Raw genomic sequence first — 573,622 nt, 5'->3', positions numbered from 1 at the left:
ACACAGGCTCGAGTTCAGACACCAGCTCCGCCACTCCCTGTGCCGTGACTCTGCGTGACCATCTGTGAAATGGGCATGCAAGCCTGACTCCACCAGTTTCCTGAGAAGTTCATCAAAAGAAATGTTTTTTTATGAAGTTTTAGGAAAGTAAAACTAAACAACATACCATTTCTAATCCTCATATGGGAAAAACTATGTAATTTTCTTTTTAAATTTTGAACTATTCAGGAGCGCGGTCGCCTGGGAAGGGAGAACAGAGACCCCAGAGGGAAGCAAGTTATCAAAAATGTTCTGGTTCTCGTGTTGAGAGGTGGGTCCTTGGGGTTTATTATTTACATACTTAAAATAAAAACACACTGGGCCAGTCACAAGTATCTGGCATAAACCAAGGACCACAATGATTAGGTCCTGTGTTCCCAAGGTCCTCACAAGGGTTAAAACAAAATGACATGGTGCCGGTAGGAAGCCTGGCTCATAGGAGACACTTAATAAATGCCTCCTCCCCGTCTTCCTTCCTGGAAGATGACATTTCCCTTGCTTTTAAAAAGCAGATTTATGCCATTCCAGCAAATTTTAGAAGAAACAAAGAGCACATCTCCCGCGTGAAAAATCAGTCTGTTTCCTCCTTGAAGCAGCTCCGAGAGCCTCTCAGACATCACACAGGCAGGTGACAGGCATGTGCTGTGACGGCCTGTGCCGGGTCCATCCAGTGCCTTGGCAGTCCGCAGAGAGGCCACCTGTGCCTGGCAGCACAGAGGCATGTGGCACTGTCCACAGGGAGCAGCTGCAGCCCCAGGGGTGATGGTGATGGGAGCTTTGAGCTCACTGCCCCCATAGCTGCACTGCCAGTCAGGGCTCTCCAGGCAGAGCCAATAGGATGTACATATTTATATAAGGCATTGTTTCTCATGATTATGGAGGCAGGCAAGTTGGCTGTCAGCAAGCTGGAGATCCAAGGAGAGCTGACGTTTCAGCTGGAATTCACAGGCAGGAAAAAATTGATGTCCCAGCTCAAGAGCAGTCAGGCAGGAGGAGTTTCCTCTTACACGGGGGAGGATGAGACTTTTGTTCTATTCAGTCCTTCAACTGATTGGGTGAGGCCCACCCACATTGGGAAGGGCAATCTGCTTTACTTTTACTTTTTTTGCAGTGATCTGTCTTTTTTTTAATTTTAATTTTATACTGGACTATAGTTGATTTACAAGGTTGTGTTAGTTTCAGGTGTACAGCAAAGTGATTTAGTTATACATATACATATATCTATTCTTTTTCAAATTCTTTTCCCATTTAGGTCATTACAGAATATTGAGCACAGTTCCCTGTGCTATACAGTAGGTCCTTGTTTGTTATCTATTTTAGATATAGTAGTGTGTATATGTCAATCCCAAATTCCCAATTTCGCCCTCCCCACCCTACCTTTCCCCTTTGGTACCCATAAGCTTGTTTTCTACATCCGTGCTTTTAAATGTTACTCTCACCCTAAAACATCCTCACAGGAATACCCAGAATCATGCTGACCAAATGTCTTGGGCATCCCATGGCCCAGGCAAATTAACACATAAAACCAGCCAGAGGAGGCCTCAGCACCAGAGAACCTGCTAACTTAGACCCTTAGACCAGGCTTTGCTGAACTGCACTTTGGCATTTTCCTCTAATTTAAGACAATATAGGAAGCTGCTGGGAAGGTTCCTGGTGAGTTGGCACCTTGAGGATTCGGGCAGCCCCATCACCCCATCTCCTCAGGGTGTACTTTGCCAGACTTAGTGAATAAAAATGCAGCATGCCCAGTTAAATGTAAATTTCAGAACACTTGGAACAATTGTTTTGGTGTAAGTATGTCCCAGGCGCTACTTACACAACTTCATCTTATTTTCCTACTATTGTTTTTCCTTTATTCTGATTCCCTTGCTTCCTTCAGGTTTGGGAGATGAACAGAGAGACGAGGTTTGGGGCCGGGCGCCCTGCCCTGCCCTGTGTTCTGCACGAATCTCCCTCAGAGTGACCCTGCTGTGTGTGCAGTACCCCTCTGTGGCTTCCCACGTCCCCCATCCTGCCAAAGAACTCTCTCTCTCTCTTTGATCACTTGGTGCCAACTCTTGGATCAGAGCACATTTACTGAGCAATGTCATCTATGTCCACAGCACAGGGCTCGTGGCTCCTGTTTCCCAGAGACCTGAGTTGCTCCAAGTCACTCCTCCCAGGGTGTCTGTGTGGGCCCAGAGGTGCCTGAAGATGCTTAAGCCCAACGTGTGAAGAGCCTGAGACAGAAATGCTCGTACCATGGCCACGCAGCCGGCAAGATGCTTCTGCTTAGGGGACAGACCTACAAACCTCAGACACCTTCAGAGAGGCTTGCCGAGCCTGGGTCTGATCGCCCATAAGAGTGTCCGCCCTGCGAGGTGGGAGAACCGGGCTGTACCCTGTCTTCCACACAAAGTTACTGTGCGATCTCGAACGATCCGCTTCACCCTTCAAGCTTGTTTCCTCATCGCCAGAGTCCTGCTTGTCAATCTAAAGTTTGTTCTTCTACCCAAAATCCTGTGACTCTCTTTATAGGCAGAGCACATAAGCTGGCTGGTGTCAAGGTGAGCGGGGTAGAGAGGCTCACCCAGCCTTCAAGCTGCCCCAGAATAAACACTCATCCATTTGTTCAACAAACAGCGAAGGTTTGCTCATTGATAGAGCTTGGAACTTATTCCCCACATGCTTGAAATGCTCACAAATGCTGACTTCCAGGGATGCCAACTTAGCGGTGAAAATACTGGAAAGAATGGTGTGGTCTTCCAAGATCAGACATTGGCCAAGGCTGTCTGGCTAACACTGAAAGGAGCTAGTTGATCTTGACATTGGCTGGAGCCCACATTTTGCCATTTTATGTGCAGTGTGCTAGAGGGAAAGACAGAAGAATGAGGGATGGAGGCAGAGGTGCAGAGGGTCAAAGGCAGAGAGATGGATGGTGATGGAGAATGGTCTGGTCCTCCCCTGTCTCTGCCTGTACAACACAGGACACGAAGTGAATCCTTGCTGGACGGGCAGTGAATGGGTCAACCACCAACTCCCCCCACCTGCTGTGAAGTTCAACATCATCTTGCTGCTGCCGAGTCTTCCCCCCAAATGACAGATTATTATCAGGTTCCCCATAAGAACAGCTTAGAAGATCTTCAGACCCTCCACCATAGTAATAAAAGACATTCAAGCCATAAAGAACCATTAAACTTCAAACTAATAAGTTATCCTACACCCAGTATATTAGTCCACGTTGTATAGACGGGGAAACTGAGGCTCAGAGAGGGAAAGTGACTTGCCAGTATTGCACAAGCAGGAGGGGTGGCTGACAGAGGATCCCCCCCCCCACTCTGGTCACTGAACCAACTGAAGAGATCTTAAAGGCACTCTGTGGCCCCATCACAGGACCCCTGCCCCCCAAACCACCAAGACGCCAGCTTCAACACTGCAGAAACAATGGCAGCATCTCAGCAGTCGGAAAAGCCCTGTCCATCTGCCCCTGCTTTGGGCCACGTGGGGGCTTTTACATTTGCAGGATGGTGGGAGTCTCCACGCCAGTAATTATCAATCCTATGGCTCCAAAAAACAACATCAGTTTCGAAGGGACTCTGCCTCCAGTTTTTAGACAATTGGGTAATGGAGAGATTCTATGCTGAGACCACACATACATCAAGATGGCTTCGGCGGCGTCTGGAATCCAGGCTGCACGTGGAGCCCAGCTAACCCCCGCCGTCAAGCCCTAACACGCTGCCGGCATTTCCCCAGCTCTCCGTGCTTGATAAAGGGACGGCCCAAGAGACAGAAGAGATGAATTCCAGGAATTTGGTCTTTCAACACCCAAGGAGCTGGAGCCTGGGGCAAGAAATTCCGTCCTGCCTCTTCAAGAGGCTTCAGTGCTTCTGGGACACCACAGCGCTGTGCCTTCTCTTAATCTGTTTTCATTCACTCATCCATCCACTAAGAGGCAGTGAGCACCTACTGTGTGCTGGGCCAGGGGCCACGGGAGCCCCAGAACTGTGTAGCTGTGCTTCCCCACCCCACCCCGTGCTCAAGACCCTGTGCCCACTCTTTCAGGGCACGCATCACCCGATCATGCCCCTGCCTTTGACCTGTCTGAACCCCTCACCAGACCGTGACACTCACGGGCAGAGACTAACACAGAATAAGGTCTTTGCTGATGACCAAGTTAAGATGAGGTCATGAGAGTGGACCCTAATCCAATATAATTGTGTTCTTTAAAAAGGGAAGATTTGGACACACACACACACACGCACACGCACACACACACACAGATGATGCCACGTGAAGATGAAAGCAAAAATTAGAGTGATGGGTCTACAAGCCAAGGAATGCCAAAGACCACCAGAAGCTCCGGGTGTGGCCCGGAACAGATCCTCCCTCCCAGCCTCAGAGGGAACCAGCCCAGCCGACACCTTGATCTTGGACTCTGGCCTCAGGAAATGTGGGACGATACATTTCTGTTATTTAAGCTGCTCAGTGTGTGGTTCTTTGTTACGGCAGCCTTGGCAAATGATTACAGATTCTGATAGGAATTTGCTGGGAATCGGTGTGGACAGCAGTGAGGCAGGCGCTGGCATCCTGCCTCCCAGGAAGAAGCGTGACCCGTCTACACAGCAGACATCCTCTAACACCTGCCGTGTTTCCTCGGCCGCCCCTGCAAGGCAGACGCTGGAAACGCCCTCTACTTTGAGATGAGGATACAGGTCAGAAGCTGGCCTGCTGGGGGCAGGTGGGATCTGAACCCAGGCCCTCTGGCTCCAGAGCCCCCGTTCCTAAACAGCTTGCCCCCTGTTTGCCAGGCAGGTGTGTGTCGGTAGCCACTCTTATCAGCTGTGCTATTTAAGCAAATGACTCACCTCTCTGGGCCTCAGTCTCCCCACGTACGAAATAGAGCCACCAACACCTTCATGGGGAGGTGGTGAGGTAAGGAGCCGGGTGAGGGGTGCGCCCAGGACCGAGCCTGCAGAGGTGACCTCCCTGGGGAGTCGATAGGACAAGGACACCGCACCGAGAGAGTTCTCAGACGAGGCTGAGTGCTCAGGGCCACCTGAGAGGGACAGAGCAGGGAGCAGACAGGGTGGGGCAGGGGCAGAGCAGCCCCCTGCAGAGGTGTGGTCACACCTGGCAGGAGGGCTGCCTTCTTCACAGACACTGCTGTCCACACCCTGAGTCTCGTTTCCAGGAGGCCTCTTTGCAAACCCATGGGAAAGGGTCTTCCATCCCATTGCCAGTGCTTGGCCCTGTGCCCTCTGACCCCGACGTGCTGGGTATTCCTGGTGCCCGGGCCCCTTTGGAGGACCGAAGTGCCCGTTGCCCCTCCCCCCATTCACCCCTGGACTTTGCATCTGATGGCCATCTCCCTGGCCCCCTGGCATGTCCAGAGACAGCTTGGGAGGGTGGAAGGGGGGGCGGACAAGCATAGAGGCCCACCTGGGACCACCTCCCCACCCCGCTGCTTCCCACACTGGGGTCACTACCTCTTCCAGCGCCTTGCCGTCCCAGCCTTAAGCCCCACTGGAGAGGAGCCCACCCCCCACTGCTTCGGGGTGTCCTTCCGAAATACGTGTCTAGTAGGGTGCACACCCACGCCTCCAGTGACTACCCAAGGCCCTCGGGAGAGAGGCCAGAGCCCCGCCTGGTTCTCAGTCTCCGCCACCCGCCACCACCGTTGATGGGGACCCTCCAGTCACGCGTGAGCACCTGATGCCCCCAGCACTCCTAGGACCTCCCCTCCCCCACAGCCTTTGCACCTGCGGTTTCTTCTGCCCAGGACACTCTTCCTGCCCTCCTCCCCCTGCGGAAGCCCTGCGCTTACTTCATTCATTCAACACCCCTGGAGGCTGTGCAGGCTCCCCCAGAGCCCCAGGGGGCCTCCCACCTTCCCACCCACTCTACTCTGCACCCCATGGAGGTCAGATTGAGTTCCCTAAAATGTGTCAAAGAGCAAATGCCTCTCCTGCTCAAGAACCATCGATGGCTCCCACTGCCTTCCCCCTACCTGAGTCTGCTGCCCACCATCCCGCCACTCCCAAGCATGTCCCAAGCTTGTTCTATGCCCTCCTTGGGGCTGGACGCACCTGGGTTTCCATTTCTGTTCCCCTGTGACCTTGGATGTGTCACTTGCTCACTGAACAGCTGTCCCCCGCTGTCAATGGGAAGGTTCAACTATTTGGTCTCTAAGCTCCCTTATGGCTCTGAGGTCGTGATGCCGAAGGAAAAGCACGCTGTGAAATGTCCCTTCACAGGGCACCACGCGCTCGGGAAAGGGTCTCTCCACCTGCCCGCAGCCAGCAAGTGCGGTGCTCATGAGGGGCTCGTGCTCGTGACCCTGCTGTGGGACCTGCGGAAACTGCTAACCTTTGGAGTCTCCGAGAGAATTAAAATAGGAAACCGTCTCTGCCTCCCACATGGGGTAGACAGTTTTCACAGTTCACACACGGCACTTTGGCTCAGAGAACCTCGGCTGCCGTTCCAGCATTTTCAGACGTGCCGACCAAGACTTTAAAATGGATACAAAAAGGAAAGGTGGGGGGTGATGCCGGCAGGGTGTCTGCTCACCAGGGCCCCCACCTGCCCACCAGAACGCGTCCTCTTGGTTCTGAACAGGTCTGAGGTGGGACATGCGCACACACACACACACACGGCTGAACATGCACACACACGTGTTCACAAAGAAACGCATGTAAACACACAAACTCACAAACATCCACAAAGCCCCACACAGCCAAACACACACATACGCCCTCTCCCACCCACAGGCACGTCCACCAACCACACACATGACAGGTGTCCTGGGCGCCTGCACCCATGCGCGTGTACACACCCCCTCCCTCCTCGGGGTGATGTCTGTTCCCCCGGAACTCCGCCTCCTGATTCCGACCTGCCTCTAAGCGAATCTGTGGGATGACACACAAAGACACCCACACCCACGCACCTCCTCTGCTACCTAAGATGCGTGCGCAGCACCCAGATGTGCCCACGTGAGCTTCTCCTCAGGGCGGGTGCCCTGTGCAGGGGACGGAGCTCAGGCTCCAGGGCGCCTCACTTGCGGGGTCCTTCGAGGGTCTGGCACCAGCGGAGGGTGGGTGGGCGTGCGGAGCAGCAGAAGCCAAGGCTGGGCGTTAGGCCAGGGCACGGCTGTTCGGCAGCCACTCCCGAGAGGAGAAGGAGGAATTCAGACGCCCTGCACTCAGGCACAGAGCCGGTCCTGGGGGGACCCTGGAGGGCACTGACCCCCATCATTCTGCCAACAAAGAAACTGAAGCCCAGTGTTGGGAAAGACGCCCCCAGGCTGGCCATCTTTCCACACCCAGTGTCCTCGCCTCTGGGGCCCAGACACGGTGGCCCTTCCTCTTAGCTGCCAGCCTGGTGATAGGAAGGACTTCAGGGCATGACCTCGGTCCCCTCGAAACGCTGTTCTCCTGGAAGTGTCATTTGTTCAGTGGACAAATCTTGGTGGAGCCCTCCTCTGCACCAGGCCCCCAGGGCATGGAAATGAAAGATGTCATCTAGAAGCTGGAGGCCTGGAATCAGCGTGAGCAAGGGAGGCCGCCCTGGCAGAGCAGAGCCGGGAGCCGGGGCAGGAGAGGGAGTCCGGAGGGGGACGCTGGAGGGGACGGGACAGGAGAGCATACAGGAGCTACAAGTGGTTTGGCAGGGCTGGAGCCCTGAAGGGGTGGAGCGGGTGCTGGCACTTGTCGTCAGCTTGCCTGAGCGCAGGGTGGGCTCCTGGCACGCGCAGCAAGTCTTCTGGAGCTCCTGGCTCCAAGAACCCAGAGGAGGAACTTCCCCCGGTTCCTAGCTAACAGTTTGCTTTCTGGGCAACCTTTACCATCTCCGAGTTACGTGCTCGGAGGAGATTTCAGGATGTCACGCTGACATTTCAACTCCTCCAAGCTGCTTGTCACCTCTGTGTTTTATTTCCATGCGGCATAGAAGAGGGTGGTGTCTGGCCAGCCGTGGAGCCCAAGGAGTGGGTCTGGCCTTTTCTTGGGGAACATTTGAAAGGCTCTTGGAAGAACCCCGAATGCATATGGGAGGGGGCTGCCGGGCCCCCTGGAAAAACTCCAGAGCAGGAGAGAAGAGAGTTCCATACACCATGGGGACTTGCTGAGCCTCCAGTCTAAGGAAAGCACCTGCTGGCGGGCTCTCCCTGACCAAGGGGTCGAGGTGGACAGAGCTGTAAGTCTGTGAAAGGTGACTGCCTGTCAGAAGCAGTGGACTTAGGGGCCAGCGGGCAGGACCTGAGTTTTGGTCCTGGCCCCCCTCTTTCTAGCTGTGGGATGCTTGTCTGCTTGACAAGGGCTCTGAGCTTCAGTCTCGATACCTCCAAAACTGGGATAATAATAAATAGCTTCCAGGGGTCCTGTGCTCTGTAAAATGTCCACGTTTTGTAAAGTGGAAAAAACCATCTGTACGTGAAGGATGATCATTTTCCTCAATGACAAACAGGATGGAAGGATGGACCTGAATCCCTGTGTCACCACCAGGAGCAGAGCCGCCCACTAAAGGAGTCTGCTTGCCCAGGGCCGATGGAGGTGGGACCCCTCCCATCTTCATGAAGCCACTGGATTTGGTGGGGGGCACGTTTGTTAGCACAGCTCAACCCTCACCCTGACTCACACATGCTCCTTTGCTGCTCACCCTCACCGGACGGCGCTTCAACCTCTAAGCATAGTTTCGCCTGTAATGTGATTGCCAAGGGACCAGCGCGCTAGGCAGCCTGTAGGTCACCTGGGGAAACTGTGAAAGGAGCAGAAACCAGCCTGGAGGGGGCAGTGGGTGGAGCATGAGAAAACAGAGTGAACATAACAATTCTTGCAAGAAGTCTTCATTGGAGGGTCATGCAGAGTCAAGGGTTTTTTTTTAAAAGATCTTGAACTTATTTAAATATTGATGGGAAGGAACCAGATGTGGGGAGGGGCCAAGGTGAAAGTATAGGAGAAGGGTAATTAATTGATTGCATAAGGTCCCTGAGCAGGGGAGGAGATAAGATTTGATGCACAGGTGGAGGAGTCAGCCTTATGTAGGAGAGCAGACCCATCTCAGGGAGCTGCTATGGATATTTAATAATATAAACCGCCTCAAGTCCTCAGCAAGGTGGACTGCACATAGTAAAAACTATTCTGTGTTAAATCTATTATCTGAGAATGAGGAAAAATGTTCATTTGGGTCAAATGCCTTTCAGACATCTATTGAGATAATCATATATCTTTTCTTATATAACCCATTGATACAACTTCTTATACTAATAGATTTTCCTTAACATTAAACCATTCTTACATTCCCAGAACGAAGTCTACTGGACTTGGATGAATAATTAACATGCTGTTGAATTTGACTTGTGAGGATTTTATTTAGAATTTCACATCTGCTTTCACAAGTGAGACTGGTCGATCATTTTATTTTGAGGTTACCTTTGATAGATTTTTGGTGACAAGATTATTTTAACTTTGCAAGATCATTTGGGTAAATTTTGGTCTCTTTATTGAAATACAGTTTATTTACAGTGTTGTGTTAATTTATGCTCTACAGCAAAATGATCCAGTTATACATATATATATATATCTATATAGATATATATATATATAGATATATAGATAGATAGATAGATTCTTTTTTTTATTCTTTTCCATTATGGTTTACCATAGAATATTGAATATAGTTCCCTGTGCTATATAGTAGGACTTTGTCATTTATCCATGCTATATATAATAGTTTGCATCTGCTAACCCCAAATTCCCACTCCATCACTCTCACACACCCCCCTTGGCAACCACAAGTCTGTTCTCTATGTCTGTGAGTCTGTTTCTGTTTCATAAAAGTTCATTTATGTCATATTTTAGATTCCACATATAAGGGATATCAATTTTGGTCTTTTCTATGCTTTGGAAAAGTTACTCATCTGTTCCTTAAATATCCTAAACAACTTACATATAAAACTACCTAGCCCACAACCTTCTTTTGAAAGTATTTTTATAAAACCGTCAATGTCAACCTATCATTATTAACATTTTTGAAGTTTTTGATATCTTCTCAAAATTTTTGGTAAGTTGCAGTATTCCAGATAATTGCTTATTTTCACTGAGATTTTCAAAGTATTCATATAATTATATATATTATTCTTTTTGTAAACCACCCCTCTGAAGTTCTATCCTCTTTGTCATATTGTTTGTATTTTGTACCTTTTTATTTAAAGTCACCAGATTACTGAAGTTTATTTTTTCAAATTGACTCACATTTATAGGTCAGCTCTGTTTTTTACTGCATTAAGTTTGGATTGACATATATACACTAATATGTATAAAATGGATAACTAATAAGAACCTGCTGTATAAAAAAATAAATAAAATAAAATTCAAAAAAAAAGTTTGGCTTCATCTTTTTTGTTTTATTGGGGTTGCTTTTCCCTCCTTTCCTAATTTATTGAATGCTTAAATCATACATTTTAGCTCTCTTTTTGGATAAATAATTCATGTAATAACTATGACTCTGCCTGGGAGAATAGCTTTATTCTTATTAGGTAGAGAGTTTTTATTTTCATTACTTTCAAAATATTCTGTAAATGCATTTTATCCCTCTATGTTCCCATTGTTATTAAAAATACTTTAAAAAATAGTTATTTATGGTTTAATTTTGTTTTGATCAGAAAATGTGATCTGTGAAAGTTATGTTTTGGGGAACAGGGTAAGATTTTTATGACCTAGCATATGCTCGACCCTGGTCAATGTCCCACAGATGCTGGAAAATAAAGTGATTTCTTTACTTGTGTGTGATTTTACTTGTGTGTGAAAAGGTAGACACTTTATTGACATTATCATTCGGACAGTCTTTGCCTTTTATTAAAATATTTAATGCTTTCGGTTTCTTAGTTCCCTTATTATTCTTTGTTTTCTATTTCTTGCTATCTATATAAGTGATGCTCACTTTTACCTGTCCCTGTGGAGAAGGAGGAGGGAAGGATGATGGAGGAAATGTTCATCTAACATATTTTGGTGCAAATTTTTAGTGCTATTAGTGATCTCCTTTAAGATAATCAAATGCACACTCAGGCTTATATCAAGAACAAATGTAAGAACAATGTAATACGGCTTGACGGATCACTATGTATTTTTAGTAATTCATCCTGCTTTCCTTCCTCCCTGCCCTTCCCCAAGTCTTTGTTGTTTCAACTGGGGGTTACAGATGCAGCTTTTTTAAAAAAACATTTTTTTATTTTATAAATCTTTTTTTCATGAATTTTTTTTTTTTTTGCATTCTATTGTGTTGCCCAGTTTACAGCAGCATTTATACATACACTTGTATGTTTAGTTGGTTCCCACTTTTTTTTTTTTTTTTTTTTTTTTTTTTTGGTTGCACTGGGTCTTAGTTGCGGCATGTGGGATGTAGTTCCCTGACCAGGGATCAAACCCCGGCCCCCTGCATTGGGAGTGCAGAGTCTTAGCCACTGGACCACCAGGGAAGTTCCTGGTTTCCACGTTCTTGCCAGCCCTTTTATACTATTGGTTTCCATTCTTGAGATCTTCAATTGGACTCATCTCTCAGTTGGCTATACACCGTTGAATAATTTTTTAAGGTAACATGAGCTACATCTCTCCCAGTCTCTGCCTATCCAAGAATATTTGCCTGTAGCCTTCGCTCATGAACGACACTTGGCTGGGGACATAACTTTTGGTCCACAAATTTTTCCCCTCAAAATCCTGAAGAGAGCCTTTATTTTCTTCTAGTGTTTAGTATTCAGAGGAGAAATCTGGAATGAGCCTGTTTGTTCTTTCTTTGTAGGTAACCTGTTTTTTTAATACCTCTCTGCTTAGTAAAGAATATTTGGGAAACACAAAGAAAAACTGATTGCCTATAATCACACCAAACATAGGTAAGATTGTTAATACTTCGGTGTTTGTCTTTTTGATCTTTTTTCCCCTATATAAGATACAGGGAGTTCCCTGGTGGCCTAGTGGTTAGGATTCCAGGCTTCCACTGCTGTGGCTCGGGTTTGATCCCTGGTTAGAGAACTGAGCTCCTGCAAGCTGCACAGCACAGCCAAAAAAAAAAAATACAATCATACATACACACCACAACTGAGAACAAGACCTACAAATAAAAAAGTATCAGAAATGTTTGGTTGAAATTTTTCAGCTCTTTGGAAGAGAATTAGTAAGTGAATCTTCTCTGAATGCCATTTTTATTAACAGAAAATCACTTTCTCCTTGAGCTCATACACTTAATTTTAAACAAATATTTAAAGAATACCTATGGGGATGGGGGCACATATTAATTAATAACCTGTATGTGCTAATCACATGCCTCACCATCATTACGTGTGGAGGCACCAGCATCCACTCGGGGCTGAAGGCGGAAACCTGGGGACCCCCCCCATCTCCCGTCCCTCACACCCGTCACGTCTGACCAGTGGGAAGCCCTGTCCTGCCCAGTCGGCCTCTTTGCTGTCTCCGCCTCTCCTTTCCTGCTGCCCCTGCCCTAGTTGAGGTTGCCCCATCTTTCACAGGGACCACTTTGCTCCCCGCATGCTCACTCCAGGTGTATCACACGAATCCCAGCTCCCTGATACTTCACCAGAGCCCCTGGGTCTTTGCATTTCACATGCACTTCCATCTTCCAGAATGTTCTTACATTCCATAACCATCTCCTCCCCATCCCTTCCTCTCCGGAGTCCTAGTTATCCCCAAAGAGTATTCCTCTGCCATCCCAGTTCAGCATTATTTCTATACTTTGACCAAAGACCACCTCCTCCAGAAAGTCTTCCCTGACTTCCTCTGAACTTCCCAGCACTTTCTCCATCCTTCCCAGAAATACTTGTTACTTTGGAAGATGATTTTTAAAGTTGTTTTCAATATACTTTCCAAACCAAAACTCGGTGTGTGTGATCTTTCTGGGACAAATGTTCTTTGATAGGAAAAAAAAAAACATTGAATGAGCTTGGAAATTTTATGGGAAGTCTAGGATAGGTGGTTGCTAGACTGTTCTTCCTCCTCTAAGACAAAATATAACAAAATAGGGCCAGACCTGTTTAACCATTCACAACCCTTTGAGCCTCAAGTTTTCCATCTGGGAAGTGAGGATAGTAATGTTGTCATTGGGAGTACTTGGTAGGAGAAAGAAGAACAGGAGATAATGGGGTTATAATGAATGAAATGGGCTTTGAAAATTACAAACTCTGTCAGTGCTAGATAATAAATCCCTTGTGATCAGCTCCATGAGTGTCTCCTCTTTGTGTCCCCTCCGTCCCCCACGTCCCTGTTATGGAACACTCGGAAAATCCCCTCCACCCGGCCTGAGAATTTCCATCATCACCATGTAACCATTTTCCCCTCTTATGGAAAACAGATGGGATTAACAGATTGTATCTATTGTCTCTTGTTCTTAAGCAAGGTACACAAGGATCTGTGTGTCCCCTTATAGAAGACAGGCTCTATCACTGCCACAGGGAAGGGAACATGTGAGGTCTGCAAATACCCTCAGAGTTCCTCTCTGTTTAGAAATCAAGCTTGCCTGGTGTATCAGTAAGGATTGTGTTCAGCCACGTGTGACTGAAGATCCAAAATAACAGCAACTTGAACACAAGAGAAATTTATTTCTCTTTCACATTAAAGAGATCCAGAAGTAGGAAATACAGAACTGATATGAGGGACACAGGGCCATCAAGAACCTTGGTTCTTTCTAGCATGCTGCTCCACCTTCACTAAAGTGTGACCCTCGTGATCTAAAATGGCTGCTAGAGTTCCAGCTATCACATCTATGTTCCAGACAGCAGGACAAAGGAAGGATCAAAGAAGGGCATGCTCCTAACTTTTTAAGATGAATTCCTGGAAGTCCCACAGGACACTACTGTTCATATTCCGCTTGGCCATAAATTACTCACTTAGTTACAAGGGAAGCTGGGAAACAGTCTTTGGGATGGACAGCTATGTGTGAGGTAAAAATCAAGGCACTGAGATAGCCCCGTGTAAGGTTAGCTAGTAGAAGATTCCAGGGCCTCCTGAAAGGAGAAAGCATGGTAAGGAACAAGAGATCTTACCAGGTGACTTGGGTTTCTTGGGGGAGGGGGAGGGGGTGGGGGGGTTGCAGAGCTTGTTGCTGGAACACGATCTGATCAGCCAGCCTGGCACAAAAAAGAGCATCTAAAAAGCTATACCTGGGAGTCCCAGCCAATCTACATTGGGACCATTGTTCTCTAGTGGCTGTGATGAAGACCCCCAGCCTCAAGGGGGATTGTCTGAGTCAGATTCAGTTGTGACACAAGGACCAAAGCCTTTGCGGAGTCCCTACCTGGAGTATTTGGATCATGACCAAAGGCGACTTTAGGAAGGGAAGCACAACCTTTCACTCCAGGACCCACAGGGATGATGAGCTCTGAGTCTGATTAATTTGAGTAGTAAAAGAGCTGTGTGTTAATTTTGTATCCCAAGTGCTAAATGAGAAAGCATCAGTTGTACTTGGAAATGTGGAACTTGGTCTCAGTGTTCATGGGACCTGAGCTCCTTTTTTGCTGGGGAATCCTCAGGTATAAAAGCAGGAGGGTGTGATGGGGGTAACTGGGACAGATTTCGTGTGTGACTCCAATAGCCTCACACTTTTGTCTTAGACAAACAGAGAGCCGGTGCCGTAAAGTACGGAGCCCAGAAGGGCACTTACAGGTCATGTGCACACACACACACTCACACACACACAGCCTTCCTTCTCAGATAAGGAACAAAGCCAGAGAGGGAAAGACTTGGCCAAGGTGGCCCAGGATGGAATCCGTTGTCAGGAGGTAACCCAAGAGGGAGGTAACCATGAGAAGACTGCCCAAAAGCCACAAATGTGGGGAAATTAACTGACTGCCTTTTGACCTGGAAGGTGGCGGAGGTAATTCTTCCCGAAGACAGATAAGCCAGTCCCCAAGGAAGCAGGGCCCATCGAGGGACTCTCTGGTGACCATCACACCACGGGGCTTGCTCCAAACCCTGGAGCCCAGTTCAGAATTCAGCAGCAAATGGGAAAATCTGCAGAGATGCAAACATGGCCACCCACCTTCCCCAGCAGAGGGGCGTGACCAAGTGGGACCACATGTGACTACGGGGCAAATCAATCAGTGCTGCGAAAGTGCCAAGTCAGGTGCCCCAAAGTCCTCCATGTCTGCCCTGAGGGGCCAGACATGCAGCTAGACATGTGCACTGATGGGAAGGACACTGCCCTGGCATCCAAGGACCTGCCCCTGGACACCTGAGGAATCTTAGGCAGGTCCTACAATGTCCCTGAGACTCTGTGCCCTCATCCACGACACGGGGCCTCTGGACTTACTGATCTCCAAGTCCCATCGCAGCTCTGCGAGTTCTGCTCTCTGCAGGGAGGTCGGTGGAGAGAGACCTAAGCCTACCAGGGGAAGGAAGGATGCGGAGGCGGGAGGGAAGCATCCAGCCATCTGTGTGTCTGAACCTAAATTTCAGTCTCCGAGTAGCCATTACTCCTCTGTGCCTCTCTCCTCCCTGCCCTCTACATCACTGGATAATTGTGAGGATTGAAGCATAATGCTTTGCCAGCTGTCAGACACTAGAGCGCCATGCACAGGTGGGCATTTTTCAATTTTTATTTTTAGTTAATTAGATGGAGAATCAAGAGATGCCTGTCTTGTGATCTTGGGTGAGGCCCTTCTTTCTGGCCTCCGTTCCTCATTGCTCCAGTGAGAGGCTGGTCCACTGGAAGAGCCCAAAGGCTCCTGCGCTCATGTATCATCTCCTCTGTGAACCAGGTATTGTCTCACCTGAGCCTCAAACACCTGGGGAGGTAGATGGGGCTGGCGCTGGACTCCTACGTGCTCGGACTCCAAAGCCTGCACTGAGCATAGTGCTGGGCTGACGTGGCCCACTCCCCATCTCCAGGCCTGCAGGGGCGGGGCGTGCGTGTATTACAGTATTTAGCACTGCCCACTACGTTATTACATTTGTGTTTTATTTGTCTCTAAGTGCCACGCTGATGAGTAAACATCCGTGTTGTGTATCCTGGCTTTAGTTCGTTTAGGTGTCCATCTTGGCTTGCTTGAATTGCAAGTCATTTTAGGTAGATGGAAAAGAGCGAATCCTATGCCGTCTGCCCATCTTGACTCCATCACCCTATTCAGGCAGCGTATTTTTTTCAACCCCTGAGGGCTATCCTCTAGGGGTATAGAGCAAACAAAGACTTTGTAAAATACTGTGGAATTTTGCCAGGGTTTCAAACATTTGGAACTTCCACATGGTATTTGATGGGGTTCTAGGCAATGTTTTGGGTAACGTTTGTGGGGGTGCCAGAAATCCTGATGGAGTTCCAGGAGGGCTGGTGGAGGATCACCGGTCATTTCACAAGTTGGGGGAGAGATCCCACGGGCTGGGAACTGGGTTGGAAAGCCAAGAAGATCAAGTTTAAGCATGTGGTAGATGCAAAGGGCTCGGCATGCCAAGATTCAGAGTTGGCCAAGCCCAGGCCAGATACCCAAGGGAAGAGCAGACTCAGTCCACGCGAAGGATCTAAGGGGAGGCAGGGACCGCATGAGAGCCCGCATGAGAGAAGACGATGAAGAAAGAGGTCCTGCCTTTGGGCTCTAACAGGCCAGGCCAGAGAAGCCAGGTCCCACGGTCCAGGTGGGCACAGTTGGGCAGAAGTCCCCAAAGGTAATCAGAGACCACGACAGGGAGTGACATTTAGAAAATGTACGTGCATCTGGATGGTGAAGTTCATAAAAGGGAAGACATGTTTTAGTATACCCCTGAACCATGAATCTACTAATACTATCCTTTTATTCTTATTCTTTCAACTCCCAGCCCCACTGTGATTCAGGGACCCCCCGCTCCCCTCCTTCTGCCTCTTTCTGCCCCAGGACTCAGCCCTGTGCACTGAGGCCTCACGTATCAGGCTGGCGGGCATCACCAAGACCCCCATGACAGTAATCGTGGGACCAGAACATTAGTCCATATTCCAAAGATATGAATGGAAACTCAGTTGAACCCATGTTTCCAGCCTCACCAACAAACTAAAAGAGCACATGACTTTTCTTTAGGGGACCTCCATCAGTCTGGCTACATCAGCACCCATTAGCAGTTTTATGCATCTTTGGTTAAAAACCCCAAGAGCAAATCAAATATCACCTTAACATTTTATTGTGTTTAGTAGACATTTTTTTCCCAAAACATGGGTTTCCTGGTATGGTTCGGGTAGGTTAAGCCGAAAAGAAACCACGGGCCTTTGCCTGCGGCCTAACCCCTACTGAACCCTGGGGTCAGGAGAGCAGGAGTCCCAGCTTCCTCACCACCACAGATGCCTCGTTCAAGATGGGGAAGCTTGGTGAGAGCTGCACCAACACATTCGTTTAATGAACAAACGTGGGGCCCATGTGCCACTGTTTCCTGTTCCTACCTTCTAATGAAAGCCCACAGCCCCCCCACAAAGTCTCCCCACTACACACACGCATACACACCAGCTCAGGTATTTGGGGGACTCCCTCTGGAGGGTCTTAGGTAGCCTTATGCACAAGAGCGGTAGCTGTGGGACAGTCACGGGGTGAACCCACCTTTCCCCTCTGGTTCCAGCCCTTCCACCACATGTATCCCCCCTGCCTGATATCAGCACCCCAGAAAGACACCCACTGCTCCTGCAGGTCACCCCGCATTTCCTGGGCACCGTTGTCTGCTAACTGCCCCCCACAGTCCCCCCCCCCCGCCCCCCGCTGGGACCCTGAAGGCCAGGAGCATGCAAGATTCTCCAGGCTTCTCGGAGAGTTCTGGATGGAGGCAGAAGAAGGACTCTCTCCTGGGGGGAGGCTCGTGGACCCAGGCCTCATCTGCATTGCCTGTTATTCTGACGACTAAAGTCTGGGTGAAGGAAGTCGATATTTTCACTAGGTTGCTCACCAACAACGCGCCAGCGGAAATTAACAACGGCCATCTGAGCGGCATCCGTTCGTGCACTGAACGGGCATCTTCTGACCAACACCGTGCTAGGTGTTTCAGGTAGGTGAATTAGACTCACAAGGAATCAAACACATCAATAAATAATTCAGAAGAATACATTATTTTAAAGCAGAGGTTGGCAAACTTTTTCTGCAAATGGCCAGAGAGGAACTATCTGGGGCTTTGTGGGTCATGCGGTCTCTGTCACAACTACTCGACTCTGCTGCTGTGCGCAGCGTGACAGCGGCCAAAGCGAATGGGTGTGTGTTTCAATAAAACTTTATTTATAAAAATAGGCAGTGGGCTGGATTCAGCCCTCAGGCTAAGGTTTAGAGTAACGTGAGCTGCTGCCATACATTGATTTCTGGTCCGTGGCAGCTCCCCTCTAAGTTTTGATTCAGACCCTCAGAGTTTGGTGAATACCTGGCCTTCTCCGCAGACAGGTGACAAGGAAATTACCAGACGTATTTATAAGGCACAGAGATGCTGATTAAGTCTGGAAAGGACTGAGGTTTTAAAAGAGTCACCAAAGTCACTCAGCCACCAGAGGGTTAAAAGAGTGTTCGTTCTTCACTAAGAACAGGAGGAAGAGGGGTGAAGCGGGGACGGGGCAGAGGGGAGGGCTGGCCCTGAGCAAGGGGGCTTCGCAGGCAATGCTGAAGAGCCCAGGCTTCATCTTTAAGACAACAGAGAACCAGAAGGGGAGCGAGGTTATTAGGTGTGGATCATAGGTTATCCCTGTGGTCAGCAGAGGACGGCTTAGAGAGAAGCGTGATTGAAGGCCAGGGCATCAAGGAGTTCTCCAGCAGTACCGAGGAGCAGGAAGCAAGAGGGAGCGCCTAGGTCATTTTAGGATGTAACTCCACAAAACTCCTGACTGGGGTTGTAGGTAGGCAGGTTTCCTGGCTGGGTGAGTGGGTGGGTGGTAGGGCCTTCGCAGAGATCAGAAAGCCAAGAGGAGCAGATCTGGGGGGAGGGGGTGAGATTCTTGGACGTGCTGAATTGTCGGTGTCGGGGGATGTCCAGGTGATGAGAATGCTGGGCCCAGCGGGCTGCCGGCCAAGATCCTGGAAATCATTTCACAAACCGAATCAGCAGGGCGTGAGGCCACCAGCCAACACTTGTGCCGAGGAGCTGTCTGGAGAGAGACGGGCTGGGTGCAGTGCGGGGGACGGGTCACGATTTACACCGGAGAATATTGATTTCAAACAGGTGGAAAATGCGAGCCGTCGAGGGTAGACAGGAAAAAGACCTCGACACCCATTCATCAGGGGCTGCGGATCAAGGAGACCAGATGTTGCTGCACAAAAAATGCAAAGAATTTCATAATTTATCCCCCAGACAAGAAGAGCCTGTTAAGGTCAGGGCAGGCAGCCTAGAGCTGCTGGTTGGCCGGGAACTCTCCGGCAGGGGTGGGGTGGTGAGTGTGACCACCCGTCACCAATGGATGCCAGATGGTGTCAGACACACACCTCCATAAACACCTGCACTGAGGGCAAAGATGCCTCCACGGACAAGCTGCAACGTCTGCATCCAAGTGTCCCAAAGCTGGGCTCCTGGAGGGAGCCTGGACGACCCGGGCATTCTGAATACCCCTCCTCTGGCGCACTTGTGACCTGAAAACCCAGGGTCACTATTGTCCCCCTCCGGGGCCAGGCCCATCCGTGTTGTTGAGTCCTCACCACCGCCCAGGCTGTAGGGCTCGCTCCTGCCATTTGTTGGGGGAGGTGGGGGGGTGCCCAAGGGGCGGAGAAGGAAGGAATTTGCCCAGTTCCTACTGCTGGAACCAACACAGCACATTTCCACACAAGTTTTGGAGTTAGGACTGAGGATCAAATGAATTCTTTTTCTAAAATGTTTCAAGAATGAATGTCTGGTCAGTTAAAACCCACTTGAACTCCCAAACCCAAGTTCCTTCTTTTAAGCTGGACTGTTTCCCTAGGTACATGTGACGGTGTATAAGAGGCACCTGGGTGTTTTACACATGCAGCGTTGCTCGTTATTTCCTTCTGAATAAGATACAAACCAGAGTTATGACCTCTAGCATCAGTCACGGCAAAGTCTCATGTCCTGCAAAAACAAGGTCTCTCAGCTTGTGGGGCCTGGATTCAAACTGAGCCTGTGACACGCAGGAGGAGACACCAAGGAGAGTGAGCTGAGAATCCCCAGTGGCCCAAATTCTCAGCAACGCATCCAAAGAATCCTACACCAAGACCAAGTGGGATTTTCCCCGGGACGCATGGATGGTTCAACATACACAAATCAATGTGACATACCACATTAATAGAATGAAAGATAAAACTCATGTGATCATCTCAATAGATGAGGAAAAAGCATTTGACAAAAAGCAATATCCTTTCATGATAAAAATCCTCAACAAACTGGGTAGAGAAGAGACATACATACGCATAATAAAGGCCATCAATGACAAGTGCACAGCTAACATCATACTCAACAGTGAACGTTTGAAAGCTTGTCCCCTAAGATCAGGAATAAGACAAGTGTGCTCACTCGAACCGCTACTATTCAACATGGCACTGGAAGTCCTAGCCAGAGCAATTAGGCAAGAAAAAGAAATAGAATGCATCTAAATCACAAAGGAAGAAGTAAAACTGTCATTATTTGCAGATGATGTGGTCTTAAATATAGAAAATCCTAAAGACTCCTCAACAACTGTTAGGCTCAAAAAAACTGTTAGAACTGATCTACAAATTCAGTAAAGTTGCAGGATGTAAAATCAACATACAGAAATCAGTTGCGTTTCTATACACTAACAACAAAACTTCTGAAAAAGAAATTTTGAAACTATCCCATTCACTACAGCATCAAAAACAATAAAATACTCAGGAGTAAATTTAACCAAAGACATGAAAGATCTGTACAAAGCTACAAGGCTCTGATGAAAGAAAGTGAAGAAGGCACAAACAAGTGGAAAGATATCCCAGGTGCATGGATTGGAAGAATTAATATTGTTAAAATGTCCAATACTGCCCAAAGCCATCTATGGATTCAATGCAATCCCTATCAAAATTCCAACTGGAATTTCATATTGCTCTTTGAAGGGGACCTCATTAAAAGTCATCAGCCCATCACAGCCCCCTCGCCTGTCCTCCAAGTGACACTACTGGTCTACTCAGCCCATCAAGAGCTCTGTGGGGACACGGTCTGAATCACACTGCCCAGGTGAGGAGATGCCAACACCAGTGGGGTCTGCACTCGAGTCCCCAAAAGCAACAATGACGAGAGCCTAAGAGCTTGTCAGGGAAAGGGACCTGGGAATGACCATCTATGGGCCAGAAATTCCCCCGGAGGGAAGGGTCACTTCTCCTCCATGCCCACCTCTGGGTCTGGCAGGCATATGTGGCAGTGGCAGGGGCGAGGGGGGCAGAGGAAGAGGAGGATGGAGGAACTCCGAGGAGGGAGGAAGGAGGCCCCCAGGGGCAAGGCGTTGGTAGGAAGAGCAGATTCCAGGTGGGGAGACGCAGACCTCTGGGCAGCGGAGAGTCTGGGGGCCGCCGACTCGGTGATTTTCAGGGAGGAGAACCCTTGGCCAAGTTCTATGTGGGGCCTGGTCCCCTCCCTTCAGGCTCATCACCTCCTTTCCTGGGTGCCCAAGGCCCTTGGGCATCCTCTCCCATAACCCTGACTTCAGGGTACCACATCATTGTCTGTTTTCTGTCTCCCTCCAGGCTGGGCCCTCCATGTGTTCACACCATTACTGAGAAGGAACAGAGGGGCTTTTCCAGAAGTTGGAGGGGTAGGGGGTCGGAATGGGGCTGGATGGACGAGGAGGCAGAATGAGGTGGGCTTCCTTCTCCTCTGCCCCCCACAGGCCCCCTTAGCCCCAAGCTAGCGGCTGGGCCCCAGTGAGGGAGCAGCAGACAGCGGCGTCCTGACTACCGGAGCAGTGACTCAGTCACCATCTGTTATTTAATGAGAAGATGACAAGCCAATTGGCGTGTTTCCCCCGCTTCTCTTTAATATGGCAAATCGAGAAATGTGACTTTCTTGATCTATATTTTAATGATTCTGACTCGCTCACTCTTACTTCTCTTAATTCAGCAGTAAATAAAGCTGTGATTTGCCCAGGAATCCCTACTGGGGTTTCTTCTGATTTTGCTTCAGGGGTTTGGGTCTTTTGGGGGGAGTAGGAGGGTTTTGCCAGGTTACACCCTTCCTGACTCTGCCACTGGAAGGGGCCAAGTTCAATCCCAGGGTTTGCTCCTTGAATCAGAAGGAAGGATGGGGCCTTCCTTCAGAAAGAAATGGGGCCCAGGAAAGCGCCCCCCCCAACCCAGCCCACTTGAGAGAGGCAAGGCCACCGTAGCGGGCGACAAGCTGGCCTTGCCGTGCGGATGAAGTCTGAGGCTGTACTGTCCCAGGTGGGCTCTGCAGCCAACCCTGCACGACCCTGGGTGGGCCCTTCTCCCCCGCAGGCCTTGGGTTCCCAGGCTGTAGGAGGGAGGCCCGGTTGATCCCAGAGGTCCTGCGATTCGGCGGTGCAGGTCGGGGCCCTCCTGGACAGATGCTCTGGTGGTTTGGACGAACATCATGCTCTTGCTTTCACTGCTCACTCCTTATACGACCTCAGGCAAGTTGCCCACGTGGGGACTGAGCCTTCCACGCTGGGCTGTGCCCGGGGAAGGGTGACAGCGCCCACGCTCCTCTCAGAGCCCAGAGGAACGTGTGCAGCCTCCCCCGGGAGAAGGAAGCACCGGGGGAGGGCAGCTGGGTCCACTAGCAACACGCTCCGCCTGGCTGGCAGGGGCGGCTCAGGTCTGTGATGCGAGAGCCCCTCCTCTCCCCGGGTCCCCGCTCTCTTTGATCCCCTAACCCCTCCGGAGTTTTCTAGTAGCTTCAAGCTCAGGAGGCCACCCAGCTAGTGAGGACATGGGTTCGGGAGGGTGACAAACCAGGGTTTGGATCTGTTTGTCGGCTGTGTGACCCTGGGCCAGAGACCCCTCTGAGACTCAGTTTCCCTATCTGTTCAGCAGGGCTGAAAAGCCCACTCACCACTGGCAGAAATAACGTGAAAAGTCAGGGGGGGCTTCCCTGGTGGCGCAGTGGTTGTGAATCTGCCTGCCAATGCAGGGGACATGGGTTCGAGCCCTGGTCTGGGAAGATCCCACATGCCGCGGAGCAACTGGGCCCGTGAGCCACAACTACTGAGCCTGCGCGTCTGGAGCCTGTGCTCCGCAACAAGAGAGGCCGCGACAGTGAGAGGCCCGCGCACCGCGATGAAGAGCGGCCCCCACTCGCCGCAACTGGAGAAAGCCCTCGCACAGAAATGAAGACCCAACACAGCCAAAAAATTAATGAATTAATTAATTAAGTTATTAAAAAAAAAAAAAGTCAGGGGGGCTAGTGTGTCTAGGGGAGGGACTGCTGGGTTCGCCCCGTTGGTGAAAAGTTCGGCCAGAGTGCCCAGGTGCCGTGCCCCTCTGCTCCCTGCAGAAGCCACCAGACCCCTCCCTGGACGGAGGGCCCTGGGGTGGGGGGGCGGGGGCCTGGGGGTGCTGAGATCTGGCCACGTGCTCTGCCTCAGTCCAAGAGCCACACTCACGTGACCATCGGCAGCGGATTGATGAAATTAAGCACAGATGGCTACTTTGTTGTTGTTCTTTGAACTGACAGCTGCTGGTATAAAAATAAATTAAATTAAATTTCACATAAGTCAGACTTTTTTGTATTTTTTAAAAATGATCTAAGTTTTTTTGTGTGGTTGTCATTAAATTGTTTTCTTTCTTTTTAACATACGGAGGCAGAGAAAACTCCAGGGCGGCAGAAACAAGAATGAGAAGGCGAATGCCCCAGGGCGACCCCCGGATTTGGAGAAAAGTCCCATCCTACCTTCCCACAGCCCCACCACCCTTTCCCCAAGGTTTTTGAAAGACCACAGAGCTGCAGGGTTAAAAAAAAAAAAAAAGAAAGTCTTGGCTCCTTTGTCCCAAGAGGCATGGGCCAGGGAGTCAAACGGTGCGAACCTGAAGCCAGGCTCGGCCGCCAGCCCCTGTGCCCTTGAGAAGTCGTTCGGCTGCTCCACGCCCCTGTTCCCCCCCTGTAAAGGAGAGGGGTGACGATGCCTCCCCAGGAGGTACCTAAGTGCTCAGAATTCTTGGCTTGTCATCACCTGCATGACCTGAGAAAACAGAGAATCCTCACACGGAAGGATTATGATGAAGGTTAAATGCAAGAGGAAATATGGAAAGAAACCCCCAGCAACCCTTGTCCCCCGGCAGGCTCGCAAAACCACCCTTCGTGGCTGGCCTCACCCACCCACTCAACCCCCCTCCTGCCTCCCTTCCCCATACCCCGTGCTCTGGGTCCATGGTGGGCACAGCCGCTCGACACACAGGAGAAGGAGGAGTGGGCAGCCCTCTATCCCCCGCCCCTGGCGTCTCCATCGCCCTCCCTACGGCTATGTTCTTGCACAGCCCACCTACTGGCCACAGCCAAGTGGTCCAGCGGGGAGCACCTGGCCCAGGCAGGCCAATCAGAGCCCTTCCCTGAGGTTTCTGTAACGAGAGAGAGGGGCTGATCTTGTATCCGGTGGTAAGCTGTGAACCTTCGGAGAAGGCGGTCTGGAGAGAGAGGATGAGGCTAGTCCACAAAGACAGGCAGAGGTGAGAGATGGGGAGAAAACCCCAGGGGCCTTTCATTCCCTGGGCTCACTCTTTTCCTGCATCTCTGCTGCATCCTCACCCTTCCCACAATTCAGCTGTTCCCCTCGGCTGTGGACTTCTTTCTGCCTAAGCTGGCTCCGGCTTGGTGGCTGTCGCTGCAACCAAAATGCCCTATTCGTCCCTCCCAGACCAGTAGAGGAGAAAGTACGCACGACTGACAATAAGAGTAGGGAGAACCCGCAAAGGGTCGTAGGAGGGGTGAGATAAAAAGCGGTGGGCACCCTGGAAGAGAGAGACCAATTCTGACAGGGAGTATGAAAGCTTTCTGGAAGGAGGTGGTACTGGAAGTGAGATGGGAGAAACGGGGCAGCTCTGGACATGTGGAGAGGGGGAGGGGGGCTTCCATGCAGTGGGAGCAAGGGCACAGGGGTGGGAAAGACAGGCACGTGTCACATCCGCGGTCAAAGAGCGGGAAGATACGCTAGAGAAGTGCGCAGGGTCAGAACATAAAAGGCCTAAATGCCATTCTAAGGGATAAACGTTTGTCTACAGTCAGGAATCGCGAGAACACACATACCCCACACAGGCTGCTCTTCCCTCTCAGGCCCCTGGCAGACACTTCTCACTGATCCAAGCATTCCTCCTTACTGAGGTGGGACACGGCATCAGAATCCTTCTTTTTTTTGGCTGCGTTGGGTCTTCGTTGCAGTGCACGGGCTTCTCATTGCTGTGGTTTCTCTTTGTTGCACAGCACAGGCTCTAGGCGAACAGGCTTCAGTAGTTGTGGCACGCGGGCTCAGTAGTTGTGGCTCGCGGGCTCTAGAGTGCAGGCTCAGTAGTTGTGGCACACGGGCTTAGTTGCTCCGCGGCATGTGGGATCTTCCCGGACAAGGGCTCGAACCCGTGTCCCCTGCATCGGCAGGCGGATTCTTAACCACTACGCCACCAGGGAAGCCCCAGAATCCTTCTTAAGGATTAATGCTCCGGGCTGATGGGAGGTGGCACGTAGGGTAAAATCTACTTGCCACCTATGTTGCCCTTGATGGGGAGGCTACTACTCTGCCCCCAGGGGGTGACTTGGTCCTGTCTGGTGTTAGCAGGGGCAGTGACAAGCCAGTCACTACTGGCTTTGGACAAGACCCTGTCCTTTCTTAGATCTCCAATGGCTGTCCATCAAACAAGGGAAATGGACAAGACCAGTGGCTTTCAAGTCTGTTTGTTTTAAGCTGTTGAAACCTTTACTCAAATTCCACAACCTCCCCCCGCCACAAGTATACTAAAAATCATGCTCATCTAGGGAGAGGTGACAGAGCCACCTTGGTTATGAACAGCTCCCTGTCCTGAGGGCCGAGGTGCCTGAGCCTTCTCCCCCAAGGGTGAGCAGAAAGGAATAAATCAGGACTCCCGAGTTCCCAGGGCAGGAAAGAGGGAAGGGCAGCTGAGAAAGGGATGTGGTCCCACGAACAGCCCCAGCCAGCCTGATTCTGATGGAGCACCAGGGGCTGTGGGTCCCCTGGACCGTGGCCGCCTGTGGGTTGAAGGGCTGAGCCCCAAATCCTGTGGCCCATGCTTGGCCTGGGAAGCAGGGCTCAGGTCTTCTCCCTTGGGCAGCAGTGGCCCTGCATCCTCAGCAGGTAGACAGGATGGTTCCGGACAGCCCAGCCCAGCCCAGGAAGGAGCGCAGCGCTCAGAGCCAGATGCTGTCCAACTGGGCCGAGAAAGAGGACAGACTGGCACCGCATTCAGGATGCCTGCGTATCAGACTCGGGGGACTCTGGGAGAACTAGAGCGAAGTCCAAGGGCAGGCCCCAGACATCCCATTGATGCCATCTTGTTTCACTAGAAGAACGACACAACACAGCCACGTTTGCCTTGGAGTTGGTGGAGCAGCTCTTACTAGTTTTATGCAAAATAGGAAATAAATTGCTCTTATTAGAGAAAGATGAAAGACCGTTCCTGAATCTCCCTCCTGCCTGCCCGCCCCCATATTGTGGTCCCCTGAGATCCAGAGAACTTTTGAGAGCTCTCCCCACCCCCATCTGCACACTCCCAATTCCATTCTCAGGGGGCCCTGGAAAGAGCCCTGGGCTAGACGTCAGAAAACCGGGGCTCCTGGTCCCCACTCTGCTGAGTAATGACTAAGTAGCCTTGCAATGGTGACATCTGATAGAACCTTCCGCAAGGTCAAAAATACCCCATACTGCAGTGTCCAGTATGCTAGTCCCTGGCCACTCATGCTTACTGAGCACATGGAATGTGGCTAACACAACCGAGGAACAGAACATTTTACACTTTACTGCGTTTTCACTTAAATAGCCACATACGGCTACCACACGGGCAACCCAGCTTCAAATTCTGAGCCTCTGTTTTCCAATCTATAAGATGGGCCTATGATTCCCTACCTCTCAGGGGATGTGAGGGATGAAATGCGATAAATGGATAGGAAGGAACTTCATGAACTAAAAACTGGTGAAGAAATGCAAAGGATGCCACTCGCAACCTGTGGTTCATTTCCTTCTCCCTAACTAATAATCCCGGTGACGTACTGGGCGCTGGGTGTGAGCTTGCAGTGCAGCTTGAAACAGACTCTGAAGTTCAGTCACATGCTATGATTGTGCCAAGTGCAACGAGGGATAAGGACAGTCTGGTCCATAAGTGGCGATGATGTGGGTTCGTGTTCCTTGGAGAACAGCCACTTATGAACAGTCCAGATGTCCTAGGTAGACATCTTGGGCCGGGCCTTTTCCCGCCCCATGACATTAGCCCAACCCCAAAGCTCCCGGATGCGACCACTGGTGCCAACTCCTCAGGCCTCTGCTGCTGCCCAGCATCTGGGTAACTCGATGGGGCACAGGGCTCTCCCATTCTGGTGACAATACATGACTCAGCAGGAATTGTGCCCAAGGGGTCCCCTCCCACGGGGGGTCTGAGAAATCAGTGCGGTTGTTTTTCTTTTTCTGTCTGTGGGGAAGAGGAGGCAGAGGGTAAACCAGAGCTCTGCTAACTCTCTTTTGATCCCACGTTCAGCATGGCATTTCCCTTCTCTTGACTTGGTTTCCCAATTTGTAAAAAAACAGAAGTTGGACCCGGCGACCTTTTTGGTATGTAACAGGTGGGACTTTTTCCAATTCATTAAAAAAACCTGTATAACAACAACAACAAGGAAGAGGATGATAAACAGCTGTAGCAACTACCGTTCGGGGAACGTTTGCTTGTTGCCAGACGCTAGGCTAATAGCTTTGCACTGATGCTTGCATTCCCACCAGTGAGGCAGCGATTATTACCCTGCTTTTGTAGGCAATGAAGCCAAGGCTCAGAGAGGTGAAGCGGCTTGCCCAAACTCACAAAGCCCACCAGTGGCAGGGCCAGCAAGGCAAGTCCAAGCCACTCTACTGCACAACCCTCCTTTGATTCTCCCTCTCACGTCGGGTCAAAGTCCCCATCTTCCCCGCCTCACGGGGACCAGGAGACCCGAGAGCATATCGTGCCTGGAGCCCAAATATCAGACCTACAGGCATCATCTGATCCCATCCCCTCAGTCAGAAGGTGGGGGCCCAGACCCTGAGGAGGGAAGGGATTGACCTAGGTCCCATGACCAGTGAGTAGCGGTTCATCAGTTTGAGAGCCAGCTCAGGGAGGATGGGAAAAAGGGTGTCACTTGCGACCAGCTCCTTGCCGATCTGGACAGGCCAGCCATGTGGAAGGAACCCCTGGAATTCAGACAGACCGTCCTAGGAGAAATTTCCACTGTTCTGCTGCTCTAAGCTCCTCGGTCCTCTGAGTCTGTCTCCCCATCTGACAGTGGGGGACCCCTGCTCCCTCCTGATGAGGGACAGTGGATGCACTCAGGCACAGGGGAGCAGCTCCAGGCACAGCACTGGTACTCAGGGGGTGCTGTAGCCCAAGGACCGGATCCAAGGACTCAGAGGTCCTGGCCAGGAGAGGCCACCCTGATGCCAAAAAGTCAGGCCCTCGGGAAAGGACTGGACCTGGACCAGCCCCTCCCTCTGTGGGAGGGAGTTAGTCCTCAAGGCTGAGTCCCCAGCCACACAGCCAGGAGAGCCTGGCAGCTGCCTGTCCCAGTAGCACCAAGAGAAGAGGATTTCAAGTAAATTAAAAACAAGCATGTGTGTTTCTCCTTTGCCCATCTGTGGCAGTTTCTCAAAGCACTCTTGGAGGGGGGAAGGAACAAGGCGGAAGTAGAATGGCTCTTGGAGAAGCTGGAAAAATTAGCAATTAGGAGGGAAAATTGTAATGAGAAAATGAGCCTTAATAAGGCAAACACAATACTGCAACGGCTTTTTTCTTGCTCTCTCGTGAAAACAAGCGGTGACTTCATGTCTGGGTTTCTCTGCTTTCCTGAGGCAGAGCCAACTGGGAAAGAGCTGGAGAAAAAAATGTCTCCATTGTCCCTAGACAGTGTCCCTGGCATCCAGGAAAGAGACGGCCTGCTTAACTATGATGAGCAGGAGAATCTCACCTGCACCTTTTGTGGAACTCCTACTCTGCTCTTGGCATCACACACTGTATACACATACTCCATTAGTCAGGATAGGCTAGGTCCTGCTGCAGTAACAACCCAACTCTCAATGACTTAACACACAAAATTTACATCTCAGCCACAATATATATATCTGGAGGGTCCACTTTGCTACACGCTTGCAAGGTCGTTCTGGAGGTGGGGGATACAGTGAATCTTTCCATCTCTCACTGGCTCTTACAGTCTTCACCTGGAAGTGACGTTCATCACACTCATATTTCATTAGCCAAAGTAAGTCACCCGACTTCAAAGAGGCAGGGACCTGCATTCCTAATGCCTACCCCATGGAGGATCTGGAAAATCTGTGACCAGCCCTAATGACTACCACACATTGTGACTTACCCTCTCCAAGGTCGGTAGATAGTAGGTATTAATGCTACCACCCTCACTTCACAGGTGAGAAGACTGAGCCTCAGAGAGCAGACATGACTAGTTCTTTCATTCATTTGAGCATTCATCCAACCTTGATCACTTGCAATTTCATTCGACAACTAAATAAGTCTCGACTTCTTGATATAATTTCCTACAATGCTTTCAACATTCAGCCAACATTTCTTGAGAACTAGCGCTGTGCCTGGCACTGAGGATACTGGAGTGAATAAAATACACACATGCCCTGCCTTCGTGGAGCTCACGTTCTACGGGGAGACACAGACAAACAAGAAAGCAAGTGAATAAACAAGAAAATGGCATTATAGAGCCTAAGAAGGACAACACTAGAACTGTGAAATGAGCATGCTGAATGAATGAATACACTCGTGAGTAAACGAATGTTTCCCACCCTTATCCCTCAAGACCCAACCCAAGGGACAGACAGGCAGCAGAGAGCAGGGCTTTGGAATCAGAAGCTGAGTTGCAGATTTCAGCCTCACCATTTTCTAGAGATATGATCTTGGGTAAATTACTTAATCCTGCGGTCTTCAGTTTCCCCATCTTTATAAAGACAAGAAAGCTTACCATTGAGGGCTTAGGAAGAGTTTATATAAGGTGTCCAGCACAGTAAATGTGCTCTAATTCGTTTCACCCACAGCACATAGATCAGGCAAACGGAAAGAGACCCTAGAAGTCATTCCGATGCAAAGAAAACTGTGAGCCCGAGACTGGGCTAGGGCTGGGCTCTGCCCCTGCCTGGGCCGGCTTTCCAGCCTGCAAAGGGACACTCATCACTTGGGTTGCTTGGGTTTTCCAGGCCCTCAGCTCCGATATCCCTGGGCCTAAGAATTAATACCTTTAAGGGCCAGCAGACAGGCACCCTTAATCCAGAAACAGCTGCCTCTTTTATAAATATTGATGCGGATCAATATCGCTGGGGCTTGCCATAAATAACTTCAACAGTCTGTCTGTGGACACTGGAATTCACTAGTGGTGACATGACTGAAACCTGTACCCGGCCGGCTGCCACCGCACGGGCCTCTCGTCACCTCCGAAGGCCTGGTCTGGGAACCTCCTAGTTCTCACCTGGGGGCGTTGGCACCACCTAGGAGTTCAGTTCCAGGGCACTGGCAGGGCTCGCAAGCTGCGAGGGAAGGCGGGGAGCAGCGCCCACCCACCGCCCGGCGCGAACACGCAAACAGAGGGCAGAAACCAGGCGCGGGCCAGCCCTGAGCATTTATAGCGCCCCCGTGAGAGGCTCTGATTGGCTCCAGTTGCCACGCTCCTGTATGGGGAGTTCCTATTGGGCAGAGTTCACGCCTGCCACCACCCACCTGAGTTTGTCTTTGGCTCCTCCCCCAAGCCCTGGTCCAATCAGCTACGCAGACGGGTATCTGGCACTGTCCTCCAGAGCGCAGGGGGTGTCTGCTGCAAGAACCCGCAGCCAGGAGAACTCGGTCACTTCGGCAGTTGCCGCCCCGAATAACACGGTCATCTTGGACGAGTCACTTCCTCTCTCATCTGCAGATTGGGTCCAGTGAAGTCCTCTAGTGGCCCTGCTCGTATTACCTTACACAGGAACTGGCTCCTGGCCAGTTCCTGCCACATCCGGGAGAGGTCAGTCCAGCTGCCACATGCAGGGGACCTCGAGGACACGAGTGGAGGGGAGAGAAGGGGAAGGCGACCCCTGGAAGGCGGCCTGAAGCCCCCTGCCCCTTATATACACAGCACGCAGACAGCACCTGCGACACGTATTCTGGCCCCTCCACGACCATTTCCTCTCCATCTAATTTTTCAAGCATCGGGCCAGCTAGCGAGGCACCGGCACCATTCCTGCTGTGGACGGAAGGCCCCTCTCTGCCAAGGAGTTACAGGCGCAGCGCATTAACGCTCGGAGTAGCTGAGCGTTTCCGGCCCTCCCACGGCCAAGCGCGTCCCTTCCAGCCCAGGAGGACCAGAGCCGGAGAAACAGCTGGACTCCCTGTGCAGTGTGAGTTAATGGGAGTTGTAATTTCTCCAGTGCCTCTGTCTAGAAATGGGAGTGATGTGCATAATTTATGGGGGTCTGGGCCTGAGCATCCGGGCTGGGCGCCGCTTGCTCACAATTGGACAGATGTGGGAGAAGGGAAAAGTTTCCGGAGGGGGCCTGCCCAGAGCTGCTGCCCTGGCCTGGCTCCTCAGCCCTGTATAGGAATGTGAGTACCTGGGGGCTGGAGAGAAGACCTAGAACTAGCATTTATCTGAGCCCCAGTTTCCTGGGGCAGGGGGTGAAGGGGGAACCCACCCATTTCATTATTGATGGTGGCTTTTATAGCTCTGAGTCACAGCCCAGCTGAGGAGGGGGCGTTTGAGCAGCCTTGGGAGTCCTCTCATTTGCCTTCCAGCCTGATTCCAAGCTGGGTATTTGTTTATTTTCCAACCTCCCCCCGCCCTGCAACCCCTCTAGAATATCAGCTCTGTGAGGGCAGGAGTCTTTGTTTTGTTGACTGCTGTTGACTCAGCATCTAGAATAGGGCCTGGTCTGTGGTATGTACTCAAAAAATATTTGTTGAATGACTGAGTGAGCTCAGGATCTCAGCAGGAATCAGGGAGACGGTGTGGTAGATTTGAAAGAGACAGATATGAGTTTGAATCCTAATTCTGCTGCTGATTTGCTGTGTGACCTTGAACAGTGTAAACCTCTTTTTAAAACTGTACCACTGTTTCCTCCTCTGAAAAATGGGGATAATGGGATTATTCTCTTGGGGCATCTATTGGGGGCATCTCTTGCCCCTAATGGGGCATCTCAGGTTGGGAAGAAGGGCCAGTCAAGCAACAGGCAGGGTTGGCAGGACAGTTATGAGGCCCACCTCAGAATCAACACAGGGCTCAGGAATCCATTCCATAGACCAAAGCTTCCCAATTGGAGGAGATTTCTTTTTTACCCCAGAAGACATTTGGCAATGTCTGGAGACATTTTTGGTTGTCACACTGGAGGAATGCTGGCATCTAATGGATTGAGGCCAGGGATGCCGCTCAATGCCCTCCAGTGCACAGGACAGACCCCCCCAAAAAAGGATTATCCGACCCAAAATGTCGACGGTGCTGAGGTTGAGAAACCCAGGTCTAGACCAATGAGAACGTTCAGAGCCTCAGAGTCTGCATCTGTAAAATGGGAGGACAAGGTGATCACAACATGGGCAGACTTCCACCGAGTCAGAGCCTGCCAAGCCCCCAAACCCACAATGTGCCCAGAGGGAGCCATGAACAACAGGGGCCCCCCTGGGGGAAGTGTGGTTCCCTGAGTACCTGAGGGAGCAGGGGGCTCCAGGGTCTCTCTCCACCCACGTAAATCTGCCCAGGAAGGTGAGAACAGTGGCAGCCCTAATTGAGGCCAAGAAGCTGTGTCAAAAGTTCAAAGAACTTTCCAGGATTTCTTCCTTAATTGTATCTTTAAGGGCACCTGCCTTCACTCCTGCCAGGTGCTCCATAAACCATGTTTTCAGAGACGGGGTCGGACCCCGAAGGCTCAACTCAGGAAGGGGCTGGTGAGCTCTGCACGGTGCGACTGGGAGCTCAGATTGCAAAACCACCCCCCAGGGTTCAGGAAACCACCCCCAAGGTTCCAGAACTGCCAGCCAGGACTCTAGGATTCTGGAACTGGATGCTGTGGCATTTTGACACTAGATCTACAATCAAGGACTCAAGAGGGCAAAGGCTTAGGAAGACGTGTGCCCTGATTCTGGAAGCATGGGTTCTAGTATTCGACCTCTTGCTTAGGGACCCCATTCACACTGACCTCATGGGAGCCCAGCCATCACAGAGAACCAGGGTGTTGGGCTGCACCCCACAGACCTGCAAGGCCTGTACTTGCCCAGCCTCAAGACCAAAGAAAAAGCCCGTCAGCAACAGGGACATGAGTGGTTTCATGCATGGGGGATCTTACACATCGGAATCAAGGTCCTGGGGCGACACCCCACCATGTGTGGCAGACCGCAGGTGGGACGTGGTGGCAGTCTTGGCTCCTGGGGGGAGGAGAAGGTTACCAGTTGTAGGGGAAGCTGATGTCAGGTTGCTCGTTGGTTATCAGGGAAACTGTCAGAGTGGCACGCCCCTCACCACCCCTTTGATAAGCTATCCTGGTGGAGATGTTCTGATCTAAAGATTAGAACAGTCACTAGCTGGGGCGGAGGCAAGGACATAGGAAGGTCAGCCATGTGAGTAGGGTGTAGGGGAAGCAGGCACTGGCCAAGCAGGGGATGTACAGCGAGCAAGAGCACAGCCATCTTGGGCAGCCTGAACATACACAGGGTTTTCAACCTGGTGCTTTGGCATGTTTGCAGTCGCGAGGCTGACACGGTGCTGAAACCACAGGGCGTCCTGAGTTCCAGGTTTTCCTGCTGGAGGTCAGCTCCCTTCAGGGACTGAGGGAAGAGTGTCCACGACCCTGAAAGGTCTGCACAGCCCCGGCACACTGGGCCAGCTCCCCCGGGAGTGGATTCTGTGGGGCTCCCACCAGCGGGGACGCAGCTGAGCCGGTTCGTCCAGGAGTCTGGTTGGAAAGAGCCCAGGTGTTCAGTAATACGTTCGCCCCAAGTGGGGACACCCGTCAGGTGACAGAGGCAGCCCACGCCTCCACCTGGGTCAGGCTGGGACGACAGCCACATCTGTCCCCGCAACAAGGCACAGGGTACCTCCCAGAGCCTGGCAGCTTCCCCAGCCCACAGGGGCCTTTTGAGAGACAGCCGCTCAGCCAGCCCCGACAGGCTCAGTGCCTCTGTCCGACAGCCTGAATATTCCACGCACTTGAATAATGCAGGCCGCCACACCACAGCAAATTAACTGGGGCTGCTAGAAAACTGCAGAGAGAAAGGGTGGTGGGATGGGTCCCGATTTTTTATTCCAGCCCGTGGCTGTTTTGAACTACAAGAGGTCCTTGCGCAGCCAGGGATGAGGCCTGACACATGGGGCGGGGGCGGGGACAGAGGCACGGAGGGGCACCGTACCACTCCCAACCTCTGTGGTGTTTGAGGCGTCAGTGAGTTGGAAGGAGAAGGGGGGTGGAGCTGGGTTAATCCAGTCTCAGATCCCGGCTCCACGACTTACTAGCTGTGGGTCCCCACCCAAGTCACGTGACCTTGCTAGCCTCAGTTTCCAAATCTGTGAATGGGAGATATTGCCTTGGAGCATTAAATAAGGCTCCATGGGGAAGAGGAAAGTGCAAACTGGAGATTTCAACGTGCATTAATCCTCCCCACCCTGTACCTCCTCCATCACCACCATCATCACCGTCATCCTCACCCTCATCCTATGACAGTCTTCACCCACAAGCCAGGACAGCAGGAGCTGCATTCCTGCCTTGCTTTGCCCATACCCAGTGTGCTGCGGAATTTTCCTGACCGCTTCGGAGAATGTGTTTGGCCAAGAAATTTGGGGGCTGGAAAGGAGGACCCTACAGAAGACAGGTAAAATGTCTAACCCCGGAAGGTGACAGAAAAAATGAAGCGGGGCTTCCCTGGTGGCGCAGTGGTTGAGAATCCGCCTGCCAACGCAGGGGACACGGGTTCGAGCCCCGGTCTGGGAAGATCCCACATGCCGCGGAGCAACTAAGCCCGTGCGCCACAACTACTGAGCCTGCGCTCTAGAGCCCGCGAGCCACAACTGCTGAAGCCCGTGCACCTAGAGCCCGTGCTCCGCAACAAGAGAAGCCACGGCAATGAGAAGCCCGCGCACCGCAACGAAGAGTAGCCCCCGCTCACCGCAACTAGAGAGAGCCCGCGCGCAGCAACGAAGACCCAACGCAACCAAGATAAGTTAATTAATTAATTAATTTTTTTAAAAAATGAAGACAGCCTCCAAACCCTGAAGCCCAGCTCTCTTGTAAAAAGAAAAAAAAAAAAATTGTTTTTAAAATGCAAAAAAAAAAGAGTATGTGTCCCTTATAACAATTCAAACAATAAAAGCATATTTAAAAGCCTAATAGCCTCTCCTACTCCAGTCCAATCCCATAAGATAACCAACGTTAACAGAATGAATTAATACAAATTAACCTCTGTTTCCATTGTTACTCTATGTATCGGTTCCCTAGGGCTGCCATAACAAAGTACCACAAACTGAGTGGCTTAAACAGCAGAAAATTATTATCTCACAACAATCTCATGTCACTAGAAATTTGAAATCGAGGTATCTGCAGGGCCACGCCCCCTCTCAAGGTGCCAGGGAAGGATTCGTTCCAGGCCTCTCTCTTATCCTCTGGTAATTCCTTGGCTTGTGACAGTGTAACCCCAATCTTCACTTGGTATTCTCCCTGTCTGTGCATGTCTGTGTCCAAATTTCCCCTTTTTATTTTTTTTTAATTTCATTAGACTTTATTTTTTTAGAGCAGTTTTAGGTTCACACCAAAACTGGGCAGAAGGTACAGAGATTTCCCATCTACTCTGTAAATACACATCCTCCTCCACATTACCCTCCCCCAGCAGAATGGGACATTTGTTACCAATTGAACTTACATCGACACATCATTTTTACTCAAAGTCCACGACTTACATTGAAGTTCACTTTTGGTGTTGTTCCCCTTTTTATTTTATAAGGATTCTAGTCATATTGGATTAGGGGCCCACCCTACTCCAGTATGACATCTTAACTGATTACATCTGCAACAACCTTATTTCCAAACAGGGTCTCATTCTGAGGTACTCCGAGTTAAGACTTAAATGTATGAATGGCGGGTGGAGGGGGGTGGGAGGGGGGACGGGGCAGCAGGCAGGGTCACAGTTCAATTCATAACACTCTGCAACTTTCTTTTTTCACTTAAGCACTAATAAAAATCTTTCCAGGTCATTGTTCCAACTTACTCTTTTTTTTTTTTAATTTTAAACTATTTTTTTAAGTCTTTATTGAATTTGTTACAATATTGCTTCTGTTTTATGTTTTAGTCTTTTGGCTGCGAGGCATGTGGGATCTTAGCTCCCCGGCCAGGGATCGAACCTGTACCCCCTGCATTGGAAGGGTGAAGTCTTAACCACTGGACCACCAGGGAAGTCCCCATTCCAACTTATTCTTTAAAAAACACACACACAAAAACACAGCTTTATTGAGACATACAATTGAGACATACCATACAATTGACCCATTTAAGGCATATAATTCAACAGGTTTTAGTATATTCACAGATATGCATAATCATCATCACAGTTAATTTTAGAACATTTTCATCGCCTCAAAAGGAAACCCCATACCATTTAGCTATGGTTTCACCCCCTTACAATTCACCCCTTTATTCCCCCATCCTTCCCAGCCCTAAGCAGCCTACTTTTTGTCTCTACAGATTTTCCTATTCTGGGCAGTTTATATAAATGGAATCATATACTATATGATCTTTTGTAACTGGCTTCTTTTACTTAGCATAATATATTCAAGGTTCATCCATGTCATAGCAATTGTCAGTACTTCATTCCTTTTTGTGGCCAAGTAATATTCCATTGTGTGGACATACCATTTTTTTTTATCCATTCAACAGTTGATAGGCATTTGGGTTGTTTCCACCTTTTGGCTATTATGAATAAGGATGCGATAAACATCATGTAGGTAAACATCTTTGTGCAAGTTTTTGTATGGACATACGTTTTCATTCTTCTTGGGCATATATCTAGGAGTAGCATCACTGGATCATATGGTAACTCTATGTTTAATCATTTAAAGAACTGCCAGACTGTTTTCAAACATGGCTACACCATTTTACATTCCCAACAGCTATGTATGATGGTTTCAATTTCTCTATATCTTCATCACTTGCTATTATCTGACTTTTTGATCTAGCCATCCTAGTGGGTATGAAATGGTATCTCATTGTAGTTTGATTTGCATTTCCCCAATGATGAATGATGTTGAGCATCTTCTCAGCTGCTTCTTGGCTATTTGCATATTTTCTTTGGAGAAATGTCTATTCAAGTGATTGGCCCATTTGTAAATTGGATTATTTGTCTTTTATTTTTGGGTTATATGAGATCTTTTTCTTTTAATTTATTTATTATTTATTTATTATTTTTTTTTAAATTTTTTTATTTATTATTTATTTATTATTTTTATTTTTGGCTGTGTTGGGTCTTCGTTTCTGTGCAAGGGCTTTCTCTAGTTGCGGCAAGCGGGGGCCACTCTTCATCGCGATGCGCGGGCCTCTCACTATCGCGGCCTCTCTTGTTGCGGAGCACAGGCTCCAGATGCACAGGCTCAGTAGTTGTGGCTCACAGGCCTAGTTGCTCCGCGGCATGTGGGATCTTCCCAGACCAGGGCTCGAACCCGTGTCCCCTGCATTGGCGGGCAGATTCTCAACCACTGCGCCACCAGGGAAGCCCTGAGATCTTTATATATTCTAGATATAGATCCTTTTCAGGTAAATGATTTGAAGATATTTTCTCCCATTCTGTAGTGGGTTGTCTTTTCACTTTATTGATAATGTTCTTTGAAGCACAAAAATTTTCAATTTTGAGGAAGTCCAGTTGAACTATTGTTTCCTTTGTTGGTCATGCTTTTGTTGTCATATCTAAGAATCCACTGATAAAGCTGAGATCATTAAGATTTACCCTTGTATTTTCTTCTAAGAGTTTTATAAGCTTTGGTTTGGGTTAGTTTAGTTCATTGAGACATTTTGAGTTAATTTTTTGGTATGGTGTAAGGTCAACCTTATGCTTTTGCATGTGACTGTCTAGTTGTCCCAGCACCACTTGTTGAAAAGACTGTTCTTTCCCCCATTGAATGGTCTTGGCACCATTTTTGGTCTTTTACCATTTCTATAAAAAAAAAATCAGTTCATCATGGATAAAGAAGATGTAGTATATATATGTACAATGGAATACTACTCAGCCATAAAAAAGAATGAAATTTTGCCATTTGCAGCAACATGGATGGACCTGGAGGGCATTATGCTAAGTGAAATAAGTCAGACAGAGTAAGACAAATACTGTATGATATCACTTATATGTGGAATCTAAAAAATACAACTAGTGAATATAACAAAAATGAAGCAGACTCACAACATAGAGAACAAACTAGTGAGTACCAGTGGGGAGAGGGAAGGAGAGGGGGGCAATATAGGGGTGGGGGAGTGCGAGGTACAAATAAGCTACAAGGATATATTGTACAACATGGGGAATATAGCCAATATTTTATAATAACTATAAATGGAGTGTAACCTTTAAAAATTGTGAATCACTGTATTGTACACCTGTATATTACATAATATTGTACATCAACTGTACTTTAATAAAAAAATTTTAATCAATTTACCATAGACACAGGGGTTTATTTCTAGATTCTCAATTCTATTCCACTGATCTATATGTCTATCCTTATGCCCATACCACACAGTCTTCATTGCACTTGCTTTGTACTAAGTTTTGAAATCAGAACTGTGAGTCCTCCAACTTTGTTTCTCTTTTTGCACAATTGTTTTAGCCATTCTGGGTCCCTTGCAATTTAATATGAATTTTAGAATCATTTTGGTAATTTCTACAAAGAAGTCAACTGGGATTCTGATAAGGATTGCATTTAATCTATAGATAATTTAGAGAGTATAGCCATCTTAACAATACTAAGTCTTACAATCTATGAATATGGGATGTTTTTCCAGTTATTTAGACCTTCTTTAAATTCTTTCAACAATGTTTTGTAGTTTCAGGGTGTAAGTTTTGTGCTACTTTTGTTAAGTTTATTCCTAGGTATTTTATTCTTTTGATGCCATCATAAATAGACTATTCCTAATGTTTTTCAGATATTTCAAAAAATAGTTTTGTTCCCGTTGTGAATGTGATGGTTTTTCCATTTCCATTTTTGTTTATTGCTAGTGTAAAGAAAAGCTACTTTGTTGTTGCTTATTTATCTAGTATCCAGCCACCTTAGCCTTTTTTTGTTGTTGTCGAATTGCTTGAATTTTATATATACATAATTTATAACCTGAAAATAAAGACAAGTGTATCACTTCTTTTTACATATTTAGATCATCTTTGTTCATTTTCTAGAACAGTGCATTAGCTAGGACAGTGTCGAATAATAGTGGTGGTAACAGGCATCCTCTCTTAGTCCTAATTTTAATGACAGTGACTTTAGAATTTCTGTTTGCTTGTCAGTTTGGGTAAAAGGCCTTTACGTGTTTAAGTAGTTTTCTTATATTGCATCTTACTTAGTAGAGTGTAGTAGTTAAAAGTATGTATTCTGGAGTCAGAGAGTGTAGGTCTGAATCATAAGTTACTTACTAGATTTGTAACCTTAAAGAACTCACCCAACCTCTCTGTGTCCTCAGCTATAAAGTGGGGATAATAACAGTTCTGACTTTTATGTGCTTGTTGTAATGATTCATTATTCTTCTGTCTTCTGATTTCCAGGACGGGAAATGAGTACTCTGGTTTTGGTCTAGATTCTCTTAGTAACTTAACTGTTTTCCTCTGCCTGGAATTTTGAAAGCTTTAAAAAAGTTTCCCCTAGAATTTAGGCATTTCAGCAGACTAATCCTGCCTGAAACTTGGTGTGCCCTTTTGATCTGAAAATGTTTGAGAGTCTATTGAGGGGGAAAAAAAAGGCAGTGACCTCAGACTTCTATACCTGGTCGTGATCATTCATATTGCTATACGAGTGCCAAATTTTTTAAGATTTTACATTCTAGCCAATGACAGTGTCAATTATTGACCACTATTTGGAACATTAGGAACTTTGCTGGAGGGAGTCAAAATTACCAAAGCCACTTTTACATTATGCAATAAAGTTGAAGAAAAGAACACCCCATGACCCAGCAGTTCTACCCCAGGGTATATACCTCAGAGAATTCTGGCCCATGAGCACCATGAGACTGGCCTTGTAAAAGCAGCACTGTCATGAGAGCAAAACAAAGCAAAAACAAAAACAAAAATCTGGAAACCACCCAAATTTCATCAGAAGAATGAATCCATAAATTGTGGTCTATTCATAGGACAGAATGCTACACAGTAGCGAAAAAGAATAAACTGCTGTGTGCACAGTGTATATAATCTCAGTACTGTCATGTGGCGGAAAAAAAGCAGAGGGTAGAAAGATACACACAAAATGACTCAATTACATGAAGATCAAAAACATGCAAAACTAAACAGTGTCATGTTTAGGGCCACATACACATAAAACAATAAAGCACAACAGGAGAATGATAAATGGATAGAAATTAAGGCACATGATTGCTCTGAGGGAAGGTGGGCAGGGTGTGGGACCTGGGAGAGTGCACAGAGGACCTCAGAGTCGATGTACAGTCTTGTTTCTTAAACTGGGTGCTGGGCACCCCAGGGTTCCTGTGTAGTTACTCTTTATACCTCATGCATTTTCACAAGTGCTCTTTTGTGAGTCCCGCTATTGAACTATGCAAACATTTCACAGAGAATGTGGTTTATGAGGAGCCAGGGGTTTGCTGTGAAAGGGAATAGACAGGAGGAGGTGGCTGGAGGGACACGTGGGGTCAGGGTGGCAGGGTCCCCGGGGTGGGGTTGGTAGGAATGGTCCGCCAGGTACATTGTTTGTATAGAATTTAAAACATAATAAAACTGACTGAAAGTCAGTCTGCTTTTTATTATCACCATGTGCCTGCAATTCTATACAACGTCAGTGACAAATAACCGTCCCTGAAAATTAAACCTTCTCCTGGTCTGACTCATAAACAATGGCTGCAGTTACTGTTGAGTTTTAATGATTTTTAAAGTATTTTTATTACTTACTTTTAATAAACATTGAGAGCTACATGGAAATAAATTCCATCGGCCCTTGAAACATGCAAACTCAGCTACGCCCAGGCTGGCCAAATGGTCTCCTCCTGGCCCCCATCCCCATGGACAGGATACACCCCCAGGCCTCCTACCCGCAGCCCCAGTCTTCCACCTGGCACTTGCCCTGGGCACCCCTCTGTATGGCACACAGTACACCCAAGCAGACCTTGACACGACCTCATGCTGAGCGGCCTCATCGCCAGCTGCCCTTCCCCTCAACTCAGGCCACTCCATTCCCCCAATTGCTGTCCACACTACTATCATCTCCCTGCTCTGCCCCATTCCCAGTGCTGCGGAAAAACTGACCCATCCTGCAAAGCTGGCCTTAGAGGCTGTCCTCTCCAGACAGCAGCCAGTGGCTCCTTCCTCTGGATCCCACACCCTACTCCACAGGCAGGAGTTGGTTGCCTGGCCCCCAGGTCACCCTCACCCCTGACACCTGGACACCCCCGGCAGGTGTTCAGTGAGCATTTGATGATGGTGAGTGATGTTGGGATCAGTCCTTCTGGGCCAGAATTCTGTATCCCAGGGAGGTCCCCACAGACCCTCTGGAGGGGGCCCTGGTGGCCCTGCATGACCCAAGCCACACACTAGGCACTGGGACCCCAGGGCCAGAGCTAGCCTCGGTGGGCCAGAGAGGCCGTTCATGAGTGCGCACATTCTCTGGGCCATATCACAATGCTAAGAATTAATATTTTTGCTCCATTTTAATCCCCCCAATAAATCCATAAATTCAACACAATTCCAATCAAAACCTGATCAAGATTTTAATGGGATTTGACAAGCTGATTCTAATATTCAGATGGAAGGGTAAGTGTTCAAGAATAGCCAAGATAAAAAAAAAAAAAAAAAAAGAATAGCCAAGATAGCTTGAAAAAAGAAAAAACAAAGAGGGGAATTTTGCCTGACAAGATGTCAAAGTATATTATAAAGTAATTTTAATAAATATAATATGATATTAGCACATGAATAGATAAATAGATCCTTGGAACAAAAATAGAAGATCAAAAAAACAGACCCATGTGTATACTGGAATTTAGTATATGAAGAAAAGTGGCATTTCAAATCAGTGGGGAAAAGGTGGATTAGTCAATAAATATTGAAACAATTTAAATTTCCTCTTCATGCCATTAACCAAAATTAATGGAATAAAGATATAATTTTTTAAACCCTGCAAGAATAATAGAGGAAAAAAAACATAAAATGTATTTATGACCTTGAGGAACCTTAAACAAGATTTAAAGAAAAGCAAGATTCATAAATTTCACTAAGAATTTAAAAGTCTGTATGAAGAAAGATAATGTAAAGTTAAAAGAGGAGTGGCAGATAAGGAGAAAATATTTACAACATATATAACAAACTAAGGATTAGTATTCAAAATAGACAAAGAATTCCTTTAACAAGAAAATAGGAAAAGGATATGAATGGATAAGATGCAGAACAGAAATTATAAAGGGTTAAGACACATGTTAAAAGATGCTCGACTTATTAGTAAAAAAAGGAAATGCAAATTAATTTGACATGTTTTTCCCATTAGTTTGGCAAACATTTAAATGTGTCAACATCAAGTGTAGGGAGATAGGTCCTTGCACACACTGCTGGTGATATTACAAGTGGATAAAGTCACTTTGGAGACTAATATGGCAATATCTATTAAAATTTCATATGCAGCCTGCCTGCCTTCTTTTCTTCTTGAATATTCAGACCAAAAGCCGTTAGACAAAGCTGGGCAGGGTGAGTGTCCACACCAGAGGGACGAAGGGTGTAGCAGCCCAGCATGGGTGTCGAGACTGAATGGGTCCAAGGGGGCAAGATTTGCCATGTTGAGGGCCAGTGATGTGGGGCATCAAAGGCCCCACAGGGATGAGAGGGTGTCGGGGCAGGCGAGCACAGGGTATCAGAGCCAAAGCAGGGAGAAAGGTAAGGAGGGTCCCTGTACACAAGGGTGATGGTGGTGGGGTGTGGGAGCCCGGGCAGAGTAAGGGGGCATCCAAGGGAGATGGTGGTGGCAATGGGAGATTGATCACCTACTGGAGGATTGATCCCATAAGCAATTATTTTGAGGATAATGGGAGCCTGGAGTCTCACTGTTAGGGAAGGGAGCTACAAACATGGAAGGTAGAAAACTAGGATGAACTCTGCGGTGTTGGAATGGAATTGGAGGTATGAATTATATAAAGAGACAGAGGAATGTAGAGGTAAATGAATGTGTAAACATGTGTGTGTTTAGCTCTGTCCACTGAGAGAGCCTGGAAACCGACACCCCCAATATAATGAGCACACCTCCTGTCCAGATTTTGGATGCTAACACCACACTCCACTCAACAGAAACAGGACATGATCCATCATCGATCCTGGGCTGGGGCAGAGAAAGAACAAGATACGTCTGGCATATCTTGTGACAGAAGGTAAGGAAGTGCTCAAAGAATGTTGAGGACCAGGGCCAGCTTGAAAGGCTAACCCACTGGCCAAATCAGGACCAAGTTCAATATCAAAATAAATAATGGTAAAAAATATAAATGATAATAATGACAGTAATAGAAGACCAAAGGGCTATTTACATATCACACACATACAAATGTAATACCCCCCCACACACACACACGAGATAATTAATTACTGAGAAAGTAACTCCACAGTTGGTAAATATGGCAGAAACGACCACAATCAAATGAACAAAGTCACCCTAGTTGGCTCTGGGACAAACAGAAATCTTGTCCCACATCCTAGGATGCAGGGAGCAGAACACGGCATCACTTCCGTAGGGTTCCTGAGAAGGTGTGGAACCTGGATCTACACATGACAAACCCCAGCTGAGGGGCATTCTAGGAAAGAGCAGGCCTGGGGTCCTCGGAAGAGTCAAGGTTGGGAAAGTCAAGGAACTCTCCAGATGAAGACAATTAAAGGGGTGAGACAACTAAACGTGAGGCGTGATCTGGGATCCTTTCACTATAAAAGACGTTCTGGCACCTCTGGTGAAACTTAGATGGGGTCTGAGCATCAGATGGTTGTAATGCATCAGCGTCAATTTCCTCCTGCCTTGGTGGTTGTAATGTGATTAGGTGGAGAATGTCCTTGTTTGTAGGAAATACACGCTAAGGTTTTTTGCTTTGATTTGTTGCTTTTTTTGCAGGAAGTGGGGCTGGTGTTGATAGTGCATTGTGTGGGCACCTTCAAATAGTGTTCAGGAAAAGAAAGTTCTCTACGCTACCCTTGCTCTACCTGAGCCTTTGTGGGTGTAGCTGAGGGAAGAGCCTTCACTGCACTGTGAGCTCCAGAAGGGGTGACTGGGTCTGTCTCAATCACCAGTGAGGTGCTGGCACGTAGTAGGCACTTTATAGGTGGTCTTTAAAGGGGGAGTTTTGGAATCACAAAGCCAACCTGCTTATCGGAGAAGGGCTGCTCCTAGGACTGTGTTCATCTCTTGATTCCTTAAAGAATAGGTCGGCTTTGTGATTTGGGCCAGAATCCTGTAACTCAGCTTCAATTTTCTTGTTGGCAAAATGGAAATAGTAATAAAGGAATTGGACTGGACAGTCTGTTGCAGGTATGTGGAGAGAATCTGAGGTCCCAGTGACTGTCAGGCAATCCGGCACCCCAAACTGGACCCCTGGACCACACCCTTCCTGCCCTTCAGAGCCCTGGTCCATGTTGGCTCTTGTTTCCCAGGGCCCTGTGATCAGCCAGCCCTGGAGCTGGATGCCTGTGGACCAGGATAAATTGGACATGGGCCTGCCTTCAGTCTGGTGGGTGTGGCAGGCACATAAACAACCATGACACAATGGGGCACATGCCTTGGGGACCCCTGGGGAAGAATGAGAGACCGACAGCCACCCTGGATTTGAAGAGCAAAACCACCAGACTGGGCCCATCCATCCAGGTCATCCTGGCGCCTAGCACAGCACCAGGTGCGTGGGGATGGGCATAAGTGACAAATCACTCCAGCCTCAGTCACAGAGTCTCTGCTGTGTGCTAAGCAGCCCACATACAGTATTTGATGTAATCCATAAAACAGCCATATGAAATAGGTGCCACTACTGCCCCATTTTATAGATGGAGAAGTTGAGGCAGGGGGTTAGCTCACTTGCCCAGGCAGCTATGAAGTGAACAGACCATCCAGTTCTTCCATATCATTTCCCAGCGAACGGACGCGTAGAGCAGCACACGTGCCAGGGAAGTCCTCGCCGGGCTGATGCTGTCCTCCTCGAGGGAGACGGTCCTCGCCGGGCCACTGGCGGCGCCAGCATCCGTGCAACCAAGAAGGCTCTGATGAACACCTCGGTTATCCCAGGAGGACTTACATTTTTTTTTATTAAAAATGTCACAGGAAGTCCACTCAAACGTTTGAAGCCACTGCTAAGCGTGCACACGTTTCATATTAATTAAAGCGAAAGATGACAGCCTCCAGGAAAAGGAGTAATTTTCTTCTCTCGGAGAAACGACCTTTCAGGAGAGCTTGTTCTTCAGTTCCGGCTGGTCATTACCAGAAATTACTGAGTATTTTCAATAAAGCTGAGATGACCAGCTCTGTTTGCAGCGTTCCGCCTCCTGATAAGAGAAGGGGCTTCCTTCCCGGGGGTCCCTCACCCTCGGCCAAGCCACGAATGATGTCCTTGGCGAACAAAGAATGAACCCTGCTTGGAATGCAGCTCTCTGCCCCCATCCGCTCCCCGGGGGGCCCTGCAGCCACCAGGGGACAAGTTCTCAGCTGCCCAGCGATGTGACCTCCTGCTTCCTGTGGTCTCGCCGTCCACCTCATCTCAGTCCCCCAGCCACGGCCACAACCTGACCTTCGTCACCCCTCCAAACAGCAGCCCCAGCTTGCCCCCTCTGGCCACCCCCTCCTGCCCTCCAGCGCCCCCCTCTGCACCCTCACTCTGCAGCTCTGGGGCTCAGGAGACCCCGTCCCTTCATCAGCCTCACCTCTCAGGTGCCCACCTGTCTTCTCACCCAACCGTGCACCTCACTGCCTTGTCCCTTTGCCTCCGAACCCCAAACCGCAGCAGGGGTTTTGCCAAATGGATTAGACTTCATGCTTCATGCCCGCACCAAAGCAGCCAGCGATGGCCCGAGAAAAGCATGCCTCTGTGCCGGAGGGTCCTCTTGGAAGCCGTGCCTGGTGGGCCGGCTCTGCCCCCCGCAGAACTACCTTTCCTCACCTTCTCATCCTCCCCCAGATGCTCACTCCTGCTCCCCGCACCCCTAGAGAGAGTCTGTCTGCCTGGGTAATCACTGCCTTCGTCTCCCCTCCCCCTCCTCCCCCAGGTGTGCCCACACTCTGCCTCCCGCGTCCACCACGGAGCCTCCCCATGGGCAGATCCAGTGGTCGCTCACCTGGCAGAGGGGCTGCCGGTGTTCCCCATGGCTGCCGGCTCTTCCCGGGACGCCCCTCTTTCCTGCCTGTGAGCACTGCAGCGTAGACCGGGCCCAAGGCGCCAGCTTCTGGGCCCCAGGATCCCTCACCAGGACTGTACACGGGTGCAGATGATACTTTCTGAGAGAGTGAAGGTCCCAGTGGACATTCAGGAAGCTCAAGAGCCCTGTCCCCGCGAAGCCAACCTGGCTGGAACCCCGGGGACGCAGGAGCCTAGGCTCCCCTGCGTGCAGCCCGCCCAGCCCTCTGGGGCCTGCAGGCTTCCCCACCCACACGAGACCGCAGCCCAGGGCCAGGCTGCTCAGCCACGAGCCCGCCCCGTCCGCCACCCCACCTCTCCAGGCGGATGCAGCCTGGACCAAGCACCGTTTTGGACCTAGGTCTGCAAAACCCGGACAAGGGCAGTCACCCAGCGGTCTCAGGCCTTTCCCACGCTTCCACACGTCTCCCTGCAGCCCCACCCCCGGGTGCTCTCGTCCATCTCCCTCCAGCTGGCTGGGTCGCCAGCAGGCACCTCGAATGCACTTTGGCAAAAATCAGACTCCTGACCCCCGGCCCCTCCGCTCTGTGCCCTTCTCATCCCAGTAAATGGCTTCCACCCACCCGCCCAGTGGCTTGGCTGGTGCCAACCCCCCTTCCCTGCTTTCCCTCCCAGCCAATTCCTCATCTCGTCACCCCACTCGACTCGCTCCCCTTGCCCCAGCCATGATGGCCTCTCTGTGCCTTAAACCACACACACACACCCCAGGGAACTTGCTGCAGCTCCTTGTGGGTCACACCTCCCGAGAGGCCTTCCCCGACCGCCCAGTAAAGAGCCTTCCCTCCTCAGCCACCTGCCCACCTACCAACCTGCTTTCCTTTCTTGTAGGTACTTGTCAGCCTCTGGAATCATCTTAGCTATGTCCTGGAGTGTTGTAGGATTCTCCCTCCAGAACGGGAGCCCCCCGAGGGCCCAGGCCCTCTCTTCCCTCCCCTGATGTGGGACCCACATGGTCCAGGAGCCCCGAAAGCTGGGAGCTTAACTTGGCCGGAGACTTAAGTCCTGTATTCCTGTCCCAGTTCATCTCTCTGACCTGGTTTCCTCATCCACAAGATGGACAAACCCCTGCACCCGCCTCTCTCGGGGCCACGGTGAAGGTCAGATGGGATTGCAAGTCACCCCTGGATGAGAGGGTGTGAAGTTTCCCCACTGGGAACAGGCCCCCCCGCTTGCCCCCGGCTGAGCGGTTCATTGAAAGCCGAGAAGTGCCCAGTGGACACCCACATCGTGCTCTATAGGCCTGTTTATTTCTTGAAACATTCGTGCGTCTGTCCCATTGTTGGAGGGGCTTCGCTGGTCCCCAAGCTACCTGTGTACACGATTCATTTCAGTCCTGTGGACTCAGACTGATAAATGCTGGGCCTTTTTACTGTGATGGAGAGTAAGCTGCTTTTGAATTGCGGATTTCTTTTTGCAAGATAAATAGCTGGTGGAAAAGTAATACCACATAACAGAATATAGTCAAGGAAGGGAGTGTTTTAATATAGCTAGGTACAGCGTGTGGGTGGTAAAAAATAGCTTAGTTTTTAAAAAATATTTATTTATTTAATCTATCTTTGGCTGCGTCAGGCCTTAGTTGCAGCACGCGGACTTCTCTGTAGTTGTGGCACACTCGGGCTCAGTTGCCCCACAGAATGTGGGATCCTAATTCCCCAACCAGAGATCAAACCCGCATCCGCTGCATTGCAAGGTGGATTCTTAACCACTGGACCACCAGGGAAGTCCTGCTTGGTTTGTTTTTAAATAAGAGAAAAGAGAGGTGAGAAGTTTCATCCTTGCAGTAGAACCTCCGGGACCCACACAGGAAATGCACAGCCCTGGAAGGAATTCTGCAGGCTGGTGACAGCGTGGTCGGAAGAGGCTGGGACCAGAGTCAAAAGGCGGAGTTCAAGTCACATCTTCCTCTCCCATCAAGTGGGAGGGAATGGGTTTGGCCTCTGAGGCCTCAGTTTTCCTCGTCCAGAAAATGGGGGTAAAAAAATCCACCTTCTTCCTGGGCGTGGAGATTTAGTAACATCCTTCAAGGGCTCGGGGGTGGAGGGATCCTGGCAATTTGGTGGAGAAATAAGAAGTGCTTTCAAGTCTCAAGGATTCAGGGAGGCAATGGGAGCACCATTATATCTTTACACCTCACTGGGTAAAGAAATGAGCGTCCTCAGGGCTGGCACTGGAGTATGTGTGACCCAGGGTTTAGAAATAGGGACGTCTCAAAGCTGAATTTGAAGAGCCTTTGACCTTGAGGCGCTCACAGTTTAGTGGTGGAGGTGGACATAGAAACAAATCATTAAAGTCCCGCTGAGAAGGCCAAGGGGAGAGGCAGCAGGAAGGACCTCCCGATTTTGCGAGGTGCCATCCAAGCTATGTCCTGCAGGAAAAGGGTCTCCCTTGCTTCTTGGATATTTCTATTTGAGGTCGGAAGGGCCTCTCCTAAGCTTCCAGAGGCTTTGAGCCGAGGGCAGGCTGCTCAGTGGGCAGCCCCACTTGGCCTCTCCCTGGCTGTGCCCTTGGTGGGTCACAGTTCTCTCTGCGCCCAGTTCCTTGTCTGGAAAAAGGCGGTAATCACAGTCTGTAGTGTCGATGTGGGTGCAAGGGCACAGGCTCTGCAGCCAGGCTGCCCGGGTCCCAGTCACACGTGCATGCACACACACTCACACACATGCACACACACACACTCTCACATGCAGGCACACGCGTGCACTAACCTCGCTGGGCCTCAGCTTCCTAGGCTGTCAAGCGAGGTGGCCCTGGAACCTCGGCGGCGGGGGGGTCGTTTGGCACATGGGAAGCACACAGTGCATGGGCAGCCCTTGGTGATCCATCCCATTATTTCTTCCTCTTGTCTCTGCCAGTTACCCGTGGCGGGGGTGGGGGGTGTGGTACTCAGGCGGCCTCAGAGGGAGACCATAATCCAGCACCCGTGCAACACCCAGGTCCTGGTGATAGTGGGGGGCAGGCTTGGCGCCCCAGGCGAGTGCTCAGGTCCACAAGGGGGGGGAGGGCACAGGTGGGCAGCGGGCATGCAGAGCCAGAAAAGGAGGGGTTTGTCAGGCAGATGGTGACAGGAAGGGCATTCCAGGTTGCTCCAGGCCGGGGGGAGGCAGGGCCAGGGCCTCGGAGGAAGCCGTCGGTGAGGTGGCGAGGTGACACTCCCTCCCTGGCTGGCTGGGAACAGTGGGCTAGCACCTGGAAAGCCCAGCAGACAGATCAGTGCTCTGTGCATGTGGTCCCCTTCCCCTGGAGATGACCACAAGTGTGGGCTGCTATTGGCTGAGCTTAATTGCCTGAAAAACCCTGTCCTTTTTCCTCTGTGTGGGCTACCAGTCTCTCAGCATTTCATTTCAAAAACAAAACAGCACCACTTGGACCCTTACGTGCTGCTACAGATTTGTCTGCAGGTCTTGCTGTACTTTCAAAAAAGAAATTAAAAAAAATTTTTTACGCTCTCTGTGCAGGCTCGCAGCTGATTTTTCCTGCAGCCCCGAGAATGCAGCGGCCGGCCCTGGGCACAGTCCTTAGAGCTTCCCTTGGGCTCTCTCATTGAGATCCTGTCCGTGTGGGCGGGACTGGGACCCTGAGGAGTGGCAGGGCGGGGTTCAGGCCCAGGCAGTCGCAACCAGGACACTGGGCTTTGTTCTGTATTTCTGAACTAATTTTAGACTTACAGAAAACCTATAAAAACAGTGCAGAGTTTCCATATATCCCTCACACAGCTTCCCCTCAAGTTCATGTCCTGCATGACCAGAGAGCAGTGAGCCAACCCAGGCAATGAACATCATACACAGCTACTAACTAAACCTCAGACCTTACTCGGATGTCACCAGGTTTCCCACGAGTGTCCTTTCCCGTTCCAGTGTCCCGTCTAAGATCCCACATCACTTAATTGTCCTGGCGCCCTCATCCCCTCCAGTCTGTAACAGTTCCTCAGTCTTTCCTTGTCTTTCATGATCCTGGCACTTTTGAAGTGCACCGATCAGTTATTTTGTAGAATGACCCTCAACTTGGGTTTGTGTGATGTTTTGTCAGGATTGGACCGAGGTTGTGCATTTTCGGCGAGAATCCCACAGAGGTGATTCTGTGTCCTGCTCGGTACCTCATATCAGGGGTTCATGGTGTCCGTGTCTCTTCATTGGTGATGTTGACCTTGATCACTTGTTTAAGGTGGTGTCTGCCAGGCTTCTCCACAGTCAAGTTCCTATCTTTCCTTTCTAATTAATACATGTCTTGAGGGAGGTACTTTGAGACCATGCAAATTCTGTTTCTTCTCAAACGTTCACCCATTAATTTTAACATCCATCGGTGGATCTTGTCCACAATAATTATTAGTGTGATGTTTGCCAAAAGGTCACTTTCTATTTTCTTCTTTTCTTTATATTAATAAATATGAATTTGACTGTAAGGAAGAACTGTCCCTTCTCTCCATTTATTTATTGAATTGATTGTTTATATCAGTATGGACTCATGGGCATTTGTTGTAATCTATGTATTATAATCCAATACTACCATTATTTATTTTATTGCACAAATTGTTCCAATTTAGCCATTGGGAGCCTCTTCATTTTGACTCCTGTGTTCTCTCAACAAGACCCCATCATTTTTTATCACCTCCTAACTTCTTGACACCACAAGATGCCCAATACGAGCTCATTTTGTATTTTCCCTGCTCCAGTCCTGAGACCATTTCTCCCAGGAGTCTTTCTTGGAGGATGGTGCTTAGAAACCAAGATGAGGCACTAAGGGCGCTCACTGTTACTGGGGTATCATTGCTTCCAGGCTCGCTCAGTGGACACAGCTGGGAAACACATGTGCTGTACATGCGCTAAACCACACCCACACACCTCCATGATTCTGGGTCTCCCTATCTTATACACAGTAAAGACTGTGAGTTTATACTGATCACAGGGATTATTTTAGCTTTCCTCTTTTCCTTCTTTGTAACTTCTTTCTCCAACAGGGAGAAACCCAGCTCTTATTATCTACAATATAATGATTATTTGTCCAATTCTCATGGCTGTAGAGGGTAGTTTCAGAATTGCTGACCCGTTCCCCTTCAAGAAATGCATTTACTGACTAGATTTGTGTGCAGCTCTTTCCCCTGTGCCCTTATAGTAACCAGTCAAGACACTGATTTCCGAAGTTGCTTATATTAGTTCCTTCCCCACGCCCTTCAGTGTGGTTGTGCTATTCATTTGTAATATGGCTTGGTTCATTTTGGGGGGCTTATTTCATTTGGGGTTACCCTCATATCCAGGTTTGTTTGGTTTATTCTGGGGGGAATGTGAAGGACAAATGAAGGTCTGGGAAACATTGCAAAGGTCCTGAGTCAGAGCTGAACCAAAGGAAAGACTCAGAGCCTGGCCACCCGAGCCCCCTCCCTGCCATCTGGTCCCATTCACCACTCCTTTTCACCCACTCCATGTAACCCATCTCTTTAGTACCCGTTTTTCTTCCTGTATTTATTTTACACAAATGAGTGTATTTCCCTAGACCTCCTTCTTTTCCACATGAAGGATAACATGCCTCAGAAACTCTCTCGCACTTTGCTTTCTTCACTTCACCGCATGTCCTGGAAATCACTCCACGTCAGTTCACGGAGATCTTCCTCCTCCACTGTGTGGAGGTCCCAGAGTTGATTCAACCCCTCTCCTGTTTATGAACTTTTGAGCAGTTTCCAGTATTTTGCGATAACAACCAACATTGCAGTGCACAACCTTGTGTGTGTCTATTTTTGTTATGTTGCAGGTGTGTCTTCAAGATAGATTCCTAGAAGTGGGATTGCTGCTCTGACAGGTAAGTGCGTATGTAGCTCTGCTTGGTTTTGCCAAGTTTCCCTTCAAAGGTGTTGTACTAATTTGCAGGAGTGCAAACGCAAAAGTGCATGAGAGGACCTGTTTTCCCACAGGCTCACCAACAGAATATGTGGCCATATTTTAATTTTTGTTAGTCCAATAGGGGGAAAATGGTATGTCAGTGTTGCTTTAAATTGCATTTCTCCATGATGAATGAATTTGGACACTTTTTGTGTGTTTGAGGACTTTGTGTGTGAATTGTCTGTTCATGTCTTTTTTCCCATTTTCCTCTCAATTTTTAAAAGTTCTTTATATAATAGAAATATTAGTCCTTTGGTAAATGTTGTAAATATTTTCTTCCAGTTTACTGGGAGAGAACATCTTTTGACTTTGTTTATGGTGGGCTTTTTAATGCAGTTTTTAAAAATTGTGGGAAATTTCCTACACTGTTGGTGGGAATGTAAATTGATACAGCCACTATGGAGAACGGTATGGAGGTTCCTTAAAAAACTAAAAATAGAACTACCATAGGATCCAGCAATCCCACTCCTGGGCATAATTCGAAAAGATACATGCACCCCCATGTTCACTGCAGCACTATTTACAATAGCCAGGACATGGAAACAACCTAAATGTCCATCAACAGAGGAATGGATAAAGAAGATGTGGTACCTATATACAATAGAATACTACTCAGCCATAAAAAAGAACGAAATAATGCCATTTGCAGCAACATGGATGGACCTAGAGATTATCACACTAAATGAAGTAAGTCAGGCAGAGAAAGACAAATATCATATGACATCACTCATATGTGGAATCTAATTTTTTTTTAAATGATACAAATGAACTTATTTACAAAACAGAAACAGACTTACAGGTATCGAAAACAAATTTATGGGGACCAAAGGAAACACGTTGTGGGGAGGGATAAATCAGGAGCTTGGGATTAACATACACACACTACCATATATAAGGTAGATAACCAACAAGGACCTACTGTACAGCACAGGGAACTCTACTCAATATTCTGCGATAACTTACATGAGAAAACAATCTGAAAAAGAATGAATATATGTATCTATATATAACAATCACTTTGCTGTATACCTGAAACTAACACAACTTTGTAACTCAACTATAATCCAATAAAATTTTTTAAAACAATTATGTAGTCAAATCTATCCATCTTGTGTTGCCACTGGGTTTTGAGGGAAAGCTAGAGAGTCTTTACCTGCCCCTGAGTGCAGTCCTTTAAAGTGAGGAGGGGGGGGTTGATGGTGGGGGACAGGGGCAGGAGCAGGCAGGGGAAGGTGGAAGGGTCTGCTGGAAATAGAAGACAGGCCAGTTTACTGTGGAGCTTGAAAGGATTACAAAGGGACTCACTTACACAGGTGGCTCCCCAAACACTTCAGATTCTGGTAGATCTGCCAAAATTGAGCTGACCACCCATGCTTCATGAAGACATAGATTTATTCCACAGTGAGGTACAAGATCAGGGTCCCGTGCCCCTCCGAGCATACATGGAGGGCGGGTGGGTAAGGGGACCATCTGAGCTTGTAGATTCAGTGCTGTCATTTTACCACGCTCTTTCACTGCTGACCCATTGTCCAGGTGGAGAAACTGGAGTTCAGTTAAATAACCCCGTCAAGTGGTGGAAGGGCTGGCCTGAGTCCACCTTTCTCCAGGGCTAACACTTGTCACTGCAGCCTGCTGGCTTTGCAGAGGTGGGGAGGGGGCTTTTTGCTCCCCATCCCCAGAGCAGTTTTTGGTTAATGGCACCTCCAGCCCACAGGCTATGGCCCAAGCAGTGCTGGGCTCGCCTCTCCCCAGCAGGCACCTCCCTCAGATCTGCTTTCCTCCTGCACCTCCTGGCTGGACCCCTTCACCTTCCCTGGGGTTCACGGCTGCAGACACTTGAGCGGCTCCTACTCCAGCCTGGTCCCCCCAGTGCACTGTGTAGGGCCCCACAGGGATCTCCCCAAAACTCAGAGAGCCCCTCCCTAGAGGAGAAAAGCCCCGTTTCTTTTGCCTGGCATGGGGGTGCAGATGCTCTGGGACCAGCCTTCAGCCTTCCAAGGGGCCTCCTCCTCCACGTCAGCCCCATCCCTGGCCCCAGCCCCCCAGCGTCAGACCAGCCAGGCATCAGCTGCCTCCCTGTGCACTGGGGAAAGCGCTGCTGTCTGCTGGGGCCAGGCTCCCACACCACCTCCCCAGAGGCCGCCCCTGTGTCGCTCTGATGTACCCAGCCCAGCCCTGATTCCTTCCAGTCTGGGGGTCTGCCCCCCTCCCCCCGTAGGTATTGGGCAAACCGTAGATACAGTAAAATCTCTGGAAAGGTCTATTGTGGAAAAGGGAGGAGACATGGGGTAGCAAGAGTGCATTGGAGACGGGAGGGAGGAAGGGCAGGGAGGAAGGGCAGGACATGAGGGGGCAGGATGTGGGGCGGAGAGGTGGGCAAGAGGATGAGGCCCGAGGCGGGCATCCTACAGCCTGTGGGGCAGGTGACTCGTGAGTGGAGGAGGTCAACAGGGAAAAAATGCAGGCCAGAGCCACCTTCCCTACAGTTTCCTGGCAAGGACACGACGGCCTATTTTAACCAAGTCCCACGAAGGGCCCAGAGCATCAGGTGCGCTCGGATTTAACGCAGGTTTGCAGCCTGCAGGGCTATTTCGGGATTGGCAGATGCTGCTCCGTTCGCCTGCTTTTCCTTTCCGTCGGTGTCCCCGGGCAGGTGGCACTTCCCGTGCAGCACGCGTCCCCAAGGACAGGCTGCTACCAGTTCTGTAAAGCGAGCCTCGTCTTTGCCTCCTGACCACAATTCTTTGGGAAAGTGATCTGTCCTTCTTAAGAGTATGCGATCACCCTGTGAGTTCCTATCCATCCATCTGTCCACTCTGCCCGCAGGCATAACGTTGTGGAATTGTTGGGAATAAAGCATTATAGTGAAAGTCACCATTCTAACAATTTTCCAAATTATATTTTGTCCAAGACTAGTTTTTGCTGTTTACAGTTTCCAGCCCTCTTGCTGAGCCAACTGCCTTGGACTTCCTTTCTCTTGGGCCTCTTCTGGGCACCTACACTGTGCAAGGAACCGCGGGCACAAAGAGCTGTGAACGGGGCCTCGCGTATCAATTGCGAAGTGAAATCTCGTGGCGAGGGCGCCACAGTGTGCCGGACGCGCAGGGCCTCAGCCACAGTTTAAGGATGGAGAAGCTGGACGGCGGGGAGACGTCCAGGGCCAGAGGGCACCCGCAGACAAGGCAGGGTCCTGGCTCCGTGCACATCGTTGGTATTTGCTGGATAAACAGATGTAATTGTGGGGCTTATATATTCCTTAACGTTGAGCACATCTGTACTGAGAAGCGTTTATTTATACAACACAACAGGAGCACCAACAAACCCCAAACACACATAATGCGAAAAAATAATCCACCTCTCGGATCAAGTTCTTAGCTCGGTCTGGGAAGGTACCTGCTAGAACTTGGCTTGGTTTTCCCCAGCGGCTTCCCGGAGGGCGGTCCATCCCAGTTGGCACTGTCACCAGGGGGCGCAAACGGAGCAGGGGAAAGGAGACTGCCCAGGTAGGAGCTCCTATAAAGCCTGCGGGGAGGAGGGACCCAGGGCCAGAGGAAGGGGCGTGGGTTTGGTTTGGATGAGGGTGAAAAGGGAGGTTTGGCTTGTCTTGTTTTGGTGGCAGAGGAGGTCTTCGTGGACTTTCTCTGCTGTTTCCCATGCCATGAAGAGATGACAGAATTCCCTTCTTCGTGGACACCGATCTGGGAGGGCTGCCAGCGGCGGTGGTGCGGGGAATGGGCCGGCAGGCTCCCCATTACTCAGCTTCGCCCTTGGCCTCTGGTCGCTGGCGGCTGAGCTGCCTTGATTGCTCTGTCTGCCCGTCTGCCTGTGGGTCATTTCAGGGATGCAACCTGGAGGGTGACACTTTCGTTCTTAACTCACGTTGCACTTCGTTGCGAGTTTGCAGAAAGCACTTATTTTAAAATGTGCAGATTCAATAGTTGAAGCCTGAAGTCTACATAATTGAATGACTAGAATCCTGAGATGATTTAACAAGCGCATATACTCATATTATCTTACTAACTGCACACATTATTGGGGCTTAATTTTTCTATTTCCTCGGCTTGTAATCTACTTTCCTCCCCATCACATACACAGCAATTCTATTCTTCCAGTAACAGCTGTTTTATAATCATCACCCTGACAGCAGAACTACATCCTTGTATTCATTTAATAACTGTTTATCCTCTATCTTCCCATTTTCAAAAAGGAATAAGTTGAGTGCTCCAGAAATTGGAAAAAAAAATTGAAATTTGACCTTTATTAACTGGGTTAATTGTCAAAATCTCTGCTTGTAAAAAAAAAATTAATGACCAAAAAGTGTAACTTTCAGAGTTTCAAAGATTAGGTTAATGTCCAAGGAAATATAAACTCTGACCTTTTTGACACATGTCATAAGTAACATCTATCCTAATAAATTGCTACCTGTGAGCAATTATAGCATTTTTCCTGTATCCAGTCATGCAATTTAATTGCTGCTGGAAATTCTGGCTTCCTTAGAGAGAGCCTGCAGAATTATTTGATGCCTACGGGCGTCATTTTATATTTGTTTCAGGGGAGAGTATTTGTTCGTTTGGATTTCTAGACACTGAAATGTCGTGGACAGAGAGCCTAGCCGCTTTGGCCAAAGGCAGCTTGGGCGGTAAACAACAAAACTTATCACAGGAATGACAGGGAAACAGGTGACAAGCTTCTATGCCCAGATGTGGTGTGTCACTGAGGCTGGATCCTCTCATTTCCTTGTTAATTGTCTGTTTGAGATAGACTGAAGTAGGTGTGGCCTAGTCAAACCCCACAGGATTAACAGGTGGTTTTTTAAATGTCATCATTCTGGGATGGGTTTGGGGACTAGTTTGGGGAAATGGGGCTAATCCCCACCATTCACGCTCTCATGTACCAGTCTCATAACAGGTTTCTGTTTCAGCAAAGGAAACAGGGATTTCACTGCCATTTATCTGGAGTCACCCCAAAGCTATGATGCTGGGGTCCCCTCTTATCATTCCACCCTCATTCGGAAGATCCCAGAATGTTAGGAAATCTGGAAATGTAATATCTGTAAACATGAAGAAGATTCTAGTTCCCTGAGGCATGTGTTCAAAGCACTTAAGTTGTGAAAAGAAATCAGAGACTTAAATTCTGTACTATTTGGTAATAGAAATGAACCTTTTGGGGAGGGGGGGATAAGGAGTAAAAATTAGTCTAAGAGAGAATTACAGGTAATCTACCATTCTGTAGACTGTGGAATTAAAAGCCCTGGACAGTCTCTTTTCTGTTAGGGGTAGAAAAAAAGGAATGTGCCTCAAGACCTAGTTTGGGTGTAACTTCCCCGGGAGGCCCCCTGCAGCCCCCAGACATGGGCTGGGTGCCAGGCCTGCTGGTCCTGGAGCTCCTTGTGGCCGAGTGGCTGGGGCCACACTGTTTGCACCCCCAGCACTGATCAGATACTCCAACAACTGTTGGGTGAATCTACGGGTGTCACTGAATCAAAGCTTATTAAGGAAGAGGAACTGGGATGAGACCCTGTGGCCACCCGTGTCTCACTTTCCCGGCAGCTCAACACGGCACCTGGACCTGTGTTTTGTCATCTGGAAAACAGGGCTTCTGCCACCTGCCCCTGCCACTGGGGTGCAGTGCGAGATAGCAGCAGACCAAGGCTGTTCGGGTCCCTGTGGGGAAGAACCCACACCTTGGAGGTCTGAAGTCTTTGCTGTCTGAGCCTCCAAGAAGTCTGACCTGGAAAACTGCTGGGTCCCGTGGGGGCCCTTGCTCACCCTTGCTAGACCGCTGGTCCACTCACGTCGCAGGGCTGAGGACCTGGGGGAGGAGACAGCCGCTCCTGTCACCGCAAAGGATGAGCGGAAGGCCAAGTGCTACCTGAGGGCTCTACCCAGTTAACTTACGCGGAATGGCCCGGCCCGTTCCCTGGAACGCTCGGTAGCTTTTGTTAATGTCGTCAGTGCATGAGTCACCAGCTCCCAGAGCATCTCAACAGGCAGCAAACACGCACACAACCAGCCTGCTCTCTACCTCAGCACCCTCAGCACCCAAGTCTGGCAAAAATAACCCTGTAAAGGCTTTTCTGTACACCACCACCTTTGTACAGCTGCTGGTAGAGCTGATGGTGTCCGTGTGTCTGTTATAGCACCTGCTTCCTAAGGGGGGAGGACGGATGTGAGGGGGGAGGGGGGTTATTCCTGTGCCCCTGATTTGATCCAGCCGGGGCAGAGGAGCGGGATTTTGAGGTCAGCCTGGAGCTTCTCCGGAGGAGGGTATAAGTCACAGCCGCCGAGGTGGAGGTCTCCCACTGCTAGAGGTGCCCCACCAATGAGGAAACCTTTTCAGAGCACGCACGAGGCGCCAGGTCCTGCACGAGGCACCAGGAAATGAAAGATGAGCCACAAGGGCACCAGCACTCACATCGCACCAGCTGGGTGAAGCCTGCCCTCAGCCATGCCGAGCGCCTTCTCTGTTGCCTGAAACTGAAGAATATGAGTTTTGAGAAAATCTTATGTGCACGCGTATACATATACACACACACATTTGTGTAAATGTATACATATAAAATACATGTATGGACACACACACAGGTATGCCTGAGTCGTAAGAGGCCGGTAGGAGAATGAATAAACCTAGGAGTTGGCACTGAAATGAGTGTGACAATCTGGGCTAACTTTCCTAACCCCACAGTCAGGCTAAGGCGTCCACGAACACAGGTTTCTCTGCCGTTTTATCTCGTTTCTACGGGAAATACCAATGGTCGTTTTCAAGCAGCTGGCCATTGCCACATTTTTCCATCTAAAAAAGTTCATTCATTACAAGGTAGGTGAAACTCTGCAGGAGCTCTCCTTGGGGTCCCTGGGCACCGGCCAGTTCAGGAGCCTCCTGCGGGATTCCTCAGGGGGACCTCAACTTCCTACCCCCCACCTCCAGCCTGGCACTGCCCCGTCCCCCACCCCACTGCTCACAGACGAACCCCTGAGAGCCGAGGTGCCACTTCCTCCAGCGCTTCTTTTCCCAAGTTCCAGAGTGCGCAGAGCACTCCGTCTCCAGAAGCGTGGCATGCTCTGCCCGGGGTTACGGTTATTTGTTCAGATGGTGGCCTCACCACCTGCGGGGGCAGCAAGGGCTTCTTAGGAATCTGAATTACACAGAACCTGGCATTACACCAGGAACACAACTGGTGCTCAGTCCAGGTCTGTCTCAGTGGACAGATGCCAGCAGCCTGCCTGCAGAGCAGGGATGATTTTGCTGCCCCCCAGCCCCCCCATCCAGTCCCACTAACACTTCCTGCCTCCCAGGAGTGGCTCAGACTTAGAAGAGTAATGACTCACATTTACTGAACGCTTAGCACGCGGCAGACACGGTGCCAGAAGCTTTTATACCCGTTACCTCATCTGGTCCTCCCGGACCCTCTAGAGGTAGGAAGCACAAGACGCACTAAAAGTGGGTACAAACACATCCAAGGACTGTCCCCAGGTCCCAGGAGAGAAGCGGGGCTGGGTCAGGAACCCAGAGCCATGTAGCCCGGAACTTGCACTCTCAGCCACCGTGGAGAGCCTCCCCATCCTCTGCATAAAGATAAATAACATCAAAGTGCCCCAGACACTTAGAATACCCTCTTCCCATGGCCCGCAGTCTGTTCATGTCCATGTCCACGTCCAGAGCAGCCTGCATTGTTAGGAAGCGCCCCTCCCTCGGCGGGGATCTGCCTCCCGGCCCACTGGCCCTGGCTGTGCCTTCTGCAGAGACAGAGTGAGCCCCATCCCACCTTCCCGTGACAGTTCTTCAAATACCCAGGGCCAGCACTGCAGCTTCATTTAAATAACAAATTCGCCAGTGCATCTAAATACAATTTGAGTTACTCAAATTCAATTTACACACAGAATTTTAGGAATACACTATATAAGGTGCTGCTGATTAAAATAGTAGGGTGACCCCTAATGAGGTTATTGGATTCTACTGTATACTTACCTGAAATTGACATTTAAATAAAAGTGAGCCAGATTCTTGGGTCAGGTTATCACTACATCCTATTAATAAACATGTTCATTTTGCCAGATCGGTAATAATGTGAACATGGCATGGTATATCACATAAAAAGCTTCTCACCGTAGCCATGGTTACAGCCAACACTTCAAGATCTGGGCTTCCTGAAACTCACCCCCAAAACCAACCACTACTAACCATGATTCCCTATTTTCTTTACAGCCAGTGCTATTTTAGTTCTGAACTCAAGTTGTAGGTACTTTCTTTGGGTTTTGTTTTGTTTTTTTTTTAATTCTTTCACTCCAACATGTATGCTTTAACGATCAAAAACATAGTAAGTGATGATTTACAGAAAACGAATTCCCTCATTTTTAAGTGAAAGTTTAATTTAGTATAACCCTGCATATTGGGAACCTGGGTATATTATGGTTTTAATGTCTCACTCCACCTCTCAAAGAAATTAAATACATCTTCTAGTGAGCCTATTCTAGAAACTATTGGGGGAAATCACCCATCAATTGCCAGCCTGGGTGGAAAAACGGGGTGATTTTTCTAGGCTGGTGATATCTAATTGCTAACTGTTTACACAAATAACACACAGAGCTAACGAAACAGCAGCAGAAGCTGGCATTTTCCCAACGGCTAGCCTGAACAGCCTCTTATCCAAAAGCATCAGAAGAAAGTAAACTTTAAAATCATTTGAGAGAAAGGTCTGTTTTCATGACAGATGGCAGTGAGGGTTCTTCAATGCCGATTTAATCACTTTTCCTCAGTTTTCAAATGCTTCAGTTGTGAATCCAAGTGTCTGTGCAGCAGCGGTGCATCGCTCGTGGGCGCAGAGGGCTGATGACATGCGCTGTGGCCTCGCTGACCCGCCGGAGTCCTGCAAGGGTGATTCTATGCGACCTAGGAAATCACGTTGTCCAACACGCTCTGTCTTCCGACATCGAAAGCGCTCTATGAGCACCGTCTTTGTCACAGACGGTCTCCTTGATGGGAGCATAACCTATATAATCGTTTTTTGGTCCAATAACCTTAACAAAGAGACCCTGTGGATGGGCAATTCATGGACAGAACAGTGTCCGAATTTTTAAGCAGGGACCCCTGATAATTAGGTACCACTCCCTCACCTCCCAAGTAAATGAGGGAACTGAGGCCCGAGCGTGGGGTCCCCGCACCCTCCAGTGGTGCCGTGAGGACCAGGGCTTGTCCTGACCCCCGTCCAGCTCCACCTGAACTCGAATCTTCTCCAGGGAGTATTTTGATAACTATTTTATCTCATGAAGCTACTTTACGTCTGAAGTGTGTGTGTGTGTGTGTGTGTGTATATATATATTTCAAAGGACATATATTTAACATTAGACTTGAAAGCTGTCATCCAATGAGAAACTCATCTACAGACAAATCAGTCATGAGCATTCTTCATCTCTTCTGGGGCTCCTGTTCCAGAGAGAAAACTCCTTGAGTACCACCGTGCTTCTGCCTTTTGGAAGTTAGTACGTAGGTTTCCCAGACTACTTCATATCTTTGGTAAAGTATCTCAGGTACAGGGCTGATAGGAGAGCTGATGTCACCGGCATCCTCTTCTGAGGCAGTTCAGATTGTGTTCACATTAACAACATAGGAAGTTACAGGCGCCGACCTCACGTAAAGATGAAAGCTGCCTCTAGCATCCAAGGGCAGCAGGTACACGTGACATGCGGAGCCCTGGGAGGTGGGCTGTCCTTGGTAGAGAATAAAGCAAGTTATCGGCAGAGCTGTGTCTTCTCCAAGGAGGAACGCCGAGAGCACCGTGAAGACTTCCTGTGTGCAGCCGAGACGGTCGGGGGAATAATTCACACAGCCTTTTCCAAAATAAGCGATGTGCTTAACAGTTAGGACATCAGAGACGATGTGAACATTTGCAGTTAAGGAAGACTGGCAATCCGTAACCTGAAGACTGGTGGCTTTCTGGCGATGGATCCCACCTCACCCCCAGGACACCACCCCAAGCCTCTACTTCCTAAGAACTCCTCTTCCTGTGTTCCTGGTGCCACCGCCCCCCCCCCCGAGCACTCCCTGCAGGCTAGGGAGGGGGCTGAGCTCACGCCTCTCACCCATCTCTGAGTCCCCAGCGGGGAGCAACACGCAGCACGGGTCAGGTTCGAAACCTGCCCCGTGGATAAGCAGGAGGGTCTGCATAAAAGCTCGATTCAAGGGGCCTGTCGCACTCCAAAGAAAAGGAATAGACAAAAATATTAATTACGTTTTCCTTTTAATAAGGCTTTTTACTCAAAAGTGTAGCTTTGAAAATCTCTAGCTTGTTGTGACAACCAGAGAAGCCAGGAGCGGCCTTGCCTTGAACATGGTGCCCTCGCAAGCTCTCCGGCGCCAGGGCTGGAGGGCAAATGCACCACTTTACAACCAGAGCCAACGTTTAAAATTAGGAGGAGGATGCATGTCCTACTTGGATTCAAGGAGAAAGGACAAGTTCTCAATACAGTAAAACAAAACACAAAAAGTAAACAAATCTTTAGAAATCACTAGATGTGTGTGTGTGTGTGTGTGTGTGTGTGTGTGTGTGTGTTTACATAATTAGGATTATCATCAACATTTAAAACTATTAAAAATAAGGTTGCCACCTTACCTTTTCTTTTGGTACTGGGGTCTTATATTTTTTTAGGAAAAAATTTTTTTTTTTTTTTGCCCAGCCTCTCAAGTTTCCTCACCTCCAGCCTGTTTTCCGCTGTGCAGCCAAATGCCCCACCTTCGCACTGCACCCCCAGAGCGCCACTGTCAAGCCCCGTTGGCAGGAGGCAGGGCAGGCTTTGATTCTGGCTGTCAAGATGACAGGCCCACAAAAGCACAGCTGACAGAGGAACTGAATTCTTCCCCAGGAAGAAAATACATTTGCCCGCAATGGGTCTGCAAAATCTTCCGAGGCACCTCTTCCCCCTCTGTGCTCTGCTTGATAACTTGTTTGTTTGGCCAAGAAGCAAGATGGCAATCTTAATCAGAAAGGGAAGCTAGATTTTTTAAATAACTTAAAAAAATCATTTTTATATAAAGCAGCAAAAACATATTTTCCTCTCTGCAGAAAGAAAACCGTGAACAAGGAAACACAGCGATGTAAACGGGGCCATTCATACACTTCTGCTAAACTGGGTCCCCCGACAGACTCAGAGCTACTTTCCAACTTCCTCGGCGCTGTCGGAAGAAGATTCTTTGGCGTCTCCAGTCGCTCTTTTACTTTCCTCTTGATTTAAACTTTCCTTTTCCGACCTGGTCCCGTTGGGTATAGAGTTTTCGCCGTTGACCAGCCCGTGCTCTGCAGCCTTTGCCCTGCGGACAGCCTCAGTGAGGGTCAAGGCCTCCTGTGCGCCGGCCTCCCCCTCCGGGTCCCTGAGGACCAGGGGCAGCCGCGAGTCCGCCACGCCCTCCAGCAGCCCCGGGTTACTCTCCTCGTACTTGGGGAGTGGGGCGTGCCCCTCCACCTGCCTGCGGCAGTGCTCTCGGTTCGCGGCCGCGCTCTTGACCGCTTTTTCCAAAATCTCTTTCTCACCTAAGCGCAACTTGACGGCCATCGTGGCACGAACGGAAAGGGCATGGTTTTTCAAGAAGGACTTATCTTCCTGGAAAAGGAAACAGAGCAAAATTAACTACAGCAAGTCTAAACCAGCAAAACGATAGTGCCAGAAGGCAGATCAGTTGCTGCCGGGGACGAAGGCGTGAGAGAAACTGGGGGGGGCGCGGGGTTGGGGGGTGACAGAAGGTTCTGGAACTTGACTGTGGAGGTGGCTGCATGACTGCACACTTAAACCCAAGCGTACACTTCAGAAGTGTGAATTTTACTCTATGTAAATTATACCTAAGTATATGATTATAAAACAAAAAAGAAGAGCCTAAATCAAATGGTGCGTGGGACTGACAGAACTTCACTTATTTCTAAAACCCTTCTGTCTTGTGCCCTGACGGAGCCCAGGGCTCGGCACTTGGCTGAACGATGGCTGAATGACAGGTATTTGAAGTCAGTGACCCAAGAGTAAACTTTGAAAGCATGGATGAAAACTTGTGTTTGTCTGTATCATATGAATTAGAAATTATGGAAAAATGTTAAATAATGTAAAAAATTTATATTCTAATCAACAATGCCTCAGTGTGACTCTTTTGGTAGGGGTAAACATGTAAAATAGAAAAATATTAATAAGTTGAATGAAAAATGTCAAATACACAATAATTTTGCTAAAGCATGATAGTAATTTACATTTAAGAAAGAATCTCTTATTAAACGTCTTTTAAAACATGACAATGCACAAGTCCTCCCTTAATCAAAAGAATTACCTCAATGGTTGTTTTATATGTTTTTAAAAGAAGTGAGGCTCGATCTTCAAGAAATGTCCACAGTTTGACCTCATTGTCCCAGCTAACAGGATACTCAGAGTTCCCCAAGGTGAAGATTCTGTCAATGGCATTATCTCCCAGCAAATGTTCTTTCAATTCTTCTACAAGAACACAAACAGCAATCTGTTAGGGGAAACAGCACTGCTTCTCATTTTAACCAGCAACCCACCTCACAAAACATCTTTCCCAACAATGTCATCTTCCTGTGGTGAACAGTTCTCCCTGATCAATCAGCCAGGCCATGGCTAGACTCTCCAGAGCAGAGCCAGAGCTGTTTCAGGGAAAAAAGAGAGGAGGTCTTCCTGATTTGGAATCCAGATCAAGCCTTGCTGGGCCAGCCCTCCGCATTTTTCATTGTTTTTAAGAGGGATCCCGAGAGCCTTTAGATGGTTTCAGAAGATACTTCTTAAAGACCATCTGTAGCGACACACCCCTTATTTTGACAACACCCTTCTTGCAAACGCTGAGCCCAGTCACAGCAACTGGGTCAAAAAGACATGTAGGTGAGCAATGTAAACAGTGAAAACAAACGACAGCACAACAACCCAGTGATCCTTCTAGACTGAAATCTGATGGATGCTAATTCCAGTAGTTGGCCTGACAAAGCTATTTGTCTCGTCTTACAACAAGTAAACCACAAACTGAAACCCAAAAATGGACTAGAAAAATCTTAGTTAATGAAATATGTGTCTGTATCCCTCACTTGTCAGGAATTTAAAAAGGAATTACAAATAAACACAAGTGCACATCTTAACTACCTTCAAATATATGTAAGAAGAGGAAAGAATTCAGCAACTGCTCTGAGCATTTTATCTCCTGGCACATTATCTTCAAAAGACCAAAACATGCCGATCCTATTCATGCTCAAGAAATACAACCGTGCTTCTTATGTAATTATGAGACAGTATCTCTTTCAGAGCAAAATGCCCTACAGCTGTCACTATTTACAATTCAAATGGAAGAACTTCTGCTGCCAGCAAACCAAACTTTTATTAGTATTAGTGAGAGTGATTCAAAGAATGCATCAATTGTCTTGACAAGACAAATTGTCTATGACTAAAGAGAAACTAAAGAGAATCAACGGACCTAAAATGATTCAAAAGCAGGTTACTGGTTTTTTTTTTTTATTTTAAGAAAATAGAAGTTAATCTAATATTCAGAAAAGAAATTTCTTAAGTTGCATTTGTTAGCAAAAGGTCATGATGAAATTCAGGATTTTTAGATTTTTGATCCTTCAGTTTATATTCTTTGCATAAAGTAATGAAGATTTTTAAAATGCTTTTTAAGTGGAAGAAGTTTCTTTTTAGAAGCCCCCAATACTAAGGTTACTATTTTCGCTTTCTTCCTCAACCTACCCAAGTTTCACCCTTTAATTAACACTGGGAAGCTGAGGGGCTGAAGCAGAGTTTTCTCTCTGTTGCTCTTAGCAGTGATACTGGACTGGCTTCACATGCCTGGAGAAATAAAACCTACGAAAGGCCACCAACCTGCCTGGAACACTCAGGAAATGAACCACAGGCTCCGGGAGCAGGTTTCTTTCCCCTCTTCCCTCTCGCTGACAAACCCTTCCTGGATTTCCTGGATTCCCTGCCCACTGCAAGAGTGTGGTTTGGTGGCCCGCAGTCTGGCCCCTGCAGACCCTGCAGCGCTAGAATCTCTTCCGTGGGCTATGGGACTTGCAAACCCGCAGGAGCCACGTGGGGGCCTGGGGTACAGGCTCTGAGGCGGCAGAGCTGGGTCCCAAGTCAGGGTCATCGCCTGCCAGCTGAGTGGCCAAGTTACTCTCCTCTTTGCATGGGAGCTTCTACGTCAGTCAAGTGGGAAGCCCCAGCACCCTCCAGCAAGGCTGATGAGGATGAACAAAGCCTGCACCACATTCAGCATCGTGCCCGGCACAGAGAGGGGGCTCCCAAATTACAGGGATTATCATCGTCGTCATCTCTCATCAGGATATGAACTGTGACATTCAACTTTGTAACCCTATATTACACGCAAGAAAAGCCCACGGTTAACCCTTAACTCGTGTTCACTAAATTGAATTGAGGAACCAGTGCCAAAGCACAAAATCACCAAAAGCTCTCGCTTGAGTGACAGGGAGTCTAGAGCAGTACGGCTGCGAGCGAGGGGCAAGGACCACCTCACACCTCTCTGGGCTCTGCAGGTGGTTGTCTGTGTTTCAGGACTCAGTTTCTTCTACTTCCAATGTCAAGCCAGGACCTGGGCGGCACTTCTCTGGCTGCAGACATGAAGGGAGGGAGCCAGACGGCAGAGTCCAGCAGACTCCCTCCACGGGCCGTCATTTCTGCTCCGGCCCCGGCTGCCCTTGCTCTAGCGCTCGGACGGCTTCCTTCAGAAGAACACTTGTCTGTCTGTTCAATTAGGTGGCATGCACTCACTCAGTCACTCATTCCCACCCAATCTGCTGTGCACAGGATCCAGGGTAGTTTACAACAACAGCAAACTCACACACAATTAAAAATGGAACCTCACAACCAGGGGATTTGGAGGAGTATATTTTCAGATGAACAGTGAAAACACAACCGCAATAGATCACATCTCAGTGCCAGAGATCCCAAATGGCTTGTCTTCAGGAAACATAAAAGTAATGCTCAATGCATATATTTAACTCTTTTCGTGCCTGAAATAAGAGGCTGTAGACAGGAATATTTTGCAGTTTAAACAGGTTCTGTTTGCAGTGTTATTTACTCCAACTGGATGCCTGGCACTGAAAGGCCTGCTGGCAATTTCGGATTCACACTACAGAGCTGGTTAACAAATGAAGTCCTCTGGCCCACATGGGTCATGGCCGACCACCCGACTTCAGTGTCGAATGACCATTCGCCGTGAGAACATTTAGGCTCTGTCGTCCTGGGTAATAGGCACATCAAAAACTCCCATCTACAAATGTCGAATTTTGATATAGGTAGACAATCCAAGATGTATTAAGTTTTCTTCCAATGCAGTAGAGAATTACTTGTTTATTACAAGCGTATACTGACAACACACTGAGGATTTAATAAAATACTTCCAGGATAAAACAGATCAATTTCCTCTTTCTCCAATATTACCGCCTTACCTCTTCCCCCCGAAGTGCTTTAATTTTAAGCAATTTTATCTTTAATCTGAATCCCTCTGCCTCACACTTCATGAATTAAAAAAAGAAAAAACTCAACATTTTTTTCTTCCTGAAATGATTTACCTTCGGTCATGCAGAAGACTCGGAGAAAAGCCAGAAGTTGGGCAGAGATGGGTGGCTCCGTAAAATGCAACGCAAAGACACTGGAGCTGACGAGAGGAAGAAGAGAGATCAGTCCCTACTGCAGTGACCTACTCGCCCCACAGTGAAATCTCTGAATCTGCACTCCGTGTGGTCACCCTCAGGGAGCCTGGGCCAGCATGAGGGACCCCACCTCTTCACCAGAACTCTAAAAACAGAATGTTCAGCCCTGGCGAAATGCAGAAGGCCTGGGCTGGCCGAGGAGGATGGCGGTAACCATCACTGCCAGCAGTTCTTAGTCTGATAGCCTTCATCCCGGGTGCATACAACACATTAGGAGAATTAAGCATACCCATGGTTCCTAAAAAAGGTTAACAATAATTTATGTTGAGTTCACATTTTAATCATTAATCAAATATTGACAAGTTCAATAAAAAAAGGTCTAGATAATCCATTTTCATTAAGAATGGTTCTCTCCATTCCCTGGAGAACCAATAAATCATAATTCTTGTCTTTATCATTTTGCACCTCAAATGCAAGGAAATCTTACGATTTGATTTAACCAGAAATTCTTGAAATCACTGAGTAGCATGACTTCATTACAGAAACTAATGGTGGCAAAGAATTAAATGAAACAAACTGATCCAGGTCATTAACCTTTTCAAGGTGAAAGGCATTAATGACATGGAGGCACTTATTAACTGAACGAGGATTTCAGGCCACATCCCCTAGAACTGGCTGTGGACGCTTCCAACGACACAATTATGTTGATCTGAAAACGCTGGTAAATCACCATGCATCTCAACGGTTTAAATTTGCAGTATAATAGGGATAAAGGGATTAAGACAAACTATAGTAGAGAAGTTTTATTAACACACCAGTTAAACACTATGCGACTGGAAATATTTCAAGTACCACAGTAAAGAGCTGACAGATTTTTTTCTACGTACGTTGGGATGCCAGCGCGAGCCAGGACCTCGGCCTTCATGGCGTACAGCCTGTCACTTTTACTCACTCCAAGCTTTATTTTCACTCTGTCGTGTGAATTATTGTCAAAGAAAAAACCACTGTGGATCACAAACTCTGCATTTGACCGAGTGCCATAAAAAATGTAAATCTGAGATGCAGTAAAGAAAAAATAAAGGGATATAAAAGAAACTTAACATCCATTCTCAGTACAGAGCAGGGCAAAGGATCAGTTCTCATATATTTAATGCAACTTCACACTAAGGAGACAAACAGCTCTGAGGTGACCATGTCCCCGTTCTGAACATCATGTGCCGCCGGGCGGGGACGGGCGGGCTGAGTAGAGCACACGCCGACCTCTAGCACCCAGAGGAGCCGGACCCCGCCGTCCCAGCCTTTCTCATCCCCCCTCACACTCCCAGGAACAGTGAGACTGCTGCTTCACGACTGCACTTCAAAATTCACCAGGTTCTTTTCTCCCTCTCCTTTAACTACAAGAGCGTCTCCTGGAACCAGGGTTTAAGGCAGTGTCTGTCAGAAATCCACTTCTAGATGCTGCGGCAAGTCTGCACGTAGCAGGAGGGTTTATGAACTGTCTCCAGGCACTTTGTTAGGCTAATGGTTTTCACTCTGTCCCAGCTCGGACGTCGGTGGTCTGCGTCAGCTCTGTCTTTTTCTGTTCCCTGCCTGGTCGCAGGACTGCCAGGCAGAGTGTAGGTGTCCATTCGTGCACATGTTCAAACTTACTGAAAGGCTCAACCCCACCCCAAATATTACTTCAAACTTCACAGATTAAAGTGAAAGTACAAGAAGACAGCTCTTGTGGTTCCTTTTTCCCTTATGGTTTTGCCGCTTAAATAAACTGCCTCCTTTTAAAGAAGGTTCTAATCAACAGGAAAAGATACGAAAACAATGCAGTTTGTACAGTCGAAAAATCTGTTCTACTGTCGTAACACAGAATTTATTTTCAGTTGACGGTGTTACACACAGTAGGGTCGGTTGTGCAAATAACTGCGCTCACATCTTTCTCCCTGGTGGACCCAAAGGCCCCATTCAAAGCACGGCATGTTTATTACGGCTTTGGGTCTCAATATGTATTCCAGAAAACAAGCCTTAAATACAAATCTCAAAATTTTCTGCCCAAGTTAAGTACTTTTTAAAAATGATCAACACAGTGTGAGGTGAGGGTCTTGGCGCGGAACCCACCTGCTCTCCGGCCCGGAAGTCCCGCAGGGCTACGCACTCACAGCGGTCGTCCTCCAGGTTGTAGCCGGTGGTGATCTGCACACGGGAGGAAGGGTGACAGGACAGCGTCTAAGTGCTCTCGCTCAGGAGGGCCTTTTTTCGGCAATTAGAGGATAAAAGACACGCAAAGCTACTGAAAGGGGTGCACTCTGCTTGCTTCATCAAGCTGAGCAAAGCACTGCCTTGGTTATTTTAATTAATTCCACTCACACCCGAAATCCTTATGGAAGACCCCGTACCTGCAGTGAAGGACATACTCTTTGGAAAATGTATTGTAGAGGTTATCCCTTGCTGGTCTCAACCAAACAGAATCATTCATTACAAAGTTACAGGCTTTGAGCTCATCTCCCCCACCCCCATCTCCAACCACCCACCCACCCACAGGACCTGCACTCCCGCAAGGAGGGAAGCGGGATCTCTGGAGAACTCCAACTGACTCGCAAACAGCATCTTTAGTATTTGGCCATTAAGAACACAAGGCGGGTTTCCCACTGGATAAAGAATCAGGGAGAAAGAAAAGCTCTGTTTCCGAACTATGTGCTTATTTTACTCTGGAACTAGAGAAATTAAAACTCTCAGATAAGCAAAGGAAAAATAAAACAACTTAGTTGTATCCTATTCATTCTCTTTATGCTGAAAGCTGTACTGTGAGAGTTTCTAAACCCCCAAATCCACTAACTACACTGAAAATCCGGATCTCTTCCTAATCTCTCCTGTCAAGGGGTGTGGGAGGGGGGCAGGCGATGTCGTGGTCTCGGCACTGAAGTCACTACAAAATTCTCTGGGCCTCAACTGGTCAGCATTTTACCTTCCGAGTCACCCTTTGCATTTTGTTTGTCCTGCCGTCCCCTGGCTCTTCTCACCCAGCTCACCACGTGCAAAACCCTTCCAACTGGTCTCAAATTCCAGGACTGTCCCTCCCCCGTCCCGTGTGGCACACATGCTTGACCTCCTGTTTCAAACTTTTCAGTGGTGCTCCACTTTGCCTTGCGGAAAAAATCCAAATTTTTGAGCAAGGCCAATTTACAAGGAGGCCCACACTTCCCTACGGTCTCTGGACACGCCACTCGCCTGCCGCTCCGGGCGCTGTCCCCGCTCCCTCGTGCCTGCAACCACCTTCAGCTCCTGCTCTGCCTGAGCCCTGGCTTCTCTGGAGCTGCCTCCCCTCATCCCACCCTCCCTCTCTGTCCCCCAAAGCCTCTCCAACCCAATAATAGGGTATTTATATCTGTGTACCCCCCCACCAGCCAGACCTGCAGCCTAGCCCTTTCCACCTCGGCGCCTGGAGCTTAGCTCACCGGGCCCAACACCTGACACTGCCCGTGCCCTTGAGAACATCTGCTTGATGCAGGGAAAAGAATAGGCTCTCCAATTTATATTAAAAGCTCCTTCTCAGAAGTCTGTCCCTCAGAGCAGCCCCCCAATCTCTTAGATTGTCTGTAAACGCTCATTAATTACTTCGATCTCCTCATTTTATCCTGGAGAATCAAAATTCAAGACGGCTACTAGTGCTACTTTGCTATTCAAGGTATCAACAGCTCAAAAGATTACTTTTGAGTCCAGGGAATGGCATTTGGGGATGGAAGGCCAGATAACACTCCTCTTTAAACCCAGTGTCCCCAGAACCAAGACCAATGAGAAATATGAAAGCAACGAGGACTAAATGAAGGCAGGTGTTCTGGCTCATTTTCACTCAGAGAACAGCTTAAACACTTGATAAAAAAATCAGCTCCATGAAGTTCCTGCCCAACATCAAAATCACTTTTCTGACCCCCAAACATGACCTTGATGATAAGGTACAGAGTGGGGATTGCCCATGACCTCCCAGCCCTAGAAGGCTGGCATTCCATGGTGCAGGCAGTACCCAGGGGGCCTGACAGGAGCACGAACAGGCAGAAGGAAGTCAGGGGAAGCAGGAGGGAAGGGGGAGGGCCAACGATCTATAAGAGGAGCAGGCGGAAGCACAGGAGACAGACGGTGGAGGACAGGAAGGGAGGCCTGTGGGCGGGGAGGTGTGGCCATCCTATGCACGGGGCTCAGGATGGCCCCGCCTGGGGAAGCAGCGGGAACAGTCAGCGCAGAGGCCCTCGGTGGGCGTGTAGGGCCCAGACAGACCGGGGTTTCGCGGGGACAGGCTGAGCAGGGGGCCCTGTCTGCTACTGTAAACACCTGGGCTTTCACCTTGAGACTGGAAGCCTCATGCACATCTAAATGTTTCAGATCGTCAACACTCAAACAGAAAAGCCTTGAAAAAGAGCCCCCTGCAATTCTGCTTGAATCTTCCAAAGCCCTTTCATCCTGGTTGGTAGAGTCACGTATCCAAATACAAGGGCTGATCATTCCAACACGCTTTACCTGTTGGAACTAATACAGCGGCCGAAGCCCACTTAGAAGTATCCTTCTCTGTATGAACTGAACAACCTCAAAAAAGGGAAAGCAGACCTGCTCCCGTTAGTTCCGAACAAGTCACGCAGAATTTAGATATGTTATGCCTCACAGTTCAACACGCCGCCTTGTAAACTTGTCTACGTTTGTTTCTCGGAGTGGCTACGAAATAGATCACGTTCACCAGAGTCTCCAGCCCGGCCTAGGTATTCCTCCAGCCTCTTAATTTCTCGTGCTTTTCCTTGCTGCTGCTGGTTTGGAATCACTGTCACAGACTTGATTCCTCCATTTCTACCCCCATAACCAGGTTTGGGGACACTGTTAGAAGCACGCAGCGTTGCTGGGTTACAAATTTCTATCAACTCCCTCAGTGGTAGTCAGATCAGACAGACAACGACTGTCAGCACAGACACACACAAAAAAGAAATCTACTGTCTGAAAAGCTGAGCCTCCCTTTCAAGTACCTTATTTTAAAAGAGATTAACTGTTAATATGTATGACATACAACTTCATAGTGCTAAAAGAGATTCTGAAATCCTACCAGACAAAATTTCCCATCAAGTGTTATTTTTACGATGGGAAACTGTCCAACAAAGGTGTAGTAGAGTTAAGCGTGCAGAGAAGATAACCACTGTAGAAAAAGCACTAACATCTTGTATAAACCTTCTCAAGGTTAGCAATGTTTCTGCCAGGACTGTCGTGGCTGAGACTTGATGAACAGTATGAGAAAAAAGACAGAATTAGCAGTTGTCATCAAGTCGTTATTTTTATTTTGAGATAAACTAACTTTTTTTTTTTTTTACTTTTAGGGGGGAAAAGAGTGAGTAGTTTACATGAAAGCCACACAAAACCAGTGTGTATGTGAGTATGTGAAGGTGCAAATGCACAGCAAAAGAATGGGAGAGATGTGCAGAAAGCCAGTAACCAGCTAACCAGGAGGCGTCGAGTGGACCAGCCACGGGGCCGCCGGGGCCCGGGACTGGTAGGGGACCTCTGAGTTTCACTACAGAGGCTTCTGTTTTCTTTAACTGGTTTTCTTTGTTTACAGTAAAGTATGTACTTGTTAAATTTTAGAAAGAAAAAAATAAACCCCGATGATCAATCAAGTTTGGGAACCAATGACCTAATCCAAAAGAAGAAAAAGAAAAATGTTGTTGTCAAATATTAAAAGCTATTTGAAAAATTTTAAAACTTCAATGTTATAATCATTTAAAATAGCCCTGAAAGAAAACAAAAAGAACAAAACATAAAATTGTATTCATTAATGAAAATAAATGATAAAATATGCTAATACTCCTCAAAATGGCTAGTTAAATTAAGCATATCTAAATTAAGGCAAAAATATAATTATAAAAGTATAGTTATTCTTTCTCTCCAATTTAAGAGTGTGCTTGTGGCTAGACCTTCCCAGGTTAGCACTAGGGTTTCTCTCTTAAGTGTCTGGCACACGTGGCAGGTGTTCTGGCCATTTTGTGGAATTAGATGTGAAATACTCATTTATAGCACCAGTCTATTTATAATACTGCTAATAATAACAAAGAAAGCTGACACTGAAAAAAGATGAACAAAAAACTAACCAAACCAGTATACGATTATAATATTTAAAGATTCAAAACGTCCTGAAGTTGATCATATTTCCAACTAGCAATATCAGGAAATCTTTCTCAGCACAGAGAGCACAGCAACCTGCTCTGAGGCTCAGAATCTGAAGAATGCTGAGAAACAGAGGCAGCCTCCTCTGTGCGTCCTGATTAACAATCCTCGCAGCACCTCCCTATTTTCCCAACGCCTGATGATGCCAACTGACTCCTGCATTCAAGGCCAAGAGCCAAACGCCTAAGCGCACCTCCTCCCGCCCCACTGCCAGGGACACCAGGACTCGCTCCTGAGCAAAAGCAGCTTAATCAACGGGGCCAAGGATGTGTCCGCACAGCAGGTGAAGGGAGAGGGGGCAGGAAAGAATCAGAGAAACTTAAGTAACTGATAACACAGTCAGCAAAGAGAGAAAACAAGCAACACAAAAGGAAAAACCAGAAGGAGAAAGGATTTTTTTTTCAATGAATTGGTATTTTAAAAAGAATAAGAAAAAAGAAACTTTGGTTTAAGTCTGTCGTCCAATAAGATAAGAAAATGTAAAAAAAAAAAAAAACAAAAAACAGGAAATGTATGTCTAGGCTGGAATCGTGGCTTAGCAAAGAAATGCAGTTCACTGTGGCTTCTGAAAGTGATATAAGACTCACGTTTTCAGGATTAAGTAAACACAGCGAGAAAAAAACCCCAGCCTCTACTCATGGTGGGCGAGGTTTGGCGTTGCTTGCTCCTCTTGGAGGGGGCAGGAGGGGGCAGTGACTTGTAGGCAGAACTTCGCCGATTAATGAACACGACCCGAGGAGGTCCTTACCAGGCCGTTGGTGTGATTGCACATGTCCCACAGAGGAATCAGTGCCAGGGTCACCCGGGAACCATCCTCCGTGGGGATCTGGTTTTGTCGAGTCATAACGGAAGAGACCGCCCACCTGTAACAATCAGAAAAGAGGCGAATTATGGCCGGCACATCTGAAAGCCCATGGCAGTCACAACTCAACCAAAACCGAGGTGGGCCTGACCTCTCACGAATTTTCAAAACCCTTTCCGAAGTCACAAAGGTGATGTTCATCATCATTTAAAATTAAGTCTAGGGTAAAGAGAGGAGGAGGGGGGATATGGAAGGAAAAGGGAGCCAGGGGAAATCTAGGAGTGAGAGATGAAGGGAGGACGCTCCCGGGAGAAAGCGGCCTGGAAGGAGGGCCTAGAACGGAGCCAGCCAGGTCTCAGCGGGTCCCGGTCCGCGTTGCTGCGGAGAGACCCCACCCCTCTTTTACCCAAACGCTGACTCTGTACCTATTTTGAGCCTCAGTGAAAAGCAAACACTGTAACTCCTTTCTGATTGGAAATCCTCTAAGAACTCTACAAAATGTGGAATGCTTTTTTTTTTTTTTACTATGTTGTGCACTGCATTAAATCTTTTTGTTAAAAAAAAGTCCCTACTTTAAAGCGCTAAAATAGTCTGTTTGAAAGAAAAAAAATCCTCACTCCGCACTAATGTTAATCTTGAGCATCACTTGGCTAAGCCCCACCAATACAGGTTAATGGCAATTTCCACGTGGCTATTAAAACGCTGCTCCCTGCCCTGGGGTCCAGTGTAACTTCCGGAAAGACAATCTCTTCTTTAAGGCTTTAAATGGTCATGCAGGTCACTTCTTACCCAAGCCCTTCGCACTCCTGAGATCCCAGTTTCACTCAGAAACCACCCTCCAACACGTGCCTCGCACACACGTACACCACACCCCCCACACACCCCAACACACACACACACACACACCCCTCACACCAACCTGTAGTCCTCATAAGTGAAAGAATCCTTCAAGGGCAGTTTGTGGGCATGAGGATGGGTCTGGGAATTAGAAGTTTTAGAAAGCAGAGGTGAAAAGAGAAAAAGGGAAAACAGAAATCAGTCAGCAAAATTTCATTATTTAGCTGCCTAACAGATCCTAACAAGAGCCAAATGAAGCAGGAGGCATCCAGCCGCGCTACTGAGGGATCATCGTGCTATTATGCTCTCATACATCACTGTCAACTTAATTTGTTGTGCCCAGCAGCCGCCATAAATCTGCTGCTTCATATTTCGATACCAGGACCCACAGACACGGCACAGAAATAAAATTTAAGGTGGACTGAGTTTACAAAAGGTAGGCACACGCACACCATGAGTGTCTCGTCTACACGGAAACCCGGAGCCTCCAAGTCAGGTGTCTGTCCCGGCCTCCCTTTGCATCTCTTGCCATAATGTGCTGTACAGCCCTCACGAATAGTCCAAATCTCTTCTTATATCAATAAAAGGAACAATTAAAAGCACTCTAATAAATTGAAACTTCTTTCATTTATCTCTGACTTAAAATCATTTGGAAGGAAATCAACTTGTTATGTGCAAATGAATCATACAACATGGCAGATGCAGCTCAAATACAGAAAATCAAGAAAAACACAGTTTTGTGAAATTATGAATTAAATTTTACGAACAAATGTAATAAAGATAAAATCGAGATCGGCATATGTAAATTTCACTCCTTTTTTTTTTTTTTTTTGGTCTCTGGACAAAAGAACATTTGATAAAAATATCCAAAACTTCACACTTTAGAGAAAATTGTACACATCTCACATCCTCTCTCTCCACAATACTCCCCCCACCTTGGGCCTTTCGAGCACTTAAAAAACTGTGTATCAACTAAGAAATTCAAAGCTGTAACAGTATAATTTTAATCTTCGGTTTCCATTACAGGCTGACAGACAGACTGCAGTAAGTGATCAAATGAACAAATGGTGATTTCTGAAATACCAGTGCGATTCGGCTGCGCTGTCTCTGCAGCACTGTAAATGCACGGAGCCCCGTGTAGTATGCAGTTTTTACTTTTGACGCGTTACCATCACAAGTGCATGGTAATTTATCATCGCTCACTACACTGTACTCGCTGGCACCGTATGCAGGACAGTAGGGGATGAGGTAAAAGTGGCTCGAACCGTAAATCAATTAGAAAACAAAAGCTTGTGCTCGGCGCGCAATTTTAGGCAAATTATATCTTACAAAAGGCTGCCAATTGGGTGCTAGCTCCCAAGTGCCTGCTTATCCCCTCTGATCCTAAACCCAGTTTTAACCCTTTGGGAGAAAAGTCAACATATGGAAATACAGTCACACAATATGTAAATGTTCTGATAATAAAAATGAAATTAAAGAAGATATAATTTAGGTCAAAATATAAAACAACCTATCGCTCAGGGGCATTCTCTAGCTGCATTATTCTAGCTAGGAAGATTAGAAAAAACTATCTCTGGTTTAAAAAACAACCCCAATACCATGGTCAAGCATAGCAAAGATTCGAGGAGAAGCTTCTTATTGCCTCTTCTTTGTAATGAATGAAATGCAAGCCTGTGTTCTAAGAGTCCTAAAGAAGCTTTCCATTTAATTATGGAACTTGACCAAAAGGGTGCTCAGGTTTTTCCTCATAACAGTACAAATTCCGCAGATAAGAACTGCCCCTCCACCCAAAACTAATTTGATGATAAGTACCATAGAAATTTTTCAGAACTTTAAAGAAAAGAAATTCCATTGCTAAAATTTCCTTTCACTTATAAAATGAAGCTTCACATAGTCTGACCTACTGGGAATGTTGCACATCCCAGTTCTTCTCAAACTCTAGGAGGTGGGAAAGCATTGTTGCTTTTGTTATTTTAAAATGTTTTAAATTCACTTAAACTGTGGAATGCCCTGTGGTATTTTGAAAGCTGGTAAATTCCAATGCTAAACCCCCTGAGTATTAAAAATTCGACCCCTCCCCCTCGAAAAGTTTGACTTAACTGAATAGGAGAAGAGATGACAATTTTCAAAATTAGAATGCTGAATGTCAAAACGACTTGTGGAAGAATGTTCCAAACACTCAAAAGATCTTTAAATATCTTTGGACTCTACGAAGAAAACTCTTCAAACAAGGGCAGCCTCCCCAAGGACCAAAAAGATGGAAAATTAACTCTCCAAAATGTCTTCCTTCCTACTATTTATATACATTTCTAACCAAAAACACAAGTTTATGTTCACAGGCCTGACGAAGTCGTAAAGAAAACACAAGGGAAAAAAATGTGCAAATGCTTTCTTCAGGTTAATTTTGAAGATTATTTTGGCTACAGAGTTACGTAATATTTGCAGAATGTTAGAAATAGTTGTTCTTATCTGCTTAAAAAATAAGGTGTGCCCACTGTACGTAATTCTGGTTTTAAAAAAAAGCTATTCTACCACAGACACATGCACTTAACAGTTATACTGAAGTGGAATCTGAGGCTATAGAGAAAGGCAAGTATCTTCCATTTCAACGGGGCCCTCACTGCTGTGACACCACCGCCACCTACTGGCCTCATGGTGGAATCGGTTACAGCTGCAGAGTTCTTGAATTACTTCCCAGGCCAAGGCCCCCAGAGCAACTTATCCTAAACCAAAACTGGGTTTATCAAGAATGGCTACTGGCTCAGCTTTACTCAAGAGAAATTTCGTTTCTTAAAAAAAAAAACAAAAAAAAAAACAAAAACCACCCTACCTCTTTAAATTATTATATAATAGTTTTACAAGGATCTTGAAACATTCAAATATTGAAGTGATTTGCACGTGAAAAGCATTTAACTTTAAAAATAAGTATTTTCACATACCCTGAAAAAATAAACAAGAATAAGAAATATGTCTATTCCAAACACTATTTAAGATCTGGACAGAATTTTTTTTTTTTTTTAACACATCAAGGCTTAAGGTTTAAAAATACATTTCCCAAAAATTATAATATTAACCTGAAGTTACTTGAAAGCTCCTAAAAATGTTCTTAGATGAAAGTCATTAAGTTCATACTTTATGGGGAGGACAACTGAACACTCCTCACTTTATGGAGCAAAATCCTATAAGGATTTTGTTTATCTCCAATAGAAGACATTCCTAACCTGTACTTTAAAAATAAAACTGCAAATGAAAGCAGAAAACTTACTCATTGTGGCTGATTAGTTTTAGTTGAGATAGCTGTTTCCAAGATCTAGCTACACATGGGATGAGTGAGGGTCTGTCTGGCAGTAGAGAAAGACGACAGTGATGGCGTCTCTCAGGTACCAGGGCCCAAACGGAGCAGGCCATAGGGTCCACCAAGCATTAACTCCCTCCCCACTCCCCACCCACCCCATAAATACAGGTTTGGAAACAAGCCCAGATTTTTTAAGTGATCGATATTTTCACTTTCTTGTGCATTATAAATATTTGAAGTTGGAGACATGAACAGTTCCTGTAGCTCATAATCAGACTTGAAGCCCTACAGAGCTTACTTTTTAAAGAGGATTCTTGTTTCCTTAGGTCAAGCCTGGCAACCCAGGGAAGCTCTCTCCCATTCCCTCTTCTACCATAGGAGGTGTTCCAGATGAGACACAGTAATATTGTACCTAGTACAAAATAATCACTATGTTTGGGGAAGATTAATATCTAAAATCGTTTGTTTGGCTTCAATAAAAAGAAGTAATATTGCTAAATATGTAAGTATGACATTTTGAAGAATTTACCATATTGCATGGGTCTGGTAGCTATGCTTAAGGAAATTAAAAACCACTACAGTCAGCATATTTGATCCTTATTAAAGTTCTGTCTTGAACCATCACTCACATAGAACAAAAATAAACCGAGAAGAAATTTAAATAAAACCTATGGATTACAAGAGTTTGAAGATGAAAAAATGAACAATATTCTGGCTTTTAAAAATTGATTTAGCATGCAGCTTCTCTTTATAGTCCCTTGATAAAAATGAAATCTCCCTAACAAACACTTAATAAAACCTGTCAATATCTCGGGAAAGAAAAATGACACAAATGCATTAAGTATTAAATACCCTTGGAAAAAGTCACATATTCCATGAATTTTTGATGTACTATCTTGACATTAATGTAAAACCTTGATATTTATAATTGACAGATATTTAATAAAGTATAAAGAAGATGACTGCTGTGTAGCATGCAAATTTTTCGGGTTGATCAGAAATGAAAGATACAGACATGTACTTAAACTAAATAAACAGTTAATATGTGCTACACGAATCAGCTGCAGTCTTATTTTAAGCTCACACAACAAATCTTTGTGGAGAAGCAAAATAAGCAGAATTCATTATTATGTGAATTCCTAATTCAGAAACATCTAGTATGTGAAACAGCTTTGAAACAGCTCTGCACAGAAACAAAATACATTTGAGTTAAAGTTGTTTCTTGTTTTTAACATTTAACAGCAAACATTTCAAAAAATAAAATAAAAAGACAAGCACTTTCATAAATACATGGAGAGGTATTTCCTAAAACAATTCTTTAAAAAAACACATTTAACCTAAAGAAAGATTCAAAACCCTCTAAGGAAATTAAACAAAAAAAGATTAAAACACACAAACGGCCTCTAGGACACAAACACTTCTCAAAATCAGATCTTTACTTTTCTAAAGAACACTCAGCTCTAACCTTGACCAGTTTTTATATGGAAACTGAGTTGAATACATTTAATAATCACCTTCAATGAGGCATTTAAATATATTAAAAGGAAAGTAGCTCAGTTCATAAAAATGACTCCTAAATACTGTATTTTAAAGAATTTATAACCTGCTGTAATATATAATCAATTGTTAACTTGAAAAATATATATGGTAGTTCAGTGACCTATTAATGGCTCTATAGTATCAGGAATGACAAAACATAATTTAGAAGTTGTACCTATTTTGTTCCGATAAAAAACCATAGTAGCATGCAATTTGAACTTCCTAACTAAAACATGTCAAAGATTGTATTTGGCATATGTATTAAAAGGCAGCGGGCAGGGGAGGGGCAGAAGGAAAATTTACACTTAGAACACTGAGGTTCCCCCTCCTGCTCCAAAAATAGGCTAATTAGAAGCAGCATGTCAGTCAGCAATTTCTAGTAGGTCCTCAACCCTCCTGCTCATATTTCATTTTCTAAGTGGATATAACACAGTTTAACTGAATGACAAATTGCAAAATATCTTTTGAATCTAGAACTTAGTTTTGATGACCATAAATCAGAATCAAAGCACGGTTCACGCGTTTGGCTCTTGAGGGAAAAAAATCAATTTTTAAGACTTTTATTTTTAAACACAGATTACACCCAACTCTTCAGGGAATTTTTCATCATAAAGTCCTTTGAATTCACTCAATACGATCAAATAAATACATCAATACACATTAAATTTAAACTGTCTGCTTTTCCCTTATACTTATATTTAATTTTTATAGCAAATGGGTATTACCTTATAATACAGAAATTTTAATTAAGAAAATGAGATTAGTGGAGAAATATCAACGCTGTTCAATAAATTTATAAAATTACTTTAAGACGGAAGAATTGGTTTTTTCATTGGAACACTGAAATCTATAACCTACATCCAGTTTAGATTAAATTGAAATCTACTGAAACACTGAAAAAGATATGCCTGTTTAAAAACTTTATTGGTTACCATTTGTATTCCCTGAAGAGGGGCAATCAGCCACGAATCAAATTTAGTCATAATCAATCTACATTTTTGACTGTCAATCATTTGTTCACTCAACAAATATTCATTGACTCAGAAAAAAAGGTTAGGACTAGAATAGGTTAGGACTAGAAATTCAACAAATACTGCATTTACTGACTGTCTTGAATGCTCTGCGAGGTGCTGTGTGACAGGAGGACACAGTCACCATCCTCAGGGGGGGGGGGGGGGGTCCTGCCTGGCAGCAGTCAGATAAGTGACTTTAAAAAGAAAGGTGGGGCTTCCCTGGTGGCGCAGTGGTTGAGAATCCGCCTGCCAATGCAGGGGACACGGGTTCGAGCCCTGGTCTGGGAGGATCCCACATGCCGCGGAGCAACTAGGCCCGTGAGCCACAACTACTGAGCCTGCGCGTCTGCAGCCTGTGCTCCGCAGCAAGAGAGGCCGCGACAGTGAGAGGCCCGCGCACCGCGATGAAGAGTGGCCCCCGCTCGCCACAACTAGAGAAAGCCCTCGCACAGAAACGAAGACCCAACAGAGCCATAAATAAATAAATAAATGTATTAAAAAGAAAAAAGCAAGGTGACGCCAGAGGTTACAGCCCAGACCCTCCTTCTCCGACCACCAGGTTCCTCTGCTCTGTGTCCTCCCAGCCCCGGGCCCTTCTTTCCCACCGTGTGCGCGCGTGTGCGTGTACACGCACACAGGCACATTCGGTTCACGTTTCTCTGCCCGAGGAGGTGAGCGGGGCAGGGACCACGTCCTTTTTGACCACCAGGGAATCCCCAGTGCCTCGCACGATGCCTCATTCAGAGAAACGCTCCCCCTGCCCTCTGCCCTGGGCAGCAGCGAAGGGAGAGCCGCGACCTGGGGGCTAGATTTCCTCTCGGTGGACCCGTCATGGCCAAAGTGACAGGTGGGACGGAGGAGTGGCGACTCCGAAGGTGGCGAGAGGCAACGCCAGGGCACGCAGGCGATCTGGCGGTGACCAGACCGCACCCCACGGTCACGTGCTTGCCACGCTCCTCCCCTGCCGCACCGCACACAGGCACTGCCCACGGGCTCCCGGAGAAACAGATCTGGGCTTCCTTTTCTTTTGTCTGCCATCTCTCATGAATAGGGTATTTTCCCACCATCTAGGGTCAAAGAATCTTCTTTTTTCCCCCCAAATCTATCTTCAAGCATATCTGAGAAAGCTCTACTCTACTCTAAGAATCCAATAAGGAGCAAAATGGACCAAGCCCAGCAGTTCCCTGTCCCAAATGTCCCTCCACCGTGACACTCCAACTCACCCCAGCAGCCGTGCACCTTAACAGAGACAGCCCCATACTCCCTGGTCACCTCAGATCACCTGACCCCGAGCCTCCGTCTCCTCATCTGAAAAGGGGGTCAGAGAGCAGCCTCTATCTTTTTTCTAAGCTCTTACATCTTTTGTTTCTTTGCCTTTGACACTCCCCCACCCCAAATATCTCAATCTGCTGATTAACTTGAGGACTCCAAACAATGATCGAATCTCTCCTCTGGTCTGCAAAAAGATAATAACTCCAGCAAGCGAGTAATACTTGCAACTCCTCAACTTATCACCAAAGAAACTAGAAATAAACAGAATGGTAAAAAGCAGTTTTCATTTTTAGAAGGATGCATTTGCATCAGAAAAGCAGGCTAGAATTATTTATCATCAGCTTCATAGAATTTTATTTTTCATTTCGGCTACTTTAGATTTCAACAATTCAGGATAGAGACTTTGGACTCTGGTTAAATTAATCAAGCTAGCATGATCAGGGGCACCAGTCATTCATGAGAGGAGAGGATTCTGACCACCGTTATGAAGCCCATCTCCTTGACAGGGAGACTGACATTCAGAGGTGCATACAAACCTTGTCCCAGAAAAGGGATTACCGTGGCTTGGTACACAGGAAAGCTCTCTGCATCTCTAGGAGACAGAGACACAGAGACAGAGACAGAGAGACAGAGAGAGACTGAGAAACTGAGAGGGAAGGAGGAAGGGAGGGATTAACAGTCACCATTTACTAAGCAGTCTGCAAGGAACTCTTGCGAACTTTACGTGTATTACATAATTTAATCATCCTGCTTCCTGTGAAATAGGCACTATTAGTAGACCCATTCTGTTGCTGCAAAAACTGAGGGACAGAGAAATTAACAGCATGTCCAAGGTTATTACCCAGTTAATAAATGATGGGGCTGGGATAATAACCAGGCAAAAGTTTTCTGGAGCTTACTGAAAGGCAAAGGATAATTAGTTGTCCCGCTTTTATAAATTAAGGTTAAGTTCTGATATGGTAAACACGTTTTTTTCCTGTTGAAATTCTAGGAAAATGCTTGGTAAATATTGCTCTCATTTAAAATTCAGCACAGAGATATTTTAAAGGACATTACAAAGCTTAGAGGCAGGCAATATTACCAAAACTAAGAATGTATATGTCTGTTATTTCCAAACCACCAGAAAGGATGCCATATTTAGTTAAAGTCGCTATCTATAGTCATAAAATCTCAGACCCAGGTGGTAACTTAGAGATCATCTAGCCCAATTTCCCTGTTAGTCTGGACATGAAGAACCCTGGTCCCAGAAAACACATATGTACCAAATACATGTAGATAGGTACACTCTTTTCCTTTAATACATTTTAAAACATAGAGGTCATGTTTGGAATTCACTTTCTGGTATTTTCTTCATTAGAATTATGCCACATTGGTGTCCCAACAACTTCCAATATTACATTATCTGGAACGCCTATCATTTTCATGATAACTCTGAACAGCCTCTAAGACACCCCACAGCTTTATCAATCATTAAACCAGTATTACCTCCAAGTGCTTACACGGGTACCATCTCTTTGGCTACTTGCAACTCTCCTAGTTGTCAAGTTGTTAGAGAAATGAACTTTGGCGCCTTAAATGTCCTGCCTTTAAGCCTAAAGGAAGTTGAAGTCACGAGTAGCTAGTAAGCGATGAACCCAGGGGTGCACCACGGAACCTGAGAACCCGCATATTTCAGACTTGGGATTCTGATGAAGACGGGCCACATTCTGACGTAATACATCAATCCTAAGGATTCAGGAGGGTTCCCACAACTGAGCAAGCCTCTGAAACCCTCACATGCTCAGGCACGTCATATGGATCCACACATCACATATGCTTCTTTGTCACCAGCTGCTATGAGTTTACTTTGGTAAATCCCAAGGATAACAAAATCCAGGGTAAAGGTCCCTGCTGCACACAGCCAGCTGCTGGTCACAAGGGAGGTGGGTAAGGGTGGGTGGCTGAGATCACAGCACCAAGGTTCAGTGCGTCTTCGCGACCCCTGCAGGTGCTGGGGTCCACAGGGAGCATGGACACGACCAGTGGTGAGGGCGCTGGTGCCCCCACCATCGCAGACTACTCATATCCCTTCCTTTTCTGTATTCCTGATGCTCAAACTGTGCTAAAAGGTACCAAAGAGAAAATCCCCAACACTACTTCTCTGGGTCCCCGTCAGGAGAACAAAATTACAAATGTTCCAACCAAGGAGGAGAGGTACAGAGGCCACTGAACAAGAGGTAACCACACTTCTCTTCCTCCATGGCTGGGTACACAGGAAAGCTCTCTGTATCTCCAGGAGAGAGACAGACAGAAAGACTGAGAGAGACAGAGGGAGGGAGGGAGGTATGAACAATATAAAGTCACTGATAAAGAGCTATTGCTCAGAAAAGTGTAGAAAACCTTTTTTGTACCCCCTGAAAAGGAAACTTTCAAACCTATCACCCTGAGATTTGATAAATAAAAAAATTTTTTAACATTTTTGGTAAAAATGCCCCCATTAAAACTACAATGAACTGAATTACAGGGCTGTAATTCATTAGAGGCACAACAGAATGTTACTACAGTAAGTCAAGACAACTCACTTGACTAACCAAATGTAATTTAAAATGTCCGTGCCTTCTGAGAGCTTTCTTTTTGATTAAGCAAAATTATTTTATATTCAGCTTCAGTTGATAAAAAAATTTCCCTCTCTCCTTTTGAGTCCAGAAAAGGTACCATAACTCTTTCAAGCATTGTTCTACCAAAAGATAAAAATTTTAAAAGCAGGCTATTTCCCTACTGGCATCAAAATTTCTTAGGGAAAAGAAGTCATTAAAAAAATTCTTCTGTAAAGTTAGAGTCTACCTTGAAACAGGACCAGGTATAAAATCAAGAAGAGGAAAAGGGCCGATCAAATCGTGCAGGACTGTACCAGGCTCTGCCCAGCTTCCATCTCTGCAGACAAGCCCAAGTGAGAGCCCAGCAGGACAAGTGAGACAATGCAACTCTACTTCTTTTTCCACAAAAAATATGCTTTGCCTTATATTTCCTTAATTAGATGCTTTACTGATCAATAGTTATGAGATGGATTTCACTCTCGTTTTTATCAGAGAAAATACTGTCTCACTTTCTAAGAATAATACCATTTTGTTGGAGCAGTCAATATCTGCATACAAATTTTCAGTGAAAGAACAGTTTAGTCAGTGCATAGCTTTTAAGCGCTACCTATAAAACAGGCAATTATCAAATTGTTCACTTGGAACCGAAAGCAAGAAATCCAATATATTAACTTAAGTCACCTTTTGATATAAGATGACTTTTGATTACAGTCATAGATGAGAGAAGATTTTAGAACTGGGTTTTGAAAACCAGGTCTAACTCTTAACCCGAAAGTTGGGGAGCACTTCTATTCAGAGGGGCAGGAATGGCAGGGAGAGAAGCCCGGGGAAGAGCGAGCTTGAAGGGTCAGCAGGAACGTCAGGGAGGTCGAGGAGACAGGGCAGTGAGACGGCCACGGGATCGGAGAACTGGTGGCCCAGGGACCCATCAGGGGGCATGTCACTGGTGGGGCAGTGGGAGGGCCTAGACCACAGGGGCTCGAAGAACTCTCAAGCATGGAGTATTCTTGGTAAATGCTGCGGTTAAAGACAGAAGGGGACAGGACGTTATCTCAAAGGCACAGGGACGTTCTGTAAACCCAAGGGCTAAAGCCGGGCAGGAAGGAAAGGATGAGAAAGATGGGGATGGAGAGACGGCGCCCAGAGCAATGTCACAGAGCTCTGGGCACGGGCCACCGGGCTCACCTTAGCTGCTGGCCAGGACTCCTTCTCAGAGGGACCGAGTGAGGCAAAGACACAAAGAAACTGAGATGGAGACAACAAGAAATAGAAGAAATTCCTGTCATCTGGTCTGAGTTTTCTCTTAGTAAATTGGGAATGGGTGAGCCTGGGGGCAGCTCAGGGCTGCAGAGACTCTGAAACAACACCCGGGGGATGAGACGGTCAGCGAGGTGTGATAAGGCATCTCTCTGGCCAGGCTAGGGTCTGACCCCGCTCGGAGTTCACTGTCACCTGGACACTTCGGCCGATGCTCCGGGGCCTGGGAGCAGAGGCTGAGAGAGAATGGTGCGGAGGCTGCAGCTCTGCTATAAAGGGCAGCACAGACACCTGCTTCATGACAGACACGAGAGAAGAGAGTTTAGATTTAGTCTCAAGCTACTCAGGCTGGGGAAGGCGGTACAGAGAGAACCTCCTTCTAAACACTTAATGAATCTGCTGCAAAAAGAAAAAAAACCTGTTTTCCCATCTGCACTTCCAGACACATATAATAAAGTGACATTTTCCAACATAGGTTTTTCTAGATCATTAGCTTTGTCAATTAAGACTCTATCCTCGGCAAAATGGCCATTGTTTTTTCTAGTCATCTTCTAATTTCTAAAAAAAAAAGTTGCAAAACCTGGAAGTAATCTTATATATCCCCGAAAAAAACGTGATGTGGAAAACAGTTTCCCCCAGTTTTCATAACTATAATTTGATATTACTTTCCAGATCAGAAAGATTTACCTCCCTTCCACTGATTCACTCTGCCAACCCTAAGATGGTTTGATATCCCTCTTCCTTCAAACCTTCAGATGACCTCCAGTGACCTCTGCGTTTCTAACACAGAAGTCTGCAAAATACCAGCTGGTGCGTGACTTTACACCATATTAAACTGCTCTTGAGTTGATCCATTCATTCATTCACTCATTTACCCACTCCCTTATTCAACAAATATTACAGAGTGCCCGCTCTCGAGTGAAATGCTGTGCCAGGGAATGGGGAACAAGTAAGCAAGATGGCTCAGGCCCCTGCCCTCCTCCCGGAGCTCCCTGTCTGCTGGGTGGCGGGTACTAGACACAGTCATGGTCGGGACGAGGGCGGCTGAGGGGAAGAGTGCAGAGCAGGGGAAGTGATCCAGCCCGGCAGGGGGCAGGTGGCAGGTGGATCCGGGGAGGGAGAAGGGACGGGCAGAGGGAGCCCTGGGCTCTCCCGCTGAACTTGTCAAATGCAAGGAGCTGATAAACACAGACGGACTCCGGTTCACTGTTCCTGCTATGGGTCAGGCCCCGTGGGGGACAATGAGTAAGACGGGTTCCCTATGCACAAGAGTAATGACACCATCGCAGGGCATCCAGGTGGGCAAAACATGACGTGTCACACCAGAACACATGCCGTGTGCTGGAATCACAGAGAAGGGGCTGCAGACGTTGTTGGCAACAGAGAGATCAGGCAGTGACTCAGGGAGGAGGGGGCACGTGAGTCAGGTCTCCAGGTGGGAAGGTAGAAAGTGTCCCAGACCGTACCAGGAACATTGGTGCAGGAGGAGGAGGGGCTGAGGTGTGCTGGGTGGAAAAGCTCGTGTAGGGAAGCAGCAGGGAAAGGCTGGTGGGCACGTGAGGGCCCTGCAGAAGAGGGTGCAGTGCACAGGGCAGCAGCTCTGAAGGGGCCCTGACTATTGGTCAGCTGCCTCACGTGTAAAGGGAAGACAGTGCCCACCCCCTAGGTTTGCTGGCACTTGAGAGGCATCAATTAGTTAGTATCCTTCCAGAGGAAGGGACTTAAATTCAGTAGACATTGGTAAATTAATGGAAATGATGAAGAAGGTCTTCTTTAAGGAAAGTAATGTACCAAAGCATGGATCAAAACAGAGAGCAGAGGAAGTGGAGAGTGTGGGGAGGGGGCTGGTGAACCTGATAAAAACATTGGGTCTAAGGTGGCAAGATCACCTCAGCCAACCACCAGTGAGAACTGAGTCCCCAAGGAGCAGAATCCTGCCACCAGTCAGGAGATGGAGTGCAGATGCTGGTCCTGCCCCAGTCGAGCCCTCAGATGAGAGCACACACTGACTGCAGCCTGAGAAACACCCTGGAACACAGGACCCGGCGAGGCTGTGCCTGGATTCCCGGATTCCCATACCACCCATGAGAGAATAAGGGTGCATCGTTTTAAGCCTCTAAAAAATAGACAACTATGGGCCTGGGAGTACTTCTCAAGAAAGTTCACACAAGCACATACATACCTTATCGGTCAGGATGGGCTAGGAGCTGCTGTAGTACCAAGTGTCTTCAGTAGATGTTAGCACCTTTCTGCCTTTTAGGAAAGGGGAAATGAACATATTTACTGGAAAAAAAGGAAGAAGATGGACAGGATGGGGAGTAAGTGACAGAACAAAGACACGTGGGCACTATGTTACCAAGAGCACAGGTAAAAGGGTTGGCCTGGACAAGGAGAGAAAGGTGAAGAAACAAGAGGATGGTGACGGTAAGGGGAAATTCTGAGAAGGACAGAGAAAAGCCACGGAAACTAAAGGTGGACAAAACACCTCAATTCTCTTCCTATTGGAGGCAGGAGATTGTGCTTAGAATGAGGGGCATTTGGTCTGCTTTACGATCATCATTAGTGTGGTGATACAGTTTCTTGTCCCCTTTGCCCCACTTGTGCTCAGCATTCACTCAGTCACCTGAAAACTAATACTTTATTTCAATCCTAAATTTACAGCTTTTGGAGACACCCAAGTTCTTTGAAACATATGCTATGTACTCTGAACAAAGACACTGGCTAGTTAAGATGTGATAAACAGTTGCTTCTACACTGGCAGTCTCAAAGAGGATCAAATCCAATATAGAAACCCATCTGAGTCTCTTTAATTTCCGAAGTTACTTATGAAAATCAGGCAATCTGAAGGCCTCCATAAGGCCCACCTCATACGCTTATGGATTTATTTTGGTCTCTTCAATTCCATACACCTGTTTTTGTTCTGTAAAACAGATGAAAACTGTGATGCATAAAGGGAATTGTAAGATATTCTGGACAGGCTCCAACAGCAAGCTCTTTGCTCTTCCAAAGTCCTACAGTCCAGGACGCTGCTGTCTGGGTGCACTGCATCCAGCCCTCAGTCCAGACCTACGGACCCCAAGAGTGGAGCTCAGGAAGCGCCATTTTTAACAAGTTTGCAGGTGACTTATCCTCACTTGAGTTGAATCTAGGAACTGGGTATATTGCCAGCTGCCACTAAGGAGGAGGTAGTGAAGATCTTTGCTATCTGATTAAACCCCTCCCCATGCCTTGCAGGTACATATGCACACACAGATGAATGGTGGCAAAATGCAGTCTGGGAGAAGCTAAATTTCACACTAGGGTTTCTGGCCCCATCTTTGTCCAGATCTGCCCACTTGAGCACTTGAGGTTCCGGGTCATTGAAACTCTGCCAAATAGAATATATAAAACTTCAATTTTCCTCCTTAAGCTATTGTATTTTCTAATATTTTCTATTGTACATATGTATGGTTTCTAATTTTAAAATAATTTCACTTAAAAAAAAAAGAAAAAAGTCAAAAAGGCCGCTGATAGCAAGGCCAAGGACTCAGCCACGTGACTTTTTCCTCTAAAGTAATCTAAAGGTCTCCAACTCCAGCCATATTACTTAGTTTCTCAGGATCTCTAACACAGTTTTGGACCTGACCTGCAAATAACTGATAATTAAAATTTATTCAACATGTATTTATCATGTGCCAAACATCAGGCTCGGAGCTGTGGAAACAAAATTGAAGAAAGTCTGTTCTCAGCCCTTCAGGGGCTCAAAATGGCCCCATTAAATAGAAATTAGTGAAATTAAGCAGGTGACTCATTAATGAACAATTAAACTTCTCAATCTGCTGAGCAGTGAAGATGCAGGTAAATGCGGTGCCGCTGGCTCACGTATCACTTTCCTCCCCACGACAGAACCTCCGTGCCCATCACCCCTACCTAACTTCCTAGTGCTGAGGACCACAATCTCTATGTCAGGAACTCATCAGCCCTGTTTTCAGAGGACTGGTCACTGTGTGCAGAAAAGGGTCTGACTGAGGCAGGTGCTGAATGTCATTATCATCCAAAGCAACTCTACAGTAACAATAAAATAATAATTAACATTTATTGGGTACCTACTGTGTGCCACGCACCTAAAATGTCCTAGACATTTTATAGTATTAACCAATTTAAACCTCGCAGGAACCCTGTGAGATAGGTACCTCCATCACCCCCATTTTACAGATAAAGAAACTAAGCCCCAGAAGAAACATGCCCCAGGTCACCCAGCTAGGAAGTGGAGGAGTTTCCAAATCCATCCACCTAACTTCAAGTGCTGCCTCTATATAAATATAACACATATCATGGTAAGAAATTTTAAAAAAAAGATTGGGTGGGCCCACAAAGAGGGCACCCCACATTTCTGTGAAGATTTGTACTTCACAAAATGCCCTTACACTTCTCATTCAATCCTCCAGGACCAACATGAGGCAGTGACTGGCGCCTCCAATGCCAGATGTGGAAACTGAGGGTAGGTGACTTGCCGTGTCATCTCTAGGTTATTTGGAGGCAGGGCTGTGACTCAAACCCAGCTGTTGATTCCAAATTAGCACCTTTCTGGCACACACCATTCACACAAATGCAGAAAAAGGGGAACTATTGTTGCCCTAAAATAGCAACATGTATTTTTACGGATTTTAAAGCAAGACCTAAGCATCTAACCCTAGAACCACTGATCCCCTTGCCAGGGTCAGTTTCAACAGCAGAACAATTACCATCCCACAACGTATGCTGAACAAGGTGATATTTTCCCCATCTGACCACTCAACAGCCATAAATTCTTACATAAAATTAGATTTTAATATAAGAATACTATGAATGTACCGGACATGACCATTAAACACAGGGGAAATTTCTCATAACAACGCTTCTGTCCTTGCCATCCTCTTGAAGAACAGCTGTCCACATGGTTTAATGGCGCCACTTCTGAAGGTATTTTCTCCTTCTCCTACCGATCCTAAAACATCACAACCTATTTTAGTAGGATTTGAATATTTAAGTGGTCAGTTTTGTGGAAGACCTGACAAGTAGAAATACAACTGAACTACAATGGAAAAACTAACAAATTCCCTTCTCTCTGGCAAATGTCTAATCATGACGCTTATATGCAAAGAACCAGATTACAGTCTAATTAAAAACAGCACACTTCAGAGTCAATTTGTTTTATGAATTGCATCTTTTGTGTGGGCATTTTCATTATGGTTGTAACCTGAAAGTTTAAAAACCACAAGAACAAAAACTCTAAATCAAGTCCTTAATAATCAAGTTGGAAGGGGAAAAAAATCTTCAGTTTCTGCACATGCCAGGCCATTTACTTCATGCTTCAAACATTGCCTTTAGACCACCAAACACTGAAACTTTAGCTCTAGATGTTAAAATGCTCCATATAAAGCTCCTGATAATTAATGTACTGAGTTTTGTTTTAAATAAAAGGCTAAGGGCACAGATGTGGAAGAATCAAGATTTTTCTCAATTTCTTCTCATTCCATACACATGAGTTAAAGAGAGACGGCTCAGAGACTTAAATGTGAAAGGTGAAGTGGCAGAACTTCCAGAAGCAAACGCCAAGAACATCTTCACGATCCTGTGCCAGACCAAGCTTTCCCCACCTCAGCACTCCTGACATTTCGGGCCAGATGATTCTTTGTTGTGGGGAATGGCCTGGGCGTTGCAGGCTTGGCGGCATCCCTGGCCCAGCTGTGAGAGCCAAAAATGTCTCTGTCCTCCGAGGGGCAGACAGCTCTTGGTTGAGAGCCCCTGGGTTAGGCAAAGAATTCATTAAAAGGACACAAAAAAAACCATCTTTAAAAAATAAGACTGATAGATCAGACTTCATTAAAATTAAGAACTTCTGTTCATCAAATGATACATTAAGAAAGCGACTAGGCAAGCCACAGACTGGGAGGAGACAGTCAAAACATGTCTTATAAAGGGCACATAATCAGAAGAAAATGCCAAATCGCAAACAGGCAACGGGGCGGTGGGGGGGGGGGGGAAGCTACTGCTTAACATTTACAGAGTTTCTGTTTAAGGTGATGAAAAAGTTTTGATAGAGGTGATGGTTGCATAACATGATGAATGTAATTAATGCCACTGAATTGTACGCTTAAAAATGGTCAAAATGGCAAATTTTATGTTACCTATATCTTGCCTCAATTTAAAAACTTAATAACATACTACTCTCCCCAAAAATACACACTGGACTTCAAAGATTCACTACAAAAAAAGTGAAATATATCATAAATCACTTTATACTGACTATATTTTTAAAGGATAATCTTTCGGCTATATTGGGTTAAATAAAGTATATTATTATAATTTTGTTTTAAGTGAGTAAAAGATTCCAACGGGCACTGCCCTGAAGGAGATACGCAAGTAATTAATAAGCAGGTGAAAACACACCCAGCACCATCAGTCGCTGGGGAATGGAGGTCGCGACTACACGCATGCCCACAGGACGGCCCTGCAGCCCAGGCTGGGAGGGAGCTGAGCAACCAGAATGTTCGAGCACTTCTCCCGCCACCAAACGGGCTTAGTCGCTCAGAAAATGGTTCATCGATGTCTACTGAGGTTGGGTGGTCACATATATGACCACCCAATACCCCAGTAAGTCTTCTTCCAAGAACACCCAGAAGAAAGGAATGCATAGGTCCACAAGAAGACGTATACAGGATTACTTACAGCAGCTTCGTTTACAACAGCCAGAAAGTGGGAACAACCAAAATGTCCATCCATAAGAGAATGGATAAATGGGGTATATTCAAACACTGGAAAACTATGCAGCAACAATAAGGGAGTAAACTACCGCTACACCCAGCAACCTGGATGGATCTCACACTGAGCAAAGGAAGGCGGATGCAAGCGAGTGCACGCTGTACAACCCTAATGACAGGAAGCTCGTGAGCAGGCAAGCCTGACCCATGGTGACAGAATCGGAATAGTGGTCACCTCTGGAAAAGGGTGGGTGGACACAGCCTGGGAAAGGAGACTGGGGAGCTTCCTGGGATGGTAAAAATGTTCCCATATCTTGACTTTGATTTAGTTACTTAGTATAAAGACTAATCTATACTTAATGCATGTGTGCTTTAGTGTATAAATTAAATCTCCATTTACAAAGTCAACAGAACATTTCCCAAACTGTTCATCTTTGCCACAGAAGGTACTACTACAGAGAGCTACCAGATGGCCCTACCTTTTTTTTCTATCATATATTTATTCCATTAATATTGACCATTTTAAATAACTGACGTAGCAAAGGCCTATTTGCTATATATGATATAATCCATCAATAGATACATACTATTTTTACCTTTTTCCATTACTTGCCATGTATAATGTGTGGAGAGACTGAAGATAAATCTTATTAAAAAAAGTTTAAAATGTTTGATGTTTGGAAGCGATTATTGACCTTTACTGCCTTTAAAGTGTAGCTCTATTTTAATGTGATAAACTCAAATCACTTGTATCTTTCCTACCTCTAAAGTTCTCTTAGCAGCTTTTCCCTAGAATTTTGGTAACTGACCCTATACCAACAAGCAAGAGCCTTCTATTGCCATAAACTGTTACTTGCATGCTTTATTGCCATTTAGCTTTCCCCCACTAGACTGAGCAGAGAGCAGGGCTGAGTTTTGCACCCACAGGGCCGTGACTGTAGCAGCCACACCGTGGTTCTCTGAACCGGGAGGAACCACGGCTGGCCAGCCAGCTCCCTTCACACCTCATCCACGATTTGCCTCTTCAGGACCCCCGAAGGGCAGTGACAGGTAGCTTCTTTTTCAAAAACATGCATTTGTAAAATGCTCTATTACCTAAAAACAGCTTCCCTTCATTTCTCACCTGCCCCACCCTCCTGTAGGGGACACAGGGCAGGTTTGTTTCCCTTTTTTAGTAAGTGAGGCTGAGACAGTGTGAGTGACTGGTCCACGGTCACAAAATGAACTACTGCCAGAGGACAGGGCCCCAGGGCTCTGAGGTCCAGTCACCAGTCCTCCTGCTGTGCCCACGGCCTTCCCAGTGATTCCTGCTCGGTCGCATCCTTCCAGCGCGGCCAAGAGCTTCGTGAATCAAGACAGGCTTAGCCTACGGAGGGAGTCTCCATGGTTTTTCACCACCCAGAAATTTGACCAGCATGCCTCCTAGGTCTTTTCACTATCCCGACAAAAGTGTTCGGCAGGACAGGCCCAGGAAGAGAGCCTGACGCCACCTGTCATCTCTCCAACCACACTGAGAGTCACTCTCTGTTCCTCTACTAAGGCACCAGGATGAGTGTCTTGCTGAAATTAAGCAGCTCCTTTAAATTAAAAAGAAAAACAGTAGGTGAAGCTGGCTTGGAAAGATTTTTCCTTAATGCAGGCTTGATCTGGTCCACAGCTATGTTCTTATGTGCTCTTCATTCCTAGAGCAGCCTGTCCAGGAAGCTAGTGCTACCCACACACTCGAAAGAAAATCCAGAATGCGTCCAAAAGTGTTGACACTGTGGGTCGGTCACCACCTACTCTCGGCCTCACCCAGGAGTTGTATTTCTTACCCAGTAACTGGTTACCAAGCTCTCGCTGCGTGCCAGCACTCACTGGGCTGGGTGCCCGATCCACGCAGGCCAACCCAGCCTCTGTGGTGCTTCCGCTTTAGCAGGACTCGTGAGTACATGTCCACCGCTTAAAGCACTGTAACTGCTTACGCTGAAATACAAACCAGATTAGTTACTGAGCCGTGGGCACCCCGTAAATGCCTACAGAGTGAGCGACCAATTCCCTTGGTTACAGGGTGAAGTCAGCATGATGCTGGAGATCCGGAAGGTACATCAGACTCAGGTAGGAATCTAAGTTCTTGGGTACCAGTAACTGGGTATGAGTTTAAGTCCTGGAACAGACAGACCAGCAAACAGGCCTCCGTTTTGTCAAATGGGAATCACAGCCAGACCCAGGAGCGTGGTTGTGAGGATTCAATGTGCTTAATGAGTATCTGGGCACCAAATGCAGTGCTACTGCCGTGCTGGTCCTGCTCCCCCGCCCCCTTGCAGCCTGTTTCTCCACCTCACTTCCTCTGCCCCGTGCGAACCACGCTCCAGCTGCACTGAGTGGCCAGCATGCGCCCTTTGCCCACGCCCACCAGTGAACCCCGGACCCTCCTCAGGGTCAGTTACCTCACCCACCTCTGAGAAGCCTCTCCTCACTCCCCAGTCTCTCTGCTCTCCCCTCGCCTCTGGGCTAGTGCCCCCTACCCCTTGTTCTTCTCTCACGGGACGAGATTTGGTTTTCCGCTAGACGGAGAGCTCCTTGAGGCCAGAAGCCACATCTGCAGCCCCAGCACCTACCAGCGCTCCTCCCACATCAGTGGTGCTGGGTAACAGGGGCCGACCGCCAGAGAGAAAAGGCCTAGGCGCAGCGGGACTTCTGCGTGATTCTGCGACGTGCGGGTCTGTGTGTGACACGGACAGAAACTGATCCTTCCCAACAGACCTTTCTCGGTTTGGGAATAATACTGCTAAGCCCTCCACACACCCTGGTCCAACACTTCACTCCCTCGAGGAAGCTCCATTTCACATCTACATTAGCAGTAACTGAAACACTGCCCTTGTCACTACGCCGCCCACGTTCAGGTGACGAAGTGCCAGCACTGAGACCCAGCAGCTGTATCTAGGAGGTCCCTCTGGTTAGCGTACTGACCTGTTAACAGGAAGCTGCTGGCCTTCTGGTTCTAGAAACCACAGCCACTAACTCGCATTAGACTGATGAGAAGACCACACAAGAGCAAGGACCTCCAAGCTGATGGTAGCAGTTCTGATGTAAACGCCACCAAATAAAAACTGGCTTACTAATTTTAAATGATTTCACAGCACTTAAGGAAAAAACATGAGACTGACACAAAGATTTCAGAACTCATTAGAGACAGTCTTGAAATCACTGATATATTTAAATTGAACGCTGCTCGTCTGACAGCTTTTCGTTCAGACGTGCTATTGTGCGCGTGTCACTACGGTTAAGGTTGGGTGAGCACTTCCATTAAAACCTTCACCTTCACGAGCTTATAATTTCACAATAAAGATTTGCTCCAGGCTTGACTTTTGCATACAAAAGATTTCTGCTTGAAATATATATTCCAAAGTACAAAATAAACCTGTCTGAAAACTCAAATACAAAGATTACTTTCGGTGTCTTGCATTCACACAAGTTAGAATAAGCTAGAAATTTAGGATCAAAAGTTTCCTTTCTAAACCATAAAGGTTAGAAATAGAGAAAGGCTGGTAAAGTCAGCTTAGGAATAACGGGGGAATAGTAAACTTAAAACCAGTTTATTCCAGAAACCTCAAGGTCATCCTGAACTAACTCTCCCCCAAACTCCTCTCATCCAGTTTGTCACCAGATACGGTCAATCCAACCTTCAGATACTTCTCAAATTCCTCAGGCTAACTGGTCTTCTGGCCTCCCTGCCACGAGGTTATCTTTAAGCAAGCAAACAAACCCAGGCCAACCTGATCACTCTGCTGCCCAGGGCTCCCTATGACATGCAGGGCAGAAACCCCAAAGCCTGCTGAAGGCCCTCGTGCCCTCCCACCCTCCCTCCTTCCTGCACCCTCCATCCTAGCTCCTGGGAACGGGCCTCTTTCTGTTTCATCCTCCTGCCTTTCACATCCAGTACTGGAACTTTCCTTTTTGACATCACAGACGTGTGCTCAAATCCAGCTTCTGGTTATTTACATTAACAGAATGTTATGTTTTAAAACCACATTTTATTCCCTGATAGCTCAGCTGTGTGACAGGGTGGGAGGTAATTGTGGCAACTGAGGATCAGAGAGTTTGAGCCACTTGGGCAGGTGTCATAAAATACAACTACTGAGGCCACAGCCATTTCACCCCACACTGGCCTGAGCCACAGAAGCTACAGGCATCCCAGGGAGATGCAGGGACCCAACTTTCTGGGAGCTGGTCCCTGCTGCCAACCGCTAAATGACCTCCCTCAAATCCAGCGGCTGCGGCCTCTGCTGGGCCTCGGCTGTCTCCCCTCCTCGGAATGTGTCCTGCCGCCCCCCAACTCCACACCTTTGCTGACAGTAGTTCCCTCCCTCTACCAGACAATTTTGCCTTTCGAGCCCCAACTCAGGTACCACCTGACTGCCCCCCAGGAGCTCAGACGGCAGTCACTGCCTCGGTTTCCCATTTTTGCTCTTCAACGTCTCCTGCCAATTGTTTTCCTCCCATCTCTACTATAAATTTCTACAAGGCAAGGACTCGGATTACTTCTCTATCTCCTTATAGCACCTACCACTGACCTGGAGGAGAAGCCAGCATTCAGCAAAACACCATTATTATTAGAAGATATTTTAAATAGGTAGTTATTTGACTTAAAATTTTTAATGAATACTATTATAATTTTTTCCTGATGAGGCTGAATGTAAATAAAAATGAACACAGTATCCATGATATGTTTTCAATAACTAATATTTAGAACTCACTTTCTCTTGTATGCCAAAAGAATATAATTGATTTGTGAAATGAAAAAATTACCCAAATTGTAACACATGACAAAGCTCGAGGACTAAAGAACACAGGTGGGCCTAAAAGTAACAGCTCTCCAAAAATATAATTCAGGCTTCAACTGTCAATAACTGTAGGGCATTTTGCTACAGTCATATGTGAGGTGGAGACACCCAGTAATTTCCAGGAGGAAACAGTCGGGGAGAGGGTCACAAGGAACGCACAGGGCCTCGGATGGCCACACAGCAACACGCAGAGGAGGAGCAGTTCACTGGAGCGACGTAAGGAGCGGACATCAGGCCCAGCACAGCCCGGAAGCCCTGGCTAGAGCAGAGTCAGTGGAGGGAACGCGGCAGTGGAGGACATCTGGTGGGAAGTGAAGAAAAATGGCCCAGAGCACATCTGCAGAAGACTCTGAACCTGAGCGCAAGAGCCTGGTCGTGAACACCGGCTAGGAAGGAAAGAACAACAGAAGCCGACAGTGTTGTGAAGTACATTTCACGTCACCTAATCTTTCGGAAAATATAGACAGTATTTTATTTTTTACAGAGAAAAATACAGTAGCCCAAGAGAGTATAAACCAGTTTTATGGACAGCTACTAGGTTAAGTCTGCTAAAAGCAGAGGATCTGATAAATCCTCCCCTCACTGTAAGTTTCACGTCTGGGAAGGCAGAGTAAGAAAGGCTAGGACACGGGTGTCCAGGGCCACCGAGCATTCGGTAGAGTGACGGCATGCTCTGTTAGACTTGTGACAGTCCTCATTTACATGGCTCCTCTGATGTCCCATCAGGTTTAGGGACATCAGAGGACCTTTGTACAAACTGGAAGAAGCTGCCTGCCTGTAAGGATGCAGCTTTGAGGGGACGCAGCTTAGGGAGCGGAGGATAGGTTGGACTTGGGCCATTCACCTCCCACGAGGCCCTGGCCACGCGAGACTCACTTGGAGAGCTGGCAGGCAACCGGCTCCCCACTGAACGAGCTCTGCCCGAGCTCTGTGTGCCAGGCACTGTGCCGGCAACAGTGCCACGGTGGCGCCTGGAGAGCAGGGTCACTCCAGAGGAGGTCACAGATAATAAGTCAACACATAAATTTTAAAAAAGCACGCTAACCGTGATGGTGAATTTTATCTGTCAACTTGGCTGGGCCACATGCCCAAATATTTGGTGAAACATTATTCTGGATGTGTCTGTGAAGCTGTTCTTGGATGAGCTTAACATTTAAATCGGTGGGCTCTGAGTAAAGCAGATTGCCCTCCCTAATTGCTCTCCTCCTCATCCAGTCAACTGAAGGCCTGAACAGAACAAAGGCCTGACCTCCCCCAAGCAAGAGGGAAGTCTGCAGCAGAAGGCCTTCGGACTTGAACTACAACATCAGCTCTTTCCTGGGTCTCCAGCCTGCTGGCCTGGCCTGTAAATTTTGGATTTGCCAGCCTCCATAATCATGTGAGCCAATTCCTTAAAATAAATCTCCTTCTATATACGTAAACACATCCTGTTGGTTCTGTTTCTCAGAAGAGTCCTGACTAACACACTAACATAGTGGATAAGGCAGATCTACTTTAGGGTAAGGGAAAGCCTCACTCAAACTGCAACATTTTAGCTGAAACCAGAAGACTGAGAAGGAGGCAGCCATGCACAGAACTGGGGGAAGCCCCTGCAGAAAGGGAGCAGATGGGGCCAGAGAGGCTGGGCAAGACCAGCGGACTGATCACAGCCAGGGGGCGCGGACTGCAGTGACGGGGAGGGAGGGGTACCCGAGGGTTCACCCGAAGTGCGAGGAGGGGCCATCTCAGCAGCCCTGCCCTCTGAGTTTTTCCAAGTGTGATGGTAAACCAGCAGCATGATATAATTTATGTTACAAGAAGATCTCTCCAGTTCTGCACACAGACCCAGACGGGAGGGTTAAGAGTGGAGAGACCCTCTGGAAGGCAGGACAGCGGCCTGGACTGGGTGTCCATCATCACTGGAAGGAAAACGAATTCCAAAGTAGGAGAAACGACAGTAAGAAAGCCACTAGCGGGCTTCCCTGGTGGCACAGTGGTTGAGAGTCCGCCTGCCAGTGCAGGGGACACAGGTTCGAGCCCTGGTCTGGGAAGATCCCACATGCCGTGGAGCAACTAGGCCCGTGCGCCACAACTACTGAGCCTGCGCGTCTGGAGCCCGTGCTCCGCAATGAGAGAGGCCGCGATAGTGAGAGGCCCGCGCATCGCGATGAAGAGTGGCCCCCGCTTGCCCCAACTAGAGAAAGCCCTCGCACAGAAACGAAGACCCAACACAGCCAGGAAGGAAAGAAAGAAAGGAAGGAAGGAAGGAAGGAAGGAAGGAAGGAAGGAAGGAAGGAAGGAAACAAGCAAGCAAGCAAGCCACTAGCCATTTTAAACAAGTCAGAATTGCTCCAGACCAAAAATAAAACAAACAAACAAAAATAACTGACTTGAATATTGAGAAAACTTGTACATGTGACCATAGTCATTGCTGGTGATCTCTTACAAACCACGAAAAATTAGAGAGCTATCTGAACACAGCAAACAGGCAAACATCCCCAGAAGAGAATTAAGCTAGGGAACACAGAAGAGAAGTCTGCTCCTGACCCCCTGCAGGTTCCAGAAGAGCCACAGAACAGATGATTGAGTGACAGGTGGCCTGAGTTCTGGGACTCTCAGGGGGGCAGGGAGGATTGCAGCCTGCAGAGAGCACAGGCTCTGGGGTCTGAGCCAAACCTGGGACCCAGCCTGGCTACTGCCCCCCCGTGAGGCCCGGCAGGTCTGCTCTTCAGGAGGGAAGGGGAATCGCACCTCTCACTGGATGCTGACAGGAGGAAACGAACTAAGGCACAGTGTCTGGCCAGTTTTATTAAATGCTGTTTGCTGCTGTTTCGGCTACTGGCTGGTGGCTTTATTCACCCAACAAACCGCGACTGGGCCCTCGCTATGTGTTAGGCCCCTTCCAGCTGAGGATAAGACACAGCCCCTGCCCGCAGTGTGCTGACATTCTGGTTGGGAAGACAGACAAATGAATGAAGAAATACACATATGCTGTCAGGTACTAATGTGCTTTGAGGAAAAAATAGGCCAAAGGCGAGGTCGGAGAGCAGCGGGGGCCCGTCTCTGAGATCACCTTCTCCAACCACCACTGCTCCCATTTAAAAATGACAAAAAACAAAAAAAGTCCTCCTCAACTTCTCAGCTGAAAGGACTCTTCCTTCTCTTTCAATCTATGCCCTCAAATATCACTTTTTACTGAATTAATTTTACAGGCCCAGCAAGCAAGCTTCTGACTAACTTTGTAAGCCGCCGATTCCAAGCAGGTGCACCTTGCAGAGAGGTGTTTGCTGAACGAATGCCTCAGCCGGTGGGGGGAGACGGGGAGGGAAGGAGTCGTGGCAGAAGACGAAATCTACTCTTTTGCTCTCAAGTCAGGAAACGACTCAGATGAACGTTCCAGGGAGGCATGTTTTGCCTCCATACAAGGACCGGTCCTCTAAGTAGTCCTCACGCTGGGAAGGGCTGCCTTGTCAGATCGGGCCCTGAGCAGGGACCGCGCTCTAGCAGAGGCCAGAGGACGGCCCTGGAGAGGGTGTGGCCGACCCGCTGAGTCTGCAGGGCTGGCACCTGTATGCTGAGCCCCGCAGAGATGTCTCTTCTTCACTCCCACACAGCCTGGCTGGCGGGCACCCATGTGTCCTTTCTACAGATGAGGGAACTCAGACTCCAACTTAACCTGACCAGGTTTACCTAGCGGGTGACAAGCTCAGACTCGGAGGGACTATTCTTTCTTCTACAGGACACCGACTCCTCCGAAAACTGACAAGCTGGGTGCAGAATGGATGGCCAGGCAGAGTCGGAAGAAGCTGCTATTAACAAGACTATTTAAAAATTATTATATTGCATGGGCAATTTTTTGGATAATCTGCCCAGCAGAAACACGCTGCTAAAATGAGTTTCCATAACGGTAAAAGATGTGGTCCACCTGATCTAACCCACCAGGGCTAGAATGAAGCACTAAATACTCAAATCAGAGCGCCTGCCCGCATCAATCCTACGTAGAGTTAGTATGCAATGCAAATGCAGGAAGCACACAGCCCGATGAATACCAACAGCAAAGCCCCACCTACGCTAGGGCTCTCAAATCCAAGGAAGCCAGGCGGAGTGGACTGCGGTTGTGTCTAATCCACAGCACCTTATGGAATAAGGGCAACAGAACACAGGCGCCTTTGTTCCCTGTCTGTGAACGCTCACTAACCTACCGATTCTGTTAAAGCGATCGTCCTCACCACCTCACTCCATGCAGGTCTACACATTCCCTCAAGCTCACCGGAGGGTGAGCTCAATCCACTCTTCCGCTTGGTACTAAAATGCAGAGGGGGTGGACAGTCCCAGCTGTGCCTCCACATCCAGCTGCCGAGAGGTCCCGGCCCAACTCGAGTAAAAAAGATGTATTAATAATATAATCCCTGATGTTACGGAGGTTCCTCTACTGCCTCTAATTCCTTTTCATGCTTCTACTGTAAATGCTTTTCTCCCTGAGAGAAGGCGAGAAGGATACGCAGGGTGGCCATGGGATGGTTGCAGCCTAAGCCAGAATTTCTTAGGTCATAAGCAATTATGAAAGCAGTACAGCTCTGCAGGGAAGGAACAGAATTTGCATGTCAACGTCAACCAGCATGAGTGGTTGCCAATGTGTCTGCTCACTCGGGAGAGTGTTCTCGTAAGGGCGCTTGTCAGAGGTCTCAAAAAATAGAAGCAGGCTCTCGTCTTATCACACACACTCAAACCAAAACAAAACAAAAATAAAACCAAAATTCCTATCCCAGAGAACAGGGAATGTAATCACCAGATACAGACCTTAGGGGGCTGGAAAAAAAAAAGCGGGTTTCAAGAAAAAACAATTTTGAAGCTTTTGTTTTTAAACTTGTATTTTCAAAAAAGTTCTACTGATCAGACTTGTGGGAAAGACCCGGGACTGGTAAAGCGGGGGCTAGAAAGGGAGAGAAGGAATTGTAAAGAGGATGGGTCTGTGGAGACGAGGGAAGTGGGAAAAACAGCCTCTAGGGTCGGGACGATCTGGGCTTCAATCCTGACTCGCCACTCGGCCCATCTCCTCACCTGTAAAACGGGGTGATGCCCCCAAAGACTTGGGCCCTAGGACTGGAGGTTTCCGCTGAATCTAATTTGGTTAATTCTGTCCCAGATTCTCATGGGAAGGCAGTAGTTCCTGGAATAAAAGGCAAGAAAGCTCTCACAGTGTTGGACACACAGCCGGCATTGCCATGAATGATTACCCTTGTAATGGCTTCGTTGGACTTCCGTTCCCAACTCTCATCAGCAAAGTTGGAAGTTTTTCTCAAGGGGCCCAGGTGACAAGCCGAGTAAGGGGAGGAAGGCTGTCGTTCACAGGAGGACTGCCAGACAGAAGAGCCAGCGGGCCAGCCAAGCGCAGGAGACAGGAGTGCCCCAGCAACCACGGCAGCCTGGAGATCTGGGAATCTTACCTGGAAAACTTCTACAGGAGGACACAGAGCGTGGGGCTGCCCAGCCTCCCCGCTTGTACAGACACCACAAAACGGGGACCTTCCTTAATAACTGCCAAGAAGGAATATGCGCCACCGACTGGACGCAGGTATGGCTTCCCCCATTTAGAACCAGGAATACAGAGAAAGAGCATTTCGTTTCTTGAGTCCCTCAAAGGCTGCTGAAACAAAAACTGGAAAAACCAAAGAACACTAGATTCCCAGCAGGTGAAGTCTATATCTATTTGAATTGCTATAACATTATACAAAACAAGCAAACAGTTAAAAACACAAATTAGATGTTTTTAAATGTCATATCTGCAGCCTGTATTTATAAAAATGGTGAAAATTAGATACACGTTTAGAATGAATCATCTACAAAGTCAGAAACCTTAAATAAGGACATGATAAGGACAACACTCATACACATTTAACACAAATTAGTAATGCTCAAGGTCAGTTATCGGGAAAAAGCAAGGACACAGGTCCGTGCATCTCCGCAAGACAGCCAGAGGCTCTACAAAGATCACAAAGTCGCTGGAAACTCTCCAGAGAACATGCAAGCCTGGAGTGATTTTCCTAAGTTCCAGTGTTTCCACTTTTTTATAACATTAAAAGTCAAGTTGGTAAGGATACAAAAAAAGAAAGAAAGAAAGAGAGAGAGAGAGAGAGAGAGAGAGAGAGAGAGAGAGGACCACCAGCTTCATCCCAGCGTGGGGGAAAGCCAGCAGCCTACGGCTTCCTCTGCAGGTGAGGCTTCCTCTGCGTGTGACCCTCTCCCACCTCTGCATAGAGTGAGACTGAGGCTGGACGGGGGTCCCTCCAGGAGCTGGAAGGAACCCCAACAGGTGCCCTGTGCAGGCCCAGGGGACGGCACAGCTTTCTGCAAAATAAGAGCCCAAGAGGGATTTTGAACAAGACTGCTCTGCCCTTAAAACTAGACCACTTCTGGGCTTCCCTGGTGGCGCAGTGGTTAGGAATCTGCCTGTCAATTCAGGGGACACAGGTTCGAACCCTGGTCCTGGAAGATCCCACGTGCCACAGAGCAACTAAGTCCGTGTGCCACAACTACTGAGCCTGCGCTCTAGAGCCCGCAAGCCACAACTACTGAGCCCGTGCGCCACAACTACTGGAGCCCATGTGCCTAGAGCCCCTGCTCCGCAACAAGAGGAGCCGCCACAATGAGAAGGCCGCGCACCGCAACGAAGACCCAACGCAGCCAAAGATAAAATAAATAAAAATAAATAAATTTATTTTTTAAAAAAAACTAGACCACTTCTTTGTCCCAAAAGTAAGACCAGAAAGAGCCGTGGAAAAAGACTGTGAGCCGCCGACCCCGGTTTGGGAGGGCTGGGGTCCGGCCGGCCTGCTCTGACCCAGGCCTGGGAACCCCACATCTCCCACTGCTCCTTTGCAAAGGGAGGATGGACACTGCCTCCCTCACAGGGTGACTGTCAGGACTAAAGCCCTGAGGAGAGAGCCCAGGGAGGGTCACCCCGATGGGGCAGCTCTGTCCCCACGAAGCATCTTCTGTTAGTGACCACGGGTCCATATAACAAGCTCAGGAGCCACTCCCACCTCCCGGTCCGGCCAGTGCTCCAGGGCACCCGGCACAGAACACGACTCACAGGATGGGAAGAGGCCCCTCGGACTCCGGGCACAGCTTGGAATCAGAGGGCATCATTCTCTCCCCATCACATCCTGCATCTCCAACCAGTGCCCTCACCACAGAAGCCACGTTTACCTCGATACCCCCAGCCACTGAAGCGCTTTCTCTCATCCCCACCATCGCCTCTGACTCACCTCCTCGGTGTCCCATACCCCCCACCCTGCGTCAGGAGTCGCGACATTGTCAGGAATTTGGCTGAAAACGAGAGCGTCACATACGGAACACATGTGCCTCTGGGAGGGAACTTACGTGGGAACAAGGGCAGGAGCAGGGTATCCAGGAGGTGGTGCCCACGGGCAGGCTTTCAACTCTGTACAATGTTTACAACTTTTTCCTAAGTCGAAAAAATTATTTCAAAATAAAAAGTTCAAAAACACCTCTTTGTACCCCCAGGGACATTAGTCCCGGTCCCCAGGTGTGGTGCCTCACGCTTGAGATCTTCAATAAACAGTAGTTGAATGAACAATCAGGAGGATACAATGGGCTAAAAACAAAAAGAAGGGGAGCGAATCCAAGGTCAGGAGGAGAAGGTGGGTTGGTTTACCTGGAAGGAAGACCCTTACACAGGTTTCTAGGCAGAGGGGAAGGGCCAACGGAGGGAGAAGCCGGCTACGGAGAGCCCCCCAAGCTCCCCACGGCCTCAGGGATGACGTGGAGGAAACCTGCACGTAAACCGGGGGTGCCCGCCACCACCTCAGCCACCAGCGGAAGTCAAGTTCCATGAACGGAAGTGCATACCCTCCCTTGCGGGGCTCTCGGGTACGCGCACCCACACGTGTCTAGGACAGCATTTGACACCCACGTACATCGCCTGCACGTGTCAAGGCGCTGGATCTTTAAAGTATGCTGAGGCCCAGGGGCTCTACTCAAATCTGATGTTCATTCCTGCAGGCCTCATGCATGATCAGATTTCTCTATGTACATGCATGATCAGATTTTTCTCTATGAGCTTCAGGAAAACAGAGGTAAACCTATCTCCAGCAAAAATTCACGTCTGTGCTCATCTCCTGTGGCTCCGTCAGGGACAAGGAGAACAGCGAGAAATGGGACAGCAACTGACGTTCAGCCACAACTGCCACGGGATGCCGAGAACCAGAAGTGGCACCTTGCTTGGCCTCTGGGCAGGCCCTGTTCGCAGCAAGCTGTGAGTCTGGCTGCGCGGGTCTCCTGCCACCACCGGCCTGGCCAGGTGGGAGAAGCTGCCGGTCCGGGAGGACGGCCAACTTAACACAGCCTCCCCCTGTCCTGCAGCATTAGGCAGGAAAGGTGGAAGCCTTGAAATAAAATTCACAACACTTAACACACACAGGAGTCTCTCCATCAGCCCTTCCCCTGCACCTCTCAGATTCGATCAGCATAAAAAGAGGAGACCCAAGTAAGGTGCGATAAATCACTTAAACAATGAGATCAATGGGAAAATAGTAATTTTATAGATATGCCTCTATGCTGTTAAACCCCGTACACTTGAATTTACTTAAAAGAGCATCACATTCAAGCTCAACAGCACAGGAAAATGTGCGCATCCCAAGAGAGCTCTTAACCTTGGGAGCTCTTAACTCCACATCGCAGTGCCCAGCCCACTACATGGGATTATCAACTAGACAAACAGCTCATTCACAGGATCTGTTCATTTCTTTTTCATTGACATGGGTGAGAAATATTTGGACTATCATTCATCTACGTTAAGTCAAGATATGATTTTCTTCATTTTCTCACAATCACACCACTTCAAAGTTGGGTTTAAGCCAAATCCTACTTTTTTCCCCACTGATTTCTATCACAAAACTAGTCATATATTTCCATGCAAAAGTCCCACCTTGGAGCGGAACTTTGGAATGTCCTGGTCTGTCAGGTGTACTTTTATAGGGTAAAGCTCTGCAGCAGTTTTAAAGGCCAAGTTCTGCCTCTACTATTAATCCTCTCTTCTTCCCTGGCGCCCCCCTTCACAAACTGACAGGAAGAAATTCTACCACCACTCAGGTTCTCAATCCCCACAAGCCTTTTCCAGCATTTGGCTGAGCCACAATTTCTAAATTCAGCTTCCTGAGTTTGGGGGTTGACATTTCTCAACCATGAAGCTGCAGTAGAATGTTTCACCAGCAGGTGTGAGATCTTAACTGCAGGTATGCACAAAAAATTCCCTGAGTTTGAAGCTTCTGGTTACATACTATCATCTGTTAGATACCTAAAGGACACACTGTATACTGCACATCTCAAGAAGAATACAATGCAGATACAATGTAAAAACCTTAAAGAACCGTGAAGCCCAAGCGCTACTGCACAGATGAGGACGAGCAGAGGCCTGGAAAGACTTTTAAACCAACTCTGTGAAGCAAACTAAAGACAGAAAGTAACCTGAGAAATTTACCTAAAGGCATTTATAATTCCTAGAAGTTAGTATTAGTGCCAGTTTTCTTTTAGAATAAACATCCTAAAGGCTGAAGCAAGATGACTATGAACACGTCTCTGTGCTCCTCTCCCAGGGACTTGGGATCGCCACCACAGAGCGACCAGCCGTGCTTGCGTCACACTGCTGGTGCCCCCAGGAGACAGTGGCCGGGCCGGGGCTGGCAGACCTTCAGGCCAGCGGCCAGCTCAGGAGAAAAAGAATGAGTTTCGGCTCAGACTAGAGTCTGGTCTGCATCCCCAGAAAAATGACTTTAAATTGGAAGTCGTAACAAAAAACTGCAAATCAGGTTCTGGAATTTGAGCCCCCAAATGGTATGCCAGGGTTTGTGATTATAGCACACATACACATGTCTCTGGGAAGAGGGTTCCCAAGACCCTGAAAAAGGTTAAGCACTACAATGCCAAAAAAAAAAAAAAATCAAACTGAGGGCAGGTCGCTGTACTGAAAATGTTAAACATGAACTGCTGTAATCCTACTCACTCTCCCCTGAGCGATAATGCATTGCTGAAGCGATCTGTCTACTAAAAGGGAGAAAAAGCCCAACACCCAAGCCTGGAAAAGCATAAGATGTATGGTTTGGTACTGAAGTGAGAAAACATGACACATAAAATAACAGCAGTACCGTGTTAACACTAATGTTTACTCTCAATTGTTATTGAAGACTTCTATAAGCATTGGGAACATCCTGAAACTGGAAGAACAGCTAGACTCAAAATATGATTTTTAAAAAGATAACTCGTGCCTAAATCTGTTTTTCTTTGTCATGAATTCTCATGCAAAAACCTTCTCCTCCACGGCTTAGACCCCCTGGTTGTCTCAGCAGTACGTCTCATCCTGGGCTGCCTTGCGTTCCTATTCCAACAGGCACAGAAATCAAATCATCGATTAAGAAATTTTCTGCCAAAGCTCATTCTGATGTATTTTCAATTTGCAATCATCTCTTCTGCTGCCTATTTTTACTAACGTTAAGTGACTGTCACATTTTCTTTTACTGAAAAAGAACCACCCTTAGACTGACCACACCGTGGGGCTCACGGCATTTACTCCACATAAAGCCAGGCTTCTCCCGCTGGAATGTGGGTTCCAGGGATGCACAGTGGCAGGTAGGGTCATGGGAGAAATTGGGCTGTTTTCCTACAGCACCAGGCTGACCTGATAGTAAGTCATTCCACGTGATTGTTAAACCACAGCAAACATAAACAATTGCACGAATTTTTAATATTTAAAAACATGAGATATAAAACCAATGATAGTAACAACAAAAGCATGAGATATCGAAGCAATATGAGTTTGTGAAGAGTCACTTGGGTCTAGGCCCTAGTCTTGCAGGAATACTCTTCATTATCCATGGCCAATAGGAGTTTTTAGTAGGAAAGTTAAGAAATACTACCATAAGGTACTGCAGGGACAGGGGAGATGCAACTTAAAACAATAAAACACAAAACAACCAAACGGCATGGCCTGAAGGATCAAAACACAAAACAGTAACAGAAATGGAGCATTTCTATGACAAGTACTGCTGTACTGAGGGCCTCACGTAGATCAACTCATTTCGTCCACTCAGCAACCCTGGGAGACAGGTGCTGTATTATCTCATTTTGCAGAAAAGGAAAGAGAAGCACAGAGACCTGGCAAAAATGATGCTGTGGGGATTTGAACCCTGGCAGGCCAGCTCCAGAGCCCACCCTCTCCACTACCATGCCGCCCTGGCTGGGGGGGCTTCAACCGCGACCTCCGTGGTGTTTCCTCATGCCACAGGCATTGCAGCCCGGCACTGTGCTGGGGGCTTTGATGAACAGCCCAACTTGGGCTGACAACAGTTACACTGAAAAATGGGTCTTCTACTTCTACCTAACAGATCATGAGACAAACACAGAGGGGTAGGGTAAAGCAACAAATGCCAAATTATATTTAATTTAATAATAAATATATTTATTAGGATTTCAACTCAGGCTTGTCTGACTACAAAGCTCAGGCTCCTTCTGTGCAGCCTCTCTCTCTTGGGCAGATTATCCCACTGCTGCTTCGACCCTTCCTGAAACCACCCTCAGTCAGGGCTGCCCTGTTCGGGGCACATGGTCCTTCCCCTCCCATCAGTTAAATGCCCCCTTCCTGACTGAACTCTCACCAGCTTATGTGGAGAACTGATGATAGCCCACCACACAAAGTTCATTTTCAAAACGCAATTTCAAGGATCTCGACTCGACTCCTTGGTCCAAGTCTGTGTTTGTAAAGAGTAATCTGAATTTTACACGTAGATTTTTCAATCTCTGTTCCCCTGTACTTATATCCTTAACAAGTCAAACATCTCCAAACCTAGTCTTATATTTGTAAGTTTTTAAAAAGAAGTGATGTTTGTTAAATGACAGCCAGCAGAAAAGCACTTTAAAATATATTCTCCTAGCTACAGCAGGCAGCTAAAGCCGGGGGGATCTGGAACTGGCCCATGAAGACTTTCTGACATATGGGGGCAGTGACCGGCAACCAATGTCAGTCAGGCCCCAGGCATCCAATCACTAGAAGGGACTGATGGTGATTTCTGGAATCACATAGGTATTTGAGGTGCTCCGTCCTCTATATGTAAATACAAAGCAGGGTTTCTCAGCCTTAGCACTATTGACATTTTGGGCTGGACAATTCCTTGTTTGGGGGCTGCCCTGCACATCATGAGAAGTTCAGCAGCAACCCCAGCCCAGATGCCAGTGGCATTCCCCCCCTCCCCCAACCTAACAATCAAAACTGTCTCCAACTGTTACCAAATACTCTCTCAAGGGCAAATACCCTCTCAACCGCCCAGCTGAGATGCACTGATGTAAAACAGAAGAAGCTATTACGTGGTCACAGACACACCTTGCTTTCTCTTCGGTTTGATGCTTTTGACAGTCAAGAAAAGTACAGTTTGACTGCATCTTTAAATCATTTTTAAAATTTATGATTCTGCATATATTTTTTTTTCTTCTTACCTTTTGACCCCCTTCACCCATTTTTAAAATCACGACCATTATTTTCAAATACTCAAGATTGGCTTAATTATGCAAAAAAGCCAACACTTGATTGTCTGATAATTCCACATTTGGATATACCTTGTTTCACATTTATTAATTAAAGTTTTCAATAAAAAGGAAGAATAAATAAATAAAGGAATACTAAAAAGGAATAATGAATAGATTCATTAAGACTTTAAGACTGTGGTTGTTTTTTTAAAAAGGATATTTGGATTCATTATAAGTTATCCAAATTGTTCTTGTTAGTCATGTGAGAATTTTATTACTCTTAGAAAAACTTCTGAATTAAAGTTTATTTTTAGAATGTTCTCTAGTTCCTGAGATGTTCACAATAATACTATTTACTACACAGACTGTGGTATAATTCGGTCACCTAAACATCATCTAAAGGGGTTTATTTCAGAGGGTTATTAAGAGACCTGGCATGAGGTGGTTCCATCAAAATGAACAGAGTATTTTAGTGACTCACGGTCATTTCAAATCTCATTGAACCTTGAAGCAAAACTGCACTACTTTGTCAATACTGAAATAAACAGACTGGTGAGTGTAATGAAAATCCAAAGATCACGCCAAGCCAGCTGTCAGGAGACTCAGCATCGTTCCAGAACCCTCGACCTGACCACAGAGGCAGTTCCTCTCGGGGTAGGCCGCCGGCCTTCGCCATCTCACAACCCCGATTTGAGAAACACATTCGTGAAAAGAGCTGGTTTCCAGTTTGTTGCCTAACAAGAGGAAATGACAAAGGCTTAGACCTGCTAGGGTCAGCTTCGCTTTTATTAGTCATTGAAGAAACACAGTTAAGAACTAGGAATAAAAGCACAACCCTTTCAGGTCACGAAGAGCCACGTCACACTTTAGACTGCAGGATTGTAGGTGCAAACTAACCAAATAATCAGAGTTTTGGTCTGGCTCCATCAATATTTTTCAAACCAAGCACACTCAAAATAAATGCTATATACATATTATATGATAATTCTTAAAGGCTTCCTGAAGTTTAAAGTTTAGAAAAACAGCGATTTCTACTTGAAGACAAGAGTTATAGTTTTTTATGTATTTGAAGTATTTGATACAGGGGAGGATATAATTTTGAGTGTAACATTCTTGTGCAGTAAGCATGCTGTAAGGTTAAATGATGAACACAAAAACATTATTTCCTGTAGCAATGAAAACATAGCAGAGACAGACCAGCTAAGGAACAACCAAATCAAGCCTAATCCAGGTTATCGAATTACCCAAAGAAAAGGGAAAGGGAGCAGCTCACTTTCCCACTTGCCACCTATTAGGTACAGCAGTCCAGGAGCTGATTCGTGGGCATATGAGAAAGGGGCCAGTCAGGAGGCAGAGACACTCGCCCTTTCTTAGCTCCCAAGGGAACCCTGACACTGGCCCTCAGCCGTCTGAATGCTGTTCAAATGGAAAGGAAAAAGAACGCTGGCTGAACTGCCAAAACACAGCAAGGAGCAATCAGGTGTAATCCAAATGTTCATGACCTTATAGAGATTTCCATGTGACACTTCTACTTAGAACTAATTAAAATTAATATAATACACAGTACACTTTGCAAAACATAAAGAAATCAATTGTCAATATTTTACTACTAATATAAGTATGAAGAACCCACAAATGGACTTTCATTTTCTTGGAGAATTTAGACATGGGGCATATCTTTTTGTACTAGATAGATTGTAGAGCTTCTAAAAGTCCATGGTTGTCTTTCGTTTTCTGAAAAATGGAGTGACTTTCATAACTTAGGAGCAACCGCTGCTTGTTTTAACACTGGGCACTGAGGAAGTCAGATGTATTCCAATCACATTTCAGTGACATTTCTGTAAAAACAGAAACAATGCACTCGATGCCTTTTACCTTAAAAAGCAAAATGTTTAGGTGGAACATTTAAGCAATCAATTTCCCTCCTTCCCCACCCTGTGACACATCCTCTAAACAGCTCCCAGCCGCTCACCTGGATGACCTTATAGAAGTAGGCGTACTGCCGCGCTGTGTTCTTATACTGGCTGAAGACGTCATGTATGGCCTGTGTGGACTGAAGGTAGCGAACCTCATCCTCTTCGAAGTAGAGAGGGGTGTCGTATTCGCTGGGGAGGGTCTGAATGTAGGGTTGCCAGAAAGAGTTAGGGTCGGCTCGCTCACACAGCAGATGAAAGGCTAGTGTGATGTTTCCCATGGCTTGAAGAATTCGGTCTTGAGAATACAAGGGCCCTGAATTAACCCAGAAGGTAAAAGCATCAGTTCCACACACTGCTTTAAAAAGTGCTCATTCAAAACATATATTACAGTTATAGGAATATCTTGATAGTCATGTAACATTTAAGGTAAGGTGCCCTCTTCTTTTGACATTCTTCTACTACGTCAGATTACAAGTGTGGAAAACACTTCATGTGGATTTGGGGAAATATTTCACTAGTCGAGAAAACGACCAAATATGGTCCCTAGCGCCACAAAATGAAATTTTATATATTTTTATCATTTTTGCTCTGCTTTGAACAAACTGAAATTATTCTCACCCAGCACTGAATTTTTAGCAGATTCAACAGTCATTAGTAATTTTCGTGGAACCCATAAAAATAATTCTTCTGCCTAGGAGGAAAAAAATAATAGTAGAATCACCAAGACATGTTACAATCGTCAATCCAGCTACATCTATGGTCAGAAATCCAATCACAAGGAAATACAACTTAAGGTTGCCTATAAGCATTTCATTTCTAATTATCAAATACACCCTTAAATGTAAACATTTATGTTACAGTTAAATGAGTACAAGCTCGTTTCGAATGCTGTTTCCAAAGAAAAACTATATACACTGGGGAAAAAAAAATCAAAAAAGCGACTTCCAACTATAATTCGAAGCAAATATAACAATTTGGGAATACAGCACAAGGGTGTTTACTTATTCTTCGCTGTACTTAAGTTCTAAAAACAAAACAAAAAAAATTCTACCTCCAACAAAAACCCTAACCTGCCAGTGAATTGCTATTGAGTTTCTGAAGCTAGAGTAACATTCCTTCCTCCACGTGCTTGACCTTAAAGCACACAGATACCAGCGAAAGCACAAGCCCGTAAGACATATTTTGGTTACTAATTTTTTCCCAAGGCATTATCTCACTACTTTGGCAACATGAGACGCTGCTTTTCAGGAAGTCCTGTACGTGTGTCTATACTGCCTGAAGCATGCACATCAACGTAGTACCTTGAGTGTGGTGATGGTGTCACGGGTATATGCATATGTCCCAGCTCATCAAAACATATATGTTAAATATGTGTGATTCTGTATATCAATTATGCCTCAATAAAGCTTAAAAAAACATGCACATAGTGAAGACGGACCACCGCTAAGATATTCTGGGCGGCATCCACACTAATGATGCTTCTCATCAGAGATGAGAAAAACGTGTGACAGCTGGTTTACTCTTGCCTTTTACCAAGGTCTACTATTTATTTTTATGTGTGTCTCGTCCCTTACTATATATTATAAGCCTCATGAAGGAAGAGACGCTGGTGTTTTTGGAAGCACGGTATAATAACAAGCAAGGTACTATTCACACACTAGATATTTAACAGGTATCTAATAAACCAGTGCATGGCTTATCAAGGTATCACTGAAAAGTAAACTACGACTTGACCAGAGATGTTGCTGGAAGTTTGAAGGGACCCAAATAAATAACATCCATTTCCTCCACCCAAGTTCTGAACCAACTGAGAGAGACACAAGAATACAACAGATGGTGACACAAAATATCACCTACGGAATCCCAGAATTAGACTCCCCACCTAGTTACAGGCAGGACTGGAGCCCCGACAGGCCTCCCCACGTGTGGCCCGCCCTGTAAAACTCCCAGGGTGGAGAGAGCAGGGGAGAGAACACATATGGCAACCAGCTCCCACGGAGAAAAAGGCCAAGCCCAGATCCTTCTTCCAAATCAGATCGTTACACCTCCTCTCTAGGAGCGGCATGAGTGAGGGCCAGGGAGGGCCGAGAGCCCCGCCGGGGGCTGCTGCTCCCTTCATCTGGAAGGAAGGACCGAGCGTGGAGAAGAGCATTTGTCCCTTAGCGCATGGATGTTTCTCTTCTTCTTTCCCCTCCCCTCTGCTGCTGCTGTCTCCGTAAGTGGCACCGCCAGCCACTCAGTTACCCACTCCAGGAAACCGGTCCGCATCCTCGACACTGCCCATCCTCCACACCCCCCCCACATCCAATCCATCACAGGGCCCTGTGTGCTCTCCCTCCCAACCACCCAAGCCCACATCCTCCTCTTCACTCAAATCTCAAAAGCCTGCGAGGCATGTTCTCTGGTCTCCTAACAGAGGTTCAGAGATGTGACCCGACTTGCCCCACTCACTGGTTAATAGCACAGTTCCAAGGAGGACGACCTGGGAGGGGCTGTCTAGAGCCCTGGGCTGCGGCTCCTCAGGACCACGAGGCCAGCTGGGAGACTGCGGGTCAGGGAGCGAGGGCTGCACGCTGCCGACACGCCCACGGTGTGCTCAGGACAAGCCCGAGACGCCTGTCTCCAGGTCCTGGGCCCTCCACGCCACACCACCCAGACGCTCTCAGAGCCGCTCCCGGACCAGCAGCTCACCTACAAACTCACCTTGATATCCCTTGTTGCTCTCAGACCGAAGCCCTCTTCTTTGAAGTTCACCATTTCAAAACCCTCAACAGAGGCTCCATTTTCAGAGGCCCATTTCATTAGATCAGGAAAGTAATCTTCTCTTCTTCCATCAAAAGTAACAGACAGACCTATATCAATCCATGTTTTAGAAAACAAGAGCTACTTTTAGAACACATATCAGTCATGCTGCTCTCAGAAAATAAAAAACAGACCACTGGAACTAACTACCTAGAAATAGTAATAAGACTCCGATCTTGGAAAAAAAAAAATCAAAACTGACCACCAGATGTCACAGTACATACCTCAACTAGTGACAGGAAAGGTGAGTTAAAATCCTGAACGCCCTGCTGGTTACAGAGCAGTAGCTGCTGGTCCCAGGTGATGTGAATACTGGCGGTCAGGTGCTATTAGGTGAAATAACAGGGATGGCGAAAGCCTTCATGACTGCTGCAGGTTTCTAGAGCAACCTGCCATCTCTCATGTGCACACTTTCTTTAACAAAACTCCCACGAAAACAAAAATCAGTAGCTCACATACATGCACAAGGAGATGTGTGTAAGGAGGAGCCCTAGACCCTGATTCTAAGAGCACAAAACTGGAGAGCTCTGATTTTCGTCCAGCAACTTAAATGAGCAGGACCTATATGTATCACTGTAAGTGAAACACAAAACTTAACGCTATTTTTCTGAAAGTCCAGTAGTATGATACCATTTACGTAAATACCAATTACTACCATCTATTTGTATGGGGTTATACGTGAAGCAGAAACACATTCACTGTAAAGACAACCCCCCCCCGAGGGGGAGGGGAGGGGAGGGAGTGGGACGGAAGTGTGGGGCTTCAGCTGTGCCTGAAATGCCTAATTTCTTAAAAACAAATATAAGAACCAATCAAAGCACGGAGGGAGGGGAAGAGATCGGACCAGTAGGTGAGAAGGAAGGAAAGAAGAACTTGAACCGACAAGACTCTGGCATGTATCCAATTGAGATAGTAGCTGCTTAGGTGTTATTTTCGGCACTTTTCAGCACGTTTGAAATATCAAAAAGGATGAAAATCCATGCATAGGAAAAATCATTATTTTTTTGAGGAATAAAGAGAGAGGAACAGGAACTTCGACCACATGAGGTGCTGGGCACAGAACCCAGCCCAGGGCCTGTGGCCATGTCCCCAAGATACAATTCATGGTTAACTGGATCTGTGAAGCGGGACTGCCTGGCCTGGGGCCGTGCCAGGCTAGGTCTGCAAAGGTACCTGCTAAATGGAGAAAACTGATTTTGTTAGGGACACTCTAAAACAGAATTTACTCTTCCCTTATTGAGAACTAGTGAATGCTCTAACTTCAGTGCCAGTTATAGTAAACGGTCTCTACTCAGCAGAGAAACTCAGGATATAAAAAAACTTTTCAGCAACCAATTTGGTGAGCCAGGATTAGCACAGTTTACCATTTAATGCAAATTAACACATTATAAAAGAACCCGTCCCCATTGAGGGTTTGAGACTATCTAACCTAAAGACTGCATGTTTGCAGATGTGCATGGGAGAGCAGTAAAACTACTCCCAAAGACTCCCTAAGACGGCAAATACAAAACAAACCGTCTTCCCACTAACTTTCATGGCAATAAATAAAAGGGGAGTCAAAGAAGTTCTCTCATCCTTCTAAACGAAGGCTCCTTATTATGTTTTCTCCTTCTACCTTCCGTGTGGCCTGCATACAAATCTACTTTTTGTGCTTTACAGCACAAAAACAATAGGTATATTGAATACGCTTTTCTGAACTGACACTTGGCCCCACTGCCAGCCTGACTGAGAATCATTAAGATGCCTATTGAATACACCCTGGAAAAACACAGCTTGAGAAATGTAACTACATCTCTTATTAAATCAAGACATATCTGAGTTCATCGTACATCTTGACAAGACATTAACCAATCCGTATATATTTGTGTGTTGACCACACAACACCATGTACTGACCTCAAACCCTAAAGGAAACACAGGATGCAAGAACAAATTTAAATATGTATTTCATAAAATAAAAATAAATGAAAGTTATACCATCTTAGTCCCCAGATAGAAAAACTGTCCCCGCTGAAGCTCAACATTTTTACCCCTTCCAAAGCAGCAACGGCACCTCAGAAATGGGGAAAATGCTGATGGTTTCCCAACGCAGTTTCCCTCCTAATATCTAGGAGCCCTTCTACAACCACCAGCCAGACAGGCACGGAGGCCTGAGGGTTGATGCCGAGACCTTCATTCTCAAAGCCTCTCTGCTTATGCCAGGTTTCCACAGGATATTATTAAAATGTGATGATCATTTGAGGAAATTTACCTTTCTGTTTTTTTCGTATTTTCTCAACTAGAGACCGGATCTGCACATACTCTTCCCATTCTTTTCCTGGGCCAGGGGCAGGACTACTGCATTCTGTAACACAAAAACCATGGCACGCAAACATTTCTTTCAGCTTCACCTGTTAGTCTTCAGAAGAAAGAGGATCTGAGTTTTGTTGCTGCTGTTGGTTTATTTTTAAAGGACAAAGATACTATAGCCGTGATGACAGAGGTGAAAAGTATAAACCAGGTATACTTTTTTTAAAATTAGTTAATTAATTAATTTATATTTATTTTTTGGCTGCGTTGGGTCTTCGTTGCTGCGTGCGGGCTTTCTCTAGTCGCAGCGAGTGGGGGCTACTCTTCGTTGCGGTGCGCGGGCTTCTCATTGCGGTGGCTTCTCTTGTTGCGGAACACGGGCTCTAGGCACACAGGCTTCAGTAGTTCCAGCACACAGGCTCAGTAGTTGTGGCTCACGGGCTTAGTTGCTCCGTGGCATGTGGGATCTTCCCGGACCAGTTCTCGAACCCGTGTCCCCTGCATCGGCAGGCGGATTCTTCACCACTGTGCCACCCGGGAAGCCCATAAACCAGGTATACTTTTTAAAGCACGTAAACCCTCTGAAACCACCCAGGCCACATATTACACTGTGACCACAGGACACAGGTGTGAGCACCTAACTTGCATCTACCTCATTCTTGCTGCTCTGATCAATTTTCCTCAGAATACTCGTAACAGGAAAATCTAAAAAGCTAAGCTAAAATGCAAAACGTTTCCCTGAAAACTCTTGTGGATGGTGAAAAGAAGGTATATTAAGAGTCAACATTTTTTTCTAGTTAAACTCCCTAACAATGGCTCCCTAAGGGAACCAGTTAAGTTGGACATAAGGACAATTAGTCAACAAACATTTCACATCCATGTGTAAGGCTCTATAATAAGCACTCTGGGGGAGTTACAAAAAGAGATGGCACAGTTGCCGCTAAAAAAGAAGCTAAGATTCTGTCGGGCCAGAACCGAAAGACCTACCGCCGAGACCGGAGCCATGGCAGTGGAAGGCTGCACCCCGGGCACCCGGTCTGTCAGCGGCCCTTACCTTTTAAAACAGTAGTATCAGTTTAAAGAGAGAGACCCCGACCCACATTCCTGATAAACCTCCTGGCCCCCTTTGTTCCCCAAAGAGAAGACTAGATGTGGTAAATAATCAACAGGGGTTGGGGGGGTAGGAACTGGGAGATGGGGATTGACACATATCCACCATTGATACTATGTATCAAATAGACCACTAATGAGAACCTACTGTAGAGCACAGGGAACTCTACTCAGTGCTCTGTGGTGACCAAAATGGGAAGGAAATCCAAAAAGAGGGGATATATGTATACGTATAGCTGATTCATTTTGCTGTACAGTAGAAACTAACACAACACTGTAAAGCAACTCTACTCCAATAAAAATTAATTAAAAAATTAATAATAATTAACAATAACTAGTTATGCATTGACTCATAACTTAGGTTAACCAGTCTTGCTTCACTCTTCCATCAACAAACACTGACTGAGGCCCCAGAATACAGGAGCCTGTCCTGAGGCCGCCTGTAGTCTAGCAGGAGAGACAGGGGGGGAGGGGCAGGCACAGCCGTGCTCTGTGGGAGCCCACACTGACCTTCTGGGGGGCACCCCACAGGGGAGGATGGGAGCCCTCGGGGCGGGGGACCTGACCCTGACTTGGCTGCTGCCTGCCTCTGTCAGGGACAGAAAGCTAAGTTTTTATTTGGGGGTTAGCCTGTCACATAATCTAAACATAAGGGGCCAAGAAAATGAGACAAACGTAGTGAGTTAATCGAGTGACCACGGCTAAATCTGAAACATACAGAGCACTAACTTAAATTCACAATTTAAAAAAAGAAGTTACCAGTTTACACTAACTTGCTAAAGCAAGTATCGGCACTTAACAGATATTTAATTTCCTAGAACCAAGAACGGATAACCTCCACATGTGAAATTGGAAAACTATTACGAATCACTGAAAGCAAAGGGGAGGGAACCCAGTTCCTACGGTTTGCTCTCTGAGCGGCACGCCGCGCTCACCTCTGGCTTCACGGCCCAATGACCTTCAACCTTCACGTGCCATAGCTCACGTGGGGCTCGAGACACTCTATTTACTGACGCAAACACTGCGACTCAGCGGGGTTAAGGAACTGGTCCGAGGCCGCACTGTTAAAAAGCAGTGGCGTTTGGCCTGGCCCACCGGTGCAGGCGGGCGGTGGTTATGCTAGAGCAGCTCTACATTCACGCGTTCTGTCGTCCAAGCCTCCTTAACCATAGTTACAGTTGGTACCGTACCTGTTAGGTAAAAGTTACCTGTTGGTACCTGTTGGTACTGTACCTCCATTTTTACAGGCGGGGAAGCTGCAGGTTGGGGAAGATCTGTAACGTGCCAGGCCCCATGGCTAAACAAGCTGGGATCTGAACACAAGCCTGTTTCACCTCTTGCTCCCCAGACCAGGGACCCCCACGCGGTGCAGGGGTGTGAGGAGAGAGACACACGTGTCCCACACAGAGGCGGGAAGGCCGAGCCGAGACTTACTCTGCAACAGCTCACTAGTTAGGTTCAAGGTTTCCTTCGGGGACACGCTTGCTGTAGCACCAGTGCCTGATTTCTGCGTTTTTACTCGACTCTTCTTACCCATTTTCTGACTACGGAGAAGAAAAAGAAAAAACAAAGAGAAAAGCATTACGTTTCCAAAGAACAAAACTGAGTAATGAAACGTGGCACAGCAGTGGCTCAGCCTTGAGACATTAAGATCTTACCTCACAGGTGCCATATCCTGAAGTTTCCTTCCAGAAAAAGCAACGTGTAACAAATACTAGTATTTGGAGGCACTCAAATGTGAAAAAAAAAATCTGCTTTGTAGTCTCTGGAAGAAAAGTTCGTTCCTTTTCACCTACAAAAACTACAGTAGAAGCAAGTTTTACTCCAGAATTTTTTTCAAATTATGTAGACTTCATTGTATATCCTAGTATTCTGTGATACTACAGAGATAAAAGTTACATCTACATTCATGTATCACAAACTATCACATGGCCACAAAAACCTATATATTCTCTCCTCCCTCTGCTTTCAAAGAATAATTTCCCATAAAGAGTAACTATATCGGACATCCCTGGTGGCGCAGTGGTTAAAAATCCGCCTGCCAATGCAGGGGACAGGGGTTCAAGCCCTGGTCCAGGAAGATCCCACGTGCTGTGGAGCAGCTAAGACCGTGAGCCGCAACTACTGAGCCCACGTGCTGCAACTACTGAAGCCCGCACTCCTAGAGCCTGTGCTCTGCAAGAAGAGAAGCCACTGCAATGAGAGGCCTGTGCACCACAACAAAGAATAGCCCCCGCTCTCAGCAACTAGAGAAAACCCACGTGCAGCAGCGAAGACCCAATGCAGCCAAAAAATTAAATAAATGAATAAATAAATTAAAAAAAAAGAGTAACTATATCATAAGCAACAGATTAGACTCTCTAGACAAATGCTGAAGACATTTTAGAGATCAAAGAAACTTCAGAGAGCTAATTCAATTCCTTAATCTTGTTTCAAGGAAAATCCAAAGTACCTTGCCCAGGGTTTCACAGGAAGTCGATGGCAGACCCTACCCTCGAAAGAGGTCTCCACTACCTCCCGGTCTGGCACTTCAACCACCCTGGAGCCCTCAATGGTCTAACAAATAAGAAATGGCCAGGATATGCCACAAGCAGACGAGACAGTGCGACAGGGGATGCACCAATGGACACTGGGCAGAGATGTTACAACATCTGTCTGAAAACATTTTATAGCAGTGAGTCAGGAGATGTGTCTTGAAGAAAGAAAGGGACTGGGATGTATGAAGAAAGGGTGGGCAACTCAAAGGCAGGGCAGGAATGAGGGAAGCACATGGCAGGGCAGGGGGCACAGCACCCCAGCTGGAGAGGTCTCTGTGGGGAGCGGTGGGAAAGAGGACCGACCCCCAGCTGCAGGAGGGCTGCAACTGTTGCCCGAGGACTTTGATCTGAGCATTCCTCCTAAGACAGAAGCGCTTGAGGATGACAAGCCAGGAAGATGGAGAGAGATCCCCCCGGAGAAGCGACTGGAGCCATCCACACACTGATGAATACCACACACCACAGTGACGCTCCACGGAGCCCTCGCCAACAAGCTACACTTAATCTCAAGGCAGAACCAAAAGGCGAACTCTGACCTACTTGTTTTTTACAAAGAGAAATGACTATTGCAGTGTGGAGAGCTGTAATGGGACAAAAGGTTGAAAATGCGTATTCTCCCACAGTCTAGCTGATCACTGATTCCACGGCAATGACTCCACGCAAATACAGGCCATGCTAAAACAACAGAAAATAGCATTCTATTAAAGGGCTATCTTATGTAGCTTCTCTGACGCGTCTGATGCATGAAGTGTACTCTGTAACTTACGTATCTAAAAAGCCTTCTAAAACACAAGAGTGGAACATATAGTGCCAGGCACCCTGGAACAAAAGCGAACAGGTAACAATACCTAAAACTTCGGCAGCAAAGAGAATTAGTTATTTTGAGATCAAAAGAAGAAGGAAAAAAAAAAAGTGTGGGGTGGGGGGAGCAGGCGGAGGAGTGGTTTAAGCACCTTTCCTTAAACTCAAGGACTAAACGAGAAGGAAGCCCCCGTGTTTACTCGCTCACGGCTGAGAGCCCTGGACAGAGCACCTGCCGCTCTTCTCTGCACCAGGCCCTCTCCACATCTTCCAACGGCATCTCTGCGGAGGACCACTGAACTTGACCTGAAAACAACTAAGACTACCAGTAAGCCTGGAAAGTAGGGCTTTAATCACACTTCCAAATATAGCTTGGCAGGAAGAACTGTGAAGCCCGTCAGAGATGGGCTTGCCGGCCTCTCCCTGCCAGCGTGACCTTCTGTGTGTTAGGCGCCAAACAACTCAAAAACATCACTCCGATAGGAACTCCAAGACCCTTCCCACCTCTTAGCAGCCTGGGGCACAGTGAACCCAAGGCAGCCGCACCGCCCCCCGCCCGTCAGTCCCCCCAGCGCGAGGACCTGAGGGCTACGAAACAGGCTTCTTCACTCTGCCTGCAGCCCCTTTCCCCTCCCCACCCCAAGTCTTCCCTCAGGAATCCCTCCAACTCCCATCACTCTCTGGCATCTAGATACCTGTCCTGAGGTAACAATCGTTAATTAAAACAGCAGCAGTAGTGACCCTGTGTGCAGTCCTTAACCTCTGCCAAGCACTGGGCTAAGATCATCTCTTCATTTGATCTTCCCGGACACTCTAATCAGTAGGTATTAGCCTCATCTTTTAGATGACAGTCTCAAAAAAGGTGAAGCCCTCCATCTCTGTCCAAGGTTAGAGGTGCAGTTAGAACTCAGGTCTGCCTGCCTCTAAAGCCTGTGCTCGGCCACTGCCGCACTGCTTCTGTGACACGGAGAGCAAAAGCACAGGGCTCTGCAGGGAGCAGGAGGGCGGACAGGTCTTCCAGACCCGACACCAACAACATCCGGCCAAGCGGGAACACCCCTGAGGATCTCAGGCCACCTGCTCGTCTTGAATTCACCTCTTGCTTAGACCGTAAGTGTCCCGCGTTCTCACTGCCCAAGCCCACCCTTGCCACTTAAATCTGCCCCCACTGAGTAACAGGTACAGATATACCACACAGGTGAAACTTCAAAACACATCAGGAAATTAGCACCTGGGAGAGCAGCTGTTCTTGAACTTCATACATATGAAATTATACAACATGCAGGCTTCTTTTGCTCAACACGAGGTCTTTCCACGGCTCTAAGGTGACACCCAACCTCCCCAGCACAGTCCTCAGGGCCCTTTACTGCTTCACCCCATTTTACTTGCCCGGCTTTATTCTTCCCATCACCCCTTACACAACACAGCTCTAGGATCTGCTCTTGTTCTCCCCTTTTTCTGAAATAAAGCTACCCTCTGCTACCCCTGTCTCCTCCTTGCAAAATTTTTCACATACACCGTCAAAAAGTCCCCCATGGCCTTGAGGAAATTCTGGGCTCCTCCATGCAGCCCTCACTTCCATGCAAATCAGTAAGAACGGGTCAAGTTCAAGGTGATTAACAGATGCTAAAGGCTGGCTTACCTTGAGATCAGTCTTTTGGAATTCTCTTTGGACTGTTTCCCTCCCACAGGGATATAAGCCCTAAAGAGAGAAAGCAGCTTGCCCAGGTTAGACAGTAAGAATCTTCCAGTAGGCATTAACTCGCTTCTCAATTGAGGGGTAGGGAGATGGCTGTCCTTGTCCCCAGGGGATGTACCTCCCTGGGGTACAGGATCCTAGGTCCAGACCAGCTCTTAATCTGTTCTACCCAGAAACCGGGTTGACAGTGACCTCACCCAGGAAAGCCTCCAGTCACCTGGACCCACTCTGTCCCAGAGCTCCTAATTACTCAGCCCCCAGCGCACTGAATCAGAGGCATGTCCTCAAGCCTTAAGTGTGTACTTGAAGAACTAACGTTTCTGGAGGGCGGGGGTTCTCTGTACCCAGTTCTATGGCCCAGCAGCCGTTCTTCTGAACTTTACAGCCATCAATGTCTATAAGATTCATTTGCCTCTGGATTCGATATGGTTTGGCACCAATTCTTCTCGTATTTGTGTGACACCCTACCTCAAAGGCGGTAGCCCCGCATTTACTTCTTTTCACCCCACAAAGCATCAGGCCCTCCTGCCACCCTCTGCCAGCTCCCTCAGCCCCTCGGCCCCATGCCATCCCCTGATCCCACGCTCCCTCTTCTCTGCGGCCTACGTGCCTTCAGCCCTTGGTGAAGGTGTCTGAGTCTTGACTCAAACCCCAGCTCACCGACGGCCCCCTCCCCACTCCACACCCTGCAGAGCTCAGCCCTGGAGCTTCCACGGCCTCACGCGCTGTAGGTGACATCATTTACGTGTCTACCTCACCCACTGGTGTGGGTTTCTGTCTTGTGGCAGAAAAAACCCAAAGCTTCCATTTCTAAATTATCTGTAGGATCTAGTATGGTGCCACGGACACAGCTGAGGGTCAAGTATTTGTTGAATGAAGGAAAATCTTATTTGAATTTACTAGTGTTACTTACGGGTAAGATTTATTTCCCATCACGACAGTAAGATTATACAGCAAGGAACCATTTTGATATATTCTCCCACCAGTGACAGAACAGTAGCCAAAAGGAGACATTTACTTAATACTTAACTACTACTTCTAAGAACTAGGATGACTCTTAAAAGTCAAAACATAAATTTATACATATAAAATTCACATTTAAAAAATAGTTTCCTTTGGGAAACCGTAGTTTGTTGTTAGAAAAGCTTTAAGATATTAAATTTCATAAAAGAATCTCTCCAATAAACAAACCGAATTTTTAAAGTGTTTTTGGTCTCTTAGGAAACAACCAAGCAGGAATAAGTCCGTTTCCAATAGAAATGGAAGAGTGCGACTCAAGCACGACTTCAAGCTCCGGGGGCACGTGTGACTGGGGGCACGAGCATCCGTACGGCTCTCTGCGCTGGCCAGACACGTTCCCGCCACAGCCTGCAGAGGCCAGTGGTGACCACTGGCATGGCAGGGGGCTCAGGCATGGCTATGACTTGGCCAAGAGCCCACAGCCAACAAGCAGCAGACCTACGGCTTCAACCTGAAACCCTGTGTTACGTCCAGCACATTCGCAACTAAACAAGGTCTCCTGCATCCACGTGCCAGGACCACACCAGCCGCTGCAGAAGACGACCACAGCCAGATGAGGGACAGCCAGCCCTGCGGGCCTCAAGGATGAGGAGGTGAGGACCCAGGACTCAGCCTGGATAACTCCTAAAATGTGCGGGCAAAGTAACCAGACAGAGAGGGGTAAGGAATAAAGTACAGGTAAAGAAGAAGGACTAGATGTTAAGATCCAGTCCGAGAAAGTGTTAGAATCCAGGCTGAGTGGTTTCCTAAACTCAACCTCCTTCTGCCTTTTTTAGCTAACAAAGATTTCCCCAACTTCATGGATTTAAAATAACTACCTACCCTGTTCATTTATGATTCAAAAACTTGTTACATACAATGAATAAATTTCATTGTGAGTTCAGCTGAATCCGGGGCTAGATTCCAAGTTTCAACAAATGAAAGAGCCAAATAGGTTTCCTGAACATTCTTAGTGCTCTCAGTGGAAAAACACTACCTATTAGTTTAATTCATCAACTTCCTACAAAGACCAAATATTTATCTTCAATATTTATTTCAAATATGTATATTAGAAAAATACAAAGATGTGCTAAATTAGATATGTGCATGCACACACAAAGTTAAATTCCAAATTTTAGCCAAAGGTACAATGCTAAATGAAAGATTTTTTTCCCCCAAAGTTTAGATCGAAAGCAGGTATAATTTCCAAATTCTTAATGAATTATCTGGGGGAAACAAATATACAGTAAAAAAGGACTTAAACAATACTTAAGACAAAAGAAAATAATACGTAGAAAAGCAATAGGATTGACAGGCAAAAGGATTCTACAGTAAACAATTACAGTGACAGTCCTTCAAAGGAAGGGGCATCTATAAAAAGAAACAGCAAGCTAAGAGTTCCACACATATCTACATTGCTTCACCAAGATATTTTAAAAATCTACAAAATCCTCAAAATCTGGCTCTTTATAACACCATAAACTTTTTAGCAAGTCCATCAACAATCTCTCCACCTAAGAGATACAACAAACTTTAGAAAACAGTAAAATAGATAGCATATTCAATTATTATTTAAATTGCTGACTAATATGCAAGTGTCATCTGTAATCAACAACCACTTCTGACCAGTGAAGTGATTCTTTCACACATAATCTGCCTAGGTGAGGAGAAATAAGAACACAGTGCATTTAAGGAACTTGGTTGATGGGGTGGTGGGCGTGGTGAGGGGGATACTTAACCCATTTTTACAAAGTATACTTCACACCTACTGAACAGACTGAGATGGAATTCAGCTGTGTGGGTTTTTTTTTCTTTCCCCCAAAAACTCTAAACGGAAAGAATGTATATTTGCGATATTCTTGAGTTGCTTTCAACTAAATACAACTAGAATAAACATTTTTGATTACTTATTTGGTAATTTACCCAGAAAACCTTAGCTCAAATCCAGCATCTGTTTTTCAATGTATGCTGCATCTTCCCAACCTTACAGCTGGTTTGACTAAGGGAGAGAATGGTCCTAGGGCTTCCTCCCACCTCAGGCTCCCAGCTGTAAATGGACTTGAAGGGAGTGTGAAGCCTGCCTAATCTTTCGGAGGAAGAAAAGAATCTCACTAAAATACTTCGCAGACCATTAGGATCAGATCACTACATTATGAATTAAATACACAAACTACAGGATGATGGCCTAGGAAAATGAAAGCACTCCCAAATTGAAAAGCATTTAACTAAGTTCTCTCTCCTACAAAAACTGATGAAGCATACATGGTCCTTGCGTTGGTACCATGTTAACTGAAATACTGGAAACACCTCTCTTTGCACAGTAGCAGGATCTAGTAACAGGGTCAAGCCTTACTAACTTATACAGGTTCAAGTGGCTAACTAGCACCCATCATTCCAATCTCTATCAAAGGAGATGCTGATGTGTTCACAGCTCAAAAGTACCAAGAAGTCAGGGCAAGCAGACAGGCAAGATGGTGGAATTAATTTCAACTCAGTAGCTACATACATACCAAGATGAATGTAGACCTATAAGCTGCATGTAATTAAAATTTCAATCTTTATACAGAACAATCTGGGCTGTCATATATACATATATAGATAGGTAAGTAGATAGATATAGATATACACAAACTTGAGATTTAAACTTGCTTTCTACAATGTTTTTGCTATATTTCCACTAATACACATGATAATTTTAGAGACGCTTAAACCATCTTTCATTGACTTTTCAATACGTAATAGTCTTAGTTTTAAACTGCTATTGAATTAAGTTGTAAATACACTTAAAATGAGGCTCCTATTTAAAGGAAGTTGCAAAAAAATCTCTTCATAAAGCAAAGAATCATTCAGTATCATGAATAACCATTTCCTATTATAGCTTTCTAAAAGAAAAAAGAAAAATGTTAAGGGTGAAGGAACAGCTAGCTATAATCTGTCAAGAAATTACTTTCAAACCACCCACATTCCTCCCATAAGGATTCTAGATTCTAGAATTGTGGAACATCAGGTTTGGAAGAGACCTCTGGGGCTATCTGTGTTAATCCTCAAGCCTGAACATCTTTAAAATAAAGGTATCTAATGTTATGTAGCAGGTATGGTTATCAAAGTGCTTTGCTCTCCACTGCCAAATTCAACCCAAGGAGACGAGTCCCCAACTTACCGTGGTTCACGTTAGGATATTTCAACTTAAATACAGATGGTGCAAGCGCATACACATTCAGTAGAAACCTTGAATTTTTATCTTTTCCCAGGCTAGTGATATGCAGTGCGATACCCTCTGGTGATGCTGGGCAGTGGCGGCAAGCCTCAGCTCCCCGCAGGTTACACGGAGCATGAGGGTAAACAACGAACACACTTACAACCCTTCTGAACAGACAGCCATTCTGTTTTTCACTTTCAGTACAGTGTTCAAAAAATAACAGGAGATATTCAACACTTTATTATAAAACAGGCTTTGTGTTAGATGATTTTGCGCAACTGTAGGCAAATTAAGTGTTCTGGGCGCTTTTAAGGTCGGCTAGGCTAAGCTGTGATGTTTGGTACATTAGGTATGTTAAATGCATTTTTGACAATGATATTTTCAACATGCTGTCAGGATGTAACCCCATCATAACTCGAGGAAGATCAGTATAGCTAACACTGCCTTACTCTTCTACCAGCCAAGTGAATGAGTGAATTCATGCTTGCATTCAGTGAACATTTCTTGAGTATCTAATGTGAAATGCACCGATAAGTGAGACGTGGTCCCAAAGTCTTGAGGATAAGGTGGTAACCAACTACACCCTTTGTTACGTAAACTGACCTTCAGCCAGATACATGTGCTACATTAAACAACTGAGTTTTGGAACCTAAATGCAATTATTCATGCTGTCACGTTGTTTGTTTCTGGGCTGTTGAACCTGTGTGTGCCCTGGGGCAGGCCCCCAACATGACCGTCTTCATCATAACTGCATCACCAGGCATTTCCTATATCAGGAACTGAGGTAAGCATTTTACACACTAGACAAAGAAAGATATTATGCCCACTTTACAGATGAAAAAGCCGAAGTTTAGTGAGGTTAATAAATTTATGCAGCATGACAGACAGTTGGTAGCAGAGTCTCATCAGCACAGCTCGATGTCAAATGTCACTGATGCCCAACAGTATTTCATGGATTCAGTGCAAAACCAACCCCCTTAGAGAGGCTCTGAAGGTTCATTATCTCTGAAATTCAAAATAACAGTATTCCTTTGCAGTTGGAAAACATACCATGTAAAGCTTTTACCCCTCTGGCCTTTTAAAACTATAGAGTCATTACGCTGGCCTTGTCCAAAAACAAAGGAGTGGCCTCAGCTTAAATTTGGGACATGAACAAAACTTCCAAATTTTATGATAAAGGCAACTTTCATGAGTATTTTTCAACACTAACCCTTACTTTCTCCTAACTGTGCTTAACAGAAAACTATTGATACTGAAGAGTCAGGCCTATTTTCTGAGACTGAAACCTTTAAACCACTTGGTCATAGAATTTTTAGACCTTGTTATGTTCTAATGAACTGTATCGTAAACAAAGTGGAAAGTGAAATTCAGGATGGTAGATAGGTAATAAGACTAAAATACTGCATACTTATTAAGAGCTCTATGTAGACACCTGCTTATCTAATTCTCTAGACAATTTTTTAGTCCTTCTAAAAAATAGTGAAAGCACTTTTTCCTGCCCTGTCCCTCTGCCCGCCCCCATCCCTCTGTACCCCTATTATTCAGCCTACGCATGTAAGAGGTTAAAATTTTACTCTGGCTTGGTAATCAGTATCACTCAGCTCCCTTTCAAAATCTTAACTTCAGAGCTGGACTTGTCTTCCACTGCCAGTCAAGAGTGTTTGGACTTATCTTGATTATTAATTAACTTCTACTTGGAAAGGACCTGAATAAGAAAAAAATTTTCAAAGTCTTAACTTTGGTATTTGAATTTTATAATCATTTGGAATCATTTTTCTTCCATTCAAATATACTTCAGTTGAAAATTGTCAATAGCTGTGTTTCTACCTCTGGTTTTACGATCTGTTTACTTCTACACCTAGAAGAAACTCCCAAATGGAAATGGAGTCTACACAGCTAATCTCTGGCTTGAGTTACTGAATGAACTTAACAACAAAAAGGATTCTGTTAATCAACTTTTTTCCCATAAGACTATTAAAGTGACTTAAAAAAAAAAAAAAAGTCTCAACTCCTTTGTAATAAAATAAATATAATATGTGTATTAATATTTTGTTAGAAATTTATTTTTACTTTGAGAATATTATGTAAATTATATTTGCAGATCAAAATATTTAACAATCTCCAATTTTATGAGTAGGAAAATGAGATGACATAAGGAAATCCAACGTACAGAAGTCAATTTTGCCAAGTAAGGTACACTTGTATATGCAACAAAAGTGAAAACCAGAAAAATTTTAAAGCAAGGAATCCTTAATCTGACAACCTTAAGTGCTTAAATATGACTCAGAATGAACTGATACCCAAGATAATCACTTCTTCAACTGTAGCAAGAAAAAAAGGATGCAGAGCAAATCAAAATATTCTTTCTGATAACTTAATGGGCCCAAATATAATTCTTGTTCATTGAGAAAACAAATTAACTGGCCACAAGCAACTTCCAAAGTACCATAAGAATAAAGATATATTCACTCTTCAGTATTCTGTTAAAAATGTTTAATGCCATAGTAATAAATGACTCCATTTCCTTTGTGTGGGAACAAAATCTAGGTTCCACTCCGAGGACTGACGTACACGAAGAGAAAACACACTTGAAACTCTTCCTCCCTACTCCTCATAGAAGCCAGAGAAGACAAACCAGTTTCTAAAGATAAAAAAAAACCTCCCAGTGATAGATATTCATCAAACTACACCAAAAAAGATACAGTATTATTAGTTACATTTCTAAAAGCTACTGCAGATTAGTGATAAGAAAAAAGGAGACTATGTAATTCAAACATTTTGAGAGATTTGGAAAGCTTCAAACTAAACTGACATCTAGTAAAAAGAAAGAGAAACCCTGAGCCAGGAGGTAAGGTTTTCACTCATATTTTTACTAAAATTCCACACGCCACAAAGTAGGTACCTGGTTTCCATTGAATTCAGTGATTATCTGCTAAATATTTACTGCGAGCAGACTCCAGCATACTGTAGATACTCTCCTCCAGCTGTCGTCTCCTTTGCCATTCTCTTCTGGATCAGGAGAGCGGCAAGTTTTAAGGAAACGGTTGTGACCAGTTATCAGAGCTCTCAGAACAAAACAGTTTTCCAGGGGCTGAACTTTAGAATGGAAAACTATTTCAGTACAACCTTCACAGCTCTCTCAGTTTCCAGTGGCTTCTAAAGCAAAGGTTTAGTCGTCACTGAAAACGTGGCCAAAGTGTTCAGCAAGTGTTACTTTCTTCCTGACAATCTTATTGCACTCCTATCGACAGAACTGAACAGAAACTTTCATTTCTACAGCACACGTAGACATAAATGTTTTAATCTGCGAGTCCAACACCATTCCTATTCCAGGGATCATTGGAGAAGAGATGAGAAGCAGCAACCATTTTACTCGTTCAGATTAGAGTTTCATTTCAGACATTAAGTTACAATTTTGAATATATATAAAAGAGGGCAGACAGGAAGGGGTAGCAGAAGGAAAACCCAGGCCGTTGGGGCCCAATAACAAGCTGTTCTGCGGCTCTCTGAGAACTCGGCTTTTCAAATTACTTTCCTAGGCCGGAGAAAAACTCCTTTAAATGCTGGAACTTTTCCAAACTATCAATCACAGCAGCCCCAGCACCTAATTTGCTAAGATGAGACTGCATACATAGTAGACTGTATGGACACAATATATCGTGGTTCAAATAAATTTTGCCAAATTTTAAGGGTACAGAGGAAAGCTGCTTTTATTTTGCTACATTCTTAAGTTAAATTCATTCACTTAAAATGGTAAGAAAAACCTTTCCAAAATTATTTCTGGTTCCTTCAGTTTTGAAATAGCAGTGGGGTCATTTTGGAGAAGAAAATCGGGGAGGAAGAGGTTATCATCTACGCATGGTAAAATTCAAACTTTTCAGTGTCCAGTTCTGCCGAACGCATACAGCTGTTGTAACCACACCACAACCAAGCTCTGTGCAGATCCGTCACTAAAGGGTTAACTCTTCGGAGGCTCTTAAAAGCAAAAGTCACCTGTCAACATACTTTCAAAAGGATTTTTTCTTTCGAAACATCACCTCCTTCGTTTGGAAATGCAAAACATCACCTCCTTCATTTAGGATCCCAAGTGATCCTACACCAGTCAACACACGGCAGGGGTAAGCCCCCCCCCTCCCCCGCAGCAAGTGGCGCCCAACGCTAATCGGCTCCTCCCCCGCCCACCCCCACCCCCACCCCCACCCCGAGTAGAAACTGGGGATAGAGGATACACAGTTGCATCGCCAGGCTGGAGCCACGAGGAGGAAGAGTTTGATGCTGGAATGACAAACTCCAAAGCACTGAATTCTTCTCCCTAGTAGGGCACGGAGCGTGGGGAAGATGGCCAGGGCGCGTGGGAAGAAACATGACCTATTTTCAACGACTGTTTTTGTAACTGGAAAGTGAGGGAGAGAAGCAGGGGCTAGTCCCCGAGCACCCCCGAGGGCACCTGAGGTTTGGAGAGAGGAACATGAAAGCCACACCATCCTCGCCTAAGCAGCAGAGTGACGACGGGAGGGAGGGAGGGAGGGAGGGAGGAAGGAAACGGGTGCGCGAGCCGGCCCCACGCAGAGCCGAGCCGACGAGAGCGAGAGGGATCGACCCCGGCCCCACCCGGTGGGTGCCGAGGGGCCGGGCGCTCCCTGCACCTGCTGCCACCTCTGGGCGGGCAGAGCGGGGAACGGAGCTTCGGCCGCCGGGAAGGGACGCTGGGCAGCGGTGAGCGCGCCCCCGCCCCAGGAGGGCCGGAGGGCAGAGGCCGTGCGGCGCCCTCCGACCTCGCCTGGCTCCCGGCACCCAGCCCTGCCCGCCGGCCCCAGGGCGCACACCGATCCCTGCACCCTGGGCCCAGAGCGGCCGGCGGGGCGCGGGCCGGACCACGGCCGAGGGGCGCCGGCCGGGATTGGGGGCAGCCTCGCAGCACTCCGGGCGGGGCAGGGGGGAGGTGCGACACGAGTCTGCCCGGCGGGCCGCGCGCGCGCGCGCGCGCGCGCGGAGGGGCCGCCGCCGGCACTCACCTGCCCGCTTGCCCCTTCGCGCAGCGGCGGCGGCGCCACACTCCGCCGGGACTCGCAGTCCACCTCAACCAAGCCCCAGGCGGCGGCGGCGGCGGCGGCGGCTGCGGCCGGACAGGAGGGGGCGGGACAGCTGCCTGGGACGGCCCCGCCGCCGCGGCCCAACCCGGTTCCGCCCGCCCCAGGCCCTGCCCCCGAGCCGCCGCCGCCGCCGCCCATTGGCCCGCGGTTCAGTCGCATGGGCGCGGCCCCGCCCCACCGCTCCCCGGCCATTCCGCTCGGGTTCCTGCCCAGCCATTGGGCCGGCGGGCTCCGGGGCCAGTGCGGCGTGCTCGGCCCCCGCCAGCTTCCGGGCCATAATTGCTGGGCTGAGCCCATGCCCGGGCGTTAATTGGAGGACCGGCACCGCCGGCCCCGCCTCTCGCGCCCAAGTTCCGTTAGCAGGTTCGGTTGCTTCCGAATTCCCTCTCTCCGACGGGATGGGCCTTCTGGTGGGCTCCTCCTCCCTCACGCAGCGACCGCTGACCCGCGGGGAGGGGCCGGGAGAAGACTGGCGGCTCGTTCCACGTTTGAGAGCTCTACTTTCTTCTCATTGGTTGACAGGCGTCCCTCCGGTCGCTTATTTCCAGTCCCGGACGCAGCGCGATGACGTAGCTTCCCCGACATTCCACGTCAAAGATGGCCGCAGTCAACAAGGAGAGACGTTGCTAAGGGGCTTGCCTGAGGCGAGGGGTGAGTAACCGACGGACCGCGGGCAGCGCCACTCAAGTCCCGCGTACCTGGAGGTCGGATTAGGGTATGGCCACCTGCCTCCATCCGCTGGCGGAGTCTCTCCGGATTCCGCCTCCCTCCGCTATCCCCCGGGTGCAGATCGAAGTTAGCGGGCGACGGCGGGACTGCGAGACGCGCTCCGGGAGAGGGTCTGAGGTGCAGGAGCGGGTCCGGGAGGCCGGCGTGGACCGTAGAGCAGGTAGCGACGCTCGAAGTGAGGGACGGTTAGAGTTTGGGGACTTTCTAGAAGGTGGGGAGAAAGGGCAGGGGTCTTATGCGCGCACACGCTCAGCGGTACAACCGAAGACTACCCACGTCTTTCCGGTTATCTCGCAGTGTGTCGGTCCCAACCTTGGTAACGCCTGAGACTTTGGGTATCGTTCCACATCTGGGGTACTCTGACTTCGGAATCTGAAGACCCGTGTAAGAAGGGTGGGACTAGAAATGAGGAAAAGGCACTTCCGCGGTTAGTTTCGTTCTTGCCGACACATCGCGCTTACCGACCCTCTCTTGGGTTGTTTGGTTTGTTACCAGAGGAATTGTTCTTTAGAAGGTTGAGGCGTAAGGCAAGAGGATATCTAAAAGCTCTCAGACTATTCCCCGCACGAAGCATGGTCGGTAGCGCTCCCGAAATTTGGCTTGCCAGTCAAACGGAGCTTTCGCTAAATCTTCTGACGTTAGGAACGGCTTCTCACAGCATTTAGTTGAAGGTGGCCTTTTTTATGTTTTTAAGGTAAACTTGATAATGCTTGTGTATCTCTTGTGTATCGTTAAAGATACCTAGCACACTGCCTTGCAATTCTGGCGCTGGTTAAGGTTTGTATGAATGATGTTGCTAGAATGAAAGCTCCACGAAGGAGCTTTATATCCTCAGCACCTAGAGCACTGCCTGACAGATAGTAAACTGTCTTCATTGCTGAATGAATGGATGGATGATGGTAATAGTTGAGTTGTTGTAGACATTTGGTTAAGATTCTTAGTGTTCTTAGATGCCTGCCTGTTAAATAATCTTGACTATGAATGTAATAGTTATCCAGGATTGCTTTGTTTTTTCAGAATGACTACCGTTGGTGTCTAATTTTAGTTTGTTTTTTTTTTACTTTTGTCTCATTTTGATTATCTTGTGATGCTTTGTTGAGAAATATTAGTTGATACTTGCATAAAGCATGTTAAACATTTGTTCCATTTTGAAAACGTAGTTTACACCAACAAGCAATAAAGAAACATTTTAATTGCTAATGAGATCGTTAAATCTTAAATGCCATTTCTAAAATTGAACGTCATAAAGAAAAACAATGGTCATAGTTTTGGCCTACAAAATAAATTGTTCGTTTCCTGAGATTATATTTGAAAGCAATGAGAGTTTGCTAAGTATCTAGAAGGAAAAATGTTTTGTTGTCTCTAAAACTAGGTCAAGACAAAATCAAGAAGGATTAAGTTCAAAGTAATTGAGGAGATTATAAAGAATATCTAATTGGATTACATCTAATTCTATTTTCAGGGTCAAATAAATGATATACCAAAATACTTGCAGATAAGATTGTGGAATTTATTGTTCATAGGTTTTGAGGAATCTTAAAAGTGCAGTTAATCATAGAAGACTGGAGTCTGATAAATGTGTCAGTTTTTGCAGAGAGCAATTAGGTGGCTTTGGATGCTAGAGCTTATTAGTAATCTGTTTTAGAGTCTTGTTGGGACAGCAAAAAGAGAGCTTCTAAGTACTTGGGAAAGAAGGCTCATACCCTCAAACCAGCAGAGCTTCAATTTAAAAAAACCAGGTGACACAAATCATGTTTTCTTTTGTTATAAGTTTACTAGACTGGTGGTGGATGGGGGATTGCTAGACATGAGTCCATTTAGATTTCCTTAGGACACTGAACATAATCCCTCTTCCTATCCTGAAAGACACAAGAGAGAAATACACTGAGTAAGGTCTGGTTAGATGGATATATGTCCATTCAAATTACCAAACCCCAAATGTTGATTAATGGGTTGATGTCAACCTGAAGAGAGGTCTTTAGAGATAAGTTGCAGGGCTCTGGCCTTGCCCTTACTCTGGTTAGCTCTTTTTTTTTTTATTACCAACTTTAAATATATGAGGTATGCTTCTCAAATTAATAAATGCACTCAAAACCTGTAGTGATAGTTAGCCAGTATGTTAGACGACACTCAGGATTCAAGAGTTCTTAAAGGCTGAAATTATAGACCAAAACTAACAAGATGTAAATTTACCAGGAATTATTAAATTTATCAAAACTCAGTTGTGTGTGTTTGAGATGAGGAAGACCTGACTTGGAAAAAAAAAAAATGGGTCTAGGATGTAATGTTCTATTTATAGAAGCGAAGTATAGCATTTTCCCCAGATTGGGGGAAGGCAGTATTTCACTCTAATGACAAATTGTGTTTCTGCCATTTACTGGCTGTGTGAATTAGACAAGTTGCTTCATGCCTCTTTGGCTCCATTTTCTCAGTGATAAATTGTGAGGGTAAGAAAACAACTTGCAGTCATGCTGCAACTCAGTGGACAAAAAATGGGCATGTTGTTGAATATTAATAATCTCCCTTCACCGACGTACTATGTAGATCATATGCAGAGTATTATTTTCCATGCTGATTGCTGATGTTTAGAGAGGATCTTGTGACACTAAAAGCCACATTGAGATAATGGGGATATTTGTTTACCCAGAAGAGAAGGGAAAGGAAAAATTGTCTTCACATGTTTGAAAGTCAATTAATGGAAAAGGGAAAGGTATTTTCAAGGCTTAGGGAGCTAAGTGGGAGCTACAGAGAGTTGTTGAAAGGTAGATTTCGTTCCTTCATTATTCTGTGCCATCCATGTACCAGATACAGGGAGATTTTTTATCTATAGAATAGATAAAAATCAATATAAGACTAATACAAGAATTAATGTGAACACCAATTATTGATACCCAGCAATGCCATAGGCTGCTTTGTCAACTACTAAGGTCACGTTAATGAAAGTGGCCAATTGAAAGCGAATGAGCAAATATTACTGTTTATAGGCAGTCTCTGTACTGGATGAGGAAGTTGAGTAGTGACCTTTACTATTGTTTCCAATTTGTAAGTATCCATAATTCTAAATGTTGAAAATGCATTTAATCTTTCATCAGGTAAACTGGTATATCTAAAGCACATTCCCAAAAGATGTTGCTAAAATGCCTTGACATGCTGCTTGTTTATGGAGAGATTTTTACTTTGTGGAGCTCATAAATCTCTCAGTCATTTTCACAGTAATTATAAGCTGCTAATGAGAAAATTTGTAACTTTAGGGTCTTGTGAAAAAATAAAGAGTAATAGGGAACAGGGTTCTAGAACTGAGGCAAGAACTTGCAGGGGATGAATGATTTAGAGGACTGTTTCTGTTCTATTTATGTAACTTATTTTCATTATGTTGAATGTATTGTTTATTCTGCCCTGGTATGTTGCATGTATTGTTTATTCTGCCCCAGAGTCTAATGGCATATAGGGTAGATTATTAGCATGCGGTTTGGCAGTGACAGCAAGGTAAAACAGCTTTGAATATATTTATGATTTATCCACTTGTGGACTGAGATACTTTTCCATCCCTATTTCATCCCTACTGGATTATTCCTAACCCTTTTTCCCACTCTGCCCTTCTCCTCTCAGCAGATGTCTTGGCACTTCCCAGAGAAAATGGAGATACTCTTTTATGATTTATTTCCTCCCCCTTAAATGATTTTTTAAATATCTTCCTCACACTTTTCCCTTCCCTTCTGTCTCAGAGAAAGAGTTTCCTTCCTAAGAAAGCTCTTTTTTATTATCCCTATGCTTTTTATTATCTCTTGGCCCATTAACCCCTCAGTGGCTTGTTCAGCCTCCTCTAGTGGCTCCTTTCCTTCTGGCTTCAGACATCCTTCATTCTCCTTTATGCTGAAGAAACACTAACCTGTTTTACTGCCTGTTCATTCTTTAACACCCTGTGCAGTCTTCCTTTTGCCCTACTGCACCTCCGAAAGTTTCCTCTATTTACACATGTGTATATATCTGCTTTATTGAGACAATTCACATATCATACAAATCACCCATTTAAAGTGTACAAGTCAATGAGTTGTGCAACCACCACTACAGTGAATTTTCAATGTTTCATGGCTAATCACCGATCCAATAACCTTTCCTTAATTCCTGTCCTTTAATTTTTCTTTAGCATTTGTCACTGTTGACTACCGCCTCTGACTTAAAGCTGGTATCCCTTGGTTTCTTATGCAATTAAGGGTGCAAATTTCCCTACCTTTTCACCATTCCTTCCCATTCTCTCCTTCTTGCTTCCTCGAGTTCTTCAGAGTTGTGTCCCCATCTTCACTCTCCATCCTTCTGTCCATCACCATGACTTTAGCTGTCAGTTTTATATAGATGAATCCCAAGTAGATGTGTTCGTTCCAGATTTCAGCAGGCCTGTTTATGTGTCTGGTGGATATCTCCACACAAGTATCTTAGAAGTTCTTCAAACCTAGTATTTATAGAACCAAATTCTTTTCCTCCCCCATCAAAACCAACTCTTTTTTCACACCTGAAACATAATAAATCAACTATACTTCAATTTTAAAAAACCCTCTTTTTCTTCCCCATTTTTCTTTTTAGTATCACCCTTCTCTGTCAGTAAAGCAAACTTGAAATCATCTCTTTCCATTCTTTGCCTCACAGCCAGTTGTGATGCCCCTCTTTCTCCCACTGCTATTTGTGGGGACAAGACCTCATTAGGCATTATTTAAACAGCTGCTATAGTCTTCTAACTGGTCTTCTTCTGCAAATCTCTAAACAGCCCTAACTCATTACTCTCGCTCCCCTTACCGTGTGCTTTATTATTTTTCATAGCACTTACCAGTCCCTGACAGATATTGACATATTTGTTTCTCTTTGTCTCTGCCACTAGAATGTAAGCTTCTGGTGGGACGGAGACCTTGCCTCTCTTGTTTCCCATTATGTCGTTGAGGCCTGGCTCATAGTAAATGCTCAGCGAATATTTGAATGAATAAGTACATGGAGAACCATTAGTTTAATATATCTTAGAGAGTCCCAACAAGTGTACTGTGAATAAATTACAGATATGCTGAGATATTGATTCCCTCAGCCAACTGGCCAGTTGCCTTCTGCTCTACAAGAATGTACGTGAATGTTTATTACTATTATTAATAATCAAAAACCAGAGACATCTCAAATATTCATCCACAGTAGCATGGATAAATTGTTATCTTCACAGAGTAGAATACCATGCAGCAGAGCTTCTCAACTTCAGCACAAAGTTAATTCCTTGCTGTGAGGGATTGTTCTGTGCATTAAAAAATGTTCACCAACATTCCTGGCCTCTACCCACTGGATGCCAGCAGCAACACCCCCCCCACCACCAATTATGACAACCAAAACATTGCCAAATGTCCCCTGGGGGGGCAGATTCACCCCCGGCTTGCAAACCCCTGCTGTGCAGTAATGAGAATGCAACAAGGATGAACTCCACAAACATAATACTGAGCAAAAGAAGCCAGTTGTAAAAGAGTGATACTATCTCATTCCACATCCTTTAGAAACAGGAAAGACTAATTGGTGGAAATAGAGGTCAAGATATTGGTTATCTTTAGGGGGATAGTGATTAGGAGAGGAATGAGAACCCCTGGGATTTTGGTAATATTCTGCTTATCAACTGGATGGTGCTACACAAGTGTATTCATGTTGTGAATATTAATAAGCTATACACTTAAAATTAGTGTACTTTCTTTTTGTATGCTACAGTGCACTTAAAGATTATTTTAATATAAAACCACTACCCACACATTAACACCTGTTCCTTGACTACTGAGAGAGTCTCTCTGTCAGATCAGAGGAGATAAGAGTCCTGGTCTCCTAAGCAGTCTCATCTGATTTTTTTCCCCAGCTTTTTAGTAAGTGAGAAAAGAGTACAGTGGCTGATTGTTTACCTATGGCCTGGACTGGGCACATGTTAACATTTTTGCCACCTTTGCTATTTGAGTGTGTGTTTTAGTAAAACCATTTGAAAGTAATTGCAGACATCATGACACTTCACCCCGAAATACTTCAGCCTAAAAAATAAAGTCATTCTCCTTTCTAATCACCATATCACTATTACCCCTAAGAAAATTAACAGTAATTCCCTAATAGCCTCTAATATATAGTCTGTATTAAAATTTCTCTAATTGTTCAAATTTTCATCTAGTCAAGGGTCACACATTTCTTTGATTGTTAAGCCTCTATAGTCTTTTTAAACCTGGCACAGTTCCTCCTGTCTTTTTGTTTTTACATGGTCAGTTGTCTTATAGAGTGTCACACTTTCTGGATGTGACCAATAGCATCATCATTGTGCCATTTAACGTCGTCTTCTACCCCCAGTATTTACTGTAAACTGGAATTTAGTTCTAAGGGTTTGGTTGGATTTAGGTTAGGCTTTTGGGGGTTAAGAATACTTTATAGGTGGTTGATATTTATTTTATTTTCTTGTTGCGTCACGTTAGGCACGTACTAGCAGGTTTTCACCCTGTTAGTGATGCCAAGTTTGATTGTTTTCATTAAGGTAAAGGACTTTTTTCACAATAATTATTACCAGTGCTGGCAAAGCAGATTTATTTTATACACACACACACACACACACACACACACACACACACACATTTTTTAATGTTACTATGGACTCATGCATTGTTTAGTCACTCTTTTACAGTCAATCATTTTTCCTTATAATATTTAAATTCCTTGAATTTGTCCAGTGGGAGCCCATGATGGCTCTTCTGTCTTCTGATAATCTTCCATTATTCTGAGCACATCCCAGGCAGGCCCCTACCCCAGACTGGAAAGGAAACCTGGTTCCTTTTAGAGGGTAATGGTGTTGAAAACTAAGATTTGAGCACTAGATGTGTTCCTGATTCTGGGAGTGTCGTTGCTTCTAGGTACTGGAAATGAACAGAACTGAGATATATATATATATATATATATATATATATTTTTTTTTTTTTTTTTTTAACCATGACTTATTTTGATTTTTTTCCGTTAAAATGTAACATTACAGGTTTTTTCTTAACCTTCTATCTCATTTATATATATGTGTATGTGTATATATCACATATATATGTTTCCTTCGCACTGAAAATTTCAGTTGTTCCATTTATATATTTGATTTATCCTACAGTATACCAGAAAAAATGGTTTGACAGTTACAATATTAATGCTACTACTAGCAATGCATTAGCGAAGTTTAAGATTCCTTTGCAGTTCTTTTTGTCTTTAGAATACAGAACTAGATCAGAAATTACTTATGATGATTTTCTGTGTGGTTATGTTGCCTGTTTGCTGTACATGGGGTTTATTTTGAGTTCTAGAGTTTGCTTTTTTAGTTAAGGTCATGAATATGTTAAATATTTACATGATTCAAAAGTCAAAGTTATAAAAGGACTCAGGAGCCAACCCGAAAAAGCTATTTCCAATGGCTATAAACTGGACCAGTATGAGCAACAAAATAATGGTAGTGTGAGATTATAACTCAAAGAATAAGATAAGTATTGATGAGCCCATCCTTGTGTAAATAGATGATTGAATAAATAAATGAGGGAGAAGGAACAAATCTTTCTTACAAAAGAATTCCAAATAATGTTGAAGGAAGGAAGGAAATAGAAAATCACCACTAGAACACCACAATAATAATGGTTGCAGACAAGATCCTCAGATGAATGCTAAAATTAATGGGTGAAATTTTAAGGAGAAACAGGTACTTTGCATAGTATTTTGCATTACAAAATATTTCCCCCCAAATGTTTACAAATTATTGTGGTAGTTTTAACATAGGTCCACACATTCTTTGATACATCTCCTTCCAGGAGGTGGCGCTTAATTCCCTTACCCTAGAGTGTGGACTGGACCTCGTGACTCACTTTTAAGGAATAGAAAATCGAAAGGGAAAAATAGTAACTTACAGTGAGAAACTGGCAGACCCCATCTTAACCAAATGTTCACAGTTACAGTAAGAAGTCATTCTGATATCACCTGCCCCCCTAATGTGGTGTGATGGGAAGGGCACTTTACCACTATGCCATTTTTCCTCAAAACTCCAGTCTGTTAATGGGAAAATATCAGGCAAACCTAAATCAGTCATTTTAATCTGCCTAGTACTCTTCAGAACTGGTAAGGTCATGATAAACAAGGAGAAACTGGGGAACTCTTACGTATTAGAAGATACTAAGGAAATGTGACCCCTGAGTGCAGTGTAGCGTCCTGGATTAGATCCCTGAATGACTTTTGGAAAAACCCAAAATCCGAGTCAAGACTATAGTTTAATTAATAATGTACCGAAATTGGGCTTCCCTGGTGGAGCAGCGGTTAAGAATCCGCCTGCCAGTGCAGGGGACACGGGGTCAAGCCCTGGTCCAGGAAGACCCCACAGGCCGCGGAGCAACTAAGCCCGTGTGCCACAACTACTGAGCCTGCGCTCTAGAGCCCACATGCCACAACTGCTGAGCCCATGTGTCACAACTACTGAAGCTCGCATGCCTAGATCCCGTGCTCCACAACAAGAGAAGACACTGCAATGAGAAGCCCACGCACAGCAACGAAGAGTAGCCCCCGCTCAGCGCAACTAGAGAAAGCCTGCGCACAGCAACGAAGACCCAGCGCAGCCAAAAATAAAATAAATAAAATAAATAAATTTATTAAAAAAAATAATGAACCGAAATTAATATTTTAGTTTTGGTAAATGTACCATGGTAATATAAGATGTTAACTTTAGGGGAAGCTGGCTGTAGGGTATACAGAAATTCTCTGTACCATCTTTACAACTCTTCTCTAAATCTAAAATCATTTTAAAATGAAAGGTTGTTGTTGTTGTTTTTAAGTAAAAGTTATATAAAAAGATGTACTCAGAGAAATCTTGTTCCCATCCCAGTTCATCCTGTTCTTCCCCATTCCCTATTGATAACCAATTTTTAAATTAGTTTTTTAAGAATAGATATTTCTACTTTGTATTTCCTCTCTTTTCTTACTTAGATACTAACATAGTTATGTATGCTCTCCTGCACCTTGCTGATCCTGGAAATTTCTCTATACAAGTACTTAAAGATCTTTCTCAGTCTTTTTTAATAGCTACATGGTACGCATTTGTGTTAATGTACCGTATTATTCAGCCGGTACCCTAATGGACTTTCACGTTGTTTACAGTTTTTGCTGTTATAAACAATACTTTGAATGATCTTGTGCACCTGTTGTTTCATATTTGTGATCTTATTGTCAGAGTAAATACTTAGAAGTGGAATTGCTAAATCAAGGAGCAAATGTGTATGTAATTTTGTTAGATATTGCCAAATTCCCCTCTGTGAGAGTGGTTCCACTTTGTACTCCCACCAGCGACATAGGAGATTACCTGCTTCTCCCTGGCCTTGCCAACAGAGTATATTGTCAAACTTATGGACTTTTTGCCAATCTGATAGGTGAGAAAATATATCTAGTATGACATCTAACTCCCAGCTCTTCATATTTACTGAGCATCTGATTGGGAACTCTTCATACACACTGAGGCTTTAGTTAACCGGTCTCCCCCAGCCCCCACCCGTTGCCTAGTTCAGTCACACAGAGTGTAAATTAGTTCAAGAAGATTACTTTTCTCCAGGTAGTACTTAATTCTTCCTGTTGGAGGGAACGTTTCTCTTTAGAGCTCCCAGGTGCAAGGAGGAGAGCAGTCAGCCCTCCATGTCACCTTTCCCACCAGAAATGAGGCAGCACACAGGAGAAGTTAGGCTTCCAGATTAACTGGTGGCCCTGGCCCAGAGCCTGGCTGCCCAACTGCTATTTTCTTGCTGAACCAGACCAACCTGGTTCTAGCTACCTCTTTTAGAACCCTTTTGCTGCCCTGTATGAAAATGTCTATTCTCTGATCCAGTTTACAAACAATTTCCATATTATAACGGCCTCTAGGTGAGAGTCCTTATTTTTTATTTTCTTTTCTCAGCATACAGCTTTTAGAGAATCTCTTCATTCTGAATGAAAGAGAAGAGAATGAGAAAGCAAGAAAAATTTAAAGGAACTCCTTCCTTCCCTTGTGGACCACCTCCCTCTACCCTTTCTCCCCAGATCACTACACCCACACCCGATCTACATTGCTCAGTTCAGTGGCTTGTGCAGATATGAATTCATCCAGTCTGGTGGCTTTTCTAAGTGAAAGTACCTAAATGAAATCAAGTAAACTAAAAAAGGGAAAAATCTGACTGGATGCTGGATGGAAGAAATGGATAATTTTGGAGCATAAATCTTTTGGGGGGTTAGGACTGACCTGGGTTTTACTGAAGAACAGAATCTAGACCAGCATGAGGGAGCTGGGCCTAGTGAAAAAAGGCAGAAGGAAATGAGACAGAAAAGCTCCTCCTTTTAAGCTATGAAATTTGGGATTTATCATACTATGGGTCACTTAAGTGTTAAATTTGTGTTTGGAGGTGAGCCTGGGCTTCTAACTACCAATCAGTAGTGCTTCTTCTATTGACAAATTTTTATCAAGTACAAATCTGTGATCGTAGACTGTTTATAATGATTGGGATTATTTAACGTGAGGTATCCCTTTCCAACATTACTGCTTCTTCTCTTTCTTTTAGGATTCTAACATTTTCAGAAAGTCTGTTGGAAAGAACAAGTCTACTTCAATAAATGAAGGAGAATAAAGAAAATTCAAGCCCTTCAGTAACCTCAGCAAACCTGGACCACACAAAACCATGTTGGTACTGGGATAAAAAAGACTTGGCTCATACACCCTCTCAACTAGAAGGACTCGATCCGGCCACTGAGGCCCGCTACCGCCGAGAAGGGGCTCGGTTCATCTTTGATGTGGGCACACGTTTGGGACTGTATCCTGATTCTGGAATCTATGATAGGCAGGCTCCCCACCAGCAGCACAAATTAAATTAAATGCTACAGACAAAAGTCGAGTAACATCCCTGACTAAAGCAACTCTTAATTAGCTTTCTTATTTAAATGTTACTTCAGATTTGCTTGGCTCTTCAGGGATTTTCTGTTACCTTTTTATCATTTAAATGTGTAGAATTAGCCTTTGAGCAGGTGACCACCAGGATGGAAAATAGCACCCAGTGACCTCAGTTGAAGTATTTCTAAAGGATAGTGAAGCCCTGCCTTATTAAAGCATAGACTTCAGCTTGTACCAGAATTCCGACACCCGGAGATTCCCATTCACCTGCTTTGCCACTGATAGTGTTTGCTTTCCCACTGCTGTTGTTGTTATTGTTTGCCTTTATTGTTTTTTCCACATTTAACTAAGACGTAACCTGTAAAACTTCTTGGCCAAAGCCCTTAACCAGAACAACAGACACTATGATACCCTGGCAACTGGAATAATTTATTTTCATCGCTTCTATATGTTTCATTCCTTCAAGCAATTCCCAAGATATGTAAGTGTTTGAATTTTATTATAATTTTCTATCACATGTTATTATTTCCACACAGTTTAGTGGACAGATTGTAGTCTCTCTTTTTATTTTATTTTCCAGAAAGTATTTATTTTTGTATGGTACATATTATATATAAACAAAATCATATATAAACAAAAAAAGTTTAAACTTTGTTTTTTCCTAATTAACTGTATTAAAGTATTTTTAAGTTTTTTATTTAGTCCAATATGAACCATAATCATATTGTACTTAGTGTGAAAATTTGCTTCCTTGTTACTTTTCCCAAGATAAAATTGGCCTTACAGTTGAGACCCAACAAAGGCCAAGACGGCATAGTAGTTCTTTATGCCATATCCGTTATTCTTCAGTTACTCCTTAAGACATGCACTGTCTTAAGCTCTGTGGGAGATTCTGCCTCAAGTAGCCTTCAGTCCAGGGTAGATGGAATGACAGGTACAAAACACACTGTAGAGAGTGAGGCCATAGGAGAGGTACAGAAGGAAGGCTGTAGCATTCAAGGGAGAGATTAACTACATCATAGAGGGATCGAGGAAAATGCTGGGGAGGAGGTGCCAGCACTGGGTTAAGCCTTGACTGTAAGTAGGACTTATCCGTGCTGAGATGGGACAGAGCAGCAGTCCTACAGAAAGCAGCGTGAGCCAAGGCCTGGCGGAGGCGTGCACAGCAGCCAGGAGGCCTGTCAGCAGGAAGGGCATGGTGGGACCCTGGGTGGTAAGGTAGACTGAACCAGACCATAGTGGGCCTTGAATGCCAGATTAGGGAACTGTGGTTTCAGTAGGTAAACTGAAGTGATGGAAGGGTTTCATGAAGAAGAAGAATTAGATGTAACAGGAAGTTAGTCTGCTGGGGGGTCTTCCTTTTGCTAAGATTTTACTTAGTTTTGTACACATCTTCCTCATTAATTTTTGACATTCTAGGGGAAGGAGACCGTGTCAGGATGCGCTTTGTACCCCGGCACAGGATCTCACTGATGTCTAACGTGGTCAGGATTCTGTGAAGGGAGGGGCATGTAGGAGAGACTGGAGCAAGCGGACAAAGAAAAGCTGAAGATAGAGCAGTGAGAAGATCGCAGTGACGTAGGAACTGGGCCAGGAGCCAGGCAGCGAGAGGAAGGAAAAAGAAAGCGTGGGCAGTGGTACAGAGGTGAATTCCAGAGGACATGCATTTGGGTGTACCAGTCAGGGAATCAGTATCTTTAAGATTGCAATGTGAAAAGAAAATTTGTTTCTGTGACTTTTTTCCCTTTCTGGTGGCTACTTTGTTTACATGACATTCTATTCAGAAAACTAAATTTAAAATAATTTACGAAGTCAAATGGCAGGGCAGGTGGAGTATTTGTATGTGACATTTCCTTCAAGATTTTAGAGCGTCCGAGTGTTTGCAAATGAGAAAGAAGCCGGTAGGAGAGTGAGGGAGCCCAGTTTGTTGTGAAGGCCCAAAATGCTTTTTCTGTTTCTGTGTGAGCTTTGATAACAGGATCTCAGGAGCTTTTGTCTTCCTTTTAGGTGACAGGAGCTTGTTGTCTCTTTCTGGCTGGGAAAGTAGAAGAAACACCAAAAAAATGTAAAGATATCATCAAAACAGCTCGTAGTTTATTAAATGATGTACAGTTTGGCCAGTTTGGAGATGACCCAAAGGTAAGAGTCATAACTTCCTGCCTTCAGGCCTTGATTCCTCACAACAGCATTATGACAGAGTTCCTTGTGTTGACAATGGCTGTGGCCCTGTATCGGCCAGTCCCCTGAGTCTCTAAGAGGACTCATGCAGAAGGTATTCTTCCTTGCTTCCGTGGGAAAGGAGGGAAGATAACGTAGCCTACACTTAGGTAGCATCTGCTAATGTGCCGTGCGGGGTTGTGAGCCCGTTAGGGGCAGTAGCACATAGAACGTGTGTGAGCAAAGCCCTCTCATGGCCCTTAGCAGTCTTAGGCCCAGAAGCAGTCTGGCTTCTTCGGTTCATCTCCAGCTGGCTTCTGGGAAGACAGAATGTACAGATGCTGGATGTACAAGTGTGTCTACGTGTGCTGTGTGTCTTTTGCCTCCCACGAATGGTGGAAGGTATTACCATTTGCAGACACCCAGATTGATATACTATCCATCCTGCCCCTTCCCCACAGCCCCTGCTCATGTCAGGAAATGGCGGTAAAATAATTGTATACGTGATTTTAGTATGTTCTAAAAAGACCACTTTCAGGGGTTGGTGGCAGCTTTCCTCCTCCCCTGTTCTTGTCAAGGTCCCCCCATTGTAACCCTTATAGCACTTGCGGATTATCCTTCATAACGTTTGTCACAGCTCATAATTGGCTAGATTTTAACCAGATAATCACGCAAAGAACATTCCTCTTCTCAATTGTAGATCTGTGAGGGCTAAGACCCTGTCTGTTTTGCCTGGTACCTAGTGCAGTGGGTGGACAGAGTAGGCATTCAACAGGTACTTGTTGAATAAATGACAAACTAAGGATGTGGGGAGAAACACAGAATCACAGGTAAAGCAAAACAGCCAGACGATGACGTTCATCAGGTCCGCGGCCCTGTTCCTCCCAGTCAGCTGGCATTGCCTCCCGCAATAGTCGGCCTCCCCCTGCCCAGCAGGATCTGTGTGTGTGTGTCTGCAGCGTGTGTGCCTTCCAGGAGGTAACAGGCCCAGAATGCTTTTGCACGTACTGTGGTTGCGATTTGTAAGTACTGTCAGTGTGGATAACTCTGTCCCTTGAACTTATTTATAAATCCATTCACCTGTTTATAAAAATGTGAACCTATGAGGAATTAACAGTGGTCAAAAATGTACTTTTATAAAAGTAACATAGCATCAGATAATGTTTCCAGCGCCTGTAGGTTTTTGATTTTCACACAGCAGGGAGACACGTGTAGGAATGTGTCGTGCTTTAGTCGGGTCTTGGTCACAGGGGCAGGGGGACCCTGTGGCTGATGAGCTGCGGTTACCCAGAAGGAGTCGCAAAGATCCGGAAGCACTGCGGGGCAAGGGCGCCTGGCAGCAGCTGCGTGTTCTGTCCAGGGCGCCTTTGGAGGCGTCCCCTTCCACTTCCAGACTTTACCCACTGTACCAACACATCAGGAAACCGAGATCCCGGCCAGGCACAGTGAGGCAGAAGTTCTGCAGCTCCAGGGCCCAGAAGTCAGGAAGAGGGCAACAGCCGTGCTAATCAGGCTTTCAAGCCAGGCCAGCCTGACTCGGGTGGGCAGAGGGGCTTTGCAGCCTGCCCTCCTCTCTCTCATGTGCAGTCTCCCCAGGCATGACTGGGTGTCGGGGCCAAAGGAAGGAACCCTGGATCTGGGAGCGGTGAGGACATTGTGGAAGACATTTTCCTCCCGGAGAGGAGAGGAGGGAAGTTTGGGGTAAGGCAGCAATATAAGCAATTAGAAAAAATACGGTCCTGAATCATGTGCAACTTTTTTGTCTTACTTAGCTTTGCCCTAACTCTGTGGTTTCTTCCTGTTACGTGAATTTCTCGTGTGTTCAACATATATTTGTTCCAGGCTCTGCATTAGGCATTAGACATTAACAGGTGGCAAAGCAGGCCTGGCTTTTGCTCTCATGGATTTTACAGTCGAGTGGTGGGACAGATTTTAATCAAATATTCAGATAGCCAGCTATCTGATTATGAGTTGTGATAAATGCTATAAAAGTTATTGAAAGGTGCGGTGAGGGCATTCGATCTGGGAACCTAGACAGGTGCTCCAGACAGGAAGTATGGGGCTGAGGGAAAGTTCCCTGAGGAATCATGTTGGCCCACAGACCTATAATTATTCCATTAATTGAGTATTTGAAACACAAAGGGAGGCCAGGCCTTGGGCTGTCTCATAATACTATATGGGCTACAGTCTGGACACTTGGTAAAAGATTGTTTCTAAATTTAAGGGATGTGTTGAAACTTCTGGGAAACAGGTAGTGACAAAAGGGGGGTGGGGGGACAGTGTTAGTGGGATTTTATTTGATACTGTGTGAAAGCCTTAAGATTTTAAAGAGCTTTCCTGAGAGAACACTTGGGAAACAAGGGTGGAAAGACATTCACCTTGCCCTGCCGTTTGGAATAACACTCATGATAGAATCATCTCTACATTCTGTGAAGTGATGCCATACTTTAACCTGAAAGCCAGTTATCTACATGGCCTCTCTTCCCAGAGTTAATGGGTTTATGCAGCTGTTAATGATGAGATTGTCAGTCTCTCCAAGGCCCTTTCTCCTTCGACTCAAACAAGTGATTGTAATTGTTCTTGCCACACAGAGCATCTTAATTGTATCTTACAATCAAGTAAAATTGTAAGTGCTCAGACAGTCAGGCTCTACAGAGGTTGAATTCAAGAAGTTGTTTATGGACATTAGTTAGAAAGTATAATAAAAGAAGAGATTCCATTTACAGTAGCAGCAATAAAATAATATATTCAGGAATAAACCTTATAATAAATTTGTGGAAACCATGTTGGGGCGGGGAGGCTTTAAAACTACTGAAAAGAAGATTTTCATAAATAAATTTTTGATAGGAAGATTCAGTGTAGTTTAAAATGCCCATTTCCCTAAATTATTCTGTAAATTCAGTGAATTCCCAATCAGAACATCAGTAGCTTTCATTTTTCCTAGAATGATACTAAATAAAATGATATTAAAATGCAGGCGGTGGGGGGAACATGGCTAAAACAAGAAAGGTTTTTAAAAGAGGAATAATCATTGAACTGTCCCTTCCAAATGTTAAATCTCTGATCCGGGTACAGAAGTAGACAAACAGAGCAGTGAATAGAAAAGATTGTGTGTGTGTGCGCACGTGTGTGTGTGTGTATAGACAGTTCAGGATGTGGCGTAATAAAAGAGAAAATGATAATTTACTCAGTAAATGACATTGGGATACCTTGTTTCAGGTAGATGAAAGATTAAAACACAAAAATGATGTTCCCCCATTCCCCCCCCCCCCGCCCACACACACACACACACACACACACTTCACTGTCCAGGTTTGCATGAAGCTGCCACTGTCATAATCTTTCTTGCTTAAAATTTTCAATGTAAATGCCTGGAAGATTGCATTTTTTTAATGGAGGTCTGGAAGGAAACTAAAGTATCTGTAAAGTAAAGGTCTATTTTGTAAAGGGGGCTCATCTGTATGGAAAGTAATAACATTTCTAAGAATGTTTACTTTGTTTCAAGTAGGTTTTAAAAATTAACTCTGATTGTTTTGTCTTCCTACTTCTAGTTCTTTTCAGAATTGATCATTGTCTCTGAGCATGTTAAAGGCCTGAGTGGGAGAGAGGAGAAAAGGAATGAAAAATAGTTGCTAAAATATAACTTGAAGAGAGAATAAAAGGAAAGCTCACTTTTTTAATGCTGTTTCAGACCTGTGATTGAAATTACTATCTCAACATTCGTTATTTCATTTTTAGGAAGAAGTAATGGTGCTGGAGAGAATCTTACTACAGACCATAAAGTTTGATTTACAGGTGGAGCATCCATACCAGTTCCTACTCAAGTATGCGAAGCAGCTCAAAGGTGAGAAGAAAGCGTTAAGAGAATGTCTTCACTCTGAAATCAGACCTTTATAATAATTTGATGACGCTCAGATTACGCTTCTCAAAAGAGGACAGCAGAAAGTTCAGTGTGAGAAGTACCTAGGGCATAGCTTGGCAGACAACTCAATGTTATAGCTGTTAACGCTGTTTCCTTTTATGTATAAACAGATTCTGTCATCTAGTTGCCAAGTGATATGAGGCAGGAAAATGAGTCAGGATTTTTTAAATAGCCTAATAAAATCAGCCTTGGAGCCAGGTTTCCCATAAATGGTGGTTCAGTGTAGGTCATGCAGAAAGAGAACAGAGGTGGGACTTGGGCCCGCTCATTTGTCCTTGTTTCCCAGGCAGAAGCTCTTTGCTGTGTATTGGGGGTGGTGCTAAGCACACAGTAGGCTTTAAATAAGTACTTGTTGCTTCTCATGCATTCTTTTTTTTTCTTTCTTTCTATTACTAATTTGCCTTTTCTTCCCCGTTTCTAGGTGATAAAAACAAAATTCAAAAGTTGGTTCAAATGGCTTGGACATTCGTAAATGACAGGTACATGGGTTCAAATGTTGGTTTAATTATGGAGTTTTAAAATAGGTAGGGACTTTATGTGTCATCTAATCCAAACCCCTTATTTTGTAGTGAGGAAACTGACTTGCCCCAGCTTAAGGAGCCAGTTAACGGCAGACTTGGGGTTAAAGTCCAGGTCATCTGCTTCCCAGCAAAGGGGATACCCTGCCACATCACGGTGGTATAGGATGCTGAAATCTTATCACCAGTTTGAAACATAAGTCCAAAACAATACACCAGAGAATTTTGACAAGTATATACATAAATCCGTTTCGTTTTGCAAAATTGCAAACTATATATTTGCAACTTTATACTTCCTTTTAATGGTTTTAGAGCCTTGATGTTCTTGGAGCTTAAAGATCTAAGGAGGTGCTGCATGGGGAACAGAATGCCCACAAGTGGAGTTGCCATCATGTAAGGAGATGGTTCAGTGGTAGGGTTCCAGCCGTTTGAAGAACTTAAGCATTTTCATTTGTATTTCATGACATAGCAGTTTTTGAATGTGCTGGAATTCTGATTTTTTAAGGAACAAATCAGTAGCTATAGTTAAAGTAACTTATCTCGGTACGTTTAGAAGATTAAAAACTTGCTTCTTTATAATACTTTATTTGATCATGTATAGGGAAAAATAAGCAAACTGACATTTAGATATGGCATCTAATCTCCATGCATTGGGTTAATCATAAATGTTTGCTCATCCAAGTCAAGTCACCTCTTTTTCTTGTTGAACTAGTCTCTGCACGACCTTGTCACTACAGTGGGAACCAGAGATCATAGCAGTGGCAGTGATGTATCTTGCGGGACGTTTGTGCAAATTTGAAATACAGGAATGGACCTCCAAACCCATGTACCGGAGATGGTGGGAGCAGTTTGTGCAAGACGTCCCTGTGGATGTTTTGGAAGGTACGGGGCGTGCTGAGCTTTCTGCACGGTGTTCCATATTTAGATCATTCTTCCCTGTGAGCCTTGAGTCCTGAGAATGGATTCTCCCAAACAGGTACATGCAAACTGTTCTTTAATTAAATTCTCTAATATAATGTTCATTCTGTCCAAACACATAGTTTTGGTGAACTAAAAATGCACACCAGTGCTGTGCGCACCAGGGATTGTTGAATTACAAATATGACAGCCACATATTGGTCCTTGTAGGGGAATCGCACCTGCAAGGGAAACGGGAGTATGTTCTTTTCTAGGTAGAATTTTATTTAGAATATCAATTTGTGGCAAATGTAATTGTTTCCTATCATTTAGACATCTGCCACCAAATCCTGGATCTTTACTCACAAGGGAAACAACAGATGCCTCATCACACGCCCCATCAGCTGCAGCAGCCCCCATCTCTCCAGCCCACACCGCAAGTGCCGCAGGTGCCACAGTCACAGCCGTCTCAAGGCCCCGAACCGCCCCAGCCCCCGCAGAAGGACTCGCAGCAGCCAGCCCAGCCGCAGCCGCCGCCACCGGCCCAGCAGCCCAAGAAACCATCCCCGCAGCCTAGTCCTCCCCGGCAGGTGAAGCGTGCTGTGGTGAGTGCGCCAGGTTGCCGCTGGGTGCGGCCGGCTTCCCGCGGCAACACCGCACCTGTGTGTGTTCCCCTTTCTGAGGCATCACACGGAACAGCAAAAGCGGGGAGTGACACGATCCGCCTCCCCGTCTGCCTGCATGGCCACGGGCAGCCTGACAGCTGGCGAGGTCAGAGGAGAGGCACCTTTTGGAGCCAGGACAGCTCTGTCCTCCTCCAGCCGCTGCCGCCTGTGTCAGGGCCCCAAACGTGCCCGGGTGTAGTTTCCACATCTGCACACTGACTGCCGGAATAGGTGTCTCCCATGTCTTTAAACGACACGGGAGTATTTGTAAAAGTTTCTCCCCGTGGTAGCAGCCCCGCCAGTGGAGGAAGCCGTACGTTGTGACACAGACCCCAAGGAAGCCCCACGGGATAGGGGCAGTCAGCAAGCCCCCTCACCCCATGGTTAAGACAGCTCGATGGAGGGTGTGAAACTTGGTGCTCGGAACTCACTAGTCAGAAAAGTTAGGAATTCTGCCTGCTGTCTGATTTGAAAGGGGAGAGGAAGGAGGCGGAAATGATCTGTCAGGCGCCATGGTCTGCTCGGCAAGCTCAAGCCGGAATTAGTTTTTCTCTGAGTCCACATTGCGGCTGTGATTCTGTGCAGCGCCTGAATAATCAGTTTTTCCTCACTGCGTCTAGGGTCTTGGTTAACAGTTGTGTGTTTTCTTTTGTAACAGGTGGTTTCTCCCAAAGAAGAGAACAAAGCAGCAGGTAATTTTATGTTCTCGTGTTTCGTTTTTTAGTTTTATATGTTGTTTATCAAGACTTTAAATTCTTAGTCAAAAATTGTTTCCTTTCAGATTTAGATTGGCCTTAAAATTTAACGTTAGAGCCCATCAAAAACTTTATGCTAGCTGCGTTGTCTTCTCTGTGTATTCCCTGACTGTATGTTTTTGGATTGTACTTTAACAGTATCAATACCAAAAAAAAAAAAAAAAATTAGTGGCATTGAAAATGTGCTTGGTAACATAAGTCATCCCTTGGTATCCATCGGGGATTGGCTCTAGGACCCGCCTTGGATGCCAGAACTCGCAGATGCTTGGGTTTCATAGTCCGCCCTCCCCGTCCGTGGATGCGAAGGGCCGACTGTATATCAAAATATAATTAGGAAAATAGGCGAACTGCTGCAGCAACATTTATTTTTGGAGGTTAGTTAAGCCCACCACAGTCGACAGAGTGGAGGGCCCCGGGCACCCCCAGACTGAGCAGCAAGCAGCAGAGCGATGGGTAGAAAGGATGGGGCCCCGGGCACCCCCAGACTGAGCAGCAAGCAGCAGAGCGATGGGTAGAAAGGATGGGAGCCGCAGGAGGCGTGCTGCCCTGCTGCTTACGGGGGACAGACTTCTTTTAAACACGTACTTTTCCCCATATTTGTGGAGCCCAGAGTCGATTAACTTGTTTCTGTATTGGAAACTAACAAAGTGTGAGCAAAACCTGAACGATCACAGAGGAGAAAACCAGAAGTGTTTTGTCTCCAGGTCAGCCAGCCCTGTAGTACTGAACCCTGTGCTGGCACAGACCATGTTTACTCATTTCTGTTTCTCTGTCACTTAGTTCCAGGGTAGGAACCCGGTGAATTATTTATTGAACTATCGTGAGATCTTCAAGTTAACAGTAAAGCTCCTTTTTCTCAGGATCTTTGGGGGAATGATGAGTTCATTACAGGGGAGATTTTTTTAGCTCCAGATGGGCAAACAGTAAGTGCGAGACACAGAAGAGGGGGCTGCACTCCGTGCTGCGTGGATGTTGGGTCAGCTGAGCTGGCGCTGTGTCTGCAAGAGGCAGAAATGAGCCCGGGTGGCCTTGGAGGGGGACTTGCCTTGAGCGACTAGGGCTGACAGGGTGGAGCCTTCAGGCAGAGGAACCGAGTGAACAGTGGGGTGGAGAATTCGGGAGACAACAGAGAGGGGAGTCTTACTGGACTGTGAAGGGTTAAAAAGGAGTAGCTTTTGCTAGGACTGAAAATGTGCTAGAAGCAGGTGATAGCGCCCACCTGGTGGAGGGTGGATTCTGCATAGGCAGGGGAGCCACTGGAGGCGTTTGAGCAGGAGAATGGCCCGGTCTGAGTTCATTTTAGAGAGTTCCCTGGCAGCAGTAATGGCACGGAGGGCGGGGAATGGGAAGGAGCCTGCGAGCCTGGGAGTGAGATCTGGTGTCGGGGGTGCCTCGGGGCCTGGAAGCAGGACCCCACTGTGCTCTGGATTGCAGAGGACTGGTGAGCGCTTGACATGTGGCCTACTCCAAAAACACCACATGCCCTCAGCGCAGAAGACACACCGATCTCTAAGAGTTAGAGAAAAGAACATTAAAAATCTCATTAATAAAATTCTACATTGATTCCACATTAAGATGATAACATTTTTGATAATACCAGGTTGAATCAAAGACCGTATTAAAATTAATTTCACCTCTTTGTACTTTTCAGCGTGGCTACTAGAAGATGTAAAATTGCCTGTGTGGCTCTCCTTATATTTCTGTTGGACAGCACTGACCTAGACGACCTCAGCTCAGCCGGCTGTGGGAGGGGCTGGCAGGGGGCGCCTGCGTGAGAGGCGTGGGCTGCTCGGTCTCGGGGCGGGGCCCAGGAGCCTGCTCCGCGGTTTGGGAGGAGAGGTGGAAGGCAGAGGCGTAGATCTGCAGCTCCTCTGCCTAGAGAGGGGGGATTTGGTCTCTGAGGAAGAGAATAGAGAGGGATGTCCCTGGACCTTGAATTCAGCCTGTGTCTGGGACACAGGAAGCCAAGAACGCTGGGCAGTGCCAGAGCAGAAGCAGAGCAGAGCGTCGCACAAGCCAGAATGAAGTGAGTTTCAGGAAGAAAGAACCAAACCATACGAGCGGAAAGGTGGCGTTCTTTTTTGATTGTGTGCACACAACGCTCTGCCGTCACAAACAGAAGATGCTGGATGTGGCGTAGCCTGTCTTGGCGACTTAGGATTGTCATTGAGGATGCTGGTTACATGCAGCCGCTCAACCCTGAAGGGTGGGCTGTGTCCTCTGCCCCAAGCGGTCCCAGCTACCTTGCTTTTCTGTCCATTTGCCAGCCTCCAGGTCTCTACCGACGCCAGTTCAGGTGTGCCGCTATAACTAGGAGTAAACATTTGTGAGAGAGTAAACAAACTTAAGTGTGCCTAGACAAGAGTTAAAAGGTGCCGGCTTCTCCTGGGAGCACTTGGGGCCTTTCTCGGTGCTCTGTGTGTTAGTGAGGGCCCCGGCGGGTACCACTGGGTGACTGAGATGCGCTCTGCTGCTCTCGTGTCATCGGAGGGCTCGCCTCAAGTGGTCAGGAGGAAGTTGGGCAGAGGTGGAAAATGGGCTGGCAGACTGTAAGAAGCGAGAGGGTTTTTACTTTCAGAAGGAGGCGAGAGGCGCGGGGTGGCGGGGAGCTGGAGGGGGGATGTATTTGTTTCATTTGTTTTGTTCTTTTAAAAGGATGGTTTAGGTGGTGCCTTCCTCAGCTTCCCTTAAAGCCTTGGTCATATCTGCCTTTTCCCCCAGAAGATTCCTTAACAGTACATTTTTCTTTTTCTCCTCTCTCACTCTCTCTGACATACTTATTCTATATGAAGAGTAGCTTTTTAATCTACTTTTTCTTTTCAGAACCACCACCACCTAAAATTCCCAAAATTGAGCCCACTCACCCTCCATTGCCTCCAGCCCATCCACCTCCGGGTAAGTGCTGCCTGCAGGCAGCTGGGAGGGCCAGCTTTTCTCTCTGCCTTTTTGAAGGGCACACTTGGGAAATCCTGGGGAGGATTTATAGAAGAATTTCAGAAATTTAGAGAGACGTTAATGACCTAGGATTTTTCCAAAAATTGTTTTTTTACAACCAGATAGTTTGAGGATGTGAATTTTAAGTATATCTGAATATTCTCTGGCCTCTCGCATCCAGAAATGGTGGAGGATAAATGACTTTAGAATCAGTTTTAGGAAAACAAAGCCCTGCCAACTTAGGAACATCGTCGAGATCCGGGCAGATCGCTGTCAACCTTAGACGCCAGGCTCTCGCATCTGCTTCCCATTGGCAGGGCGTCTTCTCAGTACCCTTTGGAGAGTAAGCAGTTGTTCATGGAGTCATGTGGAGAATAAAGAGTGAAAAGGCCTTCACAGGCACACAGTGAACTGGGACGCTTCCTCAGCGTCATTAAAAATAGAGGAGAAAAGTTGTAAAGAACTTTCATTCTTCAGCTGTGGCAACACTTTGGAAGGTGAAGTGTCCAACTAGAGAAGGTGGGAGTTAGGGTGTGTGTGCCAGAAGGTGGGAGATACTCCAGCGACTTCGGAGCCTCTGGGGGCATCAGCTCTTCCGGTCAGCTGCTGGCCGCCAGGGAGCCTGGGTGGGGAGCGGTGCCCCTGCCTCGCAGGGCACGGGCCAGAATGCCGCTCGTGTAGGGCTGTTGGGATGTCAGAGCTGGCCCGGCATGTTTTTAATGCCACGTCACTTGTGTGACCACCTCTCAGGCGTCCTGCCAAACGCCAGTGCCGCCCGCAGACGGTGCTGCGTCCTGGCCCTGGCCCTGGGCTCGCAGCCTCGGGAGGCAAGACGGGCAGAAGAAGGGGCCCCGCACACGTTTGTACTAGAAAGAGGGCTGGGGGCCTGGGCGGGAGGGGCTCCGTGCGCCGCCGGGACCGCCGGTGCCTGGTGCACTGGGGAGCAGGGAGGGAACACCCAGAGTGGCTGGAGGCAAGGTGCAGGGCCTGCGTGACAGCACATGAGCCGCTGGCTTCGGGACACGGGCGCAGCCGTGCTGTCTGGCTGCAAAGGTGACAGTTGCTTGTCGCTCCTCTGGAAGATGGCCCGCGTTGCTGTGACAGGGCCAGGAACCCCCGGGGTGGCCGTGAGCTGTGGGGGGGGGGGGCGCTTCCCTGCCCCGAGGGAGGCGGTGGATCTCCCCCTACACGCGCAGCCCCGGGGGCGCCCTGCCTGGAGCCGTCCCAGAGCTGGCAGTGACCTGTCTCCCCTCTGCAGACCGGAAGCCACCCCTCGCAGCCGCCTTGGGCGAGGCTGAGCCGCCAGGCCCTGTGGAAGCCGGCGATCTCCCCAAAGTCCAGATCCCGCCTCCGGCCCACCCGGCCCCCGTGCACCAGCCTCCGCCGCTGCCGCACCGGCCCCCACCCCCGCCGCCCTCCAGCTACATCACCGGCATGTCTACCAGCAGCTCCTACATGTCCGGAGAGGGCTACCAGAGCCTCCAGTCCATGATGAAGACCGAGGGCCCCTCCTACGGGGCTCTGCCCCCCGCCTACGGCCCGCCGGCCCACCTGCCCTATCACCCCCACGTCTACCCACCGAACCCGCCCCCACCACCCGTGCCACCGCCACCGGCCTCCTTCCCGCCGCCCGCCATCCCTCCCCCCGCCCCTGGCTACCCGCCCCCCCCGCCCACCTACAACCCCAATTTTCCGCCACCGCCCCCCCGCCTGCCACCCACCCACGCAGTCCCCCCTCACCCTCCTCCAGGCCTGGGCCTGCCGCCGGCTAGCTACCCGCCTCCAGCTGTGCCCCCTGGAGGGCAGCCGCCTGTGCCCCCGCCCATCCCGCCACCTGGCATGCCTCCAGTCGGGGGGCTGGGGCGGGCAGCCTGGATGAGGTAACCTGGCGCCCTTCTTTCTTCCTTTGTTTTTTAAAGAAAAGTTTTTCTAATTAACTTGAAAAGTAGTTTAAGTGGGTAAGCGGCAGGGTACCTTGTATAATGCTAGACAGTTGCCATATGGGAAGAAATGGACCGGGCCCCCAAGATGAAATTGGGGTGGGTGGCCCTCCACACCTGGGGAGTGGGGACAGCAGCTCTCAGTGGAGCCCAGGCAGCGCCGGTTGTGACCCGACCTTGTGACCCGACCGTGCGTTTGGTTTCAGCCGGCGGCGTCCACGAGTCCTGCGCTGGGTTACTTTACACTAGTGAGAATGTTAACCAGCCATATTGGCTCAATCGCTTCAGTAAGGAGTGACTTTCCTTCTAGAAATCAGTGCCTATTTTCCTGGAAACTCCATTTTAAATAGTCCGGTTCCATCTGAAGTCAAGCTGTTGTCATTGCCGTCATTCCATGATGTTCTCTCCCGTGACACCTGTAGGTCAGTTGAACCACTTTTTTGATTTAGAGATACTTACATCCTTTGCGTTAAAGTTATTTTGAAGGGGTTGACTTGCTGGATGGCTCTATTCTTTTTCCTCCAGGAAGAAGGGGAGAAATGTACTTGGAAGTAATGTATGTTTACATCAATTTGCAGATTCCTGTACATAGAGATATATTTTTTAAGTGTGAATGTAACAACATACTGTGAATTCCATCTTGGTTACAAATGAGACTCCTTCACTCAGTTACCCAAATAAAATCAGTTCTGAAATGACGCCTTTGTTTGTTACGGGCACGAGGTGGGGCTCCAAGCCTTAGCAGCCCCTGGGTTTGCAGCCCAGAAGCAGATCTTCTCCTTCTGGACCCTGGGGGCCAAGGAGCAGGCAGTGGAGGAACGCTGCCCAGGAGAGGCCTGGCCACCGGCCAGACCCAACCCCCTCCCCAGGCAGGACCCTCATGGGGCAGCCTCCCACATCCAGCGCCTGAAGGGGCTTTCTTGGGAGGAAGCAGTGGAGTTTCAGGCTGGTTTGGAACTGTCAGTGTCCCTCCGTAGACAGGTCCCTGGGTTAGACCAGGGTTTGGATTTGAAATGCTTCGCATTTCGGGCCTATGACTAGATAGAGGCCATGGAGCAGCGCCATCCACCCTGAGGAGCCCCATCACCCAAACCAAATGAGCACTGCGTACCCACCACGGAGGCTTGCAAAGAGCCTTTATTTATCTAGCGCAAAGTATACACTATCACAATCTTCTCTGTTACTCCTTTTACTAAAATAGTTCAAATCAATGTTTTTACCACACTATCAAAAAGTTCTAATTTTTTTTCTCTCCCCAAATCAAAGTGGTTCAATAGAAGGTAGAAACGGGCACAGGGGTCCAGGGCTCCCAGCTCTGCCCAGAGCCAGGGAGGGGGCGGCCCCAGTACTCAGGTGGTCACATCCGACAGAAGATAGATAGATAGATAGAGCGCGGCTGCCGGCCTGGGGATAGGGGCCAGGCGGTCCGCCCATTCCCAGAGAGCAGCACAAATACTTCCCCCACGTTATGAAAAATATACACCTCTACCGCTCTGCAGTCATGCATTTCCTTTGTTTCTAAAAAAAAAAAAAAAAGTCAGTAGTATGTATTGTTTCCTCTCAAGTTTTCAAGGAAAAAAAAAAAATGAAAGGTCACTTTTTTCTCTTTAAACAAACACTGATGTGTGGCTAATAACTTCTGGATAAAAATGTGCTCAGTGGATTCCGATTCCAGGATGGGCTTGGCCACCTGGGATGAGGCTGGAAGGGTGACGTCCATCACAGTGGGAAAGGAAGCCAACAGCTCAGGTGTCACACGGGGCTTCGGGCACTAGAATCAGAGTGTTTATGAAAGGACACCAGGTTCAGCAACACCCCACCACGAGCTCTCAGGGCTGAGGCTCCAGATGGGAGGAGGGTCGCCGGTGTCACCCTCTGCACACTCCCTGCTAGTGGCAGAGCGGGGACTCGCCCCGAGCTGGCCCCCAGGACCTCCTCCCAGCCGTGGGCTCCTGCGTGCGGCGCAGAGGCGCTGCAGGCGTTTCAACAGCTTACGTTAAAAGAGATGCTGTCACAGGTATGGGTCTGCCCTAGAAAGCCATTCCCATGCAGTGCTGGCTCCGGGACACAGGCAGGGGCAGGAAGGGGACGTCGGCACCAGCTGGTGCTGCCTCCATGGCGGGCGGGAGGCTGCTTCTGGAGGGAATGCCTGACCCACTCCCTGGACGCCACCGCGGCACTAGGGGACAGGGTCACCTCCCTCCGGCAGGGAAAGGTCCCTTGGAGGCTGTTCTTCCCTGGGTCAGTTTGCAGGAGACCTGCAGTCACCAGGGTACCTGACTTATTGCTTATTTTCAGTGGTGGCCAAGCCAGCCTGACCCAGACGTGACACACGGGTTCTCAGATGTGGCTCCCACCCAAGAGACCCAGACCCCCTCGAGCTGCTCCGTGGTTCTTTGGACTCCAAGACCCGGGAGGGGGCCTCTGCCCTCCAGCTGACTGCCCACCCGGGCAGGAGTCACCCAGAACATGACCAAGGATGTTCACCCAGCTCCAAGTGCACACCCCTAGTGACAGGGAACTCACCACGTGACCTAGGGACCAGCTCCTCCCAGAGAGCCCACAGCTTCCTATAACACCCAGGGCAATAGGACTGTGCCCGACGCTGTCGCCGGCACCCGTTCCGCACTCCTCGGGCACAGTGAGGGCCGCGGGCCTTTCCCCTGAGTGTCGACCCAAGGGTGCCGATGGAAGACAGGCGGTGGGGACGGCTCAGAGTCCCCGCCGGGGAGAGGGACGGGGCAGCCTCGTCCGTCCCCTCACCTGGTCCCCATCCCTCGCGTGAGCCTTGGACGAGGCCTGCCTGATGCCAAGCCAGCCTCTCGGGCTCTTCGCTCGCCCGCGCGCAGAGCTCTAATTACTGCTGGAGTCCAGCGATGGGGAAGGAACTGCAGATGGCGGGTGGACCGGGGCTGGTTACAACAGTGGCCTGTCCCCGCCCTCCAGGCTCTGGGATCTCGTTTGTGATACGCCACTGATCGCTTACCCCCTCTGGGCCTCACTGCCCTCGCACACAAACTTTAAAATTTACATGTCTCGCTTTACAGTTTATACACGATCCTTTTACACTGAAGGTCTTATTGGATCCCCAGAGCCCTGCAAGGAGGGCCTTAGGCTGCCCACTCTGCAGGGGAGGACGCTGAGCTCAGGAAGGGAGGTGACCGCCCACCGAGAGGAGGCAGCAAGGCAGCGGAACTCAGCTGGGGCCTCCGCCCCACCCAGCCCACCCACCAGCCGCCTCTCCAGCAGGAGGACCCCGTTGGCTCGCGTGCTGTGAGTGAGGACACAGGCTGACTAGAGCAGATGGCCTCGAACCTCTGAGCCCTCCTTTCCCAACCAGGGGCCCAGAGAGGCTGAGTGACTTGCTGAGGGTCACACAGGAAAATGAAAACCAGAGCCAAGCAGGGCTCCTCCCAAGGAGGGCAGAACTCCTTCACCTGCGACCACGCGACTCCGTCCACAGTGATCCAAGAGGGGGCCAAGCTCCGGGGGCAACCGTTCCTGAGCAGAGGCCCAGCCACGGCCCAGTGCCACCCATGCGGAGAGAGAGGCCCAGCCCAGAGACTACACAGCCCATGATGCGAAGCACAGAAATGGAGGCGCCTCGGGCCCTGGGCAGGAGGGACCCAAAAAGATAGGGCACAGCCTAGGACAGGGTGAGGGGACACTGCAGAGTGTGTGGCCAGGGGTGGGGGCGTGAACTCTAAAAACAAGCAGAGCCAGCAGCAAGGAGGCTGGGCCCTGGGGCCAGAGGAAGGGCCGCGGGTGAGTTTCCTCGTCCACGACTCTGGGGACCCAGTGCTTATGGAGCCAGTGTTCAGGCCACAGCAGGCGGGTCAGAAGCGGTGCCCCGTGCATCAGTCCAGCTGCCAGCGGCCTCTGTCCAGCACAGGTGGCAGCCGGGGATGGAGGGCTTGATGAGGCGCCCCTCCACCAAGGCTGGGCACAGCCTGGCACGGTTCCTGGGCTGGACATTTCTGAGCAGCCTCAGCCTCTCGCCAATGGAGCCCAGAGCCCGGGCCCCAGAGCAGGAACGAGGCTGTCCAGGCCGCTCTGCCGCGGGGAGCAGTCTTCCCGGTTTGCTGGTGTGTGAGAGGTGGGAAGTGGAGTCGCACCCCGGCAGCCAGGCCACAGCAGGCAGCGTCCTATGTACAATTCACCACGGAAAAAGAAGACAGTGGCTCGGCGCGAGGGCCTGCCCACATCTGGGGACCCCAGGCAGGGCCAGTCCACGTCCACGGAGGAACGGCCCTACAAAGGCCCTTTGAACTGGTTTCCAGACAGGTGCTGCCGGATGGAGGGCTTGGAGCTGGCGGCATCTCCCAGTTTTCTCCAGACCACCTGTGGGGAGGGGCGAGCTGTGAGTGGAGGGCCCATCCCAAGCCTGCCCAGGGGCCTGTGCGCACAGACTGCCCCATCGCTCTTCAGAATCACCTGCGTCCCGACAGCCATGGGGCCGGGAGGGGACACGGAGGCCGCGTGAGGCCCAGAGACCCTCAGAGTACGTCTTTGCACGTCCACCCTCACAACCATACCTCCCACCCCGAGCAGGTCACGTCTGGGGGCAGACTTGGCCTCGCGGCTGTCCAGTGGGGCCTACAGACCCAGGAGGCGGCAGAGGAGGGGGATTCGGGACACCCCACCCCAAGCAAGGCCCAGGTGCAGCCCCGTGATCCACCTTCCCTGCCGGCTCCCTCACGAGTCCAAAGAGACCATGCGTATTGGCCAGGCGGGTCGGGGGATGACGCTCTGCCTCCCCAAAGACCCAGAGAAGCCCAGCTTCCAAAAGCCAAGGCAGCCAGCTCCAGGGTGGAGGGTCCCGCAGAATGCAGCGTCCCGCCTGCACCCCCGGGAGCACCACCTGTGCGCTGGCAGCCAGCAGGGGCACCAGCACGCTGGGAGGCTGGGAGCCAGACAGACATCAGGGGACAGGGGACAGGGGCCAAGGGTCAGGATAAATGGGGCGAGCAAGACCAGAGATCAGGGACCCTGTTCTTGGGGAGGGAAGGGGGGAAGGAAAGAAGGAGGGGCACGGAGAGAGAGGGAGGGGAGGAAAAGGAAAGGGGGAGGGGAGGAGGGGAGGGGAAGGGGGAAGGGAGGGGGGAGGGGGGAGGAAGTCAAGGGGACAAAGAGAGGCCGGGGCTCCCGAAGCCCCAGCACCTGCTCCCCGCCCCCCAGGTCACCGGCCCCTCCTGCGGGAAGGGCGGCACAGGGACCGCCCCCCAGGTCACCCCCGGCCCGGGCCCAGGAGGCTCACGTTGCACATCTCGCGGACGATGGCCTTCTCCTTCTCACTCAGGTCCTCCTCACAGCTGTCCTGGAGCTGTCGCTCCAGGTTCTCATGTACCTCTAGCACCTGCAGGGGACAGGTCCCAGGGTCAGGGGCAGACGCCACCGGGCAGGCCTCAGGCAGGTCGCCCTGAGCCCCGGCTGCAAACGGGAGCCGTGGGGTCCAGGGACGGAGGGGTGGTGTGCAGGGAACAGGGGCGTGGAGAGGCCTAAGGGCCAGGTCGTCCTTCCCCCCTTCGCGTCCTCTCCCCGCAGTACAGCGACACCGAGGACGCCGCACGAGGGAAGCAGCACCCCGCGTCAGCACCGGGGGCAGAGCTGAAGACCGGTCACGCGGGAGCAGAGAGGACAGGTGGGGTGGGGGCCACTGTCACACAAGGGGACTCACTCCGACCCCGGGCCCCCACTTGGGCCTCAGGACGGACAGCCCAGCTCACGCAGGTCAGGGGTGTGTCCCGGTCACCGCCCGCACGGGCGCCAGTGTGCCGTGTCTGTGCGGCCGTGCCGGGCCTCACACCCGAGGGACCGGGCGCTGCGTCCGCGGCGCGCATACACGTGAAGGGACAGGGATGCCATGGTGGGAGATGCACCCCAGGGCGCACCTGGAGGCCCTGAGCAGGGCGCAGGAGGAGAGTGGGCCTGGGAGACCTGAGCCTCGCCCCCCAACCCCCATCCCCGACCCTGGGGAGTGCCAGCCCTCCCCCTACCTCCCCCAGGCCTCAGCTTCCCTGGCCGCTACCCAGCACCTCCGAATCCCCCCACCACGGTGCTCCAGGCAGCCACGGCCACCCAGAGACCAAAGTCCCTGCCCTGCGGCTCAGCTGCCCCCAGGCTCAGAGAGGGCAAACGTGGGGTCCAAGGTCACAGGCTCCTGAAGTGCAGCAGGGATCTGGGGGCCCCCGAGGGAGCGGGAGCCGGCAGGGCCTGGTCCTCACCTTCATGGCGTGTACGACAGCCTCAGGCTTCTGTCCCGCAGAGCTGTAGCCGCCCGAGGACAGCTCAGGAACCGTGCAGGCCGGGCCCTGTGGGAAGGAAGTGCGTCTCAGCTCGCCCTGGCTGGCTCCCAGGTGGCAGCCGCAGGTGTGACCGGCAGCTGGGAGAGGGCACCGCGTCTGCGGGGCCAGGGCCCAGGCTGGAGGAAATGGGGGTGGAGGTGACGGGGGAGAGGAGGCGGGGCGTGGGGACTGGGCCAGGGCAGGGAGCCAGCATCGGGACTCCCCACGCACATCCCGCAGGCTCCTCTAAATAGCCCACAGGGAAGGTCCTGCTGTCTGTTTTGCAGGTCACCCGGGAAGATGCGAAGGACCTGGGCTCCAACCCCAGGTGGCCTGCCTCCTAAGGCCCCTCTCCCTCCCCGGCCTCCACCCCCCAGGGCATTCCCGGGGCTTCCAGCCCTGACCCTCCCAGTTCTGTCTGGCCACCCAGGAACAGTGCCACCTCATTCTGCCAACACCCTAACTGGCAACCATGTGCCCACCTCCCACATCAGCCTGGGGGGCCGGGACACAGGCCGGGAGAGGAAGGGATCCACTCCCTGGCCCTCTGCCCGCCCGTGTCGGAAGCCGAGTGTCTGCCCGGCTTCTCCCCGGCTGGCCAGCTCCTTCTGGCCAGGTGTCCATGGGGCAGAAGACAGGGCTTTTGGCTGGGGCTGCAGTGGGGACCCCGGCCCCAGAGCAAGGTCAAGAAGGGATCAGGGCCGCACAGAAGGAGCCCACACACAAGGAGACCGATGGAACTGCGGGGCGGCAGGAGCCGGGAGGTCAGAAGACGCTGGGAGGGGACCTGAGGGGAACCGGCAGATGCCGGAAGGCAGAGATTAAACACCAAGAACACCCCAGGGAGTGCGTGATGGGGAGGAGACCCTGGCATCCTTGGGCATCCTTCGTGTCTCTGAGTCTTGGTTTCCTTCTCCGTCGGTGGCCCCCGATGACCCCTCCAGAGACCAGGCCAACACAGTGAGCTCGGCTGATGAGGCCATCACCCTGGGACCCTGCCCAGGGGTCCTGGGATGCTGTGCGGGGACCCTTGGGGCCTGGAATCTTCCACCACCAGCAGCCACCCTCTGCCTTCTCCCCACCTGCCCACGTGGCCCGGACTTGCTCCCAGGGCCTCGCAGGCTTGCCCTGCTCTTGGCTCCAAGCAGAGGCCAGACCCCACAGCCTTGATGTCCGGGAGAGCTGGGCTCGGGCAAGGTTCTCCAGGCAGGCCCGACCCACTCTGCACCTCGGTTTCCTTGTCTGGACCACAGCTAGGGCCCCTGTGTCCCAGGGTGTATGGAGAGCCCTGGGATGCTGTTTCCCTAACTCTGGCCCAGGCTGCCCGGTCTCTGGTTCCCAGCCGGGTGCGTCATGCGGGGGAACCAAAGCGGCTTCTGGGAGACAGGTTGGGGGCGGGTCACACACACACAGGTGCGCACCCTGAGGCAGAAGGCTGCCCTCCCCGCTAAAGGCCAGCAGGGGGCGACAGCACACAAGTACAGCCCAGGAAGGCGCCCGGCCCTCGGCTCCTCTGGCCTCAGGTCCTGTCTGCGCCTGGGGCTCCCTGACCGCCTGCACTGCAAGGGGGCCGATTCTGAAGCAAAGGCCAGGAGTGGCCCGGTTAGGTCGTGCAATCCAGCCCTTTCCTGGGCCACCCCACTGAGCGGACGGCAGGTGCTAATGAGAGCGTAGCCGCGGCATCCTGCGACTGAAGCCACCACCAGACAGCGGTCAGGACTGCGACCTTTAGAGCATTTCCCAAACCCAGCTCACCGCTGCAGGCCTGCCATGGCGGGAGGACCACAGCCTGGAGAGCCCGGTGATGCCTCCCCCCGACTTCCTAAGAGCCCACTCGGAGCAGAGCAGCCCACAGAGTGCCGATTGCAACCCTCGGCGCAGACGCTGTCTTTCTATGCTCCCACTTTACAGATGAGGAAGGGGAGGCTGCACGACTTGCCAAGGCCACAGAGCTAGTAAACCAGGGGGCCGAGCCTCCAACCCGGGTCTGTGGGACTCCAGCGCTGGAGCCAAAAGCGGGGAGATGCGTGTACACCCAAGAGCACTGAACACAAGGCGTCCACACAAGTGCCTGTGCAGGGGTGTTCAGAGAAGCACGAGTCACAATAGGCAAAAAATGGAAACAAACTCATGCACAGCAACTGATGAACGACCCACAAAATGTGGGGTACCCACACAATTTTTGGACATAAAATTTTGTCCAAATTTATGTGGACAATAAAATTTGACAGTAAAAAGCAATGAAGGTCTGACACATGCTACAATGTGGATGAATCTCAGAAACATGGTGCTAAGTGAAAGAAGCCAGTCACAGAGAATGACATATTTTATGATTCCGGTTTATATGAAATATCCAGAAAAGGCAAATGTGGAGAGGCAGAAAGTAGATTAGCGGTTGCCAAGGGGCTGGGGGCGGGGGGTTGCGGGGAGGGATTGCTAAGGAGCACGGGGTTTCTTTCCAGGGTGATGAAAATGTTCTGCTGTAATGACTGCACAGATCTGTGAAGATTCTAAAATCCACTGAAATGGACACTTAAAAATAGTCAACTGACCAAAAAAAAGTAGGGAAACCAGTTTCCCCAAGGGACCTGTCGAAAGCCTCGTCCTCTCAGACGCTGATGGGTACAAGCTCCGTTGCTCGCTCCACTGACAGGCAGTGGGTGGGAGAAGTGGGGAGGGTGGGGACATCCAGCTGGGCAGGGAGGAGGTGTCCCCACCCCACAGGGTCACCTGCTTCACCTCGGGATTCTCTGACATGTGGACATGCAGGTAGCCTTACAGAAAAGACGAGGCTACCTGTGGAAGAGACGAGGCCCCCGGCAGTGTCAGAGCACAGGGCCCCCCACAACAAACCTCCTCTCCCTGTGGACCCACGCGCCCTCCAGGGCCCAGCAAGGGCTCAGCGCCCTATAAACACCACAAGAGGCCTGGCCTCTGAGCTTCCACCTCAGCTCCGGCCCCTCTACTGCCTCCTCAGCAGCCTTTGTGGTTGCCCCTCCCACAAGACACCATCACCCTCTCCGTCTGCCCCGGGAACCTGCCCCCAGCCTCGTGCTGCACGCTGGCCCCTGGCCTCCAAGCCCCGCTTGGCCTGGTGCTGGCACGCACTAGCCACGCGACCCTGGCAAACCGTCCCATCCCATCCCACCCCACCCCGGTGGGCCTCAGCTTCCTTCCCTCCAAAGCGGGGGTGACAACCCATGGCATGCAGGCAGCCTTAAGGAGGCACAGGGAGCCCCTCCCAAGGCCTCCTCCAGGAAGCCTTCCGGAAGACTCATGCCCTCCGCTAGCACTGAGCAGCACTGCCAAGGCCTCAGGGGCTCAGCCTGGGGGAGTGAGCTCCCTCTGCTCACATCTGCACATCCCAGGAGCCAGCCAGGTTTGCACGGCACTTTACAGTTTGCAGCTCACCAAGAAGACTTCAGTGCCCAGTACCGTCAGCTGTTAGGATTCCCACAGTCAATCAGAATGAACAGAGGGCAGAGGGTGTGAAGGGCTGGGGGAGCCACTCCTGTGGGGGCAATGCTGGGCTCTTCAGAGCCCTTCATCATGGGGCCTCTTTCAGCCACGGGGCTCCTGGATAAATATTTGGATTATCTGTCATCAGCAGGCTTTGCTGCCTGCACAGCGTCAGCAGCTACATTCCTGGCGAAGGTGCGAGGGCCTCAGAAGAGAAACAGCAGAGCGCTCGGCCAGCAGCCAGTGGCAACATCAGCCTGCTCCTGCCAGCGCAGAGGCCCCGGGAGGAACCCTGGGGCTGCCCTTACTGGCCGGGATGGAAGGGAGACAGCAGGGCTGGGACCCTGGGGGAGAGTCCAGGCCCACCTTGCAGTGACCTCAGGCCAGCTCGGTTTCTCACCTGTTCCGTGGGGACTTCTCATCAAGTCCCTGCCTTGTTGCAGGGCTTCTGTGTGTGGAGAGCGCCCAGCACGGCCCTGCATGTAGCAGATGCTCAATGAACATCTACAGAGCTCACGCGAACACGTGCTTCTTGGGAGGTAGTTTTTGCACATTCACAGATTTGTGCAGTCATCCAACAGAACATTTTCATCACCACCTCCCGCCGCCTGCCAGCCCCTGGCAACCACTAGTGTACTTTCTGCTTCTGTAGCTCTGTGTATTCTGAATACAAGAATACATCCCTCGGTCACAGAGGGATGACGGGCACATTCACCTGCAGGGAGCAGTCCTGAGCCGGGCATGCACATCCCAGGGAGCTGGCCCCACGCTGCCCTCCCTGTCCCACCCAGGGCAGGTCAGAGCCCAGGCGAGAAGCCAGGATCACCTTGGAGGCGCCCTGGTGATAACGGAAGCCCACAGTCATAAACTTGAGCTCCTCCCCCACCTCCGTTACAAAGTCTGGGGTAGTCGCCCTCACGTGCACACAGGGCAGCCCCACCCCAAGCTCCAGCGCTAGCAGGGCAGCAACTCCCTGCTGTGTCCGAGGAGTGACACAGGCGGACGAGTTGCACAGAGAGACGGCGGCTGGGCCTCGTGGCCTCTGCCCCAGCCCGCGCTGCCGGCAACGGGATCCCAAGTTGGGCCTCCACCTCTCACCACCACGCCGGGCCCTTACAAGGTTCTAAGGGTCGAGGGTGGAGCGTCGCGGGTCGGGAGCCCAGGCGCCGTCCTGGGAGGGCGGAGGAATGACGAAGGCCACTCTGGACCCGAGCCCAAGCCTTGCCCTGGAAGCAGCTCGGGCAGAAGCTGAGAATCCCAATCCCAGCTCAGCCGTGGACCATCCTCGTGCCCTGGGCAGGTCACCAGCCGGCCCGAGCCTCACCCCTCCACTTCCGGAGGTGGGCGGTCCACGTGGGAACAGTGGGGCTCGTGGGGGAGGGACACTTACATTCTGCCGGGCATCCTGGTAGGAGGGCGGCAGGCTGGAGAGCTGGGACTCCGAGTGGTACGGGGAGAAGCCTTTCCGCAGCGTCCGGAACTCTCCGGAGCCTGCCTGCTGCGTGAGAGAGAAGGGGAGAGGGTTAGACGGCAGGGGCGAGGGGCTGGGCTGGGCTGAGCGGGCCGAGGATGCTCCCGTCAGGCCCTCGGACTGGACTGCTGGACGAGACATGTCTTCCCGGTCCAGGTGGGGCTCCCTCCGCGGGCCCCCGCTGCTCTGTTCCTCACACCTGCCTGGAGGCCCGGCCTGTGCACCCTCCCTGCCCCCCCCCATTTTATCTGTCCTCACGGCCACTGTCATCCGTAGCCGTTGACATCCATCTCCCCGTTCAGGTGTCAGAGCCACGAGGCCAGGGGCTTCATTTCGCTCCCTGCTGTGTGTTTTATAAACGTTTGTTGAATGGCTGAATAAACAGGTGAGTGAATGAGGGCGTGGCTCGCCCCGCCCCGCCCCCCTCGTTCCTCTGCTCCAGCATCCAGCACTCGGGTCCCCGAATGGCCTGGGGAATGGCCTCTGCAGCCCCTGGGGCCCACGTCCTCGGGGAAGTCCTCCCACCCCCACGGGGCTGGGGCTGCCCAAGGAGTGAGCCTGCACAGTGGCCTGACACGCTGCCCGTGACCTCCGCCGTGAGTGTGAGCCCCGGGCCTCAGCCTCTGTATCCACAGGTACCAGCGCAGCCGGGGTCACGACCAATGAACGCCCAGGGCACGCTTAGGAGGGGGGGAAGCAGGAGTGAATGAATGAATGAATGAGTGAATGAATGAATGAACAAGCACATATTTGGCCTTAGGTGGTTCCCCTCGGGGCAAAGCAGAGCCCCCCAGAAGCTGGGGCTGGACCCAGAGAGGGGGAGGACCCAGGGGTCACGCTCAATCCAGTGGAGGTCCCCTGGTCCCGCTGAGCAGAAACCTTGGCCTCTGGACCCTCTGCATCACTACAACCCTGGGGTGGTGCTTCTGACCTCAACACCCTCTTCTACTTCAAAGGGACTGCGGAAACACTTCTGGGCAGATAAAATGCAGCGGAACGTCCCATAAATCAGCAGGCCGTTGAGTTGCCCAAACAAACCCTTGGAGGGGAAGAGGCCAGGGCTGGGGGGAGCAAGACGGGGCAGCAGCCGCGCCTGGGGGCCCCTCCTCCTGCTCCTCAGCACTCCCCTGCTCTGCCCGGAGGCCCCTGCACACACCCAGCTTCCCCCCGCCGGCCGCTGGACCCAGGCCCCCATCTCTCACGGGACCTCCAGCCTCACCAGCTCCCTGGGTTCTGCCTTCCCACCCCCATCAGACCCAGGTCAGACCCCCCAGGTCTCAAGGGCTTGGGCACACACAGCAATGCCCTGTAAGTATCTGTAGGACAGGAGTGGAGGCGGCCAGGGGGAACGTGAGAAAGGCAGTCACTCCCCTCATTACCCCACTCCCATCCCATCCCCACCCCAGGCTCCCACCCACGGAAAGCAGAGACCAGCCACCTAGCTAAGAACTGTTCCCGTGGCCTAGGGAGGACCGGAGTGTGGCCAAGGTCACCAAGGGACCCAGAGGGGAGAGAAGTGGGGTCCCCTGAGTTGCAGCAGGGTCTTACAGGGGGACCTCGGTCACAGTCCTCTATCTTAAAATGGGACTGTCACGCATTGACCAAGGCCTGTCTGGGTTAACCTGAGGCGTTAGAGCCCAAGGCATACTGACCCTCCCTGGCCCAGCCAGGGGTCTATCTGAGCCAAGCCTCTGCCACCGGGCACCAACAAGAAAGAGACGCTGCCCCTCGCCCAGCACTCATTCACCCTCCCATGGGGATCCCCCCTTCAGGGCACCCCTGCCTCCCTGGGGGTCTCACCCCCAGCTCCATTTATAGGCAAAAATCCCAAAACCAATTATTTTCCTGGCCAGATCTCTGTGACAGTTACACAATCTTCTCCAATGGAAAGCGCGTTCTAAACTCAACACGCTGAATGTCCGCCCCTGGGGCCGCAGGCCTCTCACTGGGGCCCCGACACAATTCTGCAGGCACATCCCCACCTGCCTGGCGAGAGAAAGCCAAGGGACCAGGTGCAAGGCCCGGCTGGCCCAACACACACACACACACACACACACACGCACACTGGCATGGATCTGACCACAGGGCCAGGCGTTGGAGCCACTGCTCTCTCCCGTCGGCCCCTGGGGCCAGGACGGCGGGTGCTGCCCTGTCCTTACCCGCACCCCGTCTAGATTCTGCTCTGGGCTGAGTCTCCCCTCCTCCACAGCTCCTCTGATCCCGGACCAAATGGGTTCAGAAGCAGCCCACGTGCCGCTACTGAAAACACAGGTTTGTGCGTCTCCTCCCTCCCCGCAGATAATTCCCTGGGGAGGAGGTGTGGGTGCAAGAGGGTGGGGAGTTCTTAATTAGCAGCGTGCAATTCCCACCCCTGCCTCCGGTGATGTCCGTAACTATTTGCGAGCCCACAGCACTTATGAGCAAGCGACAAAGCTGGCGGGGAGAATGTTGGGGCAACGTCGCTAATGACGCATCGAAATGAAGAAACATAATTGCACTTAAATCCAAATTAAAAATCCTGCTATTCTCCTCGTGGTGCCCTGGAAGACGAAATCCCTAGGGTTTCACCACTGAGGTGGAGCGAAGCTGAAGTGGCCTTCTGGGGCAGCAGGGCGGGCAGGACACGGGCGCACCACCGCTCCCTAGGAGAGGACTGCCCTGCCCCACCAGGCCCCCTAACGGGGTCCCTCGGGACACAGGGAAGCGGATCTGACACACAGAGCAGGAGCTGGAACAGGGTTGCCCGGATCCTTAAAAGGGAAGGAAATGACCCAGCGCGGCATCTACAGCAACGGCCGCTTCCACCCCGCCCTGGCCCCCACGGAAAAGCAGCACAGGAGTTCTGGACCGCGAGGGAAGGACCCAGGAGGCTGCAGAGCCTCCCATCCCACTGTCAAGGGCACCGGGACCTCCGTCCAGGGCCATCACTGCAACGCTACCCAGCTCAGAGCGGGTCGCGGCGGGTGGTGTGAACTCAGGCTACTCCAGCCTCTCCGGGCCTCTGTGGGGCTGCAAGGAGGCTCCCAGCAGGAGCACCTAGTGATCGCCTGCCCAGGGACTCCTGCTTGCAACGCTGGGGGCTCCCTCGAGGCCACCTGCAGATCCTCCTGGGGAGCACTGTCAAAGGAGGTGCTGAACAGAAACGGGCCAAGGGCAGAACTCAGAGAAAACAAGGCCAGGCGCCCACCTCCCCGCCCCTCCACTCAGGGCTCCTCCCTGGGGGGCCGCTTTCCAGGCTCCCTCAGAGGCAGCTACTTGCCCTGCCTTCCTGGTCCCAAAGGGCTCTCAGCCCCTCGGGTGGGCCGCAGGCTACCACAGGACATGGTCCTACTGTGTGCACCCAGGCAGGGAGGCAGTGCCTGACAGGTGAAGCGAGGCTTGCCACTGCGGAGATGGAAGGTGAGCGCCGACACGGGGGCGCCCAGGTGTCCCCATGTGGCAATCTGCTCGCAGGTGGCCGCTCAGATCCCCAGACCCAGGGCCCACGGGCCGATGTGTAGGCAGTGACCAGGGGCAGGACCCCATCAGTGGGAGCCATCCCTCAGCCTGCCAGCCCTCGTGGCACAGGGAGGTGTCGGTGTCTCCATCATGGGGACAGGGCTCCGATCCCAAGTGACACCAGCCCCGCCTTCCGAAACCCTAACACAGGGCAGTCACGCCTACCTCCCAGGGGTGGCAAGGCTGTAGCGCTCGGAGAGGGTGGGAGCCCAGCACTGGGCGCTGGTGGGTTCTTCCTACCTCCAGGCATCCCTGGAGACCTCGCCAGCTGGGAGCCAGCACTAACTCCTGCGGCCTTGGCAAGCCCTCACCCTACCAGGCACTGCAGGTTCTCCTGCAAAGTGGGGATCTCGACCTGCCCCCTGACCTCACAAGCTGGGCAGATCCGATGAGAGGTGGGAAAGGAGGGGCCTGGGTGGAGCATCGCAAGAGGCTACTGTCTCATAACTTTGCTGTTGTTTTGTAAAGCTGGGCAGTAACGCCAGCTCAGAGAGAGGGCGGATCCCACGATGAATCTAAAGGCAGGACCAGGGCACCCAGGTGGTGGTCAGCTCCCAGGGAGAGACGGGAGGGCGCTGCGGGGGACACCCAGAGCAGACAGGGCATCACACAGCACTCCAAGCAGCCCCCACCCCACACAGCACTGCAAACAAGCCCTGCCGGGCAGCTCTACCTGAAGCCAGCTTCTCGGGCGGCCATAGGGGCGGGGCAGCTGCAAGGGAAGAGAGCAAGTGTCACCCAGCAATGCCAACCACGACCCTCACCTCTGCCCTCCCTCCCCTGGACACCCATTAGCCCAAAGCCGCCAGGACCTCGGCTGGGCTGGAGCAGGGACGCCAAGGGCCAAGGTCGGGGTCCCCAAGGCGCCTCACAGGAGCCCCATGTTTTTAGAAACTCCAGATTGCACGAGGACTGACAGCGCGCCTGCCACACACCAGGCACTGGGGCCCCAACCCCTTCACAGCCCTCCCCGAGGCTCACACCGGAACACAGCTGCCCTTCTGAGAGGCACCCCGAGATCCCAGCCAGCTGGGCGAGGCCAGATATCTGCCTGTCCTCGGGGCGAAGGTGGCCTGCAAGGTCTCTCATGAGAACATACGGGTCCTACCAACCAGATTTACCTTCCTTTTTTCCCCTTTAATTTTACGAGAACTCATTAGCAGGCCGTGAATCAAAGGGGCTGAGGCGTGGCCGGGGATCCAGTGGGTTCTTCCGATTAGTGTTCAGATGAGGCAGCGTGGCGTCCACGTGTGGTTAACGCGTGGCTGATATTCTCACCCGCAGCTGGCACTGCCCCCTACTCCCATGCAACTTCAGGTCCTAAACCATTTTTCAAACTCGGATGTGTGTACCACCCAGAACCACGTGGCCTGTAACCGATGGGTACCGCGCTGACCAGGTCTCAACCACAATGACCGTCATCCCCTCACGGGTCCCCTGGCAGGACCATTACTTGCTCCGATGAGGTGAGTGAGGGGCAGGCCATGTAACCTCCGTGGAGGCAGGTGGGGGACTCTGGAGGGTACAAGTGTTGCAAAATCCAAATCCCATCACAACTGACTGGATCTGAGCAACTCGCCAACTTCCAGGTCTCTGTTTGCCTGCATGTCAGTTGGGGTCCAGAAGGACACTCAGCTGCTGGATGGCCCACAGGCGAGGTCACAGTGGCTGACCCATGACCCTTATCGCCAGCCAGCCCTGGCCCTCAGTGCTTTCCGTGATTTGCCCTTTAATCCTGGGGCAGACACCATTAGTGTCCCCATTTTACAGTTGGGAAACCTGAGGCACAGAGAGGTTAACCCACTGGCCCAATGCCACCCAGCTGGTAAGTGGCACTTTGGGGATTGGAACCAGGCCCTCTGGCTCTGGGGTTGGCCTCTTACCATGCTGACCACCCAGTGTCTGGCTCACGGTGGACACTGGTTAAGCCTCGGGCATAGGGGACAGAGGCAGAATTCCTAGTCTCTCTTCCTGCCCACGTTGCTAGACTGACCATCTGCTTGGATGATGGAAAGAGGGGGTTCCCTCCGTGGCTGAGGAAGAGGCTGGACTGTTCTAAGGTTCTGCTAATGAAGCAGATGAAGCCCTCCGGAGACCACATCACTCATGACAGAAGGGGCGGGGACATGACAGCCAACCCCGGACACCAAACAGGCGAAGCAGGGATGGCCCAGAGCCTGTCAACAAAGGCAGCACATCACAGAAGATGCCAGCGAGCAGAACTGCCACCACAGACATACCGTGAGGCCAGCATCTCTGCAGGGCTTGGGCAAGGGGACCAACCAACCAAAACAACCCTCCTTGGGGATGCGGGAAACAGTACTGAGGTGTCAGCAACGGGCTCAGATAGTAGCAGACTGTTCCTCAGTCCCAAGGCCTGGATGGTTCAAAACTCAGACAAAAGGCAAAAAGGAGCAGTCCATCAGGGACCAAGCCCAGCTGAATGGGCGTGGTCCGCCAGACCTTGAAAAATCCCAGGCTCCCAAGACCAGGAAAAGGAGAGAAGGGCAAGCACCGCCCGGGCGCCCCCAGCTTCCAGTCAGTGCTGTAGCAGGCGCCACCACCATCCCTGTCTTACAGGTGAGGAAACCAGGCACCGGGGCATAAGGTATCTTACCTAAAGCCACACAGCCGGTGAGCGGTGGAGCAGGGATTATCTGAATCCAGACTCCTCCGGGGCTCAAACCCACTTTCTTATACCGTCAGGCCAACAACACCATTGCTACAGGTTGAATTGTGTCCCAGTCAGATTCATATGCTGACCTGTTGACCCCATGCTCCCCAGAACTGTGAGACAACACATTCAATACATTTCAGTTGCTTAAGCCCCTTCTCCACGCACCCCCCTCCGCCAAAGTGCGTGGTTCTTTGTTACGGCAGCTCTAGCAAACTAATACAATCACCTGTCCCAGGAAATCCGCCCCCACCCACGCCTCAGTTTCCCCATCCATGCTTGGTGTAAATCCTGGGGTCACTTCCAACCTGAGTGTACCGCGACCCTGTGTGGCATGGCAGGATGGGATGAGCGGGCACAGGGGCCAGGAGGAGGGGGGCCGGCTGGGGCCGGTCACAGCCGCGGGCCTGGACCACTGCCTCCTCTCCCCCAGATGGCCGCCCACTCTTGCCCAACCTGCTTCTTGCTCTTTTGTGAAGCTGGCTTCTGGGCACATGTGGAGCCTTCATTGATCAGCCCAGCAGGGAAGTGAATGGAGGGAACCACAGAGCGGAGGCCCCCGTGTCAATTACAGCCCGGCTAGGCACAGAATCCACGGGAAAAATCATATCACATACTGGGCTCCAGATGAATCATTGCAGAGGAAGCAGCTGTGTTGATGAAATTTTAAAGCCGACATGAGAAAGAAAATATGAACTGCAATACAGTAATTTAGCCTGTGAACACTGGCACATTTTTAATTAAAGCTGTTTTGGAGTTAAATAGAGGCCGTGGAGGGAGAGGGTGGGCAGTGGGGAACGGGAATCCACAGAGGCTCTCTGCCCTCCCACCCAAACCCCAAAGCCACGTCACCCGAAGATAGTTAAAAGAATAACATTGCTCTCCCCTGCTTTTTGCCAAAGGCAGATTTTCCACTTTGCACAGAGCTGGAGGTTTCTGTGCAATTTGATTTCACTGAAAAGATATAGGTGCCAGAATCATAAAATCTCACAAGCTAGAGCCCATGAGACCGTGGCCAGAATCCCACCCATGGCAGCGATCTCCTTCTTCAATATGCCCAAACATGGTCATCCATCCCCCCATCCATCCATCCACACTTGATTACCTCCAAAGATGGTACACTCACTACCTTATGAAGCTGTTCTCCCTGGGTTAAGCAGACCTTCCTTATTCTGGGCAAGAACCAGTCTCCCCTCCCGGCCTGGGAGACCAGGTGGGTGCAGCCAGGGTTCCCCAAGATGCATCCACCAAGTCCAGCTGGGCATTGAGACACAGGTGTGACCACTGAGACCCAGCAGCCCAGTCCTTGAATACCTGACAGTCCAGCAGGGGTCGGGGCCAGGCTTCACAAGGAGGACCCCAATACCCCATCAGCAAGAGAGGGCAGCCTATGGGGCTGAGAGAGCCCAGAGCAAGTGCCGGGCCACCTGGGGGTGGCTGGGGAAGGCTATTGGCAGGAGGCCAGGAGGAAGGAGGCTAAGGAAACCCCATCTTCCCTGGACCCCATCAAAATAAGACCAGTACTCTACTTGTGGGCTGAGCCCTGCCCACGGAGTTCTCCCCACCTCCACTGTCCTCCACAGCCCTCCTGTATACATGAGCCTGCTGGCCAGGACAAGGAGGCAGCACAAGAGTGCCCCCTGGGGGTAGGCCTCTGCCTGGACACCACTGTACCCCCGGGCCATGCACACAGCAGGTGATCAGTTACACATGGAGTGAGTGAGTGAGTGCCCATTTTACAGGTAAGCAAACAGAGGCCAGGGGAGAGGAAGTGGCTCAAGGGTCCTCATAAAGCTGATGCCACCTGAGCCACCCTAGGAACCCAAAGGCAGGCAAGGTATCAACTGCTGCCAGGAAGCCCTGAGCAGGCCAGAAGCGGCCCTTCTCTCACTGTTTCTCACATCTCCTGCGTGGCTCAGAACAGCAAAGCCCTCCTCCAGGGCACCCACCCACCCTCAAGGCCAAGCCCTGGTGGCAGCAGGTGGCAGGGGCAACAGGAGCCCCGCCCATGACCCTGGAGATGCCCTGCCCACACCCTGGCCCCTGGGTGCTTTTGCATACTGTAGGTTGAGGGTCGGCCCTCGGCTGAAGCAAGGGGACCCGGGCAGGTGGGTATGCAGTGCCCTGGGGGGCCAAGGCCCCAGCACCACACGGCTGCCCCCTTCTCGGGATGCTGGGTATGGCCCTGACACCACTCGCTGGAAGACCCTGGGCAAGACCCCCACCTGCCAGCAGCGTCCTCGTGAGGAAGAGACGAGGACAGGACCCAGGTGCCCCCCCCATGACACACACAAGCACCCACGGCTATCACCAGAGCAGCTCAGCCTCACAAGGCTTCATCTGGGGAGAAAGAAAAGTCTCCTAAAGAAACAAGAAACTTGGAACACAGGCACACTGGATGGTCTCTGAGTTCCCAGCACTTCTCTTGTACTAGCGAGGAGCTGGGCGAAAGCATGCTCTTGTCCCTAAAGCCCAATCTGCCTGAAGCCAGCAAGCCTGGGCCCAGGCGAGAGGTCGCGCCCCCATGTGATGGATGTGTGTTTCCGGAGAGCCTGGCGTGGGTACAGGTCGGGGACAGAACCCCGCTGCTGCTGCCTCCGGGACAAGGACAAGGTCCCCAGTCCGACCCCTGGGAGCGGGTCAGAGCAGGCCTGGCGGGCAGGGACCAGGCAGAGAAACCCCCTGCCCAGGTGGTGGCCGCACCCCTGATGCTCCAGACAGAGGGCCCCATCAACCTCCACCTCTGCACATGTGGGCACGGGGCAAGTGGGCACAGCGATGGGGGACTCCCTTATGAGCCCAGGGGCCTCCCAGAGGGAGGAGGAAGAGGAAGGACTGCCACTCTGCGGCCTGAGCGTGTGCAGGTTTTGCACAAGTCCACGGTCAAGTCTACCACGTGGAACTGGGTGCATATTCACAGTGGGACAATGTGGCCTAGGAGAGCAGGGGCCACAGGGACACTTCTGTCCTTGTCCTTGGAAACAGGACCACAAGCCATGCCCTGGCTGCACCGCAGAACAGCACTGCAAATGGCATCCCAAATTTGGGGTCCAAGCTCTCAACCTGCTTCTCCCCAGAAGCAGTGACACAAAGAACAGCTGGACTGGAGCAGACTCACAAGGCTGCTGACCCCCCTGGTCGGAGGCTCCCACTGCCAGAGCGAGGTGCTGGCCTTCATCCTGCTGTACAGTGGCTGAAGTGAGTGACTTGCTCCCCTACTTGCTGGACGGGAACCAGCTCCAGAGCAAAGGCTCTGATGCTGCCCCCCCCATCACCTCTGCCTACAGCTCCTGCAGCCCGCCCCACACACCCTCCTTAGCAACCAGGACAAGCCCACATGGAGTGTTCAGGTCTAAGGAGCCCTAGCCCACAGCCAGGCGAGGCCCCAGCCCCTCCCTGCCCTTGCCAGCCCTGAGGAGCCAGCATATCTTGTAGCCAGGCCCCTCCAGCACCTTACAAATGACACATCTTGTTTGAAAACAAGCCTTGCAGTTCAGTGCCCGGCTATGCGCCTGACACAGTGCGGTGGCCATGGGATGTGGGGGAGCAAAGACCCAAATGTGAACCACATACTCTGCAGAGTCCTGCCGAGCTAGGGGGAATTTCCAGCAGCCCATGCGAGGCGAGAGGTGGGATGGCAGTCGTCGGGCTGCACTTGGGGCTGTGAGCACCCCAGCCGCCGCCCAGTGCGCAGAGAGGGTGTCTGAGCGGGGCAGTGGCGCCAAGCCCACTGGTCGCCTAGCAACGAGGCCAGGCAGCTGAGCCCTCCCTGGGGCTGGTTCCCAGAGAAACGCTCTGGGCATCCTGGCCGGCCACTTATGGGCCAGCAGATGTGGCAGGGGAGAGGGATACTGAGACGAAGTCAGGGATGAGTACAAGGGAGAAAGAGGCTGGAGGGTCAGCCGAGAAAGCTGACCCCAGACACCCCGACCTACCGGGCTGATCACAGCCCCCCATCACCACCCTGCCAACAGCAGGAAAGGCCCCTCGTCCCGGCAGCCATGCCCCCTCCACGCTCCAGCCGCACTCGGCAAGGGCACAGACGCCTACCCCCCATCTCTCATCCTGCACCACCTCCTCCCCGCACTGACCCCATCACCCATCTCTAACCTGCCGTCCCTGTGCTGGGGACAGGCCAGGGACGGGCCGAGGACGAGGCCTGGCCTCATCTGTCTGTGGACTCAGGCCAGGCAGGAGGGAGGAGGGCAGACCCCAGCCCACAGGGAAACTGGCACGGCAGGGGCAGGGAAGTTTCCATATGGGTCTGAGCGGGGACGGGCCAGCCCGCCTCTTGGAAACAGGGTCTTGATGCGCCCATCCAAAGGGCAAAGCAGTCCATTTCTTCAGCACTTGTGTGTGTGTTCTGCGCCATCTCTGGGACGGGCCCAGCACCAGCCCCCAAGGAGCTCGCAGACCACTGGGGGGACAGACAGGGAAAGGCTGTGATGGAGGGAAGGCAGGTGGCCGTCCTCAGCCAGGTGTCCCAGGAGGTGACTCCGGGCAGGAGTCGGGGGCAGGTGGAAGGTTAGGGGTGGGAAGGGGGAAGGGAACCCCAGGCGTGCTGGGGCGAGGGTTAGGCCCTGGAGTGGTGGGTGGCAGCAGGGCCTGCGCTGGCCCTCAGGGTGGGGTTGGCCCACAGCCGGCCTACCTGTGCCAGGAGCTTGTCACCCTCCAGCAGCTTCACCTTGGTCTCCAGCTGCCTGATGTAGGTGGACGAGGGATCTGTAACGACACAAAGGGGGCATGTCACCCGTCAGCAGACTGTATCCAACAGGAGGGCCCACCCTCCCCTGGGCCCCCTCCGGTGGGCCTCTGAGCCCAGGTTTCCCTGACCTGCAGAAAGGGGATGAGGGGTTCCCTCACCAGCTTGTCCTGGGCTGATTCCTTCGGCTTCCACAATGCTTCAGGTCCAAAAAGAGTCCTCACAAACGCTCCCCTGATGGGACCCTCATCCAGGGGCAGCCCACCCCATGGCCCAGGGTCCAGGGAGGCCCTCCCCTGCTCAGGGGGGGAACTGAGGCCCCCAGCATGCCAAGTCAGCATCTGGGCTTCCTCCGCTCCATCCTGCCTGACGCACAGAACTTCTACAAGCGACTTGTTCGGGGGGCCGCATAATGCAGATAACCCACCACCCCTCCTGCAGTCAGGGGCCAGTGAGACACGCCCAACCACACGCCCCCAGCTCCTGAACGCGGAGGGGGTGAAACCCACCTTCCCTCGCCACGCTGACCCCGCTGCACAATCACATCAGAAGCGGGAGAGGGACTTCCCCGGTGGTGCGGCGGTTAAGAATCCGCCTGCCAATGCAGGGGACACGGGTTCGAGCCCTGGTCCAGGAAGATCCCACATGCCGCGGAGCAACTAAGCCCCTGTGCCATAAATACTGAGCCTGCGCTCTAGAGCCCACGAGCCACAACTACTGAGCCTGAGTGCCACAACTACTGAAGCCCACACGCCTAGAGCCCATGCTCCGCAACAAGAGAAGCCTCTGCTCGCTGCAACTAGAGAAAGCCCACGCGCAGCAACGAAGACCCAACGCAGCCAAAATATAAGCTAACTAATTAATTACTTAATTTAAAAAAAACAACCTTAAAGCCTCCTGGCTCTATTGAAAAAAAAAGAAGCGGGAGAAATTCCGCCACCCTAGCTACCCACAGCCCTGGTCCTACCTCCCCATTGGGCTGGAAATCAGCTCAGAGGAGAAAACTAAGGACTAACTCACTCCAGGCCAGGACAAGGGAGCCTGCCTGGGTGGAGGCCAAGGGTGACATGGGGCAGAGAGGGCAAGGGGAGGGAGGCAGAACACGGGACAGGGAAGGTTAACACAGGGTAGGGTAGGCAAGGGGACCAAAGAGTCACAGCAGGTGCCCGTGCTGAGGGAGGAAAGGTGGGTCTGAGCACCTCTGTGACAGCATGGGGTACCTCCCCCAGGAGGTCTGCTGCCACCTGCTAAGGGATGGCTATGCGCCTCTCACCCACACGAGCTCCCGGCCAGAGGCCACACAGCCCGGACGCCAGCCTGGACCGTGCCCACCCCTGGGCCGGTCTGCTGCTCCTGCTGTACCCACCGGCCCCGACCCCCAACAGGACTCAGGGTCTTCGCAGATCACACCACCGGCCCTTCATCGCAGAAGGCACCAGACCTTCGACCAAAGCCAGCTCCCTAATGCCCCACACCACTGCCCCCCTGGGGGGACCTTTAACCTTCCCAGGTGGGCAAAGGGGGCTGAGGCGCATCCAGAGGAGAAGCTGGAACCGCCATGCAACCGTGCCAACACGGTCAGCATGACCGCGGACGAGCCCTGGGCCCTCAGGGTCCTGGTGCATGACGCAGACGCCGTGCCCCTCCCCGACAGAGCCTGCTGGCAGAGGAGGAGCCCACGGGCGCCCTGTGAGGATGGGGCGGCCAGTGGCCCCCTCCCCAGGGCCCCGACCCCCCCGCGCTGGAGCCTGGCCCAGGCTTCACGAGCTTCCGCCCACCAGCAGTGCTCAGCTGTTGCCTCTGACGCGCCCCCAGTTACAGGAGGTGCCCGTGTGCCCCTTGACCTGCCCGCTGTGGGCCACTCTGTTCCCCAAGCATCCCCTCAGAAGCCTTGTCTCCTCAGCCCTGGACCAGGCCCAGGAGCCCTCAGCCCCGCCCTGGGCAGGAATGGGGGGCGGCCCACCCCGCCCCAATTACATAACCAACTCCTCCCCGCTGCTCTCTGCCAATCACCCCTCGGGAATGCGGAGCCTTCTGGAGAGGAAGAAGGTCACTGGCCAGCCCACTCCCCCTCACTCCCAGGGAGACCCTGGTAACCACAGGGCAGCTCTGCGAGGAGCCCCGCTGTGTGACCTGGAGAGGGGCAATGGCTTCTTTATACACACACGGGGCAGTGGAGGGGCAGGGTGGGGGGACTGGACCCCGGGCGGTGACTCCAAAGGCTTCCCTGTGCCCAGGGCCCGGGCAGGGGACCCTCAGCAGTCACTACGGTTCACGCCCCATGCTGGTCCCCGGCCTCGGTTTACCCGTCAATCAGCCCAAACTGACCAGCAGTTCCCACATCGCATCTGCACCCACCCTCACGAACAGGCCTGACGGGAAGGGCCTCAGTGTTCCAGGGGTGCTGGGCCCTCTGAGCAGGGGGACGGAGATGGGGTGCAGCCTGGGCTCCCCAATCCTCTGTGCCCTCCACCTGCTGCCGGCAGGAGGGTTCCCTGGAACACCACCCGGGAAACAGCGGATAAGGGAAACTCCAAAGGCCCCCCAGCTCCCTCAACCTTACGTTAAAACAACCACTGACCCCTATGTGGTCCCCCTCTGGGTGGGGTCGGTGGGGGAGGGAAGGTCCCCCCCATCCACCCCGTGTGATGCATGGCAGCCCCTGCACCTGGCGCCTCCTCGAAGGCTCGCAGGGGCCAAAAGGCATCGTCCCTGTTTTCCAGACGAGGAGGCCACAGGGAACAGTGTCCCTACTTGCTGGCAGGTGAGCAGGGGGGCCCAGGGCCCAGACTTGCAGACCCTCTCCCCACCACCCAGGGCCACCCCCATAGGTCAGTGCTCAGGACCCCAAGCGTCCAGCCGCTCTGAGAGGAGCTGACAGCACCGCGCCATTGTGAGACGCCGGCAGAGGTCCCCAGTGAGACGTGGCTCTTGGTCAAGCATCTCCCCCGGACGCCCCACTACTGCCCAACCCTCGGGCACGGCCGCAAGCCAGGTCCCCTGCTCACCGCCGCCCCACCAGGGGATGTGCTGCCAGGCACAGCCCTGAAGTCAGGGGAAGGACCAGCCACTTGTGTGTGACCAACGACCTGAGTCAGGTCACTAACTCTCACGCTGCCCTGTACGGTCACAGAGCCATCCTGAAGGCGGGCACACCGCCCGCCCGTGGTCTCCTGGCTATGGGGGCGATTTTGTGTCCCTCTGCCATTCCGATGGGCTGAGCCAGGAGCTCCCAGCCCTTCCCTTCTCTGTCAGACTGCCGCTGGAGTCATGGCCTGGGTGGGAGTCAGCAGACGTGCCGACCAGCTCAGCGCCCGCCCTGGGCAGCAGGCGGGCCGGGCACACCGCTGTGCCACAGCCCCACGCCCACCTCCCAGGATGGCAGTCAGGAAGAAGGGGAGGCGACAGAGTCAGCGCCACGAGAAGGGACACAGGCCATCGTTCATCCCACAAACCACAGGCCGCGTCCATGGCCCCAGACCAAGGAACCGCTCCGCTCAGCCCATCTGTCTGGGTTCGCCCCAAACCCCAAGAGGCTGCAGAGGATGAGCTACACTTCAGACATCAAGGTTTGTCGGGTTTTTCTTTTGAATTTCAAAAGAACAATGTGAGAAACTTAAAATATCCTTAAATCACCCAGTGCTCCCAATGGAACGTATCCTAAGGAATTAATTCCAATCGTGAAGAATGCAGACGGTGTTACAGTGATCAAAACTGGAAACAAGGGACTTCCCTGGTGGCGCAGTGCTTGGGAGTCCGCCTGCCGATGCGGGGGACGCGGGTTCGAGCCCTGGTCCGGGAGGATCCCACATGCCGCGGAGCAACTGGGCCCGTGCACCACAACTACTGGGCCGTCCTCTAGAGCCCGCAAGCCACAATTACCGAGCCCACGTGCCACAACTACTGAAGCCCACGCGCCTGGAGCCCGTGCTCCGCGGCGAAGGGTAGCCCCAGCTTGCCGCAGCTGGGGAGGGCCTGCGCGCAGCAGCGGGGACCCAACGGAGCCAAAAATAAATAAATAAATAAAATTTAAAAAAAAAAAAAAAACTGGAAACAACTATTTGTCCAACAACAGCAGAGAGTTTATACCCTTGTCGTCACTCAGATGACGTTTAGGAGAGTTTCTCTCCTCAATGATACAGAAAAACACTTAAACGCCAGTGAAAAGAACTGGACACAAAACTACACATAGAATTGCTGTTATGTTTAAAAATATCCATGTATTGAAATAGAAATCCAGGAACGAGGCAGCACACAGAAATACCGACCGTGGTGTTGCTCACGAGGAGAAGGGTGACTATTCACACTGTTTCTTGTTAATTTTCAAATAATCTCCTTTTAGAATAGAGAGAAATCTTTCTTCATAAAAAAGAAGGGACTAAACAATTGTACTTGCACATCACAGAGTCCCCTGTCAAGGGAAACAGAAGCGTGGGCCAGAGGACAGCGTGGAAAGTGGGCCCCATCGGCCACCCTCTGCCCACTGCCCCCAGCTCTGCTCTGGGGGCCTTTTCCGAGGCCCAGGCTCAGCCCCGAGCCTGCCCAATCCTGCAGAGTTTAACAGGCTATGAGGCCGCCTCCGCAAAGTCCCAGATAAGCCTCCCCTGCCACACGGGACCCCGTCCCCACTGCCCCTACCCTCAGCTCCCCAAGCCAGGCCCTGCATGCTGCCAGGAGCCAGGGAGCCGGACATCTGGTCACCTGGGGGTCAGAGCAGGTGCCCTGCAGTGGGGAAGAGTGAGAGCTAGGTGGACCCTCACGTCGGGGTTGGTGGGAGGGGGGAGAGCAGGCGGGCAGGGGACGCCAGGAAGGGCCTGGCTCCCTGGGAGGACGATCCTTCCCAGCAGCCTCGGGCAACTCACAATCCCACGGGGCGCCTCCATGCCCCGGCCTCTTGGAGACAAGCGTGTAATTAAATTAATTCCAGGTTTGCAGTAACAAGGAGTAGAGCCAGCAGGGAGGGAAGCGCCATTTCCTGGCTTGACTGCCGGCGGGGGGGAAATGAGGGAGGTGACTACGAAAGGGACCCCGAGCTAGGCTGGCCAAGGTGTCCCCTGGACATTCCCTGACCCTCCCAGGGCCCACTGGTCCAATCCTGGGGGACTCACGAGCCACCTTCCATCTGGAGGGACAGGGGGAGCTCCCCGCAACACTCTCGCTCTCAGGAGCCTGAACAGCAGCCCCCCCTACGCCCCTCCTCGCAGGTCCTTGTTCGCAGGTGCGTGGAGGACCAGTGCAGCCCGTGGGTGGGTGGGAGTCATGGAGCTGAGGGTCTGCAAGCCCCTCCCCGCTGGCGCTGACTGGCTCCACCGAGGGGTCCTGTGCCAGGTGCTGGCGTTGACCATCAGGCCACTCTGCCCTCCCGGAAGCTGCCAGGTCACATCTCCCCCACCCCCCAGCCTGGCCCCCTGCCTGCCTAGGCAATGTCACCCCAGGCTCACCATCGGTCCAAACTGCAAGAATTTGGGGGCCAGAGGCCATGTCCAATCACCCCTGTCACCCCCTCCCCACCTAGCTCACCGCTAAGCACATAGTATAGGCCCTTGAAAAAACCTGAAGACCTAACAGGAATCCGTCCTACCGGCTGGGTCGAACAGGTTTCCCCAAAGGAGTTGACTCTTAATCCTATGAGCTCCCACCAGCATCAGCTGCAATGACAGTAAGAAGCGCTCAGCCTGTGACAGTGACCTGGCACCCCCAAGGCCACAGAAGGCACAGCATGCCAGCGGCCAAGGGCAACTGTCCCTCAGACCTCAGCCCACAGCATTTACACTGTTGTCTCGTGCCAACCTCACCAGGAACTTTCATCTTAATTTGGGTGAGACAAGGATTCGCATACAAGCGGGTTACATGGGCAGTGACCCCAGGAAGCCCAGGTGAGGGTGTGGAGAGGTGAGGCGGGGAATGGGAGCTGACGAGAAGGGTGTGAACCCGCTGGGGGCCTCACAGTTACTTGCCTGCCCAAGGGCTCCCTGGTGGGAGCCGCTTTTGGCAGGAGAGTGGTGTTCATGCCCCAGGAGTGCCCACCTGGAGAGGGGACAGGGCAAGCTCCCAGGCAGAGCTGCAGGTGCCCACAGGTGAAGCGGGCGGTGGGCACGGAAGCGGTAAGTGCCACGGGGATCTGGGCAGGGCGTCAACAGTGTCTGCCACAGCTTGGGAAAAAGTACGACTTTCCCTCTCTGCAAAGGAGGAAGTGGATGGAGGCTGGGGGCAGGGGGCTGGGGGGTGGCACCGTGACACACAGCCACACGCGGGGCCTGATTCTCCAGCTTCTGCCTCTTCCAGGGTCCCCACCAGCCCTGCCTCCCTTGCAGCACCCTCTCCCTGAGCGGGGTCCCTATAAGGTCTCGGGGACAGACAGGCTTTGCGGCAGGTCATCAGCAGGAGACTGAGCGACGCCACACCTTGGGCCCCTGCGTGAGGGCTCACACCCAGCAGCTCTGCCGTGAGATGGCTGGCATTTCCACGACGCAGCCCGGCTGATTCAATTCCCTTCTCCTTCCACTTCATTAAGAGGGGTCAGCTGTGGCATCGGGGCCCGTGGCTCCACCGAGGTGGAAGGGCCTCGTTCCTGGGCTTCTCTCCTTTCTCTCCCGCCCCGGGACTGGCCCCCAAGGGGGCAGGTGAGTGCCACACATACCTGCAGGCCGTGGAAAGCAAAACCAAGTAGGGCAGGCCCACTCTGCACCTCAGTCTCCACCCGTGCCTCCCACCTGCCCAGGACGTGGCGGAGCTGTCGCCTCTCACAGGTAACCTCAGACACTTCACCCCCATGGGGAGGTATCCCCATCTCCCCACAGGCACAGAAACAAGGATGCAGCGATGCACCAAGTCACACAGGCAGGGCCACCAGAAGAACCACCCCCAGGGAACTCTGACCAGCTCCGGGCACCAGGGACAGTGCTATGGTCTGGATGTCGGTGTCCCCCAAAATCCATATGTTGAAACCTAACGCCCAATGTGATGGTGTTAGGAGGCAGGGCCTTTGGGAGGTGATTAGGTCACGAGGGTGGAGCCCTTGTGAGTGAGATTAGTGTCCTAACCAAAGAGACCCCCACAGAGCTCTCTTGCCTCTTCCGCCAAACGAAGACACAGCAGGGAGACAACCGTTTATGAACCAGGAAGTGGCCCTCTCCAGACACTCAGTCTGCCAGCACCTTGACCTTGGGCTTCCAGCCTCTAGACAGAGAGGGAAATTCCTGTTGTTTATACGCCACCCAGTCTGTGATATTCTGTTATAGCAGCTCGAACAGAGTAAGACAGACAGAGAGCAAGGCGAGGTCATTCCAGCAAGCAGTAGCAGCAACCACGCACACTTAATGACCACCAACGGTGTGCCTCACTTACAGGCAATCGTCCTCATCGCCTCTCACTGTGAGCAGGTGACCGACCCCTGTGTACCGGTGAAGAAACTGAGGCTCCGGGAAGTGAAGTGACAGCCGCAGACCAGGCAGTGACGGAGCAACCTGCTGTCCCCAGGCAGCCTTCCCTACCTCGGGCTCAGTGCAGCCCTGGGCTCAAGGCAAAGGCCACACTTTCTGCAGTACGCAGTCCTGCTGGGAAACAGGCCGGTACTCAGTCCCAGGGCGGCCGCTGCCCTCCCACCCGGCCCACAGACCAGGCTCGGCAGGTCTTGGGCTGACGTTCCTGCTGCCCTCACCGCTGATGAATGAGCATCTCCATCAAGGCCCGGGACACTGATCCAGCAGAGCCTGGGAACGGTCCTGTCTTCTTAAAGGACTTGGAGGATGTTCCAACCCCAGGCCCACCTATTCCCCAGACCCTGGACAATCCCAAAGGTCACCAAAGGACTGAATTCTTGCAGAGCAGTGGGTCCCCAAATCCAGGACTGGAAAGGCAAGTTACCTGTTTCACGACAGTCCAGGCTACCAGGGGGCTGTGAGCTCCCCATCACTAGCGGAAAGCAAGCAGAAGCTGAATGCGGGATGGAAGCCCCTGGAACCTGAAGTTTCCCCACGTAGCTGGGAGGAGGGCATGGGAAGCTGTTCACCGACCCCAGTGCCAATGTACTCACTCTACTACCCTCTAGATCCCCCAGGGACCCTGCCAGGTGGGCGGCAGAAAGCCTATCCTATAGAGGACAAAAAGCACGCTCAGCGAGTGAATGGGTCCGCCCAACGTCGCAGAGCCAGGCGCCTGCAGGACCAGCAACCACACATGCTTGTGGAAGGGCATGGTCCCCTACTGCGAGGGTCTCTCAGCCTAATGCAGGAGCTGCAGGAATAACCACGTTTGCTGAAGGGCAAAGGGTGGAGTGAAGAGGCTCAGCCAAGGGATAAGGGGGGCCGAGAGCAAGGATGCGCTGATGGGGAGAAATCAGGGACTCCTTCCTGAAGGAGGCGGCATCTGAGCTGAGCACTTAAGAGCAAGCAGGACTCTGACAGGCAGACAAGCCAGGGTGGGGATGGGGAGGATGGAAGGCAAGTCCCAGCTGAGGGCGCAGGGCGAGCAAAGGCAAGGAGGTGGGGCCGTGACAGGCAGGTTCAGGAGCACCTGAGCCAGCACCCAGTAGCATCTGCCTCCTGGCATACAGCCCCCAGGAGGTGCGGGCTGAATGTGAGACAGATATTATTTATGGATGAAGGCGAAAAGGCTGAGGAGGCGTATCAGAGGAACATCAGGTTCCTGCGAGGATACCTCCTGGGAGTGGCAGCGCTGAGCGGGGAGGGCTGCCGCTGCCCCCCCCTCCTCCAGGCGGGCCTGCCCACCTGAGCTGCCCACCAGTAGGTCTGCGTGGTGGGCAGGCCAAGGCAGCCGGCTGCAAACTCTGAGATGACTACCAGAGCCTCGGGCGTGAATAAGTGTTCCCTTGTCCACACAGGACACTGAGAAGGGACCCTTCTTTCCCATTCGCACACGCAAATATTTCTGAGCACCTATTATGTGCCAGCAGACGCCAAGCAAAACCCCAGCCCTCCCAGCACGCCCCCGTAATCCTCACACCGAGCTATCCCTGTTTACTGCAGAGGAGCCTGAGACTCAGAGAGGTTAAGTAGCAAGTCCAAAGTCACACAGTGAAAACACTGCAGGGCTGGGATTTGAACCCAGGTTTGCCCAGAGCCAAGGTTCTTTCCACGCTGCCTCAAAGCTTCCCCAGCGGCCCTGGGGGTCCCATACGACCACCCTGGGCCTCGCAGAACACCAACACCATGGTGGCTAGTGCTGCTCATTCCAAGCCTTGACTCCGCCAGGGAGACACAGCAACTTTCATCCATTCTCCAGACATAGAAACCAAGGTTCAGAGGGGCCCAGTAACTGGTCCAGTCACAGAGTCATAAAAGCAGGGCTGAAAGTCAAGACGTGCGCGTGCGTGTGCGTGTGTGCGTGCGTGCGTGTGCGTGTGTCTGTGTGTGTCCCCATCCCCAACCCAGTGCCCCTCCAGGCCACCCACCGAGGCAGAGGAGGGCAGGGCTTGGGAAGACTCATGGCTCCCCTCCCCTCCCTGAGCAAAAGTTCTCTTCGTGGGGCAGTTCTGGAGACTCTCAGCTTCTAAGGCTGGGCCCAGGCTCCAGGGAGCTCCACCCTGGACGCTGTTCTTCTGGCCCCCCCCCGTCCCTAGGACCCCCACCCCAGGGCATCCGCAAGCCCCAAGACTCTGGGCCTCACGGGGTCACGAATGTCCGAAAGGCTGGCCCCCAGCCCCTCCCAAGCTCCCCACTCCATGCCCTGATACGTGGGATCCTGGAAACCTCAAATCCCACATCCCCAACTCAAGTGGACAGCCGTGACCCCACCTTCTCCATCCCGAGCCTGCAGAGGCAAGCAAATTAATGGGCACAGAGAGAAACGAACAACTGCACTGATGCGAACTGGGATCTCCCCACGCTGGCCTCCCGGCCTCTCCTGACGAGGCGCACGGCTGTCTCCTGGCTGCCACCTGCCCCTCCGTGTGCCACACACACAGATCCAGGACCCCAAGGATCGGTGCTCTGTCCACCCGGGGCCGCCTGGCATTTAATTCAACCTGCGCTGAAATCTCGAGGGGGCGGCCAAGCAGGAGGCCGAGTCCAAGCCGGCTCATTTAGAATACACCCCGGTCTGGATCCGCCTGCAAGCCGCTGGTGCTCTCAAGCTGAAAACTCAAACTTATTTCTCCATCCACCGTTTGGGAAGCCTGACAAACCCAAATTGAAACTGTGTCATTGTTTCAAAACCAGGGGAAAACAGGAAAAAAAGAATTCCTTTCCTTTGCCTTCAATTTTCAGGCCCAGAAATTAACCTGTGTGCTTAGGTGACACAGTTCAGGGGTCAGCACTGTTCATGTCCCCTCCCCCCCCAACCTGATTTCACTCTGAATGATTGGGAATTATCGATAGAGGCTGAACAAACCACCTAGAGGCCCCAGCACGGCCACCTAGCCACACAGAAGGCGAGTCACACCTGGCCTGGGTCTCCCTGGGGACATTTTAACATTTGATCTCTTCTCCCCTGGAACCAACTAAACTGGACTCCAGCGAAGGGGCCTGGATGTCCATATACATTTTAAACGTCCTCCAGGTGACTCTAACGTGCACACAGGGCTGGGGACCCCTGCTCTATGCTGAGCAGTGACTGTTCAAATTGTCCCCCTCTTGGGCTCCTTTCCCGAGGGACCCCATGCCTCCTGGCCCTGACTACTCACTGGGCCTCAACCCCTGCAAACACAGCTGTACCACACGGACTCCAAGGAGGCCAGGACATGCGGGACGGATGTCTGAAGGTGGTGAGGGAAGCGTGTAGGTGGGTAAACATTCACGGAGCCCCTGAATGTATGTGCCAAGCCCCTTGGTAGCCAGAAGTGGAGACCTTGCTGGTTTCAGGGGGAAAGGGAGTTTGCTTTCATTGTTAGACATCATGCATGTCTCTACCAAGCATGAAAAGCTGGTGGCGCCAGAATGGGGCCAACTGTCCAGCAGAGGGGGCAGGAGGGAGGGGGCAGGACACCAGGGCACACTCCAGCCGCCTGCAGAGGCCGTGAGGTGCGGGGAGCTGTGGCAGGCGGAGCAGGCTCAGGAAACAGAAAATCTAGGTGCGGCTGCGTCATCGGACACAGGGGAGTGGCTGGAAGCACAGCCCGAGATCTGACACCTCAGCAGGAACCCCGCCCTGTGAGTGAGCAGGAGAGCTGGGGCTCAAAGCATAGGAGGCAAGAGAAAGAGGGGGCTCCAAGCAGTTAGCTCTGGCGGCAGCACCATGTCTGGACAGTGTTTTGCTGATTCAGTAAAAACTAGAATAAGTCATCACAAGAAAGGCGGAGGGATTCCTGGGGTGGTGGGGGCCCACAGAAGCTCTGCACGCCTGGCACACATCCCCAGCAGCATTCTGTGCCGGTGGGGGAAGGCTGAAGTGTTTCATGAAAGGGACTGCAGCTGGTGCGGAGAGTAAAAATTCAATCCCAACCTCACACCACACACAGAAAGCAGTTCCAAGAAGGAGAGAGAGTTCTATGTGAAAAAACAACTCTAAAAACTTGGGCTTGTTTGATACAAAGGGGGTGACAACTTATGCTACAGGCAAGAAGCCAGTCATAAAACACCACATATTGTATGATTCCATTTATATGAAATGTCCAGAGTAGGTGAATTCACAGAGACAGAAAACAGATTAGTGGCTGCCAAGGGCCGAGGGGGAGGAAGAACAGGGAGTAACTGCGGATGAGTACAGACTCTCTTTCTGGGGTGATAAAAATGACCTAGAATTAGATAGTGATGGTTGGGTAACTCTGTGAATGTAGTAAAAAGCACTGAATTGTATACTTTCATATATATATTAACTGTGTGAATTTTGTCTCAGTACAGCTGTTGTTAAAAAAGAACAACTCCGGGACTTCCCTGGCGGTCCAGTGGTTAAGACTTTGCCTTCCAATGCAGGGGGTGCAGGTTCAATCCCTGGTCAGGGAACTAAGATCCCACATGCCTCGCGGCCAAAAAACCAAAACATAAAACAAAGGCAATATTGTAACAAATTCAATAAGAGCAACTCCAAAAAGGGAGGGAGGGAGGGAGGAAAAACAAGAAAAAGAAGAAGAAAAACAAAAAAAAATTAAAAAATAAAAAGAGCAATTCCAGCTTTCAAGTAGGAAAGGATTTCTTAATCAAGAAGCAAAAAGAACAAACCATAAAGGGAAGGCCTGTTATACTCAACTGTGTGAACGTTAAAAACCCTGCCCAACAGCAGACCACAGATCTGTGAGCACAGTCAGAAGACCAGCCTCCTGCAAACAAAGACAATGAGACAATTTCAGCCATTTGACCGACAGAAAGTGAATAGTGGTCACTCATGTGATGGCAAGAGCCTAAGAACCAGGAACCAGGACATGGGGCGCCCTGGCACAGCAGATCAGACAGCCACCCGGCACGGCTTCCCACCACTGAAGATGCACCTGCCTTCAAGGACCCCCGGCGGTCCAGGTGTGCAGAAACAGGTACAAGAAGGTGTCCCAGCGCTGGCTAAAGTAGTGAAAAAAATGGAAACCACCTCAAAGTCCTCCCTGGGAGACCAGATAAATTGTGGTTTAACCAAACAATGAAATACTATGCAGAACTGGAAACGAATGAATTGGGATTACAGGTACCATCAACAAGGATACATCTCAAAAGCACGATGCGGGGAGGGGCGAGGAGGTGGAACTGAGGGACACATATAAATGTGACATCATTTTTAAAGTCTGAAAACCTGCAAAGCATCATCGTACCTTGCTTATGGACGTACAACCTGTAAGAGAAATAACATCTGTGCAGGAGAATGATAAGCACCGAATTTCTGGCGAGGCTCTCTCTGGGGAGGCGGGGGTGGGGAGGTGACACACAAGATGCCTCAACTCTACCTGTAACACTTTATTTCTTAAAAGGATCTGATGCTAAAATGCTTTATTGTTGGCAATCTGATAAAGTGGGCAGTGGACTAAATAGTCTCATTATTCTCCAAGCTTGTTTCTTTTTATATATTTCTTAACAATAATAGTAATAATAACATTTTTTAAGTAAAAGGAAGAAAGTTGGGGCAGCGCAACAGACGCTCCAGAAAAGATACTGGAAGCTTTTGATGTTGGAACACCCCCTCCCTCGGTCCCAATTCCTGGGCTGCCTTTGGAAAACCTCACAACATCCCTGGTAACGAGCCTCCTTTGGTGTCGCCCCCCACCCCTTGGGAGCAGTCAAATGGCAGCAGGTCAAGAGCCTATGGGGAGGAAGGGCCACAGGGGTGGGAGGCTGACAGCAGTGGGAAACCACCCTCCCGCAGACAGTTAGGGGACAAGAGCAGGTTCCCTCTCTGCCCCAACTGCTCTGTGACCTTGAACAAGCCCTTTCCCTAACCCAGGCCCAGAGAGATGCGGGCAGGAGGCCCAGGTGACCCAGAGGGTCAGAGGGCAGGACAGAGATGCGACTCAGAGCCCCTACAAGGCAGCATCCCTGCAAATAGGCTGGGCAGCAAGGACCCGCCCGTTAAAATGACACAGACTCGGCATGAGGACAGCAAACTGCCCTTCCCACTTCACAGAAAACCCACAGCAGGTGATTGCTGACCAAAAGATCATGGACAAGGCTGGGCTTCAGGGTGCATCCCCCGAGGTCCTGGGGAGGGCGCGTCCCTCCAGCCGGTGAAGGACCAACTCCTTTTGTGGCCAGGGCATGTCGCAAGAGGAGAAAACTGGTGAAAGGTTGCAGCTCCGGCAGCACCCTCGGGCCTCAGTCTCCCCAGATGACATCGCAATAAAGATATCAGCCTGCACTTATGAACTGTACTTGGCAGACTACTGTCCACCCAAAGATGCCCATGCTCAACCCCTGGAATCTGTGAATATGTGACCTCACGCGGCCAAAGAGACTTCGCAGATGCGATTAAGGTTGTGGCGGTCAAGAGGGGGGATTAGCCTGGATGACCCAGGTGGACCCAATTTAACCTCATGACCGTGTAAAAACGGAGAGCCTTTCCTGGCTGTGGCCAGAGGGAGAGGTGACTGAGGAAGGGTCAGAGAAACGTCCTGTTGCTGGCTCTGAAGACAGGAATGGGGCCACGAGCCAAGGAATGCGGGTGGCGTCTAGAAGCTGGAAAAGGCAGGAGAAGGATTCCCCCTAAGGTCTCCAGAAAGAGCGCAGCCCTGCTGACACCTTGATTTTAGCACTTCTGACCTCCAGAGCTCCAAGATAATACATTTGCGTTGTTCAAGCCACCAAGGTTGTAATTTGTGACAGCAGCCATAGGAATCTAACAGAGGAACTAAAAGCTGTGGCTGTGTGACTTTAGGTGACTTGCCTAGCCACTCTGAACCTCAGTTTCATTTAAAAATGAGATTTAAAACACCAACCTTGGAAGGCTGCTGTGAGGACTAAGAAAGGTAGCAGCTCTAAAAGCCCCTGGCACTTCCTTAGTAGATGCTCAATAAAAACCAGCCCCAACCTCTCCACTGCCCACATGCCAGTGGCATGACCTTGATGGGAAAGAACGGCGAGCTGAGGCTTCCACGCTGCCAGCTGAGGGCACACAGCACCAGGTCACCATGGAGCCGGCGGAATCAGGCCACACTCACCTCCGCTGCATGACTGCCCACCTGGGGCCTGGCCCACCCGAGCCCCCTGCATTTGCCTCCCTTTCAAATCTAGCAAAGGCTGGTGCATCACCACAAACTTTTAAAAGTGGGGTATGAATCCAATTTAGGAATGTCACACTCGGAGGTTATCTGAAGCAAAGGTGGTATTGTTTGTTCATAAAGCAAATGCCCCCTTCTCTATTTTAAGTTGAGATTTTTGTAGAGCATGGAGTACAGGGACCGCTGAGCTGGCTGTGATGGGGGAACAAACCGAGGCTGGTTCCATACACCGCAGGGAAGACCTCCCCACCGTAAACAGAGTCCTGGGGCAGGTGAGGGTCTGTGTGCCTGGACCACTGGGTCTGGACAGACCCTAGTGACTGACAGCCAGCGCCCAGCCCTGTGTTCCTGGATGCACAGCAGGCGGCCGGGAGGGAGGGCGGGAATGAGCGAGCAGGTGAGTCCAGGTTCGGCCTCCCGCCTCCCAGCAAATTGTCCCCCACCCCAGTTCAAAGTCCCCTGGGAAACAGGTCTCAAGAGACAGTCCGAGCCAAATCCAGGCAGAAAGGTGGGTCCAGCAAAGAGGAAAGGAACGTGGCAAGAGGAGAAATGGCCCAAGCCGGCACTAACTGGGCCCCAGGCCCACGTGGCAATGAGAAGCCCAGGCTGAGGGAGACCAGGGAGGACATCTGTGGTCACAGGTCGCCTGGAGGTCTGATTCGAACGCTGCAATGATGGGGCAAACCCCGAAGCTGGGGGTCCAGGTGTCAGACTCGGAGACGAAGGACAAAGCTCTCCCAGGCCAGAGAAGCCTGTGCCCAGATGGCTCCCATGCCGGGAGAATGGAGGGGTCTCCTCCGGGATCCAGGGCGGGTGGCCAGGACCCGGGCTGCTGCCTGGGGGTGCCGTGAGCTTGCTGTGTGACCCAACCGCTCTGGGAGAGCTCACAGACCTGCGCGTCCACCCCAGGTCATCGTGGGGGCCTCTCGAGGCTGGCTCCAGGGAGGCGTGGACCGGCCCAGCTGGCAGCGAGGAGGTGGGCACCGCCCCAATCCCCGCCACACAGCAGAGAGGGCCTGGGCGTGGGGTCGGCAGGTCCGGGCCGGCTGCATTTGCTGGACAGGGGCGCCCCCGCCCAAGCCTCAGTGTGCCCTGGGAACCAAGAAAACAGGGCAGGTTCCCTGAGCCTCCCAAAAGCAAGGGCCTGCTCCCTGCACAACACCCTTCCAGAGAAGGGCCACGGCGTTGCCGGTGTTGGTGCTGATGGGGGGCTCTGGGTGTCTGGGATTCACGCGTCACCCCAGGTGCACTCCCGTCCTGCCAGCGCTCATCGGCTCGGCTCCCTAAATGACCCTCCGGCCCGGGCTGCCTTTCACCCAGTAAACGGAGTTGAAATTGCCCTTTGGACCCACAGCTTTTCTGCACAAGGGAGAGGGTGCACAAGCTTCCAGGACTCAAAGGTCACCTGCTCACCTTGGGCAGGGCTTGGACAACCCTCCACTTCCCACCGTGACCTCAGTCGGTGGCTCACGACAGGACTGGCAAGCCTGGAGCTCAACATCCTACTCGCCGCGCACTCGGTCACCGCAGGCCACTCAGGATGTGCCGGGGGTGTGATCCTCCACGGGAGAGGGGCCTGCCCTGCGACCTCCCGTTAGCGACTACACACCTCTGAGCCTCTGCATCCTCATAACGGGAGGAACGATGCTCCTCCCCACTGGGCTGCGGGGAGGACTCTGCAGGCCAGGCCCCTGCAGCCTGGAATTGGGGTGGGGGGTGTGTGTGGCGGGGAGGGTGGAGGCAATCTTCTCACAGACCCTTCCAGAGCCTGCACAAGCATAAGTTCAGAGTTCGCATCTCCATGTGGCACTGGAGCAAGGGACTTCCCTGGGGCCTCGGCCTCGCCACCTGCAGAGGCAGGCCTGCTTCCCAGGGTGGCCCGCTGGGCTGTTCTGTGACTGCGCGCAGAGCCCCTGCGGACAGACCCTCCTCCCCACCACCCGTGACTGCTGGAGTCATCCTGCTCCGCTCGCCGCACGGATCTGCCCCCCTGCTTTCCCGCCTGAACTCCCCCTCCCCCCATGCCCTCACTCCCTCACCCTCAGCCGAAGGTGACTGTGATTGTCCCCACACAGCAGCTCTTCCACGGCGCCTCTGGCCAAGCCTCGGCTGCGGGGGGAGACCCCCAGTCCCTGCCCGAGCTGGCAGGTGAGGCTCTTCCCCGGGGTGTGCTGGGTCCTGGGCTGCAGGGTGCTTCTTACTGGAGTGTGCCCGCCCCTCACGCCCCTTCGCAAGTTCTTGCAGGGCTGTGTCACACACCAAGACAGCAGCCGGAGAAGGCTGGCGACCCTCACATTCCTGTACGCTACACAGAGCAGGAACCATCAGCCCTCTCCCTGGCATCAAACACCCAGCCCAGGCTCTGAGAGGGGATGGTGAGGCTTGGCATTGTAAAGGGCGGGTGGGCACCAGCAGTGAGGGGAGTAGATTCTATGCACCAGGGGCCGGGCCCCGCCATCACTTGCTGTGTGACCCTGGGCAGGTCCCCTCCCTTCTCTGGGCCCCAGAACACCTCTCTGCACAATGAGGGAGTTGGAAGCCTCCAAGGGCCCTTCTGGCCTGGTGAGCACAGGTGGGCACAGGTGGGCGTGGTGGGCACAGTGGGTACAGGTGGGCGTGGTAGGCACAGTGGGTACACGTGGGCGTGGTGGGCACATCACGGCAGCACTACGCCTGCCCACGCAGCTGTGTTTCTTTAAGAAAGATATGAACGCTAACAGACCCAAAGGTCAGGAGAGCTGGTGCCAGGATTAGGTCAGTGTTTGGTTACTAACGAGAATAAACAGACCTTGGTCCTGCAGAGGAAGGGCCCTGCTGGAGAAGCGCCACGGGGGAGGGAGGTGGGCGGGGCCAAGGAGCCTCCCTCTGCGTCATCACGCCCACAGACGACAGGTGACAGCTGGCCACCAGGAACTGCCCCACAGCCAACTCCCAGTCTCAGCAGGGGGACAGCACAAGGCCTGGAACGGGACCCCCAGGGGAGCAAAAGGGCCTTCAAGGTCAGCCCAACCTCTCTTGCTAACATCAGGGTAACTAGGGACCCCGAGGTACTCACCAACTTGCCTGAGGTCACAGGCCATCCTGGCCCCCAGGCCCTACAGGGGACCCATGTCAAATCCCAACTCCCTTCTCCTCCCCGGCATCTAGCCAGCTGTTTGTCCCGGGCAAGGTGACAATGACAATGAGAGCCAGTGATTACAATCATGTTGGATAAAATAAGAATCCACAGTGATAAAAAACACGTCCACACACACAGCCCGATGAGGGAGAAGGGGAAGGCCCCTCACAGCAGAATTCCAGCTGCTGAGTGCAGACGGACAGAGAAGTTAGAAAGTCATCATTACCACCGCCAGAGCGGTGCCGATGGACGCAAGCCTTGTGAGCGTCCGGTGAGGATCAAGACGCCTGTGTGACCTCAAAGCACCTCCCACAGGTTATTTATTAATTACAAAGTTATATGTACTAACCTCACAGTGGGGAGACCTCCTGACCCAACGGATGGAAGTTTGCTCCCAAGACGGCCACACCAGGTGCCTCCTGGCAGGACAGGCCGACAGCATGGCATCCCCTCGGGGCCGTCCCTGCCCCAAACACACAGCCTGCATCCAACCGTGAGCCAAACGCGGGGCTGGTCTGTGGTCTTCAAAACGTAGATGACATGTCAAAGGCGGATGGAGGAGACTTTCCGAATGAAGGAAAGCTAAAGGGAGTGTGTGATCCTGCGCTGGCTCCCCGATCAGAAAGCAACTGCTCTAAAGCACCGTACTGGGACGCGCAGCGTGCCAGCTTCAATCTCCCGACACTGTCACCGTACTGTCACCACCTAAGTGAAAGTCCTTGATCCTAGGAAACGCACACCGGAGTGTTGAGGCTGAAGGGGTGTGTTAACCCCAACTTCTCTCAAATGGTTCAGGGGAAGAACAGCCCACCTACAGAGGAGGAATGACCAAGGGATGAGACAGCCCTAGGAAGCTAACACACTCTCTCTGAGGGATGTTTAAGGGCAAGAACGGGACATGCCAAGCAAATCGCAGCCACACACATCACCTCCAGCATGAGCCATGAGCCATCCTGGGCGCCACCCTGCCGTGCCCCCCAGACTGTCGTCCACGGAGGGGACTTGGAGTCCCTGTCACAGCCCCCAAACCGACAGCCCCCCTCCCAGGCAAGAGGCCGACCGCTGACCTAAAGCACTGCGTGCAGGAAACGTAGCTGCCAACACGTCGGGAAACAACCTATGCGTTCCAACAACAGAGCGCCAGTCACGTAAATTCTGGTTAACTCACTTGAAGGGGTGTTGTATAGACACTAACAAGGTTTACAAAGACCAAGAGGAAGAGCGCATCTGATGCAATGTTGAGTGAAAAAAGCCAGATTCCACACTAAATACACAGTGACATAACCAGCAGCCAAAACACGCCTGCACTGGGTGGGGAGAATAAAACACCGCCATCGCAGTGGGAGAGCTTCAGAGCAGGGTCCCGGGGGGGACTGGGCTAAACGTGTTTCGATTTTCTTTCTACTTTTCCAAATCTTCCTGTTTCGCTAATGAATAGGTAGGTATCCCCCTAGAAATAAAATCGATCAAATCTGCGCCTGGGCCTCATCCCCCGCCCTGCGCAGCCATGGAATTCCTCTCCTTGTCGGAGCCGGCTCATACCAGCTGCCTCCCCGGGGCAGACGTGCCCTGGACACAAGGGATGAGACCCAGGAGCTCTCGGGCCAGAGCTGCCTCTGAGTGGTTGCCACCCAAGGCTGCCCACTTGTCCCGGCCAACAGAGGGGTCTTCAGACCAGCACAGGGGCAGGCGGGAAGGTCTGGACTGGGAGACCCTGGGATGGACCCTCTGAGTCTCAGTTTCCCATCCAGGAAACGGTGATGATCACACACGTGGTGCGATCACCGGAAGGCAGCAGTGCTGGCAAAATCGCCTTGAATAAAAAGCACAGGGGCAGGCAGGGGAATGACAAAGCCCTCATGGAGCAATTCTAGAGCCCTCCACTGCAGCAGGCCAGGCGCCGGACAGGCCCTCAGCACGCCCCATCTTGACTCTCAGAGCAGCCCCACGAGGCCACGGCACCAGGCTCACTTTGGAGAGGCAGGGAGGGGGCTCGGTAATGCCCAGTGGGTCCTGCCCTTTTCCCGCGGACATTCCCATGCCACTGAGTAAGGGTGCAAAGGAGACACTCCCTCTCAGAGGGCCCTGGAGGGGGTCAGCTATTCAAAGTATGCTCCTCCGCCCAGGTGGGTCCACGGCCTGGAAAGAGGTCACACATGCAAGCAAACTCCCAGCTGAGAGCCCCTGTGCTGGTCACACACCCCCAGGGGCGCAGTTTGGTTAATTAACAGCCACTGCCCAGCTCTGCCCCGACGCCGGAGCCCACGGGAGCCTGAGAAATCCCTTCTGCCGGGAACCAAGATCCAGACAGGGGTCCAGCCTCTCGGGGAGTCGCAGAGCCAGGATGAGAAGCCAGGGCCCGCCCACTGCCCACCGCAGCGTTGGGGGGATTCCAGCGGCACCGGGGGACTGGCTGCAGCCACAGGCCAGCGCCCTCCGTCCAGCCAGGACAATTCCCTCACGTGCAGGCACCATCAGCTGGCACTGCCCCTGGAGGGCACCATGTGGGGGCATCAGTGGCCTCTCTGCGCCGGGCCAGGTGAAGCCCTGGCCTGCCACCCCTCACTGTGTGGTCCAGCCTGGGCTGGACCAGAACATCTCTGACGCGGTTCTCTGCTTCTCGAGAGTTCCTCCTACCCCGAGGCCCAAACACAGCCTGGGCCGGAGCCCATTCCACCACAGGAGAGAAGCCTCAGGCGGCACCGGCCCTTCTCCCAGGCTCCGAGGGGAGCGAGGGGAGGAAGCAAGGCTTATTTCACACGCCCTGCCTGGTGCCGGGCAAGCTCCTGGATCTTCAGGACCATCTTCAGGCCCCAGGCTCCAAAATTCAGGGATCACACAGGCGGCAGGGCGGTGGAGGGGAGGGGACAGGCGCAGACAGGCCCTGCCCGAGTCCACCCCACGCCACGCTCTCCCTCCCGGGCCTACAGGTGCCTCACCTCTGCCCACGAGACGCAGGACCCCAGCCTGCGGCCCTGTGGGGACGGGTGCTCACGGGGCAGCCTCAGGAGACTGTGCCCGTCCGGAGCGATGTCCCCCACAGCTCCAGGGTCCCTCAGGAAGCAAGAGCACCCGAGGGTGGCCTTCCCATGGCTGCCCCTGCTGCGACAGGCAACGCTAAGCCTAGGCGTGTCTGGATGTGAGCGCTGGGACCGCCTGAGCCTGGGCGAGCTCCTCTGGCAACCAAACCTCACTGGCATCACTCCATTTACCCGGCTTGAACAGACACTCGCGCCCTGGGGAAGACGTGCTGGGGGGCCGCTGGGGCCTCCCAGAGCGGCAGGGTCGGAGGGCCAGAGGAAGAGGGGCTTCGAACCACAGAGCTGTGCCCCGATGGGCAGACCCAGGCCCAGATGACGCTCGTTGGGTGCCCCCCACCGTGCCAGGCCCTGGAGGCAGACTCTGAGGACAAGGGTTTGCCCTGGGAGCTCGCAGCAGCACAGGGGAGGGGGCCAGAGTGAGGCACCCGCAGACAGGGCAGCACACGCCCTCCGAGGGCCAGGCCGCGCCAGGGCCGCCTCTGCCTGCGGGCCCGGCTCGGCCCAGGCACATTCCACCCGTGAGCTCCCAGCACCGTGCCTGCACGCACTGCGGCCTAGGACACTTCGGTGGGAGGACGGACCGAGGATGGGGGACCAGGAGGGAGGGCAGGAGGAAGGGGACTTCACGCCCTGCCCCGCCTTGTGACTTGGGCCCCTGAGTTGCCACTCTCCCAGCCGTGAAAGAAGCACCTTTGCTACAGAGCTGGTAAGATTCAATTAAACTCAATTCCACAGGACACAGTACGTGGGGAGCCTAGTACCGGGCCTGACCCCCAGCGATGTGTACGTCTCCTCCTTCCCCTCCCCGGCCACGCACGTGATGACCTCGGTGCAGAGCTGCCCACTGGGCCTCTTGCTTCCTTCAATGCCATCCTCCCTCAGAAATGCCCAGCGGGCAGCCAGCCAAGGGTCAGCCCCACGGAGGTGCCTATGTGTTTCGCCATGGCCCACGTCTTTGGGGGAAGGCCACCCTCCCACAAAACAAAAGCACAGTCTGGGGCAGAAGACAATGACATCCCCCAGCAGGCTGGCTTGTGCAGCCCCCGGCAGGCAGCAGATGTTCGGAGGGACAGACGATCCAGCCAGCCAGGGCCGAGGTCCCTCCCCGGCCGGAAGTCCTGCTCCCCGTTTTGTCTCTGCTGCCCACGACCTTGCACCCCCCTGGCAAGCCTACTACTCACTCAGGTCTCAAGGGCGGTGGCCAACCCCACCCAGTGCCACACAGAGCTGGAGCTCACTGCCTCTCAATCCGCACAGGAGAGCTAACATGCCCCTGGGTGCCCGGCACCCGGTACAGAGATGGGGACTGTCACGGCATCGTACGGGAACTGACACTGAGCCTCTAAGGGCGGCAGCCTGACCACAGCCAGAGGGCACCAGAGCTGGGGTCTGAATCGGGGCTGCCTCACAGGGGTGGGGTGAGGTCCAGCGCCCACCCCGGGTCAGCCTGGCCTCGCAAGCGGAAGAAAGGTTTATCCAGGACAGCGCACCGCCTGGCCTGAGTGACACGTGCTCCCCGAGGGCTGTGCTGGAAACCAGACATTGCGAAGAAGCTGCCTCCTCCTCCTCCCCCTGCACACCTCACACTCACACACGTGAGCTCGCACGTGTGCACGTACGCACACACACCCACGCACCCACATTCACACGGGCATGCACCCACACACGTGCCCCGCCTCTCTCCAGGGTCTCGGCACTGAGGAAAAAGTATTGAGCTGGGAAGCAGGCAAGGGGTCATTTATTTTAATTATTAAAACAGCAGCCACTTACTCTCGAGCCATCTATAATGCCACTTAATTACCTAGTACATAAAACTGCCTTTGCATCTTAGCAGAGCAATAAATCAGCTCAGAACCGGAGTTGTTTAAAGCATTCTAGCCGAAGACTGGCGGTGGGGGGGGGGGGGGGGACGGTGAGAAATCACCCCTCGGCGCCCCAGGAAGTGATAAACCAGGTCTCTGCTCTGAAGCCGCGGCCACGGCAGGAACAAACGGGCCGGCTCCCGCCGGCGGGGTGTGAACTGGGAGGCTGGCGTCCTCCCTCCCGCTCCTCTGTCCACTGCTCGGCTGGCCCCTGCCCTGCCATGCTCCATCCTTTGTGTGGTCCACAATAGCCCTGCCAGATGGCATGGCGTGGCCAGCAGCCCCTTCAAGCCAATCGCTCATCTTGTCGGGACCCAGCAGGGGCTGTGGGCAGGACACTTGGGAACTGGCCCAAGCCACGCCTCGCTCGCCCCTGCCCTAACCGCCTCCTGGTCCCTGGCCCTCAGGCACAGGCGGCTTAGGGCACACCTGGGCCATCAAGAGGACCTCAGGCAGGTGTATTGCCGCCAGGGGAGTAGGCAGAACCACGGGGTGATTAAGTGGTCACTCTGTATCTGCAAGACAGCGGGACGAAATGGGGAGGGCGACAGAGCAGGCAGGGAGACGCCAGGCACCACACTCCCCCAGCGCTGGTAGAAGGCACAGAGCAGTGCTTCCCAGCAGGCAGGCATAAATCATCCCCTCCCATGGGCTGCCCTGGCCTCCATGTGCCAGCAGCCCCGGCGTGCTTCTCCAAGGGAAAGGGGTCCTGTGAATGGCACACGAGGGAGCAGGTGGGCTGTGCAACTCCTGGGCACACGCCAGACTGGGCTGACCACGTCCTGCCTTCCCTCTGAGGATGGCTCCCAGGGCGCACGGGGCAGGGGGTGGGGGCATGGCAGGCACCAGCCCTAGGCAGTGGACCCCTGGGCTGTTTCCAGTCTCAACCATCACAAGCACCGCTGCCATGAGGGCCTGGGCGTGTCCCATCTGCACGCGTGCTGTCCGCTGTAGGATAAATTCCCGGCAGCGGGATTGCTGGGCCAAAGGGGACATGCCTCTGCAATTTTCTAAGTCATCAAACTGCCCTGCATAGGGGCTGGCCCCATTCACACTCCCATTAGCGTGCATGACAGCCTCTGTCTCCCATTAGCACGTATGAGAAAAGTTTTCTGTCTTGTCCTTTGTTCTTTGAAGAAAAGGAGTTAGCCGGCTGGAAGCCTTTTAAGCTCCGCATGCCGCCTGCTCGCTGCTTTCTGGTCCTCTCACCCGGGAAGTGCCTCCTCTGGCCGGTGTTGGCCCCCCCTGCCCCCCCGCACCCCTGGCTGGCACGGCTGGAAAAGGGGAGCAGGACCAGGTTCACCCCGGGACACACACCCCTGCAGCTGGGCAGATGTGTGTATCCCAGCGTCGAGTTCAGCAGGAACAAGTCACCACTTTTCTGAGGCCTCCCCTCCTCCACAGAGCCTTCTAGAATTGCCCCGCTGGGGCCACGTGCTCTCCAGCTACCTGCACCAGAGCTTCAAGCTCTTTCTGATTCTTGTCTCATTGTGTCACCTTTCCCCGAATCAGCCTCCACCATCTGACTGTGAGCTCCCTGAGGGCAGGGACTCGGCCAACGTGTGTGTGCATCTCTCAGGTCATGTGTGTGCGTCTCCCTGGACGGTGCCTGGCACGGATCCTGATGGTGGGAAGTGTCCGGTGAAAGCTGTCAGGAAGCTGAGGCAGGGGGAGCTGGCTGATGGCTCATCCAGGCTCATCTCCCGATACCAGGAACAATGTCTAGCCTGTCAAGCCCCCTCGGGGACACTCCAAATTAAACTCTTTTTACAGAAAGATGGGCATCCGGCCAATCTGAGACCTTCTGGACAGACTGCATTGGTTTACAGGGCGACTGGATGGAGGGCGGGGAGTAGGTGGGGGCAGACGCAGGAGAAAACAGTCTGTGAGGAACGTGTGCTTGTCCATGGAATGCTCTGGAACTGCCAGGAATATGGGCGGGAACAGCGGCCACCGCGGACAACCAGCCCCAAAGAAGAAGGGAAACGGACCCTCCCCAGGTGGCCTCGGGCCTCTGAGCACGCAGTCAAGCGGCTGCTCTCCGAGCTTAGTCACGGGCCACTGATCGCACTGTCCCCCAGCTGGGTTTACCAGTGACAGCCAGCTCAGGCTAAAGCACAGCCGCTTGGGGACCCTGGTCCCCATGCACTGCGTTAACTCCTGCCACCCCTCCCCTCCTCCCAGCCAGTCCACAGTCCTCTCACAGCTACTGGGCTGAGAGGTTGTGTAGTCACAGGACCTGACAGGTCAGATACAACGTCACCAAGGGAGAGCTGACCCATGACACTCAGCTGATGGGGGCCTCCCTGCATCCCGCACCCAAGCTATGGGGGTGGGCCTGGGTGGGCAGGGATAAGGGGGGCTGCAGAGGGGGACGGGGGTCCTAAGACAGAGGTGCACCACTCCCCACCCTGGGCCTCACTCGGGGATGCAGCACCTGTAGTTCCTGCCCTTGGCAGCTCACCGTCTCAGGGCAGGCGGCAGACGTGCCCACTGATTACGTGAAGCTGGGATGTCCGTCCTGTGAAGGTTTATTTACAGACACAAAACTCATTTGCCCCATCACTTCGTTTGAGCCTCACAATAGCCTCATGGACCAGCTTACATTAAGTTCTCCCATCTAACCAACAAAGAAACTGGGGTTCAGAGAGAGTCCACCACTGACCAAGTGTACTCCACAAATGAGGGCGCAGGATGTGTGCCCAGATCGTCTGCCTGCAGGCCCAGACACAGCTCCATGCCCCACCGAGAGCATCTCACATGGTACAGACACCTGCCTGCCAGTCGAGGCAAGCAAGACTGCAAAAGGGGGAGGGGGCCACACCACAAGCCTGCACAACACAGCAGAGCACGGCTTCAGCACACCGCTCCGTCCCACTGAAAGCCCGGGAGTTAAAGCCCAGCGGCGGTCACGAGAAAACCCCAGCCCCAGAGGTCAGCTACCGGGCCAAGGTCCCTGAACATGGAGACAGAGGGGCCTGGAGGGGAGAAGGAAACTGAAGGAGGGAGGGTGGCGGAGTCCCACTACAGGACTGGGCCGGGGCTCCCTCGGCGTTCCCCAGACCTGCGGGGAGGCGGGCAGTGAGTGGATGGTTTTGCAAAGTCAGCCGGGAAGGGCCACGCCAGGCGCCATGGGCCTCCGGGAGCCCCGGGAAGAGGCACGAGCAGCAATGAGTCCCTCCCACACCTGCCAACAGCGCAATGCCTCTGCTCCTGCCCAGGACACTTGGACGCGCTGTTCCCTTCCTTGCAGTGGTCCTCTCCTCCACTGCGGCCACAGCCCGGGACTCAGGCTCTCAGAGGATCTCCCAGGACGTGGAGCACGCACGTGGGGGGAGGAGAGCTGACCCCCGGTGTGGGGCGCCGGGCCGGGCACCCCTCTGGCACACAATGCCCTGCACTGCGCTGAGAGGGAGGAACTTCAGTCCCCCTCGTAGAAGCCGGGCCTCCTAGGACCCTCTACCAGACATGATCCAAAACCTGAGTGGCACTAACCTGGGACCAGCACAAGGAGGCCTAAAAATCAGACAGGTAACGAGCTCCACGTGCACTGACCCAGGGGCAGTGTGTCCCCATGATTTATGTGGCCCTGGGAGAGAGGGCGGTACGTGCCCAGGTTGGGAGTGGGCAGGCTGCCACCTCCTCCTGCCGTGTGACGGACGTGGGAGCCCAGCAGGACGCCAGCGGCACCCCCATGCCCCCCTCCACTCGCCAGCCCCTGCTGCTTCATAACCACTGTCTGCTCTTCTATTAACAGAACCGGACCTGAGCAGAAGAGACACTGGAACAGCCACAAACATAAACAGGCCTCCAGCAAAGCAGGGGGACCCCAAAGAAAAGGCATCATGATGCAGGAGGGGCACGCTGGCAGCCCCCCACCCCAAGGCAAGGGAAGGCAGCTGTGGGCCGCAACGGGGCAACTTTATAGAGGGTCCCGGGAGATCGGAGGGGGCGCAGCAAGGGACCCCGCATCCTCCCAGCTTAAACTGGGTGCTACTGCAAAAGGAAGCTGGTCTTTCCCGAGCACCGACTGCGGGGAAGGCTCACTCACAGCCGTCACGGCCCCTGCCAAAGTCTGCTCGGCACTTGCTACGTGCCAGGCACTCTGCCAAACACATCACATGAATTACTCAGGCCTACGAGGGACGCGCCACCATCGCCCTATTTTCCAGACGGGGAAACTGAGGCTCCGGGGGGGTGGTGTCAAGGGCCCACATCACCCAGAATGGTAGCTGGTGGATCTAAGACCTTGAGTCCAGGGCTGACCCCCTCAGAGCTGGGCTATTCATCCCTAACCTCCGGTCTCCTGCCTCCCTGCTCCCCGCCCGCCCCCGCCCGTCGCCAGCCATCCAGGGAGGGGAGGCGTCCTGTTCACCCCCTCCTGGAGAGTGAGCAAGGTGCCCAGGCCCTACAGCTTCCCGCCTGACCCTGTGGACCCTGCACCCGTTTACAGCAGGGGAGATTCTCAGTATCAGGGTCTGGGCAGGCGCCCGCCTCCTGCCAGGTTGTCTGCTGCCCTGAAAAGGCCTCAAGCACGTCTGCCGCTCGCCCCACGCCCAGCGACCCCCTTAGACCGGAGTCCAGCACGGCCCACCGCCCCACGTGTCCCTCCCGGCTGGGCACCTGCCTTCTGCAAGTGGCAGTGGGCTCTCGGCCGCTTCACTGTCCCTCACCCTCCGCTGAAAGGAAGGGGTTCAGCGGCTCTGATCCCCAAAACGGCGGCGGCTGAGGAGGAGGCTGGAACTTCTGCGCAACCCGCCACGGCCACGGCCGGCCACGGTCAGGGTGCTGCTGTGCTGCCACGCCTGCCACATCCAGACGCCACGAGGCAGGGCGAGGCCCGCAGACCCCAAACCTCTCTGCCCTCCCCAAGTCACGCGGAGAGCTGCCCCAAGTCCCCGAGCTGCCAGCTCGGCCCGTGTCTGGGCCTCCACTGGAGCCCCTCATCTGAGGAACAGGGAAGGCAGGCCCCCATCCCCGGTCTGGTTGACACGAGGATGAAATGGCAGGAGCGGTCCCAGGAGCCCCTGGAAAAGCCGCCCTGACCCAGGCACCAGGACACACGGCGTGTTGACCGATGAGACAGGACAGCACACGGACCCACGGGAATGCAGCAGAGGGTCTCGGTTCACCCCGGGGAGGCACGGCAGGGACAGAAATTCTCCAGGTGGAGGAGGAGGGTGCAGTGACCGGCAGACGACCCCCTGTGCTAAGGCCCCATCAGGGCCCCTGGACTTTTTTTTTTTTTTTTGGCCATGCCGCAGGGCTTGCGGGATCTCGGTTCCCCAACCAGGGATTGAACCCAGGCCATAGCAGTGAAAGCATGGAGTCCTAGCCACTGGGCCACCAGGGAACTCCTGCCCCTGGACTTTTTGTAAAGAGCTCCACGAGAGCCTTGGTCTCACGGCAGAAGGGACCCCCGGCCCGGGACACCCTCGTTCATGATGGTGTGGGCGGCCTCAGGGGCCAGTGTCTGTGACCTTTCCCTGCTACCCATGAATTTGCTCCCTGACTCTGGCCTCACTGACCCAGGGCTAGCCCTCAAGGGGCCACTGGCCCAGACCGGCCGGAGTCAGGACACTGGGCCAGCCTCTGTGCCCTCCGGCCTCTGCCTAGGGAAGGCCAGGGTCCCAGAGTTCCAGCATTTAGTCCTGCCCCTGCCACTCTGGTGCCCGTTTTCTGCTGGGACTGGAGGGCCAGCCTCGTGTATTTGGGGGCATCCACAGCCGTTCAACAGAGAGGCAGTGGGAAAGGCCTCTTTGCTGTGTAAGCCAGGCCTCCAGACCCAAGGTGGGGGGCTGCTAGCCGGGTGTGTGCATTTCCGAGGGCCTGGGGAGGAGGATAATCCCAGGGCCCCTGGGCCCCCTCCAACCTTCTCCAACCTCCTCTGCCCCTCCTCGCCCTGGAACCTCTGTCCCAGGCCTCTCGAGGCACATCCCACCTCCCCAGCTGCCTTGCAGGGTGCAGGCGAGCCCCAGGGGCCTCCTCTGTGGACCCCTGGACACACGCCAACACTCAGAAGACAGCGCCCTCCTGATGGGCTGGCAGGTGAGCAGACTTGAGGACACCGCTCAAGGAGAGAAGTCGCCGCCGAACCCCGTGCCAACACGGAGGGGGACGCAGACCAGCCGACGGGGGTGCAGGGTCCTCGGAGAGGAGGAAGCTGGGCCTTTCTGGGGCTGGAGGGCAGGGCCGGGCCACACATCCCTCAACTGTAAGGATTACTGCGAGTTGTGTGATTACTAGTGGTTTGGCCAAAAGCCAGACACAGGCTCAGAGAGAAGGGCAGATAAAACGCGACTTCAGTCAGGCTGTCAACAAAGGAGAGGATTACCTCGTCAGAGACAGAACTGGAAACGACGTGAGGGTGGGAGCATTCCCATCCGGCTTCTCCAGGGCCCCCAGCCCTGCTCCACCTTGAACATGGTCCTGAAAGGCAGGCAGGGCGCTCTCTCCTGGGGAGGCCGGTGCCTGGTACAGCGGCAGGAACGTGGACCTCAGAAACAGCCCCCTCGGTGGGCTGACCGAGGGTCCCAGGGATCGCGAGGGGGCGGCTGCTACAGGGAGAAAGGGGGCAGAGGGGGAAGGTCAGATCCCAAGCCTCGGCCCGACAGTCCAGCCCCTGCCCCCAAACCCGGCCGCGCAACAGCCAACTTTGACAAAAGACCCCTGTGACCTCACGCCTTATCCACAAAGGAAGATCCAAATTCTAACTCCCAAGTGCGGTCGCACGGCAAGGAAGCTAAGCTCGGGAACCAGGAAGCTGGAAACCACACGACACAGGGCTCCGGTTTCTGAAGCGCTGATGCCCCCCAGCAAACAGGCCACTGGCCAGCGGGGTGTTTGCTCAGCTGCACCAGGCGGGATTCCGAAACAGTGCGTGAGGCTGGGGGCAGTACACCGCCACTGCCCGGGGCTCTTGGCAGTTACAGGGGGGCCCCTGGTGCCAAGGCAAAACCCGCGGCCGCAAAAGTCAACGTCTCCTATCCAGAGAGGCCCTAAGAAGACAAGAGACAGGGACCCAGCTGCCTGAGGCTACAAAGCCAGGACACTCCAGAACCAACACGTGAAAACCAGGAGCATCTGACCTCACACTGGGATCCCACACCACCCCAGGCGTCCTCGTTAGAGCCTGAGACCTGCCTTCCGACCTCACACCTCTGAGGTACCACACGGGGGGGTGCTGAGCATGGCGCCTGCGCACAGAGGTGCGGACCGTCACTATTAAATTTACTGTCCCAGACGCAGGCTCATGTAGGACATTTGCTGACGCTGAGCTGGCTGGAAAGATCCTGAGCTAAGGGCCAGCCTCAACCGGGCAGCTTACAGTGAGAGCAGGACGGGGCCTGTGCAAGTGAGAATGGCTCCAGAGAAGGAACCCTTGATGTGGGGCTGGAAATATGCTTTCCTGAAACCTAATCACCCTCCGCAGGGAGTGACGTCCACGTGCAGACATCACGGCCTCGCTCCTTACACACCTGAGCACCTTACACACCTCATCCCATCCAGCGCTCGCCACATCCTGCAGTAAGGAAGGTTCTAACAGTCCCCCACAAGATCCATGAGGAAAGAGGCACAGAGAGGTTAACTGGCCAGCCCAGAGCCACACAGCAGCCAACACTGGGGTTTTCTGTGAACCCTCATAGGGGCCCTGGACAGAGAGCTTCCTCCCACCGGGCTCAGGATGGTCAAGAATGCGGGGGTGGCCTGCACGCCTGGCCTCTTACTGTACACAGACCCTGTGATGTGGGTCCCTTATCAACCCCACTCTATAGATGAGGAACCACAACAGGGACCAGAAGTGGCCCAGGCAGAGGCTTCTAAGGTGGTGACAGTCCAGCAAGGGGACGGTCAGAGGGGAGCATGGGGCTACAACCTGTCAGGCCAGACAAGAGAAATGAAAACGCGTTCCTGGACCTCAAGATATGCCCTGCGGGCCCCTGGGAACGAGGGGTCCTCCTGGAGCAAAGTACACCTTATCCAGGTGTTGACCTCCTTGGCCACTGACCTCAGAAAACACAAACCTTAAGGGTATATGTGGCTTCGGAGAGAAGCAGAAAGACTCAGGCCCTGATACAAATTGAAGGGCAAAAGCAAAAATGGAGAGGGTGGCACATGCTGGGGCTGGCGCCGGGGCTGGCAGCAGTCTGGGCGGGGGCGGGGGTGGGGGGGTCCCAGGAGACGGAAAGAGGACTCCTTCCCTCCCACCTCCCCAGCTCCAAGTGGCAAGGCCAGCCCTTAGGGTCCCCACCACCACCCACTCACTGTCCCCCCAGCCCCGCCATCCCCACCTTTGCCAGGGGCTCACTCTCTCCAACGAACCACCCCAGCGAGAGAGCAACGCACAGGAAGGAGGACTGAGTCAAAGGAAGCCCAGCCACGGGGCCACCAGGCCTTCTCACCTCGCCGAGGTCTGCCAGCCGGGGCTACCACAGCAGCAATAATAACAGCCAACAATTCATTAAAAACACCCAGCTCTGACTGCTATGATGACCAAGTGCCCGTCGTACATGCGTGGTGCTAAGCTGCTCCCCAGCCCCATGTGACAGGTGAGCCGCAGTTCAGAGAAGCAAAGGGCGGGCCCAAGGCCAAGGTAACAGGGCGTCCCCGGGCGGGACGCTAGGGATGTGAGCCGGCCGGGTCCTGCACCACCAGGAAGGTCAAACTCGGTCCGTGGATGCGAGAGTGCTCCGTACCACCTGGGACTCCTTTCTTCCCCTGTTTGCAGCAAGATTTACGATGCCAGGAACTCCTTGGAGAGAAGGTGGGTGGGAACCTGAATCACAGGCACAGGGTGATTTGCGGCCTGTCCGGGGGCTGGCGGATGTACGTATTTTGGGCAGGCAGATGCCAGGTTCCAGGCCCCTGGTTTCATGAGCCAGGCTCCGCCAGGCTGATTAGAACAACAACTCCCTCTCACCCCTTCCCTCCTGCCTCCTGACCCATGGGAAGCAGGGACCATCACACCTGCCCGGCCTCCTCGCCCTTTATCTTGGCCCTGAGCCACAGGGAGAGGGGCTGAAGGGACGGGGTGAGGGGTTTGGGCAAAGGAGCTAGAAACTGCTCAGTGTGGGCCTCCTACCCCCAGCAGGGCGTCTTCATGAGGCCCAGAGGCTCCCCACACGGGGTCCTATAACCCGAACCCTACCCCAGGCTCTGGAAGTCTCTGGAAGTCACGGGCGGGGTGAGATTCTCTACACGCTCTCCCAAGTCCATGGGCTCACCTTCACAGGGCAGTAGGTCCTGGAGGAACCAAGAAGGTGGGCTTCCTGTGACCCTCGCCCACACAGCCCGCCTTGGTGGGGAGGGGGTGGGGAGCAATGTATGTGAAAGGCCAAGCTGCGGCCCTCCCTGGGAGGTCCTCCATCCCCGGGGGACAGCCACGCCCCCTTCAAAAATGAATTGGTTTTTTGGGTTTTTTTTAAAGAATATGTGCCATGTGTTAGATTTACTTCTCTTCATTATTTAATTTATTTATTTTTATAAATTTATTTTATTTATTTATTTTTGGCTGCTTTGGGTCTTCGTTGCTGCGCGCGGGCTTTCTCTAGTTGTGGCAAGCGGGGGCTACTCTTCGTTGCGGTGCACGGGTTTCTCATTGCGGTGGCTTCTCTTGTTGCAGAGCACAGGCTCTAGGTACGTATGGGCTTCAGTAGTTGTGGCGCGCGGGTTCAGTAGTTGTGGCTCGTGGGGTCTAGAGCGCAGGCTCAGTAGTTGTGGCGCACGGGCTTAGTTGCTCCGCAGCATGTGGGATCTTCCCGGACCAGGGCTCAAACCCGAGTCCCCTGCATCGGCAGGTGGATTCTAAACCACTGCGCCACCAGGGAAGTCCCCCAAAATGAATTGTTTTTAAAAAATGAATTATTTTTCTCTAAGAAATAATACATAAGTTCCGACGCCAGAATGTTGGGGTGTCATCTCCTCCCCCTAGTCTGAAAGCTGTGCACGGGGCCTTTGTCACCAGGACACCGCAGGGGTCCTCCAATGCAGGCACCCACCCCCCACTCCGAGCCCATCCTCCACCGGGAAACCAGAACACCTCAAGAAGTGTAAGTGGGATGAGATGGTGTCATCTCTGCCCAACTTAGATAAAATCCCAACTCCAACAGTTCCGCCCACTCTGCCCCCTCGGTTACCAGACTCCAGCCACAGTGGCCTCCGTCCTGTCCTGAACAGCACCGGGCTCATCCCCACCCACCTCCACGTCCTCCCTGGGCTGGAAGACCTCCAGGGACAGCCCCTGCTCATCCAAGCCCCAGCCCAGGCGGCCCTCCTCCCAGACGCCACCCCTGCCACCGTCTCTGGTCCATGCCCAGCACTCACCAGTACACAAATCCCTCTTGTCCATTGATCTGTTTGCTAGTTTGTCTCCCCAGTGAGACCTCTGACTATTTTTCTCCTGGGAATATCCCAAGAGCGTGGAAACGGGGCCCCGACGTGAAACAGGCGCTCGATAAACAGACGACAGCACACGCCCTGAGCACCGCAGAGGGTGACGGGCATCGGGACCACTCTGACCGGGCTCCTGGGCCTCTGAGCTCCACCTTGCCTGTGTACAAGATGGGATGATGAAAACCTCAGAGCGCCACGGTGACCACGGGAGACGACGCCACGTGCCTGGTGCCGAAGGGGACAAGTAAGGCTGCCACCGTTTCTGGGGGCGCTCAGAAACCAGGCAGAGATGGCCACCGCGCACACACCACTTAATGTCTCCTGGAGCCCCCAGCACCCCTGCCGGCCCCGCTGCTGCCACTACTCACCACGCCCGCAGCTGGGCTGACCACCCAGAGTGAGCGCCAGGCCCTGGGTGCTCCCGGCAGAGCAAGGAGCCGCGGGTGGCCACGACTCTAATGGGAGCCCCCGGGGAGCTGGCTCTGCCTGGCGCGGGGGTTGTTACGGTCTGAATGTCTGTGCGCCTCCAAAATTCATACTGAAACCCTAACCCCCAAAGGTGATGCTGCTGGAGGCGGGGCCTTTGGGCGGGGCTTAAGCCATGAAGGTGGCCCCCCATGAATGGGATGAGTGCCTTACCATGGGCTCCAGTCCAGAGAGCTCCCTTGCCCCTGCCACCCTGTGAGGGCACAGCGAGAAGGTGCCAGCTGTGAACCAGGAACCTGACCAGGCTGGCGCCTCGATCTTGGACGTCCAACCTCCAGAAGTGTAAGCAATAACTTCTGTTTCCATAACCCCCCAGGCAGTGGTATTCTGTTACAGCAGCCCTCACAGACTAGGAAGGGGTGTTGTCCCCCGCCACAGCCTGCACTGCCTGACTGCTCAGGGGAGGTTTGTTTTAACATCACTGAAGGTCATTTGCTCTCACTTAGAAGCACAGGACCCTCTGCTGTCACCAAACTGCAGGCACCGGCTGAGGCCACAGGCTTCAGTCACCCCCACCACCCTCCCCCACTCTGGGCCTTGATGTCCCCTTAGAGGAGCGGGCTGAACAGGGCCTTCCTTGGTCAGTGATGAGGTCCCTGCAGCCCAGCTGCTCTGGCTCGAACAGCAGTGCGTACCCAGGAGGCTGTACTCCCGCCCGGGTCGGGGCCCTGGGCAGCAGCATTCGGCCCTGGCTCCAACCTCCTGTCCCCAAAGAGCCCCAGGCAGCACCATGCCCCCATTACACACGGTCCCCTGTCCTCCACAATCGCTGGCAGGTGTGTGCTGCTGGGGTTGGTGGGGGAGGAGGGGTGTCAGCCTTCCAGAAGGACTTGGTTTTTACAATCGCTGTCACCAAATGCACCCCTCACCACGACCCCACCTAGACCCTCGATGCCCTCTGCACCTTCCCCGTGGAAGGGGGGCGGGTGGCGAAGACAGACGAGCCTGGGTCAGGCCCAGGCAGCTGCTGGGTGACCCTGAGCAAGTCCCTCCACATCTCTGAGCCTCAGATTTCTGGGCGTGTTCACACTTGCCCCCCAACCTGCAGAAAGCCTCTGGTCTCCACAACCCATACACAAGTGAGGGGCTGTCCAAGGAAGCCTCCAGATCCTGCCTTGCTGGAATCCTGCTGCTTGTTATCCTGGGATGAGAAGGACAGACGGGGACGGCTGCATTCAGGAGCTGCCACCTGGAACCCGGGATCCCTGCCGGACATCTTCACTCATGGAGGGCACGCTCACCTGCCAGCTTTGGGCAGGGGTTAAATTCTGCGACACCTGCTCTCTCCTCTCTGACCTCCCACCACCTCGCAGCCGAGGACCCGGGGTGGGGGGGGGGGGGGCGGGGCAGGCAGCTCAATGCAGAAACGAAAATTGCTCTGGGAGTTTTCTGTGTGTTCACAGTAGAAGCAGTTAGATCTCAGCATAAATCTTTCCTGGATCAGGGAGGCAGAGATGCTGGCTGTGCAGTACCCCAACCGCAGCTGGCTCTCCCCGCAGCCAGGGCCTGGCACACGCCTAGCATACTACCCCCCGCCCCCCCCAGGCTGCGGCACAGCGAACCCAACAAGTTCAATCCAGATCCGGGGGAGTGCGGGCGGGGGAGGGGATAAAGATGAAGGGGACCTGGGAGGCAGGAGGGCCTGGAATTTAGGGAATGTAGGGAGATAAGGGTAGAAAAGAAGAGAGGCAATCAGGGCTAAAGGCACATCTGCTGGGGTTCCGAGCCCTGACCAGGGGCTTCGTCAAAGTGAAACGATTCTGGGACTTCCCCGGCGGTCCAGCGGTTAAGACTCCGCACTTCCAGTGCAGGGGGTGTGAGTGTGATCCCTGGGAGCTAAGATCCCGCATGCCACGCAGCGCAGCCAAAAAACAAAAAGTGAAATGATTCTGTTGGTCCTCACACTTGCCCTGAGTGGTACACCAGCCGGGCAGGCTGGGGTCTGCCTGCGGCCCCGCCACTCACAGCTCCGTGACCTGGGCACATTCCTAAACGTGTTGCCACATGTGCAAGGAGGGACCAAAGAAGGACCCGCCACAGGGCATTCTGGAGGTTAACGAAGCCATGGGTCAGGTCCTCACCCAGGGAGGGGCTGTGGAAGCTGCTCAGGGGGATGCTGGCCATCCCGCGGGGCACCCCACTTTTATGCCCGGAGTCCCTGAGAAGCAAGGGACTGCCAAGGTCACCAAGCAAATGGCTTCGACCAGCGACAGGGAAGAAAGGCTTCCTGGAGGTGGGGACTGCAGCCAGAGGGCAGCCTTCAGGATCTCATCCGGAATGGGGCTCAGTCCCGGCCTCCGCGGGGACGGCCTGTGCTTCCTCCTTCCTGTTTTACTGGCACCACCTCCAGGATCCGGCCGAGTTCCCTGACATAAGAGCCACGGGGTGGGGCCCGCTTCCTAACCCCGGGCCAGCGCGGGAGACTAGGACACTCAGCAGGCATTAATGTGACCGAACCAGGGGACTGGCAAGGACCTCGGGAGACGCAGAGGCCCCGTGGCTCACACACGCGGTGCTGGGCCCCCTCTGCTACCTGGGCCCATGGCACACCACTCACCCTGCAGGGCTCGGAGGACACCAGCACCCAGTAATCGCTCCGTGAGCCTGGTCCCCTTCTGTCGGTAATGGGCCTTGCAGGGCTGCCATGAGGACCCAGCAAGAAACGGAGGAAACTCTCTGGAGCTCAAAGCTCTACAAAAACCCACGCTGACCACACTGGAGGAAATCATTCACAAACGTTTACACAAAGCGGCAGACCTCCACACCCTTACGTGCTTCAGACCATCTCCGAGCCGTGCTCCGTGCAGGGAACATTCGTGCTCCGGGCCTTACAGCAGAGGTTAACCTACTCCAGGCTTCCCAGCCCTGCCCTGAGTCACAGCGACAGTCACAGGACATCAGAGAGAAAACAAAACCAATGGGAAGGCAGCTTCCCACCCCGGGACGCCTAGGACAGAAGGTCGGCGTGCTCCCCACAGGCTGACCCTCACAGATGGCCTGTGTTTCACGGCTGCTGGCCGGAGGCACGGGGTGGAAGTCAGGAATCCAAATCACCTCCCAGGCCAGATCAGATACCTGTGGGCCGGCGATCCCCTCCATTCCCGTCCAGAACTCAAGTCGTGACAGGAAACCCTAGGGAAAACCAGGGTGTGTGTCCTCTGCCCACCCCACAAATCTCCCCTGTCCACGCAGTTCTAACGGGCATGGCTAGACTGACAGTCACATCTCCCCCCATCCCCAAAGAGAAACCACAATCCCACAAAGGGGGCCAAGGGCACATCCAAGGGGTCGACAGATCACCAATCAAGCGGTGACACGTGGCGGGGATCTCTAGATGCCTTAGTAAAAGAAAAGCTTGAGAGTGGCTGCGAACCTTCCCCGCTGACCCCACCTAGAACCCAGGGCCGGAGGCCTTGAGACAGCGAGCGCGGTCCTGAGGGTCCCTGCAATGCGGTGAGCCGGCCACACAGTGCATGGCGTCTGGTCCGGTTCCGACACGCGGGACCCGGCTGGCCTGGGAGAAGGGGCTCCGGGAGGCTCACCCCCACCTCCGCCTGGTCACGCACCGTCCCCAGGACAGAACGGTGCCGTCCACTCACACGCCACGAACCTCTCCTGCAGCACCTACCTCTCCGGCACGGCAGCCTCACCCCCAAGAACCTGTGAGATCCAGGGAGTAATCAGCAAGGGGCCGAGGCCCACATCCACACAGGGGTGCCGGGAGCATGCAGGGTGCACACGGCTACAAAGCTCGCCTGCAGCTCCCCCAGGGCCCACGCTCACCCCGAGCCCTTTCCCACCAGACCTGCTGAGAACAGGCTTCCTGAGGAGGGACGCTTGGGTAGCAGCAAACATTCGCAAGGCCTCTTTCAGGTTTACAGCCCTCTTACCCCACAACACCCTGGGGACTCGGGGGGCGGAGGGGAGAGGGACAGACTCTCAGTCACTCAGCAGGAAATCAGGGCTCAGAGAGGGTAAGAACACATGCCCAAGGTAACACAGCAAGTCAGCAACTCTTTCCACACCCCCCTGCCCACCCCAGCACCCTGGATGCCTCTGTCAGAGCCCCTGCCCACGCCCACGGACGAGCTGTCCCACCCGGGCCAGGCTGCCTGGGCTCACAGGGGGGCCACCATACGCCCCAGGGGCTCCCACTCCTGATCAGCCCTGCAGCCGGCCGGAGGCCTCAGCGTCGCAGCAGACAGACACCGGCAGGGGATGCGGCTGCACCTGTGCCGAGCTGGACCGGTTCCAACCCCAGAAACAATACTCCTGGCCGGTCTCCTCTCTGGTTTCCAGTCTGCATCTTGCTCGTCTCTGGTGCTCAGGGTGCTTAATAAACATATATTGGATGAACAAAGGCATCTCTACCACTGAGAGCCTGCTCTGTGCTGGGTGTGGGCCCCCGATCTGCACAGAACCACCTGAGTGTCCCTGAGCCCACTTAACAGCCAAGGAGACTAAGTCCAGGTGAGGTGGGCAACTTGCCCAGCGAGTGGGTGGCAAGTCACACCGGACCCCCCAGCCCGGCACGCCCCCAGGGCGGCTCCTCCTCCACTGGCCTGCAGGTTCCGGGGTGTGCCACTGGGACGCCATGGGGACACCACGGCGAGGACGCTGCCTATGGTGGGCGGCCAGCCCCTCCACTTCTCCGTCCCATTGGTCCAGTGTCTCCCGGGCACCATCTCCAGGGGCACCTCAGGGCTCAGGGCCACCTGGGTCTGCCAGGTGTCTGCTGCATGAGCAGGCAGCTCCCTCTGAGCTCTGGGCCTCGGTTTCCTCACCTGCACTGAGGCTTCAGATGCAGCGAAGAGGAAGGGCCAGTGTTCCCATGGGGGCATGGCTCAGCAACCGCCCACCCTCCCACGCATTCAACAGGAGTTGTGGATGGAGGGAGGGTGCCGTGAGTGTGTAAACACCAACATGGATACAGACAGCACCCACCTGTCACCTAGAACCTTCCGTGGGTGCAGTCATACCACCTGGCAGATCATTAAATCCTCACCCCAGGAAAGGCTTGCAGAAGTCAGCTCTATTCTGGGGAGGAGCTGGGGGAGGGCAGCATGGGTGCTGAAAGCAATGAAATTGCCCTCTCTCCCAGTTACACATGGTAAACTCAGCACCGCACCGAAGCCCAGCAGTCATAAGCATTTAAATAAAGGTTGAAAGCAAGAAATAGAAGCCGTGGGGAGGGATGCTTTCAGGCTATTGAACGTGACCGAGGGCAGCAGGGACAGGCTGTGTGGGCAGGCTGGAGGCTCACACGCTCACACACACTCATACAGACACACACTCAGGTAGACACACACAGACACACACACACAGTCTCACTCACACTCAGACACTCACATAGACGCACACTCTCTCACATGCACACACACACTCACACCCCTTCCATCCCGGCCGCCCCGCGTCTTCCCCAAGCCAATCCCCTCGGCTCCCCTTCAAATCCAGGGCCCCTCTCCTGGCTCCTGCCCGACGCCAGGCACTGGGCCCAGGGCAGCTCAGGGGGGCCCCGTTCTCGGAAGCCTGGTCAAGGGGACCCTAAGAGAGGCCACAGTTCCTCGGCTTCCTGGGTCATCGCTGCAGCTGAGTTTAATCCAAGAAGCTGGTGGCTGACTCCACAGTCAGGAGACTCGGGGCTCAGGGGCAGGCAGGGGGCCCCCCCAACCCCAGCTTCCTGCCAGCTCGCCCCACAGGACCCCTCAGGACCCCCAGGCACTCATGATGGGCCCCGGGCACTCCAGATGCCCCTGGCAGCCGGGGGGCCAGTGACTGACTCAGCCCACCCTCCTCCGAGCCTTGCAGAAACCCAGCCCCAAAGAGTCCAGGAAAGAAACACAGATGGACGGGGCAGAGCCCAGAAGGCGAGGAGCAGGTTCAGGGTTGCTGAGGGCAGGCGGGGTGCCCTCGTGACCCAGGAGGACATGGGACGGCGGCCGGCTGCCTGATGACTCTCAGGGCCCTGCCCACCCCCACCTGCTGAGAGGCCGCGAGGGCAGGGCCGCTGGGGGAGGGGCTCCCACACCACCTCCTGCCCGCCACCACCTCTCCTGACCCTCACTGTCCTCATCTTACCAACAAGGACACCAAGGCACAGAGGGTGTCAGGCTGTCCGTCCGCAGGTGGCCTGAGACACCCCTGCCCACCCCCATCTGGCTGCGTCCCCCAGCTCTGGGCGTCGGCCTGGGGGTGGGACATGGAGTAACCCCAGCAGCGGCCACTGTGGCAAACCACACACACCCCGGAGCGAGTCACCAGGGCGAGGCTGGCCGCTTCACCCAAGCCTCATATTCCCGGGCCGCTGCTGGAGAGCAGACGCCTTCCAGGAACTCGGTCACCGAGGTGGATGGAGCCACTGGGACGGGAAGCAGGAGGCCTGGCCACCGGGGCCCCTGATGAAGCAGGGGACGGGCAGCTCGGTGTGGCACTCGGCGTCGGGCAGGGGAGGCACCAGGCGGCCACAGGGCGCTCCCCACGCGGGCAGTGGGGGCCAGACGAACGACGGTTCAGACGTGGGGCCGTTGTGGGAATTCACAGCAGAGGCTGATGCGGAAACAGCTGCGTGCAGCCCCGGCAGAGCGAGACATGACTCAGAGAGACCCACGCTAAGCAATGGGGGGAAAGGGTGGCTGGAACTGTGAAAAGAGGGGGTGGCATTTCAGCCACAGCTTGCAGACCAGCAGGATTTTCCAAATGAAAATGGAGGGGAGGGGAGGGGAGGGGAGGGGAAAGGAAGGGGGTTGGAGGTGGAGGAGACAGGGCAAAGGCAAGGGGGTATGGAAATGCCTGGATAGCATTCGGGAACTGCTACTGGCCTGGAGTCACAGAAGCTTCTGGAAGAGATGGGAGGGGGCATGGAAAAGGAGTCAGGGTCAGATCACAGAGAGCCTCCAACTTTGTTCTCAGGAGCCTGGGCTTGATGTTGAGGCTGAGGGTCCCTGTGGGTGAGGCGCAAGGTGGGGGCTGTATTTCCGGAAGAACATTCTGTACGGGCAGAGTGAGGGCTGGAGGTGGAGACCCTGGAGGCAGGGAGGCCACCTGAGAGGCTGGCTCCAGGAAACTGGAGCAGAGGTGGGCCTGGGGGGTGAAGTCCCAGCACCAGCAGCGACGGAGCGGGGCAGGAGCGCCCCACACCTGGACATCACAGACCCACACTCACGGTGGCACCGGTTCACCATAAACCACATGCTCGGCGGGGCAGCAAAGACCTGGGCAAGGCGGGAGTAGGCCACGGACCGCGCCACACCAAGCCGGGCAGACCCACTGTGTGTCTGGACCTCCTGCAAAGCACACGGGCCCCAAAGTTAAACTCCAAGCTCTACAGCACGCAGTGTGGTGCCTCAGGCCTGGGGCCTGACTCCCCTCCTTCGGGGCCAGCCCCGTCATGGGCAGAAATCCAATGACCCGCCTGATGGTAGGCCTGCCCTGGCCTGGGGCATCCACTGACCCTGCCCAACAACTGCCTTTTGTTTTGAGGTCCCATTGTCCTCAATTCTCTCGCCTGCCTGCACCAGGGCCAAAGGAGGATTTCCAGAGGGATCTCTCAATGGGCTTGTGGAGAAACATCCTGTCAGCGGGATCTGCCGCGCCTGGCCTTGCCTGGCAAGGTCACAAAGCGGGTGGAGGCCAAAGACCCTTTGGAACCGGCCCCGGATGTGAGTGGTTACTCTAACCCAAGCGATCGTTGGGCTGCAAGGTCGTACGCAGGTGGTGGGACTCACCCAGGATCATGGGACCGTGGCGGGCAGAGCCAGCCCTCCTCCTCCACCGCATCCACCCCGCTGCCACGCTCTGCCCTCCTGCGTGACCTCATCCAGTCTGGGGATCCAGTGGGGCCCTGAGAGAGGCCTGTGTTCCCCCAAAGCTGCCCCACCTCACAAGGAAGGGGTGCCAGGCCTGCCCCTCGGACCACCCTGGCGTGGGGGGGAGGGGCAGGCGGGGTGCTGACATGACCAAAGAAGCCAAGAGGGAGCACGGTACCCCTTCTGAAGGTCCCAGCGGGGACGCCCACAAGATGGGACGAGCAGAGGGCCACTCAAACTGACATGTAAGAACTGCCAGTGATGCTTTGATAACGTACTCTCAACACAACCTGTAAATCAACTACACTTCAATAAAATTAAAAAAAAAAAAAAAGATATTCTCAAGATGCTCCCGGGGGAAAAAAAAAGGGATTACAAACTGTAATACAACATGGCAAAAGTTGCTTCTTAAAATGCATGTCTTAGATTAGATCCTGAACAGAAGAAGGACGTTAGGGAAAAGCTAAGGAAATGTGGCGTGTGGACCCCACTCAGTGTATCAGTATCAGCTCGTGAATTGTAACAGATGCACCAATACCAGTGGAGGAAGTGAGCAAGAAGGGAACCGGGCGCAGGGTTTATGGGAACTCTGCTATCTTCTCAATGATTCTGCAAATCTAAAAACAGTTCTAAACAGCAACATTTATTTTAAAAAGTGTGTGTAACAACTCTACACGTGTGGCAAGAGCTCATAAAACTCTCCACACACGTAGGAGTGAGAGCACAGAAAGACAGGCGCTGTCGGAGGGAGGGTCTGAGGTCTGGTCACTGTGTGGTGCCGACGTCACTGTCCTGGTTTCAATAATGCCCCGTTCTCCAAACGTACGGACACCGAGCGGGGGAAAGTTGCGGGCGGGGGGTGGGGGGGGGGTGCGTGTGATGAACTGGGGGATGGGGATTGACATATATACACTAATATGTATAAAACGGATAACTAATAAGAACCTGCTATATAAAAAATAAATAAAATAAAATTCAAAAAAAAATAGTGATAATGCCCCGTTCTCACGAGGATGTCACCGCCAGGGGGAAGGGCACACGAGAGCCCTCTATGCTACAACTGCAACTTCTTATGAGTCTATAATTATTTCAAAATAAAAAGTTAACAGAGTTTGTTTTCTAGGTTTGTGAGTTTACTTCTGTTTTGTATATAAGTTCATTTGTATCATTCTTTTTAGGTTCCACATATAAGTGATATCATATGCTATTTGTCTTTCTCTAACTTACTTCACTTAGTACGATCATCTCTAGGTCCATCCATGTTGCTGCAAATGGCATTATTTGCAGACTCAAAGACACAGAAAACAAACTCATGGTTACCAAAGGGGAAAGGGGGTGGAGGGGATAAATTAGGAATTTGGGATTAACAGATACACACTACTATATATAAAATAGATAAACAACAAGGACCTACTGTATAGCACAGGGAACTATATTCAATACCTTGTTAAAAAAAAAAAAATTAACAGAAGGTGTATACAGACTTCCCTTTTCCACCCAGCATTTCCTCCTTTAGGAAAGGAGGAAAATGTTAATATCTGTTCTCTGCAGAGGGCAGGATTATAAGTGATTTTCAAATTTCCATGTTGAACCTTCCAGTACCTCCCAAGCCTCCCATTATGAGCACACAATAAGCAAAGGATTATTTAGGGGTGGGCAATACTCTGCATCTCCACCAGGATAAACCACGGGGGGTTGGAGTCTGCAGCCTGAAAGGACCAGGTGAGACAGGACCAGGTGAGACAACAACTGTAGGGGTGTCCCCACCCCCAGCCGGACACGACATTTGTCTGGAACGAAGTCCGGAGGTCCTCACACACTCTCACCCCCAGAGTCCAGACAAAGAAGAGGCTGCCTCGCTCTGCATCACCAGTGGGGTTCACACATCAGCAGACATTCTAGCCCCCTGGGAACTCCTGTCAGGGGACCCCAGGATAAATTAGGAAGGCTGAGCTCAGGCTTGCAAGAGGGGGCTGTGTGTCCCCAGACTGGGGCGTGTGATGCACTGGGAGATATCTATAACGTGTATCATGCTGCAAAAGGGGCTTTGGAGCCAAGAGGTTCCAGAAAAAGCGTTCTACCGATGCGCAAGTTTCAAGTCCACTAACTGCCCCACTGCCCACAGAGAGGAGAAAAATTGCACTCAGAACTAGAATGTTCCTGATTGTCTCCTTAACTCACCCATTACAATGGCCAGTCCTCCCACGGGAAGTGAGAAAATGTACCGATTACCGACAATACCACCGCTGGCCACATTGCACTGGTACACAGAGGCCATCTGGGTGCTGGGGCCCAAGGTGATTATTTTTCTAAATTGTCTATAATAAACAGGCAGTTGTCTTAGGAGAAGAAAATGCACCCATGGGAACGACGCGGCTTGTGCACGGACAGGCAGCGCAAGGCCGTGGTTAGGGATGCGGGCCCCAGAGCCGGGCACCGCTCTGCCCCTTTCTCCCCGGACCTGGGCTGCTTAACCTCTCTGGGCCTCCGCTTCCTCTTCCTGTCCAACAGGGAAAACAGAGGTGCCTGCGCTTTGTGAGGGTTAAAGGAGTGGATACGTAGACAGCACCGAACACCCATGAGGTATTACTGTTCCTACTACTGTTGCTATTGCTGTTACTCTACGAGCATCTTGGTCCATCCTCAGGAGCCCTAAGATGAACTGGATGGGGTCACTCCATCTAACAGAGGCGGAAAGGCGAGGCACACAGGTTTGTGTGACTTGCCTGGGTTTACACAGGTGGACCCACGACCAGAGCTCAGGACCCTCCATCTGGACCCTATCAGGTGGCACCTGGTGCCAGCCAGGTAACAGAATCACAGCCTCAGCTGGGACCCGCTGGGTGAGTTGGCCTTGGCCAAGCACAGCAGTGGGGCGTGTGAGATGCCAGAGCCCCTCTTCCCTGGACCTCAGGCGGGAGGCTGAGAGGTGGCCACGCTCAGGGCACAGGGACAGGGGCCAGGCCAGCCGCCCGGGGAACTCCTTCCTCCTCCCTGCAGGGAGGACCGTCCCATTCTGGGCAGGTCTTTCTTTCCTGATGGCCCCTGCCTGCCTTGGGCGGTGCTCAGACCAAACGGTAATGATGACCCAACGTGACTCTAAGGTCCAGACACGGGCAGGGCTGGGGGACTTCAGGGGCCCCTTACAGATGAGGCCCACAGAGGGGGTCCAGGACAGGCTGAGGCCAGAACCAGGCCCCTGACCCTCCTCCAGGGCTCCTACAGAAAACTGCCCACCACACACACACAGACACAGACACACACACACACACACACACACACACACACACACACACACACACACACACACACACACACAAGCAACTCAGAGACACACCAGACCCTAAGTGTCTCCTGAGCAGGGGCCAGCAGCCTGCGGGGAGGGACGCAGTGGTCAGCAGGCACCAGGGGCCAGGCCCCATCCACCATTACCACCCCTCACAGCTGGAGGCACTCTGCTTAAGACAGCACAGCACGGAGCTGAGAAGACCACCAAAAGCCCCACTCTGCCCCCGGGAGACAGGCAGGAAACTAAGGCACAAGGATGGGGCGGTGGTATCTGTGAAATCCCACAGGCCCGCGGAGTGCGTGTCCTCATCTGTGCCATGGGGCCGCGCCAGCTCCCCCTCCCCGCATCCGGGCCCCAGCAGCCCCGAGGACTACTCCTGAAGGCCCTTCACGATAAATGCACGCATTTTTAGGAAGCAAGCTCTGTAATGAGGCATCATTTCCAGATGCCAACTCACAACTCTCTGGCTCACAAGCATCTCCTTGTCTGAGCCTCTCGGACGTGGAGAGGAAAAGTGCTGTGCCAGCGAAGCAGCCCCCGTCCCCGGCCCCTCTGGCCCTTCCACCACCCCTGCCGCTGCTGGCCGGTCCAGGTCCCCAAATCCTACCAGGCGGCCTCAGGGCTGGCGTGCCACAGCTAAGCCCTGCAGCCACACGCAAACCTCCAGAGCTGGCGAGGGTGGGTCCCTGCCTTCCTGACCCAGGGCTCTGCTTGCTCCTGTGGGCGAGGGGAGGGGGTGTGGTAGGAGGGATGGTCCCAGCAGGACAGGTACAGGCAGAGCAGGGGCCCAGATCCCGGCCCCCCAGCAGGGCAGCCTCCCACTGGGACCTCCCCTTCCCCACAAATTCCCCTCCCGGGCCTGCTGGACACCTCACGCACCCAGAGTATTAAAAGGATAAACCCTAAGGACGGCAGTAAGGACGTGAGGGCACGTTATCCGAGGCGGCCACCTGCTTCGGGGGAGGCCCAGTGCCCAGTGGCTCAGAGCAGGACTCCCTGGGCTCTGACAGCCCCACTGCCATGGGTCACTCTCCCTTCCAGGACCTTCTCCCCCCGCGTCCTCTATGAATCGTGACCAAAAACGCCTCGGTGCCTGAAGGTAATGGTCAGAACTAAGTCTCGTTCAAGACCCCTGAGGGAGGCTGTGTATGTTGGTTTTCTGATGTGCTAGAAAGAAAAAAAATTGAGAATGGCGTATGTGGATTTATTCCAACCCCCTATGAAGGGGCCCTTCAAGATCCCTAACCCAAGGGTCTGCTTCACTGGTGGCAAAGTGGAGCCGTAGGATTGGGAGGGGGAGGGGAGGATGGGGGAGGGGCCTCAACAAGGTCAGACTGTCACTCACTGCTCCCCTGCCTGAGGGGCTCCCCGGCCAAACTGGACCAGCAGAGGGCCCGGTGTGGTCGACACCCGAGTGCACCGCGCGTGGGGAGGTGGTCACGGCAGAGCAGGTGCACCTGAGAATTCCCTGCCCCTCCCCACCTCCCTGTCCCCGCGGTGGGCTGACCCCTCCTCCCGCAGGCTCATTCCCGGGTGCAGAAATAGGACACAGCAGCAGGCAGGCAGTCATTCACACCCGGAGGCCCACACCACGGGCAGCCTCAGAAACGTCTGCCACGCGAGGATCAAAGCCACGTCGCCCTCCCCGTCCTCGTGGGGAACCCAGAGAACCCAGCCCAGCGTCCCTTCCATCTCCCCTTGGCCACCCCTTACCTGAAGCCCCCCGCATACCCCCTGAGGCCTCCTAGACCCCATTCTCCCCTTGTGACCGTCCTTTCCGCTTCTTCCAGGCACTAATCAGCGAACCACGGAAGGGCCAGTGGGGATGACACCGGGAGACGTGGCCTCTCGGCTGGATGCAGGACTCCCCCCTCCCCCCAAAGCTGCCCTGCCCCATTGGCATCCAGGAGGCTGAAAACACCAGCTTGCACATGAGTGAATGAGCACCTTTCAGAGTCAAAGTCATAGGCTGGGCGCTGGCCCAGCAGTCCAATCTCCAAACCACCTTATCCTCGCCCCCAGGCCTCCCCCTCCCCCCAGGGCCCTAAGCCTGCCATTTTCATTAAGGCAAATGAGGCACTACTGCCTATATTTTCAGCCGGAGAAAAGGGAGCCCACAGACCTATTCAAAAGTCACCAGAGGCGTGGTCTGTAGGAGAGAGAAAGGATCAAGGTTGCAATTCAAAAGAAGGAAATTAGAAGACTCCCATTTTCATTCTGCTCCTGCTGGCAATGGCTGCTGTGCCCACAGCCGCAGGGAGTTGGCATGTGTGCCTTTTGGGGGGGGTGGGGCGGAGCTTGGAAAGCAAAGCCTCGGTGGGTGCGGTGGAGGAGGGCAGCAAGCGATCCCTCCTGGCCACTGCTTTCTGATTTTGGGTCAGATCAGTCCCCCACCTGGGCAAGCACTTGGAAGGTGAGGGCCTGAGATTAGAAACTGGGCCACCGTGGATGCTGAAAGCCCCAGCATGGCAGGAATATCACACAGGAAAAAAGGCCCAATGGCACTGGTTCGGCTGCATGGGGAGAAGGGGACAGCCACCAGGGCAAGGCTGATACCCAGGGAGGACCTTGCATCTAGAGCTTTCTCAAGTTCCTCCAGGGTCTCTGAGCCCCCATGGACCTGGTCCAACTATCTCATCTCCCAGCTGGGTAAACTGAGGCCCAGGGAAAATGAGGCAGAAAGGAAGCAACACGCAGAGAAAAGTCCAGGAAGCAAAGATGTACGTGGAAACATCTACCCAACTCTAAACCCTCACATGAATACAGACAACTTCAGGAAAGAGGAACAAGAGGTGTGACTTCTGAGAACAGAGGATGGGGTGGGCGTGAGCCAGAGCTCAACATCCACACCCGCCAGACCACAGGCTCAACCCAAGACGGCCTTTAGACCTCACTCTCTGACTCCTGCACGGAGCCTCCTGGCGAGGCGCGTGCATTAAGCTCATTCATTTTTACTTCTTAAAGGCTTCAAGGGGAAGCAACCTAAATGCCCACTGACAGAGGAGTGGATAAAGACGACGTGGTACCTATAAACAACGGAATATTGCTCGGCCATAAAAAAGAATGAAATCATGCCCTTTGCAGCAACATGGATGGACCTAGAGATCGTCATACGAAGTGAAGTAAGCCAGACGGAGAAAGAAAATTATCATATGATATCACTTATATGTGGAATCTAAAAAAAAATGATACAAATGAACTTATTTACACAACAGAAATAGACTCACAGACTTAGAGAACAAACTTACGGTTACCAAAGAGGAAGGGGGAGGAGGGATAAACTAGGAGTTTGGGATTGCAATATACACACTACTGTATATAAAATAGATTACCAACAAGGACCTACAGTTTAGCACAGGGAACTATACTCAGTATCTTGTAATAACCTACGATGGAAGAGAATGTAGAAAAAAGTATATTGTTATATATATGTACAACTGAATCACTTTGCTGTACACCTGAAACTAACACAACACAAACCAACTAAATCAACTACATTTCAGTAAAAACTTTAAAAAAGAAACTGAACAAAAATTTTTAAATGTATATATATAAATAAGTTTTAAAAAAATTTTTTTTAAAGGCTTCAGGGAGGGATTTCACTACCCCTCCCACTGTGGTTCTGGATCTTTCCTGGGCCACAGACCACTCTCCACCTCTGAGAACCTGCATAAGTGCACAGTCATGTTGGGGGCCCAGAGCTCCCCGAAGCCTGTCATGCCCGGATTAAGGAAACCACTGAGCGTGTGTCCACTGAAGGTCAGCACAGAGCAGGACACAGCTGACCTTGAAGCAGCAGGGACTGTGGAGGGACCAGAGGAGGCTGAGCTGACCCGGGTGTCTCCCTCCCGTCACAACCCCCCAAATAAAGCCCCAGGCCAGGAGGTTCCAGTGACCCCCACCTGTGCTGCATTTTTGGAGGGCAAGGCGGCAGACTCGGGGGACCGGCCACCACCCCGACCTCCCCCCCTGCCACTTTCCCGCTCATGAGTTTGGGTTGCACCACAAACAAGGGGTCTTTTCATCCAGCATTACCCACAATGTTTCAGTCCCACACGCTTGGGAGCGGATCACATTGCCCACAACCAGGCCAGCTCACGGGAACGAGGCCTTAACTCGGGGGACAGGGATTAAGGACTCTGCAGGGAGAGAGGCAAGATGGAAACAGCACCGTGCTGGGGACCACCCTCCAGGGTGGGGACCTCGCATCCCTGGGGCCTCCTGACCACACTCAGGAGCTGCTCCGGGTCAGCAGGAGTTCCCACAGGCGGGGCAGGGGGCTGAAGGGGCTGCAGGGGGGCGTGGAGCAAGGCTCACAGGAAACCCTCGGCCCCAGGCCAGGAAATGCCCTCAGGAGAGGAGGGGACACAGTAGGAGGAACGGGGGCCCAGCGGCTGTACGGGGGGCTGGGGACCTCCAGGGAGCTGACACCAAGGATCGCCCCCTCCCGCCAGCCCACCACCGTCAACTGCATTTCCAGAGTAAGATGCCTTAGAATGGGGCTCTCCTCAGACCCTCCTGGCCCCCAAGGTCAGGGAAGCCCGAATATTAGCCCCTCTTCCCGGGGCCCAGCCAGTGCCTCATCAGGCCTTCAAAGGGGGGAGGGGGCCTGGGGGAGCCATCCTGCTATTATCTCACCAGTTGCCCTGATGCTACCCCCCGCCACACACACACCCAACAGTGGGCTCAAGGGCACAGGAAGGGCAGTAACCAGTGGGGTCAAGGCCGGGGCCAGAGCACCAGGTGTGGTGCGTAATGGCTTCACCCGCCAGGGACCGGCTGGCGTAACGACCCGCAGCTGGACCCAGGCAGCTCATTTAACCCCGAGATGGTGAGAATGCCTGCTGCCCATCACAGCCACGCATGGAGGGTCGGAGGGGGACCATGCTCAGAGCTGGTGACCGGCCGGAGCAGGTCTGCAACCTCCTCTGCACACGGAGGGGAGGGAGGAGAGGGAGGGGAGGGCCTGTGTCCATTCCCCTGCAACCTACCCCACCTCACCCCACCGTCTGAAAAGCCAATTTCTTTGTTTTCGGATCCCGCAGGCCTCTTGGCCTCATTTCAAGGATAAGGAGCTGGTGGCTGGGAGCGGGGGGCTGGGCTCTACGGGGGAGACCTCTGCAGCCTCCTGGAGCCCTGTGGCCTCTTGGGCTTGGGTGTCCTACACATACATGTGAACCCACACACAAGGCCACCAGCGGGAGGGGAATCCATGGCTGCAGGGCAAACGGCAAGAGCCTGGCTTGAGGTTCCTGCAGACGCCGAGTGGACGAGGGTTGCCGGTCACACATCCTGTGACTGCCCGTCTCTAAGGGCAGACCTAAGCCTCAAGGGAAGGGCGGGATCTCAGTGGGTGCAGGAGGGAGGAAAGGGCAATTCCTGCCAGCAGAAGCCCTAAGGGCCTGCTGTGCACCGGCAAGGCAAGCAGACCCTGGGGCCATGCGTGGAGCGTGGCAGGAAGGGACAGAGTCCCTGACACCACGCTCACACACGGAGCTCCCTTCTGTGCACAAGTGCAGTGCACGGCGCAGCAAGGAGTTGTCCAGATCAGCGCTGCCAACAGAACTCTCTGCAAGGACGGAGATGTTCCTTTTCTGCAATGACAAGGTGCAAAGCACTGGCAAGGGGGCTAAGCGCAGCTCAGAAACTGAAACGCTCCTGTTACTCAGTCCTAATTCAATTGAATTGAAACAGCCTCATGTGACTAGTGGGCAGCTCAGGGCTAGAGCCAGGAGACCCTGAAGTGGGGTCGCCACCCGTTAGGCAGAGGGGACGGGAGTGTAGGTGAGACGAAGGGGCCCAAACTCAGAGGGCACAGAGTCAACAGGATGGTGACCAGGATGACACTGGACCGCTGGGTCTCCAGGTCAGGAGCGAACGGTAGAGAAGGACTGGGGGCTTAGCCCGGGAGCGATGCTTCCCATTACGGGCAAGAGACAGCTAGAGAAAGCCAGAAGCTGCTGCCAGGGAGGTCGGCGGTGACCAGCCACACTGCCCTGTTCTAGAAGACAAGCCCAGAGTGGGCATCAAACACCACCAAGAGGTCAGGATGAGAACAGGCCACTGGACCAAGCCGGAGCTGCCTTTCCCGGGGGTCCAGGACTGCCAGCGGCCAAGCAGCTGCGGGTGGGAAGGTGGGCTGGGCCTCTGGTGCTCCTCGGAGGATTGGGTGGGGAAGGAAGGGAGCCGGGGGCAGGAAAACAGAAAGGAGCAGATTTTGTTTATTGCTTTGGACTAGGAAACATGAGCCTGTTTTCAGGGGAAGGAGCCCGGAGAGACCCGGGAACAAGAGGAGGGAGACCATGGTGGGGGGGAGGTCCCACGGGAGGGGCTGGGAAAGGCGAGGAGAGCCGGGAGCCCTCCCCCCCAGGGCAGAGGGTGCTGAGAGAGGGAGAAACCTGCTGCTTAATTTTCTGTCCCGTATAAGAGTGGTGTGTGCACGTTCCAGAAAACACAGAAAAAAAGGAGAAAGGGCACGGCGGGAGCCTCCCATTGTCCCATCAGCTCCGAGAGATGTGAAGCGGCCGGGAAATCGAGCCTTCCGAGAGCCCTGGCACAGGCAGCGTGGCCGGAACCCGCCACAAAGGGCCACTCCCAGCGCGGGCTCATTAGGGAGAAGAGCCGGTGCCGCGCGCTCCGTGACAGGCGGGCGCGTTCAGGGCCGCAGGACAATCGGGCCCTTGTGGGGGGCGGTGGGAGGGCGGCTCCCGGAGCCTCTGATTCCAAGACAAGAGCGTGCCTCCTTCTAGCCTTACAACCCGGGAGCCGACGGAAAGACAGATTTGGGAAGACAAAGAGATGCTTCCCCTGACAGTGGATGGGCTATTTTTGGAAATGGGTCGGCTCTTCTCCCAAGCTGCCGTCTGGGTGCCACTGGCCCAGCCTGCCTCTGCCCCCTTGACCGCAGCCTTAAAAGGCCCCCACCCTGTCTGGGGCGGCCCAGCACCCCACAACAGGGGTGGCAAAAGGCGGCGCCTCCGTGCCGATGCCTGGCAGTCTATTCTAGCTCCCAGGGCGGGGAGCTGGGGGAGCAAACCGGGCTGTGTCCAGAGCTGGGGTAGGTGCTCAGGAAATGCAAGGATAGGTTCAAACCCAGCTTTCCACTGCTGCCTGGCAGCCCCGCCGGGCGAACCAAAGCCAGCTCCCGGGGCATCCACACGGCAAATGTCAGCAAGGCACAGTACAAATGGGCCTGTTTCACCCTCACGGCTAACGTGAGCTGACACCAGCCTCCCCACCCTGCGGGCCAGGCTCCGTGATGCCCCAGTGTGGGGCAGCGTCCTTGCCTCCGGCTCACCTGCTGATGGGCCATCTCCAGCTTGGGCAGCCCCGTGGGCCCAGCAGCTTCTCTCCCAGAGCTTCCCACAGTGGCTCTGCAGTCAGCAGAACCCCCGGGAGCTTCTACAACCACGGGAGCCTCCAGGACCAACTGGGGCCCATCTCTGGGGGCTGGTCCAGGCACTAGCATTTTTTAAAGTTCCCCAAGGTGATATCTAATATGCAGCCGAGGTTGGGAACCACTGATAAAAGCAAATGTGTACATAGCAAAGGAAACCATAAATAAAACGAAAAGACAACCCTCAGAATGGGAGAAAATATTTGCAAACAAATCAACAGACAAAGGATTAATCTCCAAAATACACAAACAGCTCATGCAGCTCAATCTTAAAAAAACAAACAACCCAATCAAAAAATGGGCAGAAGACCTAAATAGACATTTCTCCAAAGAAGATATACAGATGACCAACAAACACATGAAAGGATGCTCAACATCACTAACCATTAGAGAAATGCAAATCAAAACTACAATGAGGTATCACCTCACACCGGTTCGAATGGGCATCATCAGAAAACCTACAAACAACAAATGCTGGAGAGGGTGTGGAGAAAAGAGAACCCTCGTGCACTGTTGGTGGGAATGTAAATTGATACAGCCACTATGGAGAACAGTATGGAGGTTCCTTAAAAAACTAAACATAGAGCTACCATATGACCCAGCAATCCCACTACTGGGCATATACCCAGAGAAAACCATAATTCAAAAAGACACATGCACCCCAATGTTCACCGCAGCACTATTTACAATAGCCAGGTCATGGAAGCAACCTAAATGCCCATCGACAGACGAACGGATAAAGAAGGTGTAGTACATATATACAATGGAATATTACTCAGCCATAAAAAGGAATGAAATTGGGTCATTTGTAGAGGCGTGGATGGACCTAGAGACTGTCATACAGAGTGAAGTAAGTCAGAAAGAGAAAAACAACTATCGTATATTAATGCATATTATGTGGAATCTAGAAAAATGGTACAGATGAACCCGTTTGCAAAGCAGAAATAGAGATGCAGACGTAGAGAACAAACGTATGGACACCAAGGGCGGGGGAAAGCCAGGGTGGGTGGGGATGAATTGGGAGATTGGGATTGACATATATACACTAATATGTATTAAATAGATAACTAATTAAACAAATAACAATAAAAATAAACCAAAAACAACAAACAAAAAAAAGCAAACGTGTATTTTTTAGCAACTGTTAAAAGGAAACAGGGAAGTTGGGGAGAGGAGGGGCAGCGGGGTGTACAAGTTATCATCCTGGGAGCGGGGGGCAGCTTGGTTGGTTTGTTTGTTTTGAAGTAGCTGAAGACCATTTGGTGCCAAATGGAACAAATGAAGAAAAGAAAGGCAAGTGGCCCAAGTGGCTTGATCACTGTCGGGTTTAAAACAAGAGGGAGACCTCGTCCAGTGCCTCCGGGCTGCCCATTCCTCACCCCGACATTTACTGAGCACCCACCATGTGCCAGGAAGACTGGACCCCGCCCTGGGGAAGGTTATGGACTTGGGGAGAGACAGGACAGCAAATGGCAAAAGTCCAGAACAGGCGGCCTCGTCCCAGCAACCCCACACCAGGGAACCACAGCCAGGCATTCTCCTCTAGCACCAAACCTGCTACCCAGTCCTGCAGGAGGCGATCGGATGGCAGAGGCAGGTAATTCCACCGGGGCACTCACCGCAGCCCCTCACGAGGACAGGCTGGCCAGCCAGGGGTCTCGGTCTAAGCCAGTGCTGGACAGAGCAGTGCCTGCGTGTCATGGCAACCACAGCACCGCCACGACCCAGACCTGCCCCAAGCTCAGGACCAGCCACCAGGCAAGAGACCTAACCACAAAGGTAACGACAAGAGGCAGGATGGGCAGGGCAGGTGGCCCTTTCCTTGTGGCTCTGCCAGTTGTAGAGGATGCTAGGGTCTCTGGGACCCTTGGGCGGGGCCCATCCAAGCTTCCCATTTTACAGATGGCCAAACAAGGGGCTTGCATTAGGTCAGGTCACGAGTGGGCTCAAGTTGCTGGTTCTGTGTCATCTAACCCACACAGAACAGCCCTGGAGGGCACAGCCGTGTCCCCAAAGCCCCAGATGTGGTGACCATATCAGCCGATGAGGCCACCCGTGTATGTAGTAAGTGGGGCACAGGGGAAAGGGAGGGGATGGTCTATGTAAAAGTACCAGTTTCTGAGTGCACCCCTCACACGTAACTGTGGAAAAACTCTCAGAGAAGGTCACAGCTGGAACCACTCACAGCTAGAAAAGCCCAGCCCAGGGACTTCGGGGGGACGGGGGGAATGCAGGTACAGTGGGAGGAGTGCCACAGACCCCACCTGCCCAGCATCGCCCAGTCACCCGTCAGCCCTCAGAGCCAGATGTGCCTGCTGCCCAGCTGTTCCTCCCGCCACACCTGGCCTCTCCCCTGCTCTCCTCTGCTTGTACTGACCTGCTCCACCTCCCACGTCCATCTCAGCTCCCAACTTCAGCCACCCCCTCGGCTGCGCTCCCGGCACACCTGAAGGGGTTGAGAGCCAAACTAGGGCACTTCTGAGAGTGAAAGGGGCTTGATGAATAGTCATACGGGGAGGAGGGGGGCACATGTGGGCGCAGGCTCCAGCCTCACGCTGGACTGCCCCCTCCCCACCCCACGTGACCTGATGTGACTTGCCTCACTGCCCTGAGCCTTTTCCTCAGCAGAAACGGGGACCCCAGTGCATCTCAGCACCGTTGTGGCCAAGCCTGGGGCGGTTCCCCCTTCCCTTCCAAGTCTCCTCTGAGTGCCTTTAGGGCTCCGGGCAGTTTGCTCCAGGGTTTCCGGCTTTCCCAGGCATGGCATTTCCTCCACTCTAAGATACCATCAGTCACAGATGCCCAATTTTCCAGAGTAAGGGAGGGGAAGACCGTGCAGTAAACACACACACTGATTCTAAGATGCACCCTGCACTGCCACAGAGGAGGGGAAAGCCCATCTTTGAATGCAGGAAATAACAAATGACGAAGGCCTCTGGCCAACGGGGAAGCAGGAAGGAGGAAAGAGAAACAGACCCTCACCTACGTCCCAGGGCTCCCGGCTTCTGCTCTGGTTAAACGATGCTCCGCACCTCTGTTTAAACATCATACACAGGGTGACCCCAAGAACACTTACAAACAAATCGATAAAACTCCTGATCTTTCTGCCCTGCTCCCCAGAGAGCAGAGACCAACAGTGACCCGTTCAAGGGCAGGCAGGCACTCATCGCCAGGGGACTGACCCAGCTCCAGACCTGCCCTATAACACTCCAGCCACCTGCCCCCGCCGGCCTGTGGCAGCAGAGGACAGCAAGAGGGGAACGTGTGACAACGCCCAGCTCTGGGTGCCTGGGAAGAGGGGCACCATTCCTCCCTGTTCATGATCAAAGGAGCATCAAGTCCCTTTAGCAGACAAGTTTGTTCCTCTGTCGTCAGGCTTTGGGGGAGCCACTGGGGTCCCTTCGTCGTCTCGCTCCAGAGAGATGGGAGCCACCTCCTCCCCAGCTCTGATGAAATCCCAGAGCACTCCCTGCCTGGATCCCGGGCACCCAGGTTGCAGGTGTGGGCAGAGCAACCGTGGGTGTAACTCTTCTGTGGGCAGGTACAGTGAGGCTGCAAAGAGAGAGAGTTTGTCGCCCACAGGTGCCGCTCTACCCGAGCCCCCCAGCAACTCAGGACTGACCCCTGACCCCACAGGTCAGGAGTCACAAGGAGGCAGACGGGGGCTGGGGGCAGGGCTTCGGGGCAGACCCGCCTGATCTGAGAACCTCAGAGAAGGTTCTCTCCCGTGACCACGGTCACAGCTATCGCCACCCTGGAGGCCCCAAGCTTCCTGCCCCTCTGTCCCCAGCCCGGCCGCCACCACGACGGACCCCAGGTTAATGCTCCAGAACCGCCGCTCCCCAAGGCCGGCTACATGAATCACCGCGAGTGGCACTCAGAACTCACACTGAGTAACCACTCAATAAACGTCTGCTCTTGTCCTCCTTCCTGCTTGAAGGGTGAATTCTCTCAGCCACCCAGCCCTGCCCGCCCACCTCCCCGACTATTCTCTACTCGCTGTTCTGTACTCACACAGCCAGATGCCCAGCTCTCTGGGTGTCCCATCACAGTGGGTTCAGGAATGCCCTGTGCTTGCATGCCTCTCCTGACAGGGAGCTCCCCACCTCCAGATGCAACCTACTCCCCCTGGACCGCTCTTGTCTGCGAGGGCTGAAATCCGAATCGCTGGAACTTTGGGGGTCCACCCTGGGGGGCTACACACAGCACTGACCCCGCTGGGCTGACAGCTCTCCCCGCCCAGCAGCAGCTCTCCAGCCCCAAAGCTTTTCTTCCCCCGGCTCAATGTTCTGGTTCTTTCTGTTCCCATGAGGAGGCTTCCAGGCCCCGGGCCTCCCCCACACGTCATGAGAACACCTCACAGGCCCTGGGCTCTCGGCACCCACGGTCCAGATCCACCTGCAGACCTGCTGCTGCTGCAGGAATGCCACCATTTGGTGTCTCACCGCTCAACTAGACGAGGACTCCTTTGGCTCTGACACGGGGTGGGCACAAGGGCCCCCCTCACGAGCATGTGCCAGGGGGTCCCCCATCCCCACCCCGAGGAGGCAAGTCTGCAGGGTCCAGGTGACAGTGGAGGGTCACTGAACCCATCCTTTAAGGCTCAGTTCTAGGACCAGCGTAGTATCATCCTCGAGACACAGATGAGGCTTCGAGGTGCAGTAAGCTGCCACCTCACACACGCTGCACAGTTTACACACACACCACACTCCCTCCTCCCTCAACCCAAAGGCGGGCAACAGCTTCCCACTCTGCAGATGAGAAAACAGAGGTCCACAGGGGTCCTGGCACTCGAGCAGGGTCATAGGCTTCCAATTCCTTGTGCTGATGACAAGGACAAACACGGCACGGAAAATCCCCATGGGTGCAAAACACAGATTATGAGCAGCAGAGGATTTCCTTGCTAATCGCGCTGCTCCGGGAACGATACGAAACCAAGTTTATGTCCTAAGAACTCAGAGGCCAGGCCATGGGTAAGGGGTCTGCTGGGGCCACAACAGCAGAGGGAAACCAGCCTGGCAGGGAAGCGAGGGAATGAAAAATATAAGTGAGGAGGGACTCCGTGCGGGGAAGCCTGCGCTTTCCCCATCCCACTGATCTCCGGAGCCGTGAACGTCATGCAAGGAAGCAGGACAGCACGACTGAGCCTCTGGGTCTGGACTGAGAACAGGTGCCACACCTTTGCTACACAGGTCCAGCCTCTGGAGCTCCCGCCCCATCCTGCCTGGGTCCATCTACAGGGGGCCCGGCCCAGGACCAAGCTCCGGGCAGCTTTCCACTGTTGGTGGGGGTCTCCCATGGGAGTCTCAGGCTGTCCCGGTCCAGAAGGGCAGCAGGCACAGGGCGGCAGGCCCAGACTGACACCGGAGGCCAAGACTGATTCCCCAGAATGATCCCAGGCCCCCCAACAAGCCCACGGGACTGGGAGAAAGTCACCATACCGCCCCATGCCTCAGTTTCCCCACCTGCGATATGGGACCATTTGGGAGCTCTGAACAGAATGGAGCTGGGACTGGGACACCCTCTGTGGTAAACTGTGAAGTGCTGGGCACACCCTGGTCCTGCCCTGGGTTACAGGCCAGTGAGCTCCTCACCACCAGCCCCCCTTTGGTATGTGGCCCTGGGGGCTCGGTACCCCAAGGCCAGTGATGGATGATCAGGGTCAGGATGCGGAGGAAGGGGGAAAAGCTTATTCAACCTGCCCCATTGTCTTCACTGACCTTTGCCCCCAGGCCTGGCAGGGTTTAGGAAAAGCTGCCTTATTAGCATCCTGCCCAGGAGCTGCTGAGCTGGGAGGCCCCTCATAAAAGACCTATTCAGGGCCAGAAGCTCTGTCTTTTTTTAAAGGCCCAGACCACCCTTGCTCCATCCTCCCTTTAAACCAACAAAAACACAAGCAGGAGGACAAACCCATCTTATTTTGAGAAGCTCAAATTTTTCATCCAAACTTTTAAAAGTAAACAGGGCCCACACAAAGGCTGCTGGAGGCCCCGGGTTCTGTGGGTTAGCTAAAGGGGAGTGGACCCCGTGGTGTGCTGGGGGGACTGGGACGGCTGTGAATGGGGACGTGGGGGGAAGGGAGAAAGAAGGTGGGACACCCAGGATGGGGAGGGGGAGGGGAGGATTGTTGAAAATACTTTTGTTTGAAAATTGCATCAGTTCAAAGTGGCAAACCTGACCTTCTGATGTTTGGGGTTCGCCTGCCTCAGTTTGCCCCACCGGATTAGAGTAAAGAGCGCCCCAGTCCAGACTTCAGTCAGCCCAGCCCAGACCTCTATCAAAACAAAACAAAACAAAACAACCAAGAGAAAGGCCTATTTGCATCCCCATTCACAGGGCCACCAGGCCCAGCCCCAGCCAGGGGCGGCCTGGAATACCGATGGGCCACCACCCACCACAGCTGCTTAGGGCCCTTACGGCATCCGGAAGGGCTGCAGGTACCCCGCAGCTTCCGAGAGAGGACTACAGGACCACTGCTCCCCAGCACATCCGCAGGTGCCACCAGACACCAGCTCAGTCGCAAACATTCAAGCGAGCTGTCTGTCTAAACAGCAAACAGAGTTTCAAAGAGAACACCGATGTCTATCTGGAAAACCCCCAACAGGTCCCTCTTTTTCATGAGGAGCCTTGGAAGAAGTATGCACGGCAAGGATTCTGACAGCTGTCGAGGCCCACTGTGTGTAGGGCTAAAGGGGGCACTTTGGGTCTTGCCCCACTCTACAGAAGAAGAGCAGAAAGGGGCTCCGGGCAGTTAAGTAAGTGGCCAAAGAGAAGAGGGAAGAGTGGAGATTTGAACACGAGACAGTCTGAGCCCTCTGGGTAATGGGGTTATCAGACATCTGCTCAGTGGTCACCGATAAGGAAGTGACACTTCCCAGGATGGGAGATGGAGGGCAAACGTGGGTCAGGAACCAAGAATAGGGAGTCAGCAGTGTCTGCTGATGAATATTATCGGCCACAATGACAGCGGGCTGCCGGAGACGCAAGCCAGCCCACAGCCTGGGCAGTAGAGGACCCCCAGGGCACCACCCAGGCAACTGAGACTGAGACATTTGAATCTCAGTTGCTTTCCCAGGAAACGCTCAGAACCTCTCTGAGCCTCCACTTGCTTGGCTGTAAAATGGGGATAAGGGCCCGAGGCACAAGCCTGGTATCTGACGCCTTTCGCCATCACCCAGACTGAGGCCTGTTACCTGCCTCATCTCTGGCTCGCTCTCCGCTCAAAACTACAGGTCCAAGTACAGAAAAGTGGTTTCTAAGAGATGGGCCTTTCCTTGTTTCCAGGCATCCTACTCATATCGTTGGGAGAACATCTCAAGGCCACGCGTGACTTTATGAGACAAAACTAAACGACAGCGATCCCACCTATAACTGAAATTCACGATAATAATGCTGAATGTTTATGTCACCCCAACACAAAGCTTTGCCACCACAAAATCTGTGGCAGCCCTGTTCCAAGTGCGCGTGGGGCTGGTGGGAGCATGGATTCTGCAGGAAACCCTACAGCTCCACCCTTCCCCCCTCCCCCAGTGGGGTGGGAACCTCAGGGAGAGTCCCATCCTCCACTCCTGCTCCGTTCACTGAGGCAGCAAAACCCTGAGCCAGACAGGGTCCGCGTCTCCTCGTCCAAAACATGACAGAACTTCTCAGCAAATATGCTCTGACACTCCGGCGCTTCAGTGCCCGGCTGAGAATCGCCCTCGCCAAGTGTCATTGATGACGCAGCTGAAAACCAGAAACATTTCATTTCCTAGGCACAGACAGGACTGCAGCAATCCCCCACCTCGTACTGCACTCGGGGAAACCGAGGCCCAGAAATCTGACCCTCCCAAGGCCCCCAAGAAGCCGAGGCTGGAGAGGCTGGGCCTGGGACTCCTCACTTCCCAGATAGTGCAACCGTAACATATTAAACCGCCTAACGCTGAGCTACTCCCACTGGCCTTAAGGAGACTGCTGGTGGGAGGTGGAGTGGATACAGAGTTACCGAGAGAAACCCAAGTTGTAGCCTTAGATTGCTAATCAGTAACAAAATATCCCTCTAAACCTAGTCCTGCCCTGAACTCACAGGCTGGGAAGGTAAATGAAGGAAAAACGGTGCTGGGCTATCACCCCACCTCCCCGGGTCCAGTTCCCACCCCAGGCCCCACCCCCCACCCCGGGCACCTGCAGAGGCCACTTGGCCACCAAACCAAAGAGAGAGCGCCCTGTCCCCACCCCACCCCCAGGCTGTCACTCTGGGGAAGAACAGTCACTTAAAGCCTAGATACACTTTCTCTGAACTAGGAAAGCCTTTAAAGAGAACCAGAAAGGGCTGTTTAATCTCCACCTTCAGGCAAATAGTTCAGGCAGCAGCAACTGCCACCAGAAGTAGCAGCCAAGCCACTAAAAATGTGGAAGGACAGGGAGGTGGGAGAGGAGACAGGCAGCAGGAAGAACCACTGATCAGAGGGCTGGGGATGGGGGCCGGCTGCTCCGCTCCTACAGAGCCCTCTGCCTTGGGCCCAACAGTCACACAGGCGTGGAAGACGACAGTAGTTGAGCTTTCCTGAGGCCAAAGGTCCTCCCACCCACACCCTGGCCAACGCAGATGACTGTGGCACTTCCTGTAAGGTGACCAACAGTTTACAAGCCCTTCAGAGGCTTTTATCTCCACCTCAAATCCAGGAGGTAGGGATTATCGGCTCCATTCTACAGATAAGGAAACCGAGGCCTGCAGAGACAAAAAGCCAGGATTCATTCCAAGCCCGTATTCCTCTGGAAAGTTTTAGAACCTCGGTTGAGAAAGCTCCCTGAGCCCTGAGAAAGGCAGGACTAACAGCAAACGAGGAAGGCTCTTAGCCCCGGGTACTCTGGCCCACCTGCCTCTGATCCTTCCCAGCGGGCAGGCAGCAGGGAGAAGGTCAGGTGGAATTCCAGCCCCAGTACACAGGTGAACACTGCTTAGGTTTGGGGCTGCCTGTTGCTCCAGATAAGAGAGGGAATTTCACTTTCCCTCAAAGGGCTTTTCTTTCTTTCTTTTCCATTAAAAACTTCCCGCTCCCGGACAACGGTTTCCAGGCAGGGATGCGGTGCCTCCAGCCAGCCCTACAGCGCCAGACTCTGATACTGATAAACTCCGCAGGAGAGAAACTTTTCCGGGGTCTGGCGGTCCCCGGCCCGCTGCGTATTCAGAGGGGCAGGGACACGCCTCCACCACGTAACCAGAAAATCACCACCCAAAGCCCCACTGCGGGTGGGCTCGGGATCTCTCTGGATGCCAGCTGGAGGAGGGGTCTAGAGTGGCGGCTGCCCGCGGGGGAAGGGACTCTGGGCCCGAGACCCGCGCCGCCCGGCAGGTGCCGTCCTTACCGTGCAGGCCGTTGGGGATGCTTCGGTGGTGCGGTGGCGCCGACAGGTCGTCCAGGGACCTGCGCGTTGCGACAGCCTTGCTGTCCGGAGCCTTGTGCGGCCCGGGGGGCAGCAGCGGGGGCGGGACGTGGTGGTGGTGGTCGGGGCTGCCACCGCTGCCGGCGCTCGACGTGCTGCTGCCGTCGCCCACGTCGCGGGTCCCCGCTCCGGCCGCGCCGCCCGCCAGCGGCCCGCTCAGGCTGGCCTGGCTGTCGATGGAGCTACGGGAGCCGGCGACACCGCCGCCGCCGCCGCCGCCGCCGCCCGCGCCCCCCGCCAGCGCCGCGCGCTCCTCGTCCAGCAGCAGCACCAGCTCCTTGAGCTCCAGGTTCTCACGCAGCAGGGCCTCCTGGCGCGCCTCGAGCTCGCGCAGCTTCTGCTGCGAGCGGGCCACCTCGTGCCACACGGCGCCGGCCGCGTGGCGCCCGAAGCGCTGCCACTCGCGCGCCAGCTTGCGCCCCTTCTGCCGGTCGTCGTCGAGGAAGCAGCAGAGCTCGCGCAGCTCCTGGTTGTCGTCCTGCAGCCGCTGGTTCACGTCCTTGAGGCCGCGGATCTCCAGCAGGTGCTGCTGCAGCCGCCGGTTCACGTCGCGCATCAGGCCGCCGTGCTCCAGCATGAGGCCCACCTTCTCGCCCTCGGCGCGCCGCAGCCGCCGCGCCAGCTCCTCCTTGCTCCAGCGCAGCAGCTCCTCGTCCGGCACCTGGCTCAGCTCCTCCGACGACGCCGCCGCCGCCGCCGCTGCCGCCGGGGGCTTCGCCATGGCGGGGCCGTCACCGCGGCATCGCCCGCGCCCTCGCCCGGCCGGCGCTCCCCGTGCCGGGGCTGCGCTGGGCCGGTCCGCCCGCGGGCGGGGGGCGACCAGGGGCGCGTGAGGCCTGCCCCGCGCCGCCTCGCGCGCCCTCACGCAGCGCCCTCCTGGGCCGCCCGGGAACCCGCGTGTCTCGAGGCTCGGCGAGCTGGTACCGCTGCTGCGTCGGCGGCTGCAGTGCCGGGCGCTCTCCGGGCTTAGGCGAAGCAGGCGGAGGCCCGCCCCCGGCCCAGCTCCGGAGCCCCAGCCGCCCCGCCCACTCCGGGCGGGGAGGGGCGGGGCGCCGCGGCCCGGCCCCGCCTCCGGGGAAGGGAGCGGGCGAGGCACGGCCGGCCCCCACGTCCCCCCGCGCCGTGCGCCCGCCCGGGGCCCTGCCACAGGCGCGCTCGAGCCGTGGTCCCGCCCCCACTCCCGTCCGATTGGGCCTCTCCGGGGGTGTGCGGGAGGGGCGGGGCGCAAGCGGGGGACGCCGCGGAGATGGTACAGTCCACCGGCGGTTCAAGTTTCTGCGCCGGGAGGACGCGGCCTCGGCCAATCCCAGGGCTACAGGGCGCTTTTAAAATGCAGGTACGGCTGCGAGGAGGGGGAAGGTGGGAAAGGTAGGGCAGGGCTTCCCTTAAAGGAGACGCGCGGAAATGGGCGCCCAGCCCCTTCCTGGGCCCGCGTGCCCCGCCCGGCCTCCCCCGCCCCAAATAAACAAATACCCAAGATCCGAAGGACAGCTCCCCTTCTCCCTCCCGGGGGCACCAGAGTCCAGCTTAGTCTGAGATACGACGGACAATAGGACTCTGACACGGGGGTCGCTCTCCCCGGCGGCAGAGCGGCTCTTTGTCCCCTTCCCTGCCGCCGGCTCCTCCGCCCCCATTTCCACCCCCGTCCCCTGCCGGAGCGCGCAGAGGTTGCGGCGTTTCCACTCCAGCCCCGGGCTGCGCACCGGGAAGGCCATGGCCTCGCCAACCGTCCCGGAGCACGGTCCGTACCCTCTTCCTTGCCAGGAGGGGGCGAGGGCGCCGGGGACACGCACCGTTCCCCCGCCAACCCGACCGCTCGTCCCGTAATTCGGGAGAGAATCTGTGATTCACGACGTGGAGACCACGGGGGAAGGTGGAGGATGGTCTCCCACTGGGGTCTTAACTCTGGGGGCGCCGAGTCGGCGGCGAAAAGCCTTCCCCACCGCAGCCTGGCCCGGCACCCGGGTCTTCCCACTGGCTGTGTGAGTCCGTCTCGTTTATCCTCGCGTCCCTGAAGTGCATTTACTGCGCGTCTGCTGCCAGCCGGCCAGAGGTGGGCGTCCCTCCCCCGGGACCCGCAACGAGATAAAATCCGCGCACTCGACCGTGAGCGCCACGGCCTGGCGCGCGCGCCCGCGCAACAGCTGATGTCCCCATTTACAGCTGCTCAACCATTCATTGGGCAACTGTGTACAGCCCCTACTGTAAGCCAGGCCTCTTCTAGACCACTGGGGGATTCTGTAGGGGACAACGGCGGAGGCCACTGCCCTCTAGGGGGACTTTGCACCCTGCGGGGAGGAGGGGAGAGAAGATAATAAACAAACTAGATAGCTATGAGTCTGTAATAAGTGCTGTGCAGGGGATTAAGACAAGCTGCTGTCACAGAAAGTGATTATCAGTTACTTTAGATCCCTGGTCAGGGAGGACCTCTGAGGAGGTGCGTCTAAGCTGATATCTGAGTGACAAGAAGGACAAAGATGAGGGGGAAGGGCACTCCAGGTGAAGGGAACAGCTAGTGCAGAGGCCCTAGGGTTGGCCTGTTAGTGGCCTATTCAAAGAAGGCCAGTGGGGCTGGGAGGGGACTCAGGAAGAAGAGTGAGAGATGAGGTCAGAGGGGCCAGATCATCCATGATTCTAAGGCAGCTGGGAAAGCAGTGGGGGGTTAGCGGAATGCAATATGATCTGATTTGCCTTTTAAGAGACTCACTCTGGCCCATGTGTGGAGAAGGGATGGGGGTGAGGGGTTTGCAGAGAGGTCCAGGTTCAGGACCTCATTCCCCACCCTTCTCCCCCTCTCTCCATATAGATGTTCAGGGAGAGGATGTGCCAGGCAGAGCATAGCTTTGAGGGTCAAGCCCCAGGGTAGCCGAGGTTCCCCCAGGCAGGTGAGCCTGCGGTGGGTCACCCTCCCCACTGGGGCACTGTGCTTCGAGGACCCAGCCCACTGTGCATCTGAGTTTGAGTTTGAAGAGGGAAAGGGTTCCAGCTCCCGCTTGGGAAGGGTACAGGTCTTTCTTACCCCCAAAAGGCCAACCAGATTAAATAGCTCACTGGAGGCTCTCCCCAGAACAAAGCCTGAGCTGGGAGAGTGAGGGGTGAGCGTAGGACACGTGGGCTCACTAGGGAAGTTGCTGAGATGGTTAACACTGCTTGTGGGAACCGCCACCCCAACTTGGTGTGTGGCCCCAGGTGGTTCCCGTGGCCTGCATCTCTGTCCTCTCATCCTGCAGAGCTGGCAGCTTCAGCTGAACTTTCCAAGAGAAAAAAAAAGCCTCCATCTGGACGGGGCTTGCTTGCATCATCTACAGACTGTGGGCATGGGTCCCCCTCACCAAGAATCAGGAGAGCATCCCTAACATCCCCCTGGTGCAGCCAAGACAAGGTGCTAGAGATGAGGCTACTGGGTGGGTGGTCCCAGGGACAGTCTTTGCTCTCCGCAGCATGGCTGGACAGGCAGGGACAGAGCAGGATAGATGGCAGCAGGCTGAGAGGGTCCAGAGCTAAAAAAGGGTCCTGAAGCAAGGGGAACCATCCAAGCCAGAGCCCCCTCCCTAAGGGTCCAGCAAGAGGTGCCAAGCCCCCTAGAACACTCACCATCCAACAGACCCTGTACCCCGAGCCAGGATCTGAAATGTCAAGTGTCTTGGCTTTTTTAGCTCTGCTTTGTCATGAAATCAGTAAAACCAAATCATGGATCTCTAATACAGTAATTCTCTAGATGCCCAGTAAAAGTAGCTGTGGGTCTTTTAAAAAATAAAGATGTACCACCGCTCCCCAATTTTTTTTCTTCTGAATCTCCAGGGCTGTATGTGTCCATTTAAAGCCACACAAATGTTTTTGAGAGCCAGTACACTAATACACAGTAGACAAAATAATTCCCAATCGCAGTGTCTGTGAACCTGGGAAATGGTGAGAGCACACTGGCGGTAAGCAGACTGTCTCCTCACTGGGAGGGGAAGAGGCTTTCTTATCTCCTCTGTGGCTGGGGCCCGGAACAGAGACCTCAGAGCAGCCATTATTTGCTGTTTGCTGAGTGAATGTGTGACCCTTCAGTACGTGACCAATTGAGTCTGAGCCCCTGATTTTGCAAATGAGGAAACTGAGCCCCAGAAGGGAAATGACTTGCCCAAGGTCACTTTCATTCACTGATTTCCTGAACACACAAACATAATTGGTTAAGTATTTATGCATAAATGCGTATGTATATGTGCAATCACATATGCATTGTACACGCGTTGTCGTAAGTAGCACAGAAGAGCGGGGCAGAACACATCATTGTGGGAGCATCCGAAGGCACTGGGAGCAGCTTCCTGGAGGAGGTGACCCCCCAGTGAATCTTGCAGAGTGAGTAGGAGTTTATCAGATTGTAGATGGGGAAGGTGAGGGTTGGGATAATCCAGGTGGAGGGAACAGCAAAGCCAAGGCCTAGAGGTGGGCAATGGTTAGGGGTGTGTGTGGACACAGCCATGCCTTATTGCCGGAACATACAGGAGAGGCAGAGAACAGCGGGGAATAGTCACAGGGGATGTGTGGCCCCCTCCCTGGGGCTCTGATAGTTAACAGCAGCAACAACAGCAAAAATGATAACTACCACCTCCTACCACTTACCCAGCACCCAGTGGGTGCCAGGGATTCTAAACCAGCTCTCACATGATGATCAGAATGATGGTGTCATTAGCGCTTCAGGATTTAACGTGGATTCCTGTTGGCTGGGTTGTTTGTTTCCACGAACATACTCAGATCATACTCAGATCACTGTGTATGAACTTACGGGCAGTGTTCAGAGGCTGGTGGATGCTCAAGGCCTCTGGTGTGGCCAGCGGAGGTTTGTGTGGTGGCTGAATATTTCTGCAGGTCAGCAAGGCAGTGGCAGCTGACCAGGTCCGGGGCTGGGCTCTGGGGTTTCTTCCCTGCACCCCACCTCAGGGAGGATCCTGAACAGGGGAAGGCCCCTTGCACTATGATGAAAAATCAGGGCTCATGGAAAAGCAACTGTAATTATTATTAATAAAGGATAGTGTCGGTTGAGCACTTTTTTTTTTTTTGCCACGTGACTTGCGGGATCTCAGTTGCCCGACCAGGGATTGAACCCCAGGGCCACAGCAGTGAAAGCCCAGAATCCTAACCACTAGGCCACCAGGGAACTCGCAGTTGAGCACTTTTTATGTATCTACCCAGCACTGTGCTAAGGCTTTACAGGGATTGTCTCACTGAGCCCTCGCTGCAGTCCTGTGACTTAGGAACCTCTATCCCCATTTTACAAAGGGGCAAACTGAGGCTCATAGGTTAAGTCACTTGTCCGAAGTCACACAGCAAGCAAGTGAACGAGCTGGGATTCAAACCCACAACCATCTCGGCCCGAGAGTGCACCTTACCCCATAGACTACAGCCTCCTGTACTGCAATTTCTCTGTGACATCCCTTTCACCGTGACTCTGGTTCTACAATGTGGAGGCCTGCGCTGTGCCCAGACCATGTCCATCACCCAGCTTCCAACTACTTCAGCCTTCCACATTGCTACCAAGCCAGAGAGACTCCCCGAGCCTCTGGATGGACCACTGGGAAGAGCTTTCCAGCTCTTCCTGCTGACAGATCAATCACTGCATGTTGTTAGCTCCATCTCACAGCTCCTCTCTCACCAACTTGCTGGGTGACCCTAGGCCAGTTTCTTAACCTCACTGAGCCACAGTTTTCTCATATGAGCCTTCCTCCACAGGGGCCAGTGTCAAGCAACTAGCAGGGCTCTTGCCCAGCTCTGGAGAGATGCGCGCGCCTCCCTTCCCTGTGCGTTCTCCCCACCCTCTGGATCAGGACAGTCTTCCCATAATGTACATTGAAATTGCACCCATTTTCCAGACGCAAACCCTGAGGTACATTGAAACAAGGACTGTCCAGGAAGCCTAGTGCTTGCCCCTGGCAAACGGGGCTACAAAGGATGCCGGCTATGGCCCTGGGCTGCCACCAACTTCCTTTTGGGATGGGTGCAGCATGGAATATGGGGTTTAGTGATGAAGTGTCTCAACTCCCACATTTTTAGGTGGGGAAACTGCACTGATGCTGGGCCCACCAGTAGGCAAGTTTGCGGGGATGTCGACCCCCTGGAGGGCAGCACTGGGCGGTCTGGGGGGAGGGTGGGCTCATTCACTCACACCATTACCCAATGGTCAACCCGTGTTCTGGGGATCAGGAAGTCAGTGACGCACAAGATGGTTGCCTGGAACCGCTGATGTCACAGGCAAAAGCCTCAAGGTTAACCTGAGGGCAGTGGGAACCACAGAAGAGTATAGAGCAAAGAGAAAACTGGCAGACTTTTGTTTGATAGCAGGTGACAGGAGGTGTGAGGGGAAGAATGGATCAGAGAGGGTCCACTGAGGCCGGGAGACAGGCAGGAGGCTGCAAAGCCAGGCTGGCCAGAGGCCTGGGCAGAGGTGGGAGAAAGGTGCCTTTAGGGACCAATGGGGGGGGTGGTGTGGGGCAGGTATCAGCATCTGCATCCCTCCTCCCTGTCTCTCCCTTCCCAGCTGGAGCCACTGAAATAACCTCCTCCCCTTTCAACAGCTGACATCCACTCAGACCATTGCCCCGAGGAGCAGGGCAGGGAGGGATGCTCGATCACAGGGAAACTGAGTCAGGGGAGCTCTTTGCAGGACCAGTTCCCACCTCAGTGCGCTTAAAAACACTGTTCTTATTATGAACGATTTCCTATCACAACAAACTGCAGAGCAGCAGGTGCCTGGAACCCGACTGCCCGGCTTAAGGAATCACCACTTTCGCCGGCCCCTGGAGCCCCTCCTGGTCACCTGGCCAGCCCACCTGACCCCAGGGTAAGCACGATTCTGAATGCTGCATTGCTTATTCCTGTGCTTTCACAATACTGTATTTCTCCCTTCTAATATACTGCTTAATTTTGCATGCTTTTGGACTTTATTTGAATGGTATTATACTTCATGTGTTCTTTGGCAACAAGCTTTTAAGTCATGTATTATTACGTTGATCTATGTAACTGTGGTTCATTTATTTGTGCGGCTGGCTGTATAAAGAGGTTTCTCAGCCTCAGCATGTTGACAATTTGGACTGGAGAAGTCTTTATTGTCGGGGCGGACGGGGGCCATCCCTCGGCACTGCGGAATGTTTACCAGCATCTCCAGCCTCCACCAGTTAGATGGAAGTGGCACCCCTGCCCCTATTGTTGTAAAAACCAAAAATGTCTCCAATCTTAAAAAATGATACAAATGAACTTATTTACAAAATAGAAACAGACTCACAGACTTAGAAAACAAATCTACCGTTACCAAAGAGGAAAGGTGGGAGTAGGGGGAGGGATAAATTAGGAATTTGGGATTAACAGATACATACTGCTATATATAAAATAGATAATCAACAAGGACCTACCATATAGCACAGGGAACTATACTCAATATTCTGTAATGATCTAAATGGGAAAAGAATCTGAAAAAGAATAGATATATGTATATGTATAACTGAATCTCTTTGGTGTACACCTGAAACTAACACAACATTGTAAATCAACTATACCCCAATATAAAATAAAAATTAATAAACAAAACCAAAAATGTCTCCAGACCTTGCCAAATGGCCCCTGGGGGCAAAATCTCCCCAGCTGAGAACTCTGCCATCTAATTTCCATTGCATGAATACATTACCTTTACTTTTCTCCTGTTGAAGGACATTTGTTTCAAGTTTTTTTGCTGTAACCAGCAATGCTGCCATGGACATCCCTGTACATGGGTCCTGATACTCACGAGCACAAGCTTCCCTTGGGTCTGTACCCTCATGGCTCTGAGAGCACAGGAGAAACCCAGGTCAAATTTTATATTCAAGGCACCCAGTATATTAAGGGAGAAAAAGAAGAAGAAACAGTATAGCAGGCTTGCCTACCATGACTTCTTTGAAATGTTTGTTTTATCAAATTGACGCTTTCACGCATGCACAAATACAACGCTACAAGACTATGCTGCTTGTCAGATGTGCAGGGTTTACTCCAGGTGATAAGCTCCAGGCCCCAGACACATGGTCTTTGAGGCCAGCTGTGTATCTCTGTGACTGCCGGCATCACTGTGCTGCGAAGCGTGAAGCCCAGGCGGGCGGCCCACCTGTGATGGGTGGTTTTCATCTGCCTCCCCGCAGCTGCACTGTCCTTGAGGACAAAGCCCCCTCTTCTCCGGGGCCCTCAGGGGCCTGGTCCCCGTGGTGTTCCATGGGTGTCTGCAGCTGCGCCATCTGCATGAGACACCCCCGGGCCACGCCCGTCCGGCCCCTACAGCCTCCAGATGCCTTGCACCCCAGGCCTTGGAGGCTGCCCTTGGCCCAGTATCTTCAGCCAGCAACGCTGCCCCTCCCGGCCCTGCCCTCTGCAGACACCGGAGACCAGCCTCCTCCAGTGCCTGAATATTTCATGCCCTGATGGTGGAGCAAAGTCGGTGAAGACCTTAATTGTTAATGCGGCTGCTGCCGACCGACCAACCGCAGGGCCAGCCTTCCCTGCCCTCTCTGTCTGCCCCTCCTGTTTGATACAGCAACAGCAGTAACAGTAATTCCTCCTGTGAGCTGGTCTGGGCGAGGCTGGGCTGAAGTCAGGTTGTCCCCCCAGCCCCCAGTTGAGCCCACAGCTGGGCAGAGAAGTTGTGACATGAGTAACTTTAACAACTGGACCATCAGGTTCACTGTTTTGTTCATCGCTGCTCCCGGGTGCCCTCCCAGCAGAGAGCCTGGGCACTCAGTGAGTGCTTGTGGAATAAGTGAATGCTACAGGAGGAAGCTGGGTTAAGTAGAAAGGCCCTGGAGTTAGAATCTGTGTCTCTGACTTGGTATTTCCCAGCAGGATAGCCCTGGGGAGTCCTGCCCCTCTCTGAGCCTCTGGATCTTACGTGGAAATGGAATCATTCCAAGCCTCCTCCTGGGGTAGAAAGATGCTCAAATGCACAAGAAAAGGTAGGCCCAAACCACAAGCCACACAATGAGGCAGGTGGGGTGCTGGTCTGCTGGGGGAAGGCCTGGGAATGCCCCAGAGCCCAGCCTGAGGCTCTGAGACCCTCAGAGAAGATCTGAGCCTTCTTTCCAGAACAGCCTCAGCACCCCCAAGACCCAATACCAGGACACAGCTCTGCAACGAAGAATCACATCTTAGCATCCCAGGCGCTCAGAGCCCCCGTAGACAAGTCAGTGTCCCAAGGAGGCAGCTAGTCAGGCTGACTCTGAACAAGGCCAGTGGGTCAGCACAGTGGTTCTCAGCTCTGGGCACTGGTTAGAATCGCCTAAAAGCTGGTAAAATGCAGACGCTCAGACCCCACCCCAGATCCATTCCATCAGAATATCTGGAGGATGGGAGTCCATCAGGCGGGGCTGAGAAGCACTGGGTTAGATGAAGCTCTTGTTCATTGGCAGCAGGCTGCCCTAGGAGCCACCCCCTTTTCTGGGGGACACACCTCTCCCCAGGTATCTGGATTTAGAGATGTTTCTCTAGGTTCTCCAAATTCCCCAAATGATCCTCAGATGGGCTGCCTAGGTTAAGGAAGGGGGCTAGGGATTCTGGAGTTCACTGTACTGTTCACGTAATGCCCCTGTTTTTTGCCCCATGTCTAATGGGACAAAATGAAGGGAAGGAAAGTATCAGCGATATAATACAAAAAAATTATCTGGGGCTGATGGACACAAAGGGCCAGCATAGAAGTGGAGAAATGATCATACTGGGCACATCATTGTAAAATTTGAGAACACCAGGGTTGAGGCGATCCTAAAAGCATCCAGAAGGAGAGAGAGAATCAGAGAGAAAGGGAGAGATCACATACAAAGGATCAAGAATCAGAAAAACACTGACATTCTCTACAGTATCTCCAAAAACTAGAAGACTATGGAACAATGCATTCGAGATTCTGAAGGAAAATTATTTCAGTATCCGGTGAATTAAGTATGAGGGTAGAGTATGACATGTTCAGATTAAAAAAAAAAATTATCTCTCAGACATTCTTTCTCTAAACTTAGGAATTAAACAAAGAAACGAGATGACCCAAAATTCAGGAAATGGGGAATCCCAAAGTGATGGTATAGGGAAGTGGGACAGGGAGGGCTTCAGGGCTAGAAGCAGTCAGTGCAGATTGGAACAGGGAGGGAGGGCACCAGGAGGAGCTGGCCAAGAAAGAGAACACAACGCATGGAGTCGCTGAGGCCTTGGCTGTCTTGAGAGGAATAATAGAGCTCTGTCAGAGAGTCTGGTGGTGAATTAGTGACAAGCACAAAGAACACCAAGCAAGTCAAAACAAGGAGGCAACTAATAATCGCCAGAGAAACCCAGAAGTCCTACAAGGAAGGAAATACAGTTATAGGACATATCGTGGCTCTGTAGGCCATAGTGTTTAAATAGTATAATATGTAAACAACGTTGATTTAACCAAAAAATTGCGATAGAGTTGTACTAGGAGGGTGGGGGAAGGGGTGGCATGTGTTAGTGTGGGCGCATGAGTAGACTAACCTTCCTAGTCCCTAAGAGAAAGGCAGTGGTACTACCTAAACTGGAGAGTCAAGAGCAGTCTAAGTGTGTTGTTTTCAAATGTGGAGAAAAGTCACAGAAGAATCGAACGTAGTTGCTTCTGGGAAGCAGGAATCAGGGGCGGAGACATGAGGCAAGGGATTGTTTTTTGTTTTTTGTTTTTTGTTTCTTTTAAGTTTTATAACTGCATTTGATTTTTGAAACTCTGTGCATGTGTTTTTTTTGTTTTTATTTTTGGCTGTGTTGGGTCTTCGTTGCTGCGTGTGGGCTTTCTTTAGTTGCGGCGAACGGGGGCTACTCTTTGTTGCGGTGCGTGCGCTTCTGATTGTGGTGGCTTCTCTCATTGTGGAGCATGGGCTCTAGGCGCGCGGGCTTCAGTAGTTGTGGCACATGGGCTCAGTAGTTGTGGCACACGGGCTCAGCTGCTCCACGTCATGTGGGATCTTCCCGGACCAGGGCTTGAACCCGTGTCCCCTGCATTGGCAGGCGGATTCTTAACCACTGCGCCACCAGGGAAGCCCCTGTGCACGTGTTTTTAAATTAATACATTTTTAAAAAGCTTGGCATTGGACTTCTCATTAGAAACCCTGGAAGCTAGAAGATCACAGAGCAATCAGTTGCCTTAAAAGTCTGAGGGAAAAGGATTTCCTGCCTGGATTCTATGCCCACAGAGAGCATCAGCCAAGAATGAGACTGGAATATAAACATTTTCAGAAATGCAAGGTCGCCAAAAAAAGGAAAAAAATGAACTGCTGTGCACCTCTCAGGAAGCTTTTGAAGCACATGCTCCTCTAGATGCTGAGAGTAGACCAGGGCACAGGAGGGCTCCCCAGGAGGGCAGGTCCTTCCCTGGGGGGAGAAGGGGGAGGGGCAGGCCCAGGCCCCAGAGCAGGGGGTGGACGGCTCAGCCTGGAAGAGCCCAGGCCCAGAGGGGCTAGATAAGATAACCAAATGCCTGGGCATTTGACCATCCTACCACTAGGTTAGAGTGGAGCAGATAGAAAAAGTAAGAAGAGACACATAAAGACCTTACAAGTTTTTTTGTTGTTTGTTTTGGCTGCACCACATGGCTTGTGGGATCTTAGTTCCCCAACCAGGGATTGAACCCCTGCCCCCCTGCTGTGGAAGCGAGGAGTCCTAAACACTGGACTGCCAGGGAATTCCCAAGTTTGTGTTTTTTTTTAAAGTGCATTAACGCCAGGACATAAACAAACAAAGCTTCACCATAAAAGGAACCACTAGGTACTTTCTTTTTTTTTTTTTTTTAATAAATTTATTTATTTTTGGCTGTGTTGGGTCTTCGTTGCTGCGCGTGGGCTTTCTCTAGTTGTGGTGAGCAGGGGCTACTCTTCGTTGCAGTGCGTGAGCTTCTCGTTGCAGTGGCTTCTCTTGTTGCGGAGCACGGGCTCTAGGTGCACGGGCTTCAGTAGTTGTGGCATGTGGGCTCAGTAGCTGTGGCTCGCGGGCTCTAGAGCGCAGGCTCAGTAGTCGTGGCGCACGGGCTTAGTTGCTCCGCAGCATGTGGGATCTTCCCAGACCAGGGCTCGAACCCCTGTCCCCCGCATTGGCAGGAGGATTCTTAACCACTATGCCACCAGGGAAACCCTACTAGGTACTTTCATAGGTAACATTTACAGACTAATAATAAAACCCTGGACCACTGGTCAACTAAGAATTGGGTAGAGCCTTTGAGGGGATGCTGAGGGAGTGGGAGCTGAAGCCTCATCTGTCACGACCGGAATGAATTCTAGAAAAGTCTAGAATTGAAAAATCAAGAAATAGCCACGGGAGCATCTTACTGACAAACGTGGAGACCAAAACCAGAAGGAACAACTAAATGTGGAAACAGGTTGTTCTGGGGAGTGGGGAAGGGGAGGAAGGGCCAGGGAAATATTTCATTTCCTTCTGAACCTTTTCATGTTATTTGATTTTTTTTAACCTAAGTTCATACATTATTTTGTTTGCAATATAAATATAATTAATCTAATAATAGTAAAACCTACATCCGGGCCGGGGTGTGTTAAACAAGAGAGGAGGACCAGCAAGGACCTACTGTCTAGTGCACAGGGAACTCTGCTCAATATTATGCAACAACCTAAATGGGAAAAGAATTTGAAAAAGAATAGATACATGTATACGTATAACTGAATCACTTTGCTGTACACCTGAAACTAACACAACATTGTTAATCAGCTATACTCCAGTATAAAGTGAAAAGTTAAAGAAAGAAAAAAAAACGAGAGGAGGACCAGCGATGCTCCCTGACAGAAGCCCCCGGACCTGACCCTCATCAGCTGCAGCCTAGGCCCCGCAGCCTCGCCCCTTGGCGGCCCGCCCAGCCTAATCCGCCCCCATTCTTCACGGCCATTTCCAGTTTACAAAGCATTCTCTGGGCAGCTTCCTCCTCCCATCCTCCCAAAAAGCCTGCGAGGTGAGCAGGAATTATTACGCCCGTTCGTGCCCACAGAAGCTGAGGTTCGGTGTGTATCTGGGGGTCCGTAACAGGTCCCTGCCATGGCAGGTGCACCTGCTACAAAGGCCGGCGGAAGACCCATATTGAAGAGCCAGGGAGAGGCAGCCTCGCTGGAATTTCAGGGCCGGAGTCACCCCTCCTGGCCTGGAGGCGCTCAGCAGGGAGACTGCAAACCCTTCACTCGACTGTACAGTTTATCTTCCCTAATATGTAGTCACACACGAACACCCCCAGTGTTCGCCCAGCAGGTGGGGGGGTGTCCTGTCGAGGGGGTACCACCAGCTGCCAAAGAGGAAGGGCTGGCATCAGCTGGGACTGCACTTAGATGCGGCATCCTGGGGGCTGTGAGAGAGCCGGGCAGGGCAGTGGACAGGCACCTCCACGCGGAAGGTGCAGCCGACGGGGGCGGGGGTGGCTCCAGGGGTCTCTGTGCTCCTGAGATGGGCTCCGAGTCATGCTTATTGCTGACGAGTTTGCTGTTGTCCAATCTATCTAGGTTTGCAGCCCCAAACTCTTAAGATTCAGAAAGGCCCCTCGGGGGACTTCCCCGGTGGTCCAGTGGTTAAGACTCCACACTTCCATTGCAGGGGGCATGGGTTCCATCCCTGGTCGGGGAACTAAGATCCCGCATGGCGCATGGCACGGCCAAAAAGAAAAACCAAAACAAAACAAAAATGCCCCTTGAGCATACGCAGTGGCTCAGGACCACCGACCTGGTCCAGTCCCTCCAGTGAACACACAGAGATACCGAGAGTTATTCGGAAGAAAGAGACTCATCCATCCAAGGAGTGGGACACCCTCAACCTCCCTGGACTTTGCACCTAGATCTTCCTGGTTGCCTGGAGAGGCACACCCAGCCCGGCTTTATAATTGCTTCTATAGCCTCATGCCTTTTAAACCCACTTGGGGGACTTCCCTGGCGGCCCAGTGGTTAAGACTCCATCTTCCATGCAGGGGGCACTGGTTCAATCCCTGGTTGGGGAACTAATATCCTGCATGCTGCACAGTGTGGCCAAAAATTTTTTTTAATTAAAAAAAATATAAAATAAACCTACTAGGACCCGAAGCTCCAGACCTGCATGTACAACCACCTCCCTAATGTCCCCTTAGCCTTGTTCCCTCAGCTGAAAAGCTAACAGCCCCAGGCCTTTGCCTGGCCTTTCCTTCTCTCTGGAAGATTCTTGGGAACTCAGCCCAGCTGCTTCCCTCAGGAGCCTCCTCTCCACGGGGACCCTCCCAATACTTGGACCAGCGTGGGTACAGAGCAGGGGCTCAGAAACCCCCAGGAACACCCCTGGCTCTTGGGGACCCAGGTAGGAAAGGAACGGGAAAGGTGGCGGCATTCCGCCTTCTGGAGCCTGACACACCCTGGTGCGCAGGGCTGGCCGTGCTCTCACGAGAGCCTCCCTCCTCCCCTCCGCTGACTGGAACTGAGCCCGGCCGGGCAGTGGGGAGCAGGGAGAAGACCCCCGCAGAAACATCACACCAGGCTTCCCACACCCCTTGGCACTGGATGTCCTCAAACCAGCCTGTGTGGCCTGGGTGCAATGCACAGCTGTAAATTCCCCTGATGGTGATAGGACGGGGTTGGGGAGAGGAAGAGGGACACATAGCCTGTATAAGTGGTGACAGCAGCTCACAGAGCCCCGTATCCCAATGGGGCCATCGTGTCCATAATCTCACTAACCCTCCCAGCATCCCACGGGCAGGCCCGGTGCTAGGCCCATTTCACAGATGCAAAAACTAAGACTTAGCAAGGTTTAAATAAATGCATTGCTGAAGTTGCAATTTTAGCTGTGAGCAGGGTTTCCCACACCTGCCTGGTGATAAGAATCACGTGGGGCCTTCCCTGGTGGCGCAGTGGTTACGAATCCGCCTGCCAATGCAGGGGACACGGGTTCGAGCCCTGGTCCAGGAAGATCCCACATGCCGCGGAGCAACTAAGCCCGTGCGCCACAACTACTGAGACTGCGCTCTAGAGCCCGCGAGCCACAACTACTGAGCCCGCGTGCCACAACTACTGAAGCCCGCGCACCCTAGAGCCCGTGCTCCACAATAAGAGAAGCCACCACAATGAGAGGCCTGCGCACTGTAACAAAGAGTAGCCCCCGCTCACCGCAACTAGAGAAAGCCAGTGCGCAGCAATGAAGACCCAACACAGCCAAAAATAAAATAAAATAAAAAATAAAATAAAATAAATTAAAAAAAAAAAAAAAAAGAATCACGTGAGACACTTGCCACCCAGACCCCTTCCCTGGAGATTCTGACCCACCATCTCCGGGTAAAGCCTGGAGTTGGTCTGTTTGATGGGGCCAGGCTGGGGATGGGGCCATCAGGAATCGCAGGGTGACTGATCCAGGACCTCCAAGCACCACCCCCCAATTCACCCAGTTTCACAGTTGGGTGTGGTATTTAAGCAGCAGAGGTGCTCGGCTGCTCCCCCACTGCTGGACACGAGGTTTACTTCCGGGGCTGAACTATTACAAACAACTCCCGTGGGGGCGTGTTTGTGCACAGCCTGGTTTTCCTGTCGGATTGTTTCCCTGGGGTGAGTTCCCAGAAGTGGGGTTCCTGAGCGGAAGGATGGACGTTTTCCCGCTCTAGTCCACACCCCTAATCTAGTCTAGCGCCGCGATGGGGATCCGGCCTTTCTCTGGCTTCGGGGAGGGGCAGCCGGCAAGGCCCCCTTGGCACTTCCGGAGGAAAATGACAGATCTGGCCCTTTCCTGTAAGAGCTAATTACCGCCTTGACGCGTTCACAGCTGTCAGAGCAACGAGGGCCCAGGTGACTCAATGCCATCTTTCTGGGGCCCGCCCGGATTGCTCCGCCAGCAGGTGATGGATTTTCTCCGTGGAGGTCACAGGAAGCGAGAAAACCATCCCTCACCTCCCTGGGGAGGCAGATCTGTCAGCAGCTTTGGGAGAGGCCAGAAAGAAGGCCTGGAAACCCAGTGGGCTGCTCATTCCTTGTCTTTTCAGACAACGAAGGGCTTCTGGCCCCTGGACCCTCTGACCTGCCTGAGGTGGGGGCCACGCCTCCAGGGCCCATCTATGGGACACTCTGGCCCACCCCTACTGGGAACGCCTCTAATAGGAGCAAGGGGAGTCAGCCCTATGAGGCCAGCCTCTCAGTGTCCATGGTCCTACAGAGCCTGGCACTACTGTGCTCTCTTCTACCACCCCCCCCCACTATGAATTCTTTGAAGGTAGGCTGGTGTCTGTTCTGTTTCAGACTCCAGGAAGTGAGCTCTCTGTCCCTGGAGGTGGACAAGCTAAGGCAGCATGACCATCTCTCAGAGGCTTAGAGGTTGTACTGGCTGGGCAGAAGGGTCTTCCTGGGCTGAGTGCCCAGCCTATGCCACTGCTTGCCCAATACTTACTCTGCTCTGGATGTTATACCCACTTTACAGCTGCACAAACTGAGGCACAGGGACTAAATTGGCTTGCCTGGTGATCTGAAGATGGCTGACTCATTCACGACTCATCACTGTTTACTGAGCACCTGCTGTGTGCCAGACTGCCTTGCTTCCTGAGTCTCCCCTTGACCAGTTTTCCCAGCCATCGTCCGTATTTCATCACAGGCACAGGTAGCCATCATCCATCCACTCCCACAGGAAGGGAGTTACTCCTGTCGCCTTGCCCCAGAGCTTCCATTCACCCGGCCGTGGCCCTCTTTGGTCTCAGGGCAGCGGGGATGGCTGTTCCTGGGTGGGACTGGGGGTTTATGTGGGTTAGGCCAACCCCAGCTGTTGTGAGGGGGTAGGGGAGCCTTACAGGCATCGCTGGGGATGCCTTTCCTGGAGCCAGGCCTCTGGCTGTCTCCTCTGAAGGACTCTCCCAGGGCCAGGACACCTGATGGTACAGGACATCCTTCCGGGGCCCACAGACCACAGAAAGTTTATAAAGAACCTTCTGTGGGCAGGCCCAGGAAACAGGTCTCCCCATCTCAGCCACAGGAGATGCCCATTTTAAAGACAATTTGGGGGAAAAAAAGCCTCACCAATACCTTGTCAGTCTGTGCATTCAACCTTTTGTGCTTCAAGGCAGGTTATTCTGGCTCTCCTCGTTCAATGCCATTCTGTTCGTTTCAGTCCCTTGTTTCACCTGCTGAGGTTCCTGGAAATGCTGTGTTCTCATGGGGCGTTGTCATTTACACATCTGATAAGCAAGCCTCCCGTGGCTCCATGCAGATGCTGGATGGAAGTGAACAGAGCTGAAGGCAGAGACCTATGGCCCATCTTTAGAGACCCTCTTATTTTAGATTGCACTGATTTACAAGGTGAACTTTGTCCCTGGGTCACTCTGTCCAGGGAGTTATGACTTCCCCCCTAACTGCTCTGCTCTCCAGCCTACATTTTCCATTCCACCAAAAGGACAGCATAAAGAGCTTGTCCCCTAGACACACTCTTATCTGTCACACCTCCGTGCCTTGGGCCACAGTGTTCCCTTTGATGCCCTGTCCCTCTTCCTCACCTGGCTGACTCCCATGCCAGGACACAGGTTTGTAAAGTCCGTCTCCACACCCTCCTCCCAACCCATCAGGCTCCCACAGGCCCCTGGCTTCCCTGGTCGTGGCCCCCATGCACAGTGCTGGCCCTGTCTGCCCAGACCCCCTCTTACACCCTGGGGTTCCCGGGGTTCCCAAAGCCCAGGCAGGACCCGGCCCCTGAAGAGGAAGCTCTGTACTGTTGAAAGAGCCCAGGCTCGGGGCCAGCTGGGCTTAGGCAAATGGTTGAACCTCTCTGAGCCTCAGTTTCCTCGTTTGTCCAATGAGGATGCTCTCCAGGTCAAGGGTTAGTAAGGGTCACAGATCATGTGGGCAAAATGCTCAGCGTGGGGTGGGCTCTCCGTGTTCACCGGCTGAATGAGCCAGGTGCCACGTCCCTGTCATCAAGTTCACAGTCTGGCTGGGGCTAGAGAAGGGGACAGAGAGTCACGCCTTAAATGAGACTAATGTGCTATGGGAACTGCCGGGAGGAGCAGTGATTCCACTGAGAAGCTAGGAAGGCTTCATGGTAGAGGAGATGCCTGTGCTGGGCCTGAAAGGGGGCTCCCCATTTCTGTAGGCAGCAGAGTTGGGGAAGAACATTCTAGCCTTCCTGGGTGTGCTGTATCCTACAGAGCTGCCAGCACTGGCTTTTGTCATTTTAATGATGTATGTCTGTGTGTGTGTGTGTGTGTGTGTGTGATTTAATAGGGATGAATGGTGTTGCAGCAGCCTTATTCTGTATTTCTTTGAATGCCTGTTTCCCTTTGAGGCTGGCTCTGAGAACCATGATTCCCAAAGGTATGTATGAGCCCAGGGAAATCCTTCTCTATTATCTCAAGATTGTGAAATGAGCTCAGCTCAGGAGAATTTGGGGGATTTTTAGAAGTGGTGCTTTTGAGATGATGATAACCCCGCCTGGCAGGGGAGGAGGGCAGGACCCTGGCAGCACCAGCCTCCCTGGGGCCGCTCACGAAGAGCCTTTCCTAGCCGCCTCCTGGCCAGACACAGCATGCCGCTGCCTCGAATTCCACCATCCCTCACGTTCCTTCTTAAGACAAGGGCTTCTACTAAAATGTAAATATTCTGTCTGGGAGGGGGAACACTTTGCTTTGTTACCGAGGGAAAGGAAGTTGGAAACTAACTTTTATTGAGCACCTACTAAGTGCTTTATCATCAAGGGAAAGGAAGATGGAAACTTACTGTTAACGAGCATCCACTACGTGAGCTGGGCACCCCTGCACTGCCTTCAAGTCTACGAGGCAGCCTGGCGGGGCGGGGGAGTTACCCATGCCTGCGCGCGAGGGGATGGGATCTCGGAAGGACAAGGGCTTAGCAGAGCCGGAATTCGAGCCTAGAGCTAACTCTCCACCTCGCTCTGTTCTCAACACCCAGCTGTTCCTTTCTTCTTGGCAGGGGGGCTCCCTGGAGCGTAAGATGAGACAGTGCAAGGGTCCTGGGGGATCCCCGACCCGGGTTCCAGGGCAGCCCTGCCCTCCACCAGCTGTGTGGCCTAAACAGTCGCTTCACCTCTTGGATTTCACCTCACCTGTGGATAGGGTAGCAACAGTGCCTACCCCGAGGGGCTGTTGTGGCGACCGGAGACATGCAAAGCCGGTGACACAGTGTCTGGGCAAAAGGGCTCAGTAAAGGACAACTCTAGTCTCCTTATCAACTTACACAGGATGAGGCATTTATAGCCCCAGCTCCCGACCTGGGGACACCCTGGCCCTTCTCTGACCCGGGTAGTGGCAGAAGTGGGACCTGGCTTCTCCTCCCCCGTGTCCCCATCCTGGGATCTGAGGAGAGAAGGCTGGTGGCAGCTGGAACAGCTGGCCTGTAAATGTGAGTTTTTTCACGGCACTGGTGGCCTCTGTAAGCCACCCGACTCCCTTCTCGCCCCCATGTTCATGCAACTGTGATCTGTGTCCCTTTTTCTTTCCCCCAGGAACCTAGTTCACTACACAGAGGAGGCCAAATTCGGAATCCCTGCTTGAACTACTGGCCTTGGGCCCCTCTCTAAGATCCGAAGCAAGCCCTCGGCCTCCCGTGTGCCTCAGTCACCGTATCTCTAAAATGGGCAGCCCAGGGACTTCCCTGGCTGTCCAGTGGTTAAGACTCCACGCTTCCACTGCAGGGGGCACAGGTTCAATGCCTGGTCGGGGAAGTAAGATCCCGCACGCCTCGCGGCACAGCCAAAAAAATAAAAATAAAAATAAATAAATAAAATGGGCAGCCCATCCATTTCAAATCTGCTTAACAGAGAGGAGTCTGGAGAAAAAACTAGTCCCTGACCTAGTGAAAACTGCCTCGAGGGTGAAGTGCAGAAGCCACCAGCCGAGGGCGTCTGCTGATGACAGGCAGGTGCTGCAGCCCACGGAACTTGGAATTGTAGGTTCCCTGGGCTGCTGGTGGGCTCAGGCTCCACCACGTGGCAGCATCTTGAGGCCTCCTTTCCTGTGGCTGCAACTCGGTCCCCACCAGGCTGGCCGGGACTCTGCCCTGGGCAGCCCCACCCCCGGGCAGCCCGTGGGAACTGACGCCTCTCCACAACCTCATCCCACTTTGCAGAGGAGGAAACTGAAGCCAGGGAGGTCACGTCACTGGCAGAAAGTCTTGCGGCCAAGGTGTGCCAGTCTGCCTGACACAGAGTCTGGTCTCCTGGCCACCACGCCAAAACTGCTTTCAAGGTTATTACCATCATCACAATAGAACACTCATAATAGTTGTAATTATTATTATTGAGGGCAGTGCCCTCGGCAGGCAGGTCTGGGTGGCTGCATCATTGGGACCAGGTGCCTGCTTGGTGTCCAGGGCTCGGCAGAGTCCTGTCGCATCTGGCCCCAGGACTACACTGAAGATGTGAGGCCCCATCATGCGGCCTGAGTCTGCAGGCTGGGTCAACGAAACGGGGTCTCTCCCACCCTCTGGCAGATCCTGGACTCAGTGCCCATCTGCTCGTGGAAGCATTTGATGATGGATATAGCAGAGACTCATGGATGGGAACACTGAAAATTCAACCAGAGGCACTCACTGTTTTGATAAAGCAGAGTCCCCCCTAGACCTACCCCCCGGGCAAGCTAAGTATCCCTGCTCCAAAAGGCAGTGCGTCCTGCTGGGTAAGCACATGGTCCCTGGACTCAAATCCTGGCGCTTCTGCTTGTTCCCTGTGTGACCCTGGACAAGTGACTTCAGCTGCTGCTCTGTCTCCCCATCTGCACAACAGGGCAAAGCTCAAGGTCACTGTGAGGACCGCGGGCTGGAAGTGTGCTTGGCCCGTGCTGGTGTCCAATAAACCTTTGCACCATTATCCCTCCAGGTGGGGTCAGCTGAAGAAGGGGCTGTCTGCCCTGATGCTGGAGAAGAGGTGGGCTCACCGAGACGGGACTTGATGGTGATAGACCCTGTGGCGTGGTGGTCTCCATGTGTGGCTGGGACAGCCCTGTGGCCCCAGGGGGAATCGGCTCTGGGCTGGTGAAGCCAGAGGGCTTGCTGCCCCTGGGGGTCCGGGCCCGTGTGTTTGAGCCCCTCAGGCCCCCTGGTTCCCATGGAGCTGAGAGGCCCCGGTGAATCCTGCCTAACAGGTTCCCTGCTTCCCGGCTCCAGCCAGGTTTCCAGTTCCATCTTGTTCTGGTCCGTCCTGCATCTGGGACCAAGAGAAAGGGGCAGAAACTGCTGAAGACCCATTTCCAGTCTCTGGGACACAGGCCGCCCAGCTGCCCCAGCTCTGGGCTTAGAGACCAAGTCTGCGGCCTCCGAATGGGCAACCCAGCGCCCGTGTCAGCCCAGAGCTGGCCTGCAGGCTCCCAGCAGGACGGGTGCCTGGCCTGCAGGCTGCCCAGAAGGCTAGCTCACAGACACAGGGCTGAGAAACCCTGGGGCGCCCAGAGGAGAGGCACCAGCACGAGCAAAGAGGAGGAGAGGGTGGATTTGCAAGGTTCCTTCAGCAAATGGACAGCATGCAGGTGATGAGTTCCCACAGGGGCCAAGGTCCCCAGGGAGTGTTGCTAAGGCAGGCTGGGGTCCCAGCGTCCAGGAGCAGCCGAGGGCCCAGGTGCTAAGGGGTTAGGACGGGACAGGGCAGGTGGGCTGTGGCTGTGCATGGGACAACCTCTTCCTCTCTGTCTTTGAATGAAAAAACCCAAAAAGATGGCTTAAAAACTGTTGCTCTTTTCAGGAGAGGTAAGTGGGGTCACAGGTGACCTCTGCTTCTTGCCCTTGCATTCCTGGACAAGGAGGACAGTGGCAGGATGGAGGGAGAGGCAGTGCTCTTGGAAATTCAAGATGCTGAGTCCCAGCCCAGGTGCCTCCCTCCTGCCAAGGAGCCTCCGGTGTTGTGTTGGTCACCTCGGGACATGGTGTGGCCACCAGCAGGACCGGGCCGCTCCATGGGGCCCCCTGGTGGCCTGAGGAGTTCCTGCAGCCACGCAGGCCAGGGCTGGCTCACTCCCGGGTACCCCCTGACATAGGACCTTTCTCAGGAAGCTGAACGCGTGCCAGGTGCTTTGCTGGGTGTCACCAGGGAAAGGTCATCTCCCAACAGCCCCATGAGGTGGGGGTTTCCCCGACTTTATACATGTGGACACCTAGAGGGGACTGTCCTGAATCATCCGGCTGCCGCCAAAAATCCATCGTCAGAGAAACAAGCAAGAGACAGAACACAAGTAAAAATAACATGAATATGTATTTATTTGAAAAATTAAGAGCGAGTGTGCTGGCACACACAGACTCCGGAGGATGGCACAGAACCTGGTATCACCCATGGCTTCCAGAAGGGGACCTGAGGCCTGGGCGTAGGTGGGAAGGAGCCCTTTTCACCGGTTTAGTTTTGTGCTTTCTGGTTTTTGAACTCTATAGAAATATTGCCTATACTTAAAGTACATGAAAAGGGGCTTCCCTGGTGGTGCAGTGGTTAAGAATCCGCCTGCCAATGCAGGGGACATGGGTTTGAGCCCTGGTCTGGGAAGATCCCACATGCCGCAGAGCAACTAAGCCTGTGCGCCACAACTACTGAGCCTGTGCTCTAGAGCCCGCAAGCCACAACTACTGAAGCCTGCGCACCTAGAGCCCGTGCTCCGCAACAAGAGAAGTCACCACAATAGGAAGCCCTCGCACCGCAACGAAGAGTAGCCCCCGCTCACCGCAACTAGAGAAAGCCTGTGCACAGCAACGAAAACCCAACCCAGCCAAAAAATAAATAAATAAACAAATAAATATATAAAGTACATGAAAGATCTAAACATTCATAGACTCACAGATTCAGGGACAGAAAGGAACTTGGAAGTGACCAGATTTTCCCCCTGTTATAGTAGCACTGACTTGCATGCCTCCAGCAATGGGACGCTTACTCCTTAACGGGTCAACTCCCAGTCTGGAAAGACCCTCTCTCTATGGACAGAAACATATCTCCCTGGTTTAAACTCCCTCTCCTGGGATGACCTTTTGGGTATCAGTAGGATGTTTAGTACTGGCTGAGCACCCCCTGGAGCCATGGGTCCTGGTTTTAGCCTCGAACAAACTCAGAGTCCAGTTTCTGGAATCCCAGCAACAGGTGGGATTCTGAGGCCATTGGGTACAAGCCCCCAGCCAATACAGGACTCACCCACCACACACAGGGCAGGCAGCTGTTTGTAACAACGGGGAGAAGGCCCTGCTGCCCAGCTCCCCCATCCACGCACGGTACCCATAAATTCCTCTTGTTGCATCCTCTTGCCCCACTTCCTCCTGTGCAGTGTCTACAGAAATGCCCTTGCATTGCCATGTTCTGAGCCGGTGCCTCTGATCGGTCTTCAGTATCAACATCCCGGAGCCTCAGTTTCCTCATCTGTAAAATGGGTTAATAATAATGCTCGCCCTAGAAGGTTGCTGTGAGTATCAAGTAAGATGATGGTTGATGCACACTGTGGGGTGAGAGGAGCCAGAGGTGGTGATGGAGGAGACGGGTCTGCCCCACCCAGGCCGCTGCCAGTGAGTGGATAGGATGGAGCCACGGGATTTACATTATTCCAAATCCACACTATGAATATATATATATATATATTTATGTATGAATATATATACATATACACATATTTGAATGTACCTACTGATGAGGGGGAGAGGGGTGGAGAGAGGTTTCCATCTGGGGTCTCAGCTCTATCCATGGCTGGGACTTGGACCCACCTGGGCAAGTCTGGCCATGTCCAGCCAAGTGATGGGTGGGCCTGACCGGATGGATGAGGAGCCTTCTAGGGGCAGGAGGGCCTCACATGAGGGGCTAGGAGCACACTGGGGAAGGCAGCCGCTCCAGGGAAGCCCTATAAGATGCTGCAGCCCACGACCCTGGAGGGGGAGGGTGGGTGCCCCAAGCCCAGCACACCTGCACCTATCAAGCCCTCTGTTGCTTCAGCTGAAGCCTCAGGGGAGCATCAGCTGCCAGGCATTGTGGGGACACCTAAGGGAGAATCTATGCTGTCAGGCAGACCCCCCAAAGTAATTAAGCAGAACTATTTGCAACACATCCCACCCCGGGGGACCCCAGAGCCATGTCACAACCAATGGAGTGTGGGCTCCTGTGGCTTGAGACCTGCAGGATTGGGAGAGATGAGTCAGATCTGGGTCCAGCCAGGGGCTCCCTGAGGCCAGCATTAGGGTGCAGACTGTTCTGCCATACGGGCGCTGTGGATGGGTTCTGGGCAGAGGAGGGGCAGACTTAGAAGAGACACCTGGCAAAAGTTCTAAGACAGCTTTAACTATCCCACTTACCAAGTCCAGGGTCATCAGGTGAAGGAGGCTGTCTTCACGGACTCTTTCTAGGGGTCACTGTCCTTCCAGGAAGCAGAGGGAAGGCAGAGGAGAGCAGGTAGCCTCAGCCTTCCTGTCTATAAAACGACAGCCCGGTTTCCAGCTGACATCCTCATGCTAGGATTTTCCCCAGACCTTTGATTTTGAAACAAGTGCTCTGATGTCTTTTGGTTGCCGTTCCTTCCTTCCTTGCACTTCCAGGACAGGATTGAACAGCCCACAGTGGGCCAGAGGAGTTAAGGTCTGTCCTAGAGCAAGGCTGCAGCTCCCACTGCTGGGAGCCTGGCAGGACAGGAGCAAAGCTGGCATTTATTCCTCATGGAACCTCGGGGTGAGGAAAGGAGGCTTCCCAGGAGGCAGAAGCTCTCACAGTCCACTCCAGAAAAATCTCCCAGCCCCAGACCCCTAGGGGAAGTGCGCTCAGCATGTGGGAACATCTTCCCCAGGGCGTCTGAGCAGGAGCGTGGGTGAGCCTCTATCTAGGGCTGGGAGAGGAGGTGCCCGTGCGCTAGAGATGCTGGGGGGCAGGGGCAGCATCTGTCAGCCCCCCTCTGGGGGCCCTTCCATTGCATTTCCCATCTAAGTCTTCTCCACTCTGGCTAGGGCGAGAATGCGATTTGTTTTTACAGATGAGGAAGTGGAGATGTGAGGGTTCTGAGTTAGAGATGTATCAAGGCAACAGACTAGAAGAGTGTTAACATGTGTGCTGGGAAAAATAAGAAGCCTTACTTCTGGGTCCCGGTTTTAGCCTCCCTGGCAGTCCAGTGGTTAAGACTGGCAATCCCAATGCAGGGGGCATGGGTTCGATCCCTGCTCGGGGAACTAAGATCCCACATGCCGCAGAGTGTGGCCAAAAAAAAAGCCTTACTTTTTTTTTTTCTTTTTTTGTGTGGGCTGAGTTGCACGGCATGTGGAATCTTAGTTCCTCACCCAGGGATAGAACCTATGCCCCCTGCAGTGGAAGCGTAGAGTCCTAACCACTGGACCACTGGGGAAATCCCTATGAAGTCTTTTTTTTTTTTTTATATTTATTTTTGGCTGTGTTGGGTCTTCGTTTCTGTGCGAGGGCTTTCTCTAGTTGTGGTGAGCGGGGGCCACTCTTCATCGCGGTGCGCAGGCCTCTCACTATCGCAGCCTCTCTTGTTGTGGAGCACAGGCTCCAGACGCGCAGGCTCAGTAGTTGTGGCTCACGGGCCTAGTTGCTCCGTGGCATGTGGGATCTTCCCAGACCAGGGCTTGAACCCGTGTCCCCTGCATTGGCAGGCAGATTCTCAACCACTGTGCCACCAGGGAAGCCCTGAAGTCTTATTTGAGCAAATGAATAAACCAGGCTTTGGCTGCAGGACTTCTCAGAGCCTTTAGCATGCAGAGGTGCATCCTGAATCTCTAGGAGAGGCTTGGAATGTGGTGTTTCCCAAACTCACCTGACCGTGGCACCCTACACAGCCCAGCCTCTGATAAGAGCGCCCAGGACCCTTACTCTACAGAACAGAGCATGGGAAATGTCAGAAGAGAACATTTAAAATCTGAATCCCCCAGAACAGCTGGGCCATCTTCCTTTGGTGCAAATGAGAAAACTGAGGCTCAGGGAGGGATTTCTCCAAGGTCACCTTAGAAACAGAATGCAGATTTGAGCCCAGGACTGTATGGTGTCCAGGCGACTTTCCTCTCGGCCTCCCACCCCTCGGCCTTCAGGTTGGTCCTTGGGCCCCTCCGATTAAAGAAAGGGTTATTTATTCCTTGACGCAGGGAGCCTGCTATCCAAGGGCTGAGCCCGATCCTGTCGGCACGGCCACCCTCTCCACATCCCCTTTCTGGCACCGGCTCCTGGGGCCACCTCTGCGTCGGGGCTCCGAGTTCAGCCTGGAGTTAATATCCCGCCCCAGCCGCCGGCCTCTCTGCACCCAGGCCACAGGCTGGAGGTGCTGCCCGAGGGGGCCAGGGCCCTGAGAATCAGCCAAGAGCACCCTTTCCTAGGAGAGGGCTGGAGTGGGGCTGGGGCCAGTTCATTAAACTGGCGGCTTCACCAAAGCCACAGGGGTGATAAGCAAGCAGTTGTTGCCTCTCCGCCTGATGTATCAGCAGGATAACAAGACAGGGCTGGAGCAATGAGGCCACATAGCTGGTAGCCAGTCAGAGGGAAGAAGCAGGCTGAGGTGACAGAGTCTGCTGCCTTCACCCTCAGGGCCTCCGGGAAGCATCCTGACACTGAGCCCTGGGTTCAAATCCCGGCCCCGCCGTTTCCTGACCCCATCGTGATTCCTTGTCATCAGCACCCCGTGCCTCAGTGTCTCCATCTGCATGTGACAGGGACCTCAGTGGCAACACGGGCTGGTGCAGGCAGGAGGGGAGGGAGGTCTCCGAGGGCTGCAAGACATCAACAAACTTGCCCCTGAGTTCATGCCACACCCCCAGAGACTCGGAGCAACTGGGGAGACCCGGGGATCCTGCAGGCACAGGGGTGGGATGGAGGCGGCACGTGGGTCCGTGTGGCCCCCGCTGGCACCTGAGACCTGGTGGCACACAGCTCATGTGTGCAGTCGTGCTGGTGTGAGGCCTGCACGAGGTGGCACGGACAAAGCCCCATCACCCACCCCTGCAGGTCTTCAATAAATGCTATTTCTGTCTTCTGGTTTTTTCTTCTTCCAAGTTTAAAATTAAAAATAGATCTTTTGAAAAGAGACCAGCAGACTGGCAGGCGAGCAGGTCTTCAGGGACGGCCTGAGCTGCCTTTTGGTGACTAGCGAGAAGGGAGCCCTGACGGTCCGATGCGGTCCTAGGCGGCAGCTCGATGAGCAATCACCGTGATCCACGCGGACATATCTCCAACGCCGGGGTGAGGGGAAAGAAGCAAGTCACAGGAGGAAAAGTACACAGCACAAGCTCAGTTGTACCAAGCTTAAGAAGATGTTAGACGATGTTCTATATTCTTTGTGGTGCCTGTACGCACCCACCTTCAGGAGAACCTTCCCTCAGGAGCAGAGGAAAAGGCCATGAGGCTGATGTGAGGCGCAGGGGGCGGGAGCCGACTAGGTCTGCGTTGAGTACATACTACGTGCCAGGTACTCTTCTAACAGGCTCACATACCAGCCCATTTAACAGATGAGTAGACTGAGGCACAGAGGGGTTAAGCGGCCTGTCCAAAGTCACACAGTTAGTAAGTGGCAGAGGCCACGCTCTGGATTACTAACCCACATCGCCTCTCACACTGTGGTTCAGCGTTCCTCGTGTTTTGAGAAAAGACATAAGACATCTACAGCAGTTGTGGTCAAACATTAACATGGGTAAAGTCTGGTGGTGTGTCCTTGGGTGTTCTTTCTTCTGTGCTGTATAATTTCCTGTAGGTGTGAAATGTTTACAAAAGCCTCTTCTGGCCCTAGGCCCTTTGCCCGGCCGTGATCCAATCACACAGGCAGTCCAGCTGCCCCGGATGGCTGAGCAATGACCAGCTCACCTCTCCCTCCCCCCACAGTGCTCATGAGATGACGCCTAGCATAGTCTCCTGCTGCGGCTGGGTGGCCTGGGCCCTGGGGAGAAAGGATTAGCCAATACCTGGGCTGCCCATCGAGACAGGGAGGGCAAGTGGCCCCACTGGGCAGACAGGTTGGCCCATGGCGTTTCCCATCACTCTGGGGAAGAAACTAATGGCTGTGTAATTAGCAAGCGTCTGGTCAGCAGGAGCTGATGCATGGCCTGCTGCCCACACTGACCCAGTCTGGCCAGAATAGGCTTTGGGTGTTCCTCTGGCCTGTGTGTCGTGGTTCTGGCAGCCGACAGTGCCCTCTGGGCTCCTGGAAATGTGGGCAATGCTCCTGGACCCTCAGGCAATCCTCAGGACCAATGGGCTGGGACCCAGAGTGGCCAGCAGTGGCCTGGTCTCACCTCCTCCCTACCCCCACTCAAGAGGTGGGGAAATTGGGGCTGAGTTTGGGGCAGGGTCCTGCCTAGGGTCACAAGGGGAGTCGACAGCAGGATTGGGTGTCCCTCTTGTGCCAGGAGGGGCCTGGATGGGCAAGAAGGCAGCCTTTGGGCCCTGAAGCATCTGCTGACAGCACACACGAAGCCAATGTTCGGGGAAGAAAATCCGGAGGTTTCCTTAGCCACAGGCCTGGCTTCCGCCACTGTTTCCATCACACGAGGCTTGAGGGGACATCGGCTCAAAGAACCAGCTTTGTTCCTGCTGCTTAGGTAGTGTCCCCCTCCCCCCTACAAATGTCCCTGGCTCCAGATGGCATTTGGTGAAATCGTCCGGGCCTTCTAGCCCATGGCCCCCAGCTCTGGCAGGAGCCCAGGCATCAGGGGCTATGACATTCACTTGTGCTTCTTAGCTTGTCCCCCACTTAGGTAAGTAAGACAGGCAGGTTAGGCGTGGCTGGAGTTGGGGGACTGCCTTGGCGGGGTGGCGGACAGGCTCTGGGAAAGCCTTTAATCCTGGAGAGTAGGCCTTTGTTATGGAGACCACTGTTGGAGTATTTCACGAGGGCCACTTTCCCCTCCCCCTGCAAGAGCTGTGAGGGGGGCTTGAGGGCTTCCTAGAGGTAAAATCCCCAAACCATGGCCCCTCCTTTAGACTGTGAAATCCCACCCCCACCCCAGGAGTTCCTCAGCCTCACGTTCTTCTGCACTGAGCGCCCAGCAATTCGTCAACATGACCTTGGAAGCTTGCCGACAGGCTCTGGTTCCAGCAACTTCTGCCCCAGGTGAGCAGATCACCGCTGGGACTCTGGACTTACTTGTCTCTCCAGATTTGGGGGTGGCGGTTGACCCTCGGACCTCAGTCCTCGAATGGATCTACGAAAAGTCACCAATTTTCAGTCTGTTCAGCCTCTTTCTTATTGGCAAGACAGGAGTAACAACTTCCGAGCTCCTACACACCAGAGAGGAACCAGAGACTCTCAAGCACCAGCTTGCTGTGTGATGCAGCCTGTGTTTCCTCGTCTGTCTAGTGGGTCTCAACACAAAGACTCTGTGCCCACATGCTGCCGAGACCTGTCACAACAGGCATGTTGGGGACCCTGGCAAATGTGAGTCGGTGGTGGAGGCACCAGTCAGAGCCCGAGCCCTCCAGCCTCCCTCCCCGTGACCTCAGGCGGCAGGTCGTCTCCAGCCCAGCACACCAGAAAACAGCCAGGTGGGCACAGGGGCCTCGAGCCTCGTGCCCCATAGCTGCTTGATAAATATTTGTTAAATGAACTAATGAACAAATCTCTAGGTTTTCCACCCGGATGAGGATGGGGGCTCAGCATGACACCATGTTCTGGTCTCAGACTCTGCCTCGGTACCTGGCCATGCCAGGTGTGTATGTTGGTGGGGAGGGTGTCTGCCTGGCCATCTCCTGTGGGAATGACATTGGGCATTGATGAGGCTGTCCCCAAAGTTCATGGCTATGGCCCAGGCTCCGTGTCCCCCCCTTCTCTCCCATCGCAATACACCCTTTCCAGGGCCCTGTGTTGATGTTATTATTATGGTCTGAATGTTTGTGTCCCTCCAAAATTCATATGTCGAAATTCTAACCCCCAAGACAATGGTATTAGGAAGTGGGGCCTTTGGGAGGTGATTAGGTCACGAGGGTGGAGCCCCCATGAGTGGGATTAGTGCCCTTGTAAAAAGACACGAGCTTGCTTCCTATCACTCTTTCTGCCATATGAGGATACAATAAGAAAGTCATCTGCAATGCAGAAGGGAACCATCACCAGAACCCAACTGTGCTGGCATCCTGATCTTAAACTTCCAGCCTCTAGAACTGCGAGAAATAAATTTCTGTTGCTTGCAAGCCACCCAGTCTGTGGTATTTTGTTAGAGCAGCCTGAACAGACTGAGACAGGTATCATCACCCTGTCTGACTCCAGGCTGGGAGGAAGGGGCCATTGCAGAAGCCCTTTTCAGCTCCTGTCTTGGCTCTGCCCTTGCCCAGATCGTGTGCAGGAGGTCCCCTGAGGGCTGCGTTTCCCAGGCTGCAGCTCCAGCCTCTGCCTGCTAGGTAGGCCAGTGAAGGGAGCTGGAAGACCAGAGGAAGGGAGAAGCCAGGGAATTTCTCTCCCTCTGTCTCAGGCAGTATCTCTGAAGGGATTGTCTCCTTCGGCTCCACCAGACAGACCCACTGGGTGTCTGGCTTTGACCAGGTGACCCTCGCCCCTTGGCTTTAGTAACATTTCCTGCTGTTCCTCCATTCAGGGACTTGTGGAATCTTTTTTTTTTTTTTTTTTTTAAAGAATTTCACTTATTTATTTATTTATTTTTTGGCTATGTTGGGTCTTCGTTTCTGTGCGAGGGCTTTCTCCAGTTGCGGCAAGTGGGGGCCACTCTTCATCGCGGTGCGCGGGCCTCTCACCATCGTGGCCTCTCTTGTTGTGGAGCACAGGCTCCAGACGCGCAGGCTCAGCAGCTGTGGCACACGGGCTTAGTTGCTCCGCAGCATGTGGGATCCTCCCAGACCAGGGCTCGAACCTGTGTCCCCCGCATTGGCAGGCAGATTTCCAACCACTGCGCCACCAGGGAAGCCCCCAGGGACTTGTGGAATCTTATTGCTGTTGCTAGTCTCAAGGTTGCCTCACTGTCCCCTGTATGGCTTCTTGGTCATCAGTTCTCTGCATTAAATTCCCCTTGTTTTAAATACTTAGAGATGTCTGATCTTCTGTGTACTCTCTGGCTCATACATGGCACCTGTTCGGGCCTAAGCCATGGACCTCAGGGAGCTCACAGTCCTGCAGAATCGAAGCCACCCCCAGTCCTGCCGTGAGGGGTGGCACAAAGACACAGATTGGCTTCCCCAGGGCAGCCCAAAGAGACCTGCCCAGGCTGGGTTTGTGAGCTGGGGACATGAAGGCTAAGTAGGAGTTTGCCAGACAGAGAAGGTGGAGAAAGGCATTCCTGGGAGGAGCAAGTGCCAAGGTCCACCTGGGAAAGTGCCCAGGGGTGGGGGGCGGTTTGGTGCTATGAGATTCTGGGCGGCGGGGGGGAGGGGCCCGTGCACGTGCGCGTGCATATAGGGGGTCCTGTCTGAGCAGCAGGAGCCGAGGCTGAGTCCCGGCCTGCTCAGTGTGTTGTACACCAGGGTTGCTCAAAGACTGATCCCAGAATTTCTTGAATTAGAGTTTTGTAGGGCGCCGTAACAACCTCTGGGCCTCAGAAGGTCCATTTTTAGGGGGCTGGCTTGCTCCAAAGAGTGTGCAGGTTGAGAGTCTGCCTGCCAATGCAGGGGACACGGGTTCGAGCCCTGGTCTGGGAAGATCCCACATGCCGCGGAGCGACTGGGCCCGTGAGCCACAACTGCTGAGCCTGCGCGTCCGGAGCCTGTGCTCCGCAACAAGAGAGGCCGTGACAGTGAGAGGCCCGCGCACCGCGATGAAGAGAGGCCCCTGCTTGCCGCAACTGGACAAAGCCCTCGCACAGAAACGAAGACTCAACACAGCCGTAAGTAAATAAATAAATAAAATTAAAAAAAAAAAAAAAAGAGTGTGCAAACCACTGCCCTGGCCTCCGAGAGGCCTCAGACCTGGTTCAGCATGGGAAAGACCCCATGGTATTTGCTTTTCAGAAAAACCTCTCTGGTTCTGCGGAGTGGTGGTGATGGGGAGGGAGGAGAGGCCTGGGGCTGCTGGGGAAGCTGGTTGCATAACCCAGGTGCGTGATACAGGGCAGAAGCTGGGGCAGGAGCTGGAGGACGGACTGGATGCCCACCCAGGAGGTATACAGCAGTGGGCGGGGGGCGGGGCATGGCCTGCAGTCCCAGGCTGTCAGGGAATCTGCTGACCCAGGAGGGCAGAAAGGGAAGAAGCCTGGGGTGGGGGCCAAGGTTGGATTCTAGAGTCTGCCCCATCCTCCCTCCCCACCCTGGGCCTAGGTTTCACTTCTTGTGAGTCCCAGGGCAACACCACCAGCCCTTTACACAGCTGCACTCCCATTTTTAAGTGATTCTGTGAGCATTCCCAACCACTGGCTCCATCGTGGTCCTCCCCTGGCCCAGTCAGAGGTAGGACTGGAATCCAGGGGTCCAGGCCTCTGGCCGGGGGCTCCTGCACGTCCTGTGCTAAAAAGCGCCGGGGGTGGGGGCCAGCTGCGTCCCAGACGGCAACGGGAAACACAGTCGGCACCCAGGCCCCAGGAGGCCGGCTCACTGCCATTGTAATTGGAAAGACTCCAGGTCCAGGAGGAAGGGGCTGCCCGAACGGCGGGAACAGAGGTTGCGCCGAGTTCCGAGTTTTGCACCGCGACCCTCTTCCTTCAGTCCCGCCGGGACATCCCCGACCAGAGGTTACCTCCTAGCAGGGGAGGTCCCCAAACCCCAGGCCCTGCGGGGCAGGCGCCCCGGGAGGGTGCTGGCGGGGCGAGGGGCGGGCGCTCAGGGCGCGGCCGGCGGCTACTTGTGGGCCGCACTGGGCCGGGGGTGCCCTCCCTCCGCCTCTTCCTCCGCGGGCCGGGCCGGGGCGGAGCGGGGCGGCGGCATGGCGGGGCGGCGGGCCGGCGCCGGGACCGGGGTCCGGACGATGCTGGCGCTGCTGGCGCTGCGGGCGCTCGGGGCCGCGGCGCACCCGCAGTGCCTGGACTTCAGGCCGCCCTTCCGGCCGCCGCAGCCGCTGCGCTTCTGCGCGCAGTACTCGGCATTCGGCTGCTGCGCTCCCGAGCACGACGCGGCGCTGGCCCGGCGCTTCGGGGCCCTGGCGGCGCGCGTGGACGCCGCGATTTGGGCCGAGTGCGCCGGCTACGCGCTTGACCTGCTGTGCCAGGTGAGCGGGCGCGCGGGGCGCGCGCCAGGGGCCTAGTTCCCAGATGGGAGGTCGGCTCTGGCAACCCCACTGGGCGAAGATCAAGAGTGGGCGGCGGGCTTTGGAACCCGAGGCCCCCCCACCCGCCCCCGGCAGGAGTAATTGGGCACGGGGCAGGGATTCGGGCATCCTGGGATGGCTCTGGGCTTTGCCATCATTAGCTTTGTGACTTGGGCTTTCTCTGGGCCTCGGTTTCCCCTCCTGATGAGGTCATCACTCCCTCAGAGTTTGGGGGCTCTTCTGCCCGGGCACCGCCTAAAGACCCCCAGTGCCTCGGCCCTGGAGAGCCTTGCCCTTGTCGGAGTACCAGGGTGGGAAGCCTTTGTCCCGCTCGGGACTCCCCTGCGCTGCCCCCCGGGGAGATGGGAGCCGCAGACCCCTGCAGAGGGCATGGTCAAAGCGCTGGACTTGGGTTTGTCAAGGGGTTTGGGGGGACACTGCTCCCAATGAGGGCCCTTCCCCCAACCTGAAGGAGCTGTCTGACAGACCCTCATTACTCCGGGATCCTGACGTGCACTGGTGCTTGATCCTGGGTGACCCCTGGTGCTGAGATGTCCCAGGTGATTCCAGACCATACCTTGGTCTGTGCTGTGCCCTTTCCCTGGGATGGTGCTCCCACCCGGTATAGGCATAGGCGCTCTCATCCTCCAGGACCACCCCAGTGACATCCCTTTGGTGAAACCCCTCTGCCCCCTGTGAGGGCTGAGGCCCTGCTTCTGCTCACACCAGATTGTGCCTCAGCTGTTCGCTTTCCTGATTCCGGAGTGCCTGACCAGAACCCCTGGCCGGCAATGGGTCAAGGCTGAGAAGTCCTAAGGCTGGCCCTGGCCCAGCACCTGGGCAGTGAGAGGACCCATGGGTGGAGGGGTCCTGCCCACACAGCACAGAGTCGTAGCCTTCAGCCAGCAGGGGCAGGTGCTGATGGGAAGAGCGAGAGGGCTGGCTTAGATTCAGACATACTAGGTTTCGAGCCTGGCTCTGCCACTTCCTGGCTTTGCAACCCTGGGCAGGTCATCACTGCACTTCAGTTGCATCATGTTTACAACAGGGGCGATCCTAGCTTCCCCCCCAGGGTTGCCATGAAGACTAAATGACACATACTCAGGGCTCAGTGGACGATTCTGCCTGGGTTTCTCTAGTGCCTCCTTGGTCCCCACTGGCTGCCCAGCCCTGAGCAGGGACTGAGTGGGGCCTACAGGCTGATTCAGGGAACGCCCAGAGTGGCAGGGGCTTGCTTGGTGGTCACACAACTCAGTGGTGGCCATGGTGGCACTTGGGCCACAATCACTGCCATGTGAATGGGCCATCTGGGTAAGAAATAAGGGGGGGCTGGGAGCAGACAAGGAGACAGACCCTGGGGAGCTCCAGAATGCAAGGGGGTGGCAGCTGTCCTTTGGTGTAGTCTGCTGAGCACCCACGGTGCATCTCAGGGGAGCCGGAATGGTCTGGCCAAGTGTCCACCTAGCTCGCCTGCCTGGGGACTCCTGGGGACCAGATCTGGTGGTCTTCCCACCCTGGTCACATAGCAGAATACATGCATCCACTCCACTCTTTTAAACTGAGCATTTACTATGTGCCAGGCTCAGCAGGGCCCAAAGGTGTGCAGGTCTGAGGAGGGAGAAGGGAAGGTTCAGTCCTGCTACCCCTCCCCTGGCAGGAGGCTCCCCTCTCTCCTTGGGAGCCTTCCCAGCACGGCCTGGCCTTGCGCAAGCAGTGGTAGAATGGCCACTAGCATCTCACCCCAGGCATCTCTGGGAGTGACCTCATGTCTGGAGCAAGCTTGGAGAGTGCACCCGAGGCTGGATCACAGTTCCCCTGGCAGGCCCTCGTGGGAGGGAGGGAAGGAGAGTGCTAGATGGGGGATGGTATTCTCTGCAAGCCAAGGCTGCGTCTGGATTGAGCACCTCCAGATTTCCACGAGGGGAGGTGGCCAAGGTACCTTATTTACAAGTTTCAGTCAATGACGGCATTCAGGGATCCACATCTGCTTGGACTCCAGATGGAGAGAGAGACCATGAAACCATGCCTACGCCCAAAGTCCCCCCCGAACCTGCCCCTATCTGGCACCCACAACTCCTCTAGATGCCCAGGATGGCAGTAGTCCCTCCTGGCCCCTTTAGACCCTTTCTTGGGGCTTTGCCCTCGTCCATCTGATGCCTGTGTCATTGGGAGGAGTAGAGACAACTTGTGACACATGGCGGCTCAGGTCCCAGGTTGATGGGAGCCAGTCCACATAACGAACTTCCCATGTAACTGAGGTGGCCTCTTTAAGTACCTAAAATCATCAAAGCATGGTTTCTGATAGAAGTCTGTGCAAAACATGCTCTGCAGGCTTGGGTACTGGGCAGACATTTCCTCGGAGCCTGTTAGGAGTTGGCCCTATGCTGGGTGCTGGGCCCAGAGGCAGTTGGTCAGTAGCAAGCTCAGTCTCAAAAGTCCCCTTGTTCAATTCAGGAGACAGACACACAGACACTTACCAGAACGGCCAAAAGGCTTCCCAAGGGTGACTGTGGAGCCATAGTGAGAAAGGCCACACTTACCCTGAAAAAGTCAGGGAAGCCTTCCTGGAGGAGGGAACACTGAGTTGCCTCTTGATAGTCCATATTGTCTGAGCATTATTTCAACAAACACATGCATCATTTCAGTTTATTCCTCCCAATAGCTCTATGAGGTTGGAATTTTTTCCCCTTTTATAGATGAAGACATAGGCACAGAGAGGGTAAGGAAGTTGCCCAAGGTCACTCAGGGAATGGTAGACTCAGTCTCCAGTGTGCTCTGACTCCAAAGCCCCTGCCTTCTTGAAGCCCCACCATGTGCTGGGCCCTGGGATCCCTGCCCTGGATGGTCTCACAGCCTATGGGGTGGGCACACAAAGAGATAATTAAGTCCTAGTCAAACAGACCAGCTGAGCAGTGGGGAGGTGACAGCAGAAGTGGAGAGCTCACACTGCAAGCTACAGAATTACAGTTTGGTGAATGTTGTGTCTGAGATATGGACAGAGAACTGTAGGAGCATCCACAAGGGCTGGGGGAATCAGGGCCCTGAGAGAATAGAGGTGTAAGGGAAGACTGTTGAGTTGGGCTTTGAGTCATGAATAGGAGTTTGCCAGATGCAGAAGTGGGCGAGGAGGGAATGTCCTATAAGAGAATACTGTGTACAAAGACTCAGTCTTCCTGGGGAATTCCCTGGTGGTCCAGTGATAGGACTCAGCATTTTCACTGCTGAGGGCCCGGGTTCAATCCCTGGTCGGGGAACTCAGATCCCGCAAGCTGCATAGCGCAGCCAAAAAAGAAAAGACTTGGTCTTCCTAAAGAGTAGACGGTGGACGTAAGAAGCCTTCGGGACTCAGGACCATGGCTCTTGAGTGTCAGCGACGGCACATTGGCAACCTCGGGGCGATAATGTGGGCAGGCTGTTTGCCCCTGTGCTGAAAGGCCCAGACAGCTAAGCAATGTGATACTGGGTTGGTTTTCCATGGGTTTTCTGCTGCCTCCCCCTCACCGACCACTGTGAGGCTAGTTGCCGATTGAACTCCTTGCGAGCAGCGACCGCTGCACCCTCTTGTCATTTTCTGCTCTGGACTACTCAGGCCTGGGCACCAGGTTTGTATTGTGTGTAAGTAAGAGTGCATGGGTCATGAGTAAGGGTTGGCCGGACCCAGTGGTTTGATGCATGGATGCTGAAATTCCAGCCTGGCTCCCTGGAGGCCCTCCCTGCTCCATCTCTAGTTCTGGGTGGGGTTTTGATGAGTGGAGGGCATTCAGATTGGCTTCCAGAAGTCTGTTTTGCTCCCCACTGTGTCTCTGGAGCCGAGGACAGTGCCTGGCACAGAGTCGGTACCCAGTAAACACTTGTTGAATGAAACTCTGCTGAGTAATCTGAGAAAAGCCCTGGTCTGGGCATCATGAGGCCTGGGTCTGAGCCTTGGCTTGGCCACTTCTTGGCGCCTGGCCTCCTTTAAGCCTCAGGTTCTCATCTATACAGTAGAAATCACAATGACCCTACCTCGCAATGACTAAATGAGGCATGTGTGCACACAGACCCTCCCTGGTCCACCCACGGCTGCTGGCTGGGTCACAGGAGGCTCCAGGGGAACCGTGGGAGAGGTGGCACTGCACAGAGGCCAGGGCCTGGCCGTCTGGAACATGTGAAAACGCTCTCCCTGTCTGGGCCTGGGCAGTACTGACCCACAAGCACGTCACCAAGTGGCCCTCAGGCCCACAGTAGCAGTAGTTGGGCCAGGAGGACAGGCCGTGGTGTGACCAAAAGCCACAATCGTGTAAAGGGAGGGTACGGGCCCCTGGCCAGGAGCCTGAGAACACAGTCAGGAGGGCAGCCTGCCACCCTCTGCCCCTGAGGGCCTCCTGTTGGAACCCAGCCTGGCCCTGCCTGTGAGGGGGGAGCGTGTGCCTGTCTGCACCTCCCCTGCTGCGGGAAGAGCATCCCCTGACGCCTCGGGGGCCCAAGGCTGAGTCAGACCAGGCCTTGGCCTGGTGAGCTCACACAGGGGGTGAGCGGGGGGTATCAGGCACATAAACAGTTACATATGCTCAGGTCAGAGGCTCTAACCGAGGGAGTCCCTTAGAGAGCCTGGGGTGCTAAGGCCTCTGCTCTGGGGGGCTCTCAGCTCTCAGCTCTCAGGTGGTGGGCGCTGGAGCCTGAAGCTGGGAGAGGCCTGGTCACATTTGTTGCCACTGTCTGGTTTCCCAGAAAGCAGAACCTGGGGCAAAGCTCATGGCTCTTTCCGTTATTAGGGTGAGAGGACGCTGTAAGCGGAAGTGACAAGGGGCAGAGGGAGAGCCCAGTCAAGGATGCAGTTGAGAATCGGCTGCTGCCAAACGTGACTGATGCTTGAACTGGCAAGACTGTGGTTCCAAGAAACCACACAAACTGTGAATCAGGACTGTCCTGGGGAGGCAGGGGGAGGAGGAAGGCAGAGCAAGTTATCCGTCAGTTCCCTTCTCCCAGGGGTCAAAGGTCTGCCACATCAGGCATTAACTCCCCCACATTCCGGATGGGGCCCACGTGGGAGATGAGTGGGGTCCCAAGCGTCTCATCAATGGGGATGCCCTCGGTGGGAGGTGAGGGGTGAGCCACGGCTGTTGGTTTTTACCCTGTGAAGTTAGATCCCAGGACCAGTGAGGTCAAGAAGGTCTGAAGAGGTGCCCGGGGGCCAGGGGGTTCCTGATTGATTTATCTCACAGAATAGCAGCTCTGGCAACAGAGGACAGCCCCAGGGCCCTGCCTGGGAGGGGCTGAGCCCAAGGTGACTAAGGGATGGAGGAAGGGGGTCCCGGTGGTCAGGGGGACATGTGGTCATGAACGTAATCAACGCACTCACACGTGTACATGCACCAGCCTCCCCGGTGCTGGGAGGATGGGGTCGGCCTGAGACCAAACCCAGATCGTCCATGCTGACCGATGGCGCTGGGTGACACTGGGGGGCCCGCACCTGGGTCTCCCCGTCTGTAGCACTCTCACCCTCATGGGCTTTTTTTTTTTTTAAGTTAATTAATTAATTAATTATTTTTGGCTGCATTGGGTCTTTGTTGCTGCGCGTGGCTTTCTCTAGTTGTGGCGAGCAGGGGCTACTCTTCGTTGCGGTGCGTGGGCTTCTCATTGCGGTGGCTTCTCTTGTTGCGGAGCACGGGCTCTAGGCGCGCGGGCCTCAGTAGTTGTGGCTCATGGGATCTATAGCGCAGGCTCAGTAGTTGTGGCGCATGGGCTTAGTTGCTCCGCGGCATGTGGGATCTTCCCGGACCAGGGCTCGAACCCATGTCCCCTGCATTGGCAGGCGGATTCTTAACCACTGCGCCACCAGGGAAGCCCCCCTTCATGGGCCCTTGTGATGATTAAATGAATAACGGAGGGAGGAGCCCTTATTCCCCGTTAAGGGCTGGTCAGGGTGGGTCAGTGCTCGGCACAATCCCTAGTATTCACTGTGGGCCTCGTATGTGCTAGACATGGTCTCAGGCTCTGGGGTACGGCAGTGCCCAAGACAGGCAAAATTCCTGCCCTCGTGGAATTTAGGTTCTGAGGAAGACAGACAATAAACATGTAAACACGCTGATTTTATAATAATATCAGGGAATGTTAAGATTTTGTTTTTTTGTTTTTTAAGCCGAGTCAGAGGCCAGGAGGGGATGGGGGTGATGGATGGGTGGTCAGGGAAGACTTCCTGGAGGTGCCCCTTGAGTAGGGATCTAAAAAAAGTGGAGTGAGGGAATTCCCTGGTGGGCCAGTGGTTAAGACTCCGTGCTTCCAATGCAAGAGATGCAGGTTCGATCCCTGGTCGGGGAGCTAACATCCCGCGTGCCATGTGGGGTGGCCAAAAAAGTTAATTAATTTAAAAAATTTAAAAAGTGGAGTGAATCATGGAGGTATAGGGCAGAGGCAGCATATTAAAAGAGAAAGTGTATAAAAATGCCTCAGATCCTTTCTGGCACACAGTAGGTGCTTAAGAGTAGCTCCTGATGCTGATGTTAGTAGTATTAGTAATAGTGTGGTTATTCTAACAGAAGCATCAAGGTGAGAGAGAAGGAATGAAGGCGAGGAGATACAGGCCCCGTGTAGCTGCTGCTGTAGCTGAGACAGTTGGTGGTAATGGACGGATGGCGTCCTCCCATTTTACAGATCAGCAGACTGAGGTTCTAGGAGGTGGAGTGAGCTGCCCGAGGTCACACAGCTGGTAAGACCACCCCAGAGCATCCCTGAGCCATCCCTGTCTGTGCAGGAATGCTCGCCGTATGCGGCCCACCTCTACGACGCGGAGGATCCGTCCACGCCCCTGAGGACCGTGCCCGGGCTCTGCGAGGACTACTGCCTGGACCTGTGGCGGTCGTGCCGGGGCCTCTTCCGCCACCTGTCGCCCGACCGCGAGCTCTGGACGCTGGAGGGCAACCGCGCCAAGTTCTGCCGCTACCTGTCGCTGGACGACACGGACTACTGCTTCCCACGCCTGCTGGTCAACGAGAACCTCAACTCCAACCTGGGCCGTGTGGTGGCCGACGCCATGGGCTGCCTGCAGCTATGCCTGGAGGAGGTGGCCAATGGGCTGCGCAACCCCGTGGCCATGGTCCACGCCCGGGACGGCTCCCACCGCTTCTTCGTGGCCGAGCAGCTGGGGCTGGTGTGGGTCTACCTGCCCGACCGCTCACGGCTGGAGAAGCCCTTCCTGAACATCAGCCGGGCCGTGCTCACGTCGCCCTGGGAGGGCGACGAGCGGGGCTTCCTGGGCCTCGCCTTCCACCCCGGCTTCCGGCACAATGGCAAGCTCTACGTCTACTACTCAGTGGGTGTGGGCTTCCACGAGTGGATACGCATCAGCGAGTTCAGGGTCTCAGAGGATGACGTGAACGCTGTGGACCACGACTCGGAGAGGTGGTTCCCCGGGAGCCCAGGCGGGAGGGGCGGGGCCGCGAGCACGGATGAGCACTGGCGTGACCACATACGGCCAGCTGGAGTTGTGCCCCCCGAGAGTTGTGAAATATTTTGAATGTCACGCTTGGTGAGGGGGCCGTACCCCCTGTTCTGGGGTCAGGGGAGGGGCAGGTGCCAAACAGACATCACCGGGTCATGCCCAACTCCTCCATCAGGTACTTTAGATGGTGCATTTCATTTGGTTCTCATACAGCCCCATTTTACAGATGAGGAAGTGGAGGCTCAGAGAGGTGACGGGACTGTTAGGTCACACAGCTAGGAAGTGTCAGAGCTGGAACCCTGGTCTGTCTGCCTCCCTCCCAGGCCCAACCCACTGCTCCTACCAGGGCACTATGGCCCCAAGGCCCCAGTCTCACCTGGCCCCACCTCCTATTTCTCACCTGGACCCTCTGCCCCCCAGGCAGATTGCTCTCCTCCCCACCCTCCCCCAACAGGTTTATCCGTTCCTTGCCTCCAGGCCTCTGCTCCTCTCAACACCCAGCCTGCTCTCTGGGTATTAGTTATGCCCCAGCTGTTTTCAAAACAGGTTTGACCTAGCCTGGCAAGAAGGGCATACATAATCTGTCTCCAATGGGAAAATAAATCCTGTACCAGGTCACTCAAATAGGCAGAATTTGATACTGGGAATTAGTTCCTCAGGTGTTGGAAATGATGAAAGAGCAACCTGGGGAAGAAGGGAGGTAACTCTGAGTTTAACAACCGGAGGGAGCTGCCTCTGTCTCTTGGGCTGTGAGAAGTGGGGTTACTGGAGCCCCTGAGCTGGGGCCACTTGGTGGAAGCTGGAACCATGGTGGACCTGGGTGGGGGGAGCTGGAGCCAGGTAGGAGGTGCAGGGACTGCCAAGACACTGCCTGAAACAGACAGAGAGAGAGAGGGAGAAATACCGCTGCCTCTCCACCCACTACTCCCCACTCCCCGCCCTCCAGTCTCTGGCCAATGCCTTCCACTGGCTGAACCTAGCTGGAGGCCACGTAGCCGAGGAGCATGGGAAATGTAGTTTTCAGGAGCTGGCCCCCTGAAGTAGAGGTGCATGTAAGGGGAGGACCAGGACTGATCTGAGGGCAAATAGACAAATAATAGCACATCATGCATTCAATAAAATTGTAAACTCTTGACATTGAACGTATAAAAAGAAGGAGTTAAATATGCTGGCTAATGTGAGGTCTAAAGTAGATTTTGCCTGTGAGCTTCCTGGCAGCCAGGGCAAAAGGAGAAAACAATTCTCATTACCTTATATGAGGCTGTACAACCAGTTCTCCAAGAGAGGCCAGGTTTATCACATGGATCTCACACAGGGGAGAGAGAGGGACAGAGTGGATGTGTCTTCAATGGTGACTTTTAAAAAATTGATTCCTGATGAAGACTGAAGGTGGAACACAAAATAAACAGATGAATATATTGCAGAGTTAGGGTTCAGCAAAGGCTCTACGGGGACCTCACAAGTACAAGCCTAGAAATTGACTCTTGCAGGGGCAGAAGTAGTCACAGCTGGCTCAGGGCAGAGCCAGGAATGAGTGATCATCCTTGCCTGAGTCAGCTGTCAGTCTCTGTTCTCAGGGCTGAGACCCCAGTGGGAGATGGATGACCGACAGTCGGAGCTGCCTCTCCATGGAGGACCTGGAGTTTGGGGTTGTGTATGACTTACCAAGTCGTGTGTGTTGGCCTCACAATAGAAAGGCTTCTGGTCTTGGCTCTGAAGGTCCAAAGTCCTGGGTTCAAGTTGCTTGACATTTCTGTATCTCAGGTTTCTCATCTGTATTAATAAGGGCTTGGCAAGTCAGTCACCAATCCTGGAAAACCTAAACCAGCCTAAGCATTTCGATCAGAGGGAATTTAGTACAGGGAGTTGGCTACAAAGGGATTGGGAGGGATGGAGAAGGAAAAGGGGACGGTCAGGTTACCTAAAGATGAGTTCCTGTGAGAAGCTAGAGGGACAAAAGGCAAAAGCGTCTTTGTGCTGCTGAGTTTTGCCCCTCCTGGTATCCAGATGTCTGGGTGGAAACCCAGGAGTCCATATTTGCCAGCCACTGTTGCCCTTCCTGCAACCACCGCTTCTGGAGGCAGCACCAGAAACCAGGGAAATGTGGCCCCTCCCTTCTCCTTGCCTTCCCTCCTCCATTGGCAAGCCCCTAACCGGAAGCCAGCTGGCTGGCAGTATGGTGGAAGGTTCCCGCCCTGGCAGTAAAGGAGGTTGCTGAGGAGTGAGTGTGACTGAGCACAACCCACACCATCCAGCCCACCTCCTTAGAAGCTGCAGCACATAATCAATGAGAGAGTGTGTCAGAAGTGCTCGGCTTAAGTGGCTGGCGTGTGGGTAGCTATGATGAAGAACCAGTTGTGCCAGTGACTGGGTCAACAGTCTCACTCGATCCTAACAGGGCAGGTGCTAGCTGTGGGGAGAGTGGAAAAAGCGCTAGACCAGAACTGGAAGTCCTGAGTTCTAGTCCCAGCTCTGCTATCTATGGGCTGTGTGACCTTGGGCAAGTTGCTCAACCTCTCTGAGCCTCTCGGTTCTCATTGGCACAATGGTGTGAATTATTCCTGCCCAGCCTGCCAGATCCTTATAAAAATCACCTGCTATAAAGGATCTGAAAAGTCTTTCCAACTATGAAATGGCATCCAGGAGAGAGGAGGTTTTATTGCTGTGATCTTGTTTTGTGTTTTGGCTGAGGTTTTTTTTTGGGGGGGTGGGGTGTTTGTCTTCTTTTAGGATAATCCTGGAGATCGAAGAACCAGCCTCGAACCATAATGGGGGCCAGCTGCTCTTTGGGGATGATGGGTACCTCTACATCTTTACTGGAGATGGCGGGATGGCTGGAGACCCCTTTGGAAAGTTTGGAAATGCCCAAAACAAGTACGTTCTGATTTGGTTGGCTGGTGGATTGTTTTACATACTCCTAGTTTACATACTATCCTGGAGCGGGGGTTACTTCCTCGGCCACGAAGTGTAGGGTAGTAGAAAGGGCTTTGGACCCCAGCTCAGTCTGCAGCTAGCCAGCTGGGGAACCCAGTCACTTCCTCTCATCAGTTAGAGAAGAAGAAGAAGAATCCCCATGGGGAGAATAATAATAATAATCTAGTCATGAAGAATAAAGGTGATCACGTTGTCATGGGTACCTGAGAGGTGACATCACAGAGCCTCTGGGAAGATCAGATTTTCTCTGAAGTCTGCCCAGCCCACCTGGAGCCAGAGGAAGGAAAAGAGTGTTTTCCAGACCTAATGGGGAGTGTGGGCTGGTTGGAGCAGGGCTGTATGGGTGGGCATGTGGGTTTTCTGCCCCAAGGGTCACCCAAGATGGCCCAGAAATTGAGGCATAGTCTTGCTCTCAGTTCCTCACTTCTGGACTTGAGTGGATGGCCTGCCACCATTCCCCTCCTTACACACAAACACACGCACACACCACACACATACACACACACACACACACACACGAGTCTCGTGCATATAGATGAGGATATCCAGGAGTCTCAGGGCAGCCTCTTCCATTCTCTTAGTCAAAATCACAAAACCTTCCTCAGCCCAGAAAGTAAAAATAGCGAGTATGATGTTGATTACAGTAATTAAAGTGCTCCCAATTTGTGACTTGTGCTTTCATACGTGACAGTGTAAGAATCATTGCAGCTTTCTCATGTTTGGGATGTATTTAGAGATGAAGTTGAGAAAATAGAAATTAAGGATTTGTGGATAATTGGACAGGACTTAAAACATTATTTTGCTGTTATGAGTTTTGCCCACTTATATATCAAAGCTTGGTGCGTGGTGTATGGGCTCCAGGGAGTAACTGTAGCTTGGTGCTGAGCAGACTGGAGCGTATGAGAGGAACTCACTGGGGCAAAACCTGGAAGTCCACAATAGGGGATTAACTGTGGGGCATCTACTGGGGGAGACCATTTTATCATCATGAAAGAGAATACTTGTGAGGTATCTTTAATGATGAGGGAAATGCTTGGGTGCTGATGCTATGTGAGAATGATGGGGTACACAGTTGCATCAAATGGGTGGACCGGCCAGTCCTGCCTTGAAAAGCAAGCCAAAGGGAGTGCACCAAAATGCTAACAGCTAGGGGAAAACCACGCAGTAAGTAAGCGCATCAAAAAATCACAGATGAAGAGGGCGTACATCTTTAAGCACGTTGCAGGTTCCATCATGTGTCACTTTTGTTATGCAATGAATGAGACCCAAAAGCTGCTCACCCCCAGTGGCTGCATGGAGGTTAGGGCTGCACCCTGTTCTGCGTGGCTCTGGAGGGCACATCCTGAGGTCTCCTCACTCCAAGGGCTCCGGAAGCTGATGTTGCATGGTGCCGAGGAGTGACCTCACTTCCAGTCCAGAGCTGCCTGAGGGATCTGTCAAGTTGTCTCCCTCTCAGAACGTGGGTTGCCTCATCTTTGAGATCAGGGTGGTGTGTGTGGAGTGTGGGGTGAATTAAACCGCTTCTGAGGCCTGTTTGGCTCTCTGACATGCTGCGATGGCACTGGGGGTGTATGAGAGAGATGGCAAGTACCCCAGCCTCCCGTTTCCTGCTAAGATCTGAGGTGCTCTCTCTCCCCTCTCCCTGCCCTGACCTGTACTCTTGTGTGGGGCACTTGACTTTGATTGCAGGTATTCATTCATTCACTCGGCAAACACTTCATGAGCACCTGCTACATGCCACTCACTGTGCTAGGTGCTGGAAGAAAGCTGTAAATAGGAGTAATTTTTCTGGTATTTTCACCCTGCAGCACAACCCTGTGAGTAGGCAGGAAAGAGAGGGACCACCTAATATCACAGTGGAGGACACCAAGGTCCGGGGAGATTAGAAAGTGTGGTAAAGAGCTTGGATTTCTGCAACCAGGCTGCCTAGGCTGGATCCCACTCCTATCATTTACTGGGGATGTGGCAACTGGGAATGTTATGACCTTTCTGAGCTCAGCTGCCCCATCTGTAAAACGGGGATCACAATAGCACCCACCTACCTAAAAGATTCGTTGTGAGGATGAAACAAAGCAATAGATGGTATGTATGTCCAATACTTAGGACAGGGCCTGGCACTTGGTAAGGTGCCCGATAAATGTCGAATGAATGAATGAGGTTACCCAGCTGGTAAGTGGCTGAGGAGGACGTGAACCCGGGGTCTCTGGCCGCACAGCCGAGGCTATCCTTGCACCTGGGTTGGCCGTGGGCCCCGGGCCCCGGCACCCCTATCCCCGCACCTGCCCCGCGGTGCCCGAGCCGCTGGCGCGGGGAGACCCCGAGCCGGCTCCTTCTCTCACCCGGCCCGCAGGTCGGCGCTGCTGGGCAAGGTGCTGCGCATCGACGTGGACCGCAACGAGCGCGGCCCGCTCTACCGCATCCCGTCCGACAACCCATTCGTGGGCGACCCCGCCGCGCGGCCGGAGGTCTACGCCCTCGGGGTGCGCAACATGTGGCGCTGCTCCTTCGACCGCGGCGACCCGGCGTCGGGCGCGGGCCGCGGGCGCCTCTTCTGCGGCGACGTGGGTCAGAACAAGTTCGAGGAGGTGGACCTGGTGGAGCGCGGCCGCAACTATGGCTGGCGCGCCCGCGAGGGCTTCGAGTGCTACGACCGCAAGCTGTGTGCCAACACCTCCCTCGGTGACCGCCCCCCGCCCCCCCGCGCCCTCGAGGACCTGTCTCCCCGGATCTGCCCCCCACTCCACGGCTGTGCGCCCGCGCCTCCCTCCGTGGCCAACCGCGCCCCCATCCGGGACTTCCTTGCCCGCGCAAACCCATGCCCTCGCCCCCCCCCACGCCCCCCCCACCCCGCTTTACAAACTTGAAACACCACCCTTTCTGGTTGACTGGGGCCCCATCTCGGGCCCTCTTGGGAACCTCCCCCCCCTTGCCCCCCCCTCCCCCGCAAGACTCAGGACCACCCAAGAAGCCTTGTTGGGAACCGGCTGCAGGCTCACCCCAGCTTCTCCCGCCTCTGCAGATGATGTGCTGCCGATTTTCGCCTACCCGCACAAACTGGGCAAGTCGGTCACTGGGGGCTACGTCTACCGGGGCTGCGAGTACCCGAACCTGAACGGCCTCTACATTTTCGGAGACTTCATGAGCGGGTAAGTGGCCTGACACCAGTTCTGAGGGGGCAGGGACTGCAGAGGTGAAAGGTGGGGGAGTGTACAACACCCTTGATAGCCCCGGGGCCATCTGGCTCCTGGGAGCCAGGACCTGCCGTTGCACCAACTGGCCAGAGAGGTCACCCTGCTGGAGAGAGGGGAGCTGGGGCTCCAGCTGAGGTCTGCCTGTGGGGCCCGCGGAGCCTGGCTGCCGGATTCCCATGCTTTATGGCAGTGTTGCCTCCACCCACTGAGCCCCTAGAGGGTGTGTGTGTGTGTGTGTGTGTGTGGGAGAGGGGTTGGGATGAGTCACACCCCAAACAGGTTTCGGAGGGGGTAGAACATACCTCCTAAGCCTGCTGTGGGTCAGCCTCTCTCCCCAGGGGAGCTTATGGAAACTCATGACCATCTCGTTCTCCTGTTGTATAGAGGGGAAAACTGAGGACCAGAGAGGCCCAGGGAAGCTATACACCTGGCATGATGTTTAAAAGTACAGCTGAGATGGCCTATGTTCAAAGCCTGGCACGCTTATTAGCCATGTGACCTTGAGCCGGTTACTTCACCACTCTGTGCTTCAGTTTCCTCATCTGCAAAATGATAATAGTACCTGCTTACTAGGGTTGTTTGAGACCTGTTCATACATATACAGCACTTAGAATCTAGAATGTGCTCGACTTCTGTGTTTTGTTTGTTTGTTTGTTTGCTTGTTTAATAAGGTGGAAGGATCTGTTGGACCCTTCCAGCCTCATGTGAAATGAATTTTTTGTTTGTTTGTTTGTTTTTTTGCCACAAGGTGCAGCTTGTAGGATCTTAGTTCCCTGACCAGGGATTGAACCTGGGCCCCCTGCAGTGGAAGCGTGGAATTCTAACCACTGGACCACCAGTTCTTAATTATTCCCACCCTAGCCTCTCCATGTAAGGGCAGCTGAACTGGGTCCCTCGGGAGAGGAAATAAGGAAGCCCGAGGCTGGCAGAATTCTTACCTCCTCCAGGCTGCTGACCTAGGGTGGCTTTGTGGCCAGTGCATCTACAGCTGGAGCTGACAGAGAACCCTGACCTGGGCCTCTGGTTGCTGGGTCCTTCTCCCAGCTTAGGGTCTCCCTCTGGGACTCAGTTATCCCATCTGGAAAATGGGTCTAGATGAAGCCCCTTTTTTTTACCCCGATTCTCCTTTTTCCCTTCTGCCGTCCCCCAGGAGTGCCCAAGCCACCTGAACACAGAAATTCAATGAATTTTGCCAACACTTCCCAAACTCTTCTGCTGGGTCAGGCTTCGTGCCAGGGCCAAAGCAACAGAGTTGAAGAGTACCTCGTACCCAAGTCAGGGAGACAGACCCACACTCGGTCCACTCGAGTCCGGCCTCAGAGAGCCTGTGAGCAGTGCTGGGGAAGCCCAGCACAGGGGCAGTCAGGAGGGCTTCCCAGAGGAGGGGATGACCGAGCAGGGCCTGAAAGTATCAATAGGTGATTGACAGGCATAGAAGGGAGTAAGGGACAAGATCAACATTTTCTGAAGATGTCAAATTCTCCATTTCATGCTCCGAAGTGGAGGCAGCTCCAAAGTATGTGGAAACTCCTGGGCACCAGCCTTGGAGGCTTCTGAACTGGAAGTCAGCTCCTGACTGCCTCCTGCTGGTCAGCAGGTGGGGTTGAGCTGAGGGGGCAGGAACCAAGCTGGTCTTGTTCACCCCTGTGCTTCTCCTGGTACGTAGCAGGTGTTCAGTAAAGACTGCACGTGAGTCCGGCTTCATGGCTGTGCAGCCTGTGCGCTTACACGGGGCTCCGTCTCAGAAGCGCCCATGCTTGGTTTAATGCTCTGCTGTTACTGTCTTGAAATTTTTAGTACTTTTTGAACAAGGGGCCCTGAGTGCTCACTTTGCACTGGACCCTGCAAGTTATGTATGGTCCTGGTTGCATGGATAATAGATGATTGGATGGATGGACTGGAGGGTGGTGTTCCCTCGGGCACCCGGCCAGGCATGACCCCACAGCCCATCCTCCTTTGCAGGCGTCTGATGTCCCTCCGAGAGAACCTGGGGACAGGCCAGTGGCGGTACAATGAGATCTGCATGGGCCGTGGCCAGACCTGTGCGTTCCCGGGCCTCATCAACAACTACTATCCGCACATCATCTCCTTCGCAGAGGACGAGGCCGGTGAGCGCTCCTGAGGCCTCTCCATCCAGGCTGCCCATGCCTGGGACTGTGCCCCACCCCATGGGTCCTTCTGGCCTGGGATTCGAGGGCTGGCATCTCAGGCCTGAAATCACCTTCTGGCTGGAGAGTGACGTGTTCAGAGGCCTTGAGCCTTGCTTCGGTGTCAGTTCCCACTCATCTGACCTTCCATTTCCTTATCTGGAAGATGGGAGCAGTGGTCCCCGTCCTTCCCTTTCCCCAGCTCTCACCCTGGGCAGGGTTGCTAGGAGGGATAGCGTGACCCCACAGGTAAGAGTCCAGGGCAGTTATGGGACCAGGAAAGGATCTGCGATGGTGGAAATGCAGGCAGGTGGCGGGAGAGTGCCTCCCTGGGGACCTCCAGCTCCCTGGGTTCCTGATGGCAAATGTATCGGGGCCTATAAATGAAGCCGCATTGTCTTCAGAAAGTGGTGGGCACCGCTTTCTTGCCTGTTAGTGGGTCCCCCATTCAGGCACTCGTGTTTTCAATGCAAGGAACAGAGGGGGAGGGGAGAGGAAGAAGGACCATGGAGGCTGGATCCCGCCTTTGTCCTTGGCCCCGGATTGTCTCTGGACAAAAGCTGAGGGGCCCCCAGTGGGGCCTGGTGGATGCTTGGCCAGGTTACTAGGCAACGCCTTCCCAGGGGCCTCTCGAGAGGTGTCCCCTGCAGGGCCCAGTGCCCAGAGCCCCCAGGCCTGAGTCTGGGAAACCTTTGTTGAACCGATACCCGTCAGAGTCTAAATTTTCAAAAGGGCAGCCTCAGACCCCACCACCCTCCCTGAGCCCACTGGGCCCTTGAAAGCCATTTCTTTTGGTCGTTAGGGGGTTAACATGTTTTGGAAGGGGGGGATGCCCTCCCCCCACCCTCCTCCCCCTCCAGAGCCCAGACCCAGAGGAGGGCCTGGAAAGCGCAGTTCCCAGGGGGCCCTTCCTCAGCCCTCTGAGTGACACCAAGGGATGGACAGCCAGGAGGAGGCCCCTCAAAGACAGACAGCCCAGGGATAGCATGTTGGTGAGTTGGGCAGGTGGCCCCGGAAGGCACAGAGACCTGGGGGGCTGATGCCAGCAAACCTCTCCCAGCTCCCTCTGGCCTCTGCCTCTCTGCTTGATCTTCTGACACGTGCAAATTGCAAAACAAGGACCTCTGCTGGCCCAGTGTCCTCCAGGGACAGTCCATACCGCAGACACCAGGAGGGTAGTGTGGCCCTGGGCAGGGCTTAGCAGTGCCATGGGGGCTCCCTGCCCGTGCACGGGGTTGGGAGCTTCCCCCAGATTAAGGCTGGATGGGGCCTTGGGGTGCGCCCGGTCCAATGCTGTCACTTTACAGATGGGGAAACTGAGGCTGACTTTTCCTGCCTGGTTGTGGGGTGGGGGGCACTGGACATGGCCTGGCCCCTGGAGGCCTCCCAGAGCAGGACCTCAAGCTCAAGCTTGGTCAGGCAAAGGCAGACAATGGAGAAGGGCATCCAGGTCAAGGGAGCAGCATGTGCGGGGAGCTCCGAGGTGCTCCAGCGCCTGGCGCATAGGGTCAAGGAGGGCTGCACAGCCAGGGAGGAGACAGTGGCCGCTCCCAAGGGCTTCTCTCCAGAAAGAAGCCCAGAAAGGGAATTAAGGCTCAAAGCCACATGCAAATTCATAGCTGTGCCTATGGACTCTCCAGCAGGGACCTGCTTGCCAGGGGCCCTGCTCCCTCCCACGGGGTGCATCACACCTTGTGGACCTATTCCTCCCCCCACCAACTTGCCCCCCGACCCCGCTCCCACCGCCCGCCAAGGCAGGGCTGGTGCTCCTGGAGGGAGGTCAGGGGCCATTGACCACTCAGCATCCTGCCCTCCCCAGCCCCCAGCTCCCCACCACAGCTGGTCTACCCCAGTTGCACAGGTCACCTGTCAAGTGTCTTCCCCTTCCAGAATTCCCCAGGTTTCCTGGGCCTTGATTCTCAAACACCTCCCTCATGCAGCCCTCCCTGACTGCACCAGTCACCAGGGACATGCTTTCCTTCAAGCTCCCTTCTCACTGTCTGTATTGGCCTCTCCTTGGGGAAACCACCCCCGCCCCCATCCTTGGGAGAGCTCTCCGCTGCCTCTTACAAGGACGGAAGGTATTAGCATGGCTGAACCATCACACTGAGCCACATGTGGCCTGTGTCTGGGCCTCCCAGCTACCACGTCTCCTACATTAGTGTGGGCTTGGGGACAGCAGATGTTTCTGAGTTCCAGGTCTGCTTAACCATTCACCAGTTGCGTGACTTTGGGCAAGTCACTTGACCTCTCTGAGTCTCTGTTTTCTCATCTGGAAGCTGAGAATAATGAAGCTTAATTCCTGGGCATGGGTACCTGTGGCAACAAGGGCCAGGGGGCAGGATGGGGGTGGGGAGAGAGCAGAGAACTCAGTTTCCCTGAGAGCATCCGTGGCGCCAGGTGCTCATGATTCCATTTCTACAAACAGAGGCTCTGAGTGGGGCTGTCCCGGAGCTGCTGGAGCTCACATGGGGCCAAGTGCAGGGGCTGGGATTCACACTAGAGGCTCCCCAAGCACGAACTCTTCTGCCCCTGCTACTTGCCTGGGAGGTGCCTGCTGGTCAGTGGAGAGAGACCGTGTCCCCAAGGACTTGGCAGGACCTGGACCCTGGGCAACGATGACAATAACAACAGCAATAATAGTTAACACTGATGGAGCATCTCCTATATGCTCTTTTCATCCTCACAACAGCCCTGTGAGGCAGGCCCATTTTAGGGATGAGGAAGCTGAGTCATCAGTAAGCAGTCAGTGGGCTGTGGACCTCCATTGGTGCTCAGAGGTGTGTGGTCCTGGGCATGAAACCCAGGCAGGGACCAGGGGTGGGGCTGGGTCACCAGGGAGGAGACGAGAGTCCAGAGGTCAGAGCCTGGGAGGGTCCGGGCAGAGCAGCCGGCAGCCCGGGAGGCTGTGCTGCAGAGGCCCCTGGGCACATCTGGACGCCTTTCTCAGCCTCGGTTTCCAGTTCTGGGGACTGGAGAGTTACACTGACCTGCAGCATCTCCCCTCCTGGCTCACTGAGGTTGGGGTGCACCTCAGAACTGAGGTGGGGCCGTGGGGCTGGCCGGGATGGTATTCCAGGCAGTGTTCTCATTTCTTGCCTCGTTTCTTGTCCAAGGGGAGCTGTACTTCATGTCAACGGGCGTGCCGAGTGCCACAGTGGCACGTGGGGTTGTCTACAAAATGATCGACCCCTCCAGGTGAGTCCCCCCCCACCCCACCCCCATCATGGCCTCAGCTCCTACTGTCTGCCAGGAGCCCTCCCCTCCATTACCTCATTTCCCCTTTCTACCACTCCTTACGGTGGTTGTGGTTAATATGCCCATTTTTCAGATGAGAAAACTGAGGCCCAGAGAGTGGAAGTGACTAGCTAAGTTCATACTGCTGGTAAGGGGCAGATCTAGGATTCAAAACCGATCTGCCAGCCTCAAAGTCCAGTTCTATTCATGCTAGGAGGGCACCAAAGATACCAGTGGGGGCCCATAAATATGGGCCCCACCATCACATTTTTTTAAATTCTTTTTTTAAAGTTTAGAACAGTTTTAGATTTACAGACAAGTTGCAGAGATAGTACACAGTTTCCCATATACCCCTCACCCAGTTTTCCCTATTATTAACGTCTTACATTATCATGGTACATTTGTCACAATTAATGAACCAATATTGGTACATTACTATTCATTAAATGCCACACTTTTTTTTTTTTTTAAATTGAGGTAACTCCACACTTTAAAAACAAAAGAATGTCTCTTGTTTTTCCCTAGTGTCCTTTTCTCCGGGATCCCATACAGAATTCCACATTGCATTTAGTCATCATGTCCTGTTAGCCTCCTCTAGTCTGTGACAGCTTCTCAGACATTCCTTGTTTACCACTTTTTTGTTGAAAGCACAAAGCTATTAATTACTGACATAACTATTTATCAAGAAAAACATAAGCGCTTGCTCCTTTCCTCTCCCCGAGGTCTCGGCCCTCTTTGGATTTATGTCGTTGTGGAGCAACACAGGCAAACTTTGCATTTTTCTTTGTAGGTCTATCCTTACTTTGTATAAACATTTCCACGTTGCAACATTACCCTCAGAAGGCTCCTTTTTGATGGCGGCGTAATTTTCTGTTGAGTCACTGCACCATGATTGCCTGATCCATCCCTTGGACATTTAGGTTATTTCCAGTTTTTGAAAAAAGAGTGCTTCTCTAAGGAAATATCACCTAATTCATGCCAGATGCTGCCTGAGACCCACTGTTTCCTTTAGTCTGTGCAGTAGCCTTCTGGGCTCATGGCCCCCGTGCAACAGAGGGAACCCGAGGCTTAGGGATTTCTGCTCAAGGTCTCGTGGGTGGGAGGAGCCAGCAACGGGCTAGACCCCCATTCCCTCCCTCCCTCCGTGACCCTTCTCATCCCTTTTTTCATTTTTCTCTTTTGGAATCCATGTAATTTTGTGCATCCACAACATATTGCAGAGGGGCGCCATTCCAGAACATTTGGAAAATGAAGAAATGGGAAGCAGAGGGGGTAGGGTGGGGTCATCCGTTGCCACCCAAACATAACCACTGTGGCATTTTTTTGGTGTATCTCCTACCCTTTGGCAAGACAAAAATTTTTATGTAATTTCCTTAAGGAACAAAACCCGGCTGGGTCGGTCTGAAGCGTGTGGCTATTATGTGGAGTTCAAAGCAGCCAGAAAACCCACGCTTTCTGCAGCTTGGAGAAGGGTGTGAGCTGGGCTGTGTTTCAGCCTCTGGGGGGAATGGCCCACGTCCCTCCTCGGTTTCCCTCTTTTGCCAGGGCTGTCTGAAAGCCACCCCAGGTCACGTGGCTGCTTCAGCCCTTGGGCTTTCCCCTCATGCTCTTGGGACCCATTGAAGTCTTGGACCCACGTGGGTTGGTCCCAGAATAGGGTCGGTCCCATTCAAAGACTCACAGATCAACGGCCAGAAGCTCATTAAAATGGGATTCCATTCCTTACTTGTGCCCCTCAAAGATGTCCAAGGAGACCCAATTCATAGCCCTGGCAACCCTTCTCAGGCTCTGTTCTCTCCCAGCCCTCTCCAGCCTCGCACTCCAAGGCCCCCAGAGCCCTCAGCTCTGCTGCCAGCCCCGAGGCTTTCTCTCTCTCCCCACTTTATCCTTTAGATCGACTTAACCTTTCCCTTTGATTCTGTATCACCAGAAATCCCAGAACCACAGGGGCAGAGAGAAACTCTCCTCAGAGGCTGTGGGGAATGGGGACCAGGGTAAAGTGCAGGAATGGGGCTGTGGTGACAGTTACAGGAGTTGGACCGGCAGGCTGGGGAGAAGGACTGTGACATTTGATCACATCCCAAGGACGCTTCATGCTGTGAATTAGAAGCGGCCACCGGCCCTCCTGCTCTTCAGGCAGAGGCTGAGCGGGCACTTGGCAGTCCGTTATGGGGGGTTCCTGTCCCGGGGTTGGACTCTTGGGGTCTGGGAGGCGTAGAGCAGCAGGGACACTGCTCCAGAAGCGGCCACTGTTGTTACCACCCACACGTGGCCAGGCCTGAACGCACACCGGCCCTTTCCCTTCCTGCCTGGCTTCAGGGGGCAGGTGATGTCGGAGGGACATAGTCAGGGCGGGCTCCCAGGGTGGGACTCATGACCTCTTGTGTGTCGGCAGACGGGCACCACCCGGCAAGTGTCAGATCCAACCCTCCCAGGTGAAGGTCCGGAGCCGCCTCATCCACTTCGTGCCCAAAGAAGGTAAGTGTCCACCAAGCTGGGGACACAGTGGGAGTTCCTGCAGCCCACACCCGCTGCCCCTCTTCCAGATGTGGATGCTCCCAGCTGGGCCTGGATGCCCTTCCTTGGCCCCCATGCCCAGCCCTGGGCCCCGTACACAGGAGATACTAGGAGTGGGTGGAACTGCTTAAACCCCCTTCCACTCATGCAGTGTCTGCCAGACCCAGGCCACGGTGGGTGGCTCCCAGGGGCTGCAGGCCTCACAACGAGCATGGCAAAGGGAGAAATAGCTGGTCCCAGGCAAGGTTCACTCAGAGTTCTCGGGAGGAACAGAGCAAGAGGGTATATCTATATGTGAGCAAGATTGGAATGAGTTGTTCTAGGTGCAAGGGCACCTAGGGGAGCGTTTGGGCTGTGTCTGCTCTACGATGGTTCTGTTTTGACGAGCTTGGTGGGGAGAGAGGGGTACAAATCCTCATGAGCCGAGGGCCAGGCAAAGCCACAATGACCACCCATGGGATCTGGGGCCATCTGAAGAGGGTATGGCCCGATGAGAGGGCTGTTCCACTGGGTCCAAGCTAGGTGGGAACAGAGAGAGAGCCAGTGTTGTCAGATCTTCCAGTTCTCAAGACAAGCAGACCATCCACCCATCCATCCATCCATCCATCCATCCATCCATCCATCCACCACATATATGTGCTTCATACTGGGGCTGTAATGCTGAGCAAGCAGATATGGTCCCTGCCTTCTTGGGTTGTTATTGTATACTCTCCCGATTTGAAAATACTGGCAACTAGTTCACAATTTTCAAAACCGCCCCGTGGGCCAAAGGAAATACTTCAGTGGGCTGAGTGTGCCCAGCAGGGCTCCAGCTGGCAGACTGGGGTGGGGGGCAGGAAGAGGGGGAGGTTGGGTGGGGGGGGTACCCGGCCCTGAGGAAGGGGTGCCCCGCCAGGAAGAGGAAGGCTGGGGAAGCTGGGTGTTTGGGGAATTTGCTTCCAGCTGCAGTTGGTTTGGGGCCTTGGCAGAGTTTTCCATTCACTCATTCAGCAGTTTCTGCATTTCTGTTAGTTACCCGCTCTGTGCTGGATGCTGGGGCCACAGAAGAAGTCAGACCAGGCCCGGTCCTGGCTGGGGCAGACAGAGGGGTCATTTAGTGTCCCAGGCCCCGTGACAGAAGTTGTGCTGGGCGCCATGGGGACCCAGAGCAGTGCAGAGCTGGGGGTGGAGGGGGCGGGTTGGGAAGGTCCTGGAGGCTGAGGGTTGAGCCTGGATGGAGAGGAAAGTGCATTGCAGAGGTCGGGGAAGGGCAGCCTAGGCAGTGAAGGCAGCCGGAGAAGCAAGAGCCCTGGGAGCTGGAAGTCCTTCCCTGCGGGTGGAGTGGGGGCCAGGGTGCAGGTTGGGGGAGCGTCTGGCCCATGTTCGGCCCCAGCCTGCACCTGGTCTTGTATCCAGGCCCTTTCTCAGCCCGCATCTCAGTGGTTTTCCAAGTGAGACTGGCCGGTGGCCCCGGGATCCCTGCCCATAGTAACCGAGCAGTTTGGGGTTTCCACCTCCCCTGAGGGAGGCAGTGCCTGGCAGAGTGTCTGATGTGGAGTGACGTTTAGCCCTATGGCTGACCTGGGCCAAGCGTGAGGGCCACGTCCTACAGGGACAGAGGGAATCACCCACCGCAGCTCCCCGACACCTAATGAGTCCAGGTCCCCGTGGAGGGGTCAATGGGCGGGGGTCAGTGTGGACCACAGCCCCGCACCTAGAGAGCTCCTAACCAGCCCCCCTGTGATGGGCAGGGGGACCAGCAGCCTTGGGAGCCTGGAGGGGAGGGCTTCACCTGAGCAGAGGGGCCCCGGGCAGGCTGGTTCCCATCCTGCGGGCCTGCCCTCCACCCACTGCAGTTTCCACCCCCCCGTCCCCCCCACCATCAGCTGTCCTCAGCTTCCTCACCCTTAAACCAGAGATTGCAGCCAGAAAGCGTCATTTGCTCAGAGAAGCTCTCCCAGACACTCCTTCCCGGCCACTGCGCTCAGGAATTCAGTGTGAGGGTCCTTCCGCTGCCAGACAGGGGACTCCCAGAAGGGGAGGAGGGATGGGGGTGGGGAGAGGCCCAGCAGCAGAGGCACGAAGCAGCTGCCAGCAAGGGTGTGCAGAAGGGCTGCAGAAGCACCTGGCATTCAGCTCCAGGTGGGCATCTTGTGGGGCCAGGGTGACCCAAGAAGCACGCTTGGGGCACCTCACCCTCAGGGTCTGAGTAGAGGGCAGAACGAGGACGTCTTTCCCTGGGGTCTGCATTCTGGGGTGAAGAGCCGGGGTGGGGTGGGGTCGCGTGGGCTGGGCTGGGGCGGCCGGGGTCCTTCCGAACACAGCCTCTTCCTCTGCGCAGAGTTCATCCGGACGACGGAGAGCACCCCGCGCCCCACGGCCGCTCCGCTCGCGCCCACCCTGCGGCCGTCACGACCCACCCCGCGGCCCGGGCGCCGTCGGGGCGGCGGGCGGCGGCGGGGACGGCTGGGCACCAAGGTCCCCGAGCCCTCGAACGGCGCCGTGCGCCTGGTGCGGCCCGCGGGCCTGAGTCCAGGCCGCGGGCGCGTGGAGGTGTTCGCGGGCGGACGCTGGGGCACCGTGTGCGATGACGCCTGGGACACCAAGGGCGCTGCCGTCGTGTGCCGCCAGCTGGGCTTCGCGTACGCCGTGCGGGCCGCCAAGCGTGCCGAGTTCGGCGAGGGTCACACGCTGCCCATCCTGCTGGACGACGTGCGCTGCACAGGCAGTGAACGCAACCTGCTGGAGTGCGCGCACGCCGGCCTGGGTTCCCACAACTGCGACCACCAGGAGGACGCCGGCGTCGTGTGCAGCCGCGAGGACCCCCATCTGTAGGCGAGCATCGTCTGTCTGTCTGGCCGGCCTGGCTGTCCATCGTGCGTCCGGAGCCCGTCCACCGTGTGCGCGCCTGGTGCGTGCGCCCGAGTCCGAGGGTGGAGGGGAACGTGGCGGGTGGCCTAGGGGTGGCCCGTCTGTAATGCTGTCCTGTGGATGCGTATGCGGTGCGAGCAGTGCACGCGTGTTCTTTGTGTGTTCCTGCCCACGTGTCTTTGAAACACGCAGCCGCAGTACGTGTTGGGATCCGTGTGGCCCCCGTGGGTGTGTCGTTGCAGCCTGAGGTGTTCTTTGCTTACCTCCAAGCATCTCAAGCAGCAGCAGGAACACAGCCTGGTAGAACCCTGAGCACTGAGGGCAGCTGCCCTTTAAGGGCGGACATGACCTCGCTGCACTAACAGAGGCACAGCCGGTGGGTGGAGGGCGGGGACCGGGCCTGCCCTGCCCACGGTGGGGAGTGGAAGGCCCCAGACCAGCTGGAGCATGGCTGGAGGAACGTGGCCCAGAGGGCGTGGACCCGTGGCCTGGCAGTCAGAGTTGCTGAAGAGAACACGAAGGCACCTAGTAGGGCCAAGGGAAGTCATCAGACTGATGGGTCCAGGGTGACCCCTGGGCTGCGGCTGCCCCAGCGAGGGTCAGGCTGCCTAGGAGGAAGCGAGTGCCGGGGTGGGCTGGCAGGGGGCACTCGATGGCTTCCGGGAGGAGCCTTCCGGGCCCCAACATCACGCCGGACCCAGCCACGCCAAGCACCGCGGTCGCTGGTGAGGCTTCAGACTTCTCCACTTTCAAGCCTGTGCCAGGGCCACCTCTGCCATCTCCATTCCCCACCCACCCTGCTCAGTGAAATCCCAGGGAACCCTCTGCCTCCTCAGCCCAACCCCGGGGGCCGACTGGGCTATGGACCCAGTGAGACCAGTGATGCTCTGTCACCCAGTGCCGTGCCAACAGCGTGACTGTTTACAAACCCCCTTCCTGCCTCTTTTCTCTGACTCACACCTGCCTGGAAGCTGAGGGAGGGGGTGGGAGAAGGGGGCTGGGCCTGCAGCCTCTGTCCTGCTCACAGGTGGAAGTTCCTTTGCCCACTAAGGGCCTCAGCCTTGGCTCATGCCAGGCCGGTCAAGGGGCATCAAGTATGGCTGGGCTCAGCCTCTGATGGGGGCCAGGGAGGGGAAGCAGATAGATGGTCACCGGGCAGTGAGGACCGGATATGGCCCGTGTCGGGGGAGTGGGGGAGGGCTCTGGGTGGGGCATCCCATCCCAACCTGGGTGTTGTCCTGGGAGCTGAGCTGGCACTAGGGGTGGTGTGCCTGGCAGAGGAAATGGTGCAGGCAGAAGCCTGTCGGGGTCTCCCAGCTGCTCGCTGAAGCTGAGTGTGGAGTATGAGGCTGCAGAAAAAAGCTTTAGGGTCGCCCTCTCGAACTCCCCCCTACCTCTGCCCTAAGTGGGGTGGGCGAGGGACCCAGACCCTTGTGGCTCCTCTAACCCTGCCGAGCCCCACGTGGAAACCACAATTAACCCTGCCACTGAGTGTGGCCTGTGTGCTGGGCACCGTCTTTAAGAACGGTGCAGCATACCTGAAGTCATTCAATCCCCACAACAGCCCTCTTCCTCCCCTTTTACAGATGAGGAAACTGAGGTGCACAGAGCTTAAATATCTTAGTTGAGATCACCCAGCCAGGGAGGGGGAAGCCAAATTTGAACACGAGCTGGCTAGCCCTAGCACCCGCCAGGTATATAACCACTGAAACCCCTGGCTATATCCGCAGAAAGTCTCAGCATGGCTCAGGGCCCCTGCCTGCTGTAGGCTGCCAGCCTTGCTGGGAAATAGCTGATGGAGACCCCCGTGGGCCCCTTCTGCCAAGCAGGTGGCTGTGCCGCCTCCCACTGCCCAGGGGTGGTTGGCCGGGCATCTTCGCAGGTCGCTGGGACATCCTGAAGTGTTAGGAGCTGGGAGGGCCCGCGGTGACCATCCAGGCCAAACTCCTCACTGTGCTGATGGGGAAATGAACCCGGGAGGCTGAGTGTCCCAGGCCTTTGGTCAGATGGGGCCGAGCTAAGACTAGAGCCCAGGGAAGGCGGGGTGGCCCTCGGGGCCCTCAGAGCAGGGCAGCACCATGGCCCTGCTCAGCGGAAGGACTAGGGCTGTTGGCCCCTCTGGCTTGGAGGTGGGGTATGGCTTTCAGCAGCCTCTGCCTCCTCTTCCTAGGTCTCCTCTGTGCTCTTCCCTGCCCCTCCCCACCCTGTGGAGCCCCCTTCCTCAGTTCAAGGCCTGGAGGACATGACGCCACAAGGCGGGGCCTGGGAGGTGGGCACCTCCCACTGCACCTCAGCACCCACAGCCTGGGGCCACCATGTGGGGCCCGTGGCACTTTCCCCAAGTGTCAAGGGGGAGTGGCCCAGCCCTCCGCTGGGCCCTGAGTGTCACTTGTTTGTTGGGGCAAGTGGGGGAGGCCCCAGGCCCCATCACCCCTCTGGGCAGTGCTGGCCTTGGCCCGTCAGTGTTGCAGGAAGGTGCTCCCCGTCCCGTCACCCCTCAGGCTCCAGATAAGGCTGAGGCTGCAGCCTGACTCCTGACGAGGAGGCTCACAGAGACACACTGCTCTTTTACTAGTAATAATAAGGGCAGGTGGCTGACATTGGCTGAGCACTTACTGTGCCAGGCACCGTTCTAAAGGCTTTACATATTAGTCACTCTTTAATCCTTGTATTAACTCTACGAGGTAGGTGCTAGGGTCACCATCCCACCCATTTTACAGATGTGGAAGCTGAGGCCCAGAGGGCCTTAGTTACTTGTCAAATGTCACACAGCCAACATTAGAAACCAGGCAGCCTGGCTCTGGAGCCTCAGCTGTGGGCTGTCACGCTGTGCTACCTCGAGAGCACTGAATTCAGCGTCCCCCTCGTTGGGCCCCGTCATTGTGCAGATGGGGACACAGGCCCGGGGGGGGGGGGCAGGGTTAGGCGCAGACTCCCTGTGCAGTGCTCCTTTCACTCCACCACCAGCCTCGGCAAGCCAAGGGAGCAGTCACAAGTGACTCTGTCCCCAGGGACTTTGATCCTGCCTCTGAGTCCTCTAAAGTCTCCGGGGATGGAGGCTAGTCTGGGCCAAGGCTCCCCCTGCTCTCTATAGGCCTCTGCCCTCACTGCCTCTAATCTGGCCTCCAGTCAGCAGCTAGAGTGATCTCTCAGAACCTGCCCAGAGAGGGACTGCCTCTGCCCAGCGCCACACAGCTTAGTTCTGGAGCCCGTGGAGCCACCGCTGCAGGGATGTCCCAGGTGTGGCCCAGCATCCAGAACTGCATCCGTGGTGTCAGCCTCAGGTAACAACACTCCAGGTCTCTGGCTGGGCCTCACTTGTTCCCTGTTCACCTGCATCCCTCTGGCAAGCCTCAGCTGGACTGGGCCCTAGGTGGCCACCTTTCTCCTCTGATGACAGGAAAGGCCCACTGTCCCTGGCAGCCCTGACAGCTTCAGTCAGTGACTGAAGGCAACCAAGCTAGGGAGCAACCTTCAGCTCCCCAAGGCATTCCTGTGTTTACACTTTGCAAATGCTTGGCTGGGAGACAACGCCTGGGATGTTAGGGTTCCAGCCTTGACTGTGTGACCTTGGCAAGTTCACTTAACCTCTCTGAGCCTCATTGGAAAACAGAAGTAACCAGCAGGATTATTGGAAGAAAAATGAGGTAACAAACATGCCCAGGACGTTCCGTATCGTTCCTGGACAGAAAGCTCAGTAGCAGGCTGTTGGCACCCACATTGGCAGCTGCCAACTGCGCAAGACAGGGTGGGAGGGGCATGTCAGGTAGAGGGACCAGCATGAGAATGACCCAGGGACAAATCCTCAAAATCCTCAAAATGGGAGGAAGATGAGCCCCTTCAGCTAACATGTAGAACCCACATTTTCTTGTGGGAGCATCTGTCCTCTGGTCCCGCTGCTAAAAACTAGCCTTTATTGATCACTTACTATATGCCAGATGCCTCAGGTATGCAGAATCATTTAATCCTCACAACTACCCCATAAGGCACCCCTGACACTACGGACAAAAAAATGTTGCCTGCCATCCTGGTAAACGATGAATGTTGCCCGCCATCAAGCCATCAGCCACTGTAGCCACCCCCTACGATGTGCCCTGAGGGGAATTCAAGATGGAGAAAAACTGGATACTGGCCCTGATAGTTAAGAAGCATGTCTAAGGAATAATTTCAATGAGCCCAGACTCTTACATCTTCAGCACTAAAATCATTAACTTGAGATGTCTGGTTTTTGTGATTAGCAGTAATCAATCTTTTGATGTTTGACTACATGTTTTTTATTTTCAGCAAAAACTCCTATAAATGTATCCTGGCTCCACCCTGACCTCTTTGGAACAGTTCCCGAGCTATCTGAGAGGCTGTCTCCCAGGCTATAGTCCTCAGCAATGTCCCCAAATAAAACATAACTCCCAGCTTTTAGGTTGTACATTTTTCTTCAGTCAACAACTCCTTTCCAAATGATCTCCAAGTTGGCTACGTGACTGGGTCCCTTATTCAGAGGGGGAGTTAGCTCTGAAGCAAGGAGCCTGATCTTTCTCTTTCCTTGGGTTACTGTGCCCGTGCCCTGCCAGGCCACTCAAGTGAGGGCAGCCACTTCAGAGCCATCTCTTGTGCCTGCATCTCCCTCAATGATTCCTCCTAGGAAACCACTTCCTGTATGGAAGCCATGTGGCCAATAGCTACCACAGTGGCTAGCATTTGTCCACACCTTCCCAGTGAAGGGCCAGGTGGTTGGCCACATGCTTCCAGGCAGCTCCCTCTGCTGGGGGCTTGCAATGCTGCCTGTTCAGGCAGAGGGCTTCCCCTGGGAGCATCAGTGTACAGTCTTCATCGTTCCCTGATGCTCACACGAGAGCCGGGAGGCTCAGATGAGGTGGCGATGGGACAGAGCCAGAGGTCACTGCTATTGACCCATGCACCAGAGAATATTAATGCCCACTTCTCTCCCTAGCTTAGTTGGACAGGTTCACACTGACAAATGTACCCTGAGGTTGTCCCATGCCTGCCCCAGACTGTGGCCAGAGCAGTTTAAGATCTGGTCCTGCCCTCAAGGAACAATTGTTTGGTGTCCTCCCTTCAAATTGCCCCCAACCCCTGGAGGTTTCACAACCTAGGAGGGTCTGTCCTGGTCTCCCCGCCTCCCTCTCCCCTGCCCCTCAGGGCCAGCCAGTGCGTGCCTGTGGCCGCTTCTCACCACCACATGGGGGCAACGTGGCAAGCCACCATCTCCCAGCCCTAGGGGGAGGCTGGTGCTCCCCCTAGGATGGGGCCCCATCCCCCGAGCTGGAATGGATGTCCAGCTTGCTGTGCTGGGGGCAGAAATCCTGTCTCCTCTGTGCTGGACCCCACTCTTAAAGCTTGGCCCTCTCTGACACCCCATAGCCCACACGCCCCGAACACTCATGCCCCTGGTGGGGACTGTCCCTGGCTGTACCTGGGAAGGAGGTATACAGGCCTTCTCTGTTTTTCCCAAACCTCTCGGGATTCTGGGACTCTGGCCCAGGGGCATGTCCTTTTCTCAGAAACCCAGCAGCATCTAAACTCTTTGGGCGCCTCCTCCCCGGCTGTAAGGATCTTTATCTGGATTAGGAGGGGGCACACCTGGCCCTTCCCATCCACTGCTTTCCTTCTGGGCTGCTCCTGAGTCTAAGAATTGGGAAGTAAGAAGCCCAGAGCTGGCCTCTCTGTCATACCCGGATTGGTAAGAAGAAGCAGGTTATAGAAGGGAGGAAAGTCTTCGTTAGTAGTTCGAAAATACCCTTTGGCCACCCCGGGCACATTTCTCGCTTTCGCGCTTGAAGGGGACTTTCCGTAACCAGATTTTCACCCACTCCAACCCTTCGGTCTTGGGTCAACGCCTTGGACGTTGCGGCCGCGGTCCCCCAATGGGGCTTCCCCTTGGTCTGGGTGGCAGCCGTGTGCTCTTCATTCGCAGGCATAGGCCTCCCTGTGTCCCCGGGGTCCTCTTCACCTGCCCCGTGTGGACAGGCCGGGCAGGGGAAACCAGCTTTGGAGGTTGGGGTTCCAGGGAGAGGTTTGGGAATAGTCGGCGTGATACAGAAACTTGGAGGCTGGGATGGGGTTTCCAGGAAGGTTTAGGGAGAAAGGAAGGGGCCTAGGAACGCGCGCGGAGAAACGCCGTTATCTGGGGGCGCCAAACCGAGCTGAGCAGCCAGCAGGATTAGCGCCGCCGCCAGGTCAGCAAGCGCGGAGGAATTAGGGTTGCCAGGGACAACGCGTTCTGGGCGGAGCTGCTGTTGAGGTGGAGCTTGAGGGGATGTGGGCGGAGCCTTGGGAGGCGGAGAGAAGGCGGAGCTGGGGGGGGCTGAACCAGAAGTGGAGTTGTGATTGGTGGAGATCACATGCTCTGGGCGGGGACTGGGAGCTGGGAGGAGACAGTGTTGATGTTAGGGCGGAGCTTCAGGATGGGCGGGGCGAATCCGGGGCCGGCCCCGAGAGCTGGAGCCGGAGGCGGAGACGTGGTTGGCGGGGACCGAGCTCCTGGGAGGGGTCGGAGCCGGAGGGGGCGGAGCCGAACGGGCGGGGGCGGTGCTGGGTCGCGCCAGGCCTGGGGCCGAGGCGGCGCGCGGCGCTGACAGCTGAGTCGGCTCGCGGCCTCCCGCCCCCTCCGTGCCCGGCCCCGACCCCGGCCTGGCCTGCCCCGGAGCCATGAGCCCCGGGCTGCTGATGCTGCTCGGCAGCGCCGTCCTGGTCGTCTTCGGCCTCTGCTGCACCTTCGTGCACCGCGCTCGCAGCCGCTACGAGCACATCCCCGGGCCGCCGCGGCCCAGGTGAGCGGGTGGTGGGGGCGGGGGCCTGGATGGGGCTCTCGCATGGGGGGCCGGGGGACCGCGTCCAAGCCGGCATCGGGTCCAGCCTTGCCATTGCGCGCGGCCGCCTGGAAACGGCGGCAGGGAGAGGGGCGCTAACTATTCTTAGTAACAAATTACTCACAGCCGCAGCAGCTGCTCGGCGCCCACCGCGCTCTGCTGGGCCCCGAAAACGTGATGGCAGCGACAACCCTGTTAGGTAGGCGCTATTGTTACCCCATCGTTCAGACGAGGAGACTGAGGCGCGCAGAGGCAAAGTCACCTGCCCAAGGTCACACAGTTGGTAAGCCTAGATTTAAACCCAGGTCAGCCTGGTTCTAAAGTGGGTGCTCGTAACTCTGGGACTTGGATGGGGTCGCTCAACCTGGGCTGTCATACACTGTACTTTGGTCACATCCCCCCTCTTTTTTTTAAAATTTCTGTCCTGGTATCTCCTTTTTGTCTTCTCCTTAGTACTTCCATTCCATCCTCGGCCCTCACCCCACTCACCTTACCTCCCCCCAACTCCACCAGAAGCTCACCTTTCTGAAGCTTAAACCAGACGCGTCATTTCTGTGCTCCAAAGGCTTCCCATCACTTAGAACTAACTCTTAATTCTAAATTAAATCTACTCTGGGGCCAGCAAGGCCCCTGCTGAGCTCTCAGAACCCACTCTGTACTGTTCTAACCCCTTGCTTGCTCACTGCTGCCTCCAGTTCTTTCTGCATGCACCCACCCCGGCTGAATCCCTCCTCCCGGGTCTTCCTGTTCCCCATCCACCCTGTATAAAGCCCACCTCCTAGCTCCAAACTCCTTATGGGGCCATCATCCCTGAAGTTACCTTCTTTTCACCTGTTGACTGTCTGTTCACCTGTTGACTGTCTGTCTCCCCCTTTAGAATGTGAGCCCTGGGAGGGCAGGGATACTGTGTGTTCACTTGTGTATCCCCAGAGCCTGGGACATTGCAGATGCTCAATAAATATTTGTTGACTGAATGAATAAACAAGGGTATTAGACACACTTTTTAAAACCTCAGGACACCAACATTCTGGAAGGCACCCACCTCCAGCACAAGCCGGATGCCCTGGCGTTTGAAGCCTGAATCCCTGCTTGGTGGGTTCGGGAAAGATCTCTGTAGCTGGGGACACAGGGAGGCAACTGTTCTCCCTGCCAGCTCTCTCTCCTCCCAGGTGCCCTCTCCCACCCTTTTCCCTTACTTCGCAGCTGTGTCTTCCCCTCCATCTAGATGGTTCTTCCCCCAGCCTTCTAGGCTTGTCTTAAATGCCAACTCCTCAGGGAGGCCCTACCTTCTCCCACACGCAAATATATTTTGTTCATTTTATAAACTCTAAGTCACCTGAATGGTAATTGGGTAACTATTTGTGCTACCTCTTGTTAAGTGTCTGTCTCTCCCATAGGCCTGTGTCTGTCTTGTTCACTGCTGTGCCCCTGACATCTAGCTCAGCGGCACCTGGTCCATGCACAGTAGACCCTGGATAAACTCTGATCCAAGGTGGATGGTGGAAGTCTCCTGCCAATTCTGTTAGGTACACTCTCACCCTTTCAGGTTTTCAAATCAGCCGTCAAGAGCTTGGAACTGAATGAGTTTTGTGCTCATTCTGATAGACCTCCTTATGACTTGACCTTCTCATAAACCCAAGTGCTTCAAACACTGCAGACCTGAGCCAATCTCTGTGTCCTAAGAAGAGAGAACTTAAATCAAGCTCCTCTTGGCTACTCTCCCCACATCAATTTTTTAAATTGCATTAAAAAAAATAAAATTATGTATGCCATAACATTTACCCCTTTAAAATGTACAATACAGTGCTTTTTAGTATAGTGACAGAGTTATGCAACCATCACTGCTAGTTCCAGCACATTTTCATCACTGCAAAAAGAAACCCCATAACCATTAGCTGTCACTCCTCATTGCCCCCGGAACTCCCATAGCCCCTGACAACCACTAATCTGCCTTCTGTGTGTATAGGTTTGCCTGTTTTGGACATTTCATATAAATGGACTCATACAATATGTGACCTTTTGTGTCTGGCTTCTTTCACTTAGCAGAATGTTTCCAAGGGTCATCCATGTGGTAGCATGTGTCCATATATCTTTCCTTTTTATGCCTGAATTCTCCCTCAAGTCTTACACCACAAAATCTACATGTGACCTGCAGGTGGGTGGGTGGGTGGCTGGGTGGAGGAGTGGGAGGAGGCTGAATATAATTGGGGTCGGGATCTTTATTCTAAGGAGGTCAACTGAACAATGCATATACAAAAAGATTTTGGATTAAAAATTGGTTGGTGGTCAAATACAAAACTGCACTAAGTGAAAGTTCTGGAACCTCTTTTTAGCATAAATCAGATGCTTTGGCATTCAAAGCCTGGATCCCCAAACCATGACTGGCAACACCATGGTTGACAAGAAATCTATGCGTATTGAGTCTCCAGTAGTGTGCTTTAGGGCTTTGCCAGCTTGCAGGCAAGGAACCCTCTGCCCTGCAAGAGGCAGCTGCTGTGCTCTCACAACCCCACTCTTCATCCTCTTTATTCTGCAAGAGTCACCAGCAAGATGCCCTCCCTGAGTGCCCTGCTTCTGTGTGCTTATTACAAACAATATCCTACTGCAACGATCCGTGTAACAGCTGAAAACTCAGGCGCCATGTTCAGATCCCACACAAACACTTGTAGCTTCTGTATTTCTCTGTCACTGCTCTGAGCTTCCTCATCGCCCCCCACTCTCCTGGTAGTGTGGGATGAATGTAAACTTGACAATGAAAAGTCTCTCTCTCAGTTTTTGTTTCTTTTGTAATAAGTTTTGCAAAACTCCTGGGCCGTGTTGGTTCTCTCCACCCTCTCCTGCTTGCCGAGTTGCCAGGCCTGGGGGCTGTTTGGCAGTTGCTGGGTGGTTCTCGGTGATGGTGGAGACCCACGGCTGGCTCTGCTGGGCGGCACATCCAGTGGACTTGGGGTGCCCAGCTGAGCCCTCAACCACCCCATCCCTCTGGCACGAGGCACTTTCATGGCCCCTCACCCTCACCCTCACTCCTAGTGGGTGGCCCACCTCTCAGCCATCTCGTGGGCTCCCGCCATCCCTCTGTGTGGGCTCTCCAGATGACTTCTGCTCCAGTACTGTCCCAGACTTTCTCTGCCCACAGGAAACCTCGGATTCCCACTGTGCCAGTCGCAGGGTTATAGGAAACTATGCGTGCTGCGGACCAGGCAGGGGAGGGGGATTTTTGCCCTCTCCTCTCTCCCTGGGCTGCTCTGCCATATCCTGTCTACCACCAGGGGCACACCAGGTGGGCTTCGGTCCGCCCCTCCCCATCCCAGGAGTCTACCATCCCCTCCTTCCATCATCCCTCATCTGTTGGTTTCTAACCCCTGGTCTTCGGGCCCTGCCTTCGCCTCCCCCAGCGCCCCCTGCAGGAACAGGAAGGAACAGGTAGTAGGCTCCTTTCTTGCCTGGCAGTGAGGACCCCACGCCACTCCATGCCCTTGACCTTCTTGAGGTGTCACTCACCTGCCTCCCCAGGTGGCTCTGGACTCCGGTGCTTAGGGTGGAGACTCTCAGGCCTGTGAAGGTGAGAAGGGTCCAGACTCTGTTCTCACTCAGGTGACCCAAAACTGAGAATATTCTCTCCACACCTGCAGCTTCGGGGAGTGACCATGGGTACTAGATTATTCTGGAAATACAGCCAGTCATGTGTGATGTCCACGGTCCATCTTGCCGCAGGCGGGGCGGTGTAAGTTCAAATCCACTCACCTCGAGTGGGCGTGGCTGCCCGGCGCCCCGCCGAGCTTCCTAGCGCGGGCCCCGCTCGCCCGCTCTCCCCTCAGTCCCTCACCTCCGCGCCAGCCAGCGCATGCTCAGCCTTTATTCTCGCCTCCTACTTCCCTGAGCAAATGAACAGCCTGAGACAACTTCCCTCCAGGGCTCTGCCGCCACATCAGGCCCCTTGCCTGCCCTGAGCCACGTGCCCTGCCCCCTGGGACCTCGGTGCTCCTGGCCAAGGATGCCCACCCACCCCCCCCCCACTGCTCCGAGACTCCAGCAATGCCCCCTCTCCTCCGTCATCACTTTTCCTTCTCTTCTGCATCATTCCTATTTTTATGTAATAGGCTGTAAAACAAACCTCTTCCCCCTCATTCGCTCTAGCTGCCGCCCCACTATCCCAGCTTTGCACGCCCACAGCAACACCCCCGTCCGAAGCCTGCCTGTCTCTGGCCCCTGTTCCTCCCTCCCCTTCTCTCTTGAATCCACCGCCCGTCAGGCTCTGGCCCCCACCTCTCCACCCAACAGGGCTTGATCAAGGCCCCAGTGACCTCCGTGGAGCTAGACGCATGGTCAGCACTTGGTCCCCATCTTGCCCAGCCCCTCCGCTGCTCGGGGCAGGGCGGATGCCTACCTCCTCCTTGAAGCCTTTCTTCTCAGGTTTCCCCCTCTCTCTCCCCTGCATCTCCTGCTCAGTCTTCCTGGCTGGTTGTCCCTTTACTGCCTGTACCCCCAACAGTGGCTCACTCTTGGGGCCTCTTCCCTGTCTACACCCACCCCTTGTGGTCTAACCCGGTCTGTCAACACCACTTCTCTGCTGAGGAGTCTCTCATTGACATCTCTAGCTGGGAGCTCTTCCCTGAACTGCAGCCTCAGGTGCCTACCTGCCTGCTTCCCTTCCGTGTTAGATGGGCAGCGCACACCTAACAGCTCCAAGGCTGGCTCCCAGTTTCATCCACTTGTCTCAGGTTGGTTCCCAGCAGCCGATCCTGAGACAAGAATTGAAGTGTAAGTAGTTTGGGAGGGGTGATCCTGGTGGGAGTTGGGGATTGGATGGAGAGAGAAGGTCAGAAGGTCAATAAAGCAAATTACCTCTGGGGGCAACTGAGATGCAACCCCCTGGGGAACTCTGGGACCCGGTGGAACACAGGCTCCCCCCACCCCACCATGAGGTGGAGGGAGAGGGGGTCACTGATGGAGGGCTGCTCTGGGGGGTGTTGAGCTGGAATTTCCAGGCTACTCCCCCTGCAGGCAGAGCCAAGAGAGCACAGGGCAGAGACTCGGGTTCTGGCATTTGGAAGCCTCTCCACCTGCAAGGATAAGGGTAGGGGGCGGGTGCAACAGTGTCTGCTGCCCCCACCAGGCCCCCTCTCAGTCCTCCTCACCTTAGTGAGTGGCAGCTCCATCCAACCTTCCAGCGGCCCAGGCCAAAAGCCCCAGGGTCATCCTTGACCCCTGTCTCACACCCCATATCCAGTCCATCAGCAGGTCCCCTTGGTGCCGTCCACCTTCACGTACATTCAGAGTCTGACTTCTCATCTCCACTCACAGCCCCCTCACTGGTGCCCCTGCTTCTACCCCTGCCCCCCACCTGCCCTGTTTACTCTCAGCTCTGCAGCAGCAAGGACAATTCATTTAAAACCCAATTCAGAGCCCATCTCTGTTCTGCTCAAAACCCTCCAGTAGCCCCCACTTCACCAAGCTCAAAGCAAAAGTTTGGATAACAGCCCACAAGGCCGTACACGATCTTCCCCCCATCTTGGTGACCTCATCGTGTACCAGGTTCCCCTCAAGCACTCTGCTCCAGCCACACCGCCTCCCTGCTGTTCCTTGAACTTACCAAGCACTCTCCTACCTCAGGACCTTTGCACCTACGATTCCCTTTGCCTGGAATGTTCATCCTCCGGATACCTACGTGGCCAAGTTCCTCACTTCTTGCAACTCACATGTCACCTTCTTAAAGGGATGTTCCCTGACCTGCCTATTTACAATAATCCTCCTACCCCCTTCCCCAGCTCTCCTTACCTCCCCCAAGTCTGATTTTTCTCCCATCACTGTCTGACTCCCTATTTACTTATTTATATATTCACTCTGTCTCCTCCCAGGAGAATGTGAGTGCCATGACCCAGAAAACCCCAATTGCAGTTTTGTTGTCGCCCATTCTGGAAGCTGTAGTAAGTGAGCTTGATGGGAATAAAGTTAAACAGGAGACAGGAAGTCACCAGTACCTTGGAATGTGCCTAAGGTGACACCACACAGGATTGTTTACAATCTGGTAATCGCACTGCTGAGTTAACATGACCAAACTATGTCCTGGTGAGAAGGACTGTGGGGCACCCTGGTACCATCCACGCACCTGGGGCCAGGTGACTTCCTCTTCCCAGCCTTGGTTGCCCTACCTATTAACTACGTTAATAATAGACCTACTTCAGGAGGTGTGGGGAGTTCAGATGGGGTCAAGCTTAGCATGGTGCCCAGCATTTAGTAAGTGTTCCATGAATGTCTCAGGTTATTCCTCATGCCAGCCCCCAATCTCTGCACCAGGGAGATGGTTTTATCCCTCTCCATATTTCTAAGAAAACTTCCGGAGCCAGTCAGACCCGGATTTGCATCTTGCCTGGTGACCCTGAGCCAGGACTGTACCTCTCCGTGCCTCAGTCCTCCCATCTGTGAAGTGGGCCTGATAATGCCAACGTCACAAGGTCCTGTGGGGAAGGGAGCACTGTTTGATGGTGACTTCCGGTCATCTTAATGTTTCCCATTTCTTCTAGTTTCCTTCTAGGACACCTCCCCTACTTTTGGAAAAAGGATGAGGTTTGTGGCCGCGTGCTCCAAGATATGTTTTTGGATTGGTGGGTCCTAACTTGTCATTTGTTGCCCCTACTCCAGTCTCTGCCCCTCATGAGCCAGCTTCCCCCAATCCCCTAACCCCCAGTCCAGCACACACCCACCTCCCCAGCCCAGGTCACTCCCACCCCCAGCAGTTCCTCCTCTGAGGCACGCAACGGTGGTTCAGAAGGCAAGCTCTGCCTTTTGCCAACTGCGTGGCCTTAGACCAGGCATCAGAAGCTCTCTGAGCCTCAGTTTCTTCATCTGTAAACTGGGTGGGGGTGTGACTAGGTAACAGTCATTGTTTAGGGTGGTGCTTTACACTTTTCAGAGACATGATATTGCTTGATTCCCAGCACAACCTTTTGGAGCAGAGGAGAAGGGTAGCAACCCTATTTCATGGATTTGGAAACTGAGGGCAGTGGGGGATGTGACTCAGCAGTGAGTCAGCAGCAAGGCAGAGCCTTGGCCCCAGACCCCTGCTGAGGCCCGCCCCCCCCCCGTCCCCACCCCCAGGGATGGGACGCCCTGTTTCTCCAGCTGAACCTGGGCTGATCTAATGATATTCACATCTCTGGTAGTTGACAGCCTCCTTCGCATCACTTTGGTTTCCAGGGCTAAGAAGTACGGACCTGTCGTGCGGGTCAACGTCTTCCACAAAACCTCGGTCATCGTCACGAGCCCCGAGTCGGTCAAGGTAGGAAACAGAGTGGTTTCCAAGGGGAGCCCTCCCCTTCCCTGGGATGGGTGCATGAAACTCTACCCCATGGACTGTGGGAGAAACGTTCCAGAGTCACATGCATTTGGGCTGGTTTCCCAAGGATCCTGACGGGAGCAGCATCTTTCCCTCTAACCACCCACTTTTCGGCAGTGGGGGTGGGGGGCTCCTAAAAGCAGGGCTGTTTGATGTGGGCAGTGGGTTATTGTTAGAATCTTCTGGGTTGGGAGTTTTGCCCAGCTGGTGCACATGTGTCTGGTTGGTTCACCTCTCTTAGAAGTTCCTTCATCTGCAAGGTGGGATTATAACCCCTTTCTTTTAAGACTATGATGGGAACTAAATATTGATCCATTTATTTAACAAATAAAGGGTCAAAAGATGCTTCAACATGCACTTTTCTATGTACGTCACTATTATTAACCCATTGAATCCACAGAGGGGTAGGGACTCTTATTAGTCCCCATTTGAGAGGTGAGGAAACAGAGACAGGCAGCATCAGTTGGCCTGTAATATGTGCAGGATGGTGTCTGCCATATAAGTACTAAGAATAGCCAGTTGGCAGAACTGGGCTTAAATCTGGGCTCTGCCACCAACTGGCTGTGGAACCTTGGACAAATTACTGTTTCACTCTGAGCCATACTTTCCTCGTCTGTAAAATAGGGATGATGCCTCTCTTACAGGTGGTTATAAGAATGGAACTGATGAACTGGGAGATTGGGATTGACATATAGATACACTAACATGTGTAAAATAGATAACTAATGAGAACCTGCTGTGTAGCACAGGGAACTCCACTTTGCTGTACAGTAGAAACTAATACAACATTGTAAAACAACTATACCCCAATAAAATAAAATTAAAAAAAGAATGGAACTGAAATAATGTGTGTGAACCATCTAGCCCGTGCATGGCACACAGCAAGTGCTCAATAAATGATGGTGCTGTTATTCTCACGGTGGGTACTGAGCTGATGTGCAGGGGTGATGGTCTGCTTAGACAGTGGCTGTGGTGACACTAAGAGGGATAAAATACAACTTGGGGTCTAGATCACAAGACAAGTTGAATGACCATGGTGTCTCTAACAGGATGTTAAAAGTCATTTTATTTTTAAGAAGTTTCATCGTGAATACAGACACATGCCTTAAGACTTTTTAAAGCATGCTACCAAAAACCATACACAAGACCTTCATGATGCTCAATGAGATAAGAACTTGAAAGATATATATTAATATGATGAATTACATTGCTTAGCATTTAAGTGTTAAATCAGCACTTTCTGGTCATGATACAATTTGTTCCTGGATACACGGATACAATTTGCTCATCTTTTGTTGAGAATTTTTGTTTCTATATTTTTTCTTCTCTTGATCCCTGGCTTTGGGATCAGGTTAATAGGCCTCATAAGATGAGTTGGGAAATGTTCCCTCTCCTCTGTTTTCTGAAAGAGTTTGTATAGGAGTAGTGTTATTTCTTCCTTTAATGTTTGATAGAATTTACCAGTGAAGCCATCTGGGCTTGGCATTTTCTTTGAGAGAAGTGTTTTTGTTTTCTTTAAATGATGCAATCAATTTTTAAAATTGATATATGGCTATTAAGATTTTCTATTTTTTCTCGAGTTTTGTATCTTTCAAGGAATTTCTCCTAAATTGTTGAAATTACTGATATAAAGTTGTCCACAATATTTATTTATTATCTTTATCATGTCTACTGGATCTCTGGAAATGTCCCCTCTTTCATTCCTGAGAATAGTAATTTGGGTTTTCTTTTATCTTATTGAACAAGCTGGCAAGAGGTTTTTCGATCATATTCATCTTTTCAAAGACCCACCTTTGGTTTTATTGGTTTTCTCCATTGTTTGTTTCCTATTTTATTGATTTCTGCTCTTTTTTATTTCCTTCCTCTACTCACTTTCAGTTTGTTCTTGTTCTAGTTTTTTAAGGTGGTAGCTTAGATAATTGATTTTAGATTTTGTTTCCTTTCTAATATAGGCATTTAAAGCTTTACATTTCCCTGTAGGCCCTACTTTAGCACAAATATACCACACATTTCAACATGTTGTGCTTTTATTTTCATTCAGTTTAAAATAATTTCTTAATTCCCTTGTGATTACTTCTTTGAACCATGGATTATTTAAATGTGTGTTATTCAATTTCTAAGTATTATAAGATTTTCCAGATATTTTTCTTTTATTGATTTCTAATTTAATTCTGTAAGGTCAGAGAAAATGTTCTTCATGATTTCAATCCTTTAAAATTAATTGAAGCTTGTTGTATGGCCTAGTATATGGTCTATATTTGTGAACATTTGTGAGCACTTAAAAAAAAACATATGTTCTGTAATTGTTGGAGTGTTTTAGAAATGTCAATTAGGTGAAGTTGGTTGATAGTGTTGTTTGAATCTTCTAAATCATTACTAATTTACTTTCTATATGTTCTAGCATGCAGAAAGTAAATTACTCTCTACTGAGAGAGGAGTATTAAACTCTCTAACCCCATCATGGAATTGTCTATTTTTACTCTCAGTTCTATCAATTTTGATTCATGTACTTTGAAGTTTAGTTACCAGGTGTGTACACATTAAGCAAAGTTATAATCTTTGTGATGAATTGATCCCTTTATCTTTAGAAATTTCCCCTTTTTCCTTGGTAGTATTCCACTTCTTGAAGTATATTTTGTTTGGTATTAATATAGCCACTTCAGCTGTCTTATGTTTAGTGTTTCATAGCATATCTTTTTCTATCCTTTTCCTTTCTTTTTGGCCGTGCCGTGTGGCATGCAGGATGTTAGTTCCCCGACCAGGAATCGAACCCATGCCCCCTGCAGTGGAAGCGCAGAGTCCTAACCACTGGACTGCCAGGGAATTCCCTCTATCCTTTTACTTTTTATTATTATTATTATTTATTTTTTTAAATTTATTTCATTTATTTATTTTTGGCTGTGCTGGATCTTTGTTGCTGCATGTGGATTTTCTCTAGTTGTGGCGAGTTGGGGCTACTCTTCACTGAGGTGTGTGTGCTTCTCATTGCGGTGGCTTCTCTTGTTGTGGAGCACAGGCTCTAGGCATGCGGGCTTCAGTAGTTGTGTCATGCAGGCTCAGTAGTTGTGGCTCGTGGGCTCTAGAGCGCAGGCTCAGTAGTCGTGGCATACAACTACTTAGTTGCTTAGTTGCTCCGTGGCATGTGGGATCCTCCCAGACCAGGGCTCGAACCTGCATCCCCTGAATTGGCAGGTGGACTCTTAACCACTACACCACTAGGGAAGCCCTATCCTTTTAGTTTTAACCTATCTGGAATTTTATATTTCAAGTGGGTTTCTTATAGATAGCATATAGTGGAGTTTTGCTGTTTCACTCAATCTGAAGATCTCTGCCTTTTAATTGGAGTGCTTAGGTCATTTACATTTAATGTAATTATTGATATGTTAAGTTTAAATATACCATGCTGTTATTTGTTTTCTATTTGATCCACCTGTTTTTTGTTCCCTTTTCCTCCTTTCCCGCCTTTTAGATTATGTTTTAGTATTCCATTTTATATCCACTATTGTCTTATTAGCCTCTTTCGCTCTCTTTGTGGTTGTCCTAGGATTCATAGGATAATCTTTAACTTATATCAATCTATCTTCAAATAATATTATATCACTTCATCTCTGTTTACCTTTAAGATTTTCTCTTTATCACTGGTCTCAGAAATTTGATTATGATCCACCTTGGTGTGCTTTTCTTTGTGTTAATTCTATGTAGGATTCTTTGAACTTCTTGGATATGTGGGTTCCTTGAGCATATTTGTAAAATTGTAATAAATGTGTTAAAGTTCTTGTCTGTGAATTCCGTCATCTCCATTATTTCTAGGCTTGGTTATAGGTCAGATTTTCCTGCTCTTTGGCATGCCTAGTGATTTTATGTTGCACAATGGACATTGTGACTTGTACATTGCTGAGTGCTCAGTTTTGTTTTATTCCTTTAAAGAGTGCTGGACTTCATTCTGGCAGATCACTTTGATCCTCTCCAGGTTGCTTTAAGGCTTTTGAGGGTTGAGCAAGTGTAGGCTTTTACTCTAGAGCTAATTTAGCCCCACTACTAAGGAGTGACCCTTCTGAGGACTCTAATAAAGGCCTTGTGTCTGACGTTTAACTGTGGCCAATGGGAACTTGGACAATTCTTAGCTTGTTTGAGCTCTGAGAATTGTTTAGCCTATAGTTACCCAGTAACTCTCCTTTTCCCAGAAGTTTTTTACCTGGTCTTGTGGAGTTTCACTCTACACATGCCCAGACTGGTAGTTATACAAAGATACAGGGGATCCCTGTGCAGATTTCTGCACAGGACCTCCTTCTATGCATAGCTCCTTCCTCTTGAGTCCTCTGCCCTACAAATTCTAGGCTTTTCTGGCTTGCCTGGACTCTGACCTCTGTCTTATCAATTTGGAAAGCCTGCTGGGCTGTATTTGAGTTTATTCTTTAAGTACCTTTGTCCTAAAATTGCCTCTGGGCAGAAAGCTGGAGTGATCCTATATTGTAGGGCTCTTGTCTTTTTTTTTTTCCCCCCCTTTTCCTTCTGTCATGGTTCACTGCCCATTGTCCAGTGTCCAAAAGCAGACACTGCATACTTTTTGCTTATCTTTCTAGCTGTTTATGGCCGGAGGGAAAGTGCCTAGCAGTTACTCCTCCATGGGCAGAAGTGCACTGTCAGAATGGGCAACAGGAGAAGGCAGCAAGGTGCTGGGGGTTCCCTGTGCATCCCTCATGTCCCAGAGCCCAGCTCACTGGGCCAAACAAAGGATCTGTAGTTCCAGGGACAGCAGGCTGTGGGGACCCTGGTCAGAGACTGTGCTGAGGCTCTTCTGCCTCAGGGGGGCTCCTCAGTTCAGGTTGGGAAGGGCTGGCACAGACCTTGGACTACTCAGAGGTATTTGAGTAGGGCCCGGGAGGTGGGCCTTTACTGCCAAGGTCTTTTTGCAGAAGAGGAAACCAGCAGGAGTAGGATAGTGACAGAACTTGGTTTACAAATGGCAGTTTTTGGGTAGGGGTGGGGTCCCTGGGATGTGGCTTGTGACCTGAAGTCAACATTTCTGGGGTTTCCTTTGAGCTGAAAATTTGGCTTAGATTCCCAGGAGCTAAGTCCACAGTCACCAGCAGCCCCTGGGTTTAACGGATAGCAGAGATGTTACCTTACTGCATCCCAGTGCCCACAGGGTAAAGCCAAGCATCTCACAGGGCAAGCTTCTGGGGTCTGGCCCGGCAGCCCCTCCAGCCCCCCTGCTGCTGCCCCTCCCCCGCCTCCACACCTCCACTCCTCTGCCTGAATGCACCATGTGACTGACCGGGGTTCCCCTGCCTGGATCACAGCCTTCTCTCCCCCCGCCCCCACAGCAAATTGCCTGGATTCAAATCCTATGTCCACCGTTTACGATGTGGTGACCCTGGGCCAGTTTTAAACTTCCGTTTTTCATCTAGATGTACGATGAGCATAAAAATACCACCCACGTCTTAGGGTTGATTGGGCATTAAATGAGCTCTAGGATGCTGGTGTGCATTTGGCACTCATGGAGCACCTGCTGTGTGCCAGGTGCCATTCTCTGCACTTTTCACGTAGAAACAATTTTCTCTTCACAGCAACCCTACCAGGCAGGTACTCTCCCGAATCCCATCTTGTAAAATAAGGAAACAGGGGCAGAGGAGGTGAGTAACTCACCCAGGGTCATAGAGTTGGCAAGTGGTGGAGTGAAATATTTGAGCCAGATTCAGATTTAAGCCAGTGGAACCCACAGCCTGAGCTGTCAACCCCTGGGCTGTGCTTCCTCAAAAGCTGCTAGCTAATGTTACTGTTGCTACCCTCCTGCTCTTGGTGAGGAAGTGGACCCTTCCTCCAGGAAGCCTTCCTTGACTTCCACGGCTGGGTTGGCACTAACAACACTGAATCTGTGCTGAGTGTCTCTCCTGTGTCCTAGAAGCCCTCCCACCAGGCTTCTCCCCTTCCCCACTCTGGTTTCAGAGCAGCCCAGGCCTTTTCTTGTTGTCGCCACTTTGGAAGGTGGCGTGGTGTGGGCTCCTGAGTGTGGGCATTGGAGTGAGGAAGCCACCCTGCATCAGTCCCCAGCTGTGTGACCGCAGGAAAAAAATCACTTCAGCCCTCTGTGCCCCGCTTTCCTCATCCCCGAAAGACAGGACTTCCGGAGGGAGTAGGTGAGATCACTCATATGAGCGTTCACACCGTAGCTGGCACTCAGCTCAGGGCGATTATTTGGAGGTGTGTTTCCTAAGAGACAAGAAAACTGCTGACTCCTCTGCAGCCTCTCGTGGGTGCACAAGCTCATGTTGTTTTTTTGGGGATGTTTAGAAGTTCCTGATGTCAACCAAGTACAACAAGGACTCCAAGATGTACCACGCGATCCAGACTGTGTTTGGTGAGAGGTAAGACGCGAGGAGGGGTCTGCGGCGAGGCCAGGAGAGCCTCTGGCTGCAAGTGGAGGGTCCACAGGGTCCAGAGTGTTGGATGTAGCATTAAGTCCCAGTACCCTGGCTGCCGAGCGCACAACAGGGGCCATCCGTGGTGGTCACCGCTCTTGTCACCAGCACCTTCCTTCTCGTCCTTTCCCCTCCAGATGGCAGGTGGGAATGCAGGGGTCACTGAGGTTGGGGCCCACAATCACCCTTATGTATGTATGTATGTATTAAGGTAAAATTCACATCACATAAAATTCACCGTTTTAACCGCATTGGAATTACAATTCAGTGGCATTGTTACATTCACCATGTGGTGCAACCATCACCATTGTCTGGTTCTAGAACATTTTCATCACCCCAAAAGGTGACCCGACCCCGTCAGGCAGTCAGTTCTCATTCCTTCACCCCGTTTCTCACATCAAGCGTTTGTCTCTTCCGCAGGCTGTTTGGCCAAGGCTTGGTGTCCGAATGTGACTATGAACGCTGGCACAAACAGCGGAGGGTCATGGACCTGGCCTTCAGCCGGAGGTGAGTGTGGCCGCAGACAGGCCCTGGGGTCATGGCTGGTTGCTCAGAGGTGGTGCTGGGCTGCCAGCCTGGGTGGGCTTGGCAAGGGCGAGTCTTCACTGGAAGGGGCTTCACCTTCACCCAGGCTGAAGGGAGAGAGGAAGGACACGACATTACTGGTCAAAGAGAGAGCAAGACAGCCAGCGGGGTGGGAGTCTGAGAGGCCCCGGGTAGTTTGTGAACGTCAGGAGCTGAATGACCACAATGCCTGGAGGTGTGGGGTCCCTGTCCCCCAGCAACTCCCTTGGCTCAGACCTCATCACTCCTTGTCTGGGCTTTTTCATTTATTATAGTTTTCATTTTTTGGTGACATTTTATTTTTAAAATAGCTGTTTTCATGAGATATAATTCAAATACAATACAATTCACCCATTTACAGATACAATGCAATGGTTTTCAGTATATTCACAAACGTGTACAACTATCACCACGGTTGATATTAAAACATTTTCATCGCCCCCCAAATCAGTCACTCCTTATTTCCTGTCAATGCCTGCAGCTTCTGACAACCACTAATTTAATTTCTGTCTCTATGGATTTTCATATTCTATACATTTCTTATAAATGGAATCATACATTTCTTTCATGCCTGGTTTATTTCACTTAGCATAATATTTTCAAGGCTCATCCACATTATAGCATGTATCAGAACTTCATTCCTGTTTATTACCAAATAAGATTCCATTGTATGAACATACCACATTTTATTTGTCCATTCATCAGTTGATGGACATTTAAGTTGTATTTACTTTTTGGCTATTGCGAATAATGCTGCTATGAACATTTTTGGGTGGATATATTTCTCTTGGGTATATAGTAATGGGATTGCTGGGTCATATGGTAATTCTATGTTTAACATTTTGAGGAAGATAATCTTTTATTTTGATATAATTTCAAATTTACAGAAAAATTGTCAGAATAGCCTAAGGGACTTCTGTATATCTTTTACCCAGATCCACTTATTGTTTATCGTTTAAATCACCATATGTTTTGTCATTTCTTCTTTATGTGTATATATAAATATATTTATAATTTTCTCTCTGTGTGTGTATGTATATACATTTTTGTATAGTGTATGTTTTTTAAATTATTTGAGAGTAAATTGGAGACATTGTAATCTCTTCCCTTAAATGCTTCTGTGTGTATTTCCTATGAACATGGACATTCTTTTACATGACTGCAGTTCAGTTATCAAAATGAGGACATTTAACATTCATCCAATACTGTTATCTAATCCATAATCCATATTCAAATTTTGTCACTTGTGTAATGACAGCTCTTTTTTTTCTTGTCTAGGATCCAATCCAGGTCCATGTGTCACGTTTAGTTACCGTATCTCTTTATTTTATTTTATTTTTTAAAATTTTAAGTAATTTAATTAAATTAATTCATTTATTTTTGGCTGCATTGGGTCTTCGTTGCTGCGCGCTGGCTTTCTCTAGTTGCGGCGAGCGGGGGCTAATCTTCGCTGCGGTGCGCGGGCTTCTCATTGCGGTGGCTTCTCTTTCTGCAGAGCATGGGCTCTAAGCACATGGGCTTCAGTAGTTGTGGCACACGGGCTCAGTAGTTGTGGCCTGTGGGCTCTAGAGCTCAGGCTCAGTAGTTGTGGTGCGTGGGCTCAGTAGTTGTGGTTCATGGGCTCTAGAGCACAGGCTCAGTAGTTGTGGCCCACGGGCTTAGTTGCTCCGTGACACGTGGGATCTTCCCAGACCAGGGCTCGAGCCCATGTCCCCTGCATTGGCAGGCAGATTCTTAACCACTGCGCTACCAGGGAAGTCCCAGTTACTGTATCTCTTTAGCCTCCTTCATTCTAGAACAATTTTTAGTCTTTCCTTAAATTTCTTGACCTTAAGATTACAGGCCAATTTCATAGAACATCCTTCAGCATGGCACCAGGCACTTCACAAGCCCTCCAGGAATGTCCATAGAATGAATGCATGGAATGGTCTTGGTCTTACTGGAAAGTTGCCAGGAATGATAAAAGGAATAGACTAGAAGGAGGCATTTATTTAATGAATGCTTGTGCCAAGTGCCCGGGTTATGAAGGCCAACCAAGGTGACGTGGTCCCACCCTCAGGAAGCTTTGAGGTTATCGGAAGACATAGATTCTAGCCAGATGGCCGCCCACAGTGCTCATGATATAAATACCAGCAGCACTGTTTTGGTTGACCCTCTCCATTACACTGAACCTCACGTTTGAACTGCACTTTACATTTTATTAAGTGCTTTCACATTTTTATTTAAAAAATTTTAAATTGTGGTAAGATACACATAACATAAAATGTACCATCTTTCCCATTTTTAGGTGTACAGTTCAGTGGTATTAAGTACATTCACATTGTTGTGCAACCATCACCACATATTTTTATTTTTTAGTTTCACAATAAGGTAGCCAGCTAAGAGATGACAATTTTACTGGAAATGCAAAATTCACAAAGGTGCATGAAAGAAGCTTTGGGAGATTCCTGTGTTTATGAAAGTGTCAGTGATCCTTGGTTAATCCGAATTCACTATTGAGGAAAAAAATAGGAACCACTGGTGAGTTTCATCTCCAGCCATTATCCACAGAGAATATCATTATATACTTTTAATAAAATCGTGAGAATGAACTGCCAGTTTCTGCTTTTCTAGATATTAATTTTACTGAAAAACCTTGGTCCCAATCATTCCATAAAAGACAAGGAAATGTAAAATAGATAGCTAGTGGGAAGCAGCCGCACTGCACGGGGAGATCAGCTCGGTGCTTTGTGACCACCTAGAGGGGTGGGATAGAGAGGGTGGGAGGGAGACGCAAGAGGGAGGAGATATGGGGATATATGCATATGTATAGCTGATTCACTTTGTTATACAGCAGAAACTAACACACCATTGTAAAGCAATTGTACTCCAATAAAGACGTTTAAAAAATGCAAAAAAAAAACAGACAAGGGGTTGGGATTTTACTGTACCGCTAACATTCCAGTCCGATATTTTGTATCTGCAGTAGCTTCAAGGGATTCAGTACTGGTGTGGTAACCAGTGCATGGGATCCAAATAGTCAATTTGAATGTGTTTTTTTTTAAAAAAAGACAACTACAAAGAATTTTGCAAATAAATATATACTTGCAAACCATGTAAGTGTTATGAAAAAAAGTCAAGGGTACTATGGGAGCATATATTGGGACTACTTAGGCTTAAGAGACATTTCCCTGAGGATGTGGCATTTGGGTGTCCACCTGGAGAGAGGGCAGATGTTAAGGTGTTATGAGGCATAGGGATGGAGGGTGGGAGGGGAGACAGCTCAGGTAGAGGGGACAACACGTGCAAAGGCCCTGAGAAGGGAAGGAGCATTGGGCTTTGGAGAAGATAACAGGTCATTGTAACAGGAAGGCAATGCTGCAGGCGGGAACAAACAAGAGCAGACAGCCTCCTGGGCCCAGGTGAGGATTTCCCCTCCCTCACAACAGGGTGCTTCAAAGCATTTTAGGTGAGCAAGGGACCAGATTCGAGTGGTGCTTTCATTATATGCCTGGGCCACAGAGAACAAGACATGCAGCCAGCATGGGGTGGGAGCAGCAGTGACCAGACAGATGCCGGGGCCTGTGCTAGAGCTGGGAGACAGAGCAGTGCTGGCTGATTGGCAATAAAGAGTGGATAGTCTTTCCTAATTAAAAAAGTTATTCTTTTTTTTTTCTCTTCCCCAATTTTCTCTTTTTACTGTTTTTTAAAACCTCTTATTTGGAAATAATTTCAAATTTCTAGATAAGTTTCAAGAATAAGAATAGGAGAAAAAAACACCCTTATACCCTTTACCCAGATTGCTAACATTAAAAATGACTTTTAATTTCAAAAGCAGCACTTTCTCTTTGTAAAAATTCAGAAATATGTAATGTACAAAGGGACAATTTCCCCCCTTTCCACTCCCTCAGGGATACCATTTTTGTGAGTTTGGAGTACATCCTTCCACACCTCTTTCTAAGCTGTATGCCAGGCAGACAAGCCAGGTAGCTGTCCCGGGGCAGGGGCGCTGTGGGTTGGGAGCTCTGGGTCAGAGGACTCATTTCTGTGTAGGGTTGGGCACTATGATTGCTCAAGGACAGAGAGTGAAATGGGATAACAAAAGGCTGCAGATGGTGGCCCCAGGCAGGGCAGGTAAGGAGAGTGGGCAGTGCGACCAAGAGGTTGGAGGGGAAACTTCATGGACTCTAAGAGGCCCCAGAGGCCTTTCTTCCCTTCCTCCCCACTGTCTTCTGGAGTTTCTACATTGCCGTGTCTCCTTGGGGTCAGAGTTGAAGGGTCAAGTGGCAAACAGAGGACCCGTGAAACCATTAAAACAAGGGTAAAGGGACAGTGGCCATCCTGAGTGGAGGGGGCTGGTGAACTCCAAGGCTTAGTTTGATTACTGCAGCCCCAACCTGTGAGCTGGGTCTTAAGGGGAGACCAGAAAGGCTGGGAGGGGCCCCCACCTCCAATCTGCACACTGGTCTCCCTTCAGAAAGGGAGGCACAGGATGTCCGCAGCTCTGGGCTGTTCCCAGTGGCCGCTGACGTCTGTGCTGTTTCCTCAGCTCCTTGGTTAGCTTGATGGAAACATTCAATGAGAAAGCGGAGCAGCTGGTGGAGATTCTGGAAGCCAAGGCGGATGGGCAGACTCCGGTGTCCATGCAGGATATGCTGACCTGCACCACCATGGACATCCTGGCCAAGGTGATGGGAGGATGGCGGAGTGGGGCATGGGGCGGGCCACACGGGCAGGGGGCACTTCTTCCCTCCCTCTTCCCCTGCTTGCTTCCCTCCCCTCCCCCCGCATCTCCACATATAAGCCGCCCCTTCTCTGGGCTGGGAGGGTCATCTGTTTTATCTCCTCGAACTTTTAAAACAGCAGTGTGAGGTTGGAGCTACCTAACTCAGTCTCTAGAAATGGACACAAAGAGATGCGGAGACAGGCCTTTGGCTGGTCGGTGGCAGGACTAGGACTGGATCTCAGGTCTGCCTGACTCCCAGCCCAAGCCTCCCTCCCCCTCAGCACCCCCCATGGGGTACTGCTTGACTTTTCACCCTGGCTGTCTCAGCAGTGGCCCAGATAACCCCCAACCCAGGTTAAGGATGGAGTTCAGGCACAGTGAGTGAAGAGTCGTCACCATTGAACAATTCACTGGAAAGCTGGGTGTGAAATAGACACAAAAGGAAGGCTGCATTTCAGGGGAAATGCATCTTGTCAAGGAAGGAAGCCAAGGTTTGTTGAGTGGCTACTATGTGCCACTTAATCCTACCACATCCCACAGGTTCGGGATCATCATGGGTTGTTGTAAGGAGTCGATGACATGATGCACACAGCCCTTAGCCCAGGCTCTGCCCTGGCTCTTCAATCCTCCCATCACCCACGCATGACCTTGACCTTCTCTCTCCCCCAGGCAGCTTTTGGGATGGAGACCAGCATGCTGCTGGGTGCCCAGAAGCCTCTGTCCCGGAAAGTGAAACTGATCCTGGAGGGCATCAGTGCATCCCGAAACACTCTGGCAAAGGTACCTGCCATCGTAGCTTGTCTTGTCCTCATTTGCTGGAGAACTTCCTCCTGTGATTTTTTTCAGAATGGGTTTTGAGTTCTGATATGTCTGAAGTGACTTCCAAATCAGTTAGGATTTGCATACATCCCCTAAAGTAGAGGCTGAAAATCGAAGTGGTTTAAGTAAATTAGGAGTAAATCTTTCTCTCATGTGAAATGATCCTGAAGCAGGATGGCAATGATGACCCCACAATGTCAGATGTTCCTGGATTTTTCTGTCTTTCTGTTCCACTGTCTCTAGCACATCACCTCATTGTTATAAGATGGCTGCTGCAGATCCAGCTATCGCCTCCTTGTTCCAGGCATGAAGGAAGAAGAAGGGGGAAAGGTGGCACTGTTACCAAACCGAACTTGGGTCTGCTTGCCCACGTGCAGTAAAGCCAATATATTGATACTGGGTTGTGGTGAGGGAAAGTGAAACATTTATTGCAGGGCCCCAAGCAAGGAGTCCAGGCAGCTAGTGCTTAAAAGGCCCAAACTCCCTGCAGACTTTCAGGGAAAGGTTTTTAAAGACGGGTGTGTGGGGGGTGGGGCGTGGGGAGGGTGTGGGTATGTGATTAGTTTGTGGACAATCTTCTGATTAATTGGTGGTGAGGTAATCAGGAGTCAACATCATCAACCTTCTGGTTCCAACCAGTCTGGGGTCTACATGCTGGTGCGCAGCATACAGTTAATTTCTCCCACCTGGTGGGGGCTTCAGTATCTGGAAAACAGCTCAAAGGACATGGCTCAGAATATTATCTGTAGCCCTTGAGGAGGAACTAAAGATCCTTGACTTTGTTTAATAGTTAAACTATTATTTTGTCTTGCTGGACTGTTTTCCTTTCTCTCTGCATTTTATCCCTTCTCTGATTAAATTCACTCTTTGGAACTTGGGGAAGGCCTAGGAGGCTAAGGTTTTTCTATAGACAAGAGGCAGGTGGAGGACATGGGGGTTGGGGGGGGACTGTTCTGGGAAGACCCCATAGAGTCCTGCTCGGCTACAGTAGTTGAGTTGATTCCCAGACAGATTGTCAGGGCCCCCTCCTATTCCCTGGGACTTCAGACTCTGAGCTTAGAGTCCCCTGATGCCACCCCACCTTTTCAGCAGTTAATTTCACTCTACTTCCCTCTGGCTGAAGTTTCTTCCTTCGATGTGATCCTAATTGCCTCCGTCCTTCAGGAATCTCTTCTTATTTTCCAGTGCTCTGTGGTTATTTTAAGGCATCTTTCCCATCATTTCTAGGGATTTGGGGCAGGAAGGGGAAGCCAGTGCTTGGGCTTAGGCCACGTGGCTTGCGGCATCTTAGTTGCCAGACCAGGGATCGAACCCGGGGCCCCGGCAGTGAAAGTGCCCTAACCACTGGACTGCCAGAGAATTCCCCATAGCCCACCATTCTGATAAAGTCTCCTGGCTACTTGATCTTTTCTAGAATGTTCTCACATTCTTCCACCCTCCCAGCTTGCCGGTGCCGCTGTGGATTTCTGACGTCATTTTGGAGTTGGGGGGACAGGGGAGAGGAAAAGTGTGTGTTCTGTCCACCACGCTGAGCTGGAACTCTCATTCAGTTTATGCCGGGGAAGTGGAAGCAGCTTCGCGAGGTCCGGGAGAGCGTGCGTTTCCTGCGTCAGGTTGGCAAGGACTGGGTCCAGCGCCGCCGGGAGGCCCTGCAGAGGGGGGAGGACGTGCCTGCTGACATCCTCACACAGATTCTCAAAGGTGCCAGGGCTCCCTCGAGGGCCTTGGGAGGGCCAGGCAGCGGGGGTGCCCCCTATCAGTTGACTCCAGCTGGTTCTGTCTGGCTCTAGGGGAGCGGGGAGTGGGGAGGAGACCAGGATTCTTAGTGTCCCAGGTGGCATCTACTCCTGGGGCTCTGAGACTCGCCTTGTCTTTCAGCTGAAGAGGGGGCCCAGGACGACGAGATTCTGCTGGACAACTTCGTCACCTTCTTCATTGCTGGTTCGTAGCTTCAGCAGCTACCAAAGGTTCAGAGCTTTGCAGGAGTGAAGGGGGCCGCGGATGGCTTAAACCCTGGCTCAGAGATCTTCTTAGACAGTCTGAGCAGAGTTCTGCTGTGGAACTGGGGGGCTGGGGTGAGGGGAGCAGATGCCCTCTCTCTTAGCTTGGCGAGCCCCAGGAGGCTCTCTTGGTGGCGTCCCACCTGGTTCTGGAGCTGGCGATTGTGAGGATTTGTGAAGCTGCCTTTCTGGGCTCAGGAGAGGTTGGCCACTTGAATTCAAGGCTCTGCCTCACTCAAAATTTATGCAGAGGCCTTCCGTAGACCAGCACCAGAAGATGTGCTGAGCAACTTTATTCATTTGCTCATCAAATATTTCTTGAGCGTTGTCCTTCACGTGGAAGACTTCTCCTCACCCTTCAACAATCCCTTAGGTGTCTCTTCCTCGCGGAAGCCCTCAGGGATTGCCCAGACTCATCAGGCCCCAGTTAGAAGCTTTCCATGGCGCCCAGAACTCCTCTCTGCCCACACATCTCACAGTGTTAAGTCGTATGTTTATTGGTGTAATTCGATAAGGTCTGTCTCCCCCAGCAGATTGCATGCTCGGTGAGCCAGGGGTTATGTTGTTTTGCTCGCCTGTGTATTCCCAGGGCCCAGTGCCATAGGTACCATAAAGATCGGATGAAATGAACGAAGACCAGGCACAGGGAACACAGAGATGAACAAGATGAGGGATACTTCATAGTCTGATGGTGGAGGTGGACAGACAGACAGAATTGCCTTGCTGGGCAGTGGATTTTCAGAGGAGGAAGCCTGCCTCCCCTGCGAGAGGGTCACGAAGGGGGAGGGGGTTTGCCATGTGGACGGCGTGGAAGAGGGCCCTCCAGGTGGGGGTCACATTCACAGATAGCCCGGGAGACCTGGAGCAGTAGGACCGGAGCAGGACTTCAGGGCACCATCCCCCGCGCATGATAAAGTGCTTTCTGAATGAAGGCTGGCTGGTCTTCATGCTGTGAGCCAGGGGCCCGAGTCCTGGATGTGGTTCTTCCATAGGCCGGCTCTGTAGCCTGGGCCTCAGTTTCCTCATCTGTAAAATGGGGATGTCCGTCCAGCCTTCCAGTGGGGGTTTAATAACTCCCCTCATGTCCTCCTCGCAGCCCACCACGAGCCCTGTGCCCCTACCGCAAGGGGCCGGGCAGAGGACAGCTGTGTCTCTCCTCCCGTTGTCCTTTGAGGAAACTGAGTTACTGCTGGCAATGCAGAGCCAGGGCCAGGCTGGGACTTCCGGCCACTTCTGATTCCCCTCCCCGGCCTCCCCTGTGGGGTCCCCTGACCGTGACTTGCCCACATTCCAGCCCTGGGAGCAGCTGGACCTCCTTCCCAGCACCTACTTGCTGGAAGGTGTAGGCCCTTCTCGTGCATTCGAGCAGCCCCTGGGGCCCTCTGGCTGGCAGTGGTTGCCACCTGTTAAGCGCCCTACCCCTTTAGAGGAAAGTGGTGCAACTCGGTTCCCTCCCTGGCCAACTGGGGCGGGGGTGGGGTTGATGCTATCAACTTGACCAGATCCTGCCAGAACCCAGAATCCGCCCTCTCCGCCTGGGAAGTCGGTCCCCGTGATAGGAGATGCACCCTCTCCAGACCTCAGGGGCTGGTGCCCGCAGCTTCATGGGCTTTGGGCTTGAAAGCTTTGCTTGACTTGGGTCCTAGCTCTGTTCCTCCCGCTGTGTGACCTAAGAGGGACACATTCCTCTCAGCCTCAGCTTGCTCTTCTGCAAAATGGGGACGAATATCCCTCCAGGCCAGGCAAGGCACAAGGATGGTTGGAGCAAGGGGCTTTTAGGGTGTGAGACACGGATGCATGGGGCGAAGGCCATTTCTTTGACAACATAGGCGGCACCAGGAATGCGGAGGTGGACAGATGTCTCCCTCGTATCTGTACATCTGGCTCAGCCAAGGGAGAGAAGTGAGGGCTTGAACTACCACCAGGGGCTTGGGGTCTCAGAGGCCAGGCAGGCTGGGCCAGCGGCAGCCCCGTAGGCCTCGTGGAGCCTCCGCTCTCCTCCTTTCCCGCAGGTCACGAGACCTCTGCCAATCACCTGGCATTCACAGTGATGGAGCTGTCGCGCCAGCCGGAGATCTTGGCGAGGTACGAAGAGGGGAGATGGGGGGCTCCCCTTGACGTTGGTGAAGGGGTTTATCTGATGTCTTGTTCCTAGAGGACCACCTGCTCCCATCTCCCATGGCTGAGCCCCCTCCAGTGTGTCCTGCTTCCCTTCACCCCAGGGTCTTTGCACGTGCTGTTCCTACTTCTAGAAGCTCCTCTTCCTGCTTTTCTCCTGGAGAATTCCCACTCCTCCTCCTCCCCCTTCTTCTTCCCCTTCCCCTCCCCCTCCTCCTTCCCCTCCCTCTCCACTTCCCACTTTCTCCTCCCCCTCCTCCTCCTCCCCCTTCCTCTTCCCACTCCTCAAAAGCCTTCTTAGACCCCTGAAGCATCCACTCTGTTTCCCCTCCTAGCCTCCTCCCAGCTCACAGATGCGTTTTCTCCTGGGACTGTTTGCTTTGAGTCTATTTCAGTCATGAAACCAGAAGCTCCAAGAGGGCAGGGACGTGGCTCTTTCCCTCCCAAGATGTACTCAGGGCCTGGCCAGGGGCTGGCACTGAGGACTGAACAGAATTCCAAGCAAAGTGCTGAGGGAGCGCTTGTCTGCACCTGGCAAGACAAAGGAGGGCATCGCTGGGGAGATGGCATTTGAGCTGGGCCATTGGTTTCCTTAAATACAAACAGTGTCCCTCAAGGACAGTTGCACAGACGGGCTGAGCTAAATGTAAGAGCGCTCTGCAAATGCCGCCGACAGGCTTGGGGGTGGGACCTCCGTGGACATGGGGAAGGGTCCACGAGAGCAACGGTTGTCATCACCAGCAGGAAAGGGCAGACTGAACGATTGCCTGAGAATATAACACCGTTGACCCTTGAACGACAAGGGTTTGAACCGTGCGGGTCCACTTACACATGGATTTTTTCCACTAAATACCTGCTACAGAACCACACGATCCGCAGTTGGTTGAATCCGTGGATGTGGAGCCACGGACACGGAGGGCCAACTGTAAAGTTATACTCAGATTTTTGACTGTGCGGAGGGTCGGTGCCCCTAACTCCTGTGTTGTGCAAGGGTCAACTGTAGCTTATTGGTGTTTAAAAATACATAATAGTATTTATTAAAAATTTGGAAAAAAGCAGAAAAGTTAAAATAATGATTATAATTATAATAATAAATCTACCTGTGGTGCCCCCATCCACTCAGTGACAGTTCATGATTAATTACTGAATTTTGCCATGTATATTATCACAGCATTGCCCCACATTTTTGCAACCTCTTCCCAAGTTCTTTTTTTTTTAATATTGTGTCTATGTGTATATATGTATATCATATATATATCATATATAATATCATATATATAATAAAATTTACCATTTAAACCATTTTCAAGTGTACGGTTCAGTGGCATTAAGTACATTCACACTGTTGTGGATCCGTCACCACCATCCTTCACCATCATCCATCCCCAGAACACTTCAGCATCCCAAACGGAAACTGTCCCCGTTAAACACTAAAACTCCTCACTCCCTGCCTGCCTTCCTCCAGCCCCTGGCAACCACCATTCGACGTCCTGTCTCCAGAAATCCGACTCCTCTCGGGACCTCATATGAGTGGAATCATAGTGTATTTGTCCTTTTTGTTTGGCTTGTTTCGCTCAGCATAATGCCCTCAAGGTTCATCCGTGTGGCAGCAAGTGGCAGGATGCCCTTCCCGTTTGAGTCTGAGTGATACTCCCTTGTATGTATGGACCACATCTTGTTTATCCATTCATCCATCAGTGGACACTTGGGTTGCTTCCACCTTTTGGCTATTGCGAATAGTGCTGCTGTGAACGTCGGTGTGTAAATATCTATTTGAGACCCATCTACCCAGAAGTGGGATTGCTGCATCACAAGGTAGTTCTGTGTTTAACTTTTCGAGGAGCCTCCGTGCCGTTTTCCACAGCAGCTGCACCACTTCACATCCCCACCAGCAGTGCACAAGGGCTCCGATTTCTCCACATCCTCACCAGCACTTGTTATTTTCTGTCTTTTGACAAAAGCCCCCGTCATGGGCGGAAAGTGGTCCAGGTCCACCTTTACGGCTGCACATTATTCTAACGGTGCACGTCCTAAGGCTTGTACCTGCATCCCTGCATCGCTCCTTCTGCTGTTTCCAGCTGCTGTGAACCGGGCTGAAATAGGCATCTTTGTGCAAAGACCTTGTTCTGTGGTGGTTTGTTTCCTACAGCCGATTCCGAGCAGCACACACAGCGGGTGAATGTTTTAAGGGCCTGGAGCGTAGTTCCCAGCTGCCTGGGCGTCTGCGTTTGGACATGGAGGTTCCTTCAAGAACGGGGGCTGGGGGGCAATGTGTGCAGCGGGGAAGCCCCAGGCCTCTCTCTTCACGCTTCCTCCCATCCCGCCCTTATTAAAACTAACGTGGGGCATCTCTCCTTGGAGACGAACTTGTCTTTGTCTGACTGACAGGCTGCAGGCCGAGGTGGACGAGGTCATCGGTTCCAAGAGGCACCTTGACTGCGAGGACCTGGGGAGACTGCAGTACCTGTCCCAGGTGTGGGGATGGGGGAGAAGCTTCTGGGCAGAGGTGGGCAATTCATCGACCAGGCCTGCTGCCTCCTTGAACCCTCTAGCACAGGGGTTCTCGAACGTCGCTGCACCTGAGAATCCCCTGGGAGGTTAAAAAAATGCCCATGTCTAGGCTGCTCCAGACCAATGATACTGAGTCGCTGGGGGCGGGACCCAGCATGGCTAAGGCTTCCCAGGGGATTCCAGTATGCAAACCAGCCCAGTTAGTAAAGCCCAGTTAGGCCTGGGTTCCACAAGCATTAGGCTTCCCAGCTGGGGGCCAGGCTCAGCAGAACCCACCTCCAGCCCCCAGCACAGCAGAGGAGGAGGCCTTCCTCGAGCTGCCGGAGTCCTCGGATGGTGGGAGCCCTGGTTTACAGGGAGGCCTGGCTCTGGTCTCTGGTCTGGTCTGGTCTCTGGCACTGTGCCTTTGCACAACCCCTCCTCTGGGCCTTAGTTTCTCCTTCTGTCACATGAGGGGTTGGACACGCAGATGAGGCTGACCTTGCAGGGTTCAGGGACCCAGTTCAGCCATGGGTGCACATTCAGCACCGTGAATGGGAGCAGAGATGTGTCCGGGACATGCTTCTGGCACTTTCCATGGGGTCTCCTGACATCTCTCGTTATCTCCCCGTGTGGTGTCTGCAGGTCCTCAAAGAGTCGCTGAGGCTGTACCCGCCAGCGTGGGGCACCTTTCGTCTGCTGGAGGAGGAGACCTTGATCGATGGGGTCCGAGTCCCCGGCAACACCCCGCTCCTGGTGCGTGGGGGCCCTGCCTGCCTGCCCCCAGCTGGCCAATTCGGGGCTGTCCGCTGAGGTCAGGGACTCCTCCAAAGTCCCTGACCCCGTTATCCTCCCTGGCCGCCCCGTGCATTCTTGTTTGAGTCTTACCATAACCCTGTGATGAATTTTCTCTCCCCACCCCACTGTCCAGTGTAAGATTACAGCGGATGATTCTAAAAGGGAGGTGCCTCATTTACAGCTGAGGCTGCCTGAGGCTCAGAGAAGTTAAGTTACTTTCCTGAGGTCACACAGCCAGCAAGGGGCAGAATGGGATGTGCCCAGTTTCAGAGCTGGCCCAAATTTGCCCCAGTTCCTTCTTTCTCCATGGCCCCTCCTCCCACTGAGGTTGACTTTCTCCCCCCTGTTCTCCTTTACATTTTGTTCCTCTGGCTGTTTCCTCATTCATTCATTCATTCAGGTTCCATTCATGCACAATGACCTCCCCAAACCCACCACCTGCCCCCCAAAACTAGAACGTAACCACCTACATAAGCATCATTCTCCTGATTCCCTCCAAAAGCTGTCACTCTCCTGAATTTTGTGCTTGCCATTCCCTCGCCTTCGTGTGTGTGCACGCCCACACAATAATATGTCCTAGGACTTGCTTTGTGACTCAGTACAATGTCTATCAAGATAGTGTAGATTTCCACATGTGGCTGTAGGCCATCCATTTTCACTGCTGTGTAATATTCTGCCGTGTGAGTTGCGCTATTGCACATCGATTCCGGGGTCAACAGGCATTTGAGAGGCTCCCACTTTGTTGCCATCATGAGCACAGCTGCTGCTGTCAGCTTTCCTGTCCTTGTGTCCTGATGCAATGTGCAAATGTGTTTTTTGGGTGTGTGCCCAGGAGTGGGAGGGCTGGGTTGTAGGACAGATGACTGATCAACTTTATAAACTGGGGCCAAATTATTTTCCAAAGTGGCTTTGCCAGTTCAGACGCTCCCTTGTGGTGTTAAGAGAGAGTCTGTTCCTTATCTGCCTCACCACTTAGTAGGGGCCAATTTCTTATTTTTTGCCAGTCCAGTAAGTGTAAGGAAAGTATTTTGCTGTGGTCTTGATGTGCACTTTCCCGATTACTGGTGAGGTTGGGCAGCCCTACACTGTTTTTCCTCTTCTGTGAGGTGTTTGTTCATTTCCCTCTCTTGGGTCGTTTGTCTTTTCTTATTATTATGTAGAGTTGTCTTTAGAAATTCACGTGTTAATGTTTTATCAGGTAGATGTGTTGCAAATGTCATCTCTAGATACGTGGTTTGTCTTTGTTTTTAATGATCTGACGTTCTTAAATTTTTTAGTGGTTAGTTATCTTGTTTTGTCTTGTTTAAGAAATTCTTCCCTGCTTTGAAGTCAGAAGAGTATTCACTTACATTGTCTTCTACCATTTTACACTTTTGAAAGTTAAGCTCTTATCTAACTGAAATTGATTTTGCCTATGGTGTGAGGTAAGGGTCTGTGCTTGCTGAGGCTACTATTGCAAAGCATCACGGACACAGTAGCTTAAAGAGCAGAAATTTACTTTCCCATGGTCCTGGAGGCCAGAAGTTCAAGATTTAGGTGTCAGCAGTTTGGTTTCTTCTGAGGCCTCCCTCCTTGGCTTGCAGACAGCCATCTTCTCCCTCCATCTTCACATGGCTTCTTCTCTGTGTGTGTCTGTGTCCTAATCTCCTCTTCTTATAAGAACACCAGTCATACTGGATTAGGGGCCCCAGTGACCTCATTTTAACTTAATTACCTCTTTAAAGAGCCTATCTCCAAATACAGTCACATTCTGAAGTTAGGACTTCAACTTATGAATTTTAGGGGGATTCAGTTCAGCCCCAGATAGAACCTATGTTTATTTTTACAAAGGAGAAAGACGTGCTCCAGTCCCACCTGTTGAGTCTCCCTTCCCCAGGGCTCTGCCAAGCCCTCTCCAGCACGTATCAAAGCTTCATCCACGTGTGCTTTTTTTTTTTTCTTCTTTTTTTGGCCACAGCATGCAGGTTGTGGGATTTTAGTTCCGAGACCAGGGATCGAACCTGGGTCCTCAGCAGTGAGAGCGTGGAGTCCTAACCACTGGACCGCCAGGGAATTCCGTATCTGTACTTTTTTTTTTTTTAAACATTCTGCACCAATACCACCTGCCTTAATGACCATCTCTTCAGAATGCCCTTACATCTGGCAGGGTGAGGCCCTGGGGCGACTCTCCACCCATGTGTGCAACCCCATGGACCTTGAGTGGGCAGACCCAGGCTCTAATCCCGGCCCTGCTCCCTGCTGGCTGGGTTAACTCAGGGAAGACCCTGAACCTCCAGGCCTCAGTACCATCCTTGTAAGATGGGGATAATGGTACCTGAGTCAACAGGATAATACAGGATAATGTACATCACGTGTCTGGCAAAAACCCCTGGCACATATTAGGCGCCCTTTGCTGACCTTAGACCCCTCCTGGTCTTATGCTCCCACTCAGCTCCAGGTCCCCCCTCCAGCCCTGGATGCCCTGGGCTCTTACACAGAGAACCAGGGGCAGCAAGGGCTTGGGGAGACACTTTGTGCAAAGGTCAGCACCCAGGGCCCAAGTTATGGGGCATGAATGGCCCCTGGGGGCCGGGGCATGGAGCATCAACTTCAATCAGGAGGCGCCAGGTGTGCAGGTGAAAGGCTAGTGGGGGCTCTGCGGCTCCCCCACCCCCGCCCCGCTGAAGCAAGCCTTGTGCTGAAGAGAAACTTTGAATAATAACAGCTCTCAGGAATCTAGAGAAAGATGGCCTCGCAGCAGACCTGAGTTTGCATCTCATTTTGGCCGCTTACTTGCCAGGTGACTTCAGGCTAAGTCATGAACCTCTGAGCCTCAGTTTCCTCATCTGTAAAATGGGGATAATTGTAGCTCCCCCATAGGGTGAGGTCAAGCATGGGATGATGTAGCATGCCCAGCTGGTTGGCAGCATATTGGGCTGCCCCCTTTCTTCCTCTTAGAGACTTTTCAGGGGCCAGTGGAATTCCGCACTGGTCCAGATGGCCAGGTGGAGAGATGGCCAGGTGGAGAGATGGGTGGGGAGATGTGTGGGTGGGGAGATGGGCAGGTGGAGTAGAGCAGGGGTGGGGAGTGCGGGAGGGGGTACTCTGCTCCGAGTCTCCCCACTGGGTGACTGCAGCAGGTGGGGGAGGTGCGAGGGGACCCATCCTCGGAGCCAGAGACAAGCAGATCCTCTGCCCGGCAGTTCAGCACCTATGTCATGGGGCGGATGGACACATACTTTGAGGACCCGCTGACTTTCAACCCAGATCGCTTCAGCCCCAAAGCACCCAAGTAAGTCTCTCTTCAAACTGTCCACAAGTGGAGACCTGGTGGGAGGATGGTCCCCGTGGCCTCTGGTCTGAGCTGCCTGTGCTCACTGAGCCTACATAGCCTTCCAGATCACTGCGAGGGAGTTGTGAACCCCACTCTGCCCCCATTTACAGGGAGGAAATCACGGCTCAGAGAGGTTAGGTAACTTGCACAAAGATGAACAACCAGGAAGGGGCAGAACCAAGGTTTGAGCCCAGCTCAGACTGGTTTTAAAGTCTGTGCTCATAACCAGTCCCTTATACTGGGAAGGCCTGTGACTTGGGCAAGTGACTGCATCCCCGCCCCCCCACACCTTGATGCTCTTATCTGAGAAATGGGAACACCGACGGCTCCCTCTAGAGGTGGCTGTGGGAGTGAATGGTTTCAAGTACTGAAGCAGTGGTGGGGAGGAGAGCCAGGCTCAGGGGACAGACCCTGAGTCCAGACCCAGACTGCCCAGAGCTGGGCATGCGACCGGCTGAATAAGTGGAGTAAGTGACGTAGGACCTTGGGGGTGTTGCTTTGCCTCTCTGAGCCTCAGTTCCTCCATCTGTGAAATGGGAATAATAACAGCTCCTTCCGGAAGGCTCAAAGGAGGATAAAATGAGACAATGCTGACCCAGAGCTTAGCCGAGTCAGCTGTTGATGTCTTTAGCGTGTTCGAAAACCAGCCCTGGCCCAAAGCCGGTCATCACAAGGATGGCTTTGTCACGACTGTCGCGGGGCTGCCTCCTGACGCCTCTCTCCCCGCACGCAGGCCGAAGTTCACCTACTTCCCATTCTCCCTGGGACCCCGCTCCTGCATTGGGCAGCAGTTTGCTCAGGTAGGGGGCCAGCGCTGGGGTTTCTGCCCAGAAGTGACTGTGGGGTGACGTCTTGTCCGGGAAGCATTTCAGAGCCCTGCTGGGGGCTGGGGACCCAGGCAGCTGTGGCATTTGCTGCTCATTCCCTCATTCATGCCACTGACCCCCCCACCCCGCCCCCCCGCGCACAGATGGAGGTGAAGGTGGTCATGGCCAAGCTGCTGCAGAGGCTGGAGTTCCGGCTGGTGCCCGGGCAGCGATTCAGGCTGCTGGAGCAGGCCACGCTCAAGCCGCTGGACCCCGTGCTGTGCACCCTGCAGCCTCGGGGCTGGCAGCCCGCGCCCCCGCCCCCGCCCTGCTGAGGGCCCTCGGGCAGGACTGGACTCCTCCGCCAGGGCCGCGCCCACGCTGTTCCCCTGCCCTCTTCCCCGGGAGCGCCCTCCACACTGGCTCCCAGCGGGTCCTCTGCCCACCGCCCCCTGCTTCACAGCCCTGAGAGCTCCCCGTCCCCTGCTAACTCCGCTGCCCTTCCTGGACCAGCGCCTGCCATCTCCCAGCTGCCGCCCAGATGTGCTGTTGTCTCCCCCCACCCCTTTACACAGGCCACGCCCTCTGCCAGACACCCTAACTCTTGCTCACTCCCTAAAGCCCTCTTCAGGTGTCACCTCCTCCAGGAAGCCCCCCTTGCCACCCCCCGGCTGGGCCAGGGCCCCCTCCTCTGTGCTCCCTTGGCCACCTGTGCTACCTCTAGCACCACACTGACCACACTGTATCATGAGTGTCCTTCGATGTGACCAACTGCCCTGCCAGGCTGTGAGTGCCTCAGGGGCAGGGTCTGCGTGTGATTCACCTCTGAGCCCCCTGTGCCCACCCAGGGCCTGGCACAGAGTCGATGCTCAATAAATAAATGTGTTGACTGCATGAATGAATGGCCAGACCAGGCCAGGGCGCTCTGGCCTCCGTTTTCTCATCTGCAAAATGGGTGCCTTGTTGAGGCTGATCTCCCTAAGGGCTGATGCAGCTCTGGAAGCTGCCCCTGGAGATGCCCAGACAATGCCACGTCGGGAGAAGACGGCCCAGGTTCCCACGAGGGCCCCGTGTTATGTGCAAGGCCATGCTCCTGGGGGGTGAGGCTGGGACAGTGGGCAGTTTTGAGAGCTTGATTTGAGAGGGTCGGGGGCCCTGGGGCCTGTGTGGTCTAGTCTACTCCCAACAAGGCCACTGACACTCCAGAGGGCCTCACATAGGCTGGAGCCCCCAGGATCTCTCTTGGGGGCAGCTTGGTGGAGCTGAGTGTGGACGCCTGGCCTCACACCCACTGCACCTGTGCACCTGCTGGCACAGGGCTGTCCCTCCTGACCTGGGCGGAGGAGGCTGCTGGGGCCCAGGTGCTGAGACTGTAACCCTCGCGGCGGTGGGCGGGTGAGGAAGCCGTCCCTTCCTCCTCGGGGCTGAGGGGTGGCCGAGGGGCAGGAAATACGGGACCCGCCGTGTCCTCTGGGCCTGTCCAAGGGGAAGGGCCTGTTTCTCCTTCAGCACTCGGGAGTTTGTCTTCATGCAGGAACAACTGGCCCGCTGCCTGGGGTACGTGGGCCGGACAGGCCCCCCCACCATACCCGAGAGGGCACAGATGTGGCCTGGCCCCTGCTGTACGGCGGCTCCTCAGCCCTTGCTGCAGTCTTGAACGACAGCCCCGAGGGGTCTTCCCAGTTAGCAGACGAGGAAACTGGGGCTCAGGGGAGGAAGTGGCATGCTCAGCACAGGTGGGTGTTCCGCCCTAGGATGGGGCTGCGTTCCCAGCCCAGGCTGGACATGGGGTCCCACGAGGGTGGTCGCATCTGAGCCTCTGGGCGAGGCGTCTGGCCTCTGGGGCGCCTCTGTAGCTGCAGATTCCTTGCTGAGTGAGGGCCCTCCTGCTCCCCCAACCCCCGGACTGACCTGAGCACTCGGCTGGGCCCTTATCCAGCTACGCCCCACCCTCTCTGTTTCCATCTCCCTGCCTTGGGGTGGTGGTGGGGAGGCCAGAACCTCCTGTGGCTCTGAGAAGGGTGTGTCTGGGCCAGCTGGATCGGGTCAGCTGGGGTGGGGCCTGGAAACCTTTCCTTTTAAGCCCCCCGCCAGGAGACCTCAGTGTGCACAGGGCTGGTACAAACCCCCGGGGCCCAGGCAAGCTGGATGGGATTAAAACCAAGGTCCTGCAGCCAGACCTCCTGGGGTCAAATCCTACCCCATCTGTCACTGGTTACGGCGCTTCGCCCCCCAGTTTCCCCATTTGTAAGGGAGGACAAATAACAGGACCCACATCCGAAGCTTTGTGGGAGAATTAAGAACGTTCCACGTGGATGGGGCTTAGCACAGAGCCTTTCAGCGTCAGTGCTGCAGGCTCAGCGGCTGTAACTGTAACTGGCGGTGGCATCTTTACTGTTGTTATGTCCAGAGGAGGAGGCCGGGCGGTGCAGTTCCCAGAAGAGCCACACGGTGGCGCCCCGGCGCAGCTCTCAGAACTGCGGGTCCGCCGCAGGCAGGGTGGGCGGTGCCTCCCCAACCCTCGGAGGGCCCGGAGGTCCGGAGGGGGAGGGACTCGAGGCGACGCAAGCCCAGCCTCCTGGAGGAGGGGTCAGGGCGAGAGGCGCGGGTGGTCTGGGGCATCCAATGACCGCTGGGATGGGGGTAGGGAGGCGGGCATAACGGTCCCTATTTCACAGATGGGGCATTGAGGCCTGGCGAGGGTCAGGCAGCTGGTGGGGCGGCAGGGGCACTGCCACGCGGGTGGGGGGCAGCGATCACTCGGTGGTTCCCCCTCACGTATCCGGGCGGTGGGCCTGCGTCTGGTGGTGGGATGCCGGCAGACCCTCAGTGGGACGAGCCAGGAGGTCTGGACTCACCTGGAAGGGAAGGTTTTGGCAAGAAAAGTCCCGTGGTGGAGAAATGCCCAAAGATGAGTATGGCGTCAGGCTGTTTCCTGCTGCCTCCCTAGGTCTCTCTGGTCCCCTCTGCCCTGCCGTTCCCTCCCTCAGGACCTCGGGCATTGATGACCCTTTCCTAGCCCGCCCCCTCATCTGTAAACCTGGACAAGGTGAGGTGGGTCTACAATCTCACTCCAGGCAGGAAACTTCCAGCCTGCACACTCACCCAAGTCCCCCCTGATCCCTCAGGGTTGAGCTGCTCTAACACCTCAAATGCATTTTATGCTCCCCGGAAGTCACTTCCGGTGCCCTCAGCTCCAGGGGTCTGGAGGTTAGTGATGGGGGACCCTCAGGGTGTCTTCTGGCCAGGCTGGGTTGGGGAGGGGCCTCAGGAGCCTTGTCTGCTGGTGTGGGGTTGAGAAGCTTGGCCCAGCGGTGGTCAGATGGGAGGATATCTTCCTCTGTGCTCTGGGTGCTGGGACTGGAGGCTGGCTCTGGGGTTGCCTGGTGGCCCTGCTGGGCCTCAGTGGCAGCCAGCATGGGTGGGCAGAGGACCACAACTAGTTGCCCTGCTGGGAAGGTTCTGGATGGGGCTCAGCCCCTCCTGGTTGTCTTGGCCGAGTAGGTATGGTGTCCGCTACCCTAGTAGGTCCAGCCAGGCAGACCCCACAAACACAGTGTGTGTGGGGTTTCCTGGGTGATCACGAGAGGGGATGACCACCTGGAGGTGACCTCAGGGGAGGGGCGAGAGGGGACTCAAGCCAGGGGTTCGTTCTGCGTTGCACCCCCCCTGCATGGACGCTTACTCTCCTCTGAGGCGAGAATCCTGCATCTGCAGGCGGCTTCCTGATAAGTATGTGACCCAAAGGAGGGTCTCGATCCCCTAAATGCACGTCTGCCCAGACTTCACCCTGGGCTCCTCCAGACAGCCTTGGGCATCTCTGCCTGGATGTCCAAAAATAACCCCAGCCGGGGGAGGAGGCAGACACTGGGGTATTTCTGGCGGGTGGCAGGAGACTTGCAGAGGAGGGTCATTTCTCTGAATCAGGGTTGGGATGGGGACAGATGGTCTAGGGCTATAAAAACACTCATTTCTCCCAGAACATGGCTCTCCCGCACTTTCTTCCCACTGGAGGAAACCATGGTCACCCTCCTGGTGTTGCCAACCTTAGGCAGCCTCTGCTGGTGGGCCAGCCCTGGCCAGCCAGGCCGAGTGGTCACGCCCAGGGTGGGGGGCCTGAGGGTCACGGCAGAGGATGGGGCCAGAGGAGGCCCGGAGCCTCCCACTCTCGGCTGTGCCCCAGGCAGCTCCACCTGGCCGTGCCCAGGCCCCAGGCCTGCCCTGGAGGAGGGTCCGTGGACCTCAAGGCGGCGCGGTCGGGCAGGAGGTGGGGAGTCCTGGAGCCCTTCATGCAGGAGCCCGGCCTCCCAGGTGGGGTGTGGAGGGTCCCAGGGTCAATGCCAGGTGGGCAGGGGCAAAGGGCTTGTCTCCCCTCCGCACTCCCTGTCCTCGGGCCCAGCTCCACTGGTTCAGCTTTTGGGGGGCAGAGGGGGGTGATGCGGCCGTGGCAGAGCTCCTGCATCCCCAGCCTGGGGGCAGAGCCCTTCGGGCGGCCCTGGGATCCTGGCTGGGGAAGAGTCCGTGATGGCGGCATTGGCCAGCCCCGGGCCCAGCTGTACTGTGACCCCGGGCCCCTTTCTACAGACAGGGCCCCGAGAGGTGGGGCTTCACTGTCCCTGGGGGCCTCACCCCTGCTGTGAGCCCAGGAGCCTGAGGAGGAGGCCAGAGCCTCCCCAGCAGCTCCGCGTGCCCTGGGCCACCCGCCCCTCGCACACACCAAATGACGGCGGCTCCTTGGCCTGCACCCAGAGGTGAGGGGTTGCCCCATGGAACCCAGGAGCTGCCCACACCCTCACACCCCAGGGATACCCAGTGCAGCTGACGGGCCTCTCAGTCTTCTTTCCTGGCCAGGAGCCTGGAGACCAGGAGGCGCACCCAAGGCCACCCAGGCAGCCATCAGCTTAGGGTGCCTGGGCTGGATGGGGGTGCCCCGGATGTGGGAAACCAGCTCCCAGAGCTGCACTGGAGTGTGTGTGTGTGTGTGTAAGCCTATGTATATGGGAGCCCATGGGCGCGTGTGTGAGCCCCACAAGTGTGTGTCCATTCGTGTCTCTCCATATATCTCTGTGTGTCCGCGGTCTCCCTGTCTCTGTGTATCTCTGTCTCTCACGTGTGAGGCTGTGCAGACGGGTCTCAGCGTCCGTGTCTGCGTGTCTCAGGCTGCGTGCCTCTGGGTGTGTGTCTGCCGTGACCCGAGCTGTTACGGGGGTGTCTGTTTTAAGCTAAGGAGGTGGACAGAGCAGGTGTTCGGCCCTGGCTGTGCATCGCACGCCCCACCTAACCCCGACAGGCTAGGTGGCCCGCCCAAGGCCACACACCCAGGGGACGCAGGTCCATCCAACGGGGACATCCTCTGTCCTTCTTCAAGTCATGTTCACCAAGGCCCCAGGTGAGGCTCCTTGTTTGAAATTTTCCTGCCTCTATTTACCGGGGTGGGGGCGGCCAGGAAGACGGGGTGTCCAGCAGGGAGGAGGTGCCGGGACCCCTGAGACCCAGCTAGGGTCTGTGTGAATGTGGGGAGAGCAGGTGCCCGCAGGAAGCAGGGCGTCCACCTTGACCCCGCCAGGCTCCCATGCCCTCCCACCTCTGATCGGGCCAGCCCGGACCCTCCCTCCCTCCTGGGTCACTTTGCTCCCAGCATCGGTGCCGGTTGGCTGAGCGGGGGAACTCAGCGGCTGGTGCGGGAGCGAGTGGGGTGTGGGAGGTCGCTGAGCGCACGGTCCCCAGGCAAGCGGTCACTGCGAGGGTCGTGCTCATCCTCCCCTGTGAAGTGGGACACGGCTCCCCCTGAGACCGCACGATGTTGGGGAGGGCCCGGGAGGGACCCCAGCTCAGAGCAAACCCGGCGAATGTGCACCTCCTACCCCCTGTTCCCTTCCACGCACCCCGACTCTGGCCGACTGCCAAGTTCACAGGAGCAGCCCGCCCGCCCCCTCACCCTACCTCCCGCCACATCCATCCCCGCGACACCCCGAGCTCTTCGCCGGAGCTTCTCCTCCACCTTGAACCTGACCCTGGGCGTCCAGGTGTCCGGCTCCCCCTCCAGGTGTCAGCCTGCTCCTCCCTGACCACGCCCCCTCGCCCTGCCCCCTGCCCTGCCCTTCCTCCGCCACCCCCCACGTGCCCGTGAGCCCCCCAGGAGGCTGCGCCCACGTCCGTCTCAGGCCCCGGCAGCCACTGCCCATCATGGATGCCCACCGGGCGGTTGAAATGACGTCACACGCTCCTTGTGAGCTAAGACCATGCCAGGTCTCGGTGCCCGTGACAGGGACACGACAGGTGCCCTCAGCTGGGCAGAGTCAGGGCTGCAGGATGGGCTGGGAGGAGCCAGAGGGCACAGGTGCATGTGTACCCGCCCCCCGAGTACACACACATATACATGCTCATGCAGGAATGTGCACACACACACACATTCCCCTACACACGTGTACACACTCCCATGCACACAGGTGCACACCCCCACACTGCCACACACATGCTCATGAACACACACGCAGTGGGCTCAGGAGCAGAGGAATCGAGTTGTTTTTTCCCCAGTACATGTTGCCACACTAAAGAAAACAGGAAGGGACTTGGGGCCAGGGGCAGGAAGAGGAAGTGGCCTGCACACAGGGAGCCGGCTCCCGCCGGGTGGGACTCAGGGGCAGACAGACAGACGGCTGCAGGGTGGGGAGGTGGATTGTACCCACAGGGTGTCTAAGCCCTGGTGCTAGGCCTCTCTGAAGACCCCACAGGCGTCACCCCTCACTTATCCAGTTGAGAAACCAAGGCAGGGGTGGCTCGTCCCAGTCCCCAAGGAGGGCAGGTGGAGCTGGCACTGGACCCAGGCTCATCTGACATCACGCTCCCCCAGCCCTGGTCCTGCAGCCCCACCTGGAAGTGGCCAAGGTGGAGTCCTCTGCCTGGGAGTCCAGGTGCCTTGGTGGGGCTCTTTCTGCAGCCCCGCTGTTAGTCCAGCACTGGGCACACCCGTGGTACCTGGCCTGGCCTCTGGTGGTCTCGGGGGCCACCCTGAGGTGGGTTCCCCAGTGTGCTCCTCTGGGGGCCCAGCCCAGGGAGCCCCAAGCACACGCTGCCGGAGATGACACACACATGATGGGGCCATCGGCCCAGCCTGCGAGGCCCCGCGGGACCATGTGTGCCTTATGGCAAGGGCTCTGTGGGGTTCTCCCTGCCCCCAAGCCTGACCCAGGCCTGGGTGCACGAGATTCTCATAAATGCTCCACCCATGTGGAGATGGAGGCACAGAGAGGGGCCATGACCTGCCCAAGGACACACAGCGAGGCAGGTCTGAACCCTCTCATGCCCTCCCGCTGCAGCTCCGGGGGAAAAGAAAGGTGGAGGCCTGGGCACGTGGGTCCCACCTGGTTCCAGCCCCTCCCTAGAGATACAGCTGCCACCCGTGCTGTTCCTGCTGCTGCGTTATCTCATTAGTCCTCCAGACCCAGCGGGAGAGACTCCTCCCCACTCTGCAGGTCGGGGGCGCCCAGAAGAGCTGCTTCTCTCCTTGCTGACCTGCCTCCTTTCTTTCCTGCGCGCCCTCCCAAGGCACAGGGCAGCTAGGTTTCCACTCACGCCTAGAATCCCAGTCCTGGAATCACATCTAGGTGGTGCAGAAGGAGGGGGAGGATTTCTGGGGTTGAGGGACTGGGGGTTTAGGGCTCCAGAGACAGAGCCAGTCTTTCTTTGTCTTTTTCTCACTTAAAATAAAAATCTCAGTTAGGAGGGACCCAGGATGACCAGCAGTCCTTGTTTGCCTGAGACTGAGGGTTCCCAGGATGCATGAGGACTTTCAGGGCTAAAACAGGTAAATGTCCAGGGAAACCAGGACAAGTCACTCTACAGGGACTCCAAAGCCATTTAATCTAATTCCACCTGATGCTTGAACTCTCCACTGTGTCCTCACCCAGTGGCTGTCCAGCCCTGCTTACATACCTCCAGTGACAGTGAGCTCATTACTGTTCATAACAGCAAGAGCCAACCAAGAGGTAGACACAGCCAGGACCAGGCACTGACCACAGTGAGGTCAGAATTTGCAGAGAAGAGTGCAGGGTCCTCTGACCTGCCTTTAGGGACAGTCAGAAAAGGCTTCCCAGAGGAGGAGCCTGGGGAGGAGGACGGGGAATTCCTGACCAAGGGAACACCACAGTCAAAGGCCAAGAGGCCTGGAACCATCTCACATGGATTGAATTCCTTTGCTGTTCTCTCTGACAGCTGCTGTGACTCTACAGCCCTCCCCCGACCCCGTCTCTGGAAGGGAGCCCCTCCTGCCTCTACTCCCCAGGTCTCCGGGCTAGGAAAGGTCTCATTGCCAATGGAAGAGCTGCTAGATGCCTTGGAATACCATTCCACCCCCCTCTCATTTTTCTGAGGCTCGTGGACCCTTCGCCACCAGCATCTGCCCCCTCCTCCAGGAATCCTGCCCTGGCTTCCCCAGCCCTGTATGCCTCCCCTTTCACAAGCATCAACCTTCTTCTCTCTTTGGGGTCACTACTATCTCCAGCCCCTGCCAGGGTCCCTTGTCACTCTCCAGTTGAGCTTTTCCACTTCTTACCTTTGCACCTGCTGGTCTCTCTTCCTAGAGTGTCCTTTCTTCCCCTGAAAAAACTTTCTTATTCCTCAAAGATGTAACTCAAATGCCAACTCTTCCAGGAAGCCCTCCAGTATTTCTCTGACTGGGGTTGATACCAGCCTTCTCTTTCAGTCACCGTACTCCTTCTGTGCTCTGCATGCAGAACAAGGTAGACCTCGAGCCTGGGCGGGGGGTGGGGTGGGGTTGGAGTCACCGGCACCGAACTCAGCCCAGAGCCCTCCACTTGCCTCACTGCCCTGGTCTCTGGCGTGGGTCCCTGTGGGGACTCAGGAGCAGGACTGGGTTGGCTCTTAGGCAAGCACACAGCAAGTGCATACTAAGTGCTTGCTGAGGTGTGTTCTCTCAACTGATATTTCCTGACCACCCACTCTGTGCCAGACACAGGGTCACATGGCTGCCCTTGGGGTGGGGTCCATCTCCATTCCCCGCCCCCCCAGCACACATGGAGCAGTTAGAACTCAGGAGGCGGAGGTGCCCCTGAGAGTGGACGGCTCCCATCTGCCAAACAAAGGCGAGGGACACACCTTACAGTCTCCTTGGAGACAGACAGCCGGGCTCCAGAGCCCAGCTCCGGTCACACCCCAACCGGCTTTGGGTAGGTCACTTAACCCCTTCTGTGACATGGAGAACATAGGGGAGGCCGCCCCAGGGACCTGAGAGCAAGGACAAGTGTGGCAGCTCTCAGCACGACCCCGGCACCAGGCACATGCTCCAGGGTGGCATCACTCATTGTCTTCCTTCTCTAACGCCCCTAAGTGCCCCTCACTGCGTGGGTGGGACCAGTCCGAGGGAGAGAGCTTGCAGGCATTCTGGGGTCCCAGGCTGGGGCGGGGGTCTCGCAGCCTGACCAAGCACCCAGGGGTGCAGTGGTTTCTTGGGCAACATTCTGAGGCTGCCGGAGAGGCCCGGGCAGGGGAGGGCAGTGCCCAGATTTATCCACCAATCCCGCCGGCTCCTGGCCCTGGAGCGCGTTCTTATCTGCCTGACCCAGCATGGGGGGCGGGTAGCCAGGGCTGCCGGGGCAGGACACTGCCTGGGGACTGGACGCTGAGCGGGGCCGGCAGCAGCGAGCCCCACCAGGTGGGTGACAGCCGCCGAGGGCCCTGAGCGTCCCCGCGGGCCGTGGCGGGCTGCCCGCCCATCTCCTGCACCATGTCGGACGGCGAGGGCCCCTCGGCTGGTGAGTGGCAGCGCTATATTTACCCACTGCTGCTCTGGTTGCAGAGCCAAGGCCACTGGTCACCGAGGGCGCTGGGCCCCCCGCAGGCTGCAGGCAGCTGTGGGGCTGGACCCCCTTCCTCTGGGCCTGATGCCTGGGGGGGCTGGCTCCTGGAGGGGGGCGAGTGACTTTCAAAGCTCACTGTGCCTCACACGCCCCCCCCCCACCCCCGCCCGGCTTCCTGACGGGGGTAGAGCAGGAAGCTGTTTCTGCTGCAGACCCTCCCGGCTTTCAGCGGGGCGTCTGGAGCGACCCACCAGGTGCAGCAGGGGCCCTGGCTGCGGCTGGACCCTGGGTGGGCTCAGGGTGCCGGCCTCTGGAATCACGTGCAAACGAGTGTGCGTGAACGTTTACCTGTCATCAGGGGGAAGGGGGAGCCCACAGCATCTATCAGACTCCCCGGAGGTCTGAGACCTCCAGGAAGTTCTGAGCTTCTGGTCTGACAGCGCAAAGCAGGGCCCCCATGGGCCCCCAAATCCTCTAGGCTGGAAATGGCCAGGGACCCAGGCAGGCGGAGGGGTGGTCTGACACTGGAGTCTGCCCACATGTCCTCTGCTCTGCCCGGGGTGAGGGGCTATGGCGGGGACTCCCTGGCTGGCGGCCCCTGGCTCCGTCCAGCTGAAGACAAGCTCTGACGTGGACGTCACCCTGAACCTGCCTCGGGTGGGGCGGGGGCTGGAGACAGCTTAATCCAGGGAATGTACTGGGGACTCTAGAGTCAGGCTGCCCAGGTTCAAGTTCCAGTTCCTTCACTTCCAAGTTGGGTGACCTTGGGCAAGTGGCTTGACTGCTCTGAGCCTCAGCGTCCCCAGGTGAGAAAGGAGGCAGTGGTAACAGTACGTAACCCACAGGGGGTCGTGAATATTGAATGTGATGATGCATGAAAGCGTCTGCAGGTGTGTAGTGAGCGCTTAGCAGTGTCTTCGTGGAAACAGCAAGTGGGGGTCCCGGGCTGGTGCACAGAAGCCCATGGGCCTGTGCATCCCTGCCCGGTCCCCTCCAGCCAAATCTCGGCGCCTAAGCCGCTGCGTGCCTGTAGGCCACGGATTCCTTCTCCGTCAAACGTCGCCGTGGGGAATCTTGGGCAGGTCAGGCTGTCCCGGAGGGCCTCAGGGTGCCTTGTGGGCGCCTTGTGGGCAACAGCGGTGTGTGCCCACTCTGCATGGTGTCGGATGGACAGTTCCAGCGCCTGGGCCTGGCTGAGTCAGATGTGGAACAGAGGGTGTGTGTATGTGTGTTGGGGAGGGGGACATCGACAAAACTGGCCTGACCTCGCCCTCTTCTGTTGGGCGCTAGTGGCGCTGGCTGCCAGGAACTGTCCGCTGAACCAGCGTGGTGGGGGGAGTGCAGACAGGCCCTTTCTGGCTGGCTCTGCCCACACCTGACGCAAACCCGGAATAGCTCTCTCCCTCCACCAGGGACACAGCCCTGCTTTTAGCAGCTTGTAAAACCACCCTGCTGTGGGGATGGGTATTTCAGGAAGCCCAGGACAATATTAGCCCTTCGGGCGATGGAATGGGTACCGAGTGTGTGTGTGTGTGTGTGTGTGTGTGTGTGTGTCTGTGTGTGGCTGGAGGCTGGGAGGAGACAGCCTTCTCTGTCGGGTCTGGGAGGAGGTCAGCTGGGTCGGAAGCTGGTGGGCAGCATTCTTGCTCTGCCCATCCTGGCTGGGTGGGCTTCTCTGGGTGAGGTTGGTGCCCGGCTTCCCGCCTACAAAATACCGTGTGATGGTCTTTGGTCTCTGATGTGCTGGGCTTGGGATCACACCTGGTTGGCAGGAGTAAAGACAGAGCCTGTGTGCAGGGATGTATGTTTGTTTATGGTGAGGGGGGAGCGCTCCTAGAGTCTGTTGTCTGAAATTCAAGTCTTTATTGGATTCCTACTGTGCAGCAGTGATTGGGCCCAGGAGGCTGCTGTGAAATATTTCCACCTATTCTCAGTATTCAATCTCTGTGTCCGTGTAGACAGTGGTAAATTTCTCAGCTCTCTGCCCACGACCTGTGTGACCTTGGGCAGATTACTCAAGGGTGCTGTGCCTCAGTTTCCTCATCCGTTAAATGGGGACAATAATAGACATTAGCGGGGCTTCCCTGGTGACGCAGTGGTTGAGAATCTGCCTGCCAATGCAGGGGACACGGGTTCGAGCCCTGGTCTGGGAAGATCCCACATGCCGCGGAGCAACTAGGCCCGTGAGCCACAATTACTGAGCCTGCGCGTCTGGAGCCTGTGCTCCGCAACAAGAGAGACCGCGATAGTGAGAGGCCCGCGCACAGCAATGAAGAGTGGCCCCCGCTTGCCACAACTAGAGAAAGCCCTCGCACAGAAACGAAGACCCAACACAGCCATAAATAAATAAATAAATAAATAATAAAAAATAATAGACATTAGCTCTTCAAGTTCCAGGGAGGATTAAGTGACCGAAAGCATGTAACACACTGAACATAATGCCAGGGTTGTTGTTAGCAGTCATAGCTGTTGTTTTTATTATTCAACCAGTAAATGAGCTGCAACCCAAAAAGGAAAATGAAGGGACCAAACTGTCTGCTGTGTCCTGGCCATTGTGGACACACCGTTTAATCCCTGGAGGGGGGTGGCATGAACTCCACTGTATAACTAAGGAAACTGAAACACAGAGAAGCAGACAGACTTGTGCAAGTTCACCCAGCTGGTCAATAGTAGAGCTGGGCTTTGAACCCAGCTTCCCGGACCCTGTTTGTGCAGAACCCAGATCAGATGCCCCTTCCAGGAAGTCCTACCCTGCTTACCTGGGGGATGGGGAAGCTGGCCATCTTGCAGGTATTTCTGGCTCTCCTGTGAGCAATGGCCCTTCTCATTTTGGAGACAGCTAGCTCAACATTTCTCCTGTGAGCAATGGCCTGTGAGCAATGGCCCTTCTCATTTGGAGACAGCTAGCTCAACATTTCTCCAATGTTACAGGCTCCAATTATTTCCAGTAATTTGGAGCCTGTTAAAAAAAAAGGTGGTACCTTGTTAGAGTGTCAGGAAAATTCCACAGCACGGAGCGCAGTGGCAGGTAGTCCGCTCTGGGATTTATGGCCCTGTGCCTGGGCAGGGGAGCCTGGAGGCTAAGGTTACCAGGAGTCAGCATCATATTTATAGCAGGAACTCGCCTGCACCGAGAACTGCCAGCCTGTAACCATGTCCAGTGAAGGTGCTTCCCTTACAGTCGCCTGGCTTCCAGACCTGGCTCTGCCCCTCAGCAAGGTGGAGGGCTGGACAGCTCACTTCCTCACTGAGGCTCGGCTTCCTCATCTGTAAAGTGGGGCCTTGCCACGTCCCTCACTGGCCCTGAGACTTACACAGTGTCTGTAAGTGCTGGCACATGCCTGGGTAGAGGGGCTCCTTATATCCTGGGTCTGTTGACTGTCTTTTCCTGCTTTGACCTTGTGGTGACTTTGATCTCTTGGCAGAACTCCACAGGAAGAGAATCCAGCCTCTGTGCTGTCAGTTCCTCCCATGTTTGGGAAAGTTTCCAGCAAAGCAATTTCATGATTCCAAGCACCAAGGAATAGGCCGTTGTATTCTCAGCAGAGCACCTGAATGCAGGTCCATCAGAGCCTGGGGTTTGAATCCCCGCTCTGCCATTCCCTGGCTCTGTGGTCTTAGGCAAGTCACTTAACCTCTCCGGGGCTCAGTGACAGGCGGACATTTGCCCTTCCCTGAGGGCGTGGTGAGGATGGACACCGCTAACCTGAGTGAGGGCTCAGCCAGCAGAGTGACCTCCTTTCTCCTCCTGTAAAACCTTCTTCCACCAGCACCACTGCCCGCTCCATGCCCCCAACCCCGCGGACTGCAGTCACATTGTTTGTACAGTTGTAAGTGGTTTTTCTGGGGGGAGGGGGGCTGGGGGCTGACATCGGGGTGGTCCACCCCTTTCTCACTCAGCTCCTGGCATCCCAGAGCCCAGAGTCAGCCTGCCCCAACCTCCTGTCCCCAGACCTCGAGGTGGGCCCCCCGCCAGGGTGCAGCATAGCCTCCACCTCCGTCCGGCTGGGTCCTGCTCTCCTTTACGGTTACTGACCGACCTCTGGGCCTGGGTCTGGGGCGAGCATCTCCGTGAGGAGATAAAAGCAAAACGCTTTAATTATTAGTTATTTAATGATTGTTAATTATTTAGGCCCCACTCTTGGAGAGGAAGCGTCTTCTCCCAGGAGAGGCAGGCTTGGCCCCTGGGTCTCAGCATCTCTCTACGTGGCTCCCTTCCTGGCGGTGAGGGCTGTCCCCGACCCCAGGCAGCAACTGGGTTCCATTGTCACCTCTTGGCTGGGAGCCGGGGAAGCCTCGAGCCGGGGAGGTGCCTGGATCACTTCCACGTGGGGGGAGGGGCTGAAAGGTCAGGAGAGAGACTCTGGGGGCCAGGAGGCCGGGGAGGAGGCTGGCGAAATGGTCCTGAGCAGAGAGGGCGAGGCCCACTGCGGGGTGGGGGGAGAACGGGAGGACCTGGCAGCTGCTGGGGCCGGGGAGGCCGAGGCCCGATGCTGCCCCCCTGCCAGGACGGTCCAGAGGACAGACGGCTCATCTGTCAGGGACTCGGGGTGCACGGGGGTGACCTGGCAAAGCCCCAGGGGTTGGTCCGCACAGCACGTTGGAGGTGACAGAGAATGACTTCCCGGGTCAGGCAGACCTGTCCCCGCCCCGGGACACAGGCGGGTCTTCCTCCTCTCTCAACCTCCGCTGGCGCATCTGTAAGTGCAGGTGACACCAAGGCCTCGGGGGTGTCATGGGGGTTAGATGAGATGTCGCCCTCAGACTCCATTGAACCGCGGGCCGGGGGAGGTATGGGTGGCAGCCAGTGGTCCTCAGGAATGAACCTTAAAACCGTGGCCATAGGTGGTCCAGGTACCTGTGCTAGTGACGGCAAGAAGGGCTTAACCTGAGGAGCGTCAGACCTGGCACAGGAGGCTGGGGTCAGGGGCGGCTCGGGACCCTCCGGACAGCGCCCCGTTTCCGCCCCTCTCGGTTCCCACGCGTCACAGCTCACGCCACACTCCAAGTCCACACTCCCTACCCGTGGATCCCCATGTATGGAGGGGGAAACTGAGGCCCAAGAGAAAGAGAGATTGGCTCAGGGTCACCGGCTAGAGAGTGATGAGCCGGGACTTGATTCCCTAACACAGGCCCCTCGGCACCTGTGCGCGGGCTTCACCCCTTTGCTCCTCCCGCTCAAAGCCGGCCCGTCCTCCAGGCTGGTGGGGCCCTACCTCCTCCAGGGACCCTTCCCCGGAATCTGCAGCCCCAGGGACCCTGCACTCCTGGAGGGCCCCCCTCACCCCACCATCTGCTTCTCTTGCTCAGAAACAGCTTGACTGGTGCCAACCTGGACACCCCTGTACCGCTCACAGGATACCGGGTGTTGGGAGATGTGTTGGGGGCTCGTTGCTGTGTGACCCAGAACAAGCCTCCTTCCCTTTCTGTTCCCAGAGGGGGTTTTTTAATTTGCACCCACCCCGGTAGAATCCTACAGGTGAGCACACAGCTCTGCACATGTGTCCTGTGTTCAGACATCAGGCAGGGCTCAGGGACCCCGGCTCTACCCGTGAACCTCTGAGCAGCAAATGAAGAAATCTACACGGCTCCAGTCCCAGCTCCAGCGTCTGAAGCACCCTCGGGGGCTTTTACACTTAGGACAAGAAATACAGCTTAGAAGCTGTTAGGAATTCAACCAGGAAATAAAAGTTACCCTCTTCTGTTTTTTGTTTTGTTTTTGTTTTTTCTTGGCCACGCCGCACAGCATGCTGGATCTTAGTTCCCCAACCAGGGATGGAACCCATGCCCCCTGCAGTGGAAGTGCTGAGCCCTAACCACTGGACCGCCAGGGAATTCCCCCCCCCCCCCACTTCTGTTCTTTTAAAGTATTGGGTCCATTCTAACTGACCTTTCTTGAGATAACGGATACATTTTAAATATTTTAAATTATATGTTTAAAATGACACAAAGCTGTTGGTATCTGCAACCATTTATCAGCTTTTTTCTTGAAACTATGCAGGCAAAATAAAATACAGAAACTGGTGGCTGAGATGGGCCAAAGGTATCTGTTATCATCCATATTTATTGATTTCCAGTTTTTGCGTTGATCAAAACAGCCCCTTTTGGTTTGTACTATTACTCAGGATGGGCTCGGTATACTGTGAAAAAAACAAATCTCAGTGGCTTAAAGCAACAGAGGTGTATTCCTCGCTCATGCAAAGTCTGTTGCAGGTCTGGGTAACTGTCCAGGGCAGGTCGCCTACATGGTGAATCAGTGGGTGTGATGCCTCCATAGGGACCGAGCTCCCCCTCTCATGAGGCAGGTGAAGGGATGGGCGGAGACATCACACAGGCAATTAAATGCTTCTTCCCAGAAGTGATTAGTATCATCACTACCAGCATTTCATCAGCTAAAACAAGTCCTATAGCCGCACCTAATGGCATGAGGGCAGGGTACAGGTTCCCATTAGGGAACAGATTAGTAATATCTGCCCCCCATTAACTTTTTTTCCCAATTGACTCTTTAAAAAGTAATCCATTTTAATTATGAAATGTTTGGAGCATATTGTATGTGCTGTGGTCAGCAAGCCTCTGAAATGTAAATCATGAGTCCTTCTGATATGCAAATCCCAAAACCAGGGGCAAGATTTCTCAAAACGTGTTCTCTCCCACATATTTGAACCTGCGTTGAAAAGCCCAAAAATTAATTTCTGAAAGATGTGGTCACAACACCAGCGAGGAAAACATAAACAAGAGAAAAGTTTGCTGCTTATTGCCAAAAAGCTCTCTTGATTTATTATTTGCTAAGGCACAAAGGAGGGAGCTGGGATGAATAGTTCATGAGCCAGTTTAATCACTGAGATCAACAGATTAAAAAAATAGGACGTGAGTTTAGAAGGAAATGGTTATGCAAATATATTGGAAAATAAAAACTGTGAGTCTGTACCTCATTCTTCTCATAAAGACACTGTTTCCTCGATTGTACGACATCACCAAATAAATGCTGCAGCATCAGTTTTGTTACAGGCTTTCCTACCTGACTTTTAATAGTATATAACTAAACAAATTTAAATAAAAATGCACAGCCTAACAGAGGGCTGTGGCAATGGACGACACACGTTGTTTTGTATAACGAGATCAGACCTGGTTTAAAAATAATGTTTGCAGGGACTGGAGGTGGTCTCCGAGCCCTGCCCCAAGAGTCGATGATGTCACCCAAATTGCAAGACTTAAAACTGGAATTTGGGGATGTTGGGCTTCGTGTTGGGGCACAGATGTTCCTGCAGTTCTGGGCCCCGTATTTCAACATCTAAGTCAAACTGTTTAAAGAACTCTCTACCAGGTTTAAACACATTTCTAGGAATCCCGCCTCATTTATTTTGGGTGGAAAAACACGTCAAAGCACTGGTGCCGAAAACACCCCTCCTGCCGCTTCTTGCTGGAGGGATGAGCTGGCAGTCCGAGTGGACACCCTCATTCAGTGTGTTTGTCGTCAGCTCGTCCTCTGTGCACATGTCCTGCTGGACCCTGCAGTGTGAGGGGAGAGCTGGGTCTCCTCCTGCAGACTTACCTTCACCAACCCACGTCAGTTTCCTCCTCCACAGTGTTTATAGACTTAAGTTACGAGAGCACTAAGTGAGACTGTATACAGTAGGCACTAAATAAATGCTGTCTCCCCTTTTCCTAGGTCCTTTCACATACCTAATTCAGCATAACTCTCCTTATACTGTAACCCTATGTGGTAAACACTGTTTTTCCATTTTACAGATGGGCAAACTGAGGTTTAGAGACATTGAGTGACTTACCCCAGAGCACACAGTGGGGGAGGTGGGACCAGGAGGCAGGTGTGCTGGTCCCAGCCTGGGTCTCCTCTTTTGCACCAAGCAGCCTTGCAGCCTGAGGAGGGCCGGGAGAGATTCAGTCCTTCCCAAAGAAGGCCAGTGGATCAGGGAGCAGGCTTGGGAGAGGGCTTTTATGAGAGCCAAGACAGCAGATGAGATTCGCTCTGAATTCCTTTGGAAGGCACGGGTATGCCAGCGGGAGCACCGGGGTTGAAGCCTGGACACTTGGCCCTGAGCTCAGTCCTGACACGAAAGTACTCAGTGACCTCCAGCAAGTTCTTTGCCCTTTCTGAAGAGGTTTCCATCAGAATCTGGGCTCAGGAATGTTACATAAGATAATCAGTTCTCTTTCCTGTAGCAGAATCTTAGGACTCCGGAGGGGCCTGCAAAGCCCAGCATCTCTCTGGAGCAGTTCTCTGCTTGCTCGGTGCCTGTCAGCCAAGCGCTGGCCCCCGGCTCTGCCCCAGGACCACAGTGGGCGCAGCCACGCCTGTGACGGTGGGGCCCCTCCACGCAGCCGGGGGCTAAAGTCCAGCCCTGAACTGCTGCTGGTGGGTGCTCCTGGCACCTTCATACCCAAGAAGTGTGGCTGAGGCTGGAACAGAGCCTGGGCTGTGGCTCCACCCATCAGGCAGGCCCCACCCCAGGCCTCCCCAGTTCCTCCCAGAGAGAGAAGCACCAACGGCCACGAGCTCCGGTTCACTGAGCAGCGGCTGCGTGGCCTGCTCTGGGCAGCTCCCTCCCATCTGCGTTTGCTACCCCGTGCCGTCACAGCTCTGTGAGGGGGCACTGTCCCCGTCTCACAGGCCTGGACACTTGTGGGTGATGAATTACCACTGAGTTCCAGCCTGGATCTTGGGAGCCCGCCCCAGCAGGTACTCCTTCCTGACATCTGGGGGCGTGACCAGGAGGAAATCCAGCCTTCAGCGCTGTCAGAGGTGGACACGGGGAGGCCCTGCAAAAACTCCATCTCTCAGCCCGCATGGAATGCCTTCCCTTTTCTTTCCATCTTGAAATTTGTTGAGAGAGGAGGAGCCTCAGCCATGAACCCAACCCAGGAGGCAAGGTGCTATAAATAAATAGGTGCCACCAGGACCGGCAGCTGTGCCATCGTGAGACCGTCCAATTCCTGGGAGAAACCCCACTCCAGTCAGCAGCCACGCAGGCGCATCTGCAGGAGGACAGGCCACAGCTGGGGTCTCCCTGGTCCTGTGGGGTCTGGGGGGTGGCCTTAGCTCAGAGCATGCGGGGGTCCCAGGCTCCCAAGCCTGTCCTGAAGCTGTGGGATCAGCTGGGGGGTCAGCCGGTCAGGGGAGTTGTGCTCAGGCCCCTCTGAGTCCCACAGGGCGGCAGGAGGGTATAGCCAGTGACCTTCAGGGCTGCAGGCTCTGTGGAGAGTCCTGGGCCATCACTTTTTTTGTTTTTTGGTAACTGCCTTATTGAGATGTAATTTACATACCATACAACTTACCCATTGAAAGTGAGTTATGCAACCATCACCAAAATCAATTTTAGAACATTTTTAACACCCCCCACCAAAGAAACCCCTAACCCATTAGCAGTCAACCCCCAGCCCCTGGCAACCAGTACTCTACTTTCTGGTTCTATAGGTTTGCCTGTTCTGGACATTTCATGTAAGTGGAATCATACGATACGTGGCCTTTTGTGATCAGCTGCTTTCACTCAGCATAACATTTTTAGGTTCGTTCGTGTTTGGGTATGTCTCAGTGCTTCGTTCCTTTTGTGGATAAATAGTATTCCATTGTACGGATCTAGATCACATTTTATTTATCCATTCATCAAGTGATGAACATTTAGCTTGTGTCTACTTTTGGGCTCTTACGAGTAATGCCACTGTGAATGCCAGTGCACAAGTTTCTGTGTGAACATAGGTTTTCATCTCTCTTGGGTTGTTATACACCTAGAAGTGGAATTCCTGGATCCATGTTTACCTTTTTGAAAAGCGGTCGGACTGTTTTCCACAGAGGCTGCACCACTTTACATTCCCACCAGCAGTGTGTGAGGGTCTTGATTTCCCCGCATCCTCACCAGCACTTGTTATGATCTTTTTGATTCTAGCCATCCCAGTGGGTGTGAAGTGGTGTCTCATTGTGGTTTTTATTTGCTTTCCCCTAGTGACTAACGGTGTTGAGCATCTTTTCATGTGCTTGTTGGCCATCACCTCTCGGCTCTGAGACCTTATGCCTCAGTTTCCTCATCTGTAAAATGGGGATAATGACAGCAGCAGCTGCCTCACAGGCTGTGGTGAGGATTCAGTGAGATAATTCTAGGGTCCTGGTGCAGAGAGGCTGCCAGCAAACATTTGCTGCTTGAAGCTGCAGGCTGGGGTCAGAGCCTCTCCTCTGAGGGCTGGTGTGAAGGAGGAACATGGAGAAAGCTGGAAATCTGGAGGCTTCTGCAAGTTCCAAAGAAAGGGACAAACATCATCAGAGAAGGTGCTGACTGGCAGTGGCCCAGCCCTGGCTGACTTCTTCCCCAGCTTTGAAGCTCTGCTCGGCTGGGCAGTCCAAGTGACTGGGCTGTGTCTATGCAGCCTGGTGAAATGCAGATGAGGCAGGTGTCCAGACCACGTGCGCAGTGAAGACAAGCCCGGCCTGTCATCTGGGTTTCTGGGGGGGGGGGGGCACCTGTGGGTTTTCTTATCATGAGTTATTTGGCCTCCTCCCCGTGGCTGCTCCCAAGGGGGGTGACATTGCCCTTCCTGGATTTGTACCCTTGCGTCTGTCAAAAGAGAGCTCTGGAACTAGGCCGGGAGCATCCTCCCATGAGGTTGGGCAAGAGCCTGGGACCTGGCGGAGATGCCAATGGTCAGGCCGATTGTGCAGCAGAAACGTGAGCCAGGAGCCAGGCGGGAGGTGAGAGAACACAGTCAGCGGGTGGAAAACAAATCCACTGCTGGACTGCGAGCTCATTAGGCTGCCCCGAGGGAACAATTATGTTCTCTTCTGGATCCCACCCTGATGGCCCTGGAATGCTCAGTTGAGTCTATAACCTGGGAAGGGCGGGTCATATCCTAAGAGGGCTCCAGGCCCTGGGGCTGGGTGCGGGTGCTGCAGCCAGCAGGAGTCCCAGGTTCTTTCCTCATCCTGCCACTATGTCCACAGTCACGCGGCACACAGGTGGGAAGCAGGGACGGGGAATCAGACAGGCTGGCCCTGGCGTGCCAGCTCTGCACCTGGTGCTGTGTGGTCTTTGCAAGTCATATAATCTCCCTGGACCTTTGTCTCCTCATGTGCAAAACGAGGCTGATGATACCTTATAGGATGGCTGCTAAGTGTGAATGAAATAGCACACGCGGTCAAGGGCAGAAGTGGGGGGGGGATTCTGTTAGAGCAGAGCTTCTATCCTATGCACGTGGCTTATTAGGAGAGGCTTTAGGAGAGGAGGGAGGGAAAAAGGGTAGGGTTTCAGGTGACATCTGGCCTTCTTTTTTTTTTTTTTTTTAATGCTTTCCTTTTTTTTTCTTTTAATTTTTATATATTTATTTATTTATTTATTTTTAATTTATGGCTATGTTGGGTCTTCGTTTCTGTGTGAGGGCTTTCTCTAGTTGTGGCAAGCGGGGGCCACTCTTCATTGCTGTGCGCAGGCCTCTCACTATTGCGGCCTCTCTTGTTGCGGAGCACAGGCTCCAGACGCGCAGGCTCAGTAATTGTGGCTCACGGGCCCAGCTGCTCCGTGGCATGTGGGATCCTCCCAGACCAGGGCTCGAATCCGTGTCCCCTGCATTGGCAGGCAGACTCTCAACCACTGCGCCACCAGGGAAGCCCCCCCTTTTTTTAAAAAAATAATAGTTTAATAAAATAAGTAGTGGTTTAATAAAACTGTCAATTCCATGGGAAGACTTTGGAGAGAAACACGTCTAGCTTTCTTTTGTTCATTGTCTGTACACTCCAGTGCGGGCAGGGACCACGCCTTCCTCGTCTGCAGCTGATCAGTAAATGTTTGTTGAATGATTAATGACCAAATGTTGCTGCCGCCTCTGCTTCTCTGCCGGGTCACCCAGGACCTTGCAGTAGCCTGGCCCTGCGTGCGGAAGCTCTGGGGTACAGACTGCACCGTGGAGTCTGAGACAAGGAGGCCCAGCTTTTGCACCCCAGCCCCAGTGAGTCAGGTGGCTTCAACCCCAAGGGTCCCGCTTTCTTCTCCCCTCCTCGCCCACTCCCCCAGCTCCTGCACAGTTTGGCTGAGGCGCTGTATTAATTTCCTGTGGGGTCAGCAGGGCTCGGCTCCCACTGGAGGAGACTCTGTCCCCGGCCTCTCCCAGCTTCTGGTGGTTCTGGGCATCCTGGACTTGTGGTCACATCACTCCCATCTCTGGCTCCAAGGCCACACTGCCCTCTCCTCCTCTGTGTGTCAAATCTCTGTCTGCTTCCCTCTTATAAGTACGCTTGTGGTGGCATTTAGGCCCACCTAGATAATCCAGGATAATCTCCCCATCTTGACATCCTTAATTTAATCACACCTGCAAAGACCCTTTTTCCACATATGGTAACATTCAAAGGGTCCAGGGATTAGGGCCTGATAGCTTTGGGGACCACCCTTCAGCCCACTGCAGGCACAAGTACAGGATTCTTCAGAGAAGCTTATAGTTTCCCGGGGCTCTTGCTGGGGACCAAAGGAAATGGCCCAAGGGTCTCAGATGTCTCTAGGTGGCTTTGCCCCAAGGGTTAGCCAGCAAGCACCCACCTTACCTGTGGCCCCTGCCCTTCTCTCTCCCTCCTGGGCCCCTCCTCTCCCTGCCCTACCCTCTCTGTGCTCTTTAGGCTTTTCTCTTGCTGTGGAAAGGGAAGTTTGGGGGCTTAGAAACCCTTTTCATCTTTCTATGAAAAATCCAAGTCTATTCTCTCCAGAAGGACCCAGTCTGGGCTGAGCATCCCAGTAAGCCACGGCCTCGGTGCAGGCTGTGACCTCCGCCCCCCAAGGAATGGCCACGGAGAGTCCCACAGCAGCTGGGGGTGGCCAGGGGAGGAGTCACCCTGCTCAGACACTGGTGCTGGGCTCAGAGAACATGCTGGAAAGGAATTAGTTCCCACGCGTTTCATCTTCCAGGTCTCAGTTTCCCTGCCTGTGAAATGAACCAGTCTGGAGCCAGTGCCTCTAAAGATCTTCCAGTGAAGCACCAGGATCTATGAAGGAGAATCTTAAAAGAAAATAAAAAGAAACTATGCAAGCCATTGTTTACTTAGCTGCCAATCATGCCCTGAGCACCTGTTGTCGGTCGGGCCACCGTAGGGTCCTGGGGACACAGAGGGCTCTCTGTCACAGCTGGGAAGGGAGACAACTGAGAAGAAGGACAATGAGAGCCCAGTAACCCGTGTGCTGTGACTCAAATTATGAGGGATAGACAGGGAAGGCTTCCTGGAGGAGGTGACCCTGAGTTGGGTCTTGAGGGACAATTGGGAGGTGACGAGGGAGGGAAGAGTCTTCCAGATCAGAGGGCAGCACGACTGGCTCAGAGGCACACGAAAGCACAGCCATCCAGGGCCCAGGAGGAGCTGAGCCTCCAGGGTGCTGAAGACAGCCTCACACACGGGTCTTCCTATTACAAAGCGAGTCCTTGAAGCGAGGCCTGCTGCATGGAAGGTCCTGGGTGACCTGGCACAGAAGCAGAGGCAGCAGCAGCATTTGGTCAATCAGTCAGTCAACAAACATTTGTTGATCAGCTGTAAAGAGTGTGTGGTCCCTGCCCTCACAGGGTTGACACTTCAGTGTACAGACAATGAACAAAATAAATAGCCAAAGGATGTACAATGGTGATGAGGGTGAAAAGGATGGAGGGCAGTGAATCAGGGAAGAGAGGGAGCAGCGCTTTGGAGAGAGCCCGGGAAGGTCTTCCGAAGAGGGTGACAGTTGAACGGTGAGCCCTGGGAATGGCTGAGGGAAGGGAGTTCCCAGCAGAAGAAACAGCAGGGGCAAAGGCCCTGAGGTGGAGGTGCCTGATCTCTTCAAAAAACACCAGTGAGGTCAGTTTGGGCAGAGTGAATAGGGGTGTGGGAAGAGATGAGCCCAGAGAGGAGGGGGCAGGAAGGTTGTGAAGGGCCTTTTTGCAGTCCAAGAGGGGCCCTTGGCTTTGACCCTCTGTGAGGTGGGAGCTGTGGAAGGGTTTAGAGCAGAGGAGTGGAGAGACCTCACTTGGGTTTTACAAGCAAGCAGCAGGAAGGAAGTGGAGATGCTAATTTCCAGTGATTCTGAGCGTCAGAAGATAAGAGGTGTCAAAGCCAAGGCCTTTTGCCAGCCCAGGCTGGAGCTGTTAATCACCGCGTCCCAGACGGAGCTGCTCCAGAGGCCCTCTTGATGGACCCGGCAAGTGACTGGTGTTTAAAATGCCATCAGCCGGCTCTCAGTGCAAGCGTGCTGGGAGCTCCAAGCCCTCTGCCTGGAGACAGTGCAGCCAGCACAGCCCCCAGGAGAGGCGTTTTTTATTTCAAGTCCTTGTCCCTGGATTCCGCCACGACACACACACATGGGTAGGCACTCACTGTAACTCCTGTGAGCGATACCGGGGCTGCCGGGTAGAATGCACATGTCTGCTTCAGTGTGAATTGCAGATCAACAACAGGTAATTTTTTAAGTGCAAGTAAAACCCCCAAATTTCTCCTTATTGGCAACCAGAGCATCCCCCCAAGAATGTCTCCCGTGTTGACGGTTCTGCACCTTCCAGGCTCACAGGACTGAGGACCTAGCTGGTCTGGACCTTCACCCCCAGCACATCCCTGAGCCCTGTGTGTGCAGCCAAAGAGGGTGAAGATCAGGGTCTCGGAGCTCAGGCCTGCAGCGGCAGAAAGCATTCTGGGCCCGCTGGTCTGAGGAGCAGACACGAGGGGCTGGGGCGTTTTCCCAGGGGAGCAGTGCCTGCCTCAGGGCCTGGCGACTCCCGGCTGCCCCTCTGGGCCTCAGGAGCCCAAACCTCTTTGGCTGGTGAACCGCAGCTTGTCTCCCGGCCCCCTTTAAGAAAGTGATTTATGGCCCTGAGAAAATGGGGCTGGAGGGAGAGGATGCATGGGGGGCTGACTCCAGAAGAATCAGCTGCTACCTTTTAAAAATATGCATTAAAAAATGCACATTTTGAAATAGAAGTTTTTTAAAATAGTGAAGGCTGAATTAGGAAACAAGCCCTGAAATGTGTGGATAACGGAAGAAATACTCCAGGAAGCTGAAAGGCAGCATAGTCAAAGGAAGGAGCAAGGGCTTTGGTGGGAGGTGGCCCCGCTTCGACTCCCTGCTGAGCGCCTGCCCCTGGCTGAGCCTTGGTTTCCCCGTCTGTAACTTGGGGCCCACCTCGAGATGGCCGTGAGAAGGAGGCAGGGGAGGTGGCACAGCGAGCGCAGCCCGTGCTGGGGGGTCCTGCCTATTGATGACTTGTCCCCCACGGAAGCTCCCCAGCCCCCCACCTGCCCTTTCCGTGGGGCAACCTCTTGTCTCAGCCCAGCGGCCTGGGGTCCCTGACACTTCAGCTAGTGAGACCCTTCAGGGAGAATTCCCCGTTAGAGTTGAGTCTGAGCCCTTTGGCCTGGCACCCACTGGCCCTCGCTGGGTGGCCTGACACCGCTGGCCACCCCGGGCTCCCTGCCCAGCCCTGCCAGCACCCCACCCCCTCACATCCCGCGTGCAGCCAAGCAGATGGAACTCCACATATTTCACGCCGTTTCTCGCCCTTTGGTCCTGACCAGTGCTGGTCCCTCTTCCTGGAATGCCTTATCTTTCCCAGGGATGCCCTCCTGCCTTTCCCCCGTCTCCTTCCCCGGCAGGGAAGGGACTCCTCTGTGTGCCTCCGTCACTCCACTCCGTGCATCTTCTCATTAGATGTTGACCATCTTGAGGGCAGCAGTTATGTCTGAGTCATCTTTACGTCTGGAAGCTGGCACATAGCAGGTGTTCAACAAACTGTCTTGTTATTTCTCTGATGCTGCTAGTCATGGTTCCTCCAACATCCCTTACGCAGACTTAGGGTTGAGAGCTGTCTGCAAAGCCTTTAAGTCGTAGTGTCTGTTATCTTTTCCCTGCAACCCTGGTAGCTGGGTGTTATTAACCCTCTCGTTTTATGGACAAGAAAACCGAGGGTCAGAGGGTGTGGGTCATCACATGGCTGGTCCGTGGAGGCATAAGGGTTCAACTGCAGGGCTGCTGGGATGCAAAGCCAGAGAGCTTTCCAACCAACGCCCCATCCACCCCATGTGACGCCCCCCTTGGCCCTGGGGGTTCATGGATAAATCCCTTCTCCTCTCTGGTCCTCAGTTCCCTGATGTGTAAAATGGGTGGAGCTGCAGAAGGTGATATTAGAGTGTCTCATCACTGGGGGTGGGGAGACACAAGACATTGCCACGTTTTGCTCATGCCCAGGTGTCACTGGAGTGCCTGCCAACATTCTGAAGACGTTAATTTGTCCCAGCACTAGGCTGCTTCCTGTTACATCATCTTAATCCTGTGTGGGCAGCGGCGTCACCAGCGTGGCAGGGTCTGCCAGGGCAGGGAGGGACCCATCTCCTAGCCTGGAAGGCTGCCTCCCTGCCCTGCTTCCCCCATGGTGGCACCCATGACACTTGGAGAACAAAGGCATCCTTTGATCCAGGGACTCCATCGAACCTCTGACTGGAGCCGTGACTCTTTCCCAGATCAGCCGCCCAGCTCCCTGTGCTGAAGGAAGAGGATCAGCCGCCCAGCTCCCTGTGCTGAAGGAAGAGGAGGAAGGGGTGAGGGGGGCTTCAGGCTGACCTTCCATGGCTCCCTTTTGCGGCCTCGCATTTCTGTTCTCTCTTTACGATTTCTGCTTGAGGCAAGCATCACGTTAGATGTGGAGGTGTGGACGGGCAGGGTGTGCTTATACACGAGTTCACTTCTTCTGAGTCTTGTTTTGAGGACAAATGAGTCAGCTTGCCACCCGGCATGGGGCAGGGATCGCTGGCAAAGTCATCCACCGGCTGTGTGGTCTGAGTGAGCCTCAGTTTCCTCACCTCTGACATGGGACTAGTAGCACCGACGTTGAAAAGAGTTGTGTGGGCTCCACGATGTAGGTGAAGCCAGGCTTGTGGGAGCTGATGCCGCCCCTGCCCGAGACCCCGCAGTGGGCAGGCACCCGCCCCTCATGCCCATGCAGTGGTACAGGAGGGAACAGGTGGCCACAAGGAAAAGCTGTAACTCTAACCCTGTAATCCTGCTGATGGCTTGTCTTGCTTTCGTGAGAGGGAGGTCCAGCCTCCTGCACTGGGCCAGGAACAACAGGCCTTCGGGTTCTTTGGGGAAATTGAGATGGAGCGCAGAGGAGGATGAGTCAGGTGTTGGCGTGTTATCTTTCCTGGCAAAGCTGGGGCCTCTGGGCCAGCTCCCCACTGGCAGACAAAGAGAGGCATGAATAATAGGAGGGCTGGCCTTGTGCTCCCAGCCACCTGGGCTGTGTCAGGGAGCCAAGGGAGGACCATGGGAGCTACACAGCCTCGGATGGCGTGGGGACCCTAGAGGCCCAGAGGAGCTCGGGGCTAGGCTGATGCTGCTCAGAGAGGCAAGGCCCCAGCTTCAGTCCCAGGTCTCATAAGCTGTGTGTCCTTGGGCAAGATGCCTAACCTCTCTGAGCCCTCATCTCCTCATCTATGACAGCCCTGCCTACCACTTATGATCATTTCAGGGGCTCCAGAATCCAGCCTGCAGAGTGCCTGGTACACAGTAGGTGTTTGGCAGTGGCAGCTATGGAAGAAAGCATTCAATGGCAGGGAGGGAGTAGCAGAAAATGTCTGTCCCATTACAGCTTCAGGCTGGCAGTGTGGTGCTGGACCAGTCTTTTTTCTGTCCTGGGGCCACTTTCCTCTTGGGAGACAGGGAGCTCCTCCTGGTCCACCCAAAGCTTGCAGAACTCTAAGTCTTTTTTTTGGTTTTGTTTTCAGATTGTGACTATATTTCAAACATACATTAGTTTTTTATAATACATTTTTAAAATAAATTTATTTATTTATTTATTTATGGCTGTGTTGGGTCTTCGTTTCTGTGCGAGGATTTTCTCCAGTTGCGGCGAGCGGGGGCCACTCTTCATTGCGGTGCGCGGGCCTCTCACTATCGCGGCCTCTCCCGTTGCGGAGCACAGGCTCCAGATGCGCAGGCTCAGTACTTGTGGCGCACAGGCTTAGTTGCTCCGCAGCATGTGGGATCTTCCCAGACCATGGTTCGAACCCGTGTCCCCTGCATTGGCAGGCAGATTCTTAACCACTGCGCCACCAGGGAAGCCCTATAATACATTTTTTAAAATTTTTATTGGAGTATATTGATTTACTTTTTTTAAAAATTTTTATTGGAGTATAGTTGCTTTACAGTGTTGTGTTAGTTTCTGCTGTACAGCAAAATGAATCAGCTATACGTATACATATATCCACTCCTTTTTAGCTTTCCTTCCCATTTAGGTCACCACAGAGCACTGAGTAGAGTTCCCTGTGCTATACAGTAGGTTCTCATTTGTTTTCTATTTTATACATAGTAGTGTATATATGTCAGTCCCAGTCTCCCAGTTCATCCCACTCCCCCCTTCTCTTCCTTGGTAACCATAGGTTTCAGAACTCTAAGTCTAATTTACACTGATGCTGATGAGTGTCTCCATTCCTGAACCCCACAGGGCAGGGATGGAACCGAGATGAGCTTCTGGTGGCCAAGAGGGGCTGCTGGGAGGAGGTGTGGCCAGAGGGAGGCCGGAGGCAGGAGCCAGGCCCCACGCCAAGGGCCGGCACAGGAAAGGGCTGTTTCACAGATGAGAAAACTGAGGCTCAGAGAGCTCAAGGGATTGCCCAGTGGCAGCGGCAGCCTGCTGCCCTGCAGCCCCTCACCCAGCCGTGACGTGCTCAGCGAGGGGGCACCACCTTGACCCTGGAATGGCTTTTCAGTGAGATGGAGCCTGGGAACAGAGTTATTCTGGGTGGGGTCAGGTGCCAGCAATCTGAGGGCCAGTGCCAGCTAGGCCCCAGGAGGGTACAATTAGGACCTCCCCTGGGCTTCTGGAGGTGGCATCCCCTGATGGCATCGGGGGTGCTGGCCAATGCCAATCACTTCTGATTTAGGGTGGGTCTCAGTGTGGGTGAGGGTCAGGCCAGGAACACGGACGAGGGCAGGAACATGGGAGCAGGGCCCACTGTACGACCCATGCTGATAAATCGGAGAAGCCGCAGCAGTGGCAGCCCTGGCCCTGTCCCACTGATGCAGGGACGTGGGCTGGGAGGGCTGGCCGTCAAGGCCACTCTGTCCTGCTCTGCCGTGAGTCACCTCCTGGCTCAGGGCCCGGGAAGCTGAGGGAGGCCTCTGGTTGGGTTTCCCCTGGCTAGCAGCCTCAAGGTTCACTGGTTCCTTGGCGCTCCTGGTGGGCGGCTGGTCCTTTGAGAACCTGAACTCAGATAATAGCGTGGGCGGTGAGATGGTTTTGAGCTGCATGAGTTTCTAACGCACCCTTAAAGAATGCCGCTGTGTCATGGCCTTGATTTTCAGTACCTAAGACCTATGGTCAGTGGTTCCCAAACTGTAGTCACTTTGAGGGAGGGGTTCGCGAAAATCCTGCATTCCTGAGCTGCACCCAGGCCCGTGGAATCTGCATCTTGGGGCTTCCTTTGTGGGCTGTGGGTCCCTCTCTCAGGCACCCTCTGGCACTCAATGTCCCCTCATGTCCACTTCCTCAGTCCCCACCCACACATGTCCTCACACACTCCTGCACCCCATCTGTATGGACTCACGCCCACACAGACGTGCAGACATGCACAAGTACACCCAGGCTGGCTACACAATTTGCAGGGCCTGGTGCAAAAGAATTTCAAGCAGAACATTAAGCCGAGTGCAGGGCCCTATTGTGACAGCACAGGTCACGTGTCAACAAAGCCAGCACTGCAGACCCTCACATCATACATCCCGGGACACTCCTGGATAAACTCACCCCAGGGTGCAGGTGCACGCACCTGTGCGTGTGTGCACACACACACACAAATATACAGTCATGGGCGCACAAGCTCAGGTGCAGCAAGGCTTCCAAAATGACTTTTTTGGGGATGAGGAAGTGTGCTCGTTAATGTTTAATAAGCAAAATCAAAGTTGAGTCACATGTGAGTTGCTTGTAAGCAAGAAATGCCAGCTGGAATATTAAATGAATCACCGCCTTGGGGTTCATGAGTAACATTCTAATTGGGTTGTGACTAGTTTGGGAAAACTTTTCAGTCCTCCCACCCCACCCCAAATCCAAATTAAACCTGCGCCACAAAAAAAAAAAAAAAAACCTGCACCACTTAATTAATGCTTCAAACACCATGAAGCTCCCTGAATAAAATGCGGACATAAGGAGTTTCGTGAACAGACTTCTCTCCCAGGCAAATTGCCATGAGCAGGACTGCCCTTTCTTCCTAGGACTGAGAAGGGGAGGAAACGCACATTTATTGAGCACCTACTATGCGCCAGCCCCTGTGCTTAGTGGTGTGCATGGTGCCTGGCATACAGTAGGTGCTTATTAAATGGTAGCTTACTGCTGTATTTCATCAGAGCTTAGGATGCACTGATTGTAACACACACTTTATCTTCTGGACCGCTTAGAAAGAGGAAACACTGCCATTCAAACCCTGACCCCAGTCAAGGCATTGATGGCAGGGCACACTTCTGTCTTGAAGGTGCTTAAATGTGAAAAGTATGTTTCAGAGTCAATGGAAGGAGGGATCAGCCTCCCCAGTCAACAGATGGAAAGACTGAGGCCCAGAAAGGATGATAACTGACCAGAGGGCCTTTTAGGCTCTTGCTAGTCTGTGATCAGAGGCTTAGGAGGCTTAGTCTTGAGTCACACCTGCTAGGTATGCAGGGTTGCTCTGGGGAACGGAGACCTGCCTCAGTTTCCCTGAAATGTTGCTGGTCCACCCTGATCTATGCAGCCTGGGGGCTCAGGGGTTCCCCACGGTGGAGACTTCATTCTCTGCAACCCCCCTCATTTGACCAAAGGCAGGCACATTGGGAGCATTTTCTTCAAAGCAAGCTTTAGAGATTGTAGTCATTTTGAGGACTGGAGGCCTGCCCTCGGCTTCCGTAGCTCCTTCACGCAATAATTCATTGCGGGAGGATTTTTCACAGACAGCGACTGGCCTCGGAAGGCTGCAAGCTCATGAATATGCATAGGCTCATCCACATTAATTATGCATTTTTAAACCGAGGCTTCCTGGGGAGGCCAAGGAGGGCTGAGAATGGTTCAGTCCTGTGTCAGAAGTCTTGCTCCCAAAAACTTCTTATAAAGCACATATTCCTGCCTTCCTTCCTCCCTCCCCATCACAGTGAACTTGCAGGACGCCTCTCTAGCTCTGTTAAAACATGGCACCTTGGTTTTCACAGAATCTGGAGTTTACTTGGCTGTTGCTTCTCCAATGACAATGCTGGCAGGTCTGGAGGGGCCACTGGGGTCAGAGCAGGCCTGCGCTCGTCTGGGAGACTTGCTTCAGGCCCGTACATCTTGAAAGAAGTTTGACTTTACCGAGGCCCCAGCAGCTGAGAAGCTGACGCCCAGTTGTGTAATTTACCTGTCGTTTAAAGAGCTTATGCTCCTCCAGATCAGACGCGTTCAGGTGCAGGTGGCCCCAGCATCACACAATGAGCACTGGGCCAGGAGTCAGCGTAGGGCCCAGGTTCTAGCAGGGAGGGGAGGAAGGGGCTCTGCTTCCCCCAGCGCAGGGCCCCCTGCCTCGCGGGAGCCAGCCTTGGCCTCCCACTGGTGATGTGGTGCACGCGGTGGGCACACGGGCCGTCAGGGCTGGGGTTCGAGGTGAGCTCTGCACGGCCTCCTTGGCTGAAGGTTGCTTCTCCCTGGGGGGCCCTCGCTCCTCCTCCCCAGCTGCTGCCATACGTGCCCACTTCCTGATCTCACTGACCTCGTGGCTTTCCGACAGTTTGGCTGTTCCTTGCCAGCTACGCCTCTGCCGGCCTCGTGTGCATTCCTGGGCAGCGAGTTTTCTCTTGTTAGCGAATGTCCTGTGACTGCCAGCACCTTCCCTGCACCCATGGCCACCACGTGTGGCCACTTCAGCCTTCCTTTCATTTCAGCCTCCCAGCAGCCTGGGCAGGAATCCGGTGCATATCGCATGGTCCAGGCCTCGGCCAGAGAGGGAAGGGCTTGTCCTAGTCAGCAGCTGGGATGTGGCACTGTGGGTCTGGAGGATGCCCGTCTACACTCAGGCACTGCTTCCAGCCCAGCCCAGCCTCAACCATCTTCATGGGCAACAGGGCCAGGGCTATGCCCTCAAAAACACCATGATTGTTCATGGATCAGGAGCTAAAGGGCTAGGCTTAAACCATTCAATTCTTTTAAAAAGTCAACTTCCAGGACTTCCCTGTGGCACAGTGGTTAAGAATCCACCTGCCAATGCAGGGGACACGGGTTTGAGCCCTGATCGCGGAAGATCCCACATGCCGTGGAGCAACTAAGCCTGTGCGCCACAACTACTGAGCCTGCGCTCTAGAGCCGGCGAGCCACAACCACTGAGCCTGCATGCTACAACTACTGAAGCCCGTGCACCTAGAGCCTGTGCTCCACAACAAGAGAAGCCACCACAATGAGAAACCCGCACACCACAACGAAGAGTAGCCCCCGCTCAGCGCAACTAGAGAAGCCCGCGCGCAGCAACGAAGACCCAACGCAGCCAAAAATAAAATAAATACAGAAATAAATGTATTTTTTAAAAAAAAGTCGACTTCCAAATGTGTATAAGAAACAAAACCTCTGCATTAAACAGAGAAAAAGAAAACAAAATCCACTGTAGTGCCTTCATTTGGAAACCCAGCATTGCCAGCCATGTGGGCCTCCTTTCTCTCCCCACCTGTTCTGAGCAGGGTTGCCAATCAAGCCACCCATCAAATTGTATCTCCTGTTCCTTCCTCTCAACATTGTGGTAAGTTTCCCACATCGGTGCGTCATGTCCACAGTTACCGCTTTTAACGATGGCAGAGCATTATGCATGGAATCAGCCCTTGATGTTGGGCGTTACCGTGCAGGATTTTAAAAGTAACTGGTCACGGGAAATGACTTTCAGCCTTTTGTTGATTTAATCCCTGTGTTGCATTGCTAAAGGAGGACCATCTATCGACCGTCCCTCCTTCACGTCGATAGTCTCCTGCAGCCTGAAACACGTTTCTCTCCCCAGCCGCTGGTATTAATCTTGGCCTCACCAAGCAAGCACCTACCCTGGGCTGACGGTCCCCGCGTGCAGCAGCCCTGCTTTCATCTTAGGCTGTGCAAACAGCGTCTTGCTCAGCCAGTAAGTACAGAGATGGGTTTCAAACACGGGTGCATCTCACCCAAGTGCCTCCGGTGCATGTTTCGCTCTCTGCTGTCCGAGGGCCACAGAAACGACCAAGGTTTGACCCTGGGGGAACCACAGGCAAGCAGGGAAAAAGAGAAACGAGGAATCACAGATGGATCCAGAAGTAATGCCATCCAAAGCTTGTAAAGCGCTTTCTCTTTTGCAAGAGCTTTATAATTGTTAACTCACTTAATCCTCACCACACCCCTAGGGACATTATTATTAACAGATGAGGAAACTGAGACTCAGAGAGGCTGAGTAACTTGGGCAGAGTCACACAGCTTTCAAGTGACAGAGTCAGGATTTGAGCTCTGGCTGTCTGGCTCCAGAGTCACCTTTCTCCTCTCAGCTCTGTAGGAGCCAAGTTCAATCCAGCTCTGTACCCATACCATCGCCTGCACAGGGCCTTCCCAAAGGAGGTGCTGAATCTGTATTTGTCCAGTGGAGGACTGTTTGCCAGATAGCACGCTTGTGGGTAATTTGGGAGGAAGCAGGCTGGCAGAGCCATGTGGTGGGTGTCAAACACAGACCAGAACGGATCGCTGAGCCCACGGCAATCTAGCTAGGGCTCTCGTTGGGTGTCATGGGACCTGGCCGCCCCTTCCCAGGCAGAGGAAAGTTGCTCAGCGTTTGTGTGGGTGTCTGGATGGACACATGGACGGTACGCTTATCAAATTCATGGATGATACCGAGCCTGGGGCCAAGAGGTGGCCTGGGAGATCACAGAATGAGTATTCAAAATGATCACACCTGGGCTAGAATTGAGGGCAAAGTTAACATGAAATTTGAGGGTGACAAAATCCAGCCTGAGGAGTAACACGAACGGAAACGGGTGACCAGTTAGAGAAACACCGTGGAGGTAGAAACGACTCAGTGACCGAACAGACGTGGGGATGGGTCAGGAAAGGGACTTCACGTAAATTGACTCTGACAGTGAACCCAGCACCAGGTCGTGACCTTGACCTTCAGCATCTTCATATGAACCAGAAGGACAATAATGGCCCCTGTGCCCCTGGATTGTTTCTAAGTTTACTTTTTTTCATAAACTTTTTAATTGAATTTGACCACTGAATACGGAAAAGTGCACAGATTGTGAGAACACAGCTTGAGTTTTCACAGAGTGAACACACACACATGTAACTAGCACCCTGATCAAGAGACAGAGCACTACAGCACCTGAATACCCCTCGCACCCCTTCCAAGGTGAACACTACCGGACTTCTCACTCTAGATTAGCTTTGCTTGTTTTAGACATTATGCCAGTGGAAATGCAAATGCTGGTAAAGATTTGGAGCCACTAGAACTCATGCCTGGTGCTGGTAGAGTGTAACTTGTAAGAAGCATTTTGGAAGACTGAGATTATCTGCTAAAGCTGAATGACATTCCTAGGTATGTATGCATGATGTGTGTACATGTATGTAAGTGTGTGTGTGTGTGTGTGTAAAGACAGACATAAATACATGTATTCACTACAAGACAAGAATGTTCACAGCAGCACTTTTATGACAGCTTCAAGTTCGTCCACAATAAACTCGATCAACCATCAGTACATTCATGCACCACACTGCGATTCAGCAATAAGAAGGAAAGAAGGATGGACAACAGGAAGGATCGCAGAGGCAGACCCCCAGGCGCACCCACAGCGAGGTTCCCTGGGTCATTCTGAGGAAGCCCCAAGGCCACCCCTGGGAAGTGCTTAGAGCAGCGCCTGGCAGCCGCCGCGCACCTGGGACGCGGAGCTGGTGTCCTGGTCATGACTCTCGGGCCTGGGATTTCCCTCTGGATCCTCCACTAAGCTGTACAGATGTTTCCATTGATTTTAGCTTTTACCATTCACATTCCTTAGCCTCTCGGAGCCTCAGCACAGCTGCACAACACACACGAGCATGGATAGTGGCACGGGGGGCCGCTCAGGGCACTGGGGGACACCAGAGGGCCCGAGACGTCACTGCCTGCCCTTCACACAAATCTGCCAAGTGGGAGAGGCCGGGCCGAGGGAGGCTTTGGCTCCAGGAGGTTGCTAACCGTGGAGACCCTCCTGGAAGGCAGGGTTTGGGTGTCGGGGCTGCGCTTCACACGGTGCTCACATCACAGGTCAGCTGAGGGCCTCAGATGCCTCCTCCAGGTGGGGACGGCCTACGGCAGGGCGAGGAGAGCCCAGGGCATTAGTCAGGGTTCTCTGGAGAAACAGAAACAACAGGACAGAGAGAGAGAGAAATAAGAGGAGATTGGCTGAGCCAATTCCTATCATAAATCTTGCAGATGGCAGATCACGGGAGACCAAGAAGTCTCGTGACTTCTTGCAAGCTTCAGAACCAGGAGAGCTGGGGGTGTCATTCAGTCCCAGCCCAGAGGCCTGAGAAAGGGTGGCCAAGAAGTCCCATTAGGTGTCAGTCCCAGGCTGAATCAGGAACTCCGATGTCCACCGGCAGAGAAGATGGCTGTCCCAGCTCAAGAGGAGAGAATGAGCTGGCCCTTCCTCCACTTTTTGTTCTGTTCAGGCCCTCCGTGGCTTGGGTGGTATCCACCTGCACTGGGGAAGGCCAACTTCTTTTTTTTTTATTGGAGTATAGTTGATTTACAATGTTGGGTTAGTTTCGGGTGTACAGCAAAGTGATTCAGTTATACATATATATTCTTTTTCAGATTATTTTCCATTATAGGCTATTACAAGATATTGAATATAGTTCCCTGTGCTATACAGTAGGTCCTTGTTGTTTATCTGTTTTATATATAGTAGTGTGTATATGTAAATCCTGAACTCCTAACTTATCCCTCCCAAGGCCAACTTCTTTTTTATTTATTTTTGGCTGCGTTGTGTCTTCGCTGCTGCATGTAGGCTTTCTCTAGTTGTGGTGAGCCGGGGCTACTCTTCATTGCGGTGCACATGCTTCTCATTGCGGTGGTTTCTCTTGTTGTGGAGCATGAGCTCTAGGGCGCGTTGGCTTCAGTAGTTGTGGCGCACAGGCTTAGTTGCTCCAAGGCATGTGGGATCTTCCCAGACCAGGGCTCGAATCCGTGTCCCCTGCATTGGCAGGCAGATTCTCAACCACTGCGCCACCAGGGAAGTCCCAAGTCCAACTTCTTTACTCAAATGCTCTTCCAGAAACACCCTCACAGATACACTCAGAGATAATGTTTCACCAGCGATCTGGGCACCCTTATCCCAGTCAAGCTGACACAGAAATTGAACCATCACACTCATTAAGGTGTGGAAGAATGAGGGTAGAGAGTGACACTGTAAATGGTCCCCTTAGTGTGTCACTCCCTTGGTTGAAAGAAATGACATCTTTAGCGAAAATAAAAAAACACATTAAAAAATGCACTGACAGATGTTAGGCAATAGAGTTTAACACAAACAATGACTGACACCCACTGCATGTCCAGCCCCACAGTGCAAAAATCAATGAGCCATTGCTGTGTATGTAAGGTGGGTTCCCCAGAGCCGTGCTCCCAGGAAAAACCATTATAGGAGAGGGAGAAGCAGGGCAGGGAAGGGGAAAAGGCCAAACTAGGTGGGATTGCATCCTGCGGGGCTCTGCAGGGTGCATGGCCCCTCAGAGTCTGCCCCTACCTGAGGTCAGGGGCTGGCCTATCCTGCTGGCTCACCGGGCAGTTGTTGGCTAAGAGCCATGGTCAGGGGGCAGGGTGGAAGATGGGTGACAAACCCCTCTTCACCTGGAGGACTTGGTAAAATCCAGATTCCTGAGCCCACCCCCCAAGAGTCTGATTTGCTGGGTGGATCGTTTGCATTTCTAGCCGGCTCCCAGGTGCTGTTGATGCCACTGGTCTGAAGTTCATGCTTTGAGTCCCGAGGCACTGCATCCTGCTTTCAAGGGCTGCAGACTAAGGGGGCACAGGGGCCTGTAAACAGATGGAGGATAATGAGGGCCCTAGAAGGGCAGGGCAGGCTTTCTGCAGGAGACACCTGAGGTGCAGTGGGAAGGAAAGAAGGAGGTGGCCGACCAAGTCAGGAGTGAGAGAGGCAGTTCAGGAATAGAACAGAGGAAGCAGGGTGGACCACACACGACCGCAGCACCATCTATGCTTGGTGAGACATGGACTAGAGTGCCAGCAGTAGATCCAAATCAGAGCTCAGGGACACCAACCGCTGCCTTGCCCATTCCTCGACTGGTTTTTTTTTAAATTGTGATAAAACACATATAACAGAAAATATACCATCTTAACCATTTTTAAGTGTACATTTCAGTGGTATTAAGCACATTCACATCGTTGTACAACCATCACCACCATCCATCCCCAGAACTCCCCATTGTGCAACACACCAACTCTATACCCTTGAAACATTAACTCTGAATTCCACACCCCTCGGCAGTCCCTGGCAACCACCATTCTACTTTTTTGTCTCTATGAATTTGATTCCTCTAGGAACCTCATATAGGTGGAATCTATATAGTGTTTGTCTTTTTGTGACTGTCACTTAGCATAATGTCCTCAAGATTCATCCACATTGTAGAACATGTCAGAATGTCCTTCCTTTTTAAGGCTGAATAATATTCCATTTCATGGTGTACCATATATATATTTTTTTATCCATTCATCTGTCAATGGACACTTGGGTGGTTTCCATCCTTTGGCTATTGTGAATAATGCTGCTATAAACATGGGTGTACAAATACCTGTTCAAGCCCTTGCTTTCAGTTGTTTTGAATGTATAGCCAGTAGTGGAATTGCTGGATCATATGGTAATTCTATTTTGACTTTTTTTTTTTTAAATAAATTTATTTATTTATTTGTTTTTTATTTTTGGCTGTGTTGGGTCTTTGTTCTGTGCGCGGGCTTTCTCTAGTTGCAGCGAGTGGTGCGCGGGCTTCTCATTGTCGTGGCTTCTCTTGTTGCGGAGCGCAGGCTCAGTAACTGTGGCGCACAGGCTTAGTTGCTCCGCGGCATGTGGGAATCTTCCCGGACCAGGGCTCGAACCCGTGTCCCCTGCATTGGCAGGCAGATTCCCACCCACTGCGCCACCAGGGAAGCCCCTATTTTGACTTTTTTGAGGAACTCAGATGGTATTTTTTATCACACATAGATTTACTATGAATTTTAGGGAGGCTTACCAAGAACAGGATAAGCCAGTCATTACATTCAGACAATATTTAATGTTTGGTCATCATTCTAGACTTAAAAACCAGGCTTGACCTCTTCACCATTGAAATTCTATTGGACCATGTTAAATATCCACCCAAATCAACATCAATAATTTGTTCCACCTGGCAAGGAAAAATGTTTAAAATTTAACGAAGCCAGCAGATAATCACAATCCCATGTTGCCAAGCAGCAATCATACTAATAAACGGCCAGTGCTTTTCTTACCAAAAGGAGAGGAGACCAGTATTCACCCGGAGAAGTGGTGCTGTCGCTAATGGAGTGAGGCCGGCCTTCCAGTTTCTGTAGGAAGCAAAGTGCAATCCATCATTCTGGAGTGTTTGCTTTGAAAATACGGCATGTCCACTGGGAGTCACGGTTTTCCAAAGGCCCTTTCGCTGGTTCTGCTGATTCATATTCCCATAATATTTTCCCATCACCATGGTGACTGTGTGAGAACAAGGCATAGAGAGAAACTTCAGGATTTACTTCTTATTCACAGAACTGAGATTAGACTTCTGCTGAAGAGTGGGCTACATGTTTTACATTTTAAAGAGGAGAGTTAGGTCCCACGAAGCAGAGTTTACTCTAGCCAAGAGAGCGCGGAGGTCAGGGAATGAGACCAGCCGGGCCACGGGTCCTGGTTCTGGCACTTTCTAGCTGTTGACCTTGGGCAATTCTCTTTACTTGGTTCCTCTCTCTGCAAAATGAAAATGGCAAATGGGAATTTAGGATTCTCTATAGGATTGATTGAAAAAATTCAAGACACTGACAAATTGTAAAAATTTATTCCAAAAAAAAAAAAAAATCACGAACAAAAAACAAATACAAAACCTCTACTTAGTGCAGGCCAAGGTGCTGTTGCAGGTGGTTTTATCTTGCGTTACAGTCGACGGCATTCCTTATGGTCTCTCCAGCCCCCCATTCACACACACACACACACACACACACACACACACACACATCTGGGACCCCTAGAGGCAGGAACTTTGCTTTACCTTTACCCAGAACCCTCCACTTTGCAGAGCAGGTGATTTGACTTAGTGCAGCCTCAAGAAATGCTTGAACTGAATTCCGCTTTGTATCCAGCAAATGCTTGCCAAGTTCTGTCTGCGCCAGGCTGTGGGGCATAGAGATAATTCGAGGGAGGGGGCTGAGTCCCCCTGATTCTAAGACCTGCCTGTGATTTCACAGCAGCTTCTCCCTGGTGTGGGGAACAGGGGAGAAGCCCTCCTACGCAAAAGGTATGCACTGAACATTAAGAGTCAGCCTTATTTTGGAAACCTTCAAAAGCAAAAGGGTTTGTCTTAGAGTTGAGAAAATAGGGTCATTACGATGGCACGTGTTAAGTGGACTTCTCAGAAGGATGTCCTGTCGGCAGAAGTGACCCAGAGGAGGGAAGGATTTGTTCTGCCTGGCGAGTTGAGGGCTAAGAGAGTCTCCCGGGGCAGCCGTGTGAGCCGGAGGGTTAAGTCTGAGCTGGGAGGGTGAAGGCGGTGGAGCTCCCTGAGCTGCCACAGAGGAAGAGATTTCGGAAGAAATCTGGAAGAAGGCGGGCAAAAGCACAGAACAGCCTGATGCAACTCAAGGAACCATCAGTAATTCCACGGGGCTGGAGCATAGCAAAGGGAGGAGGTGGAGAGAAGGCGGACGGGGCGCCACGCCGAGAATGACCACGTGCACTGTAGCATTCGATTCATGGGAACAAAGAGAATCCCTGCTCAGATGCACCAAAACAGCTGGTCAAGGGCGAAGACTTAGAAATTCAATGGCCAGAACCCCCAGAGCAGGTATGTCTTTTTGTCATGAGTTTGGGGCTTCAGAGCGACCCAAACTGGCATTGGTTGGTTGTTTTGATCTGGACTCAAGGTAGGCAGGAACCACAGACCCCTCCAGCGACAAGGGGAAGCCACTGGCGGATCCCTTTCTGGTCCTCCTTTCTCAGCCAGCCCCCGGAGCCTCCATTTGCCAGCTACTTGCCTGAGAAGCAGAAAAGGGAACAGCCTTAATCATCTCTTTTGGCAAGTGAGGCTGGCAGGGGTTTTGCAGCATTGCTGGACACTTGGGGAGCTGGAGGGTGTCAGCGTGCAGGCAGCAAGGCCTGCTCTGCAGATGGCATCCTGGTCACCTGTGGGGACACTTGACCCAGCTTGAGGTCTTCCTGTGGGCAGAACTCATCCCAGAGATGCCAAGAAAAGTACCGACCCAAAAGGCATGGCCCTGGCTCCAGGGCCCCTGTGGTGGGCACCAGCAGGAGAAGGCCCTCTGGAGCATGTGCAGGAGGCAACCCCCGTGGAAGTCAGAGCCAGAAGTTCCACAGAGTCACCTTCAGTAGGCAATGCTGGCCTTGATCCTCAGTAACCTTGGCCTCCCTGGCAGTGGGCAGGGAAACAAGTGCCTTCTCATTTGTGGGCATCCCTTTCTTCCCCTAGACATGCATCTAATGCAGACAGTCCGAGGTTCCTTAGTTTATGTGGTCCATCTTATTTCACTCCTTTTGGGGCCTCCCGGATAGTGAAGGGAATGCTCATTGTTTACATGTCTCCACACGACCCATCCCCATCCTTTAAGCCGTCAGTCTGGACTGGGGGCAGGGAATATGCGTGTTCAGCACTTGGACAAGCGTCACGATGTCCTCTAGACGTCCCTGCTGTTAATGCTCAGGTTTTCTCAGGACATTACATTGGGGACCCTCAATTTAAGTGTAGGGAAAATTCCTCCCAGGCTGCGTCTCCCACATGCAGCCATCCAAGGAGGGGGAGACGTGCTCTTTATTTTGTTGCTGCCTCTCTTTCTCCCTTTGTCTGGGAATGGAAATGGGGCTCAGCTTGATCTAGTGCCTGTAGACCCCTCCAGCCACATTTGCCACCAGCCCCTCCTATTCCCTCCAAGTTCCAGCCACCTGACATCCATAAATACCACACACAAACTTTCCCCGCTCCTCAACCTTTGCTCACACTCTTCCATTTCTCTCTTGCCCACGCTGTTCTGATGGCACCTCAACTTCGCTATACCATTATTCTCCACTTTCCTCAAAAGTAAAGGAACTACCTTCTCTGTCCTCCTATGGTCATTTTGTAAGAGTCAGAGCTGATTCAAATCCCAGTTCTGGCACGAACCCAGTAATTTTACCTCCCTGGACCTCAGTTTCCCCATCTGTAAAATGGGGATGATAATACACCTGGACAAGTAACAAGAATTATATAACTATGTAATGTGTTGAGCACAGGGCCTGGCACATAGTGGATACTCGGTAAACATTAGTCCCTTCCCTCTCCTAGTCTTTCTTATAGCAATTTCCAATTATATTACCATGATCTGTGTCTGCCTCCCCGACTAGATATTGAATTTTAAGGGTGTATGGTTCAGTCCTCTGTGTTTGCCTTGGCAGAGTGATTTTCAAACATTTTTTTTAAAGAAATGATTCATAGTAAGAAATATATTTTATAGCATAACCTGTACATATAAATATCAATTAGGTCAGGGTGTGTTGGAATCCTCTTTGTCATTACTGATTTTGTTGTTGTTGTTGTTCCAACTGTTCTATCAGTTGCTGAGAGAAGGGTGATACAATCTCTTAGCATGATTGTGGAATTGTCTATTTCTCCCCTTTAAAGCTGTCAATTTTTGCTTCATGTATTTTTTGAGGCTCTGCTATTTGGCACATAAACATTTATTACTGTTATGTCTTCCTGATGAAGACATGCTGAACTTTAAATCATTATGAAATGTTTCTCTTTAGCTTTAGTAATATTCTTTGTCCTGAAGTCTGTTTTCCATGATATTAATAAAACCACTCCAACCTTTTCATACTTACTGCTTACATGTTACATCTTTTTCTACCCATTTACTTTCAGTCTACACATGTCTTTATATTTAAAGTGAGTCTCTTGTAGACAGCATATAGTTGTGTCTTACTCGTTTTTCCATTCTGGTCATTGCTGCCTTCTAGCTAGAATGTTTAGCCCACGATTTAATGTAATTATTGGCTTAGTGGGATATTTTTTCACAGACTGGGGGGCGATAGTTCAGGAGGTAATGCGAGCGATGGGGGGGCGGCAGATGAAGCTTTGCTCACTCACCTGCTGCTGACCTCCTGCTGTGCGGCCCAGTTCCTAACAGGCTGCACACTGATACCGGTCCACGGCCCAGGGGTTGGGGACCCCCACGTTACACTACAGTTGCAAAATGTATTATATCTATATCTATTATAAATCCCACAAGACAGTGTTATAATTGTTGCTTCAGAAAGTTACATGTAATTTTTTTAATTAAGAAGAAAAATCGCTTTTTATATTTACCCAAATATTTACTATTTCTGATGCCACTTATTCATTCATGAATATCCGATTTTCCCACGTGCATCATTTCTCTTCAACTGAAGAACTTCCTTTAGCATTTTTTGTAATGCAGGTCTGGTGGTGATGAATTGCCAAAGTTTCCTTTATTTTAAAATGTCTTCATTTCATCTCCATTCTTGAAAGATATTTTTGCTGAATATAGAATTCTGGGTTGATGATATTTTTTTCTTTCGACACTTTATTATTATTATTATTATTTTTTTTTAATAAATTTATTTATTTTTGTCTGCATTGGGTCTTCATTGCTGCACGTGGGCTTTCTCTAGTTGTGGCGAGTGGGGGCTATTCTTCATTGCGGTGTGTGGGCTTCTCATTCGGTGGCTTGTTGCGGAGCACGGGCTCTAGAGGCACGCAGGCTTCAGTAGTTGTGGCACATGGGCTCAGTGGTTGTGACTTGCAGGCTCTAGAGCGCAGGTTCAGTAGTTGTGGTGCACAGGCTTAGCTGCTCTGCGACATGTGGGATCTTCCCGGACCAGGGCTCGAACCCATGTCCCCTGAATTGGCAGGCGGATTCTTAACCACTGCGCCACCAGGGAAGTCCTCGACACTTTAAAGATGTTATTCCACTACATTCTGACTCCGTGGTTTCCGATGAGATGTCTGCAGCCATTCAAATCATTGATCCCCTGTATGAAATGCATGGTTTTTCTCTCTCTGATTTCAAAGTTTTGACTTTATGTTTGGTTTTCAGCAGTTTGATTATGATGTACCTAAGACATAGTTTTCTTCATTTAGTCTATTCAGATTTTGCTGAGCTTCTTAAAACTATAATGTACATTTTTGTCCAACGGTGGGAAGTTTTTGGCTATTATTTCTTCAAATACTTTTCCTGCCCCATTCTCTCTTTCCTGTCCTCTGGGACTTTTAGACTTCGATATTGTTTTACATGTCCTTGAGGCTCTGTTAATTTTATTCTATTATGTTTTTTCTCTCTCTCTTTTTCAGATTGGAAATTTTTTATTCATCTCCCTTCAAGTTTACTGATTTTTTCAGTCTGTCATTCCATTCTCATTCTGAGCCCATCCCATGACTTTTTTCATTTTAAATTCTGTAGTTCTCAGTTCTGAAATTTTCATTTGGTTCATTTTTAAGTATATAATTCAGCGGGGTTTTTTTTTTTGTACATTCACAAAGTTGTGCAATCATCACCACTATATATTCCAAAACACTGCATTACACCCAAAAGAAATCTAGTACCCATTAGCAATCAATCCCCATATTCCCTTCTTCTCAGCTGCTGGCAATATCTAATCTAATTTCTGTCTTCATAGATTTTCCTCTTCTGGAAGTTTCCTGTTAATGGAATCATACAGTATGTGGTCAATATGACTGACTTCTTTCACTTACTGTTTTCAAGGTTCATCCATGTTGCAGCATGTATGAGTAACTCATTCCTTTTTATGGCTGAAAAATATTCCTTTGTGTGGTTGAACCACATTTTGTTTCCTCATTCATTAGTTGATAGACATTTGGATATTTTCTACTTTTTGGCTGTTATGAATAATGCTGCCAAGTGGTTCATTTTTATGTATTATATCTCTTGACTGAGATGTCGTATATTTTTATTAGGACATATTTTTCTTTACTTCACTGAGTATTATAATAGCTGCTTAAATTTCTTGCCTAATAATTCCAATATCTGGGTTGCCTTAGGATCAGTATCTATTGATTGACTTTATTCTTGAAAATGGTTCTTCATGTGTAGAGTAATTTTGGATTGTATCCTGGACATTGTGAATGTTGTGTTGTGGAAACTGATTCAGTGATATTGTTTTGTAGAACGTTGATGTTTTTGTTTCATTAGGCAATTAACTTGGCTAGACTCAAACTTTACACTCTATGACACTTGTGGTAGGTGGGAGCTCAGACTGCTTTGATCTGCCAGGCACATGTTTGGGGCTCAGCCAGAGACCTGGGCAGGGTTTACACACAAAATCTGGATTTTTCTTCTCCAGCTGTCTCCATCGTGGGGTTCCTTCCCACTCTCCAGTGACCCTGGTTGTCTGAGTCTCCTTCTCTTGGTTCCTCTGCCCACAGGGACAACAGGCATCCTACTAGAATTTAGCTACCTCATGCCCCCATCACAAATGTGACTGCCCTCAGGGCAAAGCCACAAAAATAGGAAACTTGCCCCTTGTGGGTTGATCCTTCTAGGTTTTGATGCTGCTCCAAAATGTTTCTACTTATGTTTACCCTCTAGGGCCCTGTTGTTTTTGGTTATATTGTCCATAGTTTGTAGATTTGTATATGTTGTCTGCAGGAGGGTTGGTCTGTGAGCAATTTACTCCTCCATACAGAAGCAGAATATATACACATATATACATATTTTAAAATATTTGAATATTTGAATTTATATATACTTGAAACAAAAGGTTCATGAATCAATACTTACCTACTACATGTCTGCATATGATATACTCTGATCATTTCTGTTCTATTCCACAATCTTTCAGTTAAAAAAGGCTGGTCTAAATGTAAAATAGATAGCTAGTGGGAAGCAGCCGCATAGCACAGGGAGATCAGCTCGGTGCTTTGTGTCCATCTAGAGGCGTGGGATAGGGAGGGTGGGAAGGAGATGCAAGATGGAGGAGATATGGGGATATATGTATATGTATAGCTGATTCACTTTGTTATACAGCAGAAACTAACACACCATTGTAAAGCAGTTATACTTAAAGATGTTAATAAATAAATAAATAAATATTTTTAAAAACGCTAAAAAAAAAAAAAGGCTGGTCTCAGTCCTCTGCTAAATTGATTTGACCCACTGTACTTTAATGCCTGGCAGACAAGGAGCAGGTGCTTTTACCGTAAGAGCTCACTGAATGAATAAAACACAAGAGCATCTCAATCCCCTGCACAAGGTTTAGAAGCTTTGCATCCTGAACATACTATGAGCATGGTGGTCATGATGCTGTCCCCACAGGTGGGGTGCACATCTGTGTCCCCTCCCTCTCCACACCCCTCTGGGGCTACCGTGACCAAAGCCCGCAGTAAGAGTCCTTCAGGACCCAGGACTCCCTGCTAAATGGGATTCACAGACTTCATACATCTCTGGCCATTCAGGACAGAAACATAAGGCTGCCAACTTTTTATTTTGTTAAATAAGGATATTTAAAAATAATGACCATCTGGGAGTTCCCTGGTGGCCTGGTGGTTAGGATTCTGGGCTTTCACTGCCATGGCCCGGGTTCAATCCCTGGTTGGGGAACTGAGATCCAGCAGGCCGTGTGGCATGGCCAAAATAAATAAATAAATAATGACCATCTACTCTGGCCATCATTTCATAAACCAAAGGTTACAAAAATGCCAGATGGACAATCGCAGAATAAGGCCAAGTCCTGAAATTAAATTCACTTCCTGCCATGGAAACCTCACTCCCTACCTTTGTCACCATTCCATGGATAGGTGTTTGGAAGCCTTCGATACAGCCGGGACGACAGGAGACCTGGGCTGGGAGGACACCAGGAGGTCTTGGAACCCACCTCCCTCCTGTGTCGGCCAGAGAGGGGTGGGCATTCGCCCAGGGTCCCACACCTGGGAGAGAACAAACGTTTTCCAGTTTTTGCACAGGTAATTCTCCACTGAAATTCCAAGTGACTCTGACTGCGGAGACGCAGGCGCTTGTTCCCAGATTCCCTCTCTGCTGCATAGACTCCCCAGGCCACAGAGCTCATTTCATTAACCGCAGCTGGTCCCCCGGGGTGGCCTCCTCCGCCCTACTTGCCATCACCCAGATATGCAGAAAACAGAGGTGGCTGGGAAGAGGAACAGCCGGACCGAGGTGGGCACTGCTCCCTGTCACACTCCGCCCTTCTTCCCGGAGCAGCACAGAGACCCAGAGATGCATTGGTGCCCACATAATGGAGGCCTCCTCCTGTCTTCTTGGAAATCACCAGCCCGTCCTGCTAAACAACCACGAGGGAAGTCGGCTGCGAGCCTCTGCTCATAAGGCTGCTCTGTGACTCCCCGTCTCCCTTGGAGGACGGTCAGCAGGCTGCTCACACAGGGGGAACTGGCCTGGGGTCTCTCTTCTGCCCGACGGAGGCTGCGTGAGCATCTCCCCCACTTCCACTCTCAGGCTGTCCTACTGAGGGGCTGGGGAACTGGGCCTCTGAAGTGCACTTGGGGGTGGGCCGTGGAAGAGTCCTCTGCAGGATTCATGGGGAGACGGGGTGGGGGGGTGGGGAGGGAGGGAAGCAGAGCTCCAGGCAAAGAGCAGAGGGCTTGGAAGTGAGAGGGTGGGATTCTAGGGGTGGGGGGCTTTTCCTGGCTCTCAGGGATAGCCGTGCAGGGGTGGCCTTGTGACTTCTGCATGAACTCATCCACGCTCCTCACCGTGACCTTCTCAGGTGTCTTTGGGGCCAGGCAGGGCCCAGCGTCAGCAGGCACACCTGGGATTGGCCATGGCAATTGTTGGAAGATTCAAATACTTCCGTAGAGCTCAGTATTTCTGCAATGTTTTCCCACCCCTCCTCCTCCACCGAATGCGCCCTTTCCTCCTGCCACCCAGCCTCCTCTTCTGGGACCCCCTCAGACCTCCTGCGTCCAGCAGTGGAAGGGCCCCTGCCTTGCATATCGGGGCACCTCCAGGCTCCTGCTCCTGGTCATATAGTTTGTTGCATATTTTAAATAACTCCTTTGGGATCTGAGGCACGATAGGTGTTCAGCTGCACGACTGAGGCTGATTTGCAGCCATGGGCACATGCCCTGCCTGCTTGTGGGTGTGACCCAGGGATGTCAGCCTTGCTCACGGCTGGCCAGCAAGCAGAGGGGTAGGGAGCTGTCCAGTTGCAGCCATGAGAAGCCCTGGGTTGGGGAGAAGCTGAAGGGAGGAAGACTGGGAAGAGGGGGTACATTGCCAACCTCGCCCCTGAATGGGAAAGAAAGTTGAGAGTGAAAATTTTAATTGCAGATCCCACTGACAGCTTGACTTGAAGGGAAAAGATGAGCTAAATTTAACCTAGCCAGTTAAAGAGCCAAAAATGCAATTTACTAATTAGCTTAAAATGGAAACTAGTCCAATGATCATAAAGAGCTTTTCTGGTTACAAAATACCAAAAAATAAAAAAATTAAAAAGGCTGTTCCACTCTTCATACTGACACACTTTACATTTAATACTGCTAGATAATTAGGAATGCAGCTTCCTGGCACAGTGCCCGAGACACAGAGGCAGGGCGCCACAGCCTTCTTGAAAAGTTACAGGAACCCATATTTCCATGTCAAATCTATTTTCTACATCCAGAGCATCGGAGGGAGTGAGTCTGTTCTCGGGGCGTGCAGAGCCCTCAGGGTGGGCTAGGCAAGGTCTCACGGGGCTAGGGCCTCCCTGGACAGTACCAGGTTCAGAGGAGGGAGGAGGGGTCCCCAAAGCAGGTGCCATTTGAGTAGATGGCATTTGATGAACCTTGAGAGATGAAGACTTGGAGAATAGGGAGTATATTAATCATCTCGGGCTGCCATAACAACATACTGCAGACTGGGTGGCTTAAACGTCAGACATTTCTTTTCTCGCAGTTCTGGAGGCTGGAAGTCCAAGATCAAGCTGCCGGCAAGTTAGGTTTCTGGGGGGGGGGACTCTCTCCTGGCTCGGGGATGGCCACCCTCTCACTGTGTCCTTACGTGGAGGGTAGGGAGAGTTCTGAGGCTCCTTTTCCTAGGAGGACACCAGTCCTATCAGAGTAGGGCCTTATGACCTCCTTTAACCTTCATTACTCCTTCATAGGCTCTGTCTCCAAATACAGTCACATTGGGGGTTAGGGCTGCAACACAGAAATGTCAGGGGGACACAGTTCAGTCTATAACACGGAGCAACGGGAAGGGACCGCACAAAGTCTGAGATGGGACAGAGTAGGGGTGTATCCAGAGAACAGCAAACGGTCCATTTCACAGGCTAGTAAGCCAAGGCCTGAACACGTGTGATAGATCCCACACTGGGAAGGATGGCTTGGCCCCTGGCTCTTCATTTAGCAGGCAGCGGGGAGCCACGGGGGACCTTTGAGCCGAGCAGTGATAGGATTAGAGCTGCACTTGAGCAGGCTAATCTGGCCACCAGGTGGAAAAGATGTTTTCGTTACTCTGGGATGTATTTTGCCTGATATGATTTTTGTACCAACTTGAAAGGCATGCCTAATACACGAGTGTAACTTATTACCCTCTACTGTTTCCTCATAATGGCAGTCTTGGGAGAGCAACAAGGACTTTGAATAAAACATTTCGTAGACTCATCCAGGACATTATAAATAGTCATAGCACAAAAGTAACATTTGGGAGAAAGAGCACTTTCACAGCAAATTTTCATGATACAGTTCATGTGTACACTCTTCCAACTAAAACAGATGGTTTTTCCAAATGATGGCTATCTTTTAAGAATATTTTCCTGCTTCTCTAATTTGGTGCAATAAAATGTCCTACAGGCAAAAATGAAATCTTAGCAGGTAACATATCCGTTCGTATATTAAATATATAGAAGAGGTTCTCCTCTGTACTCTTATCAATGAAGCTGAAAGGAAGCAAGTATATCTGTTATAAAGGAAGGAATTAAGAACCTGTGAATTTAATTCATGCAGAATCTCAATGATGTACAGCTGAACACATTACCATCCCGTTTATTGGCTATGGTTTGTTTTTAATCACTAAATGACATCATTAAGAATGCACATAATAATGCAATTAAGGACCACAGCTCAGTGAATGGAATATAGGTGAATTCTCATTTGTTGTCATTAGTAATATTGGTCATAAATGAATTCCCCTCTTGCCAAATGGCAATAATGTCACCCATAAATTTGTTCTCAAATTACCTTTCCTGCTGCCACATCTATTTCTCACCAGAGTGGCCAATATATGAAAATATGAGTTTACACATATATTATGCAGGGGTTTTTTTTCCCAAAAGATTTAAATAGCAAGCTCCAGCCATACATCTTCCCAAGACTTCAACTGATTTACAAATGTAGAATGTAGAGTTCTTCAGAAACCCATCTTATATGCAAAACAAAGTGAAAAGGCACATAAATCTTTAACCTCCTTTAAGTTTTTCTTATAAAAAGGGAAGGTCCTTTAGCAGCAGGAATTGAGCCTTTATCTTTATCTGGCATGGCAACTGACCTTCAGAAGAAGGCTCACATAAAAAAAAAAACAAAAAAAAACAAAAAAAAAGAAGGCTCACAACAAATGTCTGTAGAATGAAGGAACCAACAAACGAATGAACTAAAGAACAAATAAACATAAGACACTTTTACCCTATTGGGTTAATGCCAAAATGTTCCAAGGCCAAGGAATAAATTGTGTATTTGAATAGCAAAAAAACAAAAAACAAAACTCCAAAACACATTTGTTTGATTGAATGAATAAATGAAGGCCTTGATAAAAAATAAATAAAAATAAGAAGATGATTTTGTGAGAAAAAAGAGCAAATAAACAAATTGAAGTTCAAGAAGTTAGATTAAAATGTACATATGATTTTAAACTTAAATTTATTAAAGTCATATGGCACATATTTTTAAAAATCAAGCAGTTCTACAAGGCTTAATGCAAAAAAAAAAAAAAAAAAAAGAGAGAGAGAGAGAGCAGCTACCTTCCCTCATTCCCTATGCCATCCCCACATTTCCACTTCCCAGAAGCAACTTCCTTCCAAATATTTTATCTATTCCTTTTGGAATGCATTTATCTTTCTTGAAATAACGTGGGTATAGTGATGCTTTCTGATTTTTCCAGGTTCAGGAATTTGTTATCTGTTAAATTCCTACCATGGAAGATGAAGACCTAGTTCTCTTTCCCATCACTCACTCTACACCCACACATGCACGCACACTTCTCCTGTCTTTCCAATATAGTTATATCATAATTTTTTAATTTGATCATTACATGCTTATATTATTAGGACTATGGAACGCTATTCATGGTTAAGTCATATAGTATTTGATTGCATTTTCTTTCTTGTACAATTTTTTTGTTTTCCTGGAGTGAGTAACTGTCTTCTGTTTTCCCTGTACCTATTACTAAGTCATCCCCAAATACTCTGGCTTATGTGTAAATCTTGCAATAGTTTTCAGTTTCGTCTTCTTGGCAGCCTTTGTCCAGAGACTTTGTCCTCTGGCTGCAACCTGACTGGCTGCCCACTAACACAGTTATTACTGCCCATTGCACAACTGATGTCTTGGGAGCTCTCAACCCGTTTTCATGGGGATTCCTTTCACCTCTGTCCTGGGTTCCTTGTTTCTTGGATCTCACATCTTCTTCCCTGGTGACTCCCTCATTTTGGTAGAGCACAACCTGCAGTAGCTTCCTGAGAAAGGGGAGCCCGTGGGAGCTACATTTTTGAGAACTTGCGTGACCGAAAATATCTTTATTCTACTCACACACTTGATTGGATGGTTTGTCTGTAATTATAGGTTGAAATTAAGTTTCCCGCCAAAATTTACTTTTTTGAATTTCCTTATTGTTTTCTAGCTCCTTTCATCACTGTTGAGAAATCCAGTTTCATTGTAATTCTTAATCCTTTGTCTGAGACCTGTTGTTTTCTCTCTGCAAGCTTTTTGAACGTTTCCCTTATCTCCAGTGTTGTAATATGTCACAGGGATATAAATTTCCGTGTTTGGTTGTCTCGCCATTGTACTGAGAGCTTAGCAGGCTCTTTCAATGCAGGAATTCATGTCCCTTTGTCCTGGAAATTTTTCTTGAATTATTTATTTGCTGATTTCCCTCCATTTTCTTCACTTTCTCTTTCTGAAACTCCTTTTATTCAGACATTGAACTTCCCAATATGATTATTGAATTTTTTCTCCTATATTCTATATTGCTTTGTCTTTTTATTCTATTTTTCAGGGAGATTTCCTTAACTCTATTTTATTTTATTTTTCAATTTTTTAAATTGACGTATAGGTGATTTACAATGTCATGTTAGTTTCAGGTGTACAGCACAGTGATTAAGTTATATATATATATGTATATATATATATGTGTATATATATATATATATATATTCTTTTTCAGATTCTTTTCCCTTATAGGTTATTACAAAATATCGAGTATAGTTCCTTGTGCTATACAGTAGGTCCTTATTGGTTATCTACTTTATATACAGTAGTGTGTCTATCTTAACTCTATTTTAGACTCTTCTGTGGAGATTTTATTTCTACCATCATATTTTTAATTTCCAAATACTCTTTTTTTTATTTAATTAATTTTTATTGGAGTATAGTTGATTTACAAAGTTGTGTTAGTTTCTGCTGTACAGCAAAGTGACTCAGTTATACATATGCAAATATCCACTCTTTTTTAGATTCTATTCTCATATAGGTCATTACAGAGTACTGAGTAGAGTTGCCTGTGCTATACAGTCAGTTCTTATTAGTTATCTGTTTTATCTGCTTCAGGGTGTATGTGTCAATCCCAATCTCCCAATTTATCCCCCCCAACTTTTTCCCCCTTGGTAAACATAAGTTTGTTTTCTACATTTGTCAAATACTCATTTTTATCATCTAACTTTAGTATCTTGTCCTTGTTTTGTGGCTACAATAACGTCAGCCTCTGAGGATGTTGATGATCTTTTTATATCCTTCTGTTCTCTGTGTTGTCTGTTTCCTTATATTCCCCTGCCCTTTTTTCCTTTTATATTTTTTCAACTGTTTAGAGATCCTTGGCTCTCCATTCAAATTTTAAAGACGAACATTCAAAAACTACACGGAGCTCTGAGTCCACAGATGAGATTTGTCCACAGGAGGACTTGTCAACAACTGTGATTCCTGACCTTCCTGACCTCCAGGTCTTTTCCCAAGAGTTTGTCATGGTCCCTAAAGAAGGGTCTTCCACACTCTGCCCTGGACGGCAGACACTGGGCTGCCAGGATGCAGGAACTGAGGATGGGAAGGGGCTGGGGTGAGGTTTCACCATTCAGCATTAGGCCATCACTTCTTTCTCATCTTCACAGTCTTCCTCCCTGATTATCCCCCCTGGTATCCATTTGTGTTGAGAACACCTTAGTTCACCTGTTTCAGAGATTAAACCTCCAATCTTCTGCAGGGAGAGGAAGGAGATTGGGAAGGGGTTTAACTGCTTCTGTATTAGTCACCTCGGGCTGCCATAACAAAATATCACAAACTGAGGGTCTTAAACATCAGACATTTATTTCTTGAAGTTCTGGAGGCAGTTTTCCTCTCAGGGTGAGGGAGAGAGATCTCTTCCTCTTCTTATAAAGTCACCAATCCTATCAGATTAGGGCCCCACCCTTATGACTTCATTTAATCTTAATTACCTCCTAAAAGCCCTAACTCCAAATACAGTTGTCTTGCAGGTTTGAGCTTTAACATAGGAATTTTGGGAGTACACAATTCAGTCCATAGCAGCTTCTTAAGCAGACTGTTGGCTGATCCTCCTGTTTTTTTGTTGTTGTTGTTGTTGTTGTTTTTGGCTGCATTGGGTCTTCACTGCTGCGCAAGGGCTTTCTCTAGTTGTGGCGAGCAGGGGCTACTCTTTGTCGTGGTGCATGAGCTTCTCATTGCAGTGGTTTCTCTTGTTGCGGAGCATGGGCTCTAGGTGCGCAGGCTTTAGTAGCTGTGGCATGCGGGCTCAGTAGTTGTGGCGCACGGGTTTAGTTGCTCTGCGGCATGTGGGATCTTCCCAGACCAGGAATCAAACCTGTGTCCCCTGCATTGGCAGGCGGATTCTTAACCACTGTACCACCAGGGAAGTCCAATCCTCCTGTTTTCAGCCTCTCCTGTGTCCCCACATGCATAGTGGTGCTGTCAGTTCCTGAATCTTTGCTGGTTCTCTTGTGGGAAGTGTGGTGCTCCTTGGTTGCCCCCAGCTTGCTGGCTTCAGTTTCAGCTTGTTTGGGACAGATGAGACCACACCTCTCCTTTACCTGTTTACCACTGTGAAGCTGTACTGAAGTTGTCCCCTCTTCCATCCTCTTTGTCCCGTGGGTATGATGAGTGTCCCCAGAATGTGGAGACAAACACGTATGATCTGTGTACTGTCTTTCCCTAGAAAGTCACTGTTAGAACTTCCTTACAAGGACGATCATGTTGCCAACAAAGATTTGTTGAACAAATGAATGAAACCTCACATTTTCTGCAGCATCTCACCCATCTCATCCTTTTTTTTTTTTTTTTTTTTTTTTTTAACATCTTTATTGAAGTATAATTGCCTTACAATGGTGTGTTAGCTTCTGCTTTATAACAAAGTGAATCAGTTATACATATACAATATGTTCCCATTTCTCTTCCCTCTTGCATCTCCCTCCCTCCCACCCTCCCCATCCCATCCCTCTAGATGGTCACAAAGCACCGAGCTGATCTCCCTGTGCTATGCGGCTGCTTCCCACTAGTTATCTATTTTACATTTGGTAGTGTATATATGTCCATGACACTCTCTTACCCTGTCACATCTCACCCCACCCCCTCCCCATATCCTCAAGTCCATTCTCTAGTAGGTCTGTGTCTTTATTCCCGTCTTGCCACTAGGTTCTTCATGGCCTTTTTTTTTTTTTTTTTTTTTTTTTCCCCTTAGATTCCGTATATATGTGTTAGCATACTGTATTTGTTTTTCTCTTTCTGACTTACTTCACTCTGTATGACAGACTCTAACTCCATCCACCTCATTACAAATACCTCCATTTCATTTCTTTTTATGGCTGAGTAATATTCCATTGTATATATGTGCCACATCTTCTTTATCCATTCATCTGTCGATGGACATTTAGATTGCTTCCATGTCCTGGCTATTGTAAATAGAGCTGCAATGAACATTTTGGTACATGACTCTTTTTGACCTATGGTTTTCTCAGGGTATATGCCCAGTAGTGGGATTGCTGGGTCGTATGGTAGTTCTATTTGTAGTTTTTTAAGGAACCTCCATACTGTTCTCCATAGTGGCTGTATCAATTTACATTCCCACCAACAGTGCAAGAGTGTTCCCTTTCCTCCACACCCTCTCCAGCATTTATTGTTTCTAGATTTTTTGATGATGGCCATTCTGACCGGTGTGCATCTCATCCTTCTGACCCTCCTCTCCCGGAAGACGTGCCATTCCTCCTTCTTTCCCAAGTGACCCCCACCACACACACACACACGCACACACACAGTGTTCTCTGGAAGTCTGTTCCAGCCACCACCTCCCTTCTCCTTGAATTGTAACCAGTTCTCCTTCCTCTGACCCTTTCCTCCTGACAAAGCCCCTTCTGACCATGCTGCCCCACAAGGCGGGTTTTCCAGCTCTTTTCTCCTTTCCCAGCCTGACTGCCTGTTTCCTGGCCACCGCTGGCCCTCAGGCCTTGCTACAGCTCATCTGTCCAGCCTCTGTGTCCCCAAATGCATCCTCATTGCCAAGGCCTCGGCCTTCTCCCTGCACTCACCTCTCTTCCCGACATCCCACTCCATCCCTCTCAGAGTGAGACCCTCCCCTGGTGTCTTCTGTATCAATAACCTGGTCCGACTGGCCAATTCTCCACCCGCCTGGGAGGATGGTCACACCCAGGCTCTCACCGCCTCACCTGGAACTATGCCTGTGGCCCACTAGTTTGCCCTGTGATTCCTGGTCCCGTTTACATGCACTTCCCCATCAAACTTCCTGAAGCACAGCCTAATTGTGAGGCTTCCAAGGGACTCCTCTTTGTCCATGGGCCAAGTCCAACCCCCTAGTAAGGGGTCCTAGGCCCTCTGCAATGCAGCCTGATACCTCCTGTCCGGCCTCCTTGTCCCATCCTTGACTTGAACAGAGCTGGATGGCTCCTCGTTTCCCAGACACACTGGGTGTGCATTTCTAGCCTCTTACTTGGATGACTTTATCTCCTCCTCTCCACTTACTTCATCTCTCAGATCCATCAAAGCCAGAACTCTGGTCCCATCCAACACCCCCAACCTGGATTCCTTCCCTGCCTGCCCTAGTCCCTGGGGGTTCAGTAATCCTCATGCCTTCATTTGTCTCAAGCCCAAGCAGCAAATACTTTCTTCACACGTACTGTTGGTAAGTTGGACCTGGGGCCTGCACCCCACAGGACGAGGTCCATGGCCGTACCCTATCTTGGGGTGTTCTTCTTTCTTGTCCCCAACCAAGCTGTCAGTTTTTATTCTTGGGTAAATCTTCCATCCTTCCCCCAGGCTCTCTTATCCCATCCTCAGCTGCTGAGGTGGTAGTTCAGGGCAGAAAAGCAAGGTTTGGGGCCTGACAGGATCAGATCTAAATCCTGGTTCTACGTCTCACCAGCAAGGTGACCTTAGGCCAGGCACCTGCCCCTCTGCTCACAAGGGAGTTTCCCTACACATAAAATTGAGGCAGTACTACCTTCCCCACAGGCCTGTGGCACGGATGGTGACTGATGCATGGACAGCAATGGCACTCTCCCCCAGTGAGCTCCTGGGTGCCTTGGTCCCCTCCTGTGTGTTCAGTGTGTTCCTGTGGTGTTTACTCCCCTCCTGGACGATGAGACCCTCAGGGGACAGGTGTTGTTCTAGTCCCATTTGTGTCCCTTGTTCCCAGCACAGAGTGGGCACTGAGTGTGTGCAAACAAGTGAGCCAATAGTCAGCACCCAGCAACCATCTGTGATGAAGAACACACAGGGAACTATAGTCAATATCTTGTAATAAACTATAATGGAAAAGAATCTGAAAAAGAATATATATATATATATATATACACATATATGTGTGTGTGTGTGTATATATATATATGAAACTGAATCACTTTGCTGTACACCAGAAACTAACACAACATTGTAAATCAACTATACTTCAATTAAAAAAAAAAAACAAAACAGGGCTTCCCTGGTGGCGCAGTGGTTGAGAGTCTGCCTGCCAATGCAGGGGACACGGGTTCGAGCCCTGGTCTGGGAAGATCCCACATGCCGCGGAGCGACTAAGCCTGTGAGCCACAATTGCTGAGCCTGCACTCTAGAGCCTGTGCTCCGCAACGGGAGAGGCCACGATAGTGAGAGGCCCGTGCACCGCGATGAAGAGTGGCCCCCGCTTGCCGCAACTAGAGAAAGCCCTCACACAGAAACGAAGACCCAACACAGCCATAAATAAATAAATAAATAAATAAATAATTAAAAAAAAAAAAAAAACAAAACACAGTGAACAAGCCCATGACTGGGGGAGATGGAACAGCATCTTACCAGTGATCTTTGCTCAGAAGACCCTTGAAACCTTTGCCTTAATCAATGCAATAACTAGAGTCTGCAGACCATAGGCAAATATATTAGCAAGGGTTCCAGGACCCTTTGTTAATTACAAATAAGCATTATGTATCTCAGCCACTGGGATGAAAAGGGCTCTGATGGGGGTTGTAGGAAGCGACCAGGCAAACCTCAGAAGCAGGCCTTTTACTTGACTTTCCTGATGGATAATTCAGATTTCCGGCAACGTGTTTTTATAAATCCACTTCTTTTTTTAATTAATTAATTAATTTATTTATTTATTTATGGCTGTGTTGGGTCTTCGATTCTGTGCGAGGGCTTTCTCCAGTTGTGGCAAGCGGGGGCCACTCTTCATCGCGGTGCGCGGGCCTCTCACTTTCGTGGCCTCTCCCGCTACGGAGCACAGGCTCCAGACGCGCAGGCTCAGTAATTGTGGCTCACGGGTCTAGCTGCTCTGCGGCATGTGGGATCTTCCCGGACCAGGGCTTGAACCCGTGTCCCCTGCATTAGCAGGCAGACTCTCAACCACTGCACCACCAGGGAAGCCCCGGCAACTTGTTTTTATTTCTTGCAGTTTTGCTGCTGTGAGGAAGCTGAGGATGGCATTGTAAATATAACTGTATGAACCTCAATAATTTTTTTCAGTGCATGATATGGGTATAGTCTACATCTTTCCATATTAGCTAGGATGACTATATAATCTGTCATCCAAACTAGAATACTTCAGGGTCAAAGGGGGATTATTATGCCAGGACACAAGCCTAAACACGGCTGCCCCAGCACACTGAGATGAGTAGTTGACCTAATATTAGAATATTTACTCTGTGATTAGTTGGTGGTATGCCAAGAACTGCCATAAAACCTCACAGGTGACACAATGGAGCAAATGAACAAAAATTCCTGAAAATGACATTTTTCGGTGGAGATGCCACAACGGAAATTTCTTTTGCCATCCACTGCAGTACTTGCATTACTGTACGGATAAGGGACGATTTTAACACTGAGTTTCCTCAGTGGAATGCCATTCTGAAAAGAGAAAACCAGGAATTCCCTGGTGGTCCAGTGGTTAGGATTCTGAGCTCTCACGGCCTGCGGCCTGGGTTCAGTCCCTGGTCGGGGAACTAAGATCCCACAAGCTGTGCGGCACGGCCAAAAAAAAGAATAAATTAAAAAAAACAAATAAATAAAAGGATTAAAAAGAGAGAGAAAACCAACCAATATTGCTTTTAATTTTCCACTTCACTTCAGACACTTCAAAATAGGTAAATTCTTTTGATCAACGCAAATCATTAAGAATGCTTTTGAGTGGCTAACCTACTGAGGGAAAAAACCCCATGGGTTTCTTAGATAACAAGGAGTTTTCATACCCATTTGGACTATTAGCAGATTATCTGTGGGAGGCTCAGAAGTTCATGGTTCTGCAGTGTCGACTTTTTTGTAATAGGATAATGAAGTTGATAAGGCTGTGTTTATTACACAGAGCGCTGTTTCTCGTCCGGTGCCTCTCACCCACCCCAGCCCATCCGGGACCAGCACTGCACAGGTAGTCAGAGAGCTGGGTTCACCTTTGTGAGATGAGTTGCAAGATCCGCCTGCATATGCGCGGGGATGCGGCTCCCAGCCAGGGGCGAGGCCAGGGAGCGCGCCAGGAAGACACGTGCTGGCTGCTGCCGGAGGGTGAATGAATACAGAGTGAAGAGCCGCAGCCCCGCCCCCACGGAGTCCCCAGCTTCTACAGAAATTCAAAAAGCAGGATGGTTTAGCACAGAGGAACGGTACGGACAGCCATCAGCAGTGGAGGGGGCAGGGACTCCGGCTGGACAAAGAGGGAGCAGCTTAAGAGCTGAGCCCACAGATGAGCGGAAGGATATTTCCTGGAAATCATGCACGTAAAGCCCCAGGGGCAGATAACTGCAGGGTGTTTGGGGAATGAAAAGCAGAATGAGGGACTTCCTTGACAGCCTAGTGGTTAGGACTCTGCGCTCTCACTGCAGACGGCCCAGGTTCCATCCCTGGTCAGGGAATTAAGATCCCACAAGCCATGCGGTGCAGCCAAAAAAAAAAAAAGAAAAAAGCAGAATGGATTGACTGAGGCAGAGAATGGGAGCCTTGAAGGACTCTGAAAGCCAGTCTGCGTATCTCGGACTTTGCGGGTTTCTTTTTCTCCAATAAGGAGAATAATCTTAAAAGTGGGAAGAGTTGAAGAAATGTCCCTTAGCAGAAATTGTCAAGAGCCCAAGATAGGTGAGAGATGGGGGCAGGCGGGTGGCGCTTAGTGACTGTCAATCCAGTCTCTAGGCCTCCACAAACTTTCTCGGATTTGGCCAGATGGGAGTCGCAGAAAACTGGGAAGGGAAAAATGTCATAATTTTCCAAAAAGCAGAATAAGTTGGGTTCTGGAAAATACAGATAATAAATTTGATATTAATACTGGTTCTGAGCAAAAATTTTAACAGATTTTTGAAGAGCTGGTGTGAACTCACTTGGAAGGAAATGTTGTTACGAAGAGGCAAACCAAACTCATTCCCTCTTTTCACGGGGTTACCAGGCTGGATGCACAAAACGTTGGTAAAGAGCCTTCCCAAAACCCTGTGGAAAGTACAGAGAAAAATAGGCTGGGCCGACAAACAATTGGGTGACTTGACATTTAGTTGGACAGACACATCCAGAGTATTTATAAAAAGATCAGTGGCGATGCAGCTGGTGAGGTGCGGCCGATGTGAGAGCTCCACGCCTCCGCTAGCCCCACCCTGCGCTTCTAATGTGTTTATCAACTACAAGGGTGAAGAAGACATTAAAGGGTTTATTACAGCACATTCGCCGCTGTCACAATGCTGATGTGTTAGATACCAGAGTCAAGAGTTTAAAAGATTTTGGTTCTTTAAAAGGATAGATTGAAACAAATCATATGACATTTTACAGGGGTAAAGATAAATCTTATCTTTAGATTAAAAATTTTTTAAAAAATCAATTAGCTCAGTACAGGTTGGAGACGACCCAAAAGTAGTTCATTTGAAAAAGACTGATAGGTTTATAATTGACCAGAAGTTCAATATGAACCAACAGCATATAGCCTGGCTGCTCAAAAAAAAAAAAAAAAAAAAATCAATACAAACTTCCGTTGTATCAATAGAATCATAATCTCCAAGTTATTTAAGGGAAATGCCACTCAGGTCACACACACACACACACACACGTTCCTACAAGACAAGGCTGATTGATGTAAAGGATGCAATCAGGTACCAGTAGATGTGAGGGGGGTGTGGGGGGCTCACCAAGCCCTCCCAGATGAGGCAGCTTCTCTGCTGGCAGGCAGGGAGGTGGGCACTCAGCCCTGGGAAACGGTGTGGGCAGAGGTCCAGAGCACTCACGTGCATGGCACGTTTGAGAGTCGTGGATAGGGGTTGCCGTGTACGTGGTGTGGCAGGAGCGTGTCGGATGCCAAAGACAGCATTTGTGGCAGGAACACAGACAGACTGGAAGTCCACGCCAAGATGTGTGCACTTATTGTGGCAGGCATCAGAGAAGGAAATGATGTCGTTAACCCCTCTTTGGGCAAGTTAACCCTGGAGTAACAAAGCAGAGGTGGGGAAACCGGGACACAGGCTGTTAGAGCACCCTTTCAGAACAGACAGCAGCCTGCATCACGACAGAGGGAGATTAAATTGACCAGACAAAAGTGGGATCAATGAAGGACGCTTTGGGAAGGGCGGTTTGGGATAAAAATAACCAACAATCTTTTTAATAATTCAAGCTCTTCAACTTTGAAATGAGCCAAGTGACCATTTGTCAGGGATGTTGCAGAAAAATACTGCTGCGTCAGCAGGCAAGTTGGGGACAATGGAGTTTAATATTCTTTATTGATGTCAAGAATCTGTGATTAGCTCTCATTTTATGGAGTAACAGTCTTACCATGAGAAAGTGTATTTTATATTTTATAATTTAGTATCAGTGATGAATGGTGTCCTGAATCTCTGGAATATCCAATTCTTGACTTTGAGATTCTATACTAACTGTATTAGTTCGTCAGGGCTGCTGTAATGAATTACCACACACCAGGAGGCTTAAACAACAGAAACTTATTGTTTCACAGTTCTGGAGGCTAGAAGCCCAAAATCAAGGTGTGGGCAAGGGCTGGGAGGGAAGGATGGATTTCAAGCCTCTCTCCTTCGCTTGGAGACACCCAGCTGTCTGCTCCCTGTGTCTTCACATGGTCTTTCCTTTGTGTGTGTCTATGTCCTAATTTCCTCTTCTTATAAGGACACCAGTCATATTGGATTAGGGCCCACCCTAATGACCTCATTTTAACTTGATTACCTCTGTAAAGACCCCATCTCCAAATAAGGTCACACTTTGAAGTACCAGGAGTTAGTACTTCAACATATGAAGTTGGCGGGAGGGGGCACAATTTAACCCAAAACACTAACTGAGAGGCAACTTCTCTGCTCTCAGAATAAAATCAGAACCCCCCTGTGAACAGAGCACCCCGTCTCCCACCTCGGTAATCTCAGCTCCCCAGATGAGCCTTCTTTGCCTGAAGCAACGTCCACTGGTTCTTTGCCCACTGCTGCTTTGTGCCCTCCTTTCACGCCTCAGTCCAGTTCAGACCCTCCACAATAATCTGAAACCCTTCCTTCCAGTTTTGTTTCATAACACTTATCACAATTTGTAGTGACATATTTATTTGTACGATTGTTATATGTCACCTACAGGGAGAAATACATTTTACATCCCAATTCAGCACACCTACAGACATTTCAAGTAAACACTTCAGGTAAAAATGCTTGTTCTTACTATGTTCAGTGCACCTTGATATTTCCTATTTCATCTATTTTTTCTTGTAGTAAAATACATACAACATAAAATTTGCCGTTTTTACCACTTTGCAGTGTACCGTCCAGTGGCATTAAGTACATTCACACTGTTGGGCAGCCATCACCGCCATCCATCTCCTGACCATTTTCATCATCCTAACTGGAAACTCAGTCTCCATTAAACACTAACTCCCCCTCCCTCAGCCCCTGGCAGCCACCATTCTACTGTCTGTCTGTATGAATTTGACTCCTCTAGGGACCTCATATAAGTGGAATCATGCAGCAGTTGTCTTCCTGTGACTGGCTTATATCACTCAGCATAATATCCTCAAGGCTCATCCATGTGGTAGCAAGTGTCAGAATTTCCTTTCTTTTAAGACTGAATAGTATTCCGTTGTATGGATAGACCGCATTTTGTCTCTCCATTCATCCATCAGTGGAAAATGGGTTGTTTCCACATTTTGGCTATTGTGAATAATGCTTCTATAAACATGGGTGTACAAACATCTCTTCGAGACCCTGCTTTCAGTTTCTTTGGGTATATACCCAGAATGGAGTTTTCTGTTTCTTTTTTACAAAAATTAAAGTATAGTTGATTCTGTTTCATTTTTTAAAGTGCTGAATGACTCTTTTTTAAAAAATTTATTTTATTATTTTTATTTTTGGCTGCGTTGGGTCTTCGTTGTTGCGCGTGGGCTTTCTCTACTTGTGGCAAGCAGTGGCTCCTCTTGTTGCAGAGCACAGGCTCTAGGCGCGTGGGCTTCAGTAGTTGTGGCACACAGGCTCAGTAGTTGTGGCTCACGGGCTCTAGGGCGCAGGCTCAGTAGTTGTGGCGCAAGGCTTAGTTGCTCTGCGGCATGTGGGATCTTCCCGGACCGGGGCTTGAACCTGTGTCCCCTGCATTGGCAGGAGGATTCTTAACCACTGTGCCACCAGGGAAGTCCCTGATGTGACTCTTTAACTTCATGACACCTGCAGTTTGGAAGGCACTGTGTTTTGTGTGATGTATCCCCAGCCCCTGCATGGTGCCTAGTCCTGCAGAACTATTTTTGGAGGAATGTTGAATTAAACTATAGATGCACAAGGCTTTACATTTCCGGGTATTTTTTTATTACTTCTCCATGAATAATGGCTACAGAGCTCCCATTTTCCTTTCTTTTTCACATGTTGTACAAATGCTGCTATTAATGCCACTGAATGCTATGGTTATATTGTCCTAGAGAGCATACATCATTTATGACAACAACATGTTTTGGACTCAGGCCATAAATTTTCTCAAAATGACGTGGAATAACAGCCTGTTAAAATGTTTGGGCACAAAATCTCACATTATTAATTAGGTTTTCAGAGATTTTTCTTGAACTTTCTCCATAGATCTTTTAAAAATGCTGTGTAGATTATACCTAATTGACTTAACATGCATATCCTTGTAATTACACTAAAATTTGCCCCTTTTAGAGTAAGGCTTTTATCATTGTGGGGAAAAACAGAGCTGTTTAATACTCTAGGTTAAGAGTGTAATAATGATCTTTATCATCTCAAAAGCAGTGGACTGCGTTCTTAATTGTGATTTGTAATTTTGCTCTGGTGGAAGTAAAATCCTCTAAGAAAATCTTCAGCTCAATTCTTCTTTGCCCCACTTCTGAATTTTCTTTATTCTCCAACCTTCCTTTGTTGGGGCCACCAAATATCATACCTTTAACATTATAAATCAGGAATGCTAACATTCTTAAAGAGAATCATCTTTTGATCATTTATTCATGATTATCACTTCATTTCCAAGTTTGAGAATGCCACATATCAATTTTTAAATACCAATTATCCAAAATATCCTAACATATAAAACCACAAAGTAGAGTAGCAATAGCATAAAGATTGGACTAGAAGGGAAGAAAGATGGGAAATGAGAAAAGAGAGAAGGGCCAAGTTCAAATGTGTACGTGTGCTCAAAACCCCTCCTCCACAGTACCTGCCTCTTGCTTTCGGGATGCAGAGGGTCAACCTGTACTGGGCGGGGGTAGAGGCTTCATGTGACGTTTCTGCCCTCTATATTTGGCCCCTATTTCCTTTCCCTGCCAAAGTTTTGAAATGTGCATCTACATGTGCTCTCCTTTTTTTTTTTTGGCCACGCCGTGCGGCATTCAGGACCTTAGTGCCCCAATCAGGGATCGAACCCATGCCACCTGCAGTGGAAGTGCAGAGTCTTAACCACTGGACCACCAGGGAAGTCCCCACGTGCTCTCCTTTTGAGGTCCAGCAGCCCGGCTCCGGTCCCCACCGCTTCACCAAGATGCTCCAAGTCACCTGGGAGCCCTCTGCCACCAGACCGAAGCCCTTTCCCCAGGCTCATCCTCTTTGACCTGTCCTCTAGAGAAACCTGTGAAAAGGCCCACCTCCTTGCAAATTTCTGGGCTCTTCGCTTAATGAGACAACCCGCTAGGCTGATCGTCCTGCCTCTTTGACAGCTCCTTCGGAATGTCCTTCTCCCTTTCCAAGGATCTTCCCAGCTCCTTTCTGACCTTCCATTCTTTCCTTTACAGTTTACGTACAGCCTCTTTGCTGACAATTCCCACATCTCCATTCTTTCACTGGCCAGCTGGTCTGCATCCCCCGTTGCTATGGGGCATTTCTAACAGGAGGTTTGCTGTCCTCTCTTGCTTGGCCTCTCTGTCTCTCCAGCTGTATCGTCCTGGAGCAGCTTCCCTCTGGCCCGTCCCTCGGCCTCTCTCTTCCCTCTGACTGTCTGGGCCCTGAGTGTCTGGTTTCTGGAGCACTGCAGACACCCTGGGCTGCTCCAGCTCCAGGACACGGTCCCTGTGGTCCAGTTCACACTCAGACTCACCTCTAACACTGCTCGTGCCAGCCTCCCTCCGCCTGCTGCCAGGTCTGGCTCAGGCTCCTCTGCCGGCTCTCGAGACCTCTCTTACCGTGCCCCTCTCTCTCTGCGCACTCTTATTTCCCACTATCTATATACAGGCTGTCTGCTCTTGTCCGGCCAGCCCTTGGCCTGTCAGCAGGCCCTGCTCCTTCTCTCCTCCACAATCACTAACGCTGTCCTTCAAACACCAGATCACAGTCAAACCCACAGCACCTGCAGCCCTTGAGCGAGCCCCCCACCTCCCCATGTACTTTTCCCGTTAACAATCCCTCTTGTTTCCTCTGCTTGGTCTCCCTGACCGGGACCTGGATAAGGGCTTCAACCTCTCCCTTCTGCCCACAGCATCTAATGCCAGTCATGCTACCCCGTGTGCCAAACACACCAGGCACACCACCAGAGCCCCATCCCTGACAGTATCTTCTGCTTTTGCAAAGACAGGCCTCTATCCGCCTCTGAACCCCAGTGAGGCCCCCAGGTTTTCCTAATAGTAACTTTTTACTCGGTTCTCATTTCGCCTACTTGTGTTCAACCTACAGGAATTAACACCTACAACTCGGACCCACTCAGAATTTTACATGTAAGTGAATTATAACTGTTGTGTAACCGGGAGCATAAATGCTATGCGGTCTGTTCTGGACAAAGCCAGAGGATCACCAAACTCACATTCTTCTCTCTTGCATCCTGACTTGTTATTTGCCAGCATCTTTACTTCAGGCCATGGGCACTGAAACTCAGACCATTAACCTGGCATGTGTACACAGGGAATGGAAAAGTTACAGACCCGTGGATTTGTGCATTTATCTCCTACTATGATATTTTGTCTCAACTCTTCGTCTCTCTGAGATAGAGTAAATACAGATTTCCGTGGGTCCTGTAACAAGCTAACAAGTGTGTAATGTGACAGCACCCCAGGGGCTGATCAGAGGGGGAGAGAACAGAGCAGATGTTTTAGCTCCTTTAAAGGCCGCAGCCTTTCCAGCCTGACATTACCAGGGCCTCTTTTTGAAGTGGGAAGCCGCATCTTTTATCGGCCCAAGAGCAAAGGTTCAAGCGGAGTTACAAGCCCTGCGCTAATTCTCACTCGAGGCAGGGCCGTGCTGCGGCGGAAGACGTGCGGAAAGAGGGGCGCGCCTTGCAGGACGTGGTCAAAAGCAGAGTTGCTGCGACGTGGAAAGACAGCCGAAATGAGCTCGCGAGTTGTCCATGTTTGGTCCTGGAGCCGCCCGCGGGCGCGGGGATAGCGCCCCCGGGGAGCGTGGTCTCCGGCGTCCGCAGGAGGGGTTGCCCGGGCCGGGGCGACGCCCCCGCTCCCCGCGCGCCCGCTCCCGCGTTTCCGCCTCTCCTTTGTCCCCGCGCCCCCCGCGTCCCGCCCGCCTGGGGGGCGCCAGCGACCGCGCGGGGAGGCGGGGCCTGGCCGCGGCGCTCCCGCAGCATCCCGACCCCGGTCGCGCGCCGCCCTGGGCTCCTGGGACCCTGCAGCCCCGCCCGCCCGACCGCGGCCCCGCCCCGTCCCGTCCCGTCCCCGCCCGGCCACGTCCCTCGCGGAGGCCGCCCCCTGGCGGGCAGAGCGGGCTCCGGGCTCGCGCTGCGGTGGCGGCGGCGGGCCCGGGGTTGCCATGGTAACCGGCAGCTGCCGCCGCCACAGCAGGGCCGGCCCCAGCGCCAGCGCCGGCCGCGGCTCGGCGCGGCTCAGTGTGGGGGTGAGCTGCGGCGGCGCGGCCGGGCCGGGGAAGCGGGCGCTGCCCGGCGGCCTCAGCATGGAGGACGGCTTCTCGAGCTACAGCAGCCTGTACGACACGTCCTCGCTGCTCCAGTTCTGCAACGGTGAGGGGCGGCGGCCGGCTGGGCGGGGGCCGCGGCCGGGAGCGGGCCGAGGGGCGAGGCCGGGCGGCCGGGGAGGCCGTGCAAAGTTGCTGCGGAGGGGCGCGCGGTTCCCGCCGCCGCGGGCGCATTGTGCTGGGCCGCGGGCCCCGGGCCGCGCCTCGCTGCGCCCCCGCCCCGCCCGGCTCCCGTTCCGGCTTCGGCCAGTGCGCGCGGGGCGGCCGATACCCGGGAGACCGGCGCGAGCGCACCGGCCGGGCAGCGCGGGGGGAGGCCTGGCCGCCCCGGGGCTCCGGGGACGTGTTGCTTTCTGCTTCCAAACTCACATCTGTTTGGAAATGTCTGGATGAAGAACTCGGAAAACAAATCACTTAATAACGAAACACTCCTTTGAGGATGTGCGCAGTGTTTGTCGCGGATGGACCCTCAGGACCCATTCAGTTCTACTTTGATGAAATCATCACAGTTTCATGCAATCTAGAGCTTTTTAAATGGACAGGCAAAGTGAACCTGGCTTAAAAGTGTTTCGACTGTTTTGTTTACGGGGTGATAGATTTATTTATTTATTTTTACAGGAAGGAAATATTAATAGCTACCAATATGGCATCGTTAAAAAAATATAAAATCCTACATGCTTGAAAGATTTTAATCTCACTAGCAGGGTTGAAAAAGATTTTCACAGCAGACTGCATAGTATATCAGAACATGATGTGTGATAATTCATGCACAAAAGTTAACCATACAGTTTTTTATATGTCGGATTTACTGCTTTATTAGAGGATCCCAGAAGTTTGTTAAAGAAAAAAAAAAATGTGTGTTTTATGGAATTTGCTTATAGTGCAGTCGGAATAATTTGGAATTCTAGATGCTTTGACAACTCGAGCAATTTATTTTGCAATTGTAATTGTGATTTAGGGGAATTTTTCTAGTTATTCAACACCTGTTTGCAAATTGGAGTTATTAGCCTTGGCAATAAAGATCACTGGGTTGATTCATCCTCTGTAACGACATTTTAATCTCTGGTGAAATTTATCATCTTTTTCATGGAAGAGTATATATTATGATAGTTTTGGCAGCTTATAATTGTCATATTAATCACATGTGAGCCTTCATTAACTTGTAACGCCCTCTTCAGTGGAAAGGAAGAGAGTTTTGGCTCTCTCTCCACATTTAACAACATTTCAGAGTTGAAAGCAGACAGAATGTATTTGGTACTCTGCTGGCCACTGGAATCCTTTATACAATACATAGTTTAGAGTCATGGGAACGGTTTTACTCTCCACATATTGGAGCAGTTGTTTGGGGCTGGTCATATTGTTTCTAAACAGCCGCTCAGTCATGAAGTTGACCTACACATCTATTCATGAATGTTTTGGTCTTCTGCCTTTTCTTGTTAATTTGCTAGGTTAGCGATATCGGTAAGGAATTTTACTGGTAACGGTGTCTAGAAGAAAGTAAAAACCAGCTCTTATATTGTATGGCTAACAGTTTAAAGAAAAATGACTTTATTATTTATTTATTTATTTTTTTATTGAAGCATAGTTGATTTATAAATACAATGTTGTGTTAAATTCTGCTCTACAGCAAAGTGACTCAGTTATACAGTATATACATTCTTTTTCATATTCCTTTCCATTATGGGTTATCTCAGGATACTTAATATAGTTCCGTGTGCTATACAGTAGGACCTTGTTATTTATCCCTTCTATATGTAATAGTTTGCATCTGCTGATCCCGAAGTCCTAATCCATCCTTCCCCCAACCACCCTTGAAAAAAATGACTTTAAAATAGCTAGAATAAAGCAATAAGATCAGTTCAAAATACAATCGAATCACAACTGTTGAATTGCTTTTCTTAAAAAACTCAGCTCTGTGTTTATTTTTTGGTTACCTTATGAATAAAGTTTAAAGCAAGAGTAGCCTATCAGGCAGAAATGAGTGTTCACTGGTGATGTCTTAGGCAGCAGATGTTTTGATGTGAAATTATTCATTTTTAAGAGGCTTCCATTAAGTGAAAATATAAACGAATACAATCCAGTTAATGATTATGATGATTCAATTAAAGCAGTGGATCACAGAAACACCATTTCACCAAGAACTAAATTAAACATTTGGATGTTTTATTAGCTACATTGAAAAACATTTTTTTCTTTTTAAATTAGAGATTTACATGACAGTGGCAGGACTACAGCAGTGTAATAGATGAACTCATAAATTTTCATATGTGGGTACACGCCATGCTTTTGATAGTGACAGGAACTAAAAAGTCATAGTTGTATATTAGCTTCAGAAAATGCAACCCATACTTCCTATTTGTATGACTGTCACAGTTAATGTCCTCCTGGTGAGATAAAGATAGAAGTTAGTAATAAAAATGAGAAGGAAGGAAGAAAAAACGTTGTTGTAATGAGTGAAATCTCTTTTATCCTTCTACTTTTTTCCCTTACTATCTCTCCTACTTAATTTGTAATGGATATTAAATGTGAATGTAGGCAGTATCTAGCCTCCTGAAAAGACTATCCATTCTCATCTTTTAGATACTGGCCTTCTCATTTAAGTAGAAAATGTGTGCCATGTTTTTTCTTCAAACTGTTTAGAACTCTGTAAAGTGAGCTAGAAATCACAAACTTCTTTTATTGCCCTAAGAAAAACTACAGTAGTTGGAAAGTGAACTCAAGCTGGCATTTATAAGACAGTTTGTCGTTTGGGAAATACTGACCATCCTTTATTCCATTTTTTTTTCCAGAGCCTTCCCTTGACATAGGTAGAATTACCATCCTCTTTTACGTAGGAAGAAACTGACGCTCAAAGAGATTTTTCTGACTTTATAAGGCCACACAACTAGTAAAGCTTGGATACCAGTATGATTTCTTTGTTTTAATAACAGCTATAGAGACATATAATTCACATTCTATAAAAATTCACCCTTTTAAAGTGTACAATTAAGTGGCTTTTCCTATATTCACAGAATTGAGCAAGCATCAACATTATCTAATTTTAGAACATTTTCATCACCTCCCCAGAAACCCCAGGACCCACAAGGTTGTATTCCCTGTTGCCCTAGCCCCTGACAACTACTAACCTACTTTCTGTTTCTATAGATTCTGCACGTTTAATATAAATGGAATCATATACTATTTGGCCTTTTGTGTCTGGCTTCTTTCACTTAGCATAATGTTTCAGGGTTCATCCATGTTGTAGCATGTGTCAGTACTTTATTCCTTTATATGGACAAGTAATATTCCACTGTATGGATAGATCACATTTTATTTATCCATTCACCAGTTGATAGGCATTTAGGTTGTTCCTACTTTTTGACTATCATGAATAATACTACTTGGAACATTCATGTCCAAGTTTTTGTGTGAACATGTGTTTTCATTTCTCATTGGTCAATACCTAGGAGTGGAATTGCTGGGGCATATGGTAACTCTGGGTTTAACATTTTTGAGGAACCAATCTGAATTTTTTGAAATCTAAATGTCAAGCTCTTTTTATTATACCTTGCTGATATAAGAATAGGGAGTCAAGGAGCTGGATGAAAGAGGGAAGGAGGTGGGTGGGAAGAACATAGTGTTGCTGTTTCATTTCTGTGAGTCACTTTTGATTCTCTCATCAGTCACAGATCATCAAAACAAGTCAATGCACACTCTTGCTTAGTTGCCATAGGTTGTAAGAGTCTTAGCGTTCGAGGGGACCAAAAAGGTGATCTCATCTCATGGTTTACTTTCTTAAGCCTTTGAATGTTTCTTCAAAGTACAGCTCACCCAGGAATCCAAATGTTAAGCAGATAAACAGGGAGCAGCTCCAGCTAAAGTGGGGAGAGGGCAGCGCTCTCTGGTCCTCCTTGCCTGTCTTGCCCTCCACTGATTCAATCCACCCATCCCTCCAGGGCTTGAAATCTCTGTTCCATGGGGGGATGCTCCAAAGGTTATCCAACCCACGTTCGAGCAGTTCCAAGGGACTGGAAACTCACTGTCCCTCCGTGCAATCCATTCCTTCTTTGTATAATTCAGACTGTCAGTTCCTAAATGCAGTCAAAGTTTGGCCCCAGTTCTGTCCCTTGGGTCCAGAGAAAATAGGTTTAATCTGTTTTCCATGTGCTAGGTTGTCCCACGTTTGAAGACAGTCATGATAGCTCTTTCTCAAGTCTTCTTCCAGCTAAACGTTACCATTAAAAAAGAAAAATATTCCTCACAAGACACAATTTTAGACCCTTAATCATCCTGGCTTTCCTGGTCTACGTTTGTTTTCTTTATTCTATACGCCTTTTTAAATTTGACACAGCTGGATGTTGTATTCCAAGCATGGTTTTTAAATAGAGCAGAGTAGAGCCGGATACTTCACCTCCCTTGTTCTACAGCCTATACTTCTAATAATGCAGCCCAAGATCGTATTAGCTCTTTTGCTTGTCACTTCACATTGTTACCTCTTACTGGTTTTCACCTAAAATTCTTGTCTGTTTTACATGTACTGTGGCTAAGCCCCTTTTTTTTTTTTGAACATCTTTATTGGAGTATAGTTGCTTTACAATGGTGTGTTAGTTTCTGCTGTATAACAGTGAATCAGCTATACGTATACATATATCCCCATATCTCCTCCCTCTTGTGTCTCCCGCCCACCCTCCCTATCCCACCCCTCTAGGTGGTCACAAAACACTGAGCTGATCTCCCTGTGCTATGCGGCTGCTTCCCACTAGCTATCTATTTTACATTTGGTAGTGTATATATGTCCATGCCACTCTCTCACTTAGTCCCAGCTTACCCTTCCCCCTCCCCGTGTCCTCAAGTCCATTCTCTACGTCTGCGTCTTTATTCCTGTCCTGCCCCTAGGTTCTTCAGAACCTTTTTTTTTTTTTTTAGATTCCATATATATGTGCTAGCATACGGTATTTGTTTTTCTCTTTCTGACTTACTTCACTCTGTATGACAGACTCTAGGTCCATCCACCTCACTACAAATAACTCAATTTTGTTTCTTTTTATGGCTGAGTAATATTCCTTTGTGTATATGTGCCACATCTTCTTTATCCATGCATCTGTCGATGGACACTTAGGTTGCTTCCATGTCCTGGCTATTGTAGATAGAGCTGCAATGAACATTGTGGTACATGACTTCTTTTTTTTTTAATTTTTTAAAAAATTTATTGATTTATTTATTTTTGGCTGTGTTGGGTCTTCGTTTCTGTGCGAGGGCTTTCTGTAGTTGCTTCAAGCGGGGACCACTCTTCATCGTGGTGCGCGGGCCTCTCGCTACCACCGCCTCTCTTGTTGCGGAGCACAGGCTCCAGACGCGCAGGCTCAGTAGTTGTGGCTCACGGGCCTAGTTGCTCCGCAACATGTGGGATCTTCCCAGACCAGGGCTCGAATCCGTGTCCCCTGCACTGGCAGGCAGATTCTCAACCACTGCTCCACCAGGGAAGCCCCATGACTTTTTAAAAATTAATTAATTAATTAATTAATGTTTGGCTGTGTTGGGTCTTCATTGCGGTGCGCAGGCTTCTCATTGCGGTGGCTTCTCTTGTTGTGGAGCACGGACTCTAGGAGCGTGGGCTTCAGTAGTTGTGGCACATGGGCTCAGTAGTTGTGGCTCGCAGGCTCTAGATCACAGGCTCAGTAGTCGTGGTGCATGGGCTTAGTTGCTCCACGGCCTGTGGGATCTTCCCAGACCAGGGATCGAACCCGTGTCCCCTGCATTGGCAGGTGGATTCTTAACCACTGCGCCACCAGGGAAGTCCCATGACTCTTTTTGAATTATGGTTTTCTTAAGGTATATGACAAGTAGTGGGATTGCTGGGTCGTATGGTAGTTCTCTTTTTAGTTTTTTAAGGAACCTCCATACTGTTCTCCATAGTGGCTGTATCAATTTACATTCCCACCAACAGTGCAAGAGGATTCCCTTTTCTCCACACCCTCTCCAGCATTTATTGTTTGTAGATTTTTTGATGATGGCCATTCTTGACTGGTCTGAGGTGATACCTCATTGTAGTTTTGATTTGCATTTCTCTAATGATTAGTGATGTTGAGCATCCTTTCATGTGTTTGTGGGCAATCTGTATATCTTCTTTGGAGAAATGTCTATTTAGGTCTTCTGCCCATTTTTGGATTGGGTTGATTGTATTTTTGATATTGAGCTGCATGAGCTGCTTGTATATTTTGGAGATTAATCCTTTGTCGGTTGCTTCGTTTGCTAATATTTCCTCCCATTCTGAGGGTTGTCTTTTCGTCTTGTTTATGGTTTCCTTTGCTGTGCAAAAGCTTTTAAGTTTCATTAGGTCCCATTTGTTTACTTTTGTTTTTATTTCCATTTCTCTAGGAGGTGGGTCAAAAAGGATCTTGCTGTGATTTATGTCATAGAGTGTTCTGCCTATGTTTTCCTCTAAGAGTTTGATAGTGTCTGGCCTTACATTTAGGTCCTTATTCCATTTTGAGTTTATTTTTGTATATGGTGTTAGGGAGTGTTGTAATTTCATTCTTTTACATGTAGCTGTCCAGTTTTCCCAGCACCACTTATTGAAGAGGCTGTCTTTTCTCCATTATATATTCTTGCCTCCTTTATCAAAAATACGGTGACCATATGTGCCTGGGTTTATCTCTGGGCTTTCTATCCTGTTCCATTGCTCTATATTTCTGTTTTTGTGCCAGTACCATACTGTCTTGATTACTGTGGCTTTGTAGTATAGTCTGAAGTCAGCAAGCCTGATTCCTCCAGCTCTGTTTTTCTTTCTCAAGATTGCTTTGGCTATTGGGGGTCTTTTGTGTTTCCATACAAATTGTGTGATTTTTTGTTCTAGTTCTGTGAAAAATGCCATTGGTAGTTTGATAGGGATTGCATTGAATCTGTAGATTGCTTTGGGTAGTATAGTCATTTTTGCAATGTTGATTCTTCCAATCCAAGCACATGGTATATCTCTCCGTCTGTTTGTATCACCTTTAATTTCTTTCATCAGTGTTTTATAGTTTTCTGCATACAGGTCTTTTGTCTCCTTAGGTAGGTTTATTCCTAGGTGTTTATGTTTGGCTAGGTATTTTATCCTTTTTGTTGCAGTGGTAAATGGGAGTGTTTCCTTAATATCTCCTTCAGATTTTTCATCATTAGTGTATAGGAATGCAAGAGAGTTCTGTGCATTAATTTTGTATCCTGCTACTTTACCAAATCTATTGATTAGCTCTAGTAGTTTTCTGGTAGCATCTTTAGGATTCTTTATGTGTAGTATCATGTCATCTGCAAACAGTGACAGCTTTTCTTCTTCTTTTCCAATTTGGATTCCTTTTATTTCTTTTTCTTCTCTGATTGCTGTGGCTAAAACTTCCAAAACTATGTTGAATAATAGTGGTGAGAGGGGACAACCTTGTCTTGTTCCTGATCTTAGTGGAAATGGTTTCATTTTTTCACCATTGAGGACGATGTTGGCTGTGGGTTTGTCATATATGGCCTTTATTATGTTGAGGCTAAGCCCTTTTTTTTGCTTACTTTTACATTTTCTTTTTGAGGAGGAATTTCCTCCAGCCCAAGATGATTGTAATCTGTATCGTAATGCTGTAAATAATCCCAACACTTAAGTAAAATATTTCAGTGTTATAATAACATGGAAGTTAGTCATTGCCTTAAAGGTTATGATTCTGGCTGATAGCATTTTTTCCATCTTGCCTGGAAAGGTGTTGTGAGAGACCTTATCAGCTTCCTTCTAAAGGGTATGCATGGCGTATCTACCACTTCCTGGTGCAGCTGGGCTTCTTCCCTTGCAGGTGCTACCTGTTAATAACCATGGCCGGTCAAGTCCACACTCACAACCTGCTGCTTCCCATGACATTCTGAAGTCAGTATAATAATCTTTTGAGCTACTGCCATTTATTTTTTTCTAGTTGTGAAATGAAAACTTGTTTTCATTTCTAAGCATTTATATTGGGGGAGTTAAGAATACTTTATTTAAAATCTTAGAAATAGTTTGGCATCTGTAATTCTGACCACTTTCTCTTTACTATGATTAGGATAGGATTTTCAAGTTGGCAAATAGTTGGGTTTGAAACAGCATCAAGGACCTCGTGTGAGGAAATCACTCTGAACTCAACAACGTGAAGTATTTTCAGACCTCTTACGTATTCTTATGTGGTGGCAGAGGACTGATTTACGCTTTCTCTGATAGCAAAATCTATAGAAAATGCTTTCACGGGAGAGTGCATAGCAAGTACCCATGCTAAGCGAGAACTTCTAATTGGTACACTTGGTATTCCGGCAGGGAATTTATTTTATAGCCAGACCACGAGCATTTATGACATTATGAACAGACCCAAGCATTTTGGTGGAGAATTCACAAAACTATGCTTAAAAGTAATCATTGGTCGGTTATTAATTTTTGAGATGATGTAAGCCTTTTCATATAGTCTTTTAAAAAAATTAACATTTTAGTTGAGTGGAGGATGGGTAAAAGAAAAATAACATCTTTGTTTCTACTGTTACAGTCTGTTCGAGCTGTAAAACTAGAAGCGTAAAAAACTTAATCATGGATAGCATTGAAAATTGAACATTAAAGCATTGCTTTTATTAGCAAAGCAGCTTCTCCAAGGACTTAAAATCAATGGTAATTTGTACTACTTACAAAAATTCTTTCAGGAAAACTGTGGTTATTCATCTTAAAAATCCTAGCTTATTAATAGAGGATTTCTAGGATTTGTAAAGTGTTTCAAATGCCACCAGAAACATGGATAATAAAAAAGTGTGCTGTAAACCTTAAATGCTATATAATTATTATCAATATACCCTCCCCCCAAAGCTTCATGTTTTTCTCGCTAGATATTGGGCACGTACATTTAATATTCTGCTGAAAGCAGCACGTTTGTTTTAATATCATGTAGGACTGGGTCTGTCCTTATGTGCCAGCAGGAGCCAGCACACATCCTCCTTGGTTTACCTTAAAGAAATAGCTCTTCAGAAGTTTATCTTTCTTTAAAGTATTTATTTTTCCATTAAGAGTTAGGTAGACATACTTCCAATTTTGTTTCCTCTCAAGCTGTATCTTTACTGGAAAATACTATTTGTGTGGAAAACCACATTTTAACAGAGTACTTAGTCGTGTCTTAAAATGCAATAGCACATTTTTTCTGCCAGTTTTCTGGAAAAGATTTAAACTCTCTGACTTTAATAAACTACCCCCTCTGTGAAGGGGCACATTTGACCGTTACCCTTGGATGATGCAAGAGGGCAGGGACGCCAAGCCCAGAGCCTGCCCACAGTGGGGAGTTCCACAGGAGACCTTGGCTACCTGCAGAGGGGAAGAGAACGGGAGGTGGCAGCCCTCCGAGGGGTGGGGGCCAGATCGTTGTGCAGCACTGCGGTGTGGTCCAGGACTGGCTGTGTCCTTCACGCTGTGCCCTCTGGAGGGGAAGACATTATTGTCCTGGACTGCAAATTATTCCCACAAAAAACCTTTCGAGGACAATGGGCAGCTCACATTAAAGATAATGAGGATAGAGACGGTTAGGCAAGCATTCATGGAGAGACAGGCCTTTAAGTTCACTTGGCAAATGGAGCCAATTTCGAGCGAATCCCTACAATGTGCACAGGACAATGAAAAATGTTTAAAACATGGTTTTCCCTAGAAACACTAGATTTCCCTAGTCATTGTCGACACTCCTCTTTCTCCCAGCCTCCCATCTCCGTGGGCCTGGGAGGTTCTGCTCCCCAAGTATCTCATCGTTTCTCCCTGCGCTTTAGCTCAGACCTTGGTCAGTTCTCATCTGGGGTTCGTTGTAAGGACTGCAGCCCCACACTAGCCTTTCTGCCTCCAGTCTCAGCTCCTTTTCTTATTGAACAAGTGGTTGAGTGTCCACCGTGCTCATCATTACATGGATCTGAGGGTTCCAGCAACACACCAGGTCCACGTGGTCCTTGCTTTCAGGAAGCCGGAGTTGCTCTTGGGGAACTGGACGCCCGTCATCATGTTCACAAGGAGTTGGTTAATGACCCCGGGAATAGATGGTGCTGAGAAGAAGCGTAGGAGTGTGGCCAGGCATCGGACTGAGGAAGGCCTGTGTGAGCTCTTTCGGGGATGAGTGGAAACCACTCACTGACAGGGGTTGGGGAGAGGGCGGGGAAGAGCATTCCAGACCGGGTGGGAAGCCCGGAGGGGTTGGGGGGAAGGACCTTTTGGAAACTGAAAGAAAGTCTCCTGTGGTGAAAGAAAAAGGAGCAGAGCTTGAAATGAGGCTCGGTGTGTCCTGTGGGGCCTTTCGGCCACATTGAGGAGTTTGGTCTTATTTCCAAGGAGCAGAGAGAATGTGCTGGAGAATTTTGAGGCAGGAGAGTGACGTGGTCAGATATGCAGGGACTTTTGGAGGATGGCTCTCCCTGGAGCATGGAGGGGTGGCCGGAAGAGCAGGGGAGGGTGGAGGAGGGAGGCTGCTGTGTGAACCCAGGGAGAGGCGATGCTGATTTCCACCAGGGGGGGCACTTAGGGGCTGACCTCACCTGGACTTTAGTCATTACAAGCGAGAGGAGGAGGAATCAAGGATACCACCTGGGCTCCTGACTCACCCACCCAAGTGAGTGCCATGGGCCAAGATAGAAGGACCTAGAAGGACCGGCATGTGGACGATGGTTCATTTGGGGCTTGTAGGACATGCAAGCCGACGGGCTGAGTAGGCTGTAGGACGTGGGGACTGGAGCCTGGGAGACGTCCAGACTGGAGATAAAACGTTTGAGAGCCATCAGTGTACAGATGGTGACAGAATCCATGTTGAAGGTGAGCTCACCTAAGGTGAAATTAGCTGCTTGGAATGCTCCTCCTGGAAGACAGGTCTGATCTGGAAAACCACCTCCTGTTGCAGAGTCTTCAGGGCCCCCCTCCTTCCCCTTTGGCACCCAAAGCCCCCAGAGGGCAGCTGCCTGTCTCCGCCGAGTCCCAGCTCCTTCGCCTGCCACCACCCCAGCTCCCAAGTGTTGTGAGGTGTCCTTTCTTTGTGGCCACATAAACCTCTGTCATCATGATGATCCCAGAGGCCTGTCGTGGTGATTTATTTTCAGATCTCCCGTTAGACTGTCACCACCTTCCAGGCAGAGGCTCCCGGTGATCACATTTGTGTTTTTTTGCTCCTCAGCTGAGCCTGCACCTGGTGGGTTTCCTGATGGGTATTGTGTGTGTGTGAAATACACACACACTAGTCAAAATGCTTCCCGTGTAACATGTGCACTAAACTGAGGTTAAACAGGGGAAAGCACTCATGCCACTTTTCTGTATGCTTGAAATAATGTGTATATATATTTTATATTATATATCACATGTGTATATAAGTACACATGCATACATATTGGTACCCACGTCACAGGAATGTAGATACACATGCACACACGTGTGACATTTAACTCTCTTCCTCATCAAAGAACCAGTAGACTTAGGCATTGCAGGCAAGGAAACATTACGGGTAAAACCCAGAAACATACGGATGTGGGACAGTGCGGAGACTGGCCAGATGGAGTCAGACTCCCGTGCACAAACAGTACAGAAAGCCCCAGCTGGACACGGGTCCACTTGAATCAATAAGTAGAAACATTTGCAAAAAGCCTGGGGTGGTTTAACAGACTTAACACAAATTATATTCAGCCAAAGGAACTGACACAAGGAAGTAGTTCTTGGCAAACCCGGCATTTTTAGCAGTAAAAAAAAAAGTTTGGACTGTTCAATTAACCCCCCAAAGTTATTTTGTGTAACAAGAATTTTACCATTTCTAGAAAAATATGCTCCAGACGAGAAGCAGTTGGGCATAGTTAGGACTGTCTTATGCTGTAGCATCTCTGTACATATTAACCCAATTACAGTTGTCAGCAACAGTTGAAAATCCTTAGGAATGGAACCTAGCGGTGATACTTCGTGTAATATCAAGTTTCTTGTAATGCTTCCCTATCCCGTGTGTAAAACATGCAGACTGCTCCCCTGGGAATGTATGGGCACTATAATAAAGATAATGATCTGTGAGCGTGGCTTCACCAAATTAGTCCTTTAGAAAGTAATTACGCAGCCTTGCCCACACTCCGCTGCTCTCAAAGACTAAACTCTGCTCTGTGTGTCATTTCTTTGCCTTCCTAGAAAACGGCCTCGTATTGAGTTGATATAATTTAATTATATAAAATTATGTGTTCAGACTGCATCTTGTACTTAATTATAGCTCTGACACTACAGAGTTGTTATTTCCCAGCCAGAGCTTGTGCTTCTTCAAAGCGGGGGCCACGTCCCATTCATCTTTCTCTGCCCACTGCCGGGCACCGTGCGTGTGCGTGTGTGTGGCGTGGCAGGGGAGGAGCGGGAGACACAGGCAGTGCTGGCGGTCTCACCAGGCAACCTCAGGTGTCCCAGAGTCTGAGCACTTACAGGTGTCCCCTCTTTAACCCTCACTCCACTCCTTTGAGATGGCTGCTGTGATCATCTGCATTGTGACTGGTGAGGAAACGGAGCCCTAAAAGTTTAAGTAACTTGCTCAAGGTCTCCTGGCTGGTCCTTTTCAGAGCTGGGATTTGAACCCAGCCATCTGGCTCCACAGTCCACAGGCTACGAAGTGCTCAGTTGTGTTTGATGAATGAGCAACGGATCAAAAGATGGGACCGGTCCCAGACACGAAGGGGTGTGGGAGATGGTTTTCATTGGCCCCTTACTTCTGGGAGAGGCCACACTCTAATTACTAGTTCAGATCTGAGTTCCTTCCACTGGATTGCTGAGAGGGTCTCCGAACAAGTCCCTTGTCTTCACCCACGTTTCCCTTCACATCACACCACTTCCGCACTTTCTAAAGCAGGAGTCTCATTTATCTCTGAGTTACCCAAAGTCCCATGGAAGCTACCCATGGCTCTGAGGGTGCAGGGCTGAGTCCGTGAACAGCCTCCCGCCTGCTTCCCTGACCCAGGGCGGCCTCTCCTCCCAGGTGCCTTGGAGGCCGCCCACTGGGCTCCGGGTAGTGTCTGGAGGTGCAGGGCTGGTTGACGTGTGTCCTCACATGCTGTGCCCCGCCCTCCCCGCAGGGACCCTTCCCCAATCCTCCTTTACCTTTAGAGCCTGGCTCCAGGCCCTGGAGGCCTCCCTGGTGCATATTGAATTTAGGCGAGGTTCTCTTGGTGCCCCGAGCCCGCTGCTGTGTCTCGGTGCGCTGCAAACCTTGATTTCCCTCCAGACCAGCAGTTCCCAGAGGAACGCATCGTGGACCCTCAGCCCCTGTGTGCTGAACCAAAGAGTGAGTCATTTCAGAGTGGAAATATGAAGCGGTCATTTGGTCTGGTAATTGCCCACTTAGAAAGTTTTAACACGCTCTGTACGTAGCCCCCTCCCCTGCGGTGACCAAGCATTAAGGAAACTGTTCAGTCTTTCTGTCGGTAGTTCTGGTTCTTTCCATTTTTCTCCAGCAGCCTCATCCCATTTATTACTCTCTTGCTCTTCTTAGAACCCTTTTTTAGTTTTTAATTGTGGTAAAATACACATAACATGAAATTGACCCTGTTAACCATTTTCGAGCGTACAGTTCAGCGGCATGAAGTACATTCACATGGTTGTGCAACCATCACGAGCATCCGTCCACAGAACTCTTTTCGTTTTGCAAAACTGAAACTTTGTCCCCATTAAACAATAAATCCCATTCTTCCCTCCTCTGGCCCTGGCACCCTCCATTCACTTTCTGTCTCTAAGAATTTGATTACTCTAGGGACCTCATATAAGTGGAATCCTACAGTATTTGTCCTTTTGTAACTGGCTTATTTCCCTTGCACAACCTTTTGTGAAACTCTAGTTTCACGAGTTACAGAATCCCAAACCGAACAATGTCTGACTAAGGGTTCAAAGCTGGGTGCCAGGGAAGGGGGGTAATTGCCTCAAAGTTCGAGGCTGTCAGAGTCCCTGCTGGGGTGTCACCAGATCACACCCACGTGCGTTACCAGCAGCTCTGCTCAGCCTGTGTAAAGTCTAAGCATCTTATCTCTGGAATCCCTGCAGTGAAAAGTGTGTTCTTCCCCCAGAGCTAACGTCAGGGCAAAGCCAGACTCGAGAAGGGTGGTGCAGAGTCCTGGAAACAGGGCTCAGACTCCAAACTGCCGTGTACACCGTCAAACAGCAACAGAAGCCACTTTGACAAGCAGAGAATGGTAACAAGTGTCTAAGCTCTCTTAGGAATGGTGGGGTGAGGGGGGGGGGAATTTTAGGGCAGTTTAGAAAGATGATGAGGGGCATATGTTTGCTAAAGAAATTCCAGGACATATGCCTTCTGATCACCAATAGCGTACATTCTCTCTCAACTAGCTAAGAATCTAAGAAAGGAAACAGCAGATGTGAGGCCCATGCTCTAGGAAGGATCTGGACTGGAGTCTTGGAATATCTCTGATTTTTTGTTCTTTTTTTTTTAAAAGATTGCTGTTGCACATTTGGCACGATCTACTGACGTGAGCGTCTGATTGGAGCATCACACAGGACTGTTTAAAAAGATGAACAGGCGTAGGCTACACATGTCCAGAATGAGTCATTAACTCTTGAGAATTAGCACAAAAGATTGTGTGCATTTCTTTCAAGACCTTCTATAATCTATCACCAGATTACATTCCCGAAGTTCAAAGCATGGGCTTTGGAGACAGATAGGTCTGGGTTCAAATCATGACTCTGCCAATTATGAAGAAGAAGCACCCTGACCCCACTCTCCTCCCTCCCGCCCATCTGCTGCTCTGTGTCCCATTGGGCAAACGGAGAGGGGAGCCAGGGAACAAGGGGCTGTGTTGCAATCCCCTACCCCTGCCAGAGTTAGCCTCCCAGCACAGAGGACAGGGAAGGGTCTGAGGGCAATCGCAAGAGGTCCAGTGGTGGTGTCTTGAATCAAGATGTAAAGATTTATTAACGTGTTACCTTTGTAACACGTTAATAAATATTTGATGGTTGCAACTACATTGATCTAGCCTAGTTCCTGATGTCACGTAGGCATCCCATAAATGTTGGATTCATCCCTCTGTCAACTGTGCATTGCTTTTCCAGTATGCCAAGAATTTCTGTGGTTCTGTAGTCATGCTTTATCAATCCTTACCCCCTCCTGTTTCCATATTGAAACACGGTTTATCCTAAGGACCCAGCCTACACATTGTCTCCTGGGTGAAATCTTCCCTGATCTATCCAGGGTCACTTGGTCTTTCCTCTGCATTTCCAAATTTTGGTACATACCCCTGTAATTGGCACTTGGTTCATTCCATCCTGCCTTATGGTTATCTGTTCAACCTTTGTTTCCACGATCAGCTAGCACACTCCTTCAGGGTGGGGACCCTGTATTGTCTTTTTTATTTTGCTTCCTTCCGTTGCTCTGCACGGGGCGTGGTTATGGTGTGTGTCTAATAAATGCTTGTTGAATGAAAAATCAAATACTACTCAGGATTAGAGAGTTGCATTACAGAAAAATACCTGGTGATGCTGTAATTAACTTGCTTAAAAAAAAAAAAAAAGAAAAATCAAATACTAAAATTAGACAAAGGGCCATGCTATCTTTAAATCATCATGAAAGGCAAAGGGAGAACTTCCTGATCCTGCAAAGCTTTCCAGTATTACCAGAAACACTTCTTCATTGTTTACAGTGGTGAAATAACTCACAATCACATGTAGCAAAGCCTCTTAGTTATTGTAGAGTGGAGTCAGTGTAGGAGCTTTCAGCGTTCATGGATTATGCATATTTGTGTACATACTTGGTAAAAAAACAATATATATATACAGACACACACACAATTTTATTCTGTTCATTTACCTTTTGTTGTTGTTGACGTGGCCTCTAAACACAGGCCAACCACTGTAATTTGCTCGAACATTGGAGGGATTTATTGAGAGACGCTATCTCCACTCTAGTATTTTATAGTTTTCAAAGCACCTTCAGATCTGTTTCTCACTTAATTCTCACAACCAAACTCTAACATAAGTTAGATAAATACTCTTTTATCACGTTCATGTTACGGACGATGAGATCCATCAGGTGACTGATGGATGTTAAGTAACTTCACCAAGGTCACTCAGTTCAGGAAGTGACAGACCCCCAGACGCAGGTCTCCTGACAAAACCCAGCGTCCTTTGAACGGTGCCATGTTGCCTTCTATACGTTAGTATCTTCAATGATCGGGTAATCGACCTTGAAAAGAGCACTTGATTTAACAAGAAAATATGATATAGATACTTGCACCTTCTATGCTGAAAATTTTGTTGTGGTGGTGGTGGTTTTCCTGGACCTTGAAAAAAGTGATTTATAGATACGCTTTGCTTTTGGAAAAACCTGACATTCAAAAATCTGGATGCAGCGTAAGCTGTTACAAGATTATTTACAGGATTCCATAGCATCTTCTTAAAACCATAAATTTCCTTATCTACTTAAACATCATATTTGACAGATGTTGACCTTGTTCTTCGGGGCCACATCTTGGGTAAAGTGCCTTGCTTTTTTTTTTTTTTTAATTCCTGTTCTCTCTCAAATCATCCTAAAGAGTGGGGAAACTGCTGGCTTTGCAGCAGTACCTCTTACTTGTGCAGTTTTCCACTGTGGCTGAAGTGTGGGTGGAAACATGCCCAGAAGTCGTATCCAGTGTTCCAACAGGTGCCCTGTAACCTAGGCTGGGCTCTGCCTGTTTGCTTGGTTTCTCTCTCACATATTTATCTCAGATGCCTTAAGATCCAATGGCCTGAGGGAGAACTAGCTTCTAAATCAGCCCATAATCCCTTATCTGTGATTTCAAAATCCAGAAGGCTCTGAACACCAAATGTTTTTTGGTAAGTCAATTATTATTTAGACTCAGCCTGATTGGACATCATTTGGTGGGGATTGGGGGGATGGAAGGGTGGAAAAACCTCCCCTGAATTGAAACATGTGGCTTTTAATGGTTTCTGTTTCTCCCTTTTCATGTGAAAGTTCTTCTGCTATTCTGTAGAGCTTTTTTTTTTTTTAACATCTTTATTGGAGTATAATTGCTTTACAATGCTGTGTTAGTTTCTGCTGTATAACAAAGTGAATCAGCTACACATATGCATATATCCCCATATCTCCTCCCTCTTGTGTCTCCCGCCCACCCTCCCTATCCCACCCCTCTAGGTGGTCACAAAACACTGAGCTGATCTCCCTGTGCTATGCGGCTGCTTCCCACTAGCTATCTATTTTACATTTGGTAGTGTATATATGTCCATGCCACTCTCTCACTTCGTCCCAGCTTACCCTTCCCCCTCCCCGTGTCCTCAAGTCCATTCTCTACGTCCACATCTTTATTCCTGTCCTGCCCCTAGATTCTTCAGAACCTTTTTTTTTTTTTAAATTCCATATATATGTGCTAGCATATGGTATTTGTTTTTCTCTTTCTGACTTACTTCACTCTGTATGACAAACTCTAGGTCCATCCACCTCACTACAAATAACTCAGTTTCGTTTCTTTTTATGGCTGAGTAATATTCCATTGTATATATGTGCCACATCTTCTTTATCCATTCATCTGTTGATGGACACTTAGGTTGCTTCCATGTCCTGGTTATTGTAAATAGAACTGCAATGAACATTGTGGTACATGACTCTTTTTTTTTTAATTTTTTTTTTAAATACAGCAGGTTATTATTAGTTATCTACTTTATACATATTAGTGAATACATGTCAATCCCAATCTCCCAATTCATCACACCCCCCCCCCACCGTTTTCCCCCCTTGGTGTCCATATGTTTGTTCTCTACGTCTGCATCTCTATTTCTGCCTTGCAAACCGTTCATCTGTACCATTTTTCTGGATTCCACATGTATGCGTTAATATACGATATTTGCTTTTCTCTTTCTGACTTCCTTCACTCTGTATGACAGTCTCTAGATGCATCCACATCTCTACAAATGACCCTATTTCGTTCCTTTTTATGGCTGAGTAATATTCCATTGTATATACGTGCCACATCTTCTTTATCTATTCATCTTTCGATGGACACTTAGGTTGCTTCCATGTCCTGGCTATTGTAAATAGAACTGCAATGAACATTGTGGTACATGACTCTTTTTGAACTATGGTTTTCTCAGGGTATATGACAAGTAGTGGGATTGCTGGGTCATATGGTAGTTCTATTTTTAGTTTTTTAAGGAACCTTCATACTGTTCTCCATAGTGGCTGTATCAATTTACATTCCCACCAACAGTGCAAGAGGGTTTACTTTTCTCCACACCCTCTCCAGCATTTATTGTTTGTAGATTTTTTGATGATGGCCATTCTGACTGGTCTGAGGTGATACCTCATTGTAGTTTTGATTTGCATTTCTCTAATGATTAGAGATGTTGAGCATCCTTTCATGTATTTGTGGGCAATCTGTATATCTTCTTTGGAGAAATGTCTATTTAGGTCTTCTGCCCATTTTTGGATTGGGTTTTTTGTTTTTTTGATATTGAGCTGCATGAGCTGCTTGTAAATTTTGGAGATTAATCCTTTGTCAGTTGCTTCATTTGCTAATATTTCCTCCCATTCTGAGGGTTGTCTTTTCATCTTGTTTATGGTTTCCTTTGCTGTGCAAAAGATTTTTTAAGTTTCATTAGGTCTCATTTGTTTATTTTTGTTTTTATTTCCATTTCTCTAGGAGGTGGGTCAAAAAGGATCTTGCTGTGATTTATGTCATAGAGTGTTCTGCCTATGTTTTCCTCTAAGAGTTTGATAGTGTCTGGCCTTACATTTAGGTCCTTAATCCGTTTTGAGTTTAGTTTTGTATATGGTGTTAGAGTGTTCTAATTTCATTCTTTTACATGTAGCTGTCCAGTTTTCCCAGCACCACTTATTGAAGAGGCTGTCTTTTCTCCATTATATATTCTTGCCTCCTTTATCAAAAATACGGTGACCATATGTGCCTGGATTTATCTCTGGGCTTTCTATCTTGTTCCATTGCTCTATATTTCTGTTTTTGTGCCAGTACCATATCGTCTTGATTACTGTGGCTTTGTAGTATAGTCTGAAGTCAGTAAGCCTGATTCCTCCAGTTCCGTTTTTCTTTCTCAAGATTGCTTTGGCTATTGGGGGTCTTTTGTGTTTCCATACAAATTGTGCAATTTTTTGTTCTAGTTCTGTGAAAAATGCCAGTGGTAGTTTGATAGGTATTGCATTGAATCTGTAGATTGGGTAATCATATAGGAATGCAGGAGATTTCTGTGCATTAATCTTGTATCCTGCTACTTTACCACATTCATTGATTAGCTCTATTAGTTTTCTGGTAGCATCTTTAGGATTCTCTATGTATAGTATCATGTCACCTACAAACAGTGACAGCTTTGCTTTTTTTTTTCCGATTTGGATTCCTTTGGATGTGGCTAAAACGTCCAAAACTATGTTGAATAATAGAGGTGAGAGTGGACAGCCTTGTCTTGTTCCTGATCTTAGAGGAAATGGTTTCAGTTTTTCACCATTGAGAACGATGTTGGCTGTGGGTTTGTCATATATGGCCTTTATTATGTTGAGGTAAGTTCCCTCTATGCCTACTTTCTGGAGGGTTTTTATCATAAATGGGTGTTGATTTTTGTCAAAAGTTTTTTCTGCATCTATTGAGATAATTATATGGTTTTTCTCCTTCAATTTGTTAGTATGGTTTATCACATTGATTGACTTGCATATATTGAAGAATCCTTGCATTCCTGGGATAAACCCCACTTGATCATGGTGGATGATCCTTTTAATGTGCTGTTGGATTCTGTTTGCTAGTATTTTGTTGAGGATTTTTGCATCTATGTTCATCAGTGATATTGGTCTGTAGTTTTCTTTCTTTGTGACATCTTTGTCTGGTTTTGGTATAAGGGTGATGGTGGCCTCGTAGAATGAGCTTGGGAGTGTTCCTCCCTCTGCTATATTTTGGAAGAATTTGAGAAGGATAGGTGTTAGCTCTTCTCTAAATGTTTCATAGAATTCGCCTGTGAAGCCATCTGGTCCTGGTCTTTCGTCTGTTGGAAGATTTTTAATCACAGTTTCAATTTCAGTGCTTGTGACTGGTCTGTTCATACTTTCTATTTCTTCCTGTTTCAGTCTCAGAAGGTTGTGCATTTCTAAGAATTTGTCCATTTCTTCCAGGTTGTCCATTTTATTGGCATAGAGTTGCTTGTAGTAATCTCTCATGATCCTTTGTATTTCTGCAGTGTCAGTTGTTACTTCTCCTTTTTCATTTCTAATTCTATTGATTTGAGTCTTATCCCTTGTTTTCTTGTTGAGTCTGGCTAATGGTTTATCAATTTTGTTTATCTTCTCAAAGAACCAACTCTTAGTTTTATTGATCTTTGCTATTGTTTCCTTCATTTCTTTTTCATTTATTTCTGATCTGATCTTTATGATTTCTTTCCTTCTGCTAACTTTGGGGTTTTTTTGTTCTTCTTTCTCTAATTGCTTTAGGTGTAAAATTAGGTTGTTTATTTGAGGTGTTTCTTGTTTCTTGAGGTAGGATTGTATTGCTATAAACTTCCCTCTTTGAACTGCTTTTGCTGCATCCCATAGGATTTGGGTCGTCATGTTTTCATTGTCATTTGTTTCTAGGTATTTTTTTATTTCCTCTTTGATTTCTTCAGTGATCTCTTGGTTATTTAGTAGTGTATTGTTTAGCCTCCATGTGTTTGTATTTTTTACAGATTTTTTCCTGTAATTGATATCTAGTCTCATAGCGTTGTGGTTGGAAAAGATACTTGATACGATTTCAATTTTCTTAAATTTACCAAGGCTTGATTTGTGACCCAAGATATGATCTATCCTGGAGGATGTTCCATGAGCACTTGAGAAGAAAGTGTATTCTGTTGTTTTTGGATGAACTGTCCTGTAAATATCAATTAAGTCCATGTTGTTTAATGTATCATTTAAAGCTTGTGTTTCCTTATTTTTTTCCTTTTGGATGATCTGTCCATTGGTGAAAGTGGGGTGTTAAAGTCCCCTACTTTGATTGTGTTACTTTTGATTTCCCCTTTTATGACTGTTAGCATTTGCCTTATGTATTGAGGTGCTCCTATGTTGGGTGCATAAATATTTACAATTGTTATATCTTCTTCTTGGATTGATCCCTTGATCATTATGTAGTGTCCTTCTTTGTCTCTTGTAATAGTCTTTATTTTACAGTCTATTTTGTCTGATATGAGAATTGCTACTCCAGCTTTCTTTTGATTTCCATTTGCATGGAATATCTTTTTCCATCCCCTCACTTTCAGTCTGTATGTGTCCCTAGGTCTGAAGTGGGTCTCTTGTAGGCAGCATATATACAGGTCTTGTTTTTGTATCCATCCAGCTAGTCTGTGTCTTTTGGTTGGAACATTTAATCCATTTACATTTAAGATAGTTATCGATATGTATGTTCCTATTACCATTTTCTTAATTGTTTTGGGTTTGTTATTGTAGGTCTTTTCCTTCTCTTGTGTTTCCTGCCTAGAGAAGTTCCTTTAGCATTTGTTGTAAAGCTGGTTTGGTGGTGCTGAATTCTCTTAGCTTTTGCTTGCCTGTAAAGGTTTTAATTTCTCCATTGAATCTGAATGAGATCCTTGCTGGGTAGAGAAATCTTGCTTGTAGGTTTTTCCTTTTCATCACTTTAAGTATGTCCTGCCACTCCCTTCTGGCTTGCAGAGTTTCTGCTGAAAGATCAGCTGCTAACCTTATGGGGATTCCCTTGTATGTTATTTGTTGCTTTTCCCTTATTGCTTTTAATATTTTTTTTAATTTAATTTTTGATAGTTTGATTAATATGTGTCTTGGTGTGTTTCTCCTTGGATTTATCCTGTATGGGACTCTCTGCACTTCCTGGACTTGATTGACTATTTCCTTTCCCGTATTAAGGAAGTTTTCAACTTTAATCTCTTCAAATATTTTCTCAGTCCATTTCTTTTTCTCTTCTTCTTATGGGACCCCTATAAGTGGTGTGTTGGTGCATTTAATGTTGTCCCAGAGGTCTCTGAGACTGTCCTCAATTGTTTTCATTCTTTTTTCTTTATTCTGCTCTGTGGTAGTTATTTCCACTCTTTCATCTTCTAGGTCACTTATCTGTTCTTCTGCCTCAGTTATTCTGCTATTGATTCCTTATAGAGAATTTTTAATTTCATTTATTGTGCTGTTCATCATTGTTTGTTTGCTCTTTAGTTCTTCTAGGTCCTTTCTTGTATTTCCTCCATTCTATTTCCAAGATTTTGGATCATCTTTACTATCACTACTCTGAATTTTTTTTCAGGTAAACTGCCTATTTCCTCTTCATTTTTTGGTCTGGTGGGTTTTTACCATGCTCCTTCATCTGCTGTGTGTTTCTCTGTCTTCTCATTTTGCTTAAGTTACTGTGTTTGGGGTCTCCTTTTCGCAGGCTGCAGGTTCGTAGTTCCCATTGTATTTGGTGTCTGCCCCCAGTGGGTAAGGTTGGTTCAGTGGGTTTTGTAGGCTTCCTGGTGGAGGGGACTGGTGCCTGTGTTCTGGTGGATGAGGCTGGATCTTGTCTTTCTGGTGAGCAGGACCACGTCCAGTGGTGTGTTTTGGGGTGTCTATGACCTTTTTATGATTTTAGGCAGCCTCTCTGCTAATGGGTGGGGTTGTGTTCCTGGCTTGCTAGTTGTTTGGCATAGTGTGTCCAGCACTGTAGCTTTCTGGTCGTTGAGTGGAGCCGGGTCTTAGCGTTGAGACGGAGATCTCTGGGAGAGCTTTCGCCATTTGATATTACATGGAGCCAGGAGGTCTCTGGTGGACCAACGTCCTGAACTCGGCTCTCCCACCTCAGAGGCACAGGCCTGACACTCGGCTGGAGCACCAAGACCCTATCAGTCACATGGTTCAGAAGAAAAGGGAGAAAAAAAGAAATGAAGGAAGGAAGGGAGGGAGAGAGGGAGGAAGGAAATAAAAGTTATTAAAATTAAAAATTAAAAAATTATTAAAAATAAAGAAATTAAAAAGTAATAAAAAAGAAAGAAAGAAAGAAGAGAGCAACCAAACCAAAAAACAAATCCACCAATGATAACCAGCACTAAAAACTATACTAAAAAAGCCAAAAACAAAACAAAACAAAAAACGGACAGACAGAACCCTAGGACAAATAGTAAAAGCAAAGGTATACAGACAGAATCACACAAAGAAACAAAGAAGCATACACATACACACTCACAAAAGAAGAAAAAGGGAAAAAATATATATATCTTTTGGGAAGTCTGAGGTCTTCTGCCAGCATTCAGTAGGTGTTCTGTAGGAGTTGTTCCACATGTAGATGTATTTCTGATGTATTTGTGGGGAGGAAGGTGATCTCCACGTCTTACTCCTCCCCCATCTAGAGCTATTTTTGAGTGTGATTAGAGGTGCTGCCCCAGACCCTTCTGGGGGTGTTGGGTATTATATGCTATATGCCCCCTGCTTTTGTTCTGAGGTCAGAACCTGGATTCAGAAGCCTGTCAGGCCCCAGGGGATTGGGAGAGGGTTTGTGGACCAGTGGGACCCGATGGCCAGGCTGGCCCATGCCCAGAGCAGTTCCTGCTGAGACTGTATCCGTGGACGCTGGCCCGACACTTGACTGACATTCAGGGGAGAGCCTGGCTTGTAGGTGGGTGGTGCCCCGGGGGGAGCCGTGAGGCCCTTGTAGCACAATCATCTGTCACAGTGCCGCTAGGGCCAGCCAGCTGCCTGCAGAGCCAGGCAGCCAGATGTGCCGAGGTTTGTCCCGGGAAAGCAAAGTTCAGGGAGAGTCTACTGACTCTACAAAGCTCATCCCCCCTCCCTCCCTCCCTCCTTCCCTTCCTTCCACAGCAATCTGTGTCTACTAGTAACAAGGCCTGGCTCTTGGCTTGTGAAGAGGAGCAGTGATACTTCGCATCTGCTTAGTATCTACAGCTTATAATTTGTTGTCTTTTCTCATCCCGTCCGCCAGCAGTTCCTGGCAAGACTGGCCTTGGCCTCTGTCTTCACAGCGGAGGAGCTGAGGGTTAAGTCACCTCCCCAGAACACACAACTCTCAATCTGCAGAGCCCGGCCTCAGGCTTTTCCTTTTCTGCTGCCTTTAGAGGCCCTGAAATTATTTGTTGATCCAAGCCAAGTTTCTCCCTTCTAGGACTCAAAACCCAATCCAAGTGGAGTGGTGGCTCTTTTTCAGATTCCCGGGATGAATCATTTAACCTCCGTTTTCCACGCCCCAAAGTGGGCTTCATAAGCCTTACAAGCGAAACAATCTATGAGACTCTGCCTTGTGAGCTGCAGAGCCCCTGACCGCATGGCACAGTATTTCCCAATTCTTCTCCACCCCGACATCCAGATATGTCTGTCTGGGGTTTCCCCATGGTGCTTCCTCCCAGGTCTTTTGGGGTTCACCTCCTCCCCTTCTTTCCACGCTCTCTTTCCTGACATCCTCAAGGGCAAAGCCTCTATTGTCTTTGAGAACGCATGTTGCCTTGCTCACTACTGAACCATAAATGGTTGTTGGAGTTTATATACCAGAGGAATGTCCGCTTGTCATTAGGGTGGCTTGGGCTTGGTGACATTGTCAACATCACCTTGGCAGGTGTGGCAGCCTGACCCCCTCAATCAGTTGTGCCTGGGGGCATTGACAAAGCTCTGTCCTTATGACACCAAAACAGCTGGGTATAGACTGAGAAGGAAGTCAGTCAAGGAGTCTTTTCTAACCTAAATCTAAGAGTGTAGATTGCAGGCAATATCCGGATGACAATCTTTCTTTAATACACTGTAAGTAGAAATAGGAACTGGGAGGCTGACAGATTGGTCTACAGGCCATTAGGCCTTTGCAGGAACCATCCAGCATTCAGGTGTTTGTGGGAATGTCTCCCCTGCCGGGAACCTCTGGGTGACCCTTTCTCCCTGCATTCTGCTGTCCCTCCGTATACAAAGGCTGCTACAATTTGTCTGGCTCAGAGGTTTCCTCCATACCAAAGAGACTCCCAGAGTCAAGATTTAGGGCTGGTTTGAGGTGGGAGGGGGTGGGAGGGGGATGCAGGCCTCTCTGCAGGGTTGCGGAATGTTTCAGGGGTCAAGGAAATAATACAAACCTTTGAATAGAGGCCCCTGAATAGTTTGTTTGGAGTTCCCAGTGACTAGCATCTCAGTTACCAACTGCTTTGTTACAATTTGCTTCTGTTCTTACATTGTTTTTAAAGCAAGTGAACGGATAAAGTGTTTCTAAGTGTAATAATTCTCTCTTCTGATCCATGGCTAACAAGCCGAGAGTAGGTAGAGGGGCCATAACGCAAAGGATCTCTAATTTGCTCTGCTAAAAACTCCATTCCTTGCTCTGTCAGCTCCGCATTTTGCGCCTTAAGGCTGAATAAATTAGTTGCCGCCCTTAGAAAAAAAGCGCCACGTTTGGCCAAGGAATCTTCATTAGCTACCTTTCTGGAGGAAAGATGATTAATCTCAGTATGCTGAGCAAACCAGTTTTGTATGCTTTGAAATTCCAACCTTGTCAATTTTGTGTTTCTCAATCAGGGACAGCAAATGTCAGTCTCATGCAAGAGAAACACTGGCTTTTGATTTAAGGGGAAGCAAATCTTGCTTGCTTTTTTTTTTTTTCTCTCTAGTCTTCAAGGCAAAAATTCAGATGCCCTAGCCTATACATTTATATGCTGTTGTTGTTCTTGTTTGTAGAAAAAATAATCTGGTAGATCATCAAGGCCAACAAAAATAACTGTCTTTACCTGTTAAAAAATACAGAGATGTAAGAAGACTGTAAACTTTGCATGTAATTATGCTAATTCAAATTAAAAACTAGTTATCAACCAAAATTAATGAAAATTTAAGTGAATTGAATACTTCTGTTTATGCGCTGGAAGCTCTGACCCCAGAATTCCTTTCCTCCCTACCGAGAGGTTGCTAATGCCTGAGTCGGCTGCCCGGGCGCTGAGCCGGCCGCCGAGATCTTTCTCAGCTGACCAAGGCTTCGAGGCCCTGCAGACTGCAAGGCCAAGATAGATCATCACCAGACGGTGAAGGTCCGTGTGCTTGACACACCGTAGCCTTCAACCGTGTTTTGTGTTACTGCCACTTCTAAGAGTTGACACTGTTCTTTCCCCCAAACACTGATGATGTAGAGCTGTTGTTGTCATGGAAACCTGGAGATGGAAGGGACCTAAAAAGATTCAGGGTGAAAGTTCATCTTTTAAAAAAAGAGTCCAAAAAGAAGGTCAAATGAACCAATTTTCTTCCTTTCTTTTTTCTTTCTTCTTCTTTTGGCCACGATGCACAGCATGCAGGATCTTAGTTCCCCAACCAGGGATTGAACCCAGGCCCCCTGCAGTGGAAGCGTGGAGTCTTAACCACTGGACCGCCGGGGAAGTCCCTGAACCAATTTTATTATGAAACATCTTTTAAATTAATAGGTCATAAAACTATAAAGGAAAGAATGGGTTATATAAATGGGTTCTGTTTCACAGAACGCAGAGGCTCTCATCCCGCTGCCGTCTCCCCCTCCCCCCTCGGTGAATCCCAATCCGAGGACCAGTTATCTCAGAGCCAAGAGATGCCCTACCGTTTCCCACTCTCCCAGGCCACAGCTGCACGGCTAGTGCAGGGCAGCTGTCATGCAGATGTGTCTCGGTGGTCGTTATTCTAGCAAAGACAGCCCCTGAGTGCATGACTTTGTGCCAGACACTATGCTAGGTCTCTATGCTCCTTACTCTTCACAGCCATCCGGTGGTAGACAGGTTACCCCAGGTTTAGAGATGGTGTCACTGAGCCTCAGAGAGGCAGAGTAACTTGATTGAGGTCACACAGCTAAGGAGGGACAGAACCAGTACTCAGATTCGGGTCTGTTTGATTATTGTACGACCCACATTTCATGGTTCAAGCATTGCCTGTCACTTTGATATCTGTGAGCTCGCATTTTCCCTGGTGCTTCAACTGAGATCTGTGAGGCTTCATTTGAAAAACAAACTGTACACCTTCTAATAAAGTAATGATACACCCCCTTGTTGCGTCACAATCAACATTGATTTATTTGAGGCAAAATCTAAAATGATTGGTTTTTTTTTTTTCTGCAAACAATGGTTTCTTCTTGTTTGTCTTTGTTAAAATGAGGAGGAATCAATATGTATTTTCGGTAGCCAAATGCAGCAGCTCTGTGTAATACTTTCTGCCATTGGGAAGAACGATTTTGATGGGGCAGCAGAATTGGAGCTGGTAGCATAGCTCAGAGTTGCTTTTTGCTGGGTTGCGTAAACTGAGAGGACCTTTAGGGTGTTGGTGATATCTCTTCTTTATCTTCTTTGTGATTTGAAAGATAAACCACGTTGGTGACACTGGCATTACTTCTGTGGTGGAGATGCTTATCAGCATTTTGTGTTTGCTTACAGGGAAAAGGTGGCTCCTATGAGATAGGAATCTGGCAGGATTAAGAATGTGGGGATTCCTGTGAAGCAGGTACTTCCAGAGGTGCCTGCTGACTTCAGAGCACAGATGTTTAAATACTGTTTCACTCTTCCCTCGTTCTAGCCTTTCCCACTTTATTTCTCCATACCATATTCGTCCCATTGACTTAAAAAAAAATTTTTAATTGAAGTATAGTTGCTGTACAATATTATATAATATACAGGTGTACAATATAGTGAGTCACAATTTTTAAAGGTTATACTCCATTGATAGTTATTGTAAAATATTGGCTATGTTCCCTGTACAATATATCCTTGTATCTTATTTTATACCTAATAGTTTGTACCTCTTAATTCCCTACCCCTATACTGCCCCTTCCCCCTTCCCTCTCCCGACTGTAACCATTGACTTTTTTTTTTTCTTTTGGCCGTGCCACGCCATGCGGCATGGGGGATCTTAGTTCCCGGACCAGTGATCAAACCCTTGCCCCCTCCAATGGAAGCACAGAGTCTTAACTACCAGACCACCTGGAAAGTCCCTGTAACCATTGACTTTTTTTTTTTTTTAATTTATTTATTTATGGCTGTGTTTGGGTCTTCGTTTCTGTGCGAGGGCTTTCTCTAGTTGTGGCAAGCGGGGGCCACTCTTCATCGCGGTGCGCGGGCCTCTCACTGTCGCGGCCTCTCTTGCTGCGGAGCACAGGCTCCAGACGCGCAGGCTCAGTAATTGTGGCTCACGGGCCCAGCTGCTCTGCGGCATGTGGGATCTTCCCAGACCAGGGCTCGAACCCGTGTCCCCTGCATTAGCAGGCAGATTCTCAACCACTGCGCCACCAGGGAAGCCCAACCATTGACTTTTGATACCCCTTCCTTTTGGAGGATTAGTACTGATACCAAATGCTGTTGGGTGACACCTGACATGTGGCCTGGGGACCCCTGTGGTCAAGGAGCTCAGCTGCAGGTCTTCCCCCTCAGACAGGTGCTCTGCAAGCACACAGGGCTCCTCCCGCTGCAGGTGAAGGCACTGCCGTCTTGCAAGCTGGATGCTTTGCTTAGCTTACCCGGTGGCACCTGGGGCCCCTGCTGACAACTGGAGGGCAGTTCTTGTGGCTCCTGGTCTACAGGCTTCCTCCTGTTTCACATCACCTCTCAGTTTTCCCCAGCTTCGAAAGGTGCATGTTTCCTTTGAAATGAGGAAAGCTTAAGTTGAAATGGTACCATTGTCAGATGCAAGTACAAGTCATACCTCTAACTGCTAGAGCACACGGCCAATTCCTGAGAGAGGGGAGGAGTCCATTTTGCTGGAGATTTGTCGGCCTGTCTTTCTACTCTGAGTCCTTCAGTTTGACCCTGGCGGTTGGAGGTTCTCAAACCTTTTGGTCCATGTTTCATTTGAACATCTCTTTGGCTCATGCATGATTTTCTGATGTCACACTTCAGTCACGTGAAAAGTATTGATTCGCTGGTTATGCAGGTCTTCCAAATGTTGACACATTTCATTATACAATTTAGAAGAATCATACGGGTTAATATCACCACCAAGTCTTCAGAAAAGTCTTAAAGTATGGGATGTTGTCCAGCTCACGGGGGCTGATACAAATTTTCCAATGTTCTGTTTTTTTCTTGAAAGCTCAGATTTTATCATTGGCAGCAAACACTGTCAATTGTTTATCTTGACGGGACAGGCTCACTTCATCACTGTTGAGAAAATGACTGCACAGCACTCCCGTCTGAATAAGCGCAGTTTGCCGCTCTGTCGTTCTTTCAGGTGAAAATGATGCTCCCCGAATCAGAGCCCACGGCGGCTGAGACGGCCTGCGGGCCTCGGGCAGCCAAGGGCCTCCTGTGCTTTCCGTTCCTCTCACAGAGGAAAGAGGCACGTTCTCGAGGGTTTGCTTGAATAACGTGAGGGTATCACGCAGCTTCACTAAAGACGTCTTGCGTGAACTTAGCTTTTCGCCCTCAGTGGCAGCAAGGGTCTGGGCTAAGGCACAGCAACGTTGCCCCTACCCCCCTGGCAGCTTCCATGCTATCAGCGCACGTGTCAGCACAGCGACAGAGGCAATACTATCTGGGTATTATTGTGAGGATCGTTTTGACCTCACGGATGTCCTGAAGGGGTCTCAGGAACTCTCAGGGGTCTTTGCCCTGTACTTTTGGAACTGCTGCTGTCAGTGTTGGAAACAGCTTTTCATTCGGCACCTTCACGAGGGTGGAGTGGGGCGGCTTTGTGCCAGGTAATGTGCTAGGGGCTGAGGATGCCCAGTGTGAATGGCCCGTCCCTGTTTTCAAGGAGCTCGCAGGCTAATGGAGAAGGGCTCAAGTAAATGGATGCCTTCAAAACATCCTAGTAAGTGCAGTGATAATGGTCAGCCGAGGGGATGCTCTGGAAATACGCCAGAGGACCACTCAGCCCAGCTTGCTCTTCTAGCAGTGGGTGGTGAGGGGTGTGTCTTGGAGGGAATAGCCCTGAGCTGATGAACTTCGAGAGGAGAAGTAATGCAGGTGAAGAAGAAGGGGAGAGTCCCACGAAGATTGAGTGGCTTGGGAGAAGGCTTGGAAGCAGGAGAGAGCTTGAAATACAGTAAGAGCCCTACATATGAACCTTCAAGATGTGAATGTGCATCTGATTCCAGTAAGGAACCAGAACTTGTGCCATCATCATCAGGCGTGAGTGAAATTGCAGCTTGCCCTCCGTCTCCTATTGCTGACTATCCTTCAGCTCTACCATCTCCCACCTCCTCTCCCTCCTCCAGTCAGTAACTCTTCTTGCCTGTTCACTCGATGCCAGCCCCCATATGCCAGCTGTTGTACTGGACTGCCGTACTTTTCAGGGTACTGTACTGTAAGATTAAAAATGTTTTCTTTATTTTTTGTGTTTGTTTGTTTTTTATGTATTATTTGTGCAAAAAGTATTATAAACCTATTACAGTACAGTACTATATAGCTGATTGTGTTAGTTGGGTACCTAGGCTAACTTTGTTGGACTTACGAACAAATTGGACTTAGGAACACGGTCTCGGAACGGAACTCGTTCGTATCTAGGGGACTTACTGTATTTGAGAAGCTACAAGAGTCCAGCTAGAGCTGGAGCACAGGAGCTGGGACGTCACATGGACTGAAGACATATACAGGGCAGATTGATCCCAAGCGCTGAGTATTTTATCCCAAAGACAGTGGATTTAAGCAGAGATGTGATCCTATTTGTATTTTAGAAAGATCACGCTGCCGTATGAAAAAGAGTGGGAAGGGAACGGGTAAGACTGTCGACAGGTGAGCCAGTGGGGGCTGGATGGAGTCCAGAGATCGTGTGACCGGGGCCAGACCAGGGTGTGATAGTGGAGATGAGATCTGTAGATACTGAGACGGTATTTAATATTCTGAATCCTTAGGTACTTAAGAGTCAGCAGGATTTGAGGATTGATTTGATGCTGAGGGTAAGAAATACGGAAGCAGCCAAGGATACTCTGAGATCTGTAGATCAATGGTAGGCTGCACGGTGCTGCATTCATAGAGGTGAGGGAGCAGCGGAGGTGGTTACAGGCAGGACGGCCAGTTTAACTTCATGTATCATGTTCCTACGCACACACGTGTGTATACATGTCTGTACATGCCCGTGTCTTCAGGTGAAGGTGTATACATGTCTGTACATGCCCGTGTCTTCAGGTGAAGATGTCAGTGGGCTGAGGGAGTCAGATCTGGAGCTCGAGACGACTCTGGTCAGAGATGTCAGTTGAGGAGTCAACAGCAGAGGTCGTGGCTGCAACCGGGAGGGTTGGTGAGGTCACCCAGGAGGAGGAGGGCTCACGTCAGGAGAGAAGTCACAGCAGCTCAGTAGGTCTGGGAGGAAGGAAACCTAGACCTGGGTCTTCCTAGTCCCTGTCACGTGCAGAAAAGAGTAGAGAAAAGATTTTAAGTCATAACTCTTCAACTAAACGTTTAGTTACGGTCCGAGCATGCTTTTAAATGTTTCATACTAAACACGATGCTTTATGAGCAGTACGGCGCCTATAACATATTTTTGTTCCCGAACTAACACAGACTTTAAATCTGTAAAGGATGGTGAAAATACCAATTATGATTTATATTTCCTTACTCACCCCTTTGAATATTTTTTTTCTTTTAAAAATAGGGTGGCTTTTCCCCCATCTATGGTTTTCCAGTTCGCAGAAATTTTACCCTTCTTCCTTTATACTAATAAGATATACTGGTAATTTTAGAAGTTATGATTTTCATTCTGTCGGATGGCCAAAGATGGGAACAATAACATCAGAAGTGCCATCTGTCACGTGAGGTTTGGATGAGCTCTGGGCTTTGGCATTGCAGTGGCAGGAAGAGGGAAGTAGGGGGATTTGTTCCCATCTTAGAACTAAAGTAGCATCTTAGAACTAAGTAGTATCAGGAGCGTTTTCTAGTGGTTTCCCCCATGGTGGCAGGTGTGAAGCGGACGTGGGTGGCAAGACGGGAGAGTCTGGACTGGGAGTTCAGCCTTTCCCCCTCCCCCGCCCCCGCCCCCCAGCATCCCTGATAAATGCCTAGGTTGGGCCTGAGCCATGGCTTGGCACTGGCAGCCTCACTTGGGAGGGGGAAGGGCTGATGATTACTTTCCATTTCTGTTTACATTTTAAAATCTTTTCTAATATGTTTCTGTACTTTAAAAATCAAAATTAAAAAAAAAGGATAACCAGTTAAAATGTCTTCTAATCCTACACTTGGGACACTCAGACAATTTGCTTATAACCCAGACTGTGTATTAAAGGGACTCCCCCATAACTCAGGATCCAGGAGGGTTAGTTATGATGGAAGGATTGTGCCTACACTCAGAGGGTGGTACCATCTCCTAAGCAGGCAGCTTGCCAGCAAGGGTTTTCGAGGCTTTATCAACCTGCTAGGTGGTTGTGAAAGTTGATCTATCTTTAACTATTTGTATTTGAAGCTTTTTAGCCCTACGTATACACTGTGTCTTTTCTGGGGGTGGGGGGTAGTTTTTTCAGTAGATTTTTAGTTTTGCGTTTACTGAAAATGAATCATATGGCGTGTTGCTCTTCCTCGTAGTGAGTGTTGATGTGTCCCGAGAAATCCAGACTCAACCACATTGCCTGGCGTGGAGGAGACCTTCAGAAGGAAACTTCACACCTTTTGAGGCTCAGCACGTGGCAGCTTGCAGGGAGAGGGTTATCGAGGATGAAGAGGGAGAATCTTGATATCCCAGCACCTTCCCAGTCTGGTTTCTGCATCAGAGTTTTACTGTTTGGTGTGAAGCAAATTCTTAGGAAAGCCCTATGTCTAGTTCTGGTAATAGGCGAAACGTCAGACCAAAGACACAGAATCATTATTTTTCCATTAACCTATTGCACTTTCTCTGAGCAAACCAATTCCCATCGTGTCCTGACGTCATGTAAGGATCCAGGAGCTGGTTCACAACCGAAGCTGCGTTTGCCGTAGTTCGACTCCTCCATTAACAACTGTGTTAAAGTGTAATATCTAAGTAGTTGCTGTAAAGTGAGCTGAAGTGCGTTGATTAGGAGGAGATGGGGGAAGGCGCAGGAGGAAGCAGCTGAGGGGGGAAGCCCACAGAGGCCCAGTAGCAGATTTCGGCTAAGATTTTTTAAAAAAACCTACACACTTCCCAGCTGTGCCTTAGAAAGTAGCCTCCTCTGACATCATTTGCAGGTGGAAACAGAGGCTGATAACTAACATGGTTATTAGAGAAGGGATTCTTGCACTAACTTTACAGTTTTTCCTGCTTTTATATAGAGCTCTTTAAATTTGAGCATCTCAGTGATATGACCTTGTGAAATAGGGCCATTATCCCTATTGTACAGATGAGGAAATTGAATCGAGGGTTAAAGGACGTGTCTGGGGTAACATACCCCTGACCTGGGTCTTTTAAGGGCTCCGGTTATTGCACTGGTGCCTTCTGCACCAGGAGGAAAGGGACATTCATCTCTTCAGTCCTAGAGGTTCTACACCGTGAGACAGCAAATGATGACACGGAATAGGAGCAGATCTAAAAAGCATTTAGATTAGGATCTACAGTTGTGTTTCGTCTCTATAATGTACCTCTGTGGCTAACCACAGACCATTAACAGTAAGCGTGTCTGTGGTTAGAAAACTAGAGTATTCACTCCCTATCAGGAGGGCAGTAAATCAGGAAAGCAGGTTGAAGCGCAGCTTCGGTGATGGCATGTCGCTGTGGAACACTCGGTAATAGGAGCAGACAGACAGCCTGGTGTGCAGAAATGAGAGATTGCGTTGCTCTTTTTTGAACAAAGGCATTTTGCAGCCTGTGGGATGGTGGGAAATGATTGTGAATAGAAGCTCTGGCATCTAACTGGAGGGCAGACCATGTATATTTTCAGTATGGCTAGGACTGCTTGTCATTCTAAGGTTCTTTTTTTTAAAAAAATTCCACCTTTTTAAACCATAACACTGTCATGAATGGCGTTTTTGAATATCAAATACAGGAGCTATGTATGAGAATCTATGTGAGAGAGAGAGGGGAAGGGTGTGTGTGTGTGTGTGTGTGTGTGTGTGTGTGTGTGTGTGTGTGTGTGTGGAGGGGACCCTGGTGGCTGATGAATAATCATTTAACAACATTCAATTGTTTGAATAACACTAGTAATAATCCCTTATATTTATAAGGTACATTAACATTTCCAAAGTGCTTGCCCAGATATCATTTGAATGATAATTCAGTTAGAGTTACAGATCATTACTGTTCCCACCAATGCTCTGAGGAGGTTGAGCCCCCAGCTGGGGGGGTGAGGGTGGGGAAGCAGAGATATGCTCCCCTCCATCCCTTCCCTCTCTTGCTTTGATTTCCTTTATTCACATTGATGTCATTTTTCCACCCCCCCGCCTCCTCCCCGGTTCCCTTCTCAGCCTCTATTATAAAACACCTCTTGGGCTGGGTCTCCCAGAACCAGTGACTGTTGTGAGCACCTTTGTTGGGTTTGTTTTAAAATGCCGTTAATTTTCCTTTTGTTATCACGTGTGTCCCAAGTGAAAGGCCCTTGGGCTTGAATTTGCCCGCACAGGTTAGCACAGGCTAGGACACCCCCTTGGAGCGGATCTGCTGGCCAGCACCTCACCCGGCTCCTTTCTCCAATTGTTTCTTTATTTCCATTCTTTTGGTCCCCGTTTCAGGCTGCTGGAACCTCTCTCGAGCCTTTTCATATTTTAACACTCCCTCTTTTTGGCCTCCTTTGCCCCAGCAGACATGCTGGTTGTCACCAGTCCAATCCATCTGTGTTTTCTGGATTCGCACAAGTGCCAAAGCCTTGAAAAGCTGGGTCCCCGTGCATCGAAGGCCCAGGCCCTCCAGCAGCCACCTCCCCCAGGAAGAGGCCCAAGCCCCCCGGCCCCACACATCCCCCTGTCTCTGAGACTCACCATCCTGCCATGCCCGTCAGTTCCAGGGGATGGTGGGGAGGCTGCCTTAGGGTGTGTAACTGGCATCTTTTTATACTGACTCCATTTCTTTGTATAAAATTTGTCACTTAGGAGATCCTGCTGCCAGCAGAATAGCTTCTTTTCTTAGGCTGGTGCTGGCTCCCAGCTCCAGCAGCATCTGACCGTATGTGGACCTTGTTGGCTGCAAGTGGGTGTTGCTCTTGTCCTGGCCTGGCAGAGCTGTGTCCCAGCCTAGGCATCAGAGCCGGAGCCCCTTCTGGTGGAGTGTGGTGTGGCAGAGGGCCACGTGGCCTGGCATCACGAGAGTCACAGGAGACCTAGGGTCCACATGTGATACATCCTCTCTGAGGCTGAATTTCTGTCATCTTTGAAATTGGATTAAGTGACCAAATAAGATCTATCCCAATGGCTTGTTCATTGTAGAGACAGATGAAACAGCGTGTGTGCAAAGACTGTGGGCTATACAAGCACTAGAGGAGGGTTGGCCTGCTTAATCTTCCAACATGTGTTTATTGCGTGCCTCCAGCTGGCCAAGCCCACTTTTAGGCTCTGGGGAAAGAGCAGTGAAGAAAACAAACCCGGAAAGGGCATTACATCCTAGTGGGAGAAGGACAGTAAGTAAGCAGGTAAGTAACAAGGTCACTTCCTAGAGTATTAAGTCCTCTGAAGAAAATGAACCAGTGACTGAAACGACGTGGATTGAGTTGTCTGGGTATCACTTAGGATCACTCGGGGTTAAGTACCATTTCCTCCAGGAAGCTCTCCCTGATTGTCCAGATGAAACAAGAATATCTGTGGTTTTTTGAGTAACTGTTAGGAGCCAAGGACTTTCCTATGCGTTATTTCTAATCTTCACTCTCCTCTCTAGCACTTATAGTATATATAACACTTTTTAATAAGGAGACCCAGGCTCAGAGAGATCAGCACTTGCCCGATACCTCAGAGCTAGAAAGCAGCAGAAGTGAATGTCTGACTGCAGTCTCTACCCTTTCTACCACACCTCCTATCCTCCCTGTTCCCTCAGGACCATATGTTCATCCAACATTCACCATAGCCTATGGACATTGACGTTTTCCTGTGTTTTTCCCCTGTGAGCCTCCGAGTTCCCGAAGGATGGGAACTGTTACCTATAGCACCCGGAGCAGTGCCTGGTGGTTCCCGGGAGCTTATCCCAAGTTCACTAAATCCATAACCAGCTCCAGCCACAACAGGCCCCGGCCATGTGTATGGACGCCGTGGATTTCCACTTACGGGTTCCCAGAATTCTGCTCTATAGACTGCAGGGAATGGTCAAGCTGGATATGTTTGGAGAGAAGATAAGGGAAAAGGAAGGTTCTTTCATGTTAAAAAATTGTTTTAGACATTAGGCATCTCCGTTCACAGGAGCGATGACTTGTTTGAAAGTCTTGCCACTCAACTTCACCGTCAGCAAGTAGAGATCTGTACCTATGACAGCTGAAAAGCCTTGGTGCACAGTTGCACATAACAGGCAATTGGCTTATCATGAGTGGTCGTTCTTGGGAAGGGTGACCGTTTGACATCTGGAAAGTCTGTAGTGTTTAAAGTGTGCTTCCGTGCATTGCTTTGGAGCAGGAAAAGGATACAGTCAAGTTCTGTGGATGCACTGAGCAACTGTCAAGGAGGGCTAGCATTCCAGTCCTGACCGCTCCCTTCTCCAGGGGACTGCAATCCAGCCGCTCAGAGCATCGTTACTTTTAGCCACATGCCACAGCCCTCCACAGCTCCCTTGAGCCTTGTGAAAATGAACTGTGGCTCACGTGCCATCACGGATGGACACTTTGCTTTGTTCACTGACAGCACCACCCTGTAAGACAGTGGTAGTTGTCCAATTTTAGTATTGTCCTGCTTCTTGAAAAACATCTTAGGGCAAAGCATGACTGTTTGGACTATTCAAGAATTCTGAGCATTACAAATGTGATTCCATTTTAAAGGAAAGAAACCTGAAGTCACGTCAATGCCAAGGAGAAGAAATGAGTCAGGAACAGAGAGCGTTTAGAACTTTGTTGTGACCAGGAATGTTCTACAAAACAAAGACTTTTGTATTGACTGGGGACAGAACACGACTGTGGTTCAGAACAGTGAAGAAGACTATTCAAGGTGGTTCCAGATACAGATTTCAGCGAGTTAGAATGTCAGTAAATTCATCCATTTATTTTTTCATTCATTCAGAGCCAGGCATTGTGCACACACGAGGTGCAAAATAAATACCGCAGTGGTGACGGCGGTCACAGTCCTGCCCCACAGAGAGCCATTTAGCAGCCGGCAAACACGCTGGCAGAGCAGCCGGACCTGGTCGGTCCTAGCACTGTGTCAATGTCCTCGTAGCGCCTGCGGACCTAGAAGGCATGGGTGTTGCAAATACTGTCTGTTATGGGCTGAATCGTGTCCACTCCCAAATTCATATGTTGAAGCTCTAACCCCCGGAACCTCAGAATGTGACCTTATTTGGAGATAGGGTCTTGGCAGAGGTAATTAGGTTAAAATGAAGTCATTAGGGTGGCCCCTAATCCAATCTGCCTGGTGTCCTTATGAGAAGAGGAGATGGGGACACAGACATGTACATGGGGAAGACCACGTGAGGACACACGGAGAAGACGGCCGTCTACAAGCTAGAGAGAGAGGTCTCAGGAGAACCCAACCCTGCCAAGACCTTGATCTCGGACTTCCAGCCTCCAGAACTGCGAGGAAGTGAATTTGGTTGTTTGAGGCCCCTGGTCTGTGCTTCTTGGTTACGGCAGCCCCAGCATCCCTCGTAGAGTTTTTGGACCTAGTTGACATGCGTGCTGGAAATACCCCAGCAGAGCATCTGGACCCAGGAGGCTTGCAGTGCACATGCGGCGTAGGAAGACAAATAGGTGCTTTTCCTCTGCAGAGTCTTCACCCGTGAAGGAATTGATGTTGTCAGTGTGCCTGCAGCCCGGGTATTGATCTCTAGGTTCATTTCAAAGATGTTTGATAGTTTCAGTTCTTTCTCTTGATGGTTCCAAATCATTTATGTTTATTATCCACTGGCATTTCATTTTCTTTTTTTTTAATTAAAATTTAAAAGTTGAAGTATAGTTGATGTACAATGTTATATGAGTTACAGGTATATAATATAGTGATTCACAATTTTTAAAGGTTATACTCCATTTATAGTTATTATAAAATATTGGCTATATGCCCCATGTTGTACAATATATCTTTGTAGCTTTTTTTTTTTTTTTTTTTTTTTAATTTATGGCTGTGTTGGGTCTTCGCTTCTGTGCGAGGGCTTTCTCTAGTTGCGGCAAGTGGGGGCCATTCTTCATCGCAGTGCGCGGGCCTCTCATTATCGCGGCCTCTCTTGTTGTGGAGCACAGGCTCCAGATGCGCAGGCTCAGTAATTGTGGCTCACGGGCCCAGTTGCTCCGCGGCATGTGGGATCTTCCCAGACCAGGGCTCGAACCCGTGTCCCCTGCATTGGCAGGCAGATTCTCAACCACTGCACCACCAGGGAAGCCCTGTAGCTTATTTTATACCTAATAGTTTGTATCTCTTAATCCCCTACCCCTCCCCCCTTCCCTCTCCCCACTGGTAAACACTAGTTTGTTCTCTGTATCTGTGAGTCTGCTTCTTTTTTGTTATATTCACTAGTTTGTTGTATTTTTTAGATTCCACATATAAGCGATATCATAGAGTATATGTCTTTTTCTGCCTGGCTTATTTCACTTAGCATAATACCCTCCAAGTCCATCCATGTTTCTGCAGATGGCAAAATTTAATTCTTTTTATGGCTGAGTAGTATTCCATTGTATATATACACCAGTCTTCTTTGTCCATTCATCTGTTGATGGACATTTAGGTTGCTTCCATATCTTGGCTATTGTAAATAATGCTGCTGTGAACACTGGGGTGCATGTATCTTTTCAAATTAGTGTTTTTGTTTTTTTTCAGATATATATCCAGCAGTGGAATTGCTGGGTCATATGGTAGTTCTGTTTTTAGTTTTCGGGGCAATCTCCATACTGTTTTCCACAGTGGCTGCACTAATTTACGTTCCCACCAGCAGTGTACAAATGTTCCTTTTTCTTCACATCCTTCATTTTCTTTATTTTAAAATACCAGATGCATTAGCTCTTGTTTGGAACACTCTGTTAGCTGTTCTTATACAGAGTGGCACTTCTTGGGATGCCTTTTTTTTTTCTGTTTGGCTTGCTCCTTTAGTCTTTTAAAACTCAGCCACCACTGTTACCGGGACCAAGAAGCCTTCCAGACCCTCCAGTCTGGTCTGAGGGCCCCTGTCCATGCTGTTTTTCTGCCACTGCACTGTTCGGTGCCATCATCTGTGCCGACAGCCTCTGCTACAGAGTGAGCAGATGAACGAAAGAATGGACATATCGTTCCCTTGAGAGCCAATCGTTCAAAATGGTTGAAGTTTATTGGGTACTTTTTTATTGTAAAAAACATATAATGAAATCTGAGATTTTAACCATTGTTACGTGTACAAATGCAATGACATTAATTGTATTCACAGCATTGTGCAGCTATCACCACCATCTGTTTGCAAGAATTTTTCATCACCCCAAGCAAAAACTGTACCCATGAGGCAGTAACTCCCCATTCTTTCTCCGGCAATCCCCCAGGCCCAGGTAACCACTAATCTACTTTCTGCCGCTATGAATTTGCCTATTCTAGGCATTTCATATAAGTGGAATCGTACAGTATTTGGCTTTTTATAACTGGCTTATTTCACTTGGCATCATGTTTTCAAGTTCCATCCATGTTAGCATGTATCAGAACTTCATTTCTTTTTATGTCTGAGTAAGAGTCAAGTTTGTGGAAAGACCACATTTTGTTTATTCACTCATCAACTAACGGACACCTGGGTTATTTCTACCTTTTGGCTGTTGTGACGAATGCTGCCATCACATGAGTGTACAGATACCCTTTGGAGTCCCTGTTTTCAGTTCTTTTTCTGTGTATACCCTAGAGGTAGAGTGGTAATTCTGTGATAATTCTATGTTTACCTTTTTGAGGAACCACCAGACTGTTTTCCACAGAGGCTGCACCATTTTACATTCCCACCAGCAATGTACAAGGTTCAATTTCTCCACACCCTCTCCATCACTTGTCATTTTCAATTTTGTTGATGATACCCGTTTTAGTATATGTGAAGGGGTGTCTCGTTGTGGTTTTGATTTACAATTCCCTAATGATGTTGAACATTTTTTCATGTGCTTAATGGACATTTGTGCATTTTCTTTGGAGAAATGTCTATTCAAGTCCTTTGACCATTTTTTAATTGGGCGATTTATCTTTCTGTTATTGAACAGAATGTTTGAAACTTTAAAGAAATGTGTCCCTTGAAAGGGTGACCCCTCCTAATACTTGGCTTTCTAGGAAGCTTATTCTCCGAGGGTTCTAGATTGACAAGGTTATTTTAATCATCTCCTGTCCCTCCCCCTCCCACTCTCTTGGCTCTCCCCCCCACCATTTTTTCTAGCATTCACCTTTCAGATTAAACTTCAAATGGTACTCGAATAAAGAATCAAACTGGGACTTCCCTGGTGGTGCGGTGGTTGAGAATCCGCCTACCAATGCAGGGGAAAACGGGTTCGAGCCCTGGTCCGGGAAGATCCCACATGCTGCAGAGCAACTAAGCCCGTGTGCCACAACTACTGAGCCTGCGCCCTAGAGCCCACATGCCGCAACTACTGAGCCTGTGTGCCACAACTACTGAGGCCTGCGCACTGCAACTACTGAGCCTGTGTGCTGCAACTACTGAAGGCTGACCGCCTAGAGCCCATGCTCCACAACAAGAGAAGGCACTGCAGTGAGAAGCCCACACATCGCAAGGAAGAGTAGCCCCTGCTCGCCACAACTAGAGAAAGCCCCCGCACAGCAGCGAAGACCCAACGCAGCCAAAAATAAATAAAAATTTTAAAAAGTAATAATGATAATAAAATACATAAAAAGAAAAATCAAACTGCAAAATTTTGCTTTGGAAAATGCTCAAATGTGCCAATATCCTTTTCAAGTGCATTAAAGAAATTAGAGAACTAGATTGTCAATTTGTGTTATTTGAATGCTGTTTGAAGGTGATAACATTATAGAAGTGTACTCTGAGCAGTATTTGCCAATGTGTTTGGGTATGGGGGTTGGAAGCAGGGTTTCGAATGTGGAGAGGCAAATGTCTTTGTGGATAGATCTGAATGTTCAGCTGAATGGTTCCGTTGGTTGTTTAATCTCAGTCTCACTCTCTAAACTCTCAGTGGAAAGAGAACCAGGTGGGGAGGACAGCAGCCCTTAGGACAGGTACCATGGAAGTGCATCTGGCAGGGCCTTGGACCTGAGCCCTTGGCTCCGTGGCACTGCTCCCATTGGACCATTAGCAGCTGTGAGCCAGGGAGTTTGTATCTTTTATAGAATTTGGAATGAGGAATTTCCAGTGGGATTTTTTAAAAAATAAATTTATTTATTTTTGGCTGCGTTAGATCTTGGTTGCTGCGTGCAGGCTTTCTCTAGTTGCGGCAAGCGGGGGCTACTCTTTGTTGCGGCGCATGGGCTTCTCACTGCGGTGGCTTCTCTTGTTGCGGAGCACAGGCTCTAGGCGTGTGGGCTTCAGTAGTTGTGGCATGCGGGCTCAGTAGTTGTGGCTCGCGGGCTCTAGAGCGCAGGCTTAGTAGTTGTGGCACACGGGCTTAGTTGCTCTGCAGCATGTGGGATCTTCCCGGACCAGGGCTTGAATCCGTGTCCCCTGCATTGGCAAGAGGATTCTTAACCACTGCGCCTCCAGTGGGATTTTAAAAGCTATTCTAAGAGAGTAAAATTGCGGGGGTGGGAGATGGGGGAAATACAGTTTTCCTATGACTGCTGGCATATATAGCACTGGCCTTAATCAAAAATATTTTTCCTTTTTTTTTTAAAGCCCATTAAGAAAAAAATCTGCTATAACTTTAGGTCCAGAAACGGGTCAATTTATCCTTTTCCTTTCTTTATCCAAGCCAAATATTTTCTTATTTTTTGTATCTTGCCTCATTCTACAAAGGATTTTTGGTATCGTGTAACAATTGATTTTTTGGAATCATTAAAATATATATATACTTTTTTTTCTTCCTTTCTTTTTTTTGCTGCTTCTTTCCTCCCCTTTAAAAAAAAAAAAAAGCTTTCTGGAAGTATCATTGACACACAATAATCTGAACATATTTAAAGGAACAATTTGATAAGTTTTGACATATGCATGTATCCATGAAACCATAACCACAATCAAGATAATGAGGATAATCATCATCCCCTAAAGTTTCTTTGTGCCCCTTCATCATCCCTCCGCCTCGCCCACCCTTCCAACCACTGATCTTCAGTCACTGTAGATTAGTTTGCATCTTGTGTAATTTTATATAAATGGAATCATACAGCACGTACTCTATTTTCTGGCTTCTTTTACTCAGCGTAATTATGTTGAGATTCCTCCATGTTGTTGCTTGTTCAGTGTTAGTATATTTTTATTTCTGACTAGTGTGTCCGCTGTGTGGACATACCACAGTTTGTTTATGCATTCACTTGATGGACATTTGGGCTGTTTCCAGTCTTTGTATCTGCATATGTTTTGTTTTGTTTTTTTTAGGAATTCCTTTATTTTAATTTTATTTATTTATTTTTGGCTGTGTTGGGTCTTCGTTTCTGTGCGAGGGCTTTCTCTAGTTGCGGCGAGTGGGGGCCACTCTTCATCGCGGTGCGCGGGCCTCTCACTATCGCGGCCTCTCTTGTTGCGGAGCACAGGCTCCAGACGCGCAGGCTCAGTAATTGTGGCTCACGGGCCTAGTTGCTCCGTGGCATGTGGGATCTTCCCAGACCGGGGCTCGAACCCGTGTCCCCTGCATTGGCAGGCAGATTCTCAACCACTGCGCCACCAGGGAAGCCCTCTGCATATGTTTTTATTTCTCTTGGGTAAACACCTATGAGTGGAATGATTGGATCAGGCAGTGGGTGTGGGTTTAACCGTTTCCCAGAGTGGCTGCACCAATTTACACACCCACAGCAGCATGTCAGAGACTCAGTTGCTCCATGTGCTAGCCAGCACTTTTTTTGTCTCATATTGGTCTGATTTGAACATTAGAGTAATGCTGGTCTAATAGATGAGTTGAGAAATAGTCCCTCCTCTTCAGTTATCTGGAAGAGTGTGTGTAGAATTGGTGTTATTTCTTCCTGAAATGTTTGGTAGAATCTACTGGTGAAGTTATCTGAGTCTGGGTTTGTTTATTTTGAAAAGTTTTTAACTAAAAATTTCATTTCTTTTTTTTTTTTTTTAATTTATTTAATTTATTTATTTTTGGCTGTGTTGGGTCTTCGTTTTCTATGCAAGGGCTTCCTCTAGTTGCGGCGAGCGGGGGCCACTCTTCATCGCAGTGCACGGGCCTCTCACTGTCGCGGCCTCTCTTGTGGCGGAGCACAAGCTCCAGACGCGCAGGCTCAATAGCTGTGGCTCATGGGCCTAGTTGCTCCGTGGCATGTGGGATCTTCCCAGACCAGGGCTCGAACCCGTGTCCCCTGCATTGGCAGGCAGACTCTCAACCACTGCGCCACCAGGGAAGCCCAAAATTTCATTTCTTTAGTAGTACTATTTACATTGCCTATTTATTCTTGCAGGAGCTTTGGTAGTTTTGTCTCTCAAAGAATTTTTGTATTTCATCTAAGTTATTGAATTTATTGGTATAAAGTTATTCTTAATATTTCCTATTATCCTTCTAATCTGTAGATCTGTAGTAATGTCACCTCTGGTTCCTCATATTAATATTTTGTGTCCTTTCTCTTTTTCTCTTTTTTTTCTGAATAATTTGACTATAGGTTTGTCAAATTTATTTCCACAAGAACTAGCTTTTGGTTTCATGATTTTCCCTATTTAATTGATTTTTGCTCTGCTGTGTATTACTTACTTTCTTCTGCTTACTTTAGGTTTCTTAAGTCAGATGCTGAGGTCATCTTCCTTCACCTCCTCCTCTTCCTTCTTCTTCTTTTCTAATGTAGGTGTTTAGAGCTATAAAACTCTCTTTAAGAACTATTGTAGCAACATCCCACAGATTTTGATATGCTGTGTTTTCATGTTCATTCAGTTCAAACTATGTTCTAATTTTCCTTTCTATAAAGTTTGAGATAATTTTTCTGCAAGTTGTAAGGTCTGTGTCTAGATTTTATTTATTTATTTATATGTATTTATTTATTTATGGTGAAAATACTGTCCTTTCTCCATTGAATTGCCTTTGCTCCTTTGTCAAAGGTTGACTGCATTTGAGTAGGTCTGTTTCTGGGCTCTCTGTTCTGTTCCATTGATCTATATGACCCTTGTTTCACCAATAGCATGATGTCTTAAAGGTAATATCAATTCTCCAACTTTGTTGCCCTTCTTCAGTATTGTGTTGGCTATTCTGGGTCCTTTGCCTTTCCATATAAATCAGTTTGTCAATATTCACAAAATAGCTTGCTGGGATTATGACTGGGACTGTGTAGAATCTATAGATCAAGTTGGGAAGAATCAACATCATAAAATATCGGGATTTCTAATACATGAACACGGAATATCTTTCCATTTCTTTAGTTCTTTTATTATTTCTTTGATCATAATTTTATAGTTTTCTGCATATAGATTCTGAATATATTTTGTTAGATTTATAACTATTTCTTTTTTTTTGGTGCTATTGTAAATGGTATTATGTTTTTAATTTCAAATTGCAATTGTTCATCAATAGTACATGGGAAAGCAGTTGACTTTTGTATGTTAATCTTGTTTCATGCAACAGTGTTCTAGTCACTTTTTAGTTTTAGGAGGTTTTTTGATCAATTCTTTGCAGTTTTCTACATAAACAATCATGTCATCTGCAAACAGACAGTTTTATTTCTTCCTTCCCAATTTGTATACCGTTCACTTCCGTTTTTGGTCTTCTTGCACTAGCCAGGACTTCCAGTATGACGTCGAATAGGAGTGGTGAGAGGGGACATCTCTTCTTTGTTCCCAGTCTTAGGGGGAAGCATCCTGTTTCTCACCATTAAGGGTGGTGTCAGCTGTAGGCTTTTTGTAGATGTTCTTTATCAATAAGTTGAGGAAGTTCACCTGGATTCCTAGTTTGCCTGATTTTCTCTTTTTCTCTGGTCTTAAGCAATTTGATTTTGATCTGCCTTGGTGTAATTTTCTTCATGTTTTCTGTGCCTGGGATTCATTGAGCTTCTTGATCTGTGACTTTATAATTTTCATCAAATTTGGAATTTTTTCAGCCATTATTTCTCTAATTATTATTTGTTCCCCCCCTCTCTCCTCTCCTTTAGAGACTTGAGCTACACAGATATTAGTACACTTGGAGTTGTCTTACAACCCCCCTGATGCTTCATTCTTATTCATTTTCTCTCTATCTCTCTCTCCCTCCCTCCCTCCTTCCCTTGAGTCTTTTTTTTTCTCGAAATTTCATTTTGGGTAGTTTCTATTGTTGTTTCTTCATGTTCAGTAATCTTTTCATTTACTCTCATCTAGTATATTGTAGTTTTCCTCTCTAGAAGTTTGCCTTATTTTTTAAATATATACCTTCCATGCCTCTACCTAACACATCCAGTTTTTTCTTTTAGCTTCTTGAACATAGGCAGTACAGTTATAATAACTTTAATTTTCTTTGCCTAGTAATTCTATCATTTCCGGGTTAGTTTTGCTCCATTGGTTCTTTTCCTTATTATGGGTCATATATTTTCCTGCTTCTTTGAATGCCTGGTGGTTTTTTGTTGCATGCCAGACATTATGAATTTTACCTTGTTGGGAGATGGATATTTTTATATTCCCATAAAAATTTTTGAGCTTTGTTCTGGGATGTGGTTAAGTTACTTGGAAACAGTTTGGTCCTTTCATGTCTTGCTCTTAAGCTTTATTAGGGGGAACCAGAGTAGCATTTAGTCTAGGGTAAAATTCTCTGCGTTCTCTACCCAGTGCCCTGTGGATTTTGTGGTTTTCCACTCCAGCTAAGGGTGACAGGAACTCTTGCCAGCCCTGTGTGAGCTCTGGTGATTGCTCTCTCTGTTCGTATTGGATGGTTCCTTCCCCAGACCTGGGTAATTTCCTCATACGTGAATGCTGATCAATACTCAGCTGAAGAGTTGGGGGGTATTCTCTGCAGATTTCTGAAGTTTCCTCCCTTTGCAAGTCTCTCCTCTTCGGTGTTCTGCCTTCTGAACTCTAGTCATCTTGGCTTTTTTGGACTTCCAGCACGGTCTCCTCCACCGAGGGAGACCTCCAGGTTCCACCTGGTTCCCCTCCTGGCATCACTTGCTGGAAAGTCTTCAGGCTGTATCCTGGGGCAGTCATAGGGTTCACCTCTTTTGCTTGTCATCACTGAGCAATCACTATCCCTCATTGTCCAATGTCCAATGTCTTAAAAACCATTGTGTCATACATTTTGTCTGTTCTTTTTAGCTGTTTTAGGTAGGATGGCAAATCCAGTCCCTGTTGCTCTATCTTGGCTGGAAGCAGAAGTTAATGGCAATTGAAAAAAAAAAGTAGTTACACAGTGTCAATAAGAAAGGGCAAAGAAAAAGCTTTACAGCAAGAACAATAATCACAAAAAAGAATGTGGGTGGAAGAGGTTAGATTTCAAACCTCCCTTTAGATTCCAACCTTAGAATGTTGTAGCTCCACTTTTTTGACAGGAACCTAAAAGATAAGTGCTACAACGAGAACCTAGGTATTTTCACTTGTGATGTCTTCTATGAACCAGTCATATCTACCGTATTATCCTGAAGGTGGACCACTAGTTTCAGTATGTTTTAGAACTTGAAGACCAGTGGTCTGGCTTTTGCCCTAGTGGTGGATTTCAGACCATTTAAACTGTGCTTTTCTGACCTTCATCTCAACTATTAAAGCACAGGCTCTCCCATGAGGGAATATTGTCTAAAACTAATCAAAACGATTCGGTCTAGAAGACAGTCAGTGTTAAGGGTATTGTAACCGTAGAGTACTCTATTTTTTTACTTTTTATTCATTTTTTATTTTTATTTTTTTTGGCCATGCCGCGCAGCGTGTGGGATCTTAGTTCCCTGACCAGGGATTGAACCCAGGCCACAACAGTGACAGCGCTGAGTCCTAACAACTGGACTGCCGGGGAATTCTGTGGATTTTATTTATTTATTTATTTATTGGCTGCACCGCGTGGCTTGCGGGGACATCCCTTCCCTGACCAGGGATTGAACCCAGGCCACAGCAGTGAAAGCCCTGAATCCTAACCACTAGGCCACCAAGGAACTCCCTTGTAGAGTACTTTAAATAGAAATATTTTTATACTAATGGAAATTAGTAGAAAAAAATGAAGATAAGAATAGCTTTTATTTTATTCCTTTTGCTGAAAGGTTTTAAAACCATTGTATCAAATAAAAACTTGTTAAAGCTACCTTTTTAGATACTTTCTATTAGGTCAGTTTATGAACTGAGGCCCTCTTATGGAGAAGTGTACAACAAATGTAACGAGCGAATATTGCATAGTCTCCAGGTAAAAGAAAAACTTAGACTATGGTTTTAGATCTTTATCAAGTTCCACCCTTAGGCTTGTCATTCTGTCTGCTCTCCCCTTCCCCACCTCCATAACTTTAATCTTTCCTTTTATGGTAAGGATTTGGTGATCCTGCATGACTTGCTAGGAGCTTTATTACAAAGCTTTAGTTTTGTTTCTTCTCCCTCTCCTCCCCTCCTCTCCTCTCCTCTCCCCTCCCCTCTACCCCTTTCGCCTCCCTCTCATCGCAGCTGTCCCAGAGACTGGATATGCCATTTCTGCCTCAGTGCTCCTGTGCTTCTGAACTTCAGAGCAAAGGCCAAGTTTCAGGGCAGATCACTTCACACACAGTTGGAAGTTTCTCTTCTGCTCAGTTGCAGCATGTCTTGTTTGCTTGAAAACTGTAAAGTGGGTGGGGGAAAGGTATTAACGACTTTACAGTACCTAGGTCTTTTAGTATCTAACAGAAACAAGAAACAGAATTACGTCTACAAAGGTAGGGGTGTGTGTGCATGCACGTGTGTGTCTGCGTGTGCGTGTGTGCGTGTGTGGGAGTGCGTGTATAGTGTTAAAAATAAACATTCAAGTGTTAAATATTAAAGTGTTCATTGTTAAATAAGCATTCTAAGGATTTCAAAGAATCTCAGGGCTCCATGGGAAGAAGTCTTTGCTGGCTTGGTAACTATGGTTTAGGCAAAATGAAATTAGCATCTTTCAAGATAAAGTAATTAACACATTTCCTAAATACGCAACTAGAGAATTTCAAGGCTGTTCTTTCTATAAGCGATTGTTCTTATTCTTCCTCTTTTGCCTCATCCGTTATGCATTAATTGAAACCCAGTAGCTCACCTGAAATCCTGCTCTTCCTCCTTCACCTGTGTTTTGTTCTAGGTTTGACTAGTCCTCATATCACATTTCCAGCCAGCCTTTTGCCCAGCTTGTGATGGGGGCGGGGTGGGGACAGTTTAATTGCTCTCTTGTCTGTGTCCCTGTATTTCCTGGAGAGTTATTTGTTGGCCAGTCTCTCCTCTGCTAGACGGAAGGTCGCAGTGTTGATTGCAGGTCTGGTCCAGAAGACGCTTGGTAACGTTTCATTGAACTGAATGGAAAGTTTGTTAGCTTTAAACTCTGTGTCACCTAAATGCAGCCGAGTCACATATTGCTTCTTAGGGTGACCTTATGCGTTTTTTTTCTGGTCTCCAGCACCACTGTTTTACAACCCAAGACTCATAAAATATCTTGATACATTTCCTTCCAGATTCAAGAGGCTCTGCTGAAGTTCCTTTAATCAGTAGGCAATGCCAGCATTTTTATAGCAGTTAAGGACTGTTGTAGAATTCTCTCACAATCAAGTATACGAACGTTTGCTCAGCGTCATTTGAGACGGGTTTACTGATGCATAGGGTCAGTTCTTGTAATTATCTCTGAAGTGATGAATCTCAGAGAGAGAACTCAAGTGACAGGTCCAGCCCAGGGATGAGCAAGACTCAGAGTTCCTGACTGACCCAGATGATCAAAGAAGAAGCCAGTCTCAGAAGTGAAATAAAGCTGGAGCCCTTCAGCCAGGAGTGGTGTACAGGGCTGCAGATCTGACAGTAGGGCTGAAATCCAGACCTTAAAATGACAGAGGATATGTTGTTTCTCTACGCTACCTGTTTCCATGTTTCTTTTGCTAGTGGATACTATAGTGGTTCAGACTATGACAACAAAATATAACTTTTCTGCAAGCAGTGCATAATATGGAAAGCCAGCTTTTACACAGATGTCTACCTACAGGTTATTGAGTGAAAGGTTGTTAGTCCTTATTGCTTATATGATTGGTTCCTAAAATACTAGAACCTTATAATAAGATTTCTAAATAGCATTTGTCTAATATTTTGGAAAAGTAAAATGATGCAAAAGTTGTATGTATATTTTACTTAGTACCACACAAGTCCCACTGGAATTAAAGCTTGTCATTTGGATGGACCACAGGAAACAGTGTAAAGGCTAGCCTTTGGCTTGCCACTTTCACTGCGTGACTTCAGATGAGGCGGATGAGAAACCTAACTTCTTCAACCTCATCTCTGAAATGAGGACAGCACCCAGCTGGAGGAAGCTGTATGGGGTGGAGATAATGCACTGCAAGACATAGGGTCTGACACGTAGTGGGTGGGGAATGAGGGTAGCTATTATTGTTTTGGTGCTATCCTTATTGTTTTAAATAGTTAGGGAGAAGAGAGACCATCTCAACATAAAGGGGACAGATTCTAAGTTAACCTTTTAAAATGAATAGGCCCCCTTTGAGCTCCTGGAACATTATTACTCAGATAATAGCAGTACCTTCATATCACCAGGAGATTTAGAGGCAAGAGCCTGTTTTTATCTCCAGGTAATGAGATAATCATATGAATGGAGGAAAAAGTATACTTTCCTTGCCTTTTAAATAGAGTAAAACAGACAAGTTACCTGAAGATCTTTTTGTGCCACTTTTTACTGTAAAACGGTGATTAAACTTGAAAGTCATCGCCACAAATAGCTACACGAAGATCTAGGGAAAGGGCAGAGCTCAAGGTCATCTTTTTACCTGTGGAACCAGGGGTGACGTAGGACCTACCTGGGTCCATGACATCACTTGAAACTCAGAAAGAAGCCGGCGTTTGGCTAGGTTCTCACGAGAGGCAAGTCAGGATGGAGCCGTTGGTGTAATGCTCGGTCCATCCTTTGGCCACTAATCAGGTGCTGTCATGGGAGAGGGCTTTTATGGAACTATTCTTCACCTTAAGCTTAATGCCACGTTTCCTCAACTTGACCTGAGGTGCTGCAGACCAGGAATGGTACCTTTTAGTCTAGCCTTGACCCGTCTCGTGGGGCAAGCACTGCACATACTCGCAGAATTTGTTCAGTAACTATTGTTAATGTTGATTTTACTGATGATCTATGATAAACAATATTAACAACAATCAACTATGGAAATACTAAACTACCATTTGTGTTGAGCGCCTATTTGCCACCATTCTATTAGATGTTTCATATACATTAACGTTTATCCTCACAAGAACTTCAGAAGACAGGTTATGGTATTATTCCTGGAGTGGTCAAGTCGTTTGCCAAGGTTACACAGCTCCTAAGTGCCAGACCCAGGAATTGAACGCTGCCCGATTTGAATCCCAGGTCAGCGTCCTCTCTAAAGCCCCAGGATCCAGACCATTCAGTGCAGGTGACACTGATTACTAGGCTTTCCAAGAGCCAGTTTACTGAACCACATTTGGACCTTGGCAAAATGCCAGGAGGCTGCAAATTGTAGCCCCAGGAAGGTCTGCTGCTGGCAGAGCATCTTCTAGAGAAGTTGGCCAGCTGAGACATCTACATTAAGGTCCTCGTACCACTGTGGGTCTGGTTCTATCTCAGATTAAATCCTGTCTACCCCCTTGCCCATAGCATGATCACCACCTGAGAGATGGTTACCCGATACCGAGATAAAGGGACACCCTACCTGCCGTGTGTAAATAGATCCCCCCGTGCCTTCCTGAGGAAATGAGAAGGTACCCCAGCCCCAGCCAGTGGTTTTAGCTCAAAACTCAACAAGTGAAAATATAAACTAATATCATCTTTTTCAAACCTCCCCTAACACCACAAAGTGCAGTGGTGCTTGAAAGAATGCGAAAACTTTGAAAAAAAGATAAAACTGCTCTCATGTTAACACCGTTTTAATGACATCCGTAGATAAATTTTAGAGGCACTGAAATGAAAATTACTTTAAAATAAATAACGTATGAAGGTTTTATTTGGGCCGGATTCCCAATCTAGTGAGCTTTTCTTTGATGGAATTCAGATAAGCTCTCCCATTCTGTGCTCCAGACTCCTGTGCAATGTACAGAGGTCAGAAACGGTTTGCCTTGGTTAAATCAAGCTTTGGGTTTTGTTTTTCATTATGCTAATCAGTTTGGCCCCAGCTGAATTGGAATGTAAAGTCATTTGAACAACACTGGCCTTTTCTGTGCGCAAGAAGGCTGAGGACCTCAGGCAGCTCCCACTGCTGCCAAGAAGCCTCCGGTCCTTTCTCGAGAGTCAGTTACCTGGAGGAGCAGAAGTCAGTCCCTGACAGGTTATAGCAGTGGTGCTGGCAGGATTTGATAAGCGCTAGGATTATGGCCTGGGGAAAATTTCAGCCCATCTCGCAAATGGAGGGTCTCTTAAGCAGATCAGACATTTCAGTTTTTAATCGTTTGTATTTGAAGGCAGATATTCAGGTGGTTAGGGTTTTGGTTTTTGGGTTTTGAAGGGTTTTTTTGGGTAAAATATTAAAATTAGACTTTTTCCTATGCAAACTTGGCAATCTAATTAAAATAGAGTCTGATTTATGCAGTTTATTAAAGCCATCCATAGTGCAAACTGAGGCCACAGGGAAGCTGTTTTGCATCATAAATTTTGAGAACGTAGAGCAGGCCTGCCTTCTCCTACTTGGTAGGTTATATGATAGTGATTAGAAAATGCAAGGTTGGACGATAGAGGCCAACTTATTGACCTCCAGGACTGCTGGCCACCACTGTCCGTGTGCTCAGGTCCCATTGATGGGTGTAGCACCCTCTTCAAAGCAGCTGTCTAGGCAGACAGCCCAAAAAGATCAGAGGAGTACATGATTCTATATGCCAGATTCTTTTATGACTTAGAAAACATTTTGTTAAAACGCTAATTTCTAATTAATTTTTCCGTGCTCTTTTGCATCACAATGTTCAGACAGCACATAGAAGTCTTGACGGAAAAATGTTAAACTTGAATTTGCTTTGGTCATCTTTATCAGTAATAATAATGACAATAGCTTACAGCTTACATTTTTAGAACATTTACTATATGCAAAAACAGATCCCAAGTGCTCTCTCTATATTATCTCATTTAATATTACGACAACCCTCTGAGGTAGATAACTGCTGTTTCTTCCCGAATGGAGAAACTGAGGCACATCGTGATTAAATAATTTGCCCTATGTCACGTAGCTAGTAGGTAGTAGGGCTGCAATTTGAACCCAGGAAGCTTTGACATCAGAGTTCATGCTTTTAATGACTGAAGTACATGCTGGTCCCGCAAGTACTCTCTCCCACACTAACTTAGCTCTAGAACCGTCCCCCATCCCCCCCACCGCCTGCTTCCTGAGGCCGGAGACCTTCCCAGTTAGGTCTGTAATGGCCCAGACTTGCACGTGACTGAAGGTTTTAGTCAGCTCTGTAATTGATCCCAGAGGGAAGACAGATATAAAATACCATCTTATTCTCCCCACTTCTCCCTTCCAGTCAGCTTGACATTATGAAGTGGGACTTTCCCGCTCTCCCATCCAGGTCAAAGGACAAATGGAGAAATTTAACAGACCGCTGTCCATTCACAAGAAGTTATCTAGAACTTAAAGGATGGTCTCTTTCTAATGAGCAACCAGTATTCAGTTTTCATTGAAATATTTCTTTGCTGAGATCTCATGGTATAAAAGCAACCAACTTCAACAAGCAAAAATAATAACCTCTCATTGACAAAGCCTTTATCTCCCTTGAAGAAGACTTTAAGACTTTATCTCACTTGAACTCTCAGAAAGTTGTTTTATTTATGTTAACATTCAACAAAACTTCTTTTTTTGAGAGAATTCTATGTATTTTAACACAGTATAGATTCATGTAACTACCACCACCATCAGGACAGAACATTTCCATCACCCCCCCAAAAACGCCCCTGTGCTCTATCCCTACCCTAACCTTTGACAACCACTGATCTATACTCCTTCACTATGGTTTTGTCTTTTAGAGAATATCAGATAAATGGAATCATGCAATGTGTAACCTCCTGAGACTGGCTGTCTTCATTCAGCATAATGCCCTTGACATCCATCCAAATCGTTGCATGCATCAGTAGTTTGTTCCTTTTTATCGCTGAGTGGTATTCCACTGTGTTGGATATACCACAGTGTATACACATTTGAGTAGTTTCCAGTTTTTACCAAGTATGAATTGAGCCACTATAAACACTGATATACAGGCTTTGTATGAATGCGAATGTGCATTTCTCTAGACTAAGAGTAAGTGCTTAGGATTGCTAGATCACATGGTACGTGTATGTTTATCTTTATAAGAAACTGCAATGGTATGGTCACCAGAGTGACCATACCATTTTATGTGCCCACCAGCAACGTAGGAGAGTTTCATTTGCTCCATATCCTCATTGCATTTTGTTGTTTTTTTGTTTTGTTTTGGTTTTAATTTATTTATTTATTTATTTATGGCTGTGTTGGGTCTTCGTTTCTGTGCAAGGGCTTTCTCTAGTTGTGGCAAGTGGGGGCCACTTTTCATCACAGTGCGCGGGCCTCTCACTATTGCGGCCTCTCTTGTTGCGGAGCACAGGCTCCAGACACGCTGGCTCAGTAGTTGTGGCTCACGGGCCCAGTTGCTCCACAGCATGTGGGAACTTCCCAGACCAGGGCTCGAACCCGTGTCCCTTGCATTGGCAGGCAGATTCTCAACCACTGCGCCACCAGAGAAGCCCTGCATTTTGTTTTGTTAATATTTTGTGTTTTAACCATCCTAATAGGTATGCAGCAATGTCTCATTGTGGTTTTAATTTGCATTTCCCTAATGGCTAGTGACATTGACATCTTTTCATGTGTCTGTCATCTGTATATCTTCTTTGGCAAAGTGTCTGTTTGAGACTTTTGCCTATTTTTTTCTTTTCTCTCTTTTTTAATCAGGTTATTTCTTTTCTCACTGTTGGGTTTTTTTTTTTTTTTTTTAACTTTTGGGTTTTATTTATTTATTTATGGCTGTGTTGGGTCTTCGTTTCTGTGTGAGGGCTTTCTCTAGTTGTGGCAAGTGGGGGCCACTCTTCATCGCAGTGCGCGGGCCTCTCATTATCGCGGCCTCTCTTGTTGTGGAGCACAGGCTCCAGAAGCGCAGGCTCAGTAATTGTGGCTCACGGGCCCAGTTGCTCCACGGCATGTGGGATCTTCCCAGACCAGGGCTCGAACCCGTGTCCCCTGCATTGGAAGGCAGATTCTCAACCACTGCGCCACCAGGGAAGCCCCACTGTTGGGTTTTTAAAGTTCTTTGTATGTCTCAATCAACAGGAAGAGACAGAGAAAAAGGTTACCCCCATGTTCCTAGCTGAAACAGTGTGAATTCTATATTATTAGTGTAAGGGATGGAGTACGCAGTTTTAGGAAGGGGAGGAGTGTGAGAAGAGGATTGTTTGTAAGTTCTTACCTCACAGTTTGATTTCTTTAAAGAAATATGTCTTGATACATTTTTTTGAAGAGTTATATAATGTCTCTTCCTAAGAGGGTAACAATTTTAGATGTGTGTGAGTGCTTAATAAGTTCTCTGGGTTATCAGATATTTAATACCTGTTATTCTCCCTCAGAAGTGCCATTGACACTTGACTTGACATTGACTTGAAAAACATTTCTATGTATGAAACAATTAAATTACTTAGGAAGTTGGCAGAGCCTGAATTTCAGGGCAAGACAGAATTATATCCAGTAAGTAGAAGTTACAAGATGGTAGATTTCAATTTCAAAGGCCATGATTATCTGAATATTCCTTATGCTTTCATGTTCCCATGTTTTGTTTAAATTGTTTCCTTTGCCTGGAATGCAAAGGATTCTTCTTTTTTTGGTTGTTTTGTTTTGTTTTGTTTTTTTGTTTTCACTTGGCAATTTATTTACTATATTTTCCATATTGCTATTTGTGGATCTGTCTTACACTTCGTTTAAAATTAATTTCAAACTGCACGAGTAATACACACACACACATATATATAATCTTTCTAAAACACTGTAATATTACAGGCAAGTCTAAATTTCTCTTTGACCACCACCTCTAATCCCATACTTGCTGCATTCTCCAGAGATGACAGTTTGTACATATCCTTCTAGAACTTTTTCTATACATTTGCATACATATAAATGAATATTGTAGAATACATATATTATTTTGTCTTTTTGAAACATGATTTTTTTTTCTCAACAAGATGTCTTAGAAATTTATCCGTGTTAGTACATGTGCTTCCATCTTGCTCTTTTATTTATTTATTTATTTATTTTAACATCTTTATTGGAGTATAATTGCTTTACAATGGCGTGTTAGTTTCTGCTGTATAACGAAGTGAATCAGCTATATGTATACATATATCCCCATATCCCCTCCCTCTTGCGTCTCCCTCCCACCCTCAATATCCCACCCCTCTAGGTGGTCACAAAGCACCAAGCTGATCTCCCTGTGCTATGTGGCTGCTTCCCACTAGCTATCTGTTTTACATTTGGTAGTGTATATATGTCAATGTTACTCTCTTACTTCGTCCCAGCTTACCCTTCCCCCTCCGCATGTCCTCATATCCATTCTCTACGTCTGCGTCTTTATTCCTGTCCTGCCCCGAGGTTCATCAGAACCAATTTTTTTTTTTTTTTAGATTCCACATATATGTGTTAGCATACGGTATTTTTTTTTCTCTTTCTGACTTACTTCACTCTGTATGACAGACTCTAGGTCCATCCACCTCACTACAAATAACTCAATTTCAATTCTTTTAATGGCTGAGTAATATTCTATTGTATATATGTGCCACATCTTCTTTATCCATTCATCTGTCTGTGGACACTTAGGTTGCTTCCATGTCCTGGCTATTGTAAATAGTGCTGCAGTGAACATTGTGGTACATGACTCTTTTTGAATTATGGTTTTCTCAGGGTATATGCCCAGTAGTGGGATTGCTGGGTCATATGGTAGTTCTATTTTTAGTTTTTCAAGGAACCTCCATACTGTTCTGCATAGTGGCTGTATCAATTTACATTCCCACCAACAGTGCAAGAGGGTTCCCTTTTCTCCACACCCTCTCCAGCATTTATTGTTTGTAGATTTTTTGATGATGGCCATTCTGACTGGTGTGAGGTGATACCTCATTGTAGTTTTGATTTGCATTTCTCTAATGATTAGTGATGTTGAACATCCTTTCATGTGTTTGTTGGCAACCTGTATATCTTCTTTGGAGAAATGTCTATTTAGGTCTTCTGCCCATTTTTGGATTGGTTTGTTGTATTTTTGATATTGAGCTGCATGAGCTGCTTGTAAATTTTGGAGATTAATCCTTTGTCGGTTGCTGCGTTTGCAAATATTTCCTCCCATTCTGAGGGTTGTCTTTTCTCTTGTTTTTGGTTTCCTTTGTTGTGCAAAAGCATTTCATTAGGTCTCATTTGTTTATTTTTGTTTTTATTTCCATTTCTCTAGGAGGTGAGTCCAAAAGGACAAAGGATTCTTTTTGCTTTTCCACCTTGTAAATGTTTTTATCTTTCATGGCCAACCCCCTACTTTCTTCTGTTTTTCCAAATACCATTAATATTTCTTCTCTGTGTTCATTTATCACTCTGTATATTTCTCAATTATATAACTTATCACATTGTTTTAGAAATTTGGGGACATTTGTCTTCTCCACCACAGAGAGAGCTTCTAAAGAAAGGACTGTTAATCCATCATCTTTACATCCCCAGAAACTAATTTGATGTATGCTTCGTAAGAGATACCCATTTACACATTTATTCATTCCTTTACCAAATATTTATTGAGTTCTTACTCTGTGTTACATATTGGAAACATAGAGCAGTGAACCAGCAAAAAAGATCCCTGCTTTCATGGAGCTTACACTTTATTGATGTTTTAGAGAACCAGCCTTTGAGTTCATTGATTTTCTTCATTGCTTGTTCATGTTTTATTCCATTGATTTCTGCTCTTTGCTCTCTCCCTTTCCTTTGCTTGATTTGGGTTTAATTTGCTCTTCTTTTTCTAGTTACTTAATGTGATAGCTGAGAATCATTGATTTGAGAATACTCTCCTTTTCTAATAGAGACTTACAGCTATTAATTTTCCTCAAGGACCTGCTTTACCTGCAACCCATATATTTTGATATGTTATATTTTCATTATCATTCAACTTAAAATATTTTCTATTTTCTCCTGTGATGTCTTCTTTTACCTAATGATTATATAGAAGTGTGTTGTTTAATTTCCAAAACTTGGGGGGGTTTCCTTGTTCTCTTATTATTTTTGATTTCTAATTTATTGTCACTGTGGTCAGAGAACATACTCTTTCAATCTTTAGGTTTATTCAGGTCTGTTTCATGGCCCAGAATATGATGTGTCTTGGTAAATGTACTATGTACACTGCTATCATTGGCTGTAGTTTCTTATACATATCAATTAAGTCAAAGTGGTTTATAATGTTGTTCATATCTTCTGTCTTTACTGATTTTTTAAATGAGTTGTTCCATCAGTTGCTGAGAAAGGGGTGTTAAAATCTTGAGGAATAACTGTGGAATTGTCTATTTCTCACTTTAATTCTGTCAATTTTTGTTTCATGTATTTTACTTAATAATTTTTTTAATTCAATTTTTTAATTTTATATTGGAGTATAGTTGATTTACAATGTTGTGTTAGTTTCAGGTATACAGCAGAGTGATTCAGTTATACATATACATATATCCATTCTTTTTTCAGATTCTTTTTAATAGTCAGTTATTATAGAATATTGAGTAAAGTTCCTTGTGCTATACAGTAGGTCCTTGCTGACTGTCTGTTTTATTCATTATACATAGTAGTGTGTATATGTTAATCCCAAACTCCTAATTTATTCCCCCACACACACATTTCCCCTTTGGTAACCATAAGTTTATTTTCGAAGTCTGTGAGTCTGTTTGTTTTGTAAATAAGTTCATTTGTATCACTTTTTTTAGATTCCACATGTAAATGATATATGAAATTTGTCTGACTTACTTCACTTAGTATGACAAACTCTAGGTCCATCTATGTTGCTGCAAATGGAGTTTCATGTATTTTAAAGCTCTGTTATTGGACATATTTTTGATTGTCTTTCTGATAAGTTAATACTTTTTTCATTATGAAATGTCCTTCTTTATAGCTGGTAATACATTTTATTTGACATCTATTTTATCTGATATTAATATTGCTACTCCAGCCTTCTTATGCTTACTATTTGCACGCTATATCTTTTTCTCCATTCATTTACTTTCAGTCTATCTGTGTCTTTGCATTTAAAGTGTGTGTCTTGTGGTCAGCATATAGTTGAGTCTTGCTTTTTTTTTTCCCCCTGAAATTCTCAAAGGAAAATGCAAAAAGAAAAAAAGTCTTGAGCTCCTTCAAATATTTATCATTTCCAGTGCTCTTCATTCTTTTCTGATGGTCTGAGTTTCCATTTTATGTAATTTCCCTTTACTCTGAAGAACTTCCTTTAACTTCTTGTAATGCAGATCTACTGGCAATAAATTCTTTCAGTTTTCATTTATCTGAAAATGCCTTAATTTGCCTTCATTCTTGGAGGATATTTTTGCAGGATATAGAATTCTGGATTGAATTTTTTTTCATCCAGTACTTTAAAGATGTTGCTTCACTCTCTTCTAGTCTCCATCGTTTATGACAACCAGCTGTTAATCAGATTATTGTTCCCTGTATAGTTATATATGTTGTTTTTCTCTTGCTGCTTTCAAGATGCGTACTTTTTCTTTGGTTTTCAACAGTTTGGTTATGATAGACCTTGAGGTGGTCTTTTTTTTTGTTTATTTTGCTTGGTTGTTGCTTAGCATTTTGTAATTTTACATTTCTTTCCTTTATTGAACTTGGGATGTTTGGGGCCATTATTTTTCAGATATTTTTTTCTGTCCTGCTCTCTCTCTTTTTATATTCCAATTAAATGTATGTTGGACTGTTTGAGATTGTCTTCACAAGTCCCCAGGGCTCTGTTAATTTTTTCCCTCTGTGTTCTTCACCTTGGATACTTCCGATTGATGTGTCTTCAGATTTGCTTGGTTTTTCATCTGTCATATCTGTTAATTCCATTTAGTGAATTTTTTATTGTCATAAATTATATTTTTCAGTTCTTGAATTTCCATTCAGTTCATTTTTCATTTCTATCTTTCTGCCGATACTTCCCACTTCTCTCTGAAATTTTCATTCATTGAAAAAAATACTCATTTTACATATAGAGGATAGTCCTGATAGCCATTTTAAATTCCTTATCTGTTAGTTCCAATGTTTTGTTCATTTTGGAGTTGGACTCAATTTATTTTCTTTTCTCTTGAGAATGTGTTCCGTTTCTTGATTCTTAGTATGTTACTAATTTTGGATTATATCCTGGACATTATGAATGTTAAGTTATGGAGATTCTGTATTCTATTATTTTTTCTCTGACAAGTATTGTTTCTTTGTTTCAGTGGGTACCTTAATTGGTTGGGCTTGAACTGCAGGCTCTGCTTCGAGTCTATTCTGTGCCTGTGTGATTCACAGGTCAGTCAGAGATATAAAGAGATAGAGTTTGGGGATCCCCTCTCTAGTTTTTTTTTTTTCCTTCTGGGATTTCCCCACTCTTTTTAGTGTTCGTTGTTTTCAGACTTCACTTTTTTATTTTTTAAGGACAAAAAGGCAACAGGGTTTTCTGAGTGTGTCCTCACCCCCATTGTATACAACACTTAGCCCTGGGCTCAAAGCCATGAAAAAGGGAATTTACTTGTATAGTTCCCCATCTGCCTTCTACCAAGTGAATGCAAACTCCCACCAGAGCCTATATGCTTGTGTCCACGCTCCAGTACTTCTGCTGTTATTTGTATAATTTCCAGGCTTAACAATTACTTTCTGCAGGGGGTGCTGTCCAGTAGGGGTTTCTCATACCCAGAAGCAGAAGAGACTCCATGATGCTTACATGTTAGTTGGGAGACATAGACAGGAAGCAAACAAGCAAGATGATTCTAGGTCATAGTGATGCTATGAAAGAAAGAAATAAGGTGGACGTGACTGAAAGGAACAACTTAAAGGAAGGTTATTAGCAAGGTTTTCTGAAAAACTCCCATTTGAGTTGAGACCGAAAGAACAGAACTTGGTCATGAAAATATCTGGTTGAGAAATGCTTCTGGCAAAGGCAACAGCAGATACCAAATCCCTAAAGTAGGCGAAAAAGGGCAGTTTGGCTGGAGCATGGGAAGAGAAGAGAAGAAGGGTGTAAAATGAGGTTGGAGAGGTAAGGAAGATCATGAAAGGCCCTGGTAGACCGTGGTAAGGAACTGGGAGTTAGTGCCTCTAGATGAGAAACTATGATCACTCTAGCTGTAAGGGTGTGCTTACCAAACAGATTTGACCACTCCTGTTGTTTTGTCAGAATAGCCAATCCTTAAGAATCTTGACTGGAAGATAGTATGACCCTGTGATTATCTGCACAACCTGTCAGCATCATTGGAACAAAAGCTAGAAGACCATGCAGTCAATTTCTGCCATGTGTGGGAAGTTGTAGTAGATGTATTCTAATATCCACTCTAGTTCTGAGGTTCTCTGATATCACGGAAAAGAAAATGGCCTGAATCTAGAAAAATATCATGACAATTAAAACCACAGTTTAAAAAAAAAATGAAAAGCACAAACCTAGAGAATGAAAAGACGGTAGCAGAATGAAGCAGTGCAGTTCTTCTTAATTTTAAAAGATTTCACACGGGGACTTCCCTAGTGGCGCAGTGGTTAAGAATCCGCCTGCCAATGCAGGGGACACAGGTTCAAGCCCTGGTCTGGGAGAATCCCACATGCCGCGGAGCAACTAAGCCCATGCACCACAACTACTGAGCCTGCACTCTAGAGCCCGCGAGCCACAACTACTGAAGCCTGCACGCCTAGAGCCCATGTTCCGAAACAAGAGAAGCCCGCGCACAGCAATGAAGAGTAGCCCCTGCTCGTCGCAACTAGTGAAAGCCCACGCACAGCAATGAAGACCCAACGCAGCCAAAATATAAATAAATAAATAATTTTTAAAAAAAAAGATTTTTGCATGAGTTCTGCCTACAAGCAGTGGTCTCCAGCTTTTAAATATTGTTGTGTTACATAATAGCAACGTGTTGGTGTATGTTTCTTAGTCTGGTTTCTCTGGGGAGCAGCTGAGACTCATTTGCCCCTTTCCCTCGGTCTAGATGACAGCGCTTCTGCCGCCAGTAGCATGGAGGTGACAGACCGCATCGCCTCCCTGGAGCAGAAAGTCCAGATGCAGGAAGACGACATCCAGCTGCTCAAGTCGGCTCTGGCCGATGTGGTTCGGCGGCTGAACATCACCGAGGAGCAGCAGGCCGTGCTCAACAGGAAAGGACCTACCAAAGGTGGGCATTCGAGACTCACGGGAATCGGGCTCGTGGCACATTCTTTTTTTTTTCTTTCATTCTAAGTATCCTTATTTGTTAATTTGATTGAAGTATAGTTGATTTAGTGTTGTGTTAGTTTCAGGTGTACAGCAAAGTGATTCAGTTGTACATACCTATGTATCTATTTCTTTCAGATTCTTTCCCCTTATAGGTTATTATAAAATATTGAATATAGTTCCCTGTGCTATACAGTAGGTCCTTGTTGGTTATCTATTTTATATACAGTAGTGAGTCTATGTTAATTCCAACCTCCTAATTTATCCCTCCCACTCCTTTCCCCTTCGGTAACCATAAGTTTGTTTTCTGTGTCTATGGGTCTATTTCTGTTTTGTAAATAAGTTCATTTGTATCATTTTTTTTTTTAGATTCCACATAGCAGTGATATCATATGATATTTGTCCTTGTTTGGCTTACTTCACTTAGTATGATAATCTCTAGGTCCATCCATATTGCTGAAAATGGCATTATTTCATTCTTTTTTTATGACTGAGTAGTATTCCGTTTATATATATACCACATCTTCTTTATCCACTCCTCTGTCGATGGACACTTAGATTGCTTGCACGTCTTGGCTATTGTAAATAGTGCTGCAGTGAACATAGAGGTGCACGTATCTTTTCAAATTAAGGTTTTCTCTGGATATATGCCCAGGAGTGGAATTGATGGATCATATGGTAGCTCATTGCAGATTCTTGCTCCAGCAAATATGTTGCTCTCTTCATATTGACAGAAAACCCAAGCTTAGAAAAACAGTGAAGCAGCCTTAGGATTGTTGAAATCATCACACAAAGTGTGACAGTATTTTTTGGCTGGACGTTGGTGAATTGTAGCCCAGCGGTGCACAGTTGTAGGTGACCAGTAAATGCTGGTTGAGTCAAGGAAGGAATGTCCACAGTGGACCAGAGAACAGTCACTTATCCAGACTCTCTGGGATAGAGAGAGCTTGCAAAACAAAACCGAAAACCAAAGCAAACATGATTCTTTGGGCCCCTGTGGAGGCTGTTTCACCTAGAAACTTTTGGTGACTCTCATCTCTTTCTCTGTCCTCAGTTTAAAGATTTTTATTTTATTTATTTAGTTTTTTGGCTGCATTGGGTCTTCGTTGAGGTGCACGGGCTTCTCATTGCGGTGGCTTCTCTTGTTGTGGAGCACAGGCTCTAGGCATGTGGGTTTCAGTAGTTGTGGCACACGGGCTCAGTAGTTGTGGCTCGCGGGCTCTAGAGCGCAGGCTCAGTAGTTGTGGCGCACGGGCTCAGTTGCTCCACGGCATGTGGGATCTTCCCGGACCAGGGCTCGAACCTGTGTCCCCTGCATTGGCAGGCGGATTCCCAACCACTGTACCACCAGGGAAGCCTGTCCTCAGTTTACACTGTTGTCCAGTTCAGCACAGCAAACACTTACTTGATCACATGCCACACTTGAAGCTCTGAGTTGAGGACTGGGACCCAGAGGCGGGCAGGCCCCTCCCTGATTTGCTCAGAACCCTGAAGCTCATCGCCAACTTTCCCTCCGCCTTCTAGCGAGTAAGCTCATTTGGGGCAAAGCCTCCTGGTTTTTTTAAATCCCTTTTTCTTTTGTCCAGAAGAACATAGCCTACAACAGAATTCTATACGTATAAATAGTGGATTTCTGGCACATTTAAATCACCATTTCATTTCCCAGTGGTGCCTGGGAACAAAACAAAAAGCAATATTTGTGCTTTAAATAACTTTGTAGTGACCCTCTTCTTACAATTTTGGAAATAAAACGCCTCGTAAAAGCTTCTCTCCTCCTAGTTAGTACCCTGACGTCTGCTTTCAACCAATATGCATTGCTCGTCTTTTGCCAGAACGGCTTTTCCTCGTGGCTAACTCTACAAAACAGAATTCATCTTGGCTGTAAAATTCCTTTAGTTAAAACATTTGAGTCTGCGGCATGTAAATGTCCCCTTAAAATTAACTTTCTTATTTTGTTTGGATTTAACAAATTATTTCACAGTTACCAGCTTTTCCTTGGAGTCAAGAGAGGGTACTGTCTTGATGTTGCATATGTTAGTTTTTTCTCTGGTCTTGGATACATTTTCACACGTTTATGGAAAGAAATCTATTTCCTTGTCCTTCAGGATAATTATCACCAGCTCCATGTGAGATATACACACTGGGCGATGTCTACATTTTGAATAATCTTTTTAAATAATCTTTTTCTCCTAAGTTACAAAGCAATTAGGGTATTTTAAATAGAAACCAGGTTATTCTAGGTATTCTTGACCTACTCGGCTTTCCAAAAATAAATCTGATGACTACTGTATCCTAAAGGGTACATTTGAAGTCGTTGCTTTATATACAACTTCAGGCTTCTAAAACTTCTATTTTTAGAAAAGGAGGGGGGAAAAAGAATACAAGGGGCCTGCCTAGGAATTTTATTTTCTTGATTAAGAGTACAGTTTGAATTTTGGAAACTTTTAACTTTTTTTCATAGTTAGATCTGATGTTTCTTTTTAACATTATTTTCAAAAGTGAAAATAAACCAAAGTACGAGAGCCAAAGTCACACCAAGAAACAGAAAAAAGATTGTAAGAAAGCTGGTGAGCGGCACGCCCTGAATTCAGTGGGCTGTGGGTGCAGTTAGAGGGTGGCGGGAGCAGAGGGGAGAAGGAGGAGTGATTCCATAAGAAGCCCTGGGTCGCTGCTTCTCTTTCAGAGAGTGCCGTGTTGGCACGGTATGTACACCTCTATCTGGACAGCTGGCACTCCATAGCCGTGGCTTAGTTAGGGGATATTTAGACAAGACGGCTTTGAGACAAACCTCCTTTGGTTCTTAGAAGGCCACATTATTATTATCATTTGCCATTCTTTGGGCTTGCCATCCTAATACAGGCTTGAAGTAGCCTGGACACGTGGCATTCTAATTTTTAAATATTAAATGATTTTTTCCCCCAAAGATAGTTGTCAGAAGCTTAGGGCTCAGTGTTTTGAGCTGCTGGTGCACATCTTTGTGCCACTTGCCCAGTGACAGGGACGGCTGTGCCACAGAGAAACAGGCTGCCTTGGAAGGCAGTGAGCATCCGTGTGGGTCAGCCTAAAGGAAGTGCACGGTGAGCACGACATCCCCTCTGCAGCCATCCTGAACCGTCAGACCGCCGTGTCCACTCTCTGGCCTTAGTAATTGCCTGGGAGACCACGGATAATAACGCTTATCCTTTTCACGACGGTACTTCACTTATTTGAAGAAAGGTGTTCTGACATCTAAACTCTGACTTACTTTATCATCATTCTTCACATGACTTAACTAGTACACCAATGAGAACTGCAGTCTCATGAAGATAATTCACTAACAGATCAAGTTCAAGGCCTCCTGAAACAGAGGAAAGATTATGGCCAACCCTGTAAAATGCAAGGCCTGTGGACACACAGTTTAGAGAGAGAGAGTTATGTCTCAGACTCTACTTTTTCTTGGTAACCTTTTTCTGTCCCCGGGATTGGCTTTTTGTGCTAATTTTCCGCCTCTTTTTAATCCGGTGATACTGCCCTGGGTTTTAGGATTGCTATTCTCCTTTTCCTTTGCTTTTGTTATTTAAAAAGAAAGACATATGAAGAACTTGTTGCCTTGTCATGCATCTTGACTGTAGAGAACCTCAGCCTGCAAAGTTTGCTTTGTTCAGGTGGGATTTACTTTCAGATAGGAAGATTCGGGATGTTTTAACTATACTGAGCTTGGGCTACCATACAGTGGAGAAAAGAGAATCAAATAGTTTCTGGAGGCCTGTATTCTTAAAATTCTTGCTGATATTAAAGTTTTTTCAGTATTGTGGACTGGGGGCACAGAATGCGGTGAACAGACACCATTATATTACTATTCTGAGTGTAAATACAGAAAAACGTATGATGAACAAGGGAGTTTCTTGCAGAGTTACGTATATTGGAGAAAAATTGTGTAGGAAACAATTGAGCAAAAGCAAGCAATAGGGGCATGGCCAGAAAACTGTGGATCCTCGTATGATGGAAAGCCATGTAATCTTTAAAAATGTTTGTGTTCTCAGTAACAACAGGAAAGATGCTTGTGTATTATATTAAAAGGCAGAATCAGGATATAAAACTGGATATGTTGTATTTTTCAACTAAATAGGCAAAATCTATGCAAAGAAGAATGGAGAGAAGTATACCAAGAGTTATCTTTCTTTTTTTCTGAGTGGGAGGATGATGATTTTTTTTCTTTTTCATCTTTTACTTCGTTTCTAAATGTTCTTTGGTGTGTATTCTTTAATAAGCAGAAGGAATTTGTGTTTCAAAAATGACTCCTTTCTTACCACTGAAGCTGATCTTCACTGCACCAAGGTCAATGGCTCAGAGCAAATGTCCAGAGGCTGGAGCGTGCTAACATGTGTTCTCAAGAAGACAAGGAGGGACTTCCCTGGTGGCGCAGGGGTTAAGAATCTGCCTGGCAATGCAGGGGACACGGGTTCGAGCTCTGGTCCGGGAAGATCCCACATGCCGCGGAGCAACTAAGCCCGTGCGCCACAACTACTGAGCCTGCGCTCTAGAGCCCACAAGCCACAACTACTGAGCCCGTGTGCCACGACTACTGAAGAGCCCGTGCTCCACAACAAGAGAAGCCACCGCAATGAGAAGCCCACGCACTGCAATGAAAAGTAGCCCCTGCTCGCCACAGCTAGAGAAAGCCTGCGCGCAGCAATGAAGACCCAATGCAGCCAAAAATAAATAAAATAAAATAAATAAATTTTTTTAAAAAAAGAAGAGAAGGAATCATGGTGTGCAGTTAAATTCATAATAGATCCATTGTAGACATGCACGGCTAATTTCCATTTCCGTGCTAGGGAAGTGTTACAGGATTTCAATGTAAAATGTAGGTTAAAATACTGTCATTGTCCCATGTATGTGGGGATGGTCTGCTTCGCTATGCATTAACCAGCAAGAGTTCCTGTTTCTCATTTTCGATTTTGCTTGGGAGTTCAGACTGTCTTTGGCAGCTTGCCTTTTAAAAAACTTGAATGCACCTTTTGCAAACTTTTCTGTTCTTTATATTAATAACCCCATTAATTAACAGATCGGAGAGTGAATACATATAAGCAAAAACCTTCAGCTGGAGATGCTGACAAGCAAGACAGTCCTGTTGTTCCAGGACATCAAAATCTGGTCTCAGAATTTAGTCTCTGCAACTGGTGTTGAAAGCTGACTGCAGGTTGTCTTTAAGTAGCCTCTGCTACATTAACACTTAACCCTGATAGTCATAATAATTCTTGTAGCTACCATTTATTAATTGGGTGGGTACAGGCCTTTGCAATAGATATTTTGGATGCATTAGCTCATTTCACCGCTCCACAACCCTTTGAGGTAGGTATTACTGTGCCCATTTTACAGATGAGAAAGCAGCCTCTAGGAGATGGAATAATTTGCCCCAGGTTACACAGCTGGTTAGGGAAAATCTGGGACTAGACCCTAAGGCCTGGCTGAACATACGTTCTTTCTGCCATCTATGTTGCTTGGCTATGCATATCCCCCTTAGCAGTATTATTTAAATTAGCATTATTCAAATCAAACCAAATATTTAAGAAATGAATAAGTATATGACTTGAAATGAGAGTTCTTTTTTCAAGGTTTAATTTGATTTGCAAAGTGTCTCAAATACAACAAATCATATTCAGCATATAATTGTGTAAAATATTGTATCATAGTCCTTTCACAAATTTTATTAGCTAGGTGCAACTAACAAATGAAAAAATTTTAAGTTCTTTGCAGTGAATGAAATTAATGAATATTTAACTTAGTTCTTTATCCCGGTTAACCAAATTAGCAATTTTTCCCTCTCTCGTCTACTGTGCTTTCTCCTTATCTTTCTCCTTACAAATTGCTTAATTGCAGAAAGTAACTTGTGCTTTCTTTTAGACAGAACATGCTATAGTTTCTTCCATTTTCCTCTTTAATTGCCTTCCCCAGTTTACATAGGTGTTCATTAGTGATTTGTAGAAAAGGCTTGGTAGATATATTCAGTTTTTCAGAGACTGAGAAAGATTGTTTTTAAACTTTGTATTATGAAAATGTTGAAATGCATATAAAAGTAGAAAAAAGTGGGCATGTGCCACTCCCTATGGGTGGTCTTTTGTTTTACAAATAATTGGCCTTGTGTGTATGGCATTTTTTATTTTTGCCAGTATATCTTTAGGATAGGTTCCTGGAAGTGGGATTGCTGGATCCAAGGATAAATGCATCTGTAATATTGCTAGGTATTAGTGACTGGAACCTTCCCCAGCACATAAGTAATTATCTACTTTGTCTGACAATTTAGCAAAAGCAAGTTGTCTTCTCCAATTCCAAATATAGACATCTTTTCAATTTCGAAGTAGATAATTAGGAATTCTGGGTTCATAATGGTCAGGTGTGTTAAACTTTGAATTTCTACACATAATCACATACATGGTCATGCTTTGCATAATTAAATTTATTGTGAAACCTAATGGAAAGTTTTACTTATCAAATATTGCACACTGAGTTATTAATGTGATGTAAGTTAAAAGGATTTCTTCATCTTTAGATTATGACAGTATCATAATAATAAGCATTAGTAGATTTGACTACCTATACTTGAATTTCTATATTTACATCAACTGTAGTTTTGGAAATATATTGCCACAGGTAGTACTTCATGGAAGTCTGAGTATTCCAATCCCCCCGTTTAGAAAGATGAAACCTTTTTATTTCAGGCATACTTGTGAATGCTTTAGACCTGAGATTCTGAATACCTTTGTTAGAGATTTTTTTTTTTTAAGATTTTTTTGATGTGGACCATTTTTAAAGTCTTTATTGAATTTGTTACAATATTGGTTCTGTTTTATGTTTTTTGGTTTTTTTTGGCCACGAGGCAGGTGGGATCTCAGCTCCCTGACCAGGGATCGAATCCGCACCCCCTGCATTGGAAGGCGAAGTCTTAACCACTGGACTGCCGGGGATGTCCCATGTTAGAGATTTTCAGTTCCCACACTCTGGAGTCATTTTTCAGGGATGTTAACTCGAGGTAGTTTATGGGGACCTTATACTAAATAGTACGCACGGTAACAGGACACTGGGGGCCATGAACACTGTGCATGTGACTGCATCTGTCCCTCTGACAAGGCCTGTCCGCTTCAGTGGCCCCTCTCCTTCACTTCTGGTGGGTTGGTGGGTCTAAGGGAACTTACGCAGTGTGAAAAGTCCCACAGAAGCTCGGGTGTTTCTCTCCTGGACACTCTTCTCACATGAATTAGGGTCCTAGATTTCAGAGCAGGAAGAGCCACCCTTAGAGCACTTATAGACTGAAGTCTTTCCTTTATGGATCAGGGAAGTGGGGCCCAGAGGGTCTTGTCTGCAGTCACACTGCCAGTCGAGGACACACTGGAATTCGCGCCCTGGCCCCCGACTCCCAGACCTGAGCTCTTTCTGCACTCTCCTCCCCCCTCTCACTTTGCCTGGGCACGAGGAGGAAAGCAACTGTTTTGGGGCTGAGAACTGTCTGGGGTCTTCCTCGACCCCTCCGTGTGTGTGCAGGATGCAGTGGGGACACTCACTGGACCTGATTCTGCCTCAGGCACCTTTGCTCATAACTGAAATCCTTCATTTAATTCTTCTCACATTGTATTCAAGATACGACATTGCATTCAAGATATGACATTGCATTCAAGATATGACATTGCATCCCGGTGTCCAAAACAGAGCATTTCATCATCTGGGCATGGCCGTGGGATAATAACTACCACCTTTTACGTGCTGCTACATGCAGGGCACTATGCAGCTTGCCACTCCTCATTCCAAACCCTCACAGCAGCCCTGCAAGGTGGGCACTCTTATCCTATTTTTACAAAGAAGCCGAGGCTTGGAAAGGTGACTTGTCCAAGGCTACGTAATAAAGCCGAGTTGAGAATGAGTCGGTCCTAACTCAAGACTCTTTGCCCTTTATTCCTCTGTGCTCCTCCAACCATCCCGCTATCCCTTCCAATGAATGCATTCTAAACATATATCATGTATCACTCATTCTCCTTTTATTTTGAGAAATTCTCCTTTCAGTGCTATGTATCTATGTTCGGCCCCTAAGAACAATTAAAATAATTATTTTTTAAAAACCTGTTATGAACTGGAAGAATGTCTCATATCTTGGTGTCATCTCAAAGCCAGGGATCCATTTATCTTAGCACCTGATGAGCAGGAAATTGTGTCTGAACCTTCCCTGGTGCTGTTTCTCTTCTGCAGTTTCTGAGATCGCTTGTCTGAAAAGTGACTCATTATGGCTGTTCTTGTGTCCTGCTGTCCTTATGATCCAGGCTAGTATCTGTTCAGAGTGGACATTAGGAGACACTGTTTTCTTCCAGAACTTTTCTTTATGGTGGCAACATTTTTTCCTTGAGTGGCTAATCATGTTTAGATATGGAAACATGAAAGAGACCTGACATGATGTCGTGTGCACAATAGGTATTTAGCAAGCATATTGGTGTAGTCGTGATGCTATTTAAGAAGTCAGTGGTGACAAAAAGCCAAGGATATTATCAAGATAAGGATGTAGTGGTGATTGGATCTTGCCAAAATGAGAACCGTTCCAACTTCTTGTCACTCCAAGTGTGGCCGCCATCCCCCCCTCCCTCCTTCTCCCCCTCCTCCTCTCCATATCCACTATTTTTCTTTTATGATTTCTCATTACAACTTTAACAATTCTGTTTGCTTTTGATGCTACTCTGTTATAGTTTAATGTGTAAGGTTTATTATGCCCTCTGAGAAGGCCCGTTGTCTGCAATTGATGTTCTTTTTATGGGCTTTAAAAAAATCCCATTTCCTTTTTGGGGAGAAGGACAATACTAGATTATTATGAGACTGAATTTTGAAATTATGACTCAAGGAAAAATAAAAAACAGTGACTCAGATGGACTTCCCTGAGGGTCCAGCGGTTGAGACCCCGTGCTTCCACTGCAGGGGGTGAGGGTTTGATCCCTAGTCGGGGAACTAGGATCCCGCATGCCGTGTGGCACGGCCAAAAAATAAAAAATAAAATTAAAAAAAAATACAACAGTGACTCAGAAATGGCAACACAATGCCTTTTCTTGAAAGTGGGGTCTTTGTTCTCGAAATTTAGTCTGATCAACAAATGCACGTTGGACACCGTCTGTGTCAACATTACAGGGGCTGCTGCCTTCGTGGAGCCCCCGGGCAATGGAGTGGGCAGGAATAAACAATGTGAGGACAGCGGCAAAGCAGGGACCAGGGGAGCCCAGGAGGCTCGCCCAGCCTGGTTGGGTGGGCATGTAAGTGGGTGAGGCAGGTCCTGGCCCAGGTGCCGGAGAGGAGCTGGGGGCCAGGCGTCTTCCATCAGCCCCTCCAGGCCCTTTCCTTTACCCTCCTCCAGCCAGCTCTCTGCCCCGGGAGCTGAGCTGTATGGACCACACCGACCAGCCCCACGCTCTCCGCTCCGGTGAGGTTTGAGCAGGGAGATCCCCAGCTGGGGAGCGGAAGGAGGGAGAGTGAGGTCAGAGGATCTACCCCCCGACTGCTGCCACACGGGGCCCCTCGGGTTGGCTGTGTCCCCACCCCCTGGATGTAGCTGCTCCCGCAGCAACGTCTCTCCTCTTAGGGTCTGGTGACCTAACTCCCCTTGGCCCTGCAGGCGTGGGATTAGCTATAGCTGTGCTGCTCTCAGCCTAGGAGACGGGGCAGTAAGCCTGGGGCTCGGTGTGGAGTCCAGGCCACTCCCCAAGCACACGGAGAAGGGTCTAGGTGATGCCCCCTCCCAGCACGACGTCTACACCCACTCTAACTGGGGAAGTAAGGCTAGCCCGCCTGAAACAACAGCCCGCAATCAGGCACTCAGCTGTGAGCTACAGACTGACGTGTGACAGAAGATCAGAGCGGGGCAACCAGGGAGGCCTGGGCTAACGAGGAGAGGCCCTTCGAAGCTGGAGGATGGCACAGACAGGTGGTTCTCAAAGTGTGGTCCCTGGAACAGCAGCGGCAGCAACCTGGAAACTGGTTAGAAATGCAGAGTCTCAGGCTCTGCCCCAGACCTCCTGAATCTGGGGATGGGGCCCAGCGATCTGGATTTTAACTCCAGGGGATTCTTCTCCACAGAAACAAGCTAAGGAGGTGGGAATGAGGCCGGATTTGCTTGTTGGGGGGTGGGGGGGTGGATATTGGAGCACCTGGGTGCGTGGTGGGAAAAAGAAAATCAGTGGAGAGAATGAGCTCTGATCACTGAGGTTGTAAAAGAGCAGGATGATAGCGAGTGGCCTGGAGGCACAGGGGCTTGGGAGTCGGGGGACGTTGTTCTCTTCCCTCCTTCCTCTAGGCCCGGGTGTGAAATGCAGCTGGACCAGTCGTGTTGTCCCCGCTGGACAAGATAACGCATTTCAAGTTGTTAGCACTCTGCCTGGCGCCGGGCACTCAGAGCTGCCATCATTGTTTCAGCTTTTGCACTTTGGTGGGTTCTGATGACCTGTCACGTGGTGTAGCGGGCTGTCAGGAGCCGTTGGCGACTATGGGTGACGGATGTTTTTAAGGAGATTGGCCTGGACAGAACCGGCTGAGTGCACTGGGAGACCAGCCCTCGGTTCTAGGAGCTGTGCTGGGGGAGCCACTGCAGAGATGGTAACAGTGGAATGAAAGACGCCCAGCAAGCTGATACGCGTACTGTAGTCACTCCCTAGGGCCTCTGTTGTGAATTAGTACAAACAGAAATTGATTCCCTCACAGTTCTGGAGACCAGATGTCTGAAGTCAGTGCCACTGGGCTGAAATCAGGGTGCTGGCAACATTGTCCCTCCTGGAGGCTCTGAGGGAGAAACTGGTCCATGCCTGTTGCCGGGCTTCGTGGCTGCTGTCTGTCCTTGGCTAGAGGATGTGCCACTCCAGTCTCTTGCCTCTGTCCTTACGTGGCGAGCTCTCCTCCTTATGCATCTTCACCTGGGCCTCTTTTTTTCCCCTTAATTTATCTTATTGAAGTATAGTTGATTTACAATGTTGTGTTAATTTCTGCTGTACAGCAAAGTGATTCAGTTATTCATATACATGCATTCTTTTTTTTTTTTGTATTACTAGTCTTTTTTTTTAACATCTTTATTGGAGTATAATTGCTTTACATTGTTGTGTTAGTTGCTGCTGTATAACGAAGTGAATCAGCTATACATATACATATATCCCCATATCCCCTCCCTCTTGCATCTCCCTCCCACCCTCCCATGCCATCCCTCTAGGTGGTCACAAAGCACCGAGCTGATCTCCCTGTGCTATGCTGCTGCTTCCCACTAGCTATCTATTTTACATTTGGTAGTGTATATATGTCAATGCCATTCTTTTTCATATTCTTTTCTGTATGGTTTATCACAAGATATTGAATATAGTTCACTGTGCTATACAGTAGGACCTTGTTTATCCATTCTATATATAATAGTTTGCACCTGCTACTCCCAAACTCCCAATCCATCCCTCCCCCACCCCTCCTTCCCTTGGCAAACACATCTCTTCTCTATGTCTGTGAGTCTGTTTCTGTTTCGTAGATAAGTTTATTTGTGTCATATTTTAGATTCCTCATGTAAGTGTAATCATATTGCATTTGTCTTTCTCTGTCTGACTTACTTCACTTAGTATGATCATCTCTAGTTCCATCCATGTTGCTGCAAATGGCATAATTTCATTCTTTTTTATGGCTGAGTAGTATTCCATTATATGTACATATATACACATGGGCTTCTTAAAAGGACACGAGTCATTGGATTCAGGGCCCACCCAAATCCAGTATGACCTCATCTTAACCAATTACATCTTCAAAGACACTGTTTCCTAATAAGATCACATTCTGAGGTTCTGGGTGGACGTGAATTTTGGGAAGACACTAACACAGTACATGTATTTAAAAAACAAAAGACAGAATGGAGACTGAAATGGTAGGTGAAGTAGAAAGAGGAGATAGAGATGAGATGAGGATGGCATTTCTTTTTTTTTTAATTTTTATTTATTTATTTATTTATGGCCGTGTTGGGTCTTCGTTTCTGTGCGACGGCTTTCTCTAGTTGCGGCAAGTGGGGGCCACTCTTCATCGCGGTGTGCGGGCCTCTCACTATCGCGGCCTCTCTTGCTGCGGAGCACAGGCTCCAGACGCGCAGGCTCAGTAGTTGTGGCACACGGACCCAGCTGCTCCGCGGCATGTGGGATCTTCCCAGACCAGGGCTCGAACCCATGTCCTCTGCATTAGCAGGCAGATTCTCAACCACTGCGCCACCAGGGAAGCCCAGGATGGCATTTCTTCCTACTTGGGAAGTGTTCTGTCCTGGCAGAGAGTGGACATCAGCATGGGGAGCAGATTGTGTGTGTTAGGAAAGATTCAGGATCTCTGTTTTGGAACTGTGGTATTTTCACTGTGGAATATTAGCTCTGAGCCCTGGTCTAGGCCCTTGGCTGGAGCAGGTGTTCAGGGAATGAGGAAAGAGAGCGCTTGGAGAGAGTGGAGAAGGGTGTTCTGCTCTGGCTGGAGGGGCCTGACGGTGGCTTTTTAAACTCTCTTTCACAATTAAAAAAAAAAAAAAGGTAGTCTGGCCCTCAGCTTTAGGCACTGAAAAGTTTCAATATATTAAAATTTTGACATTCTAGGCAGTTTTGTCACTGGTAGTGTTTTTAAGAGCCTGCACTGAGGTAGATTTAATTCTGGGATGAAGAAAATAAATTCTGCTAGCATTTTAAAATAAACTTTTAATTTTAGAGTAGTTTTAGATTTACAGAAACGTTGCAAGCAGAGTACAGACGGTTCCCATTATCTCCTGCACCCGGTTTCCCCTATTGTTAACATCTTATATCAGCATGGTGTGTTTGTCACAACTAATGGGACGATATTGATACATCATTTTCCATCAAGGGGCGTGCTTTATTCAGATTTCCTTAGTTTATCCCTTATGTCCTTTTTTGGTCCCAGGATCCCATTTGGGATTATATTTAGTCATGGTCCCTCCTTAGGCTTCTCTGAACTGACAGTTTCTCAGATTCTCCTCGCTCTTGATGCCCTTGACAGTTCTGAGGAGTACTGCTTAGATAATCCATTGACTGTCCTTCAATTTGGGTTTGTCTGATGTCTTTCTCATGATTAGACTGGGGGTGGGTTTAGCGAGAAAGACCACGGGGGTAAGGTGCCATTCTCATCACATCTACCAAGGATGTGTACTGTGAACATGACTTACCACTGTTGATGTTGACCTTGATCACCTGAGATGTGTTTGTCAGGTTTCTCCTTCTCGCCACACCTCCGCTCTGCATGGTGTAGAAGGAAGTCACTATGCACGGCCCACACGGAAAGAGTGGAGAATATGCTCCACCATCTCAAGGACAAAGTATCTACATAAATTATTCAGAATTCTTCTGCCTGGGGATTTGTCCTCCTCATATATTTATATCAGTGTGAACCTGTGGATATTTATTTGATAGTTGGGGGTATAACCCAGTACTACTTTATTTATTCTGTTGCTCACATTGTTGTGGCTTTGGCTCTTCCCATTGGCTTCTGGGTCCCTTTGCCACACCCCCATCAGTGTGGGTTTTGTGAGCACTTCCTTACTTTCTGGCACCATAAGATGCTCCAGGCTCATGTTGGATATTCCCTGTCTCAGCCCTGGATTCAGGTGCTTCCCCAAGGAGCCCTGGTTCCTTTTGCTGTAGAATGGTATTAGAAACTCAGGTTTGGGCCCTGGGTCTCTCAGCAGACAGAGCTGGGAAATAGATGTGTTTATACAACCCGTATACACAGACTTACCTATAATTATGTATCTGTGTGTCTGTGTCTCTATTAAGCTAGACATGAGTTCACACTGATGTCTCCTCCTCTTCTCCATTCCACCTGGTTCATTCTAGCCTTCCCCCCTTGCTGGTCTGTAACCTCCCTCTCCAACAGTGAGAAGCCTGGCTCCTACCATATGGCCCTGTGGGAAACAACTTTACCAACTAGAATACAGTGCTTATGTGCAGTTCCTTTTGTAGTCTTCCAGTCTGTGCTCATTACCAGAATTACTTTGTCTGCACCTTTCCTCTCCACCCCCTTCCATTACGTTGCATGTTTGTAATGCAGTTGTAATGCAGTTAGATTCTTTTGTCACAGTCTGCATTCCGTTATGGGGTTCCCCATCTCCTTATTGGCTATTATTGTATTTGCGTGTATTTAGGTTCACTCTTTGTGCTGTAAGGGTCTGTGGGTTTTGACAAATGCATAGCGTCACACATCCACCACTACGATATCACACAGAATAGCTTTACCACCCTGAAGAATCTCTGTGCTTCACCTAGTGACACCACCCCCAGTCTCTGGCAACCACTGATCCACTTTCTGTCTCTATAGTTTAACCTTTTGTAGAATGTCATTTTAAATGGAATCGTGCAGTATGTAGCCTCTCAGACGGGCTCCTTTCACTTGGCAATATGGATTTAAGACTCACCCATGGTTGTGTGGATTGGTTCATTCCTGTTATCACTGAATCCTATTCCATTGTCTGGATGGACCACAGTTTGTTTATCCATCACCAACTGAAGGACATCTTGGTTGCTTCCAGTTTTCACAGTTATAAATAAAGCTTGCTATAAATATTAAATGAAACTTTTGTGTATACATAAGTTTTCAAATCATTTGGGTTAATACTTAGTGTAAGCACAATTACTGGATCCTATGGTAAAATTTATAAGCCTCAACTTTGTAAGAAACTGCCAAACTGGCTTCCCAAGTGGCTGTACCATTTTGCATTCCCACCAGCAATGAAGGAGAGTTCCTGTTGCTCTGGATCCTGACCAGCAGTTGGTATGTTGTCTGTGTTTTGGATTTTAGCCATCTTAATAGGTGTAATAGAGATATCTCATTATTGTTTTGATTTGCATTTCCCTAATGATAAAAGATGTTGAGCATCTTTTCATATGCTTATTTGCCATCTGTATATATTCTTTGGTGAGGTTTCTGTTCAGATCTTTTGCCCATTTTTTTAATTGGGCTCTTCATTTTCTTATTGTCGAATTTTAAGAGTTCTTTTTATATTCTGTATACAAGTCCTTTATCAGATATGTGATTGGCAAATGTCTCCCCCAGTCTATAAATTGTCTTTTCATCCTCTTAATGATGTCTTTTACAGAGCAAAAGTTTTGTTGTTGTTGTTGTTTTCATTTTAATGAGGTCCAAGCTATCAATTTTTCCTTTCATGGATGTGCTTTTGGTATTGTATCTAAAAACCCATCACGAAACCCAAGGTCACCCAGATTTTTCTCCTATGTTTTCATCTAGAAGTTTTATAGTTTTGCATTTTACACATAGGCCAGTGGTCCCTTCTGAGTTAATTTTTGTGTAAGGTCTGAGGTTGGTGTCCGGGTTCATTGTTTCAGCGCCATTGTTGAAAAGCTCCGTTGTCTTTGCACCTTTGTCGATTCTGCTAGCATTTGAAATGGACGTCCTTTTTCTTTCTACATTATCTTAAGTCCTGTAAGGAGTTTCCTTGAAAAGGCGAAAGTTCTGATTGCCTTTTCTGCTTGTCTTACAGCAAGACCACTGGTGCAGACCTTGCCTTTAAGAACCACCGTCAACAACGGCACTGTGGTACCAAAGAAAGCCAGTGGCTCCCTGCCAGCCCCCTCGGGGGCCAGGAAAGAAACCGCTGTACCTGCCACAGCCAAAAGGTAGGCAAGAAGCGCCTTACATGAACTCTGAAAGCAGTTCTGGCTCAGATGCTAAAATAAGTATTAGTCTTTTATATGACACTTTAAAATTTCTCCTTTGAGTTAAAGCTTATAAAAGCACAATATTTGGTGTGTTGCCAAAACAGGAACCATGTCGATTTATTATTCTGCGTTTTTTTAGTTGTAATCATACAGTCTTTGAAATCTCATTCACTAAAGCCGCAGTGCACCATTTTGTGTTTTTACTTAAACTTCTCTTTTGGAAAAACAAGTGGGAGTATAACCTATATAAAAAATGAATATGCTGCCCCCAAGTCCCAAGGGCTTGGAATATAGCAAAATTCAGATTGCTGTACCGAGCTTAAATTTTTATCAGTAAAATTTGTATAAGCTCGTACTTTTAAATGATGCCTAACAGTGGAGCTTCAGGTGTTTATGTTTGTCAGATAGAGCATAGGTTGCTCTTAATTTTCTATAATTTCATAGTTGTCATATTAAAATTGTATATTTTATATGCCAGGCCAGTTTTCTAAATTTTTATGCCCTAAAAAACCGAAATATCTGGTAGTAATATAGCATAGAAAACCTTAAAGAAATTCTTTCTGCAATGCTACCTCATGGGCTTGTTAGAAGAACTCGTAAAGTTCATTAAAATGCTAACTTGCTGGGCTTCCCTGGTGGTGCAGTGGTTGAGAATCTGCCTGCCAATGCAGGGGACACGGGTTCGGGCCCTGGTCTGGGAAGATCCCACATGCCGTGGAGCAACTAGGCCCGTGAGCCACAATTACTGAGCCTGCGCGTCTGGAGCCTGTGCTCCGCAACAAGAGAGGCCGCGATAAAGAGAGGCCTGCGCACCGCGATGAAGAGTGGCCCCCGCTTGCCACAACTAGAGAAAGCCCTCGCACGGAAAAGAAGACCCAATACAGCCAAAAAAAAAAAAAAATGCTAACTTGCTTTATGTGCACTGGGGATTCGGGGTGTGAGTATGCTTTGCAGTGTGCTGGGATACCCACTGGGCTGGTGAGAGTAGATTTGATGCTGCATTGTGACTCGGAATGAAAATGTAACAATCCCGTCTTAGCTTTTAAATATATAGTGTTTATACGTAAAGGCTTATCCTTCACCAAGCAAATTTGCATTGTGTTTCATCAGATAGAGTTTCATGTACTTATTGTTTGTGAATTTTAAGAAAATTGGTTTTGCAGGGCTTTTTAGAACTTTAAAATGAAATTCTCAGCCTCATTTCATACCTTTTTAATACTTCTTTGAATCGTTCATTTATAATCAACATGAAATGACCTTCTGGATTCTGATTGGCAGCAGTAGATATGGACTGTCTTTTATTCATCTAGATGTTATAAGATTGACAGACTGACTTTTTAAGTTTCAGGTTACCATCTGTTACCATTTTTTTCTTCTTTTTTTTTTAATTGTGGTAAAAACCACATCACATTAAATTTACCATCTTAACCATTTTTAAGTGTACAGTTCAGTAGTGTCAAGTATATTCTCATTGTTGTACAACAGGTCTCCAGAACTTTTTCATCTTGCAGAACAAACTATTTGTTGGCCAAAAAGTTCGTTCGGATTTTTCCTTAAGATGGGAAGGAAAAACCCGAACGAACTTTTTGGCCAACCCAATATATCTCTTCAACAGTAAATCCTCCTCAGAGCCCTTGGTGACCACCTTTTTCCTTTCTGTTTCTATGATTTGACTACATTAGATACTTCATATGAGTGGAATCATGCAGTATTTGTCCTTTCATGGCTGACTTATTTCACTCAACATAATATCATCAAGGTTCATTCATATTGTAGCATGTGACAGTATTTCCTTTTTTTTTTAAAGTGGCTTTGTATTTTATTTATTTACTTAGGCTGTGCTAGGTCTTAGTTACAGCTCGCGGGATCTTCATTGCGGCATGTATGATCTTTTAGTTGCAGCATGCGGGATCTTTAGCTGTGGCATGCCGACTCTTAGTTGCGGCATGCATGCAGGATCTAGTTCCCCCACCAGGGATCGAACCCGGGACCCTGCACAGGGAACGTGGAGTCTTACCCACTGGACCACCAGGGAAGTCCCAGGATTTCCTTCTTTTTTAAGTCTGTATAACATTCCGTTGTGCGTATATACCACCTTTTCTTTATCCATTCATGTTGATGGACATAAGGGTTTCTTCCACCTCTTGGCTATTGTGAATAATGCTGCAATCAACATAGGTGTGCACATATCTCTTTGAGATCCTGCTTTGAATTCTTTTGGATATATACTCAGAAGTGGGATTGCTGAGTCATATGGTAATTCTATTTTTAATTTTTTGAGGAACCTCCATAATGTTTTCCATAATGACTGCACCATTTTACATTCCCACTAACAGTGCACAAGGGTTCCAATTTCTCCTCATCCTTGCCCACATTTGTTGTTTTCTGTTCTTGATAGTGGCCATTCTAATGGGTGTGAGGTGATATCTCATTATGGTTTTCATTTGCATTTCTCTTATTATTAGTGACGTTGAGAATCTTTTTCATATGCTTGTTGGCCATTTGTATATATCTTTTGGAAAATTTTCTATTCAAGTCCTTTTCCCATTTTTAATTGGGTTATTCATTTTTTTGTTGTTGAATTGTAGGAGTTCCTTATATATTCTGGATATTAATCCCTTACCAGATACATGATTCACAAATATTTTCTCCTATTCCATACATTGCTTTCTCACTCTATTGATAGTTTCCTTTGCACAGAAGTTTTTAAGTTTGGTGCAGTCCCATTTGTTTATTTTTACATTTGGTGTCATATCCAAGAAATAATTGCTGAATCCAACGTCCTAAAGCTTTCCCCCTATGTTTTCTTCTAGGAGTTTCATAGTTCTAGGTCTTTAACACATTTCAAGTTAATTTTTGTATGTAGCATAAGGTAAGGGTCCAACTTCATTCTTTTGCACGTGGATGTCCAGTTTTCCCTACACCATTTGTTGATGAAACTGACTTTCCCCCTTGTGTAGTATTGGCACCCTTGCTGAAAATCATTTGCCCATACATGCAAGGGATTATTTCTGGGCTCTCTATTCTGTTCCGTTGGTCTATATTATCTGTCTTTATTCCAGTACCACACTGTCTTGATTACTGTTACTTTGTAGTATGTTTTGAAATCAGGAAATGTGAGTCCTCCAATTTTGTTCTTCTTTTTCAAGATTGTTTTGGCTATTTGGGGTCCCTTTAGATTCCATATGAATTTTAGGATTTTTTTTCTATTTCTACAAAAAATGCCATTGGTATTTTGATAGGGATTGCATTGAATCTGTAAATCACTTTGGGTAGTGTAGACATTTTAACATATTAAGTCTTCTAATCCCACAAAAATAGGATGACTTTCCATTTATTTGTATCTTCTTTGATTTCTTTCAGCAGTGTTTTGTAGTTTTCTGTCTACAAGTCTTTCACCTCCTTGGTTAAGTTTATTCCTAAGTAGTTTGTCCTTTCTGATGCTATCATAAATGTGGTTATTTTCTGAATTTCCTTTTCAGATTGGTCATTGTTAGTGAATAGAAATACAACTGATTTCTGTGTTTTGGTTTTTGTATTCTGCAACTTTGGTGAAATTATTAGTTTTAACAGTTTTTTTGTGGAATCTTTAGGGTTTTCCCTAAGATCATGTCATCTGCAAACAGAGATAGTTTTACTTCTTCCTTTCCAATGTGGATGCCTTTTATTTTTTTACATGTCTTATTGCTCTGGCTAGGACTTCCAGTACTGTGTTCAACAGTGATGAGAGTGAGTATCCTTGCCTTGTTCCTGACCTTAGGAGAAAAGCTTTCACCATTGAGTCTTTCACCATTGAGTATGAGTTCACTGTGGGCTTTTCATATATGGTTTTTACTATGTTGGGGTAGTTTTCTTCTGTTCTTAGTTTGAGTGTTTTTATCATGAAGGGTGTTGAGTTTTGTCAAGTGCTTTTTCTGCGTCAATTTAGATGATCATGTGGTTTTTGTCTTTCATTCTCTTAATGTGATGTACAATATTATATCGATTTTCTTATGTTGAACCATCCTTGCATTACAGGTGTAAATCCCACTTGGTCATGGTGTATAATCCTTTAAATGTGCTGTTAAATTCAGTTTAGTAGTATTTTGTTGATTTTTGCATCATTATTTATCAGAGTTATTGGCGTGTATTTTTTCTTGTTGTGTCTTTTTTTTTTTTTTTTTTTTTTGGTATCGGAATAATGCTGGCCTCCTAGAATGAGATTGGATGTGCCCCCACTGCCCCTTTAGTCTTTAGAAGAGTTTGAGGAGGATTGGTATTAGTTCTTTAAATGTTTGGTAGAATTCTGGAGTCATGCCATCTGGTCCTGGGCTTTGCTTTGTTGGGAGAGTTTTGATTACTGCTTCAATCTCCTTACTAGTTATAGGTCTATTCAGAGTTTTCAATACTTAAGGATTCAGTCTTTATAGGTTGTATGTTTCTAGGAATTTATTCATTTCTTCTAGTTTATTCAATTTGTTGGCATGCATTTATTCATAGTAGTCTCTTATAATCCTTTTTATTTCTGTGACATCAGTTGTAATAGTCCCTCTTTAGTTTCTAATTTTAGTTATTTGAGTCTTCTCTCTTTTTCTCAGTTTAATGGAGGATTTGGCAATTTTATTGATCTTTTAAAAAATCAACTCTTGGTTTCATTGATTTTTTTCTACTGTTTTTCTTTTCTCCATTTTGTTTATCTCTACTGTAATCTTTATTATTACCTTCCCTCTGCTAACTTTTAGCTTTATTTGTTCTTGTTTTTTTCTGTTTCCTTGAGGTATAAAGTTAAGTTGTTGATTTCAGATCTTTCTTCTTTTTAATGTGTTTTCACAGCTATAAACTTCCCTCTTAGCACTGCTTTCTCTGCATCCCACAAGTTTTAGAATGTTTTGTTTTTGTTTTCATTTGTCTCTAGATATTTTCAAAATTCTCTTGCGATTTCTTCTTTAACTCATTGGCTGTTTAAGAGTGAGTTGTTGAATTTCAAGATTGACTTTTTAAAGTAGCAAGTAGTTAATGAAAAAATGAGATTCTTTTTCTTTATTCTTAAAGAAAATAAACTTTTAAAATTTATATCTCTTTATATATTTGGCATTTAAGTAAAAGGAAAATTTTTTTTCAGAGCAAAAAATCATAAAAGTAAATTTGAAGTGTAGATACAATTTCTAGCTTTCAGTTCCTTTCATGAGAGCATATGTCAAGCATTCTTGCACTTTGATTTTGTAGAAGGCTCTGTGTTTGATCCAAAGTAACTTTGATGTAGTACAATAATGTCCTTCACTTAATAGACTGTTTATGCTTTTCTTAGACCTTGCAGGATTAATTGGCACAACTGTTAGAATCCCTGGCAAATTGTGTGTTGAGTTCTAGTATTTGAAACACTGATTCAGGGTAGGATAAGGCTGGGGGAGGAGATTTATGCAGATGACTACAGGAGTGAGGCTCTGCTGAAGAATCTAATTGATACTTTCTTTTCACAGGATGTGAAAAAGACAAAGAGCCGTAATGGTGCTTCAGCCCCTCTTTAAATCAGTGATGATGATAGAAATTATCTTTTGATAATAAAAGCGTATTAAGCATCAAGCTTTTAATACCATTATCGCTGATCCTCAAAACAACCTTCCAAGGTAGATATTATTATCCCTGTTTTACCAGTGGGTAAACTGACGCTCAAAGAAGTGAAGTAACTTGCCCGGGATCAAGTGAGTAGAGAAGCTGGGCTCAAACCCAGGTCTGTCTGGATCCAGAGCTCACACTCCTTTCACTGTGATAGGCTGCTTCTTGCAAAGATTTCCAGGTCAGCGCTTACATCGACTCATATAAAAATGCTTGATATAATTACTCTTTGGAAACCATCCCTTTTGTGTGCCCCATCCTGTCTGGATGGTGCCCTTTAGAAACAGTGATGTTCTGAGATGCCCCTGAGGGTGCTGACAGGAGTAGCAGGCAGGGGCGAGGGTGACTCTGAGCAGAGACTGGCAGCAAGTTGCAACTCTGAGAGGCAGAACTGCCCATTAATATGGGGCTGCAGGGCCTGAACTCCCATTACAGGACCAGGCCCCTTGCTGTGAGCAGAAGCCTGGGTCCTCTGCCCCCTGTTTCAGCCGTGTATGAAGGAGCTCATGGAAACTGCTTGCCCTCAGCAATATTACCTTAGAAGGAAAGGATGGTGGCGGGGAAGGATAATCAGTAGTCATCATATTTTATATATGTGTGTATGTGCGTGTGTGCGTGCGTGTGTGTGTGTGTGTGTATTAGCATTTAAACAATAACCATCCTTCTAGAAATGTTCTTAGGCCTCTGTAGACTCTTCTTTTTAATTTACAAAATAATCAGTTTTATTCATTTGATAAGCTATTGTCCGGCAGCCAACTAGAAATACGTGGTTTTCTAGATTGAGTGTCTGAGACTCTTGGTGTTTCGGTGTGGAGCATAGTGATTCATTTATTTTGTTTCTCTGCCTTTTGTGGGCTTCCGTGGATGTGAATTCCCATCTGTCTGGAAGTTGGAAACCCAAACAGTGGCATATAATAATTACTCTGTGACGAAGTTCCTATAGATCTCTCCTTAGGAGAGAATTTTGAAAACAGAAGCAAGCTGGGCATTCTGCCTGTTAGGATTAAAACAACCTCCGAGCCATTTCAAATACATTTATAATCATGTAGGAATTTTTCTGTAATCAGAGTTCCAAATTAACCAAGCTGGGGCATCTCTGCTGTGTGGATGGGTATATGTTTGTTTTCTTTTCTCTGGGGTTTTTTCAGCCTAGTACTAAAGAACAAAATCCCCTTTGGAAATTGTCCAGCACCCAGGGGTTGTGCTTTGTGTTGCCAATTAAGACTTCGATTGGGGGCGTGATTTGGAATCCTTGGGAAAAGCTTTGTTTCCATTAGTGAAAGGAGAAAAGGCAGAAAATCCGGGGAAGACATTGTAGGGTCATACCTTCCTCAGTGGGGATGCTGGAGCTGACAATAGAATAACATTTCCACTGGCTCAAAACAATCACTCATTCTTTCCACTCCTAAGTAGAGCTTTACAATAGGGCAAAGCTGTGAGAAGAGAGATCAAAAGAACAAAACTGGTACAAAAAGAGAGCATTATTTTTAAAATGCTCTGCTCCAGTTGGAAGGTAGGATGGTAAATATCTTTGGCTTTCAAACAAACAGCTGATAGTCCTTTAGAAAAATAGTTGTACTCATTAGAAATACAGCATTTGTAAAAGCACCAAAGTCAGTGCCAGGTACTTACTTACATGGTTTAAATCTGCTTTGGGTTTTTTTTTTTTTCTAATATATTCTTTATCATTGAGATCCATTGAAATGTATGTGTTAAATTCAGGTTTTGAGTGTGGTCTCTGTAACAAGCTAGAAATGGGAGTTGGTGCTGTTGAACAGAGGAAGATGAATTGGTACTTATTGTCTTATCAGAAGTGTTACAAGTGTTGAGCCCCCTCTGGGCTCAGGTAGTTGGCTTCATATGATAGAAAACAAACTTATTTTGGTCTGTCAAATTCTCTTAAGGCCACCAACCTTCTTAGGAAATGCCTTGGTTTTTGCTACAAAGATGTCTTTAGACAAAGATACGAGCATTTCCTAATTACTGAAGTTGCCTGACCTCAATCTGTCACAATTACCTCACCCCTTGCAGGACAAAAACCAGGTTACTCCTGGTCCCATGTTGATTTGCCCGTGCTCAGCGTAGAGCCCAGTATAAATTGATTCTAAATGAGTATTTGTTGAGTAGATAATCGTTTTAATCTAGCGTTAATCCCTCCGGCTGTCATGACAAATGACCTCATCAGAAGATCTCGGGTCATGAGTACAAGCTTCCCCTCAAATTAGTATTTTCTTTCTTTTTTTCTTTTTTATTATTTATTTATTTATAAATAGGACCCGGCTGTGCCGGGTCTTCGTTGCAGCATGTGGGATCTTTTAGTTGTGGCATGCGGGATCTAGTTTCCTGACCAGAGATCGAACCTGGGCCCCCTGCATTGGGAGCGCAGAATCTTCCACCGGACCACCAGGGAAGTCCCAGTATTTTTTTTCCATTGTAAAAGTTTGGGATCTTTTTTGCAAAATTTTGGAAAACCAATTCTTGGTTTTAAATCACATAATGAAAGAAAGATGCTATGGTAGCTTATTACATTTAGAGTTATTATCTAACCAAAAGAAGAAAGATGGCCATTTTTCCTCTGTTCTCCCTTTGCAGAGATTTTATTATGTCTAAAATTTAGTTTAAATTGGCAAAAACCATTGAATGCAACTGTAGTGTAAGGTAAAGAACCATTGTATTTTCAGAACTTTGGGTTTGAGAGTGGAGGTTGAGAGCAGAAGGGAAAAGAGAAATGATGGTATCTGCATTTCTACACCAAAAATGCTTGCGTTAAGCAATAAAAAATGTACTGTGTTATTATACAGTCTTTCACAAGCTAGGACTTCTACCACTTTCAAAATAAAGAACGTGATTTCTCACTTGCTGTCCAGAGGGAGCATAACTTCCTTGATATTCCCTGCTGGTTATTGAAGGGGGATTCTCTCAGCGAGTATACAGTATTACTTCCTCTGGCTGCCCTTGTTCCTGCAAATGTCTTGTCTTCAAGCTCTATTTTCTGTCCTTCACTCTGAGTCCTAGTAAATCCTCTTTAATTCATGAGAGCTCTTGGCTCTCAAAAGGAAATTTCTTGTTTTTTCTACGTATACAACAATAGTAGATTTTTTTTATAAGCTTAACATTTTAATGCAAATGCGTGAATGACAAATATCTTGAAAGAGCCGCGATGGATTATATCCAAGTCTATATATGCAAACCAAAATGTTTTCCCATTTTAATGTGCGGTGTATTCTGTAACTTATTGAAGTTTACCAAAATATTTTTCCACGCTTTTATTATCGCACTCATGTTTATTCTGCTTTGTTTCCGTGCCTCTCATACGTAGATTAAACAGGTCTGTGAGTCTTCTCAGTGCATGCAAACTGAACAGTTCCACACCCAGGTGAGGAGCACTTAGATTTACTTTGTAACCCTCGCTGCTGCTTCGGAAGTTTTACGACCCTTTTAGTGCAGTAGCTTAGAGGGCCTTATCCGATGCCTGCCATTGATCAAGTCTTAAATCATATAATAAGACTGTATTAATTATTGACCTTTATTGGATTTTTAGGCATTCAACATCTCTGTTCAACAGGTCCTCAAAACTAATGTACTTCGGTGTTTCATAAATTGCAGGTGGTCTTTATTTTATTTATTTATTTTTTGGCCATGCCGCACAGCTTGTGGAATCTTAGTTCCCTGAGCAGGGATCAAACGCGAGCCCTCTGCCGTGAAAGCGAGGAGTCCTAACCACTGGCCCACCAGGGAATTACCTAGGTGGCCTTAACTAGGAGGCCCAGTAGAGAGCAAGGGGGTCAAGTAACCTCAGACGTGTTGCTTTGTATCCCTGAAGCTGTCCCCTCATCTGTAGAATAGGGAAAATGATACTTTTGCAGGGGATTTGAGGTTTAAATTAAATGATTCATATAAAACGCGAAGCTCTTAATATATGTGAACCGTTACTGCCCATGGTTCCATCATTGATCTCCCCTCTTAACTCTTCCAGCCACCAGGTTGAGTGTTGATTATTAGAAAATCGGTTAACGTTTGCTATCATTGATTAACAGTCATGGCTTTTCAGCTCTTTAAGGGTGTTTTATACAAGCCTTTAAATTGCCATGAACTTGCCCTGAACTCCCACAAGGACACTATGGAGGTGCCGCTCAGGGCTGCCAGCTGCTGGGGCAGCGTGCCTGAGAGCCTCAGCGGGCCAGATGCTTAGCATAGAGCGCTCCCACAACGTGAAATTAGCTTGGTTTTTTTCGTCACTGGAAGATCTTGAACTTTAAACACAAAGGTTTCTGTAATTTTTAGACTTCAATCCTAAATTTCAGAAATGTAATGCTCTCCTAAGGTCTATAATTTCCTTGTCCTCAAATTGAGAGTTCTAAAAATTCACATTTTGACCTTAAGACACACCCGTGCAGATCCCAGCTGTGAGATCCTGGGGCTGTCAATTCAGAGTTTCCTCAGTGACCAAAAAGACTACGCAGAAAGTGTCTTCAGATCATCATGATTATGGTCATTTTATTTATGTTCATTCACTCAGGGAGCGAGATGGTTTTTCAAAAGCCGATACACCGTGCAGTTTTTGAAAACGTGCTAAGAGATTATTTACTGACCGATTGGAAGTTACAGAGGAAAAAGGACTTAAAGTTGGCCCAAAGGGAGGCAGAGATGAGGAGGAAAAAGAGAATGAAGGGAAGACAGCAGAGCATCCCGTGTGCAAGGCTCTTGCACATTCTGTGTTATTTAATTGTGAGAAACGAGGGCTTTGGAATCCAGCCCAGGGGCGGTAGTCTCACTGTCTCAAGCTTCTCAGCTGCTGTGTCCTCCGGATTGAAATTCAGGTCCGTCTCCACCCTCCCCCGACTGGAGCCCCTGAGGCTTCCTCATCGAGGTCCCCCTCCTGCATCCACAATGCCAGCACCTTCACTGCGCTCCGGCGGTTCTTCCTCCCCAGTCCCTCTGGGTTTATCTGCTACCTGAGATTCCTGTGGCAGTTCCTCAACCCACGTCTTATAAAGTTACTCTTTCCCGGGGAGGTTCTCTTCGTTCTCATCTTCTCTCCTTCCTGGCGTGGAGATTTCCTCCGCATCCATGGTTCAGTGGCCCCCCCAGTTGACAGGGCCAGACCCGAGCCACCGCCTGGGTTGCAGAATTGCGTTATCGCCCACCTGCACCTTGACTCTGTGCTTCCAGACCAGACCTCCCCCCGCAGCCCCACCCGGGAGCGGTACCACCATCCACTCTTGTCCTTCTTTCTTTCTCACGGAGCAGGTGCTAAATTATAGCATCACACGCCTCTGCCTGTGACAGGGTCAATGTGACACTACCATTGATCGTTTCATTTATTTCACCCTTTCATTTAATTAATATTTATCAAGCTTCTATACTAGGCTCTGCAAAGAATATAAGAATGATAAATGAGACGGGATCTCAGGAAACATATGGCCTAATGATGAAGATAAAAAAAAACAAACAAACAGACTTTACAGGGATGCCTGTAATACACTTCCGGGCTCCAAGAGCAAACCATCAACCTACAGCCCCTGCCCTGGCTAACTGACCCCTCACGCCTGTGAATTACCTGTGCGTGGGGTATCCCTTTTCCTAGGACAGGCTCTTCCCTACTGTGTCGTTATTACACGTTCAAGCCGTTCGTTTTCTGTCTCCCAGAAACTGACAATCTTCAGGAAGTCCTCCCCAGACATCCCTCACCAGGCTTCCAACCGCTCTAGTCCCTCTGGTTACTCAGAAGGAAGTAAGCACTTGCATGGGTACCACCTCTAAACAGAGGCCTCCTACAGAGAGTGGCATGTCTTTGTCCCACGTATGCCTTTAGACCAGAGTTCTTCCATATCAGCACTATTGACATCTGGGGCTGGATCCTTCTTTGTCGCGGGGCTGTCCTGGGCATTATAGGGTGTTTCGCAGCGTCCCTGGCCTCTGTGCATTAGATGCAGCAGCCCTCCCCCTGCCCCAGTTGTGACAAGCAAAAGTGTCTCCAGACATTGTCAGATGTCCCTGGGGGGCAGAGTCACCCCTGGTTGAGCACCACCAGTCTCGACTGAAACCTGTGCAAGGGCGGGGTCACCTCCCACTAAGCCCCTAGAGAGTTCTCACGGTATTGTCAGGAATCTTACCTTTCAGCTTCGTCTAAGACCTTGAACTACACTAATTGCCACAGTTACAAAGGCAATGAGTAGAGGCACTGATCTCAAGTGACACTCTGAAAAGTTTTTTGATCTCTACAGTTAGGAATTTCGAACCAGTCTATCTTTTAAATATCCACATGGAAATAGAATGTTCTGTGTATATATGTTCACACTCAGCAATAAAATAAAATCACTCCGTGAAGGATTTCATTGTCATTTACTTTGTACTTTTAGTACCATCAAGAGGACCAGCTCTTCCGAACGGGTATCTCCTGGTGGTCGAAGAGAAAGCTATGGGGATTCCAAAGGAAACCGGAATCGCACGGGATCCACCAGCAGTTCTTCTAGTGGCAAAAAGAACAGTGAAAGGTAAGGGGCGTCTTACTGCTGGTTCCTGCGGTTCAGATATTGTGTGGCCTCTTTTCCCAGAGGTGAATCAGAAGACCCCCTAATACGCACACAAGCTGTGAGCCCTCCATGCCACATACGCCTTCTCCTGACGTCATTGTGGGCGCTAATCAAACAGCTGCCGGTCACAGCTCACACCAGCTATCATGCGAGTAGAAAATTACAACTTGAACTCTCAGGGCTCCTATTCAGACAGAAGTCGTTTCTGAGAATTTGCTTAGTACCAGCTCCATGGAATTTGAGAACCTGTTCTGAATTTCCACACGGAGCACTTTATATTTCTAATACTCTCTGCTGCCATTTTAAAATTAATTTTAGTGGCTTGTTTGTGAACAGTATTTTCTACGACAGACTGGGTGAAAAGTTGTCATTTTATGATTTGTCAGAAACTCTTTTTAATATTGAGCTAACACCAGAACTAGGAACCATTTTCTTTCTGGTTTTATGAAACGTGCTTTGAGTTTTTTCTTTGAGGTTGGTTTTATAATGGATATGATAGCTCCCTGTTAAACTAATAGTAACATTTTATTAGTGAAAGCTAATTTGGGGCATTTTAAGAGCTTGTTTTATGTTTAAGAATGTATCGTGTATATGAGATCCGTTTCTCTGTCTCTGTATATATCTACTCAATGTACTTTATTCTCTCTTTTTAAACATTGTGCTTTAATTCTGTTCTCTCTATTGAGCAAGGCTTAGGAAGGAATTTCAGCTTCACAGGCTAACCATGTTTTGTTTTGTTTTTTTCCAAATGTTCGTGTAAGGAGAAGGCTTAGTCATAAAGCAGTGGACGCCAGCCCACAGGCTGGAAAAATTCCAAGCTTGTAAGTCCATTCTGCTTCAGTCCTGTAAAGGAAGCTTAAACCCTTTTTCAGTTTTATTCCTAAAAGATATGTTTTGTAGAAAGAGATACAGGGGCCTCTCATATCTCTAGCAGGTCAAGTCCACAGTCCATTAACAATCTCAAAGCCACTAACATGGGGTTGTCTTCTAATTTAGACTATTAATAGAACTTCTTATCAGAAGATTATGCTAATTGGGTGATAATACCTTGGAAATAAGGCCAAGTAGTTACAATGGTAGCGGAGCCTAAGTGGGAGATGCAGGGTGGCCTTTAGGCTTCTCTGAATTCAGCGTAAGCTTGGAAGTTGACCTGAGATGCCTAGATCTTGGCAATTCGTAAAAACTTGGCTCCTTCTCTGCACATCTGATTTGTATTAAGAATTTCCAAAAAAAATCTGCATTGTGCAAACTCCAGATCTGTTGTATCTTTTAAATCCTATGGCTTTGCTGAGTGCGCTGGGGAAAGATTTCCATGAAAGATATTTACAAAGGGTTTTTTTGGGTTTTGTTTTTTAGTGCTACCGTAGGAAATTCTGATTTGGAAGTGAGAGACTGGGAAAATTTACTAATCGTTTTATAAAAATAATTCAGGCAACTAAACATGTCCATTTAAACATAAATTCTTCGTCTCATTAGAACCCAGGAATAGTAGTTGAGGCCCACGTAGCACTGAACTGGTTGAGTTGCACCTAAGGAGCTTCAGAGAGAAAGTTCCTGCCTTCTCTTAGGTCATTGCTGGTACCGACAGACACCTTTAGGGGCCCGTGGGAATGATGGCAGCAGGAACTCAGACAGAAGGAAGAAGTAGCTGAGAAGCAATAGAGGGTGAAGGTCAAGCTGGTGCTCTGTTACTGCCTGTCCGTTGACCTTCATCTTTCCTTTCCATTCCCATATGAAGAGCCTCACTCTTGGGCTACCTTGACCTTGTACCAAATCAGAACTGGAGTCGAATGGACCAGTGCCCAGTCCCCATGGCTTAAAGCAGGCAAAGAAAGGGATAGAGAGGTGGCCTCGATGCAGTTCCCCTTTGAAACATGATCCTCGGTGGTCTAAGGCAGCGTGACCTCTTCTGCATCACACACAAGTATTTGTCCATGGTGCCAGGATGCTGTCTTACGTTGTTCATGGTTCCAGAATGCTGTCTTGCATTTTAACACATTGTCCGTGTTCGGTTACTATAAACAGCAAGATGTAATGGAAAGGACACAGGCTCTGGAGTAAAAGGGAGATCTGGGTTTGTAAGTGAATTTGGCCAGTTAACTTCTCTGAGCCTCAGTTTTTCCCCTCTGTGAATTAGGGATTTTATACCTAATTCCCTTGAATCTTGTCAAAGAGCTAACTGGGTAGGAAAACACCTATCGTAGCACTTGGCACTCACTAACGGCAGCTGTTATAAATGGGGACCTGTGCAGAGTAGAAGAAAATCATTCATGAGGCTTTCCAAAATTCTGAACTTCATTTCCTCATTGGTGAGATGAAGGTGGTGGATGCCATCTGAAATTATTAGTCTTTTTTTGGTCTAACACATATTAACGTATATTCACAGGACACAGTCCTATGAGTGCAACCTGGATTTTGGCAAAATGTAAAATTGGTTGGGGAGAAATAAAATATTATACAGTCATCCCAGGGTGTCCGAGGGGGATTGGTTCCAGGACCCCACCCCCATACCAAGGACAGACGCTCAAGTCCTTGAGTCAGTGGGTTTTGCATCCACAGATTCAACCAACCGTGGAGCTTTATGATTGTGGGTGTTTAATTCCATGGATGCAGAACCTGTGGATTCAGAGGACCGGCCATATATTCTCATGATTGTTAATGTCACATCAGAATGCGCTGGTGTGCAGGCCCCGAGAGTCACAGGAAAGCTCATCAGAATGTGAGTGAGTGAGGTGGAACTTTGGGTCTGTCCTGATTTGCAGAAGCGAGTCATTCACACAGGGCAGTGCTTTAACTTGTATCAATCACAGACTATTTGCTATAAAGCTCACAATTACCGCACACCATATACAAAGCTGTCTTCAGTGCATCTGGCACTTTTGTGAAAATTAGGAAGAGGCTCCTTTCAACATTTATATTTCTCCATAATAATAATTACACTCCCTATAAACTGTACAGATCTTACTGTCGAACATAAAATAATAGTGTTTTTGATGTCCTAAACATTCACGTTTTCCAAGATACATTAATTTATTTAATAATAATTACGTGTTTTGTGTGCATAGAAACTATTATTCCTGAGAGTTTCACTTTTCTTGCTCCTGTATCTCATTTTCTTTGGAAATGGTTGTGAGAGTCAACAGTTTTTCTTGTGACATTGTAGACTTTTATCTTAGAATAGTTAACATTTTAAAATATTTTGCTTGTAATCAGCCACAGAATTTTAACAGCCCTTGTTAATCTTTGTACTGACAAAACTTTCATAAGAACAAAAGCGATATATGGCAATGTAATATTCACTTTATATATTATTGATCGTAAGTGAATATTAACAGTTATACAGTGATTTATGTCATAATGAAGTACTTACTAAATTTCAATAGGGAATTGCCAATAACATTCTGATAAACAACCTGTACTATCTCATGTCGCCAGTAGACTAATCCAAGAGAGGTTTTTTAAAATTTTTTTTAAAAAGATGTTTTATATCAGACAGAAAAACAACTACTGTTTATAATGCATAGTTTATGTTCGATGTTGCTAGACTGATAAAATGTTTCAATTATCCAACTGGTTCGCCCTTTGTAATTCTGAGGGGAATAAGATATATCAACTTTGTAAGCAAGACACTTTGTTTCCATCAAAAAGTTGTTGCAATATGAGCTGATTTTGTTAGAACAAGAAATGTTTCAGCCATCTGCTGGAAACCTTGTTGTAACACACAAGTAAACTGCCCATCTTTGGAGTAAACAAATATGAAAATAGCTTCAAAATTATGAAGATGTCTACCACATAAAAGTGTTCCCTTAGATCCCCTTTTGTGTTGTGCAACTGGCTGCTTTATCCAGGCTGTAAGGTTCAGAACCCTGAGTGGAACGCTCAGCTCCATCCTTCTTTAAGCTCTAGCGTTCAATGAGGCAGTCTTTTTTATTTTTAAATTTATTTTATTTAAGTATAGTTGATTTACAATGTTGTGTTAGTTTCTGCTGTACAGCAAAGTGATTCAGTTACATATATAATATATATAATTATAATATATGTATATTCTTTTCTATTATGGTTTATCACAGGGTATTGCATATAGTTCCATGTGCTATACAGTAGGTCCTTGTTGGTTATCCATTCTGTATACAATAGTTTGCATCTGCTAATCCCAAACTCCCAATCCATCCCTACCCCGCCCCCCCCCCCCCCCCCCCGCACCGCCCTTGGCAACCACAAGTCTGTTCTCTATGTCTGTGAGTCTGTTTCTGTTTCATGGATAAGTTCATTTATGTCATATTTTAGATTCCACATATAAGTGATATCATACGGTATTTGTCTGACTTCACTCAGTATGATGATCTCTAGGTCCATCCATATTACTGCAAATGGCATTATTTCATTCTTTTTTATGCTGAGTAATATTCCATTACACACACACACACACACACATCTTCTTTGTCCATTCATCTATCGATGGACATTTAGGTTGCTTCCACATCTTGGGTGTTGTGAATAGTGCTGCTATGAACATAGGGGGGGTGCATGTATCTTTTCGAATTATAGTTTTGTCCAGATTATATGCCCAGGAGTGGGATTGCTGGATCATATGGCAACTCTATTTTTAGTTTTTTGAGGAACCTCCATACTGTTCCCCATAGTAGCTGCACCAATTTACATTCCCACCAACAATGCAGGAGGGTTCCCTTTTCTGCACACCAATGAGGCAGTCTTTTGATTGACACGTCAAGGTCCTCAAGGCTCAGCATTGCTTTTCTTTTCCTTTAGCATCACTGACGGTGGAATCTAAATCTTTTTTTTTTTTTTTTTGGAATCTAAATCTTAATCTTCAGCCTGGGTTCAAGGTCCTTCATCTACTGGCTCATTACCCCATCTTGTACCCTGAAATCCATGACTTCCAACACTGGCTCTCCCTTTCCCCCAGCAGGATTTATTTTCCTTTTCGAAGTAATCTATTTATTACACAAGTAAACATGTGTTTTAGGATATCCCAATGTACAAAACAGAGGAAAGGAAAATTCCCTATAATCTCAGCACTCAGAGAACTCACAGCTACCATTGTATTGTGTTTCCATCCAGACTTTTATTTCTAGGGTGTTGCATGTGTGTAGTATACAATTTTTACATAAAGGATATTCTTCTGCATACATTTTGTAACCCTCTTTTTTATTTGCTGTATGAGCATGTCTTTGTGTCAGGAAATACACTCTTACAACGTTATTTCAGATGTGGATCATTATTTATCTAGGCGAATGCACTTTTGTTGGACATTTGGATACCAACAAGGCTTTTCTAGTCCAGTCAGACCGGCCCAACATCTAGAACAATGCCCAGCATACAGTGGGTACCCAATAAATATTTGTTGAATGAATCTTTTTACCCCAGTCAACATAACAAAAAGAGTGTAGATGGATGGGGCATTATAGCCATAGCCAAATTTTAATCCCAGCTCTGCCACTTTTGTTATGTGACCGTGAACTAGTTACTTAACCTCTTTGGGGTTTCCCTCAGCACCAGTAAAAGCTAATACCTACCTCTCAGGGCTGTTGTGCGGATTAAACAAGATGGTGTACGTAGCATGGGGCTTGCCGACATTGGTGCTCCATAGATGGTATGACTACTGTTATTTGCCTTCTCCATCCCAGAGTCGGAGCTGATGCTTGCACACCTTTGCTCACCCCACTCCCCAGTCTTGAGTGCCTCTCTTTTTTGGGACATTCCAGAATTCTCCAACTCCCATTTCTTATCTCATCCCGACCTGAAAAGGGAGGAATCAGAAATTCTGAACATTTCTCTCACCTTACTCATACCCTTTCCCAGCACTGCTTGACTCACTGAGCACCTACCATTTGCAGGACAGAGCGTAAGGCTTGGCGGGAAGTGGGAAGGAGCAATCCACGAAGACTCATCCTCTCAACAAATACGAACGACACCCACAACTGAAAAGGGCCAATGTCCTTCATTTCCAAAGGTCACAACACACACCAGTGAGGGAAAAGACAGTTAACTCAATCGGAAAGTGGGTAAAAGGTTTGAACAGAGACAGTTCACTGAGAAAGAAATACGCGTAGCCAATTAACTAAGGAAAAGATATTCAAACTCAGTCTTCATTAAAGAAACCCGAATGAAAGTAAGAAGGTAGCATATGTAGAAAAATCTTTTTATTGTAGTATTAGAAAATCAAACAGATACCAAAACCAAACAAATGCATAGCTTGATGAATTACACTTTTTAACACTTAGTAAGTGGAGGTTTGTCCCTTGTCCTGAGTGGCATATGTATGTGCCTGGAAACTTGGCAGGAGGAGGAGAACTCCAGCTAATCCTTCAAGACCCAGCTCAGGGTGCCCCTTTCTCTGGGAAGCCTGCCTTAGCGCCCTGGTGAGTTAGCTGCCTTCCAGATTGCTTTGTTCCTGCCCATTAACTTTATCTGTAACTATAACTCCCTCCCAACCCTCCAGGGGCTCCCCACACATTCCGCCCCCCGCCCCCTTACGCTTTGGGAGGGCAGAGCTGTGTCATTTTTTCTTCTTTGTATTCCTAGCACTTTGCACAGTTCTGGCACACAGTAAGTGCTCAATAAACATTCGCTGAATGAATGAAAGGATGTTACCTATATACTGTACTGAGATTTTAAAACCATAGTCATTTAAGAACTATGCAAACAGCACCACCTATTGGTAGATGATTTTAACACTGCATTTTGGATTCCGAAACACTGGAAATTAGGTGATTTAAATGAATCATCTTTTTTATTTTTTTTTTTCAAATGAAAAGATTGTTTCACTCTTTAAGCCAAGGGGTCATTTAGTTTTTAACAAATGTTAAAATAATAAGTGCTGGTATGGTATTCTTTATTTTGTTTTAGTTTTGAGGCTGTTAGGTGAAGAGCTCAAAAATACATACATGTATTTATAGGTTATTGTCAGTGAAATTAGGAGGAAGAGGGAAGAATATTAATTAACAACCATGTGTTAGATACTTTGTTACATGTTATATATGATCCTGCTGGTACCCTATACCTCACAGTGGTTTTAGCCCCATTTTTGTAGATGAAAGAATCTAAAGTTTATGGAGGTAAAATGATTTGCCCAAATAAAACACGAATCCAACTGCCTTCAAAATCTGTGCTCCTGGGACTTCCCTGGTGGTGCAGTGGGTAAGACTCCGTGCTTCCAATGCAGGGGGCCTGGGTTCGATCCCTGGTCAGGGAACTAGATCCCACATGCTGCAACTAAGAGTTCACGTGCCACAACTAAGGAGCCCGCCTGCTGCAACTAAGGAGCCCTGGAGCCGCAACTAAGGAGCCCACCTGCTGCAACTAAGGAGCCCACGTGCTGCAATTAAGGAGCCCGCGAGCCTCAACTAAGACCCAGTGCAACCAAAAAAAAAAAAAAACCTGTGCTCCTTCTGCCACGTTAAACTGGAAGTATTGGTTGGAAATGTCCATGAAGCAGTAGCTTTTGTCCCCAATAGCAACTTCTAAATATTTTAAATAGATGGTTCCTGAATGACCCTACTTGTAATTAACAGCTGCTTACTTAAGGGCAATTTATAAAAAGAATCATTATTTACACAGCAGAGTATCTTGACTCCCAGCAGGGATCACAGTTCATCAAGTGAAGTCGTTTTCAGAAGGAGGCGTGGTACGTATGCCGAGGGGCACCGTTTTTGTAGATGAACAAGTTGCAGGGAAAAAACATGTTTGACTTTGGAACGGTTTCCTCCTCGATCAGCCCTTATTAATCATTTTGTAAAGCAAGTATCTCTGCTCGGAAGCATTTGGCCACTGTCAGTCTGCCCTAATTCCCGTCTCCAGAGCTCCCTGTTACATGCGTCACCCATGTGTCGGAGACCGGCTTTCAGGACCTTGGGGTAAATTAGTAACAGATACGAACGTGCTAAGCGCGGATCCCACCGCAGAGGAGCAGTGCAGGGAATACTCGTTGCATCTGAGTCTGAACGAGTTCTTGGCTGAACTCTCCCCGTTACAAACACCCAGCCCACAGTGAGTCATCTGAATGATATCAGATGAAGGGGAAACAGCCGCTTTTGACAGTCCCGGCAACCAAAGTCCACAGTGAACGTTTTCGGGGATAACATGTGACTTAGGTGATTATAGCTGCTTCGTGGTGTGAGCTCACAGCTCCGGGTGGGAGTTTTCCTTTGGGCCAACTGTCTGGTTTCCTCCTACTGCCTCTAGATCCAGCTACTGGTCTGGTGAAGGCTCCAGGCTGCCTCGAGTCCTCCGTGACCCCCAGGTACTGCTTCTAGTTAGAATAGTCCTTAGGAGAGTCTCCCGAACCTTCCAGCTTTAGGGAGTGTACAGCCAAGCTCTTTCAGCACATCTCCTTCCTGCCAAAAACAGAGCAGTAAAAAAAACTCGCACCGGATTGCACCACGGTTCATTTTGGAGATCTTGGGCCCAGCAGCCTGAGGCCGGAATAGCCAAGAGACGAGGGTTTGCTTGCCAGAAGGGAAATCCTTTCTCTCCTGTGGGCTTACTTCTGTCCTGGGCTTCAGGGTGGGGAACATCTGCACTGACTCCGAACTTGGATAGGGATGGATGGAGCCTCATTCTGGTCCCAGAGTTTATTCACTCTCCCCCTGCCCCCAGGAACCACACCCTGGCGGCAGAGGCAGTGCGAAGTCACCCACTTCAGTTTTCTATTTAGCTCACATTAAGGAATGGGAGCCCAGGGACAAATTACACCACACCTTGAGAGGCAGTCATCTCCCGTTCCAAGTGAGTTCACAGCCCGAGCATGTTTCCAGTGTGCTGGGTCTGAAGGGCCCACTGTCAGCTCTATTCATGGTGGGACAGGTGATTGGCGCGCGGCTCCCATTGACTGATTTTGACCTGGGGCCGCGGCACCTTTAACTTTGGGTCATCGTCATCACGTGTTCTGTGGGTTTGCCCTTCTATCGATAGTTGGGAAGATTTATTGTCATTTTATAGGTTTGTGTTTATAGGACGTGCATGTGTGAGTGGAATAGTACCTTTTCCCAGGCTTCTTGCCTTTCAGGAGGGTGGTACGTGGGCAGGAATCGTGGGTTCTAAAGTAAATGTAGTATATTTTTCTATAAAAATTGAACTTTCTAAAATAACGAAGCCTAGCGATAGTATGTGTTCTAAATACAATACCTGTATACCCAAAAGGTAAGGCATCGTTTAGAGCAAGGTGTAAAGAACTGTGCGAACCTCAGTACCTGGTACCTCTCAGTGACCTTTAGCTGTTAACACTTAGGCTGCCTTTTTCTGATCTTTTAACAGATCTTTTCATCCATCTTCTTATGGTGCTTCAGCATCAGAATTCCACGGGCCTCCCTATATTTGAAGTTCACATTCCCCTATGGATGTTCTCTTTCTAAGAGGAATATAATCTGTAATTGCTCTTTTCTACCTCTAGGGAGGGTTCCAGATTGCTTATGTCTGTTTCACGGACTTGGCATCTTTCTGCTTTTGTGATCAAAGTCATGATGGAAAAATAACATTCCTGTCTTCTAATTCCCTGCCTGGCTTACCTAACCAGTAGGTTTGCTTTGTAGTCTTCTGTTTTAGCTTTTCCTCTTGTGTCCTTGCCCTGCCTGTCAATCTAATAAGATATAAACGTTGCAGTTAAGACTTATGCTTCTGCTTAGAAAGTCACAAGAGTGTCGCTCCCCCCAACGACGAGAACAAGCCAGGTGAGCCCACCGTGGAACCCAGGTCACCGAGTGATATGACGAACTCCAACCCCAAAAGTGACAAGCCCCTCTTAGGGGGGACTGCCCTGGCTGCTGTGATCTTTGGCAGAGCCGCAGGAAGAGAAGGAATGGGTGTAAGAAGAAAGTAGCTGAAAGCTTGTAGAATCCCGAGAGGCCGAGTGGTGTAGACCTCTCGGGAGCCCCAGGCACAAGGGGAACCTTCACACACACACACACCCCCCTTTTCCACAGACCTTCGGTGAGCTTGTGACAAAGCCTGGGAGCAGGACAGGAGTCCTGCAGCCACCCTTTCCGAGCGCAGGCATGGCACCTGCCGAGGGCCCCGCAGGAGGACCGGGAGGGACGCTCCACACTGGGCCTTGTGCGGGTACCACCCCGAAGGAGGGACGAAGGTGCTGAGAGGGGGCCGTGGAGGGGGGGCGTGCAGTGAAGGCGCAGCAAAGGCTGAGCACTGACCAGGAGGACAGCGAGACGCGCCAGGAAGTACCGGCTACCTCGGGGGAGGTGGGGGGCAGCAGGGCCGTCGGGACAGCCCCCAGCCCACCCGGCCAGACGCGCACCCACGGGGCCAGCTGGGATCAGAGGCAGGGAGGGCTCCAGGCCTTACCAGCTTCCAGGCAGCAGCTGAAGGCTGTTACAGGCCCCGGGACACGGTCGTGAACAAAGATCCCTGCCCTCCTGCGCTTCCCTCCTGATGGGGAGAGACAGATTAATAAAGATAAAGCCAGGCGGGGCGGGGCGAGCAGGACCGAGGAGGCCGCAGAGTGGAGCATCGAAGAAGGCCTCTCGGGGCGGCTCTGAGCACACGCCTGGCCACGCACTGTCCAGGGGGTGTGGGAAGCTGGAGTCCACACCGGGCTTGGGAGCTGCTGGCCCAGTCTCGGGACAGCAGGGACAGAGTGTCTGGAAGTCCGTGACTGAGGGGAGAGACAGGAAGATGAGATCGGAAAAATATCGGGGTCCATAGAGGTTGTTTTGGGCCTTTAGGGCTGATGGGAGTTAGGCTTTTGTGTTAAAAGGTGTGCGGGGCCTGCAGAGTACTATTTTCAGTGACCAGTGGTTCGCATTCAGAAATCTCAGCCCATAGCAGATCCACCTACTTGAAACACAGTAAACCACTTGTAAAGCATCAGTAAAGAGTTTCCCGCCATGTACTCGTAAAATTATCTGACAATCAAGGCCATTAATAAATAATATCATTTATTACATCATGGGATTAGGGGTAGTTTTTACTGGTGGTGTTTCTCAAGGTATTTCAAGTTTAAAATGAAGGAGAAAAGTAACATTAGGACTGTATCTGCTCCAGTAGGTAGTTTTCAACATGCGCGCCCCAAAAATGTAGGTGCCTCTGCAGGCTCAGAGCTCTCCCAGCCCTCTTTGGGACGGGCTTCATTTATTTACTGTGTCTTGTGCCACATCTTAAAGCGGGAGGTACTCTGGTGGGGTAGGGGTACCTTGGAAGACGGCATGGACGTCGGAGTCTCACAGGCTTGGCTTCAAGCACTGGCTCTGGGTTTGAACAGGACGCACTTCCTGCCGTGCTTGGGTCTGGCACGAGGTGACAGTCTTCCCACAGGCGACTGTCAGGTTGTCACGGGGAGGGCTGTGCTCTCCTGCACTTGGGGGGACTCCCCATGCAGCCTCGTCCTGTGGGAGGATTGCCCCTAGGGATGACCTCAGTCCCTCGTGGTGTGACCTTGAACACGGTGGGGTTCTGGTTTCCCAGGTGCAGTCGTGGGGGGGTCTCAGCCTGGCCAAGGCCCACAGTGGGGATCCCCATATGTCCCAGGATGTGGCCACACCCCGATATTCCTTATTCTTCCCTCCTTTCTCCCACCCTCTCATCTTCCCTCCACCCACCCCGTGCCCATCCCCGCTGGGAGCTGGGCACTAAAAGTTCTCTCCCCAAAGCCCCTGTGACAGGAGTTTGCTAGTTTTAAGTAAGTTCTTCAAATAATCTGCCAGAAGAGCGTGGGGAAGGAAAACAAACCTTTCTACACATTTAGGCAGGGCTGTTCCCGTCATGATGAACCACATGTTTTCTGTCTCCAAACCTTTATTTGCTCTCATAAAAAGCACAGCTTTGGTGATAAAGTCAGGATTGTCGTCTCTGGCACCTGGTTTTGGACATTTCTGTTTACGTTCTTCCTCTTTGCAGTTACATGGTTTTGTTTTTCTTTTTAACAGCATCCGTGTGACAAACTGCGGCAGCTAGTGGGTGTGGGGTCTTCTGTGAATGAGACTAACCACCACCCCCAGCCTCCCTTTACAAACTGGTTTGGTTTTATCTCCACAGCAAACCCAAGGAGCCGGTCTTCAGCGCAGGTAAGGCTGATTGAATGTTGGTGCGGGTGCCCCTCACTCACCTCAGAACTTGAGGGGCGATAAGAAGTAGTTATTCAGGGGCAGCTGGGACGGGCAGAACATGGGGGTCCACGTGGCAGGACTGGGGGCTGAGTGCTCACTGTCAACCTGTACCTGGGGGTCTGATGGCTCACGTCATACAGAGACCACCCAGAAGATGGTCATAAAGACTAAACCCTTTACTCACCCCCTTTAAACCGATTCAACATACATCAATAAGGAGCAAGAGTGAAATGCCATTATACTGAAACAAAAGTTCTAGGTTAAAAGACTCCTGTTGCCTTTGTTATCCCTTCCTTACTAATGGGGCTCCCCCCCCCATCATCAACATTTGCATTTCTCTGAAGGGGAAAGTTTCTGATGCATCCATTTATAACTTTGTCTAAAAGCAACTTTTTTGTTTCTTTTTCTGCCTTTGATTTCCTAAACTGCAAACTAATAGTTCATATATATCTTTCTATATGTCTTTTCTAACACATTTTATAATAAGGGAGCTGCTATTTTGAGAATAGTAACCTTATTTGAAAGCGTATTTAAAAACGCAAAATCATTGACAAGTGTGCAACGGGTTAAATAAATTCATTTAATTTTCCAAGTTTTTTTTTTCCCCTTAAGTGCACAATTGAAACATGAAAGTCGGACTTTCCTATTTATCCGCATGTGCTTCAATATTCATTTCGTTTTCGAGAAGCATGAAATTACTCACTGAAAATGTAATCGCCCGAAGCCTGCAGAGCTAGGTCTGGAGTGCACTTGTCAGAATCCCCGAAATGTGTCCAGGTTTTTCTAGCAGGGGGCCGGGAGCCTCTCGGCCTGAGGGCTCGGGTGTGCTGCCCGGCAGGCAAGTCACTCTTGCAGTGCCCCATCGTCTCTTTACCCAGCACTTCTGTCTCTGTCTCCGAAATCACAAGGGAAACGCCGGGTGACACACTGCAAAGGTAGGCGGCATTTCTGAAACCTCATAGCTCTCTGAGCAAAGCTGTGACCCAGGCTGCAGAAACTCTTTTCATACAGGCCAACAGATAGTCTCCTTGTATGAAAATGTTTTTGTGATGCAAACCACGTTGATTCGTTGGAAGTTAAAAGCATTCCTGAGCATTTACTTGGGTGGGTTTTAACGAGTAGCTATAAATTGGATCTTGATTGATTATTGGCTGATTATAGGAACTCTTTTTAAAATCTGTATGAACCTTAAGAGAGCTATAGGGCAACCCCTGGATGCCCCACTGTTTGAAACCTGCACTGCTGCTGGCCGCTCCCTCTAGCACCTTTGGGTTTGGTGGGTGTGTGCTGTTATCCTAATATGCCTGAAAAAAACCCAAAAAAAAAAACAAAAAAAACATTGCTTTCCCTTGCTGCCTTTTTTATTTTAGATGTAGAATGTCTGACTTACCAGTACAAAACAGTGCCAAGGCTAACTCCATTGCTTCTTTGCCCAGTCCAGTGATGTAGAACTGCCCAGTGAGCAAACCTCCATCATAAGGACTTTACCAGCACATAACAACGATATACTCAAGTAGATGTTTCACTTACGTTGATTATATACACCCACACTAGGCTTCTTGTGTGTGCTGTGGGATGGCATTATATTCCCTTTATTCTGAATCTGCATTCCATGATTCCCCTTACGAAGAGAATTAACGGAATCGCTTGTCATTTAAGCTGTCACACCCGCCCCTCTTTGTCCCCCTTCTGTCGGTCTGCTGGGTGTTTTTAGGGTCTTCAGTTGAGGTGGCCACACTGTCTGATGAGCTGAGATTTGGGTGAGGGATTAAGGAAGGGCAGAGGTCAGCTGAGGCGAGCATGGGTAGAGGCACGGAGCAGGATTGGTGTGTAGGTGGCAGAGAGAGAGAAGGATCCATGGGGTGGGGGGTAGCTGTGGCCAGTGAGGTCACGTACGGGAAGAGCGGGGCAGGGCAGTTAGAGCTTTGGGTCCAGCAGGTAAGAGAATGGGAGAAGGATTCTGAATCCACTGTGGGCCTTGACAGGTTTGGCAGCAGTATCTAAGATGACCTGGGGTGGGGTGGGGGGGTGATAAGAAAGCCTGCGGTGCTGTGGGCCTCAGATGGGCTAGTCCCAGCGGAGCTGGGGAGGAGGATCACAGAACACAGCAACTGGCACGCTGTACGCAGGAGTGAAGAGTGTATCACACGCATGCATTTATGACCTGACTTGCACGCACACCATAACATAAAAGTGGGATGGCCTCTCAACTTTTAGGCACTGTTGCATGTGGCATTGTTTGCAAATCCTTAGGAATAAGACTTACAAAACTAATTTGTAAATGTGGTACTTACGACACTATAATTACTTTATGACTTCCTCAGCAATTTCCTCTCTGCAGAGGATTTTTCTGTTGAGTGATGTACAGATATCCGTGGTCCCAACTGCCCAATTTAAATGCCATTAAGACCCAGTCCTTTGATCTGCAGTGAAGCATCAGAATGCAGTGAGTTCTGAATCGGAACAGAATTCATCAAGAGCTCACAAGACATTTTCTTTGGTCTTATTATATCCTGAAAACTGTAGCCAGAAAACCCGAAGTCGTTTCTTTTTAAAAGTCCAGGAGTTACCCCTTGTCAATATATTATTGGGTTTTACTTTCATCCCTATAATTTATCAAAACATCATAAGTTATTTTGTTATTAAAAATGTTTGTTTAAGAAAGGTTTATTTCCCAGTTTCTCTCTCTAATGGGTCTTTTGTTCTTTGGTTTTCTATTTCTAGCTTTTCTTTGAGCATTTTCCTTTTTGCATGCATCCTAGCATGTACTTCTGCTGATTTTGTGTTCTTTACACTTGAAAGAATTGTCCAGTGTAAAAGATACATAAAGACACATTTTTACATTGCGCTATAACACACCAATTTAAATATTGAAAGATATTTTATGAATTTTGATACTGAAATTGTATATACATTGAACTCAATAAAGAATTGAAGTGGATTTCTTGTGTTAGTTGTAATTTTTTGGGGGGGATGGCATTTTTCCCCCTCCTGATGATGAAACGTAAGCACTAAAATCTCTCATGGAAAATAATTGTTGGAATCCAGTTCTCTCCTGCCTTTTACAATTTCTTACATTACTTAAGTAAGCAGAATGTCAAAGGCAAACAAGATGAAAAATTTTGTTTCAAACTGTTTGTGTTCTAGGTAGTTTTCCCTAGGACTTTAACCAGAAATGACATAAAGGACAAAGTTTCCGCTTTCCAATTGAAAGGCTAGAGAAAATATAACCTTTTTTCAGGTATGCTGGGCACTGAGGTATCTTACTGACCTCTTTGCTCTTTTCATAGAAGAAGGATATGTAAAAATGTTTCTTCGTGGACGCCCTGTTACCATGCACATGCCCAAAGATCAAGTGGATTCTTACAGTTTGGAAGCAAAAGTAGAACTACCAACGAAGAGACTCAAGCTGGAATGGGTGTATCCTTTATTCATTGATTAAGTCTTACACAAAGTAATCAGTCGATGAATGCTTTTATCGAAATTCAGCTGTAGAAAATCATGTAACTAAACCGTGCTGGCAAAAAGTTTTTAAACCCAAAGAAAGAAAGAGGGATACCCTGGAAGGAAGGACTAGCATTCCCCCCTCAGCCAAGTAGGGACTTGGCCAACCTTGGGAGCCTAACTTCAAGTTAACACCGACTAATTAAAGGAGGAAATGAGGATGAACCCAGTACTAAATGAAGGAAATACAGTGTGTGACTTATATTAAATGGACATGTAGCGCGGATATAATACCCTTTAAAAAAAAGAAAACGAAAAAGCTCCCACAAAATCTAAGCCACAAAAATCTGAGTCAGCCGTATGACTAGCATTCTTGAAATAAAGCTGCTGGAGCCTTCATAGTATGAGATTTGGGAACGTGAATGAGCTTCCAAGAAGAAAAAAATGAAAGACAAGAAAATAGAGCATGTGAAAGAGTTGGGTTTTTACTTTATTTTACTTTATTTTTTACTTTTAAAAAACATTTTTTATTTTGTCTTGACGTATGGGAAGCTATGGGTACAGGGGTCGAGACTGTCGTAACAACCTGTACTTGCTTCCGACGGGCGAGACTGTGTATTTCATCGCATCCGTGGTCGTGCTGTACAACGTGGAGGAGCAGCTTCAGAGGCATTACACGGGCCATAATGATGACGTGAAGTGGTGAGTCCTCAAAACTGGGATTCCTCTGACACCTGTGGGAAGAGCATTGGCAGAAAGGGTTCAGTGATGGGATATAACTAAAGAGAAAGAAAGGGATCTGAGAAAATAGGATCTTTGGGGAAAACTCTTCTTTGTGTTCTGGGTAGCCTACTCTCTAAGACACCTTTTTAGTTTTCTATCCTTATAACACATCATCTTAACCAACCATGTTAACCTAAACAAATAGCTCTAACAGACCCCTATCTGGAGGCTTTCTCGTGCTAACAGCTTCTAATCTGGGTCTTTATTTTTTAATAAAAATGTTTTGCCTCGTGTGCCTGTCTTGTCTGGGTCTGCTATTCCTATAATTCATTTATACCTTTGGTAGCGATTTTATGTATCTGGGAAAGATGATGGATGAATAGATGGATTTATGTATTTCTATTTATCCTAATTCCCTGGTCAGTTATTAAAATGCTGTTGGAAAAAGATGATGCTTTTACTATTTGATATACTCAAATGACTTCTTAATAAAGATTGTATACTAATGAAGTGGTTCTGAGATTGAAATGGTATTTCCCAAGCAGAGGGTACTTTTTCTTTGAATTTGAAAATTCTCTATAGATAAAGGAATTAAGATGAAATGAAATGAGGTGCTTAGAGAATTTATCATGAGTCTGTAAGAAGTTAGGCACTGTGTATATCTTACTTGTAAATTTTTGACCAGATTATATTTGATCAAGGGAAGAGTGAAGCTTACCTTTTTAAGAGTAGATGTTTTTTAAATATCTCTTTTTAGCCTTGCAGTTCATCCTGATAGGATCACGATAGCCACAGGACAAGTTGCAGGCACATCTAAGGATGGAAAAGTGAGTTATATTTTCATATTTTTGTAATGAACTGGTAACACTAAATAATTTTCTGAAAATTTTGCTGACGAATAAACCTGCTTAGATATAAAATGTCTGAGTACTTCTTAATCCCTCATTTGAATTTTCTATTGCAAATTAAATTTCTTACTCTGACTTTAAAAGCCCTTGAGCTCACCTTAGTTTCAGCTAATTTTTAAATAGCATTGTTCTTGCCTAAGAATCCATTAACTCTTAAGATACTTATTTACACACATGATAAACATTAAAATGTTAAGTACACATTTAATAAGCATAGTTAAAATCATAATAAATAATCATTTGAATTTGGGGCATGTTGCCTCTTCAGTGAATTTCAGACACCCTCTGCCATGAATTCCCTGTAATCATGACTTCAACCCGTGGAATTTGTGTCTGGGTGTAATCTATAAGGGCTGCTGGAAGGATTTTAGCACAAATTTTGTAAGCACTTCAGCAAGACTTCAGTTTGTATTTTAAGGAATCAGAGAAGGAGCTAGTAGAATTTGACAAATAGAACAACTCAGAACTGGCTTCCACGTACTTATTTACCACCATCTGTGGTCATTGTCATGTCTTATCCAAAACTTCTTGTTACTTTTTTTTTTTAAAGAAATTCACGTTCTTTTGTTTATTTATTTATTTATTTATTTATTTATTTATTTTTGGCTGTGTTGGGTCTTCGTTTCTGTGCGAGGGCTTTCTCTAGTTGTGGCAAGCGGGGACCACTCCTCATCGCGGTGCGCGGGCCTCTCACCATCGCGGCCTCTCTTGTTGCGGAGCACAGGCTCCAGACGCACAGGCTCAGTAATTGTGGCTCACGGGCCCAGTTGCTCCGTGGCATGTGGGATCTTCCCAGACCAGGGCTTGAACCCGTGTCCCCTGCATTGGCAGGCAGATTCTCAACCACTGCGCCACCAGGGAAGCCCTCTTGTTACTTTTCTGATGTCTGTTTTTGTATAGCATTGTGTATCCATGCACAGTGTATGATCTGAAACAAATTACATTAAGTTCTTCCATTTTTATCGTGAGTGCTACCATTTTTCAGAAAATATTTTAATAACATCAAATTTTAAATATTTATGCTATTTTCCATTAAAATCCTGTACTTGAAAGGAGGTAACAGGAACAGTGGAAATCAGAGTACTATTCTGTAAACACAGAGGGAACAGGGTCTTCATCTTCTTTTTTTTTTTTACTGTTAAATGATCTTTAAAAGTTATTTGAAATCAGTAGTAAATCATTTGTTCCTCCCTCTAGTGGATTAACTGTGTATTTCAGTTTCTGGCCTTGAAATTGAATCAGAACCTTAGAGCCAGAGAAAATATCATCGCTATTTGAACCATCCCTTTGCATTTACAAGTGGAGAAGTCTGGAGAGACCGAGGGACTGTCTGCGGACGCCCAGCCACTTAGAGACAAGTCCAACCTAGAACATAGTTCACCCGTCTACGGGGTACAATGCTAGTCCTTTTCTTGATAAACCTGCTGATTATTCTGTGATGCTTTCTTCTATTAAGGAAGAGAAAAATTAACATAGTTGAGAGGGTTTTGAACTAATCATAACAATTCTAAATTTTCGTTTGTGTGCAATCAATTTCCTGTGGGGCCCAAGGATGTTAAGATCTTAATACCGTTGGTGGCGACCATCGTGATGAATTGAACCATGCTTGCTCCTTAGTAACAATACAGACTTTGCAAGAACAACCCTTAAATGAGACTCCATTTTCTTCGTCATTTTTCATTTTTAAAACTCAGACACATTCGATATACAAATGAGAGTATCACTTCCTGTGGTATAGTTATCAATAACAGGCTCTTCAAAATATAAAGCTCGGTAGACCTCTCCTAAGGTTAAATTGGCCCCAGGAGCCACGACCTCTGGGAGAGATTGGGAATGTTTTATTTATATTAAAAGGCAGAGTCCTCAAATGCATTAAAAAAAAATTTTTTTTTGACAACATTAATCTCATAATTTCAAGGTAAAGATAAATTTGTAGACTCAACACAATGGGTGACTCTGCATTGTTTTCTAAGCAGCAGTTGCCCCCGAACGTGCGCATCTGGGATTCTGTGACACTGAATACGCTGCACGTCATCGGAATCGGGTTTTTTGACCGAGCCGTCACCTGTATCGCGTTCTCAAAATCCGTAAGTATGAGCCCTGTGGGTATTGCAGCCTTTGTCCACAGGGAGGAGAGAATCAGCTCAAGGTTGAAGAGGGAGAGAGTTAACACGCCCGTAACTGCCCAGGTGTATGTACAGATTTGGACTCTGAAACCTCCCACATCCCAGGTCCCTCATTCAGAGGTCGCACGCGCCCCCTCAGTGACACACGCTCCCAGTCAGACGTTTCCACGGTGATGAGAAGAGGCCCTGCAGCCACACTGTCTTCAGGCTCCTGGAGCAGTCTTGCCTGCTCTGGCCTTGAATTTCCCCTGCCTGTCTGTGCCGTCCCCAGCCCGGCTGGCTCGCTGCCTGGCCATAAGCAGGGGCTGTCTGGACCTCGTGGTCTCCCAGGCTTCCTCAGGCTGTGCCCGTTCAACAGAGCCGCCCTTTAAAGCACTTGTTCAGCCAGTTCGGAAACGTGCATGCGTTCACATCCGTACACCGCACGCCTCACCCCCAGTGCCCCCTCCCCTTGTACGGCCTCGCGGTAGCGTGGCCCTCGCTCAGCGCACACCTGTGCCCCGGAGCCGCAGGTGCCTTCTCCTCCGGGGGGGGGGGCTCTGCAGCCCCTAGGAGGCCGGTTCTAACAGCACCAGTGGTGAAGCGCACCCCCTGACCCCTCCCTCCCGCTCCTGTCCCTTGTCACCCCGCATTCCCCTGCTCCCCCTGTCTGTCTGCCCGAGTCATGAGCAGGTCTCGACGGTGGTGGGTAAATATCCTTTAATGAAGATGTAGCGGACTCTTTATTAACAATAAAATTATGTTCCTTTTTAATCACTCTCAACCTAGCTTATCCTCAAATGCAGTCTTCCTGTGAATACCTTTTTATTTTTCCAGAATGGAGGAAGCACCCTCTGCGCCGTGGATGACTGCAATGACCACGTGCTGTCCGTGTGGGACTGGCAGAAGGAAGAGAGACTGGCGGATGTCAAGGTCTCTCCCCAAGCCTCGTGTCGGGCTGTGTTGTCCTTTTCCCATGTGGCGCCTTCCCCTGCTGGCTCCTGGCCGGCTTTCTGTGTCTCGGTGGGCTGTGGGCTCCGTCCCCGCCGCGGCCCCCAGGCAGGACCCCTTCACCGAGAAGCCCTCGGGCCACCGCCCCCCCCATTCCCGAGGCCTGGTAGGGTTTCTTCTTCTCATCACAGCGTCTGTAAGGGTTTTCCTTCCTCATTTTACAGTCACCACCCTTTTGATTCGCTCCATCGCTCATTTGCTCACATTCTCTCCGTCATCCACAAATGCCGAGCGTCCCCTTTGCACACACGTGTTGAGGAGACACTGGCGCGATGGTGACAAGTGAGATGTGCCTGCTGCCCAGCGGGAGGGCCAGGCAGGGAGCCGGGGGAGGGGCAGGGCAGCACAGCCAGCACGGACCTTGTCCCGAGCTGAGTGGACTCGGGCATGGGGTCCTCCCTGCGGGGCTCTTCCTACAGTGGGACCCACTGGACTTTCCTTATGTCAGTGTACTTTCCTTAAGCTTTCTTATGCTTTCCTCCTGTTAAAACCATGACTGGATCTATTTTTATAGAACTGACCTCAGATTTCTCACCCGGGCATCCATTAACCTTAGGTCACCTGACTTACCTAAGATTAGCATCACCCCTGGACCACCTGACTTACCTAAGATTAGGATCACCATTGGGTCACTTTACCTACCTAACATTAGGAGCGCCATTGGATCACCTCACTTACATAACTTTCTCTCTTGTTTGTGTGTGGGATGCAGACCCTGTATTCTAATAAGGCATTAAATAACTATTTCTACGCTATAGCTGTGCCTTCTAATAGTCTGCTCAAGTATTTAAGTTCTTGCCATGTCGCTGGGTTGGAAGCAATCAGAGCAAGTTATTTTCCAGGTTTAAGAATGTATAACTGAATTATCAAGCAGAAGGAGCCATCAGGGTCAGATTCATGGGACCAGGGTGCAAGTCGTGGAAATCAAGATAGCAGGGTGAGGGTGGTGAAGTGGTACCCAAAGAGCCAGATCCCCTACTGGATTCCAGGCTCGGTCGCCAAACCACCGGCACAGTCCTGGGGATGAGAATCAGGAGGGACTCCCCAGACAGACAAGGCAGCCAAAGTGGGCCAGGCGCGATGGAGCCGAATACAATCCGGACTCCGGGGCCCTTCCGATCGCTAGATGGCGATGAACCTGCGATTCTTAGTTCCCCGGCCGCCCTTCAGCCGGAGCTCACTGTGTGCCCGCTTTGTCCCAGTTCCTGTGAGTCCCCGTACAGAAGGATGACTTCGTGGCCTCATCCTCAGGGCTCAGTGCAGTGGGGGAGACAGACGAGGAGGGGGAGGGGTCGGCACGCACAGACACAGGTTCAGTGATTACAAAAGATGAATTCAGTGGGAGAAAATATCAAGAGGCCTAGTGCTTACCTTCATGAATTATTTATTTGTGGTTCAGATTTTATTTATTTTCTTAAGTGTCTTAAGAGACTTGAGACATCTGATTCTCCTGTTTTGCACAAAGTGTTCCAATGAAGCTGTATTTGCTGCGGATTTCCACCCCACGGACACGAATATAATTGTTACCTGTGGAAAATCCCATCTCTACTTTTGGACACTAGAAGGAAGCTCCCTTATTAAGAAGCAAGGATTATTCGAGGTAAAGTGAAATTGCATCTGTCGTTTTATTTTTCACCGATGGTACTTGCGGTCACCTAGCTTTTAAGGAAGCTTTGAGGCATCCCAGTGCTAGAATTTGTTTTAATTGGCAAATGCGGGGGTGTCGTGATAAAAGACTATTCCTGGAGATCCCTGGCAGAGTTGGGGAGCCCCTCGTGTCTCATGGGTAACACTGGCGATGCTGAGAAGGAAGGACCAACACAGGGAGAAGCACCAGGAAAGGATGCCCAGGGGCTGGGGCCCTCGCCGAGGCCTGCTGGCTGCAAAGAGCAAGGAGGAAGGCGCCCAGGAGACCTCAGTGGGACTCTGCAGAGAGCGATGGGCAGTCTCTGTGCCACTGAGTCCAGCATCTGCGGGCCTTGTGAGAGCACCGGGAGGGCACCTGCTGCCCTGTGGGCCCAGAGGCTGAGTTAAGAGGATGCCAGGCCCATCCTTCAGGCCGTAGTCACGGCAACACGGCCCCTTAGCCTCTCCAACACCCTCCTCTGCTCGAACTGCCTTCAACCTGATAAGTACCAGAAATCTCTTTATTTTAGACCAGGTAATCTCAGGGCATAAGTTACGTAATGGTGGATAAGAATGAAAGGCACACAGTGTGGTAGCAGAAGCTGACACTATCCAGCTTGGGGTGACTGTGCTTCTAGATGGTATTAATACGAACAAAAAGGTGTCTTGATTGTATATATGTATTCTTCTTCAATATTCTGCAGAAGCAAGAAAAGCCAAAGTTTGTCCTCTGTGTGACTTTTTCTGAAAATGGTGACACCATCACTGGAGATTCAAGTGGCAACATCCTGGTATGGGGAAAAGGTAACAAGTGATTCCTCCCAAAGCAGACATTTCTGGGTGATGTTATAAGTATGAAGCCAAACGTGGCTCCTGTAAGAATTGTCTGTTCATATCATTTCCAGGTTTACTATTCGATTCCAAGGTACATAGGTACATACATGCATGTGTGCGGGTGTAACTTGGAACCAAAAAAAACTGGGACTGAGGAAGATGAGACTAGTAAGCTGTGGACTTCTGTCGCTCTAAAAGGCTCTTTAAGCCCAAGACGTTATAATGGAATTAATAGCTTATTTAGGAGATCTGATAACAGCTTATGATGATGAAGTCATCAAAGGCTGTTTATTTAGCTCTACAGTATTTAACTTCTCTGGCCCACATTGCTTGGCAGGCGTTGATTGAGTATAACTGTGTCTGAGGCAGCATGCTAGATGCTGAGCATACGTATCAGTCAGATGGACATCCCCGCTGTCAGTGGGCAAACGGTGTGGTAAGGAGGTCTCCTTAGTCAGAAACATTTGTTCGGTCAAGCTCAATGAGCATTTATTTATTTACTTTAAATTATTTATTTATTTACTTACTTATTATTTATTTTGGCTGCACTGGGTCTTAGATGCGGCATGCAGACTTCTTAGTTGCGGCATGCAGGATCTAGTTCCCCGACCAGGGATCAAACCCGGGCCCCCTGCATTGGGAGCTCGGCATCTTACCCACTGGACCACCAGGGAAGTTCTTCAGTGAGCACTTATGAGTGCTTACCTTGTGCCAGGAAAAAAGGGAAAATGCACCATCCTTGTCCTCAAGGATCTTAGTATTTGAGTTGGGGGTGAAGGTGAAAACAGACCCACCAATGTAATTTCAGACTAATATGGTGACCTTTGTAGTATCCCTGCTACTCTGGGTGCCACGGACTCTACGTATACATCAATTCATTTCACCCTTAGAACAATCCAGTGGGATAAGCAGTAGCCCCATTACACCAAGGGGGAAACTGAGACAGAGCAGTTAAGTCACTTGTCCAGAGACACACAGCTCATTTCTCAGCCACCTGTAGTCTGGCTGTACTCTTCACACACTATGCTTCGTGTTAGTGTGTTTTCCTTAATTATTTATTTTTTAGTTTATTTTATTGAAGTATAGTTGATTTACAACGTGTTAATTTCTGCTGTACGGCAAGGAGATTCAGTTCTACATATACATATATATTCTTTTTCATATTCTTTTCCATTATGGTTTATCACAGGATATTGAATATAGTTCCTTGTGCTATACAGTAGGACCTTGTTGTTTACCCATCCTATATATAATAGTTTGTATCTGCTAACCCCAAACTCCCAGTCCGTCCCTCCCCCAACCCCCTCCCCCTGTTTTCCTTAATTATAAAGTAATCCACTTCATGCTTGTCTGGTGCTCTGGGAACTTCTAGAAAGTGGATTCTTTATAGATTCACACTGCAATGATGTTCTAACCAACAGTATCGCGTTTTAAAATGAAATGAGATGGGCAGAGGTGAGCCTTTGACGATGTCCTCAGCTTGGTCTTGCTGTGTTTAGGTACGAATCGAATAAGCTACGCAGTTCAAGGGGCCCACGAGGGCGGTATTTTTGCACTTTGTATGTTGAGGGACGGCACGCTGGTGTCGGGAGGAGGGAAAGACCGGAAGCTCATTTCTTGGGATGGAAACTACCAGAAACTTCATAAAACCGAGGTAAGACAGCAAGTCATGCTATTGACATTCGTTGTGAACGTTAAACTGTTATACTGACCAGTTTCCTTGTTAGTTTGAAATCTTCAGCTTACCGTTTTGAGAATTGTTTAGATAAAATTTTCCTAAACGGGGTAGTATTTTACTAAAATCACGAAGGCAGTTTAAGTACTAAAAGGAAATTAGGTTTATAAAGTGTGAGGTGGTCGCGTTTCACATCTAGAATATTTTTATCAAAGACCCAATCTCACTTTTCCAAAGGAACATTTATCCACATTTTGATTAATCATTAAAACGTTTCTTCTCTTTTCACTTTAATTTCCAGCATGTTACTTTGGAGACATTTTCACTTTGAACTACTAGTGTTTACTGAGTATCTACTTTGTGCGCGGCTGAGTGCCAGTATCATCTCTAGAGCTCTGACCCCTTTTGGCATCTCTTTCACCTCCTTACTACCTGGTTAGCAGCCCTGGACTCCCAACAGGAGCCAGAGGCAAGAAATTCAATATTCCTTCTACACACTCACTGAATTTTCTCTCCCCCAGGCCCTGGGAAATTATGAGCAGACAGATACCAAGGGCGGCATCAATCCGAAGGTTGAGTTTCTTCCTCTCTAGCATAGCTTGGACACCTTGTAGAACTTTTCCAGCTTCTAAGTCAGATGCACCCAGCACAGTTACATCAGAGAGCAGCATGGCCTGGTGCTCTGACAGGATGAGAATTTGGTTTTGTTGATTCCTCCTCTTCATAAAGGAAGGCCTTTATCTGAGCTTTGGAAGCCACCTTCCTTTCATGGAGACTTTAATTGCAGTAGCAATTTTTATAATAAGATTTGACCAGCATCTGATGAACCCAAGTTACATTATAATCCTAACAAATACTCCAAAGTCTCACCTAGTTTTATAGAAGAGACTCATCATTTTTAAGTACCTGTAACTCCTCTTCATTAGCATGGATCCTTACCAGCTTTTCTCAAATCCGTGCTAACAAACCAGCTGGAAGTAGGAAGTTTGTGTGAGAACGGGCTGCTCCCACCATCCCAGAGCCGCAGCGCCTGGAGTCCACCCCAGGGTTTCGCTGCGATTTTTTGTTCTTTTTATAGAGTGCAAGAACCTCTGTTTATTTTATCATAGCAAATTGTTCTTGGCTGGTGTATTTTGAAATTATTTTTATTAACACTTAGATAATCATATATGTTTGCCAACATGAGCAGTGGATTTCAAAACTAAATGACGTTGCCAAAGAATTTATCCTTTTAAGTTATAAAAAATGTTTAGGAACTCTTATTACAGCATGTTACATATTCTTTACTTTCCAAATTTTACCTGGTTCTGCTATCAGAAGTCATAACAAGTAAAGAGTAAACTACTCAGCTGTATTTCTTATTTTTATATTTTGTCAAGAAAAAAATGTTTTATTCTTTGTTTTTTAAACAACCTTGCTGGGCTTCCCTGGTGGCGCAGTGGTTAAGAATCCGCCTGTTGGGCTTCCCTGGTGGCGCAGTGGTTGAGAGTCTGCCTGCCAATGCGGGGGACGCGGGTTCAAGCCCTGGTCTGGGAAGATCCCGCATGCCGCGGAGCAGCTGGGCCCGTGAGCCACAACTGCTGACCCTGCACGTCTGGAGCTTGTGCTCCGCAACAAGAGAGGCCGCGATAGTGAGAGGCCCGCGCACCGCGATGAAGAGTGGCCCCCGCTTGCCGCAACTAGAGAAAGCCCTCGCACAGAAACGAAGACCCAACACAGCCATAAATTTTTAAAAAAATTAATTAATTAATTTAAAAAAAAAAAAAAGACAGGGTAAATGCTTAAAACCTTTTAAAAAAAAAAAAAAAAGAATCCGCCTGCCAATGCAGGGGACGTGGGTTCGAGCCCTGGTCTGGGAAGATCCCACATGCCACGGAGCAGCTAAGCCCGTGCGCCACAACTACTGAGCCTGAGCTCTAGAGCCCATGAGCCACAACTACTGAGGCCACGTGCCACAACAACTGAGCCCGTGAGCCACAACTAGTGAAGCCCGTGTGCCTAGAGCCCATGCTCCACAACAAGAGAAGCCACCACAATGAGAAGCCCACGCACTGCAACGAAGAGTAGCCCCCGCTCGCCGCAACTAGAGAAAGCCCGTGCGCAGCAAGGAAGACCCAATGCAACCAAAACTAAATAAATTTATATTTAAAAAAAAAAAACCTTACTATTGCTGATTTTTTTAAGGTATATGAAATGTTTGGAGTTTAAATGTAAGATTTGAGATCATTCACTCAAGTACTTTCTCTCCATAGCACATGCGTGTGTGTATGTCTTTGTGATAGGAGCTATCATCATGATAAACAAGTATTTTGAATGATGGAGCTAAGAATTTAATGACATTTGAAATCTTTTCAATGCAGATTCCAGAACAGTTTGGTCCCATACGGACAGTGGCTGAGGGGAAAGGCGATGTGATCTTGATAGGCACGACCAGAAACTTTGTTCTACAGGGCACGCTGTCTGGAGACTTCACACCCATCACTCAGGTACGCGCCAGCTCAGTAAGCCCACCAAACACGTTCATTCTGTGTAACAGTAGAACGTAAGACAGAGTTACAAAGAGGAGATTCTTCCTGTGTTTTATACTAACATCGCCTTGCTCGGCTTCAGTCAGCGAGGAAGAAAACCAGACGGGAGAAATTCCAGAGTGTGCAGTAAGCCATGCTTCATGGCCCTGCAGGGCTCCGGAGTGTTGGCTGTAATATTTCAGAGAGCTTCTGTTTGTCTCGGTTCTTTGTAGGGTCACACTGATGAGCTCTGGGGACTGGCCATCCATGCCTCAAAACCTCAGTTCTTGACCTGTGGGCATGACAGGCACGCCACCCTGTGGGACGCTGTTGGTCACCGGCCTGTCTGGGACAAAATAATAGAGGTAGACATGCATGTTATATTCCATCTTTCTTAAAAAAAATTCACCTGGAACATGTTGATTTTTTTTTTTGCATGAGATTAATAGTGATATAAATTCGTCCCAAAGCAAATGTCACTTCCTTTATCTCCTTCAAATTGCACTGCTTTAAACATTGCCTCAAGTGGTCTCATCCGTGTAATTCGGAAGTTTGCTGTTGCATTTTTGGACAGCAAGTGAGCCTTTCCGAGTTGGTTGCTGGGTTTCCCAAGTGCAATCTCTTCTGGCTTAAAGCCTGAAAAACCCTTGTTATGAGCCTGCATTCTATTTACAGAGTACCTTTTGAATGAGAATTTATTAACTATTGTAACAGCGTATAGTTTAATTTATCTCTGCACTTTGAGTTTGACGGTAAAGGTAAAGTTTAAAGTCAGCATGTCTGTGACCTTTGCAAAAGGAACTCCAATTGTACATCAGAGTGCTGAAGTATCCTTTCCCTATGTACCACACAGCAGTGTCTGCATTTATCGAGCACTGTTTGCATACCAAGCGTTGTACATGTATTATCCTTAATCCTTGCAGCAGCCTTGCAGGTTGAAGTTTTTTACCCTGATTTTATTGATTAGGAAGTTGAAGCTTAGGTAAGTCAATAGCTCACCAAGGTCCCTGAATCCATGATGGAGCCAGTGTTCACCCCCAGCTCAGTCTGACTCCCAAAGTCAGGGTCTTCCACCACATCATACTGTAGTGAGTGAAATACACCTCCCATCTTGCTTGCGCCCTTAATGACACATCCAGCCCCAGGTAAGGGGTTGCCCCTCTGTAGACCCCACACGTCCTCCTTTCAGCCCCCGCAGAGTTGCCGGCATTTCCTGATGTGCTGGGTCCATGTTTCAGCCCTCCTGCCCTTCACTTTTTTAAATAAATAAATTTATTTATTTATTTAATTTTGGCTGCATTGGGTCTTCGTTGCTGCACGCGGGCTTTCTCTAGTTGCAGCAAGCGGGGGCTACTCTTCGTTGCGGTGCATGGGTTTCTCATTGCGGTGGCTTCTCTCGTTGCGGAGCACAGGCTCTAGGTGCGTGGGCTTCAGTAGCTGTGGCACACGGGCTCAGTAGTTGTGGCTCGCAGGCTCAGTAGTTGTGGCACACGGGCTTAGTTGTTCTGTGACATGTGGGATCTTCCCAGACCAGGGCTCGAACCCGTGTCCCCTGCATTGGCAGGCGGATTCTTAACCACTGCGCCACCAGGGAAGCCCCTGCCCTTCGCTTTTGGAGAAGGTCTGTGAGAGACTGGAGCTGGCTGGTCACTGGGGGAGCTGATCACTGAGATGACAGGCCTGGGGGTGACACCGCCACCAGAGGGAAGAGCGGGAGTGGCCCAGGTGGCAGGGCATAGCTACAGGAAGTGGCGTCCCATGTCGTGACTGTCCCCTGGTGGGGGCTTGGAGGACTAGATGGAATGGTGAATACATGAAGTGCGCCAGCCACTGATGCATCAGGGACAGTGATGGTCCAGGAGAGCAGCCTTCCCTGTGGCCTCGGTCTACACGGCAGCCTGGCCGAAAGCAATGCCAGTTACTCCATCACCAGCCTGGCATCAGGACATGGGCGCCAAACCGGAGCCCAAAAAGATCTGCAGTTCCGTAGCTTCTTTACCCACTGGCCACTAGACAGAAACACTCAAGTGTCTTCATCTCAAAAATGTTATGAGCCTCAAATCAACTAGGCAGTAAAGCTTCAAGGGCACATGATTTCTCTCTGTGTGTCAGTGGAGGCCCTGAGCTTAATCACAGCTCCCGCTTTGGAAAAGCATTGCAGTAATGTCATCAGTCCCTGAAGAGTTTCTCTCTGGTCTCTCTCCTTTTTTCGTCGGTTTCTCCAGTGGTATCTCAGTGCCTTCTTCCATTTCCATTTCCAGTGCTACTATTTTCTTGTTCTTCCTGTGATTAATCTCTTCTCACTTCAGTTCGTCCTGAGCACTCCTACCAAGTGATCTAAAACATAGATTCGATCACGTCGTTCTTTTTAGTGAAAGGAAAGTTATTCTCACTGTGTTTTTCCCAGTGATCACCGTCCTTGACACGGCAGGGCAGCCCACGTTACTAGTATCATCCATGCGCTTTCCCGTTCCCCACCCTGTAAACCCGCTGACTCTACCTGCCATTCCTCACATATGCCCCACACTGTGATGCTTCTACCTCCTTGATCATATTGTTGTCCCCTTAACACTCGATCCAAAAAAAATATTGGTGTGTCCACGTCCGCCTTCACCTATACCGGAAGGCCCGAGTCAAAGGCTTCCAGCACCGGGATGCCTTGGCCCAGCTTCCCCGTCTGACTTCACATAATGCTCCCTCTCCAGCTCCTTTTACGTCTCTCATCAGTCTTGTTGCATCTTGTTAGGAACAAACACGTACGTGTCCCACTAGAGCCAAACCTGGAATGTGCCCTGCTCATCTTGAGATCTGTCTAGGGCTACTGTGGTGTCTTGCACCCAGTGGGGGGCGTTTACCCAGTATCGACCTGATGGCATTGGGTGCAGGGGTTGTAATTCCAGACAGATGGAGCACAAGCTTCCCATTCAGCATGGGGGTCAACTGAAGGAACTTCCAAGACTTGGAGGAAGAACGTGTCTTTGTTGATCTGTCATCTGATGAGTGTAGCTGTGAAAGGATATAAGACAGAAAGAGAAAAATTATAAGAGGATAAAAATTTAGTGTTGGCTTCCCTGGTGGCGCAGTGGTTGAGAATCTGCCTGCCAATGCAGGGGACACGGGTTCCAGCCCTGGTCTGGGAGGATCCCACATGCCACGGAGCAACTACGCCCGTGAGCCACAACTACTGAGCCTGCGCGTCTGGAGCCTGTGCTCCGCAACTGGAGAGGCCGTGACAGTGAGAGGCCCACGCACCGCGATGAAGAGTGGCCCCCGCTCTCCACAACTAGAGAAAGCCCTCGCGCAGAAACGAAGACCCAGCACAGCCCAAAATAAATAAATAAATAAATAAATAAATTTAAATATAACAGTGTGTCCATGTCAATCCCAAAACTCCCTAACTATCCCTTAAAAAAAAAAAAAAAATTTAGTGTTATTGAGACATGACCTTCCTTAAAGTAGGAAAACGTTTTCCTCTCTGGAGAGAAAGGAGGTTTTCTAAGTGGGGCCAGGTAGCGCTAAGGGGTGAGAGCCGTGCCTGCGAGTGTTTTATGTGGCCGCGCGGTGTCTGGCCGTCCATTTACACTTCCTTTACAATGTTCTAGGACCCAGCTCAGTCTTCTGGTTTTCATCCTTCAGGGTCTGTGGTTGCAGTCGGAACGCTGACTGGGAGGTAAGTGCATGTCGCATGGCTTGGGCTTTCAGAGTTCACGGGAAAGAGGCTTGTTGTCTGTGTGTCCCCAGCGACAGGCACAGGGTAGCTCTCGGCTGCCCCTCTCAGCTCCTAATGACTTGCCGGGAATTAAGTCCGAGCTCGAAAGTGAAACCTGAGGCAGTGGCCCTTCACGTTTTGGACTTTGGGAAAACCCGAGGGAAGCTGTGGACCCCTCTCCCAGAAGAGGCCCCAGCTCCACACACACAGGATTGTGGGGCTTCTCAGCTTCGGAATGGGGCAACAAAGAATTTCAAAGCACTGCGGATTTTAAATGCTTTTTCTCGCTGCCCTGTCAGACTTTTAGAAACTGCCCAGATCCTGAGCCTCATGTCTGATTCAGCCAACACTTATTTGCCAAAGCGCCTCTGATATGCCAGGCCCTAGCTCTGCGCTTGAATCCCAGCTTTACCACTTAGCCGCAGTGTGTCTTTGAGCCAGTTACATAACCTCTCTGAGTTTGTTTCTTCCTCTGTAAATTGTGACGATATATCTGCCTGGCCGTACACTGATGACTGAGGGAGACAATGGATGAAGCAGCTCCTGGGGTTGCCTGGCAGGCGATTTCGGTGGTTATTATTATATCATTGTTTCATAAGATTCGATCATACTTTTATATTGTTTCTCATAGTATCTACACGTATTATAGCTTAATTCATATACCATTGGTGATCCCCTCCTCTCTAAAGAGCGTACCACTTATGGAGAGGGAAGTGGGGAGGGGCAACACAGGGGTAGGGGAGTAAGAGGTACAAACTATTAAATATACAGTAAGCTACAAGGATATATTGTACACCATGGGGAATATAGCCAATATTTTATAATAACTATAAATGGAGTGTAAGCTTTAAAAATTGTGAATCACTACATTGTATGCTTGTAACTTATAAAATATTGTACAGCAACTGTGCTTCAAAAAAAAGGAATACCACTTAGATTCTGTTGCTAGGAACTTAGAGTATGTATAAAGAAAGAGTAACCATTTATAAATCATAGGTGGCAACATCTTAAGAGTTGGGCACCTTGTATCCAACAGAATCCTTCGTGAAAATGTTTGCACACACACACACACACACACACGCACACTCCTTTGACCTCTCTTAGAGACATCTGAAGCTTCCAACTCAGCAGGCTCTGATGAACGGCTGCCAGCCAGTTACTGCCGTCAGCTACGTGCTGACTCTGTGTGGCAGGACAGGGTATGGGACAGTGCCAGCTGCTCAGAATCACAGACAGTGTCCTGTAGGAGGAAGAGAGATGGAACATGCAACCTAATCCTTCCCCTCGTTTATGCCTCCCCCGCCCCTGGTCCTGGTACCAGGCTTAGCTCTCGATGGGGCAGGTTAACACGATGTTTCAAAGGCACAGCCCAGACAGCCCAGTCTCTCTGCTTCTTCTATTCTGACCTCTGTTAAAGTTAAATAGCACAGGGACTTCTCTGGTGGTGCAGTGGTTAAGAATCTGCCTGCCAATGCAGGGGACACGGGTTCGAGCCCTGGTCCGGGAACATGCCACGTGTGGCGGAGCAGCTAAGCCCGTGAGCCACAACTACTGAGCCTACGCTCTAGAGCCCGCGAGCCAGAACTACTGAGCCCACGCGCCACAACTACTGAAGCCCACACGCCTAGAGCCCGTGCTCCGCAACAAGAGAAGCCACCGCAGTGAGAAGCCCGCGCACCGCAATGAAGAGAAGCCCCCGCTTGCCACAACTAGAGAAAGCCCACATGCAGCAACCCAAGGCAGCCAAAAATAAATAAATAAATTTATATTTTTAAAAAAAAGTTAAATAGCACACATTAAAGGTAAATGGTTGTTAAAGATGCAAGGAAGCAAAGCTGAGACGCCAAATCCAGATGTCAGGGGTCAGCCAGCCCCCTTGAGTGGTGCTGATTAGGGCCCTGAGTGGATAGTGACTCCGGCTCAGTGGACACGCCGATGGATGTGTGTCATCAAGGTTTGAAACGGCAGCAGCAGGGAGTCCACATTCCTTTTCATCCCTGAAAACACTGGGGTCCCACTCACTGCCACTACTTGAGAACATGTGGGCAGGAGAGTTCAATCTTCCCGCCGTTTAACAAACATCAACCGAGTACCGTGTCCTGATTAGAGGATTTGGAGCACTTCCATGTCCGTTATAATTTGACTGATTGGACGCTGGGCCTGCAAAGTCATTCTGGGCATTTATTCCCATTTTACAGTTGGGGAAACTGAGCCCAGAGAGGCTAAATTCAAAGGCCAGTCCTCTACTCGCCCTTCTGCCACTCTCTGGGTCATTTCTTTCACCCAGCTGGTTGCACACCAGCATCACAGAAGGTCAGATGCTGGCCCAGCTCTGCTTGCAGCAGCACTGGAGGTTGTCCCGGCCCCATCCTCCTATACCCATCCTGCCTTGCCCTGGGCCAGATCTCTGGGTGAGCTTGTGCAGTGGCCCCTTTGCTGCTTCCTCTGGCCCCAGGCTGGGGGTAGGTGTTGGTTCATCTTCCCTGCCCAGGGCTTTCTCTCCTTTGATGTGTAAGTGACGAAACTCAAACACTAGGGAACCCTGCCATAGCATCAGTAACTGAATCATTTCCCATAGTACCCAGTTTGCTGCTCCTATCTTTAGGAAATGCTCATATGTAAGAAATTTTCTTTAAATGAAAGCTGGGAATAAGAATTCTTATTAAGCAAATACAGAGCATTTTTAAGCTCTTAGGTTAATTGTTTTTAACAGCCTTGCTGTGACGGTAATAGTCTTCATTTTCTCACTAAACAACTGATTTGTACTTTTCCCCATGTTTACAACAGGTGGTTCGTGTTTGACACAGAAACGAAAGACTTGGTCACCGTCCACACGGATGGAAATGAACAGCTGTCTGTGATGCGTTACTCACCAGGTTAGAATACGGTCCATTCACTCTGACAGATTGAAGTTCTCTGTAGATGTCTTTAAAGAAAAACATTCACAAGCCCCCTCAAGAGCGAAATTTAAACTATATCTGCACATAATTGTGGCACTTGGGCATTCTCAACCTCCCTTCTTTGGGTCACTATGCTTGTGTGGGTTTTTTTGTTTGTTTCAGCATGTCAAAAAGAACTTTTATTATACTTATAATAGCCTCTCAGGCACTCATGCTTTCTTGCCAGGTGCCTTTGGAGCAGTTTACTTGTATGTTTTTTAACTTTTTATTACAGAAAATTTCAAACAGGGACAAAATTGGACAGAATAGCGTAATGAACCCCCATGTACCCATCACCCAGCTTCAACAATTATCGACTCTTAGCCATTTTGTTCACCCATAGCCCCACCCACTGCCCCCTCCCATGTTGTTGTTGAAGCCGTTCCCAGACATCTTATCCTTTCATCTGTTAATGTTAATAAATAGAGAGATCTAAAAAAGATGAGGACCCTTTTTTAACAGCTTTATTGAGGTGTAATTTACATACAATATTTCTCTTTATGAATGTACAATTCAGTGATTCTTAGTAAATTTGTAGAGTTGTGCGACCATCACCACCATCCAGTTTTAGAACCTTCCCATCACCCCCAAAAGTTCCCTCCCTGCCTATTAGTAATTAATTTCTACTCCCACCCCCAGCCCTAGGCAACATAAATGGCCTTTTCTGAACATTTCATATCACTGGAGTCGTACAACACGTCACCTGTTGCATCTGACTTCTTTAAGTTAAAATAATGTTTGTGAGGTTATTCATGTTATTGTGTGTGTATCAGTAGTTTATTCCTTTTTAATTGCTAGATAGTATCCCATTTTACGGATATGTCATGTTTGGTTTATCCATTCATCAGTTAGGGGATATTTGGATTGTTTCTGTGTTTTGGCTATTATGAATAATGCTGCTAGGAACATTGATCATATGTCCATATTGGTTGGTTTCTTTTTTTTTTGCCCGCGCCTCATGGCTTGCGGGATCTTAGTTCCCCGATCAGGGATCGAACCACACCCTCAGCAGTGAAAGCTCGGAGTTCTAACCACTGGACTGCCAGGGAAGAAGTCCCCATATGTACATTTTGTACTCATAAGTCTCTTTTACTCCATAGGCGCCCTCTCTCTCTCTCTCTCTCTCTTTCTCTCTCATAGGCGCCCTCTCTCTCTCTCTCTCTCTCTCTCTCCACACACACAGGCAAACACACGCCACCCTCACTTGCAGTTCATTTGTTGAAGAAGCTGCTTCATTTTTCCCAGAGCATTTTCCACACTCTGGATTTTTGTGACTGCATCTCTGTGGTGTTGCTTAACATGTCCCTCTGTCCCCCATATTTCCTGTAATGTAATTTGGGATCTAGATCCTCTTCCGGCTCTATGTGTTTTGGTCTCCTCTTCCTACAAGAGACACATGAGGTCTGCTTGTCTCGCTGTCTATGCCATTAGAGCCGTCACTGCCCAACACTTAGATCCATAAGGGGACTGGTTTTTCTATTTTAGCCTTTCTTCATTTATCAAATATAGTACTTCTATAAAGAGAAACTTCCCTTCATCTACTTTTTGTTACCCAAATAGTATACTATTTTGTTACCCAGTCATATGGTAGAGTTAACCAAGATAAATGCTTAGTTTCTTTCCCTTTATTTACCAGTTTCCAAGATAGTGAGTTTGTTCTCTGCTCCCTTTAACAATGATCAGTTGCTGCTGGTGGGGGTTTTGGTGCCATTATGAATTTAAGTGTATTTGGTATGTTTCAGTCTGTGATGGTTATGGTACGTGGAACAGTTTATCCATTATTGGCCACTTCAGTTTGGCTGCCGAGTCCTTTTGACAGCTTGGGTTCCTGGGATGCTCATGGCTACTGGGTAGATCATTGTTTCTAAGCCTCATCATTTATGCTTTTGGTTTAGGAAGCACTCTTTCTCTGTGATATGTAGGACCTTCAGCTATGTGAACACTACTGGAAATAGCAGTTTTAGTCCTTGGAAATACTTGGCCAAGACTGAATTGCCATCACTCTGTAGGAGTCTTCTATTTTATAAGCTGATAGATGGTCGTACCTATCTCATGGTGGGGCTATGTTCTTGTTCTCTAGAGGTAACCTTATAGAAAGAGTACCCTTTTTAGACCCTTGCACCCAAAGACTTACAACTTCTCATCCTAAACAGACAACTGCACAGCCACCTTGGGGACCTTTTCTCCATGTTGAGAAGTACCTTACTTCACTCGACATTTTAAGTGTCCTATTTCGTTCTGTTCATCCTGGGCAATATTTTGCATCCTCCTACGTGCTTCGCATCATTTTCTTAGTTATTTTGAACCTCTGCTGAGTGCAGGAGGGCCTCATCTACAGCTGCTTTTCTAGAAAGCCCTCAGATATCTATTAGCTCCTGCTAACGTAGCAGGGTCCTTTTGGGAGTCCATTTCTATCTCTTGTCAGTTATACTAATGACTGTCCCCTGGAGACCAGAGAGCTCTCACTACCAGTAACTCTGCCTCTCAGGTTTTAGAGTCATTGACTGGAGGCTGTGTGGGGCAGAGGTGATGAGCCTGGGCCAAATCAGGGTGACCTGCATGTGGATCCAGTGCCCTCTCTTCATTAGCCAGCTGTCCCTTGTCAAATCAGACAAGTTATTGTGGGGCTCAACCAAAAGAGGAGGTGTGAACGTGCCCTCTGAAGAGCAGAGCATTATGCAGATGGCATGGGTGATGTGATGTCATCAGCAGCAGTGGCAGTGGTGGTGGCCCCAGATCCTCGGGCTGTGGCCCCGAGTCCCATAGTGTTTTGTTCAGCACTGTATGCCCAGCACCTAGCTGGGAGGAGATGCAACAGAGTACAAAGAGGAGGTAATATATACATAGACAGAATAGATGCTCGGTGAATATTAGTTGATGCATGAATGCAGACAGACTAACTACAGTGCATCTGACTAGTTGCAAAGCACACTGTGATCGTCATTATGAGTTTTCTCGTTGCACACGAGATTTTTCAGGCACGTGGGCTTTACTATTGTAGATTACCGGCTGGCTCCTTTTCGGATTCAGGTATTTACAGATTTTAGACACACACACACACACACACACACACAATTAGATGCCCAAACACAGGCTGCCACACAGGAAACTGCTGCCAAATCCCAGCCTGCATTTGCAGCCATCTCCCAGTGGCTCCCTGAGCTGTGCTTTGCTAAGAAGAGAAGACATCAAACTATGAGGGCTTTTTTCTCATTCGGTGGGCCACCGGTCGACTGTTGTTGTCATCTTCTCTACCTGGCTTGATGGTTGTTTTAAGGTGAGTTTGAGGTTAGCAGTCCTCTCTATAGAGCAGTCTGGTGCAGAGGCCCTTTTTAAGTGGGGAATATGAATTCAGGAGTCAATTCCCTTCACTTTCACTATGCAGAGTACCTGATAAGAGTCCTTCCATCTAGGTTGGAGAGAGAGTTCTTTAAAAAATGTCTTTTACAGTATTCATAATCTCCTGGGTGCAGGTCATGGTGCATCTGATCTTCATCCAAAGATAAATAACTGTAATCAGCTTCAGAAACAAGCTTAGAATATCCTGTTAATAATTCAGTTAAACTTTAATGTAACATAGCAACAAAGAAGCATCTTGGATGTAGGTAGTAAATACAGAAACCTCAATATATATAAAACCTCAGTATCCACAAGGGTGTATTATTGAAACATAATTTTTCTTTCTAAATTATCCTCATTTTAGCTAATAAATATTTGAAAAACTAACAAAGCAAATAACTTGACCTTGAAATGGTCTTAAGGATGAAAAAAAAGAACTTAATCTGATGCCCATCCCACCCCAGATTCACGTGTGAGTGAAGAGAAATTTCGTATTTAGTCACGTGGCCAGCATTCAACGTGCTGTGCTTTGTTTTAAGTCCAGGGAAGAAAATGCAGGCTTTTAAATAAATATATACAATTCTATGTTAAATAAATAGATAATCCTCATTTTTACCAAATATAGTCAAATTAAGACTAAATTGTTTGCAAAATACGTCTGGTTTCAGTAAACTTGGCCTGATTACTTACATAAATGTAATTGATCATATAGGCTGTTTTAAATTTGGCTTTGCTGGGACTTTTCATAGGGAATCTCAAATTGAACTTTCAAAAGCCCTCTCAAAGCCAGGAAAGCCACACCAAAGACTTGCCATTAGATTCTGCCTGCGATACCTATAGACTTAGGTGAATTGCTCTTTTCTCAAGGTCCAAAATATCTTGAGGTTACTGCACCTGCCAGGAAAGGGCCTTCCTTATTCACCTGGAAAGGCTGCTGGGAACCTAAGAGTTTCCAAATTCTGGAGAGGTCAGGTAAAGAGAAAAGATAAATGCTTCAATTCTGTTTACAAAGGTATAATTTACTAAACTGCTGTGAGTCATAATTAGCTTAAGGGGAAAGGTTCCCTTATCTGGAAAACAAAGATTAAAAGCCAGTAATGTTTCAGATGAAAGTCACAAAAATTATAATCATATTTTTCAGTTCATTCAATCCCATGTAATTAATTTTTGTTCCACTTGAGTCCAGTTTTTCCATCAATTCTGTTGACCTTGTCTGACGATTGAGGGTGATAATGACAGTGATAATTTCAAGAAATTTTTAAGGTTTTTGTTAAGGCTTATATGATTTTCCCAGTGACATGGGTGCCTTTGAACACTGGAGATTGTGGAAAGTATATGCCAAGTGGAAAGCACCATTTCTAACAGTTTCTTTGTCATTGTGAGGACATTAGCCTTGCAGCAAGAGAAGGCTTTAACCCATCAAACAAAAATGGGGTTTTCCAGGGAGCAGGGAGAGCCAAGCAGCCGTCATGGGTTTCCCATAGCCCTAGCTGTTTTACCTCACAGCTACTGTCTGCCCATCTTAATTATCTGGTTTAGGAGCAGACTGCTGCCACGTCACAAGCGTCAGGATGGCAGAAGTCTAACAATGGGGGGTTAACTTTTGTAGAAGCAGAAAATTTTTTGTATCTACATCGTTACATAACCTTTACAGATTTTGTTGTTGCCTTTGCCTGAAAGTCAGCTGGAGCATTTCCCTAATACTTGGGTTCAGGCCCTTTAGTGTGAGCCTCAATTTTGATGACAAATAGCATTTTATGTCAGGACAGATAAGATTTCCAAGAATTTCATATAATTTCTGGAACACCTATAATATATACTTACGTAGACAGAACATAAAGAAGGCTTAATGTTATCTTTTATTTGACCACACTTCCCATGTTATTTAACATACCAAATAAACCTAATTAGTTTAATATCTCTCTTTGAGATGCTTCAGGACAAAATCACTTTCTTTTCCCTTAACAAAATGCATTTCCATTCCGTATCTTCTTTTACTGAAAACACACATCTTATTTTCCTTGTATACTGAAATATTTCCCTTATTATTTCTAGTAGCATGAATTACATATATATTATAATTTTTAACCCTTAAAAAACATTAACCTCTAGCAAAAACCAAGAAGCAATTGTGAACTGTTTCTCATATTAACATTTCCCGATTGGCAAACTTATGAAAATTTTCTATAACGTCTAGAAACATACATCTTCTTATAGCATAATTTCTTTTCTCAATGTGGTGTAAGATGTGTGTCCCGCACCGCGATGAAGAGTGGCCCCCGCTCACCGCAACTAGAGAAAGCCCTCGCACAGAAACGAAAAACCAACACACCCAAAAATAAATAAATAAATAAATAAATTTTAAAAAGATGTGTGTCCAATAAACCCAAACATCTTTAGTTTTTCTCTAATAAGAAGACAAAGTAGGTAAACTTAGATTTGCTTAGCAATTAAAGTTTTAGTATTTTATCTTATTTGGAAATGATCTGTATATTTAATGAATTTCCATAATTTATATTAACTTAGCAAAACTCTATAAAGTTTCAAGTTACCAAAATCTGGAGGAACTATTTTTAAGTAAACGTACTATATATAAAACTTAATTATTCTTAAAGAGTTTACCTAAAAAGTTTTATCTCATGTATCTCTATTTCCCTACTTATGAAAACATCATCATACCAAGTTAATTTTCTTGTTGACAAGTTTTGGAACAGAGATAACATGAGCTTATTGACTTTTTTTAAAATATTTTTTTGGGTTTTTTTTTTGGCTGCGTCGGGTCTTAGTTGCGGCACGCGGGATCTCCGTTGAGGCATTCGGGATCTTTTGTTGTGGCGCGCCGGCTCTTCATTGTGGTGCACGGGCTTCTCTCTAGTTGTGGTGTGTGGGGTTTTTTTTCTCTTCTCTAGTTGTGGCGTGCAGGCTCCAAGGCGCATGGGCTCTGTACTTTGCAGCACACGGGCTCCAGTTGAGTTACACGAGCTCAGTAGTTGTGGCGCACGGGCTTAGTTGCACCACGACATGTGGGATCTTAGTTCCCTGACCCAGGATCGAACCTGCGTCCCCTGCATCGGAAGGCGGATTCTTTACCACTGCACCACCAGGGAAGTCCCTTAATTGCCTTTCAATAAACCTAGGTATAATAAAAGTATTTTACTTAATGCTGATGACTTAAAGACGTGTCTGTATTAACCAAACCAACAACTTAAACTTATTTTCATTTAAGATTAATCCTGGATCATATGATACTTTAAAAATGTGAGGGGTTAGTTTCTTGTTATAGTTAGAAATATTTCATTGGTAAGCACTTACTTTTAAGTCAATTAAATAGAGCTCTTTTTCAAATTAATTTTGATAATATCATTTGGAGGTAGAAGCATGTTATATTTATAATGTACATACAGACATACACACATCCAGATAGACAGACAGAGATCTCATAGTTTTCCTGCTTGAGTTTTTAAAGGTCTCATTTCCCCTTTTCTGCAGTTTTAGGTTCTACTAGTTGAGCCAAGGCTGTGGTCTCAGGCAGTGTGGGCTGTGCTTGCATTTCAAGGACATGATAAGAGTTATACCTTCAATTTTGCTCCTAGGAGTACTTTTATTCTCTCAGGTCAGAATTTGGAAGAAAAATGTTTTATCAAGCCAGCTTTCTTTAATTGCACATGCAAAAACCAGTTTTAGAATGTCAAAAGAGTCCCCTTCTGGCCATTTTAGAGCTAGATTATTTCTACAATTGTAGAAGCCAGCCGGAGTTCCAGTGAGTGGCTGGCCTGTCTGGGAGCCGTTAGGCGTTAGAAGCGCAATTTCCTGATTTATTTTAGTTTCATTTTATTATACAGTACAAATCTTTCCAATTTTAAGCCGCATTTTAAAAAAAGTCAACCAACCCAGTTTACCCCAAAGTTCCTTCTAGGCCTTTCCTGCCTGGAAATTCCTTCTAGTTTTCTTACCTGGAAACTCCATCTAGATCCCTTGCCTGGAACTTCCCGCTAGGTTCCTTTCACCTAGGAAATGTACTGGTACCCCCTTAAGAGTCCAGGTCTTAAGATGACAGCTCAAATAAAAGTCACGGACTGCCACTTCATACAAGAAGATCCAGACATCAGGAAAAACTCACCGAACCAACCAACCTCAACTGAACTCAACTCACCGAACTTCAACCACCGAAGAGTGCTGTGAAGCTGGGGGTCTGGGGCTGGGGCTCAGAGGGTCCGTGCTTGCTACCTAACATCCATCCAAAGTAGACTCCAGCGACTTCCCTGGTGGTCCAGTGGTAAAGAATCTGCCTTCCAGTGCAGGGGACGCAGGTTCGATCCCTGACCAGGGAACCAAGATCCCACATGCCGCGGGGCCACTAAGCCCGTGCACCACAACTACTGAGCTTGCACGCCTCATCTAGAGAGCCCACGTGCTGCAACTACAGAGCCCATGCGCCTTGGAGCTCGCACGCCATAACTAGAGAGAATCCCGTGCGCCGCAACGAAAGATCCCACGTGCCGCAACTAAAACCCGACGCAGCCAAAAATAAATAGATAAATAAATATCAAAGGCTGGGGGGAGAAAAGTAGACTCCAGGTGACCCCACGTGGGTTTTTCTGATATCCTGCCAACTACGCCAAGCAATGTAGATGGAAATAATCAATAAGCCAGTCTCTAATGGGCATAGAACTGAGCCAAAGTGAGGACCATAGCCCAGGAGACAGCCTCTCAGGTGACTCTGAGGCGCTGCTCCGGAGAAGCATGGTTTGCAGCACAGTTTTATTCTTGTCAGAACAAAGAACTTCAAACGAGTCAGGGAGACATTTCTTCAAGGTTTAAAAAAAAGAACAGATCAGCACATACACAGCAAGTCAGGACGGCACCTGGTGCCTGGAAAAGGAATCTTATCATTGAGGGAGGCCCAGCACTGGCATCCCAGGAAGAGAGGCATTTAATCTTTATTTTTAACGTGGATATTCTTTACTTCTGGTCAATGCACCCTCTTCTTTAATGAGTAAAGCAGATGTATGGTGTATGTTTGATAGGCCACAAATAGGCTGTTTTAGCTAGCCTAAAATTCAAGTTAAATCATGAATAAGCCAGAATGCCTTCCCCAGACTTCAGCATGATCACATTTCTTCGCTAGCAGACACCTACCTACTGCCGCAGATGGGTTGTGTAGGATGAGCTTAGGTGGAAGTGAGACTGCTTTGTAAAACCTCTTTAAGGTTGATGTTATGTTGTGCAGGGGGTGGTGAGAGGTGAGCAGTTGCTTCCTGACGTTAAACTGTATGGGCTGAGAACTAAATCGTTCAGATAATTTCTCAATTCCGCAGGCACTAGTGAGAGGTCCAGGCTTCAGTGGCTAATCTGTATCTGGCGTTTGGTTGAAGTGGGAGGTTCAGAGCGATAGTCCCAGACACAGGTGCACGCTGGGAGCCAGTGAAGCAGAGCCTTTGGCGTGCATTAGAATCGCCCAGAGTGGGTGGGCTGGTGGAGGGGTTCTTTGGCATCCTGAGAACCACAAACCTAGAGCATTTCTGTGGATCATCTGATAACCATTTCAGTCACATTTTATTACATGTTTTCATTTATGAAATATCTTACATAAGATGGCCTAATCCTAATAAGCTAATGTTATATGAATTTTTACTGAAACCATAGTCACCTACAATTGCCAGGACGCTCGGAGGTTCATTAAATATAGAACTGTAGTAGGGGCAGTTCTCAAACTTGACACGCACATCAGGAACCTTACAGAGCACTTTGTCAGTGGACCAATGGAGTTTTGATTGGATTAAATTTGTAAATTTTTTAAAAGAAGAATGGAGATAGGAAGAAGATAATTTCATGTTCGTTAAGCCCAACTGCAAACACTTAGCCTGCCTGGTCTAGTTTCAACCTGTTGAAACTTGGATTAAAAATCTAAAACCCTAAACGTGAAGATGAAAAAGGGAAGATCACAATGAACTAATGCACTGCTCATGTGATTATACTGATCTCTTCTTTAATCTTATCCGTATCATTGAGACGTGGAGTTTCTCTGCTTTTATAAGAATGAATCAGAATCTGGTGTTCACTTGCATCACCCCAGCATCGAATCCCACCTCTGCTGCCCAGGTGGGACTAGAGACCCCCTGGGATGCAGCCCCTGCCACCCAGCCAACCTCTCTCCTGCCCACACAACGTCCCCGAGCCTGCGCTCCACCAGGCACGCTCCCCGTACAGGTGCAGCAGTCTCCCGCGGAGCCCCAGATCACCTGCCCCGTGTGACAAGCAGGGCGGATGCACAGCAGCCATACAGCTACCCTGGAGACCCTGCTGTGCCCCCACCTGGCGCACTGCCTCCCATGCCCACAGTTCACTCGTCCTTCCAGCCCAGGCCAAGCCCTGCCACGCACTGAGCTGTGTCGTCTCAGGCAAGTTACTGAACCTCAGTTTCGTCGTTTGCACAGCTGGACAAATTCTCCCTGCTCCTAAAATACTGTTGGACTTAGTTAAGAGCTGTGTGGAAACCCATCCCCAAACCCTGTAAAGAGGCAATCAGTGAAACTGGCTATGGTGTTATCTTTCTCCTCCAGGTGACCAGACCCCTGCTCTCTGTTCTTATGAGTCAGTCCTCCAGCTGATTTTTATTTGGGACCAAATGCCAGCTTCTTTTAGTCGAGTACGTTTAGGAATTTTGTAGTCTCTTGAGAGAGCTGGGGGTGAGGCATAGAGAGTTTATGGGTGAAAGGACGTGGTTCACAGGATGAGAAAGTGCTCTGGAGGTCCGATAAATAGGCAGCACTTGGGTTTCATCTGGCCTCTGATTAGCATATTGACTGAAACTGCTTGGTTTTGATGTATTAGGCAGACAGTTTTATTACATATTTATGAATGAGCTTAAACCGTTACATGAAAACTTTCTATTTCGAATTTTAAGGAGAAATTACAATCTCATTAGGCTGTTAGAAGTGAATTGCCAAGGGAGATTGTGAAATCCTATTTTTCATTCATCTTTAAAAACAGATATGGAGATGGTAGTTATACAGGTATTTTTGTCAAAACTCTTAGAATATGTGCATTTTATTGCATGTAGATTATACCTCAAAGTTGACTTTTAAGTGGTGGGTTTGAGAGAAGATTCTGGGAAGATGGTGAGTAGGAACCAGCAGGAATCTGTCTCCCCACCTAGACAGCAACTGGCAGAATCTGTCTGATAGAACTGTTTTGGAAAGCCAGAGTCTATTGAAGGCTTGCAACTTCCAGAGAAAGACTTGGATGGTAAGTTGCAGTTAATTTCAGTCAGTTTCAGCTCTTAGCACAGTGGCAGCTACCCACCCCTCACCTCCAGTCCCCTGACAGGCAACTGTGCATGTGCTCCTGGAGCAACAACAGAAAAACTAGCAACCCACTCAAAAACGGGCAAAAGGCTCTAATGGGCATTTCTTCAGAGAAGACATACAAATGGCCAGTAAGCACGTGAAAAGATGCTCAACATCACTACTCATTAAGGAAATGCAAATCAAAACTGCAAGGAGACGCCATCTCACACCCATTAAGATGACTACTATCAAAAAAAACAGAGAACAACAAGTGTTGGTGAGGATGTGGAGAAATGTGCACTGTTGGTGGGAATGTAAAATGGTACAGCCATTGCAGAAAACAGTACAGCGGTTCCTAAAACAATTAAAAGTAGAGTTAGCATATGGTCCAGCAATTCACTTCTGGATACATACCCAAAAGAATTGAAAGCAGAGTCTCGAAGAGGCATGTGTACACCCATGTTCATAGCATCATTATTGACAATAAGTAACCATGGAGGCAATCCAGGTGTCCATCAACAGATGAATGGATAAGTAAAATGTGATATACAGTGGAATATTATTCAGCCTCGAAAAGGAAGGAAATTCTAACACATGCTACAACACGGAAGAACCTTGACATCATGCCAAGTGAAATAAGCCAGTCACCAAAAGACAAATATTCTATGATTTCACTTATGAGGTACTTAGTGTAGTCAAAATCATAAAAGATGGAGAGGCAAAATCATAACAAATGCTTCCATGATGAAAGAGAGCTCATTATTTTAGAGTTAACAAATGATAAGGTCGTTCTTATCTAAAGATCGTTGTGCTTAAGAGTGTACAAGCCAGTAGATAGCTAGTGGGAAGCAGCTGCATAGCACAGGGAGATCAGCTCGGTGCTTTGTGACCACCTAGAGGCGTGGGATAGGGAGGATGGGAGGGAGATGCAAGAGGGAGGAGATATGGGGATATATGTATATGTATAGCTGATTCACTTTGTTATAAAGCAGAAACTAACACACCATTGTAAAGCAATTATACTCCAATAAAGATGTTAAAAAAAAGAGTGTACAAGCCAGGATGCATACATCATTTATCAGATTTTCAGCTGTTCTTTACCCTTATTCTTTGTCACAGGGGCAGTGGCATTTAGCAAAGAAATGCTCAGGCTCTGGTCAGACTTCTGGGTTCGAATCCCAGCTTCCATAAACCTGTGTGACCTTGTGCAAGTTACTTTACCATCCATGCCTCAGTTTCCTCTCCTGAAAAGTGGAGATAATATCCACCTCACAGGGGTCTATGAGGATTAAATAAGTGAATACAGGAGGAGTGTAGAATAGTACTGGTACATAGTAGTTACTCAACAAATGTCGCCTGTTATGATTATTTGATAGTAATTCTTGTTAGCATTTACTGTCTACTGTCGTCCTCAGCACTATCGTCAGGGCTTCATCTGCTGGAGGATCAAGTGCAGGTGGTCTGCCGGGCAGCTCTCTGGCCTCTAGAACCATCAGCAGCAGAGGGTGGCCCGTCCCCCAGCTTCAGCAGTCCTCGGCCCACTTACCCCACCCCCTCACGAGTCCTGCTTTGGACAGGCTAACTCTGACTTGCCAACACCTGGATTTTGACCAGGCATTGGCCAAGACTTCCGAAAATACCATTTCCTGATGGTGCCAGGCCATGCTATTTCCTGTAGGTCTTCCTACCTCGCGAGAAGGAAAACCAGGGGGAGGAGGTGGGGGGAGAACCGTTATTGACCTCATGACGTGCCAGTGGCCGCTAGGACCTTTACAGACATTGTCCAAGGGAATCCTCTGAATTTCCATGAGAAGTTGCCGTGCTTCGTGGATGGAGGAACTGGCGCTCAGTGAGAGGAGGGACGCATTCGCTGTCCCCGAGCTCGTGGGCAGAGACCCCCCTTCTCTAGGCTCCATTCTGGGTGCAGGTTGTCCGCCCCCCACGTGGTTCCTTTCTCCTTCCTTCCGGTACCTGGCCCCAGGAAAAGTCTGACCTCCTCCAGACTAGTCTCCCAGGCCCCGCTTCCTTCCCAGTACACCCTGGGCCTCCCCACTTTGGCTTCACACTCGGCAGGTTCATCTGCCAGCGACAGGGGCTGCTCTGCTTTTACATTACAGTGAGCTCCTTCCCTCGTGTTTCTACACGAGCATCACGGCCTGATTCCTTAAGCTTTCCTGATACCAGAAACCTGGGTAAAGGAGGTGCTAACTGATGGCCCATTGGAAGAGCAGCAGGAAGGGCCTTCTGGGTGGGGCAGGGGGGGATAAGGGGGGCGCTGTGTGCACAGAGGTGAGGGGAGAAGACCCTCCAGGCATGGGGGGAGGGGGCAGTGTGCACAGAGGTGAGGGGGAGGGCCTTCCAGGCAGGGGGGGAGGGGGGCAGTGTGTACAGAGGGGAGGGGGAGGGGGCAGCGTGTGCAGAGGGGAGGGGGAGGGCCTTCCAGGCAGGGGAGGAGGGGCAGTGTGCACAGAGGTGAGGGGGAGGGCCTTCCAGGCAGGGGGGAGGGGGCAGTGTGCACAGAGGTGAGGGGAGAGGGCCCTCCAGGCAGGGGGGAGGGGGGCAGCATGTACAGAGGGGAGGGGGAGGGGGCAGCATGTGCAGAGGTGAGGGGGAGGGCCTTCCAGGCAGGGGAGGAGGGGCAGTGTGCACACAGGTGAGGGGAGAGGGCCTTCCAGGCGGGGGGGGAGGGGGCAGCATGTGCAGAGGTGAGGAGGCAGTGTGCACAGAGGTGAGGGGGAGGGCTTTCCAAGCAGGGGGGGAGGAGGCAGTGTGCACAGAGGTGAGGGGGAGGGCTTTCCAGGCAGGGGGGGAGGAGGGGGCAGTGTGCACAGAGGTGAGGGGGAGGGCTTTCCAGGTGGGGGGGGCAGGAGGAAGTGTGCCAGAGGCCTGAGAGAACCTGGTCTGTTCAATGAGGAGTGATGCGGCCGCATCCTGGAGGGCCTTGGGGGCCCCACTGAGGAACTGAGTCTTGATCCTTCAGCAGTGGGGACAACCAGGGAAGGTTTTCTTAAGGGGCAGAATCTGATCAGATGTGGATTTTCAAAAGATAGCTTTGGAAGTGGTATAGGATTCATTTAAAAGCAAATTTTGTCTCTTTGAAATAATTCATGGCTGTTTTTTCTAACTCTGTAATGGCCACTAGCATTATCGCTTGTAATTGATAGAATGTTTATTCTTAACAACTGAAATGTAATCCTGCGTGTTTTTGCAGATGGGAATTTCTTAGCAATAGGCTCCCATGACAACTGCATCTACATATACGGAGTCAGCGACAGCGGGAGGAAGTACGCACGGGTCGGCAAGTGCTCGGTGAGCGTGCTGGTCGCTCCTCGTGGGTCTCTGCAGTTGTTTGTCACGCCAGGACAGTGTGGGTGGGAATCCGTCAGGCGAGTGAAACTCACCCAGTGTTTTCTCTCCCAGGGTCATTCCAGCTTCATCACTCACCTGGACTGGTCTGTAAACTCACAATTCCTCATGTCGAATTCCGGAGACTATGAAATCCTTTACTGTGAGTGGCTCCCCAGGTGTGGTCTGGGTGCAGATCATGTAGAACCTTCACTCTGAGACCAAATGGGGCCTCCTGCAAAAACCCTCGCCCCATACAACTTGGGCACATCATGGTGTCTCTGGGCCTGGGCCCCTCCTCTGCGCAGTACAGGAGTTGGGCTGGACACCCCCGCCTTGGCACTGAGATACTTGGGGTTCGGGCCCCCAGGAGGAGAAGGCCGGGCCCTGCAGGGAGAGGCAGAGAGAGCGGGTCAGAGCTCTCCGGGCGAGAGGGATGGACCCTCGTGAAGGCATCACCCTCACGGGCAGAGACCCAGCAGCCCCCTGGGCCCCTCCTCCTCCTCCCTCAGCCCCTCCCGGCCAGGTCTGAACGCAGGCAGGGCCGGGCAGCGGAGGCACGAATGGTGAAGACTGCACTTGCCAGGCGCATGCTACATGCCGTGCACTGCTTCCTCCAGCATCTGGCAAGCACCTGCCGCGTGCCAAGTGCAGGGTCCCGGGGCAGAGGCGGGCCCGGTCTCTGCCCCAGCGTAAGGTACCAGCAAGTGCAGCGTGCTTCACCCGCAGGCTCTCAGGTGATCCACAGCACTTTCTGGCTTGTCCCAGTTTAAGGAAGAGGAAATATCATCTCAGATACAAGGCCACAGGCATCAAGAGCCAGTGGGTGGGGAGGTGGGCACCCCCTTCTTGAGGAGCAGGCCTGGGCAGGGCTGCTGCTGGTGGAGGAAAGGGGCCTCCCTGGGGCGGGGCAGGAGGCCCTGCCTGATGTGGGGCAGAAGTGGGGGATGGTTTTCAGGGACAGGCCATGGGTCTAGAATCTTCTCAGACATGGTCTCATACTCCACTAGTGAGAGTTTAACTGGGGAACAAACAAATCACCTGCAACGCCACAGGTACTTGGTATGACTGGTTTCCGTAAGCTTCCATTCCTGACTCGGAGCTGAAGGGATGGGGTTTGTGTGTGTGTGTGTGTGCATCTGTGTGTGCGCGTGCGCGCCCAAGTGTATGTTGGGAGAGGGCTAGGGAGCCTGACAGCAGGGGGTAGAGTTGTATCCAGGGAGACAGTGAGCAGACAGAGGCCTCAGAACCAGAGGTGGTCAAAGAAAAGAAGCCAGACTGGGGGAACAGACCCAGAGAAGGAGACGAGCAGAAACGGAAGAAGAGGGGTCCCCGCCAAGGCCCTGGGCCTTGGGCAGTGAGCACGGTCCCCGCGGAGCTGGGAGGTGGATGGTCTCCCCCTCCCAGAGGGCTCTGTAGCCGACGGGGCCTGGCTCCGAGGGCCCAGCCTTGCCCGAGAAGGAGAGAGGGCTTTGGCACTGATGTCACCAGACCTGCATTTGCCTTTCCAGGGGTTCCCTCTGCTTGTAAGCAAGTTGTAAGTGTGGAAACTACGAGAGACATCGAATGGGCCACATACACCTGCACTTTGGGATTCCACGTCTTTGGTAAGGTTTCTGCACCTTTCATTCTGTTCAAACGTAGGATGATCTACTTTTAGAATGACTTGCTAATAGTAATGAAATCTCTTGGTCGGCTTCAAACTGCTCTGCTACCCTGTGGACCCCACAGGACACAGGACACAGTCCCCGCAGCCCTGGGGAAGGGCCAGGGCTTGCCCAGCTCTGGCCAGGCAAGAGGAACCAGAACCCTTTTCTCTCATACGAAATGGGTCCTGAGATAATTCTCTAGAAGCCTCTTATATGAGGTAGTGCCAAACGTCCTAGATAAATAGACCAGATGGCACCCGATCAATTTATTTACCATTTGTTAGAGTGATTGTATCTTTTTGGCCCTTAAACTAAATTTTTCACCTCCTTCAAAGTTAAGATTAGGAATATGTTTGTAAATGGTCTAAAATAAATTGCCACAATTTAGTAGAATAAAAAAGAAAAGGCAGTACTTATAATCTCTGTATGTATGGCCGTAAGTCAGTAAGTTCGTCAGAATTTCACAAGTCTCCTTAGGGCTGGCGTTTTACCATCTTCTGGTGTTGAATGCTAGGACGCCCTGGGTTTACTGTAGATCTGCCTGTTAAGAAACTGATGTGCATGCAGCTCTCTCATATCCAAAGTTATTGGGACCAACAGGGTTTCCTGAAGCAATGGTCAGGAGACTCCATCCCCCAGACCACACCCCAGGCCCACCCGGGCACAGGGCTGTGGAGTCAGAGCTGCTGCCTCACCCGGCCCACGGTGAGCAGACGCCCCACCTGCCCAGTGCCACCAGGCAGACAGCAGCCATGAAGGGCTGACACCAAGGAACGCCTGAAACACACAGGCAGTCCCAGAGTTAAAAAGCCCTTTGGAGGGCCTCTCATATGTAAAGCGTTACTCCCAAAAAAGAAAAGTTAGGAAACTGCAGGCTTAGGACTAGTCAGCTTCCCATCAGATGCTTTGGGGATAAAGCAAGCCATTGTGTCCAGAACCAGGGATTCTGGCCTGCTTTCTGCTATAGCGTCAAGAAGGGGCCCGAAAGAGGTGGAAGCCCTGAAGGCCTGTCACTGCGACTGTCATGCAACAGAACAGCATACGCAGTGAGGGTTTCCCGGAACAGCCTGCAGGGAGATGATCTGAGACGAAGCGTTCCTTGGGCCTGGTTTCTAAATCTGGGACATTTCTATTTTCGTGGGAGTTCGATGGCCAGTCCCCACACAGTGTGGCCCTGTGTCCTGGTATTTCCAGTGCTCTGTCTGGGGTCTTTGTTTTAGGAGTGTGGCCAGAAGGCTCGGACGGAACCGACATCAATGCCGCCTGTCGGGCCCACGAGAAAAAGCTCCTGTCAACCGGTGACGACTTTGGCAAAGTGCACCTCTTCTCCTACCCCTGCTCACGGTTCAGGGTAAAGGCCCATCTCCTTCTCTAGCCTTACCCCACGGGGCGCACTTACCGCCTGGCCTGTTGGTAACTGAATAGAAAGCTGCTGTGAGTGATGCCACCAGTCACAAACGCAGGGGTGACCGTCCTTCGGCTGCCCCAGGGCACTTCAGGCCCCCCTCCACTGCCTTCCAGAGAGAACCCCGCCCCCCCCAAGTGGTTCTGGCTCGTCCGCCTCTGCACTTCGTGGGCCCCCCTCCTCTGCTGTCCACCACGGCTTCCTCTGCTCCAGCCCTGCTGAGCCGAGCCCACACCAGTGCCTGGAACACCCCTCCTCGTTCTTCCCAGACCTGACCCTCCTCCTAGGAGACCCTCCCCTCCACCCCTGCACCCGGTCCGCCCTCCTTTGGGCCGGCCTGTGCCTGGTGCAGCCTCTGGGGTTGAACCTCTCCCTGCCCACCTCCGTCCCCTCCAGACCAGATTCTCAATGTACAGGGGCGCCATGCGGTTTGGCACGAACGTAGACGTCCAGCACTTCCAAGCCCGCCTCGATGGCTTTGCGTTCAGCTCCCTCCATGTCATTCTTCCCCAGGCTCCCAGCCATGTGTACAGCGGGCACAGCAGTCACGTGACCAACGTCGATTTCCTCTGTGACGACAGCCACCTCATCTCCACTGGCGGCAAAGACACGAGCATCATGCAGTGGCGGGTCATTTAGTCCCGGCAAGAACCCGGGGGAGCAGAACGGGCCAGGAGGTACAGACTCGAGTTTCGCTCACTCGGTCACTGTGATTTCTGCTTTGTTTGAAGAGTTCTCACAAACCTCAGGAAAATTATGCCCTTTACTGGTTACCCTAGCTTAGTGGATCGGTGAGCGTCACAGCGGGTCAGCCATTCAGGTCTCTCTTTTGTTGTACAATATATAAAACACTTAATATAAAAAAGATGCCAAGGTTTACATTACGGTGACATCGAGAAGTGACTGGTGTATCCTTCATAACTTTTCTATGAACTCTTCAAAAACGGTCACAGATGCCTTTTCAAAGATTGTATATAGGCTTTACTAGGTCACCATGGAGGTTGCTAAGTCAAATATTTATGATAACGAGGTACTGAATCATGATCGCTGTTGATTAACTGGTCCTAAAAGGATAAGTCGATGGAGAAGAGAATGGATAACTGATTTGCACAACTGAATCAGGAAATGGAAATAAGACTTTATTTGGTTAACATTTTCTAAGGTTTCATTCAGTTCTCCCTCTGGGAGGCTGGTGAGAAAGGGGTCAGATTCTTCTTGTGTTAAGCAGATTCTACTCCAGGTTAACTTAACTATTGCAGCAGGGTACCCAGGCATTTCAGAGTTCCAGCTAGACTGTCTGCCTAACCACATGCAGTCAGCCACTTAAAGCCTACACGAATCACGTCCCCTCTGTTCCCTGTTCACAGGCCCTGGTGAATAGTGGAGACAACTAGCCACCTTCCTCTGTATATTAATTGGCATGATATGGTGTTGTACTTGTATAGGATTTTAGCAATTCATGATGAATACGTGAGGCTAGGCTTTACTATCTTAATGCTTACGGACATTGTATATTTGTATTTTAAGACCAAGTAGACCAAGTCAAAAAGATATCTCTCTAGTGTACCATACACCTGCAGCGGGGAGAAGTCTGGAAGGCTCCACCAGGTACTAAGGGCAGCTTCTTTTCCTGTCTTTTGTGCATGGACGGCTTATCACGCTATGAAATAAGATTGCGCTCTGCTGAGTAAAACAGAGAAGGCCTTATCCATTTCAGTTGTGTGGCAGATTGAAATTTATTGTTTACATTGGGGAATGTATCTCAGATTTTAAAATAGAAGAGTAATAAACAGACTTAAAGACGAATGTTAAGATTTTTACTTGTTCTAGGCAAGTAAATGAATTGAACCATCAACTCTACAGCACTGGTTGTTTAGAGTGGCCGATGAAGCTGAAGATTGGGAAGCATTTTTTATTACATCTCCAGCCTGCTGCGGAAATGCCGGGCACCAGTAAACAATATGTATTAAAGATGATTCTGTTTGTATGTATCCTTATCAAATATATTCTATAATGAAATAAAATCTGAAAAGTGGATTTCTTATTGACCTATAATCACGAAAGTATATAAATTAAAATATTTAAAATTAGATATGATTCACACTATCTGTTTCATATCCAGATTTTTTTTCCTCACCTGGGTCATTTGCAAATAAAACAGCAGTTTGCATATGGTGTGTAAGCGTTCATCAGATTAGATAACTATAAAGAATTCAGCTTTTTGTTGTTGTTGTTTTTGGCCACCCCACGTGGCTTGTGGGATCTCAGTTCCCTGACCAGGGATTGAACCCAGGGCACAGCAGTGAAAGGCCAGAATCCTAACCGCTAGGCCACCAGGGAACTCCCAAGAATTTAGCTTAATTACCATACCCAGTTGTTAGTTTACCTGGTTATGTAAATACTGGCAAAAATAATCATTTTAAAATTAATATTTAAGGAATAACCAGATCAGAGAAAGGAAGGAAACCCATTATTAACTCAAAAGTTATAAGATCTACTTTTATTTCTATACACTTTCAGTATTTCCCAAGCTCAATAATGGAAAAGGGGTATGTATATAAATCATTATTGCTACCTTCATACTTGCCTACCTTTTAAATGAAATTCTCAGTATTAACTTTGCAGGTATTCATTAACATAGCAAGCAGTGGCCACGTACCACGACTTACCACCTCTCAGGCAAACTAGGCCTAGAACCCCAGGATTCTGCTGGAATGAGAGACCCCAGAAGCAGAGCCAGGCCTGTTCCTCCTAGTGGCCTATGGCCACATCAGCTCTCAGCCCTACTGCGGAGAGTGACAGATGAGGGACTATTACCCTAATCTCGGTGAAGTGATGGTGGCATGGACTAAGGTGCAGGCGGTGGACAGGGGAGAGGTGAATGGAGTGTCTGAGAGAGGTTTCTGGGGTGACGTCAGCAGGGCCTGGCGATGGACGGGATGGGGGCGGTGGGTGAGGCCCAGGTCCCCGACTGTTCTCTGGGCAGATGTTGGTGCCGTCGGCTAAGATGGGGGGCACTGCAAGTTTGAAAGAGGATAATGAGTCAGGCCTGGGACAGGCTGGAGTGAGGTGAGGGGCCGCTGAGACATCCAGGTGTTACGTGAGAAGCAGGTGTTTGGCTAGCAGGTGCAGACAGAAATCGGGCTGGAGGTGCCATCGTGAGTGACGCTCTCCGTAGGAGGCCGACACGGAAGCCAGGGTGTGCTGAGTCTGCGGGTCCTGGGCAAGCAGGGCGAGGAGAGGGCCTCCGACCCAGCCAGGGGGACTCCGATGGACTTCAAGGGCAGGTAGAGCATGAGCTGTCAGCAGGGAAGGAGAAAAGCCAGCAGAGGGCTGGGTGGGGCAGAAAAGAGACCCACACGAGGGCTGTGGAGGACCCGGCAGCAGGGTGGCTTGATTTGGTGCTCGCTGTGGAGCCACTGTGGGCTCTTTACTCGTTTAGCAAATGGTTTTCCAGCATCTGTGTACAGAGTGATGCTGGGCAGGGGATCCAGGCGTGGTGGGAGAGCCTCGGCAAGTGGAGGAGAGAGGGCACGAGGTCAGGGGTGAGGGCACAGGGTGGGAGGCCTCCAGAGCCAGCTGGAGCTGCATGGGGGGAAAGTTCAGTGGATCCTGGCATCCGTGGACTCACATCTGCGGTTTCCACTGCATGAGGTGCACCCTGGCAGTGGGTCGGAGGGACTGTCCGTGGTCCACTGGAAAGCCCGCTCAGACATCTTCCCAACCCCTCCAGTTTTTTTTTGAGGGATTGCTTCCACTGCCCAGAGGCTGCACACGGCACTCATTGGTCATTTTTTCTCTGATTTGGGAACAGGCTACCGTCATCTAATCTTTGAGGCAGAAGAGCGCACAGAAGAAGTAACGTTGGAGACCCTCTGGCTTCCTCAAGGGGGTCAATCTAATACACAACCGGGAAGCCAGCTGACTAGTGTGTACTTCTTGCGAGGTAGAAACTGATTCCAGGCTACTCTCCGTACTGGTTCTCAATTTTTTTAACAGAAAATTTCAAACATACACAGAAGTAGAGAAAGCCTCTCACCCAGCTTCAAAAATTATTGGCATCCTGAAAGCCTCGTTGCTACTCTCTCTCCTAACTGTGGGTGGGGAGGGGCCTGGAGGACTTTAAAAGTCCAGCAGATGGCGGACCAGGAGGACGCGGAATTCGCGTCTCACAGCCAGGGCACCGACCAGGCCCCAGCGGGGGACCGCGGACACCTAAGGGGGCGGGAGGAACCCCCAGCGACCGGGTAGGACGTGGGGCTTGGGGGGAGTGAGGGGGAAGGGCAGGTGGAGGCAGGACAGGACAGGCGCCCCTGAGGGGCGGCTGGGGGAGGGGAAGGGATCCCACGCCCGAAGGGGGAAATTGGGGGACCACTGGGAGGGCAGAGGATCAAAAGGGAGCGTGGCCAGGTTTCCCCTGACCACGTGGGCCCCCGGGAGCCTGCTGAGATCCCGGGCCTGATCCTCTGCCCACTGAGGCCCCCTCCAGCCGGGCGGATCCTGAGGGAGAGGGAGGGAGGGAAGGGGGAGCAAAAGTAAAGGCCGGACCTCCGGGGCCTGCACCCCTGAGGGGCGGCTGGGGGAGGGGAGGAGTTCATACACCCAGCGGGACCCACCCACGGTTAGGGGTCCAGCGGGGACGGGGGAGACCCTGGGGGAGACGGTGGGGGAGGGCACGAAGGAACGGAAGGGAACAGGGCCAGTGCTTTCCCTGTCCACTCAGGCACTGGAGCACCTCCTGGGCTCCGGGGCTTAATCCTCTGCCCTCGGAGCCTCCGTCCTGCCATGCAGAGCCCAAGCCCTGCCCCTGCAAACCCACCCAGGGCCCCACCTCTACACTCGGAGACCCCCTGAGACCCTCTCCAACATGCTGGGCCTAAGCCCCACCCACACACCCTCACTCAGGGCCCTACCTCCAAACTCCGCAACTCCGCACTCCAGAGGCCCTACTTCCAACATACAGCCTCTCCCCTTCGGAGCAGGTCCTAAGCAGAGGCCCCGCCCATGCTCAAACGTCTCCCCCCCACCCGCCTAGGTCCCGCCCCACCCTAAACCCCGCCCCTGCCTAAGTTCCACCCCCCACCTAAACTCTTCCCCCATAGCCAAGGCTTTTTTTTTTTTCCTTTTCCTTTTTCCTCTTTTAGATTGGGGTTCTGTTTTATATTGTTGATTCATTGTTGTTGATTCTTTTATATTTTTATTTTTCCTAATAAATCTTTTATTTTTCTAATTTTATTTTATTCTTTATACTTTGTTAGTGGTTCCTCCTTTTGGCTTGTTCCTACCCACTCCCCCCCACCCTTTTTTTTTTCCTTTTTTCTGTTGTGGTTTTATTCGACCTTGTTGCAGTTGTTTCAATTATAGTTTTATTTTTCCTAATATATTTTTTTATCTAATTTTATTTTATTTTTTATTCTTTGATATTGTATGGCTCCTTTTTTTCTTTCTTTCTTCCTTTTTTTTTTTAACCACACCACAAAGCTTGCGGGATCTTGATTCCCAGGCCAGAGGTAGGGCCCAAGCTCTTGTGGTGGGAGCTTCGAGTCCAAACCACTGGAGTAACACAGAACCTCAGACCCCAGGGAATATCAATCGGAGTGAGGCCTCCCGGAGGTCCTCATCTCAGCACCAAGTCCCAGCTCCATCCAACTGCCTGCAAACTCCAGTGCTGGACGTCTCAGGCCAAACAACCAGTAAGACAGGAATACAACACCACCCATCAAAGAATAGAAAAATGAAACGACAAAAAAATATGTTACAGATGAAGGAGCAAGGTAAAAACCTAAAAGACCAAATAAATGAAGATGAAATAGGCAACCTACCTGAAAAAGAATTCACAGTAATGATAGTAAAGATGATCCAAAATCTCAGAGACAGAATAGACAAAATACAAGAAACATTTAACAAGGATCCAGAAGAACTAAAGAGCAAACAAACAGTGATGAACACCACAATTACTGAAATTAAAAATAGTCTAGAAGGAATCAATAACAGAATAACTGAGGCAGAAGAACAGATAAGTGAGCTGGAAGATAAAATGGTGGAAATAACTGCCAGGGAGCAGAATAAAGAAAGAAGAATGAAAAGAATTGAAGACAGTCTCAGAGATCTCTGGGACAACATTAAACGTGTTAACATTCGAATTATAGGGGTCCCAGAAGAAGAGAAGAAGAAAGGGTCTTAGAAAATATTTGAAGAGATTATAGTTGAAAACCTCCCTAACATGGGAAAGGAAATAGTCAATCAAGTCCAGAAAGCACAGAGAGTACCATACAGGATAAACCCAAGGAGAAACACGCCGAGACACATATTAATCAAACTATCAAAAATTAAATACAAAGAAAAAATAGTAAAAGCAGCAAGGGAAAAGCAACAAATAACATATAAGGGAATCCCCATAAGGTTAACAGCTGATCTTTCAGCAGAAACTCTGCAAGCCAGAAGGGAGTGTCAGGACATATTTAAAGTGATGAAAGGGAAAAACCTACAACCAAGATTACTCTACCCAGCAAGGATCTCATTCAGATTCGATGGAGAAATTAAAACCTTTACAGATAAGCAAAAGTTAAGAGAATTCAGCACCACCAAACCAGCTTTACAACAAATGCTAAAGGAACTTCTCTAGGCAGGAAACACAAGAGAAGGAAAAGACCTAAAATAACAAACCCAAAACAATTAAGAAAATGGTAATAGGAACATACATATCAATAATTACCTTAAATGTAAATGGATTAAATGCTCCAACCAAAAGACATAGACTGGCTGAATGGATACAAAAACAAGACACGTATATATGATGTCTACAAGAGACCCACTTCAGACCTAGGGACACATACAGACTGAAAGTGGGGGGATGGAAAAAGATATTCCATGCAAATGGAAATCAAATGAAAGCTGGAGTAGCAATTCTCATATCAGACAAAATAGACTTTAAAATAAAGACTATTACAAGAGACAAAGAAGGACAGTACATAATGATCAAAGGATCAATCCAAGAAGATATAACAATTGTAAATATTTATGCACCCAACGTAGGAGCACCTCAATACATAAGGCAAGTGCTAACAGCCATAAAAGGGGAAATCGACAGTAACACAATCATAGTAGGGGACTTTAACACCCCACTTTCACCAGTGGACAGATCATCCAAAATGAAAATAAATAAGGAAACACAAGCTTCAAATGACACATTAAACAAGATGGAATTAATTGATATTTATAGGACATTCCATCCAAAAACAACAAAATACACTTTCTTCTCAAGTGCTCATGGAACATTCTCCAGGATAGACCATATCTTGGGTCACAAATCAAGCCTTGGTAAACTTAAGAAAATTGAAATCATATCAATAATCTTTTTTGACCACAATGCTATGAGACTAGATATCAATTACAGGAAACAAACTATAAAAAATACAAACACATGGAGGCTAAACAATACACTACTAAATAACCAAGAGATCACTGAAGAAATCAAAGAGGAAATCAAAAAATACCTAGAAACAAATGACAATGAAAACATGATGACCCAAAACCTATGGGATGCAGCAAAAGCAGTTTGAAGAGGGAAGTTTATAGCAATACAATCCTACCTCAAGAAACAAGAAACACCTCAAATAAACAACCTAACCTTACACCTAAAGCAATTAGACAAAGAAGAACAAAAAAACCCCAATGTTAGCAGAAGGAAAGAAATCATAAAGATCAGATCAGAAATAAATGAAAAAGAAATGAAGGAAAGAATAGCAAAGATCAATATAACCAAAAGCTGGTTCTTTGAGAAGATAAACAAAATTGATAAACCATTAGCCAGACTCATCAAGAAAAAAAGGGAGAAGACTCAAATCAACAGAATTAGAAATGAAAAAGAAGTAACAACTGACACTGCAGAAATACAAAGGATCATGAGAGATTAGTACAAGTAACTCTATGCCAATAAAATGGACAACCTGGAAGAAATGGATAAATTCTTAGAAAAGCACAACCTTCCAAGACTGAACCAGGAAGAAATAGAAAATATAAACAGACCAATCACAAGCACTGAAATTGAAACTGTGATTAAAAATCTTCCAACAAACAGAAGCCCAGGACCAGGTGGCATCACAGGTGAATTCTGTCACACATTTAGAGAAGAGTTAACACCTATCCTTCTCAAGCTCTTCCAAAATATAAAAGAGGGAGGAACACTCCCAAACTCATTCGACGAGGCCACCATCACCCTGATACCAAAACCACACAAGGATGTCGCCAAAAAAGAAAAGTACAGGCCAATATCTGTGATGAACATAGATGCAAAAATCCTCAACAAAATACTAGCAAACAGAATCCAACAGCACAGGGGCTTCCCTGCTGGCACAGTGGTTAAGAATCCACCTGCCAATGCAGGAGACAGAGGTTCGAGCCCTGGTCCGGGAAGATCCCACATGCCGTGGAGCAACTAAGCTCGTGCGCCACAACTACTTAGGCTGCACTCTAGACCCCGTGAGCCACAACTACTGAGTCCATGTGCCACAACTACTGAAGCCCACGTGCCTAGAGCCTGCAACAAGATAAGCCACCATAATGAGAAGCCTGCGCACCGCAACGAAGAGTAGACCCCGCTCTCCTCAACTAGAGAAAGCCCATGTGCAGCAGTAAAGACCCAATGCAGCCAAAAATTAATTAATTAATTAATTAATTAAAAGAATCCAACAGCACATTAAAAGGATCATACCCCATGATCAAGTGGGGTTTATCCCAGGAATGCAAGGATTCTTCAATATATGCAAATCAATCCATGTGATACACTATGTTAACAAATTGAAGGAGAAAAACCATATGATCATCTCAATAGATGCAGAAAAAGCTTTTGACAAAATTCAACACCCATTTATGATAAAAACTCTCCAGAAAGTAGGCATAGAGAGAACTTACCTGAACATAATAAAGGCCATATATGACAAACCCACAGCCAACCTCGTCCTCAATGGTGAAAAACTGAAACCATTTCCTCTAAGATCAGGAACAAGAAAAGGTTGCCCACTCTCACCACTATTATTCAACATAGTTTGGAAGTTTTAGCTACAGCAATCAGGGAAGAAAATGAAATAAAAGGAATCCAAATCGGAAAGGAAGAAGTAAAACTGTCACTGTTTGCTGATGACATGATACTATACATAGAGAACCCTAAAGATGTTACCAGAAAAACTACTAGAGCTAATCAATGAATTTGGTAGAGTAGCAGGATACAAAATTAATGCACAGAAATCCTTTTCATTCCTATACACTAATGATGAAAAATCTGAAAGAGAAATTAAGGAAACACTCCCATTTACCATTGCAACAAAAAGAATAAAATACCTAGGAATAAACCTACCTAAGGAGACAAAAGACCTGTATGCAGAAAACTATAAGACACTGATAAATGAAAGATGATACAAACATATGGAGAGATATACTATGTTCTTGGATAGGAAGAATCAACATTGTGAAAATGACTGTACTACCCAAAGCAATCTACAGATTCAATGCAATCCCTATCAAACTACCACTGACATTTTTCACAGAACTAGAACAAAAAATTGCACAATTTGTATGGAAACACAAAAGATCCCCAATAGCCAAAACAGTCTTGAGAAAGAAAAACGGAGCTGGAGGAATCAGGCTTGCTGACTTCAGACTATACTACAAAGCTACAGTAATCAAGACAGTATGGTACTGGCACAAAAACAAATATAGATCAATGGAACAGGATAGAAAGCCCAGAGATAAACCCACGCACCTATGGTCACCTTATCTTTGATAAAGGAGGCAAGAATATACAATGGAGAAAATACAGCCTCTTCAATAAGTGGTGCTGGTAAAACTGGACAGCTACATGTAAAAGAATGAAATTAGAACACTCCCTAACACCATACACAAAAATAAACTCAAAATGGATTAAAGACCTAAATGTAAGGCCAGACACTATAAAACGCTTAGAGGAAAACATAGGCCGAACACTCTGTGACATAAATCACAGCAAGGTCCTTTTTGACCCACCTCCTAGAGAAATGGAAATAAAAACAAAAATAAACAAATGGGACCTAATGAAACTTCAAAGCTTTTGCACAGCAAAGGAAACCATAAACAAGACAAAAAGACAACCCTCAGAATGGGAGAAAATATTAATATGCAAACGAAGCAACCAACAAAGGATTAATCTTCAAAATATATAAGCAGCTCATGCAGCTCAATATCAAAAAAACAAACAACCCAATCCAAAAATGGGCAGAAGACCTAAATAGACATTTCTCCAAAGAAGATACACAGATTGCCAACAAACACATGAAAGAATGCTCAACATCACTAATCATTAGAGAAATGCAAATCAAAACTACAATGAGGTATCACCTCACACCAGTCAGAATGGCCATCATCAAAAAATCTACAAACCGTAAGTGCTGGAGATGGTGTGGAGAAAAGGGAACCCTCTTGCACTGTTGGTGGGAATGTAAATTGGTACAGCCACTATGGAGAACAGTATGGAGTTTCCTTAAAAACTAAAAATAGAACTACCATACGACCCAGCAATCCCACGCCTGGACATATACCCTGAGAAAACCATAATTCAAAAGGAGTCATGTACCACAATGTTCATTGCAGCACTATTTACAATAGCCAGGACATGGAAGCAACCTAAGTGTCCATCAACAGATGAATGGATAAAGAAGATGTGGCAGATATATACAATGGAATATTACTCAGCCATAAAAAGAAACGAAACTGAGTTATTTGTAGTGAGGTGGTAGGACCTAGAGACTGTCATACAGAGTGAAGTAATTCAGAAAGAGAAAAATACTGTATGCTAGCACATATATATGGAATCTTAAAAAAAAAATGGTTCTGATGAATCTAGGGGCAGGACAGGAATAAAGATGCAGACGTAGAGAATGGACTTGAGGACATGGGGAGGGGGAAGGGTAAGCTGGGACAAAGTGAGAGAATAGCATTGATATATATACACTACCAAAAGTAAAGTAGATAGCTAGTGGGAAGCAGTGGCATGGCACAGGGAGATCAGCTCAGTGCTCTGCGAGCACCTAGAGGGGTGGGATAAGGAGGGTGAGAGGGAGATGCAAGAGGGAGGGGATATGGGGATATACGTATGCACATAGCTGATTCATTTTGTTTTACAGCAGAAACTAACACAACACTGTAAAGGAATTATACTCCAATAAAGATGTTAAAAAAAAGTCCAAGCCACCATGTCATTTCACCTAGAAATACTTCAGTCTGCTGCTCTGATGAGGACAGTTTATTTTATGTAACCACCATGACCTCATCACAGCGGACAGACTTAACAGCGATTCCTTGCTACTGTCTAATGCCCAGTCCATATGCAGATTTCTCCAGGTGTCAAACCAGCCCCATGTCTCAATGCCTAGCACTGCCTGGGTATAAGATACAGCCATATAAAGCCTTGGGCATACAGCTGCCATGGGTGCCCCCTCCCCTGAAAGTGCAGATAGGGGCTCAAGCCTGCATGTGCCCTTAGTTCCGGACCCTTCTCTGACCCTGTGGCTCACTGCCCCATTGTACCCTTCCCCTCCCACTCCCTCCACCCCTGGGCAGTATGCTCAGCTGTCCCCTCCCCCCACCCTGCCTCAGGCCCCCTCGGACACTCCCCTCCTAGGCCACCCAGCTGGATCCTTCCCACCTTGGCTGGCAGGTGGAACCAGACCCAAGTGCAGGTTGAGAAACCTCCGCTCCCTCTTGAAGGTGGAGCCCTGTTCAAGGTGAGCCTTTCTGGCAGGGGTTCAGTCCCTCCCAGGGGGTCCCAGCTGTTCCAACTTGCCTCCTCCACGCTCTTCCACACGTTTCAACAAAAACAGGATGCAAGCTCAGACCACCCTTGGGCCGGGACGTGGGAAGGGAGTGGAGGCGACCCTGCACTTGGGACGCCTAAGGGAGGGGTGAGCTTGTGGACACAGATTTTGTCTGAGCTGAAAATGTGGATGAGCTAAGAACAAATTTGGTTGTTTCGGCTTAGAACCAAAGTAGGTGCGTAGCACCCATAAGATGAAAACTGAAAAGGTAATCGTCAAAACGTGGAAAAAGATTTACGTGTAAACCTTCCCTCCTCTACCCTTCTGGCTACAGGTGCGCCACCTGGTGGCAGAAAGCAGAGCTCACCTTCTCTTCCCCAGCTTGCCAATTCCTGTCTGAGCCTCCTTAGACTAGGAGTGTGGGGAGAGAGAAAGGAAATTCTTTTCTTTTATTTGAATTATAGTTGATTTACAATGTTGTGTTAGTTTCAGGTATACAGCAAAGTGATTCAGTTATATATATATAGATAGATAGATATATTCAGATTCTTTTCCATTACAAGTTATTACAAGATATTGAATATAGTTCCCTGTGCTATACAGTAGGACCTTTTTGTTTATCTATTTTATATGTAGTACAATAGTTTCTATCTGCTAATCCCAAACTCCTAATTTACCCCTCCCCCCTTCCCCTTTGGTAACCATAGGATTGTTTTCTATGTCCCTGAGTCTGTTTCTGTTTTGTAAATAAGTTCATTTGTATCATTTTTTTAGACTCCACAAATAAGTGACATCATATGATATTTGTCATTCTCTGTCTGACTTACTGCATTTAGTATGATCATCTCTAGGTCCATCCATGTTGTTGCAAGTGGCATTATTATGTTCTTTTTTATGGCTAATATTCCCTTACATATATACCACATCTTCTTTACCCATTCATCTGTTAATGGACACTTAGGTTGCTTCCATGTCTTGGCTATTGTAAATAGTGCTGCAATGAACATTAGGGTGCATGTATCTTTTCCAATTAGAGTTTTCATCTTTTCCAGATATATGCCCAGGAGTGGGATTGCTGAATCATATAGTAACTCTAATTTTAGTTTTCTAATGAACCTCCATACTGTTCTCCATAGTGGCTGCACCAACTTACATTCCCACCAACAGGGTAGGAGCATTCCCTTTTCTCCACACCCTCTCCAGCATTTATTATTTGTAGACTTTTTGATGATGGCCATTTTGACCAGTGTGAGATGATACCTCATTGTAGTTTTGATTTGCATTTCTCTAATAATTAGCAATGTTGAGCATCTTTTCATGTGTCTGTTGGCCATCTGTTGTCTTATTTGGAGAAATATCTATTTAGGTCTTCTGCCCATTTTTTTATAGGGTTGTTTGTTTTTTTAATATTGAGTTATATGAGCTGTTTGTATATCTTGAAAATTAAGCCCTTGTCGGTCTCATCGTTTGCAAATATTTTCTCCCAGTCCGTAGGTTGTCTTTTCATTTTGTTTATGGTTTCCTTTGCTGTTCAAAAGCTCGTAAATTTGATTAGGTCCCATTTGTTTGTTTTTGCTTTAACTTATTTTGCCTTGGGATATTGACCTAAGAAAACATTGCTGTGATTTATGTCAGAGAATGTTATGCCTATGTTCTCTTCTAGGAGTTTTATGGTGTCGTGTCTTATGTTTAAGTCTTTAAGCCATTTTGAGCTTATTTTTGTGTATAGTGTAAGGAAGTATTCTAACTTCTTTGATTTACATGCAGCTGTCCATCTTTCCTAGCACCACTTGCTGAAAAGACTTTTTTCTCCATTGTATATTCTTGCCTCCGTTGTCAAAGATTAATTGACCATAGGTGTGTGTTTATTTCTAGGCTCTCTATTCCATTCCATTGACTTATATGTCTGTTTTTGCACTAATACCATGCTATTTTGATTACTGTAGCTTTGTAGTATTGTCTGAAGTCTGGGAGGGTTATGCCTCCAGCTTTGTTCTTTTTCCTCAGGATTGCTTTGGCAATTCTGGGTCTTTTGTGGTTCCATATAAATTTTAAGATTATTTGTTCTAGTTCTGTGAAAAATGTCATGGAGAATTTGATAGGGAGCACATTAAATCTGTAGATTGGTTTGGGTAGTATGGCGATTTTAACAATATTGATTCTTCCAATCCAAAAGCATGGGATATCTTTCCACGAGAAAGGAAATTCTTATCAGACAACAATTGTTCTCACTCTCTGGGCAGCTGTTTCAGCCGACCCTTCCCAGGGAGATTCCAGAGGTTCTTGGGGAGCCCCTACGTTGCCAATGTTCTCTCACCCATAGTGTAGTCCCCTTGACCTGGGGAAAGGTGTTCTTTCTGTTAGGCAACTGCTTTCTCCTGCAGCCCCTGAGCACAGGGTAGTCCACCTCTTGTCCTCTTTCTGTGGAAGTCCGACAGCCCCTGCTGGTGGCCCTGTGGATGGGATCTAAGATGATTCCTCCCCTGGCTCGCATCTGGTCCCACCCCCGACACCGACGGGTGGGCAGTTATGCCCTCCCACACAGCCTCCACGGGCATCTGCTGAGAGCCACCCAGTCGCCTGTAGATTTTTCAGCCACTAAGTCCACAAATTCCAGGGGACACGCTCGAGCTCTCAAGAAATTGGGGTGAGAGGGAAGCAACGCCCACCCCTCCTTCTTGGGGAAAGAGGGTTGGAATCAACAGCTCAACTTTCCCCAAAAGAAATTCTCCTTACAAATACTGTTTAAGAATTTGAATTCCTGACCCTTTTATACCCTTAATGTGGATGTGAGAGGCTGAGAGGTCTCTTGGGGACCTCCTTTGTAAACTCTGACCGTGGTCCAGCAGCACCTTTGGAACGCAGGTCTACTGGGTCTCAGCTCCTCCCCCAAGACTTGGCTGGCATGCATGCACGCATGCACACACGCAAGTACTCATGCACACACACGCACACGTGCACACGCATGCAGGCTTGCACGGGCTCAGCTTCACTGGATCTCGCCCAGCCTTTCTCCAGTTCCCATCCTTCCACTTCCTCTCTGCACAACCGGCCTGAGAGGTAGGATTGCTTGCCCATCTTCTAAGAGGAAGAGACCTGGGGTCAGAAAGATAGAGGTGCTTGCCCATGTCGCTCAGTGAGTTGGCGGCAGAGCCAAGGGAGACCCCCCCAGCTCTCCCAAGCTACGTTATCGGACCCGTGCTCCGCACAGCGCCATTCAAGGAGCAGCAATAGAGGATTTCCAAATAACTTGAGAAATGCCACGTGCTACGTACAGTGTGTGGTCTATGGGGACTCAAGGGAAGGCGTTGGGAAGCTCTGTCATAAAGAAACCTGTTGGGACTTCCCTGGTGGTCCAGTGGCTAAGACTCCACACTCCCAATACAGGGGGCCGGGGTTCGATCACTGATCAGGAACTAGATCCCACATGCCGCAACTAAGAGTTCGCATGCTGCAACTAAAGATCCTGCGTGCCACACCTAAAAAAGATCCCGCATGCCACAACGAAGATCCCACGTGCCGCAATTAAGACCTGGCGCAACCAAAAAAAATAAATATATAAATACATAAATATTAAATAAATAAATAAATAAATAAAGAGACCTGTTTACACCAGCATTTCCCAAACGTGAGCGTTGGGCACCTGTGCTCTCAAGACACTGATTATCGGCCATGAACGTTCCATCTTGGGAAAAGCTGTGAGAGAAAGTTCATCATCCAGGAGCTGAATATAGCAAAGAAGAAAGGGGACTCAGAGGCCACATGATTCTCCCTCCCCTCCTCCATCCCCAGTTTCTGCTAAGAAGGGCTTCAAGGCCGTATTCTGAACAGCAGGGACAAGGTGCATGAGGGCTCTTCTGCTTTCCTGTGTTCCCAGCCAACTCCTTTAGACTGTGTCCTGCTTTCCTCTAGAGCAAGCAGCCTCACTGATGCACAGAATCTGTAACTGGAGACCCTAGGGTGCAATGGAACGAGCCCCTAGACAGCAGAGAACACCAGCCCTCGCCTCCCTCGCCCCTTTTATTAGGCCAGTTGCCATGGCAATGGGGGGGGGACCAGAATGGCAGGCACTGGGAACGAAATTGCTTAGAACGTTTCAGCTTATAACATTTGGGGGCAATCTCTCCCTCCTTACCAGGCCTGAGCTAAGGAATTGCCTGACTCCCTGCTGTGTGACCTGGTCTGTGGCATTTCTGAGATTCCCTTGGCCAAATGCGCTTCTTTTTTATTATTATTATTTATTTATTTATTTATTGTTGGCTGCGTTGGGTCTTCGTTGCTGCACGTGGGCTTTCTCTAATTGCAGCGAGCAGGGGCTACTCTTCGTTGAGGTGCACGGGCTTCTCTTGTTGCAGAGCATGGGCTCTAGGCGCCCGGGCTCAGTAGTTGTGGCGCACGGGCTCTAGAGAGCAGGCTCAGCAGTTGTGGTGCACGGGCTTAGTTGCTCCGCGGCATGTGGGATCTTCCCAGACCAGGGCTTGAACCCATGTCCCCTGCATTGGCAGGCGGATTCTTAACCACTGCGCCACCAGGGAAGCCCCCCAGATGGGCTTCTGTATCTTTTAGGTTACCCCCAGAACCCTTACAGCCATGACTACCAACAAAGGAGAGTCGGCTGTGACAGTCGCAATCCAGCAGGCTGCCCGCCCCTCACGCACACCCATGGCGCTGCACAGCGTTCTGTTCTCATGCGGTTTATTTTGGTTTATTTTACTCGGATTCACACAGAAGTGGCAGGTTTCGAAACCACAACATCGGCTCATCCTCTGGACTTGAAGCCAGCCATGGGAGAAGCCAGACAGCACCCCTGTGCTTCTTGTTCCGGGAGCACCTGAGGTTGCCCCATCCTCACCTTCAATCATCCTCGGCATCGGGCTGCTGTGAAAGCACTTTCAGATGCTGTGGGAAAGGCCTTTCCCTTGTTCTGGCATGTTCACTCCTGTTTGTCTCCTTCCCAGGCTAAGGCAGCTCTCGGGCTCAGACATCAGCAGGGTTCAGAGGAAGGAGAGGACCCAGCAGGCTCAGCACAGCCAGATGGGGAGACCTGGAGTCCAGGAGGACGGCCGCGCGCTACTGCACACTCACCTCCCCCGAGGTACCCCACAGTAGGGCTGTTTATTTGTAGGATGGTGGGGCTGCAGGGGAGCTCGGGGGGGGGGGTCATCTTGGGGGAGTATTTCCCCAAGTGTGTTCTGTGGAACATCAATTCCACGAGGTGTTAATAGACCCTGGGTTTGTGAGTCAATGAGTTAAACAGGTTTGAGTATGCTTTTAGTGTGGATCTTCTCAGAGTTTTAATACATCGATGTGCATTGTCCAGGGGCCATTGTGTCCATCCATCCATCCAATAAGTACCATCTCCTTTCTGCACCAGACACCATACTAGGACCAGGGATACCAAAGGATACCACAGTTCTTGCTCTTGTGGAGCCAGACAGCTGACAACAGGCAGCGAGGGGTCAGCAGAGATGGAGACCCCTTAAGCCTGGGGACTCAGGCAGGTGGCCTTTGAGCAGAGAGTGGAGTGGCAGAGTGAGGGACCGAAGCATGCGGCCATCTGGGGGAGGCCTCCTGGGTGCCAAGCACACAGGGTCCCCGGGGCTGTCTGACCACACTCACCGCCTTTCCTTCCTGGGATGTGTCTGCAAGGCAGAGTCTCTGGAGCACACGGTGGGGAGGATGCGATTTTGTTCAGCCCTGTCTTTCTGTAGCTGTAGAAACCAGCATACTGGGAAAACAGGGATTTGCTCACGGTCACTGTGACCTTGGCAGGGACAGCCCCCCAGCCACCTTAGCTTGTTGGTTTTTTTATAAAATAAAGTTTACTGTACTTTTTCATGATCAAACTAATACGTACTCATCATAGCAAATTCAGAAGGAAGCCCTCCCATATCCCTACCACCCAGAAATAGCCCTGGTATTTCTTAGTGCATTTCCTTCCTGCGTTTTATTTCTGGGAGTACATTTTTGGATGTGTTTCTGTAGTTAACATATTGCATAGACAATGCTTTGTATTGCTTTTTTCATGTAACTTTATAAGCATTTTCCCCTGTCACTATAACTTCATTATAAAGAACTCCGATCAGCTGCAGATAAACAGGCTGCTGTGACTAATATCACTCTCTTAGCTCAGTCCTCTCCCCCCTATGGTGATGGTGACGATGATGATAAGAAGAAATAATAAAGGCCACACTTACAGAGGGCATTTGTCCACAGTGCATTCTCTGAAGCCTCCTTCCATCAACATTTAAAGAGGCTCAAATCTTTCCCATTAGAAGAAAACCTCCCTGGTCTGTTCCTCAACTCTTGGTGCTCTGCCCCCTTCTCTTCCTTCTCCGCCCCTCCTGGGGCTGTGTCCTCAGCTCCTGGGGTCTCGGTCACTTCTTCAGCCCTGATAAGCCCCCCAGATCAGTATCTTTGACTCATCTTCCTTAGCACCACACCTGGATGTCCATCTGCTTGCCCACTGGGACCTCAATTTCATGTCCCAAATCAATTCATCCACTTTTCTCCCCAAACCCTGTGCTCCATCCTCCCAACTGCCCAAGCCAGCAGTGGGCATCCCTCTCCACCCCTCTTTTGGACTCGCTGCCCGTGTCAACAAGCCGCCAATAGTAGTCACGACTCTCCAGCATCCCTTAGAGAGCCCTTAGCCATGCCCCACACAGGGCGACTCCTTCAACACTCTCACCACCCGAGGAAGGGGCTTCTCTTTGTGATGGTCCTCCTTTTATTGACAATGAGGAAACTAAAACTCAGAGAGGTTAGGTAGCTTTCTAGGGCTGCACAGTGAGTGAGCTGGGATTTGAACCCACGTAGTCAGGTTTCAGAGTTCACGCTCAGCAGTCCTGCGTCTCCAGCGCTGAGGGGCCATCACCTGCGTCCACGTCGTCTCCCCATCTGTGCTGCCTCTGCCCTGGCCCAGCTGCAGCCCCACTGGCCTTACGCCACGTGGCAGCCGAGTGAGCTTTCTAAACACCCCCATTCTCTTGCTTAAACCCCTTTAGCGGCTCTTAGGGAAAAGCTCCTTCACGCTGTGCACGGGGCCTGCTCAGGGGGGCTCCGGGCTCCTCTCCCACACCACCTCTCTCTCCTACCACTCTCTGTCCCCACACCCCAGCACGCTGCCTGTCACCACCCAGCCTTCACCAGTCTTTACACGTGCTCTCTGCCCCAACACTCTTCCTCCCATTTTTCCTGGCCAACCACCGTAACTTTCATAACTCAGCTAAAAAGCCACCTCCTGGGGACTTCCCTGGCCGTCCCGTGGTTAGGACTCCACGCTTCCACTGCAGGGAGCATGGTTTTGATCCCTGGTTGGGGAACTAAGACCCTGCAAGCCACAAGGTGTGACAAAAAAGAAAAAAAAAAAAAAACCACCTCCTCCAGGAAGCCTTCCCTGAGTGCCTAGTCTGATTTCTGTTCCCTCTTATGTGTTCCTCTCCCCCTCCATTGTACTTCCCTTATCACAGTGAATTGTAAGCGTGGGTTTCCTTAGTCTACTTGCCTGTAGCCCTTCTGTCCATAAGCTGCCTAAAGCATACCCACTCCACATCTTGTTCATTCTTCTTTCTCCAGCACTTAGCACAGTGCCTGGTGAGGACAGCCTATCAGTAAGTGTTAGGGGGATACACGAATGAATGGAGCTACAGGCAAGGTGAGCATCTGGACTTGTATTCAATTCCTAAACCTTTGCCCTTATCCCCAAATATCTTTTCCTGCTTCCAGTGTTTTACTATTGCAAACCACACTGCTGAGAACAGCTTTGTCCCGAGTCTTTCTTTTAGATTTACTTCAAGACAAACGCCCAGAAGTAGAATTACTGGATTAGAGGGCAAGAACATCTATATGTCCCCTGATAGGTTTTGCAAAAAGTGAATTCCAAAATTATGGTAACAATCTGGGAGGCTTTTTCTTTTGCAGCAAATGAATCCTCTTTCCTTTTCTGTGTGTCTTCCTGGTGGAAGCCGCACAAAGCTATTTTTACCTAAAGGCTGTAAAGCTCATCATTCTCAGGGGACAAAGTTGGGCGTGTGTGTGGATAGACAGTGTGCCCGCCTCACCAGCCCATCAGCCCCTGCGTGCTAGCTAGTTCTAGGTCATTTGGGGAAAGCAAATTTCAATTATGTTCCAAATTAAGCAGCCCTTCTGTAAAAGAAGGAACACACACAGACACAGATACACACACACACATCCATGTCCATTTGGGGACTTATAAACATCTTTAAAATCCTAAGGGACAAGCAAGTTGTCAAAGCATAACCCATGAACTTTGGTAGGTGAATGCTATGAAGAGATCAAAGCTGAAAGCACTTCGGGGGCGGGGGGATCATCTGACTTCCAATGTTCGTTTTAGCAACAGCTTTCTGCAGATAAAATCTTACAGGAAGGGAGGGAGCCGCCGGGGGGGGGAGAAACGGGGATATATGTATATGTATAGCTTTGTTATACAGCAGAAACTAACACACCATTGTAAAGCAATTATACTCCAATAAAGATGTTAAAAAATAATAATAATAAATAAATAACAATAAAAGAGGCCAGTAGAGAAACAAGTATATGCTGTTGTATGATAAAGTCTACCTTGTATCGCTCTGAACTGAATAAAATCAGAAATGATTTCATTAAAGTGGACAGACGAGAATAAATCAAAGAGAAAAAGAAAAAAGTCTTACAGGAAAATCCGCGCTATAATATGGTTGAGAATGCAGCTGCTGCAGCTTCAGGGGGTGGAGGTGACCAGAAACGCTCTCATCCTGTGTTCGCTCCCTCTCCCACCTCCCCACCCTCCATCCCACCTCCACTTGGGGCTCCAAAGTCTCCCGTCCAGGATCCAATGCAGGAGGACACCCAGGCCCAGCAAGGGCAGAGGCCTGCCCAGGGCCCCACGTGAGTGGTGGCCTCCCTGTCTGGGGCTGACTCGCCACCTGTCGTCTTGCCAGGAGACACTCGGCCACTCACAGGCACAGTGACTGACGTGTCTCCAAGGAGGTCCTGGAGGTGGCTGGCTTCCCCCAGTGCTTACCATCTAGGCACCCCCGCTATCAATTTGGTTTTAGGGTTCAGTCCAATTTAAGTTCTCTTATTACCAGCCTTTCTATCTGTCTTTTAAGAAAATCATCCATTTCATGTAGATCCTCAAATTTATTGAAATCCAACTGCAATAGTAGCCTCATGTAATTATTTTGTTCTCATTTACCCCATGCAATTATAAGTCCTTTTTCATTCCTAGTGTACTTTTCTTTTCTGGTCTTTTATTTCTTGGGCTTTGTGGGTTTTCCATTTTATTTCTTCGGGAAGAAGCATATTTTAATTTCGTTTTTTGGTATTTTTTGTTTTCTAGTTCATTCTTTTCAGCTTTTTATCCTAAACAATTTCCTCCTCATAATTTATTTATTTATTTTGTTGTGTTTTAAGTTGAATGCTTCATTCCTTTATACATATCCTTTGTTATATGATAAAAACGTGTAAGGTTTGCTGTTGGTGTATCCCATAGGTGTTACCCTGACGTCTTCTCATTTTCATTAATTTCTTATTAATTTGTAGTTTTAATATTGATCTCCTCTTTCAGCTCAAAGTTATCTAGAAGAGTATTTTTACATTTCCAAGCTAAATTTTTACCATATTTTTATGGTTATTTAGGGTTTCTTTGCACTCCAGTGAAATTTCTGAACTCCTAGGATAAGAAGGGTAATTCCAGGAATCTTTCAGCCTCCTGGGAGAAAAAACAGATTTCCTATGTGCAGAATGCACCCTCCACCCCTCCCTAAAATGTCCAGTCCTAATCCCAGGAACCATGACTATGTAGATTCCATGGCAAAGGGGAATGAAGGCTGCAGGTAGAATTAAGGTCGCTGATCAGCTGACCTTGAAATAGATTATCATGGATTATTCAAGTGGGCCCAGTGTAATCACAAGGGTCCCTAATTATGGGAGAAGGAGGGAAAAGAGGTGAGGGACATGTGACTACACAGCAAGGTCAGAGTGATGCCCCGTGAGAAAGACCTGACCTTAGTTGCTGGCTTTGAAGATGGCCCCTTCCTAAGGTGACATGAGCCGAGGAATGTAGGTGACCTCTAGAAGCTAGAAAAGGCAAGGAACAGACGCTCTCCTGGAGCCTCCAGAAGAAGCACCGTGATTTTAGCCCAGTGAGGTCAGATTTCTGACCTCCAGAACTGTAAGAGAACACATGAGTGTTGCTTTTTTTTTTTAATTAATTAATTTATTTTTGGCTGCGTTGGGTCTTCGTTTTTGCGCGCAGGCTTTCTCTAGTTGCGGCAAGCGGGGGCTACTCTTTGTTTTGGTGCGCAGGCTTCTCATTGCAGTGGCTTCTCTTGCTATGGATCATGGGCTCTAGGCGTGCGGGCTTCAGTAGTTGTGGCACGAGGGCTTAGTTGCTCCTTGGCATGTGGGATCTTCCCGGACCAGGGATCGAACCCGTGTCCTCTGCATTGGCAGGCAGATTCTTAACCACTGCGCCACCAGGGAAGTCCCCATATGTGTTGTTTTAAGCCAGCAACTTTGGGGTAATTTGCACGGCAGCAACAGGAAAGTAATACACTGGGTAAAAGGGAGAATCAGATGTTTTATTCGGCTTCTTACCTGCATTTGAAACTCGAAGTTTTCAGATCTCTGAGAAAAGAGAAGTGCAGGCCTAAACTCCTGTCCTGTCCAAGGGTATCATACGCATGGGAGAGTAAACAAGGCCGTTCCTCCCAGATTGTGGCTAGGTGGGTGTCTTTCTCCACCAATCCTCCCAAATGCCTGGTGAGCTCTCTCTTTTCAAATGGCTTTATTGAGATACCACTCACATTCCTTAAAATCCACCCATTTAAGGAATACCACTCAATGGTTTTTAATATATTCACAGTTGTGCAACCATCACTACAGTGTAATTTTATAACATTTTCATCACCCCAAAAGAAACCCCATGCCCATTGGCATTGTATTTGTTTACTAGGGCTGCCATAACAAAATATCACGGACTGGGGGGCTTAAACCACAGACATTTATTTCCTCACTGTTCTGGGGGCTGGAAGTCCAAGATCCAGGTGCAGCAGGTTTGGTTCCTTCTGAGCCCTCTTCTTGGGCTTCCAGACGGCCACCTTCTCAAGGCGTCCTTTCCTCTGTTCCAAGAGTCTCTCTGTGTGTCCTAATCTCTGCTTTTAAGGACACCAGTCAGATTGGATTAGGGCTCATACTAATGGCCTCATTTTAACTTAACTCTTTAAAGGTCCTATCTCCAAATACATTCTGGGGTACCAGGAATAGCGCATCAACAAATGAATTTTGAGGGAACACAATTCAGTTCATAACAGATAGTTATTCCCTGTTCCCTTCCTGCTCCCCGCCCCAGCCCTCGACAACCACTAAACTACTTTATGTCTCTGTGGATTTACCTTTTCTGGACATTTCCTATAAGGGGAATCATACAATATGTGGTCTTTGTGACTGGTTTCTTTCACTTAGCATACTATTTTCAAGGTTCATCAATGTTGTAGCATGTGTCAGTACTTCATTGCTTTTTATTGCCAACTAACATTCCAGTATATGGAGGGACCCCACTGTGTCTATCCACTCATCAGGTGATGGACATTTGGGTTGTTTCCACTTCGGGGCTATTATGAATACTTCTGCTGTGAACATTTGTGTACAAGTTTTTGCGTGGATATGTTTTTATTTCACGTGGGCACATACCTAGGAGTTATATTACTGGGTTGTATTATAACTTTTTTGAACAGTTTGAAGAACTGCCAATCTGTTTCCCAAAGAGATTGCATCATTTTACAATTCCACCAGAATTATGAGGGTTCCAATTTCTCTGCATCTTCAACATCACTTATTTCCCTTTTTAAATTAAAACAATTTTCATTTATAGCCATCTCAGTGGGTGTGAAATCGTATCTCATTGCAGTTTTGATTTGCATTTCCCTGATAGCTAATGAGGTTGAGCATCTTTTCATGTGCCTGTTGGCCATTTCTATTTTTTCTTTGGAGAAATATGTATTCAGATCCTTTGCCCACTTTTTAGTTGCCTTATTTGTATTTTTTTTATTGAGTTGTAAGAGTTCATTATATAGTCTGGCTACAAGGCTCTTTTCACATATATGTTTGCAAATATTTTCCCCCATTCTGTGGGTTGTTTTTTCACTCTAATGGTATTACTTGCAACAAAATTTTTTAATGCTGATGAAGTCCAATTTATCTATTTTTTTCTTTGGTTACTTGTGCCTTTGGAATCATATCTAGGAAGGCTTTGCCTAACCCAAGGTTATGAAGATTTAAACATGTTTCCTTCTAAGGGTTTTATAGTTTTAGCTCTTACATCTAGGACTATGATTTATTTTAAGGTAATTTCTGTGTGTGATGTAAAGGGTCCAAACTTCATTCATTTGTATGTGGATGTCTAGTTGTTCCAGCACCATTTATTGAAGACTATTCTTTCCTCCATTGACTTATCTTGGAGCCCTTGTCAAAAATCAATTGAACATAAGTATAAGGGTTTATTTCTGGACTTTCAATTCAATTCCATTGATCTATATTGTCTACGCCAGTACCACACTGTCTTGATTACTAAAGCTTTTCAATAAATTTTGAAATCAGGAAATATGAGTCCTCCAACTTTGTTCTTTTTCAAGATTGTTTTGGCTGTTCTGGGTCCTTTGCATTTCCAAATGAATTTTAGGATCAGCTTGCTCATTTCCGAAAAAGAGATTTTGATGGGGATTGCATTGAGTTTGCAATCAATCTGCGGACTGTTGCCTTTGTAACAATATTAAGTCTTCCAATCCACGAATGGATGTCTTTCCTTTTATTTAGGTCTTCTTTAATTTCTTCCAATGACATTTTGTAGTTTTCAGTGTATGTCTTAACACTTCTTTTGTTAAATTTATTCCTAAGTATTTTATTCTTTTTGATGTTATTGTAAATAGAACTGTTTTCTTAATTCAATTTTCAGATTGTTCATAGCAAGTATATAGAAATACAATTGATTTTTTGAATATCGCTCTTGCATCCTGCAACCTTAGTGAGCTCATGTATTAGTTTTAATAGTTTTTCAGTCGATTACTTAGGATTTTCTAAACGCAAGATCATGTGATCTGCAGATAGAGATCGTTTCACTCCTTCCTTTCCATTTGAATGCCTTTTTTTTCCTTGCCTAATTACCTCCAGTACAATCTTGAAAAGCAGTGGTGAGAGTCGATAACCCTGTCTTGTTTGATCTTAGGGGAAAGCTTCCAGTCTTCTGACAGCTCTTTTGATTTAAAAACTCTTACTTTGTCCTCAATTATGGCTTTTCCTCCTTCCACCCCATTTGGAACTCCTCTTATTTAGAAGTTAGATCTCTTGAATCCATCATTTACGTGCTTCATCTTGTCAATGATAATTTCCATTTCTTTCTTTTTTCACTCTGCTTCACAAAGTAATTTTTTCATCTGATCTTTTAGGTCCCTGGATTGCAGGCCCAATCCTGCCTGCCACCTGTTTTTGTCAATAAAGTTTTATTGGAACACACTCACATCCATTGGTTTAGGGATTGTCTGTGGCTGCCTTCACGCTGTGATGACCGAGAGGAGTAGTTGTGACAGAGACACAGAGACCGAATGGTCTGCAAAAAGCCAAAAATATTTACTATCTGGCCCTTTGCAGAAAAGTGTGCCAACCCTAGTTCTAGATCAGTGTCTTTTCTGTTTTTTCCTGCCTCTAATTAATCTTTTAAATTATGGAGTAATGGTTTTTGTTCTCACGAATTATGTTTTGTTCTCAGATTGTTCCTCTGTAAGATCTTCCTTACTCTCCTGATAACTTCTCTGTCATTTCCTCCTCTAGACACGTCACCTTCTGACTGCTCAGCATGGTAGAGCATTTTGTGGGGGGATGGCAGTCTTTAAACTTCCCAAGCTCACGGTTTTGGAGGCCCAGGCCTCCCAGCTCTGTTGCAGAAATGAGTTCCCCACAAAGGCCTGGCTGTCAGGGTCTCCAGGGCAGGTGTGAGATGGCCGACAGGGAGAGAAGTAACCAGGACGTTTCTCCTGCAGGCTACTGGTGAACAGCCGCCCACACTGGGACCTGATGGCTGGGGCTGGGAATGCCAAGGAGGTTGGGCTTCCTAGGTAGGAGCTGGCCGGGGCATCCTTTCCCAAAGCTCTGGAGGCTCCTGGGTAAACGCTTCCCAGGAATCAGCAGCTCCCTCTAGGATTGCAGGCTAGGCTGGCCTGAGGGATGCACTTGGCTAAGTTTTCTTAATTTAATGAAGCGGGAACATTAAGATCCTGTTAAGTGGGAACACTCAGGCAGCCCAGGATGGCAGGACTTGGCTCCAGGCTCCTCCAGAAAGGCAGGCCTGCTCCAGCCTGGGTCCTCCATGCTCCTCTCCCAGTGCAAACAGGCACTAAGAAGTTGCCCTCTGCTGGATAGGTACCCAAGGTCCTCCCCCTTCCCCCAACATGCACACATCTGGCCAAGCTTCCCCTAGATTGGTCCAGGTCTTTGAGTTACCCCAGCAGAAAGCTGGAGTCATCCCCGGTATGACCACTGCCGGCTCCTCTCCCAAGAGTCGCCCCCTCCTGAGCCTTCAAAGTGGGTGAAACATAATCTTCAGGAGAGTTGCTTTCTGAGCTGAGGAGCGTGAGAGATGGAGTCACAGCGAAGCTCCAGCTGTGAGCCCCACACCAGCCTCAGTGTGTGGAAGGCAAGGTGGGCCAGGAACAATTTATATTTCCCACCAGATGCAACCAGGACACAAGCGAGAGCTTCGGTTTCCAAAATATAATGCCTGCAGGCTTGTCCCCGCCCCACACAAGCACCATTTGGATGAGGATGACATGTCAGTTCTGTGCTGTAAGAAGCTCGCGGGGGCGGGGGGGCGGGAAAGAAGCTCGGGGGGGACAAAGAGGAATAAGCACGGAAGACATGCCTGCTGCTCTCATGAAGTTCACGGTCCAGTGCGGGGGCCAGCAAGTAAAAAGACCATCCCAGAATGGGATGGCAAGGGTGTGATGGGGTGGAACCCAAAGCCCTGAAGCCTTTTGGAGAATGGTGCCTACAGCCCTGTCGGAGGGGGTGCCGAGTGTTTGGGGGGCCGGGGCGGGGGGAGGTGACATGTGGGTGGAGTTGAAGATAATTGGCCAGGTAGAGAGTCAGTGGGCTGGGCGTGAGAGGAGGCAGACATGTGTAGATGCTCTATAAACAATGAATGAATGAATGAAAACAAATTGTACTGTATTTAAGGAAAACAACTGTTGGTAATAACTTAATTGGTCAAGGAGATTAACGGTGTGAGTGGGGATTTTCAAAAAAGGGCTGCAGGGTCACAGATGATCCCAAGTTCCCTGAGACCTCTTTTGACTTCCCTTCGAAGAAGACACTTCGGTGTCTGACACGAATTAGTAATTTACTTCGGCTCCTTAATATAAACCATGCATGGTCTCCTTGGTGAATCATCAAAAGCAACTGTGTTTATTTTTATTATTAGTGATGAGTGAGGCAATTACTTTGTTTTGGCAACCCCAAGTAATGGAGAAGATGATCTATGGAGTTGGTTCCTCACCAGTGACTCCAGGCTGGAACAACTTCTAGAAACAGGGAGGGAGCGTGGGATAACGTGGGCAGTCCTGGGGCTTGTTGTTTGCAGAAATGTGTTTGTTAGGCTCTTCATCCACTCACCCGTGCGCCCTCTCAGGGCCTCACCTCCACCCTCTGGACAAGGAGGTTGGGTAAGATACTCTTTAAGGACTTTTTAGCTCTATTATGTATCTGGGGCTCTATGACTAGCCTCGGCTTAACACACAGCAGAAACCCCATCTTTCCTGCCTCCCCCATGAGTGAGAAATCCAGTCCAGGAGTGCCTCAGAGCTGACCCACAGATAGTCAGCCTGGCCACTTGTCCTGAACCCCAATACAAAGTCACTGACTTTGGTGAGCAATCTTTTCAAATCCAAGAACTGGTGACTTCCAGATACACATCGTTCAGGGGCCACATGTCCCCGCAAAATGTTAATTTTCTTTTTAGCAGCAGAATGGAAAACATGAATTCATGTACTTTTAAGAAATAAAGGCTTCATTCAGCAAACGGGAAAGATGCTAAATAGAGGATGGGTTTAAGTGCTGCACAGTCAAGGGAAAGGGGAAGGAGCTGTGAGAGAGGCACTGGAGAAGGGCAGGAAGGATCTTTTGGGAGCTGACTTTGTGCTGATCCTCAGCAGTGCCTGCAAGACAGCGTTAGGAGTCCCATCTGTCAGCAAGCAATGGAGGCTCAGAGAGGTCTGAGCTGCCGAGTAAAACGCAGGGCTCTGTCTCCCCAAGCATCCTCAGGCTGGTTGGACAAAGACCAATGCCCATTCATGGGGAAGTGGGGCTCAGCTTAGGGCACAAATGGTTCCTACCTGCCCACCCGGCCCTTTCTGCAGCTCAGGAAGCCCTCTAACGAACAAACATCACATGCAAGAAACCTCCCAAGGAGGCTGACACAGCTGATTTCGTGAATTCACTGAGTGATGTTGGGCCGCTTAAACCTTCCTCCGTGTTCTGTGCACCGAACCCTTTACTAAGAGTAAGATTTGCGGGTCCCCTACAGCATCCATATTCTCTGATGCTCCTTAAAGGAACTTGAATGTCTTTATTGTTCCAGGAGATTAGTAGTTAGCAGGATAGGTTGACGGAGGCAAGTCCCCCTCACCTTCGGTGCTAATGTTCTATAGGAAGTCTGCCATCAACATCTCCCAGCAAATCTTCTTCCAGTTGCAGAGTCCAAGACAGCAGGGAAAGTGCTTGATCTACAGGTTCGAGTGCGCCACATGCTTCAATAAACCAGGCTGGGAACAAACAGGCCAATATCCTGGGAGGGTCTTCTCACAGAACTTTGATACGCATGAACCAGGGGTGACCCTGCCTCTGCAGAGCACATTGGGACATCTCTAAGTGACCTGGGGCTTGTCCATTTTAGTAATTTTTAGGGTCTAACAAGTCTCTTCTGTAGCAAAGAGACCGATCTTGACCCTGGAAAGAGAGGGACAAATAAGGTTAGGAGGGGCTGAAATCCTCTGGGGCTGCTAACAGGACTGTTAGAGGACCAAGGTGCCCTTTTGAGTTTGAAGAGTCCAGCTCAAAGAAATCGGGGAAGGAAAGTGGAGATGTGACAGCCAATCACTAAAGAACTCTGAGGACAAGTGGATGGTGAGGAAGGGGGATCCATCTGCAACGCATAAGAATGATAAACAACTGCAGCAAACAAGAATGGATGGGGGACTTCCCTGGTGGCCCGGTGGTTAAGAATTCGCCTGCCAATGCAGGGAACATGGGTTCGAGCTCTGGTCCGGGAAGATCCCACATGCTGCGGAGCAACTCAGCCCAGAAGCCACAACTACTGAAGCCCACGCGCCCTGGAGCCTGTGCTCTGCAACAAGCAATGAGAAGCACGTGCACCGCAACGAAGAGTAGCCCCTGCTTGCCACAACTAGAGAAAGCCTGCGTGCGGCAATGAAGACCCAAGGCAGCTGAAAATAAAAAAATAAATAAATTTATTTTTTTAAAAAAAGAATGGATGGGCACTGGGATTTTGAGTCAGAAAATCCTTAGCTTGAGAACTGACTCCACCACTTCCTGTATCTTGGGCAAAACCACTCTTCTCACTCTGGGCCAGGAGTAGAATAGCGACCCTTCGCTGCCCTCCTATATGCCAGAAACCGCTTAACGCTTGATGTGCTCTTGCTCAGAGGCAATTTTTTAAAAGGTAGGTACGATTTCATTGTTGCTATGATAGAGGGGAATGGGAGCATTAGTGGCGATACTGAGAAAGCATGACGAACTGTGTCCAAGTAGAAGTGAGAAGTGAGACTCTGCGGGTTTAGGGTTTCCAGCCAGCTATGAGGATGGCTAACCTTTAGGAAGGTTGGGGATTTAACAACCAGAGAAAACCTGGACGACCTCGTGCAGTCGATGTGATTTTTCACAAGCTGTGGTTTGCAGCCGCCAGGTGGGGCTTTTTTGGACTGGGAGATCCTTCAGCTGTTGATATTGCCTCAAAGATACGACTCCCCGTCCCAGCCTTGGCTCTTTATTTACAAAGAGAGGGGGTTGCTCACTGCCTCGGAGCAGGCTGGGCGCGCCGCAGGGCCGGGGAAGGTGGACTCCTCC

General features: G+C 49.4%; 6 protein-coding genes across 29 annotated transcripts; 4 read left to right on the top strand and 2 right to left on the bottom strand.

The window, feature by feature from the left end:
• Window positions 1-62,740: 62,740 nt before the first annotated feature.
• Window positions 62,741-133,532, bottom strand: SETD3 (SET domain containing 3, actin N3(tau)-histidine methyltransferase). Of its 7 annotated transcripts, XM_082450293.1 has the most exons (15): window positions 133,371-133,478; window positions 120,779-120,921; window positions 120,555-120,664; window positions 117,973-118,065; window positions 115,624-115,772; window positions 113,539-113,611; window positions 112,977-113,233; window positions 76,071-76,129; window positions 75,098-75,212; window positions 70,273-70,347; window positions 69,051-69,217; window positions 68,083-68,168; window positions 64,824-64,984; window positions 64,045-64,114; window positions 62,741-63,824 (listed from the first exon to the last, which is right to left on the bottom strand). In XM_082450293.1, exons 2-15 carry the CDS (start codon window positions 120,790-120,792, stop codon window positions 63,745-63,747), a joined length of 1,509 nt encoding a protein of 502 aa, XP_082306419.1. In that variant the 5' UTR covers window positions 120,793-120,921; window positions 133,371-133,478; the 3' UTR covers window positions 62,741-63,744. The 7 variants fall into 7 exon arrangements, with proteins under 7 accessions (XP_082306419.1, XP_082306414.1, XP_082306416.1 ...); XM_082450288.1 differs by having other exon boundaries at window positions 62,741-64,114; XM_082450290.1 differs by lacking the exons at window positions 120,779-120,921; window positions 133,371-133,478 and adding exons at window positions 131,258-131,364; window positions 132,585-132,667 and having other exon boundaries at window positions 62,741-64,114.
• Window positions 133,533-133,654: 122 nt separating this feature from the next.
• On the top strand, window positions 133,655-159,563 carry CCNK (cyclin K). Of its 4 annotated transcripts, none has more exons than XM_082450297.1 (12): window positions 133,655-133,811; window positions 133,971-134,163; window positions 144,755-145,003; window positions 145,480-145,561; window positions 147,088-147,219; window positions 150,976-151,081; window positions 151,581-151,638; window positions 152,390-152,559; window positions 152,908-153,179; window positions 153,898-153,931; window positions 156,818-156,889; window positions 158,187-159,563. In XM_082450297.1, the coding sequence occupies exons 3-12, from the start codon at window positions 144,807-144,809 to the stop codon at window positions 158,810-158,812; spliced, it is 1,749 nt and encodes a 582-aa protein (XP_082306423.1). In that variant the 5' UTR covers window positions 133,655-133,811; window positions 133,971-134,163; window positions 144,755-144,806; the 3' UTR covers window positions 158,813-159,563. The 4 variants fall into 4 exon arrangements, with proteins under 4 accessions (XP_082306423.1, XP_082306421.1, XP_082306422.1 ...); XM_082450295.1 differs by having other exon boundaries at window positions 133,656-133,811; window positions 133,971-134,099; XM_082450296.1 differs by lacking the exon at window positions 133,655-133,811 and having other exon boundaries at window positions 133,872-134,099.
• Window positions 159,564-159,987: 424 nt separating this feature from the next.
• On the bottom strand, window positions 159,988-243,212 carry CCDC85C (coiled-coil domain containing 85C). 4 transcript variants are annotated; one of them, XM_082450312.1, is made up of 7 exons: window positions 242,284-243,212; window positions 180,903-180,976; window positions 174,254-174,292; window positions 170,002-170,109; window positions 165,093-165,179; window positions 164,126-164,224; window positions 159,988-163,209 (listed from the first exon to the last, which is right to left on the bottom strand). In XM_082450312.1, exons 1-7 carry the CDS (start codon window positions 243,080-243,082, stop codon window positions 163,120-163,122), a joined length of 1,296 nt encoding a protein of 431 aa, XP_082306438.1. In that variant the 5' UTR covers window positions 243,083-243,212; the 3' UTR covers window positions 159,988-163,119. The 4 variants fall into 4 exon arrangements, with proteins under 4 accessions (XP_082306438.1, XP_082306439.1, XP_082306440.1 ...); XM_082450313.1 differs by having other exon boundaries at window positions 170,002-170,106; XM_082450314.1 differs by lacking the exon at window positions 174,254-174,292.
• Window positions 243,213-274,967: 31,755 nt separating this feature from the next.
• Window positions 274,968-304,084, top strand: HHIPL1 (HHIP like 1). 3 transcript variants are annotated; one of them, XR_014260751.1, is made up of 11 exons: window positions 274,968-275,335; window positions 282,108-282,754; window positions 285,525-285,668; window positions 288,079-288,407; window positions 288,748-288,874; window positions 290,882-291,027; window positions 294,183-294,264; window positions 296,699-296,781; window positions 299,141-299,710; window positions 302,800-302,954; window positions 303,955-304,084. XR_014260751.1 is itself a non-coding variant. In XM_082450287.1 (9 exons), the coding sequence occupies exons 1-9, from the start codon at window positions 275,054-275,056 to the stop codon at window positions 299,632-299,634; spliced, it is 2,334 nt and encodes a 777-aa protein (XP_082306413.1). In that variant the 5' UTR covers window positions 274,968-275,053; the 3' UTR covers window positions 299,635-300,602. The 3 variants fall into 3 exon arrangements, 1 of the variants encoding a protein (XP_082306413.1); XR_014260750.1 differs by lacking the exon at window positions 302,800-302,954; XM_082450287.1 differs by lacking the exons at window positions 302,800-302,954; window positions 303,955-304,084 and having other exon boundaries at window positions 299,141-300,602.
• Window positions 304,085-306,168: 2,084 nt separating this feature from the next.
• Window positions 306,169-338,766, top strand: CYP46A1 (cytochrome P450 family 46 subfamily A member 1). Of its 4 annotated transcripts, XM_082450301.1 has the most exons (16): window positions 306,376-306,458; window positions 306,624-306,780; window positions 313,022-313,102; window positions 313,695-313,776; window positions 320,128-320,201; window positions 320,676-320,762; window positions 325,348-325,486; window positions 326,194-326,304; window positions 327,894-328,044; window positions 328,222-328,284; window positions 330,356-330,428; window positions 332,850-332,934; window positions 333,597-333,707; window positions 336,932-337,020; window positions 337,796-337,862; window positions 338,033-338,766. In XM_082450301.1, the coding sequence occupies exons 3-16, from the start codon at window positions 313,089-313,091 to the stop codon at window positions 338,201-338,203; spliced, it is 1,317 nt and encodes a 438-aa protein (XP_082306427.1). In that variant the 5' UTR covers window positions 306,376-306,458; window positions 306,624-306,780; window positions 313,022-313,088; the 3' UTR covers window positions 338,204-338,766. The 4 variants fall into 4 exon arrangements, with proteins under 4 accessions (XP_082306425.1, XP_082306426.1, XP_082306427.1 ...); XM_082450299.1 differs by lacking the exon at window positions 306,624-306,780 and having other exon boundaries at window positions 306,169-306,458; XM_082450300.1 differs by lacking the exons at window positions 306,624-306,780; window positions 313,022-313,102 and having other exon boundaries at window positions 306,170-306,458.
• Window positions 338,767-347,476: 8,710 nt separating this feature from the next.
• On the top strand, window positions 347,477-545,923 carry EML1 (EMAP like 1). Of its 7 annotated transcripts, none has more exons than XM_082450282.1 (25): window positions 403,672-403,933; window positions 465,082-465,264; window positions 480,808-480,943; window positions 489,900-489,956; window positions 492,943-493,077; window positions 505,123-505,151; window positions 506,072-506,128; window positions 508,484-508,613; window positions 509,190-509,339; window positions 510,118-510,187; window positions 512,245-512,355; window positions 513,211-513,306; window positions 514,850-514,984; window positions 515,715-515,814; window positions 517,344-517,498; window positions 519,880-520,005; window positions 520,260-520,391; window positions 523,629-523,696; window positions 526,523-526,611; window positions 540,514-540,611; window positions 540,723-540,810; window positions 542,159-542,254; window positions 543,517-543,647; window positions 544,215-544,378; window positions 545,532-545,923. In XM_082450282.1, the coding sequence occupies exons 1-24, from the start codon at window positions 403,726-403,728 to the stop codon at window positions 544,338-544,340; spliced, it is 2,706 nt and encodes a 901-aa protein (XP_082306408.1). In that variant the 5' UTR covers window positions 403,672-403,725; the 3' UTR covers window positions 544,341-544,378; window positions 545,532-545,923. The 7 variants fall into 7 exon arrangements, with proteins under 7 accessions (XP_082306412.1, XP_082306408.1, XP_082306407.1 ...); XM_082450281.1 differs by having other exon boundaries at window positions 545,229-545,923; XM_082450286.1 differs by lacking the exon at window positions 403,672-403,933 and adding an exon at window positions 347,477-347,641 and having other exon boundaries at window positions 544,215-545,923.
• The last annotated feature ends 27,699 nt before the right edge of the window (window positions 545,924-573,622 follow it).

This window comes from Balaenoptera physalus, assembly GCF_965194825.1.
Source record: "Balaenoptera physalus genome assembly, chromosome: 2".
NCBI classification, from domain to species: Eukaryota; Metazoa; Chordata; class Mammalia; order Artiodactyla; family Balaenopteridae; genus Balaenoptera; species Balaenoptera physalus.
Note: the sequence above shows the minus strand (reverse complement) of the source record. Positions and strands in the feature narration are given on the sequence as shown.

Bases quoted from the DNA above. Each gene is read 5' to 3' on its own strand.
- SETD3 (XM_082450288.1), bottom strand. The intron at 115,773-117,972 runs GTAAATTTCCTC...GGATTGATATAG, and splicing joins AATACGAAAAAAACAGAAAG to GTCTGTCTGTTACTTTTGAT. The intron at 69,218-70,272 runs GTGGGTTCCGCG...ACTGCATCTCAG, and splicing joins ACTTCCGGGCCGGAGAGCAG to ATTTACATTTTTTATGGCAC.
- CCNK (XM_082450297.1), top strand. From the start codon at position 144,807: ATGAAGGAGAATAAAGAAAATTCAAGCCCTTCAGTAACCTCAGCAAAC. The intron at 145,004-145,479 runs GTATCCTGATTC...CCAGAACAACAG, and splicing joins GTGGGCACACGTTTGGGACT to ACACTATGATACCCTGGCAA. The intron at 153,932-156,817 runs GTAATTTTATGT...TTTTCTTTTCAG, and splicing joins AGAAGAGAACAAAGCAGCAG to AACCACCACCACCTAAAATT.
- CCDC85C (XM_082450312.1), bottom strand. From the start codon at position 243,082: ATGGCGAAGCCCCCGGCGGCAGCGGCGGCGGCGGCGGCGTCGTCGGAG. The intron at 174,293-180,902 runs GTAGGCCGGCTG...CTTCCCTTGCAG, and splicing joins GTGACAAGCTCCTGGCACAG to CTGCCCCGCCCCTATGGCCG. The intron at 170,110-174,253 runs GTAGAGCTGCCC...TCTCTCACGCAG, and splicing joins GCCCGAGAAGCTGGCTTCAG to CAGGCAGGCTCCGGAGAGTT.
- HHIPL1 (XM_082450287.1), top strand. From the start codon at position 275,054: ATGGCGGGGCGGCGGGCCGGCGCCGGGACCGGGGTCCGGACGATGCTG. The intron at 285,669-288,078 runs GTACGTTCTGAT...CCCGGCCCGCAG, and splicing joins TTTGGAAATGCCCAAAACAA to GTCGGCGCTGCTGGGCAAGG. The intron at 294,265-296,698 runs GTGAGTCCCCCC...GTGTGTCGGCAG, and splicing joins AAAATGATCGACCCCTCCAG to ACGGGCACCACCCGGCAAGT.
- CYP46A1 (XM_082450299.1), top strand. From the start codon at position 306,337: ATGAGCCCCGGGCTGCTGATGCTGCTCGGCAGCGCCGTCCTGGTCGTC. The intron at 320,763-325,347 runs GTGAGTGTGGCC...CTGTTTCCTCAG, and splicing joins GACCTGGCCTTCAGCCGGAG to CTCCTTGGTTAGCTTGATGG. The intron at 328,045-328,221 runs GTGCCAGGGCTC...CTTGTCTTTCAG, and splicing joins CCTCACACAGATTCTCAAAG to CTGAAGAGGGGGCCCAGGAC.
- EML1 (XM_082450282.1), top strand. From the start codon at position 403,726: ATGGTAACCGGCAGCTGCCGCCGCCACAGCAGGGCCGGCCCCAGCGCC. The intron at 403,934-465,081 runs GTGAGGGGCGGC...CCCTCGGTCTAG, and splicing joins GCTGCTCCAGTTCTGCAACG to ATGACAGCGCTTCTGCCGCC. The intron at 480,944-489,899 runs GTAGGCAAGAAG...TCTCATACGTAG, and splicing joins GTACCTGCCACAGCCAAAAG to ATTAAACAGGTCTGTGAGTC.